The 483,579-nt window shown below is 39.6% G+C and overlaps 2 protein-coding genes across 19 annotated transcripts; both read left to right on the top strand.

The window, feature by feature from the left end:
* The first annotated feature begins 18,014 nt into the window (after window positions 1-18,014).
* Window positions 18,015-431,784, top strand: PLCB4 (phospholipase C beta 4). 17 transcript variants are annotated; one of them, XM_055266698.2, is made up of 41 exons: window positions 18,047-18,240; window positions 46,706-46,761; window positions 167,094-167,156; window positions 199,989-200,064; window positions 261,181-261,279; window positions 290,293-290,373; window positions 291,169-291,228; window positions 292,058-292,201; window positions 314,876-314,955; window positions 317,431-317,484; window positions 324,067-324,148; window positions 325,166-325,266; window positions 325,898-325,955; window positions 332,891-332,999; window positions 337,040-337,250; window positions 338,613-338,706; window positions 341,027-341,106; window positions 341,683-341,767; window positions 344,746-344,836; window positions 346,676-346,771; window positions 352,704-352,804; window positions 356,511-356,546; window positions 359,125-359,266; window positions 359,882-359,966; window positions 360,306-360,430; window positions 362,281-362,332; window positions 370,646-370,748; window positions 372,153-372,317; window positions 374,587-374,791; window positions 386,570-386,658; window positions 388,011-388,161; window positions 394,992-395,041; window positions 395,186-395,251; window positions 404,277-404,392; window positions 408,347-408,422; window positions 410,561-410,736; window positions 419,539-419,640; window positions 423,762-423,819; window positions 424,244-424,330; window positions 427,681-427,717; window positions 429,887-431,784. In XM_055266698.2, the coding sequence occupies exons 5-41, from the start codon at window positions 261,196-261,198 to the stop codon at window positions 429,973-429,975; spliced, it is 3,621 nt and encodes a 1,206-aa protein (XP_055122673.1). In that variant the 5' UTR covers window positions 18,047-18,240; window positions 46,706-46,761; window positions 167,094-167,156; window positions 199,989-200,064; window positions 261,181-261,195; the 3' UTR covers window positions 429,976-431,784. The 17 variants fall into 17 exon arrangements, with proteins under 17 accessions (XP_055122680.1, XP_055122673.1, XP_063490064.1 ...); XM_063633994.1 differs by lacking the exon at window positions 199,989-200,064 and adding an exon at window positions 171,038-171,145; XM_055266709.2 differs by lacking the exon at window positions 46,706-46,761.
* A 26,257-nt stretch (window positions 431,785-458,041) lies between these two features.
* On the top strand, window positions 458,042-478,890 carry LAMP5 (lysosomal associated membrane protein family member 5). Of its 2 annotated transcripts, XM_063633997.1 has the most exons (6): window positions 458,043-462,937; window positions 463,472-463,644; window positions 464,021-464,152; window positions 464,277-464,382; window positions 466,079-466,267; window positions 478,007-478,890. In XM_063633997.1, exons 1-6 carry the CDS (start codon window positions 462,874-462,876, stop codon window positions 478,183-478,185), a joined length of 843 nt encoding a protein of 280 aa, XP_063490067.1. In that variant the 5' UTR covers window positions 458,043-462,873; the 3' UTR covers window positions 478,186-478,890. The 2 variants fall into 2 exon arrangements, with proteins under 2 accessions (XP_063490068.1, XP_063490067.1); XM_063633998.1 differs by lacking the exon at window positions 464,021-464,152 and having other exon boundaries at window positions 458,042-462,937.
* Window positions 478,891-483,579: the final 4,689 nt, after the last annotated feature.

Below are 483,579 nucleotides of genomic sequence, written 5' to 3'. Positions count from 1 at the left end.
TGTGACACCGAGACACAGAGTGAGAAGACACTATCGGAAAAGTGGAGCCAACAGATGTGCTTGATGCAGGGTTGTCGCAAATTTTCAATTTATTTAAAAAAAAAGCAATATCTGCAAAGCACAATAAAGTGAAACAAATAAAACAAGGTATGCCTGTATCTGCCCTTGCTGGCTTTGGTGGTGGAGGAAGGGGATAACAAGTCAAGGAACGTGATAGCCTCTAGAGGCTGGAACAGCCCTCAGTTTACAGTCACCAAGGAAATGTAAATCTCAATGCTACAACTGCAAGGAACTGATTCTGCCAACAACCCGACTGTGCAAAAAACCAGATTCTCCCTTGGAGCCTGAAGAAAGAAATGCAGCCTGCTGACACCTTGATTTCAGCCTGGTGAGACTCATATAGGACTCCTGCAATACGGATCTTTAAGATAATAAGTTTGTGTTGCTTTCAGCCTAAATTTGTAGTAATTAATTGGAGTAATAATCAAAATCTAATACGTGTCCCAAGGTTCCATTGACAACCGTTTTAAGAAATATTTTGCTCCTGTAATACATGCGTCACTGTTTTTCCAGACTCAGATACACATTAGCCAGTTGTTCACCACCTAACTGACAAGTCTCCACCAAACATTTTAGGTTTGTGTTATGCCAGCCCTTTACTTCCAGTTTCAATTCTTACATGAGTCGGAATAGCTTAAACTATCCTGTCATTATAAATTAACTAGGAATCCCAGTGATTTCACAAACGGTTATTACTCATAGAAAATCTGCTATGGGCCTAGCAGAACTCCAGGACACTTCCCTTCCAAGAGGTGACTCAGAGATACAGCCTGCTTACATCTCATGACTCAGTTTAACCTAATATGTATATTTTCAGGGGCCCACAGCAGGAAAAGAAAACCCTGGAGGATTTTTACTTTCTCAGATGAAAAAATCACTTGTCACTTTTGCTTACAGTCCATTGATTCACAAATAAAACACAGCTCTGCCTAACTCCAAGAAGGATGAGAAATGTAAGGTTTTTTTTTTTTTTTTTTTGTATGTGCTCAGAAAGAAAGAACTCAATATTGGTGGTAACTAGTGATATCTTTCTATACTTTGTTACCTAAAAAAAAAGTCAGGCTGGGTGTTATGACGCATGACTGTAATCCCAGTGCTTTGGGAGGCTGACGCAGGAGGATCCCTTGAGCCCAGGAGTTTAAGACCAGCTTGGGCGATATAATGAGACCCCATCTCTACTGACAAAAAAAATTAGCCAGGTGTGGTAGCACATGTCTGTAGTCCCCATTACTCGAGAGGCTGAGGCAGGAGGCACGCCTAAGCCCGGCAGGTCGAGCAGGTGTAAGCCTTGATCACATGCTCCACTGCACTCAGATTGGTCCACTTTAAATCTCCAGTTTAAATTAGTTTTAATTTATACCTTTTAGAGATCTTCTTACCTCCTGACTTGGAAACTTGGAAATTTCAGGGAGAGAAGCAGTGTGGGCAGCATTATTAATTCTTCTCCCATGCAAGAAAGGAAATTCATTGTCTTTTTTTTTTTTTTTTTTTTGAGATAGAGTCTCGCTCTGTCGCCCAGGCTGGAGGGCAGTGGCGCCATCTCGGCTCACTGCAAGCTCCGACTCCCGGGTTCGTGCCATTCTCCTGCCTCAGCCTCCTGGGTAGCTGGGACTACAGGTGCCCTGACCTCGCCAGGCTAATTTTTTGTATTTTTAGTAGAGATGGAGTTTCACCGTGTTAGCCAGGATGGTCTTGATATCCTGACCTCGTAATCCACCCGCCTCGGCCTCCCAAAGTGTTGGGATTACAGGCGTGAGCCACGGCTCGCAGCCCGGAAATTCGTTGTCTTTTATGGCAACATTTCTTTCCTCTCCTTCCAGGTTGTAATCCTTTGTTTTATATAAATGGTGAGGACACAGGAGAAATGGAAATAGAAATGACTGTCCGCTGGTGGAGGAACATGCCCCAGTCTCTGGCTGGGTATGCAGCTGATGGCCTGTTTCAAGGTGATCTCCCTTAGGATGGTGATGCACTGTTTCTTGGGGTGATGTCCAGCATAGTTTTCCTCTGCCCCACCGAGGACCTTGTGGAGAGCAGCAGCCAAGTCTCCCTTTGTCCTCAGCCCCATCTCTGGGTTGGGCATCATATAGTCTGAAGTAGCTACTGGGTTTGGTTCCTTTTCTATCCTTTGTGCTTCTTCATGCATGGAAATTGCTGAAGCCCTTTTGTATGCCCTCTAAGAGTCTCAGAGCACTGAGATACGGTGAAGATTGCCCACATCTTCTTACCAGCATGCAACACCACACTCCCTTCCTGCCTGGCTCCTCTCCCCAACCCACCACAAGTTCCTGTCATAGATAATGATATCCACGTGAGAAGCAGGCATTACACTTTATGTCCTTTCAGTAACTCTGCAGCTACATCTCAAGCTCTCCCAAGAACTTCCTTCTCCTGCTCCCTCATTCAAGCTCCAGTTAGCTGTAATAGCACAAAGTGGGCCAATAGGTTTTGTAGACCAGATGCTGCCCAACTACATGCCCCATGAGATGCCCATCTTCCTTTCTAAGGGGCAAAACAAAATCTTTAGAAATGGTTTATTCAGAGCATCTCTCTTTCTTTGGTGTGGTGTGGGAGAAGAACCCCCTCCTTTCTCTCATGAAGAGGAAGGGAAAAGCCATGGTTCTCCTTACTATTCAGCAGCTAAAGATGCCAGTGATTCTCTTTTTATCTCCCTAATCTCTTTAGGAAAACGTAATGTACATAAACAATAAAATGCATTACAATAATATAAGTGCTATATAAAGTCATTCCTTTATAGTACTACTACTAAACCATTGTAGAAGTTCAGAGAAAGAAAGAGATTAATAAGCTCTAGTAGTCTGAAAGATTCCTGAGCTAGCATTCATTGAATTTTTGTAGGTGCCAGATACTGTACTAAGCACTTGTGACTGTAAATTTTATGTGGCTATTTGACTGGGCCATGGGGTGTCCAGACATTTGGCCAAACATTATTCTGGGTATGTCTGTGAGGGTATTACTGGATGAGATTAACATTGGAATCAGTAGTAGACTGACAATATTTTTCCTGATATTAACACAATTATGGAGAAACTGGAGTGAGAGAAGCCACCTCGACAATCCTTTCCTAGATTCACCAAAACTGCACCTGGAAAACTCCATTGCACTAGTCAGTTCCTCATCTGTACCTACACTTAATTCCACTTAACTCATTTCTGCTTCTATTTATTTTTATTTTTCTAAATTTAGCCCAAAGGCTGAGTCAGCCCAGGCTTAATGTCCGTAATCAGTTGGGCCTGGCTCACTGAAAAAGTACTGTGGTGCCTTCATGGAAATGACACTGAAATAGGCAAGAGAAAAATGCACGCAAAGCCATTAGCCAGATGTAACTAGAGTCATGCTTCCTTGGCAAAACGTCAGTGCAGTATTAAAAAATAGTGAGGAACAGTGGGCAATAGATGCTATCTGTCCAGATGCCATTTCCAGGGTTCTAGATCTGCATTTTGGGGCTGGGAGCAATAGGGCCACTTTAAAGAGGCATCACAGAAGCTGTTGATGTTTCAAACAGGATTAAAACAAAACCAAATCAAACATTGCCCACATGCTGTAGGCAGTTTCAAAGAAATGATTTGCCTTAAGATTTTCAGTAGTCTACATGGAAATTCTCAGAACTATTCTTCATTCTCTTTTTTTAAAAATAATGAATTTATTTATTTCTTCAAGGTGTCAGAGATTTAATCCAAGCTGTAATTAGTAGTTCACCTCTCTAAGTACAGGTGTAAGCCTTGATCACATGCTCCACTGCACTCAGATTGGAGTGCTCTGGAGCACTCTAGATCCTAGATGTTTTCATTTGCATAATTCTTGAATGTCATGTGTGTTAACTTAGTATTTTTTGTACAGTCTTTCTGTTATCAAAAGCTTTCCATATATTTCATCTCATTTGAAAGAATAAATTCAGATTTCAAAAGGTAATTTTAGAAGTGTCTCTTTTAATCATGATAAATTTGAAACATTTCTTCATTTATTCTCTAGGTTTAGTATTTACTTTTTTTAATATCTCTGTGTCTATGTATCTATTATATAATATATTTTATTTTATACCTATATTTAAACTGTATATACTGTTTTATATTTACACTTAATTTTATATTTATATTTGATCTCCTATACCAGCCGTCCCCAGCCTTTTTAGCACCAGGGACCAGTTTCGTGGAAGAAATTTTTCATGGAAGGTGATGCGGGGGATGGTTTTGGGATGAAACTGTTCCATCTCAGCTCATCAGGCATTAGTTAGATTCTTATAAGGTGCATGCAACCTAGATCCCTTGCATGCACAGTTCACAACAGGGTTCGCACTCCTGTGAGAATCTAATGCCACAGCTGATCTGACAGGAGGTGGAACTCAGAAGGTAATGATCACTTGCTGTACCGCCTTAAACTTCTGCTGGGCGGCCTGCTTCTGAACAGGCCACAGACCAGAGGGTCTGCGGGCCCGTCTTATACTATTTACTATGTTGGTAACCAGTACATCTAGGAAATGCTTTAACAGACTTTTCAAATAATATATATTAAATGATATAGTTTTTTCCTAAAAACAGGATTAATCAAGGTATATTTATATGAGACATAATATGATTTTCAACCCCTCTCTGTAAGATTTTTACTTATCTCAGGATAGGCCAAGTATTTAAGTACTTTGAAACTTTACAGCCTCTATTAATGCCAAATAGAACCCTGCTATTGTGTTGTAGAATTAAATTTGCATAAGAACGACTAACTTACTTTTTCCTTTAATTCCTTCTATCCTCTGTAATAGAACAATGCCCTCTTCCCCCAAGATGTCCGTGTCCTAATCCTCAGGACCTATAAATAGGTTTCCTTACATGGCAACATAGACTTTGCAGACATGATTAAATTAAGGATTTTGAGATATTGGAGATTATCCCGGATTATGTAGGTGGATTGGATATAATCATGTATTTACTTAAAAGTAGAAAGAGAATAGGAGAAGGCCAGAGTGATGGCATGTGGGAAGTATTTGACCTGCCACCAGCATTGCTGCATTGAAGATGGAGGAAGGGAGCCATGAGCCAAGGAGTATGGGTGGTTCTAGAGGTTGGAAAATGCAAGGGAGCAGATTCTCCTCTAGAGAGTCTGGAAGGGAACACAGCTGTGCTGGCACCCTTATTTTACCCAGTGAGACACATTTTGATCTTCTAACCTACAGAACTGAGATAATGAATGTGTGTTGCTTTGAGCCGCTAAGTTTATAAGTAATTTGTTAGAGCAACAATAGAAAACTAATACACTTTCCTTCTCTGTTTTCCTTTTAGCAATTTAATTAAGTACCTATCATACTAGACCTTGGAAATTAGAAGACAAATGAGCTAGAAGATGGAAATTATTGCTATGCTTTTCTGATTTTAAAATTTCCTAGTAAAGAAATATTTCCTTTCCCTCTTGCAAAGCACACTAAAAAAAAGAAAATGAGGAAAAAACACAACTGCCTGACCCTTAACAAATATGTAAGTAAGGGGTGCAACATTCAATGATGATCAACTAGGAATACAGGAAGATGCTGAAACAAGACATGCCATTGAAGTAGATCTAAGACTGAGACAGTGGAGTACAATTCTCCAAAGCACACAGCCTACTTTTAGGGATATTTTAAAAATTTTGAAATGTAATTTACACAGGATTGTTTTAATCAACAGAGAGGAAGACTATCAGCTGGTAGTGAGAGCTTCCCTAGACAAAATTTTCTACCAAAGAGTCAGGGCTGATGAAGACTTACACAAATATCATTATTTGTAGGACGCTGTCTCTCAGTGCAGCAGAGTGGAGGAAAGAAACCTTGCTTTTGGAATAGCCCTGAAGCTGCCTTTTTGTGGGCTGGAAAGAGAAATGCAAATCTGTTTCACCAGGAAACTTCAGAGAAGATGAAGTAAGATATAACCAGGAGATTAGTTAGCACAGGTAAGGGAAAAATGGGAGAGAAAAATAAATCACAAAAATAAAGACTCCACTGAGAGGTACAAAGAAAAAAATCTGTGCTGAATAACACAGTAGCAGACATGGAAGATAGGATTAAGAAAAGTGAGCAAAATATAATGTAAAAGAATGAAGAGTTAAGAAAGGTTAGAGAGAAATGATATATGGAAGACCAACAAAGGCAATCTAAGGCACATATAGTTCATCTCAAAATATGAGAAAATGTAATATGAGAAAATGTTAGTCATAACAACTTTGAATCTAAAACTTGAGAAAGCATTCTGTCTTTCACTGTTAAATATTACCATTGATGTAAAAATATTATAGTAAAATTATTTTACTTTTAAGATAAAGAATCCTTTGGGAATCTTGGTTAAAAAAATTAATCTTTAAGGGAAAAGCCATCAGACCAGCCTCAGACACCCTCACAGCAACATTATATGCTAGAAGCAATGCCTACAAAGTCCTCAGGGAAAGAAAAGGTAAAACAAAAATTTTAAACAAAGTCAAGCAATCATTTAAGTATGCAGTGAACAAACAGACATCTTGGCATGCATTCATTAAGGATTATGAATTCCATAATCCCTTAAAAAATTATTATAGGCCAAATGTCAGCAAACCAAGAGATGACTGGAGGAAATACAGCACATTCACTGTCAATGAAATGATTTAATTTTAAGACTAAGACTAAATCAAATGCCAATCAAACCCAGAAAATGTAGGAGTAACATAGTAACATTCAGGAAAAGAAGGAGGAGAAAGATGAAAAGCAATGTAAATATACTGATTACCTTTAGAACCAGATGTCAAAGATATTATAAATCAAATAAAGCAAGTAATAGAAGTAAAGATATATTTAAAGCTTCAGAGATAAACACTGAGACAAGTTATGTGGTAAGCAACTACAGTTTTGGATGATGAAGAGGAGAAAAAGAGAAAGGAGTGGGAATATATTACTTTCATTGTTTCTTATAGTAAGGAATAGTCATGAATTGTACAGATGTAATAAATCATGGCACATCCATACAATGGAATGATATGAAGCTGTTACAAACATAGAGGCTGCTGTACATGCATATATATAATTTCCAAAATTTTAAAGAGAAGAGTGTATAAGAACAAAGGATGTATGTATGTAAGTTTGTATACATACACTGGTATAAACTCGCAGGCAGGCTAAATAAGGCACAGGAATATAATGCTTTCCTCTCAGGATTTGAAGTCTTGGGGAAAGGCAGTCTTTTTCTCTGTATTCCCCCCAACCCCACCACCCCCCTGTTTTTTTGAGACGGAGCTCAGGCTGAAGTGCAGTGGCACAATCATGGCTTACTGCAAACTCGGCCTCCCAGTTCAAGCTATTCTCCTGCCTCAGCCTCCTGAGTAGCTGGAATTACAGATGCCCACCATCACGCCCAGCTAATTTTTGTATTTTTAGTAGAGACAGCGTTTCGCCAAGTTGGCCAGGCTGGTCTTGAACCCCTGACTTCAAGTGATCCACCCGCCTCAGCCTCCCAAAGTGCTTGGATTACAGGCGTGAGCCATAGTGCCTGGCCATACCCCCTTTTTATTGATACATAATAATTGTACATATTTATGGGATAAATATGATACTTTGATACATGCATACAATGTGTAATGATTAAAGCAGAGGAAATGGGATATCCATCACCTTAAACATTTATCATTTCTTTGTATTGAGAACATTCCAAATCTTCTAGCCATTCTGAAACATATCCCTTTTTATGCCTTTTGAATTTTGTATTTTGTGCATGTACTGCCTATTATAAAATGTATACTGCGGTTGTTTTGGCAAGGAAAAAATGAGTTAGAATCCTGATTTTACCCTCCAGAGTTTCACACTCCTTTGAGGTGAGACAGATGAACAGATAACTCTTAAATAATGAGGCAAGTGCTATGAAATAAGGCTGTACCAGGTGCTTTGGGGAAGCCTAAGAGGCCTAATTCCTACTGGAGGGGTTAGAGAAGCTGAGTTTTGAATGGAAAGAATAATTTAAGAAATATTTATAAATGGTGTAGATGAATCTACTTAATGACAGACTCGAAATAAAATGTGAGGCTGCTGAAGAAGCCAAATATGGAAACATCATCTTGTACTCCATAAATATATACAACTATTATTTATCAATGAAAAATAAAACAAAAAAAAAAATAAAAGATTCACTGGTTCTGGTTCCAGCCACCTGGTAGATTGCAGGGCTACTTATTTTCAGTTCAGCAAATATTTTTTACCACCTCACTATATTCCATGCACCATGGTGAACCCTGGAGATTAGAATTTAAATAAGAAATAGTCCTTCTCTTTTTTTTTTTGAGACAGAGTCTCGCTCTGTCGCCCAGGCTGGAGTGCAGGGGCACAACCTCGGCTCACTGCAAGCTCCGCCTCCCAGGTTCACGCCATTCTCCTGCCTCAGCCTCTCCGAGTAGCTGGGACTACAGGCACCCGCCACCACACCTGGCTAATTTTTTGTATTTTTTAGTAGAGACGGGGTTTCACCGTGGTCTCGATCTCCTGACCTCGTGATCCGCCCGCCTCGGCCTCCCAAAGTGCTGGGATTACAAGCGTGAGCCACCGCGCCCGGCCCAGTCCTTCTCTTTAAGGAAGGTGAAATCTAATAATGTCATGTGGTAGATGGCAGTCATAACCTCAAGTATTCACTGCTCTCTCGATCTGTATCCTTTGCAGCACCCTCCCACTATGGGCAGGTCACTTTGCCGTATACCTAAACACCGGGCCCAACCCAGTGACTTGCTTTGGGCAAAACAAGAGGGTAGCAGACACGATGCAAGCAGAGGTGTGAAATGGGCTTGGCATTGGCACTTCCTCTCTCTGGTACTTCTGCCATTACCATGAAGTTGAGATGGAATAAAGCCCTTTATGAACCAGCCAAAATGGATGCATTCATTTCTGGTTGCATTAATATTATTTTGAAAGGGGAGGAAAAAGCATAAACATCACACAAATCCTTTGCCGTTAGTTATTTGTCTGCAAATCTGCTGCATTTTATAAAATACTGTATATATAAGGTAAACCTGGTGGGTGCATCCACTCCAAAGAGTAAGATCTATACCAAAATTTTGTGCAAAATAAAAAAGTGTACTACATCTTTGGGGCCAATTCAGCCCAGTGCCAAGCAAAAGGCTTTGCAAGAGGAGCATCTCAGCCAACACTTGCCCCATTGGCTGAGTATCCTTATGCAGTGCGCAACCTGACCTACTGTATGTGGTAGTCCTGCCTAAATTTTAGATGGGACTTTCTGGCAACCTCTGCCTCTCTGGTTCAAGCCTTTCTCCTGCCTCAGCCTCTTGAGTACCTGGAATTACAGGCATGCACCACCACGCTTGGTTGATTTTGCATTTTTAGTACAGATGAGGTTTCACCTTGTTGGCCAGGCTGTTCTCGAACTCCTGACCTCAAGTGATTCACCCGCCTCAGCCTTCCAAAGTGCTGCAATTACAGGCATGAGTCACCGTACCCTGCCAGCTCAGTTTAATAAAGTCTAGAAAAGGAACTTCTTTGAGGAAACACCTATGAAATGCAAGGAAAAATTTTCTTTTGATCATGAGCTAAAATATAAGCTTCATAAAATTCTGTAAAAATTCAATTAATCTTGTCTTCTTTCTTCTGGGTTTTGTTGAACTGATGTGAGTCCAATTTCTGAAAAGGAAGCTGGAGTCCCATCAGCTGGGTATGCAAACTGACCAAGTCACACAGCCTCTCGGACTTAAAATGTTCATCAACCAGCACTTTGGGAGGCCGAGGTGGGTGGATTATGAGGTCAGGAGATCGAGACCATCCTGGCTAACAAGGTGAAACCCTGTCTTTACTAAAAAATACAAAAAATTAGCCAGGCGTGGTGATAGGCACCTATAGTCCCAACTACTCGGGAGGCTGAGGCAGGAGAATGGCGTGAACCCAGGAAGCGGAGCTTGCAGTGAGCCGTGATCCCGCCACTGCACTCCAGCCTGGGAGACACAGCGAGACTCTGTCTCCAAAAAAAAAAAAAAAAAGTTCATCAATTAGTTGAAATGATTGGATCACTTGATCCTCTAAGTCACTTCTAGGTGGAAAACTGCAAAAAAATTATTATTATTTTGGTCAGTATTAATCACAATGGCAAAATTGACTAAAAAATAATGTAAAAAATTTATTTTTGTTTGTGGGTGAAAATTTTGGGCTTCCTGAGGCATAGAGGAACAATCATTTTAACTGAATTGTACTTTTGTTGTGATTCCAACCACATGGAGTCAGTGAAGGAAAGAAAAGAACATTGAGTCTTGTTGAGTGTGCAATTGATATTTATATTGTAAGTTAATGTATTTTTCCAATCTTGTCGCAGCATAACAGGAATGGTAGGAACGAATCATTGTATTTACAAAACTGATTTGTTCACATTTAAAGAATGGAGAGAAACATAAAACCATGCAATTAGGCCAGCAGTTGAGCAGCCTCATTAAGTACTGGGTATATTTTCCATATGCTCTCATTTCATTTTACGTAATCCTGTCATAAACAACAGGTAAGTGGGAACAGTGCACTCATTTGTAAATCATATTCTGTAGGTTAAATGCTGATATCAGTTTTGAGGCTTTCTTATTTAAATTTAACAGCACATATTCCTCACATTTCAAGGGAATGATTACTAATGTTTTGGCATCAGAAAAATAATTTGTCATTGAATTATTTGGAGTAAACTCTTTTTTATCCAGAAATATGTCATAATTTTATTTCTGTTCTTCTGAATAAAATATTTGGGAATTTACTTTACCATGACACAGAATATTCTTTATTCTCACAGAATAACCCAGTATTGAGCACTTAGTATACCACATTGTGCTAGGAATAGAGAATATGGAAAGAAGTAGTATAGTAGTACCAGGACCAGTTGTCTTTTCTTCCTTTTCTTTTTTCTTTTCTTTTCTTCTTTTCTTTTCTCTTCTTTTTCCTTTCTTCTTTCTTTCTTTCTTTCTTCTTTCTTTCTCTTTCTTTCTTTCTTTCTTTCTTTCTTTCTTTCTTTCTTCTTTCTCTCTTCTCTTTCTCTCTCTCTCTTTCTTTTTTTTTTTTTTTTTGACAGAGTCTTGCTCTGTTGCCAAGCTGGAGTGCAATGGCCACTGCAACCTCTGCCTCCCTGGTTCAAGTGATTCTCCTGCGTCATCTTCCCAAGTAACTGGGATTACAGTTGCGTGCCACCACGCCTGGCTAATTTTGGTATTTTTAGTAGAGATGAGGTTTCACTATGTTGGTCAGGCTGGTCTCAAACTCCTGACCTCAAGTAATTCGCCCGCCTCAGCCTCCCAAAGTGCTGGGATTATAGGCGTGAGTCACCATGCGTGGCCAAGACCAGATTTCAAGGACCTTCCATGTGCACTTTTAAAAAATCCCACAATTTTTTTTTTTTACCATCAAAGTAGATTGTATAAATACCTTCTATTTTATTATACAATGATATACTGCACAACAATAAAAAGGAAGAAACTACAGATACAAGCTACAACATGAATGAATCTCCCAGACGTAATGATGAGTGAAAGAAACCAGACACAGAAGAGTACCTTTTGCATGATTTCATTTATACTAAGTTCACAAACAAGAGAAAGCAGATCTGTGGTGTTTGAATAGTGGTTACCTGTGGTGTGGTGGTGGTGGTGGTGGTGGTGGTGGTGTGTGTGTGTGTGTGTGTGTGTGTTTGTATGTGGGAAGAATATTGACTGAGAAAGTGCACGAAGAAATTTCTGGAGTGCTGTAAAGGATTTATATCTTGATCCAGGTGTGGTCACATAGATGTTTATATAAGTAAAACTCCTCAAGCCCCCACTTAAGATTTTTGTACTTTATTGTACATATATTATATATATATATATATATAATACCTCCATCATCTTCTTCATCATCATCATCCAGTCTATTTGAACATCTGCAGTCTAATCATATCCTAAGCCTAAACAAAATTCTATTCTTAAGCAAGTAGTTTGGAATGGAATTAATCTTTATTTTACTTTTCTATTTTCCCTTTACACTCCAATCAATGATTAATTTAATCGAAAGTTCAGTGGGTTTTTTTTTTCACCAGACGTTACATTGCACATAAACTCAATCCTTAGGCAATTTTCTCCATTATCATTTTCTTTGGTATTCAAAGAAAACCAAAGTTGTTTTAGTTGTTCAGTGCACAGGGGAACAAGACACAAAGTTAGGGAAAGGATACCCTGAGGCCCAGACAGCTCATATCAGGCCTGTCTGTGTGCTGCCCACTTTTCAAAGATATATGTCTCTAATTAAGGGAAACTGGACAAATGGGCCAGTGGTGATCTCTGTCTTCCAAAGGACAGCATGCAAAAAGCTAGGTGAAAACTGTAATTAATGTGCCACTTTAAATGGGAAGAAGAGATGTACTGCCCTTTGTCTAAAAGAGATACAACATGATCTTTTGCTAATACGGTTGAGACTATTCAGCTAAAGGTCCTTATTGTCACTATTATCCTTTCATATTAAGTAACAATGACAAAAAGCAAGACTATAAAAATCAAAGTAAAGAACTGGTGGTGTTTGTAGTTTGTTTTGGCTTTTCTTGTGGTGAATGTTAATTTTCATAACGCAATGTTGCCAGGTAATTGATAACTAGAGTCTGCAGCTGAGCACGATGAGGTGTTCAGGGATCCACATTCTAGAGAAAGTCTTCAAAATTGGTCTAGGCATCCTCCCTGCTGCAGAAACAGCTCCATCTTACCTGCCTTCCTGCTGGTCAACCCATTAGCCTGGCTGGGATGGGCAATTTTCTCTATTTTCTCTGGGCTTCCAGTAGATACTCTAGAAGGCTCTTCAGCTTAACTTTCTTGCAGATGCCTCACCCAACAGGGTGGCCTACCTAGCATGTGAGACCCAGCATTGAGATGCTCTGGGCTGGACCACCATGAAGAGAACTGTGGAGCCTGGGAAAAAAGGAGAACCTGGGGTGAGAATTCCAGAAGGACCCTCCAAGGGCCTCCCTTATTATCTCCATGGCAGAGAGCTTGCATTGCACTCCTGACAGAGTGTGTCCCTGATTTCCTAGCCAGAGAAGCAGCCACAGTGAACCAAGAGAGGGCCATAATGGCTATAGGTCAAAGGTAGAGACACTGGCCTTTTCTTCTTGCTGCCCAGCATGCTGGCAGAACTAGGCCTTGAAGAGCAAATGGCAGGGTTGGAGAGGATGGCTGGGGAAGGGCAGCAGGTAGGAAAATGTTTAAAGGCCAGATCCTATGCCACTAACCTTCCACTTCAAGAATTAAGGCACCTAGTAGGGCCTGCAATGGGACAGGGAGAAGACAGAAGACTGAATTTAAGTTGAGTTTGAAGGTGAAGGTTTAACCTGATGACATGGTTTGGCTATGTCCCCACCCAAATCTCATCTCGAATTGTAGTTCCCACAATTCCCACATGTTGTGGTAGGGAGCCAGTGGGAGGTAATTGAATCACGGGGATGGGTCTTTCCTGTACTGTTCGCCTGATAGTGAGTAAGTCTCATGAAATCTGATGGTTTTATAAAGGGGAGTTCCCCTGCACAAGCTCTTGACTGCCACCATCCATGCAAGATGTGACTTTGCTCTTCCTTACCTTCCACCATGATTGTGAAGCCTTTGCAGCCATGTGGAACTGTGACTCAATTAAACCTCTTTCCTTTATAAATTACCCAGTCTCGGGTATGTCTTTATCAGCAGCATGAAACAGACTAATACATTTGGTCTGAGTTTTAATACTGAAAAGTGATGAACTCTGCCCTAGTGGACCCACTGCTGTATCCTTAGAATAGGCTCCTTTTTCTACTCTCCCTCCTATAGGCATTCTTAATGCACATCTTCCTAAACCATCAATCAGATCATGTCATGACCCTGTTTAACATCTTCCAGTAGGTTCATGACACACCCAGACTAAAGTCCAAAATTGTTTCTGTAAACTTACATGGTCTGGCCCCCTGCTGCCTGTGTGATCCCACTTCTGCTCACTCCATGTCTTGCTCTGCCACTCTGGCCTCCTTTCATCCCTTGGACATGCCAAGCACATTCTCATCTGAGAGCTTTTGCTGGTCTCGCTGCTGGAAACACTGTTCCCTAGATATTAACATCTCTCATTCAGCTTCCACTCAAATGGCCTTAGGGTGGCCATCTCTGACCCCTATCTAAAATAGTTGCCTCTCTACTTCATCTCAGGATGCCTTCTTTTCACCATGGTTCTTAGCACTACTCAATGTTTTACATGTGTGTGTATATATATATATATACATATATATATATATAGAGAGAGATTATATATATATTTACATATATAGGTTATAAAACACTACTTAGAACTACTCAATGTTAAATATATATACATATATATATATATATATATTTTTTTTTTTTTTTTGAGACAGGGTCTCACTCTGTTGCCCAGGCTGGAGTGCAGTGGCCACGGCCTTGGCTCACTGCAGCCTCCACCTCCCAGATTCAAGCCTCAGCCTCCTGAGTAGCTGGACTATGGGCACACGCCACCATGCCCAGCTATTTTTTGTATTTTTTGGTAGAGTTGGGGTTTTGCCATGTTGGCCAGGCTGGTCTCAAACTCCTGACCTCAACTGATTTGCCCACCTTGGCCTCCCAAAGTCCTGAGATTACAGGCGTGAACCACCACACCTGGCCCAATGTTACATATTTTAAATATGCTGTTGTCTATCTCCTGTGATAGTATCTAAGTTTCTTAGGGGCAATGATTTTGTCTCTTGCTTACTTTAGCATCCTGGGCAAAGAATAGTGCCTGGCACATAGAAGTTTTCAAAAAATTTGTTCAGTGGGCCAGGCACAAACCTGTAATCCAAGCTCAATCCATTGGCTCAAACCTGTAATCCGAGTACTTTGGGAGGCTGAGGCAAGAGGATCATGTGAACCCAGGAGTTCACAACCAGCCTGGGCGACATAGTGAGACTTTGTCTCTACAAAAAATAAAAAATAAAAAAATTAGCAAAGTTTGGTAGCGCACACTTGTAGTCCAAGCTACTGGGAGTGCTGAGGTGGGAGGATCACTTGAGTCCCTGGGTTTGAGGTTGCAGTGAGCCATGATGATGCCACTGCACTCCATCCTGGGCAACAGAGCAAGACCCTGTCTCGAAAACAAATGTTGAATGAATGACCGTCTAATATGTCATCAAAGGCAGGGTAAGGGAATTTAGAATTTGGATTGAATTTAGGATTTAGAGAAAAAAATTATTTAATGTTTATACCTAACTGAGATTCCTTAATAAACACATTATTAGATTGAAGACTTAACAGTAACAACAAAGATTACTGTGACTTAGTTTACCAATATATAAAATGAAACATAGGCTTAATCTATACAACTTTGAACTCTAAGGCAGGTGGGCTAGTTTTATGGAATCTGATGTGTGTGGTAGATTTCAAAAACAAAATACTACTCTATTTTGTGTCTCCTTTTATCAAAATTGAAGTTGATTTCTCCATGTTTTGAATCTGGGCATGGCCATGTGGCTTGCTTTGGCCAGTAGAACATTAGCAAGCAGAGGTATAAAATGCTATTTTGAATTGGGGCTTTCCTTCTTTTGCTGCTGGGAACTAGGAACTCACCATATGAAGAAGCCATATGGGAATACCCTGTCATCCTTGCCATCCGGAAGAGGCTCCAAGCTCCGCATGTCTGCAGCTGCATGAGTAGGCCCAGGAGAACAACACTGCTCAGCTGATTTTAGCTCCAGTTACTGATTCACAGAATTGTGAGCTAATGAATAATTGTTGCTTTAGGCTACTATGGGTTGGTGTGGTTTGTTACACACCAAAGGCTAACTGATATAGTATGTTTGGGTGCATTATCTACTAATATTATGTTCTATTGTTAAAAACTATCAAGACACACAGATGACAGCTTCAGCTCATCTGTGAGTGATACCTAGGAATATAGGAACATACACAGGAAGCCCTGGAGAACTGGGTTTGAGCCTAGTGATGCTACTTCTTGGCCGTGTGACCTGGGGGCAAATTGCTTAACCTTCTTGAACCTTCGTTTTCTTATAAAATAAAGAACAGGCCTAAAATACTGCCCTAACCTCTTGCAACTAAAAATCTATCCAAAGACAGCAACATCAGCATGGTGTGGGAACTTGTTAGAAATGCAGAATCTCTGATCCCACCCCAGATCTGCTGAATCAAAATCTGGAGTTTAACAAGATCCCCAGGCAACTTGTATGCCCATTACACACTGCCTTATCATGCTGGAATCACTCAAAATCACCACATCCTTTTTTTTTTTTTTTTTTTTTTTTGAGACGGAGTTTTGCTCTTGTCGCCCAGGTTGGAGTGCAATGGGGCTATCTCAGCTCACTGCAACCTCTGCCTCCTGTGTTCAAGCGATTCTCCTGCCTCAGCCTCCTGAATAGCTGGGATTACAAGTGCCCACCACCAGGACCGGCTAATTTTTTTTTTTTTTTTGTATTTTTAGTAGAGACGAGGTTTCACCATGTTGGCCAAGCTGGTCTTGAACGCCTGACCTCAGATGATCCACCCGCCTTGGCCTCCCAAAGTGCTGGGATTACAGGCGTGAGCCACCGCGCCCAGCCAAAATCACCACATCTTTAATATCTCTAACAGTGAAGAGCCACCAGCCTTTCCCTGGGATCTATCTTTCCTTTCCAATCTTGTGGGGAAACTTGGTCTGGGATATTTTTCTTGGCTTCTTCACAGGCAGACAGCTTCAGCTGCTGAGGAGCTTTTTTTCCAGGCTCAGCTAAAATTACAGCTTAGTAGTTGAGCTGGGGAGTGGTCAGGGGGGCCTCAGCCCCCTCTTGCTTAAAGATGCCCAGTTGGTTAAACTTTTGATGATGATTCCCCCCATCTCTTAGCCCTGCCTGGAAATGGCCAGGATGTGCCAGGGGAATGAGCCTTTTGCATCTACAACTGCCCCTGCCCATCAGAGCCTGGACTATTGTTTGCGCACACATTCCCCCTCCATTTCTCACACTTCAGGCCCCGTCTGGTCCTTTCTTTCCTCCTGGCCAGCCGGACCGGCTCAGGCGGCTGAGCATGCCTAGTGCAGCTGCGAGCATGGCCCCAGTCCCCAATACGCAGGTGCCACGTCTCCGGGTTTTGGTGGCCGCCGTCTGGGAGAAGGAGGAGGAGGAGTGGCCTGGGGAGGAGGGAGCCCTCCGGAGTCCGAGGGCAGCACGTTGTGAGGGTCCACACAAGGGTGATGCCAGACCGAACACCGTTAGGGCCTGGGTGTGAGTGTGACTCGGAGGCACCTGGGGGCCGTTGTAGGGCCGGGGAACGCCAGGAACTGGCTGGAGCAGCGCCCCAGCATCCCAGGGACCAAAGTCTGGGGGGTTTGCATGTCTGAGGTTGCACTTGTGGGAAGACTTTTTGGAACCACTTAATCTCTTTGGCTCTGTGTAAGACCCCCGAAATAAAAAGAGGCAGTAGTACTCTTTAGAAGATTGTTTTGGGGATTAAATGAATAAAAAGAGTTTAGAACACTGCAGGACGCATTGTAAGCGCTGTGTGGGTTTATAAAACCGAATATAAACAAATAAGCACGTCCCCCACCCAGCCAACGGCTTTGGGGGCCCCGTTCTGGCCAGTCCCGAGCCCCTCCACACGGCCCATGGCGGGCTGCGGGTCTCCCATCCGAGGAGGGTGCCGCTCTTCTGCCCCCGCTCCCTGGGTTCTGCGCCCAGCGCCATCCCGTGCGCCCCCGACCTCTGGGCATGGGGCACATGCCGCGGAGAGCCGCCAGGGAGACCCCAGAGGAGGGCGCCGCGGGCCGGCTTCCCCGGACGCCCCACCCACCTCCTCTTGGCGCTGCCCACCACCTGCCTCGGCTGCTCGGCCCCCGGCTCGCAAGGCTGCGCCCCCGACCCAGTCGGCGCCCCCTCCTCGCCCCGCGGGCTCGCGGCAACTGGGCGGCCGGCCCGGCCCCTGCCCACCCCCAGCCCAGCCCGGGCGCGCCGCACTGGGCATGCTCCGTAGCCTGGGCAGGTTGGGGCTGCGAGGCGACAGCTCGGGCTCTGGAGCCGGGAGGCGAGAACGAGGAGGGAGGCTCGGGGGCAGGGGAGGAGGGAGCGGCGGGCCGCTGAGGGGCGGCGGGGCCCGGAGCGGGGGACGCGCAGGGCCCGGCGGTGGGCGGGCGGGTCGGCGCTGCCCCGTGGGCTCGCTGGGGAGCCACAGCGGAGACCCCCGCCCTCAACTGAGGTAAGGACCGCGCGGCGGGGAGGCGGGGAGGCCAGGGAGGGGGGGCGGAGGCAGGCGGGAGGGCGGGACTGGGGTGCGCCGGGAGGGGGCTTGGCGGCGGCGCTTTATGGCGAGGAGGGGGTGGTGGCGCCGCGCCGGGAGCAGTAAGTGAGCTGCACTGCCAACAAGATCTCACACACACAGACACACACACGCACACGCACACACGGGCGCGCACACACACGCGCGTACACACTGGGTCTCCAGGCAGCGGCCGTCGCCGCATCCCCGGCAGCAGCTCCAGGCAAAGTGACAGGTAGGAAAAGGCATTTCGGGTCCCGCCCGAGGATGCTCCCGCCCGCCCTGGCCCGCAGGGCTTGTTTGCTTTCCGCGGGTGCGTCCCGGACGCGCGCTCGTGCACCCGGATGCCCAGCGGGGACCCCGTGCAGGTGCCGGGTGCCAGGCGCCCTGTGCGCGCGGGAGGCAGGGGACCCAGACGCCATCCCCCTTCCCCTGTAGTCATCGCCTGCTGGGTTTCCTCAGACTCTCTCCAGACGTTCACCCTCTTCTGGGCTAGAAATAGCTCGGCTCGACGTGTACATGATTATTTTGGTTGGAAATAGTTGGCACCGTGCAACGCATGTAAATGTGTATGCGTGTGGATCTTCTTGCCTCTTGTGGGGAAATCATAGAAATGATTGACCGTTTCCACTTAAAACAACACTGACAGGCTTAGCACTCATTGGGGGCAGGGTTCGGGCCTCCTAAAAGCCTATTAGTGAAGGAAATCCTTATTTTCAGAATTTTAAAGTTGCTTTTGCTTTAACCAATTAGACTCTGTATAGTACAATACTTCTGAGTGTAGACTTCGTATATGGTACTGAATCGAAGTATGGAAATATGGAATTCTCTAATTTCCAAGTGTATTTAAGTGCAACTTTATCTAGAATCATAAAAGTAGCATTTTCCTAGAGAGAAATGCAACTGCCCACTATAGTTTCCATAAATATGGATATATCTGAAAGATGACCCTACTCTTCCAACTTTTTTCCCTCTTCTGTAGTGATTCTAGCTATTGTTCTAAAACATGTATTTGAAATTTAATTTTGGCCAGAATATTCAGGAAAGGTGTTTTTTTTTTTTCCGTATATGTAATACTTAGTGGTCTATATATTTAAGTTATAGGTATGTGGAGATAGCTGTTTAATGATTCTTTTTGTCTGGCAATAATGTTATTCAAACATAGGCAGCTATGTATCATTTTTAAATGATATTGAATTTCCCCTTAAAGAGAAATCAGATTTATAATGTAAATATGACCAGGAAAAGCAACTAGTGACTTTACCTGGGGAGGCTTCAAGGAGGTTAAGAAAGTATTTGAACAACTGTGTTCTTCAGAATAGAAAAATGGTGTGTGTGTTGCGGGGGGAGGTAAAATTTTAACTTTATTCTTTTATTGTTTTCAAGAGGCTGTTTTCAGTAATGTGTGGTTGAACTGAGACCCCCATATTTTACACTCTTCAAATTTGAGTGGCCTCAGTTATAGAATCATACAGAAGATCAAAAGTCTAGCTCGGCAGGGGCATGTGGTGTAATCCCTCACTATCTGTGTTATGTAATCCAGAATGCTGTTTTTCACAGGACAGTCTTGCATGATTCTCAGCTGGTGTATTGATCTATTATATCATCTTCCTTGTGAACTGTAGTAGTTTAATAAATGATTGCCATCTTTGGAGAACACCTGTTTTCATAAAAAATCACTTTTTGAAATGGCAAAACATTTTTATTGGCACTTTTATGAATGTAAGACTTGCTGCCAGACGATTAATCTTTTGAATGTGACATAACATATCTAAAGGTACCATGTATTAGCTTATGGACTACACTTCTTTCCAACTATATTATTACTCAACAGTCGGAACTTAGTTTTGATTTCTTTTTGATGATATTACTACCCAGCTCTGAATTAATCGCTGTTGAAAATGCTGTTCTACAAGTAACTGTCAAAACAGAATTTCTGACTCCATTTGATCACTGGGTGCACATTTAAATCTGTCGGAATAATTTTACCTTTATTTTGCAAATGCATACCCACGCAGAAAGCTTTGTTCTAAAATACTCTATTGGAAGTTTTATATTTGTATGCCTGAAAATGTGAGTGATGTTAAACTGCTTACATGTCCTGGAATCGTGAGGCGGTGTGTTTTTGCCTTATGAGATAAAGAAATATAGTAGTTGAAAAAGTGTTACAGGTTACCACAAACCTTTTGCAGAAAAAGATTTTAAAAATTTGTATCACCTCTGAAATATTTCAGCCACAGCAGAGTCCATTCAGTGCCCGTAGCACAGCTAGTTTGCCTTTCCTAAGATTATACACAACTGTCTTTAGATTAATGTATACTGCTGACTTTGGCAACGTGGGACAGTTATATTTGGCAATTTCAGTGAACATGGTATTTTCCTAAGATACCACTAACTTCATTTTGGGGTTTGATTTATTAAGAATTGAAATGCTTGCCTGGTATTCATCTTTACCCCACCCTCTAAGTAAAATTGAGGTGAAAGTGAGCTTCAGGGCTGCTGTGCTGTTTTCCTTGTGATCACATTAGCATGCTAACTTGTGAAAGGCTGTAACAATATAAGTGAAATTAGCTTCTTAGTTTAGGTGGCAAACTCAAATAACAGAATTAATGAAAAAATTTTGCAGATTATTAAAAATCATTAGTAATTAGCTGAGTTTGATTTTTTATTTTGAAATCTTGAGAGTAAATTTTATCTTTTCAGATTAGAGCACTTAGGTAATATAAGAAAGATTTTGGATTTCTTATGCTCTCCACACTTAATAGTAAACTATTTTTGGGGAAGTATAAATTTTCCTTGAAACTTAAAATTATTTAGCAGGCTGTGACTAAATTATTGTTTGTGATCACTTAGAAAGTAAGGGTGAAACAGCATGTTGATTAGCACTGCCGACCCAGGTCTTTTAATAAACTGTCTACCACAGTGAGTCCCTGTAAAACCAAGAACTTGTATTTGATATGCAAAATTAGGTCAAGGACTAATGGAGATGCTTTAATGATCACAGTTGGTATTTTATGCCCAGATTGAAGTTTTTAAAATAGTTGCTTTTCACCTCGTAATATATGAATGTGTAGGCCATATTAGTGTGTGTCAAGGAGACTTATCTGCCTGTTGGGAAATAAATACAGCTTTTCATCGCTGGTGGGAGGCAGCAGTGACTTTCTGTGGTTTTGCTGTTGGTTTTCAGATGTGAACTGTGTTGCAAGGACACTGCTTAATTCTCAGTGCTGTCCATTCCACATTTTCCTATTCCCCTCTCATATTGGGAAAATGAATCAACTTGTGTAGCTCTTTCTTCTATTCCTTAGTATCTGTTTGTTTAATAGTTTTGCTTTTGGTAAAGCCTCACCCTTTAAAGTAGAAATACTTCCTCAAATTGTAATATGATTTATCTAGTTATGCCTTAGAATGATATAAAGGTTTTACATGTTCCTAGGCTGTGATTCTTTAGCTAACCAAATATAAAAATGAATTTACTTCCTTGCCAGTGGAGGCAGACCTGGGTGATTATGCATTACTGAGTGGATGAGTGTGACGTTTACATTGTCTTGGTTGGAATTAAGCTTGCTTTGAAAATATCACCGTGGAATAACTTCTATTTGCAAGACCCACTTCACTCCATTGCAACAACCACTCCCAAACTCCATTTTCTGGGTAGAAGGGTAGAAAGAGTCTGGGTGGAAGCTCACAACTTTGGATGCTTTTTTATGCTGAAGGCGTTAACTCAAGTTTCTAGAGGAGATGAAAGTAATAATGCTCTACCTTTCAAATCTCAGCTAGGAGATCTTTATGTTCCAGGGAATGAATGACCAGCAGACTCTTTATTTTCCCTGCATGAACTTCATCTACTTTTCCTTTCCTTTATTAAATAAAAATAGTTGAAATGGACATAAATCAGAAGGTTTTTCTCTGAACACCCCTCTTACTCACTACTTATAAAACCTTCAATGAGAATGTCACACACCATGTGACCATAAGATAGTGTTATCTTCTCCCCTTTCCTGGGAGTCTCCTTCAAAGCTCAAAGGACCTTTTGGTGTGCCTAGGGCTGGGAAATTCCACCTCTAGCTACGGAAATACCCTTGGGCCAGGCAAATCATTGCTTTAAGATACATTGCCCTTCTTGTCCTCCCGAATAATTAAAGCATGTCTTTGGCTCCCAGACATGAATGAATTGAAGTAGCCATTTCCTTAGAAACAGGAAGAAAAAAGCAACTTGAAGTAATTAATTGTAAGCAGCTCATCGAGAGAGAAGAGACCACAGACCCCTGATTTTACATTTGACATCTCCCTTTCTTCTCTAGAACAGGAGTTCTTCATTTTAGGGCCAGGGATGCAGTTTGGTGGGTCCACGAATGTAGCTGGCAAATGAATTACATCTTTATATTCACTTACTTCCAAGTGACAATTGGGGCAGGTGTTAGAGCTACTACTAGATCTTGGCATTTAGTGGGTTGAAGAGAAACACATGTATTACTTCACATATTCCTTTAAAGATTCATTTTGATAATTATATTTCAATGAGATTGATTTCCATTGTACTTTTAGGTATTTAATTTTATATATTTAAACATATTATGCTGGGCCAGGCATGCTGGCTCACACCTCTAATCCCAGCACTTTGGAAGGCTGAGGTAGGAGGATTACTTGAGGCCAGGAGTTTGAGACCAGCCTAGGTAACACAGTAAGATCAATTTATGCAAAAAATACCAATAAAAAAATTAGCTGAGTGTGGTGCACATGCCTGTAATCCTAGCTACTTGGAAGGCTGAGGCAGGAGGATCACTTGAGCCCAAGAGTTCAAGGTTATAGTAAGCTGTGATCACATCAGTGCACTCCAACCTGGGTGACAGAGTGAGAGTCTATTAAAAATATTAAAAAATAATAATAAAATGAAAATATCATGCTGAGAAGGGTCTTTAAGATTTACCATATTGCGAAGGGCATTCATGACCCACACAAGGTGAAGACCATGTGCTCGAGAAATGCTTCCTCCCAGAGGCAGCCGGCTGGGTGGGTGTTTTCACTAGGGGTTTGCATTGAGCAGTGGTTGCTGAGACCTTCAGGCATTGGAATCAGGCACTGAATTCCTGACAAATGCCCTGTTTTAGCTTGAATGCTGACAGATGCCCTCTTTTAGCTGTGTGACCCTGGGCATTCACTCTGAGCTTCAGTTGCCCTATCTGTAAAATGAGGAGAATAATCCTATGGGGCAAAAGTGCTTGCTGCTGCACTGTGAATGATACAGGGTACTGTTACTGCTGCTACTATAGGTGCTCAAAGGATCCCAGTGTCTTTGGGTGTGCCCAGGTTTGGGAAATTCCACCTGTAGCTATGGAAACACCCATGGGCCAGGAAAATCATTACTTTAAGATATATTGCCTTTCTTATGCTCCTGAACAATTAAAGCATGTTTAACAAGTGCTACTGCCCCTTCTCCTAATGGCACTACTGGTATTATGGCTCTCATCTTGTTCTCCTCCATAGGGGTAGATGGCATTGACCTTATCCATACAAAGCAGCCTGAGAAAATTCCTGTAAAACTTACAAGGGATACTTTGCCACTCTGCAAGTACAGAAAGTTTCATTCACCCCACAGGACCACCATGAAGTACCAGATCTTCCTTTGGACTTGCCAAGCCCAGTGACTGCATTCGAACAGAGGGATCTAATATTAACTCAGTCCTAATAGCTTTAAAATTCTGTGACTTTGGTGTTTTGGAATATAATTCAGTGAGTCAGATGCTGTCCCCAGGGTATCTGTCTCCCAGCTAGGCTTTTTTTTTTTTTTTTTTTTTTTAAATCAAAAGAAAACAAAACAAAACATATTAAGCCATTTAGGCCTGGAGGGAGAAAGGCCTCCATTAGAAGATTTAGGGGTCTCTGGTGTTCATCATAGCTCTTGTTTTTCCATGGAGTTTCTCGGAGAGTACTCAACTTCTCTGCTTTACATAGTATTATAATCACAACAACAAAATAAAACAACAGACGTGTTGAGCAGTTAACATGTGCCACTTTAATCCTTCTGACAGCCTTTTTGAGTGTGTCCTAATAGCATCTCCAGTTTATGCTTGGGGAAACTGAGGTTAGGAGACATTAAGTTAATCATCCGAGGATGTTAAAGTTAGAATTGAGACTGAAACTCAGGTAGGCTGACATCAGAACTCCAACTTCTAACCACCATACTGTGTATTACCTGTCATTAAGCTGGTACATGCTGCAGAAAGACTTGTTACCGTAACAAGTTTTGTGATAATTATTTTAAGTGACTAGACTGAGATATGACAAAAGCTTCTGGCAATCCTGCTGTGAATATGGAATTGGAATAAGAAGTTGAGGATAAAACTATGCATTCTTATCTAATCCTAGGTACTTCTGTTTCTGCAGTTGCATGCCAGAAATCCGAGATAGGGAGAGTACTAAATGCTACTTCGTGGTAGCCTAAACAAATAGTTTTAGTTTTCTGGAAGGCCGGTTTTTACCTGGTGAAGTTCCTCATGGTTTTAGTGAGGGTATGGTGTACTCTGATTCCTCTAAGGGCCTGGTAAGTGAAAGGCCCAAGTGTGGCTGACCAGGTGTCAGAGACCTTAGGGAGTGGTGAGGCTTGCACCCATCCAGGGGCCCAATTGTGCCCCTTCCCGTGGAGCAGCTACCACTCGGGTCTGACAGGTTTCTGCCAGGTGGGCCTAGGGCTCAGGATTATCAGTGCCTCCACATTTTCAAGAGAAGCATGAAATCCACATTTATTTGGAGTCTTCTCATTTTAAAATGTTTGGAAATAATCAAAGTGGAAAACAAACCTGTCAGCCCATGGTGTGGCCAAACAAAGCACATTTGTGGTTTGACCCAGGAGGTCCCATGTTGAGCCTTATGTTAACTGTAAGTGCTTAGAAACACCATGTACTAGAAAATGTCAATAGTTTTTGTTTTGCCCTATAATTTTTTTGGCTGTAAAATTTCTTATAAAGGTTGTTATGGTCATTTATTTCCAGTGTACATAGATTTCAGATTCTGAATTTCTGCTTGTTTATTCTCTCCCTATACCCCATTTTTCCAAGCTGTTGGCAAATATACAAAGTTGAGGGGGGAAGGACATGTTTTTTTCTCCTGTTTCATGGTGCTCCTTTAAACTAAGAACACCTGACTGGGCGCGATGGCTCACGCCTGTAATCCCAGCAGTTTGGGAGGCCGAGGCGGGTGGGTCACTTGAAGTCAGGAGTTTGAGACTAGCCTGGCCAACATGGCAAAACCCCGTCTCTACTAAAAATACAAAAATTAGCCGGGTGTGGTGGCAGGCGCCTGTAATCCCAGCTACTCGGGAGGCTGAGACAGGAGAATTGCTCGACCCTTGGAGGCAGAGGCTGCAGTGAGCCGAGATCACGTAACTGCACTTCATCCTGGGTGACAGAGTGAGACTCTGTCTCAATAAATAAATAAATAAATAAATAAATAAATAAATAAAAAATAAGAACACCCAAGTGTACAGAAATAGGTGACTTCATTTATGGAGACAGAGAGGTTCTCTTGCCTGCCTCACTGATTTGAACTCTAACCAGTCACAAGATGTCCCTTGCTATTTGGTAGTAGCTGTATTTGTCCTGAAATATAGAATACAGATCTGTTCCTGCAGACTAGTGTTTCAAGATGCAGTTTGCTTAACAGCCCTCATTTTCCTTGTTGCTTTAAATTAGAGACCACACTGGATCAAATGAAAATGCAGTTCCTTCGGGATGTGTTTCTGTCACATATGCCAAGACGCTATTATTGAACAAATCACCAAAGCCCTCTCTGGGATTTCTTTTAATTTTTTTTGTTTTCATTGGTTTTTTAAAATGATATAAGTAATTCATTAATATGTTCCAATTGAAGTGATGATGCAGAAATATGGAAGCAAAACGAGAAGTACCCTTTTCCACCTACACCCATTCCCAGATATAGTCATTGGCAATAGTTTAGAATGCCTCTTTCCCTCCTTTTTTCTGTACATTTACATATGTAAGTATACATACATGTCATTTTCTTATTACATAAACTGGATCATATTGTATACATTTTTTTTCTGTGACTGACTTTCTTTTGTCCACTTAACTGTATATCATGGAGAGCTTTCCATGCCAGTATGTTATCTTGTTCTTTCTAACATTGCATAAAATTTGGTAATATGGATGTACTGTACTTTATTTAACCATTCTTCTGTGGCCACTATTGCAAACTGAAAGATTCAAGATCTTTGTTCGTAGGTCTTTGTGCACATGTGTGAGAGTTTTTTTTGTAGCTAAATTTCTAGAAATGGAACTATTTGGTCAAAAGCCTATGCACACTTCAAATTTTGACGGAGCACTGACGAATTGCCTTTAAAAAAGGTCTCCATGAAATTTGTGGAACCTCTGATTATGCAGCTGAACATAGCGTGTAATTGCAGCATGTCCCACATTGTTACCTTGCTTTACTAATTCAGTTAGATTTCACTTGTATATGGCATATCAGGAAGTGATTTTAGAAACAGACTATGTCCTTAAAATCCCTTGAAAATACAATTCTTAATCAAAACAAATTGATCAGTTAAGGGGCTAATGTAAAAACTCTTTAAGAAAGACATACCTTGTAGAATCAGAGAGTTGAAAATCTGTTTTCTGATCAATTTGGTGAGCTGTGAGACTCTAGACCCTTCCCAGCAGGTACATGTCCATAAGCACCCTTTAATCTGTTGTTAGAGAAGTGAGGTGGTCCATAGCCAACACAGATCAGACGTTGATACTGGCCTGGGAAAATTAATTTCATTGCTGAAAAATCCTATCCAGGTGTGTTTGTAGCTTTAGGTTTTCAAATACTAGTTATTTAAGAATCTCTTTTACTTTTTACTTAAAGAATGAGAAGATTAGGAGATAATGCTATTTAATGAGTTTTATTTAATGGATACTTGAATTTAATGTCCGTGACTCTTATTTTTTTATATTTTATTTTATTTTTGAGACAGGATCTTGCTCCATTGCTCAGGCTAGAGTGTAGTGATGCCATTATGGCTCACTGCAGCCTCATCTTCTGGGCTTAAGCGATTTTACTGCCTCAGACTCTCGAGTAGCTGGGACCAGAGGTGCACACTATCACACCTGGCTATTTTTTTCTGTTTTTATAGAGACAGGGTCTCACTATGTTGTCCAGGCTGGTGTTGAACTCCTAGGCTCAAGCAGTCCTCCCACCTCAGCCTTCCAAAGTGTCGGGATTACAGGTGTGAGCCACTGCGTCTGGCCTGGCTATGTTTTTTAGAAATGATATGTAGATAAAGGACTATGTAAATTAGAAACTACACCTTCTTTTCTTTTCTTTTCTTTTCTTTCTTTTCTTTTCTTTTCCTCTTCTCTTTTCTTTCTTTTCTTTCTTTCTTTCTTTTTTTTTTTTTTTTTTTTTGAGATAGAATGTCACTCTGTTGCCCAGGCTGGAGTGCAGTGGTGCAATCTCGGCTCACTGCAACCTCCACCTCCCTGGTTCAAGCGATTCTCCTGCCTCAGCCTCCCGAGTAGCTGGGATTACAGGTGTGCACCACCAAGCCTGGCTAATTTTTGTATTTTTAGTAGAGATGGGGTTTCACCATGTTGGCCACGCTAGTCTTGAGCTCCTGACCTCAAGTGATCTGCCAGCCTCAGCCTTCCAAAGTGCTGGGATTACAGGTGTGAGCCACCATGCCTGGCCGCTACACCATGTTTTCTTTTAAAGAGATATTGGGAGAAATATTGCAGGAAATCTAGGTCACTGATTGATTCCTAACTGTGTTCAGAAGGGACTACTTTGGTAACTGTAATTGTTATTAATAATATGAAGTAAATTATTTGTGAACTTTACCGCATTCCTTGAAAGACTGAGACTCAGTCAGGGTTAGTGAGTCTTGATTAAATGACAGGAAAGTGAAATACTGTTTCTGTTTCCCAAAGATGGATTTAGTCCTTTCATCTGTTTCTCCAGATATTCATTTTTTAAGAAAAATTCTGGTTTGGTTGGCAGTGACATTCAGATTCTGATTGTATGCCTTCTGCGTGTTTATTTTTACAACACACTGTGAATTGTAGAAATATGGTGGGACAGTCATATTTCCTTGGCATTGAAACCTTGCATATTCAAGAAAGTCTGTGCTAGGTTTTGCTCATGGAAATGTTATAGTGTTTCACAGTTTACAGACAATTTCCTTTGATAATGTCTGTGAAAGTACAGTGGAGGGCACCACCTGGTCACTCTTTCAACCTGTGTCGTTCAGGGCCCTGCTGGGGAACAGATGGCATGTGTACGCCAAGTCCTTTGAGGAGGGCTTGTTAAAGGGACCTTTTGGAAGGTGTGGGCAGGTGTAGGGAATACAATCAGGGTGAGTGCTAAAGAAAGACCCAGCAGTGACCGGGAGTTAGTCCTACTCTAAGGAAGGGGCAAGAAAGGCTGACAAGAGCTGTATCCCTTTCTAGAGGGACCCCGTCTGCCTGCAGTATCCCTCCAGGGAGACAGAGGGGAATATATATACCTTCCTCATTCTCTGCCTGTCCCCTAAACACTGGCTGGTGCCTTCCATTATCCAAACCCAGACAGAAGCCGGAGGGCAGGAGAGAAGAGGAAGAGGGTGGAAAAGGTAAGTGAATGGGTCTGGGAAGGCCAGTGGCAGACCCCCACCCGCTTGCCCTCCAGAACAGAGGTTTGCATGTTTGAGCGCTCAGTCCAGGGTAGAAAGCTTATGGTCTGGTTTGTGGACAAAGAAAATAAAACTGCATCTACAGTGATTAAATTGAAATTGAAATTGGGAATTTTCTGCAATACTACATGGCTGGTATCAGCAAAATTTGTGGTGGGCCTTAGAGTAACATTAAAACTTTTTTTTTTTTTTTAGTTCCCTTTGGAATGGATTATGCTTTATGCCTCTTGGGAAATGCATAGAATGGGAAATGTTATGTATTTATCTGATTAACCAAAAATGTAGGCTTATAGATAGGACAGACAGAAGGGATTCATAAAGTCTCTCAGCATGGAGCTGGATTCCTAAGATAGATGTAATTCCTTTGATTTTAATATTTTATAAAAATATTTTATTTAAAATGTCAGGTACCTGGGGGAAGAGACTAGGAGGAAATTAAGGTTATTAACAGTAATTTTCCTTCAAGGAAGTCAATTTAACAGAATCATTAGCATCACTGAGTAGAAATGAAAAAGCTGTATTTCCCCATTTGTTCAGCATGGCAGCAAGACTCTGAAATTTCAGGCTCATTTATTCTCTTGTTTTCTTGGCCCTGTTGTTTGAAAAGGTGAAATCTGCTCTTTGGTTTGTGTACTTGTCCTGAATGAACAAGCAATGGAACTTAATTAGAATCATAAAATAATACTGCTATAAGGTATATCAGAGTTCATTTCTTCTTACCTCCAAATTGCGTGGAGTAAGAAACTGAGATACTAGTTATTAGCAGCTACTACTTTGCAAGTGCTCAGAGCTGGTCACTCTGGAAAAGTCATATCACCTCTCCATCATGAAGGAATTGCACTAGATTAATTCATTTTTGCTTCTACCCTTATATATTCCTGAAGTCCTTGATTCCAAGGGGTTGTCCATTACTCACTATTTTCATAGATTAGAGGCAGAGCTTCTTGAGTACCTCTTCATTACTTAGCCCTTAAAATGGTATTCTCTGGAGGTCTCTACATTGCTTTTGACTGTGTTCACTCTGTAAACTCTTTCTATATAACTCATTCACTTCTACCATTTTTTTTGGCATGTCCATCTTGCCTTTATTATTATTATTATTATTATAATACTTTAAGTTCTAGGATACATGTGCACAGTGTGCAGGTTTGTTACATATGTATACATGTGCCATGTTGGTGTGCTGCACCCATTAACTCGTCATTTAGCATTAGGTATATCTCCTAAGGCTATCCCTCCCCCCTTCCCCCACCCCACTTCTACCATTTTTATAACCCCCAATTTACTGAAGACTCCCCTGTCACTGACATCTTGTTGGAACTCCAGATATATCCTATTGTCTGCTGGAGATCTTGACATTGAAGTCTATGGGGACTTTCAAATCAAAGTATACAAAATAGGAGTCCTCAACTTCACTCCAAACTTGTGTCTCCTTCCAGTTTCTAAATCTTCATGAAACAAGCTATCCATCTGTTGAGTCTACCCCATCAATATCCTTCATTTTTGTTTACTTTTCTCCATTCCTATTGCCGCTAGCCTGAATTTATGTCTGCATAATTTCCTGTCTTGATTGTTCCAAGAATTTTTCATTCAGTCTCTCTATATTGTCTCTTTCTCATCTGTGCCTTCATTCATGTCTTCTATTGGCTATTTAGTGAGCATCAGGTACTTTAACAGTGAGATCTTGCTCTCAGGAGTTTACAGTTTTCTGGAGGAGACAAATAGACACTACTTTATAAGTTTACATCTTTGCCCGTTGACTCCATTCTCCAAACCAGCTAAAGTAATTTGCACAAAACAAATCTTATTATAGCATTACCTCTAAGATACTTCAACAGCTCCCTGTTGCTATCAGGATTAATTTGTTTTCCTAATTTGCCTAATGTAAGCCATCCCTGGCCTGACCTCTGTGAGGAAGCTTTAACTCCTTTATTTGCATCACCTATATTAGGCTGTGTTGAAATCCAAGAACATAAAGCCTGCTGCACTGTGGACACTGTGGCTTTGCACTAGGACTTTGCACTCAATCCCCTTCTTCAACTGACTGACTCCTACAGGCCTTTAGAGACTCCGTACAGTTGTCATCTTCCTATAAAGCCTTCCTTGATTTCCACTCCAGTCCAGGTTGGGTGCCCTACTTTAGTCCTCCTGTTGAATAGTTCGCAAATTTTAGCCACAGCGTGACTGTCTTGGGAAATGGAACAATCTGGTGCATATTAGTGACTAAGTTGATGTCACTTAAATGAATAAATAAATGCCATTATTGCAAAGTCTGTAGATTGGGTAAATTAGGAAAACAATCTGATGATTAAGCAAAAAAAAAAAAAATGCCAAAGTTTAGTAAACCGAAGCCATCTGCAGACTTATTAAAGAAAAAAGTATTTCATGATTATTTACACTGGTCATTGAAAAGTAGCAGAATAATCAATTTGGAAATATGATAATTAATTTGAAAATTCTATATCCATTATTTCTGGTAACAGAAATTCTGATATTGTAATTAGTATACTAGATCCAGAGGAGCTATTTCCCTGAAGATAGGTTATCATTTTTTTCCTGATAGGTACATACTCGTATTGTTTTTCCTATTTTATGAGTTCGATATTAATCAAGTTATTCTTATTTTTCTTACAGTGTGTTATAACCCTGGAATTAGAAAAAAAATTTCTATTTCAAACTTGGTTGGAAATTTAGGAAGAAAATAATTTATGTAATCAGATTATTTTATTAAATGGGACTCTTAGTTATTTAAAAGGCTTTGTATTCATTTTCTTGTAGCGTTTTATTTTCCAAATGACCTGCAAATACATCAGTGCCAAACAGAGAAAGCAAGAAAGCCGTTAATTAATTGAAGGGAAATATTCTGCCAAATACAATGCTGGTTTTGAAAGAACATGTTTTATAGTTCCCAAACCAGAAGGGAGCATTTTATTCATGGTGGTTTGAATCTTGTGAAAAGTGTGTCTTTGACAGTCTTCACCAGGCCCCCCTCCCCAAGCTTGGAGCATTAATAGGACTTAAGAGGTGTTTTCTTCACAATTGGCTTCTTTTTGATTTCACAGATTTCTTTTAGCTTTGTGTTGAAAAAGTGCTAAGTATGTTAATTATTAGATATATCATTATTCACATTTCAATGCAGACAACATTTAGGAGGATTATAGTTTAGTTATTGCAGCTTTTCAGAAAACACTTCATGATAGCACTTGGAAATACAGATAGAGAATATTTCCTTTTATTTAGAGACTTTTTGGACCTGTGAGGCCCTCTGAGAATCTTAAGCTTGGCCCCATTCTGTCCATTTTTCATTTCCTTTGAAAGAGTTTCAAAGTAACTGGTTAAAGTTTCTCCCCATCTGTCATAAGTAGCATAGAGGGATTTCTTGTGCAGCTACCGAAGGGAAATGAGGAAATTTAAAAGTGCAGATGATTTGGGTATTAACACATATCCTGGCAGTGACTCTGCTAGAATCAGGCTCTCCCAAACCATTTTGTTATATGTTAATTTTTATTTTCTCAGCTACAGTATTATAAACATGGCAGACCAACAGGTTTTCCATAAAGATTGATGATCAGGAGGAATCCACTCCTTAATTAAGAGCAGCAGATGCCTTCTGAAAACCTTCTGGAAATGTTCTACTTTATATTGAACCAAAGTGCTTCCAGCTTTGTTGGAAAGGTTAAGGCAATAATTACACGGAAGGTATGTCTCATTTGTCAACAGCGTTTTTGGTCTAGAATATCTCAAGAGCAGTTCCTGTCCATTTCCTTCTGGAGGTGACAGCAGCCTTCTTATTGCAGAAGAGTTATGGTGCAGGGAACATAAGTGCTTACCAATAACTGCTTCCTATCCTCACACAGGATATGAGACACAGGGTATGAGACCCTCAGAAAGGAAGTCTCTTTCTCTACACACACATACACACTCATACACACACACACACACACATGCTGCAGGTGCTTGAGCCACACTGTGGAATGGGATACATAGGAAATTGAGCCAGTTCTTTGATATTTTTGTCTTTACTGGATGGCTTTGCAATATTTTAAAATGTTGAAACTTACCAGGATTCTTTAAGACCAGGCCCCTAACCCATCATTTATTAGGCTTAGGCAGTGTGCCCTGGGCCTTCAAAATACAATCCCATTTTATTCTCTCAGCAATTCTGCAGGTTAGGTATAATTACCACCATTCGATACTAAGAAAACTGAGTGATTACAGCACTTACTCAGGGTCACATGGTTCATCAGTGGTATAGACAAGTTTCAAAATAAGGTTGACCTGACCTGAATCTGAATGGCTACATCTGTGACCGTACAGACACAGAGGAAAGGCCATATGAGGACACGGGAGAAGGTAGCAGTCCTCAAGCCAAAGAGAGAGGTCTCAGGAGAAACCATGCTTGTTGGCACTGGCACCTTGATCTTGAACTTCTAGCCTCCGGAACTGTGACAAAATAAATTTCTGTTGTTTAAGCTAGTCAGTCTATGGTATTTTGTTATGGCAGTCCTAGAAAGCTAAACAGTGGAGGGTTTCTTTTACATGCAGATGAAAGCAGTCCTTGTGATACAGAAACAAATAAAGTATTACAGACCAAAAATATCAGAATAATAATTTTGGCATTTGAACACATGTTCCTAATTTCAAAAGGTGATTTTTGTCTTGAGTTGGTTTAGTTTAGAGAGTATTTGCTTTCACTGAGCTTTCATAAGAGTTAATTTGTTTACAGGCAGAGATGAGATAAATCGTGTCTTTCTTTAGCCTGTTTCTTTATCTATTTCTTTTTTTCTACGTGAATTTCATATACTTCTTTAAGGAGTCTTATAATTAAAACATGTCATGTTAAATGAGCTCAAATCTTTTTCCATAATTAGGAACTTGAATCATTGCCTAATTTGTAATTTGATAAGTAATGTGTATTTGTTTAATTTATCTGCTATCAATGTAAGTCCTGGGGTAATTTTCTTTTTTTTTTTTTATTTATTTATTTATTTATTTATTTTTTTTTTTATAAGTTTTTTTTTTTTTTTTTAGTTTTTTTTTTTTTTTTTTTTATACTTTAGGGTTTTAGGGTACATGTGCACAATGTGCAGGTTTGTTACATATGTATCCATGTGCCATGTTGATTTCCTGCACCCATTAACTCGTCATTTAGCATTAGGTGTATCTCCTAATGCTGTCCCTCGCCCCTCCCCCCACCCCACAACAGTCCCCGGAGCGTGATGTTCCCCTTCCTGTGTCCATGAGTTCTCATTGTTCAATTGCCACCTATGAGTGAGAACATGCGGTGTTTGGTTTTTTGTCCTTGCGATAGTTTACTGAGAATGATGTTTTCCAGTTTCATCCATGTCCCTACAAAGGACACGAACTCATCATTTTTTATGGCTGCATAGTATTCCATGGTGTATATGTGCCACATTTTCTTAATCCAGTCTATCGTTGTTGGACATTTGGGTTGGTTCCAACTCTTTGCTATTGTGAATAGTGCCGCAATAAACATACGTGTGCATGTGTCTTTATAGCAGCATGATTTATAGTCCTTTGGGTATATACCCAGTAATGGGATGGCTGGGTCAAATGGTATTTCTAGTTCTAGATCCCTGAGGAATCGCCACACTGACTTCCACAATGGTTGAACTAGTTTACAGTCCCACCAACAGTGTAAAAGTGTTCCTATTTCTCCACATCCTCTCCAGCACCTGTTGTTTCCTGATTTTTTAATGATGGCCATTCTAACTGGTGTGAGATGGTATCTCACTGTGGTTTTGATTTGCCTTTCTCTGATGGCCAGTGATGAGGTCCTGGGGTAATTTTCTAAAACAAAATAAAAATAGTTTTGGCTCTGTTTTCTTAACATATTAACAGTAGTCTAGGAAATATTTTAATTTCTCTTTAGTTAGTTGGTGCTTTCTCTTTGTAATTTTTTTGTGTGTGGGGAATAAATTATCATAAGACGTTCATTAAGTGCATTGTAATGTTTTGCTTAATTTGGTGCCTGTCAGGAAAAAACCCAACAGCACAATGGAGGTACTATGAATGAGTTATTTTATTTATTAATTTCAATCTAAGTTTATCACCAGTGGAGAAATAAAATATTTGTAGAATTGAGGTTATAAAACAGCAAACATAACTGCTGAATGATTTATATTCAGTACATTCTTTAATATAAAGATTGGATATAAAGACATCTTCAATATAAAGCATGACATTGATTTGCTTTAAATAAAGAAAGAATATATTTTCACGAGGTCAGGAGATCGAGACCATCCTGGCTAACACAATGAAACCCCGTTTCTACTAAAAATACAAAAAAATTAGCTGGGCGTGGTGGCGTGCGCCTGTTGTCCCAGCTGCTGGGGAGGCTGAGACAGGAGAATGGCGTGAACCCGGGAGGTGGAGCTTGCAGTGAGCAGAGATCACGCCACTGCACTCCAGCCTGGGTGACAGAGCAAGACTCCATCTCAAAAAAAAAAAAAAAGAATATATTAATTTTTCTTTTTCACAATATTATTTGAGTGAGCTTTTTAAACAGTATGGTGCTATTTTATTAGTTAGGTAATGCATACATTTGATTAAGTGTGATATATTTTGTTTAAAATACTATTCAGAACCTGACATAGCTACAGCATAGAATGGGGTCACATAATAAAGGTTCTTCTCCTTTATGTAAGTGTGTGAAATTTCAGTGAGTCACATGAAATGACCACTGGTTTGGTCATTTGAGTTTATTTGAATACATTAGTTATGAGCTATTTAGCTCTTTCAAGCAGTCATAATTCGTTCTCAAATTTTAAATCAGATTTGTACTGTAGCTAGCACGTAGTAGGCTTTTAAATGTGTCCTAAAACTAATATGTAAGTTGAGGACATGGTCCACAAACTGTTATTTTGCTTTCCTTCCTTATTTCATGGTTTTGTATATCTTATTTTGGATTTGTATGCATTCTGCTGTTTCTAAAATTAGTATCTAAGCAATGCATTTTTTAACATTAATTATCAAATTTTGTCTTACTTTAAATTTTGCCTTATATGAGGCAGCATAAGTGGGCATTACTGCCTTGCTGACACCTACTTTCCTGGGGTGAAATATATTGACCTTGACTGTAACCTTGACATTTAAGATAGTTGACTAGACTCTGAAAAGAGAAAGACCAGCATGACTGTAAATCACACCTATTTGTATAACATCCTCAATTACGTAATCAAAATAATCCAGAAAATTGCCAAGATACTTGAACATATTATACGGGGATTGGTCTTAGAAGCACAGACTTACCCATGGGAATTAGTTCCTTTTCTGAGGAGTCCTTCACCAAACTGAAAGTTGAGTTTACAGTCCCGAGAATGCGACGCCTCTTTGGTTATTATAACCACAAAACAGTGGAATGGCTGTTTCTTCCTTTAAGCAAAATGATATGTTTAAACTCTTTTTTTGAGGGATGATTTAAAATGTGTTAATTATGTGGCTTAATTTGGAATGTAAGAGATGATATAAATTAAATTATCACTGAAATTTTTACCCTGCCTGCCTCACTCACTTTGACCTTAGGACCTTACAAAGAGTGAGAAAAAGCCATCATGATGAGAAACAGTGATCACCTCAAACTCGTGTATGTAGATGAAAAAGGCTATATGTTTCTGTGTGAGGATCCTGTGTAGAAATACCTTATAAAGTTACTTGCAAGTACATCATCGGTATGTTGGGAAGGAAACGAACATTTTTTGAAGTGTCTTGTGAAGGTCAGGAACTCCACTAGGGACTCTCCTTTGGGAGGAAGTTTAGTAAAATGGTTGTGAGCGTGTATGATGTGCATTGTGGGGTCCTGGCTTTGCTACTGAGAAGCCGAGTGACCTTGGTCAAGTCATTGAGCTCCTCCTCCTTATCATCATTTTTTATATCTATCCTGTGAGATAGGTGGCAGTATCCTCATTCTACAGAAAAAGAAACTGAGGCCCATTTAAGTAATTTGTTCAGGGCCACATAACTAGCAAGTTGCAGCGCCTCAGCTGGAGTCAGACCCTGCTCAGGATTCTACCCTCTTCTACCCCTTCCATGTGATCTTCCCCTCCTTCCAAGGCTGTGTTTGCCTAGCTACCAAGTTGACAGTTTTGATCAAATAGGTTGGTTGCTTTCGTGTTGAATGAGCTCAGATTAGGAGCACCGATCGTAGGGAAAAGGTTCCGAAAAGGGAATTGGGAGAAGTGACTTATAGCTGGCCATTGCCCTAGCTGATTATATGTTCTTGAGCTAGTCATTTCAATCACTGGTTTCAGGGTACTTAGCTCTCTTAAATGAAGGGCTTAGGCTTGTAGAACTATTTCTTTTATATTTACCCTTTTATCATCATGAAGTGTTTCTCTTTGTCTCTAGTAATCCTCTGTGTGGTAGTCTATTTTGTCTTATTAATATAGCCAGTTCAACTTTATTTTGCTTACTGTTTGCATGATATAACTTTTTTTCATCCTTCCAACTTATTTGTGTGTTTCCGTTTAAAATGTGTCTCTTTGTAGAGAGCATATAGTTGATTCTTGCTTTTAGAAAACCCATTCTGATAATCTTTGCCATATAGATGGAATGTTTAGTCCATTTACATTTAAAGTTGTTGATATAATTATATTCTGTGGTTAACATTTTATGAAATATATTACATTTGCATTTTGATGTTTCTGTATCTTCTCGGTTTTCTTTCAGATTGAACTTTATGGAAAAAAGTCACAAGACTTATTTTATACTATACATAGTATACTATACATAGGTTGTATACTTAGTATAATTGGTTTGTTGGATGGGCCACACTTAGTAAGACATAAACAGAAAATAGCTTTATTCTCTCCTCTCCTGTACTTTGAATGATATTTTTTTTGGCAGATCCTATAGCTTTTCAGTCATTTTACAGTATTGGAACAACCTAATTTTCAAATATTAGAAAAATGTAGTACAATGTAAATCAAAACTTCCATTTTCCCATCCAGTTTGTAGCCTCTCCCCTTTTTTCATTCTTAGGCTTGAGCCCAGGCTTAGTGATCAGCAGGAGGGAAGAAAAGGAATTCCTAGTTTAACTCTCCTCTCTTCCTCTCCTACACATTATCTGGCTCCTCCAGAGTTGACACGGGGGACATAAAAGGGGCCAAGGCTATTGCACTTAGCAGGTGCTGTTTGTTTTCAAGGCCAGTTCTTTTTCATACACACCCTGATGGATATTTTGGAGTGCCCTTGCAGGTCCATTGGCATTGTGCCATTATTTGCTTTGAGCACTGCAATATCAGCTCCTCATATTCCAGTGGAAGATCACTGGAGTGTCTCTGTGTCCTTGTCCAGGCAGCCCACTCAGATGGAGGCTTTTCAGGATCATTCAAACATGAAAACCTTCCATAGTATTCACGTGTTCCACAGGAAAACTCTCATCTTAACACCATCAGACCCTGAGGGCACAGCCTGCTTCTATTTCTACTGGGGCTCTGTTGCCTTGCAGGTGGCATCAGCCAGCCAATCTGATGCACATGCCATGGCTTCTGCACTGAAGCAGGCATCCAGGCAGGGAATAGAATATCAGCCTCTGTCATTGCAGATAGCTTCAATTTATTATGGCTTTTCTTTAATTTTCTTTTCTTTTTTTTTTTTTTGCCTTCCTTATGAGGTGTTAGAGAGAGAAGGAAAGGGATCTGTTGAATTTTCTTTGAAGAGTTTGCTGCAGTGCAGTTCTTCTCATACGCAGACTCTGGAGGTGATCTCTGGACTGGCTTGGCCATGTGTAGCAAGCGCTATGGACATATACAAAGAATTCTTCATATCACCTTTGGCATTGAAACATTAGCAGAAAATTGAAACAATAATTCCCATTCTCATCATTAGAAGAATTTAGAGATTACTGGCTTAATAGTAAGATGCACAGATAAGTGTTAAACCTTCAGCTACATTTATAATTTGTGAACTGCCACACTCTGTAAGCTTCTCCCTTCACAGTAATGAGAAATACTAAGTACCAAATAAATGCTTAATGAATTAAGTCATGGTGATTGCAGGATATTGGTCTCTGGGGAAGGTAAAGGTGACCAATATAATACGAGGAATGAGGTTGCTAATCTGCAAAATTCTTTACTGATTTGGTTAAACAATGGGTCACTTAAGTGGAAAAAAATAGAATTCAAAACTGCTGTTAGCTTTGTCAAACTAGTTGGTCAGGTTGGCCTATATAAAACCTGAAACTGGATTGACAGGCACTTCTGCTGGAAATCTCTAAACAGTACAGATCATATAGGTATATTCATCAATGTATATATATGTAAATGTGTACTTTTTTGAGGAATATATATATACTTCTGCATATATATGCAGACATATAAATATGTATTTTATAGTACTAATATAACTGTCCGAGAAAGAAATGACATAATGATGTCATATAACATATAAAATATAAAAATATACTTTAAGAGTTGGCAAATAATAAATAGCACAGATAAAGGAGAATGGTTTGGAACAAGAAACAGGTAATTTCCCCTAATTTTTGGAGCAGAAATAGATGAATATGAAATGTATATATCAGTTCATTAGTTAGCTTATTTCAAAGTACAAAATAACCTTAAAAGATTTAATGTGATTTTGTACCAGAATTTATAGGTGACAATATGATAAGAAGTTATTTTAAAGTTATAAATTTAATTTTGCCTAGTTAATTATCAATATATTTAAAAATATATTAACATGTGCTTTATCCTAATTAAAAGGAGATTATATCTCAGTAGTGTCTAAAATTTTTAAAAATAACTTTGGTACTTAAAAAATATGTGATTATATAAAAAACATTGGAAAATAACTTAAAAGCACAAAGAAGAAGGGAAGAAGGCAAAACTACCTTTAATCTAATTATAATAGGTGGTAACAAATATAGGCCAGAATGAGAAACACCAGATTGCTTTTTGTTTATTGATACATTTTTTCCATGAGTGACAAAAATTGATCTTTTCATGGTAGAACTTCCTTTGATCTATATTTAATCAGCTCACTTAATTTTCTGTTTAAAACTAATAATTCATGGCTAGACTTTGTATGTAGGAAGTGGTTCTAAGATTGTGTCCAATATCAGAAATCTGCTTAATATAACTCCTAAAGTTTTATTTGTAGACTAGATATTTGTATGATATTTGGAGCGTTTGTCAGTTGTTAGGAATTAGTTTAAGATGTGGAGAAAGAAATAAAGTTAGCTGGTGAATAAGGAAGTATTTTCACACTTAATCCTGCTTTTAGTTCTAACCCTGGAATTGCTTATAGCAGTTAATGTGGACCTCAATATTTCATTGTGTAAATGAGCAGTGTCAGTATGATGGTGGGGTTAAATGCAAGGGAGATGCTTTTGTCCTACTTTTCAAGGTATACTTTAAGCAAGGTAAGCATTCATAAAGGAGTCCTAATTTACTAGAAAGCTTGAAGTTTTGGAGCAGAGATTTTCAAAGAAGTTGTATGCAGAGTTCTTTCTGAACTATGGCCTGATAGTGTCTTTGTGAAAGTATCTTCTTCCCATTTCTTTTGTTATGAAGCCTGTTTTTTAAAATCATTGGCCTTTGGTGAAGATTGAACACATTGAAAAATAACTGTATAGGAGAAAAACTGTGAATGTTAGTGTTATTTAATTGAGAATACTATTCGTGTGTGTGTGTGTGTGTGTGTGTTTGTGTGTCTGTGTCTCTGTCTGTGTCATGGGAAAGTATTGAAATGATGCATTACTGAAAAAAAAAAAGAAGGATTTGTTTATCTTTCCAAAGAGAATCGAGCCATTATTTGGGAAAAGACTCAACATCTTTTTACAAAATCATATTTTTTTCAAATGTATGTGTATGGGAAATCTTAAAATAATAGATAACTAACTAATAGAAAAGGGGAGGAGAAAAATGGAAGCGTGCTTTGTCACCCGATAACTATCCCAAAACAAGTTTGGCTTCTAACACGTTTTTAATGTTTTTTTTTTTTTTTTTTTTTTTTTTTTTTTCAAATGGGTATTAGATAGCTTCCGTGGTAGAAGTGAGGACTTGCAGAATACTCTGTGTTACTAAAAAATTGCTGGAAAAGTTAACCTGAAATGGCAGAGTAAAGAAGCTCATGTTTAAGCTAATATACTCCAGTAACTTTTGCATCTCTGCACGTTCATCACAGACTGTGAGCATATTGTGTATAAATAATTACCAAATGTTTCGGGGGTGGTGATTCTATTTGTTCTCCATGAGAATTTATAAAGTTGTTAAATTCGGTTTCTTTGGAGTCATCACAGTTTATTTCACTGAGATGTTTACTCGATAAATATTTTCACGGAAGTTTTCACCAACATCAAAGAGGTAGTAGTTATTCAATGCAAAGTGTTAGGAGCCTATTGCAATATACATTCAATCTTTTTTCTTTTGACAGTAGATTTGTTTCTCTTTTTGGTTCAAATGAATTCATTATTTTAAACTGCTTCAATTAATTCGGTATGTTGTATTCATAGACACAGTGGGTTTTATTTGTAAGCCTCCCCAGAGACCAGGGTCCCCAGGGTCTTGGTGCCACATGTTCTGTAAATGTGACAGGAGAGCTGGGGTGTTTGTACCATACATGGGAGAGGGCTGATTTCTGAGAGAAACTAATGCCGTTGACTCGTAGGTTTCTTTTTATGATTTCTAGGTCATACAAGTACATGGTAGCTTTAAAAAAAAACATGCCATAGGTATGTAGAGCCTTTATAAGTCTTGACAGCTGTAAAATGAGCTAGAGAAAGTCACTATCTGGGTCATGTGGAACCACATCTGGTTTATGATTTGGGCACACAGTAATTGTTCTTGAGGTTACGATGGAGCCTCACCTTGCTTATGTTTTTGGCCATAGACTGAAGTTTCCTTTGAATGTTCCCTCAGCTAATGTAGGTATGCAGTTTATAAATAATACTTTCATAAGGACAAAAGTGAGAAGCAGCATTGTACAGCAGAAATGTGAGAGCTGACCTTCCTAGGTTCTGACCTTCCTAGGTTTGAGTATCCAGTCTGTCTTTTGCTAGAAATGTGACCTCAGGTGAGCTCCAAAGCTCCCTCTGAACTCGTCCTCATGGGAAAGGGGAGAGACTAGTGCCTAACTGGGGAGCGGTGAAGACTGCACGAAATACCAGATGCAAAGTGCCTAACACCTCACCTGGTTTATACAATAATAGCTACCTCTTAGTTGTAGTTCTGTTCTTTTCTTTCTACAGACATTTGACCATTAAATACACAATTATTTCAACTCATTATTATATTTCTAGAAGTGATGCTTACAGATTTTTTTTTCTTTTTGAGGACTGCATGCTTTTCATAAAGTATCTTGGAAAAGTAATTTCTATGTAGTTTTGCTTCTTCATTCATTCAGCATTTGTCAATACTTGTTACTGGCTTGCTTTCTGAGGTCTAGGAGTTTATGTTGTATCAAGAGAGATCCACAGATAATAGAAGTTACTGTAGAATTTTAAGTTCCACAGAAGGTGCATTTCTGAGGCCCTATAAAGCAGAGTAGCAGCATTTGAATCAGGTCAGCTCTTCAGCCCTCGAGAGGTATTTTCATGTTCTTGTTTTCTGTTTTTTAGTGATGTTCCATTTCTGGTGTTTAATCTAGCCATGCCCCTAAATATATTTACTTTTCTTTGTGAGACAGGTTAAGACTGTCTTAACTTAGAAGATTCTTCATTTCTTTGGTCACTGGAATAGCATTGCTGTCTTTTTTGTCATCATTCTCTTTTGTATTGTTATCATTCTCTTTTGCATTGTTCATATCAGAATGTAATGGCCCTTAGGAAAGCACAGTGTGGCTCGGTAGAGTGATGTGCCTTGTTGTTTCTGAGGCTTTTTTGATTCTCTCTGAAGCCTGTTGGTGAGCCTTTTGGGTGAGACATCCTTAGTGTTGACAAGTGGAAACTGTTGATGAGTTTTCCACTGCAATGGTGACGTATCTGTTACTGAGCAGTTATAGGGTGCATCGCAGTCAGTTAAAATAGGAGCAGCTTCTGAGGATACAGAAAGGGGAAAATAAGTTATTGCTGGTGTATATATTAGAATATTTTTGGCTGTGAGTGATAGAAAACAGCAGCCTAAACTAACAGAAGTTTAAGAGAAATGCAGGCTTAGTAATCTAAGCATTTTGGGCAGATGTGGCATCTCAGCAGTGCCATCAGGGAACCAGGTTCCTTCTATCTTTCTCTCCACTCCTCAACATTTAGCATTTATTTGTCTTCATAGGTGTGAGATGGCTCTGCACCACTCAGGAGCTATTTCCAGGAAATGAGGGATTGGGACTTGTTTACATCATGAGAATGAACTTTCTCAGAGCTCTCTCTCTTGTATCTCATTGGTCAAAACTGTGTCATGTGGCTCTCCCTAGCTGCCATAGTATCTGGGAAAACAAATCGTTTTAGCTTAGTATATTGGCTCCTAATGTTATAAATGTTGGCTAGACAAATAGCTATAGCCACCATACCTGGGAATTTTGTTTTTGTCACATCTACTACCTTAGTTTTAGATTTCATGATTTGGTAAGTATTAGATGCTACTTCATTCATTCACTTATTTGACACATATTTATTAAAAGCATAAGGCCTTAGGATATACCATTGCAAATTTAATAAAACTAGTCCTTATATTATGGGTGCATGAATGTAAAATATGTAAGTATGGATGCGAGCTAATGGATGTTTCTCTTAGCTCATGTAGTAAATGGCTAGAACTGTGATTTTCAAATTGAAAACAACTGAATTTTGTTTAGCTGACCTCCGTCATGTAACTCGTTCGTAATTGTCACCCCTACCCTCCCTCCTCTGACCCTCAATCCTTTTACCGATAAATTTGGAAGCCTGCCTCCTGAGGCTGAGTTGCTCTGGTTTTCCCATAATACTCCCTTTTGCAGCTTTAAATGCTTACCCATTAAGTCAGACAAATTTCCTTTTCAGAGTTTGGCATTGTTTCTTTATTGGAAAGGAAACAGATTGTTTTAGGCCAGGAAAGCTTGCAAAAGAAAATAGAAGACCATGAACTATGTTTTTTATTTTCTTGTTTTTAATCATCACATCTCATGTTAGGATTCAGTGTTAGATCTCGGTGTGTTTTCTGTTCAGAGGGAATGTGTGGTTCTTCTTGCACCTGGTTTATCTTTGATGTAGGCTTGGCACAGCTTTACACATGGTCTTTCCCCAAACCATGACATAAATCCTGCTTTTTATTTTATGGCTAGGGTCAGGTTTCCAGTAGTGGCGTCTGGTGGGGTCAGTAAATCAAATTCCTAGGCTGTGAGGATGATTTTACTTGTTTGTGACTTTCCCTGCTTGTTGTGAAAGCTCAGCTTTAGTGTCACCTGGCCCCTTTTTGGCTCTTTCAAATTTTAGTCAAATTGAGTGGTATAATCCATAAAGTGCCCATCTTTTGGCTGTTTCACAGTGACAGATCACTGAGCTAGGATAAGCAGGTAGCAGGTCTGATAATTTATATCTGTGGTCCCAAATCTTTGCCATGAATAAAGGATTTTTAAAAAAATTGTTCCCTCTTGGATCTTGGAATTAGAAAGAATTTGTTCATGAAACATCACATTGATACTAATGATATGTTATTCATTTCCCCAATTACATTAATCAAAGGTGTATTTAACTACCTACAATTTCTGACAAGCATGAGATAGCCAGTGTTCCTATGTTGATGTTACTTAATTCAAAGCAGGATACCTAAAATAAAAAAAGAAACAGAAGATTTATTGCAACTAAATATGTATTTGTTATTTGGCTTTGGAATATTGAAATAAATATTCAAAGCCATTTTGATGATTTTTTAAAACCATACCTATAAGCTTTTCATTTTTCCTAGTGTGATATTTGATTTTTAAAATTTTTGCCTAAAGTATTTCTTTTTTTTTTTTGTTAGAGAGTATTTGAAAAACAGAAAGGTTGTGATAGTTATGTGCATTTCTCTCTGTATTTTCACAAATAATTCCCATCGAATGAACATTTAAAAAACTTATGGAACATTTTGAATATACATAAAAGTACAATGAATATCACAGTGAACCTTCATATATCCATCATTACACTATAACAAACTTACGGTCAGTTTCGTTTCATCCATTACTCCTCTCCATCAGTGACCCCAACTGGATTGTTTTGAAACCAATCCATATTTGAAGCAAAAATAGATGTATTATTTCTGGTTGGTCAGTTATGAACTGAAGATCTATAGGTGGCCCCACCCCAGTTGTTACTATGTCATAGATTATGATTTGGCTTAGCGTATGTGCAGTGACCCATGTGTCCGTATTGATCATCAGTTCATCGTGGCTTTCTTAGCTATCTTGGCTTTCTTTCGTTAGCAGAGCTTACCTGCAACTGTAGTTTCGGAAAATAGAACAGGCAGCTCTTACCATCACTATACTGTATTGGCAGTGAAGGGCACCAAAGTACTGCTGGTTGGCATATGAAGTGGTGAAGAGCGAAAGAGGAAAGGCCCCAGATGCTGGCTTACACTGGGAGGTCCACATGGGGCATTGGTGTTGCTTTGAAGGAGAGAGGTTCTGCAGCTAGCTAAGCTTGGCCAAGAAGAGTGGAACTCATCTTGGCTATTTGCAGACATGGAGGTGGTTGCAGGGTTCACGATCCTTTCAGTAGGATGTTGTGAGAATTTCTTATTTAAAGTTTAAAAAGGATTTTTATTCTGAAGTGAAGCAAACACAAGCTAATGGAGGATTTCTCATTTGGGGAGAGGGACTCCTCTGGACTGATGTCTCCTTGAATTTATGCATTGGCAGGCAGTCATTTCAAATCTTTGGAGCTCTTTTGGGTCAGAATCCTGGTCATTGTTTCTGAATCTATATATCATTATCCCCACTGGGATAATTACAGATGGAACCAAACATATATCATGGTCAGAGTCAGAATTAGATTCTTGTGAACATTATCCCATTGGTCATTTTAATTAGATTTCACTGTAAACAGTTTATAGTAGTGGATGATTAACTTATATTAAACTAAACCATTTACTTTCTTATTTTGGCTTGAATATGTAAAGTTAAAATAATTTATATTAACAAGTGATTTTGAAAAGTCATTTAGTATTTATTAGTGACTAGTAGGTTTCTGTGTCAATTGTTTATTGAAAGTAATACATGTAAAATAAAATCAGAGGTATCCTGTTTTTATTTTAGTTTTTGTGTAGTTTTTTTGTAATCTAAAAGTCTTAGCTAAGAAAAACAGAGCCCATAAATATAGTTTATTGGCTTGGACAATAAAAAATCAATAGAAAGAGGTAGCAGCGTATAGTTCTGTTACCTTCTGTTACCTACACAGCCCATCACAACCTTTTCACCTCATTTTCCCACTGGAAAAGGAGAAACGAGAGTGGAGTTTTATATATTTCCTTCTTTGTTTATACATTTACTTTATGGAATTAAACAAAATGTTTGAAAATATTTCATTGGGATATATGTGAAGTAAATAATTCTAATTTTGAGCAATTTTCATTTATTTTTATCCATTTTCCATTTGATTTTATCCATTTTGTTCTTTAAAAAGCAAATCATTGGAATCAAAATCTGTAAAATGTTTTATGTAGTTAGAAATGAAGAAATATTTCAAGTCTAATTTAAAGATTTCCATTTGTTTAATATTATAAATGAAACACAACATGATAAGATTATAGGCTGGTCTTAAAAATTCACATTTGCTATTTATTGTTACTAGTAGGTAGTTTTTCTTCTATTTTTTCTTCACAGGAAAAGATGATTTCTCTCTGGTACAGAATCCTGAAAATGTGATCTCCCTTAAGAAGGTAGGTGAATATGCTTTTTAATTTGTGACTAAAAAAATTTTATCTTGAATAAATTACAACCCAGATGATTTAATCGAGAAGCATTCTTTTATGCCACTAACACGTGCCATTGTGAATTGAATTAAAACCTCAGATTCATCTTTCTAAATTCAATATTTAAGTTTGCCAGTCTTTTTAAAGAATGACTATTTTGAGACAAAAGTTGATGTCTACAGCAGTCAATGTATGTGATGTATAATAAGTGAATGCTTCTCAGCAGATCCATTTTTAATTGCAATACATTTATTTCAGCTCATCTTGATGAAATGTGTTCCTGTCTTTTTCAGTGGGTGACATCTTTCTAGGAAACCAAGACAGTGTGGAAATGTAAAATGGTCTGTGGCCAGTAAAAAATGTGATATCTTTCATTTTATGGTGTGAGATTTCTTTTTCAGAGTGTGGATTGTGATTTGCTGCATACTTTGTCAGCTGTAATAAGGTTGGGGGCATTCTTGGGTGTATGGTATCTTTTTGTAGTCCATACAGAGCCTGCAAGAGGTTTCCGAATTTCATGGAGTGAATTCATACTAGCCTAGGAGCCATTTTGGCTTTCTTTTTTTTTTTTCTTTTCTGAGGCAGAGTCTTGCTCTGTCACCCAGGCTGGAATGCAGTAGCGTGATCTTGGCTCACTGCAACCTCTGCCTCCTGGGTTCAGGGGATTCTCCTGCCTTAGCCTCCGAAGTAAGTGGGTCTATAGGTGCCCACCACCACGCCCAGCTAATTTTTGTGTTTCTAGTAGAGATGAGATTTCACCATGCTGGCCAGGCTAATCTCGAACTCCTAATCTCAAGTGATCTGGCTACCCTGGCCTCCGAAAGTGCTGGGATTACAGGCAAGAGCTACAGTGCCTGGCCTTTTTTTGTTGTTGTTGGTTTTTATCTCATACTTTTTATTCTGAAATATGGACTGCCTCTCCCGTTCTGAAAGGTGTAGTTGGGGACTTGGTTCTGACTAGAGCCATGCGTTCAGGGAGTGCCTGTGGAGACTGGGAAACCGCTAGGCATGAGTGGTATGGTGGGTCCCATGGGGCCGTCACCCCAAACCACAGGACTGCCTCAGAGATTTGCGGGGTGTTTTAAGGTCACAGTGGTCAAATCTGACCTTGTGCCATTATCCTTTCATGTTATCCTCCAGTTTGCTCTCAGACTGTAAGATTTTAGCTCTTAGATCATTTCTGGGCTGAGAAGTTAGGCTGTAGAAACAGTTTGTCCTGATTTAATTATAATAACAAGTTCGTGATGCTGATGGTGTCTTTCCTCATTCTTCTGCAACCTCACAAGAGTGGCCATTCACCTCCAGCTTTTAATTACCCATCCAGCTAGCTCCCAGCCATCTCTGCCCTGGGAATGGCCTGGTTCTCCTCTGACAGGGCTCACCAAGCAGTTGCTCACATGTTTCTTATAAAGCACCCACCTCTAGATAGCAAAAAGTGAAGATTATGGTCCATACTAGATCACTGGAAATCCAGTGTGGAGAACAAACATACATTGATTTCCAAATTGGAAATAGAGGTGTTGAAGCTGGGTTGTAATGTTTGGCCCATTTAAGATAAATAGAACCACCCGTGTAAATTTGGCATTTGGACATAAATAAACCCTATGAGAGTATGCTACCAGAGTGAACTTACAGAGACCAGAGAGATTGCTGCAAATTCGCTTCAAAATTGAAATTCAAAAACCTGCTGTATGCGATTAATTGCAGTGAATTGACTGCGTAATAGTTAAATAAGTGTTTTTTTTTTCTCAGATTATTTATTCAAATTTTGGCTTCAAAGATGATACAGAGAAACATGAGTTAATCAAAGACAGAGAGTGAGGATAATCTTTGATAGAACGATTACCGCAAAAGAGCTCATAAGTATGATATAAATGCTGAGTTATAAAAATACACTTTTAGGAAATACAGATTATTAGACCTTGATCGTCTTTGAATGATAATTGGACTTAACCGCAGCATAAATCATCCGTATCGTGTATCTGCTAGCATATATATATAGAAAAAATCTGACTTTGAACTACTAGGAAAGTTGCTTTTTTGCATTTATCCGACATTAATCTAAAATCCCTCTTGGGAATAAAAACTCACATATCTGCAAGGTAGCCAGACAGTTAGGAGCACAGTCTTGAAAAGGCTTCTCAACTGTGTGGGTGAGAGAGCCCAGGAGGCTGTGGAGTATTGTAAAAGTCCTGGAGTATGTGGCAATTAATTCCAAGGATGTCTTATGTATTAAATAGTCTCATATATATATATATGTATGTATATATGTATATATATGACTATTTTAAAACTCTGTATCATTCCTGCTATAAGGCAATATATATGAATATGAAGTGTTACTGAATTACGAGGAGCTTTTTTATTATAATGTATTTTCCTAATAGAAATTAAAGCTACTTTATACTACTACCATTTATACTACTATTATAAATGGCTAACAATTCATTTTGACACTAAACATGGGTTCTCATAGTCAAACAAGTTGAAAATTGTTGCTCTAGAACATGAGGAAGGTATCTGAATCATGTTAAGATTGGATCCATGATTCAAGCAAGACAGGGCCAGAATGTTTTTAAACAGTCAGAAGAAAGAAATACTCAGATGTTTATTAGATATTAGATTAGGTTACTGGGGCAATGGAGGAACTTTCTTCTAAAAACTTTTAAGCAGTCCATTTTCTTGTATGGTAGGTTGGTTAGATGTATTCTTCAGTACGAAAGCTAGTAGCCACACGTGGTCATTTAAATTTAACCACATATAGTTATTTTAATTAAGAAAATTAAAAATTGAGTTCATCATTTACACCAGTCACAATTCACATGCTCATTAGCTACATATAGCTAGAGGGCAGCACACAGAACATTCTCATCATCACAGAAAGTTTTTTTTTTGACAGTACTGGGGACAATTATCATCACTAGGACTGCTCCATGCCACTAGTAGTACCAACACCACAAAGCTATTCCTAGGGGCTTTGCCCCTGGGGCCCTGGCATGGAATGGAGAAGACAAAGCCTGGTTTGCCCTATAAATCCTGGGAGATTTTTATGGACAGGAGTCCTGAGTGAATGCACGGAAAAGAAAATTGTTTCCCCATAATCTTCCAGCTCTCCTCCCTTTTGTTGTGGCCCATATGCCCTGACAAGCAGCAGGGGTCCGTGTGCCGGTTTGAGTTAACATTTTATTGTTTGTACAGTAGACATTTATCCCCATTTGGGCTACCTGGCATCTGAATCCTTTTCCTGAATTTGGGGGCATTCGTCATTGTGTGAAGCTGGGTGGATAAAAGTGCCGTTTCTCTTAACTTTCCAAGCAGAAATGCCCACTTTTGTGTTTTTCTTGATGTCTGCCAGCAAGTAGGCACACTCATGGGACTTCAGGTTTGTCACATCTGGGACTGGGGCTCTGGAGAGGTGGCTTAGAGAGGCAATGGTTTGGAATTCTGCCCATCACTGGTGCAGGCAGGACCATGGTGGCAGGTCCAGAGCCACCTGTGGTGACCAGCACCAACAGTGCAGTAGAGGAAACAGAGTTAGTTACTGGGAACAAAAGCAATACTAATGGAAACAGCCTTCCCGTGAGTGTAAGGAGCCGGACTAGTCTCCCTTGTTCTAATGGACATTCTCCTTACATGGAATAATAACAGGACAATTTAATTTTATTTGTCAGTATTAATTTTTTTTAGAGACAGAGTCTTGCTCTGTTGCCCAGGCTGGAGGGCAGTGGCATGACTGCAGCTCACTGTAACCTCAAACCTCATAACATGAAAATTAAAAAAAAATCAAAAGAAACCACTTAGCTGTAACACAAGGAAGATATGCTGACTTGTTTAATGGAAAGGAATATACTTTAATGGAAGAATACATATATCAGAATTTCAAACATCCCACATGGGTTTAGTAATGGAGCAACCCCATTTTTTGTTTTTGATAGAGAATTGTGTTTATAATTCTGTTTCTTATATGCACAATGTAATCAAAACTGTTGCCTGTGAATAATCACTCTTTTTCTGATTCCTACTTGGCTAGGCTGATATGCCTGTTTTATTGCTTTTCCAGAACAGATAGACTCACATATTGTTTCACGTTATGTTTTGAGTTCTTAAGCATATTGTCTCTTCCTCCTGTGCACTGATTCCCACTTTCGTGCACACAGCAGCTGTGTGACCATCTGCATCATCTCAACAGTGCCACAGCTTCCTCCGTAGAATGCTACGGTGTGTCGCCCATGGAGGGATTCCTCATCCCAAGCGTGATTTTTACGTGGGTAGGCTGCCCGCCTGTGAGGTGAAGTTTCTGGTGGCCCATTTCTTCATATTTCATGATGATTGGTCAGAGGCTTGCCTGGCAGTGGAACCATTACCCCAGGGACAGAGGTTGCCTGCTGTCCGTCATAACTTATGCTCAGCCCTCAATAGAAAAGAAGTATGGTGTGAAGCAGCCACCCAACCAGAGAGACTGGTGGAACAGCCTCCATTTGTATGTAGGTGAGCTACACGACTTGTTCTCACCAACACAATGTGAACAGACCTGTAGGGCAAATCTGGGACAAGGCTTCGAAACCCCAGGCTCTATTGTCCTCTTTCCTGTGGCTAGATGCAGATGACTGGGAGGCCTGAGGGGATGGCGAGAGACAGGATTAAGTGAACCTGAGTCTAAATCATTGCATTATGGATGGCTCCTCACTATTCCTATTCAGGAATCCACATGTTCCTGAACAGAAAATCTTTAATAGTCATATTTGCAGTCTTTCCCAGTAACAAACTCTACACAATGAAAGATGGAGCATAAATTATGTGAGCAAGAAAGAGAAATAAGCTTCTGTTATGTTAACTCTTTTTGTGTTTTCAGATTTGTTCATTGCAGAAGCTGACATTACCCTTGTACACCCTCATTCAGCCACATAAATCTCATTATTTCTTTTTATCAGGTATTAGCTGACATTTTTTCATTTTTCAGTTGCCCATTATGTGGAATCATCTGCTTGCATTGAGTAGTAGCATGGCTTATACCTGAGTATGATTATGGCCTACATACATTTCCCTACATATTGCCTAGTGTTGCTTACAAATAGGTCTAAGAGTTAGAGGAGAGCTTAGTGCCTCATTGTAAAAACAATTTGCCGGTTTTGTAAATCAGCATTTTTTTTTTTTTTTTTTGAGATGGAGTTTTGCTCTGTCACCCAGGTTGGAGTGAAGTGGCACGATCTCGGCTCACTGCAACCTCTGCTCCCGAGGTTCAAGTGATTCTTCCCCCTCAGCCTCCTGTGTAGCTGGGATTATAGGTGCCTGCCACCATGCCCAGATAATTTTTGTATTTTTAGTAGAGACAGGGTTTCACCATGTTTGCCGGGCTGGTCTTGAACTCCTGACCTCAGGTGATCTGCCCGCCTCAGCCTCCCAAATTGCTAGGATTACAGGCATGAGCCACCGCACCTGGCTGTAAATCAGCATTTTGAGTGAGTTTTTAATCCTCTTGGATCACTACAAAGATTGTGGTAACTGAGAATGCAAGTTCAGTGACTACTTTTGCTTCATAAATGTATAGAAAATGGTTGATGGTCTTATTAGAAAACATTTCCCAGGCTTAATAGTTCTATATAGACGATAGAGGCAGCCAATGAAGATGGAAAGGGGAAACAATGATACAAAATCATCTTAGATTACAACAGAAGGAGAAAGTATTTGATACTCATTTAAAAGCAGCAAATGTGGTGGTTCGAGATATACATTTTGCTTTTGGCATGACATGTAAATGATTGCTTGGCAGAGATGAAGAATTAGGGATTTAATGTTTTTGCTTTTTAGTTTACTGTGTATTAACTAATACCATTTTCTTCTTCTATAATATGGAAATAGCAACTGTATACCTGTAAGGTTATTAATGGAGGTTTTATGCATGCTGATATATTTGAAATGTTTTTAGTTCTTTAGGGGAAAAGTGCTTAATAAACGTAAATAACTACTTATGTTAACAGTTTATTTCTGTTGACTTAATATACCTACTTTTTCCTCTTAATAATGCCAGAGCATATTTGGGGGGCTATAGCTTGAACAAAAATAAGACATTATTAATATCAGCACTTTGTAACCTGAGACAGATGATTTAATCTCTCCTGCCATATTCTCTGGGGTTTAAAGGTGCTATTCAGCAGGATTATTATGAACACCAAAAAAAGTTTGCATAAAATAGCTGCATGGCTGTCACTTCCACATAAGCTATGAAGGCAATGATGATAATTAAGTCTAGGACTTGTAGGAACCACATATACTCACTCCTACTGCCTTTGTTCTTCTTCTCTTCTTCATGTCTACTCTGCCATTGTACTTTGTTGTTGTTTTTTTTTTTTTTTTTTTGGAGACAGAGTCTCGCTCTGTCTCCCAGGCTGGAGTGCAGTGGCGGGATCTCGGCTCACTGCAAGCTCCACCTCCCAGGTTCATGCCATTCCATTGTACTTTTTAACACATTGGCATATACTCTGTGCTGACTACTCCAGTATGGAGTGCTTCTCAAACTTTTTGGTCTAAGACCCTTCTCTTAAGTAGAGTAGGGGCTAAGACCCTACTCTTAAGAATTGTTCAGAGTTCTAAATAGCTTTTTAACATGCAGCTTATATCATAACTATTTGCTATATTAAAAAGTAAAATGGGGACATTTACAAATACTTATTTTAAATAACAGTAATAAACCCATTACATGTTAACGTAAGTAAGAATTTTTTAAATGAAGAATTACTGTATTTTTCCAAACAATGTATGTTTGGTGAGAAGAATGGCACCATTTAATATTTTTGCAAATCTCCTAAAGTCTTGCTTAATAAAAGATATGTGAATTCCCTTATTTGCTTCTGCAGTTTATTGAGATATTGAACATGATGAAGGCTCTGGAAAACTCTTTTAGAGAGTGAGAGTAATAAAAGGAAAATAATTTCTTAGTATCATTATGAAAATAATTTTGACCTTTCAGAACCCTGAACTTGTCTTGAGCACACAATTTGAGAGTGATTGGTCTACGTTAAATCCCCAAAGGTTGTCTTTAGAGTATTTCCAGTTTTGTCACATTTACTACTTTGTACTAGAAAATCCCTTTCCCGTCCAAAATATTAGTAAATAACTATTTCTATCTAGTTAATTCTTGTTCAGAGAAATAACTAAGAGGCTAAATTATAATTTTAATTTTAGGCTGCAATTTTCCCATTTATTAATTGCACCTTCAGAATATACTGGCATCTTAACCCATTTCCCCTATTCTCACAGCTGCTTTTAAGTCATTTTTCTCATTGATACGTGCTATTATGAGAGCCTCTAAATTGGTCTCTGTCCCAGTTGCTATTGCTGTGCAACAAACCACCCCGAAACTAAGTGCTTGAAACAGTAACAATCACAAATCTGCAGTTAGGGCAGGGTTTAGCAGAGAAAGCTCATCTCTGCCCCTTATGGCATCAGCTGGGGATATTTTGACTGCATGCCAGAGGATCCACTTGTGAGATGATTCACCTACATGCCTGGCAAGTTGATGCCAGCAGTTGGCTGGGAGCTAAGAACTAGGGACTTCCGTCATCACCATGTGGGCTCTCAATGGACTGCTTGGTCTTCCTCATAGCATGGTGGCTGAGTTGCAAGAGTAAATGTTCCAAGAGATAGAAGTAAAAGTTGTCACTTTCTTAAGGTCTGGACATGGGAACTGGTCTAGTGTCACTTCTGCTGGATTATAGTCAAGCAGCCACAAAGCCTAAGTTCAAGGAGTGGGAATACAGACTCCTACCTCTCAGCTGGAGAAGTGTCAAAGAATTTGGGGACCATGTTTTAAAATTACCATACTCTCTCTGCCTCAGTCCTTCTCACCCCCAAATTGCCCAGTATTTGCATCTTGTCCTCAGATTCAATTTCGTAGAACATATATAGCTCTGTTTGTCCCGTAGCTCCCCATTTTCTACCTAAGAACAAAATTAATCTTGCATTCAGAACAATCCATTTATTAGTTTACCCTATTCCTTCTTTAGTATACCCTGAGTTTTAGCCCAAATTTATCTGGATTTTTCTTCTTTTGCCTTTGATTATACTTTTTTTCTCTCTTCCTAGAATATTATCCCTTTAATCTTTTTCACATCCTAAGATTCTGTCCTCTTAATAAATGCTACCACTCACATGAAGACTTCCTTAAGCTCTCCATCCTTCTGTAGTATGTCTTTCTGTTATCTCTCATCATACAGTTTAACTGTACCATTTTAAAGACCTCCCAATTTCTGTCTTGTACAATAATACATGTATATTTTATATGCTCTACTAGATTTTATGTTCCTTGGAGGGGATCCATATTTTTAAATATAATATTAATCTTTAGTTGCTCTGATATCTTGAGATATATGTAACAAGTGCTTGATTTTTAAAAAAATGAGTGAATGAAGATATGAATGAAATTAACAGAGTATGTTTAGACTCACCTAAAAAGCTATTAGAAGTACTATGATTGTTGATTAAAATTGCTGGTTAGCCACAAACTAAATAAGTAAAAATTGATGATTTCATTACCAAGCATAAATATTAGACAATATTATTAAAAAAGAGATCACACCTAAAATAACAGTACAACCATACAAAAGTTTGGAATGACTTTCCTAGAAATGTATGGTAGGAACTAAGTAAGGAAAGCTACAAAACTGAATTGTAGGACATAAAATGAGTTTCATATTAGTGGAGAGAGATTCTTTGTTCTTGGAAAGCCAGATTCAGTGTAGTAATATAAAAATATCAGATTTGTTCAATTGAAGTGTACACTCAGTACAATTTCTATCAAAACTAGGGAACTTGACAAAATAATTCCAAACTGCATCTGGAAGAATAAACCTGTTAATACTCTTAGAATTACAGGAAATACTTATGAGGGGCACTTGGCATCTTAGATATTAAAGAATATTTTAAGTCAATGATGATTGAACAATGGTATTGATACAGGGATACATCAATGAGTAAAATATTAAAGAACCTTGTTTTATATATACATATGTGGTAATTTAGTATATGATAAGATTGGTGTTTCAGATTGGTAGGAAAAAGATTAATTACTCAATAAAAGGTATTGGGACACCTGCAAAGTCTTCTGGAAAAATAAAGCAGGCTCTCTACCACACTGCTAATGTAGAAATAATTCTAGGGATCAAAATTATACATATAACAAGATAAACTATAAATTTATGATAAAAATCTATGGATAAATATTTTTACAATTTGTGTGTATGTGGGGAAGGCATCTCTAAGTAGAAACCATGAAGGAAAGGATTTAAAAACGTGACTACATATACATATGTTTTACATCTTTATTTTTCAAAATGTTAGCAACCATCTCAACTTGTTTGAAGGACAGACCATATACCGGGAAAATATTTACAAACAATATGATCAACAAAGGCTGATATTCCCAAAGTATAAAGAGCTTTTAAAATAAACCCTGACAACCTTATCAGCAAGATGAACATTTAATAAAGTCGTGGAGTTAAAATAATGAATATGGGGACATCAAACATATAAAAAGATGATCAAATCTGTCAGCAATCAAAAGTGCAAATTAAACCAACAGTGGTATATTATTAGGTTGGTACAAAAGTAATTGTGGTTTTTTGCGAAAGTCATGGCAAAAACCGCAATTACTTTTGCACCAACCTATATTTCTCAGTAACTAAAATGATAGATAAAAACAAGCAAAAAGTTCATAATTGATGATGCTGTGGGCAAACAGTGTAGTTTTTTTTTTCCAACTGCACTGAAGGGCCATATTTTCCCAGTCTGTTTGTGACAGATATGATTGTAACATACAGTAAAAATAAGTAGCCAGAAATAAAAAATCACAGATATTCGGAATAAAATATCAAATATGACACATGCGTGTGTGTGCACGCACACACATACACACACACAATGTTCATCAGACATAAAATTAACTCTTCCCAAATTGCGTTAAATATTTCTAAATGTTTACTCTCAATTTCTGGACCTGTCTCAGTGGACCAGTCAGGAACATTTTGCAGTCTAGCACCATTCTATGGGCCACTCTTAGAATAGCACTCCTTTAATGTGCCAATGGGAACATAAACTGGGTCAGACTTTGTGAAGGGAAGATTGGCAGTATGTATAGGATTTTAAATATGCAAACTCTTCTATTTCTAGGAATTTGTTGTAAGGCAAATTGGATAGTTGTGTAAGATTATTTATCCTAGTGTCTTTGGTGATAGAGAAAAAGATGAAACCTAAATATCCTCCAGTAGGGTTAATGGTTAGATGGTTATGGTAGAGTCAGACTGTGGAATACTATGCGGTCATTAAATAATTAAGCAAATGTATATTCATTTTTTATTATAGAAAATTTCAAATATACACAAAAGTAGAATGAATGCCTAAACCATCTCCATATGACCATCACCCAGCTTCAACTGTTACCCAGTCATGGCCGATCTTGTCCCTGCCCCTTCGATTAGTTGTGCGTTTATTTGTGTGGGAAGATTATCTTGACCTTTTGTAAAGAAAAACCAGGTTATAGTGGAGCATTTATTTACTTGTTCAACAATTATGGATTATACTCTTATGTCTGGTGTGGTACTATTCTAGGAGCTGGGGCTTCAGAAGTGCATTAAAAAAGTAAAAATCTCAGCTTGCAGCTTAAATTCTAATGGGGAAGACAGAACAACCAACAGTCAAAATTTTAGCATATAGTTACTGATTATCATTACAGAGAAAAGGGGGAATAGGGAGCAGAGGGTGTGTTGTCATTTTAGAAAAGATTAACAGGGAAGCCCACCCACCCCCACCTGAGATGGTGGTCTTTGAGTCAAGGCCCTAAGTTGCTAAGGAAGGATTACATGTCATCGGGGGGGCGACCTCCTCAGGCTGTTGGGAGTGGGAGGTAGCAAATGCCAATGCCGTAAGGCAGAGGTGAGCCTGCTGTTTCTGAAGAAGAGCAAGGAAGCCCCGGGTTGAACATGAGGAGAGTGCTGGGAGATTGGGCAGGAGGGTGGCGTAGGGAGGAGGGTCTTATAGGCCTCTGTGCGGACTTCGACTCCGGCTCTAAATGGAATAGGGAGCCTTTGGAGAATTGGGACCCAAGAGTGATGGGATGTTACTTTTGAGAAGACTCACGTTGACTGCTGAGTTCAGAATACACTGTGAGGGAGCACGTCCAGAAGAAGGAGAATCAGGAGGTTATGTTCCTGTGTAATCAAGGGAGATTGGGAGATATTGATTTTAACGAGGTTTGGAGGGATGGAGGTGGTTTGAAGAGGTGAAATTCTCGATTTCTTTTGAAGATGGAGTCAGTAGGATTTGATCATGGATTCCACCTAAGGTATGAGGAAGGAAGAGGTGGTGAAGGGGATTCCAAGGTTTTGTGCCTGGGCAATTGAAAAGATGGAAGTACTGTTTACTAGAATGGGGAAGACTGCATTATGAGAGGTTTGAATGGAGAAGATCAGGAGTTGGTTTTGGATATGTAAAATAGTGATTCCCATTAGGTGTCCAAAATGAAGATAGGACCAGGAGTTAGTTGGATATTAAGAGTCTGGAATTCAGATGGGCCTAGGCTGAAGATGTGTACATGTGGGAGTTGTGAGTCTGGATGAAGTCACTAGAAAAGTGAATGTGGACAAGAAGCAAAGACAAGACTCAGAGGACTGAGTCTAAGGGCACTTAGAGGGTGGGGAGACAGGGAAGAATCAGTGTTAGAGATCAGGGATAAGAGTGAGCTAATGAAGGAGGAGGAAAAGCCAAGGCATATGGTGTCTTAGAATCTACCTGCTGAGTGTTTCAAGGAGGGAAGATTAATCAGAGGGGCTGTCAAAGAAGATGAGGACTGAGATTTGACTGAACAGGAGGCTGGTGCAAAAGTTGGATCAGCACAACATGTCAGCTTGAATTCCTTGCTGAGGTATGAATTGTGAAGCATGGAAATGATGATGATGATAATACTAATTATTATTAAGAATTCAAAAGGAACAAGGTCTTCTTTTTTTTTTTGATAATGCCAAATATATTCCCTACCATTAAAATTGGATATAGCAGCCAAAAAAGAAAGAAAAATGAATTAAAATTACTGAAAGACAATTTTACATGTTGTGTCAGATAGTTTAATTTAAATATAAGCTGGTTGATCCAGGTGCAGCTGCCCAAACTTGGAATAACATGGGGGAAAAGCCTAGTGAGAAAGCAAAGTCAGTTGCAGGAGAGAGATACAGAGAGATGAGAGAGAGAGGAAGAAAGAAGAGAGAGAGAGGAAGAAAGAAGAGAGAGAGAGAAAGAGAAAGAGAGAGAGGAGAAAGGGGTAGTTGAAGTGGGTTGCATAGGAAAAACCAAGTGCCTGGTAAACTTTATTGAGTCCCAGAAATGTAAGGTGCCCCCCAGCAAAAAAAAAAAGTGCTAGCTGCTCTTAACACTAACTTTAGCCTGAATAGACTTGAAAATGTATACATTTTTCATAGATGAATAGTTTCCCTGATACTTAAACAATATAGTGCGATCTTCAGAGCAGAGATGTGAATTTGTGTCCCTGGGTCTAAAGTATTGAGCATTTATAAAATGGTGTGGCTGTAAGAGTACCAGAATTGTGCTGGAGTTTCAGATTCTTCTTTAGGCAGTTGATTTGATTAAAACAAAAGAAAACAAAAACAAACAACCAACTCACACTTCTGGTCCTTTCTCTGGAAATTATGAATAAAAATATCAATAAAACTTGAAAATAGAATTTTAGCAGTCTCCCTATTTGAGAAGGAGAATCTCACAATTTTCACTGGTAGGCAATTCATGTGGGGCTGGAATGCATAAATGTGGGAAATAAATAAAATGATTGCTTTTTTTTTTTGTAATGGCCTAAAATGATAGCTTCTTGATTTAATAAACCTTTCCCCTACTCCCTACCACCACCCCTCTGCAACTTACATACAATACACATATTCTAGTGCTTATCAAATTGTAAAAGCTGGGCTCATGAAATAACATGAGGATTTTTGTTTTCTGATATCAGTCAAAAATTGTTTGGAAGACAGGCAGAACAAGTTAAAGTGAAAGCCTAATATAGTGAAGGGAAAGATTTGTGTGCCAGCCACAGATAGACTAAGTTCGTTCTCACATAAATATTATCCTTTTGTTCTTGCCAGGACTGAACTGCAGTCATTGTCTTAATTAACTCAGGGAGTTTTCAGTTACAGCTTCAAAATCTCAGTCTTCTGGAAATTGTCATCTGGCTTTGTGTTGTCCCTAAGTAGCTGTGTGACCTTGAGGGAGGCACTTAACCAATTCAGGCCTCAGTATTGGGAGTCAAGGGTACGGAGGCCCAGTTTAGCTTTCTTCTAGCCCTGATGTTCTGTGAATCTGTTATTCAAGTTTATGGACAAGTTTCCACAGAGAAGGTTAGCAGAGTTTTTTAAAATTATTATTATTAAGCAATGGGTATTTTACTAAACAGCACTCAACTATTTTTTGCAATGTGTTAATTTGTAGAACGTTTTGAAACTCCGCATAGAAAGTGAATGCACAGGTCAAGGCTAACATAGCCTTTTTCAACCATATTGTCTGGAATTGTTTTTTTTTAACATATAATAAAAATTACAGTTGAAGAAGAAATGCCAAAAATATATTTTTGATGGAAAAGAACAACTTACAGTGATTAGCATTTATTTCAATGAAATTTGAATCTTTAAAACATAGGATTTAAACATCTTTCAATGGACATATACATTATTGTCTCAGATTCATAGGAATGTCTTGTAAGCTATCATTTCGCCTCTATTTACACTGTCTTTTGTGGGGGAAATAAAAAGACTAAACAGTGTTTAGATTATCTCTACACATTTTACATTTCTCCCAAAGGCTGCTGTGTAATGGTTGGCATCTGAGAGAATAAACAGGAAATTAGTGAGGCTGAGGTTCTCCTTCATCTTTTGCCAGGGCTGGACTCCTTGCTTCATTTATTTTCATAAGACACCAGAAATCTGAGAACAGTATTTAAGCTGACTACGTTTCTTTTATAGCTGGCCTTTTATAGATGGTCTACATGTGGCAATCTATATATTGCCAGATCTTTCTGCTTTTCTCCAACTTAGTGTGTTGGCATTTGAAGTACCAAATGTCCTCTTCACCAATGAATAGTTTAGAGGAAGTTGAACAGTGTAGCCCTTTCGGCATCGTAAAATACTGTATTTTTTTTTTCATAGTCATGAAGGTAATATGTTTGTTATAGAAAATTTGATTGGGAGGCCGAGGCGGGCGGATCACGAGGTCAAGGGATCGAGACCATCCTGGCTAACACGGTGAAACCCCGTCTCTACTAAAAATACAAAAAATTAGCCGGGCGTGGTGGCGGGCGCCTGTAGTCCCAGCTACTCGGAGAGGCTGAGGCAGGAGAATGGTGTGAACCCGGGAGGCGGAGCTTGCAGCGAGCCGAGATTGCGCCACTGCACTCCAGCCTGGGTGAGAGAGCCAGACTCTGTCTCAAAAAAAAAAAAAAAAAAAAAGAAAATTTGGAAAATTAATATAATCCAAAATCCTACAACCCCCAAATCACCACTTTTGATATTGTACTGTTGTTCTCTTTGGTCTTTCATCATTTTTTTTTATTACTTGTATTCATTAAGCAAGTATTCAATTTATTATTCAAACTGTTTCCAAGGTGAGCTGCTAAGAATGTTAATAGGTGTTCTGGGTCACTGGGGGCATTGGGAAGCTTTCCATGTCAAATACGTTTGGGAAAATGCCAGATTGAACGATGTTAGATTTGTCACAGACACCCTCCTCAGGGATGAACTTCCTCAAAGGGCTCTATGACTCTTCTCTACTTGGGAAGGTACACTGGGCAAAGCCTGGAAGTTATTGGACACAGAACTGGCTTTGGCCCTGCACCCACTAATGTTGTAATGGGGTGTTCTTCAGACGGCAGTGTGGATCTTATTTGGTTTTTGTTTGTTTTACAAAATTGAGATCTCATGCTTTTGTAACCTCCTTTTCCTACTTAATATATTATGAACGTTTTCTACTTTAAATCTGTTTTTCAAAGAGTTGCTTTCTCTCATTGTTATTTTTGAAAATATTCCATTTATGAAAGTTCCCATTTATGAAGCTGGGGCCTAGCCCAGGTGACAGATCATTTCAGTCTGTGGGGATACTCTTGAAAGGTTCCGTCTGGGTTATAAAATGTTTATACTCATTTGAAATGTTTCCATCTTCCACCCACCCATTCTGACAAACCTTTAATTTTGGACAACTGCTGTTGAAGCTGTGGATTCACAGTTCCCAAAGCCACTGCTAATTTGTTTGCTTTGGAAAGACCTGACAAAAATAGACTTCTTTTAACACAAATGGATAATTTTCTCCCATTGATGGGCAGTTCATTTAAGAATACTTTATTTATTGTATTATAAAAATAGCCTCTTTGAGAAGAATGGCCTGCTCCAAATAACTGTCATAAAACATAGGGATTTTCTTCCATACAGAAATAATTCCTTTGAGTTAAAATGGGATATTGCCTTTTCAAAGTATTTTTTCCACTATGAAGTAGACAGAAATATGTATTTAATATGTCTTAAAGTCCACTAGTGGGAAGTATTACTATCACCTTTTTTCAAGGCCCATTACCTAAAATATTTTTCTAAAATTAAAGGCAAAGACAAATATGCCTTACATTTAGACCAAATTAAAAAATGGATCTTTATTTTGGATAGTCCCTTTACCTATGCTTTACTTTCATTATCACAAAAATATCCTTACTCACCATTTCACAACAGCTGTGACCAATTTTTATTATGTAGTTGGAAGTGTTAAGAATCTGAAGAGAAGGCCTTTTACAGTGATTGTCTTTGTGAACAGTGTTTAGATAAGTTTTGGAGACCTGTTGAAACAAATACCCTACTCCTTTTTATTTTGAGATGGAGTCTTGCTCTATTGCCTAGGCTGGAGTACAGTGAGATAATCTCAGCTCACTGCAACCTCTGCCTCCTGGGTTCAAGTGGTTCTCCTGCCTCAGCCTCCCATGTAGCTGACATTACAGGCATGGGCCACCATGCCTAGCTAATTTTTGTATTTTTGTAGAGATGGGGTTTCACCATGTTGGCCAGGCAGGTCTCAAACCCCTGACCTCAAGTGATCTGCCCACCTCGACCTCCCAAAGTGCTGGGATTACAGATATAAGCCACTGTGCCTGGCCCAAATACCCTACTCTTTATTGGTTGTCTCACACTGATTGATAGTGGTCAGTTCCTCGGGCATACCATATGTCTTTAAAATATTATAAAACACTTTGTAAAGTCTTTTGTTTTATAAACAGCTTATCTGGGCTAGGCCTGGAGCATATTCATAGACTGTCCCTTTATGCAATTCCTGGGCAAGTGCATGGGTTTGAAAAAGACTGGAGCTGAAAAGCATAATGTGTACTTTTGGCCTGGGGATTCCTTATAGAGGGTATGCAGATTTCCTTAAGGAAAACTGATTTTGCGTGCAAAAGCTGTCTCTATAATTATAACAATTTCCTCTTGCCCTTTTTTTTTTTTAAAAAAAAATTCAGCTTCTCAAATTGGTAAGTATAAAATTTTACCCTTTCCACAAAAGCAGGCCTTGTTGAAGGAACTGACTGCTGAAAAATCTCATGCCAAGTCCCTAAAGCAGCTAAAGGGAGACATTATAAGGTTTGAAATGCAGCAATCTAGGAGGTGAAGGAATGGCGGTCCTGTGAGCCTTGACATCAATTTATGTGAATGTGTGTGCAAGGTGCCATCCCACAGCTTATACTTAGAAGAAAAATGGACTCTTTAAAGGAAAAGTAAAGTTTGTTAATTGAGTTTTTCTTTTTCTGAGGGTTGTGCTTACATGATTTAAATTGTAATAAAAATTAAAATGCTTGAAATGTTTTAGAGTCGGAGCCCTTTGCTGCTTTAGCTCATGGGCACCTCCAAGAATGCTTCCACAGATAGCAGCACAAAACACTGGCAGTTCTCCAAGAGAACATTCTTTGAGAACCTCACTGTGATTGGGAAAGGGAACTTCACATTCTGATTGTGCAGAAGTGCAGGCAGGATGTGTAGTCTACATTCTAAGGTTGCTTGTTGTCTTCCATGGAAAGTGTTATTTTATTATATCTTTCAGATATGTTATAGGTGGGAAAATCTGAATAACTGCTTTTTTCTTGGTCAGGAAATACAGGGAATTGGTGTACTGGGGAAGACCACATATTACGAGAGACACTTTAATTACCTTTGTGGAGTATTACTTTTTAATAACCAAACTTGTTAAAATGCTAAATTTTATTTGTGTTTTAATAACCCAAATTGCTAAATTGCTAAATAATCTAATATACTAAATTGCTAAAATAATGCCAAACATAATTGAACTTTCATTTGGTTCTGAACAATTTTCAGTGTCCCCAAGTCATTATCAATATTGCATTAATGTAGAAATCTAGTCATTTGGTGTCCCTGTTAATGGAATGCCAAACAAATTGAGTCAAACATATATACCTAGTGTTGTGTTGCATGCAGCAGGGTAGAAAGGGAGCGCCTAATCAAGCTCACAATGTGATTTTTGCTCAAGTTGTGATGTCTGGCCGGGCGCAGTGGCTCACGCCTGTAATTCCAGCACTTTGGGAGGCTGAGGCGGGCAGATCACTTGAGGTCAGAAGTTCGAGACCAACCTGGCCAACATGGTGAAACCCTGAATCTATTAAAAATACAAAAATTAGCTGGGTGTGGTGGCGCACACCTGTAAACTCAGCTACTCAGGAGGCTGATGCAGGAGAATTGCTTGAACCCGGCCGATGGAGGTTGTAGTGAGCCGAGATCATGCCATTGCACTCTAGCCTGGGGAACAGAGAGAGACTTTGTCTTAAAAACCTAGAGGGACTTACTCCTGTTGGAGGCACAGATTTCTAATGAGATAATTTGGGATTGACATAGGACTGTGCTTAATAAGGTGTTCAGAGGGGTGGTGCTGATGCTAGGAACAGAGAAGACAAAGTGAGATGATGGCAATGTTGAGTTTTAAGTTGGGCAGTGACCTGATTTGTTTATCATTTGGAGGAGAAGTCAGAAAAAAAAAAGAAACAGCCTAGGTAGAGGATTAGAGATGAGTATGAATATTGAGTGTGTTAGGGAGGGTAATGATAGTCTGAGCTCAGTGCATTAAGATGAAGTGTTAAACACTAATAATGTTAAAGCTTATTCCAAACCTCTAGCTTTTCCCCTTTTTCCTTCTACTTACTACTCAGCAAGGTAATGAGTGATGGCTCAAATGTGGGATTAATCAGGGGAGGAAGACTATCAAGTTCTGTTCTGTTTGTGCATCCAGGGGAGAAGCTACTTAGAGCAGTGGCCAGTTGTTGTCAGCACTCTTCCCCCAACCCCAAATTAAAGGCAACTTTCTGGAACCATATGGCACCTGGGGAGAATTAACATGGCTTCCTAAGATGCCTGAGTAATGACATTTCTTCCTGTCAAAGCACGCTGCTGTAAAAGAACACGCTTCCTGATGATGGGCTTGACCAACCTCACATTTAAGGGCCTGTGCACAATTCTGTTGCCTGGAGGAGGTGATCTATGACACTGGCCTTTGGTTGCTGTGTTTGGCCATGAATCCACCCTGATGACTATGAACTTCACAGGGTAATTGGCCAGGATATCCCTTCCCTTACTGTCATACTTGCTGAGGTGTTAGTTCTGCAAATAGTATCCTTTGTGGATCTTTGTGTTTGTTTGAGTAGGTGAAGGACTTTATCTTATATTCTTTTTCTCTAGTTACTTCCTTATTTTAATAAGTAAACCTTATTCTGAGGGTTAGTTTCTATGCTGAGAACAGTGGGTCTCTAGACTATTTAAAATTTTCCATAAATCTTACTTTATTCATTTTGTAAATCCTGAATAAATTGAAATGAGAACAGTGCTGATGGTCCTCATAGAAACTGAGGTGAAATGTGTACACATTTTAAAATTTATGTAAATGAAGTGCTTCCAGGTATAACACATATATAACTCTCCCTATATATTATTTAATAATAAAAATGCCTCCACACTATAGTGCTTTATGAATAGATTTTTTAAACTTCTTAAAGTATAATTGAAATGTAAATTTAGTGTAATTAATATGAATGTATTCGTTTAATTTGGATTTTTGATGGGCTTGATTCTTCTTAATCCTAATGAATACTTGCAGGCCACAGGTAGTTGTTGAGCATTAGCAAAGTTCATCTTAAATTATTTCATATGATTGTATTTTAAGTGTTATTTTAGGCTCTAGATTTGGCCTTTTTCAAATTTGTAATATGCTTTATCAAACATTAAATACTATTTTAAAGTAATGTAACAGGAATTTGGGAAACAAAAAATACAACTTTCATAATTTTAGTACTTTAACATAAGAGCCAATATTGTTTTTTGTACATTTTGAATCCTCCATATGGACCACACATATTTATAGCTAGAAATGTGAATATATATACAATTTTGTATTATTCTTCACTTATAAAATTAGCATTTCTGATATTGTATCCGTGTGTGTGTGTGTGTGTGTATGGCTTCAAATCTTTTATGAAAGAAAATTTAAAGTTATGAAAATATTAGTGCCCAGTTCAATTCTCCACACTCCACTCCATTTCACATTCCCCAGACGTAACTTCTCAGAATTCTATTTTTCTTTTCTGTTTATATTTTTATACTCTTTCCCCATGTATGTGTCACTTATATGTATGTATAAGATATATATGTGTGCACATATATATACATTGTGCATGTACATAGATACACACATGCAGAGTATTGTTGTGTATTCTAAAAATGTACGTATCTGCAACCATTTTGTCTGCCCAGTTCTATTCCGTTAGTTTTGCCTCACCTATCCTCATGTCAGTATCACAGAGCTAAGACTAGGATGAGGCACGCAAGGTGTGCTGGACATAGAATTGGTGCAGGCATCTGCCCTTAGGCTGTAGGAGCCTCGGTTGCCTTCCCTAATCTCAGCCCTGACAATAGCTTTATAGAAACTTTTGGTATGTGGTAGGTTGAAGTCTTGGCTATTTTTGGCCCCTTTACCCTTCAAATACATTTTAAAAAACAGCTTGTCAAGTTCCATGAAAAAAAATGCCAGTGGAAATTTAACTTGAATTATATGAAATTTATAGATTAAATGAGGGTGGGGGGATGGACATCTTTAACATATCGAGTCTACCCACCTATGGATATGCTGGCTCTAACTATTGATTTAGGTCATTTTTAATGTCTCTCAAAATTACTTTTTCTATAACATCCTGCATGTTTTTTATTCAACTTATTTCTGCATGCCTTAGAGTTTTTGTTGTTGTGAATGTGAATTTTTAAAACTGAATTTTCTAATTCATTGTGGTTGGTGTATACGAAAGCGTTGGTTTTTGAATGTCCCTTCTTTTTCTGCAGCCTTGCTTAACACTCCAATTTGTCCTAGTAGTTTGTCTACAGATTCACTTGGATTTCTTGTGTAGAGAATTCTATTATCTGTAGTTACTTGGTTTTCATACTTGTAATTTAATGACTATATAATACTTCATTCATCATTTAATTTGCTGTTGAACACATGGGAAGTTCCTGATAGCTTCTATTTTAAATGTAATTATAGTGTACACCTTCATACATTTTTTCACCTTTCCAGTTATTTTACTGGGATTCAATTTTGTAATTTCTGTCAAAGGGTATGAACATATTTTTACAGCTCAGGATATGTGTTGCCAAATTGCTTTGTAGAAAGCTTTAAATCCTTTTACACTGCCACCAGTAGCATGTGAGAGCATCAGTTCAACCACATTGATTTGAATGATGGAAATCGTACCTGGAATGCTGTGAGTCTTCTGACTGATTTCCTGTGTCCATTCCTATCCCTGTTTAATCAGTCCTCCACGCAGCAGCCATAATTATCTTCAAAAATTTAAATCAGATTGTGTGATTCCCCTGCTGAAAAATCCTCCAATGGCTTTCCTTTAGATGTAGAATTTAGCCTAAACTTCCAGCCAAGATTCCTATATTCTGACGCTTTTCTTTCTTCTAACCTGCTCTGCTTTTGTTCTCCTGTGCCTCAGCTACACTGGCCTTCTTGCTGTTGCTCAAACTTGCTTACCTCATTCCTACCCCAGAGCCTTTGCATTGGCAGTTCCCCCTGCCTAGAACATTCTCTAGATCATTATATGACTACCTCTTTCTATCGTGCATGTTTCTTGCTCAGATGTCACCTCCCTAGAACAGACTTCCATGGCTTCCCTTTCTAAAATAACCCTTTTTGGTCACGTTCTTTTCTCTTACTTTATTTTCTTTACATATTTTTTATTATCTGAAATTATATAAGCTTGCTTATTATTTATTTCTTTGTTTACCATTGGCTCTTCAAGTAGAATATAAAGTCCTCAAAAAAAAGCTTTGTATAAAGTGTTGACCATCATTATATATCAAATTTTCTAGTAGCATCCTACAAACATTAAAGGAAAAAGGACAAATTAATATTAACTTTTAAAGCGTGACATATCTAAAATATTATTTTCATGCATAATCAATATAAAAATTATCAAGACATTTTACATTCTTTTTTTAATTAAGTCTTCAAGATCTGGTGTGTAATTTACACGTAGCACATCTCAGTTTGAATGAGCCACATTCCAAGTGCTCAGTAGGCACATGTGATTGGTTCCTTCCATATGTGACGGTGGAGGGCGAGAACAATGCCTGAGACATAGGGAGAAATCATTAGAGACTTGCTGAATGGGTGAACAAGTGAATGAATGAATGAATTTTATTTAGCATGTATAAGTAATGAAAATCCAAGTCAAATTAAGAGTAAAATCAAGATCCCATAAAAAGTGATTTATTGTTAGAGAAAAGTGAGGCATTAGCACATAGCCTTTACTGGAACACTATCGTGGTATCTGAATGGGCTCAGTTAACTGTCACCTTTCTTAAGTCTCTCATGTGCTCTGAGCATCTTACTAGGATGAGAAAAATAAGATGAAATCTTTAAGATGTCTGAAGTCTGGTGAGTTGATAAGAACTTGATGTGTAACTGTATTGTACATTGTACATGTTACTGAAACAGTTATGGGCATCATGAATTAATTTTTCCCAGCCTTTTATTCATATTTAAAAGCTTAGACTAAGAGTCACATTTTATTAAGTACATTTTATGGGCCCTTAGCATTTTGCTAAATGCTAAGGGAGCAAGTATTTTCCCTCGCACTATTTTAATGTGTATTTCTCTAGGTTACATTCTTAACTTACCTGCACCATCCTCCAAGCATAATTCTTAAAATTTTCGGCTGTATTGAGATTCTAAATGGACTTCCAATGTGGACTTTTCTTCGTTTTCAACTTATAATTGGCAAGTTCCCATAGGAAAAAATCATTATTGGTGCTATAAATGTACTTCTTATCTGTCACATTTGGGAAATGAAAGTTTTGTAAAGGTCAAAAGAAAGTGTGCCCCCAATTATGATGAAGACTTGTACATCATCACAAATACTTTAATAGCTTGGAACTTATCTTAGTCTCTCTTATAGTGTAAAAAGAGAAAGGAGAAAAAAAAAAATGTAGTCACTCCATAGCAATTTTACCGTACAGTTTTAAGAGAGATGAAAAGGATCCCATGGAAATCGTTTGATCGACATCTATCTATATCTTCTTTGTGGTTTGGAACTATTTAAGTTATATAAGCCTACAACTTTATTAGTTCACCTTTATTAATTTGTCAAGGTTAATGACTGCATAATGAGTTGAAGATAATTAAAGATTTGTTGGCAACCATCTGCTAGTGTTTACACAGTACAGTAAGTTTTATAACTCATCTTGTAATGTTTCCTAAGGAGATTTCTTTGCCACCGAACTAATTTTAAAAACACAAACCACGCTGTTGCCTTAGGCAGTGTAAGAATTCTTTTCCTTAATCTTTTAGCATATGACAGCCTATTAGGAAGATCAGATGATGCACCTCTAAGAAGCCGGGAGTGTGTTTGCAGACACTGTTGAGAGTGGAGTGATACCAGCCGGTCGGACACATGACCTGGCAGTTGTCCTTTCTTTCAGCAATCTGCTTTGGCAGGCAGTCTGCCTCGGGCATCTGTGCTAATTATTCTGCCCCAGCAGCAGAGCTGTGGGCACTGCTCTAAGAAGGATCCCTCCTTGCTCTCCTTATGTGAAGGCCCATCTGCGTTACGGAAGTGAACAAACTGACTGAGCGCGGTGCTCTCCTGAGTGCCTACTGTGTGCAGCCTCATTATTAATAGATAATGAAGATAGCCACGTCTGATTAAAAGGAGGGGTTGGGAACAGTTCAAGGACCTCTCTGAATGTCTTATTCAAATTCCCATTTTATCTGTTCTCCCTTGACACGCTCCTTTTCTCAAACTCCTGAACTCAAGTGATCCACCTACCTTGGCCTCACAAAGTTCTGGGATTACAGGAGTGAGCCACCATACCCAGCCGACCTGCTCCTTTTCTAAACCTCTCTCTTCTTCCTTTCTGTCTCTTAGCAACATCTTGCCACCTCCCCTTCTCTCTCTTTATAGTGAGTAATTACTAGTTGCTCTGTATTCTAGTTCCACAATCTCTCCCATGTTCATCCTCTTGAATCCATTGTCAGGGTCAATACTACTTCTCATCTGCAGAGTGTCATTTGCTTCCTGATGGGTTTCCCCATATGTTCCTGCACTCCCTTGACCCAAGCTCACCTCTACTCACCTTCTGGAAGCACCATTCTGATCCCAAGGTGCCCTGGTGCAGTCTTCCGTGGATTTCCACTGCCAGGTGAATAATGTCAAAATTCCTTAACTAGACCGTCAGGAGCCTCCTCCTCCATGCTGTGAGGTCTCCACCTCACTCCCAGCCTTATCTGCCTTCCCTAAACTGAATGGTCCCTAAACAAAATGAGCTGCTCTCTTTTGGTGTTTCCACCTGCTCTTGAGCTCCCCACCTGAGCTGTCCTTTGCCCCACATGTGTTGTTGCACCATTACAGCTCTCAGCCCCAGTACCGTCTCCCTGAAGCCCTTCTCACACTGGAACCTCACCATATCCCTCACCGGGATGATCTACCCATCTTGACCATCTCCTGGCTCTTTAGATCTCTCTGGAAGGTCTCAAAGCTTTTCCCTTTGTTGGATTTTATCCACACACCATCGGAGGCCCTACCTGTCAATTTCCAGAAGGCAGTGCGCCATTGGCCCACTTTTGTGGCCACCACAGTATCCAGAGAGCACGTGGAATTCACCTAACACCTGGATGAATGTTTCTTGAATTTCTTAGTCCCTGATATGGAATATTCCTAGCTCTCTACTTTCTTAAACTAATGTTTTTGTTTGGTAACCATCACCCACAATGACCAGAATTTTCTCTCCTGGCTTCTGGCTTCTCCACATGGCTCTGAATGTCCCACCTGTTCTCTGTTTTTGCCCTAATTTCTCACCATTTTCTGTTTCTTCTGAGCTGTCCGTTCTCTACCCTTTAATTTCAATAGTCAGTCGTAAATACTTGTCCCCATGCCAGGACCAGCTTATGTCTGGTCTAAATGTAGGAAGTGGCTTGTTTATAATTTCCTAGCATAAGTAGGCCAGTTACTGAATACACCGATATAAAATGTACTACTAGAATATTCAGAAATCCTTTAGTTTTTGCTTTTTTTCAGAAATCCTTTAGTTTTAGAATTGCTGGTTTTCCTGTGAAAGGGAAAGACAAGTCTTCAGTGGATACAGCACTTTAATATCAAGTTTTGAATGAACTGTATTCAGTTCATTCAAAACTCAGCTCTGACAAATGTGGGTAAGGGACAGCAGTTTCAGAAATGCAACGCAATGCTTGCAATTATGGAAATTATTTCATGTTTTCCAGTTGTTTATATTAGGTTGATTATATTTAGTGTTTATTCCTGACACCAAATTTGTGTATTTTAGTTCTAAAACTTGTGAATTATAGCTGCAAAATATTACAGTTTTCAAGTTGAATTATTACCAGCAGCATTCCTGTCAACTTTGCTTTCCTCAGGACTTTCAAATGGAAATGTTATTAAATATTTCCTTTTTGTCAGTATTTGCACTTGAAGGTAAATTTAAACATGAGTATGTTCTTTGGTTTCTCTCATTGTGGAGGGACTAGCTAGTTTAATATTTAATGGCAAGTTTTGATGTATACTAATAAGAAGAGAGACAAAGAAACACTATTGTATTTAAATATTTTTTTCTGATTGTAAAAGTAGTGCTTGTCATAGATAACTCTGTAAATTCGGGAAAACATAAAAATAAAGATCACTGTTGTTTTACCACACACAAAAATTACTATAACTATAACTCGATGTTATATACATTACCTATTATATATCGTATTTTAAAATAAAATTGGGATTATATTGGACATACAATCCTGTTTTTTTTTTCTGTTAACATTATATTGTGATTACGTCCTACATGACTTTGTTTTAAACATGGTTTTAAATGGTTGCATACCTTTAAAACAGGAAGAATTATAAATTATCCCAGGAATCTTCTGTTACTGGATACTTAGGTGTTTTGTTCCATTGCTTTAAAATCATTTCTACTCCTTTTCACAATGTGGACTAGAAATTGTTACATCATAGTCAATTTCACAAGACAATATAGATTAACTAGCCATGCACTCTTAATGTACATATGCAGTTTTTCAGACATTAGAAGTAGGGAGATCAGTTTTGCTTGATGCAGGCAGTTAAAAATCACGCGCATGTAAAGAAAGGACCAATTTTACTTGCCTCAATGTTGGCCCCAGTTTGGAGACTGAAGCATTTACAGACCATTAGCTCTATACTTCACTCTTGAGACCACTTGTTGTAATGAGCTGTCAATTATTGTGCATCTAAGTGTAGTTAAAGGGACCATTGGTCTTGCAGTTTAAAAGCCAACATTTATAAATGTGCAGAAATTGAATTATAAATGCAGTGGTTCAGTAAGTATGTACTGCATCATGGACCTATCTGGATACAGTGTCTGGTCTCTGAAAGATTTTAGTGTTCGTTAAAAACATAAGAAACAGTAAAAATGTTGTACACTTGAGCATATAGCTATACGATTTTTATGTTCTTACAATATAGTTTGGGAAAATATTTTTTTTTAAATCAAGAGATTTTAAAAAGTAAAAAAAGCATTTCTTTACTAAGGTATTTATTAAATATGCAATGAATTAATTTCAGCTGACATGTTGGAGTGAGGAGAAGGATGGAAATCAGAGATTTCCATTTGATTCAGTGAAGCTACAGTCTATTAAAAAAAGTATATTCTTCACTACCTGTTTATGATTAGTTTTTGAACAGTATTTGCCTTTGAAAATCTGTGTACTTTGAAAATATTTTATTGCAGCTTATAAATGTGGCCTGAGTAACATTTCACATTTTTTCATGGTTAAAGATGCCTTTTGCTTTGAATGTGCCAATTCTAAATGATCACTCTTTTAAGAAACTCCTGGAAGTCTCCTCTTTTTTTTTTTTTTTTTACATTTCAGCTATTTAATTTTATCATGTTCTTAAAGTCAATATTTTGTATGTGAAGAGTGCCCCTGAAAGTTTATTTCTTCTTCTTATTTTTTAACACGAAGTAATACCTGCTTGCTGGGATGAACAATGTAGATGAGTAAAAAATATTTTGTCCAATTCCACCTTCTCTCTTCATTTTCTCATCTTCCCTAGAGGCAATTACCGTGAACAGTTTGGTGATTATTTCTTCAGATCTTTCACCCAAACTTTTACAAAGATACATAGGTAGATAAGTAGGTAGATAGGTGGTTGTTGATCACAGATGTAAAATAGGTTTTCTTATATAAATGACCTCATTTCTTTCAAATAGTATACAAAACCTGTATAACACAGTTATTTACAGATCTATGTTGTATGTAGCTGCCATAAGCAGGAGTTGGCAAACTTTTTCTGTAAAAGGCCAGAAAGTATTTTGGGCTTTGTGGAGTATACCGTTTGTTGTGATTATTCAGTGTTGTAGCACAAAAGCAGCCTAGGCAATACCTAAGTGAGTGGGTGTGACTGGGTTCCAACACATCTGTATTTATGTATACTGAATTTTGAATTTCATATAATTATGATGGGAGTTGAAATATTATTCTTCTTTTAATTTTTTTCAGCTATTTAAATATGTAAAAACCGATCTTAGCTCTTGGGCTTTTGCAAAAGCAGGTGACTGGCCTGATGTGGCCCATAGGCTATAGTTTGCCAACCTCTGGTCTAGAATATTAAAATAAAAATCATTTACAAAATTAAATCTCAACCGGGTGAGACAGCTTACACCTGTAATCCCAGCACTTTGGGAGACTGAGGTGGGAGGATTGCTTGAGCCCAGGAGTTCAAGACCAGCCTGGGCAAAAATAAAATAAAAAAATAAAAATTACCCAGATGTGGTAGCACATGCATGTAGTCCCAGCTAATTGGGAGGCTGAGATGGGATGGGAGGATCCCTTGAGCCTGGGAGTTCAAAGCTGCAGTGAGCTATGATGGTGCCAGTATGCTCCAGCCTGCATGACAGAGCAGGACCTGTCTCTAAAAAAGTAAAATCTTATATTTTTTAAGAGGTAAATATCACAGTGAGATTGGTGAATAAAGGCAAATAAAGAAAATACCTCTTTTATAGAATAGTGATTTAACACTTTACAGACAGTGAATGAGAGACTGTATTTAAGAAACAAGCAACAAGCAATGATAAGAGAAAAAAGGCAGAGAATGAGCTGATGTGAGGTTTCAAGTACTGGAGAGTCCAAGGGGATCTTAGTGTTGTGACCAATTCACAAACTCCCTCGGCCATTCGCCAGGGAGAAATATTCCTGATCCCTTTTAACATTCTGCTTTTATTTGCATGTATCATCTTTTTATATGAACTTTGTTTTGCAGTGTTAGTTGATAAGTCTCATCTTTGTAATTGACAATTGTTTTTATCTCCTGTATTGTATTTTTAAAAGTTTATTATGAAGTGTTTATATTACTTATAAGGACATAAAATAGTTACATTGAAGATTGCCCAGGAAATACATTTCATTTTAAACCTTTTCAAATAGATGCATTATAATGTTAAGCCTGGCCCCATTAATTTATTTCAAGGGATGCTCTCTGAATGCCTGAAATACGCTTGACTCCATCAATTCACCAGGCGTGTCTCTTGATGGCAATTCTGCTTTCAGACCAATGAGAACACGGTGATCCAGTTTAGCTGCCTTCTGGAGCAATTGCTAGTTTTAATATAATAAAAATAAAACAATAGGATGTCTATTGTGATACCTGAGAAACTGTCATTTTTCCACTAAAATGACAAAATGCAACATACAATTCATAAAACTAAAAACTTATTTTTAATGAAATAAGAAGCAGTTTATTAAGGTATGTTATACTACCTGATTTTATGCTTGGTATGGAACTTAATGAATGTGTGTGGTAAGAAGCAAAAATGGATTAGTTGTGTGTTTTTTTTCAAACCACTTGTTCCACATTTTAATATTTCATTTTGTTCACCTGAAGTAGAGAATAAAATAGTGTGTTATTTTTCCAATGTATAACTTGGCAATTTAGATATAACTTGTAATGAGGGATATTCCTACTAGATAATCAAATATAAGAATCTCTTTATGTATATGCATACGAATGCACACGTGCATATATGAATAAGGGCTTTTATCTTTTATTCTTCTTAGAGGTTCATGGCATAAAATTTAGAAACTAGAGACCAATATAAGGAGAAAATAAAAGGATGTGTATTTTTACCACCCAGCCATAGCCCTATTGATATTTGTGCGACTACCTTCCAGTGTCTTGTGTCTGTCTCTATATGCATATACACATATAATTATACATTCAGTCCTTTATTTCTCAGTTTATATTTGTTGTTTGTCTACTATGTGCCAGGCACAATGTGAGGCAATAGGGACATGACAGTGATCAGAACAATCCCCTTTTTCCCTGAAGTTTACTTTGTTGGGGGAGATAGGCATTAACCTAAGGTCGCTACATGTCTAGTAGTAATGAGCACTGTGAAGAAGATTAAGACCAGAAAAGGGGACAAATTTGTGTGTGTATGTATGTATGTGTGTGTGTGTAAAAGTAAAGATAGTACTGGAATTGTACTATCCATACTTTTTATAACTTGCATTTTTAAATAAAAGACACAGTATTAATATTTTTATGTCACTAAACATACTTCTAAGCAAGTGTTATTTTGAATGCTATACTCTTCTATAAATGAATTAAGTTTATTTAACAAGTTGTCCAATATTGTAAACATTGTTTACTTTTAAAAATTGCTATTATAAGTATTGCTGTAAGGAATATCATTCACTGAAGACGTGTGTTTTTACACATCCATGGAATAAATTCCTAGTAGCAGAAGTACTGGGTCAAAGAATGATCATGTGAAGGCTCTTGATGTGTGTTTGATATGTTTTAAAATGTTATATGGCTGCTTCATAACTCAATTTGTTTTCCTTCCCCTAGTCCCCTTCACTCTTCCTTCCATATTTTAAGTTTTAAATCTAAGCAAATGTAGATAGTATACTTCATATTTAAAGAACTCTTTAATATGTTAGCGTGATAACATATTACTTTGGTGGTGAATTTTGTGTTTTGTTTCTGAAGTCAGATTCTTATTATGAGCGAGAGGGCTAATGCACTTATAATATAATTGCATCATTCCACAAGCTAACAAAGTCCTATTGTTGCTTACAAAGTTGGTATGAAATGAAAGAAAAAATACATTAAGCACAATAAACCAGCAGCAGCCTCGGAAATGCAAGAGATTCAGAGCAAGTTTTAACATGTCATTTCATTTGCTTTTTTTTTTTTTTGAGGTCTGAAAAAAGTCTAAGAATATTGAACTGCATTACAAAGGAAGCATTCAGTCTTGGGAGAAAACCATTTTAGCTTGCCTTATGATAGATTTTGCTATTCCAGCAAAATAAAATAAAATTTATTATTTTAGGTAAAAATGTCCTACTTTGCTGTCACCTTCCACTGGTTTTCTTTCAGTTAACATTACCTGTAATACTAACAGTCATGAGACACACACTTACATAGCATATCCTCTGTGCCAGATACTGTATTTCCTCATTTTAAAGCTAGATGGGAATTATTTTCCATAAAAGAGAGTGGAAGTTTTACCACCAAGGCACTAGAGGTTCAGTAGCTCTAAACCTTTTCAGAAATCATAGACAGAAGTAGAAGGGTGGTGTTAAAGCAATACTCATTGAACTCTAAGGTGTGCACAAATCACCCGGGTATCTTGTGAAAATGCAGCTTCCCAGGCAGCAGGTCGGGGAGCCTGAGACTCTGCATTTCTAACAAACTCCCAGGGAAAGCCATTGCTCTTGGTTCAAGGAACACGCCTCACATAGCAGGCGTGAGGTACTTCATACTGCTCATCCTAAAAGCCACCTCTGTGATAAAATAATAGACGATTAAAACTTTCTTATTTTTACTTTTATGTATCTTCTAAGTTTTCATCAGTGATCATATATTAGTCTTATAATGAGAAAAAAGTGAATAAATTGATTTTTTAAGCAGAGTGGTCCCCTTCCCAAGATTTCTATGGATGGTTTTCCTTGGGCCTCTCTTTGAAGATCTTTGAGGTAGGTCTTTGAGTGGGTTGTTAGACACTTTAGGTGCCCTGCCCATACTACTCAACATTTAACTTTTTAAAAAAACTGTGGTAACATTACGTATCTATCTATCTATCTATCTATCTATCTATCTATCTATCTATCTAAACGGAGTCTTGCTCTGTCACCCAGGCTGGAGTGCAGTGGCACAATCTTGGCTCACTGCAACCACCACCTCCCAGGTTCAAACAATTCTCCTGCCTCAGCCTCCTGAGTAGCTGGGATTACAGGTGCCTGCCACTACGCCCGGCTAATTTTTGTATTTTTTTAGTAGAGACGGGGTTTCATCATGTTGGTCAGACTCATCTTGAACTCTTGACCTCAAGTGATCTGCCCGCCTTGGCCTCCCAAAGTGCTGGGATTACAGACGTGAGCCACCACGCCTGGCCCATATTTTTGATATGATATGGTTTGGATGTTTGTCCCCTCCAAATCTCATGTTGAAATGTAATCCCCAGTGTTGGAGATGGGGCGTGGTGGGAGATGTCGGGATCATGGGCACGGACCCCTTGCGAATGGCTTAGCACTATCCTCTTGGATGAGGAGGTCTTTCTCTAGTAGTTTACATGGGATCTGGTTGTTTAAAAGAGTATGGTATGTCCCCTCTTCTCCCTCTCTCACTCCCACTCTTGCCACATGACACTACCTGCTCCCTCTTGCCTTTTACCGTGATTGTAAACTTCCTGAGGCCCTTACCAGAAGCTTCTGCTGGAGCCATGCTTGTATAACCTGCAGAACCGTGAGCCAATTAAACCTTTCTTTTTTTTTTTTTTTTTTTTTTTTTTTTTGAGAAGGAGTCTCGCTCTTTCGCCTAGGCCAGAGTGCAGTGGCGCTACCTCGGCTCACTGCAAGCTCCACCTCCCGGGTTCACGCCATTCTCCTGCCTCAGCCTCCTAAGTAGCTGGGATTACAGGCGCCCACCACCGTGCCCGGCTAATTTTTTTTGTATTTTTAGTAGAGACGGGGTCTCACCGTGTTAGCCAAGATGGTCTCGATCTCCTGACCTCGTGATCCGCCCGCCTCGGCCTCCCAAAGTGCTGGGATTACAGGCGTGAGCCACCGCGCCTGGCTAAACCTTTCTTTATAAATTACCCAACCTCAGGCATTTCTTTATAGAGATACCAAAATGGACTAACACACCATCTTAACCATTTTTTAAAATTAGTTTTTGAAATAGAATCTCACTCAGTCACCCAGGCTGGAGTGCAGTGGCGCAGTCTTGGCTCACTGCATCTTCTGCCTCCCAAGTTGCTGGAATTACAGGAGTGTACCTCCATGCCCAGCTAATTTTTGTATTTTTAGTAGAAACGGGGTTTCGCCTTATTGACCAGGCTGGTCTCCAACTCTTGACCTCAAGTGATCCACCCGCTGCCTTGGCCTCTTAAAATGCTGGGATTACAGGCATGAGCCACCGCACCCAGCCAATCTTAACCATTTTTAAGTGAACAGTTAAGTGACATTAAGTACATTCACAGAATTGCACAACCACCATTACTATTCATCTCCAGAACTTTTTCATTTGCAAAACTGAAACTCTATATCCATTGAACAGAAACCCCCATTCCTCCCTCCCCCAGCTCCTGGCAACCACCATTGTATTTTCTGTCTCTGCAAAATTGACTACTCTAGGTTCCCCATATAAGTGGAGTCATATGGTATTTATCCTGTTGTGTCTGGCTTATTTCACTTAGAATGATGTGCTCAAGGTTCATCCATATGGTAGTATGTGTCAGAATTTCCTTGTGTTTTAAGGCTGAATACTGTTCCTTTATATGTGTATACCACATTTTGTTGATCCCACATCCATCAATGGACACCTGGGTTGCTTCCACCTTTTGGCTATTGTGAATAATGCTGGTATGAACATGGATGTGCAGATCTCTCTTCACATCCCTGCTTTGGTACTTAGCATTTTTGTGCCCAATTTCCAACTGCCTGCATCTGTGTCTCCTTACCTGAGGGTGTCTTCTGACCACCTGCTGTACTCACATATGGGCCGAAAAGTCAGTCCCCCTTCCACCAATTAGGATAGAAATTGGTGTATAACTACACCAGGTCCCTGCTTCTGGGGTGGAATAACTGGAGGAGTGTATTCTGCACATTTCCCCGAGTTCCCCAGTGGCATCAGACCCCAGTGACCCTTGGTGGTAATCTGCTTGATATCACATTCTACACTGGCTTCCTTCCCTGGGTCATTTTTCCTCAGTCACCTTGTGTTTCCTGGAATATTTCCTCCCAAATAAACTTCTTATTCTCAAATACTGACTTAAGGTATGCCTAAAGGAGAACACAGCTAAGAGAGTTAAAAAGGTGCACTGTGACTATCTATTTACACCCAGGGATACTCTCTTTTTGGAGAGCAACAGTGAGATTTCAATATCTGTGGTGGATTCTTAGTTGGGGGTACATCTGCCTTCCCGCCCCATTCAAGTGATGTTCCAAATAAAATTAAATCTGTTCATATGAGCATTTAAACCTTGTTGTAACATTTTATATATGTTTTCAAAACTCTATTTTTGCTTCGTTTCTAACTTAACAACTTATTCTCCCAATTTAATTACCATAGATGGAGCTAGATCCCGACGAAAGAAGAAAAACAGCTCTACAAACAAATAGGTCTTTTGTTGGATAGGATAGTTGTTTTCTATATATAGATTCTTGTTTCTTCCTTTTGCTACCATGTTTAGCCTCTGGGGCTTCTCTTGGTTGTATCTAGTTTGTTGTTCTTGGCTCATTTTGACATTCTCTGTGTATTGTATTTTTAATATTAAATTATGTATTTAGCAACAAGCTTAGAAACAGATGAAGTTTCTTGTACTAGAGCTGCTACTCAAGATGAAAATGCAATGCAGCCGACAATGTAAGTCAGAGCTGTGCTTCAGTGTCTTTGGGGGTGTCTGGCTTCTAGGGAGGTGTGAGGTTCCATTCATCTTTGGGAGCTGTTAATGTAAGAGCTTGGTTTAAGTATTTACACACCAACGTTATTGAAGGCAGCTACTGCAGACACTCAGTAAGCCATTTCAAAGGGAAAATGTGTGCCTTTCTAAAACCTGCAGCCAGATCCCACACTCCTCACACCAAAAATAAATCTTTTAATTGTGTGTGATGCAGTAGATGCATGCATACTTCAAAAGTCTGCCGAGATCTTCCTCTTCTGAATTTAAAAGATAAATTACTGTAATTGCTGTGTCGTCTAGCTGGTTTATAGTAAATGAATAACTTTCAAAGTAGAAAGCAGTTACAGCTACAGAAAATAGACAGTAATGTCACTGCAAGTGTTTCCTCTTCAAAGTCATTGAAAGAGTATCACAGCAGATGTTTTCTGTTTTGGACTGTTTTCCCATGAAACACATGGATGACGTTTGCACATGATAATTTAGCTCCTTAAGTTAGGAACAAACTTATCTGATTTCATATACTGGAGGTTGGAAATCCTTTTTGTTAACTTAGCACAGTGGTAACTGGAAAAAATAAGCTTTTTAAAAAGTAGGATAAATTGAAGTTGTGATCAGATAAGCAAGAAGTAATAGGAAGCCCAAGCAAAGCAAACTTAGTCATTGTTTCTCTGTGCCAACACAGACCATCATATTCATTATGTCCATCAAAATAGAGGAGGGCTAATTTAGACAGATAAAATGAAGTCCATTCTTCTCTGTGAAAGGAATCTGAGAGTTTCCTGGGAAAACAGCTCAGCCTCTCTAAGTCTCTTGCATGTCCATGGGCCTCATGGCCAGCATGTAACAGCATCATGTGAAGTTACATTGCATACTTAGGGGTGGTACTAATAGCATAACTTGACTCTTTTTTTTTTTTAATTCAAGGAGCAATAACTGACTTTCTACTCTGGGCCAGATCTGCTCTGTTCTGGAGATACCTGAGAATGATCAGTTCTTTCTGTTTAGCTAGTAATCTTTCTGTACATCTACTGCCCCATCAATTGATTTATCAGCCAATTGACTAACTGATCTATCAATCTCTCTTCCCTCTTTCTCTCCCTTTTTCCTTCCCTCCTTCCTTCTTTCCTTCCTTCCTTGCTTCCTTCCTTCTCTTCCTCCCTCCTTATGAAACAAAATATTAAGCTAAAGCTAGAGTCAGGCAGCTTCCTGAAAGTTGAGCTCTGAATCTTACCTTGGGTCCGCAGTAATAAGATATTATTGGATCTCTGTAACCGATAATAACTTTACTTGTTGAAGGAATGAGATTGGCTCCTGTGAGTGCAGTTGGTGGTTAAGGGCATAGCCTCTGTATCAGAGTGCTTCTGTTTGGCCCAGGAAGGGACTAACGTGTGTGGTGGTTGCAGTTTTAATTTGGTATAGATTGTTTCATATATGTAGTCACTGATTTTTAATAAATCTGTTGGTTCGTAGTTCAAAAAGTCTGGGAAAAGAATCTGGTTTACAGGGAAATCCTGTTCCAACCATGGTAGACTGTTACATTTGGTGACCCTACTGAACTCTGCCTCCTATCACCCATGCCCTTGTCTATTCTATTCCTCATTGACTCTAGACTTGGCCATATAACTTCCTTTGGTTGATGGGACATTAGTAAAAATGATACAAGCAGAGGCTTGATAATCATTTGGGCTTGTCTGCTTGGAATGCTGCTTCTTGGAAGCCAACCTTGATGCTACATAAATGCTTGTAAGTGATTGGCCACATTGATAGAGACCCTGAATGATGAGAGGCCATCTGGCATGTTCCAGCCCCAATCAAACTCCCAACTGACTGCAGTCTATTGAGTGACCTCAGCTACACCATTTACAACAGAACTGCCCAGCTGAGCACAGCCAACTTAATGAATTCTAAGAAATAATTTATTGTTGTTTTAAATTACTAAGTTTTACAGTAGTTAGTTACAAAGCAATAGATAACTAAAACCATGTTCTACTTTACATGGTCTGTGCAAAAGGACAAAGGGGACCTTGTGTATGTTGTGGCTTATAGACGACTGCATTTCATAATGCTATAATGCCATTAAGAGCATAGTAAGCAACGGCACAATGTTTGTGTGTGTGTGTGTGGTTGTTAAATTGTGAGATCACTGCTTCTACCTTTGCAACTGAATGTCATGCAGTATTTTTATTTCCACATAGTTATACTTAAGGAAGCTACCTTTAAGAGTAATAGCCCTTTTATTCATTCAGGTTGTGAAAGACACTGAGAATTGTGAAGAAAAGAGCAGTGACCCCAAATCCTACAACCTAGAGTCCAAATTTAGGAAGTTTTCATATTGTAAAGATGGTTAACATAATGAAAAACTATACTTGATTCTTCTTCATAAGCCTGGTGAATAAATTAGTAAATTAGATCCAGTTGAGAGTGCTGACACTCTTGATATCCTTATAAAAGTGCTTGTAAGCATGGACACAGATATGTGGATTCTTCTATTGGATTTATCATTTGCGATGCCCACCACTGCATTTCATTCTCTACATTGCAGTCAGATTGCTTTTTCTAAACGGCAAATTTCTGACTTATTTCTGCCTATGCAATAGCTCCTCACTGCCTCTAGGGCAATGGTTCTCAACTAAGAGCAGTTTTGCTTCTAGGGGCATCTGACAATGGAGACATTATTGACTGTACTTGGGCACTACTGTACTATATTGTAGTGACTAAAATAGAGATGCTACTATTATCTAGTGAGTAGAAGCCAGGGATGCTGCTAACCATCCCACAATGCCCAGGACCACCCCCCGACAACAAGGAATTATCCAGCCCAAAATGTCAGTAGTGCCTCTGTTGAGAAACACTGCTGTAGGGTGAGGCCCTAACTCCTAGCCGATGCTTCCCTTTCTAATTTCATACCTCTGACCTTTGGCTCATACCTGTCATGCATGGTCCTTATGCAATGGCAAACTACTTCCTATTTTGATATCTTCTTACCTTTAGGTCTTTGCTTATGTTGTTCTCATAGTCTGTGGGTATTATCATTGTGCTTTGTGCATACTTCTGTTTTTCTGATCACACTGAGTTGCAATTACTTTGTTTTGTTGTTGTTGAGATGGACTCTCACTCTGTCACCCAGGCTGGAGTATAGTGGCATGATCTTGGCTCACTGCAGCCCCCGCCTCCTGGATTCAAGCAATTCTTTTGCCTCAGCCTCCCAAGTAGCTGGGACTATAGGTGCACACCACCATGCCCAACAAATTTTTGCATTTTTACTAGAAATGGGGTTTCACCTTGTTGGCCAGGTTGGTCTTGAACTGCTGACCTCTGGTGATCCACCCACCTTGGCCTCCCAAAGTGCTGGGATTACAGGTGTGAGCCACCACACCCAGTGTGCAACTACTTTTTAAAATCTGTTGTCCCTACAAGCTTGTGAGTTCAGGGTGAGCTAGCACCAGGCTACATGGCTAGGAAGTACTTGATGGAAAGAATGAATGTTTGCTGAGACCACTACTGGAAAAGGGGCTGAAGCTGCATGAGTTGATAGCTGGCCCACCCTCAGCGAGCTTTCCTCACATTGGGTGAATCATTCCCATGGAGGCACTGTGGACAGCAGCTCTCCCTGTGCACTTCACAGTGGTTTTTCCTCTGTCTTTTTGCGTTTTAAACCTTTAGGAGACATCAGTATCAACTCCAGGTGGGCTTCACAATACTCCAGGTAGCTTTGAGAGACAACGTAAGACATGCAAAGGGTGTGAAGACAAAGCTTTGTGCCTCAAATGTCCTGCTGTAAAGACCAGGGTAGGGGAGAATTTTTGAGAAGTGAAGGACTGGTTCAAGGCACTGTCTTTTGCCCCAAGGCCGCATTAACATTAATTTAGCATAATATAGACCAGTTGTTCTCAATCTTGCCTGCACATCAGTATCATCTGGGCTCCTCAAAAAATACCATTGTTGATGTCCAGCCCCAAGAGCTGTTGGTATAATTGGTCTTCCTGAGTTTCAGAATTTTTAAGTTTCCCACACACATTTCTGTTATGCATCCAACTTTGAGGACCACTGGTATAGAAAGTAGATTATAGATCTTCATGTTAACATTTCCACAGTAATTTACTATTTTCCTTCTTGGTAATTTACTGTTACTTAATAATTTTTTAATTTTTAGCATAAGTAATAAATTAGTACTTCTAACTTCATTCCAATTTATAATTGCATTAATTTAATTAATATGTAACTTTTTGGTAAATGACATTGTATAACCCCATTTTTTTTTCCTATCCTTCTCCCTCTTGGCCCTGAAACTCAGAAGAAATATCATCAAGAAGCAGCTGACCAGTCTTCATGTAGATGGAAGTTGGAAGGAAGCCATTTTTTAGATAGTGTGCCCAGAAAGATACAAAATTAGAACTTTCCTTTTGGTTCCTGTTCTGCCTCCCGTTTCCGATACCCACAGTTCTGTTTGCCTAAGAGGAAAAGTAGGAGCATCCCCCATGATCCCAGATAGTCCTTCTCAGAGGCTAATTGTTACTTTCTATGTTTTTCATTTGGTAACCAATGGTATACTTGTTACGAATGTGCTAGTTAGGAAGAAAAGTGAAAGAGCTGTCCAATGTATTCTAATCTTCTTCCCTATTTGGTGGTTGGAATGAATTTTGGCATTATTTTAAATAGGAAAGCCAGAAATCGTAGTTTCATTCATTTCATTACACTATATGTCAAGCACCAATTTTTTTTAAAGTTTATGAAAATTTGTGATCCAATGACTTTTGCCATTGAGTAGGTAAGCACTGCTGTAGAATGGCTCCTTTTGGCAGAAGATAATAGCTTTCAAGGCAAGAAATATAATCATTTAAGCCGTAGAATTTTAGATTACTGTATTGTTTCATTTCAAGAGGGAATGTTAGGGTAGAAAGAAATGGTCAAAATGATATAGATACTGCAACCCTCCCAACTTCTGCACAATGTGTGTGTATATATATTTATATACACACAAGGTTTTTATTTGTCAAGTATACCTCACTAGAGCCAAATATACAATTTAACTTTAATGATCATGTAATTTTTATTTGTCAAGTATACCTTATTAACACTGAAAAAACAAACTAACCCCCAAACAAAGGCAAAAACAAAAACAAAAACAAAACAATTTGTACACCAAAAACAACTAAGGCTCAGGGTAATTATTGAATTCATCGGTTGATCATTGTTTATGGAATATCCTAGGTCTGCCTCTCTTGGAAGTGCTGTGTTGGGTGTGAGGAATGAGGTAGTGAAATGATTTGCCCATAGAGACATGTGAAGTTACAGCAGAACCAGAACTACAAAGCACGACTTTGTTTCTTGAGGGTATTAATTTATAAGAAATTTCCAGGCTTGATTTTTCTAATTTCCCCACCTTGATTTTTTATAGGTATATCCTATAATAGGTTAAGAGGGTTTCCAATAGATGTTTATGCAAGGTTTATGAGTTTTAAAATGATTGGTTATATTTATGCTGTCAAATCTAGAAAATTTGATTAAAATAATATCTAATAGCCATTTGATTAATAAGTTAAATCTTTACTTTCTAAAAGTTCTTTTTTCTATTGTATAGAAAGGCACATTTTGCTTTTCCTGAATTACCTATGTCTAAGAAAATCCTCTGAAGAATGGAGTTGTGAATAAGTCCTAGTACTGGGACACATAATTCATGTCCCTTTTACTGCTGTAAATTTTTAGCAAGCTTTTAGGTTGGACAAGAAACTTAGAGCTCCCCTTATCTAAGTTCATTTGACAGATGAGAAAACTGAGGCCTGGGGAGGTTGAATTATTTGATGAAGTTTACAGAGCTAGTCTGAAGCCAAGCTGGGGACTAGAAGTCAAAACTTTTTGACCCCAAGGTCAGTACATTTTTACTTTAGTGCAGAGTAAAAACTGTAGACAGCATTTCTTATACACATAAATGCACACACACACACACACACCCCACACACAATATCCTCACACTCGAAAGTGAGTCTATTTTCAGAAGTGTGGGTTGTTAGTTATGCATTGTCTTAGGCTGGCTTCTCCCAAAGCTGGTTTGAGTCAAGGATTGGAGTGCAAGTAGCTCACTTGGGAGGTGGTCCTGGGAAGCACCCGTAGGGGAGTGGAGGAAGTGAGATAAGGAAGGAAAGTCAGCCAGTACAATGTGTGCTGATAAGCAGATTCCACTGTGGGCAACTGAGGCTCCTCTGTGCTGGGGCCCTTTTGGAGACTGGGTAGAATATGCTTCCGAGTTGTCCCACAGGAGAGGCAGGCAAGGAGCTGGGCTCTTTATTTACCAGCTCCTAGATCACTGCTTGGGGGCTTTTCCTGGAAGCCTTACTCCTTGCACTTGTAGCTGAAAAGTCTACAAAAGAGGGTTTCAGTTCCTAGAGGAAGGCTTTTTAAGTATGGTTGATAACTGAATCAGTGGGAATGTGGAGGGATCGGCAGATCACTGGCAACTTCTGTGTGCACTCGGAGAGAATTGGAAATGGATGTAAGTGCATATTCTACACACAGTCGATTCCAATATGACAAACACCTTGTCTTTGCTCTTTCCTCTTCTTTCCATCATATACTTACAGCTTTCATATGGGAAGGATACAGCTGAGAAATAAATATTGAAACTGATACCATCAGTGTTGGATATTCTGTTTGCCCCTCGAGAGTCACTCTTCACTTTCTCCAGCCTGCTCTCCTCCTGAGGCTGGGCATTAATTGCAACATTGGTGAGCTTCCTTGCCCTCTGGCTTTAGAATGGGTTCAGGCAGTGGGAGCTTCTAGAGGAGACTGGAGGGAGGAGAACTGTGAGGTCAGTTGCTAAGAGACTCCCGGGTCTCTTCTTGCCAACATGCTGTTGGTTGACTCTGTCCCCCTTCTGGAAGCCACAGTCGACCAGGAAGATCTCTTCTGTCATTCTGATACTATTCTTGGTTTCTGTAGCTCTGTCCTCTTACTCCTTCAGGCCTAGGACACATCACATTCCCTGCATGGTTTCCCTAATCCCTGCCCACACCTGGTAAATAAGCTCTTATTAAACTCCCTTGTTGACCCGTTTGAGTGTTCCATCTGTTTCCTGCTGGGACCCTGACTGAGGCAACATCTTTGAGGCATTTACTCTCTAGACAGAATCAGATGAAATGAAACAGCTAGAGACGTTATGAAGATATAAGATAATGAGGCATAAATTGTACTCAAGCCCTAAGGACACTCAGCATGTAGGATCCATTAACAAAGAAGGGTTACTTACTAAAGAAGATGTTTTTTGGAGGGGTGCCTTAGGTTGTAATTGGTAATCTGTTTTTTTCCTGCTCTGTGGGAAGCTCTGTTTAGGTAGCGAATTGAAAATTGGAAGTTCTGCCTTATTATGACCATGTATGCAGTTAATTATAATGTATTTAACTCTATAAAATGGAAAAATTTGTAATTCAAAGAAATAGAAGGGTGAAATGGATTTATCCGTATGGAAATTTCAGAGATTTCTCTCACGTGTGCTAATTTTAGATAAGTATTTTCCTCTTAATTCCTTATGTTTCTTGTCCCTTTAATGGGTTATAATTTATTTTTCTCAAGTTTTTTTTCTTTTTTTTTTTTTAAGCTGGTGTGAAAGGCATTTCAAGCTGCTTAGAATAAGGCAGTAGCAACAGAAAACACCCATTCTGTATGTATTTACAGAGGGCCTCTTGTGATTCAGGCACTTTGCTTAAGTACCATTAACTCAATAATGAATGATATTTGATCACTGCTTTCAAGGAAATCACAATGTAGTTTGGAAAATAGAAGCCCAAACAAATACTTGTGACAAATATTTTTAAGTATTATAAGTATGTAGAGAATTTTACGTGCATATAAATGAGGATTTATAAGTAAGTCTATCAAGAAAAGGCAGAGAGGTTAGTGAATGACGGAAATGTTTCATAGAGCAAGTGACATTGAGTTGGGTCTTGAAGGATGATAATGAATGTATCAGGAAGATAAAAGGAGGAATGGCATGAAGGAAGGTGTGCATTTCCTGGTGGCTTGAAGATTCAGTGAGATATATGATTTGGGAGAAATGTTGGTGGCTTTGGAGAAATGCCTGGACTTCAGGCCATAGGATAGAATGGTAATCTGATTCTTAATATGCATCATCACTTAAAATAATATAAACTAAGAATATTAGTAAAAATATACTCTAAAAATATTAGGGGAGTGTAAACAAAACAAAAATAATATCTTTGGGAATCTTTAGACATTTAGTGGGAAATACATTGCTAGATATCATATAGCACATGTTCTAAATACTGAACAATGTATGATTTTAATTCAGGAGCATCTCAAAACAGGGAGAAGACTCACTGGTATCTTCTGTCACTACACAGCTTTGCTCAGATTTGTGTGCACTTGTACTAAATTTGCCATTACACAACTACCTTGTATCACCATAGAATTCCCTAAAATATAGAAATATGATGGGTTGCTTGGAAATATGGTGGATTGCCTTTTCTATTACTAATGATTATATTAGCATCCATACTTCACAATCACCTGTTTAGCAGAACATATCTGGATACACCTACCATAAGAGATATTTGTGCCTTATTCCTTCTAATTATTCTAGTCCCTAAAGCTTAAGGGGTCAGCAATCTTGATATTATAAGGTGGGCTAATTGATGAAGACTGTCTTATCATTACAACAGTTATAGATGCAATTAATTTTTGAGTGCTGCTTACCAAGTAGGAAACTGATAAACAAGAATTCCACTCCAGAGGCATGAGCAAAATGGTATCTATAGTACATGGGTGTTATAGTCAAAGCCTTTGTAAATGGAAACCCCTTAAACTGGTCATGTTAAAGGTCATTATATTGTCTAGAAACTTGAGGTCTCATGAAGTACAGGGAGAGGTACAAAGTCCAGTCAGGTATCATGGAACTATTAATAGAATGCAAACGTCCAGAATTAAGCTTATACCCCCTGTCATACAGAGAGTGTCTTCTTGTCTATCTATTTTATTCTTTCCTTATCTTGTTTGCTAACCATGCTCTATCTATATTCTGTTTTAGTTATCTCTTGCTTTTTAACAAACCACTCCAAAACTTACTGGCTTAAAACAGCCACCACGATTTAGTGCCTTTCATGAGTCTGGGTGGTAACTGGGCTCAGCTGGGCAGTCCTTCTGTTACATGTGGTGTTGGCTGGGGCTGAAATTCTCTGGGGGTTCATATGAGCTGGAATGCTCAAGAGGACTCACTCACATGATTAGCAGTTGATGTGTTTATTGGATGGGAGTTCAGCTAGGATGCCAGCTGGAACATCTCAGTTCTGTTCCATGTAGTTTCTTTCCATGTGGCTTGGGCTTCTCACAGTGAGGGAGCTGGCTTCCAAGAGGGAGCTTATAGATGTGCAAAAGTGGAAGTTGCCAGTTTCCTTAAGTCAAGGGCTCAGAAGTCCTGGGTGACCACTCCCAGTGCATTCTGTCAAAGCAGTCACAGGGCCAGCTTCCAGGAGAGAGGAAATAGACTTGACTTCCCAACAGGAGGAGTGACAAACCATTTAAAACCACATTTTTTTGCAGAAGGCCCAACATGTTCCACGTGTCCCCAGCCACCACTATTCATGGAAACTTTCATAGGTGGTCATCATGAATTGACTATAGCCTCTGTGTCTCTTAGTTCAAATGCTCCCAAGGGACATTCATATTGGTTGCTGACCATCCAGTCACCTGTGGTTGACATGGCCAAGTCTTGTGCTATTAAAGATTTTCTTTGAAGGGGCTGAGGTGGGATTAGTGCTCTGAAGATTATTTGAGAGAATGCTCCATGCCTGGCCATTCCTCTGAGGCTTGAGATAACTTTTCTTTCCATGGTCCAGAGAGCTCTGCCTGACATCTGCCTTCTAACTTTTTCTGGAGCCATTCTCTCTCTCATTTTTCAGCTTTGCTTTTTTGTTTTAAGTTTGTCTAATGTGCCTCTTCCCTTTCTGCTCTGTGTCCCTGAGACAAGAAGGCTGTCTTCTCTCTCCCGGTCCCTATCTATCAGCTAACTTCTAACCTGCTCTTCAGACCTCAGCTCAAATATCACTTCCTGAGGGGAGCATGGAACACTCTGGATTAAGCCACATCCCCTGTCCATCTCCTTTTCCCTCATCTCGCTATCACACTTTGTAACCTTATACCAGTGTGGCTACTTGATTATGATCTGCCTCCCACTGAAGGCTCTAGAAGGCAGAGAAATGTGTCTGTCTTCCTCAGGGCTGCAGTGGCCATGCATTGCTCATGTTAGGTACTGATAAGTGTTTGCTATTTGCATGATTTAAAAATTAGAAGTTGAGATGGTTTGGTCATTTGTCCCCTTCAAATCTCAAGTTGAAATATGATCCCCAATGTTGGAGGTGGGGCCTGGTGGGAGGTATTTGGGTCATGGGAGCAGATCGCTCATGACTGCCTTGGTGCCCTCCCCATAGTAATGAGTGAGTTCTTGTTCTATTAATTCACGTGAGAGCTGGTGGTTTAAAAGAGCCTGGCATCTCTCTTGCTTCCCATGTGATATGCCTGTTCCCCCTTCACCTTCCACCATGAGTAAAAGCTTCCTGAGACCTCACCAGAAGCTGGTGCCATGTTTGTACAGCCTGCAGAACCGTGAACTAAGTAAACCATCTTTCTTTATAAATTACTCTGTCTCAGGTTTTCCTTTATAGCAATGCAAAATGGACTAACACTAAGGTAGTTGCCCTGAAGAAGAAAGGACCAAGGGGAGAGAATATTTATCTTGATGAAAGAAGTTAAGACTAGCCTCGTTTCAGGGAATATAAGGACATAGTTTATTGGGGACTCCCGCTCATCCCCATTGGTGATACCATGTGAATCAGTGAGGTCCTATTGTTAAGGGTAGAGGCTGCATGTTAATTTGAAATGTAGCAAGAGTTCTTGCCCAGAGATGGTTCATTAGTGCCTGATTAAAAGCCAACTTTTTCTTTTCTTTATGCTTCTACCACCATGGGGCCCTAAATCTGTACACAGAGATCTCAGTGATGGCTGAACTTTGTGACCACTGGGCCAGAACTACTCATTCCGTTCCTATTTGTTCTCCCATGAAGCCAGTATCTTGTTTGGCTGCAAGCCAAAAAGATTGGTTAGATTACAGCTTGGGATATGACGGATGCACCTCTGAGCATAATCTTCATGAGATAACCCTAGCCAAAACTTTTTGTCCAATTCTTCTGTGGCATGCTGTTTCTCGAAAAAGAAAGTTAGTAAGTTAGTAAAAGAATCAAAATCCTAGATGGGAAACGTAAAGACGGAGAAGGAAATAACTGAGATTTTGTTTTATTTAAAGATTCTATACTCTTTGCATGCTAGGATTTTTCAATCCCCACTTTTAAATTGAGATAAAGATGGGGGCAATCTTGTTTAAGTTCACTTAATTTCCCTGAAATAATTTAATGCTGTAAATATGTATTGAACACTCCATATGTATCTCCGTGGAGGGTGTAAAGACACATACAAGTTGGTATATAATCTTGAAATTTATACCTACCCAGGAAATATGGCATGCATATATGACATGAGGTCCCAGTGCAACAATCAGATGAAAAGGGAATAATAGGAATTAAATGGGGGATGGAGCAGTCAGGAGTGTTTTTATAGAGAGGCTAGACATTGAGCTGAATCTCCATGGATGAGTAGATTTAGGAAAAGTTGCCTAGAAGGTAGAGGGAGAGGGCATTCTAGGCTGTGAAAGCCCCATGTCTGAAAGTTAAAGTGTGAGAAGGAGCAGGAATGCCCTTTCACACACCAAAGGCAGTGAAGGTATACGGGGTAGGGGTGGGAGGTTAGAAAGTGGAGGGCTATGGCAAGCCACTGTGTGAGATCCTTGGAGGCCAGGTGCAGGGTTGGAATGCTTGCAAGCAGAGGAAGTCATATCATAAAACCTGTGATTTGGAACATTATTTCCTTTGCAGTTGGTGAGGTAGTTTTGATGAGGAAGAGGCTGGAGCCAGAGACACCTCCTGGGAGATGTTGTGGTCAGCACCACAAGGGTAGTGATAGAAGCTAAGAGAGAGGGAAGTGCACAAAATGGGTTCAGAGGAAGAACGGGTGGATTTTCATGTCTGGATTCATAGTGAGGAATACAAAGAAGGAAGAAATAAAGGGATCTTGAATCTGGGAAAATTATTTCCGTGATCACCAGTACAGAGATTGGAAATGGATGGTCATGCCAAGGTTGTGTGGGCCAGAGGAATGGAATAGCTTATAAGCAATGTTAAATAACTGTGGGTTGGTTGAAAGATAAAGGCTGGAGGTGCAAATGAGTGCATCATTAGATGCTGTTGGACTAAATAAATCCAATGAACACAAACTTGGGAGTTTTAATAGGCATTTTAAGCAGGGAAGTGAAAAAAGAATGTCCCATATCTTCATATACTGACATCTAATTCAACAGTAAATTCTGTTGTTCTACATTCACAACATATCCCAAATCTAAGCAGTTTGTATTGCTAGTATCACTACCTTCTGTTCCAGTCATCACCCTTCTTCACCTGCATTCTGCAGTAGCCTTGGAGCTTGTCTGTTCCTGCTTGAGCCCTTGCCCATCTGCAGTCTGTTCTCAACACAGCAGCCCAAATGATCCCTCTGAAATAGATATCAGATCACGTTGGTCTGCTCCTAGTCTAAAGTGGTTTCCCACCTCATTCAGAGAGTAAGCCAAAGCACTCACAAGGGCCCCCAGGGCCTGGCACGATCCCTTCCTCTTAATCTCTGACTTCATCTCTTACTACCTTCTCCTTTGTTCACTGCGTGTTGGCTTACCTTGCCAACTGCTTTTCCTTATACACACTGGGTGTGGCTGCCCCAGGGCCTTTGCACGTTCTCCCTCTGCCCGGAAACTTCTTTACAATATCTGCGGGACTTGTTCCTCACCTTCTTCAAATCTTTGCCAATTGGGGCCTTTCTTTTAGCGTTGCCATCCCTGTGACTTGTACCCTGTCCCTTTCCTTACTTTAGTCTTTTTCCTCTGTAACCTTTAGTGTCTTCTAATATCTAGACCATTGGCTGACTCATTTGTTGTCAGTCTCCCTCTTTAAAATCGAGGTTCCATGACAGCAGAGATTTCTGTCTGTATCATGCATGGACATCTTCCATGCCTAGGGCAGTGCAGGTACTTAGTAGTAAACATTTGTTGAGTCAGTGGAACAAATTCTGTTAGAAACCTCTTTTTAGTGGAATTTTGATTTCCTTGAGATCAGCTGTCAATGATTTCTATCTTTATATTCAGGCGTAGTCAGTGCTCAGTAAATGTTGAATAAGCAAATAGAACCTGAAATATAAAATCCTAACATTTCACATTATCTAGTTCCAGAAAGTTTCAGTACTAAATATAACATTTAAAAAATGGTGGAGGGGAGGGATGGTGGAAGGATAGTTTCGGTTCATTTAGCTTAGCCTCCACTTTCAACTTCAGAATTCACATTGCAGTTTGGCAATTCTTTCATTATTACCATGATTATTAATTGGATGCTATTTAAAAATTTGGCTTTTAAACTCTCAGCTGATGTTTTAGGAGATTATACTATACAGGGTACAGAAATTGCTGGGGCTGACTGTAACTATTCATGGCCAATTAAGGAACAGCATTGGCAAGAAATGCAGAGTGGATATACTTGTGCTTTGTGGGAATCCTGGTGGCTATGGCTTCATAGTATCAGGGGACTAGCTTGCTGGGCTTCCTTCTGTAAAAGGAATCTTAATTTGGTTACCTGGTGGATGCTTTTATAAATGAGAAGAATAAACAGCCTTGAGGGACTTACCTTTGTTGGAGAGTTAAAGAGAGAAAGAAAAGAACAAAGTGAAGAAATTACTCTTTATTTGGGAGCAGTTCCTTGAGAAGTCTTTCTGAAGTTTGCTTTTAGTTTTATTTGGTATCACTTTTATCTTTTCCCAGAGGATGCAGATGTCTTTTGAAAGAACGCATGCAGAAAAAACAAGCTGTAGGAGGCAGAAATAGATTCTTGAAAGTTTAGTAAGTTTCTGAAGGACAGAACTGCTTGGAGAAGCTGGGCTGTACCACATCTTTAAGGTTGATGTCTGGGAGAACCAACTACTGTGTTTCCTGCTATGACCATTGATGTGTTTGTTGATAGACACAACTAATGGCTAGGTTCTTACCTGTACTTTTATGTGGGACTTTTTAAAAGAGTTCAAACAATAGGGAAATATGACACAAAGGAACCTGAAAAACTTAAGCAGCAGATTACACATTTGCTTAACTTTAAGGTTAAAACAATCCATAGAAAATTGTTTTGGATTTTTCTAGCTGGTGAAAATACTATACAGCCCTTTGCAGATATAGTATCTAAGGGGTTTAAAGAAAGTTTAAGGCTGGTGTGGTGGCTCAGGAGGCCAAGGCTGGAGGATTGCTTAAGCCCAGGAGTTCAAGACCAGCTTGAGCAACAAAATGAGACCTAATCTCAACAAAAGAAAAAAGAAAAGAAGAAGAAGAAAGAAGGAGGAGGAGGAGGGGGAAGGAGGAGGAGGGGAAGAAGGGGAAGGAGGGGGAGGAGGGGAACGAGGGGGAGGAGGAGAAGGAGAAGGAAGTTCAAATAAAATTAAGTCCCAGAGAACAAGGCCATACACATACCCAGCCAAAAGATCATTCATGTAACATTGCCTAAGACTTCCATAGTGTCAGTTAGGAGGATGTTTAAAATCAGTGGCAGAGCTATTTTCCTAGCTCTGCCTAAAAGTGCCAGAGGTATATTGTGTTTTCAGTCTGGGATCCAAAGCCATGTGAGAAGAAACATCAGAGATGAAGGCTTTTTTGGTTTTAAACCATCTTAGCTATGTTTGCACTCATTTCTGTCCTCATTAAAGAGGACAACTGGGGTAATTGAGATAGTGAAATTTGTATCCAAGGTGAAAGTGAGTGAAAACAAAAATATTTCTCCAGTGTGTTTTTGTGATGAGAAGCAGGAAATCTGAACCACTGAGCTCTTAAGAAAGTCCTTCACTGCACTTTTGTTTGCTGTGTCAAAGAGGCCACATTCATTACATAGCACAATTCTTGGAGTGAATCCTTCACTGTCAACAAATAAGTTAAAATGTTTTTCTCTAAAAAATAAAAGATGCATCTTCAGCAAATTTTATTTTTATTAGGAAAAGCCACTACTGCATCCTACTTTTATTCTGGGTGTGTTTTATATTTTTGACAAGTGTTCTCACATCAAAAAAATGTGTCTACATTAATTCAAAATTCATAATGATCACTCTTATCCAGCTGATACAATTATCAAGATTCTTTTTTTTTTTTTTTTTTGGTCTTCTTTCCCCTGCTGTTGCCTAGTGTTTGTAATTATCTTTCCTTGAGATTGTGTAGGGGAGAGGATTGGGAGAGAATGTTCAGCAAAAATCAGTCATGTATTTAGTATGCCTTCCCATTCGTTCATTTCATCTTCCACCTATCCATTTATCTTTCCATTCATGCACCCACCCATGCAATATTCATTGATCATCTGTGAGCCACCTAAATTGGAATAAGCAAGGATCTCTCCTATCAAGGAGTCTAGAATAAATGCCAGGCATTTACAGTGGGAAAATGTTAATATCAGGTAAATTCTGTCTTGGGGAGAGGTCTTGTGACCTGTTTTGGGGGGTTTTAGGGAAAGCTTCCAGGAAGCAGTACTGTCTCAACTGATACATAAAGGGCAAATTGAAGTTAGCTGGAAGAACTGCATGTTTGGGCTAGAGTGTGGTTAAGGGATGAGGAAGAATTTCCAGCAGAAGAAACTCCATGTTCTAGAGGTCATATTTTATGTGAGGGTTGTATTTCTAAAGTTCTTGCAAATTTGGAACTCTCGTGATTCAAAATAATTCTGTCAAAAGATGGTGAGTATTTTCATTTACCAGCTAACATGGCCCTGTGGCCACTCTGTACACAGAGTTTAGAGTTTCCTCTGCCCCAGCCAGCATCAAAACTACAATTCTTGAAGAATTGTTTTGGGGGGATGCCTACATTGATCCAAATTAATGTGAGACCATATTAGTGCTTTTATATCATATTATTTCAAAGCTGCATGATTCAGGTTCACCTCAAATATGACCAAACTCTGGAGTTTCAGAGCAGTAGCTCATGGCCCATTTGATGGTATTAAAAGTAGATCAGGACAGATAGCATGTACACACAAGACTAGGGGTGAGGGAGAAAGGAGATAAAATGGATAAGGAATCAAGGACCAGGTCAGTGAAGGCTTGTAAACTGTGTTAAAAGGTAAAATAGTCACATAAACATTTTAAAGAATTTATTCGTGTAGATAGTAATTCATGAATTGGGCAGCATCAGGTAGTAAGTGGTTCAGGGCTCCACTGAAAGGGCACAAGGGGAACATTTTTATAAGGTGTTCTAGGAAGCAAGACAAAAGTATTTGGTTAAAGTGGAAAGTCCCTAGTAGTTTCTGACTCTTTACATGGTATTTTGACTCTTCACATTGATTAGGTTTTGGTTTACTTACCTAGGAACCCAAGGTGCCGGAGCCATCTCAGCCTCATGGCTTCTCAGTTAGTTTTTAAAAGCAATTATAAGAAGAGGATGGCAGTGAGGAGACTCTGAAGAATGTTGAGGAAGGAATTGGCAAGGTCAGCATTATGCTTTTGTTAAAGTGTAAATAGGAGAAAGCTGAAATTAGACCATATGTGGATTTCAGATATTTTTGGAACATTTATCTTTTATTTCTAATTAAACTTTGCTTATAAACAATATAAGCTTTTGTGATATCAAAGTCCTCCTCTTAAGGTGTTTTGTTAATTTGCTTTTGAAGGGTCCACTAATCATCTTGTAAGAGAAAATAAAAGACATGGCCTGACTAGCAAAAAGATTGGGTAGATGTTCAACCCAGAATTGGGGTCTAAGCCTAGGGGAGAATCCGATTAGGGAATCATACTTGGAGGTCTATGGTAAAATAGGTTGTGGGAAATATGGGTTAGACAAAGTTAAATAGACTTCTTTATTGTGGGGCTTCTAGATCCTTAAAGACGTTAATGTATGTTAAGGTGCGTAGGATGTCATCAACTTGTTTCACGACTAAGGAACCTTTGTTCCAAAAATAGTCATTACAGTCTGGCTAAGGACTAGTATTCCAAGGAATATGTACCCATTTCCTTTTGCCACAATAATGCTGCATAACAAGCAATCACAAAACTGCAGTGGAATAGAGTAACATATATATTTAGCCTGTAAGTTTCGGGGGGTTCAGCTGCTCAATGCTTGACTGATTTCAGCTGATCTCATTCATGTGTCTGTGCTCACCTATGGGTTGGGCAGGCAGCTCTGGGTTAGTTCACATGTCTAGGGGCTCAGCAAGCTGTTAGCTGATCTAGAGTGGCATAGCTAACATCTATGCTAGATCAGAGTGACTCATCCCTGCTATATATGTGTCTCATCCTAAGATACTAGACCTAGCATATACTCCTGGCTATGGCAGAGGAGCAAGAATGAGAGCAAACTCAGTTGTGCAAGCACTTTTCAAGCCTTTCTGTGCATCATGTGTGCTAATATTTCCATTGGCCAAAAGAAGTCACACAGCCAATTCTAGAGTGGGATGGCACCACAAAGTTACATAGCAGAGGCTGTGGTTACAGAGAGGGAGAATTGTTCTCTTTTTGCAGTCAGACTATCCTAGATCCCAACTTGGAAATTGTTGGATGAGATCACAGTCAATTGAGCAAGGAATGAGATCAGGCTTTTCTCCATGCCATGGCCACAGGACTGTACTTTTGATACTGATAAGCAGCCTCACAAATATGTCTGTGCCTTGTCAAGGAAGAGAGAGTTCATCTGGGTCTGCACAGGTCTTTATTGTCTTTCTATTGAATTATTTCATTGAGGGCTGAAAGGATTGTGGACATCATCTAGTTCTAGTTGCATCGTGTTGGCAGTCATGAAGGAGACAGTCCCAGAGAGGTTAATTGGGCTCCTTCAATCCAAACAGCTATCTAGAAGCAAATCTAGGCCTTGAACCCAGATTCTCAAGCCAATTGAGTTTTAATTACCTCAAAGAAGCTTTGTTGTGGGGTGGAAGGGACTGAAATGTATTTGCAATCTTTATATAGGAACAAATCACATTCCTCCTGGAGGAAATGAAATATAAATGATTTTTAAAATAGGAAGAATAGAGAGTAGTCATGCCTTGTTAGATGTCTCACAAAGGGCAAAGGGTAAGGATAGTTAAGCATTGAGTGATTGCTGAATACTGTGGCTGGAGATCCTTGGTAATAGAGTTTCGTTTTCAGATTTTTTTTTCTCCTGTCTCTTCCCTTCCCCGCAAGAATTTCTCCTGCATCTGGAAAGCCAACAGAGGACTTCTGAGTGGAGAGTAAGAATTTGTGTTCTAGCTCCTTCTTTATGAAACAGAAGATACAATTGTGAAGGCAGACCCAGCCTTCTAGAATAGCTGGCACATTAACACCTAACTTACCTGACATTGGTAGGGAACAATTTGTGCTCCATAAGTAAAATTTTCATAATGAAATCCTAACCATTTAGCACTGTCAAAGTAGCTGTTTTCATGATGGAAATATTTCTGGTCCATCAGATGTGTTTCCCTGATTTAATAAACAGAATAATTGAAACTTCCAGCCTCATCCTTTTAGACATCAGTTATTGAACTGTGCAGTAATACAGGAACATGCCTTGTAAAGAGCCATGTAAGTGTAAGGTGTTGTTATTGTTATTGTTTGCTTGGGTTTCTGGAGTATGTGGTCCACTTGGTTCTAACCTTGGCTTTAGACAGATCTGCTTTTTAAATTCTTGTATTCCTTGTTTGTTTTCAGAGGGTTCCCTTGCCCTCTGGCCTCCAGGTAGGTGTAGCCAACAGGAAGCACTGGTGGAAAACTGGAGGGCCAGAAGAGAGAGAGGTTAGAGTGTCTTTCTCTGCCTCTCTGCTTTCTTTGGTATCTCTAGGAACACATGTGTCTCTTCCATGTGCCTCTTCCAATCAGCTCTCACCAGACTCACCTTTTCTCCACAGCAGCCTGATCTCCACAACTGTTGCCTTGGTCTCTGTCAGTTGGCTCTAGCCTCTAGGCTCTGATAATGTCGCATCCTTCCATTATCCCACCTGTTAGAGAAGATAGCAGCTCTCCTCAGTTGCTAGTCTCTGGGCTGCCTCACTGTCCCTCTGTGGTCTGTCAGTCATTCTCACATCTGTAACAAGTCACCTGATTTGAAAGACCTAGAGTAGTTTCTATGGTCTTGTTGACTTTGACTAATAACGGTTTATTGAATTTGCCTTCTCTTGCAAACCTTACTTCCCTCCTGATTTGCTTCTTGCAACGTACTGTGCAGATGACATCCATGTTATGCAGTTTATTTCATTAGACATGACAATGGAAACTCTTTTAAGCAATAGAGCACAGTGGTTTTGAGCCTTCGCTCTGACATTAGAATGTTGGCATCCTAGTACTGGCTATGCCACTCATTGGCTGTGTGACTCTGGGCAAGTTTCTTAACCTGAGACTTTTTTTATCTAAAAAAATGAAAGTAATTTTAGTACCTAAGTTGTCTCAATATGAGTTTCCCGGGAAACAAACTCCCAACTGGAGATTGGTGTGCAGAGGTTTATTCTCGAATATTCTTGAGATTAACAACATCTGTGGAGGGGAAAGGATGGATTCAGGACTGGGCAGAGGGAGAAGTTGAACTGCAGTGCAATCTTAACAAGAGCCTTAGTCAACCTTCTGAAGCAGGTTGGGCCCTTATTCACTGATGTTGACCATTGGAGGCAGTTGACCATGAATGGAACAGCTTCCTCCAGCTGAGGGAATTTTCCAGAGAGGACTGACAGTTGAGGGCATTCTGCCTGTATCACTCACAGTAGCAAGGAATCAATTATTCGGTCCCGAAGCAGTGTCTGGGCATCACATCACAGTGTCCATGACCCATCTCCAGGTGTGTAATGTGAAAGATAAATACAGTAATTAAACCATAAGAAATGCCTTGCTAGGTGCATAGCACTTGGTGAATGCTCAACACCATTAGTTAACATTATTGATGAATTAAATATAGAAGTTTCAGTTAGTGGACTTTATGATGTCTAGTGTAGCTATTCTGAGAGTTTTGACGGATTTCTTCTCCATAACCCAGTCCTAAAGAGTTGAGGAAAAGCAGAGTAAGTGGTCTGGGATAAATAGGGTTCCGTGATTTGTATACATATACTGTCATGCACATTTGTACTTTCATATTACTTTTAATGTGGTGTCTTTAAATATGGCTTACCCATAGGTTCTTGTATCTTTATTCCTTAAGGTATTCAAGGTATTTAGCATCAAATTTGGTACAAATCAATGCAGCTTCCATTTTTTGAATACTTACTATGTAGCCATGGTGCTAAACATGCATTGTCTCATCAGTTCTCAGGATGACTCTAAGGTGCTGAGATTCCTAGTTTAGGAGGAGGCCTGAGGTCAGTGAGGTTAAGTGGCCTGCCCCAGGTCACCCAGCCAAGAAGTGGCAGAGAAGTTCTGCCAGGGCTGCCAGATTCACTGCAAGCCTAGGCTTTTCACTACACATTTGGACGATTTAAGCAGCAGTAGGGGAAACCTTCTTCTCCGAAAATAACTCTAGCAAAGTGTAGGTGTTGTTTTGGTAGAAACATTTCAGCTGTTGCCATAAAAATCTTCCCCCAAATGGCTTTGTGAGAGCAAAGCTGTGCAGGCTCTGCTTGTGTTTATGATGGGAGCCTTATGGCTTAGCCACAACACAAATGATTTGTTTTCCTGGCCTTGTTGGCAAAATGATTTAATTTCTGGGTTTCCCTGAGGAAAAAATCTAAACAAATACAGTAGGCCCTCCATATCTGCCAGTTCTGCATCCATGGATTCAACTAAGCTCAGATAGACAATATTCAAAAAATTTAACAATACAACAATAAAAATAGTATAAATAAAAACAGTATAACAAATATTTATGTAGCATTTACATTGTATTAGGTATTATAAGTATTCTAGTGATGATTTCAAGTATATGGGAGGATGTGCATAGGTTATATACAAATATTATGCCATTTTATATAAGGGACTTGAGCATCTGTGAGTTTTGGTACGTGTGGGGGATCCTGGAACCATTCCCTTACAGATACTGAGGGATGGCTGATAAGGTTTGGCTGTGTCTCCATCCAAATCTCAACTGAATTGTATCTCCCAGAATTCCCACATGTTGTGGGAGGGACCCAGGGGGAGGTAATTAAATCATGGGGGTTGGTCTTTGCTGTGTTATTCTCATGATAGTGAATAAGTCTCATGAGATCTGATGGGTTTATCAGGGGTTTCCACTTTTGCTTCTTCCTCATTTTCTCTTGCTGCTGCCATGTTAGAAGTGCCTTTCAACCTCCCACCATGATTCTGAGGCCTCCCCAGCCCTGTGGAACTGTAAGTCCAATTAAACCTTTTTTTCTTCCCAGTCTTGGATATGTCTTTATCAGCAGTGTGTAAACAAACTAATACAGTAAATTGGTACCAGTAGAGTGGGGCATTGCTGAAAAGATACCCGAAAATATGGAAGTGACTTTGGAACCGGGTAGCAGGCAGAGATTGGAACAGTTTGTAGGGCTCAGAAGAAGATAGGAAAATGTGGGAAAGTTTGGAACTTCCTAGAGACTTGTTGAATGGCTTTGCCCAAAATGCCGATAGTGATCTAGACAATAAAATCCAGGCTGAGGTGATCTCAGTTGGAGATGAGGAACTTGCTGGGAACTGGAGCAAAGGTGACTCTTATTATGTTTTGGCAAAGGGACTGGCAGCATTTTGCCCCTGCCCTAGAGATTTGTGGAACTTTAAACTTGAGAGAGATAATTTAGGGTATCTGGTGGAAGAAATTTCCAAGCAGCTGAACATTCAAGAGGTGACTTGGATGCTGTTAAAGGCATTCAGTTTTTTAAGGGAAGCAGAGCATAAAAGTTTGGAAAATTTGCAGCCTGACTATGTGACAGAAAAGAAAAACCCATTTTCTGGGGAGAAATTCAAGCTGGCTGCAGAAATTTGCATAAGTAGCAAGGAGCCTAATGTTAATCCCCAAGACCATGGAGAAAATGTCTCCAGTCCATGTCAGAGACCTTCACAGCAGCCCTTCCCATCACAGACCCAGAGGTCTAGGAGGAAAAAATGATTTCATGGGCCAGGCCCAGTGTCCCCGTGTGGTGTACAGCCTAGGGACATAGTGCCTTGTGTCCAAGCTGCTCCAGCCATGGCTGAAAGGGGCTAACATAGAGCTTGGGCTGTGGCTTCAAAGTGTAGAAGCCCTAAGCCTTGGCAGCTTCCATGTTGTGTTGAGCCTGTGGGTGCCCAGAAGTCCAGCATTGAGGTTTGGGAAACTTCACCTAGACTTCAGAAGATGTATGGAAATGCGTGTATGCCTAGGCAGAAGTTTGCTGCAGGGGCGGGGAACTTCGTGGAGAACTTCTGCTAGGGCATCGTGGAAGGGAAGGTGAGGTCAGAGTCCTCACACAGAGACCCTACTGGGGCACTGCCTAGTGGAGTTGTGGGAAGAAGGCCACTATCCTCCAGACCCCAAAATGGTAGATCTACTGACAGCTTGCACCATGTGCCTGGAAAAGCTGCAAACAAACACTCAACGCCAGCCCATGAAAGCATCTGGGAGGGAGGCTGTACCCTGCGAAACCATAGGGGTGGAGCTGCCCAAGACCACGGGAACATGTCTCTTGTATCAGTGTGACCTGGGTGTGAGACCTGGAGTCAAAGGAGATCATTTTGGAGCTTTAACATTTGACAGCTCTGCTGGATTTCAGACTTGCATCGGCCCTGTAACCCCTTTGTTTTGGCCAATGCCTCCTATTTGGAACAGCTGTATTTACCCAATACTTGTACCCTCACTCTATCTAGGAGGTAACTAGCTTGCTTTTGATTTTACAGGCTCATAGGCAGAAGGGACTTGCCTTGTCTCAGATGAGACTTTGAACTGTGGACTTTGGGTTAATGCTGAAATGAGTTAAGACTTTGGGGGACTGTTGGGAAGGCATGATTGGGTTTGAAATGTGAGGACATGTGATTTGGAGGGGCCAAGGGTGGAATGATATGGTTTGCCTGTGTCCCCATCCAAAACTCAACTTGAATTGTATCTCCCAGAATTCCCATGTCTTGTGGAAGGGTCCTGGGGAGGTAATTAAATCATGGGGGTCAGTCTTTGCCATGTTATTCTCATGATAGTGAATACATCTTGAGATCTGATGGGTTAATCAGGGGTTTCCACTTTTGCTTCTTCCTCATTTTCTCTTGCTTCTGCCATGTAAGAAGTGCCTTTCAACCTCCCACCATGATTCTGAGGCCTCCCCAGCCATGTGGAACTGTAAGTCCAATTAAACCTTTTTTTCTTCCCAGTCTCAGATATGTCTTTATCATCAGCATGAAAACAAGCTAATACAATGGCTTTAAATTTATTTGTAATTGGATGTTTAAAGAGGAGCCCCAAGGAAAAGTCAAAGTGGGAGGCCCAGGTATGTTTTCATTCAGTGAGTGACACGGTAAGGGGAGGAATAAGGTGCATAGGTGAATTCACTCAGTGTTCTTTCTTCCTAGTATTTGGCTCTCCATTCTTCGTCAGGAAATGATTATTATAATCAACCAAAATTTTGCAAACAAGGTAGGCATTTAGGTATGTAGTGTTCAGCATTATTTTTGGAGAACAGAGCAAATCTGGTCATTATTTCTTTTTATTGAAATAAAAGTAATGACTCCTTTTCAGTAGGAAAAAAAATAATTTTTCAAAATAGGCTGCATGGTGAGAGGTTAGGGAGCTGCATGATATTCCAGTCAGATCAAGATCCCAGATTCCCAACTTTCTGGTCCACTGTCTTGATCTTTCCATTTTCCATTGGTCACTTGGGCCAGTTTGGTTTAGGCCATCAGTTCCACAGTGCACATGTGCAGCAGGGAGGGATTAGAGAGAAGAAAGGAATCCTTTTAGTTGAGGCATCTCCTGCCATTTTTGTCATCTTACTCTTAAGTTCCATATAACACTTTTAAAAAAAATTTCTTGGCCAGTATTTGGTCACATGGTCACATCTCAGTGCAGGAGAGCCTGGGGCTCTCTGAATAAAATTGGGGCTCTCTTACTGATGATGGAGAGGAGAATGACTATTGAGTTATAACTGGCAATTTCTGCTACATTTGGGATTGTAATACTAATGCCACAACCAAAAGTTTTGAAATGATGGAGTTAAAATTAAAAGGTGAATTTTGTTGGTGTGTGTTTCTCTAATAATGCTCAGTCATCTGCGGCTGGTGTGCATAATGAACATACACAGCTACTAAATGTGCTTCACTCTGTCCCCCTTTCCTGGGGGAAACAATGTTTGGAGAAGCACACTTTATGTCATTCAACAGATATTGATCAGCTACCATGTACCATGCACTGTACCAGATCTTAGCAGAGTCTAGGAGCTACGACATTTTCCACATTTATTTGACCCCCTCCCCACAACTCCCTCCGTCCCTCCTTCCTTTCCTTTCCCTCCCTCCCTCCTTTCCTTTCCTTTTCCTTTCCTTTCCTTTCCTTTCCTTTCCTTTCCTTTCCTTTCCTTTCCTTTCCTTTCCTTTCCTTTCCTTCCTTCCTTTTTCCCTTCCTTCCTTCCCTCCCTCCCTCCTTCCCTCCATCCCTCCTTCCCTCCTTCCCTCCTTCCTTCCTTCCTTCCTTCCTTCCTTCCTTCCTTCCTTCTGCTTTTGGGGTACAAGTAGTTTTTGGTTACATGGATGAATTATGTAGTGGTGGTGAATTCTGAGATTTTAGTGCACCTGTCACACAAGCAGTGTACATTGTACTTAATAGGTAGTCTTTTGCCCCTGGTCCCCCTCCCACCCTTCCCCTTCTGAGTCTCTAAAGTCCATTATATCACTCTGTATGCCTTTGCTTATTTATAGCTTAGCTCCCTCTTATAAGTGAGAACATATGGTTTTTGATTTTCCACTCCTATGTTACTAGGTTTAGAGTAATGTCTCCAGTTCCATCCAAGTTGCTGCAAAAGACATTATTTTGTTCCTTTTAATGGCTGAATAGTATTCCATGGTGTATATGTACCACATTTCCTTTATCCATTCATTAGTTGATGGGCACTTAGGTTGGTTCCACATCTTTGCAGTTGTGAATTGTGAAGACTCAATTCTTTGTTGAAAAGAGCTGCGAAGTCACTTTACAAAGGCTGTGGAAAGCTGAAGAACTTGAGATTCAGTCTTTTTAGCTGTCAATCTACTACAGTGTCCCAGGGAGGAAAAGCTTAATTTGTATGGATGCTTGATTCTTCCTGTACCTTTTCTTTCTCTCTTTCCACAAACTCACCCAGTTAAAATTTCTGTTCATTGAACATGATGGCAGCTAGGTTGATGGGATTAAATCAGTTGTCTTTACCTGCCTCAGTGTGTTGGGATCCTCAAAGCTCAGTGAAACCACCAGCTGGTGAATAATAAGAGTCTTGAGTGGGTGGGTTTCCTGATCTCACTTGATGTTTTTTGGGACAATAGTGATGCCCCATTTCCTTTGTGCTCTGTAGCTAAACTCCCAGGGCGTAAGACATGTGGCATAAACATAACCTGGTAGACCATACCTACATTGTGCCCACTTTAGCTCTTTCTCGCTTTTGTCAGGTGCCTCTAGAACACACAAGACAAATAAATACAGTATGGACAAGAAGTTACGAGTGAGGAGAGAATGTTTTGAGACAGCCAATAGCAAACATCATAAATAGAGACCTTCTCTTTATAGGTCAATATCCGTTGTCTTAGTCTGTTAAATTCTTCCAGTCATAGACTGTGCAATGTATGAATAAGCTATCAACACTTAAAAAATTATGATGGCCACTAAGAAGACCTTTTTTCTGTACACTTTCAGTGCTTCTTCAGTCATCTGCCATGGGTACTTTTGTTCTTAATCTCCAGATTGTTTCTGGAAGTCCTGTGGGCAGCTCTTTAACACTGGAAACATGCAGTCTCCTCATCTATAAAATGGGCAATACCTCTCTCAATGTATTTGAGAAGTCATGTACAGGTCACATATGACCACTACTCACAATATGTAACACTGACATGGCACTAACTGTGCTGGGTACAGTTCTCAACAGGCTTATGAGGTAGGTGCTATTACAGTCCCATTCTTAGATGATGGAATTGAGGCACAGAAAGGTTAAGTAACATGCCAGTGTTGCACAGACCTGAGGTTTGCACCTAGGTAGCCTAGCACTGCAGACCTGTTTCATATTCATGCTGAAGGACTAACTGCCTCTGTAGGTGTGAGTACTGTACATGGAAAAATTAGAGAAGTAAAGGTCTAATTTTGACAGAATTGAGAGGGGAAGGGGCAATGACTTAGGTTTTAGAAATTAACTTTAGACTCTTAGTACGTAGCTTGCTATGGCAATTTACATAGCTATTTCTTTCAGGTACATTTGACATTCAAAAGCAGTCAGATCATATTATCTGTTCTTTGAGGGATTACTGGGCTCTGTGAATCTTGAAGGTTACATTTGCAATCAGCATTAATTTTATTGTTAACCATTTTCCTTCATGTTGGTTACAGGGTTGCCTGCCTGCCTGCCTGCCTGCCTGCCTTCCTGCCTTCCTGCCTGCCTGCCTGCCTGCCTGCTTGCCTTCCTTCTTTCCTTCCTTCCTTCCTTCCTTCCTTCCTTCCTTCCTTCCTTCACTTCCTTCCTTCCTTCACTTCCTTCCTTCCTTCCTCTCTTTGGGCTTTAGTGGAGCTGATAACTAGTTCAACTAGATGGATCAACTCAAGTTGATTATTCAGGAGGCCTTATTATCCCCCAGAGAGCAGACACGGAGCTTGGCTGGACCTCATGGATCACTAGTCCATGTCACTGCACAATGTTCTTCCTCTGTTCTTCCCTATTTTAGTCCAAAATGCCTGCTAAATGGAGTGGAGTGAAGAAGGCACACAATGTTAATATGAAGTGACTTCCCCAGTGCATTTTCTGATTCATCAAGATGCTCACATTACGCTACATGAACAAATGGAGGAATTCCCCTGGAAGCCAAGGACAGAGAAAAATCATATAAAAAAAAAGATAAATAAGAGATACCCACTTGCCTTTTATATTCGAGCAGATTTTCAAAAAGTCTCATTGCATGGAAAGTGGCTATAATTTAAACAAAAAATCATTTACTGTGGTAACATTCATGAAGACAGCAATTCTTGAGATGCTGCATGAATTGGGCAGAATGTTAAAATGCTGGAGGAACCTTGTGTCTGGTTTAAATACATTTTGGTTGGTGTCATATGGGTAAGGAATGGCAGCCTCATTTTTAACTCTTAGTAATTAAAAATTGGAACCTTTAAGTAGGGAGAGAAGGAAGTTATAGTGTGGAATTCAAGATAGTACACTTGATTTTCTCATTCCTGGGGAGTCACATGGGTTTACAAAACTCCTCAATTGTTTGATGTTTTATTTAAAAAATGAAACAACAAAATGAGCTTTCCCTTTCATCTATACGAGAGTCCATGAAGAAGCCTCCTTCTCTTACGTGGTAATTCACAGACCAAAGAGTTGAGTTTGAGTATATAATTACTCACCTAGATATATTTACAAAATACTAGTAATTCTACTGGTAGTAGCTCATTTATGCTGGGTGTGATGGTGCGTGGTCCTAGCTATTTGGGAGACTGTGACTAAGGAGCCTCCTGAGCCCAAGAGTTTGAGGCTGCAGTGAGCTGTGATCACGCCACTTCACTCCAGCCTGGGCAACAGAGTGAGACCCTATCTCAAACAAGCAAAACTAATTTATGGTGAATTCTTCCTATATGTCAGCTAGCATTTCAGCCCTTTACCTGTTCCACCATTTATCTTCACAATAACCCTTTGAAGTAGGTACTATCCTTGTCTCCATTTTACAAATGAGGGAACCAAGGCACAAGGATTCTATGTAATTTGCCTAAAGTCACACAGGAAGGAAGTTTCAAAGCTAGGATTCAAACCCAGGCTATTATAATCACTACACTACAAGTATTTTCAAACAGTGTTTCCCAATATCAGTCATATGATACCATCTGCATGCTTTTTGCCATAGTTGTATTTTACTTCTATTATTATTTAATGTTTCTCACTTTTTTTTTTTGAGACAGAGTCTTGCTCTGTTGCCTAAGCTGTAGTGTGGTGGCACGATCTCAGCTCACTGTAGCCTCCACCTCCCGGGTTCAAGTGATCCTCCTCCCTCAGCCTCCCAAGTAGCTGAGACTACTGGCAAATGTCTCCACACCTGGCTAATTTTTTTTTTTTTTTTAAGTAGATTCAGGGTTTCACCATGCTGGCCAGGCTTGTCTCAAATTCCTGACCTCATGTAATCCACCCTCCTTGGCCTCCCAAAGTGCTGGGATTACAGGCGTGAGCCACTGCACCCGGCCACTCTCACGTTTTTTTTTTTTTAACCATACAAAACAGTATTTAAAAGAGAAACCTTATGCCTCTATCTTAAATGGAAAACTATTATGTGTGCAAATAGTAGATACCCAATGAAAACTAAGCAGTGAAAACCATTTAGTGTTATTCAATCCTGAGTAGATGCCACTGGCTGTCAAAAACCCTGCGTCAGAGGACGTCCTTTTTTTATTGAGACAGAGATTTTAAAGGCATGCTCTTACAGGGTTGAGACTATTTGATGCAATCAGTTCAGAGTCAGGGATTAAATTTTTCTACTAGGAGAGTCTGTCTTATTCCATACTGAATCTGTAAATCATCTAAAATCAACTTGTGGATTATTAGTGTTAATGGCTCCTACACTCTGAGAATCACTCGTCTAAAATACAAAGATGTACTGTTTTTAGAATTGTCTTAGGGAAAGTGAAGCAGAAAGATGTTTAAATGAATTCAGGCCTGTATTATTAAGCCAATCCAAGTAAAGCTATTATCTGAATGATTAGCCCTAAAGTCCCTTACCACTTTATCTGGTCTCTAGAAGGCCAGTTTAGGTTGCTTTGTGGAAAGATCTATGGGTGATTTTTATCCAAGTTATTATCTAAGAAGGTCTGGTTACTCCTGAATTTTAAATCAGACTACTTAGAAAATGGCCTTAAATTGATCCTTTTTTTTATCCTTGACAGATACTTATTTGTTGAAACATCAGAGAGCTTTAAGCTTTCTCAAGTACATGTTGGAGACCGTTGGGACTAGTGTCCCTTTGTTACCAAGAGGACAGTGTATGATATCCATGATTAACATAGGATTATTATATATTGAATACAGTGCAAAAAGTAAAAGATGTCTTTTCATCTCTGAGTTTAAAATAAATGAAGAGATTTCGCATGTTTTTGTGTGATAAGAGGGATCTTCTTAATTCCCAAGACCTCTTTAAAAGCAATTCATGGACATACTTAAGACTCATCAATTGAACAATAAGTTAATCTGCATCTGAAGATTTTGCTGATTATCTGATCATATAATTTCCCTGTATTCTGATTATGTTTTTCTGATGGCTTTTACAGTATATGAATTCTTAATCAAGATGATTCTGTTAGCAGTAGCTCCTCTATACACAGTGAGCCCAGGAGGGGAGAGAGCTTGGCTTGATGAGAGTTTTTACAGACATAAAGATGGTGAAAGAAACTGGCTTCATCTTGCTCAGTATCTATTTTGAAATATTATGTTTAAATATTAAACATTAATATTAAATATTATGGTTCCAAAGAGGTAGCAAGATATTAACTGTGGCTTGCATGGATGGTGAAATTATTACAATGGTCTATTACCGTTCAGTGTGCTCGTGAACTTCAGAAGGCTTCTGATAGATTTTGGGCCTGTTTGGTTGCCCATAGTTAGGGAGAAGAGGTGGCCATACTACAGGAAGACAAGCTGAACGTCCCTCCACACTAAAGCTGCCACAGGACCTGTGTCGCCGAGGGGCTGCTCCTCAGTTCTAGCCAGGACAGCAGGGTGAGCTGGATCCAACACCGTTTGGTGGCATGATAGAGACCACCTTTATTTGCAGGTTTCATCTGATTAGTAGAGAATTGTGGCCGGGAGTGGGGGGGGCGGCCTCTAACATTTGCTGTGGCTTATTTAGATGCAGCCCTTAATTGTCCTACCCTGCCCTGGGCTAGGTTTTGGAAACCAGAGCTCATTAGAAGCGTGTCCTGGCTTGGGGAAAAGATGAAAGAAGTTTAGGATAGTTAGGTCCTCAAGGAAGTGGACCATGCCTGTTTACTTATCCGTATACACCTGGCACCTGTTGCAACGCCGGGAGCATGGTGGGCACTCAGTAGATACGTGTTGAGTAAATGAAGGCACAGAGTTAAATTGGGCAGCTAATGTTTTTAGTATTTTATAATTTTTGCTTGGTGACAGGAAACCACAACAAAATATGTGCCTCTGTGTGTGTATGCATGTTTTATAGCTTCCTGAACAAATAGAATCAATTTCAGTTTTCGCAACTAAAAAAGAATGCAGAAAGTGAGCTTGGAGTGAGGAGCTGGTTTCTTATAATGACAAAGAATAGTTACAAGCTGTTTTCTAGACCTAGGCAATGGCGGAAGTAACTTCTGCTCCTTTGTTCTGTGTATCTTTGTGAGAAGGGAGAGCCTGCAAGGGTATAGAAAAGGGAGAAGCCTTGTGGAAAACAGAGAGGTTTCTTCTGGATTTCGGGTTTGGAGGATTAGCAGAACATACTAGAAAATAAGGTTCTTTCTCTTGGGAAATTACTCATGCTGGCAGCCTGAAATAGCATGAAAAGGACTTTTAGTAGTGGCAGGTCTTCAGATAGTTTGCTAGAGAGGAGAAGTGCTTCCAAGTTGAGTGAAAGCAAAAGGCGAGCCAGAGTTGCATTAGCAAGTGATTCGAACAATGAAATCTCAAGCAGCAAGGCAGCTGACATCTCAGCACTGACTCTGTCAGGCCGTGGATTAGACAGATAAATACTAATTATTTTTGAGACAGCGATTATTTGAGATATGTAAAAGTTTTTAGATCGATATCATTATCCCAATTTTACAAATAAGGAAACAAGTGTATAAGGTTTGTAATTAGTCCAATGCCCCATAAACAGCTGATACGTAATGGGGCTAGGGTTTGATTTGAAAACCTAGGTTCTTTCCACATGTTAAGTAATCCCTTGCCTTTTTTAGAATTGCATTTTATGGTTAGCATTTATCCTAAGTGGTTCATAGTTTTTACCAATTTTAAAGGGAAAGTTCTAGTTTTATAGGGAAGATAACATTGGCTTGTGAACTCAGTGAGAAGATGGGCAGTAGAGAGGTTAACTTGTCCAAAATCAAATCGCTCTGATGCCACCCCAGGTTTGTCGGAGTGCAATCCGCTGCTCCTACCTACCATGTTGTGCTGTCTGGCTGATTTTACCACCCAGGAGCTGTTGATTACCAGTGTTTGGTTGCTCATAGGAAAGTTTGGCTTGCAGCCATTGCCAGTGCACAAATCATATTCTGTGAAATAAATTTTATTTTATTGACTCAAAGAGACGAAAGTGAAGCTATGTCTTCTGAATAATAACCAGCATTGCTTATATTGGACTTTGTATATTTTTTTCTTGGAGTAGAATAAAATATGTAGACAAAAGAACTTATGAAGCATTTTTATTGTTCTGTGGATTCTGTTCTAACTTGAAAGGTAACTGCTTTTTCACTTTTTAGAGTCTACAAAAAAGAGTGTTTGTTACCTGGTGAATCAAAACAGAGGTTCCATTCTGTGATATGAAAAGATAATTATTAATAAAGTAAAATTAACACTAATACTATTGGCAGAATACATTAATGCCGATAATCACTGATACTATAATAGATGTTTAATGCAGCCAGCATGAAGAGCTGGAGGAACATTGATGAGAATTTTAATTCATATGATATTTAAGTTTATATCCTTTATTTCTTTGGCATGTTCTTTTTTCTTTTTGTCAAATCTTTTAGTTCTGTGATTCATTAGAGTGGATGACCCAGGCAGACGGAATTGGCAGTGTTTGTTAGAATGTCATACCATGCTTTAAAATAATGTTCTCTGCTAATTTGTCCCTTGTTCCCTGGAACAATAAGTTGACTTTACCCTGAGCATCCTGGGTTGTCAGCTTTAAAGTCAATCTTTTGCAAGGTTGGAAGGATCAAGGACATTATTACATAATTGTTTTGTCTTTAATCCATAGACTTTTGGAGGAAAAGGAAGCAAAAGTGTGGCGATTTGTGTATGTTTTGGGTATTGGGCAAGAGGAAAGAGAGAGGCAGAGGTATACCTGTACCTAAAAAATTTTCTTAACTGTCACGTCACGGTGAATGAATATGTTGGTGCTTTCTTAAACTCCTCAGTAATGAGAGTCAAAAAACAGATTCAATATGCTATTCAGAGCTACTAGGGGAAAAGATGCTGTATATTTATATGAAAGGGAATTGGAAAGGATGGTATTTGCTCTGGAAACACAGCCTTCGTTCATGTTTACTAGTCCTGTAGTAGTTACGTTCATCAATTATGTTTTGTTTCCTAGAATGTACAACGTCCTCCATGTTTTTTTCTTTCTATAATTTACATTTATGTTGTGTTTTTCCTTTTTTGTGGTACTAAACTATTGTAAATATGAATAATAAATATATTATACCAGTGCATCTTGTGGAGGTGCAATATCAAGCTGTCTGTACCAGCTCATTTAAAAAAAAGCCTAAAAGCCTTTTCTTGTTCTCAGTAAAAATGTTTATAGTCTTACTTTACATATTGTTTTAAAAAGCTGTTTTTTAAAATGTACAGACCTTTCCAGGGGTATGCTGGTAAACATTTAACCACTGGTGGGGTGGAGACGATTTGTAGTTTTGCCAATTTCTGGGGTTTAAATATTTTTACCATGGCCAATTTTAAGCTAGCAACTTGACATCACTGAACCTGGGGATGGTAAGAGATGCACACGGTTGTCTTTTGCAGGCCATGGAAGCAGGCTCAGCCGCTGATTTTAGTACCAAGAGATTGGAAGGGGAACAGTGGCTAGAAGGGGTAGTGGAGAGGTGGAAAGCTAAAGAATGTAGAAAATAATAAGAAAGTAAATTGGGAGATGGGTTTCTGTTAAAGGAACTTGAGTAAACATGTCGACTCTGTTTTCTGAAACTGCTGGGATGAAAAAAATAACTAAAAGTGGGGGGAAATTTTTCACTGAAAGTAGAGAATAGCTAAACCCCAAATGTTAAGCCTCTGAAGAATATCTGCCAAATTTGGAGCAAATCTGAGCAGAGTCAAAATATGTGTCTCCTAGAGCCCCAGCAGGTGGGTTTTTTGCAAGGTCATGGCCAAAATCCCTAATTGGGAAGAGAGAGGTTGAAGCCTTAGGTGGGTTCCTGGAGAAGCAGAACTTGTTCCTCCTTTGATGTTTTGTTTCGTAGATTATATAATATCCTCCATGTTTTTTTTCTTTGTATAATTTATGTTTATATTCTGTTTTTTCTTTTTTGTGGTAATAGATTTTTGTAAATGGGAGTAATAAAATATTATGCTTATAGATTTATTCACTTTAGACAGTATCTGTTGAGTCATAACTATGAAAAATTTAAAATGTGAACATTCATATTTTCTTCCATTTTTCCAATCTCTTGATCATGCTACTTACTATTTTTTACATGATCACGATTTATCACATTTTTATTACATTCTATATACCGTAATTGTTTGGCCTCCATTTCATATGTAAATAAATTACGTTGCAAACATCAGAACAAGAGAAAATATCAAACCAGGAAGCATAATAAATTGAAATAATAGAATTAATATGAACCACCTGCTTATTAGAAATCAGAATGTAAACGAAGTAAGTTCATTTAATGAAAGGAAACTGTATTTTGCATGAGTCATCTAAAAAAGTGATTATGGGCAAACTTAAAACTAAACAGTGGTTATAATTAATACAAAAGATGAAGGGTATTTTTACTTTTAACTTTATTCCTTCTGTGATCTGAACTTTTTCAATAAACTTGTGTTACTTTACCAATTAATTTTTAAAACATCCCAGACTATATCCATTGATTATAATGAGACACAGCTGCATCGTTTTCATATTAAACAGTGACTGTTCCGCTCCCTGTTTTTTGTCACATGGCAGGCCTTCAGTAAATGGTGGCTGAAAGAATATTTTCTCAAGATGTTATAGTGTTATTATGATGTGTATCTAATAGTTGCCCCAATCTTTGGAGTCTTTTTTTTTTTATTTGCATGCACCCTTGTGAGGGAAGTGATTTTATTGCTGTATTACAGATGAAGAAACCGGGGCTCAGGGAAATTAAGTGACTTGCCCAACATCAAACCATCTCATGTCTTCTGAATCACTTTTTAAGTAAAATATTTTTCTCATCATAAGACAGTCTCTTAAATACAATATTTTAGTTATGATTCTGTTGACTGATTAGAATCTATATCAACTAAAGACATTTTAAAATTATATTAAATATTTTCTTATTAGAAGCATTAGAAGAGCATAACTCAGTTTAGAAAGACTTCAACCTTTCAGGGACATGATTGGGAAAAATAACTTCTGTGAAGTAGTTTGTTCTTGAGTAGTCAAGTGGATGAATATATGCAGTGTTGACTTAATTATCTTTGTGGAGTAGCTGTGAACCACCAGTCTATTCTGGTGGTTCTATCCTGAAAACTCTCTTTTCAATATAAATAAGAACAATAGACTGTCAGGAGATTGCTGGGGAGGTGGAGGGAACTGCAGGATGCTAGGACTTGAGACTGATAGAAACGTTTGAGGTGGAGTCAGGTTTTACACGTGGTTTGCTGGAGGTGCCGTGACTCGATTTCTTCCTCTTGAGTCTGCCTGTGTAAAAGTGGTTGAAATGTGCACATATGCAGCAAACGCTATTGCATTTGGGTGGTGTTTTTTATGGTTACTTCTAGCCTGCATCAGTATTTTGGCTTGGATGCCCACTCTGTAGGATATATTGGCTGAATGTTCATCTCTGAGGTCTGACAGTCTGCTTTTGAGAGCAAATGGATGGCCACAGTACCGGCACATGCCCGCTATAGCAACTGCTGAGGTTCAAAACAAAATGTCCAGCTTCTCGAGGGCACAAACCATGCTGTTTCTTATATGTTCTAGTGTAATGCAAAGCATATACTAAATATCCACTAAACACCACTAAACATCATTCCTTATACTTTCATTTGGGAAAGCTTTATAGTGTGAAATCTAGTACTGATCACACTGTAATTTTTAGAGATAGTAGTACAAGTTGGGACAGATGGGGAGCCTAATAATTTAATGATTTTAGTATGTGCATTGAAACTTGTCACAATGTCAGCTTGGTGGATTAAAAATTGGCAAATGAAATTGGGAGTTTTTAGCACGTTCCGAATCTTTCTCACAAAATACAATTTCTCTCTGGATGCCTCTCAAATACAGGGTCCTATGATTAACTAAATGTGGGAGACACAGCATAAAATCTCTTCTAACAGATTTATAATGAATATAAGCATACTAAAAACTTGGAGAAATCTTACAGTATAGAATTCTACTTACATTAGTGTACATTGGCTATCCTAAAACTTCATCCTGGAACCTTGTTTTGCAGAACATTTTACATTCTCTGAGCATTTTGGGAAATGCCAAATTTTTTATTGTAACGCTGTCACTGATGGATGGGTAAACCTGGGGAGGGGTGTGTGTGTGTGTGTGTATGTGTGTTAGCATGTTAATTTCATGTGGAATTAAAATCCTCTTGATTTATACCAACAGGACAAAAGTCTCAACATTTTACTATCTGTGCAAGGGAGATAATCTCTAGATCTCATTTTAGACATTAGTTCTTAATTATTTTTCTTTATATCAGTGCTACTTGTAACTTAAAACTTTTTAAAGTTTTATTTCCTTTCTTGAACTCTGAAGGTATTATAAAGGAGAAAAACAAGTAAAAGATGCCAGCCCGACTGGGGAGGTTGGAACAAAGATTATGAATATATTATAACCAAGTTACTACATTTCCTGAATTGTGGGCAGTTGTGCCTTTCTTTCAGTTTATATCTTGAATTTTTTGTAGACTTCAGTATAGAAAAAAACGAAGATTTGTTTTAAGGAAGAGTTCAGGTGTGGGCTTCCAATTTTACTCCTCCTATTATAAACACCCAACCTCTGATCAGGTGGTTCTTGTTATGTTTGGGGCCTCTTACTCATTCCCCGGCAGTGTTCCTCAGCAATATGCCTGTGACAAGCCTTTGCTGTATTTGTTGTTCGGCTTAGGGTAGTTGAAAGAGTCTCTTTCAGCCACTCTGTCTGGATATTTTGTTGTGGCTGTGGGCACTGTTTGCCCAGCCTCTCACTTTGTAGGGGAGGGGTAGGACTCTGCGTGAAAGGACCAGCCTTATAGTCCCTGGCTTCTCTGGCTAATTCATCCCGAGGCTCCTGCCCCTTCCCGTTCTGGAAGGAGCGAGCTTATCCTAGACCTGTGATTGCCTCTGAAGTTCTCCACCTGCCTCAGGCGTGCTCTCCAGTGCCTGTTTCTGACTGAGTGAGGTTGAAATCCTACTGACTCCTTTTCAGGTAAGAAAGCATACTGAAAGATGGCTTTAGGAATAGCAGTTAAGATTTATATAGAGGGGGCAGTTTTGATAAGTTGATAGTTTTTATTGTTTGTAGAGGGCTATCACGGTTTTATTTTCATGGTCTCTGAAGGTAAGCAGATATAGCTGTATTTAGTGATAGAAAATACTATGTTGCTTAGGGAACGCAAACTTTTCATGGAAATTGTTATATTTGTTATTGCTTTTTTCTTTAGACTTTCTTATGAGAGAGAAATTGAAGACATAATTATGCCAACAAAGTATATTAGACACTATGATTTTGTGGTAATTTTGGCATCAATTAGATATTTATTTTAATGTCTCTTTTTATAAAATTTTCCTAAACCTAACTGTAACTCAAATAGAGTTTTCCATAAGACACGTATAGTATGATTTGCTTGGCTGGTAGGATTTCTTGGTGTGTTTTATTTATCACACTCCGTATTTTAAAAATTAACTGTGTGTGGGGACAGGGGATATTTGGGAAATCTCTGTACCTTCTGCTCAGCTTTGCTATGAACATAAAACTGCTCTAAGAAATAAGATCTATTAAAAAAAGTCCCTTGATAATACTTTCTGTGAATACTTAAATATAATGTGATAAAGCACAGATGATGTTAAACTTTTTTTATAAGGCATAAATTTTAAAGAGCTAATTCATTTTTGTTTTTCATAATTAGTAATGAAAATATGGGACATATTTCAGTATTTTGTTTTGATTGCCACTTTTTTTTGTTCAGCCAAATTCAGATGGGTAAAATGTTTATTTTCAAGTCTCTTTTCCTAAATAAGAAGTGAGAATAAAAATATACTTTGAACATGAACATGTACTTATTCATATCTTGGAAGGTTAATGAGCCGTTATGTAAAATTCCTTTCTGAAATCAGAGAGTAAAAATTAACAACTTAGAAAGTTGGTTTGTGTATTTGGTAATTATGTTTCTAAAACCCATTTTTTCATACAATATGCACATGTTCATGGACAGAGGAGTGATGCTGAAGTATGAAACTTGCAGTTTGTACCGAATAATTGGCTTTGAATAGTTTTAGAAAAATATTTCATATTTGCGTACTTTATTTTTTCAGTTAGGCACGCTTTAAACACACATGTAGTTATGAAACAAAAGGTGAAACCATGACTAGCCACAGATATTTGAGCATAAACAATCTTAATTATAATGACTTAAGTAAACAAAGCATGACCATTAAAATAAACTTATTTTCAACAGATTTATACATGAATAATATGCAACATTCTGTGGCAATTTTTAAGGGTGCATGAAGAACTTTCACAGCTATCTTTTAGAGCTGAAACAGGGACAGTGGCCTAAGAATTCCTTTGATAATTATTACCTGTTGGAAATAAACCACTTTATGTGCTTTTTGCATTAAAGAGCAATTACATGCAAAGTAATCCACTCTCCAAAGATACAGAATATTTCCAGACACATTAAAGCATACGAAACTTTCCAAATTTTCAACACAAGTTCAACTGTGTTTTATTTTTATAGACTCTCCAGGGGCTTTGGGGTAAGTTATCTTACACAGATGGAGGCTAGAACTGAAGCATTATAGAGCAGGAGAAGGTGCTTCCAGGAGACAAGATGTGCAAGGCTTAATATTACTCACCTGTTTACCTGCACCTGTCTTCTCTGAAGATAACGCTATTGATGAAGCTGCTGTTGAGAAGACCTAAGTAATTGAGACTCGGTCTGTGGGCTTGTTGTCGGATCACTCCACTGTTTTCCACACTTTAATGTGCATGTGAATCATTTGTGATTTTGTTAACTGCATATCGTACCACAGCAGGTGTGGGGTGATGAGGCCTGAGATTCTGCATTGCTAACAGGATTCCAGGTGCTGCAAATGCCACCATTTCAGGGACCACACTTTGACTAGTGAGGAGCTACACCACCAGAAACCAAATAACTGCTCAGGTCATTGTTTTTCACTTAATGGACATTGTCTGTCCATAGCGGGCAGTCAGTTTGTGAAGCTCATGACTGAGATGTGATTGAGGGGAATGACTTGCTGGAGACACTGGCCCCTTTGTGGCTGATATAACTGATGATGTATGGCTTATTTTCTTTGGAAGAAATGTGTGGGATTGTCACCTCTGCTGAACTTCCACAGCAGTCTTTTCCAGGACTCGTTATCTTTGGCAGCCCCAACTCCTGCCTGTCAGCCCAAGTCTCCCTTTGCGGTTGCTACAACCACCAAGGGCTCATCCTCTTCTCCTGTCTGCCCTCGTGTCCTGCCAGTCAGGAGCCTTTTAAATGCATTGAGTTTGATTTGCATCTTGAACCTGAGTCTTCTGTGGTATCCTCTGCCCAATCTGGCTTGCAGGTGCTCCACTTTATCTCCCTGTGAATTTAAATATAGAAACTTTATTTGTGAGGAGCTGCTTCCTTCCTCTCACTTAACACACAATTTTCCAATGTAATAATCCAGTTTTGGGCAGTTGATTTTCGTAAAAACCTTCCACATCTCAGCTTGTGAAATATGTGTCTTGAGTTCTCAATGTAAATACTTTGCCAGCCTGTAATTCCAGCACTTTGGGAGGCCGAAGCAGGAAGATTACTTGAGGTCAGGAGTTTGAGACCAGCCAGGCCAACATGGTGAAACCCCATCTCTAAAAAAAAAAAAAATTAGCCCAGCGTGGTGGTGCACACCTGTAATCCCAACTACTCTGGAGGTTGAGGCAGGAGAATCGCTTGAAACCGGGAGGCAGAGGTTGCAGTAAGCTGAGACTGTGCCACTGCACTCCTGCCTGGATGACAGAGCAAGACTCTGTCTCATAAATAAATAAATAAATAGATACTCTGCCAGGGTTCTAGATACCATGTGAATTGAACTCCTCGAAGGGAAGGAAGTGGGCAGTGGGGTGCTGGTGTGATACTTCAAATTCTTCAGTGATTCCTTCCCGTTGTACTTTCCTCTACAACATTGTTTATGAAAATTTCAAACATATAGTAATTTGAAAGAATTTTACAATGAACAACTGTGTATTCACCACTTAGATTCTACCATTAACGCTTTATTGCCCTTATTATCTGTCTGTCCATCCACTTATCCCTCTGTCTTTCACTGTCTTATTTTTGATGCATTTAAAAATAAACTGCAGGCATAGTTTGTATATTCCAGCATGCTTATTATTAACTGGAGTTCAATATTTCTTATCAGTTTTTCATACGAAATTTCTATTCGATGAAATGCGCACATCCTTACTTGTACATAGCTTGAACTTTCAACAAATGGATGCACCTGGATTAATCAGTCCTGGCAAGATATAGAACATTACCATCGCCGGAGAAAGTTCCTGCATTCCTTCCCCAACCTTTACGTTCTTTTCTGAGTCTCTCCAAAGAAGGATTTACTGATTGCAAGTGATCTGTGATTAGTTTATTTCTTCAAAATTGTGCTTCGATCAGTTTTATTTCATGCAAGTTACTTTCATACTTAGGAATGCATGTTGTACAACACTTTCTTACAAATTAATATTTAGTTTGTTAGGACTAATTTATTTCTGACAGAACTAAAGTTTTAACAACAGTAGCTTAGATTGTTTTTTACTTGGTACAGATGTTTTCCAATGACTTTATTGATTCTTATCACGTTTTATGAGATGGCTGGTGAGATAACATAAATAGAGATGCAAAGACATGGAGGTAAACCATGTTCTGAGAGGTTCTTTGGGTCGACACATCTGGTTTCTCTGGATATAAAGAAAAAAAATCCCTCTTTCAGGCAGCTGTTTCCTACGAAGATTGTGTTTGAGGATGCAGTCACCTCATCATTTAGCCTGAAATATAAGTTGGTTCACACTGCTTCTTCAGAAACAGAAAGCTCTATCCTTGTAATAATCATAATTCATGACATTGCATGTTTGTGGGCAGTAGTTTCAGTCAGCTTTACCTTCAGGTACCTAACAAGAACTGGAGTTGATTTGGATCTACCCCGATGTGGGTTCACAGAGCCGGTAAAACCCTAGCTATCCAGAAAGCTAATTGTCTGAATTGCCGGACTCTCAAAATGGCCTGGAGGCAGAAAGTTAAAATGTACCACAATATCTTTGGTCATGAAGAAGCAGTTTTTGAATATCTAACATAGCAGCAGGGATATGGTCAAAATGAATGAGTTATACCAGCACCATAAAGTTGTTTAGGGGCTGTAAAGTGCTCACATTGAGTTCTTTGACGGTACCATGAAACTCCCATTTTTGGTTTGCTCCTTTTCACAAGTCACTACTTCAGTGGAATATGAGACTCATCTCTGAAAACTCACACAGCTCCTTAAGGTCTTATTCACACCCTGACATAGGTTTTTTTTGTGAATATGATTTACAAACAATGGGTTTATTCGGGTATTTTCTGTAAGAAATCCACATCGTATAACTTGGAGTTACACATCATATGGTAGGAACTCAGAAGCTTCTTTTACAGTCAGTCCCCCTTCAAAATGCTACAAAGAAATAGATAGTGACTTTCAAAGGTACATCATTTAATAGACAGTTTACGTTTTCTTGCTCACAAAAGAATGCAAGAGAATATTCCAGTAGTTTTAAAAAGTACAGTGTGCAATCCTTAGAACAAAACTGCAAAAATATTCAGCAGCTATCTATTCAAAAATTAAAACCAGAGACCGTATTTTGTTAGGGCTAATGTATAGTTGACAACCTACAGGCCAGAACAACAAGAATCTGTATGTGCATATTTATTCTAATCTTGTTTTCCAAGCTACTTAATTTATAGTTGCTTTTCTCTGAGAGGAAAGGACAGAACAAGTTTTGCAAACACTTGCTGAAGTCACTTTTGGCAAAAAAAAAAATAACTCAGAGAACCATGTTTTAAGAAAAATAAATTCAGGTTATAAATTTAAGCATCATTCTACTGGGTTGCAACACTATCTGAGACTTCTACTTTAAATATTTCATCTGATGATGTAATTGGAGGTGGCAGAAGCATATTATCTGCATTTATTTGTGCAGTTGTGTATTATGTAAATGGAGTCTTGTGGGAAATAGTGACTATTTCTCCCCTCCTCATAATTTTAAGCCTCAATGGAATAGAAAGAAATATCAATCGATCTTCCATATTTGGCAGAGCGCTTGCATCGTTTATAAATTCATCATATAACAAAGGATCACCATTTAATGCCGGTTTTAGTATGTTTTCAGCTTCAACTAAAAACTTAAGATTCCTTAATAAGAGAGAAGTCACCAAGCCAATTCCCTGTTGAGTTGAATATCTTACTCATTTTCTACATACATTCTACCTATCCTTGAAGGTTCAGCATAAAACCTAACCTTGCTGAAGCTTTCCTCACTGCTATAGGTCAAATCCCTGTCCATCTCTCCCTTTCCTGAGTGCATATTGCATTGGTTTATAAACCTTTTGGTGTTACTCTCCAGTGTAGATAAAGACTGTTAATTACTCTCTAATTTTATTTTATATGTTAGTCTTCCCATGTCTTCCAATGTAAGTCTTCTGTGTAGAAACACCATCTTAACACTTACTTTGCATTTCCATTAACCTTTTCTTGTTTAGTGTTTTGGAAAGCTGTCATTTAATAAATATTGTTGGCTGAGTGCCTGAATGTTAAGAAAGGCCACTGTCCCTGCAAACATGATAAACCTCATTTTCCCCTTCCCCTGTCAACTTGCCCTAAGAACAGAATTAACAGAAGGATTATATTAAGGCAAAGTAATTTGGGGTTTTCTGTTTTGTTTTTAAAAGTTACTTCCATGTGTCTGGCCATGTTTCAGTAATAATGTTTGGCACTTTAATAATTCCTTTCATCTGCAAAGAGCAAATTGTTTCTCTGAAATAAATTCATTTTGTAGAATGACTCCATAGAGCAGGTTGACCCCATCCATGATCTAGAATATAAGAGAAATCTCACTCTGAAGTTCAGTTTCCGAAGACTTGGGAGCAGACGATGAACTATGCTTTGCTTGCAGTGCCTCCTGGCTGTAAATATAGGAGCTCTGTCAACAGCTGAACTCGTGGTTGGCCTTGCAAAGCTTTGGTGTGGTCTGTGGTATGGGGTGTAGCATTGACGCAGTAAAAGGCATTGCATTGTTTTATCCATCCTATGTACTTAGTTAGATGCATCACATGATTGGGCCATTTTCTTAATAAGAAAATAAAGAGCAGTAGTCAATGTTTTGACCATACTTTTTGGTCCTGCACAGTGTTACTAGTTGCCAACTTTATGCAAACAGATTTACCTCATCTCCTAACAAATTAGAAGATCTGGCAAAATGCAGACTTGTGTTCTTCCTTTAGAGGAGACACACGCTCTCCAGTTCCACCCAGCATCCCAAGACATCTGAATTAGTTTCCTGTTGTTGCTGCTGTAACAAACTGCTGTAAACTTAGTGGCTTAAAACACAAATTTATTATCTTACGCTTCTTGATGTTGGTAGTCAAATAGGTCTGCAGGACTGTGTTTTTTCTGGAGGTTCTGGGGGAGATAATGTATTCCTTGCCTTGTCCAGCTTCTTGAAGTTGTGCACATCCCGTGACTATGGCTGAATCGCTCTGACCTCCGTTTCTATTGTCACATGTCTTTCTTTGATCCTTCTTCCTCTCTCTTTCATTTTTAAAGGATTTTTGTGATTACATTGAGCCCACTCAGATAATACAGTCACCTCTCTATCTCAAGATCCTTCATTTAATCATGTCTGCAAAGCCCCCTTTGCCGTGTAAGGTGACTATTCACAGGTTCCATGTTCCACACCCCAAATTCACTTCCCCGCTGCCACCTTCAGTGGAGCATCTGACTCCTTCAGGCTGTGACCTCTACAGTGCTGAGGAACTCGCACTGATTTCTATTTCCCTGGAGTTGGATATTTATCCACCAAATAAGATGAGAATATTTATTTAAAAAAACTGATTATCCCCCTTCACAAATTACCATATCTAGGTATATCTTATTTTTAAATGCTATATTAAATAATTACAAAAAAATAAACAACCCTCCTTTATTTCTTGGCTTGGTTTTGCTGCTACTGCTGCTGCTTCTTGTTTTTTTTTTTTTTTTTCTCCTGGAGACAGGGTCTCACTGTTGCTGAGGCTGGAGTTCAGTGGCGTGATCATGGCTCACTTCAGCCTCAATCTCCCAGCCTCAAGGATTCCTCCTCCCTCACCCTCCCTAGTAGCTAGGACCGAGGGCACATACCACCATGCCTAGCTAATTTTTTTATTTTTTATTTTTGTAGAGACTCTGGTCTTACTATGTCGGCCAATCTTGTCTCAAACTCCTGGTCTACCTCTGCCTCCCAAAGTGCTGGGATTACAGGTGTGAGCCACTGCACCTGGCCTATTCTTCTTCTTTTTTTTCTTTTTTCTTTTCAATTTTACCTGGCAATATTTTATATTTCAAGCCTTTTTAACATTGTAGTTTTCTTTTCATCTACATTTCCTACTAATTAAGATGTTTCTTCCCTCCTTGGTCCCTTGACTATTAAGCTTTTTAAAGCCTAATTATTTTCCCCTGGGAAATTGCTGCTGCTATTGCTATTTGTGGTTTTCTTTCTTGTTTTTCCAACTTTTAACATAACTTCTTTTTACCCACTAGTCCTTCCTTCACAATTATCTTTGTCATCTGACACTGGAAAATGATATACATTTTGAACTTATGACTGTCATTTATCAGCAGAACATAGTGTAATATTCACATTTGCCGATAAGAGAGTGGCAAAATTAATGTCAGAAATACAGAAGCTACTTAGTAATCTAAGAATTGAGAAAAACTCATCTTATTTTTTGATTATTTGAGGCAGGAACAATTTGTCCATCTTCTTTTCTAAGAATCATGAAATTTTCTCTTTTGACCTGTTTTATTGTTATTAATACTGATGGCGTAGCTAGTGAAATAAATAAATTTCTTTTTAGTTGATTCATAGATATGCCATCCCAGAGCTATAGTAGGACATAGGTCCAGAAGACCAGGTATACAGCATTGGTTGTCACTGTCAGCATCAGCATTACCTGGGAATTTCTGGAAATGCAAATTGTCAGACCCCACCCCAGACCTACTGCATCAGAAGCTCTGGGAATGGGGCCCAGAAATCTATGTTCTAACAAGCTCTCCAGGAGATGATGAAGTGCAATCAAGTTTAAGAACCATCATTGTTTTGTATTATCACACTAGGGTGCTGGGGAGAAGGGTGAGCCCTTCTAGGTCTCATTCTCCAGATCAGTTTATACATTCATTTGTTTAGCTTCCAGAGATGTCACTTCCAATAAACTACATTCTCCAAATATTTTCAGCTCCGATAAACAGTGCACTAAAGATTCTCAGTTCCAATAAGCTGTCCAAGTAATCTTATTTCACCACGGAAGGAGTAATCTGTGGATTGGCATCAGGAAGAAATAGTCCTTCTTAATTTAAGAGTCTACCCATACTGCTTAAAGCCCAAGTTGTGCCAAACTAAATACAAATGTTATGCTGGAGTGCACCAATTTATTCCTCTCAGAGAGGTCCATGTCTCATCCATAAAATTATGGTAGTTCCAATAAATGATACAATATCAACTCACTGAAATCTTTAAAATGAATAGACAGCTCACTCTATAGAAAAAAACTCTACTCCCTCCCCTCATCTGCCTCCTGCAGAGTCATTCGAAGTAAACCCCACATCTACCACATAAGCCCATATTCATAGCAAATCAGATCATCCCTGACGTTATCTCCAAATTTGGTGAAAGGTCCACTGGGCTTGCTAAAGTACCTTAACTTTATTGAACTATAATTTACATGGAATGATATGGATCCATCTTTAGTGCTCATTTTGCATTGCATGAGTCTTAGCAAATGTGTACACCACCACCACAATCACAATTTAGGACCTTTCTGGCACCCCAGAAAGCTTGTTCCAGTCTTTTTGAAGTCCATTTTTCCCAACCCCTTGGCCCCAGGCAACCACTGGTCTGCTTTCCTGTCACCTTTAGATTCTTTTTGCTTTTTCTGGGATTTCATACAAATGGAACTATGTGTTCTTTTTATCTGGCTTTTTTCTTTCAGAATTATGTTTCAGAGATTCCTCCATGCTATTATTTCCTCTATAATTTTTTTACATTGCTGAATGATATTCAGTTGTGTACACATACTACCCCTTATTCACCTGTTGATGGACATGTGTATATTTCTAGTGTCAGGCTGTTAAGAGTAAAGTTCCTATGAACATTTGTGTACAAATATTTGTGTGGACATGTTTTTATTTCTTTTGGGTAAATAAGAATGGAATGGCTGGGTCATGTGGTAGATGTATGGTAGATGCATGATCAGATGCGTAAGAAGCTGCCAAAGTGGTTTCTAAAATGGTTGAACTATTTTCATTCCATCCAGCAGTATCTGAGCATTTTCACATGTGTTATCAGACAAACAGATAAAAACCTTAATTTTATGTTGATATCTACTGCATATTTATTTACGTTATACACACGTATATAAGTGTATACATACATACACACAGGAAAATGCATACATATTATATGAAGAACCACCAGTTTTAATAGTGAAATATAAAATCTTACTTTATGCATAAAATTCCAACCCATGAGCATATACACAAAACCCTTAAACTACATATAAGTAATTTCTGTGTTTTCCTTAGTGTTTGTTTATTTTAGTCATTTGCTGGCTATTACTGACAGTCAAATAGCAAACTTTTAAGAAAAATAATAGAAACTCTAACATGAGGAAACTGTTAGAAGCTTTTTTCCCTCTGACTTGGGAAAAGATAACTACCACAATTTTGGGGCTGTGACTTCTGGTATTGTATCATGCGAAGTTTAAGAACTTCTGGGATAAGCAGTGGGCAAAGGGAGTGCAAATGGAGGAAACTGAGGAAGAATGATTATATAAGGAGCAACAATGACGGACTGGTGGCGAAGAAAGAAAGATTTTTCAAGGAGGGGTGGTTGGAACTTGGGAATCAAATAAGGAATCAGATGAAGATGGAACCGATGGCTGTGGCCCCATGGAGACAGAAAAAGTCAGATTTATACACAGGTCATTGTGACACTAAGCAGAATGTGAAGAAATATATCCAATAGAAATAAAAGCAGCATGTTAGTAGGGGCAGGAGAGCAAAGTAATAAGAATAACCTCATCTCTATATATGAAATGCTGGAATTGCTGAATAGTGTTCCTGCAGTGTGGGAATAAACGATATGGTTGAATGGGTTTGGGTTTGTTTTACAGATTTTATCCTAAAGATATGATAACTAATTAAACTACTGCTGTTAATTTGTGTCGAATACCAAGCAGAGCCTTGGGACTGGACTGAGACAGGGCCAAGGTGCTGGTATAAATTTCAGTGACTCATCTCTTGTGTCTAAAATAGCAGTAGGCTTGGGGGCAAAGTATAATCAAGGGAGGAAGTCATTTTGACACATGTTCCCCTTGAAAGCAACTTAGAACCAGTGTAAGTAATTCAGTTGCTGAAGCTAGTGTTGGAAAAGGGGTGTAGATGGATAAGGGTGGGAAATGGAAAGTGAGCTTGCATCAAATCATGAAAGGCATTGTGTTGTATGCAAAGACGTTTTGATTTGATCCTACTTGTTTTCAAGATGACTTTAGGCATACACTTGGGCATAAATGAAAATATTCTAGTGGAATACATGCAAGGGTTCAGAGATTCTTAAGGGATTACTTTCCATGTTTTAAACTTTTATGTATACTCTTTCTTAAAACTGATCTGACTAACACCTGCCTGTCCTCATCTAATTTCATAGAAGGAAGATACTTATCTCATCTTTCCAAAATATTAATATGGTACATTGTCCTATGGTATAAAAACATTCCAAGTGCTAAACAGAAAAACACTGTCTGCAACAAAACTGTGCTTAAAACATATTTGTATCATCAGTCGATAGATAGTTAAAAATAATTTTGGCCAGGCCAAGTGGTTCACGCCTGTAATCCCAGCACTTTCGGAGGCCGAGGCCAGTGGATCATCTGAGGTCAGGAGTTCGAGACCATTCTGACAACATGGTGAAACCACGTCTCCACTAAAAATACAAAAACATTAGCTGGGTGTGGTGGTGGGAGCCTGTAATCCCAGCTACTTGGGAGGCTGAGGCAGGAGAATTGCTTGAATCTGGGAGGCGGAGGTTGCAGTGAGCTGAGATCGTGCCATTGCACTCTAGCCTGGGCAACTGGAGTGCGACTTTGTCTCAAAAAATAAATAAAATAATTTTGAATTTGGATCACCTTCTGTGGTGGCATAAAACTCAAAAGGAGTTCAGAGATTGAAACTTTTCTTAGGGCATAAACATTTTATCAGCACTTATGTGAAGAAAAATAAAAGATTGGAGTAAAATTGATGGTAAAACTTCGTTATTTTAGCATTAAGTAATATTCATAGATGTATGGTTTAATTTTTTAAAAGCCCTATCCATCTTATCGAGATATATTTCAAGTAGTTTTATATTTAATAATTATTTACTAAAATTATATTAATATTTATGGTATTTATGTGGTTTTTCTCAGTTGCTTACTAGTGAAAACTTTAGTATAACTTAATTAAAAGACATTATTTCACCCTTAGGGGCTAAATTCAAAGTAAATTTAAACTTAAAATTCTAAATTATGTATATATTTTGTTGTATATAGGGGATATATGATAGATCAACCAATAAAATACTTTTAGTCACAAAAATGTATTCATTAGGATAAAATTTTGCAGGGGAGGTAGAAAAGAAATAGAAAAAAGGCATTATAAAACATAAATGTTAAGTGTGAGCTTGCTTATTTTTAAATTATTTTGGTGTTTAGATTCTAGATACATTTAGGTATGTCTAACAGCTATTATGTTTATTTTATTTTATTTTTTTTTTTTTGAGACGGAGTCTCGCTCTGTCGCCCAGGCTGGAGTGCAGTGGCACAATCTCGGCTCACTGCAAGCTCCGCCTCCCGGGTTCACGCCATTCTCCTGCCTCAGCCTCTCCGAGTAGCTGGGACTACAGGCGCCCGCCACCACGCCCGGCTAATTTTTTGTAGTTTTAGTAGAGACGGGGTTTCACCGTGGTCTCGATCTCCTGACCTTGTGATCCGCCCGCCTCGGCCTCCCAAAGTGCTAGGATTACAAGCGTGAGCCACCGCGCCTGGCCAACAACCCTTTTTAGCTTACGATAAAAAAATTAAGATGACTGAAAATTGACTTTTGGTGAGTTTTTCTAGATTTGTCTAGAGGAGTATAGGCACAGATTTTTTGAGGACCACAGTTATGGGTAATGGGATATCACTGAAGGATTTTGAATAGGGGACTGTTTGATAAGATTGGTGGCTTTGAAAGGGTATTTTTCCATTGTGCAGATGGATAGAGTGGCACATAGAGGTTGGGGTGATAGTAAACCAGGAGCAAGTAAAACAGTGAGGAGAAAAGAGAGGGAGAGTTCAAAGCATGAAAGGGAGTAGGAGACTCAATATTGCTGGCTTTGAAGGGTGAGGTAATAGGGCCATGAGATTCCTTGGTTCATGGCCCCATTACTTCAAGGAATGTGGGTGGCTTCTAGAAGCTTGAATGACAATGAGATAGATGATTCCTCTAGAGCCTCCTTAAAGGAATGAAGCCTTCTTCCCATCTTGATTTTAGAGGTGAGATCCATGTTGCATTTCTGATCTACAGAACTCTAAGATGATAAATTTGTGTTGTTTAAAGTCACTAGTTTGTGAATTTTGTTACGGGAGCAATAGAAAACAAATACAGCGGATTTACCCAGGTTTTCCACTGAGGAAGGAGATGAGTCACTTGATACTGAGTTAAGTATTCCAAAGATTGGCAGTCTAGACTTGTGGGCATTTTAGCCTCTTTGAGTACATGCTTGTTTTAGTGAATGAGAGAAAGCTGTTATGAAGGAGCATTTTGTATGAACTGGCTTGTTTTCATTTCTCTACACCTCACTGTCCTCTTCCTCAAAGCAAGGGGTTAGAATAGATTATTTCAGGTTCTCTTCAGCTTGAAAATTCTAAAATTATTTGCCTTGCATAAAATTAAAGAAACAAAACACACCACTATCCCCATAAAATTCCTTCTCTGGTGAGAATGAGGGGAAAAAAGGAGCGCCACCTACAAGAATTATTGGTAAAAACACAATTATAGAATTCACTATAAAACACGAGCATGTGCTGTGCTTCAGATGCCCTGTTTAGGAATGTTTAGTTCTAAATGCTAGACATAAATCAACATATGTTCTGGAATTTTCATGATGAAATCTCTCACTTTGCATCAAAGTAAGAGAAATAGAAAGTTCTGAACAGGAGCATGTATTGTCCTAACAATCTTGTGGCCCCAATATTCATCATAATAAAAATTTCTCTACCTTGGTATTATTATGGATAATAATTATTATTGATAATAAACAATCATGGTATATTAGTCAAGATTGGCTAGCTTATGCTCTGACAATAAACAATTTCAAAATTAAAAAGAGCATTAGTACTCATTGTTCAGAGATTTAAATCTCACAAGTATAATCAGCCTCTTGATGGGGAATTTTTCTGTTATAAAGCTGGTGCTATGATCTGAATTCTGCAGATTGGGGCATTTATTAGTTAGTGATCATATGGGATTGGTCTATGGAAGGATGCATGCTGAAGTCATTTCTTTAGGGCTACATCTTGCCTAAAATCAGTTTAGCATGACTGGTGTTACAACCCTAAATTCCTTTCTGCATAGGGGAAAAAGTAATTTCTGATATAACTGCTGCCTTTCACACAAAGGTGGGACTCTTGCTATGCTGCTAGAGTGCAGTCAACCTTGCCACAAAGACTATGCAGATGACTTCAGTGTTCTCAATTCCTCCCTTGGTTGAAGTTCACATTCATGCCAGTTTCACCCATTCAAGGCCTTTCAGATGCAAATTTTGCAAGAAAAAGCTCCTTAGATTTCCCAAGAATCATCTCATTAGAAAGGAGTTTGGAATGTGATTCTGTCTGGATGCTATTTCTGTGATACCTTGAAAACTTTGTTCCTACAAAATTATTTAAGCATTTGAGCAAAAAAAATAAACAAATGTCCTTGAATTTATTATCCCATATGGACTTGCCAACTACTACAGTGAGACTTGTGGAGATGATAAGTCCACTGTGAGTGAGGCACTTAAGCTGCAGGACCCATATGTTGTGCCTGATTGTGTTGCAGAGAAAGTTCTTTGGAAACTATGACCTTAACCAAGCTTTGAATAACTGACCAAGATAAAGCCACCAGAGATGTCCTAATGGTTGCCATTCATAGAGGGTCATCAAAAGTCTTTGGCCTCTTGCACTTTGTGCCACCCTCCTCACTAACATTCTACTCATAATATTAGTCTTTTTGAGACCTCCCAAATGGTGCTGATCCAATTAATTTCTGCAAACAGACTTCAGATGTTATGAGGTGTCTGTCAGATGAGGCTCAGGGTACCACGCCTTGTTTTGCTTACCATATTGATCACCGATCAAGGTGTATCTCAAAGTAAGTCTTGGTAGTCCCTAGCAATCAAAAGTGTTTCCTCAAGTCCTAATTTATTAGGTGTTTTTCCCTATATCTTCTGGGTCTCTGTCTTAGTTCAGGCTGCTATCACAAAATGCCGTAGACTAGGTGCCTTATAAACAAAAGCCATTTCTTTCTTACCGTTCTGGAGGCTGGAAGTCCAAAGTCAAAGTGCCTGCAGATTCCGTGTCTGGAGAGGGCCCTCTTTCTGGTTTGTAGATGGTCTTGTCATTGTCCTTACATGGCACTCAGGTGGGGGGATGGTGGAGGCAGAAGTGTTTGTCTCTGTTCTTCTTTTATAATGCCATAAATCCCATCATAAAGGCCCCATCCTCATGACCTAATCCAACTCTAATTACCTCCCAAAGACCCCACTTTCAAATACCATTACACTGGGGATTGGGGCTTCATTATGGAAATTTTGGGAGTGGAGGACACAAATGTTCAGTCCCTAGCAATCTCACTAGGACAACAAAGTGAGACAAATAATTGTTCTGTAGAGCTTCTTAGAATAACACCAATACAGTCTCCCAAAAGAGAGAAAGAATATCAATAATAGGGGTTCTGGGGAATTGCTTTCAGACCTTGGGCTAACTTTGTGAAATGAGATTTTGAGAAAAGGAAGGGCAGAGTGAGTAATATATTTTAGCAACAGTCATGAGAGTGGGAGTTGAGAGGGAGGTGTCTGTTTTGTTGTTCTTTGTCCAGAGCATCTCACCTATAACCTGGCCCATGGAAAATGTTCAAAAAATAAGTTTTGTATAAAGGAATTGATCATTAGCTGGAGTGATTTTATAGCAATAAGAATTACCTTGTTGAAGAATTGGTTCTTCTTTGCCTTTAAATGTCTTCAGGTTTGGGCTCCATTCTTGTAGCTAGCTGCTGACTATTGGTTTACCCCATGTAAAGTGAGTAAAGGGTTAAGGGTTTTTTCTTATCCTTATGCTATCAATCACCTACTTCTGGGGCTCTCACAGTTAAAAGAACTCTTTAAAGTTGGCTGGCCTGGAAACTACCCATTATACCAGACTGAAGTGTCTAAGGGAGGCATGTTCTTCCTTTTTTGTCTAAAAGTGAGGGTTTTGGGGAATTTGTTCAATCATCCCTAGGCCTAACTCAAGTCTCATTAACCCAGGAACCTGTGAGCTATTACAGAAGATGCATGTGTAGTATTTACTGAGTGCATGGACGGGTGGTTTACAGACTTCTCCTCAACAAATAGCAGGGCTGTAATAGCAAGTGACAGGGAGCTTCTGGCAGAGGTAGAGATTGAGGGGCAGGTGGTTGGCCTGTTGTCTCTAGGAAATGAGCTCCCAGCTCAGGCACCTAGGACATGGGACTTCTGATTTTTAAACTGGGACTAGTTGGGTCACCCAGTGCTGAAACCTTGGCCCTCTGCCGACAGGCTAAGGGGCTTCCTGGTGTAGCTCTCCCTTCTCAGCTGTCTCAGCCATGTCCTTCCCATGCTCTGAGACACCACCAGTAGCAACAGTTTGGGGATCATGTGAAGGAAAAGTAATAAATACCTATTCTGTTTTGATCACATCTAATTGCTCATTTTCATCATATTTTCAAGGAAGAATACGCTTACAGGGCCTGAAGCTACCACTCAGTGACTTCAGGATTCAACGTGTCTTTCTGCAAGGGTCAGGGAGTCACGCTGCTCCGCCTCACAGCACAACTAGGAAGAATCTGTCTGTGTCTATTGAACTACAGGGAGAGCACCATTTGAAATCTCCTCTGCCCTGGAGAATGTTGTCCAAACATAAGTGGTGTCCCAGAGTTTTCTGTAACTCTCCAGCCCAAGTCCCTCTTACAGCCCAGGGAAGCCTGGGGTTCACCTATCTCATGAAAATGTGCTGTATTGTTGGTGTCCCGGCCAAGGTACCCCAAGCATAATGGGGTAACTCCAGATTGGGTCACTAAGCCCGTCTCCCACTACACAATGGCCACATTTCCCTCCCTCCCTCAGTTAGTGCTGGGGAGGAGGAAGTGATGAGCGCTGGTGAGGCTTCTCCAGAACAAGATGGAGATGCAACTCTAAAACCAGGTAGAGCAGGAGGCATGGGGGAAAGGGCTGTGATACCACAGAAGATGTAGAAATTTTTTTCAATCACCACATGTAAGAAAGAAGAAAAGCTGCTAGATTTTTAAATTTAAGTTTTGGAGTAGTATCAAAAAGGACCATCAAGCTAGAGATATTTATTTAGATAAGAATGCTGGTCTAATTTATCATTATTTTTAACTTCTCTTGCTTGTAGTTATAATTAGTGATAAGTAATATTTTAAGTGTTTTTTAATGATTTTTGGAAATACTGTATACAGATGTTTAAAGTTGTGTGCAAATTGAATTAGGGAAATTGGAATCTCACTTTCCTGTTCGTGTGTGTTATTGAAAAATATTATTTTAATTTTACATCAGATATCTTGATACCTCACTGGTATTAGGCTGAACCATATGAAATTGCTGTTTTTGTTGATCAAAATGATTAAATATTAGTAACTTCATATAGCTCATTGTAACATATTTATACCCTGGGTCTTTATAACCAGAGACAAGTAGATTAATCTATGAAGCTATTAAAAAATTCTATAGTAAATATATTTATAAACTGAAGAATCTGCTTTAATGTGGGCTACTTTCCCTGCACTATCAGTTTTTGCAAGTTTACATTCTTTTCCTGCAAAAAAAGGCAAAATTAATTTTAAAAATCTAAAGCCACTGGAAGGTACCAGAAGATGGGACTTTTCAAAGAAGGAATTAAATTGAAGGTAGAAGGCATACTATTTCCCACATGGACTTCAACCCCCACCACCTTCTGCAATGATTCTGAAGGTGATCCTTGCTCAAAGATAACCACCTCAGTATTGTGGTCATGGGAAAAAATGGAAAAAGGATCAGCATTCTTTAGCTTCTTTTGTGGCTTTATTTCAGCTGGGTTTTCCTATTTTACTTGAGTAGATTGCCTTATTTGGCTCAGAATGAGTCCAAGTGGTTTTTTGGTGAATGTTTCCTTTACCTTCATAAGCACTTTCTTTAAAGTTCCAGGTGAAACCCTCAGCATGGTGGACACTGTGTTGTGATGTCATTGCAGATGCTCTATTTGGGAAGCCATCCATGGCTTTTTCAGTTCTAGAAATGCTTCAGATTGATAACATTACTATGCTCATAGGTTTTATGTTGTTTTGAAATTTAAATTAGTATAGAAAGGAACCATTTGAGGGTGGTGACCCAGCATTGTGCCTCAAAAAAAAAAAAAAAAAAAAAAAAACCTCTGATTTTTATGATTAGGAGGCAAGTTTTTTTAATTCAACTAGTTGACTCTTACAGAAATAAAACATTGCCACTATGAACGAATTTATGAGCTGTCAGGTGATCTTATGTGTTGTATACATATAACGCACACATCTAGGAGATGTTTTAAAAATCTTGACAGTTGTATGTTCAATTTATGTAATGCTAGCCCTACTGTAAAATACTCTAGTTTTTTTGTTGGGACAGAACCACACCTAAGTGAAACTTGCAACTTGCTGCCCATCTGCCCATGAATACTTTACTACCCATTTATTTATTTATTTATTTATTTTTGAAACAGGGTCTTACTCTGTCACCCAGGCTGGAGTGCAGTGGCAAAATCACAGCCCACTGCAGCCTTGATCACCTGGGCTCAAGCCATCCTTCTGCTTCAGCTTCCCCAGTAGCTGGGACTACAGGTGTGTGCCACCATGTCCCACTGGTGGGTGTGTCTCACTATGTAGTGCAGGTTGGTCTTGAACTTCTGGCCTTGAGAGATCCTACTGCCTTGGCCTCCCAAGTTGCTTGGATTATAGCTGTGAGCTACCACACACAGCCTAAGACTTTGCTTCCTTGTGGAAAAACTCCCTGGAAGGGAATCCCTTATTAAATAGCAGCTGCTAAATAGAAACTTAGTGTTTGACTGAGTGATAACATTTTCTATAGTTTTTTTTTATTTATACTGAAATTTAGAAAGGGCATATTATTCAGTTTTGTTCTTCAAATCATCCTTGACTCCTCTCTTTCTCTCACACTCACACATGGTATGGTAAATCTGTCTGCTCTACCTTCAAAATGTACCCACCTTCTTTTCACTAATTCCCTTGCTGCCATCCTGGCCTGAGCCAGATTCTCTTTCACCTGGATGACTGGTCTCTTCTCATCCTGGCTTGTTCCCCACGCTGACCCGTCCCCATAGTCTGTTCTGCACTCAGCACCCAAAGTGACCGACTAAGTGTAAGTCAGCTCCTGAGCCTCCCTGCTCAGAGCCCTCCAAGGGGTCCTCATCTGACTCCGAGTAAAAGCCAGAGTCTTTACCGTGGCCCACCAGGACTGTGTGATCTGACTCCTTTTTGCATGACCTCATCTCTAGCTCACTGGGCTTAGTCACACTGGCTTCCTCGCTGCTCTGCTGTCATCCTGGGGTCTTTGCTGTGGCTGCTTCCTTTCCCAGTAATGCTCTGCCTTCCCCCACTCATCCACATGGCTAAATCTCTCATTTCCTTAGTCTTTGCTCATTTATAAAGCTAGATTTCTTATTAACCCCTACTCTGTTCTCTATTTTTGCTTTTTCCACAGCACTTACCATCCTTTAAGATATGGTATAATTTATTTATCGTGTTTAGCGTTTACTCCCTCTCTAGAATGTAAGTGCCATAGTGGTGGCAGTTTTGTTTTATTTACTGATGTTCACCAAGCACTTAGAAAAGTGCCTCATTCATAGTAGTGATTCAGTAAATATCTGTTGAATAAATGAACGCCCATTCAAGGGTAGTGGGTGAACCCTTATTGTCCCTTGACCTTGGATGCCTGTTTTAAAAAATCATGTTTAACAAATCCTAAAGCCATTTTTTTTATGGTATGGGTTTCAGACTTCACATTTTACATATTACTCATGAGATAAGAGTCAAAAGAAAGTTTTCTTAAAAATAGTATTTGTCAAAACCCATTCTGATTGTTTTTTCTTATAATGACAGGTTAGTCTCTGCCAACTCATTCCAGAAGCTTCCATTTGATCTTCAGAGGTTTTTAATTGGCACGAGTCTCTTTTCAGGAAAGGGCCACTTTAACATCCATGGAAAAATAATCATGTACTTTTAATTCCACTTATCTGAAACCAACTAGTAAACCCAAAGAAAACACTGGGTGTTTTAATTTTATGAAGTGGCTTGAATTGTCCCAAGGTCATGGCATCCAGTGAATTCACTTCTCTGTCTTTCCTGTCTGGCCGTTTTTGTGCCTTCTGGGTGTGGACAACTCAAGTGGTTTGCCATGTGCCAAACGAGCTGCTGCCTCTTCTCCTTTCCAGTGGGGTGGTCCAGGTCCACTTTGCAGACTGAGTTCTTTTCTCTCTGCAGGGTCCTTCTACTTCTAGCTAGTTATCTTGTGCTTCTCTTCCCAGCCTGTTTATCTAAATGAGTTCTTTTCTTCCAGCCCAGCTCCCTCCCGAAGGTACAGGAAACCCCCAATGAAACCATCAGTTCCGCCTCTGATGGTTTGCCTGTCCTTTGCCTCAGACACTTAGACTTCGGTGCCCTGGCCACAGTGACCCTTTTATTTGCTTTCCTGCTACTTCCCTACTTGTCGTTTTATTTTTTACTTATTATTATTTTTTGAGGTGGAGTCTTGCTCTGTCACCCAGGCTGGAGTGCAGTGGCGTGATCTCAGCTTACTGCAACCTTCACCTTCCGGGTTCAGGCGATTCTCCTGCCTCAGCCTCCCTGAGGGATTACAGGTGCCCACCAGCAGCCTGGCTAATTTTTGTATTTTTTTTGGTAGAGACAGCATTTTACCATGTTTGCCAGGCTGGTCTCAAACTCGTGACCTCAAGTGATCTGTCCACCTCGGCCTCCCAAAGTCCTGGGATTACAGGCATGAGCACCATGCCTGGCCTACTTGTCGCTTTAAAACACAGCCATGCCTCCACCCACTGCCATGCTCTCTCTTCAAGACACACCAGGACCACTTCCTGCTCTAAAACATCTCCACACCCCTGCTGAGGACCCTAATGACACTGTCTGTGTACCTCCTTTATCACAGACACTTACTGTTCTGTCTTCTGTTTTCGTGGTGTGCGTTGCTTCATTTCAAGGACATAACTATGTAAACTTCCATGCCGGACTGTAAACTCTCTGAGGGTGAGGATTATGTTATATCTGACCCTATGTGTAAAACTTTGCTGTGTATGGGTTCAGTAAGTATTTCATAGGACCATGAAACATTACTGGTTGAATGGGCTCTGGAAATAAAACTACTGTATAGCCCAGAGTTCTAGAACTGTCTAGATTTTTAAACATTTTGTCCTTTTATCTTCTGAAAATTATAGTTGTATTTTTCCAATGATACAAACTAAGTTTTAGTTGGAAAATGATAATTTCTGTAGGCAAATATCGTCCTATAGTTTAACCCTTCACATGAGTGAATTGTGATTGAAAGAAGGTTCAAGGGTGGGTTGTCCAGGTTCCTCTTACTATTCTCCATGTGTTTTACATGAAGGCATTTTGAGTTCATTTGGGAATTATTCTTATAGGTCTCTCAGTTTTAATACAAAATGGGTTATAAATATGGCTCTGGTAGTGAATCTCTCAAACTAGAAGATTTCTCCCAGCCACAATTCAGTTACATCTAGAAGATAACATTCACACATTTCTTCATTCATTTCAGCAAAGAGTGACTGTTATGTGCCGGGTATATAATATGAATTGATCAGACACAAGTCCCTGCTTTTGTGGAGCTTACATTCCAGGGGGTGGAGACAGAGGAACAAAAAATAAAATGAAAAGTGTGCCAGATGGTAATGCGTGATGCAGAGAAACTAGGCAGGGGAAGAAGGATGGAAAGCCAGGGAAATTGTAATTTAAAATAAGGTGGCCGGGCGCGGTGGCTCACGCCTGTAATCCCAGCACTTTGGGAGGCCGAGGCGGGCGGATCAGAAGGTCAGGAGATCGAGACCATCCTGGCTAACACGGTGAAACCCCGTCTCCACTAAAAATACAAAAAATTAGCCGGGCGTGGTGGCGGGCGCCTGTAGTCCCAGCTACTTGGGAGGCTGAGGCAGGAGAATGGCGTGAACCCGGGAGGCGGAGCTTGCAGTGAGCCGAGATCGCGCCACTGCACTCCAGCCTGAGTGAAAGAGCGAGACTCCGTCTCAAAAAAAATAAAATAAAATAAGGTGATTAGCAGAGGCCTGAAGGTGGTGAAATAATTAGCCCTATAGATAACAATGGGAAGAAAATTAAAGGCAGATGGAACAATGGCACTGTGTGGGAGTCACTTGTCATGTGCGAGGAAGAGCAAGGACATCCTTCAACTTGGAGAGGGTTGGGGAGTAGGACTGGTTGATTCAGAGAGGTGGAGGGGAATTCAAACCACTTCAATTTCTTCTCAGCCTTGACACTAGTGACATTCTGGGTTGGTTAATTGTTCATTGTGGAGGGCTGTCATATGCATTGTAGGATGCTTAGCAGCATCCCTGGACTCCACCCACTAGATGCCAGGAGCATACTGTCTCAGTCCATTTATGCTGCTGTAAAAGAATACCACAGACTGGGCAATTTATAAACAACAGAAAATTATTTCTCATAGTTCTGGAAGCTGAAAAGTCCAAGATCCAGGTGCCAGTAGACTAAGTGTCTGTGAAGCTCTCTGCTTCATGATGGTGCCTTGTTGCTCCATCCTCATATGGCAGAAGGTAGAAGGGCAAAAGGATCTAGCTAGTTTGCTCTAGCCACTTTATAAGGCACTAATCCCATTAATGAGGGTAGAACCGTCATGACCCAGTCACCTCCTAAAGGCCCCACTTCTTAATACTGTTACACTAGGGATTAAGTGTCAACATGAATTTTGGACACAAACTTTTAAACCATAGAGCACACCTTCTCCCCTACCCCTGAGGTGTGACAACTAACAATGTCTCCAGACATTGGCAAATGTCCTCTGAGGCACAAACTCACATTTGGTTGAGAACCACTGCTTTAGACCAAAGTCAGGACTTCGTTAATTTGAGTGGTTCTTTCATTTTAACGAAAGTCCTCTGGCTGCTGTGTTGAGAATAAATTGAAGGGGAACAAAGATGGGACCAGGCAAGAAAATTAACAAATGGCCATTTGGGAGGTGAGGGTACCTAGAAGCTGACTGGGGCTGGCTGGTGATATGGTTTGGCTCTGCGTCCCCACCCAACTCTTATCTCAAATTGTAATCCCTACATGTCAAGGGAGGGAGGTGATTGGATTATGGGAATGGTTTCCCCCATGCTATTCTCATGATAGTGAGTTCTCACAAGATCTTATAAGGTGCTCTTCTGCCTTCGCTCACACTTCTCTCTCCTGCCACCATGTGAAGAAGGTCCTTGCTTCCCCTTTGCCTTCTGCCATGATTGTAAATTTCCTGAGGCCTCCCCAATCATATGGACCTGTAAGTCAATTTGTAAACCTCTTTTCTTTATAAGTTACCCAGTCTCAGGCAGCTCTTTTTAGCAGTGTGAGAACAAACTAATAGAGCTGGGGTTGGTCAGGAGTGAATCAGATTTTGGATATTTTGAATGATTAACCTTCAGGATTTGCTGACAGATTGGAGACCGGGTATAAAGGAGGAGTCAAAAATAACTACGAGGATGTGGGCCTGGGCAGGGAGGATTCAGGCAAGGAGCAGGTTCCTGGGGACATTGAGCTTGGTTTGAACATTTTGTATTTGAGAATATTGATTATTCTCTGTATTCTCCCTGACAATAACCCTGAGAGGTAGGTATGCTCTCCTTTTACAATAAGAGGACCCTGAAGCTCATGGAGCTTGGTTAATTGCCCAAAGTCATACAATCTGTAAAAGACAGAAAGGGACTTAAATCCAGACATGTCTAACTACTAACCCCCTCCTCCTTGATATACTTTGAAGTGATTTTGTATGGTTTAGAAGCCTCCAGTATGAAGTAATAGTACAGTATTTTATACCCTGCAGAGTTTAATTCAGTAGACTAATTTTTCTTGAAATGCAGTTCTGCTAAATACTAACATTTCAAAACAGAGACAGTCATTTCTTTTGCATTTTATAGCAGGATAGAACACAAACATGAGCCTTAGGAAGTATCTTGCATACAATAGTAAAATAAATTACATGGAATATCAGGACTATCGTTTGAATGTGTATCTCCATCCAAAATTCATACATTGGAACTTAAACACTGCTGTGTGATGATGGGACTAAGAGATGGAATCTTTAAGAAGTGATCTTAGGACTAGTGACCTTATAAAAGGGCTGGAGGGAACTAGATAGGCATTTTTTTTTTTTTTGCCTTCCACCACGTAGGGACACAGTGTTCAAGGTGCCCTCTTAGAAGCAGAGACCAGGCTGTCACTAAACACTGAATCTGCTGGTACCTTGATCTTGGGCTTTGCAGCCTCCAGAACTGTGAGAAATAAATTTCCTACATTTATAAATTACCCATTCCGTGTTATTATAGAATCATGAACAGACTAACACAATCAGTGGTTAGTTGGATTTTAAGTGAGTTCTAAGTTGCTATTTCTCCATCTGTCCTGTTGGCACCTAGTCCTACCAGTTATATGGCAAATCAATGCTCTGTGGTCAGTTTTGTTTGGAAATATACCCTGAGTCCCTCTGTTAGGGATCTACAATACACAGACCGCTTCTCCCTTCTCCCCTCCAGCACCTCCAAAATGTATTAAGCATCTCACGGGTACAGGTGGTGCTAAACCATTTTTCCATCTCAAATATATTTCTATAGGTCTGCTATGGTCATGGCTATGTCCAGATATTAACCCATTCTGCTTCTTTTTTTTTAAATATACACATCCTTAGAGCTTAGGTATGATGCTAGCAGGCCATTTTGCTCCTCTGTCATTTTTCTGCCAAACCCTTCTGACTTTTTAGCTGTGCTACCATCAGACCACTGAGTGATTAAAATGAATGGATTTTCTTGAAATAGATCCTGAGACCTTTTGCATCTAAAAGCAGGTTCCCTATCTCTTTCAGCTATATAATTGTGTGTTTAAACAGTGGGACTCAACAAAGTAATTGCAGTCTTGGAGTTCTCAGCAGAGTGAGCCATCGAGCCGGCAGTGGGGAGCTGTGTGCCATGATTGATTCCACGGGGGTTTGGGAAATTTGAGGTGATATGAGCCGAACTGCTCTGAAGAGCTGCCCACAGGTATCGCTGCTGTTACACCTCGTATAGTTTTGCAATGACTTAACCTAATATAAAAGATCGCACTGTCATTTCTCTTTGAGAATAATCAGTGCCAAGGGAGGTTTCTTAGGAGGTCTTTGGCAGTTTATTCTTAATGAGTTTTTGGCAGGGCCAGGTTCATGAGTGTGTGACCTGTGGAATTGCACAGGGTTCTAGACTCAGAAAGGTCCTGCCTGTGTTTTGTGTTTGGTTTAAAGATAGCTGGCAGAGTCTTGATTTTTTTTTTTTTTTTTTTTTTTTTTGACATAGGGTCCTGCTCTGTCACCCAGGCTGGAGTGCACTGGTGTGATCACTGTTCACTGTAGCCTTGACCTCCCAGGGTCTCCATAGGGAGGCCCTGTCTCTACAAAAACAAACAAAAAATTAGCTAAATTAGCTGGGCATGGTGGTGCACACCTGTAGTCCCAGCAAGTCAGGAGTCTGAGGTGGGAGGATTGCTTGAGCCTGGGAGGTTGAGGCTACAGTGAACTCACTCCAGCCTGAGTGACATAGCAGGACCCTATCTCAACAAAAAAAGAAAAATAAATGTCAAGACAGTAATAGCAGAGCTTTAATTCAAACACGGAGCCTTTGTATGCTATGGCTCAGGTTGGAGTACCTATCCGTTAATTAGCACTTTTGCCCAAAAGGGGCCTATGCAGATCTCAGGCCCCTCTCAGAATCTATGTTCTAGTTGGAAACAAGGGCTAATCATCCGTATGTAAAACAAGCTTTCAGGCAAGATGCAAAATGCTTCTTGATCAGCAGCATCGCCAAGGTGAAAGTTAACTATGCGTGTTCCCTCATCATTCAACAAATATTTATTGAGCACCTACCATGTGCTGGGCACTGTGCTAGGAGCTGGGATGGACGCTATCTTGGATTCCTTGTGAAGCAGACACCATGACAAAGATTTGAGTGCAAGTGACTTCCTGGAAAGATGATCGCAGGAAATACTGGTAGAAGAGTAAGAAAGTGAGACAGAGACATGAAGGAAGCCAATAAATGGTTTGTTTTCACAGAGAGAAGCTACAACTATGTGCAACTAGGGCCTAATCCACTGAGGACCAGTGTAGAACATGCCTCAGAATTTTCCTGTAGAAAGACACGGGTTGGTTCCTTTCCCACTAACTCTGATCCGTCCGGTTGAGAGCTGCCCAGGGTTATTTCCAGCCTGCCCCCTGTGCCAGAATGAACACAACTCCTCAGCTAGAGAAAGCTCTTAGGCAAAGAATCACAGCATTTGCACTAGAAAGCTGTATGTGAATATTAGATTAGTGGGTGCTAAGCGTGAGGGGATGAAGAGTGACAAGTTGGGGCCACCATTTTGAATAGATTGATAGGACAGAGCTTTCTGAAGAGGTGACTCTTCAAAAAAGACCTACGTCTTTTTAAAATTTTACTATTTCAAAAATGAGAGACATGCATCAAGAAAAATAGGATTCTTAAGTCATATTGTATATAATAGACAAATAACATATATTTTGATCTTTGAGAATGTTTATATTCTTGAAAACATTGTAACTTTTAGAGGGTATTTGGCTATTTGGTTGCTGATTTTCTTGACAATCTCTTCTTGAATACTGTGCCATCTTTTCATCTGTATTCTAGGTTTTCTGAGTGTTAGACTATTAGACCTCATGATCAGAATATTACAGTTTTCAAAACCAAAGTTACTATCTTCTTTTTTTTTTTTTTTTTTTTTTGAGACGGAGTCTTGCTTTGTTGCCCAGGCTGGAGTGCAGTGGCGCAATCTCGGCTCACTGCAAGCTCCGCCTCCCGTGTTCATGCCATTCTCCTGCCTCAGCCTCTCCCAAGTAGCTGGGACTATAGGCACTCGCCACCACGCCCGGCTAATTTTTTTGTATTTTTAGTAGAGATGGGGTTTCACCGTGGTCTCGATCTCCTGACCTCGTGATCCACCCGCCTCGGCCTCCCAAAGTGCTGGGATTACAAGCGTGAGCCACCGTGCCCGGCCTACTATCTTCTTTAAAGTATGGGATATAGTGTCTTTAACCGTGAACTGCTTTTTAAAAAAAAAAAAATTGGAAGCTATCACTCTTTTTATACAGGTTCATTGTGAACTTGGTGTTTCGTGTTTTTAAACAACTGAATGATTACAAGTAAAGAAATGACTGCCTTGAGTAGGATAGTGAAATAGTAGGAAATGAAATATAAATTTTTAAATCAGAAAAAATGATTCCCACTTCTTTGTTGGGACAAGAATGTGAAGAGTGTTCTTTATAATAAAATGACTCCAAATTGACTCACTTTGTCTAATTAATAGATAGGCCTTGCTGTTTAGGTGTTTGTATTTTACAAATGTATTTTCCAACACAAAACCACTGGAGGGTGAACTCAGGAAACTTTAGCTACATTTTTTTTTCCTGTAAAACATAGTTTCACAAAGCTTTAAAATCAACCTTTTTGGGCCAGGCGCAGTGGCTCACACCTGTAATCCCAGCATTTTGAGAGGCCAAGGCGGGTGGATCACAAGGTCAGGAGATCGAGACCATCCTGGCTAAAAAACAGTGAAACCCCTTCTCTACTAAAAATACAAAAAATTAGCCGGGCATGGTGGCAGGCACCTGTAGTCCCAGCTACTCGGGAGGCTGAGGCAGGAGAATGGTGTGAACCTAGGAGGTGGAGCTTGCAGTGAGTGGAGATTGCGCCACTGCACTCCAGCCTAGGTGACAGAGCAAGACTCTGTCTCAAAAAAAAAAAAAAAAAAAAAAAGAAAGAAAAAAAAGCAACCTTTTTTTATTTCCTCACTTCAACCCAAATAGATGCATCTATAAATTTGTATCTCTCATAAATCATTCTAATAATATTTGCAGTGATTATAAAAGGAAAATACATAGGGCTTGCTAATTATGAGAAGACATTTGTTTGTTTGCTTGCTTAACAGTCACTTCATGCATTGTCCTAATGCTTCTTTGCAGAAATCATTTAGTAGTTAGCGCCTCTCTTTTTGTGCAGTAAGCAATGGATCAGACTGTAAACTTTTACTTTACTAAGTGAGGCGATGGCAAGATTTTAAGACCACATCAGGAAGTTTGGTTTTTCTCTGAAAATATTTCATTTTTAGTCCAATTTTAGTCTAGAAAAATAGGGTTACAAACAAAGCCTAATAATTCATTGCTTAACAGAAGTTAAATGAAAAACTACAGTTTGCATCAACTTCCTGGTTATTTGCAAAATCATCCTGCATATTCCTTTTAGCTTTGTGTGGAACTGGGGCTTATCACACTTTAATGTGGATATGAATCACCTGGAGTTGGTGTTAAAATGTAGATTCTGCATGTCCAACAAGCTTTCAGATGATGCAGATGCCGCTGGTCTGTGGGCACCTTTGAGGAGCAAGGTTTCTGTGCTGGTTAATTTTATACGTCAACCCGACTCGGCTAAAGGTTGCTCAGATAGCTGGTAAAACATTATTTCTGGCTGTGTCTGTAAGGATGTTTCTAGAAGAGATTAGCATTTGAATTGGTAGACTGGGTAGAAAACAGTGTCTTCACCAGTGCAAGTGGGTATCATCAGCAGTTCATTGAGGGGCCGAATAGAAGAAAAGTGCAGAAAGGGTGAATTCTTCTCTTTCTGCTTGAGCTTAGACATCCGTCATCTCCTGCTCTGCCCTTGGACATCGGTGCTCCTGGTTCTTGGGCTTTTTGACTCAGACTGGGATCCCATCAATCCCCCTGACCTCCTATCTCAGGCCTTTGGACTCTTACTGAATTATACCACCAACTTTCCGGGCTCTCCAACAGATTGTGGGACTTCTTGGCCTCCCTAACTGCATGAGCCAATTCTTAGAATAAATCTCAGTTTATATATATCTCTCTATATCCTACTGGTTCTGTTTCTCTAGAGAACCCTGACTAATACAGTCTCAGACAACTGGCTTCAGGATTCATCTTGCCTAACTGTGGGGGCAAAACCATGCCTGGGGAGGGGTGGACTGCTTTGAAAAATGGAGAGGTTTTGGAGATAAAGTTAGCCTGAAAATTTTTCTGATTCAGACAACCTTGCATCAGAAAAATTTTGATGAGCCTTGCTTAGGAGTGCAAAAAGCAGATGTTACAGTTTTAAGCAGAAAGGGGCTCTTGATGTTAAGTAAAGGACTGGTAGAGATTACAGAAGAATTTCAGGTACTGTAATAATTACAGAGGCAGAACTCTTTTCTCCTTAGCAACAGTCTATGTGTGGGGAGCAGAAGCTTGTTATAGCAGAGGTCCCTACAGAGAAATCTGTGTGTGCAGGCAGAGTCAAAAGCAATTGAAACAAGTTTGCACTAATGACTTTGGGGACCAGAGTGCCCTGACAATGGAATAGGAGGGCCATATTATCAGGGGTGACCTCTAATTTGCAATTAAAATGACTTCTGGGCATGTAAATGGACACCTGGGTGGGAGGATTGTGTAATGTGGGTGGCACTCAGTGAATTTCTTTATCTTGGACTTTGATGAGTTATTCCCCTGCTCCTTGCAAGCTCAGTGGTGACAGATGGTTGTTGCTTCCTTGCTGGTTTCTGTTGCTAGAGGAATAAAGTAGGAATTGGTGTTCAGAATTCGGGCTATGGAAAGATACTGATGTTTGGGTGGACAATTTAGGTATAAGAGGACATTGGCTACTGTTATTCAACCAAGGCAAAGAAGGGTTGTGGAAAGTCATGGAGATTAGGGGTAGCCAAAACCACTCATGTGATTTTTGAGCAGGTTATTAACCTCTTCTAGCATCAGGTTAGTCTGCTGTCGTGAGGGTAATAAGGCCTATCTTTGGTGGGTTGGAGATTTTATTTATGAGGGGCCTAGCAGAATATTTAGTACAAAGGTTCTCAGTAAGCGGAGGTGTTATTTTAGAAATGTATCTTGAGGTGTAGCTCATGATTGGATTTCAAGATGAGAGCTAGAGTTCTGAATTGAATTTAAACTTGAATTTCATCAATACAGTATAGCGACAAAGCCCAGAGGGAATATAAGAGATGTAGGCAATTTAAGATGCAAGAAAGCAAGATGCTCAGTGTAGTAAGAAAACTGGTAAATTAATATTTTCCACAAATGTGACAAAATACAAATTTATTTACAGAGCTCTTGGCACATTAATGGGTGAAATGCCTGGGGCTGTAATGATTAGAGGAGAGTTAAATTCTTATAATAACCAGAACTTAGAGAATTATTAGATGCCTCCAGGTAAAAGACCATGTGGGCCTCTCCAGTTGTCTTTCTTCTGATCACCTGGTTGTAGCAGAGAGACTTTATTATTGTCAACCTACAACTCACTGCCTACCCATTAAGCAATTCCACAGATTCTTCCCTAAGAACCATGCTGTCCAATATGGGCACTGCTTGCTGCAATATGGCTATTTTGCACTCACCACGTAGCCAGTTCAAGTTGAGATGTGTCTGCAATTATAAAATACACACCAGATTTCAAAGACTTAGTATGAAAAAATAAAGTAAAATGTCTCATTAATTTTTGTGTAATATATGGAATACATGTTGAAATAATATTTAGGATATAGTGGATTAATGAAATATATTAATATTAAAAATTGGTTTTACCTTGTCGAATGTGGCAACTAAAAAATTAAAGTTATGCATATAGTTCACATTTTATTTTTATTGAATATTGCTGCCTAGACCACCCTGGGAACTGTATAGGAATTTCCTGGAGAGGCTTAAATCAAACTCCCCTGTTGCCAAACAGAAATAAAACAAAACCAGGCCAGGCGCGGTGGTGCATGCCTGTAATCCCAGCACTTTGGGAGGCTGAGGCTGGTGGATCACCTGAGATCAGAAGTTTGAGACCAACATGGCCAACATGGTGAAACGCTGTTTCTACTAAAATACAAAAATTAGCTGGGCATGGTGGCAGGCACCTGTAATCCCAGCTACTTGGGAGGCTGAGGCAGGAGAATTGCTGGAACCTGGGAGGCAGAGGTTGCAGTGAGCTGAGATTGTGCCATTGCACTCTAGCCTGGGCAACAAGAGTGAAACTCCATGTCAAAAAAAATAAAAAATAAAAAATAAATAAAAAAAAATAAAACCTTATGCTGACTCAGGAGAACTGAGCTGAGAACCATTGTCATTTCTCAACAAAAGGACTCTGCATGAGCAAGTTAACTGAATTCCTGTGGTAAACATGTTAGATCCCTCTAGGTATAGTCTCACAGATATAACTAAGGTTTTTATCTCATTTATACTTAGCTTTTTCTTAACTTTGTTCTAAGTCAGTATTTGCCAACTATTATCTAGAAAGCAATGTTTTATTCAAAGGTGTCTGTCTCTAGAACACATTCCCCCCTCTCAAAACAAATACAATAAAAGAACATTGAAACAAAAGAAAAATCACATAGTGCACTTTCGGTCAACATTTATCTTGCTGTAAAAATAGAAGAAAGAGAAGAAGGTAGGTTGGCATCTACTAAATGGTATTACAATTACTGGTTCTCTTTCTTTGTGGAATATGGGGGAATCAACAAAGTAAATTTATTCTTTCTGATCCTGAGTTGTCAGGCAGTTATTGAAAGGGAACTGCAGTCCTATTTCTGCAGCAGAACTAATGTGAAAGGAGAATGGTAAATTAAATAAGGTCAAAATGATTTAGCTAGCTGCTTCAGTCTCCTGAATGATCACTTGTAAGATGCAAATAAATGTAGGGCTTTGTGCTATTAAATAGAATTATGGTTTTTATCTTGGAATGGATACTGTGATGTGGCTGGGTAGTCATATTAATAGGATATTTTTGGTCACTCACTTGTCCTTAGATTATCTCAGTTCCAGAGATGGGAATGATTAAGATTGTACCCTACTCACGAGGAATAGAGGAGACGGTGTGTCAACAAATGAATAGAAGAATGAGCAATGAATTCTTTCACCAGCATATCACTTGTTCCCAAATTTTGATTTACCATTGTATTCTCTTTCTTAAAGGCCATCTATGAAAATAGTAGAGGGCTATTTTGACTCTCATTTAATCTTTGCTGTATCTTCAAAGTTGAGAGGGATATCACATGGCTTGTGATTTCATAGGAGAGCTTTAGGTTTTCAGAAGTGCTTAGATAAGGTTGGTCTGTACTCTTAACATGGTGTGAAGAGCAGGAAGATAATATTGCCAATGGGGACTCTATTAATAAGTGTTCATAAATGTTGAAGTACTTTTAAAAGAAATTCCAAAATAGTCTTTAGTCTTTTTTGTGTGTTCATTTCTTTTGGAGCTATAGGATTCAAAGCTCTGGATTGTAACACTAAATCACCTTGACAAGTCCCTAGAATCATAACTAGGGAAGTACATTGGGTTTGCCTTGGGAAAGAAGGATATAAAAATGGAGTTGTGTTTTTCTTCCTGCTCTGCCCTATCCCAACAGTGGTGGAAAGTTTCATTTAGTCATTCGGTAAGCATTTATTAAACAGTGTAGAAACCCCATGTGAGATAACTTTGAGAATAAACCTAAAGGACGGTACGTTGAGTATTTGATTCCAAGTTGGCGTTTTCAATGTTCCCATCGCTGATGGAGTCCTGAGAACCCTGTTAGCCTAGCACTGACTGTTTCTTTCACTCTTGGATCGCAGATGGTGGGGACACTGAAATCTAGGGGAAGGTTGTCCAGTACCACTTACAATTCCAGTTTCTCTGGTTCTTCGAAATTGTCCTGAATTTCTTTAAAATCATTATTCTTAGTCTTGAAACACTAGCTTATATTCATAACAAATGGTTTTGATCTTGACAGCATCCTTAATTTTCTGAGAGAAATGAACAAAAATTGATATTCTAAACGCCAGGTCTCCCAGATTTTTATTATTTTAGACAATTGTTGCAGCATGCGAAACTTTTAAAATTACAATTTACTTATTTTGAGTCTTATCTCTTTCTGCATGTTGATTCATGCTCTCCACTGCATTAATCTTCATCTATTTACATTTCAGTCAACCTGTTTATCTGTTGCTAATCCATCTTCTGGCTGATTCCTGTCAATCTCAGCCTACAATAGCTCACTGGGAATATATTACATAAAAGTCATCAAGGGCAGGAGAGAGAGAATGGTACTCTGATTTTGATCTTTATTCAGAATTCTCAATGACTTTCCCTCGGTGATAGCAGCAGATGTTCCCAAAGTTAGTTATTGAAAATGACAGTCTCAGTTTCCCATTTTTCACTCTTGACTCTCAAAAATGGATACCAGCTACTTAGTATGTCACTGTGTTTTAGCTTCTTAAAGATTCATGTTAAAACTATTCATTGTTTTTCAGACTAAGTGATTGTAGTTTCTTTAACTTTTTTGATGCTGGGTTTGAAATCATTTCCCTTTCTTACACGTCTGAATGCAGTCCATCAGCCAATGCTGTTGTCTCTGTTTTCAAGATCTGTACTGAATCCAACAGCATTTCCCAATGTTAACTGTTACCGCCTTTGACCACGCCACTGTCATCACTCATTCGGACTCTTGCAGAGCCTGTTCACTGGTTTTGGTGCTTTGTTCTTGCCCTGCCGTAGTCAGTTCTCCAAAAGACAAAGTGTTCCTTTAAAACTTAGGTCAGACCAGGCAACTACTGCTCAGAATGTTCTGATTGCTTCCCATTTAATTGAAAATGAGATCCAATCATTGTCTTTTATATGATCTGACTCCCTTTTACCTTTCTGATTTCATCCCTTCTGGTGTCCTCCAAAGGACAGCATCCAACTTGCTGTTTTCCAGCTATGTTGGTCTCTTCACCCTTGCAGAATACAGCATTCCCCTCAAGGCCTTTGCATCTGCTGGTCCCACTCCCTGGATTCCTCTTCTTCTCAGTCTTCTTGAGGCTAACTCACTCACTTCTCTCAGGTCTTCGCTTATAAGTCACTTCATGAGTGACACCCTTGCCAAGGCCAGTTATCTCAAGTGGTAACCACTACCCCTCCCCTCCCCCCAGCTTGCTAGGAATGCAATAAATATTTGTTGAATGGGCAAAATAACTATTTTTCATGGAAAGACATTTAATTTCCTGTTCCATCTATGGGAATAGATAAGGAATGCATAAAATGATCCTCAGCAGCAGAAGGCAGGTAAACATGACAACAAAGTGGGAATAAATCATATCATATATTTAGTTTTCTTAAAGTACAAACAGTAACAGAATAAAAAGTGAATGAGTTGTTTAAAAATGGAAATCTTCCTTGGAACAGCTAATATTTATAATCAGGTCATTATTATGCAATTATGTAATGTTACTGGTATAATTTTGTGATTTCTAAAATATTAAATGCTCCTCCCTTTAGGATTAAATTTAAACTATCAATATGCTTGATAAACTGCCTTTTATAATAAAATGTACCTGTGTGTATAGTACTGTATATATATAATTGCATATGCATGTGTTCGCATTAGCAATAATGTATGATTTTTATACTCATAAAAGTTATGATGTATTATTATTTCCTATTGCTAAATGGGAATCTATTGTGATTATTATTATTGGTGTAATATTAATATTTGTAGGTATTAGGTACATATGTGCAGGCTTGTAGAGGGAATATTTCTTCTGGAACCAGATCTTCTGCATGTTATAACTGTGTGAATTTACTTAGCCGTCTGGGCTTCTTGCCTTGTTTTTAAAAAGGACATAATAATACATTACTTATTTAAAGGTAGAAAGGTAGAAATACATGGTACTCTAATATTTGACAGATTGCAAAGAGTCATCATTTTAAAAATCACAATGAGCTATTAACACACACCAATGAGCATGGCTAAAATAAGAAGAAAAAAAACTAGATGGTACCAAGTGGATGAAAATGCAGAGTATCTGGGATTCCCATGCATTGCTGGGAATGCAAAATGGTGCCACCACTTTGAAAGACAGTTGGACAGTTTCTTATAGTGTTAAACAGATAATACATATAACCCAGCCATGCCACTTGTGGGTATTTACCTAAGTGATGGAAACTTATGTGTAAACCAAAATCTGTACACTAGTGTTTGTGGTAGCTTTATGTAGAGTCATCAGAAACTGGAGTCAATCCAGGTATCTCTCAACTAGAGAATGAAAAAATAATCTCTGGCATATCCATACAATAAAATACTATTCAGCAGTAAAAAGGAACAAATTAGTGATGCATGCACCAACACAGATGAATCCCAAAATGCATTACACTACATGAAAGAAGCTGGAGTCAGACTTGAAAAGCTACATACTATATGATTCCATGCAGTAAAGGCAACATTGTAGGAACAGAGTACAGATCAGTGGTTGTGTGGGAGTGGGAAGAGAGACCGACTGTCAAGGGGCAGCGTGAGGGAGTTTTGGGGTAATAGAATTGTTTTATATCTTGATTGTGTGGTGGTTACATGGCTGTATGCATTTGCCAAACTCACAGCATTGCACATGAGAGAGTCTATTTTATTGCATGTGAATTAAAAATAAAAATAAATAATTATCTTGATTATTAAAACCAGTTATACCTCTGAGGCCAGGCATTGATGAGTCCTAATTGTCCTAGGTGAGTGATCACATCTGCTCGTAGTTCCCTATTTTATTTTACTTTAGTTGCTGTGGTTTCCTGGTGTGGCTTTGTCCTGCTTCAGATATTATTCATGGCATGATGGACTTTGGCTCTGATGTCAGAGGTAGCAGTGGTGGAAAGCTTTCCCACATTCTCCCAGAAGCAATTTCAATTCCTTAGTGGGACCTTGCCAGCTGACTGGTCTACCTCAGTGGTAGTGGTGCTGACAAAGGCTGGGATCTTGTCCTGCAACTTCGAATTTGTAGATATATCAGCTGCTTTAGTTCCTTTGTAAAAACCAAATAGAAATGAATAGGAAACAGAATCAGAGCAGGCTGTCTTTCAAACAAATTACTCCAGGCTATGCATTTGGGGCCCTTGTTTTCGATATGGTACCTGTCTCAGGGCTCTGACATCAGCAGCTGTGTTCTGGGTCATGAAAAGTTTGCAGACTCCAGCTCCATCAAAAACAAAAAACAAACAAACAAACAAAAAAACCAAGTAACTGCTGTATCACACTGTGTGGTGCCCCAGTGGGCCAGCGTATGAGGTAATGTCTCATGGAACAGATGGTTGACCAGTTGTCTTTGGTAAAAAAAAAAAAAAAAAAAAAAAAGTGACAAATATAAATGCTAATCTAAATATATAATTTATAACTAGAGAACTTTAGGCATTGGGAGATTCTTGTAAGCTGTACTTACTCTTCTGTTCTCACTTACTGGCTAGTAAATACATTTTATGTTTGTTGAGAATGTGACTAATGTAAAGGTTCTTGAGGTCATGAATCTCTTGTAAAACCAGCCTGTTTCCAGTTTTCCAGATTATTTTGGATCCTCTGTTTTAGGTATATCACCTTGCTTCTATACAGCTGTCTTAAGAGTGCTATAAACCTAGATTGAACAGGAAACCAACGTGCTACCAGCAGATTAGAAGTGACTTACAATAAACTAAAATGAGATATTTTTCTCTCTGGCATTATTCTAGAGCAACAGCTCTTGAGTTTCCTATGCTACTATTCTTAGTTTAATTTGCACAGATGATTTTCTCTATATGCAGTTATGTCAGTGCAGAAATAAAGGAGTGGGAGAGGACTGTAATTGAATACTCACTCCAGGTTTCAGGAATGTGATAGGCACTTTTCGTGTATTATTCCATTTAACTTCACAACAATGAGTTAGGTAGATAATTTTGCTGCTTTACAAACAAGGAAATTGGGTCCAGGAGAGGTTAATTGACTTTTATTCTCAAAGATAGGTCTCTCTCACTCCCAAAACCACTCTATATTCCAAAGGCTCCATTTGGGAATAGTGGTTTTTTATTTGTTTTTTTTTTTTTTCCATCTCTTTGTCACTTGCAATGGGGGATGGTGATTGCACTGGTCTTTTGAGATTGAGACCTGGAGCTTCTTCTTAGACCTGGTCTGAGAACCAGGTCTGTTCCGTGTTTTACTTTTCAGAGTCCCAAGGGATTTGGCCTAATTTTATGTATTTCTTAAAATCTGCCATTACACACGTTTGATCACTTGGTTCTTTCTCCCCCATGACTGCCTTTAGAGGAAAATTGAGTCTCACAGTTGCGTGGCTCTGAACAGGAAACCCATAAGGCTTTCTTATTTTAATAATTCTACTTCTAATCACCACAGGGAAATAGGAAAGCAAAGAGAAGAAAAAAAAAACCAAATTAAAAAGATTCAAAATAGTTAAAATCTTAGTCGTTGAGCCCAGTTTACATAGTTTCTGAAATTTAGTTGTTATTTCTTAAAAGATACTAAAAGTTTTTTTTTCATAGAGATTACTTTTATTTATCATTGGAACTGTAGTTCAAAGCAGATTCAAGTTGATACCACTTGTGAAATTTTCCAGTGACTATCCAAGCTCTAAGATTTTTTTTTTTTGGCGGGGGTGGGGGACCGAGTCTTGCTCTGTTGCCCAGGCTGGAGTGCAGTGACACAATCTCGGCTCACTGCAAACCTCTGCCTCCTGGGTTCAAGTGTTTCTCCTGTCTCAGCCTCTTGAGTAGCTGGGATTACAGGCGTGCAGCACCATGCCTGGCTATTTTTTTTTTTTTGTATTTTTAGTAGAGACAGGGTTTTGACTTGTTGGTCAGGCTGGTCTTGAACTCCTGACCTCAGGTGATCTGCCTGCTTCAGCCTCCCAAAGTGCTGGGATTATAGGCATGAGCCACCGCGCCCGGCTGCTCTAAGACTTTCATTACGAACCAGTGACATAAGAAATGTCTAAGAAAGTAAAGCTATATGTCATGTTAAAGAGATTGCCACTGGATGGGACTGGGGAATGTATATTAGGCTTAAAGAACTTTTGCCGCCCCATAATGAAAGCCACAGCCACGTGTGATCATTGAACATTTGAAATGTGAGTAATTTGAATTGTGATGTGTTGTAGCAAACTATACGTTGGATTCCAAAGACTTAGAATGAAAAAAAAAATTTAAAATATCTCAATAATTTTTATACTGATTACATGTACATTGATTATATTTTAAAATTCTATGTATACTGAGTTAAATAAAATACAGACAGTCCTTGACTTACGATGGTTCTACTTATAATTTTTTCTCTTAACAATGGTGCAAAAATGGTAACACATCCATTAGAAATCATACTTCAAATTTTTGTATTTTCGCAGGCTAGCATATGTAATGAGATTCTCTTGCAATGCTGGGCAGTGGCAGTGAGCCACAGCTCCAAGTCAGCTGTGTGACTGCGAGGGTAAACAACCATGAGATATTCAACGCTTAACTATAAAATAGGCTTTGTGTTAGATGATTTTGCTCCACTGTAGGCTAATGTAAGCGTTCGGAGCACATTTAAGGTAGGCTGGGCTAAGCTATGGTGTTTGGCACATTAGGTATGTTAAATGTATTTTTGACTTACCATATTTTCAACTTAGGATGGGTTTTTCAGGATGTAACCTTATTCTAAATCTAGAGCATCTGTATGTTATTAAAATTAAATTCACCTTTTTAACTTTTAATTTTGAGGTAATTACAGAGTCATATGCAGTTGTAAAATATAATACAGAGAAATCCCATATATCCTTTACCCAGTTTTCCCCACTGGTAATATTTTTACAAAACAACAGTACAATGGCAGAATCATGCAATTGACGTTGATGTAATCCACTGACCTTATTAAGATTTTACCAGTTTTACATGCACTCATTTGTGTGTGTGTGTTTTTAGTTCTATGCAATTTTATCACCTTTGTAAATTCATTATGACACGACCACAGTTAGAAATGGAATTCCATCCCGAGGATCTCTGTGCCACAGCCATCTCCCTTTCTTCTCTCTAACCCCTGGGAATCATTAATCTGTTCTTTACCTATATAATTTTGTCATTTCAAGAGTGTTATAGAACTGGAATCACATAGCATGTAACTTTTGAAATGAGGTTTTGTCACTCAGCAAAATTCCCTTGAGATGAATTCAAGTTGTGTTATCAATAGTTATTTCCTTTCTATTGTTGAGTAGTATTTCGTGTTTCTTTTAACCTTTGTAACGATGCCACTAGAAAGTTGAAAATTACATATGTAATTTGCATTTCTGGCTTTCATTGTGTTTTTATTGGACAGCATTGGTTTAAGGGAATGTTTGTTAGAAGTAATTAAAAAGCATATTTCTGTTAAGATTTTCATGGAACTTTAGGTATTCCTGTGTTAAATGGTGTATTTTGTTCTGCTAACTTTAAATCAGGTTATTTGGAAATGAGCAAGGGAGAAGTGGCTTTAAAAAATCATTTCAAGAGAGTAAAATTATCTGTGTCCCTCCCACATCCCTCCTCCTGCCTTTTTTTTCTTTTCTTTTCTTTTTTTTTGGTCAGTTTTTCAGTAAGAAACCGTTTGTATTTCTATCCACAAAAGAAACTTTTCATCAGGTTAGGCAGCAGAGGGGCATCTTGCAGCCACTCCCATGGCATTCAGCACACTGGTTTGAGACTAATTAAATGGCTCATATTTATCTGATATTTTCCCCCTTGGGAGCTCCAGAAACTTTTTTCTTTTTCAACTGAAGCTTCAAAAAGAAACCAGCTCAGTTAGCTTATGATGGAGGGAAGAAACAGGACACAGGGACACTTCAGAGCAGATTAGAACTGAGGTAAAGGAGAATACCATTTTCAATTAAAATTGCCTGGGGAAATTAGGTAGGCAGAGAATAATTACCTGGGTTGGCACACATCCAAGTTTCTGAAACGAAGATCCTGCTTGGATGTTCTGAGAGATCATTGACAACCACAAGCAGTCAAGGACCTTGAAGTTTATGTCTCACCTCAAATGTATTCAAGAGTTCTGGGTACAATGGGTGGCTATTTTAAGTCAAATTATATAGCATGAGATGTTCTAACGAAACCCTGTAAAAACCAATACCCTTGGGAGGCTGAGGTGGGTGGATCACAAGGTCAGGAGTTCGAGACCAGCCTAGCCAATATGGTGAAACCCCATCTCTACTAAAAATACAAAAATTACCTGGCATGGTGGCGGGTGCCTGTAGTCCCAGCTACTTGGGAGGCTGAGGCAGGAGAATCACTTGAACCCGGGAGGCGGAGGTTACAGTGAGCCGAGATCGTGCCACTGCACTCCAGCCTAGGAGACAAAGTGAGACTGTCTTAAAACAAACAAACAAAAAAACAAAACCAAACCCAAAAACCGATACCCAAAACAAATGATACCACAAAGCATCAGATTAAAGAAGGTTTCTGTGACAAAATAAATATACATTTCTGTGATCTCAGCCATGCGACCAACAGGACACTGGGGCTGAGATTGAACTGTAGGAGAACATGAAGAGGACTGATTAAAGTATAGTTTTAGTCTCCTACCTCCTTAGGCAAGGGGCCCTAGTACATTAACTCTCCTTGGTTAGCATCTTACAAGTACCAAGAAACATCACTGAGTAAATGTCCTAACACAAGGACTTGTCCAACCTAGTCATGCAAATGAGTCATTGAAAGCAGATCTGCCTTGAATGTAAATGTCAAGATTTAGTATTGTACTCCCCACCCCAGCTCTACCTCCAGTGACCTGTTAGTATTATACAACTGCTAAGCATGGTTTCTCAGGGTCTGTGCTGCCTATGGCTGGCAGCACATGGTGCCATGCTGCCATTGCTACGGGGGGGTAGAATCAATGGAAAAGGTTTCAGGTTATTGAACTATAGATTTTTTCTTTCTCATTACCTAGAGGAGGGCCCACCATCTGCTCCACAATAGGAAAGGGATCCAGTCATGTTTCTTACTTGCTTCTAGTGTTAGCTTTTGCTGTGTTTTCATTGTTTCATAATCTGTCAATTTCAAAATGGTGCATAGTGGAAGAGGGTTTAGGAGGAAGAAAAGAGAGAAAAAGGAATCAATTCTATTTTTTCCTTTTCCTCTTTCAAAATAAAACACAGGGGTAGAGGAATACTTGTATTATTTTATTTTTTAAAGAGATTTTCATAGACTTGCTGAACAAGGCAGCTGCTGGTATGTAGGGTATTTTAATGCAAATTACAGAAATGTACCCCTTTCCAGGGCTGCAGGCCTCACTCACCTCTTGGTCATGGACATGAGCCGTATCTGTCTGAGTGCAATGCATGTGTGCTTGGCCACCATCTTGTGCTGTATAATAGATGCAGAAATAGCCCCTATTTTATACTGTGGAAGCACAGATGGATGTGCAGACAGTTGCCTTAAGAAGAAGGGTCCTAGGGCCAGTGCATCATCCTTTGCTTACCTGTCATATGACTCTGGATAAGTGAGATGACTACTCTGTGCCTCAGTCTGCTCATCTATAAACCATTTCTATTTCATAGAGTTTGATGAGATATAATGAGTTAATAGACATAAAACACTGAGAGTGGTACCTGGACATAGTAATTTCTCATTGATTGGTAGTTATTACTGTTTGCTTCTGACAGTTTTGCTGTCTAACCAAACATGTTTCTGAAGGAAGATTTCTTAAGGATTCTCATTTTTTTAAGTCTTATCTAATAAGCCATGTACTAGTGGATATGTTAAGCAGGATTTTAATTATATTTAAACTTTTACTTTTTTTTTTTTTTCTGAGACAGGGTCTTGCTCTGTTGCCTAGGCTGCAGTGCAGTGGTATGATCACAGCTCACTGCAGCCTTGACTTCCCCGGTTCAAGTAATCTTCCCACCTCAGCCTCCTAAGTAGCTGGGACTACAGGCATGTGCCACCATTTCTGGCTAATTTTCTGTATTTTGTGTAGAGATGGACTCTCACTATGTTGACCAGGCTGATCTCAAACTCCTGGGCCTAAGCAGTCCTCCCACCTTGGCATTCCAAAGTGTTGAGATTACAGGCGTGAGCCACCACACTTGACTTGCTTTTACTTTAAATATTAGTGTGGTTATGTATATGCTGCCTCTGTGTAACTTCCCAATAATCAAGTCAGTTGAATGAAGGGGCAGTTTAAATTGGTTAACACCATGTACAAAATATAACCTAATTTAATTAAAACATTGTGGCCCATGTTATTAATTGGATACCCTGTTCTAACAAAGCAAAACAAAGGAAACCCAAATTTTTGGTCCTTCTAGGTACTGAGTGTGTGTTTGCTGCTTCTTTTAAAGAATGTCACTATTCTAGACATCTAGTTTCATAAGGTTTAGTTTAAGGTAAAGAAAAGAAACATCTCTTATAGATTTAGAACTTGGTAGAGTACAGATATTCTTTGCGTTAGATATGGAAGTCCAAGAACATTTGGGAGAATTGTTGAAAATGTACTGACTGCTTTTATTTAGCCTCTCTGCAGGTCGGTTAGCTTTTCTTGTGACATAGCTGCAGAGTCAAGCCTGAGTTACATAGATGACAAATGCATGCTAAGTTAGGTGTAACAGGCAGAATTCTAAGGTGGCCCCCCAAGACTACTGCCCCTTGGTTTACACCTCCTGTATGATCCCCAGGACTGTGACTATGATGGGGTGTCACTCCTGTGATTAGGTTATGTTACACGGCACAGTTTAAGAATAAAAGTTTGTCCTCGGTGGACCCTAAAAGGCGTTGGAGAGACCGATTCAGAAAGATTCCATCAGGGGAGATTCTTCATGACTGGCTTTGAAGATGGTGGGGGCCATGTGACAAGGAGTGTGGATGGCCTCTAGGAGCTGAGAGTGGCCCCCAGCTGACAGCCTGAGTGAACTTGTAAGCACATTATTTCTCTGAGCCTCCAGAAGGGATGAAGCCTAGCCAACACCTTGATTTTAGCCTTGTAAGATGCTGAGCAGAAAACCCAGAAACTCCTGGCTAACACGGTGAAACCCCGTCTCTACTAAAAAATACAAAAAATTAGCCGGGCGTGGTGGTGGGCGCCTGTAGTCCCAGTTACTCGGGAGGCTGAGGCAGGAGAATGGTGTGAACCCGGGAGGTGAAGCTTGCAGTGAGTCGAGATCGAGCCACTGCACTCCAGCCTGGGTGACAGAGCAAGACTCCGTCTCAAAAAAAAAAAAAGAAAACCCAGAAACTATGTCTGGACTCCTGACCTACAGAGCTATGAGCTAATAAATGTGTGTTGCTTCAAGTCACTACGTTTGTGGCAATTTGTTATGCAGCTGTAGAAAACTAATACATGAAGGAAACCAGGCAAAAGAATGTAGGTTAGCAATTGCAAAGCCATTACCATTATTTAGAGAAAAATAACACCCATAAAAAAACTTGTAATGAACTCCTCTAAAGAGCCCTGTTTTGCGTTATAGAGCCAGTTGGCCACAGTAAATGACAGATAGAGGAGCTGTAAGTTTTCTGGGCAGAGTTTAGATGCTTTCTCGGGAGGGGCAAATAAATGGCTAAAATAGCTCTTTCTCTTGGTGTTTACTGCACGATGGCAAAGAAAAAATACAGAATAGGAAGTTGGAATCCCCTCCCTTCCATGCTTATACATGTTGCTGATGAGGGCTTTCGTTTAGGGATCACTCACTTGGGTCGGTGAGAGGAGAACATAGGTGAGGGAGTTGGCTGGGTGGAAGTGCTCTGGAGGGTGGGGGCTGTGGGGATCTGAAAACCCAAGCTTTCTCTGAGGGGACAGATGCCTCTCAGCTGTGGCTGAGTTGTCTGCAGCATTCTGTTGCCAAATCATCCAAATTTCTAAGAGAAGCTAGGAGTCTGTATATTTATGTGTAATCTCTCATTTTTTAAGTTAATAACCAGCTCAAACTTTAAACGATCACCATGGATTCATATAAACATATATGTGGCCAGATCAGGCCTATGGGCAGCCTCTCTGTGAATGCAGCCTGGAGAATTAGTATATGGGGGCAGTTCCAGAGACTGAGAGAATTGGAGGGGGTGAGTGCCATGAGTTCTAGAAGTTTTGTCTGTTTTTTTCACTGCCATATACTCAAACTGAGAACAGCATCTGGCACACAGTAGGTGCTCAATAAATATTGTGGCATGAACTTGAGGAAACATAAACATATTAATACCTTACATGGATATATAAAATATGATTGCATTGGCGAAACTTGTTTCTAAGATTTGATTACTTTTAATGTCTAGGCATGGTATGATTTGGGCTAACACTGTCCTTTTGGCCCATCCACTTTCTTTTTTTAACCTGTGATTCATTCGAGGGCTTTTATGGAAGTCATTAGCTACTACAGAACAAAGCAGGCATTGATCCCTTCTGTGTTGCTTGGGTGCCTTGCTCCTCTCATCTTGTCTCACTCTGACCCTGACTTCTAAGATTAGTCGTAACACCACCTGCATTTTACAGATAGGAGCTGGTTTCAGAGAGGTGAAGACAGTTGCGTGAAACTGCACAGCTGGTAAATTATGGTGCTCAGCTCTTCTGACTGCCAGGTCTTTGCCCTTCATCTCTGTGCTTGATACTCAGCATGCATTGGAACCAGTCGTGTCAGCATCACCTGAGAGCTTGAGCTTCACACATACTGAATCTCAGGCCCTGCCTCAGACCTACAGTCAAACAGAATGTGCATTTTAACCAGATATGCTGGTGATTTGTATGTTAAAGTTTGAGAAGCATTGTCCTACCCCACTAGGTCCTAAACTTGGGTTATTCCTGAATCACTTTTATGGAATTGGCCAAATCTGTGTTTTACCTGAACTTATGACTCATCTTTTCCACTTAAATATATTTGCTTAAAAAGAAAATACAACCGTGATAAATAATGGTGGTAATGTGGTAACATTACTATTATAAGTAGCTGTAAATAATTATAGTTATGTACCCAATAGAAGTTACGTACCCATTCAATAGAAGAATGATTCCATTTTCTATAAATAGAAGGTAAATGCTAATGCCCATGCACTCTACATTACCTCTACATGTACCATTGTAAAATATCTGTATTTTAAGATGGTACATGGAAACTGTACCATTAATAATAAAGTGTAATAAACCATAAAATATCTCTTCATGGACCATTAGTGGGAGTGTGTTCCGCTTTGGGAAATAATGCTGTGGTCGATTGTAAAAACGTCCACGAGGTCTTCCCCACTGTACATTCATGCCTTTGCAATGTGCAGTGCCCCATCAAGAGGTGGGACCATTTCTCTGTCTTTTGAATGTGGGCTTGACCATGTGAATAGTTTTGCCAAATGATATATTAGCCAATGCGATATAACAGAGGCTTGGAAAGTGCTTGTGCTTTGGGGCCTGCCTTCTTGCTTCTCTTGCAAACTAGAGAACACCAAAATAAGTGGTTGTTGATTTAAGCTACAAAAGTTTGAAATCTTGGCCGGGCGCGGTGGCTCATGCCTGTAATCCCAGCACTTTGGGAGGCCGAGGCGGGTGGATCACGAGGTCAGGAGATCCAGATCACGGTGAAACCCTGTCTCTACTAAAAATACAAAAAATTAGCCGGGCGCGGTGGCAGCCGCCTGTAGTCCCAGCTACTCGGAGAGGCTGAAGAATGGCGTGAACCCGGGAGGCAGAGCTTGCAGTGAGCCGAGATTGCGCCACTGCACTCCAGCCTGGGCGACAGAGGGAGACTCTGTCTCAAAAAAAAAAAAAAAAAAAAAAAGTTTTTTGAAGTCTTTTTTATACTGCACAAACTCACTGACACAACTGCTTTCCAACATTCTGTTTGCTTGCAAAACAATCATTTCCGTGTTCAGTATTAAGTCAGAGTAAAATGATCTGTTTTGGTTCAACCTGGCCCAATTACTCTTCACTTTAAAACAAAATCTAAATATTGAATATCTCGGGGGAGGACATCACATGCTAGTCTTTTTGTGTTCAGTACATATATAGATTCACTAAAACAGGCATGGCAATGTCACCTTTAAATATTTGTAGGTTTCTTCCTCCTCTGAGAAATAAAAGCTTCACCCTTGGCTAAAGTTCCCCATTGCTTTGAAATAAGACTATGTAAAACACTGTGGCATGATTAGTGGTGGTTTACAGTAAAATATTGGTGTTTTCTTATGGCTTGAAGGCAGTTCCATATGTATGCTTTTCTTTTGTCAGGGTAAAATAAAATTGGATGTTTTCCATCACAAGGAATCCCCTGAAGAATAACAATAAGAATTTTTAATATATATAAATTTTATCACTTACTGTGTTCTCTTGAAGAATGTGTTTTCTCATTTTTGGAAAAAGCTGACTGGCAAACTCACTGAATTATATCCTTTTTTTAAAAGACTGCTTTCATGAAGTATAATTTACATACCATAGAATGCACTTACTTAAAACGTACAATTCAATGGTTTTTAGTATTAATATATTTGCAGCGTTATGCAACTATCAACACAGTCTAACCTTTGAATTTTCATTACCCCAAAAAGAAATCCCATCCTGCTCCTCTAGTCGTAGAGAGCCACTAGTCAGCTTTCTGTTTCTGTGGATTTGCCTGTAGTGGACATTTCATATACATGGGAACATACCATATGTGGTCTTTGTGCTTGGCTACTCTCCGTTAGCATAATTTTTTTTTTTTCTTTTTTATACAAAGTCTCACTCTGTCACCCAGGCTGGAGGGCAGTGGTGCAGTGTAAAATCGGCTCACTACAAACTCTATCTCCCAGGTTCAAGTGGTTCTCTTGCCTCAGCCTCCCAAGTAGCTGGGATCACAGGCGTGTGCCATCACACCCAGCTAATTGTTGTATTTTTAGTAGAGACAGCATTTCACTATGTTGGCTAGGCTGGTCTCGAACTCCTGACCTTAGGTGATCCGCCCACCTTGGCCTCCCAAAGTGCTGGGATTACAGGCGTGAGCCAACATGCCCAGCCAGCGTAATGTTTCTTTGAAGTAGTTAACTTACATAGTCATGTGTATCTGTGTTGCATTTTTGAATTACTGGATAATATTCTATTATGTGAACATACTACACATTTTGTTAATATGTTTGTCAATTGATGGACATTGGGATTGTTTACAGTTGGGTTATTATGAATCATGCTGCTATGAAATTTTACATGTAATTTTTATATGGATATATGTTTTCATTTTTTCTTGGGTTCATATCTAGGAGTGGAATTACTGGGTAATACAGTTACTTCATTTTTAACCATTTGAGCAACTGCTAGACTGTTTTCCAAAGCAGCTGCATCATTTTACGTTTCCACCAGCAGTGTATGAAGGTTCCGATTTCTCTAAATTCTTGTCAACACTTGTTATGTCTTTTGATTACAGCTTTTCTAGTGGCTATGAAGCAGTGTCTCATTGTGGCTTTGATTTATATTTCCCTAAGGGTTAAGTATCTTTTCATGTATTTGTATATCTTTTTTGGGAGATATCTACTCAGGTCATTTGCCCATTTTTAAATTGGGTTATTTGTCTTTTTCCTGTCCGGTTCTAAGTGTTCTTACATCCTGGATAAAACTTCTTTATCAGATTTCCTGTTCTGTGGGTTCTCTTTTCATTTTTTTAACAGTGTACTTTGAAGCACAAAAGTTTTTAAAGAGGTTCGACTTATCTTCTTTTTTCTTTTGTTCTTCATGCTTTTGGTGTCATACCTAAGAAACCATTGTTCTGGTCACAAGGATGTTGCCACCCAAGATCACAAAGATTTACTCCTATGTTATATTTACTTTTAAGAATTTCACTTGGAGCTAATTTTTGTCCATGTTGTGAGGTAGGAGCCTATCTTCATTCTTTTGCATGTGAGTATTCAGTTGTCGTGGCACCGTGTGTTGAATAGACTGTCTTTCCCCATTGAATGGTCTTGATACCTTTGTTGAATGAAACAGCTTTTGTTTGCGTTAACACTGATACAACTCTGGGATTTGCAATTTTGTTTACCTATTATGGGAAAATATCTTTCTTCTTTGAAAGACCAAAACACGTGGGAAGACATACATAAACACCCCAGACACACACACACACACACACACACACACAGCCTCTGTCTCTCACACACACACTCACACACAGTCCTTTCTTTACCAAAGCCCCATGTAATCCCTTCATGACCCAGAATAACAGTATTTGAAAGGAAAAGTTGGTATGCTGGAGTCTTCATTCACATATTACTACAACTCCAAGTCAGTTACAATAGTTTGGCTGTGATATGCCAGTAGCTAAATAGTTCATGACAAATTGCTTACACTGCTTAACTTCTTTGTAGTTAAGTATTTCAACACTAGCTTTCCCAAATGTTGCAATATCCTATATATGCCCAGAATTAGAAAGGCATGTGGAGCAATGAGGCAGTTTATGTTAGATGGTTGCTAGGGAATTAAAGAAGAGAAGGGAAAACATGTGTCCAGTCTCTAAGTCTTTGATTACAAAATGACTTGGGCAGCAAGTGGTTTCTCAAAACGAGGAGCATAGTATGGCAAGATCATTAATCAATGAGCTTTTTGGGAACTCAGCCTGTTTCATAGCCTCAGGAGACATAAAAGAGTCATATAGTTTAACATTCCAGCTCTAGGTAGGCCACCTAATTATTCAGCATTCAACAAAGATTTATTGAGCATCTACTCTGTGCCAGGCATTATGGTAGGTATTGGGGAAATACCTAGTGGTTTTCAATAACACATAATCCCTGTCTTCATGGGAGTCGTATCTTCATATTAATACAGAATTACAAATATAAATGTAATATTGAAAATCTGGTAAATGTCATGGAAGAAGTGGCACTGTAGGGGCTAAACATGGGTGAGGGTGCCTGGGTTTGAATGCCAGCTTTGTGTGATTCTTGAATATTCAACTTCTTCATTCCCTTTTCTATAAAATGAGAGTAATCCCAGTACATACATTTTTGAGTTTTTATGTGGATTATAAATGATGATTCAATCCATGCTTAGAGCCAGCCTGCATCATAGTAAATAGTCACTAAATTAGTAAAGTCGGGGTACATGATGCTGTGTGTTCCCTAATTCTGTATATTTGAAGTGGGATGTTGCTTTCTGTGGAGACTTTGGAGTGAATTGGCTTTTTTTTCCATTTTAATTATAAAAATAATTTGCTTCATGGTAAAATATTACATAATAGTTAAATGTTAGGTTAAAATCAAAGACCCTACCCTTTAAAAATCTCCTTTTAGTACTGGTCCCCTAGAGGGAACTAGAGGTAGCCACATTCAATGTTTCTTGTTTTCCATCCAGATGCATTATTTGTTTTTAACAATACATATGTCTGTGTATTTATATATAGATTAGTGAGGTTTGTCTTAACACAGTGGAGTCATAGTATTTATATTACTACACTACTTCAGATTTTTTAAATTAATAAAATGACCTGAGAATTTGTTTCTATGTCTGTTCATATAGGTACAGATTTCCTCTCTTGTTTTTCATGGTGTAGTCTTGTATTATATGAATGTACCAACCTACCTGAGACCTTATTAAAGGACTGTGCTGTAGTCATCTGTATACATAGATGGTGACCTTCACAAATTTCAATTCAAACTTTATAGACACAGTTTTCCCAGGTGTCATCAGTTGCCTCTGCCTTCTTACCATATGGAAATGGGCTTCCCCTTACTTTTGTGTACTTCTTTTTTTTTGTTTTTTGTTTTTTTTTTTGAGATGGAGTTTTTTTTTTTTTTGTGAGACAGAGTCTCTCTCTGTGACCCAGGCTGGAGTGCAGTGGCGCCATCTCAGCTCACTGCAAGCTCCGCCTCCCAGGTTCACGCCATTCTCCTTCCTCAGCCTCCCAAGTAGTTGGGACTACAGGCGCCTGCCACCATGCCCGGCTAATGTTTTGTATTTTTAGTAGAGATGGGGTTTCACCGTGTTAGCCAGGATGGTCTTGATCTCCTGACCTCGTGATCCGCCTGCCTGGGCCTCCCAAAGTGCTGGGATTACAGGCGTGAGCCACCGCGCCCGGCCTGAGATGGAGTTTTACTCCGTTGCCCAGGCTGGAGTGCAGTGGCATGATCTTTGCTCACTGCAGCCTCTGCCTCCTGGATTCAAGTGATTCTCTTGCCTCAGCCTCCTGAGTAGCTAGGATTACAGGCACATACCACCACACCTGGCTAATTTTTGTACTTTTTGTAGATATGGGGCTTCACCATGTTGGCCAGGCTGGTCTTGAACTCCACTCCCGAGGCAAGTGATCTGCTTGCCTCGGCCTCCCAAAGTGTTGGGATTATAGGCGTGAGCCACTGCACCTGGCCACTTTTGTGTACTTCTGACACCACCTGGAACTTTTCCTCCCACTCCACCTTGAAAAGATCCTGAAATCTAGATTTCAGCCAAATCAGAAATCCAATGTCAAATCCAGAATCAACATAAACAACTTACTAACAAAGACAATACGGAAACAGCCATAAAAAATGACTCTCTTTGCAGATAGATGTAATTCTGTTATAAAAAGAGTTTTCTCCAATTACAGTTCATCTAAGGACATTATGCTGCTAATCAGGAAAAGATAATTATATTTACTTTGAGAAGGTTTTAGATAGCCTTATTGTTCTATTGCTGCTTAATTATTTTAATAGATTAAGAGGCTGAGTAGGATATTAGCAGCATTGTAGAGACAGTGTATAAGTTCTGTTGGCTGAGTGTAGCAGTAATAATTCTGATATGATGACTGTGTGTCTGTGTCATTTGTTTGCAACTTACGCCACTATTTTTTTTTGTTTTTCTGATGTTTTTAAATTTACATTAGATTCTGATTTTGAAGTGCAAAGGACTGTTTTTCTCCATGAAAACTCTAAAATTCCTTTACATTGATTTGTCTTGTCTGTTTCAGAGGACAGTGCTGCTGTGAGTTTGACGAAGTGGACATCACCTGCAGTCGGTCCAGAGCTGCCCGGTGAGTACTTTACAGCCTGTGTGGAGAGTCTTTGGTTGTAGGTTTCTAGAACTTTCAGTCTGTAAGATGAATCCCTTCATTCTGGCTGATGCTGCTTCTGAAATGTCTCTCAAAACTGATTCACAGACATCTTCCTTGATGCGGCAGAGCATTAAGCAGGATCTCCCAGCACTTTCTAGGTTCAAGTTTATTAATTTCACTGCTAACCTTGGGCACTTTACCCTTTGCTAGATTTTCTACTTGCTCTCTGCGATAGTGTTGCCCGCATTTAGTAAGCATCCCATGTTTTTGAAGTGATCATTATCTACAGTTCTTTCTGGGGAGAAATGTTTATGTGACTTGTTTTCAGTCCTGTGCAGATTTTGCTTAAGAAGATTCCCACTGATGTGAAAAATCACAACTGTGCACATTATCAGCAAAAATCCTCCATTTTGGGGGAACTACCAGGGGATGATGTAAATAAATTCTTCCAGTGCTCCCCTAACGGTTCATTTTACAAACCTTTAAAGAAACGCAAAAAGGAGAACTGGAAATATCTTTATATGGCCGATTTGTTTTATTTATAAACTGTAACTTGCCAATACTTGTATTCCAGAGCCAGAATCCTAGTGAATATGAGACATGTTCTTTTATAATCCCTTGATCAAATTGCTGTTTATTTGTTTATTTATTTTTGAGACAGAATTCTCGCTCTGTCACCCAGGCTGGAGTTCAGTGTCGCAATCTCGGCTCACTGCAACCTCTGCTTCCTGGGTTCAAGAGATTCTCCTGCCTCCATCTCCTGAGTAGCATTACAGGTGCATGCCACCACGCCTGGCTAATTTTTGTATTTTTAGTAGAGATGGAGTTTCACCATGTTGGTCAGGCTGGTCTCAAACTCCTGACTTTGTGATCTGCCCGCCTCGGCCTCCCGAAGTGCTGGGATTATGGGTATGAACCACCAAACTTGGCTCAAATTGCTATTTTTTTTTTTTTTTTTTGAGATGGAGTCTCGCACTGTCACCCAGGCTGGAGTGCAGTGGTGCGATCTCGGCTCACTGCAAGCTCTGCCTCCCAGGTTCACGCCATTCTCCTGCCTCAGCCTCCCGAGTAGCTGGGACTACAGGCGCCCGCCACCACACCCAGCTAATTTTTTTGTGTGTTTTTAGTAGAGATGGGGTTTCACCGTGTTAACCAGGATGGTCTTGCTCTGCTGACCTCATGATTCGCCCGCCTCGGCCTCCCAAAGTGCTGGAATTACAGGCGTGAGCCACCGCGCCCGGCCCAAATTGCTATTTTTAAATTGCTGTTACAAGTAAAGCATTTGGATTATGTATCATTTCTTACCTTCAGGAACAAAAGGTCATTTTATAGTAATCGCCTGAACCAGCAACTTTCTTGTTTCTCCAAATAGGTCCTCCTGGAGGATCTGTTCCTCTGGGCTGTTGGCATTTAATGGCAGAGTTTTTTCCTCCAGCGTCTTGCATATCATGTGAGACACTTCATTATCTTCTGGCAGTGCCTGTGGCTGATTTTCTTCCGGCCTTTCCGTGAGGGGAAGGAAGAATCGCACAACCTGACACTTCTCTAAGTGATCAGTGTTTAATGATGACAAGAGATATCCAGAAAGTAGATTTATTATTGAATGTTCCTATCTATTTTTAGTCAAGTGCACTATCTTTTACTACTCCCCAAGGATGACTCATAAACCATCTCTTAGTAGGCAAAGAAGAGTTGGGGAGTAGGAGGGACTGAATAATTCTCTAGGGACTTTAAATCAGTGTGGACACATCATCTGCTTTTCACTCCATCACATTAATCTGGACTATCCACTTTCTCTGTATAAGAGTTGTATTATCCTTAAATAGGTCATTTTTCGTCAGCTGTATTTATAAATGGTTCCTGTGAGGAATTATGTGCTTAGTGAATATAAACACTTGATTCAAGAGTCCAAAAAAAGAACCCCAACAGAGCTCAGAAGTTTTGTTAAATATTTAAGTTCAAAGAAGAAATTCCTCTACATTAAGGGGTATAAATGCCATGCATTTAATTTTACAAAGGCTTGGCCGGGCGCAATGCCTCACGCCTGCAATCCCAGCACTTTGGGAGGCCGAGGCGGGTGGATCACGAGGTCAGGAGATCGAGACCATCCTGGCTAACACAGTGAAACCCCGTCTCTACTACAAATACAAAAAAATTAGCCGGGCGTGGTGGCGGGCGCCTGTAGTCCCAGCTACTCAGAGAGGCTGAGGCAGGAGAATGGCGTGAACCCGGGAGGCAGAGCTTGCAGTGAGCCGAGATGGCACCACTGCACTCCAGCCTGGGCGACAGAGGGAGACTCCGTCGCAAAAACAAACAAACAAACAAACAAAAAACAAATTTTACAAAGGCTTTGGATGGCTCCAGGTCTTGGGGCTGAAACACAGTACATGGGCAGTGTACTCTCGTTCTCACCCAACAGGACCTGATTAGACTTGGAGCCCCAGATGTCACCTGGTGGTTGGTTGCTTATGTTAGTCTTGCCTTCCTTCCAGAGAATTCTTCCATATGTCCCTCCATCGTCTCCTAAAAATAAAACCATTTGGCCTCTACTCTAGCATCATTCACTTGCTACAAATCTCGAATTGTGAGTTGTTTTTTAAAACACTGAACTAAAATCTGATTCCTCTATAATATCTTCCCATACTCAAAATTGGAAACATCTAAACTCTGGAACCTGAGCATTTCTGGAATTGTCTTGAAATGCCTGCTTTACTTCCCCATACTTCCAACAGTGAGCAGCTCTGACTCTATGTTAGTCTAAATGTATTTTTTAAGGCCTATTTATATGCAGAGTAGGCATTCAGAATATGTTCTTATTCCTATAAAGGCAAAAGGTATATTTTGGATCTTGCTTATATGTCACATTCAATTTAGCTTTTTTTTTAAAAAAAACAAAAAAAAACAGTGTTGGTCAATAAACTCCTAAAATAGAAAATATTTATTTAGAGAACAAAATGACTGTTTTTGGATGAATTATCCTCACCCTTGTGTTAAGTGAGCTTTGCACTGGGAGCTTTAGATTGGCTCTTGCTGAAGGGGAATACCTTAGTTTAGTCCAGTCAAAAGCTGCTTTCAAGTTTCAGGAAAAGAAAGTAAACAACCCTTGATAACTTCTCCCCTGTGGTATTTTAGTTTGGAAGATACACTGTTCTTTTGAAAAACCTACCCTAATGTTGGAGGTGCTTTCTTCCTTTTAAATTGTTTTAATTAAATACTCATTATAGACCAGGCACGGTGGCTCACGCCACCCAGCATTTTGGGAGGCCGAGGCGTGTGGATCACCTCAAGTCAGGAGTTCCAGACCAGCCTGGCCAACATGGTCAAACTCCGTCTCTACTAAAAATACAAAAAAAATTAGCTGGGCATGGTGGCACATGCCTGTAATCCCAGCTATTCGAGAGGCTGAGACAGGAAAATCGCTTCAACCCAGGAGGCGGAGGTTTGCAGTGAGCCAAGACTGCGCCACTGTACCCCAGCCTGGGTGACAGATGAGACTCTGTCTCAAAAAGTATTTATATTAATTATATACAGAATTTATAACATTAGTGTTAGGTATGCAGCTCACCAAACTTAATGTTGACTTTTCTTTCATTTCGCCTCTACTTTAGAGCCTTACTCATTGTGCTGTCTTCTCTTACACCTTGGAGACATAGATATGTTGTACCAGCTATTAGCATATTTTTTTCTTGATCTAAGATCTATGGCCTAAGGTTGCTGCAGTGCTGTATAGGAATGAGGATGCTTCTTATTACCCTGTAAATACTTTAGTTATTTCGAACTCTTGAGGGTTACAGAAGCTCTTATCCATGGTACAACAATAGCAAGCACAAAAACCTGTGGTTTCTTTCATATTTTCTTAGAGCACATTCGTGCATGCCAAGAGTCGTGAGATGAGCGCTCCAGAAGCAGACTGAGAAGAGGATTTCTGCACAAGTGGTTTATCAAGGCAGGGCTCCCAGGAGAAACTAGTGAGTGGGGGAAGGGAAGGGAAAGGGAAGAAGCCAAGCAGGGGAATGATTCAAGCAATGTGCCTGCCCCAGCCTGATCCTGGGGGCAGAGTTGGGGGGTGCAGTGGGCAGCTCTGGAACATAATTGCTCCCTAGAGTCTGTTCCACATCAAGGCAATGGAGCTGGGCTTTTCCACTCCTGCATCAGTCACTGTCTGTGGGCAGGTAAGAGAGGGGTATAAACTTCCAAGCACCTCTGCTCTCTTCATCTGCAGGTGAAGCAGCTTCGGTGGTTGAAGAGGGTTTTTCTTAAGAAATGTTGGTACCATCCCTTAGCAGCAAAGCACACAAAAGCTGGGAAAGGGCACACAAGACCATTAAAGGGACCCAGTGTTATCTGGGCAGGACACTAGAGTGTCTGCTTTACCAATCCACATTCCATCTTCCTCCCTTCCTCACTCCTGCGGGCACATTTTTAATCCTTAGCCCATTTCCTGGTGTAGGTTAAGCACTTTCAGAGGCTGCATAGAATTCTTTTTCCTCCTCTGAGAATGGAGTGAGCCACTGCTTCAAAGAGCTAAGTCCTAAAGTAATTGCAGTGTTGGGAGACACCTAGGTAATTTTCAGTGAGTAGAATTTCTACATATATTAGAGTTTTAGAAATAGAAAACTTGACATTTCAAAGCTTTCCTTGGTAAAATCATGGATAATGATTTCAGTGCCCTGCAAGAAGAGGTGAGGATGTCATGTGATTGTATGATTGGAGATTATTCTTACTAGAAACATTTCCAAGCACACAGGTTAACTTTATTATTCTTCATTCTCATCTATTTTAGCCATCCTTTATTTTATTTCCTAATAGTTCACCTTTGCCTTTGAAAGTATTTTCTTTTCATAAGCCTTTAAGGGAAATATATAGTGTTTCTTGGGCACCTTCTATTTTTTATTTTATTTATTTTATTTTGTTTTGTTTTATTTTATTTTATTTTATTTTGATGGGGTCTGGTTCTGTTGCCTAGGCTGGAGTGCAGTGTCTTGACATAGCTCACTGCAGCCTGGAACTCCTGGGCTCAAGTTATCCTCCTGCCTCAGCCTCCTAAGAAGCTGGGACTACAAGTATGCACTACCATACCTGGCTAATTTGTAAAATTTTTTTTGTAGAGATGGGGTCTAGCTATGTTGACGAGGCTGGTGTGGAATTCCTGGCCTCAAGTGATCCTTCCAACTTAGCCTTCCAAAGCGCCAGGATGACAGGCATGAGCTGCTGTACCCAGCCCTCTTGGGTGCCTTCGATTCAGTGTAGCACAAAATTTCATGATTGTTCACCTGATGTCCTAGACCAGCCAACACTGTCCAATAGAAATATTGTGTGAACAACATAGAACATTTTGAATTTTCTTGTAGCCTCATTAAGACAGCAAAAAGAAAAAGGTTACAGCAACCTAAATTGGAGGCTGGAATGTCCAAAATCGCAGGTGAAATTAATTTTAGTTACATAGTTAACTTAGCATATCCAAATAATTATTTCAACATTTAATCAATGTAAACATTATGGAGGTTTTACCTTTTTTTGTCTACTGAATATTTTTTACTTAAAAAAGCTCTCAAGACTAACCATATTTCAGTGCTCAAAAGCAACATTTGGCTCGTGGTACCATATCGGCCAGTGCAACTTTAGAATATTAGAGAGAAACTCTGGTAAAAGGCCTTATTCTCTTTGAATAAGACTCTTAGTCAGTGCTCCTGAATCTCCCAGCGTGGTAACACTACTCAGGAAGGAAATGAGGCAGCACCGTGGTTCAGACAGAGTGAGCTGATCTGTCCTTGAGGTGCTATTGCTACTTCCATTTTTGGATTTAGTGCCCTGTTGTACATGAATTAGGATGAAAACATTTAGGTTTGGCAGCTCAGATGTCACTGATAACCTTCAAAGGTCACTTTTAGAAGATAGTGGGCCTTGTATGGAGGGTAGAAAGTAGAAAAATTTTAAAGAGGAAAGGGAGGGAATTTCAGTGGGAAAAAAATCTGTATATGTATATAGTGTGTTTTGGGGGAGGATTCTAGAAAAGTTTGGGTATAATACTTTTATGCAAACTCATGGGGCTGGAGTGTTACATATACAATGAGAAAGGTATAGTTAGTGGCCAAACTGATACCAGACTCAAAGAGTCAAATTTTGCAGTACATGAAATGAGATATTACTATGATATAGTGTATATGTTAGGACCTATTCTGTTATTTATTGTTGTGTAAGAAGTCACTTGAAGATACCGTGGCGATGATGAGCATTTTATCATGTGTTTTTTGGCTGCATAGATGTCTTCTTTTGAGAAGTGTCTGTTCATGTCCTTCGCCCACTTTTTGATGGGGTTGTTTGTTTTTTTCTTGTAAATTTGTTTGAGTTCATTGTAGATTCTGGATATTAGCCCTTTGTCAGATGAGTAGATTGCAAAAATTTTCTCCCATTCTGTAGGTTGCCTGTTCACTCTAATGGTAGTTTCTTTTGCTGTGCAGAAGCTCTTTAGTTTAATTAGAGAAATAGGAACACTTTTACACTGTTGGTGAGACTGTAAACTAGTTCAACCATTGTGGAAGTCAGTGTGGTGATTCCTCAGGGATCTAGAACTAGAAATACCATTTGACTCAGCCATCCCATTACTGGGTATATACCCAAAGGACTATAAATCATGCTGCTGTAAAGACACATGCACACGTATGTTTATTGCAGCACTATTCACAATAGCAAAGACTTGGAACCAACCCAAATGTCCAACAACGATAGACTGGATTAAGAAAATGTGGCACATATACACCATGGAATACTATGCAGCCATAAAAAATGATGAGTTCATGTCCTTTGTAGGGACATGGATGAAACTGGAAACCATCATTCTCAGTAAACTATCACAAGGACAAAAAACCAAGCACCGCATGTTCTCACTCATAGGTGGGAATTGAACAATGAGAACTCATGGACACAGGAAGGGGAACATCACACTCTGGGGACTGTTGTGGGTTGGGGGGAGGGGGGAGGGACAGCATTAGGAGATATACCTAATGCTAAATGAAGAGTTAATGGGTGCAGCAAAACAACAAGGCTCATGGATACATATGTAACAAACCTGCACATTGTGCACATGTACCCTAAAACCTAAAGTATAATAAAAAAAAATATTCTAAAAAAAAAAGAAGATACAGTGGCTGCAAACAACAGCAGTCATCTTTTTCCTCTCACTTTTTCTGTGGTCAGGAGTTAGGGAAGGGCCCGGCTGTGCATTTCTGGCTTGGGTTCTCTCATGCAGTTGCAGTCAGGTGGCAGCTGACACTGGAAGAGCAGGCAGCTGGTATGGCTCAGCATTTCTTCTTCCTCACCCAGTCTCATGTGGTCTTTTCTATGTGGTCTGTCTTCATGGGCAGCTTTATTCTCATAGCATGGCAGCTTCAGAGCAGGAGGACAGCCTGCCTGGGCTTCAGTGTGATTATTCTGTCCAACCAGGTGGAAGCAGCATTGCTTTATGACTTGGCCTTGGAAGTCATGCATGGTCACGTCTGTCACATTACAGTAGTCCTCTCTTATCTGTAGGGGTTACGTCCCAAGATCCACAGTAGATGCTTGAAACTGTTAAATACTGAATTTTATATATGTTATGTTTTTTCTATCTGATAATCAAGATAACTACTAGTGGCCAATGAGTGGGTAGCTAGAGTGTACAGCATGGATAAGCTAGACAAAAGGATGCTTCTGGATGTGAGAGATTGCATCGTGTTCCTCAGAATGGGATATAATTTAAAGCTTATGAATTATCTTGGGAATCTTCCATTTCGTATTTTTGGACTGTGGTTGACCTTGGGTACCTGAAATTATGGAAAGCAAAATGGCACCTGCCCAGTTTCAAAGGGAAGAGACTTACGAGTTCAACTCTCAGAGACAGGAGTGTCGAAGTCACAATGTGCGAAGATAATGTTGCAGCTATTTTTGGGCAATATCATCTGCCTCAGGGACCCTCTCCATTGCCACTCCTGTACCCATCTTGCTCTCTTGAGCTATGCTCTGGGAGCACTGTGGTATGAACACAGCTTTCATTCCCGGGCACCCTTCTATACAGTGGCTCTCTCTTCTCTCCTTACCCAGTAAGCTGGACTGGGCAGCCCTTAACAAAATGTAAAGTCTTCTGCTTAGGCACTAAATGGCCAACCCTGGCCCTCCGTTTATTTTTCATTATCTTTCCTTCTTTATTGTTAGAGGCCTTCCCAAGCAGTGGGCAAACAGCAACCCCAGCTGTTCTCCTCTCATTTTTTAATTTGTGGAGGAATTGAGATAGAGGAGAGAGAAAGAGCAAAAACAAAAAGAAGGAAGAATTTTCTAACCCCTTACTGGTCTTACTGAAAAGACTTGTCTTACCTTTTCCACCTAAGGATGTCATCTCCAGAAGACAGAATTCTTCGGTTTGGCCAACTGCCAGGTTTTTCTCACCATCTTTCCATTTCTAGGTTGATTCCCCTTCGCTCTGTCTCTTGCTGTCCCTGGCCAACTGGGTTTCTCTTCCCAAGGTGATTAGAAGGAAAGAGGAAAAGCATGGAGCCAACACCATGACCTTTGAGAGAGAACTTTCTTAACAGTTGCTAAGCTCAACATTCTACCAAATACTGTTCCCCCTGGTTTTCATAGGAAAATCCCTCTCCTTTGCCAGAATCTCATCTTTACCTCAACATGGGCTCTGAAACTAGGTGCATAGTGAGCATTGACTTGCTTTCTTTTCCCTCCTTTGTTTTGTGAAGTCATACTTTCAACTGGAAAAGATTGAAATGCCAGCTACGTAAGAGTTTAGGTGAAGCATGCCGAGTTCTGCAACTTATTTACTATGAAATGGATTCAAAAAAGCTGATGGATGGATAGACCCACGAATGAAGGGCTAGATATTCAAAAAAACTAATAGCATAAAGTGTTCATTGTAGAATCTAGCTGGTAAGTATATGGGTATACTACCCATATATATCACATAGTATATACTTATGCTGTATAAATATGCATAATATTAATTTTTTTTCAACTTTTTAAAAGAAAATGTTAGAGAAGAGAAGCATTAACCATAAATGATAGTAGTGGGATACATTTGAAAACAAAATGTTCATTTTCTACTTAACAAATGCTTAAGGCTTGTCCTGGTTTTCAGTTGAACTTTTTAAAAGGTTGTATTAACATTGTTAATTGTTCTACCTTCAGTTTACCTTCAAGGTTTAAGGCAGCTGGAAAAGATCTAACAGCTCAGTCTAGAAAGATAGTCTAAAATTCTAGCCGTTGCCCTTAGATTTTGTAGTTTCTTTGAGCTTGTCACATATTGCTTGTGAGTATGCTATTGAAGTCATTGTATTACGGTTGTTTTTCTTTGTCATTTCCTGAGGGCCTTTGTGGTGGCAACAGTAAGAACTTCTTATTCCAAAGATAGGATTTCTTGTTTCCTCACCTGTTCCACACACTCCCATGTTAAATTGGGCATTCTGAATCTTTTCCAGAACTGAAATATGGATTTTTCCCCCTACATTGGGCATGTTTGCTTTGTTTTATCTGCTTCTATAAGAGAGAGGGGACAATATAAATCCAATTCAGCTCCCTGGATTATTTTTTGATATATCAATAAAATGTTTAAAGTCATTGGAAATTGTTGCATTTGAAAAGTTCTTGACTATTATACTTTTCTGAAATGAAAAGAAGAGCAGGCATCTTGTCTTTGCTGTCCTCAGGTGAGAAAGGGCAGCTTGCTGAGGACTGAAGACTAAAATAAACCCTTCCAGGAAAGGAACCGGCTGGTGACCTTGGGCTGCAACCACCTTGCAGATCAGCTGCTTCATTCCTTTCCATATTTTGTGGCCTATGGGGGGAATCTTCCTGTCACAAAAGCAGGAAGAGAGCAGTTTGAGGAAGACTCCAGAGGCACTGCTGGTAAAAGTGCTGATGTGATCTCCTGACCCTTTCCGTATGGCTGGAGGACTGGTGGTTTTACAGTGACTGTTCAGGTAGCTGGGAGGAAGCAATCCTCCTGTGAAAAATAAGCTGTAAGAAACTGTTGCAACAGTTGTATTTTTTTATACTCCCCACGTAATAATAAAGCGGTCTAGAATTTGGATAGATGCTGTCACATTTTTGCATTGGAGATGTGTTAAAGGGCCCATACCGAGCTAATAGAAAAATAGAAGTTAACCCACTCTTCTGAGCAAGTAGAAGTTTATTGAAAAACTGAATGATGGCTCTTGGTGATTTTTAAATTTTTCACCTGGCTGGATACATCACAGTATGGTGGGAAGAATGTGAGCTCTGAAATCTGGAACCTGGGTTGTCCCATCTGTAAAATGAGCACAGTATCACCTTTTTCATTGGTTTTGGAGGTATTGACAGGGAGATGGTGAATATATAGGACTTTTCTTATTGCAGATACTCAGAATCTTCATCCCCATTTTCCTTCCTTTCCTATAGATGCTGATATTATAAAACAAGACTGTTTCATGAGGCTCAGAACTAATTTCTAGTGAATTCACTTATTCCTCCTCCTCTGTGGGCTTCTGCTCTTTCTTCTATACAGGTAGAAAGGAATTAAGAGTCTGCAAGGCACTGATGTTGAGGAGCTCAGGGTATCACATTATTCTCACTTTGGGACTCTTTTCCTGCCTAATAGTGCTCTGCCCCTGGGGCTTTACACAGTGACATTTCTGTGGATTCTAATCATTTTACCTTCCCATTAGCAACAGCAAGTGTTCTGATTTCTTCCCATCCTCACCAACACTTATTTTGTTTGTTTGTTTGTTTTTTTAAATTAGAGCTTTCTTAGTAGGTATGAAATGGTACGTCCTTGTGGTTTTGCTTTATATTCCCTAATGACTGATGCTATTGTTCATCTTTTCACTTGCTTGCTGATCATTTATATCTCTTCTCTGCCCTTTGCCCATTTTTTAAGTGGGTTGTCTGCTTTTTTGATATTGTTGAATTAGTTGTAAGAGTTTTTTTTTTATATGTACTGGGCACTTGATCCTTTTCAGATATATGACTTGAAGATATTTTCTCCCATTCTGTAGGCTGTCTTTTCATTTTCTTGATAACATCTTTTGATACACAAAAGTTTTTAATTTTGACAGTCAAATGTATCTATTTTTTCTTTTCCTCCCACTTGTCATATGTAAGATCCCTTCATATTTTGTTGTTATATTTAAGAATCCAAGTTTACGAAGAGTTACCCTAAGATTTACACCCTGTGTTTTCTTCTATCAGTTTTATGATTTTTAGCTCTTATATTTAAGTCATAGAGCCATCCTGAATGTGATGTAAGGTAGGGGTCTAATTTCATTCATTTGCATGTAGATATCCAGTTGCCTCAGCACTATTTATTGAAGAGACTATTCTTTCCAAGATTGAATCATCTTGGCACCCTTGTCAGGAGTCTATTGGCTGTAGATTTGTGGGTTTATTTCTTGATTCTCAATTCCATTGCATTTTTCTATATGCCTATACTTATGTCAGTGACACACTGTTTTTATTACTGTGTCTTTTGTAGTAAGTTTTGAATTCAGGCAATGTGAGTCCTCTAGCTTTGTTCTTTTCCATTATTATTTTGGCTACTTGGTGCTCCTCTTGAAGGAAGAGTTTTATTTTATAAATAAAAGTGTAATACTTTTATTATTGTTTCGTCCTGCAGTGATTTTTCAACTATGGTATTATAGCTCAGGAGAAAGCAGCAACTCCAGTAAATAATCATGTGATTGCATATGGGGTTATTATAGGCATGCTACAATCCAAGGACTTCTCTTACTTAAAGTTTTACATTCTAGAAGCCCTGGAAACCTTGATGAGAACTGCATCAGTGGTATTCAAAGCAAAGCCAGTGCACAGACTGCTAAGTTAAAGCTACTTGTTAGAATTCCAAGGGGCTATATTCCAGCAGCCTTTTGGAAAAGAGCAAATGTATGAGTTTCTCATTTGCAGTGATAACTAGACACTGTCCTGATTTATGCATATGTTTGCCTGTACTAGTTATTGCCTTCAATTATAGAAGCAATTTTGAAAACAACTTTCTCTTATGTAAAAGAAAGCTGTGATACAGGCATCAAAATGAGGAAAAAAATCAGAATTGTGATGAGAGAGAGTAAGGAAGAAGGCAGGTGATTTTGCTGGGATGAGTCACATTTGTTGCCAGTATGTTTGACCTCTAGACCATTCCTTTTTGAATAGACGAGACTATGTAGGATTTTCCTTTTGGAAAGAACTTTTAGCTGTGAATCCTCAGCAACTACTCTTTAAGCACTTCCAGATAGTCTTTAAAGTCCTCATCTAATGGAAGCTGAGAGATTGTTCCTGGGGGTTAGGGGGTGGAGATAGAAAACTGCTTTAACTACTGGATACCTTGACAATGGGAAGCTATAAGAAGGAGACACATGTGTTTTTCAGCTGACCCTCATCAAAATACAATTAGAAATAGGTACATATGTGTGTTTATGTGTATATGTGTGTTTATGTGTGTATGTAGTAGACACTGGTGAGCCTAGAGCACTAAGTGAAACACTTCAGTAACTATAATGGGAGAACTTCTTGGATTAGACAAACTAAAGGAGGAAGGAAGAAATGGGCTAGGGCAGAAGGCCCAGGGCCATCTTCGTGGGTAGAGAAGGTTGACTTCTGGGACCATGCAGAGCCTCCTAAAGCTGAGATGGAGAGAATGCTGAGAAGCAGATTCCTAAGAGGCAGCTGATATCAACAGGCCTCACTCAGGGGCCAGCCAGAACTCACCACTAAGGTCCTTGGTCTTCATGGTTTGGCAGGAGCTTTTGGCATCGCTGTGAGGATAACATTCTCATCTGGTGTAAACAACAAAATAAAACAAACCCCATGCTCTTAGAGAGTGCCTAAGACATTGTGAGTGTTTAATAAATGATAGCTATTATTTTTGTTTAATATACAAAAAGAGTGGTTCTTAAAGGTCATCCCATAAAGCAGCCTTTTTTTAAGGATCTCCAGAGGAAGTGTGGACTACAGTCTCCTGTCTGATTCATCCACTGTGAGAGTTTGTTTCCCTACAGGAGTGGAAGGACTAGCAACAGTAAAATCGCATTAAACGGGTACAGAATGAAGCTCCTTTCAGTGGATGTGTGCTTTCAGATCTATCATAAGTGTGAATAGTTGTCATTTTTTAGCCACTAAAATTGATTCAGAAATTCTGCAAACAAAGGAAGGATTTTAGGATGCAGTGCAGCCAGCAAAAGGCCACACGTCTCCTGCTTGTGCTCATTGCCTTTCACAGAGGTTATTGTGCAGTATGGAAGGTCAGTAACCAAAATGCATGCTGCAGGGAGAAATACCAAACTGTCAACAGGGATTCCCTCTCAAGGTTCCATTGGAGGTGGAAGTTTTACCTCTTTATTTTATGTTTTCTCAAGATGTGGCAAACTTATTTTTTTTTAATTTGGTACCTTTTAACACATCTAAAAACAGTTTTTACAACAAATCTGGGTTCTTTGTGTTTAAAATTTGTTTCTTCAAATTTTAAGTTCAGGGGCACGTGTGCAGGATGTGCAGGTTTGTTACATAGATAAACATGTGCCATGGTGGTTTGCTGCACAAGTCATCCCATCACCTAGGTATTAAGCCCAGCATCCATGAGCTATTCTTCCTGATGCTCTCCTTCCCCCTACTCCCTGCCCCCTAACATTTTTTTTGAAGTTTAAAAAGGAATGATCAGAGTGATTATCAGGGAAAAAAGCTAGGAAATGTATTACACTTTTTTTTTCCACAGGTAATGAAAATGAACTAGGGCTGATAACAAAATACCATAGACTGGATGGCCTAAACCCACAGTTCTGGAGGCCAGAAGTCCAAGGTCAAGGTGTTGGCAGGTATGGTTTCTTCTGTGGCCTTTCTCCTTGGCTTGCAGATGGCTGCTTTCTCTCTTTGTCCTCACGTGGTGTTTGCTGTGTCCACTCACATTCCTGATGCCTCTTTTTTGTGTCCAAATGTCCGTTTCTTATAAAAACACCAATCACACTGGATTTGGGCCCACCCCAACAGCCTTATTCTAACTTAATCACCTCTTTAAAGATACAGCCAAATACAAATACAATCATGTTCTGAGGTACTTGGGGATTAAGGCTTCAACCTATGAAATTTGAGGGCAGTGGGGGATACAATTTCGTCCATAATAAGCAGTATAGGGGTAAAGGAGAACATAGATAAAGCAGGAACCAAGAACCAGAAAAGTGGGTCAAAGTTCAGGGCCATGAAGTTAAGAAAAAGTTTTAGGAGGGGAATCTGTAGACTGAAAATGACAAAGAAAGGATTTCCCTGACTGACCGGTGTCTCAGTTAGCTTTCACAAAATAACAGAATACCCTCAAAATTCAGTGGCTTAAAATAGTAGCCCCTCATTTAGCTCACAATTCAGTGGGTCAGCAATTTGGGCTGGCCTTAATTGAGAAGTTCTTTTGGTCTCCATTGGGTTGTCTTATGGGTCTCTGTTCAACTTCCAAGTATGCTGAGGGTTGGGTGGTGTAGGGTGGTCTTAGCTGGCATGGCTCATTTCTTCTCCATGTGTCTCTTGCCTTCCTGCAGAGTAGTTTGGGCTTGTTCACATGACAGCAGCAAAGTACCCAGAGTACGAGAGCAAAACCATGCCATAATTTTTGCCACAACTCTATTGGCCAAGGCAAGTCACAGGCCAGCCCAGAGATTCAAGGGCTGAGGAAATAGACCTTTTTAGGTGATGGCTTTAGGAGACAAGGATTATTTGACTGTGAAAGTCCCGTGGCCTATTATATTTTATATTAATAACAGACTTTGCTTATATTCATCTATCAGAAAATAATAATCTGGAAAGAAATTACAAGTGTATTTATTTATGGGTGGTAGTTCTTTATTCCCAAATTTGGAGACATAGTTTAATCAGAACATTTCTTACAACGTTGGTTGTCTTTTATTTTCCTGTGTTGCCTTGTCATCCAGAACACTGGGAGAGATCCTAGGAGAACTCTGGGTGATACTTCCCTTTTCTTCCCATATCCTACTTTCAATGAAGCCTCCATGGATGAGGTGGCCCAGGGGAAACCTCCAGCTATTATCTGGTGGGGTCAGGTCTTATGAAGCTTTTACAGGAGAAGTGGGTCTTTGGGGTCTTGTGTAGGGGGGTAACTTAAGAAAATTCAGCCGTAACACCTTATACAGGAGATTATGCTGCATATAAACCCTCTTGGAGAGAGCTGCCATCTTCTTGCTTAGTCCTTGGTATCCACATGGGGCTCTGTTAAGGGAGCCCCCCCGTCTAATCAGTTCAGGTGTTATATAAAAAATGATGTATATAGCAGTGCTCGTCAGCCTCGTTATGGGATAGTGCACTGAATTTCTATGAAGATGGGGAAGAACATATTAGCATTTTATAGGGCAGAGAGAGGAAACTTGTGTGTAGAGTCTGAAAATTTCAGTATTAAAGTTTTATATTTGGAAAGCAATCATAAAATTTTTAGTACATTTACATAAAAAACATCTTGGCAGATTCTTATATAGTTAAACATATACTAACCATGTGATTCCAGCAATTTTACTTCTAGGTTTTGCTTCCCAAGAGAATGAAAACTTACATCCACACAAAGACTTGTAAATGTATGTTCATAGCAGCTTTGGCCATAATAGCAAAAACTGGAAACAACCAATTATCCACCAATAGGTGATGGATAAAAAAGTTATGATGTATGCATGCAATGGAGTACTGCTTAGCAATAAAAAAGCAACAGGTCATTGATACAAACAACAACTTGGATGAACCTAAAAAATATTCTGCTGGGTGAAAGAGGCACCTCACAAAATACTAATGCTGTGTCATTTAATTTATAGAATGTTCTAGAAAAGGCAGATCTAATCCATAGTGATAGAAAGCAGATCAGTGGTTGCTTACATCTGGCACGTGTGTATTGAAGGAGGGTGATGACAAAAGAGTTCAAAGAAACTTTTGGGTTGATGGACAAGCCTCTAATATTTTGATTGTGATGCTAGTTAGCATAGATACATTTTATTGCATATAGCACATACCTTAATAAGTTTGGCAATTTGGGAGGAATTGCCCATGTTTCTTGTAAGACAAGACATCATAACCCTAGAACAATATAAAATCTTTATGATCATCAAAAGGGAACATGGGTTTGATTAAAGATTAAAGCTTTGATCTACCTTTAGTTTAGGGATTATTTATTTGTCTCTAAATTGTCTATTGTTGAAAACAGTGGGCAGGAATAAACAAGAAAACCATTCAGAGTCTCATCATATTATGTACCTGGCTCATGTGACTAAGCCAATATCTTCTAAATTAAAACCAAATTTTAGGAATTCTTCAACAGAAGTATGGAAACTTCACTTATTTAGTTGAATTATGGTAGCTACAGCTGGGTAACGTTTGTAGGTAATTTTCAACATTTGATGCAGTGCAAAGGACTAAAGATCAGGTTTATGGTTTATAGATCATATGTTTATGTCAATCAAATATTATTTCTTTGATGAAAACTGAGTGGTACAAGTAGGTACATTTTTATGTATGCTATGTGAGTTCTGGAAGAGACAAAAGTAAATAAGAACAGGAGAAAAATAGTCCCTTAGAATTATCAGAATAGTATTTCGGCTTATTCACTCTCTGATACTTTAAAAGATAAAGCTGAGAGAAAAAGTATGTTTGTAATATGTTTATTTGGGTTGAATGCTTGATGTAACTTAGCAAGAGAAGCTTCTTTGCTTTTAGCATCAAAGAGTTTATTAATTCCCAGATGTCATTCATTCCCTAGAGTGCTAGAGACAGTGATTTATATTGTCAAAGCCTGGCAATGCCAAAATGGAAGCAGATTTTGTTTTACTTCTTAAGCCAAATTATTGTCTAGTTGAAATGACTCAAATGTATCTCATTTTAGTTTCATTTTAATAATCTAAAAATGAGTTTCACATTTCATCTTCTAAATGTTTTAATGTTAAATGATAATGATGCTGACCTAAAAAAATTTTATGTTTCCCTCCTCATTAGTGTTTGCTAAATAGTCACTTTTTTGTATTTTTTTCTATCATTTGTTCATTCATTTAGCAAATATTTATTGAGCGTCTACCATGCACCAAGCACTGTTCTAAGCACTTGGAAGAGAGCAATGTACAAAGACACATCCCTGATCTCATTAAGCAACATTTTCTAATAGATGGAAATAGATAATAAAGAAGTAAACATGTGAAAGAACAGGATAATTTCATGTAGTGATAAACATTAAGAAAATAAAAGGAAGTGGTATGGTAGAGGCTACGGTAGGATAGATGATTCATTTGGATTTATGGTCAAAGAAGATTGTACTATGAAGGTGACGTTTGAGCTTAGATCCAAATGATGAAAAAGAGCCAGGAATGTGAAGAACTAAGAGTACAACTTTCTAGATGGAGGGAAGAGCAAGTAAGGTTGCTTGTAAGCAAGATTGCAAGTAAGTTTGAGAAGAACTTACGTTCAACTAACAGTGGCCAGTGGGGAGCAAGTGGTAGATTAAGTCAGAGGGGTAGACAGCAGTTAGATGCATGAGCACCTTTAGACCTTCGTAGAAAGGAGTTTTTAAAATTGTTGATGTTTCTTGTTTGTTGTTTGTTTGTTTTAAATGGAATGGGAATTTATTGATAGGCATGCTCTGATTTCTATTTTCGAAAATCACTGCTGCAGTGGAAAATGAATTGGGAGTGTACAGTTGGGGATAAATTGGAAGCAGAAAAGCCAGTTAGGTAGCTATTGGATTAACACAAGAATAAAGACTTATACCTAAGTGCTGGAGGTGGTGACGTAGAGAAAATAAGCAAGTTTGGGAACTATTTTCAAGGCACGTCAGTAGCAGATGAGTTGGATACAGATGGTGAGGTGAATAAAAAAAGGCACTGAGGATGACTCCCAGGGTGCCAGATTGAACAATAGGTAGGAAATTTACTGAGATGGAAAAGACTAGGGGAAAAATATGGATAAAAAAATCAAATGTTCTGCTTTAAACTTTAAAGCTTTATATGCTTATTGAGTGTTTGAGTGGAAATGGCAAGTAAGCAGTTGGATATATGAGACTGGAGCAGTCAGATCTATGAGAGCTGGGGATGCAGAAGTGACTAATGGAAATAGAGACGGCCTCTAAAGCTTTGGGGCCATCTATGATCACCTAGGAAGAGAAAATACATAGAGGTGGGTCACTCAAACATGTAGAGGTTAAGCAAACCAAAAAAGATCAGGATTGTGGACAAGTGGTGGGTGAGGTCAGGAAAAACTTGGAGAGTGTAGAATTACTGTCACTAAGAAGGAGAATGTTTCAAATAAGAGAGAGTAGTTCATTGGGTCAAATGCTGTCAAGATGATTGATGGAGTCAGAAAAGTGATGGTTGAATTTCAAAACCTGGAGATCATTGAGGACCTTGGCGAGAGGAAGGTAGAATCGTAATTTGACTGGCCTGAGGAGAAAGGAAGGTAAGGAACTGAAATCTTCATAGGTTGACACTTGTAAGATGTTGGGTTAGGGGTAATTTTATCACTGAAAAAGGGCATAGGAAAAAGAGGCTGGTTCTTTGAGGTTACTATATGACATAATCATTTTAGAGAGTGGAAGTGTAAATACCCGAAGAAGGGTTACTGGACAAAGCTTGAGTGTTCATTTGAGATTTGTCCTCATGCATTTAAAGTAAAGACCAGTTTGTTTGGCCATCAGTTTTTTCCAGCCAAACTCCATTACTGCAGTTGCTTATTAGAGAATGAAGTGTAACCATGTTTGGGGAATTAACAAAGCAAGTATTCTGGAAAGAGAATGAGGAAAGGGTTGTAAGATGTGATGGACAATGGAATATAGGATGGGTAAGAAGGAAAAGGACACCTGAGGACTGTGATGGATAATGAAAGTGTGGTAGGGTCAGTGGAGTGCAGGCCTCAGATTGGTCATTGATGGACTTGGAGTTCTAATAGAGAAGAGGACAATCATTGGGCAGGGAAGGGGTGCCTGCATCTGATTTTGAAAGGAAGTACAGTTGCTGGTGATGATGATGTCAAGCAAATGCACATAGGCATGGCTGACTGAAGTTGAATGGACAAATATACAATTGGAAGTTAAAAAGTCAAGGGTGTTGACCTCACCTTTGCTCCTGTTAGGCCATAAATGTTAAAATGTATTGATCCATAGTATTATAGAAAAGTGTATAATAGTGTCTAAGTTCCCTTTGACTGTAGTTGATGTAAACTGACTCTTTTTCTGCAGTGGACAACAAACTATACGTATTGTAGCCTCAGGCATTCAGAAAGACTGGTCTGTTTCCAAATCCCGCTTTCAAAAATCTCAGAGAAGACAATGACTCGCTCAGCATTGATCGTGAGGCCTCTGCAGGAGCAGTCAGCTCTGACTGGCAGAATTCTCAGATGTAGAAGTGGGTTGTTGGGCAGATAATCCTGTAAATGCCCCTTGCAGACACCAGCTGGTTTACATCAGTAAGTGAGTAAGAAAGGCTTGGGCAAGACACACTTCATGAACCAACTCTTATTGAAGAGGGATGAATGTAATTTAAGCTCCGCAGTCATTGTTTTTGGCATCTTCACGAGTGGTCTGGATTTTGTTATTAACTTACCTTTCCGGTTTAGCTCAGCAGGAAACTTAGCAAGCTGTGATTGTCTTTATCTATTCCAGGCCAGATATCTTTGTTGCCTAGATGCCTTGGCTTGTCTGTGATTTGTTTGTTTATAAGAGTTGTGTAAATCATAAGGGGATAGCTTATTGGATATTCAGGAAGTGAATGAACCCAGGTAACCTGATAAAGAAACAGGACATTCCCAATATGCAGGATCCCCCTTCAGGACTTTCCATGGTCACCATCCCTTCCCCAAGTGTAATCTCTTTCTTGACTTTTTATACCTTAGATTAATTTTGTCTCTTGATGTCTTTATGTTTGTACAGGAAAATCTGCTTATGGTAAGCGGGTACTCTGGCACAGATAAAACCAAGAATGTTTAAGTGACCTATAGGTTAGTGCTTCCTCCAAGGCCTGAAATCCTTGCTGCTCTCCACCCCTCCAACCCTGCTAATCCCTGCCTTCCAGAACAAGGAAGAATAACCTTCTAGCATAAAGAACTACTTTACCCTCAACGTCTGCTGGTAATTATGTAATGATATAAATTGATAGGACACAAGGTCTTTTCAGGCCTTTCTTTTTGTGTGTGTGTTTTTTTTTTGCAAATATGACTTCAGGAACATTCATATCAAGGGTCCTGCAGAGAAGAGCCTACTTAGACTGAGCCTAATTGCACAAGGCAGTGTCTAATCTTTCGTTTGTGTGTCTGTAATGGAGACCTCTCTCCTGATAATGGTAACAGGTGCTGATTTTTAAGTGCTCTCTGTCCTTCTGCAACAGATCAGTGCTGGGAGATGTCAGACACCAAGGCAGGGCTTTCCTGGACTCATTTTGGATTGATGCGAGAGGCACTTATTTCAGACAAGCGGTAGCATTCTACGTGAGTTTCTATGGAAACTAACAATGTCAGATGAGATCAACAGCTGAATGCTATTTCATCCAAAGGCAGCTTAGGTTACGTGATTTTGGATAAAAGTTGGCCTGTAAGAAACAAAGGAAAAGATCATTTCTTTCATGGGAACAGACAACTGAAACATGATTTACCCAGCCACATACAGATTACTCTTTTTACGTGTTGGCCACACAGGACATCATGACACCTATGTGATAGGTTTTATTCTAATTAATTCTCTAAATTATACCTTCATGATACTGTGTCACAGAAATACAGATTGTGGAATAATGTGACACTCTCCCACAGATCTTAAGAGAGAATGAATGAAAAAAAAAAAGACAATATAAGAATTTTTTTAAATGGGCTTTTCTGTATTATACTTTATTTTTCCTCACTTTTCTTCACTGTTTTATTTATTGTGGTATAATTCACATGTGGGAAAATGCACAAATCCTAGGTCAAGACTTTTCATATGTAATATACCCATATCACCACTTCTCAGATCAAGATGTGTGTGTGTGTGCATACGTATGTTTAAACGACTTATGTGCTTGTCACACACATCCACATCCCCCCACCCCCACCCCCATATATCCTAATCTTTATTAGCTGCAGCATGAGATAACCAAAGTGAAGTTATTGGAGGAAAGGTGGGTGATGAAGATTAGATTAAAGCAGCAATGGCCCTGAATGAAATGCTAAGGAGTTTGGACATTTTCTAGTAGGAGCTTGCTCCTCAAGGTATTGTCCAAGGACCAGCAGCATCACTGAGGAGCTTGTTAGAGATGCCAGATCTTGGGCTCCACCTGATCTACTGCCTCAGACTCTCTAGGATGAGGCTAAGCCATCTGTGTTTTCACAAACTTGCCAGGGATCTTTGTGCATACTCAAGTTTGAGAAGCATGACACTAGACCACAGCTCCTGAGAACATAAACCAGTAGTGCTGCCAAAGTTTGCACAAGAAAAGAGGAATTTTAAGTGATGTTAATAGATACTTTGCACAGAAGTGAAATGCTGAACCAAACACAGACACTTTTCTTTACCATGACATTCTCAGAACCCAGAGTATCCTGATATAGATTGTTAATCCCCTAAAAGGAGTTATAGTATGTAGTGCTATCCGAATTTTTTTTTGTGTGGAATCTTTTTTTTTTCTTTCTTAGTATTTTTTATAAGAACCAAGGGAGGAATTAATATTGCTTGGAACTTTGGAGACACACCATGGTGGGCAGTGACAAGGCAAAGAAAGCTTTTCATTAGGAGAGGAATGGAGTAGCATGATGAAAGCAATGCTCTGCGAATAATCCCGTAGAGGCATGCAAGTTTAGAAGATTGGCCTGGTTAGGGGATAGGGACTGTGAAAGAAGGAAATGATTAACTTGGACACCACTAGGGAGGCTCTGGAGATTTCCAGAGCAGCTGGAAAGAGAGCTCTGAGCAGCTGGATTAGAATGGTGATTCTGAGAAGTATGGAGGTGTGGCTGTTGTAGGAAGAACTAGGTGCCTATGGATAGAGTGCCAGCATATACTGTTTTAACATTGAACTCTGAAGGAGTTCTGTTGTCACTTCAATACAAGCAAACGTCTCATGGTCCATGAACGTGGTTTCGGAAAGAAGTAGTCCTTTGCCAACAGCATGAGATTACTGCCTGGTCAGTGGGTGCAGGCTGCTGCACAGGTGTGCACTGTGGAGGAGGAAATGGAGTTGACCCCCCGAGGGACACCTTATCCATATGTGGGTGTCATCCTTCAGCACAGCAGGAGCACTGGTGAACAGCATAGCCTCTGATTTCCAAATCCAGTCTTATCATTTGAGTCCTTTCTGAGATCATGCTGTCACCAGGCAAGGCCACCTTTCTGGGTGGCTGCTGTGTTGGCAGATTTTGATACTGCAATACCTGTGTCTGTGATTTTCCAGGGCGTAAAAGGAAAGTGGACATTGTTAACAGTTCCTCATGACTGAGGCTTTTAGTACAATTTTCCATGCTATAAATAAATGATGTTACTCGAAGACAATTAGGTTATATTTGAGAAACTTTCTGATTTGTATCAAAAAGTACCCTCCTGTGCCTCTGGATAGCCAACTGGGCTGGACCTATGTTGAATAATTATTCAGTTTGGAAAGTATAACATTTTAGATTTTTTTAATAAGAGTAATGTATGCACATGTAATGAGATAGATCAATTCCTGCACCCCCACTTAATTTTTTGGAGGAGATCCCTATAGCCGTTTCTGTTTTTAATTCTTATGGTGGTCATTGCTGTAATCTAAGTTAAATCTTCAGTCTTCCAGTACTCAGTTGATCAGTTTTAGTATTAGCTATTGACTTACTTAATGAATAAAGATTTATATAAACTACAATCTTGATTTTTTGATACTTACCTCACTATTTATAGTTCTTTCTGTGGCCCGTGTTAGTTTAAATGGCATTTTTCTGTTTCTTATTCCTCTAACATTTGAAGGTCTGTCTTGACTCCTTACCCTGTAAGATGGTGGTGTTTGCGCCACTATCCTCTCTTGAACTTTCTTCCTTCCACTCCCACTTCTTAACAGTCCTCTTTTACGTTGTCAAGTATCCAAGCATTTTCTTTGTCTTATTTTTTCATATCTTACATCATGATAGCTTTCCCACATCAGTATAGATTGCATTATAAACTGGATTTCAATGGATACATCCTGTAGGGGAGAAAAAGCAGTATCTTTTCCATACCCATCTCACGGTTCATGGCTAACACACCTATAACAAATACAGATTAGCAAGAGAAAAAGGTAACAAATTTATTTAACTAAACTTTCTGTGATACAGGAGTCTTCGGAAATGAATGCCCAAGTACCCAGGGAAAAACTGTATTTTTGTGGACAGTTGTGCTCAAGTATGATTGAAGGATGGAAGGGTACGCTATCATGGTATGTATTAGTCAGGGTTCTCTAGAGGGACAGAACTAACAGGATAGATGTATATATAAAGGGGAGTTTATTAAAGAGTATTGACTCACACAATCACACGATGAAGTCCCACAGTAGGCCATCTGCAAGCTAAGGAGCAAGGAAGCCAGAGTCTCAAAACCTCAAAAGTAGGGAAGCTGACAGTGCAGTCTTCAGTCTGTGGCCAAAGGCCTCAGAGCCCCTGGCAAACCACAGTGTAAGTCCAAGAGTCCAAAAGCTGAAGAACTTGGAGTCCAGTGTTCAAGGACAGAAAGCATCTAGCACAGGAGAAAGATGAAGGCTGGAAGACTCAGCAAGTCTGCTCTTCCATCTTCTCTTGCTGCTGTGCTGGCAGCTGATTAGATGGTGCCCGCCCAGATTGAGGGTGGGTCTGCCTCTCCCAGTCCACTGACTCAAATGTTAATCTCATTTGGCAAAACCCTCACAGACACACTGAGGAACAATACTTTGCATCCTTCAATCCAGTCAAGTTGACACTCAGTATTAACCATCACATAGTAATAAACTGGGGTGAACTCAGCAAGGCCTGTTTGTTCAGATTCTTCTTGGTGTCTGTATAGAGGAGTAGCCCTCTGGAATGAGGGTCATATGACCTACTTTCAGGGGAGGTAGGCCGAAGAATTTTTTTTATGACCGTGCTTCAAGGGAGAGAAACGAGAGAGGATTAGAGAGTGACCTCCAGGTGCCATATTTTGGGGTAGTGTGTTCTGAGCCCAATAATGATACCTAGTGTTAAGTAGGTCTGATAATTTTTGTTACTATATTATTTCTCTCTGCTCACCTTCTGCCCAGTTTTCCCTTTCATTCTCTCTGTAACCGCCGTGTATTGTAAATAACTTTACAACTTCAGGCTTCTAGCCTGTGAGTTTTTCTATTATTGTGTTCTGTGCTGTGTCTGAGCTTGATTTTTTTCCTGCTATTCCCTGCGCCAGCTCCAAGCCATGCCCACTTCAGTCCCCTCTGGGCATATTCTGGTCTGTAGCATTCCCTGCCTTGGTCTCTGATTGCACACTTGTCCTTGCTTTTTTGTCTCTATCTTCTATTCTTGTTTGTTCTTGACCCTTTCTCTTCTCTTTGGTTATCTGTCAGTTCTCTTTGTTATTCCCTTTCATTTGATTGTGGGGTTGGGAGGATGAGAGGGAAAGGAGAGAAGGGGAGAGGAGTAACAAACACAGAAGTTCAGTCCACCAACCCTGGCCACTTAGGTAAACCGTTGTCTGCTCTGATGGATCATGGTACACACCAGAACTTTGTTACTGCATTTCCTGGTGGTAGCAGAGATCTCAATTGTTTGATTTGCAGAAATCCTATCTAATACATTGAATCAGTCATATTTCTTCTTCAATTCTCTGTCTCCAATGGTTTAGAAGGAAAGATAAGACCTATGGAAGGAATATTTAGGCTCAGTTTTCTTTGAAATATATGCAAAACTGGAAGTAAATGAAAAATTAATTTGTAGTGTGTTTAAGTTTATTGCTTAACTACAAAGGAAATGCTTACTTGAATGAAGGCTTCTCTGATTTTTTTGTTACCAGTAATGATTTTATGGCTGGGGTAAATACTGTCACCTCTCTCCCCTTTCTCTATTTATCTTGCCCATTTACACACCTCCCTTGCACTTCCTGCTGTCAGAGAAGCTGAAATCAGCAAATCTGTCTGTAGATCATTTTCTTTTATTCCTCTGATGGCAAAATGGTAACAACAGAGGCATGCATGCGTATACACACACACACACACACACACACACACACACACTCACTCCAAACCACACAAGAGAAACCAATGAACCAAAAGCAGAATGGGAAACAAAATTGGCAAAGCATAAAAGAAAAGGAAATGAAAGAAATGTGATTACTGTTGACCAACACTGAATATGATTGTCCAAGTCAGGATACTTGTGTGATGAATCACCAGATGCATTCAAGATTATGTCTAGAGTAACAGTGGAAATAGGAGGCTTTAAGCCAAGGGCATACCCTCCAGGAGCCAAAATAAGGAGAGCTCCTTCCCTAGAGAGCAGGTCATGGGAAGGCAGGCAGGAGCCTTGACAAAGTCACTAGAATCAGAGAATGGAGCTGAAGCATGACCAGAATGTCAGCATAATCAATTATCCAGAACCTTGGTTTATGACAATAAATATTTATTTTTGGTCACAAATTAATGGGTCATCTGGGCTTTTTTTGCTGGTTTGGGTTAGGCTCATTTGGGCTTACTCATGCATCTGTGGTCAGCTAGTGGTTCAGTTGGGGGGCTGGCCAATTTTGGATCACCTCCATTGGGACGACTCAGCTCTGTTCCATGTGGCCTCTCAGCCTCTATCAGGTTAGCCTGGCTTGTTCGAGGCAGCTGAACAAGGTTCCAAGAGAAGGAGCAGAAGCGTGCAGGGCCTTGGGAAGTCTACATTTGGAACTACAGGTGCTGTTTTCTCATTCTGTTGGCCAAAACAAGTCCCAAGGCGAACCCTAGAGTCAGAATGGGAAGAGACGTCAAAGTTACAGGATAAAGGCCAAGGATACAGGGAGGTTATTAATTGGAGGCATCAAAGCAGTCTGCCGCAAGCTGGGCAGTTATTGAGTCAGATTCATGGGTATGGGAGACTCCCCAGGGCTCGCAGAGTGGAGGAAGTTCAGAGAATAAAACAGAAAGAGTCATTATGAGGAGATCAGCTTTAAAGAAGGGGATTTGGGATAGAAAACCTCACAGGCTCCTTCCTGAAAACAAGGGGCAAGTTCCTTCGGGGCAAATGAAAACAAAGGGATGGCTCCTGTGTCCCTTGACAAGCTTGCCTCAGGGTGATAATTCACGTGAACATTAAAGAAGACCATTCCGTCTGGGGGAATCTAACCAATATAAGCAATGGCTGGACCTTCTTAAATTTAGGCATTTTCTGATTTACTAATAGGGTTGAGATAAGGGGCCCTGAATGTCCAATGGACACAGATGAGACTCTCATGACCTCCTCTTGGCTTAGGCAGTTTGGCTGGGGATTTTACAGGATTGGAGGTGCCTCTTTCTTGTGCTTTACCCTAAACCGGGGAATTAGAGTAGTGGTTTTCAAAGTGTGGACCCTGGATGAGCAGTATCCATGTCACCTGACAACTTGTTAGAAATGCAGATTCTCAGGCTCACCCCAGACCCATGGAATCAGAAACTGTAGGAGTGGGATCTAGGCATCTGCGAGTTAACAGCCCTCCCCAGGTGATGTTGATGCGTGCTCAATTTGGAGGCAGCTGAATTAGGGTTCTGTGTGGTATTGATGGGTTCAAAGCCCATCAAAGAAGTGGAATGGATAGATGGATTTAGCAAATAAAAAATACAGGACATCCAGTTATATTTGAACTTCAGATCATCAACAAGTAGATTTTTTAGTGTAAGTATGTTCCATGTAATATTTGGGATGTACTTTTAATACTAAAACATTATTTATTGTTGATCTGAGAACCAAACATAACCCAGTGTTCTGTGTTTTACCTGGCAGCCTTGGAAAGAGGTATAGAAAAACTGCAGAAAGTTCAAAGAACATCAAGATTATTAATAGAATAGAAATTCTAGAGAGAAAGGTTAAAGAAATTAACTTGATGAACCCAGAGAGTACAGCACTGGTGGGATTAATAGGTTGGAGGATTTTATTTAAAGGGAATGCTGCTGAGCTGTTCTTCATGAATGCCCAAATTAATCGAGAAGAAATTTATTTTAGAAAGAGGCAAGACTTCCTGCCAATAAATGACTTCAGTGGGGGTTCTGAATGATTTTGTGATTCTCAAAGGAGGTCAGATCCATTTGGGATTTCATGGGATTGCATGCAGCCAATACTCCAATTTGTGTTTGTGAAAGAGCAGTTTAGAGAGGCATTTGCCAACAGGAGGTTGGAGCAGGTGATTTCTCAAGGCTCTTGATGACTTCTCTGTTTGAAGCTGCAATTTTTTGCATCCTTCTTTTTTGAAAAACGCATAGCATGTTGATTATTTTTCAAATCCGAATGTATCTGAAAGGTTGGTTTTTTAGAATGTGGATATAAAGGGGAGGCAGTAAAGCAGAGGTGTTAATAATAGGATGCTTTGAAACCAGACCGCATGGATTCAAATCCCAGCTGTGCCACTTCCTAGCCTCCTGCAACCTTTGGTTAGTTTGTGCCTCAAATTTCTCATCTGTAAAATGGGAATTATTGTGAACTACTCATTATTATCTCATAGGTAACTGTGAGGTTTAATTGAGCTTATTCATGTAAAATATAAGAATTGTGCCTAGAACATGGTTAGCCTTCATGAAAAGTTATTTTATATTATTAAGGACTAGAGTCTCTCTGTATATCCTGGACATTCAGAGGTTGTTATGGCCAGAAGCCATTGGTGAATGGTCAGTTCAATGACAGGTATGGTAGAAGCATTGTCCCTCGTGAGCAGTAATGTCCTGTCCCTCTCCCTGATCCCTAATCTTGAGGTGTTGGTTAAGCTTAGAGTGATGTTATTCTGTGGTCGTATTACTGCATCGTAATCATGAATCATTTCTCTTTCTCTACCCAGATGAACTTTCCCACATTTTCTAGAAACCCCCAAGATAATTGGGTTTCATTTCCCATTGCATGTTAAATTCAATTAAAAAGCTGTAAGAGAATCCCATATAGTGTCGCTGAGAATATAATGACATTTCCAAAATATTTTTTAAGAAACTTGAACTCTAAATCAATTTAGTTCTGCTTGTAAGGACAGAGATTTAGTCATGGAAAAATATTAATCTGATGACTAGTTTTTATCAAAATTAAGGATCAATTGTGACTAGTTACTTTCAGAAACTTAGTTTTGGAGATGAAAACAAGAGGTTTTCTTTCTGAACTCCTGCAGGGAAGAAAAAAAGGTAATATTGGCCCCATACAATACATAATTTCTGTCTACATGTGATTGAAGTGTCAAATGATAAATCCCAAACCCCTGTTAGAAACAAGTTTAGTCAGTCTATTCAGGACTTTACTGTGTTTACTTGATGATCAGTAAAATAAAGAGTGTTTAGGTGGACTTTTTTTTGTTGTTTTGTTGAAAAGTTTAAGTTTGTTCTTTAAATGAAGTTCCCTTTTGAATTTGCCATAAATAATAGGCACCCAATTTTGCAGTGCTTGAATTCTGATAGTAAATAGTGATGGTTGTTATTTTTATTTTATTAAAGAAAATGCAGTATAATGCCTACATCATGGCTTAAAACATTAAGTATTTAGTCTTCTTCTTGAGTCTGTGAACACTGGGCAGTTCTGAGCAAGTGGACCAGGCTTGACTGATCTCAGCTATGCTCATGTATATGTCTGTCAGCTGACATGTTGGCTGGTGGCTGTCTGGGCAAGAGCAGCCTTCTCCTTCACACTCTGGGAGTTGGCCAGTTGTAGGTTGAGGATGGGATAACTGTGCCATGTGCCACTTATCATCCAGAAGGCTAGCCCAGCCTGTTCACATGGTGGAGGCAGGAGTTCAGGAGTTCAAGAGAGACAGAGAAAGAGGCTGGAAGTAGGCAAAATCTCTTGAGAGCTAAACTGGGAATTGGCACCAAGTCACTTCTGCTGCATTCTGTTGGCCAAAGGAAGTCCCAAGGTCAGTCCAGAATTTTGGGGAGTGAGGAAATAGATTCCACTTCTTGATGGGAGGAACTACACAATCACAAGACAAAGGTGTTTGGGGGTAGGCCAAAAAAAGGCTCACAAAATCCATGTCAAATCCCTGGAATCTGTGAATGTTACCTTCTATGGCAAAAGATATGATTAAGTTAAGGATTTTGTAAATTTGTTTGAGTTCATTGTAGATTCTGGATATTAGCCCTTTGTCAGATGAGTAGGTTGCAAAAATTTTCTCCCATTCTGTAGGTTGCCTGTTCACTCTGATGATAGTTTCTTTTGCTGTGCAGAAGCTCTTTAGTTTAATGAGATCCCATTTGTCGATTTTGGCTTTTGTTGCCATTGCTTTTGGTGTTTTAGACATGAAGTCCTTGCCCACGCCTATGTCCTGAATGGTATTGCCTAGGTTTTCTTGTAGGATTTTAATGGTTTTAGGTCTAACATATAAGTCTTTAATCCATCTTGAATTAATTTTTGTATAAGGTGTAAGGAAGGGATCCAGTTGCAGCTTTCTACATATGGCTAGCCAGTTTTCCCAGCACCATTTATTAAATAGGGAATCTTTTCCCCATTTCTTGTTTTTGTCAGGTTTGTCAAAGATCAGATAGTTGTAGCTATGCGGCATCATTTCTGAGGGCTCTGTTCTGTTCCATTGATCTATGTCTCTGTTGTGGTACCAGTACCATGCTGTTTTGGTTACTGTAGCCTTGTAGTATAGTTTAAAGTCAGGTAGAGTGATGCCTCCAGCTTTGTTCTTTTGGCTTAGGATTGACTTGGCGATGCGGGCTCTTTTTTGGTTCCATATGAACTTTAAAGTAGTTTTTTCCAATTCTGTGAAGAAAGTCATTGGTAGCTTGATGGGGATGGCATTGAATCTATAAATTACCTTGGGCAGTATGGCCATTTTCACGATATTGATTCTTCCAACCCATGAGCATGGAATGTTCTTCCATTTGTTTGTATCCTCTTTTATTTCATTGAGCAGTGGTTTGTAGTTCTCCTTGAAGAGGTCCTTCACATCCCTTGTAAGTTGGATTCCTAGGTATTTTATTCTCTTTGAAGCAATTGAGAATGGGAGTTCACTCATGATTTGGCTCTCTGTTTGTTTGTTATTGGTGTACAAGAATGCTTGTGATTTTTGTACATTAATTTTGTATCCTGAGACTTTGCTGAAGTTGCTAATCAGCTTAAGGAGATTTTGGGCTGAGACAATGGGGTTTTCTAGATATACAATCATGTCATCTGCAAACAGGGACAATTTGACTTCCTCTTTTCCTAATTGAATACCCTTTATTTCCTTCTCCTGCCTGATTGCTCTGGCCAGAACTTCCAGCATTATGTTGAATAGGAGCGGTGAGAGAGGGCATCCCTGTCTTGTGCCAGTTTTCAGAGGGAATGCTTCCAGTTTTTGCCCATTCAGTATGATATTGGCTGTGGGTTTGTCATAGATAGCTCTTATTATTTTGAGATACGTCCCATCAATACCTAATTTATTGAGAGTTTTTAGCATGAAGGGTTGTTGAATTTTGTCAAAGGCCTTTTCTGCATCTATTGAGATAATCATGTGGTTTTTGTCTTTGGTTCTGTTTATATGCTGGATTACATTTATTGATTTGCGTATGTTGAACCAGCCTTGCATCCCAGGGATGAAGCCCACTTGATCATGGTGGATAAGCTTTTTGATGTGCTGCTGGATTCAGTTTGCCAGTATTTTATTGAGGATTTTTGCATCAATGTTCATCAAGGATATTGGTCTGAAATTATAATTTACAAGAAAAAAACAAACAACCCCATCAAAAAGTGGGCAGAGGACATGAACAGACACTTCTCAAAAGAAGACATTTATGCAGCCAAAAAACACATGAAGAAATGCTCCTCATCACTGGCCATCAGAGAAATGCAAATCAAAACCACAGTGAGATACCATCTCACACCAGTTAGAATGGCCATCATTAAAAAATCAGGAAACAACAGGTGCTGGAGAGGATGTGGAGAAATAGGAACACTTTTACACTGTTGGTGGGACTGTAAACTAGTTCAACCATTGTGGAAGTCAGTGTGGCGATTCCTCAGGGATCTAGAACTAGAAATACCATTTGACCCAGCCATCCCATTACTGGGTATATACCCAAAGGACTATAAATCATGCTGCTATAAAGACACATGCACACGTATGTTTATTGCGGCACTATTCACAATAGCAAAGAGTTGGAACCAACCCAAATGTCCAACAACGATAGACTGGATTAAGAAAATGTGGCACATATACACATATGCAGCCATAAAAAATGATGAGTTCATGTCCTTTGTAGGGACATGGATGAAACTGGAAAACATCATTCTCAGTAAACTATCGCAAGGACAAAAAACCAAACACCGCATGTTCTCACTCATAGGTGGGAATTGAACAATGAGAACTCATGGACACAGGAAGGGGAACATCACGCTCCAGGGACTGTTGTGGGGTGGGGGGAGGGGGGAGGGACAGCATTAGGAGATACACCTAATGCTAAATGACGAGTTAATGGGTGCAGGAAATCAACATGGCACATGGATACATATGTAACAAACCTGCACATTGTACACATGTACCCTAAAACCCTAAAGTATAAAAAAAAAAAAAAAAAAAAAAGTTAAGGATTTTGAGGGGAAGAGTTTATCCTGGATTATCCAGATGGGCCCTATCCTAAATTTAGTCACATGCATCTCTACAAAAGAGAGGCAGAAGAAGTCTGAGTGAGACCCACAAAAGAGGAGAGGGTGATATTAAGATGGAGGCAGAGATTGGACTGAAGCAACTTCAAGCCAAGGAATGCTTCCACCAGCAGAAGTTGGAAGAGGCAAGAAATGGAATCTCCCCCTAGAACCTCTGTAGGGAGTATGGCCATGCCAGCACCTTGGTTTTGTACTTTTGGCCTGCAGAACTGAGAGGCAATAAATATCTGGTGGTTTCTTTTTTTTTTTTTTCCAGCCTCCCGAGTAGCTGGGACTCCAGGCACATGCCACCATGTCCTGCTGCTTTTTGTATTTTTAGTAGAGACAGGGTTTCACTATATTGCCCAGGCTGGTCTCAAACTCATGACCTTGTGATCCGTCCACTTCAGCCTCCCAAAGTGCTAGGATTACAGGTGTGAGCCACAGCACGTGGCCAATATTTGCTGTTTTTAAGCTGTCTAGTTGGTGGTAATTGTTAAAGCAGCCTGAGAAAACTGATCCAGGTATGGAAACAGGGAGGGATAAAGAATTGAAGACATTTTTGCAATAATCTACATATACCATAAACTTAGATAATTTTATATAGCTCTTTTTCACTTAATATGACAAAACATTTATTCATGTTATTACAATACTGTTAAACACTATTTTGAATAATTGTATAATACATAATATATACTGAGTTGATCTAGCTGAACATTTTGTTATTGACAATTCCTTCCATTTTTCTGATGAAACCCTGTGCATAAAACAACATAATCTCTATGCTCTGAATCACCATTCAGTTTCTCCCTTACCACTATACATACCTTCAATGGCAAAAACCACAGTTACTTTTGCACCAACCTAATACTTCTTGGAATTATTATAATCACCTCTGTGAATGGTCTCACTCTTCCTCCAGCAGGTGTACAAACACAGCTATACCAGATTTGTTTTCTGATGAAAAACACAGTTCAAGTTACCTTTAGCTAAAAACTTTCAAAGTTTGCTTTCAAATATTAGTTCTTTAATCTAACACTTAACACTCCTGTGGTAATGTTGTCTAAGTACAATTGTCATATAGCACTTTTTTTTTTTTGCAAGGCTTTGGCATCTTGAGAACAGCACTGCCTTTTTCAACTTTGTGTACCCTAACGTCATCTGCCTTGGTGGTTTGGAGGTATGGCTCACTCTGCTATCTGCTGCATGATGAGTGAATAAAGGAATTAAAAAGAGAAACATAATTGTCTTCTCTTGTCATATATGATCCCAGTTATTCAATATGACTGGATTTGAAATCGACTGGGTAAATTGCCTTGTTTTAGTTGCTTAGGAGAGTCTTAATATTTTCATACCATTGACCCATTTGGCATCTGGAGAAGCCTTCTCAGAATAATGTTTATTAATACCTAGAACAAACCATATAGGATTACCAAAGAAATCAATTATATTGCACAATAGTTCAAAAACCTAGAACAAAACATATAGGATTACCAAAGAAATCAATTATATTGCACAATAGTTCAAAGTATTATGAATTGCAATATAGTAACTGTGTGCATCTTTATGTTAATACATAAAATAATATATAGCATTAGGCCTCTTAGTTACTATTATTTCAAAGTAGTGATGACAGTACCCAGCATATTAAGATGCTTCAACATCATAATGTGATATTAAGATATCTGTGGTTTTTATTGGTGGCAGAATCACAGATCTTGTTAGTACTACTGTAGTTCATTGCCAATGCCCATAATTGAAGAAAACTCTGCATTTTAATGAGAGGTAGGTATAAATGAAATTGTAACTTTGTTTTCATTTTAGTTCATGAATTACCTGAATTCTGTAGACCCCAGGTTGAGGACCTGAAAAGCTTTTTTAGAAATAGCTCTAGCCTCTGTTTTCCCCAGTTGTCATCACGTAAGTTTGATTAAATATTTTAAGTAGTTTATGAAGTTATAGGTAGGCAAGACATTTCTGAACACTTGCATGTATAACATAGCACCTAAGATGTTGTAGACATTATGTAAACTCTTTTTGAATAAAAATACAACCCTCTTCAAGTGCAGATGGAAAATAAAAACTCACTCACTTGGACACATTTCTGTTACTAACCTTCCTGGGTAGTTGTTTTGTTAAGTTGTTTAGTTGAATCATTTCCCTGTTGATACTAAATTGATAAGTTGCTTGCATATAGTGTAGTCTGTGAATAATTATCTTTGATATTTATTTGTTGAGTTTGTTCCCACTTCCAAAGGAGCTTGAGGTAGATTGGGTTCTGAAACAAAGTGCAGAATAGAGTAATTATGTAAACATAGATTTCCTGGAGGTCCTGAGGAGGCAGGTGCTCCAGGCACCTGGTGATCTGATTTCCACTCTTGGGCATTGCACTCTGGTCTAATTTCTGTAGGTGGGGATAAAATGTGAAGCATTTAATGCAGTCTCCATTTCCTCTCAATAGAAATTATACAAAAATATTTTTTATTTCGTAAAAAACATTTTTCTTTCAAATTTAAATAGCCTGTAATATATTTCTTCATTTTACAAAGCCCCGACTTAGAGCAGCATAATATTTATTAATAGAGTCAAGCAGAATCAATGCATGTGTCCTGTCACACTGAGAACTGTAGTATTGTGGACAATGTTTCTAATGTATTGTGATCGGTTAGCTCTCATGAGAATAAGATGAATGTTTATATTACATATATATTATATATCTCTATCTCTACCCATTACTGTATCTGTGTGTATATATGTATATATGTGTATATACACATAACATCGAAAGTATGTGTATGTGTGTTTATCCATGTACTGTGATTAAAACTCATGTACAATGATGTTCACTTGAATGCCAGCATTTTTTTTTGTGGTTGATCTTTGCATTTTTCTATCTTCAGGCCATCTAAATCCTCTGACTTTGAGGTTTTTTGATTTGGTTGAAACTAATACCAAAATTGGAAATCTTTTATTACACCAGGTTAACTCGAAGAGTTTCTTAATATGGGATAAATGGATAGTCTGTAAGATTAGGAACAAATGTGATAATCACTTGAAGTTCTTGGAGCATACATAGTGTTTTCATTATTAATTTTGGCATCGCTTAAACATGTTAGAAATAAAAAAGGCCAGCAGCCTTTTGTGTGAGATTAACTTAGTAAAAATTACATAAAGAGTTTGCATTATTTATTTTTGTTTTCTGTTTCATTGAGTGGAAAATTTAAATCCAACCTACTGACTCTTTTAACACACTGAGAACTATATATTTATTTCTAATTTATTGAGTGTCAGAAATATGTCTTCAAATTCCCTAAGGCTCAACTTCAAGGCAGGTTCCTTTATGAGGTTTTCTCTCATCCTCTGCATTAATTTCCTATGGTTGTTGTAGAAAATCATCACAAATTTAGTGACTTAAAACAACACAAGTTTATTTTCTTATAATTCTGAAAGTCAGAAGTCCAAAATCACTGGGCTAAAATCAAGGGGCTGGCAGAGCTGCCTTCCTTTCTGGGGGCTCCTGAGGTGGACCCTTTCCTTCTTTTTCCAGCTTCTAGCGGTTGCTTGCTTTCCTTGGCATATAGCTCCCTTCTGTCTTCAAAACCATCAAGTCTTTCTTACAATGTCATCTCTCTGTTTCTTACTCTTACTCTTCCTTTCCCCCCATTTAAGGACCTTTCTACCTTTGTGATTCCACTGGGTCCACATGGATAATCTGGGATAATCTCTTTATTTTAAGGTGAATTGATTTAGTTGATTAGCATTTTAATGCCAGCTTTTTTTTTTTTTTTTTTGAGACAAGATATCTCTCTGTCGCCTAGGCTGGTGTGTAGTGGCACAATCACAGCTCACTGTGGCCTCTAACTCCTGGGCTCAAGGGATCTCCCCACCTCAGCCTCCCAAGTAGCTGGGACTTCAGGTGTGTGCCACCATGCCCAACTAATTTTTATTTTTTTTAATTTTCTGTAGAGACAGGGCCTTGCTATGTTGCCCAGGCTGGTCTCGAACTCCTGGCTTCAAGTGTCAGTCTCCCAAAGTGTTGAGATTACAGGCATGAGCCACCATGCCTGGCCCCTTAATGCCATTTTTCATCTTAATTCTCCTTTGCGATATAACCTAACATAGTCACAGGCTCTGGGCATTAGGAAATGGCTGTCTCTAGGGAGGTATCATTCTGCCTACCACATCCCCTAAACCAGAAATGATCTATGTGTCTTTCATAAGGTGTTAGGGAAACACTATCTCAACGTGCTATTATTCACATGCATGCTTTATCTCTCCTTTATAATTTAACTTATAGGAAAGACAGGACCCTGTCTATATTATATTTATGTTCTCCTCAGTATATAGCAACACTGAAAGAACCAGATAAATATTTTTTGAGCAAATGAATGATTCTGTATCCAAGGAACACATTAGTTATAAGGGAGAGAGGTCAGCTATAGAAATAGAGAAAAAGAAAAAAGGCAGAAATTGACAGACTATTATCAGCAGTACTCATAAGAGAATAGTGTCTTCATATGCACCATTGCCTCTAAGCAGCAAATAATTTAACTTGTTAAAGTTATGATCCACTTAAGAGTTATCCTATTCTGTCTCACTATAAATCAGTATTTTGGCACAAAAAAATCCTTCAGCCTCGTGTTGGCTTACTATGAATAAGTTCCTTGAAGCCTTGCAAGCTCTGGGCATCCTATCTTCATGAAAGTGATGGCCACACTCTGTGATGGATGCCCTGTGCAGAGAGACCTATTGGGTAGCCGGCCTGCACCTGTTAGGTGGTACCCACAAACCTTCCTTAAACTCTATGAGCTTTACGGCATTAAAACACTTCTAAACACATGCAGCTTTTCTATGAAGCACTCTTAAGAACAAAGGACAGTGAATGAATTCCCCTAAGATGTTCAGAAAGCCAAGATTTCCCCCAAGTATTACCTTAAGACTGCACATGAGTTATATATTTTACTCCCATGATGCATTTGTATAGTTCTAAATATATAAAAATTGTTTGTTTGTTACACATCCAGGAAGTGTCCTTTTGAGATGTGTGCGCATATATTCTTACCATAGTTCTGTGATGTAGGCAGGCATTATTTGCCCGTCTTGCAGGTGAGGGATTCAACTCATATCTGGTATGTGATGTGTGCAACACAGTGAGTAATTTGAATCTAGATTACTTCACTTCAAACTCCATGCTTATTACACATTTAGTACCTCACAAACTACATCTCATGTGGCATCATGATTTGTAGGCCATCAGGTGTTCTGTTAACTTATGAACTGAATAATGCAGCATTTTCTAAAATGTGCTCCATGTCACAATACTCCAGTGATATTCTCTGTGAAGAGTTCTGTAATCAACAATACTTTCAGAATTAAAGAGTGTGTTAGTATGGTAGTGACTATGCATGGCCAACAGAGAAATGTGTTTTTACTTTGTTTTTACCCCAGTGTCTTCCAAACTGATATAGCCACAGAATCCTTGCTTTCTGCCCTCTTGCTATTATCTGTTGGGCAAGGGACAAATTTCTAGGTCCTGGATCCCCACTTTCTCAGTCTTGATTATGCATCCAGCCATGGTGTGCAAATTGCGCTGTTGTTAATGGGCAAAGGTTGGCTTTGCCACCTGGTTTTATTAGGAGAGCTTTCAGCAGCAAGAACTAGAATACCTAAGTCATTTTGTTTGAGCCCTTGCTAATGAAAGTGTGGTCCTCATATCAGCTGCGTAGGCATCACCTGGGAGCTTATTAGAAATTCAGGATTTCAGTCCCCATCCTTGATTTTGTGAAAGGGAATCTGCATTTGAACAAAATCTCCACGTAAGTCATATGTAGCGTAACATTTAAAAAGCACTGATTTTAACCATAAGAACAATTATTTTTTATCTAGCAAGAAATTCTGAGGTGAAGCGTTCTATTTTACTGGCAACTTGGTAGTGGCATCAAGGACCTGGATGCTTGTCTCCTCATGGTGGTAAAATGGCTGCCGAAGTGCCATACATTATCTCTTCCCCCAGCTGCATTTAATTTCAGGATGGAAAGAGGCAGAGGCAAAGGACTTTGTTCTTATGTGGCTCCCTTTTTTTTACTAACTTCTTGCTCAGAAGGTCACTTGCAGTCTTCCCCTTAGTTCTCACCCATTAGATGGATTACTGGCAATAATAAATAACTGGCAATAATAACGGCCTCAATTCTCTTTGGTCTTGACCAATGTTGTTTAAAAAATATATAATGCTAGCCACATATATAATTTAACATTTTCTAGTGGCCATATTTTTTGAGAAAGCAAAAAGAAAACAGGTTAATTTTAATAATATATTTTATTAACCAATATATTCATACTATTATCATTTCCACATGTATCCAATACATAAAAATTGTCAGTGAGATATTTTATAATCTGTTTCTTCAAAGTCTTTGAAATTAAGTCTGTATTTTATGCCTATAGCACATCTCAATTCAGATACTAAATGTTCATCAGATATTCTTGTTCTGTGTTTAGATCTCATAAAAGTCACAATTAAAAGTGTTCACATATCTAAGTTGTTCCATGTAATAATTAACCAGTAACCAAATCAGTAGAAGATTTGAAATGTAAATGCAAATTAATAAAAATTAAAATAAATTGAAAACTGGGTCCATCACATTTCACATGTTCAGTAGCCACACGTGGCTAGTAGCTATCATATGAGACACTGCAAGTGTAGGTCCTCACTACTCAAAGTGTGGTCCAAGGACCAGCAATGTCAGCATCATCTGTGAGCTTGTTAGAACTGCTAAATCTTGGGTCGTATGCTAGAGCTACGAAATCAAAATTTACATTTTATTTTAATGCATATTAAAGTTTGAGAAATTCTAGTCTAAGCTGTTCTCAACCTTGGCTCTAATTTAGATTTAATGTGGCAACTTTAGAAAATACTGTTGCCTGCACCCTATCCCAGAACCTTGGAATCAGACTTTCTGTAGTGGGGTACGGGCATCCATTTTTTTAATTGAAGCTTTCTAGGTTATTCTAGGATGCAGCTGTGATGGTAAATTTTATATGTCAACTTGACTGGGCTGAGGGATATCAGATAGCTAGTAAAATATTATTTCTGCTTATGTCAATGAGGATGTTTCAGGAAGAAATTAGTAAAGAAGATTGCCCTCACCAATGGAGCTGGGCTTCATCATCCAGTCTGGTGAAGGGCTGAATAGAACAGAAAAGCAGAGGAAGGGTGTGAATTTGCTCTCTCTGCTTGTGCTGAGACATCCATTTCCTCCTGTCTTTGGATCCTGAAGCTCCTGGTTCTCAGGCCTTTGCACTTAGATTGGTACCTACACAACCTTGGCTTCCCTTGTTTTTAGGCCTTCTGGTTTGGACAGGAGTGACACCACTGGCTTTTGTGGGCCTCCACTTACAGACAGAAGACTGTGGGACTTCTCAGCCTCCATGATCATGTGAGCCAATCAGTCTCTTGTAATACATCTGTCTGTGTCTCTCTGCATATCCTTTGGTCCTGTTTCTCTGGAAAGCCCTGATAAATGCAGCTGCTAAGTTTGAGAACCACTGGCCTAGACTAATCCTGATCCATCATCTCCAATCAGACACATTGTAGCCTAAGCAGTACTATGGTAGAAGCTCTCGGTTGAGTAACCAACTGTGATTTCCCCACTGGGTTTTGCTTCCCTCTGGCCCATGCACATTTCCAGCAGAGCGAGGGACCCGACTAGAATCAGCTATACTTGCTGGAGTTGCACATTCTTGGTCTTTGTCCATTCACTCACTGGCTAACTCCTTCTTCTCCTTGCCTGTCAGCAGTTTCCTCATTCTTCACCTTCCTCGTTCTCCAGGTAGCAAACAGGGTAGGGCTCCTGCTCTGTGCTGATACCTACTCAGACCCAATCTAGAAGGCCATCAATGACTGCCAGTTTCTTTCAGCTCCTCATCCCCGCTCTTGCCCCAATGAAAATGGGTTTCTCTTCCCTGTTGCCCTGTTCCCATCTCTTTTTCCACTTCTAGATGGCATCTTGCACACTTCCAGTCTTTGTTTCCTTCAGGTGCTCATAATTCTGCAGTCATTTTGCTTATTATGTTTTGCCTCTTTGTTGATGATAAGCTCAAATGAGGTATGCATAAAGTCTGTTCACAGAAAGCAGCTCTGAATCTGTGAGGCCAAACTTAGATGAGATTTAATGACCATATTTGGGTACATTGGAAGCTGCCCATGTTCACTTCCCAGGTTTCCTGGAGACTGAGAAGGTGCACATGCCTCAAAACATAGGCTTGCAAATTTACGTGCCTCTGTTGCCAACTAGATCTGCTGGGTTTCTCTTTGGAGAAGGGAATTTTAGCAGGACACACATGAAAAAAATAAGTGTTCCTCTGTTAGGAATCTTCAACTGTGAAGCTGCCATCAGTGCAAACAAAGCCATGTTAGAGCAAAAGCATGTTTGGTCTGCCCAGCTCTAATAGATGATGTTCATGTCCCTTGGGCTCAAGAACAAAGGAACTGCCTGACAGTCTTTTGAAATCTCACCTGTTTCTTGGTAGAGAAGCTTCTGTGCAGTATACATTTCCATGATAAGTAACTGCTGTCAAATCTAATAAGACTAATCTAAAATTTAAGCTGTATAAAAGTTAGGCTGTGTAATAAATAAAATAACCTGATTATGTTAGAAAATAACTGTTTTTATTTGAAGACTGAGCACTCGGAGAAGTATAGGAGTTAGCCAACAAAATCAATTCTCCAGCTTACATTTGAAAATGAAGTTCCTGTTTTAACTGTATAGATCCTATGATAAAAATGTCTCAGACTAGAAAATGCAATTTTTGAAATGTAAAGTTGTGATGTAGGATTAAAAATATTATTGTCTTGTCCGGGTGTGGTGGCTCATGCCTGTAACCCCAGCACTTTGGGATGCCAAGGCAGGTGGACCACTTGAGGCCCCTAGGAGTTCGAGACCAGCCTGGGCAACATGGTGAAACTGTCTCTACTAAAAATACAAAAATTAGCCAGGCTTGGTGTTGCATGCCTGTAATCCCAGCTTCTTGGGAGGCTGAGACACAAGAATCTCTTGGATCTGGGTGTCGGAGGTTGCAGTGAGCTGAGATTGTGCCACTGTACTCCAGTCTGGGCAATGGAGCAAAACTCTGTCTCAAAAAATAAAAATAAAAAAAATTGTCTCATCACATTTACATAATTATTCTCTAACATTTATATTGCAATAAAAATGAATCTGGTAAAATTCCCATGAAATGCGGGGATGTTTATTGCAAATGGTCCAATGGCTTCTCAGAGAAGCTCCTTGAGAAATATCCATATGATTCAAATTATGTGCAGAACAGCAAAGTAGTAAAAGTATACTATCAACTTTCTAGTATTAGAATTAAGAAATGTCAAGAAGAACTACCTCAAATTTTGGAAGGCCAGAGAAATTTTGATTCTTCTGCAATCACTCTAGTCAGTAAAAGAGATAAACCAAATAATAATAAATACACATATCTAGTAAAATATATACTTATACCTGCTCATACAGTGAAGTATATCTAATTTACCCAATACTATAGATAAGACATGGATGTGTTGTACCTTGCCCTGTTAATGGTGCTCTCACCAATAATCTCATCATCCTCTGTGGCCCTAGGCAGAGTTCGTAATACTTTTGTTTCATTTGACAGATTTGAAAACACTCAGAGAAAAGCGGTATATACCCAAAGTCATAAGAATGGTAGGATTAGAAGTCATTCTTCTTATTAGCTTCTGTTCTTTTCACTGCAGTATGCTGCCTCTTTATTCCTTGAGGCCCTCAGCCAATAGGATTTTTTAGGCATGCTGGGCTTTTAGACATTAAAGAACTAGCCAGTGAGTTGAACATTCCATGGTGGATTAAACCAGCCTAATTAACTTGTCTCTCTTCTCTACTACAGGTCTTCAGTCTTTTTTTTTTCTTTATTTCTGGAAGCAGTAAAACTTTGAACTTAGGTTTTTTTTGTAAGTTTGAACTTAGTTTTTTTTTTGTAAGTTTAGCATAAATTTAATGGCAAAATCATGCCCAAACCAACAGATGGTAATATATAATCTTTATTTATCCCACTTAGAGTGAATAGTCATAGATTTCACTCCATAAATACCTATGTATTTGATAAGGATCCACAAACATTTTCTGTAAATGGCCAGATAGTGATTATTTTAGGCCTTGTGGACCATACCATCTCTGTTGCAGCTGCTCAACTCTGTATTCGTAGCATGAAAGCAGACATAGACAATACATAAATGAAGTTGTGGCTGAGTGCAAATAAGTCTTTATATGCAAAAATAGGTGGCAGGCTGGACTTGGCCCATTGACCATAGTTTGTCAACCACCTAGACTAAAAGGTGATGCTCAGATCTGTTGGGACTATTGCATAACATATATATACACACACCACATTACCTTTCTGAATTCTGAAATATTTCAGACTTCAAGAGTGTTTAGTAAGGGACCAAGAGTGTGTACCGAAGATTTAAAGGAAGTTTTATAAAGGAGAAAGTCACCTCTATTATGGTCAAGCATTCAAGTTCTTGTATATAGATGTCTGGAGGGGCAACTAAGGTTCAGATATTGCTAGTGCGTTAATCAGGAATGAGTTTTGTGAACAACAAAGCATTAGAACACATAGCTTCTTCGTTGTCCCTTGCAACAAGATCAGAGGTAGGCAGTCCAGAGCTGGTTCAAGAGCTAAGTGATTCCCTCAGGGATCCAGACTCTGTCCATATTTATTCTCCAGCATCCTTAGTTGATAAGCCTTCACCCTAATGCTCATTGTCTCATGGTTGCAAGATACATCTTGTACCTCCAGTGTCAAATGCACACTCCCAGCAGAAAGAAAATAAGAAAGCAGAGAGAATTGTCTCTCTCAGAGAAGTAGAAACTTACCCCTGAAAATCTCAACATTCCTCTTGTCCGCTAAACAAGGTTACAAGGCTACTCCTAATTGTAAGAAGACTCAGGAAGCAAGTATTTTTAGTTGGATTCATTTTCATCACCCTGTAAAATCAGGAGAAAGGATGTTGGGTGGGCAAGTTGCACACCATCTGCTGAGGCATCTGTTCTTGTTTGGTGGCTGTTATATTTCGTTACAGATATTTAACATCATATCATCTTCTCCCCTGGGGAACATATCTTTTTAAGTATCCCCAGTGTTAGCAGCTTGTTTTCCATCTGAGCTGGAAAATTAAATAACATTATTCACATTTTTATGTAAATGTTGTATAATGTGCATATATAATTACTTGAGAATGGTTTTCTTCAGAAATACATTTTCCTATTTTCCTGAGGATTTTAGTTTTGGAGGACTTTGCTTACATGTTACTCTAGTATGCTGAGTAGCAAGGCTTGAGGGAAGAGTGAAGTTGACATAAATGGAAGGCACCTTGCACATTGAGCTTTGTGGGCAAATGATTGTTCTCATGGAGGATGATTCCATCTAAGAGCAAGATTTTATGAACTCAGAGAACCTTAAGAAGAAACAGTTACTCAGTAACTTTCTTAAAATATAGATCTGATACAGGTATGAGAGAAGAGCAATTAAATAGGCACACAGAGATCATTTTAGTTCTTAACTTGAATATCTTGGGATACTTCCTTTCCCCCTAGAGGTAGTATTTATTCTCTTTCTGGAAACAGGGCATGTAACTTGTTCTTTCTTTGGTGTAGAGTACCATAATAAGAAAGGATGGAAGTAACTGCATGATTTTAATTGTGTCTTTTTGCTTTAGTAGAATATCCTAAAATGGCACAAGTGGGAATAGTATGAAAATAAATACATTCGTTTATTGGTTAAGCTTTAAATGTGAGTGAAATTTTCTTCAACTAATTATAATACTAAATTAATTCTAGAATCTGTTTCAATGTAGCCATATAATTATGTAGAACCATAACCCTTTATTGCCCAGATAAATCTTGACCCTAAAATAATGTACGATAGACCCTCGTCTGCTATAATTCTGAAAACTGCAGTAAGAAAGCCAAATTTTAATCCAAATGTTTCATGGTTCTTTGGGCTTCCAAGATGACAGGCTCATCAAAAACTATTCCTGACTTGGCCAGAAATGGAAAGATCCTCATTTTGATGGGTAGAAATGAAGAAGACATATAGATACATATTTGGACCAAGATTCCTTCCTTTTGGCTTCCAGATCTTTCATGGACAGGACTGAAGGAACCAGAATCAACAGTATTGGGAAAAGTAGATAGCTAAAAGATAAATTTTAACATGAACAAATTTACCAACTGATTCAGAAGAAACAGAAATCAGAGGAGAGACGGAACTTTAAAATAATTTTAAATTTTATCAGGGAGTTGTGGACAGACTCCTATGAAAAGGCGGACTTCAAGAGCAAGAAGGGATTCTTGGAAATTAAGTCTGATTGTTGACTTTTAAAAACAGTATATTAGCTGAAAGAAAAGATGCAGGACTTTTCTAGAAAACAGAACAAAGAACCAAGAGTTGGGAAAAAAAAACTAGTGAAAATGGAGACATTAGAGAATCATTCCATGTGGTCCTACATCTTCTAATAGAGGGGGAAAAAAGTGGAGGAAATAATTAAAGATACACACACACACACAATTTTAAATTTAGCATTGTATCATCATCTCCCCTGGGCAAAATATCTTTTAAAGTATCTCTAGGGTTAGCAGCTTGTTTTCCATCTGAGTTGGAAAATTAAATAACATTATTCACATTTTTATGTAAATGTTATATAATATGCATGTATAATCACTTGATAAGTGATAAGAAAAAGACTATTAGTGGACCAGTAACTAAACACGTTTTCATGATATTTCAGAATATCAAGGAAAAGGAGAGGATATTAAAAGAGCCCAGAAATGGGAGTGGGGTAGAAAGTTGACCATAAAGATAATTTCTAGGCCGGGCATGGTGGCTCATGCCTATAATCCCAGCACTTTGTGAGGCCGAGGTGGGTGGATCATGAGGTCAGGAGTTCAAGACCATCCTGGCCAACATGATGAAACCCTGTCTCTACTAAAAATACCAAAATTAGCCAGGTGTGGTGGCGTGTGCATGTAGTCTCATCTACTCAGGATACTGAGGCAGGAGAATCGCTTGAACTCGGGAGGCGGAGGTTGCAGTGAGCCAAGATCCTGCCACTGCACTCTAGCCTGGGTGACAGAGCTAGACTTCCTCTCAAAAAAAAAAAAAAAAAAAAAAGATAATTTCTAGAGGACAAGGGAATGACTTCATGGTTTGGAGGTAAAATTATTCTGAACCTGCAATTTTGTTCTCAGACATACTGCACATTTACCAGGAAGGTAAAATAAACACATTTTTAGACAAGTAAGAACTACATTATTTCATCACCCCAGATCAATCCTAAAAGAATTAATGCAGTGTAAGCTCAATAAAACAAAAGAAGGAAATACGGGTTTCAAGACCAGGTGGAAAAACTAGACCAAGGAATGCAATAAAAAAAATCTAAGACAATAGTTATTTGGCAAATCTTTTAAAGCAGAACAAAAAGTTGGCAAAATCACAATAGGATTTTTGGGGAACTCGGAAATCCTAAAAGCGAATGACATTTCCCTAACAGGAAGTGTGATGCAATGGAATGGTCTGAGTGAGTGGATGTAGTTTATGCTATTTAAGAGGGCCCCTTCTTCTCAGTTTTTCTTTGTTAATGTTTTTCGAGCAGCAGCACTTTAGTGATAATATTGCATGGCTTTCTCTCTGCATTTATACTTACCACTTGTTTCTGCAGAGAACAATTATGTAATTTTCATATTGTAAATGTTATTCATTCAATTTTAAAAACGTGTAAAAAATAGATAGTACAGAACATGATATCACCTTGACAATGTAAAAGTAATAATTACTGGAGAAAGGTTGGGAAGTAGAAGGGGGAAAAGAAATGAAGAGAAATACAGGGACTCTAATCTGTTATTTTACAGAGAGAGGATTTAAGAGACACTCAGTTTGGTGAATTAAGAGAGAGAGGTTTAAATACAAGGCTCTAAAAGTCAATTAAAAAACGAAATAGTGAAATAAAACTGGCAGAGATGGAGAGAAGGAGGGAATGGCATACTATAGAGTTAAATGATAATTTCTCAGTAAACAAATCAGGAAATAGAGGTTTGAGCATATTATCTGAAGATACACTCTTCAACCCAGCATCTCAACCATGTGTGGTTATTGAGCCACTGAAAGGCAGCTAGTCCAAATTCAGATGTGCTCTAAGTATAAAATATATACCCAACTTTTCAAGACTTAGTATGAAAAAAAAATGTAGAATACTTCAATAATTTTTATATTGATTACATGAATTGATAATATTTTGGATGTATTTGGTTAAATAACATTTAATTTATTAATATTAATTTTACCATTTAAAATTGTTCTTAATGTTACTACTAGAAAATGTAAAATCACAAATGTGATTCACACTATACTTTTACTGAACAGTCCCTCATCTAGAGATTTGGAGTTACATTTGAAGAATGGAAATTAGAAATGATTTATGTATTCATACCATTCCAGAAGTGGACCAGGGTGCAATGGGAAAGGAAGAGCTTTTATATCACATTTTATATGTTCTGGAACATTTTTTTATTTTTATTTTTATTTTTTTTGAGACGGATTCTGGCACTTGTCCCCCAGGCTGGAGTGCAATGGCGCAATCTCGGCTCACTGCAACCTCCACCTCCCGGGTTCAAGCGATTCTCCTGCCTCAGCCTCCCAAGTAGCTGGGATTACAGGTGCCCTCCACCACGCCCGGCTGATTTTTGTATTTTTAGTAGAGACAGGGTTTCATCATGTTGGCCAGGCTGGTCTCGAACTCCTGACCTCGTGATCCGCCCACCTTGGCCTCCCAAAGTGCTGGGATTACAGGCATGAGCCACCACGCCCGGCCTAGAAGATTTTTGTACTAAACATTGAGCAGTTTCAAGGGGCTATTTGTAAAGTGTACGAAAGGCATGAGGAATACTATGACAACAAACACGCTTAGTCACCACCCAGTTTAAGAAAAAATAAATAAAATACCATCGACTTTGAATGCATTTCCTCCTTCTACTTCAGGCTACTGTACTGTTTTGATTTTCATTTGCTTAATAAAAATAGTTATTTTCTTTTTGTAAAAAGTTTCTAATTGAAGGATATCTTGTGTAGTTTTTTTGGGGGGGGTTGTTGGATAATTTGTCAGTATTAAATTTTAGAATGTGTGTGCCATTTGATGGCACAGTGGTTCCCTTTGAGAAATGTATTCTGTATGTTTTCAAAAATGCAGACTGCAAAAAAATGTATAGAGTGACATCATGTTAATTTTTAAAAGCATGTATGTTTATATAATTGTATAATTATAGATCTACATATACATGTATATGCTGACATTCATGTATACATTTACATGATATATATGTGTATATACATGAGCTTATGCACATATAATAACTAGGACTAGTGCTTATCTCTCAGAAGTCTTATTGGATTGGCAGAGGAGGGAACTTCATATTCTTGTTGTATAAATTTTCAGAGAGAGAGATGATCATAGAATTATGATTTTATTTACTTAGATTTGTTCATTTTCTGTGTTTTTCAAGTAAAAATCCCTTAAAGAAATAAAATACATGTTGAAATACGTTCTAGCAACTGAGACTATCTTAGAACAGAACACATTGCCTTAGAAGGTAAGAAGCAATATGTTTACAAATGAAAAAGAGGCTAAGTTGCATGAAAGTATTAAAGCCATTATTTTTCTTCTCTCCCACCCTAAGTATGTCAGTCCAAGAGGCAAGTGTTACCACTTTCAAAACAATCCTAAAATTGATTCTTTATCCTATCCTTTCAGTCTAAGACACTTTTAAAGAAACCACCAGTCTTCCTCCAGTGTGCTTCATTTTCTAACACAGTGTAAGAAGCATGTGAGCAGATCACGTTAATGTAATGATGCGTGCTTCCAGCAGGACAATCAAAGCAAACGGGATGCATGAATCTCGGGTTTTTTGTTTAATTTGCTGAGTGTAGACCATGTATAATTTTTGGTAATGTTTACTTCTTCTCTAATCATATATGTGCATGTGCATTGAAAAGATATTAGGAAACTCAAATTACAAACAAGAAATTAAATACTTATAGTAATCTTGTCACCCAGATATAAACACTAATAATATTTTGTTGTATTTATTTCTAGAATGTCTAGACATATACATATAACCATTTTTACGACTTAGGAAATATGCTGTGCATATGATTGTTTTTCTCATAGAGTATTGTGAGTGCTTTTTCATGGCATTGAATGTTCTTCATAAGCATAGTTTTAATGACTGAATTAGATCATTTTAGAGAAATCAATTAAAAATATTCTAAGAGTTTAAATTGGGAATGAATATATCTTTGTGGTGAGGACTGAACATACTTTCTCTTTTACTTGACTTTGAGTATGTAATTGATTTCACAAGTAAAAAAGGTAATGAAATGCTTACCTCGTCATAATCAATAGTGATTTCCTAAGCCGTTAATGTTAGGTGAATGGAAGTCTTCCCCTGTGGATATGGAAGACACATCCAAGGACACATGTTAATGAGAACAGACGGGCTGTGCACTTCGATACTCTCCAATAAGTGAAAAAACAGAAACTTCATTAATGCAAAATGACAGGGAGCTATATACCCTTGCATTTTAAGACAAAGATGAATCTATATCCTGTCCTTGTCTCAAGGAGGCAGAAGGTTGCAGATTCCTTTTTGCTGTGTTACTTACCTTTCACTAATGACTCATTTAGCATAAACCAGCATTATCAAGGTGAATTCCACCTAAGCCAAGTCTAATACATGTCATACAAGACAGGATAAGGTGATCATTCTGGAAAGTGGGAATTTGGAATTGTGTCTTCTATCGTCAGTTGAATGAATGGGATAGGCTGAGTTGGAGGAGGAATGATTCTTTTGGGATATGGGGACCCAAGAATGAGTGCCATCTGAGAACCGTTAAGTTTTTTTAAAAAGTGGAAGATCAGAGACATTCACAAGGACTATAATAAGAAAGAGTATGATAGCTCAACATGAGAGAATAGATGAGGTAGTCAGGTGAGTAGGTGAGTGAGCGAGTGAGTGAGTGAGTGAGAGAGAGAGAGAGAAGAGGGCAGAATTTATAAAGAGCATAGCTCCCACCTTCTGGATGCCTTCTGCAGGCCAGCCACTTGTCTCCCATGGGGTGGGAAGGGAGTCACCTGCAAAAGGAGGAGCATAGAGGATGAGGCAGGATTTCTTTTCACTTGGCATGTAAGGATGATGAGACTGAAGGAGTAGGAAGGAAGGAAGTAGCTTGAGGTAAACAGAGTTTTAATAATAGAGGGGTTTGAAGAGTTGACACTGTCTGGCATTCCATGAGGAAACGAAGACTCCTCGTAAATGACTTGCAGAAGGTTACATGATTTTTCACAGGAAGCTCCAGGAAGCTGCCTGGTACTGTTGGATATGGACATGAACTATTTATTCCTCTAAGATCCTGACATCTGAGACAAAGCCAGGATGTTTTATACAACTCTGGACTAGATGTGTTCTCTGATGAAAAGTGAAACTGCATCCTCTTTGCATTGGAATTTGCAGGCACTCTCTCAAGCTGCTTTAAGTGAGAAAAAGGGGAACGTATTGAAAGAACACAAGGCTGTGTCCAGGAATCTCAGTGTAAGCAGGGGAGGATCTAAAAATATGAACTGGAAAGCTTTAAAGAATCCAGGCAGTGATTGATTTTCAGCGGCTCTCTTATCTCTGCTCTTCCAGTGCTGTTTTTCTCTGCCCCTGTTTCTCTGTATACATGAGGCTGGGTGACTGTCCTAGATATTTACATGCCTATTTCAGGCAGCTCTTAACTAGCATCCCTGAAGTTCAATCCCAAACTCTCAACAGAGGAAGAAGCTGATTGGCTCATGTGCTCAGCTTTGAGCACATGTCCCTCCTTGGCCCAGTCAGCACTGGCCAGGGGCAAGATCCCAGCACAAATATGGGTGCCATGGATAGCCTTGTGGATAGGGGTCTGATAATACTTGTCAAGGAAGAAAATTGTGGGCTGGAGTTCTCTAAAATTCACCACTATCTAAAATTGACCACTACCCTGTGATATCTTAGCAGGTCTGGGACAAGGGACATGAACTTTCACCATCACTGTCTTTTCTTTTCTACCAACAAGAATATCTAGTCCCTTGCTATTGAAAGTATGGCCCATGGACCAGAAGCTTTAGCATCACCTGGGAGCTTGTTAGAAATGCAGACTCTCAGGCCCTTCCCCAGGCGTATTGTGTTAGAGTCTCATGGTAACAAGATACCCTGATAATTGTAGAGCACTGACTTTTGAGAAATGCTAATTAAATGGAGGAGAGAATTAGGAACCAACACAGACCAGGGCTGCTGAGATGGCTTCTTCCACAGGTTCCTGTCTCCTTTTATCTGGCACCTAATTTGTTGTGGCCAAGCTTCAGCTAAGAGCTATCCCTTGCCCTCACTGAGCTCTTATTTAAGGTGTTTTTGCTAGAAACTTGAGTTCAGGATGAGCTGGAGAGAGCTGCCTGTGTTCAAGAGAAAATTGTTTTTGTGTCCATCTTATTCTGTATTGGCACCAAAGGGGTGATCAGTGGGATGAAAAGAGGAAAGAGAAAAAGCAATAAAGATGTTAAAATCATGTCCAAAAGGCAGGTATCAGCAAGTTCACTTTTAATTAGTTATTACCTTAAGGTTGCTTATATTAAATCATTATACTACACTTGTTTTCACTTCTGCCTCTGAAAGTTTTTTAACGTCTTTTAAAAGGCATCTTTTCATAAAGCTTAAGCTCTTTGTGGGCTAAATAACAAGTTTTGATTTAGGAGAAATTACTAGATAATTATGTGTTAAGTATTTAGAATACAGACTCCCTCAAGAAACTCACCAGGTAGAACATCTTTGGCAGCAATTCAGAAATCCATGCCATTAATGTTTCGGACTTTGAAGTCTAAAAAGATAAATTTCTGACACTCTACCTTGCAGGAACTCTGTTTTCCTTCATTTTCTCTTTTATACTCCCTAAAAGGCCCTGGGAACTAGCGTGTGTCCTACAACCTGCCATTATTGTTAAATCAATCTGCTTATTTGCAGGAACGCTGTAATTATTTAGTAACCTGATTGGAAAATCCATATAAATTTTCTTATAAAAATCCTTACTTTGTAATAGAAGTGATCAGATGGAAATAACAAGAATTTCTAATTCTGTGGGCAATCAGGTGGCCTCTCTTAATGGGGCCCTTCCGACATGAATTCGGAACTTTCATCAGTGTTTATGTTGTTGGAGTAGAAATGTATAGTTTCACTGGATCATGTTGGAATTGTTGAAGCCAATTGCTCTAATGCACTTGATTTTTTTGTGACTAAATTTCTATATTTATTAAAACAGTTGCATTTTGTCTGGACATGTAATGTCCTTTTCTTGAATAGGCATGTGGAAGTATTTGGAAATCTTTGAAGTGCTGTTTCTCAACCTGAGCTGCATATTGGAATCACCTGGGGAGCTCTGAAAACTACTGATACCTAGGACCCATCTCCAGAGATTCCAAAGTAGTTGCTCTGGGTGCAGCCTGGACTGTGGGATTTTTAATCCCTTCCCGCCCCTGAGATTCTAATGTGCAGCCAGTGTCAAGAGACATCATCCTGTCGACCTGTTTACCAAACAGGTGTGGATGTGGGTAGACAGGCTTGTCAAAATGCATTTTCCCAGATGCCATCCCAAGACAACAAATTCATTAGTTTTGGGGAAACTCCAACAATCTGACTATTTAAGCAAGTCCAAGCCCCATTGTGATTTTGATAGAGGAGGCCCTTGCACCACATTTAGAAGCCCTTTCTTGGAGATTATTTCTAAAAAGAGAATGACTGGGACCAAAATATGTTCAGTGTTGTAGTATTAGGGACCATCAGTGAGTGATTGAGGTGTACTTGAAAAGATGACAAGGCTGGGGACTGGGCATGGTGGCTCATGTCTGCAATCCCAGCACTTTGGGAGCTCAAGACAGTTGGATCACTTGATGTCAGGAGTTCGAGACCAGCCTGGCCAAATGGCAAAACGCCATCTCTACTAAAAATACAAAAATTAGCTGGTCATGTTGGCACATGCCTGTAATCCCAGCTCCTCAGGAGGCTGAGGCTTGAGAATCACTTGAACCCTGGAGGTGAAGGTTTCAGTGAGCCGAGATTGTGAAACTGCACTCCAGCCTGGGCAAAAAGAATGAGACTCTGTCTCAAAAAAAAAAAAAAAAAAAAAAAAAAAAAAAAAACCCGATGACCAGCAGTTATGTGGTATAGCGGCAAGACTCCTGGGGTCGCAACAAAAGAATAGAGTTCTGATTCTCACAGTGCTTCCGTTACCAGTTCTGTGGCCCTGGGTATGACACTTAATCTTTCTGGTGCTGAATCCCTTCAACTCTAAAAAGAGGGCTTGGAAAATATTACTCAGGTCCTCTGAAGCTCCCATACTTGATTATTCTCTGATGGTAAAAATTTTCCGTTAGCATAAATTCTTACAGAAACTTCTAGCAGTGCTGTTGATGGATGCCCTGCCTCAGTGGGTCAAAAAGCATGGTGCCTGGGCAAGCAGCAGCATGGTCACCTTGTTAGAAATGCAGATTCTCAGACCCCACCACAGATTTACTGAAGAAGCATCTTTGGGAATGGGTCCCAGCTGTTTTAACCAGCCCTTCAAGAGATTTCGATGCATACTCAAATTCGAGGAGCACGCCTCTAAAAATAATACTTGGAAAAAATAAAGTTGATAAGTATTCCTTTTACCTGTGGTGAAGAGAAATCATTTGCTAAACACATAAACATTTAACACTATTTAGAAAGAAATATGTTGGCAAGCAGCTTCAAGTGGAAGGGTAACTGTTAAGAGAAATACTGAAATCTACAACCTTGCTATACAACGTGTGGTCTCCTGATTGGTCAACATTGCTATCTCTGGAGAACTGCAGAATCTCTGTCTCTGCCCCAGATCTACTGAATGAGAATCTGCTTTTTTGTTGTTTTGTTTGTTTGTTTGTTTTTGTTTGTTTAACAAGTTCACTTCGTAATTCATTTGCAGGTTAAAGTCTGAGAAGCACTGTTCTGGATAAAGATGTTAACACCATAATGTCAGCTTTCCCTTCCTTTTGTAATATGTACCTATCAGTAAACTGTCCCACATCACAGTCTGAAATCAAATCCAGTAAAAAATTTGTGGCCCTGTAAGTTGGACCCACACCTATATCAATTTAATAGTTAGTAGCTGTTGTTTTAATTGTGTTTTACCTGTTTGGGGCTTTTAAGCCTTTTTAAAAAACATTCCTTATGGAAAAAAATTGCTTAATACTTTCTCTTTCTTTTTCCTTTTCTTCCTCTTTTGAAAGCTGCCATTTCAGTCTGACTCCCTATAGTACTTGAACATTTTTAAATCATTTTTTTCTAGTGTCTGACCACTTTTCTAAAATGGAGGCTGGGTAGAATATTGAGGGTTTGTTCTGTGGGTTTGATTTTATCTTGATTCATTGCTACATTGCTGTATTTGTGTGGATCTCAATAAAATTATAAATTAGAAGATTAATGTTAAAATGTTACAAATTATAAATTAACATTAAACTGCAAAATGTATGGGAAAGAATCCTTAAGGATCTGCAGAAGAACCTTCTAAATTAACAAAGAACTAGCCTTGTGCAGCAGTACCTTAGGATAGAGATGGGCAACCTCAGATTTCACAAATAGAACAGAGCAAGTTTATGGTAAAATGGGTGGAAATGGAGCACGACATACTATGTGTATATTCTTACGTAGCAACTTTTAAAAATAACTCTTTTAATCATTTGTTCCCTCCAAAACTTAGGTATTCTTTCTAGTCACTGTTCCTAGGTACTGGGAAATTTATTGGCTTCAAATTATGAGAAGAAAACAACAGTATTAAAGTGACTTTCATTAAATATGTGCCAAATATGACATTTCCTCAACCATTTTGTCAACTAGGACATCATATCAACTTGTAACTTAAATCATCTTTATGACTTATCTATAAGCTACATTTGCTGTGGATGCCTTCACTATATTTGCTATGATTTGGGGAATGAAGAAAAATTCCTAAAGCTAGGAATCTTAGAACACTGGCCTTACATGGTTAATTACTTCTTTTCTTGTGGTTATTCCGTATCTATTTTTCTGTTCAGAAGTAGAAATTAGTCAAGCTTTTTAAAAGAATTATTATTTGTAATAAAATATATCATAAAAGGGCAATTTTTATTTGATTTTTGAGGTAATTTTTCTCTCTAGAAAATCAGTTATTGACTTTTTGGGGGGTTAAAATTCATCTGAAAATCTCATGAAAGCTGAAGAACCTGTGCTTAGATACATGAAAATATGCAGAAAAATATACATTTTGGGCTGAAGATTAACCTTCAGTGTCAGTGCTATAATTTGCCTATTTGTCCCCACTTGAATTTATGTTGAAACTTAATCTCCAATGCGGCAGTATTGAGAGGTGAGGCCTTTAAGATGTGATTGGTTCATGACAGCCCTGCCCTCATGATAGATTAATTTGTTCACGGATTAATGGAGTAATGGGTTAGCTTGGGAGTGGGTCTGTGGCTTTATAAGAAGAGTAGGAGACACCTGACCATGTTAGCACGCCTCCCTGAGGTGGCACAAGGCATCACACGGCAAGAGGGCTGAGTGTGCTAACGTGGTTAGGTGTCTCTTTCTCTCACTTCTGTAGTCTCCACCAGCAAGAAGGCCCTCACCAGATGCACCTGCCTGACTTGGGACTTCTCCACCTCTATAACTGTAAGACATAAATTCCTTTTCTTTATAAACCCAGTTTCAGGTATTATAAGCAACAGAAAAGGGACTAAGGCAATCAATTAATTCAGTAAAGACTTTTTTGATGACAGAAACAAACTAGCAAAATTAACTAATATGTTCACCCCAGGAGTTTTAAGTGAGACAAAGGTAACTTTTTGGTTCTCATTGAACCCATGGCTGGGTCTAGGGTCTTGATCAGTATGATCATACTTGGTTTCTTTCTGTTTCTCTGCCGTGTCTTCTGCTGTGTTTGGTTTCATATTTCAGTCATTGACAGCTCCAGGCTGATAGCCCATTATTCCAAACATAGCAGCATAAAGACTCTAATTTCAAAATATCTCAAGTAAATCTCAGAACTGAGCTTGTGAATCTTGATTGCTTATATCTGGGTATTTTGTCCATTCCTGAGCCAAGATTATTCCATCTCCAGCTGTGGTAGGTCATAGCCCAAGTCACAGGCTTTCACTTTTAGAGTCAGTTTCACAGGAACCTCAGGAACTGACAGCAGGAAAAGGAAGGATTTCTAGATGAACATCAGTGCCCTCTTATCCACACAAGGGTGATGATGTTAAGGGGGAAAGACTATCAACATCCACTGCAGAAGCAGAAATGGTGTTAAGAGACGAAGACTATCAGCATCCACAACCATGAGCAACCACTGCTTCAGAGGTAAAGAAACTATATAATTAGCCCAGGTCAACTCTTTTTTTAATTTTTATAATGCCCAGACTACATGCATGTCTTAATCATTTCTTTAATATAAAATTTCTGTGCACCTAATGAGAAGGTATTTTTAGCTACACATCCATGACCCTTATCCTCATTGTTGCATTTCTCCTCTGAACCTTGTCATCACATACCTTGCCCAAAAGGCACTGCTTGTTTTAGCCATTGAGCAAGGTGGGTAAGCATATTGAATTTGCTGTCATATCCTCCTGAAAGGTGCAACAATGCAGGTAGCTCAGTCACATGGGATCACAAAAAAATGAGGCTTATTCCTAATACTTTAGGCTATACTTGTGAAGCCTCATGGGAAGTTTTTCTTTAAACAAGTTACAGCACTTATTTTAGGCTGAAGTAATCTGATTAGTTGTTAACAGAAAAGGATACATTTAAAGTCCACAGATATGCAAACATTTAATCAGTAAGTGTAGGTTTTATGTTCTGTCTTCATTTATCAGTGATGAGAGTGACCTTGGCTGTGACCTCCCACAGCTGAAGATGGAATGCTTTTGGTTCAGGAATGGAGAAAATGCCAAGACTTGACCAATTAGGATTAACAAGCTCAATTCTGAGACTTTATTTGAAGTACATTAGAAATGGAGTCTTTCTTCTGCTAGGGTTAATACTACTGGCATATTAGCCTGGAGCTGTCAGCCATAAGAGATAATGTGTTCAACTATGTCATCATTCCAACACAGTGAGCAAGGACTAAGTGCTACTGAAAAATCTGGTAAACAGAAGGTTGTTTGACTTTGGCTATATTTTGCTGGATTTAAATTGAACGTTTCTGAAACTTCTGAATAATTCTGTCATAGAAAGATCCACGACAGGGAACATTTTATAAATAAACTGCTCTTATATCAACAGAGATCAAGGCAAAGAAAAGAAACCACTCTAGGTATTTCACACAGGAAAGATTTAATACAGGGGATTGGGTGCTTAGAAAATGGCCTGAAACGCTGGTGAATGATGAGGAATGTTGTAGCCATCACTGGACTTTGGAGTTCAAGAGCACACCCACTGTTGCTATTGCTGCTATAATTTCCTCTAAAACCTGTATGTTTCAAATTGTGATTGCCAGGGTCAGTAGTAGCAGGAAGATGGCCACTGCCCTTTAAATATTTTAAGTGCTTCTAACTAGTGGAACTCACATGCATAGGAGTCTTGGAAATTTAATGTTTAACCTTCTGGCCTCCCTAACCAAGGAAGGGTGGGATGGCAGTATACAGAGACAGTCCACAGTGTATACTACAGTATTAAAAAAATGGGTTCCCCTGGGATTTTATTAATGAAGTTCCTTTTTTATTCAAGAGAAACTACCTGTCTATGACAGCTTAAAATAATATTAAGCGTCAGTAAATGGTGAATTACATTTTTTTCTTTTTATTTATTTTAAAGGGTACAAACAGTAAAATTCATACTTTTTGATATATGAGATTTGACAAATTCATTGAATCATGTTATCACTGTCATAATAGGATACAGAACAGTGTCTTCACTCCAAAAAATTCTTATCTGTTGTTTGTCTGTACTCCAGCTCACTTCCCATCCATACCTCCTGGTAACCAGGGATCTATTCTCCATCACTACTAGCTTTGCCTTTTCCAGAATGTCATGGAAAGGGAATCATACAATGTGTATTGAATGTGACATTAGTAGAATGCATTTGAGCCTCATCTGTGTTGTTGCTTGTATAGATAATCCATTTCTTTTTATTGCTGATTAGTATTCCATTGTATATATGTACCATTCATGACTTGCATTTTGAAAGAATCACATATTTCCTTTTATTCAAACTCTCCATATATTTTTTAAAAATAACATGGATATTATGAACCCTACTTGCAACTTCAAACTAAGTGTTCTTTATTGATGATTAATCAGGTTATATAGTTTAATTATGATTCCTGGGTAGGATCAAGAAAACTAGACAAATCTCAAGAAATTTCCATTCTAATATATAGATCAAGTATGCTCCCTAGAATGTACCAAGCGCCCATTTATGCCACCTCAATGAGTTTTCCAAAAGAAACAAATATTTTTTAGATGAATTATTTGTTGATTTCCATACTATCAGGGAAAGATCAGTGAAGGCCAGCCATATTTTCATTTGAAAAGATGGACTCATTTTTGGCCCTATTCACAGACAGCCTTTCTTCCAGACAAATTTCAGCATATTTTGATGACTCATTGTAGAAATTGGTTTATTATTTGCATCAGGAGAAAGCATTGCTAGCCAACAGCTGAGAAAAAGAAAAGGTTACAGCATTCTGTTTTAGGTTTCTAAAGGTCTTATTGGGCAGAATGTAATTTCCAGCTGTGGATTCATCTAGCCTTTGAGGACTTATCCCCTGCCTCTTTTCTGAAGGGTTCTATGATTGTTCATTACCTCAAGTTGTCCATTTTACATCTTATTTGAAAGCAGGACCCTGACAGTGCTAAACTTTCTCAGGCTCAGCTGAACTGTCAGAGGTAAAGAAACCGAGAAGTTTGCTTGTATTTATTCTACCCCAGACATTCTGCATATTACATTCATTATCTCACGACTTTATCAGGTAGGTAGTAGTATTATCAACATTTAACAGTTAAGGAAGCTGACGTTGAAAGAAGTTAGTTACTGTTCCCAGGATTTACATAGCTCATTCAAGAACTTTTGAACCCAGGACTCTCTGGTAACAAAGTTTATGCTTACAACCACTTTGCATTTAAGCTTTCTGTCATTTAGAAGACATTGACATTGTCATTACTATTTTTTATACATTAATTATGTGCATCTATAATTAAGATGTCAGCTGCTTGTCCAGATTACTTATCCCTGTAAAAAAAAAAAAGTTTCCGAACAATGTGAGGTGTGAGTAAATAATACATCCTGCATAAAATGTTTTGTGGACCAATGAGATGGCTTATTAGAAACATTTAGCTTCTTCCAAGAAGGGTTGCCAAAATGGCAAATGTAGTAGAATTCTTTATAACACTTGTACCTGGAGTCAGAAGTCGTATGTAGCATTCAGACTAACTGTATCAGTTGGGGCTTTTAAGGTTGTGATTTTTGGATTTTAGAGGGATGTGATTTGACCTTTGATTAAGAAGGCATCATGGGGCTGGGTGTGGGGGCTCACACCTATAATCTCAGCACTTTGGAAGGTTGAGGAGGGAGGATTGTTGAGCCCAGAAGTTCGGGACCAGCCTGGGCAACACAGCAAGATCCTATGTCTACCAAAAAAAAACAAAGTTGTCTGGGCATGGTGGCATGCACCTAATAGTCCCAGCTACTTGGGAGGCTGAGGTAGGAAGATCACTTGAGCCCTGGAAGTCAAGGTGACAGTGAACTATGAACACGCCACTGTATTCCAGCCTGGGCAACAGAATAAAACCCTGCCCACGCCCTCCCCCCCCAAAAAAGAGAGAAAGAAAATAACGAGGAGGTATAACAATTTCTTAATACAGATTTTTGTTGCTGTTGCAATGAGGTTCTGCTGTATTGCTTGAAAGTAATTTGAAGAAATTAAATCAGATCAAGGCCTTGTACCTAAAACATTACATGTGCTTTAGTAGTCATAAAATATGTTCTGCTAATGAGGATGCTGACTGGCAATCAGAAGTCTAAGATGGGGCATTACTGACACTTTGCATGCTGTCATGGTTACCACCATAGCTGCAGGTCTCCGACCTAGACTATCGAGGGTCTGTGTCTCAACCCCTATCTCCTCTCCTCCCCTGATTCCTCCTCTACCCTGAATTAAATGCAAGCCTGGACAACATTGCTTTAGCAGTTTCTAAGTATATTTTATTTTGGCAAGTCATATATTTACTCAGTTCTTTTGTGCAAAACAAGTAAGCTACCAGAGCTCTCCCGTTGGGGCCTTTAATCAAATTGTTTTTGAGTTTTTCTGCTCCCCAGGGTGGGGAAGTGTGACAAATTTCTTGGTGAGCATACCCTTAAAATGAAAAGATGGTCTTGGGTGATATCAGACAAGGTCAGTTTGTTCTTTGGTCTCATGAAAAGGCTCTCCCAGTTTGTTCACTGTTACTAGTGAAATTGACTTACTTTGTGAACTTCTGGTTACAGGGATTTTTTTTTTTTTTCATTTCATTTTACCTACCTTGGTACCTAGCAGTGTTGGATACATAGGAGGTACTTTCTATATTTTGTTTTTGGAAAGCACTTTAAAGTTACACAGGAGAAAATATATTCATGTAATTCAGAGGAGGCTGGATTTCCTTCAGGAATGGGGGCATTATTGGTTTTAATTCTCAGTATATACTTATTAGAAAATAAACAATGAGTTGAATGTTTGATGTAGGTCAAGTAGCATGCAAGAAGGATAATCATAGACCTGCTTTTGCGAAGCGTACAGTCAAGGGTAAAAGACTTACAATGTGAGAATAGAATGATGTCACTACCACGTTTATCATTACTGTTGCCTAGTATGTATCGAGCAATAATGAAATGTCAGAACTTCTTCTAAGTCATTTCAATATTAACGCCTTTAATTCTCCAAACAAGGCTCTTGAAGTAAGCACTGTGATTATTCCCATTTTACAAATGAGGAAACTGAAATACAGAAGGTTAAGTACTTGCTGAAGATCACACAGTTATAAAAGGCATGCCTGCTATTTGAATTTGGGCAGTCTGACTCCAGAGCCCATACTTGTATGTACTGGTCAGATGGAAGAAGCAGGGAATCCCAAATGAGCCCTTGGCCCAAAGCTGTGGATTAGAGAAGGGTCCCAGAGTCAGTGACATCTGTGCTAAGTCATGGATGATCGGTAGGTATTTGCCAGGTGAAGGAGGAGGAAGAGGAAGGTATTGAGTTATGTTCTGTTCAGATGATAATACAGAACTTGTTATTGTGGTTACAGTGTGTGTGTGTGTGTGCGTGTGTGTGTGTGTGTATGTGTGTGCGTGTGTGTGTGTGGTATCTGCTTGGAGCAGATGATACAGCTGCTCGAGCCAGAGTATGTACGTCTTTGTTAAGCCATGTTATTACTAAATGTGGGTTTTTATCTTGTGTATTATTGTGAGCCACTGAAGGGCTTTAATCAGGTAACATGATAAAACTTACATATTTAGAAAAGTTAGTTGGGCTTCTGTGTAGACAACAAAAGAACAGGAGGAAGACTGCTGGCAGGATATTAACTAGGAAGCTTTGCAGCAGCCCAGGAAAGGACAGATTAATACAAAACCTAGAGTCAGGGTAAGACAGGGGCAGATGCCAGAGAGATCCAGGGAGTAGAATCCAGCAGAACTTCGTAACTGATTGGTTGGATAGGAGAGAAGAATTAGACGGAAGAGTCACATTTAGAGTATTTTAAAGAAAAAACAATTGAATTCCACAGTTCCTGCTCCAGGCCCATTTTTCATTGTTCTTACAGTTCATTTTTCTTTAGAAAGGAAAAGGCACATTACATGTTAAAGAAACAGATGTACCTGATTTTTTATGGACTCCTGGTCCATTTGACTTTCTTTCTAATGCTATATTTTCTTGAGTTTACACTTCTTGTGGTGGCGAATGCTTTTGGTAAACTTTCTTGTATGTCATCTCTTAAAAATTGCAATACCAATCCCTTTAAGTTGCCATAAAAAAGAGAGTGCAATGCAGGATGAGAGGAATTATGCTTGTCTTCAGTATCTTAATGGGCACCATACTCCTTAGGTATTAAGACTGGATCTTACTTTTACCTCCCAAATTATCAGATTCTGACCCTATTTTATTTGCACATGTAAACACATGTTTGGGAACAGCAAGGTTATTTCCACCAGCCTTGGACAATGCATTTTTATAATGGCAAATTCTATTCTTAAACATCCCATGTAGGGTTAAAGAGAAAAATATCTTCTGTCCTACGAAAACTATGCCTTATGCTTTGCCTCTACTCTTTGTTTCTGATAGGGGTTACCTGAGCATCAGAAACTGTGTTTCTCTTGGGAATTTCTATCTGCTGATAGGTTTTCTCTATGGTTCTAGAGAGCAGATAAAGATACAAGTATCTCTTATTATATGACAGTCTTGCTTTTTCTGTACAGTACAGGTTTTCAAGTAGTAAAATTCCTACCTTGTTTAAAATTTTCAAAATCTATACTAATTATTTGGACCCTTTCCTCTTTGTCCCTTTTAGTTTTGTAATTGTCATTCAAGTGTAAGAAAAATATAACCATGCTTAAGATATTGAAAAAATCTTTCCAATTCAGAACTCTTCGAATGTAATAGAGACTCTTTAGAATTTTACCATATAGTAGGAAATACTGTTTCAACCACCACATGAACAATAATTTATGATATTTCTTATTGTATTAGCCCATTTTCATGCTGCTGATAAAGACATACCCGAGTCTGGGAAGAAAAGGAGGTTTAATTTGACTTACAGTTCCACATGGATGGGGAGGTCTCACAATCATGGCGGAGGACACAAGGCACTTCTTACATGGAAGCAGCAAGAGAGAATGAGGAAGAAGCAAAAGCATAAACCCCTGATAAACCCATCAGATCTCACAAGACTTATTCAGTATCACAAGAATAGCACGGGAAAGACTGACCCCCATGATTCAATTACCTCCCACTGGGTCCCTCCCACAACACGTGGGAATTCTGGGAAATACAATTCAAGTTGAGATTTGGGTGGGGACACAGCCAAACCATATCATTTATGAAACAGCATTACCTGGTGGGGAGGAAACAAGTGGCATATTATCAAATGGGACCCTATTATTGCCCAAGGTCATGTGGCTGGTAAATGGTAGATCCAGAATTCCGGCCTTGTTCTGTGCCATTCCTAGGCCCTGCTCTTTCTTCCTATCATACCGCACATGTCATTCCTGCCTCTACCTCATGGCCACAGTCTAGTTTTTTAATAGGGAGCAATTCCAGAAATGAGGATTCAAATCCCAACTAATTCTGTTCTACTCAAAATATGGCCCATGGACCAGCAGCATTGAGATCACCAGGGAGCTTATTAGAAACCTGCAGTTTCATACTTGGGAGGCTGAGGTGGGAGGATCGCTTGAACCCAGTTTCAGGCTGCAGTGAGTGATGATTGTAACCCTACGCTCCAGCCTGGGCGACAGAGCAAGATCTTGTCTCTGAAAGAAAAAGAAATAGAAGTGTGCAATTTCTGTCCCTACCCCAGAACTGCTGAATCAGACTGGTCATTTTAATGGGGCCCCCAGGTAACCTGGATGCACAGTAAAGTCTGGGGAGCCCTGGACCAGGTTCCTGGAAGCCAGCTTCTCCACCTGCTGCCGCTATGTGACTGTCATCTTCCTTCCATGTGGGAGAAGTGGATTGACTGCGTGTTAGCTACAGGGTATAACCACTGGAGTTAAATTTCAGCCTTTTTGAAGAGTAAACATGTTTAACCTAGAAAGGACTACTTAGCAACATAATATTGAAAGACCGCTCAGCCCATTTTTTGAAAAGCATGAGCTGTTTCCATAGATAAGCCAAACAGGCGTGAGCAAAACAGAGGAAAAGCGAACTTTGCTGTTTTGATTTGTGGATGATGATTTGATTTTCTAAAAAGAACAGCTTTGTTTCTTTCCCTGAGAACATAAGATTACTGAGTTCTTAGAGCCTCAGCCCATGCAGCTTTCCTGCTTTGGTATATGGGTAGGGCAAAGCCAGATTAAAGATGCACAGTATCAAGCCATCTGACCTCCAATGCCAGATTTCCTGCAGTAGTCTAATTACCAGTTTATCAGCTGTTAACCTTGCACCACAGTTACAAAACAGCAACTGCCGGTTGGAGTCTTAATAGTTGATGAGTGTCAGGGAGGGTCTTCCTTCTGGTGAGACCAGTATCCTTGTGAGTCTCATGATGATAATTTGCTTTAGAGCTCAGTCACTGAAAGGGAGGAGAGAAGGGGCATAATGACCAAGGGTATCCAAGTACCGTGACAGAAGGCCATAGACAGCTTTCCTACCTAGGAGGAATTCAGCCTGAAGCCCACAGCTCAAGGGGCACACAGACCAGGCACTCCTGTTTTGAAACAATAAAATAAAACTGTTTTTTGAAAGTTTTGTTCACTTGATCATTTTGCCCTGTGTCTGTGATTTCCCTTAGAATAAACAAATTAGGAACAGTACCTGGGTTTTAGTGTAAGACAATGTGCAGCCACAACAACATTGCCTTAGAAGGTAACTTTATGCTATTTTTATTCAATTAAATCTCACAAGCCACCCAGATGAATGTTTTCATGTTGCTTTCTTAGAGATATGAACACAGAGAACAGAAGCTTGCTTAAGTTCAGAGCAAACAGAATTCCAGTTGCACGGGCTCTCCCAGTTACAGCTGTGTTTATCAATACTTGGTGGATAGGGAAGAGGTGGCTTGTGAGCTGCAAGACTTTAATACATGTCAGTAACCTTCTACTACAAATTGAAATGCTCTGTAAATCACGAAAGGGTTTGCCATTTTTATGCTAGTGTATTTCACGACAGTCCAGTTGGAAAAGAGTTAGTATTGATGTTTTATTGGCAAGGTTTCCAGTCCAGATTTGATTTATGAGAACAGCATTGCATAGAAGAGTGTACGTTGCTTAGACAGGACATCCAGGAACTGTGTTAATCTACATTTTCAGGTACTTCTACTCAAGAGAAGCACAGAAAATATCTTTTCAAAGTTCCAAAATTAAATTTTAGAAAAAGATTTGAACAAAAATGTTTGCTTATTAATTTATCCATGGTTACGCCAGCGAGCTCTCTCATGACAACTCATGGCATGTTTTACTAGACGCTGGGCCCTATGCATGGGTTTCCATCTGATATTACCCTAAAAAGGACTCTTCAGGTAGATATCATAACCTTCAGTTTACAGTTTGAGGGAGCTGCATTGGATCTCACAACGAGCAGTTATGAGCGCTGGGCTTCCAGGGTCCTCGAAAGTAGCAATCACTGTGAGTACCTGATGGCAGCCGACACATAGAATGGACATGGTCCATACAGGCCATGACTAGGACAGGTTGTCTCACTCACACAAGGCCTGTTCATTCACTCATTCATTTCTCTTCACTTGTTTAATAAGTATGCATTGAGAAGTTACCATGTGTCAGGAGAACACAAAAATGGAAGATTCACAGGTCCTGCCCTCATGGAGTTCCCCATTGAGTTTATTTTTTTTTTTTTTTTTTAATACAAGCTTTACTGTATTTCCTTTCTTGGGTGGTTACATCTAGGTAAGACAGGTACGTTGTATGTTGGATGGCCTCAACTAAGCAAGATGCTAATAACTTTATGAAGCTGTGGGAAAAATTTAGAGTATGTTATTTGGTTAAAGAATAGGAACATTTCTAAGGACAGATTACAAAGTTAAACCTAAAATTAAACAGTTTACTTGCCAATGTATTCCTTTTTGTGTATTCCTTTATCTGTGAGTCCATTGAATGCTTCCTATGTGCAAGGTATTATGCAGAGTATAAAAGTTGAATTCAGTTTCTCATGCAGCTGAAACTTCTTTCAGACTTGGACATGAGCTTGAAATAATTATAGTGCTAGGTAGAAATGTTCATTGCCTTGGAGGGGTAGGTATAAACTACTTGGGATTTAAAGGAAGAGAGAATTAGAGAAAACGTCAAGGGGGGAAATGACATTTGAGCCAGACATCAAAGGACAGACAGGATTGGAAGATGAGGAGATAGGTAGGAATAGAAGATTCATTTTAGGCAGAGAGAACAATAGGGAAAATAGAAGAGTGACTAGCAAGAAATTCAGCTGAAATTTGAGATATGAAAGATATTTTAGAGGTATCAATAATTGACTTACTACCAAAGAGTTCATCATCATTTTAATCTCCCTTGAAGATTATTTTTTAAATCCAAGTAAGATATTTTAAAAATTAGAACATACATAAAAGTTGAAAAAGAAAAAATGCTGACCTACACCCCAGTGAAACCACTGGCTAATGTTTGAATATTTTCCTTCAAGTCTTTTGCATTTTGTTTCTGTGCCTCTTTTTGAGTAGTTGAAATAATGTATTGCATTCTGCCTTTTCATTTAAAATAATACTACCAGCACCTACCCATGTTATGAAAAGCTCTTTGGAATCGTCACATTTAATGGCCTTGTGCTGTTTAGCTGTTTGGCTTTGTCATCGTTGACTTTACCCCACCCTATTGCTGGAGTTTTGGGTGTTTCATGTTTTCCATTGCTATGAACAGACTAGCTGTTGGCCAGCCAACCTCTTTTGTATTTCACAAATGGTAAAGCCAAGGCACTTGTAATAAGCCGAGATGGGGACTGACTTGTTCAGTTGCTGGAAGCCAAAAGACTCTTGCATAAAAAGCTGCCTTCTGACTAGAAGAGGGGCTGTGGGGTTTCTAGGAATAAAGATTAATAAGCTACTTAGGTCATATCCCCTGAGAAGTTTAATCTGAGTGGGTCACTGACCTTTTGGCCTCTGGAAAGGAGATCCATTGAATTTCTAAGCCCTTTGGTACTCCTCCCATTTCCTGCGGAATTTCGATTGTGGGTAAAGGTTCAAAACACTGGCTCTTCACATTGGATTTCCAAGTTGGGAAGAGAAGGCAGGAAGACCTATAAAAGGACAAAGATATTGTGTTCTCCACTTCGATCTGAAAGATGGAATGGCAGGGGAGAAGGGAAGGGAAGAAAAGGAGGTGGGTGTCTCTGTCCTAATTTCACTGGGTTTCTCATCCCCTGTTAGCTGAAGTTAGCAAACAGGAAAGCATTCTCCTTAAGAAGAAAAATGGCAAGCAAACTGATGCCTGTCTTGCTTGGATTTTTAGTGTTGCCAAACACCAATGTTTGTGACTTATTGATTGTGTACTGTGAACCTAGCCTGCTTTGCATCAGCTCTTCTTATCTTTGGTCGCGTCTTTTCTTTGTGAAATTTCACTCTGTGAGGAGATACTGAATTGGAGGGAGATACGGTCCTTACTGGGCATGCTGAAGTAAATCCAGCTATTAAATCCGCATAAATCCCAGCAGAAAGTAGTGTATCAGAAATGTGGTTCTGTATGCTGAACATGTGTTCATAATAACAGTGCCTGGAGGCATATTTGTATTATAGTTCAGCAAAGGAAGGAGACAGGAAGGAGACTCTTAGCTTAGGGCAAAGAAACATCTGCTACAAAAAAAAAAAAAAAAAAAAAAAAAGAGGTATACCACATTTACATAATAAATACTGTTTTGAAAGTTTCTCTGGAATTAGTTTCTCATATTAAATCATGCTTCAAACTTTCTTAGGAACTTCATTTTTTCAAAGAATGGTTCTATTAAATTTTTGAGAGAGAGCAGAATTTCTTAACACTTAAGTATACTAACCCTGGGATGAGGCTACCTTATTCAAATATTGGCTTCACCATTTAGTAGCTTTGTGACTTTGGAAAGTGATTGAATTGCTTGAGGGCTTAATTTCCCTATCTGCAAAACAGACACAATAATAGGACCATCACATAAAGTCTCTATACAGATTCGATGTGAAAGAACATTTTAAAATGCAGTATTAGAAGTAGTTTAATCACTTTAAAATGTTACTATTAATAATCTGTTAATTAGCAAGTGATATTATGCATGTAAAATAAAATTTTGGAACAATATTTTTCTTACAGTGAGCCAGGTCTGTAGGCTAGGCATATTAAAATATTTAAAATAAGTCATGGTATATTAGGTTAAAATGATGGAATGAAAACACTCCAAATCAGAGTTTCAAAGTAATTCAACTGAACTGTAAAGCAAAATAGATATAAAAACACAATTGTATGCTAAAATGTTTTAATCTTAGGTTTATCATATAACATTTTATTACCTAAAACTGCTAAAACATGTAGGTTTTATATTTAAAACAATAGTTTGTGTTTAGTTTGAAATGTGGAGCTGAATGATTTTGCAAAATTAAATCGGGAGTGCGTTATATTTTAGGTACTCTGGAAAACTGTCTGTGGTTAGATGGCTGATATCTTTCCTTCTTATTTAGTTTAATTGAAAAAAAATTGGCATTGAAGAATTAAACACACTCTAAAATTTCAATAAATATTCCATGACTATTTATCTAGATATCAACTTACTAATAATATCAGCCATCCAAGTTAAACAAAAAGTAAAACATCCAGAAGTGAAAAATACAGGCAAATGTTGTAAATGACTAGTATACAGACCCTGCTATAAAATGCTGTTATAAAATCCAGCTGCCCTCACTCAGAGCCTACTGATTCTTATGTATCACATAATCTTTCCCTTGTTCCTTCCTCTGAAGAGAATAGGAGCTATAAACAGTAACAGTTTAGGAGAAAGCAAAGCCCGGCATCAAAAGAGATATAGAACAAAATGTAGACACGCAACTTTGTTATCACAGGGCATGATGACCAAGGCATTCCTTTCCTCATTCAGTTATTCACTCTGTCAAAGATTCTCTAATCATCTGTGATAGTACCAGTCTCCCTTCTAGGTAAAGGCTTTAGAAAAGTAGATAGGAGAGATTCAGAGAAAAATAGGATATAAACATTTCTCTGTCAGGTTGCTCACAATAAGGTTGACATATTTGTGTTCACAATAATTCATGTCATCCAGAAAAGTGATGTTATAGTTTTATGTACTTTACAGTCACAGATGGTTTACTTTAATTTTATTATACCCCCATACCCACACCCTGGACTGCTTTGCAAGTTTCTAATTGCTTCCGCTCCCTACCTTTTTTTTTTGGATTTCCTCTCTTCTTCCCTGTATCTCCTTAATACTCTTCAATAATATCATTTCTATAACATAGTCACAGTGCCCACTTACTCACTAGAGCCCCACAGAGATCTATCATCTGATTCAGCCTATTTTAGCAGATATATAGGTTAGCTTTTGTTGTGTAACAAACCACCCTCAAATTTTGTAGAATTTTTTTAATCATGTTTTATTTCTCACAATTCTCTGTATTTGTTGGGTGGTTTTTCTGGCCATGGCTGGCTTGGCTCAGGTTGGTCTCACTCACTTTATTTGGGGCCTCAGCCGGGATGACTGGATTGACTGAGACTTCTCTCTATGTGGCCTCTTATCTTCCAATAGGTTTTCTTAACCTTTTAAACATGATAATCTCAGGGTTTCAAAGAGAACAAGAAGGAAAACCCCAATGTACAAGTACTTTTCATGCCTCTGATTTGTTTCAAAGCAAGTCACATGTCTAAAACCCATTTTCAGTATCCATGTGGAACGAAAGTCTTCATATCTTGATGGGAGAAGCTGTGTAGTCATATTACAAAGGAGTGTGATCAAGGGAGGGGAAGACTTTCTGGTCATGCTTGGAAATGGTCTACCACGCCTGGAGAAGGAGCAGTAAATATATCCCCCTGGAAGGGACACACTTTATCTTCAGGCAGAAACCACTGGCCTGAACTAGTCATATACCTGCTCCTCCTACCCCCACCCCCAACTGAGGCTGCATGCAAAGGAGGATGACAAGTAAATAAAGCCCTCTATGCCATTATGTATTACATTTGTCTCACATGACAAAGTTCTATCTCACTTCTTTTCCCTTGACAAAATCCACTGAGGTCTTTCAGAGTTAGCCATATTCAAAGACACCATGAATTTCCATCTTCAACCCTTATGTGTGTGAAGGCTGATCTAATAGGTGGGGTTTGGGGGATGGTTTTATGAAGTACTTTAAAGTTTCAGAAGCAAGATGATGTCTTGCTTTATAGTCTTGAACATTACATGTTGCATTTCACATAAGAATTTTTATCCTTTATGGCCTAGCTCAGAAGCTTTCTCCAGGAGGCCTTTCTACCCTTTTCTCTCCTGGGCAGGGGTCATCTCTCCTGGTTCTAAATTCCTGTAAAATATTATTTTGCTTATGTTGAATAGTCTACCTACTCTGCTGGATTTGAGTTTGTTAGGATAGAGTCTGTGTCTTATCCACTATTGAATTCTGTGTAGTATCTAGTCTGGCAAGGACACAGTGAAATAATAAATCATCCCTTGATAAAGAAGGAGGAGGCTATATTTAACCCTAATGCCCTACTTTATTCCCTTTCTATTATATTTTTTAATGTTCCATTTAATTGTTTTCTATCCCTGAGTCACCAACACTTAAGGCCACTGTCATGTATGGATTCCTCTGTTAATTCCTTCATTGAGAAAAGTCAGAAGAGGGACACATTCATTCATTCTATACAGATCTATATTGAGCACCCACTATGTGTCCCATATATTTGTGTGACAGAGACACAGCAGAAAACAAAATGTATATAGTCACTACTCTGGTAGAGGAAAACACAAACAAGATATATAAAGGATCAGAGATCAAGTTGTTGATGTGTGTTACGTAGAAAAATCTAGGAGGTAACAAGAAAGAGAGATCCTGGTGGTGATGAGATGCCATTTTGTTCTTAGTGGCCAGGAAAAGCATCTTAGATATGGTGACATTTATACTATGATCTGCAGGCAGTGAGCCATGCCGATATTTAGGGAAGAATGGTCTAAACTGAGGTAATGGTATATGCAAAGGCCCTGAGGCAGAATTACAAATGGCCTCTATGAGGTATAGGAGGAAGTCCATGTGGTTAGAGTCAGGTGAGCATGGGAAAGGAACAGGAGCTGAATGGAGAGAGATAGAAGGCTAGATTATGTAAGGTCTTACAGTGTATTGTATAGCTTGGTTTGTGTCCCAAGGGAGATAAGGAGCCCTGTGAGGAAAGAATAAAGAACCAAAGGTTTGGAAAATTATATGGGTTTGAAGAAAGAGACAGGGGAGAGGGAAATGTATGATCTTTTTTGTCCCTCTCCTCCAACATTAAATGGATTTCTCACCTTGATCCTCCCTGTGAAAAATCTACTTCCAAGACTGACTCTGTGTTTGCTAATCATCAGTATCCATGACATGTATAGAAATACCTTCTTCCCCAGGAAATAGAGAAATAGATCAAAGATAAATAGACTATATAGCGTTTGCTGGTAACTCTTGCCATTTTACCAGATATAATCCTTTAAAAAACATGTCCCATATTTATGTAGTGCTTTATTATAATTTGGGTTCTCAAAAAGATTAGTTTTTAAACCAGGTCTAGAGCTCTGCTTAAGTTGTTTCAATAAAACCCAACTCATTATATGTTATAAATGAAAAAGCAGTTATTTAAATTGCAATGGCCTTGATGTCACAGGACTATAAATGGGAGGATGCCCAGGGGAGGGGAGAACATTCACTTTCAGCATCATAAAACATCCTGCATGAAGATATGTTATTTTTACAAACTCATTTTCTGCAAAGAAAAGCATCAAAAAACAAGGAACTTTCTGTGTAAGTGTGCTAGGAATATTTTTTAAAAAATTTGTTACAAAAGTAACATATTATAATAAATGTAAACAATTTAGAAATTTTTAGCATTTTAAAAATGTAATTATAGTCAGTTTATAATGGCATTATTTTAACCAGGGCAAACCAGACTTGTTATGAACACATTTGTTTATTTTCAAGATAATTTGATTAGAGCCAACTTATTGGTTTCATGTGACTAATGCTGGGCTGTGGTGTGCATTGTTTAGTCAAAGAAAAAATTGAATTATCATTTTTACTTTCTGTGGCCTTTATTAAATAAAGCCTGATTTACTAAATAAAGCCTGACTTACTAAGTTCTTTTTAGCATGGTATTGTTATCTTCACACTAGAATTCATAGGAAATCGAGAAACCCATTTAGGGGCCCTCTTTTATAAGAAATTAATATAATTGGATACATGCTTATTTATTACTGCATTATAGACTTGCTTTCTGAGGTTCTTCTTTCTCAGGAAAGTAAATAAACATTACAGAGGATATCTGCTACTCTGTGTAATCCAGTCAACAGTTCTCCTGGAGAAAACTTTGAAAATACATGATCAACAAATGCATGCTTTGGGGCCATAAACAAAATAAGCAAGAAAGTTGTTTTAGATCCTAGAAAAGCTTGATGGAACATTCTACTGTCTGGTAAACTAAAGACCAGAGTAAATATGGCTCCAGGTAGCAAGTGAACAGCCAGACCAGGATCAAGGTCAGTGTTCGCTTGCAGGGATTAGAATACTGTACAGCAGTGAAAATAGTGTCCATGTCTATTGTGAAATAGAACAATGTCATAAATGTGTAGGCATCATCTTTTCTATCTTGGGAGCCTCCTGCAAAGTGACATTATCGGCATGTCTGTTTTCAGATGGGGAAACTCCTTGAAATGTAGTTTATGGGATTCTCTTTCGGCTTCATAGTAATTGGTTGAAGCAGGTCTTAAAATTGGTTCTTTTCACATGGAGTGCACTTTGCCATTAAAAGGAATTCATGTGTCTCGTGAAAATGTGAGATATCTTGTGTAAGTATGTGTGTTGGTGGGTATTTGAAATTAGTCTGGAGTTTGGGAGTTTTAGGGGTTTTTCCATCTACTTTTAAATTCTTGGGCATAGATACCTACAATTAGGTAGTTTATCAATAATCAAATAGGCTAAAATATAATGAACACATTTGGGATATATCTCCACCCATAAACATTCATACTTCTTTGTAAAAGTTTTGCTGAAGAAGTATGTATTTATTATATGAGGAGGTGGTTATGGGTATAGTGGAAGAGACAGACTTCAATGTTTACATCTATTTCTTCAGGCCTAAAGCCTTTTGTCCCATTGTCAAAGAATAGTTCAGGACCAGTGTTTTATTCCATGAGGCCAAGAGAGAAAATGCCAGTTGTGTGGCCAATCACTTAAGCTTAAGAATGTGACATAGTACTCTGCAGAGAACTAAGAACGTATCTTGAGGTACTACATCTAGGTTCAAACATAACCATAACATACAGTGGGATTTACAGTATTTTAAGACCATGCCAGTGAGGTCATTCTAAGTCATGACCTCATGGATAGAGGATTCTAATAAACTGCTGAAGTCTACAGAGAACTAAATGAAGGAAAGAGGCCTGAGATCTGGTAGGAGGGAATTTTGAAGAGCTATCAGTATCTTTGTATAGACTTTCCATCCCCTAGGATCTGTATGGTCAAATAACCAGAAAGACTTCCATGGTCACCTTCCTGGACACCTGGCTGTGAGCCAGACAACTTCTTCAATATCTTGCCAGGTCTCTAGTCTGTGAGTCAAAGAATACCATATTTATGCATGATCTTTTGAGATAGTGGGTGCTCTGTGAATTTCAGGTAGTGTTTGTTTGTTTGTTTTTTCCTCACCAGGGAGCATCATAATTTTTCAGCATGTTTGTCAACAATGAACATTTTAGTTTAAAAAAATCATGATAATAAATTCACACATTGCCAAATAACAGGTGTCTGCTATCTGATTCTGTCAGATAAACTTTATGCCTTTTCTGGAATATATGAGTTAGAAAACTTCAGGTATCAGACTCAGCTGACTCAAGTAGTGACATACCAGGCATTTCTCTGTTTAATCATCACTCAACTCATGGATGAAAGTATTAGGAAACAGAAGGGATTATGAAGATAACTAAAGTTATTACTGGCACTTGAACTGAATTTGTCTTAAAATATCAGTTTACTTTGATATATGCTACAAAGACCTTAACCATGTTTCTGTCTGATTCTTTTGTGAAATGAAAGTACCAATACAGAATGAACTGTTTTGATAAGCTCCCTCACAATTTTAAAGTATAAAGTTAATCTCTAAGAACTAATAAGCAATGATTCCATTTTCTTGATTTTATTTTTGTGAGCCACAGTTTTATATCCCGCTGCTTATCTGATTTGAAAATGGTTGTAATATTTTGAGAAAGTTAATATCGAGTCATGCCAAAACCTTAATAAACTTAGTCTTGAACTAATATTTCAGGCTCATGAGGGATTTCTGTATGCTAAGATAGATTTTAATATTACAGAAATGCAATAGTGACCTTTCCATAAAACCTTAATAAAATTACTTTGTGATATAAACTGCAGAAGAGATGGGAACTTTCTTGAAAGAGAATATGCATGATTTATCTGCATTTCATGGCTTAATCTTATATCTCATTTCTTCAGATCTCTTATGTTTTTCTTTCCCTTAAGGCAAACAACAGTAATTTCCATATTTTTAAACTAGAGAACAGACAGAATTTTTCAAAGGCATGCTTTCCCTTTGCACCAGTGAGATTGGGTTTTGGACTGGCAGTTCAAGGATGTGGTTCTATTGCAGCTCCACCAGCAGGATTGTGGCACCTTGCCAAGCTCACCTGAGGTTTCTTGGCCTCTCTTCCCACTCTATTACAGGAAGAGCTCAGATTAAGTCTGAAATCCCTAGGATTATCTTTTATTGACTGTTGCTTAAATGTTATAACTTTCATATTCTTCAACATTCTTGTATTTTGTTGATATGGTTCTTAAAATTGTGGCACAGAAATGTACAAAATACTCTAAGCAATGTTAGGATCTGAAAGTTCACTAATTTTGTTATAGCCCTTGATCAGTGACCTCCCTAAGACTACGTTAAGGTTCCAACAAATACCTCTTCACCATTAGCTTATTAAGGTTGGAGTTCACCAAAAGTTCAGATGTTTTTCACATAAAAAGGCCTTTTTCCTTTGTTCTGTAGTTGCTTTTTTTTTTTTTTTTAACTTCTACGATCTTTGCATTGCTCACTTTTACATCAATCCTGATAATTTGACTCATTCTTCAAAGCAGTCCTTTTGTAGCAGTGAGCCCATCTCAGGACATATTTGGACATCTGGAATACTGGAGGGAGCACTGGTGGAGATGTCTTAGGAGGCTGCTGAAAACGAGGGAGTGGAGTTTTGGAAGGGTAAGGAGAAGAGTGATACCATAGGATTGCCCTGGGAGGGAGAATACCGAGAGCCAAAAAGGATAAAGGACAGAGGAGGTGGAGAGATGGCCACATGTGGAAAGAGGATCAGGCTGAAGGTGGGAGTTACATTCTAGAAAGGTTAAGAAAGATCAGGATCAACAGAAGAACATTTAGTTTGAAGACCAAAAGCTTCAGCTACTCAAAAAGGCATATTTTGAACAGAATATATATGCTAGATTCCATATTTTAAGACATTTACAGTGAGTTGACAGTTAGGAAATGAGGGTATCCAGCAAAGTCTTTTTTCCTTTTTTCACAAAAATTGGCCATGGGAAGGTATAACATAGATGGCCAAAATATACCTTAATTATAAGTCTTCTTCTCTGTAAAACTTCAGGGCACAATAATTAATTTAGTGACAGTAGATATTTTATCAACAAAACTCAATTTAACTTATTATTCATGCATTTGTCATACTGGAATCTTATCTCTTTTCCTGTCTTACCTTGGGGGTTGGTTTCAAATAGGGCAGAATAGAAATAAAAATTTATATACAACGGCTTAATCACACTTGTGATTTCACCAGTATTAAATATAGGCAGCAATATTGATTTTATTAAAATGCTCCCTACAAATATTCCCCAAATAGCATTGTAGATCAACTAATGTCATGGCCTAAGTGGCTAGATTGTGATGTTTTGTAAAACTAAGTTTTCTCTATCATATTTGGAACACTCTACAAACAAAGCCAGGATTTAAAGACACAGTGATCTATTTAAAGTGAATAATGATTTTATAAGGGAATTAAAAAATAAAAGAAACTTGAAATTATTAGTTTTTTTTTGGATAATATAAAATATTTACTGATGTTGATGTTGAGGTTACCAAGATCTCTGTCCTCAGGTCATTTCTAAGTGGGAAATTGGAAACTGATAGTAATGTGGACATCTCTTTTATTGAAGCAATCCTTATTTTTTATTTAACTACCTCTTATTAAAGCAGCTTAAATACAGTCCCAGGAAAGGATGAGTTTCCCTCATTTTGGTTGGAGGCCGTATCTTTAGAGTATTTTTTACTTGAAATTAAGGAACTTTTGTTATGAGAACCAAGGTCAGACAATGAGGGTGTTCGGTCAAAAGGTTTGTTAAGTTCTATTAGTAGTGCTACCATATTTGAGGGATTCTAAGCTTTCTGCGCTTTACTTTCCACATTTTTCCAGTTGTGTTAAGATTTCTAACTTCAAGAGAGTATGTAACTTCAAGAGAGTATGTAAAAATACTTGGTAAATGGTGAAACAGTAAGTGGATGCTGGGTGCCTTTATTGTGAGAGCTTCGAGAAGTGTGTCAGGTCAGGGGTAAATAGCCCCTGCTTTTAGAGCAGAGTGGTGACTTTCATTTCTCATTACTGCAGAAAGTCCAGCATCTCTTGCCTAATGAGAATGTCATCCTCCTAGTCTCCAGGTCAGGCCATTGAATTCTTTCTGATGTGTCTTTGAAACTTGCCGGCAGTCTTGTAGCATTTTAGAATATGCTGGATCAAACTTTATCCTTTCAGGGAAAAAAAAAAAAAAAAAAAAAAAACTAATTGATTGCAGACACAAGGACCAAAGCAATTTTTGTAACTGTTCATTAGTACCGACACTTGGGAAAACCAAGGATTTGTCTAACAAGGGGCAGGGAACTTAGTTAAAGACACTCCATTTTCTCTCTCTTTTTCCCCAGCCTGCGGATATGGTTTGAATTAGAAGTTAAAGAAATTTGCTAAAATAAAACACCATGTGAACTCTTTGGAATCGCTTCACATCCAACTCTCTGACCTTTGATATCCTTCCTATTGCCTCTGGGCCTTGTTAGAGTGAGGGATGTTTTTCAGTTTCTATATAAGCAATGGAAGCAAACATGTTTTAAAATAATCCAATAAAAGCACCCATCTTATGAAAGGGACAATTGTTTGAAGACTGTTGACCTTACAAGAATTGGGCAAGGATTTGGCATCTTGAAAGTGTGCTTTGATACCAAAGAGTTGTTCTAGAAATGCCACTATGTCATTACTCTGTCAGTTACTCTTCAAGACACAATAGTAATGCATTGTTTTAAATCTTACTTGGCCCATCTGAATGTGGCTTTCATTTTTTCATTTTTGGAAATATATTTCAGGAAGGATATATATGGTTCTTAAATAACATTTATATTTCATAGGAGCTCAAATAATGTTTAATCAAACTAATGTAAACTAAGAAGGCATCACAGAGATAAAACTAATGTAACTAAGAAAGCATCAGATAAATTACTGTTTCAGCCTCTGTATTTTACAGACAAGGATACTAAGACTCAAAGGGTTAAGGGGCTTCCTCAGGGTCACACACCTAGTTGGGACAGAGCTGGGGCTGGAATGCAGGTCTTCCATCTCCGATTGCCCTTCTCTTTCCATTCCAGCATGCTATATAGCTCATATTAATTTAATATTAATTGTGGAAACAGTATAATATATAATCAAAGGCAGACTCATTTTTAAAAATGGTTAATTTACTTATAAAACTATAAACTTTGTATTTTTCTAATTCACTTTTCCAATGTCACAGTAGATTTATTTCAAGTTGTGTGAATGTTATTGCTGGTATTTCTGATGTGAATGAAATAGACTCAATTCCACTCTCCCTGCTGGTCTATCAGACAAAGCCAAAGACAGCATCTAATATTTACACCTAGTTTTAATGTGCAGCCTCACTTACATAAACCAATTTGCACAGTAAATTTCCCATTATTTTAAGTAATAGTTAATTAGTAATGCCAAACCTGAGGAGGAGGGGCCTGAAAAGGTGACATTTTTAATATAAGTTAACTGAGATTAAGGATTTTGTTTCCTTTTCCTTTCAGACTGGATGTATTTTTGTGCGTAAAAAAGACAAAGAGGAAGAAAGGTTTCGAGATTTTGAAAATAATGTGCATGTATAAAAAAATTAAATCAAACTCTCCAAACCTCAAATTCCACGCAATTTTTTTCTCACTATCTCTATTTTATTAGTTCCATCTCTGTGCTTACTTTAAGCTTTTGGACTTCAGGTGGAACAATTTTGGGCACATAAGGAGATAAATGACCTTGTGTGAGATTTGAGATTTATGTAGGTGACAGTTTTTTGACTAAAGGTTACTTTCAGATCATGGGGCAGTACCCCTGTGTGTATGAACACATGGAGACTGTTGATTTCGGATATCCTTAAGCTTGAAAACTTGAGGAAGGATGTTTCATTTTCTCCTTCTATGGTCTGAGCTCAGTTCTAATATGCATGTTCTTAGGCTTTATCCTCATCTTATGACTCCTGTATAATAATAGCAAAGATCTATTTATAAAAGTAGCTTGGAGAATTTTTAAATACAAGGAATTTTGATTAAATTGAAGAGCTCGTTGTGTGTGTATGTTTATTTTAATGAGAAAATAGTTTTAAAATAAAGAATGCCTCGAGTCCTTGAATTTGTGCCTGCTCATTTCCAAAGCACTTTGCCCATTTTTGCGAAGTCTCCTTTTGCAATCCTCAGGCTTACTCCATACTCGCACCTGAGGCAACCTTCGGAGAGCTTATTCAAGTGAAGATAAAATAAAAATCTTTCCTTTAAATAGTCCAATGATTAAGGCAAAATCAGGCTTCTAGAAAGAGCTTTCCGTCTTGACATATATGATTCATGTTGGTGATGTTTTGCCTAATAATTGTGGCAGGCAGTCCAAGGGCAAATGAAGGGCAAAGTACAGAGGGCTGGGCATAAGAGACAGGAGGACCTTATGAGCTGCCCAGAGGTCTCCTCTAAAGAGACAGTCTCTAGGGATAAGAACACCACGCACCTCGTGAGGACATGTCCAGGGTCAAGCCCCACCAGTGAGGACCTAGGTGCCAATCTGAACAGCCCTTACTAAGGGCCAGTGATCAGAGAGGGTCTAAGGAGAACAGAGGTTCAGGCCATAGAGGAGGTGTGGTTGGAATGTTTATTCTAGAAATTATTCATAGGCACAATCGAGGCTGTCAAACTTGGTAAAGAATGGAAACTCATTCTACAGGCCTGGTTTTAGCTTGCAGCAGGCAGGCAGCAGGTTATGAGTTGAGAACAAAACACTGTGAACAGCATTTCAGGATACTGGAGAGAGGAGCAGGTATACACAGAAATGGTACTAAAGTGTGCATTTGGGCCGGGCACAGTGGCTCACACCTGTAATCTCAGCACTTTGGGAGGCAAAGGCAGCGAATCACCTGAGGCCAGGAGTTTGAGACCAGCCTGGCCAACATGGTGAAACCCTGTCTCTACTAAAAACTCAAAAATTATCCGAGTGTGTTGGCACACACCTGTAATCCCAGCAGCTCAGGAGGCTGAGGCAGGAGAATCATTTGAACCCAGGAAGCAGAGATTGCAGTGAGCCTAGATCGTGCCGCTGCACTCCACCCTGGATGACAGAGTGAGACTCAAGGAAGAAAAAAAGAAAGAAAAAGAGAGAGAGAGACACAGAGAGAGACAGAGACACAGAGAGAGACAGAGACAGAGATACAGACAGAAGTAAGGAAAGAATGGAATGGAATGGAATGGAATGGAATGGAATGGAATGGAATGGAATGGAATGGAATGGAATGGAAAGGGGAAAGGGAAAGAAGAAGGAAGGGAGGGAGGAAGGAAGGAAGGAAAGAAAGGGAAGGAAAGGGAAGGGAAGGAAGGGAAGGAAAGAAGTCACTGTGCTCCAGCCTGGGTGACAAAGACAGACTCTGTCAGAAAGAGAGGAAGAGAGGAAGGAAGGAAGGAAGGAAGGAAGTAAAGAAGGAAGGAAGGAAGGAAAGAAAGAAAGGGAAGGAAAGTGAAGGGAAGGGAAGGAAGGGAAGGAAAGAAGTCACTGTGCTCCAGCCTGGGTGACAGAGACAGACTGTCAGAAAGAGAGGAAGGAAGGAAGGAAGGAAGGAAGGAAGGAAGGAAGGAAGGAAGGAAGGAAGGAAGGAAGGAAAGAAAGGGAAGGGAAGGAAAGGGAAGGGAAGGAAAGAAGTCACTGCACTCCAGCCTGGGCGACAGAGAGAGACTCTGTCAGAAACAGAGGAAGAGAGGAAGGAAGGAAGGAAGGAAAGAAGGAGAGAAGGAAGGAAGGATAAAGTGTGTGTTTGTATAAGAGAAGAGTCCATTGTCCTTTCTGCCTTGATTTGTTTTGGGGGTTGGTTGGGAGCTCCTCCACAGAGTAAGATATTCATACATTCATTCTTTCATTCATTCATTGTTTACTGCTATATGCTGGACACTATAGTAGCAAGCAAGGCCCCAGCCTTCACAGAGGTCATCATACAGTGATGATACAGATAAACAAATAGCTATTTACCAGGTAGGGTGGTGAGTTCTTCAAAGAGGGGAAGCACAAGGTGGTTAAATGAAAATACAGAGTGGTGCCTGGCCCAGTTTCTTTAAATAATAACCAGTAAGTTTAGGGGAGTAAATAACCAGTAAGTTAGTGAATGAGAAGAAAAGAGAAATGTGCAAAATGCTCAGTACTGGGGGGCAAGGAATCAATTCTGATAAATACAGAGAGGAGAATGTAAAAGGAAAGGTGGTGAGGGAAGATGCTGCTTTCTAGTGCAGGTGAGGACACGTTTCTTCTAGAATCCTTGTGTTTTAACATAATCTTTCTCCTCAGCTCATTTGTCAATTGCAGTTCTTTAAATTTAAAGAAATTTGCTGGTTGACTCTTACCCAATATTTTTTCTTGAGTTCTTAGGAGAAATATTAGCATTCATAGCTTGTAGTTAACAGGGAGCATAAAGGTTTGGGCCAAAAGAAGTAACTGCTTGAAGTTATTTAAGTGACTGCGAAGTCTGCACTGCAGATTAAAGGAATGTTGTGTTGGCTGAGTGTTTGGTTATGACTCAGTCACCCTTTATTTACTTTCTTCAAGTTGCCTGTCATTCTTAACTGGTTTCTTCTTACTTAACTCTTAAGGATGAGGCTTGAAAAAAAAAATGGTTGAGAAAATTACTCATTTACTTCAGGCTCTCAGCATCTACTCTTGGTCTTGGATGGAAAGCAAGTACTGGCCTTCAGAGTCTCCATAGGCTCAGTTTTCCATGGACTTCCTGAGAAAAGCGTGCATTCTAGACAAATGGACTGTCTTTCTTACCCAAGCTTTAGTTCCAAATACCTAGCCAGCTTCTTTTCCTGGTCAATTGTGCTGGGCTGGATAAAGATTTAAAGACCATTTTCCTCTTCCCCCTTTTTTCCTTTTTGCTGGAGACTTGATCTAAGGCTGTTTTCTCAAACTTTAGCTTACATTGCAATCACCTGGCTAGCTGGATACCCCGTGGATTCCTGGACCGCACCCGCAGACTTTCTGATTTAGGTCTGGATGGGGCTTGAGATTTTGCATTTCTAAGAAGTCCCAGGTGATGTTTGCTGTCAGGGTACCATACTTTAAGAACCAATAATCTAAGGCAAATCCAGGGACCTAAAGATTCTCTAGTCTTTCCCCTATGCTTCCAGCTTGAGTTCCCATTTTGGCTAAAAAGAAATAACTCAAAGAGTATTCCTGCAAAGAAGAAACTTAAGCTGAGGAAGAGGTCAACCTAAGCTTCCATTCTCATAGTCCCCACTCTGGAACCCCAGGACTTTTTAAAGACTGGGGTCCTCTATGACCAGGAAGCCCTGGGTTAAGAACACCTTGAAAGATCCAGGAGAGACCAGTATGGAATCCGTGACCTCTACCTAAAACTGTACTTAATTTGTGCATGTTGCCCTTTTGTTTTCTGTTTTCTGAGACCTTCTCAGAACTACTACTGTTAGAGCAAAAAGGACTGAACTCTCCCTGAAAATTGTTGCATATGGCTAGCACCTCCTACTAAGGGAGAAGTTGTTGCTTTCCTGCACGGTAAAGTATAGACATCCACCATGTATTCTGTTAGTCCTGTCCTTGAAAGCAGTGACAAGTTCTACTTTTGAGAGAGGGAAAAAACTGTTACTATACAGTCTTTCATTTACAAATATCCCAGGGTGCTCTACTCCTCTTATTTCTCAGAATTTTTATATTCTTTAGGGCTGATGATAGCTCTGTTTATGTTAAATTCTCAGTAGTAATAAAATACCCTCTGCTCTTTGCTGCCCCTTTGTAAGAACAGAAATGCTTTATTTCAGAGGCATAAAAGATAAGAAACAAGATGACTTGTGTATAAGGTGTAAGGAAGAGATCCAGTTTCAGCTTTCTACATATGGCTAGCCAGTTTTCCCAGCACCATTTATTAAATAGGGAATCCTTTCCCCATTTCTTGTTTTTGTCAGGTTTGTCAAAGATCAGATGTTTGTAGATATGCAGCATTATTTCGGAGGGCTCTGTTCTGTTCCATTGGTCTATATCTCTGTTTTGGTACCAGTACCATGCTGTTTTGGTTACTGTAGCCTTGTAGTATAGTTTGAAGTCAGGTAGCATGATGCCTCCAGCTTTGTTCTTTTGGCTTAGACCTAAATCCATAAAAACCCTAGAAGAAAACCTAGGCAATACCATTCAGGACATAGGCGTGGGCAAGGACTTCATGTCTAAAACACCAAAAGCAATGGCAACAAAAGCCAAAATTGACAAATGGGATCTAATTAAACTAAAGAGCTTCTGCACAGCAAAAGAAACTACCATTAGAGTGAACAGGCAACCTGCAGAATGAGAGAAAATTTTTGCAATCTACTCATCTGACAAAGGGCTAATATCCAGAATCTACAATGAACTCAAACAAATCTACAAGAAAAAAACAAACAGCCCCATCAAAAAGTGGGCAAAGGATAGGAACAGACACTTCTCAAAAGAAGACATTTATGCAGCCAAAAAACACATGAAAAAATGCTCATCATCACTGGCCATCAGAGAAATGCAAATCAAAACCACAATGAGATACCATCTCACACCAGTTAGAATGGTGATCATTAAAAAGTCAGGAAATGGCTGGGCGCAGTGGCTCACGCTTGTAATCCCAGCACTTTGGGAAGCTGAGGTGGGCGGATCACAAGGTCAGGAGATCCAGACCAACCTGGCTAACACAGTGAAAACCCATCTCTACTAAAAATACAAAAAATTAGCCGGGCGTGGTGGCAGGCACCTGTAGTCCCAGCTGCTCAGGAGGCTGAGGCAGGAGAATAATGGTGTGAACCCGGGAGGCAGAGCTTGCAGTGAGCTGAGATCGCACGACTGCACTCCAGCCTGGGCAACAGAGCAAGACTCCTTCTCAAAAAAAAAAAAAAAAAAGTCAGGAAACAACAGGTGCTGGAGAAGAGGATGTGGAGAAATAGGAACACTTTTACACTGTTGGTGGGACTGTAAACTAGTTCAACCATTGTGGAAGTCAGTGTGGCGATTCCTCCAGGATCTTGAAGTAGAAATACCATTTGACCCAGCCATCCCATTACTGGGTATATACCCAAAGGATTGTAAATCATGCTGCTATAAAGACACATGCACACGTATGTTTACTGTGGCACTATTCACAATAGCAAAGACTTGGAACCAAGCCAAATGTCCAACAGTGATAGACTGGATTAAGAAAATGTGGCACATATACACCATGGAATATTATGCAGCCATAAAAATTGATGAGTTCATGTCCTTGGTAGGGACATGGATGAAGCTGGAAACCATCATTCTCAGCAAACTATTGCAAGGACAAAAAACCAAACACCACATGTTCTCACTCATAGGTGGGAATTGAGCAATGAGAACACATGGACATAGGAAGGGGAACATCACACACCAGGGACTGTTGTGGGATGGGGGGAGGGGGGAGGGATAGCTTTTGGAGATACACCTAATGTTAAATGACGAGTTGATGGGTGCAGCACACCAACATGGCACATGTATCCATATGTAACTAACCTGCACGTTGTGCACATGTACCCTAAAACTTAAAGTATAATAAAAAGAAGATGACTTTTACTCTGGAGCCTATTTATAATATGTCAAAACAAATTCTACTAAAATAGATTTATTATTCATGAAAGAGAAAAACCCAGTTAGATTATATATTCCTTTCCTCAGGTTTCTATATCCCGCCCCCTCCACACACACACACTATATATATATTTTTTCTAAAGGTTGATATATCTTGCATGCTATCAAAAAATTTCTTTCTAGCAGTCACTTCTGTAATTCACTACTATAAAAATGATTAATATGTATGTACACGTGTTCTCACTCATAAGTGGGAGCCAAGCTATGAAGATGCAAAGGGATAAGAATAATATGGTGGACTTTGGGGACTCAGGGGAAAGGGTCAGAGTGGGGTGAGGGATAAAAGATTACACATTGGGTACAATGTATACTGCTTGGGTGATGGGTGCACAAAATCTCAGTAATCACCACTAAAGAACTTATTCAGGTAACCAAACACCACCTGTTCTCCAGAAACCTATTGAAATTTTTTTTTTTTTTGAGACGGAGTCTTGCTCTGTCTCCCAGGCGGGAGTGCAATGGCGCGATCTCGGCTCACTGCAAGCTCCGCCTGAAATTTTAAAAAGATTAATATACAAACTATCTTCTGTTTCTGAAAGATCAAAATACTGTTAAGCCAGGGGTGGATTTACTAAGCACTTAAGAACATGACCCCTCAGAGGACATCACCTGTAGATAGGCCCCACTTCTGCCACTGAGCCCTCCTGTACCATTATCACTCCCTAGCTTGAACCCTCACCTGCACCAATCTAAAGTTGAATGACAAGGGATTCTCAGGCTGGAAAACCTCAGTCATGGACAACTATGTACTTTAATACAATTTCAGCTCCGTGATGTGTTCTAGAGGATTTTGGAGGGCTGGCATAGGAACTCAGATGTCATTTCCAAGGGAATTGCTACAGGCAAACAACCAACATCCAAACAATCTTTTGAAACAGCTCAGTTATTCTCTTAGGAAGCTGTTGTACTTCATTGTATTCTAATTTCTTTGAAACTGATTATTGCAGATTGAATTAAATTGCCAGGGCTCAGAACACAATACCTGAAAACATGGCGCCTTGACATACTGAGTATTTTGAAATAAAGGGAATTGAGACAACTGCAGAAGCTGGAAGGTCAATCTCTGACCTTCTTTCCTGAGACACCTTCATGTGACAGGTGTCCCACTTTATGCCTGGAGGAAAGGAATGATAACACAAAGATACCAAGAAGGATCTGAAGAGACCTTTCTCAGTTCCCCCCAGTTCATGACCATTATGTCATACCCACTTTTGTCTAATCGTGTTTCTATACGACTATCCATTCTTTATCAAAACGAAACATAGAAATATACAATTATCTCAACTTCTGTGTTGTTTCTGAAGGCTCCTGTGTCACATAAAACTTACATTAAATAAATTTATATGTCTTGTTAATCTGTCTTTTGTTATAGAGGGTCTCAGCCATGAACTTTTTGATGGATGAGGAAAGATATTACTTTTTCTTCCCTAGAATATATTGGCAGTTATTCATTATATTTAAATTAAGCTGGATCTCTAAATACTCCAGGCAACTAAGAATATTTTAGACATGTTTTGTAAAATCCTGATAGATTGAAACCTATAACATGATCACAAATGTCATCTAATAAATTTATAAACCTGGATCTTCACCCCAGGTAACTAAACATATTTTAGACATGTTTTGTAAAATCTTGATATAATGGAACCAATAGCAGGATCACAAATGTCACCTAATAAATTTATAAAGGCAATACACTTTAGTATTTTTATTCATCTATTTTTAATTATTAAATTTTAAGGGAGTTACACTTGCCCCTCAATTATGATTAATATTGAAGTACTAGAGGCAGGGACAAATAGCGAATGCTTGCTTTCTGTTTTTATTTTATTCCTATGCAATTTGTGTTCTTTTTAATACACTCCAGGAAATTGTTTTTAATCATGTGATGCTTTATAATAGATAAATCATAGCAAAGGCCATAGATTTCTTGTAGCCCAGAATTCATTAAAGTCTAATTCCAGTACCATCACAATCAGTTTTTTCCCAAATATAAGTATTGCAGAGGTTTCAGTTAACATTCATTTTAGTCAGTATATTAAGTAACTCCTTACTAAGTAATGAATAAGGATCAGTCATAACTGGGATGTGTGAAGGCTCCCATTGTACAGTGAAGGTTTTAAATTCTGAAAGGGAAGGACAGCATTTTACAGCTTTATGTATTTATCTCTTCCTGTTATTTGTTCTTGCCAAGATTTCTGCTAGAAAACATAGACATTATTTTAAGACTAATTTATATGAAAAGAAACAAGTTTTAAAATTGTATCCTCCATTTGCTTTAGAAAATAGTTTTTCTGGAATATAAAAATTATAGTCACTATGAATATTTTAAAATATAGGAAAGTATTAAAAAAAAGAAAATTACCTAAAATTACGTCAGCTAGCTGTAACTACTATTTGTTTTGGTATATGTCTTGCTAGTTTTTCCCATTGTAAAACAGTGTACATATGTAAGCAATATGTGTATAATATGTAACATAAAAATTTGGATCAGACTCTTGTGCAATTTTATAGCCTGTGGTTATTTTTTTTCTTAACTGTATGTTAAGAGCATTTGTCTTTGCTTCACAAGAGTTGTGAATATTTTTAGAAACTCTTCTAAATTTGCTATTGTTAAGCAAATAACTATTCCTTTAAAGTACTATTTTTAATGGGGACAATATTTAAGTACTAGAGTGAATTTAATCAATTGCTTAGTGATGATTATATAAGGCCAATATTTTTCTACCATAAACAGCACAACAGTATTCTTGAACATAGATTTTGTACACAGTTACATATGATAAATCCTACTGGTAGAATTACTAGATAAAAGAGTATGGATATTTCAAGGCTATAGAAATGTATCACAAAATTCTTTTTTACCAGATAGATAAGAATGCCCTCACCCCATCCCTCAACAGCATTGCATATTATCATATTTTTCTTCCTGTACTCTTTATATGTTTTTTGAAAAGGTTATTTAATGGCTTGATAAAAACGGAGGTATTTTTGCAAATGAGGAAAGTTATCCCTAATGATACAATATATTAATGTCAAATTAGATTCTTACTTGAGGTAAAGCCATTTATTTAAAAGCCCTGGATGATCTGATGACAGCTTGTTGATATGTTTTTAGAAATATAAGGATATCTTATTTAAAGATTGAAGAGCAAGGCACTGAAATATGTGTGATAGATTCAACTAATTTACTTTTGGTCAGTGGAAAATTTTTTTTTTTTTTTTTTTTAGATGGAGTCTTGCTCTGTCGCCCAGGCTGGAGTGCAGTGGCGCAATCTCGGCTCACTGCAAGCTCCGCCTCCCGGGTTCACGCCATTCTCCTGCCTCAGCCTCTCCGAGTAGTTGGGACTACAGGCACCCGCCACCACGCCTGGCTAATTTTTTGTATTTTTAGTAGAGACGGGGTTTCACCGTGGTCTCGATCTCCTGACCTCGTGATCCGCCCGCCTCGGCCTCCCAAAGTGCTGGGATTACAAGCGTGAGCCACTGCGCCTGGCGGTCAGTGGAAATTTTATCTCAACTCTCTATGTTCTAGAAAACAACCTTGGTTGTGCCATCATGAGGTCATTTAAGGTCATGGGTTATTTGGTTTAATGGGATTTGTATGGTTGGATGGGGAAGGGATTAATTTGTTATGGAAAATTTTTTTGTCATAAGGTTGAAGTTAAAAGTTGCACTTAATAAAATTTATAACTGAGTCATGGTACATTTATTCACTTGAAAGCTATATGTTATCAAGTAGAAGCAAATGCTTTTTCAGATGAATTCATTTTTTCACAAATAGGCATAAAAAGTGAAGAATACCTTGTTTGGCTTTGGGGAAGCTGCAGGATTTGAAGTTTGTATTTATTGCTAAGATGCAAAATTGTTGCAAGACATTTGGAACCCAGGGAAGAGTATGCAGAAATAATGTCATTAGTCCTCAAAGGGGCTTTGGAACGGAAGGACAGGAATGATCTGAATTCATTTCTAGATGAAGTTTATTCTGTACTTTTCTTTCTGTCTTCCTCTGATGATTCAGTTGAACACACATACGTTGAATGACCATTCCCTTCAAATCAGAGCAGTCTCTACTGCATTCCAAACTTATTTGGCAACTTTTTAGTTCTTTTAGGAAAGGTGTTCAGCTTCAGGGGGCCCAATATATGCATTTTCTGGGCTACTATAAAAAGTTAGCACAAACTAGTGGCTGAAAGTAACCAAAATTTATTCTGTCACAGTTCTGGAGGCCAGACGTCTGACATCAAGGTATTTTCAGGGCCACATTTCCTCCAGGCTGTGGGGAAGAACCCATTCCTGGCCTATTTCACCTTCTGGTGGCTGCCAACTCTTCTTGAACTGTGGCTACATCACTCTAATCTCTGCCTCCGTAGTCGCATTTCCTCCTCCTCTTCTGCTTGTGTCAAAACTTCCCTTGCTTCCCTTTTATAAGGACCTTTAGGGCCCACCTGGATGATCCAGAATAATCTCCCCATCTCAAGATTTTTCACCTAATCTCATCTGCTAAGTCCCTTTTTGCCCTGTAAGGTAACATTCACGAGTTGCAGCAGTTAGGAGGTGGGTATCTTTTGGGGGCCATTTATTCAGCCTACCATACCCAGGTACTTTAGATATGCCTGGTTTCACATACTGCCGTCTGTTCACTCTATACCAGAACATGAGGCACATGTCCAGAGACAAAAAATTCCTTGTGAAAGTATTGACCTAAACTGGTCTAGGTTGGGGGTGGTGGTGAGGAAGGGTGGGCAGCACTGACTCTAAAGTTGATCCAGCACATCTGAGATAGGTGGTCTGGTAATTCCTGAAGACCACCTTATAGGTCTAGCAAGGAAGATAAGACAGCCGGTTTAAAGAGTCAGGACAGAGTAGGCCAAGAAAACCAAATCTCTTCCTTGGTTCACCCCAACTGAATGGATGGAAGGCCATCTTTATGGGTAATGCACGTGTCCTACTTGAATATTTGGCCCCTCGACAGCCCACCTCAGCCCCCTTGTATTCCTCCTAACTCTGCCAGTTTCTTATTATCATCTTTAGAAGGAGCTTTTGCCACTTGCTCTGGAACAAGACCTTCTAGGACTCCCCTTCTTTCTTGTCCCCCACTTCCAAAGTTTCTTGCAGTCCAGGGAGTTTTTCCTCTGCCCCAGTGCAATAGCTAATCCGATCCAGTTGCACAAGGATCTAGAACAATGCGACTATTTAAAAGCCTTCTGGCCTCTTTCCAGTAACTGCTCAATATGTTTACACTGCAAGAGGTTTCGGGCTGTCTATTCTTTGACAATGTAAATTCTCTTTCACTTCCCATGTTCCTCAAGGAGAAGGTGGATCCTTTCCTGTGGGCTCTGCATGGTGAGATGATGCCATTCTAGGAGGTGGAGGAGACAATTAAACCTTGAAATATCTTGTAAGTGAGGCCTTGGAAGGCAAGCTAGAGAATCTGAGAAAAGGAACTTTTGGCATGGTACAATCAAAGCCTTTTTTTTTTTTTTTTAAACCAGTTGGCTGTGGGTGGGGATTTGAAATAATTGCAATAAGAATGTAGTTATAGGGTGGCCAGTTCCTCCCCTCTTTTAAAAAGAAGTAACTGTCCCTTTAACATTCTCTGCAGTCACTGGGACTATAATATGTACCTTCATCTGTTCCCATTTTAAATCAATTATCTGGATCAAACTATTGTGAAACAGGATTGGCTGGGTCAACATTTTCTAGTCTGTAGGTCATCATTGTACCATGTATGTAAAATAAGCCAGCTAGTGCCCCTGATGCCAGGCCCTAGGAAGTTTTCCACACATAGCACAAAGAACAGCCTTGACCACAGCCACCAGTTTCAAATTGGGAACACTCAGGATACTCCAACATCATTTTGCCAGAATACCTCTTACCTTGTTCTGAACCCCAATGCTCTGAAGGAATAAGCAATGAAATGAACTTTCACCTCCACTGCAGAAGAGATTAAGGTCAAAATTACCCTCCTCCTTCACCCCCAAAGTTCTTCATATAGTGAAACTATTGTGATGAAATTAGTACCCAAGGTAGAGATGAATATTTTAGTAGTTAAGAATAGTAGTGAGGTCTGAGAAACATCATATACTGGGTACTCATGTTGATGATGGGAGAACCAGAGTTAAACCAATGAAAGATGATGCAAACTGTAAAAAGCTTTTTTTTTTTTTTCATTTTTATTTTTGATATAAACTGTTTGTATCCAAAGCCTCTTGTTGATTTAAAATGAAACCAAAGGGACGAATTAAAAGGGGTGGCTGTCAGGAGTGAGACAGTCATAGAACACATAAAATTCTGCAGAAAAGAGATGTTTTGCCCACCATTCTTCAAAGCCTGGCAAACTGAGGTGGCCACCATGTTGTTTTTTAATCTATTTTTCAAGCTAACACTTAGCTCCCTGTAGTTGGTTATTAAGGGGTTTCTGTGGGTCTGTTTTTCTCTGCAGATCTGTTTTATAGCATAGAAGGCATGAATGCACATCATCTACCTCAGAAGCTTGTTTCTAAGCTTCTTGGGTAGAAGCTGTGTGGTTATGTGTGTACATACATACTATATTCACCAAGCTATGCAAAAGATTTCAAAGTCAAACTTATTTCTTCTGTGTAACTGATAGAAGGCTTTATATACTTTGATTATCATCTCCACATTCCCCCTACCCTCAGCCTTTGGTAACCACTGTTCTACTCTCTGCTTTTATGAGTTCAACTGTTATAGATTCCACATGTAAGTGAGCACATGGATATTTGTCTTTCTGTATTTGGCTTATTTCACTTAGCATAATGTTCTCCAGTTCCATCTATGTTGTCACAAATGACAGAATTTCTTCCCTTTTTTAAGGCTGAATAATATTTCACTGTGTATAATACACCACATTTTCTCTATGCTTTCATTTGTTGTTGGATACTTGGGTTGATTCCATAACTTGGATATTGTGAATAGTGCTGCAGTGAACATGGGAGTGCAAATATCTCTTTGACCTACTGATTTAAAATCTTTCCGGTAAATACCCAGAAGTGGGATTGCTGTATCATTTATTTCCTCAAAAAACTAAAATTCCATTTTTAGTTTTTTGAGGCACCTCCATACTGTTTTTGACAATGGCTATAGTAATTTAAGCCAAATGTATTTTAACTTTGAAAGACGTATACTTTATTTAGCTTTTAAAATACTCTGATTAAAGTTATACACAGTATTCTCTTAGAATGTTTACATTCTCCTTCTTTAATTGTATCCCACTTTTCATTGTAAATGTTGTGAGTTTGTGCTACAGCCACCTCCTTCTCCTCATCCTCCCTTCTGCCCCCGCCTAAATCTCCCTCTCTCTATGTCTCTCACTCTTGCTCTCAGTACTTGCCAAATATATATCCAATTCAGAAAACAATTAACTTTTGCTTTTACTGATCATTGTTTTACTATTTTTATTTTTGGCTACATATTACATATCTATGTTTTGGTTTGTAATGCTCTCATCTTTTCTTTCTAAAAATTTTATAATTTCTGCTTAACTCAAGAATGAATTAGGGGTGTATATTTGTGTGTGTGGGGTGTGTGAATGTTTACTTTCCATGTATATAGATGTTGTACACTCTCTGTCATTGATTTATACGTTTCCTTGTTGTTGTCAATGAGCATGACCACAATATTTTCTGCCTTTTGAAAAATGCTGAAATTTCCTCTAGGGCCTAATCGTGATCGGATTTTGAGATTGTCACATGTGTGTGGGTAGCCAAGGTGCAAAGAGGGAAAGAAAAAAATAATATATTTAGAGAGAGAATAAATATATTAAGAGACAGAATAAAGCTCATTAAGTACTGTTATTTAAATTATGTTACTTTGAGTTATTTAAGTTGTTTGTACTAAATTATTAAGTATGATATTCAGATCTTCAAGATTCTTACTTCTTTGTCTTCTTATTCTGTTAATTTCTGAGAATCATTGTCTCCTGTTTGTGACTTTGCTAATTTCTCCTTGTACTTTGTCAATTTTCAAACATTTTGATGCTGTGTGGTCACGTGCTTAGATATTAATGGCAGTTAATATGATGCATTATTACTCTGTCTGTGCTTTTTCTCTTGAAGTCTGTTTCGTCTCATGTTATTGTTACACCTGTTTTCTTTTTTTCTTAACATGTGCCCATGGTATCTTTTTTCATCCCTGCATTTTCTTTCTTCTTTCTTTTTTTTAATTTTAGTTCTATCTTTTTTTGTTTTAATTATACTTTAAGTTTTAGGGTACATGTGCACAACATGCAGGTTAGTTACATATGAATACATGTGCCATGTTGGTGTGCTGCACCCAGTAACTCGTCATTTAACATTAGGTATATCTCCAAATGCTATCCCACCCCCTCCCCCCAACATCCCTGCATTTTCAAACTTCTTAGATAGTTTTCAAAATATTTCTGTAAACAACCATAATTTTACCTAATCCGAAAACCTCTTTTATAAGTGAATTTAACCAATTCGTGTTTACTATGCTTAGTGATGTGTCATTTTGTTTTGTGTTTTCTACTTATAATATGTTCCTGTCTTCTCTCCATTCTTTATCTGCTTACTTTTTAAAAGAGGCTCAAGTTTCTTTTGCTATTTCTCCCCTGCTAATCATTTGGAAGTTATATTTTTTAATTTTAATTTTCTATACGAGAACTCTTAAATTCATAGCACTCATATTTAAACTTCTATTTTCCTACTAATGTCTAGAGTTTTTAGTATCTCTGTTCCCCTCCCAAAATGGTTTTACTTCCCTTTGTCTCAAACTTCGTTCCTCCAACCACCTCGCTGGCCACAACTCATATATTGATACAATCTAGGATTTGGGTTGGCTAATTTTTGAATATATTTTTTCTTTTCTACTTTTTTGGCATAGTACAATAAGACTTGAGAGTAAGCCTATTGTTTCTTTTTACTTTATTTTTCTTAACATTATTTCCCATATCTCTCATTTCTCTATTTATTTTCCCCGACAGAGTATATAATACATTAAATTTTTCAGAGTAGATTACTAAATCGTTCTTATTACTTACAAGTCTGTAAATAACTACATTTTTCTCCTAAAAGTTGAAACAGTATTGAACACAGAATTTTAAATCCAAAATTATTTTCCGCAGAACTTTAAAATTGTCTTACTGCATTTAGTGTTGTGGATGATGTACCTGATATCAATCTCATTGTCATTTACCTCTAGATTATCTTTTCTCTTCCTGCATCTTTGAGAGATTTCATAATTTCTGCATATTTTGTGTCTTCAGTGTCACCATGAGGTATATTTGGGGGTGTATATCTTTTTCCCGCATTTATGCTATGTGGAATCAGTGGATTTTTTCACTTTGAGGACTCAAATATTCAGGTTTCAGAAACGTTCTTCTACTGTTGCTTTATTTCCATCCCTCCATTGTCTCCATATAAGGTTGTTAAACTTTTCCTTTCTATTTTCTATATCTCTAACTTTTTCACCCAGGCTGGAGTGCAGTGATGCGATCTTCATTCACGGCAACCCCCGCCTCCTGGGTTCAAGCAATTCTCCCTGCCTCAGCCTCCCGAGTAGCTGGGATTACAGGTGGCTGCCATCACACCCAGCTAATTTTTATACTTTTTAGTAGAGACGGGGTTTCACCATGTTGGCTAGGCTTGTCTTGAACTCCTGACCTCAGGTGATCCACCCCGCCTTGGCCTCTCAAAATGCTGGGATTACAGGCGTGAGCCACCGCGCCCGGCCTGGTGTTGCATTTTTAAGAATTCCTTGGCTCAACACTTCATCTGAGTTTTCTTTACAATTCAGCTCATCTATTAAGTTTTATTTCAACAATCTTGTTTTAAATCTGTAGTATCTGTAGTTAATTATATTTTAGGAACAGAATATACTCTCTCTTCCCTCTGAAAAAATCAGTATGCTGAAGTCAGGTCCTGTTTTTCCTGTTCACTCTCTTTCCTTGGGTGTAAGTTTTACTTGATGTGTTTGGTGTTCTTCCATGTTCTTTGCATTGCTTAACTATTTGGTGACTCTTTGTTGTATGCTTCCCTGTCATGCAAGATGTTTGGGTTGTAGTTATTGCATACATACCATGGTGCATGTTGCCAACAAGGATGGGTAAAAGGAATGCTGAGTTCTTCCTAGTGGCAGGGAGCCACCCTGAACAGTGCCTAGCCTCTCTTTAAATGTCCTACTCACTGTCTATGATAAAACTGTTGCAGGGCTTTTCCTTAGTTCAGCTAAAAACGGGGTTCTTTGTCCCACGGCCATGAAAATTCAAGCTCACAGACAATTTAAATGGTAAGACAGGGTTTCATTGGGTAAAAAGGAAGAAAAGGGGAGCAACAGGGACTCTTGCCAGCCCAGAATCCCTGCTAGAGGGCTTCCTTCCAGGCCATTGGAATCCCACGTTCCACACAGGAGGAGGAGGGGCCAGACTCCTCTCTCTGCTACAAATATTGTGAACATCCCGAGGCCCCACCTCAGTGGGCAGGCTGGTTGGAGTTTCTCCAGGGACCCCCTATGAGCTGGCTGTCTCAAAACCAGACCTTCTCTTGCTCCTCCACGTGGCCCAAGGGGTGAGGAACGAAGGGGTAGGGGAAAGAGAGCCTAAGAGAGGGCTAAAGAGAGGACAAAGAGCTATAAAAAATTCTGGCTATTCCTACATGATTCTGCAACTTATACCCTGTGGGCTCCTCCTGCCCTATGTTCACCTTCAAGCCCATAGTGCCCTTAGCTATTTACAGCAGTCCTCTCTTATGTATCGATTTTGGTCTATGGTTTCCTTATTTTATCTGGTGCCTTCAGATTTAAATAAATAAATAAATATATATATGCACATCTTGTTATTTTGTAGGATTTGGAGAGGGAATGGAAACTTCCCAAATGATCACCTCTGGTATTTCTTGATTATGGTATCTCCAGGTTTAGAGAAAAGAAAGCAAGTTGCGGGGTCAGGCAAAGGGAAGAAGAAAAACACGTATTCCACATATTTAAAGAAAATCTTCTGCAAACACAGAAATGCAAAGTGATTAAGCATCCTCAATTGTTTTTTCATTTTATATACTAATGAGCTATTCTTTTTCATTTTAGGTCTTGAATATAATCATGGCCAAACCTTATGAATTTAACTGGCAGAAGGAAGTTCCTTCCTTTTTGCAAGAAGGAGCAGTTTTCGACAGATACGAAGAGGTAAAGAAGTATTATTAATCTTTTTTCTCAAAACATTCTAATCATTATTAAATTTTAATTACAGTATTGAGTAAATATGCTTTGACATAAGTAAGAACATCTTTAGGATTTATAGGTTGGAGTTGTTGAAAAGAGGCAAGTTATGAGATAGAGTAATAATGATAATGATACTATAAATTTTTGAGTGCTCACTATGTGCCAGATGACCTTCTAAACATTTTATGTGTATGATTTGTTTAATTTTTCACAACAACCTTATGAGGTTGTTGCTATTAATATTCTCAGTTTACAGATGGGTTTTATGTAGTAACAGTTTTTGCTTAATGCAGTGCTTTTGGCAGTCATTCTACATATAACTTTGTATGTGTTATAAATGTAATAGTGATTGAACTTTGTGCCAGTCATTGCTTTGCTCATTTCATTGATAGAAACCATTTTGACCAAAGCTTTGCATGCCTCTGATTCTATCATTTATTGTCTGTGCCCTTGCAAGGTGGTGATGACTCCAGACTTTCTATAGAGCAGGGGCTTTGGGCCACCAATCTGTTCAGAATGGCTGGGTAGGTGAATTAAAGCCTCATTTGCATTGTAAATGCATGATTTTTCTTCTATTGTACTTGAATTTGAGGTGACTTTGGAAGGAGTGTATAATGAAATTGATGTTTCCTTTACCACAAAGTTGAATATAAAACATATTAAAACTTCATTTAGAGTCAGAGTTGGTTCCTTTCAAAATCAATGAAGTGTATGAAGTGGCTAATTCGCTGATCTTCCCAGAGGTCCAGATTTTTAGATGCAGAAACTAAGTCTTCTGTGAGCTGACATAGCTTAATACTTGTTGACTTGATATTTCTGCAGGGTGTATCATAGTACTCTCTAGATTTACAGGATAGTCACTTTTTAAGTAAACAAAATTGCGAATTCTAAGGATGAACCTAAAAATGGTCACTATTCCTTGTTTGAATTAAAATATTGAAGTGATAGCTGTTCATATGTCTGAAATTGAAATAGCAGTGGACTGCATTCTGCTGTAAGATGAAACAGAATAATATTCTGCCATCCAGAGACAAGCACTGTTAATTCTTTTGCAGTTTTCTTCTAGTCTTTTTTCATATTTGTTTTTCTTTTTTTCTCTCTCCCATGGTTGAGATCATAGAGTAATATTTTTAAAATATAAAGCAGATCCCATTTCTCCTGTGTTTACAATGCTTCCATCACTTCCCATTGTAGCATAAAGGGAATTTCACAGAATGAACTACAAGGCCTTCTGTAGTTTGGCTCCTGCTTAATTACCTCACCTTCATTTCTCTCCAGTTTCCAACATACACTGTATGCTTCAACTATAGCAAACCACTTACAGTTTCCCCTATAAACTATTCTACTACACAGTTTGTTTATGCTACTCCCTCTTCCTGAAATGTATTTGTTCCTATTGGTTTGATTGGTGAACTCCTCTCATCGCAGAACCCAGAGGAGAAATCTCCACTTCTGTGATATCTTCCTTGACTCACTGAATAAGAGGCGATAACTTATTTTTTGCCACCACTAACCTACCCTTGCATATTTTACACTGCGTTCACATTTTATTTAATGTTTCTTTCTCTCAAACTATACTCTGAGTTTCTTGAAGTCAAGGATCGTATTTTACTTATCTTTTTCTCTCCAGGGACTAGCAGAATACCTGTAACCACCAAACTCTTTGTGGATGTCTAGCATCTAAAATGATTTTAGATCCAGTTGATTCCAATTCAGACTAATAATTCAGAGGAGGTAATTTTGAAGAGATTACATGCAATCATTGGTTCAGTATATCTCCTACTGTTACGTAAGAGAAAGCTATTGTAGAAAAAAGTACTTGACAAAAGTGAAATGTGATTTGATGAACCAGAGATTCATTTGAATCCTTCTTATTTCTTGTGATTTTTTTTTGGTTATTAATCATCACAGCTCATATTAGGAAATACTGATCACCTGTGCTTCTAAAGGCATTTGCTTTTCCTCTGGATTCCTCTGCAAACTAGGCAAAGTTAGAAGGAAAGAACCCTTGAACAAGTATTAAATACAATGTAACTAAGCTTTCAACTCTTTCAAGTGCTATTTTACTAGGATTTTGAGCAAAAACGTTTTAACTTTATAAAGTAAACATGTGTCTTCATGATAACATACCAAACCACAAAGCTGAAGAATATTTCAAGCTGGATGACAGCCAGTTTAAAAAAAAATTATTTCCCACTCCTATAAGACTCAGTTCTTTAGAGCCAGAGCCATGAAAACATTTAAGGCAACAACATGTAAGCAGAAAAGTTTCGTTTCTATGGTTGGTACATGAACAGCCATGAGGGATTACAGCTGAAAGCCAATGGGAGGAACAAGATTAGAGAAACAAAACGCAAGCATCCCTGAAGTGTCATAGCAAAGGTACCTTTTGTGAAGGGGCATAAATGCTGTCAGCACCATATGATAACTAATGTTATCGTCATGAACTCAAATAGCAGGTAAACATAAAATTATATTCCGTGTATTTGTTTAAAGAAAGCAGCTGGGCGCAGTGGCGCACGCCTGTAATCCCAGCACTTTGGGAGGCCGAGGCGGGCAGATCACTAGGTCAGGAGATTGAGACCATCCTGGCTAACGCACTGAAACCCCGTTTCTACTAAAAATACAAAAAAATTAGCCAGGCGTGGTGGCACATGCCTGTAGTCCCAGCTACTTGGGAGGCTGAGGCAGGAGAATCGCTTGAACCCAAGAGGCAGACGTTGCAGTGAGCCAAGATCACGCCCCTGCACCCCAGCCTGGGTGACAGAGTGACACTGTGTCTCACAAAAAAAAAAAAAAAAAGGGAAGCAGGGAGTAAGCATTCACTAGGTGGAGGAAAAATGTTTAATAGCCACTGTTTTAAAAATAGTCAATAAATGTAGTAAGTGCAAATGCATTTAAAGTTTGTTTTATTATTTCTGCATTACTGAAGAATTATTTTTGAGACAGCCAGATTTTTACAAATGACCTAAGTGGTAGGCTGTGTTGTAGCATCTGATTGTATTGCCATGACACTTCTAATTCTGTACTTCTCTAACTTTACTTGACTTACACGTTACTTAAATGCAAAATGTATTTTGTTTCCTAAGTGATGCTTAATATTAAATCTTTAAAATAGAGATTCCTCTCTTGTGGAGGAGAGAAATAGCAGTGCTTTTAAAAATACGTGCAACCCAGCTATCTCTAACTCAACCAGCCCCCTGACTTTCCTATAATATCCACATCAAAGATCTGAAGAACCCATTCCCTGGCAGATCAGGGCCTTCCCAGTCTTTCCTAGAATTCCTAGGTGCTTACCCACTCTTGGTGATGACTTATGTCCTCAAATGCTTCGTTACCATTCAATTTCCAGGACTGTTGACTACTCCAATTTGTTTCCTTCCCTAAACCCATTTTAACATCAAATCCCAGAAACACAAGGATGTTGTAAAAAGTAGACTTTTTACTGAAGATTTAGTGGCAGCAGAGAATTGCCTCACACACCAGGACAACTTTAAGATTAAAAATCGGAGATCATGCTGAATAAATTTCATTAGCCAGCCCAGCCAGGGGTTTCTCTCTTTTTTTCTTCTTTGTCCCTCTCCTCCATCAGGGTGCATGTTCCTATTTCCTTTATTTTATTTTAATCACACTCAGAGTCTTTTTTCACTTTTCCACATGCTTTTTTCTTAACTTAAACATTTTCTCTCTCTCAATCTAAAGAAGAAACCTTCAAAATTCAAGTCCCTCCTCATCCTGAGCTGTTTGGCTCCCCTTTCACCTCAAACTCTCCTACTCAGACTCTCCTGAGATCTTCCCTTTTGCATAAGCCTGAAAGTCAAAGTATGTCCTTAAAACAAACAAAATCTAAAAAGAGCTTTATTCTTAAGAAGGAGACTGCCATCATAGGTAAGTGTTCACCAACAGAACTTTCCACAATGATAGAAATGGTCTACATTTGTGTTGCCGTTATGGCAGCCACATGTGGCTGTTCAGCACTTGAAATGTGGCTACTGGGACTGAGGGACTTAAGTTTTTAATTTTACATAATTTAAATTCAAATTTATATAGGTACATGGGCCTAGTGGCTTTCTTACTGGATGGCATAGATAATCAACTCAAACTACAACCAGATTTAAAAATTCCATTCTCCTTTCTTGACACTAAGAAACATTCTCAGTGCATTCCATTGGAATCTACAGAATTCATCAGCCAGTTCTCCTTAGTGGCAACCAGAGCAGGGGTTCAAATGTTTTATAGATGACTCAGCCACTGGCCTCGTCTTTCCCACATCATAAATCCCAGCTGGGGCTACCCCTTCTTCTTGCCCATGGGTCTTTCTTGTATCTGAGTCCAGCTGCCTAGATGGAGTCCCTTTTTCTAGCAAAGTCTTGGTCTTCTTGGTCTTTATCCTAGCCTCCCCACCTTCCACCGTATACTCTCACACAGACACACACACCCACACACACACACACACACACACACTCACACACACACGGTGGAGGAAAACTGAGACAATTATTGCAGGTGTCAGGATCAAAGGAGTATCGAAGTGCAGGGTCAATACAAACCTAAAGTCAGGCACAGTGGGACAGGCTGACTTTGGCCTCTTTCCAAGGTGGTTCTGAAATCAAATTGTGAGCAGCCACACCATGAAGCTCAGAAAAGCTCAAGCAGCCTACACCTCACAGGCTGTTCATCAGCAAAGCAAGGCACTTTCCGAATACAATTTTCAAAAGAGTTAAAAACACAAGCCTCATATAAAGTATTTTCATTAAAAGATATATTTAACTAATCAGTGAGGACATTAGCAGGATGATAAAGCTAGTTCCAAGAGCACTTGAGGAAGAGAATTTTACATAGGAAAGGAAAGGAAAAGTGAAATAAGTTTTGTCAATTAGATACAGAACTGGCTAATGTCCTATAAGGCAATAAAACTACAACCTATTATAGATTTGCCTTTTTCTACTGGACACAAGTCATCTGCATCACTATAGAATAACAGCAGAAAAATGCTATCTATTAAACTTCAAAGAATCTAGGTCCTAAACAACAGTAAATAGTAGGTCAAACCAAAAATACATTTTTCTATAGAAGTAAATCATTCTTAGGTATGCCTCTTCAATCATACTTTGACATAACAATGAAAAGAGGGATAGCCATCTTTGTATATTATTTTTTAGCTTTAGATAATTTAAATTAAATTGTAAAACAGTATCCAGATATACCTGTATTTACACTAAAAGATACTTACAAAGTCATCAAAATGATAATATCGTAATAATATTAGTTTTTCAACTGTTATAATCAACCTATTAGTTTTTCAACTTTTATAATCAACCTAAGGGTAGACAAAACATTTAATTATTTTTGACCAAGAATAACAAAAAAGCTGTTACCTTTATCTATTTAAAGTAAGGGTGCCAGACAGGTGCTGGAAATTAGAAGGGACTTGGAGAAACAGAGGAAAGGCCAGAGGCTTTATACTCTCAGCAAGAGGGAAGGTTGCTAGTTGATGTACAATAGAGACTTGCATATACGATTTAAAGTATAAAAGTAGCCAATCACAAACCAAAAACAAAATAATTTCAAATTTGGAGTTGGAGGGAGAAAAAGCAGTGAAAATGCATTAAATGGAGTTAAATTGCTGTGTTTTTATCCCAAGAAACCGATTTCTGCATGTTCCCGGTGGATAATTAGTTTAGTTACTGGCTGTCTTGCCATGAGTCCTGTTTTCTTAAGCTCCTGTCTCTCTTTGAGTTGGACATACAGAACAGAAACCTGTTGGTGCCACTTTATTATGCACTGCAGTAAGTACTGGCTTCATAGTTTGGACGGCAGCTGTACTCACCACTATACCACCAACACCACTGGCTGGGGTTCTCAGTTTTAAACTCCAGGCTTTCAGTATGTGGCCCTGAAGCCCTTTCACTCTCACCCCTCCACCTTCTTCCACTTGCATATTGTGATGAGAAAGGTGGTAGAATGATCTCCTTGTGGTGTAAGAGGAGAGGAAGGGGCAGCAGGGCTGGGGGACTGACCCCAGAAGCCTTAATGAGGAGGCCCCTTTCAGGCTGAGTCTTGATAGGTGAGTCAGTCAACCACTCAAAGCATAGCTAAGAGGAAGGGAGAGGCCAGGGCTTCTGCAAGGGCATGAGTATGACAGCACATTCTATTGAGGGGGTAAGGGGATTGTCTAGCTAGGGCAGAGGGTAGGGCAGTGGAGTACACGGGTGAAGGCACAGAGACGGCCAGTGTCCACACCGTCAGTGGGTTTGCTTTCCAGCCCAGGGCATTGGCATTTGATTCTGAAAGGTCTAGGGAACCTTTGATGGGGTTTCAGCAGGGCAGTGATCAGTTCTGGATGACCAGTGACAAGTGGATGTGGCTGGATTCCTTGTGGGAGTAGTCTGGGGGGTAGTGTTGGGCTTGAAGGACTTAATGGACAGTCAATCACACATATGGAGAAATATGGGAGGATTTTGAGTATAGGAATAAATGAGAAGATTTTTCTAACCTGGTGGATGTAGAATATGTGAGAGAATAAGTGTAGAATGAGGTTGGAATTTCTAGCACAGGAACTGGACAGCTCTGATGCAAGGTGGAGGGAATGCCAGAGAAGGGGGTGTGTGTATGGATGCATTTATATTGTTTCTTTCTGAAATGATGAAGAACCAAAAGGAAAAATGATATCTTCTGTAGTACCTAAGAAGCATTTTGTATATAATCACATTAATACTAGTTAAAAATACATTGAACAGAAAGGGAAGAACGTAATAAATGATCCAAGAGGATGAACACATGGGCGCATCTTCCTCTCTCAGTCCTCCTCTCTCAGGGTGATTGTTGTTGCCTGATGGGATGAAGGAATGACCCCAAGACCCTCACAGCCACGGGCTTCCTTCATTCACCCTCTCATGTGGGTGATACTGCATTCCTCAGGGTAGAGGAATTTTTTTTTTTTTTTTGAGACAGAATTTCATGCTTGTCGCCAAAGCTGGAGTGCAATGGCACGATCTCGGCTCACTGCAACCTCCGCCTCCTGGGTTCAAGCAATTCTCCTGCCTCAGCCTCCTGAGTATCTGGGATTACAAGCATGTGCCACCATGCCCGGCCAATTTTTGTATTTTTAGTAGAGATGTGGTGAAACCCCGTCTGCATAAACTGAAAGTCTGTTTATACAGAAAGGTTTGAGGAAAAAGAACCTCTGACAGAATATTCTGAATTATAATTAGGGGTAAGATTGTAAATATGTATACTTATATGAGTCTATCACACACTCTGTATATTGTATGTGGATTATCATATTGGAATCATTAGGCTACAACAAGCTATATAGCAACTTAATGATGTTAAACAATCTTGAGTACAGTTGGCCCTTTAAAAATTCGGAAATATTTTAAAGTCATTACAACTTAATCCATGGTGCAAACCACTGTTCTAGAAGGCTGAGATAAAGCAATGAACAAGACAAACAAAGTCTCAGTCTTTTGGGAGTGTATGGTCCAGTGGCAGAAGACCAACAATAAACCAATAAGCATAGAAATGAATGGTTTCCAGCAGTGTTCAATACTATCATGTTGCTAAAAGGAGTGATAGACGGATCAGAGAGACAGGCAGACACTGAGGAGTAGGGGAGGGGACATTGCTGTGGGTTGGGTGGTCAGGGCAGGCCCTATTCAGGAGGTGGCATTTGAAGTTGTAGCTGAATGATAAGAAGGAGATAGATTGGCCGGGCGCAGTGGCTCACACCTATAATCCCAGCACTTTGGTAGGCTGAGGCGGGCAGATCACCTGAGGTCAGGAGTTCGAGACCAGCCTGGCCAACGTGGCAAAATCCTGTCTCTACTAAAAATATAAAAATTAGCCAGGCATAGTGGTGCACGCCTGTAGTCCCCGCAACTCAGGAGGCTAAGGTACAAAAATCACTTGAACCTGGGAGGCAGAGGTTGCGGTGAGCTGAAATTGCGCCACTACACTCCAGCACTCCAGCCTGGGTGACAGAGCTAGACTGTCTAAAAAAAAATTTAAAAAAAGGAGCCAGTTTGGCCAAGAACTAAGGGAAAAGCATTCCAAGACATGGAAACAGCAAATGCTAGGCCCTGAGGCAAACATAGTCTTGGCATGTCGAAAGAAGAGCACCAAGGGTGGAGTGAGCATCATGGTCAGGGCGTGGTAAGAGGAGAATTCTGAGAAGCAGACAGAAGCCCCTCATATGGAGCAGTAGTTCTCTCAAAGTGTGGCCCCCAAGCCAGCATCATCAGCACCACCCAGAACCTTATTAGAGATGCGCATTCTCAGGCCCATCCCACGGACCTATGGAATCAGAAACTCCAGGAACTGGCCCAGGCGTATGTGCATTAACAAGCCCTTCCAGGAAGTCCAGTGCACACTTAAGTACGAGAATAAATGGTGTAGAACCAGGCCGAAGTGTTTGGATTTTGTTCTGATTGCTATGGGAAGCCATTTTCATCAGGGACTGGCATGATCCAATTTACATTTTGGAGACAGTTACTCTGGCAGCCGTAAAAAGGATGATTCGTAGGCGGGGGCCAAAAGGTTGGAGAAGACTAGGACTTTAAGGAAGGTGAGCTAGAGGCTTAATCCTTCCTTTTCCTGACTATGTCTCCATGGGCGATTTTCTTAATATCTCCGTGACAGAAAAATAGGGGATGTTAAGGTGGACGGGTCGAAGAATATCAGTTGTTCTCCTTAGGATTCTACGAGTCTGCACACATCTTTCTTGTCAGCACAGCTGTGTGACTTCTTCCTGATGTGAGAAGAAAGCCAAGGCCAGGCATCTGAGCACCGCCTCAGTTGGCCCGAACACTGAAACAACCCAAAGCACCAAAAACTAAGATCAGCCAGGTTTTTGCAAAGAAAAACCCAAAACAACATTCAAGCCTGTTCCTTCCTCTAGACCAGCCTTTGAAATAACAGTGCTGATAATATTATGTGGTCTCTCATGCCCCCAAAGCTCAGAGCTCATTGTCATCCAAGCATGAGACCTTTAAGGAAAGGTCTGTATGGTAGGTCATCTCATGCTGAAAAGTCATAGAATTGGATCAGCATACTTTTTCTGTAAGGGACCACATATTAAATAGTTTAGATTTTATGAGTCCTGCAGCCTCTGTTACAGCTATTCGACTTTGTCGTTGTAGCCCAATAGCAGCCATAGAACATAATATGTAAATAAATGAGCAGGCACCTGGATTAGAAGACAAACAATGCCACATAGAAATGAGCAACAAATTGGTTTTGATGGTGGTGGTAATAATGAAATAATTCTAGTTTCAAGTAATCATTTTTACTCCTCATGTTCTTTTACTACTACTGTATTGTATTTTTAATTTAGTCATCCTCTATTTGTCTTCCTTATCTTGATAGATCATCGTATCAGTTTATCACCTTTTGCTGCATACGTAACAGACTGCTCACCTTTCTTTTCTAAGATGCTCTCATTTTTGTGGGGTGGGGCCGGGGCTTGCTCTTCTCATTTTCATGTCTCTTCCCTCTCTGTGAAGTTTCTTTGGGCTTGCTTTTATTTCTTCACAAAAGTAGAAGATAACTCTATTTCCTGGAGGAATGGAAGCATCTCCCCCTTGAAATAGTGTCTCAGTCAGTTTGATGGAAAACGGTAATCCTTGAGATCCATGCTTCAAGGATGCAAGAAGGAAATCTTATTCATGGAAAGATGTGAGACGATCCATTAGGAAACTAGACAAGGAAATCTGGGGTCCCACTAGATTTACAAGGAGCTTGTGGAAACAACACAAGACAGGAAGAAAGTATGGAAAAAATATGGGCAATTAAATTAAAATATAAGTGTAAGCACCAAGGGGTTCTTCCTGCCAGCTGCACAAAGAAAGAACACAGCATTGTAGTAAAGAAAGAGTTTGGGCAGCCGTGGTGGCTCACGCCTGTAATCCCAACACTTTGGGAGGCAAAGATGGGCAGATCAGTTGAGGTCAGGAGTTGGAGACCGGCTTGACCAACATGGTGAAACCCTGCCTCTACTAAAAATACAAACATTAGCTGGGCTTGATTGCAGGCACCTGTAATCCCAGCTGCTCAGGAGGCTGAGGCAGGAGAATCACTTGAACCCTGGGACACAGATTGCAGTGAGCCCAGATTGTGCTATTGCACTCCAGCCTGGGTGACAGTGACAGAGTAAGACTCTGTCTCAAAAAAAAAAAAAAAAAAAAGAGTTTAATAGAGACAAGGCCAGCCACACCACTTGGGAGATGAGTTAGTATTCAAGTCATCTCGTCCAAAGCTGCTAGGTTAGGGGTTTTTTTTAAAGCAGTTTGAGGGAAGAGGAGGTGCGGGGGGCTAGGCTTCTGCTGATTGGATGGGGCAGGGATGAAATCACGCTGAATTGCTTCTGGGTGGGGCCGTAGGAGTGGGGTTGGTAAGTCCAGGTGGGTCCAGGTGGAGACATGGGTGTTAGGCATGCAAAAAAAAACCTGAAAAGATATCTCAAAAGGCCAATCTTAGTTTCTACAATGGCAATGTTATTTGCAGAAGTAACTGGGGACGTTGCATATCTTCTAACATCCAGAATAATGGCTGACAGTCATGTATGTCTGCACCTTAGCAGGACTCAGGCCTTCCTCTCAAACAAAAGGGGTTGGTTTTTGGGCAAGGCCTATTATCATTTAAACTGTAGCCTAAACATCTTCCAAAGTTACCTTGGTCCAAAAGCCCAGGAATAATTAAGGAAAAGGCAAGGTGGGAGGTGGGTTAGCTCAGCTAACTGTTATAATTTTTCTCACTGATATAATTTTTGCAAAGGCAGTTTCATAAGGAACTGGCTGAGGATCTACTTAGGTGTCTCAAGTACTACTGTACTATGCTAAAGAATTAAACACAATGGCTAAAATTACGGTGCTGATTCTCTATTGCTTCTTCTCAACCTGCAGTATAAAGAGAAAAATGCTCAATATTAGCTACCTCAAGCTGTGTCTGTGGTCCACAGGTGAACAGGAGGGTGTTGGCCAGGGCATCCTTTTAATTAGGGTTGATGAGTGCAGTCTTGCAGATCATCAGGCTAGTGGTGAAGAGACCCTAAGGACATCCTGGTTTCATTCTCTTTGCACATCTCTTTGGAATTGCACTCTCTTAATGCATGTGGTGTAGCCATTGAATTAATAGAGTTCATTCAAGTGTGAGCAAATGAACAGTCAGATGAAATATACAGCACATGTTAAAGTGAATACTTTGTTGAGCAGTCTAGGGAGAAAAAATTAAAAAAAAATCAAGTTAATAATTTTGAAGTCCCTTTTTGATTGATAAAATTGCACTTCTTTAAACCTGTGCAATTTCATGCCACTGAATTCCCTATTCTTGAAAATTTTCAGAAATTATTTTTGTCATTGTTACTTGTTTTGGTTGTTTTTGAGAGGGTGCTGTATTAGTGAGGGTTCTCCAGAGAAACAGAGCCAATGGGATATATAGAGATATATAGGTAGGAAGAGATTTATTATGAAGGATTGGCTCACACAGTTATGAAGGCTGAGAAATCTTATGTCATCTGTCTATAAGCTAGAGGCTTAGGAAAACCAGTAGGGCAGTTCCAGTTCAAACCTGAAAGGCCAGAGAACCAGGGGAGCCAATGATGTGTATCAGTTGAGTCCAAAGGCCCCAGAACCAGGGGCATCAGTATCCAAGTTGAATGTCCCAGATCAAGACAGAGTGAATTCATTCTTCCTCCACCATTTTGTTCGATTCAAGCCCTCCGTGGATTGGATGATGCCCTCCTGTATTTGGCAGATCTTCTTTATTCATTCCATCAATTCAAACACAAATCTCTTCCAGAAACAGCCTCACAGACACACTCGGAAGTAATATTTTATCAGCCATCAGCCTTAGCCCAGTCAAGTTGACATATAAAATTAATCATGACAGGTGTTTTTTTTAGCACAGACAGTAGTAAATCACTACTACTTTGAGCACTCACTAGGTGCTGGACCTTGTACTTGACAAATGGTATAAATGATCAGGAAAGGATCCTGATCTAGACCCTAAGAGAGGATTCTTGGATCTCGCCCAAGAAAGAATTAGAGATGAGTGCACAGAGTAAAGTGAAAGCAAGTTTATTAAGAAAGTAAAGAAACAGAAGAATCGCTATTCCATAAACAGAGCAGCCCTGACAGATGCTGGTTAGCTATTTTTATGGTTATTCTTGATCGTATGCTAAACAAGGGGTGGATTATTCATGAGTTTTCCAGGAAAGGGGCAGTAATTCCTGGAACTGAGGGTTCCTCCCCTTTTTAGACTATATAGGGTAACTTCCGGACATTGCCATGACATTTGTAAACTGTCAAGGCACTGGTAAGAATGTCTTTTAGCATGCTAATGCATTAATATAAACATATAATGAGCAGTGAATACAACCAGAGGTCACTTTCTTCTAGCCATCCTAGTTTTGGCAGCTTTTGGCCGGCTTCCTTAGTGCATCCTGTTTTATCAGTGGGGTCTTTGTAACCTGTGTCTTGTGCTGACCTCCTCTCTCATCCTGTTACTAAGAATGCCTAACCTCCTGGGAATGTAGCCTAGTAGGTCTCGGCCTCGTTTTACCCAGCCCTGTTCAAGATGGAGTGGTTCTGGCTCCAGTGCCTCTGATTTAAGCATTATTTCACTTAAGCCTCGAAACAACTCTGTTTTAAGTAGGTCTTTTTAGCTTCCTTTTGCAGTTTACAAAACTGAGGATTAAAATGGTTAAGCATGTTGCTTGAGGTTTCACAGGCTGGTTACAGACTTAGCAGAAACATGGCCTGCCAGCTAGCCTACAGTGGATCTCCAAGTATGGTTTGCGACAGCATCAGCAATATTTATGAGCTTGCTAGAAATGCAGATTATTAGGCCCCACCCCAGACCTACAGAATCAGAAACTCTGGGGGGAGGGTCCAGCAATCTGTGTTTTAAGAGCCCTCTCAGTGATTCTGATGATGCAGCTCAAGTTTGAGAACCTAGGCGTAGGGAAAGGTAAAGAATTGTAGACTTACTAGAAGGAAACAAAATTAGATCCATTTAAAGTTCTTTACAGCTAATCTTCCTCAAACAGGCAACACAGATAAAAGGGTGAAAACTGTTGAATAAAAGAGACTTCTTTATCTAGGCTGAACATATTAGATTTATTGAACCCTTGACACAGTGCAAAGTACTTGACATCAGTCATCGCTTTAAACTCTCAGGTGGTGCTAAGGACTAAATGAGATTTTCCACAGTTTACAGATGAGGAAAGAGAAGCTTAGGTCACTTAAGAATTGCTTGTTAATCAACATGTAGTACGTGATAGAGCTAGTGTCCAGAACTAGTGTATTGCTAAAGGGAACATACACAGGTCACACAGCTTTATGACCCAGAATGGATGTCAGCAGAGAAACATGTTTTTGAAGATATATATGATGTATAAAATACATAATTAAAAAGTCTTTCCAAAGTTCATTAATAGGTTGGAACCAAAGACTTGTTTAACTTTTTTACTCACCATTTGCGTTATTTATTCTAGACCATAAGTATTATACTACTAAGTCTAGGTGTTTTTAGTCTAGTTCTCTTAGGGAAATGAGAATGGGAAGACTGTATTTTTCATATAATTTCCCCCACATTCCCCAAGGAAAGTATTTACCAGGGCTTTTTTAGGTGTTTTGTTTTGTTTTGTTTTGTTTTGTTTGAGACGGAGTCTCACTGTGTCACCAGGCTGGAGTGCTGTGGCATGATCTGGGCTCACTGCAACCTCTGCCTCCCGAGTTCAAGTGATTCTCCTGCCTCAGCCTCCCAAGTACCTGGGACTACAGGTGCGTGCCACCATGCCCAGCTAATTTTTGTATTTTTAGTAGAGACGGGGTTTCACCTTGTTGACCAGGCTGGTCTCGAACTTTTGACCTCGAGATCTGCCTGCCTCGGCCTCCCAAACTGCTGGTATTACAGGCGTGAGAGCCACTATGCCTGCCCTTTCTTTTTTTTCTTTCTTTTTTTTTTTTTTTTTTGAGACAGGACCTCACTGTCACCTAGGCTGGTTTGCAATGGCACAATCATAGCTTACTGCAACCTCTAACTCCTGGGCTTAAGCAATTCTTCTGCCTCAGCCTCCTTCCTGAGTAGCTGAGATTACAGGCAAGAGCCACCACAACCAGCTAATTTTTTTTTTTTTTTTTTTTTGTAGAGTCAGGGTCTCGCTGTGTTGACCAGGCAGATCGTGAACTACTGGGCTCAAGTGAGCCTCCTGCTTTGGTCTCCCAGAGTACTGGGATTATAGGCATGAGCCACTGTGCCTGGCCCCTACTCTTTAATTTTTTAGTGGGGAGAAAAACTAGGTAAAATGTACTATATGGAAAGAATATAATATTTTCTTTCAATTGATGGACATAGACATAAAATATTGTCAGCGAGAAAGCCTATCTTTTTAATACTGATTTTGATAAACTAACAAGGAGCATATAATTTATAAACTACTTTCTCTTAAAGCCATAAATAGTAAGCACTTGCTCTGAAATGCTGCTTTGTCAAGAACGTTAATTGAAGCAGATGGGCGAGTCAGTATAGCTTCGCAGGTCCAGCCTGCGTTCCCTTTCTACTGCAGAGTTACCCTGAGGACAGCATGCTGGCACCTCCACGGCTCTTCTGCTGTCGACTTTTCTTCTCTCAAGTACCTGAAAGGGCAGGTGATGCTCTTAACTTTGTACACATGTGAAAAGGAGACTAGTTTTTGAATGCTCACCAAAAGCCAAGTTGCCAGGATATTGTTTGCAAATACAGAAAGGGTTTTTGTACTAAGTGGTATTTAAGGTAAAATCTTTGCCAAAGAACTCTATCCAAAAGCTTGAAATACACATAGTTGGTTAAGGGAATGCATTTGGAGTTAAACAGAAATAGGTTCAGTTTTGGCTTTGCTACTCAAGAGATGTGACCATGAGTCAGTCTTACACCCACAAAGCACTAAGCCACAGCTTCCTTGTTTGAAAAATGGGAGTGATAATACCTACCTCGCATTGCCATCATAAGGAATAAGTAAGATGGATTTTTTTAGAATGGAAGTCAGATTATGCCCTTCTTTTGGTTTAAACCTTTAATGGGTTTCTACCTCATTCCAAGTAATTTCCAAAGTTCTTTCTGTGTCCTGCAAGTCCCCTACATGACCTACCATTTCACTGTCCCATTGATATTCCCTGAGCATTCTAGGCACACTCTGACCTCAGGGCCTTTGCACTTGCTGTTCTCCCTCTGGACTGCTCTCCCCTGTACAGTCCTCATGGTTCACTTCCTCACTTCATTCTGTTTCTGCTAAAATATCACATTCTCCAAGAGGCCTTCTTACTCACCTACACACACAGGCTCCTGACCCTTCTGGATGTTTTAATTGTTACATTTATCACTGCCTGATAACTTACCCTTTGCTGAAATCCTTCTAGAAGATAAGACCTGAGAGCAGACTTTGTTTCCTGCTGTATCCCCACCAGGGAATTAATTCATCACTCAACATATTTCATAAGTACCTACTATGATCCAGCAATTCCTTAGTTACTTATCTGAGACTGAAATTCGTTGATATTTGCATGGTTCCTAATTTTTAAGGAATTTTAAAGCCCCAAAGAACTGGAACTGAAAATGTCACTTTGGAATGTGGAGAAAGGTTAAGCCAGAGACACTATCTGTGGCAGCTATGGAGGTGTGTCGCTTAAGTCTCCCTTCAAGAGGCAGCTGCTCCAGGAGTCCCCTCATTGGACAGTTTTGCTGCAGGGGCTTCAGCACCCTCAAAATGTCCCTGCCCAGGCTGTACTGAACATGGCAAGCTGCTACAACCGGGCCTTTCCTGCCCAAGTGAGGCTCCTCTGGTGGGTGTTCTGTGCTCTGCAGCTGCAATCCAGCTGGCGATGTTCTCAGCTGTACTGCAAGCTGATTCAATCCCTCCCCAGTTCTCCCTGCTCCCTCCGCTCCTCTCTCAGGTGTTTGTCCTGAGGTCTGGTTTGGAGGCTCTGCCTCATTCGGCTTCTCTCGCCTTTCTCTTTCACAGGCATTTGCCCTAATGAATTGCTCGCATTTCCAATTCTGTCTTGGGGGTTTGTTTCTAGATGGAGCAGCCCTTCCCTCAGGGTAAGAGGGCCTCAGGATAAGCCTTCAGGACTCTGCTGCCACTTCCTGAGGCCGACTCTAAGCTCACTGCAGAATTCTCTACGTGGTAGCAGTGGTTCTTGTGTGATGTTCCAGTAATTGCTGCACTTATTTTAGACACAATAAAAAGTGACAGAGCCAGCATTGACCCTAAGAGCCAGTGGGGACTGTGTATCTTCAAGGCCTGAATATAAGCTATTTCAGAAGACAAAAGTCCAACTGCAGTGATGTATCATGCAGTTCTTGTGGAAAAAAAAAAGCATTTTCAAAAGCTGCATTATTTAAACGAGAAATGCATATATTTAAAGGGAAGTTCCATAAAAGTCATTTGAGATTCCTTTTCTTTCAATGACTGTATTCAGCATTGTCTATTATCTCCATATATCAATAGTTTAAAATATTTTTTCATAGACCTGCCTTTTCAGAAACATCTTCTATGTCACTGTATTTTTAATTACTTGCTCAGTGTAATTTATTATGCTGGAACTAACTGTGTTTTAATTAGAAATGCTTTGCTAAAGAGAAGAACTTATCAGTTTGCGGGGGTATTTCCGGTGCAACTACAAAGCACATCTCCTGTTTTTCTTAGGATTTTTTTTATGAGGAGACAGCCACATAATGTGTTTTTAATATTTGTTGTAAATATTTATTAAGAATCCTGTTTACTTTCCTCCATAACTCTAAGTCGTTCCTCTTTAATTTTTCCGTATTTTAGTTGCTAAGGCAACTGTTTTGACTACTGTGACAGTTTTCCTGCCCAAGAAAGTTACTTTGAGTGGCCACCCACTCCTCTTGAAAACACATTTTGCTTTCTCCTTCCTTCTGCATGCTGAGAGGTAGTTGTTGACTATTTTAGGAATAGTTTCTTCACCTCTTTTCTGGCAAGAGTCAGGGAACCCTCCCAGAATCTGAGCATCCAGATTTTGCCTCACTGTCCCCACAGCAGAGACACTTCAGGGAGGGACAATGACAAACCTAGACAGATCCTGAGTGTTCAGCATTTCAAACTGGCCTGCCTTACAAATCAAGTCCCAAAGATTTAACATCTATATTGTCAAGTAAAAGATCAAGTGGGAATCCCTAGCTATTAGTGACCATAAAGTCAGTCCTTAGAAACAGTTTGGCCTCTCCCAGGTGGCTAATCTGGGCATTTCATTTCTCCCCCAGATTCAATCATAGTTAAGCTGATTAAATTCTCAAAGAACCAAGGATATTTCTGAGACCTTGTATCTAAGTTCTTTCAGGCTGCTATAACAAAATACCATACACTCGGCAGCTATAAACACCACGTTTATCCCTCACAGTTCTGGAGGCTGCGATGCTTAAGATCAAGGTGCTGGTAGATTTGGTGTCTGATAAGACCCCATTTCCCGATTCCAAGATGACACGTTCTCGCTGTGTCCTCACACGGTGGGTGAAAGGGGCAGCCGTCTCTCTGGATTCTTTTATAAGGGCACTAATCCCATTTATCTCCCAAAGGCCCCCACTTCCTAATTCCCTCACATTTGGGATTAGGATTTCAGCATAGGAATTTTTGGTGGGGGAAAGCACAGACATTCAGACCATAGGACCTTGGTAAGCACCATCAGGCCAAATTTTATTTTATTTTTTAAATATATAATATGAGAGAACAGAAAAGATGGTGTACCTTCCTTTGTCGCTTTTCAATAGCCTTCATCAACTCTTCCAAGCCAGGTCGCTTAGAAAGTTGATGATGTTCTTTATTCCTGAGGTAAGAATAAAATGAAAGGGGTGGATTAAATCTTTCCACTTGACACCAGAATAAGCGTTCCCTGTATCTCACTGTCATTGCTGGAATGAGCACTTTAAATGCTTATGGTTGATTACTGAGGGAGAGACATTTTCATTTTTGTTCCTATTAGTTTTGAAATGGAAGATAGACAGCAGGTTTATCACCTTTAGAAGTTGCTGAATAACTCACTTCACTGCCCTCTTGCCATCTGAGAACGTGCTCTGTCGTGTCAGGGAGGCGCAGGGCAGAGTCTCCCCACCCAGGAATGACCTCTTCTGTTCACTGTACCCCAACATGCCCTTGAAAAGGGGAGAAAATAAAAACTGTGTTGCGATGACTTGTCTGTGGCAGCAGCTTCTTGGCCTGATTGTAGACTGAGGCCAGCTTAGGCAGAGTGGGATGGAGGAGTTGGAGCAGGAACAAACACAAGCTGACCTCCTGTGCAGAAACCACATTTTCAACAAGTCTAAGTCAACCCAGAGTTACAAACTCTGGGTATCCCTTATGCTTAGCTTTGTATTCTAGCTCACTGGAGATAGACGTACACTAATACCATTGCTCTTTTTAAAGATCCGTGTAACAGAAATGGATTCCCTGTCAAAATGTATTTGTAGTTCTGCCTCATATTATATATTATCTTCATCCTCTTGGGTGACTTGCCTCACCTCAGTTAGGAAAAGTTTTCTCATCTGTAAGGTAGGGATGGTGGTATTTACCTCATTTGTCTTTGGTGGTTAATAATAATCAGTACTAGCAACATTATAATGATTATTACTACTATGTTTTATATTAATAATCAATACTGGGCCAGGTGCAGTGGCTCATGCTTATGATCCCAGTGCTTTGGGAGGCTGAGGCAGGAAGACTGCTTGAAGCCAGGAGTTTGAGTTCAGCCTGGACAACATAGCGAAACTCTGTACAAAAAAATTTTTTTTTTTTTTTAATTAGCCAGCCATGATGGTGAATGCCTGTAGTCCTAGCTACTCACGAGGCTGAGGCAGGAGGATTGCTTGAGCACAGGAATTTGAGGCTGCAGTGCTATGATTGTACCAGGAGTTTGAAGCTGGAGTACTATGATTGTACCACTGCACTCCAGCCCGGATGACAGCAAAATTCTGTCTCTTAAAAAAAAATCAGTACTGGCCAGGTGTGGTGGCTCACGCCTGTAGTCTCAGCACTTTGGGTGGCCGAGGTGGGTGGATCACGAGGTCAGGAGATCGAGACCATCTTGGCTAACACAGACAAACCCCATCTCTACTAAAAATACAAAAAATTAGCCAGACGTGGTGGTGGGCACCTGTAGTCCCAGCTACTCGGGAGGCTGAGGCAGGAGTATGGCATGAACCCAGGAGGCAGAGGTTGCAGTGAGCTGGGATCGTGCCACTGCACTCCAGCCTGGGCGACAGAGCGAGACTTCATCTCAAAAAAAAAATAATAAAACAAAATTAAAAAATCAATACTAATTTACTTAGTTCAGACTATGTGTCAAGCACTCTAATGCCCAGAAATAACCTGTGAGATAGGTATTGTGGTTGATGTTGTTGTCTCTGTTTTTAGAGATGAAGAAATGAATAACCACATTTGGATCAGGTTCATGTAAAACCCTAAAGCCTGTGTAAAATACCCAATTGTTTCTGCTGCTGGTGAGTTGGTTTTTATGCTTCCATGTTTCTCTCACCTTCCACAGGAAGCTGTAATGTGAAATATGTACCACCAGATAAAATAATGGAAGAGGGATTTAGATTGAAGGGAAAAAAGTAAACAAGGGAGAGTACATCAAATGAGGGGTCAATTTAGCAGGCAGCAACTCTACAAGCAGCAAAAATGATCTGTAAAGTTGAAAGAGGTGAGCCTCAGATTTGCTTCTGGTGTTCCTGGTGGCTAAAGCAATGTAGAAAACACTAGTTGTTTTAGGGTTCACAGTGTCCATTAGATTGTAAGGAAAGCAACAGGTCAGTAGGAACAGAGTTTTTCCGGGTCCTAGGATCTGAGAAAAAATTCTTACAGAATTCTTACAAAATACACTCCCCCATAAAAAACTGAAATACGTACAGAATGTTTCAGTAGTACAGTTGTTGAGTTATCTATGTGGTAGGATTCACGGGGAATCCATAAGAAATGAAGTAATTAAAACCAAAACACTTCAGAAGCCCATCTGACCCTTCATGATGATTACTGGCATCAGTGACAAGGAGAATAGCAGAGGCTTCTTCAGGTGTGACTGCTGAGCGGTTACCTGGGCCCACTCCTGAACAGTGTCAGTCTTTCACGTGTCAGCCTCAAAGCAGTTGTAGCATATTGTTCAAAACACTTCATCTGCATGCCTCAATGTCCTCACCTGTAAAATAGGTATAAATAGTGAAGCAGCGTTGTTTGGGGTAATATCTGAGGTTCGTTGTCCCACAGCCATGGAAAACTAGGACGTGGACACACCAGAGTGAGGTTAAGAGTGGAAGTTTAATAGAAAAAAGAAGGAGAAGAGCTCTCTGCACAGAAAGGGGTCCTGGAGAAAATGGGTTGCCACTTCCGCAGTGAAATGCAGAAAGTTTAATAAATGAACTTAAGGAGGGGGTGTGTGATTGACACAGGGGATGAAAGATCGGTTGGACGAGGCGTGCCATTTGCAAGTGTGCAAAGAAGCTGGCCACTCCACCCTAATCTTTTATTATGCAGATGGGTACTCTAGCTGGCTGGTGCCATGTTGCCTGGTCCTTACTGTACACGTGATGACAAAGAAAAGGGAAGATGGAGCCTCCGTGTTGAACATACCTGGCTTCCAGGTAGCCTTCTCTTGACGCAGCTGCCGGCATTCACCTGCACAAGCTTCCAGCTTGTTTATCTATGTCTGAAGCTCGGTTTTTCAGGCTGCTCTTTGTTAGAAAAGAAATGATTTGGGGGCTACTTTTATTAAAAGGGAAGCCTTGCCGAAGACTCCTTGTTCCCGCACTATCTGCCTAGTAATTTCTTTCTAGCTCCTATATCAATAATAAAAATGGCACCTCCCTTATAGGAATGTTGGGAGGATAATAAGTTAATGTACAGAAAGTACTTAGAGCGTTGCCTGGCTCTTAGGAAGCACTGTGTATGTCACCTAGCAATAGTAGGCATATTACTAGGTGCCACAGGCCTTTTGAATTGCTCATCAGGAGACTAGACCAGCATCTCGCTGTTGGATTCCAGCTGAGCATCAGTTTACTGATGGAAGGGGGAAAGGTCTATATTTAACAACTTAACCCAATAGGAACGTCTGTCCAAAGAATCAAAGGCCATCAAAAGGAATGCAGGAGCTACATATGCTGTTATTTTGTCTGACAGATTTTTTCACAAGGTAATACTTGTAATGCATAGCAAGGGGTCTGTGATGGAGCAGCTATAGCCCTGTCCTCTGGCTCCTCATGTGGAACGTGAGCTGAGAGGCCCAGTGTCCTTTATCTCCTGAGATCTTAAAGCAGATGGGAGAGGCACAAATGGAATGAACATTCTATATTCTTCCAAGGAAGAGACCAAGCTCATGAGGGTAAAAGCAACTTAATAAAGACCCATGCCCATCTATTACATCAGTCCATAAATCATTCTGATGGCAGGATGTCATCACTGAGGGCTTTAGTTTAACTTGAAAAAGATAAAAATTTGTGATTCTGAGAGAGGAAGTGTTTGTGCAGAATCACAAAGGATCTGCTAGGTATGAAGCTTAAAGGATTTCCCTGGAATAAGGAGAGGAAATAAATAAGCCATAAAGCATCTCTTGGGCTCTGAGCTTTCAGGATCTGATAGAAAGCAGGATCTCTTGGTTAATTCTAAACCAGACTCCACCTGCTTTCCCAGTCTGAAGGCCACACCCATCATTCTCCCTGGTTTGTGAGGTCTCTTTGGTGGTAGTCACGCATAATGTGATTTAAATTAGATGAGATCCCTTATGGCCTCTTCCTCAGACTCCTCTTTGTTTCTCTCCAACCTTGACAAGGTATTTTTAACTTCCTCTCCATTCTTATCAAACCAGGAAGCAAGGAGGGTGAGTCTCATATGTACCTAGTGGAGTCTACCTAGGCAGTGTTCGTTTATTGACCGTCCAACAATCTTCTGGCGATAGGCCGAGGGGCCCTGCTTGGTCAAGGTTGCCTGAGTCGGACAAGCATGGGTTGGAATCAGAGAAGCTGGCCTGAATTTCAGGTTTGTTCCTATTTGACTGTGGCTTTGAAGAATTTAGTTTCCTCTGAACCTTTTTCCCCCGCTTCTCTCTGAAACCGCCTTGGCCAATATGGTAACCACTAACCACATTGCGGCTTGTTTAAATGAAAAATTAATTAAAATAAAAAATTCAGCAGCTTGGTTGCATTACCCACATTTCAAGTGCTCCCTGTGGCTCATGGTGAATATATTGGGCAGAACCCATCTGGCACATTTCCATCATCACGGTAAATCCGTTGGACAATGTTGATCTAGTCTAAAACCTTGCAGAGTTATCATGAGATTTATGTGAGATCGTATTTGTGAAATGCCTCACACGAGAGCCCTAAAATGGTAGCTGTTTTCTCATAAGTGTGACCATTTAGTCAGCATTTACCTTGTCCCAGGTACTTAGACATTCTCGATATTAATTCTTTGAAAGCCCTGTGAGTCAGTATCAGTTTTCCCAGTTTACAGCTAGGAAAAGTGAAATATGGCAAGGTTAAGCAGAATAACTGCAAAATTCTCCAGCAGTTGCCTGGTGAGGAGGCTGACATGCAAACCCAGGAACCAATCACTACAAGGCCTGGAATAGTTTACTATTCCACTTTATTTTTCTTCTCTTTGCCCAGATTTCTCATCCTATTTTGAAAGTGATTTCTTCAAGGTGTTCCTGTCCCTTTCCACTGTGGACTGCCACCTCTTCTGAAGGTCTTCTTTCCCAGAAAACACAGTTTCGTGATGGAATGTGAACGCCTACTCCATTTCACATTTCTCTACGTCCTAATGTATCTGTCCAGGGACAAACACAGAAAAGCCCCCGGCCAACTCATGTTTAAATAAGGTAGAGTTAAAGCTTTTATGATCTGGTCTGAAATAGCTGTCCCTAGCTGTTAATAAGACTTGACTACGCCCTATTTGAAGATGCCAACTCCACAGTATAAAGATACAGACATTTGCAGTCAACTTGGGAAGTGATGGTGAGAGAGAGGGCAAGAGAGAGGGCAAGAGAGAAAGAGTAAGAAATAACTACAACTCACAATTAAAATAAAATCAACTACCACTTAGCTGTATCCCCATCCAAGGAATTGCCTCCACTTCAATCAGAGTATTTGGCCTGCCAAGCTCTTTGACATTCCTTATGAGGGGATTAAACTATTGAATAGAATCACTTTAAAAATTGAAATAAAGGAAAACATTTTAATGTTAGTTGATTTGAAAGTAACTTGAATCTTTGAAAGATAGGTTGTGATATTGATTAATGTTGAAACAGCATGTGTGGGAGAAATATACTAAAAATAACACACAAGCGAAAAACATACTCTATCTTTGATAAGAGAGGGAAGTGTCTCTGGAAGCCTGTAGTGGCACAAACCCCTCAGAGCGGGGATCTCTGAGCCAGAAGTAGCTTCTAGCGATAGTGATCTCCAGCAAAAGTGATTCTAAACTCTCAGAGTGCCCTCTGGCCTCCGCTTAAGTAGTTTCACAAAAGGTGTTCCTGTCCCTTTCTAGCCTTGCTCTCTAGTGGCCTAAGGAAAGAGTTGGGCTGGATGAGCTAACATGTCCTTGAGCTCTAAGGTGTGACTGATGAATTTTAACTAATATGAAAATTAAAATTCTGCCCGCCCCCTCAGGAAGTTCTCTTATGGTTTGTTTCTTTACCAGAAAATTCTGTTACCATTTAACTGCAAAACAAATAGATTCACAGAGGAGAAATGTTCCAGCTTTCTTTTATGATCTCCCCTGCAGTGCCCAGATCTGGAGGAGGATTTTTCTGACAATGGGACTTCACAATAGCCTGGCCTCAATCTGGTCAGGGAGTCATAGCCCACTTTCAGGTCGGGAGGGATTCAGGTGAAATTTAAAACTGCTGTTAGGGAAAAAAAAAAAAAGAGAGATGATGTGTCTTTACTCACCAGAGGATAGAGTTATTATGTTTGTTAGTAGGAGGTGCTGAGAAACCAAATTAGATTGTGTTTTCGTTCATTTCAGCTGTTTACCTCTCATCCCTCAGATTTGCTCTCTGATTTTTCATGGGTGGTTTGAAGCATTTGGTCCGAGAACCTTTCAGCCACAGTTGATGAGCTGATTGTGGGTTTTGTCGTGAGCCTGGTCTTTAGTGTCAGCTGGGTTTCATTCTAAGATCCTGGAGAATTTCTATTCTGATAATTGCTTCTCTTAACAACTGATATGTTTTTATTTTATGAGCTGGATGGGCACCTGGTAAATATTTTTTTCCCTTTTTTGCTTTTGTTGCTAGGGAGCCCAGAGCCAAGTTGCTATCCTGTTATAACTTTGTAGGACCTTATGACAGGCATTTCTGAGAGCTGCCTTTTACTCTGGCCTTAGTTTACTATTCCACTTTATTTTTCTTCTCTTTGCCCAGATTTCTCATCCTATTTTGAAAATGATTTCTTCACAATGTCAAACAGTGCTCCTGGTTCAATAGGAATTCCCAGGAGGTGCCTCAAAGTCACCCCCAACCTCGAAGATGAGTTTGTATGCATTACAAAAAGGGGCTCCTGCCTTTAGGCAGACGGCCTCAACCAGTGCCCTTGTAATTGCACTTCTATCCTTGGCAGTCTTCCAAGGACTTCCTTGATGGGTTCTGGGCCTGGTGCAGCCACCTCAATTTGAGCAACTTCTTGTTTATTTGTTTTACATATTGGCCTGCTGCAACATCTTTTATTTTAAAAAAAATTCATTTGTTCATTCATTTTTAAGTTAATTTGTTAGTTTTATGGTGCTTTTGATGTGCTAGGTGCTAGAACACAAAGGTAAACAAGACTGCTTCAAGGACTCTGCCCTCTTGGAGGTTGTTGCATTCTGGTGTGGGAGCCAGTCAGTAAATCAAGGATCGGGGAGAGCCTCCCTGAGGAGGGGATAATGAAGACAAGGTCTGTAAAATGAAGAGGAGCCTGATGCACCAAGGGCAGGAGAAAGAGACTTCTGAGCAAGAGGAACTGCAAGTGCAAAGGCCCTGATGCTAGAGAGAGCTTGAGGGGTTGCAGGAAAAGAGTTCTTATGGTTGTGAACAAGAAATAGAAGGAAGAACAGAGTGGCAAGAGATAAGATTTGAAGGACCCATATCGTTCAGGACCTTTTTGGCCATGGTAAAGAGTTGGGATTTTATCCTAAATATAATAGGAATCCATTGAATGGTTTTAATAAATTGATTCAAAGTTTAAAGACTCAATCTGGCTCCTGTGGGCAGCAGAAAAAGAGAAGTGAGAAGATCAATCCATGGGAGAGATAATATTGGTTTGGGCCAAGGTGGGTGGTGATGGAGAGGGAGTAAAGTGGATGTATATTCGAAATATTATAGAAGTAGATTGCTACTGAAAGTGAGAGGAATAGATGAGGGAAAATTAAGGATGACTCTTAGTTTCAATAAGTGACCAGATGCCAGTGACATTTATGGAACTAAGGAAGTACTGTGATGGAGAAACTTGGAGAGAGGGGAGAGAATAAAGAATTCAGTTATGGACATACTTATTTCAAGACATCCTAGTGGAGATGTCAAATAGCAAATATTTGAACTCACAGAGGAGAGGATGGGGCTGCTCTTACAGATTTGAGAGTCATCAGGAAATAGATGATATTGTAGACACAAGATTCAATGAAATCTAGGAACACAGTGGAAATGAGAATTCCCAGAACCAAGTCCTGGGAACTATGTAAAAGTTGAGCACAGAAGGGAAAGGCGGGAAATTAGACTAAGGTAATGGAGCACAACCAGGATTGGAGAGTGTTTCAAGAAGGAAGGAATAATCAACTTCTCAGAGATCAAATCAGGTGAGAAAAGGAAGGGGTGCACTCTTATTTTGCAGCATGCTGGACTGGCCAGAGAAGTTTTAGAGGGTGATAGAAATGGAAGCCAGTTAGAGTTGCTCAGATGGTATGAAGAGAGGTAATGGAAACAGTGAGTATTTCCAAGATATTATGTCCTGAAGAGGATCAGGGACATGGGGTAGTAAGTGGAAGTAGGGACAGCTAGAAGACATTTGTGTGCTGATGGGAATGATCTAGTAAAGAAAAAGAACAAACCTGATGTGTGTTAGGTGGTGAAAAATGAAGGATTGAAATGCTTGTGTAGGTGAAAGAAGACTGAATCCAGAGCAGATGCTGGGGGGTTGACCTTTGACAGGGGAAAACATGCTTTATTGGGGGAAAGAAAGAGAATTGTGTCCACCTGATGGCTTTTCCTTACTAGATGAAACACTGTAATTGGCTGAATGTGAACGGGTTTCAAAAAAGCAGTGGACTCATCCTCTCAAAGAGTAAGTAACCACTGAGAAGGAAATATAAGACTGAACGTCACTGTTGACTATCCATTTGAGGTTTATAATCTTGAATTTAAACTAAAGCCAGACAGTTCCATTTTGTGATTTTCACCACCAAGTATGGTGATAAAATATGCATAAAATAGACTTTGTTTTTTGGTCAAGAAAACACTAAATGAGACATGGAAGTTGTGAACCACCTGTGAGGGAGTGATTGCAATATTGGGCTGCTTGGGAAATAAGCTAGATAAGGATGGAAGTAAGAGGAGGAGGGAACTGGTGGGTAGTGAGAGATTGGCAGGGATAATCAAAAGGGATATTTGACTTTGTAAAGAAGTGAAATATAGGATGGGAGAACTGTAGAGCTAGGGGCTAGAAGGACCAGATGGAATTCCAAGAGTGAGATATTAGGAATTGAAATGTCCAGGTGGTAATGGCAAGCTCTAGGGGTACTCAGGGGGGAAGGAAGGAAATAATTTTGTATTTAAGGAGGCCAAGGAAGTGAAAGTTCACTCTCAAAATAAATTGGAAACCCATTCTTATTTATTATTTGTATTTCATGAATCATCTCAAATCCTTACTTGGAATTAGGTGATAGGGTACACATAAGTAATGATAGTGGCTGATTTGTCGTGGACCTACTCTGTAAACACCATTTTAGGATGTACTTTTGGACAATGTGTACCAAAATTCTTCATTACCATCCGGATATTGGTTGGGATATATTTGGAAATGGGCTAATTCTCATGTCTTGATTAGTTGATAATTCTCATTTTTTTAGTCAGTAACAACATAAGACCTGCCATGGCCTTTTGGGTAATAGCTAATGCCTTTTAGGCGGCACACAAGACCCTTGCAATGAAACAACTCTTCTATACATGTCCCATCATACCCCCTGTCATTCTATTGAGGTGTTCTAGCCACACCAAACAAATATCTAATGTGAGGTCAATAGCTGCTCACTCTGCCTGGCATGAAGATTCATCTAAAGTATCAACTTCTGGGTTAAGCCTTTTCTAAAAGGTTGAACTGTCCAAAAAATGCCATTTTGAAGGGTCAAAAAATGTCATATACTGGCGCTTTCATATTGTTAATAATTTGCTACCACTATTACAAGTCTGAACCATGTGTTATTGATAGAGCTATTACTTGCTGAACTGGAATTCTGTGTTATGTGCTTTATGTTCACCATCTCATTTAATTCCAGCAATAAACCCAAAAGGTAGGTGGAACTACTTCCACTTGTTAGACAAGGATTCTGAAATTTAGAAAGGGTCTTTCTGGGAGAGAGTACATAACAAATGGTGGAACTGGGTTTTGACTCCAAAAGCAAAGATTATACCATGCCCTTTCCTTTGGTCTTATTCATGGCAATGACAGCAGTACAGAGCACACGCCTGATACAGAGTTGGAATACATAAATACATACAGTAATACTTCATCTGCCAGAAAACTACCCAAATTGAAGGCTGCTTTGTTCCTAGAACTACTTCATGATGGCCTAGTGTCTTGGCATTGGATTTACCTTGATAAATATTTGTTCCCCTGTAATTTAGAAAGATAAATTTTAACAGGTGAAACTAAGAGTCTGAACAGCCCTTAAAACCTTAATCCTATAATTACTATTTATTTGTTTTAAGGCACTGCCTTAAAACATGTTTGCCAGACAGATTTCTAATTGCTGGCATTGAAATGATCTAGGAAGCCAGTTTCTTCAGCTCATGAAAGGAACATGTAGACTTGTTGAAGTGTGGATGCTAAGTATTGGTGTAATGCAGTCAGAGGGCACAGGACATCTATGTTCATTTCCTAAATGCCCTTTTTCTTTCATTGACATGGATTTTCCCTCTCATTCCTAAGCACAGTGGTGCTCTAATAAGACAAGAAGTCAGTTGGCAAGTGTAACACAGATGCTGTCATGCCTTGAATTTGGCTAATATTCCTTCTTTATTCAAACGTGATTCTGTGGCTTTCCCTGAGTTTCTGGTGTCAAAGTTCAAAGCAATGGTTGTCAAACTTTCGTGTGTGTCCGACTCTTCCAGAGGGCTTGTTGGAACACATATTGCTGGGTCACATCCCCCTAGACTCTGACTCAGTCCATCTGGACTACTGGGGCCCCATATTCTGCAATTCAGTAAAGCTCCCAGCTGATGTTGATGCTGCTGGTCTAGCGACTACACTTTAGCTCTAGGGGCTGTTCAAGACCTGCTTTACAGGACACCAAATGAGGTTAGATAAAAAAGAAAAAATCTCAGCAAATATCTGAATGCTAGATTTTACAGTCAAAAAAAAAAGAAAGAAAAAAACACAAAACAAAAACCAGTGACTTAGAAAATAATGTATCTCCTGATTTTTGACATCAGTGGGCTAGAACTTGGGAATCCTTCTTCCAAGATATTAAGGAAACTTTCTTCTCTATGACTTTCATGCTTTCACTCAGTATGCTTTGTTCTTAAACCTGTCCTAGAGCAAGATGTTTTATTAAATTGATCAGTTTTACAATACAAAATTGAAAGCAAAGAGTTTTCAAAATGAAAACATTCCATAATACAATAAGAATTGTGGATATTAGATACAAAAGAATGATTTCTAATTTGTTTAGAAGCTCAGCAATATTTTCATTTTTATTAGACTCAAAATGGTATGAGTCATGAAGATCAACACATTTCTTTTTGACAGGAATCCTTTGTGTTTGAACCCAACTGCCTCTTCAAAGTGGATGAGTTTGGCTTCTTTCTGACATGGAAAAGTGAAGGCAAGGTATGGCCCAAGAACAGCAAGTTGTTCTTTCTGCTTTGTGGTTTAAGCCATTTTGTTTCTCTACAAGTAGACTGAGCGCTATTGATGAACCCTACCCTTATTCATTCATTCAAGATTTTTAAAAATGTGCCTTCATGTGCCAGGCATTGAAGTATACAGTGATGATTAAGGACATTATCCTCATAGATTCCAGTCTAGGAGCAAAGTCAGGCATTAAAAAATAAGTTACAAGTCATTGAATGTTGTGAAAGAGAACACTGGATTGTCAAAGAGCTTAATTTAATCTTGGGAGTTAGAAAGAAATCTGCCAGAAGAAGAGATGCTCAAGCTGAAATCTAAAAGGTACATTAAAAGTGTGTTCATCTCATTATACCCTGGGACTTAATTCGATGTATGGTACAGTGTCCACATTTAATGAACAATTGAGCTGAATTTAAGAAAAGAATTAAAGTTATATAAAAATTAGCATTTTTCTCACATTTCATGTACACACATATATTTAATGATTATTAACAATGTTTTATATATAAAAGTAACAGATTTTAGAAACATTTTTATATTCAGCATTGCACGTATATATATGTGTATTATATATATATATGTGAAATGGAATACTTGGGGTCTTGATTATTTCTGATTATTTGCAATAATTATTGTTACATGGTTTTAATTCCCTCTTCAACCTGACTGTAATCAGCACTGCCTTCATCATCAGAAAATTTGCCAAGCACTTTGCCTGTATCATAGGTATGGCATAATTTAAGCTCATTGCTGTGTTGTATTCTCTCTCTTCAGGAAGGACAGGTGCTAGAATGCTCCCTCATCAACAGTATTCGGTCGGGAGCCATACCAAAGGTACCTGTGATTGGTGTTTGCTTTTTCTAAACACGGATTTACTTATATTGGAAATGGCCATGGCTTCTAGAGATAAAAAACTCACTCTTTGTATCCAGGCTACTTAAAACATTTGATCTCAGTTTTGAGAATAACATGTGGTTGCTGGTTGTGGTAATGCCACATTTATTCACATGAAACCTCTGTGACTCTCCTCTGGTGAGAGAGAGGCTTTGTGGACAAGCAGACCCTAATAAAATACTTTTCTATCCAATTGCCATATTCCAGGTCCTCCGATAACTACAATCAAAACTCTAAACAAAGACCCTCACATCTAGTTTCTAAATCAAAAATTTTAGGCCAGGCACAGTGGCTCACACCTCCCAGCACTTTGGAAGGCAGAGGGAGGCAGATCCCTTGAGCCCAGGAGTTTGAGACCAGCCTGGGCAACATAGTGCAACCCTGTCTCTACAAAAATTACAAAAATTAGGGTGTGTTAGCATGTGCCTGTAGTCTCAACTACTCAGGAGGCTGCGGTGGGAGGATCCATTGAGCCAGGGAGGCAGATGTTGCAGTGAGCTGAGAATGCACCACTGTTCACCAGCCTGGGTGACAGAGCAGAGACTCCATACCTCCCCCAACCAAAAAATTTGTAATACCTTTCTTATCAGTTGATTTCAAGGAATATATAGTGTTACAAATTTCATCTCTACAGGTTTTAGAATAATGCTAGGTGTCTGGGCCCTTATGTTTATTTTTACATTAAATGTGGTTTCTTTTTACCAAGTTTCTTCCTCCATGCTCTGTGATGTAACTTATTTTTTTTTTCTATCTGTGTACCTCTATACAGGATCCCAAAATCTTGGCTGCTCTTGAAGCTGTTGGAAAATCAGAAAATGATCTGGAAGGGCGGATAGTTTGTGTCTGCAGTGGCACAGATCTAGTGAACATTAGTTTTACCTACATGGTGGCTGAAAATCCAGAAGTAACTAAGGTAGCTTCAGTTAAATGGCCTCCTTCTCTTTCCCCCCATGTATATATGTTGTGTGTTTAATTTTATGTGTGCTATACTTTTATATACTTAAATTGTATGATAATTTAAAAGTTAGCATTGCTTTGCTGACTTGTTTCTGTAGAAAAATCAGCAAGTGAAGTACCCTTTTAGCATGTCACTCCTGTGGGCCAACAACCCAAATACCTACTATGATATGTTGTAGGGATACTAGTCCAGCACTTCTCCAACTTGAGTGTATACCAGAATCCCCTAAGCTCTTGTTAAAATGCAGATTCTGATTCAATAGGTCTGAGGTGGGAACAAGATTCTCCTTTTCTAACAAGCTCCCAGGTGGCATGGATACTACTCATCTGACAACTACAGTTTGAGTGACAAAGGTCTAGGTCAGTACCACTCAGTAGAAATGCAATGTGAGCCACATATATAATTTAAATTGTTCTTGTGGCTGTGTTTTAAAAGTAAAAGATACAGGTGAAATTAATTTTAATAAAATATTTTATTTAACCCAGTAGACCTAAAATATTGTCATTTTAATAGGAGATCGATATAAAATTTATTAGTGACATATTTTACATTCTTTTGCTCATACTAAGTCTTAGAAATCTGATGTGTATTTTCAAATCAGACTAACCACATTTTAGGTGTTCAGTAGCTGCATATGGCTAATGGCCACCATACTGGGTGGGCAGCGTGGGTCTGGATGGTTAAGAAATCCAAACTCCCCCTCCCAATAAGTTATTAAAATATTGGGTTAAGATCAGTCTTTTAATGCCATATCCAACATACCATTGCCCTGGCAAGTGAGTCTCAAAGAGACTTCTCAAAGAAGTAGAAAGCCTCTTAAATATTTTTTCTGCTAATCATGTGTTTACAGGGTGATTTTACCTCTGTACAGAGCTCCCATTATCTTTCTGTAACGTGTGTGAAAAGGACTAAGCCTTCACTTTCCATGGCAGAGACATGGGTTTGGGGGAATGGGGAGGCATTTTGTCTTCTCATTAACCCTATAATTGGAAACTCAGTGTAGGTTGAATGACAGAGGGTTCCTACAAGTGGAAACTCAGTGTAGGTTGAATTTCTAATATCATTAGAAATATTGAATTTTAGAGCTAAAAGGAAATGTACAGGGAAGATCATTTGAGGACACTGAGATTACAAAACTTAACCATGAATCCAGAGATAACTTATGGCAGAATTGAGTTCTGTTGACCCCTAAACCATCAAAGCTCTATTACCCTCACTCACAAAGTATGGTCCACATTCCGGAAGTACAGACTCCTCCTAGGAGCTTGTTACACATTTGAGTCTCAGGCCCACCCAGATGTTCTGATCCTGAATCTTCATTTTTGTCAAGACGCTCCAGGTGACTCGGAGGTGTAGTGAAGTTTGAGAACTCCTGGTTTATAGCTCTGGAGGTGAAGTTTGAGAACTCCTGGTTTATAGCTCTGGAGGCAGAAATGGATGCTCGATGTCACATAAGAGTGTTTGGTTCTGTCCTTATTGTGGTGGTTTTATGCTATCGTTCAGGTCACCTCACTTTGGGAGAACAGATTTTGCAGTGCCTTCAAGTTCTTTTATTACTCTTCTGAGATCAACCCCTTAATTACCAATTCATATTACAAGAAACAGGATGATGCAGTATGAGCTCAAGTATTGGGGCTTTGGGGCCACATTGCCTGAGTTCAAATCCTTGCTCATCCCCTTCCCAGCTATGTGAAGCAGATGTACAGCTGGACCTCTCTGTGCCTCATTTTCTTCATCTGTAAAATGGGAACAGTACTAGAATATCTGCTCTTAGGATGATTGTGAGGCTTACATGAGTTATGACGTGGGAAGCGCTTTGCGTACTGCCTTTCTTATTGAAAGCCCTCAATATGTGTTAGCTATTAGGATGACAGAGGCAAAGAATTTTAGAGTTTGAAATGGACCTTAGGAAGGGCTTCTCACCTCATTTTTCCGATGAGAAAAATGAAGCTAGAGAGCCTAAAGGAATTCTGAGACCACACAGCAAGCTGGGCCAGAGTCCAACCTAAAACCAGGTCTTTTCATGCCCTATATGCTGCACCCACTTTGCCCTGTGCCCTGAGCAAATACAGTCCTGGGGAGATGGCTCAAATCAGTAAATCCCATAATGTTTTTGCTTTCCATAATTTGGTTGCTTTTAGTCTTGGCCCATTCTAAGAACCATGTTCTGAAACATACCCTTGAGTAGATTGTGGATATGTACAGTTAGCCCTTGAACAATGTGGGGGTTAGGGCTACCATACCCCTGTGCAGATGAAAATCCATGTATAACTTTTGACTCCCCCAAAACTTAATAGCCTACTGTTAACTAAAAGCCTTATGATAATATTAACAGTCAATTCACATACTTTTTGTATGGTATATGTATTACCTATTGTATTCTTACAATAAAGTAAGCTAGAGAAAAAGCAAATGTTAATAAGAAAATCATAAGGAAGAAAAATATATTTGTTATTCATGAAGTGAAAGTGGATCATCATAAAAGTCTTTATCCTTATCATCCTCACATTGAGTAAGCAGAGGAGGAAGAAGAGGAAGAGGTTGGTCTTGGTGTCTTGGGGTGGCAGAGGTGGAGGAGGTGGAAGTGGATTCAGGAGAGGCAGGCACACTGGTGTAACTTTTACTGAAAAAAATCCATGTATAAGTGGGCCCACACAGTTCAAACCCATGTTGTTCCATGACCAGTGGTATATGTTTGAGGGTTGGGGGTGGGGGGATGTATACTTCAAGGGAAGATTTGAAGGTTTTCTCCTAGTGTTATTGCCATTGAAATTTAAGAGCAGCTAGCCAGTAAGAACTAAAAAATAATTCTGTATTGGATTTTTTATTCAAACTCAATACTATTTGAGCCTGCTCTTACTGAAGAAACTAAGTGTTTCAGCTTCTGGGAACTATTACATTGAATTTCATTAATAGCATAATATATAAATAAATATAAATCTCATTGTCCAAACTGGACAGTGCATTGTCCTTTCAGTTGATTGACACTTGGAGAAAATAATGAGTACATTTTTTCACCAAATATACATGCATGTGGACACTCTTGCCCACTTCCTTATCTCAAAACTTAAAATAACCATATTTACCACCTTCAGCATTGACAACATTTTCTCCATCACCACCGTTTTATTTCTGTTCCTCTATATGTGTTTCTATTCCTAATAGAACACACAAGCCGTCAAAGTGAAAGTCTTTATATGAAATACACGTAGATATAATTACCTCAGTTCAAAATGATGGCAGGATACATAAATCAAATTGGGTCATTGAGAAATGTAGAGATCTCCCAGGGTACGTGAAATAGTATTAGTGATTCAATGAGTGGTTCTACTCGAATGTGAGTATAGCCTAGGAGCCTAGAATCAGGGGACCATGAAATATACTAACAGCCCTCTTACTTAGCCCATGCAATGAGAAGGTGCATTTTTGGTCAGTTTATCACAAAAGTCAATTCGAACAAGTAATCATTTTTTAAAATTAATTCATATATAGCTTAAACACTGTAACTTAAAGCATATAAATGTTGTTCTATTGTTGACTAATCTTTTAATGTTAGGGCCAAGCCTTTTCATTAATTATGGGTCTGTTGAGTGGGTTTTATGTTTTGGGGTTTTTGGGGTTTTTTTTCCCCCTATACTTTACTCTGAATGCCTCAGATAGCCAGTTTGGTTCCTTTAAGGTGGATCTGAGACTAAGGACACTCACTGGGCAGAGTGCAATGGAATGCAAAATCCTACAGTTCTGTGACTTTTTTCCCTAATCTTTTAGTTATCTTGTCTACACGGAATTTGAGAAAAATATTTTTAGCAACTTGCCTGCAAAGAAATCTTCCCAAAATATTCAACTAGAGAAACAACAACACTCTTTCTTTCCACAAGATCGTATCGTTGGTTTATGTAATTTTTATGACAACTGACAACAAATAGGTTTGAAAACAAACAAAAGTAACTCAGGGTAGACATGTAAGGTGAGAGTTAAAGAGTACAAAATATTGGAAAGTGGCTTGCTGCCTGGGAGAGTCCAGCACTCCCTGGGCAATCTGTGTATTTTGTTTGCCTTATAAACACCTGATGAGAACTTGCTTATGAGTATCCTATGAGATTCATGAGTCTTCTTTTTTTTTTTAATTCCTAGGCTCTTATTACACTTAAGATCTGACCATTTGGAATAATTCACTTAACCCAACATTTAACCTAGGCAAAATGGTAAACTTTGAACTTAGTGTCTTTTATATCAAGGAGTATGTTCCATGTGGAGGAAGCTTTCCTGACTTTCAGCAAGCCATTTTCCCTTCTGTATTCTTCTACTTCTCAAAGAGGGTCTCTGATAGTTTTTTTTCATATTCAAGTGGGTGCTTTAAGAGTCAATAAAATATTATCTGAAATCTGAGTTTCTCAAGGTTGAATTTTAAATAAATACAAAATACTTTCCAGTGCATATGACTCTGAAAATATGATTGTGCTTTTTTTCAGTAAAAGATAACAGCATTGTTAAGAGACACCTTGGTAGCTCACCTTGTCTTTTCTTCAGCTTCTCTCTCTGCTTTGAGAGTAAATAAGCTTGTGTTGCCACTCTTACCTATTTAGGAGATTTGTGCTCAGTTCTATATGCCTTTCTCCTCTACCGATAAGTCCCAAATCAAAGCTTTCAACTCTTCTCACCTGCTTCTCCCACAGTCATTTTCATCTCAACAAATGTGCTCTCAGTTGCAGAGACCATGAACACCTTCCTCTTATGTCCTATGTTAGTCTGTTCACAAATACTGTTTGCTCTACCCTCAGCAGGTATCCAGAAGCCGGCTGCTCCTCACCAACATCATCACGACACAGTGGCCCAAGCCAATGGTCCAGGCCAATATCATTTCTTCCCTATTGTGCCCCAAGAGGTGTCTAACTGGTCTCTTTGCCTTAGCCTTGCCCATTTTGGTCTAGTCTAAAAACAGCAGCTGGAGGGATGTTTTTAAAATGTAATTCAGATCGCATCACTCCACTGCTCAGAACCCTCCATGGCCCTGCTAGATATCATCCCCACCTCCCTTCCCCTTTCTACCTTAAACTCTCTCTTTCCTCCTACGCATTTTCTTCCAGCCTCTGGGACTTGGCATTTGCTGTTCCTTCTGTCTGGATCATGCTCTTTCCCAGTTACACACAGAGCTTTCTCCCCCACAGCCCTCACGTGTCTGCTGGAAAATTGCCTTAGCAGGAGCGCCCCATTTCACCAGCCTTCAGCACTTCCTCACTCCTTTTCCTGCTCTATGTTTCTTCTTAGCACTACTTACTTACCATAATATCCATTTATTCATTTATTTTCTTCCTCTGTCTGCAGGACAGCACTGTTCTGTTCACTGCTGTATCTGCAACATCTAGAACTGTCAGTGCCCAACACTTAGTGAGTGCTCAATAACAACCTGTTCTATTGAGGTATTTATGTTGACTAAATGAATTCCAACCCAAGTGATAAAGGTGTATAATCTTTAATGTTGTACACCTCAAGTTTGTACAGTTTAGTTGTTAGAACAGCTAGGAAGATGATCTTTTGACAACAAGACTGAGAAAATGTGATTCAATGATAGTCTAAAGGGAACACAGAACTCTTGGATTCCATGTCTTATTTTTAGAGTCACATTTCAGGATGTAATAGGGCTGCTGCTAAGAATCCATGACGAGACTGGAGATTTTGACCCTGGTGTCCTGGCCTCTTTCCAGTTTGGATCATTATATCCTGCTTACCTAAATCCTTCCTGTCGTTACAGTTAGAAATTTAGCTTTCATTTCCTCTCCTAAACAACTGTCTGTTAAAAAGAATTACTAACAAATTGCTGTCATATTTACTCTAAGCCTAGTATGCCTTTCACTAATAGGTGAGTCTTATACATCATAAAGCTTAAAACACTTAAGAATAAATGCAGCCTACTTAAAAAAAAAAAAAAAAAAAAATTAGCTGGTGTGGTGGTGGATGCCTGTAGTCCCAGCTACACCGGAGGCTGAGTCAGGAGAACTGCTTGAACCCAGGAGGTGGAGGTTGCAGTTAGCCAAGATCTCACCACTGCACTCCAGCCTGGGCGACAAGAGCGAAACTCCATCTCAAAAGAATAAATGCAGCCAAATGAAGGTATTTTCCCATTTTTTTCTAAATTGAAATAAAGCTCTTTTTTTTTTCCTGGAATCATTCTCATCTTTTTGCTCATTGCTTTACAAGGCACTATACAAATAATTGAATACTGAGCATTCTAATAAGTTAATTTCATTAGAAAAGCAACTTTAGTTCCTCTCATATTTTCTTTTGTTTTTTCCTCGCTTTTGGTGTCTAGCAAAGTTGAAGGCAGTTCAGATGTCTTTCATTAATAAGTTACAGCTGGCACTGCACAGCAAACTGAAATCACAGTCACTAGACATAAGATGGAAATGCAGGCCTCATTCAACATCTCCATAAATAAATCTGTTATTTTATACCAAGTTGAATTTTCCTTTGATTACAAAAAATAAGCTGTTATTATGACATTCAAAATGCAAATATTGGGATTGAGTTTAGACCAGACTGCTCATTATACTTTATGCAGGTTTGTAAATATTTGGCAAACTTCATAAATTATGCCTTGTAATCAAGTCATCAAATAAGCATGTGAATAACTACTATAGAAATTAAATTACAAAAATATTATGTATTTTGTGTACAAAAAGATAAAGTCAGGTCATTTGTTACCAGTAATAAAATATTATTTTAATAAATTGGGCTGAATGTCAAAATTGCTTTGCTAAACTTGAATTGTGTTGAGTGAAAGACTTAACTGTAATGGTTCCAGAAGAAGGAATTTATTCTTTGTTTCACTGAAAAAAAAAATTGATTCTGTATTTAAATTGAGTCCTACTGGCTTTGTTAACATCCTGCAAAGCCTCCAAGCCCTGCAACCAGTTCCTCTACTGATATTCAACCACAGCATTACCCCAAGGGATCAGAGACTTCAGCCTCATCTGGGGGCTTCTTAGAAATGCTATTGCATTTCTTAAAATTCAGTTTTAATTATACGGTATAGGCCAGTGGCTCTCAATACCTGAGAACTTATTAGAGATGCAGATTCCCAGGCCCTGCCCCACCCTACTGAATCAGAAAGCTGGGATTTCACCAGCCTTCCGGGTGGTTCTGATGCACACTCAAGTTAGAGAATCACTGCTATGCAGAAAAGCTCAATCACTAGCATTTATATCCTGCTTTACTTGCAGAGGCCTTGAAGAACTTACATTAACTCAGTGGTCTGACGCCCAGGCTCAACTGAGCTGATGCCTGCTGAATACTAAAGCAGCTAAATTGTAAATCTGAACTGCGTGTTGATCACCCAAACCCCAGTGTACTAATTAATAAAAGCTTCTTCACCACATTGCTTCAACAGTTTTTGAGGCTCAAATGTGGGATGAGTGTGTAGGTCTCTGTGTTAATTTTTGTTTTGTTTTGGGTTTTTTTTAACATTTCCAGACTGAAAGTTGACGTTTTCTTGTTAATTGTTTTTCTTGAAGCTCTTCTGAGTTCATTGGAAACAAATCAATGAGAGGGGGACATTAAGCTGTCCGGAGTGCAGAGCTGTGAATCAGAGCAAATAATTGAGTGCCTATTCTTAAGTTTAAATGCCCCATCCCACCTAAGAGTTTTCTTTTTGCCAAATAAGGATAATGGGTTTTATTGTTATTTCTATTGCTGGGTTGAATTTACGGACCATCAGTCTCTGCCTTACATGGGCTGTGGTCATCAGAGAATCTGTGGAGCTGGTGAAATCAGTCTCCTGGGGCCTCCCATGACCACCTTTTTCCTCTGTGGCTCCTTCTTCCTTGCCTCCCAGTTCTCATTTGCTCTTGCAAGACCATCTCTCCTAGCAGCTGCTACCTCAGTGTCTCATCCATGATGGCTCTCTCTAAACTCTGAATTATTTATTTGTGCATCACCAAAAGTGATAGTTCCTTTAGACCAGATTTTGTGAACTCAGATGCCTGTGGGAGCCAAGAAGATGATGTGAATAGCTGAAAAAGTGTCAGGCAAAGACAAATATGGGAGGGTGTGGACTTTAGCAAGTTGGAGTGCACATATGCTGTTGAGGGGGGCACTTTCACTTATTTCCAGCTAGTTTTCCAACTACCAAAACATGGGCCTGAGGTTTCTAGATTGTTTTCATGTCCATCTAATACTAACATATGGATTTTTTACATGAAATCTCTTGATATTAAAATGTTGACAACTCATTTTTTAAACATTGTGCAAAATGACAAACTTGTCAGTGGATCATTTAGAACCCTAGCTATAGACATCAGACACCATGTAGCATTAACACACCTGCACTGAAGTGAATGCTAATATTGACTTAATGTGTTCACCTTATTGGCATTTTAAATGAAAGATACCTGTTTGTTCCTTTATTTCTTCATTCAGCTATTCATCCAGAAATATTTTTTTGATGAAACCTGAACTTGGACAAATCATTTCAATTATATTAATCTTTTTAATCCCCATTTGTAAAAGAAAGGAATTGCACCATGTGTCCTTTGAAGTCACTTTCTCTTATAAGACTTAAGGAAGGACTGGCCGGGCATGGTGGCTCACACCTGTAATCCCAGCACTTTGGGAGGCCGAGGCAGGCGGATCATGAGGTCAAGAGATCGAGACAATCCTGGCTAACATGGTGAAACCCTGTCTCTACTAAAAATACAAAAATTAGCCAGGTGTGGTGGCCCATGCCTGTAGTTCCAGCTACTCAGGAGACTGAGGCAGGAGAATCGTTTGAACCCAAGAGGTGGAGGTTGTAGTGGGCCAAGATCGTGCTGCTGCACTCCAGCCTGGCAACAGAGTGAGACTCCGTCTCAAAAAAAAAAAAAAAAAAAAAAAAGACTTAAGGAAGGACTCTTTTTGCAAAATAAAGTGTACCAGGAGCCAAGGACAGTCCAAGTTAGTTGCTTTGACAGGACACTTGTATACACATGGAAATCCCTAGATAAGCTTAACTGGGACTACATCATCATGACACCAGGAGTCAGCTACTAGGAGAGGAGGCTTTGTGGTTGGAGAGGTGACAGAAGTCATTCCAGGTACTTCCTGTGGACATTAAAGGTTGAGAGATCCTGGGATGGAATGCAAGAAAATTAGTTGTTCTCGGCTTCAATCAGTTACACAAGAAGGAAAGATCTGAGAAACATTTAATGTGGAATCCAGAGGTTTTGTTCCTGGGTAAAGTTAGAGAAGCTAAAATAGAGACCAGATTCTAATTCTGATTAACTGGGAGTATGATGATACAGCTAATCAGAAATTGAGGGTCTGGTTACTTTGGATCAGGGAGAAAAAGGAACAATGAATTTGTTTAAATTTTTTTCTCTGAGGAACCTGTTAGTTGCATGACCTGCTATGGGTGATGCAATAGGACAGAGATCATATACTACTTAGGATCCTTAGGGGCTTGTCCATGGGGCGAGCTCTGTTCTGTCTCTGTGGCACATCTCTAGGCCTCTGAAATCCTGAAAAGGTCTATGTTTGTTTGTTTGTTTGTTTGAAACTCCCTACTTTCATAAGGAATTAAATGTGGATTTTTAGCTGGCATTTTTCTTAGTGCTGGACTTACTTAAAAGCTCCTGGCCAAAATGATTCTTCAGGAACATGCAGCTGAAGCTAGAGGAGATTTGCTGTTGTTTTCAGGGAATTTTGTCACCTGCATCAGTGAAGTGGTTTCCTTGGATGAGAGTATCAAAGATGAAAGAAGCCTCAAGCCTCCGCTTAGCTCCCAGGTTCTCTGCAACTGCACTGACCATGTTGACAAGGTCATTTAAACATTTGCATGGACAGTATGTTTTTATACTGTTGACTGTGTTTCCTGAATGCTAAAGGAATGTTGCTCATGATTGAGGATGTACTTGCACTACATTCTAAGTACAGGAAAGTAAAAAAAAAAAAAAAAAGAAAGAAAAAAAGAAACTAAAAATCCCCTAAAGTGCATTCCCCCTTCTGTGTCTTTTCTTAATTCAAGTGAAATTTGTATAACATAAAATTAACCATTCTAAAGTGAACAATTCAGTGCCATTTAGTACATTCACAATGTTGAGCAAGCACCACTTCTACCTACTTTCAAAACATTTTCATCACCCCCAAAGGAAACCGCATGCCCAATAAGCGGTTCTTCCCCATCCCCTCTCCCCACAGCGTTGATAACCACTCTAATGTGTCTTTTTATTCTCCACACACTTTCCTTTTTATATGCCATTGGACTCATGCTGTTTAATATACTGCATTTTATTATGTGCATTCTCCTGTTTAAATTAAAACTTTTTCTTATGCTTCAATGTAACCGCAAATCCCCATGATCTGTGAGGTGGATTTTCATGGGTGCTCAGCTCTTGCCGTTTTAGAAATCATCCAGCCTCCTTCACAGTTGTGTTTGAAATGCTGTGCTCTTCATGGGGCACATGGTTTTCAGTGCTGGAGCCTTTCTCACCACTGCATTTCATGAACTTGATAGGTTTCATAAGAAGAGACTCTAGACCCAGCCCAGAGGAGCTCATTTTGTCCTAGTTGCAAGTGTTATCAAATGACTCCACCAAGGGAATGCAAAATGAATTACTCTAATTGCACTAGAAGCATAACATGAAGTTTGTATTTCACCTTTTGGCCCCTGGGAGAGAAAAATGTCACTGACTTTAAATTGCTTTTCCATTTTCCACATAGCCCCAGTTTCCAGTGCTAGCAAAAAATTGCCATTGGGAACATAATGTATGCTGACATGGGCCTACATGTATTTGTATGTTTTCTCATCTGTGTGGCAAAATTAAAAAGTGGATGGCATGAAGAAGTGGGTAGAATCCCTTGTATTACATGAGACTTTGTTGCCTCCAAGCTCTATGATCTGGAGCCAGTAATTTAATTATCATAATCCGGGGTTGGCAGGTGCAGGCCATGGGCTGAACACAACCCTTAGCCTGATTTTTGTATGTCCTATGAACTAAGAATGGCTTTTACATTTTTGAAGTGATGTTTAAAAAATAAAAAAAAAAAAAACAGGAAAACTAGACAATAGAGAACCATGTGTGCCCCTGAAGCCTAAAATATTTATTATCTGGCTCTTAATGGAAAAGATTTGCTGGTCTCTAATAATAATGCTAATAACAGTAGCAGCAGGAAAGTAGTTTATATTGTGTGTCAGACACTGTTCAAAGTGCTTGATGTGTATTATCTCTAACTCTCACAAGTCTGTGGGATAGGTATTATGATTATCCTCGTTTTACAAATAAAGACGCCCAGAGAGGTTGAGTAACTTGACTTTTCCAAGGCCATACGTCCAGTAAGTGGTGTTTTGAACCCAGGCGGTGGCTCTCTCTAGTGCTCTAGATCCTGAATTCTACCACCACCCTGTGCTGCAATTCACAGTTGGCTTCTTTTTCTTTTTCTCTTTTTTTTTCTGAGGCAGAGTCTCACTGTGTCCCCCAAGGCTGTAATACAGTGGTGTGTTCTCAGCTCACCACAACCTCTGCCTTCGGGGTTCAAGTTATTCTTGTGCCTCGGCCTCCCAAGTACCTGGGATTACAGGTGCATGCCACCACACCCGGCTAATTATTGTATTTTTAGTAGAGACCGGGTTTCACCATGTTGACCAGGCTGGTCTCAAACTCCTGGCCTCAAGTGATCCACCCATCTCGGCCTCCCAAAGTGTTGGGATTACAGGCGTGAGCCACCGTGCACAGCCAGTTGGCTAATTTAGCTTATCTGTATAAAAACTGGGGCGGGGAGTGGGGGGAACATCCTCTTTCACCTGTAACACTGATGTTAATGTACTTTTTAGGCAAATGTTTTAAGATCATTATCTGTGGGAGCTATAGTCATACAGTAGTACTTCCCGAATTAGTGGCCTGAAAAAAGGATTCCTTAAAAAAGTCCACATATAAAGGGGGTTCTTTGGTCAGCTAAGCATGAGAAAGCCTTTAGACAGGTTTCTTTATGGTAGCACTTTCAGAAGAAGTATTATTATTATTATTTTTGGAGGAGCTGGGTCTCAGATGTATTTGAGTCTTAGTGCTTTACTCTTTTTTTTTTTTTAAGTTTTAGGGTACATGTGCACAGCGTGCAGGTTAGTTACATATGTATACATGTGCCATGTTGATGTGCTGCACCCATCAACAGAAGTGTTATTCTTCTGTGGATCTCAGCAAGGAAGAAAGCTATTCAGCTGTTTCCTAAACTTTTTTTTTGTTTTTTTGATGGGACACCATTAACGTCTTTCAGAACCAGTGAGGCACTGAAGAAAAGTCAGTAAATTATATCATAGAGGCATTATTCAGCTCAATATTTTTCTAGAAGTATCAAAACAATGATGTAATCTAAGCATTCATATTTACCATAAATACTCTATTTATTTTCCCTATTTTTCCACTTCCACTTGTCTTCACTCCTCACTGTTTTCTGCTGTGTGTGGGGAGACTTTACCTTAAAAGATAGAGAACCAGGTAATGAAACTCAAGCCCACCGATTTAGATTCCTTTTAGTAGCTCTTATATTGAAAGTCCTGTTTAGTTTATAGAATTACCTATAGATTTGATTTACCTGAACTAAATTGGTTGATGCTGCCTAGTTAAGAGTTAGACAAAGGCTTCTTGATTGATTATATTGATCTCAGGCTAAGCAGGTAGGATTGTCCTCAAGTTGAAATACTATTTACTTTGGCATGACTTAATTTGCCAACATTGTCAACAGGTACATGTCAGGAAGAATGTGACCTTGGGGGTGATAAATACAGGCCATCAACTAAAGAAACAACTTTATGAACACCTTTTAATTCACCAGCTGTTTACTCATCCCATACCAACAGAATTTTACAAATTTGACTGAGTTGAGTCCAAAAGTAATGCTGTCAAAAAACTGATGGTTGCTGACTGGCTTAAGATGATGCTTTTGGTTTTCTCAACATTTTAAAATCCCTCCATTCTTCTAGAGCTCTCCATTTGGATGCCAAATAATGTTACATAAAATAAACCAAATATCTTACTTTGTTTTTGAAAGATTTCTGGGGACGTAGGAATGTAGTTGGTCTGTGGACTTTGAGGCACCAAAGAACATCATGTGTTGTATATCTAAATCGGAAGCACAAGTGAATGTAGGCATTAATGTAAGTAAACTGTATGTATACATTTTTCCCTCCTGATCTTTTGTGTCCATAACAGTATATTTATTGTAGTAGATATTTGGAAATATATGCAGTTATTTGTGACAAGATTCTATAGATCCAATAGGACATTGCTACAGGGTATCTATTAATATATAGAATCAGGCTTAGGCAATGCAAAAATTGTGTCTAAGGAATGCTAACAAAGCCATTTGGTATGGAAGTTTGGGACTGCAGCTTCTGAACAGCACAGGTATCCTCTTTTTTCTTGTGACTATTTAGAGGACCTATTTGACCTAACTGGCCAGTGTTGTCAAGATAGATAGACTGTTTTGACTCTCTGGTAGTGACTAAGTTAATTTTGTCTAGGAATGTATAAATATTATCCTCACCCATTCAATTATCTCTTTCAAACACAGCCACCCATACTCATAGATGGCAGCTTATTTCTTGCACAAATACGCATTCACCATGCTCTGAGGGTGATTTAAGAATCATATGATTTAATTTTGTCTAGGAATGTATAAATATTATCCTAACCCATTCAGTTCTATCTTTCAAATACAGCCTCCCATACTCATAGATGGCAGCTTATTTCTTGCTCACATACTCATTCAGCACGCTCTGAGGGTGATTTAAAAATCATATGACACTTAATACATTTCTTCTTTCACTTTCATCAACTTTACTCTGTAGCTTCAGTCTGTGTCAAGAAAAAGAGGCCCCAGTTGCTCTCTTTTTCCCCCTTTCAATTCTTCCCTTTTAGATTTTGAAAACTTTTTGAGGATTATTATTGACTTCCCAAGGGCTTTTGAAATTAATGTTGGGTTGTCTTTTTAATTTTTGTGGGGTCAAAAGTCCTGTTGCTTTTTAGCCACCAATTTCGGAAGTAGGTTGCTGTCAGTTATTATCACAGGCTCACTGATGTAGCTTTCTATCCTGGGTTTATCAACTGGACTTGTGTAGGATGGCAGCTTAGCTTCTTTATTATGCAGGAAAGTCTTCACTGTCTGTTTTCTTGCACTCATCTTTCTTGCAGCAACAGTTCATGGTGAATTGCCCTCTTGTCCCATGGGCATGTGGGCGTTTCCAACACTGACATTTTTATCTTGTGAGACTAACAGTACCTGCACTTGTCTGTCCTTGGTGGAGCCAGGAGAAATCAGCTGACATGAAAGAGAGAACTTGTTTGATTTTTACTTCTTAACATGATTTAGAAGTTGGTCTGTTATACAAACAAACATTAGTGGTTTTGTTCCTTTTTAATTTTAGGCTGGATTTACTGTCCTAGATGAATACCTTTGAAAGATAAAATGTTCATTTCAGTTGTCAAGTCCTGTCTGTACCATCAGCTTCTCCACTCTCCACCTCTGCCACTGGGGTTTTATAATTCCCAGGCCTCAGACCTGGACCAAATGCCATGGGAATGGGGACTCAGGCTTTGGGAATGCCGGCCCTTAGCCTCTGGCTCCTCCTGCTGCTCTGCTGTCTCTGGCCTTGGTCCTTAGGTCTGGACTGGACAGTTGGTGGCCCAAGTCATGTTCTGATGTACCCCAATTCTAAGAAGTAGACCTCTGTCTGGTTTCTGTACTGAATCATCTAGTAAGAGTTATCCCAAGAAGCCCAGATCTTCCAGACCAGAACTATCTCAGACAGGAGGAGCTGTAACTTCCAACAGTCTTCCTCTGGGCCAGCTCCCTGCTGCCTGATGAGATCCTGGAAATCACCAGCTCCTGAATTTCCTGTGGCTGTGAAATATCCTCTTATCCAACCTCCCTACGGCTGCCTGCATTGCTTTTATGTTGCCTGTAACTTTCTTTCAAATACTTCAACACATGCAGTGGGGTGTGTGTGAATTTTCATCCAAAACCAGGGAATGAGAACTTAAAATTTTAAGTGCTCACCCTGAAGGTAGTTAGTTAGCATTTGAAAAATTTGAATCAAAGCTTAAAGATCAATCATTATATAAAAATTATAGCTCAATAAAATTAATTCAAAATAAAACAAAACAAGCCTACCCTCCAGTGGCCACCTACACCTCCCCTTCAGTTAATTTTCTTTCTCATTAGCACCAGGTGCTCTGATAACTCGCCTACTGGAGTGGTTGCTGCATTATAGACACCTGGAGGCTTGTTAAAATGCAGATTACTGGGCCCCACCCCCAAGTTGCTGATTCTGTAGATTTGGGATAGGGCCTGAGAATGGGCACTTACGGTAAACTCCTACACGATGCTCAACCCGCTGATCAAGGGAACCACATTTGAGAACCTCTGGCATAATGCAGACTGGAACTACCTTTTCTTCGGTGGAGTTCTTCATGGTATTCAAGATATGCAATTTGTCTAGAAATAAGGTACAAGCCCTGGTATCCTTGTGAGCCTAGGGCACAGGAATCTGGCAAGCCCAAATGCCTGCCTGGTATCTGCTGGAAGCTTGTTAGAAATGCAGAATCTCAGTGCAGACGCCAGGCTTACTAAATCCAACTCTGTGGTTCACAAATGCCCCCAGGTGATCCAAATGCACATTAAAGCTTGAGAAACACCTGCCCAAGCCAAATTTAGTTCACATCATCTAGTTCAATTGTCCTCAACTATAGGTTCACGTTAGAATTACCTGCAGTGTTTAAAAAAGCAGATTGAAAGATAGCCCAAGTACATTCTAATTATTAGTTGGAATCTCTAGGGTGAGACCCAGGCTTCTGAAATGTCTTATAAGTCCCCCAGGTGATGCTAATATACCACAGGTGCTGGGAACTACCAGTCTAGTCTCTAAGTGCTATCCGCATCGTTCTTTTAACAATGTACCAGCTGGAAATGTCTTCCCTTTAGCCTGCCCTCAAAGTTAAATACTGACAATTTAATGCCAACTAAACCTCCTAATTCAAATGAAATGATTTCATTTGCCATGCTTTTATAGACTCCTAAGAGGAAACATGTTGGTGGTGATTTATCTACAGTCCCTATTTATTTTAGAATCTGAGGCACTGGCTATATTTCGTGGCAATCTAAAACTCAATGCCTTCATGAAACTAAATTTCTAGCTTAAGAAGAAGGTGTAGTTCCTGCACTGAATAGCATTCATCTGTAGATTTGTGAAATGTTGCAGTTTTACATCTAAGCACCTTATGAGGAATTCTATCTTAGACAAGATTAGATCCTGTGGAAATCTTTACTTGAAAATCTTCATAGTTTGCTCCAAGTGCATGGAAATGGGTCTCATTTCTCTTGAATGCCCTTTAGGTCTTAACAGAATTCACAGTGCCAAGGAGTCAAAAACTGTATTTCAAATTATATACATTCCTGACATATTATTTGAGCAGATTAAAACTAATTGATAGAGCAATTAGGCACCTTGAAAGTAGCTACTTGAAAAATGCCAACTTTTTCTTATCTCCATTCACTTAAACAAAAATAGGCTGGGTGCAGTGGCTCATGCCTGTAATCCCAGCACTTTAGGAGGCCGAAGCTGGTACACAGCTTGAGCCCAGGAGTTTGAGACCAACCTGGGCAACATGGCGAGACTCCATCTATACAAAAAATACCAAAACTGGCTGGGTGTGGTGGCTCACACTTGTGGTCTCAGCTTCTGGGAGGCTGAGGTCAGAGAATCATCTGGACCCAGGGAGGTCAAGGCAGCAGTGAGCCTTGATTGTGGCCACTGCACTCCAGCCTGGGAAACAGAACAAAACCCTGTCTCAAAACAAATAGAAAAGTAAAACAAGAAAACAAAAAAAAAAAATTCATCGATCTAGATTTGTGAGTTGCTGATACCAAGAAGTTCCCATGTTTTAAATATTTCAGATGGCCCCATCATTGATTATTCTCACAGCTCAGACATAGGGAAGATGAAAGCCGCTGCCTGTAGCATCTTGCATCCTCTTGCTTGCACATACAAGAAATGTGAACTTCAATCCCCTAAAAATGTGCAGGTCAGGGTTTCCATTCTAGTGAACACATTTGTTCAGCCCAGGTGGGGTGGGACATGACAAAAACCAAGAGTGGATCTAGAACCATGGGGCTCTTCCCAGGGCTATCACTATGAGATAGGATATTCTATGTGTAGTCACTCTCATGTGTAGTCACTCTCAGAAACAGCAGCTCCCTTAGGAAACTGCTGTGTCCTGAATGTTTGTGTCCCACCAAAATTAATAAACAGAAATCCTACCCTCTAAGGTGATGGCATTAGAGGATGGGGCCTTTGGGAGGTGATTAGGTCATGAGTGTGGAGCCCTCAGGAACAGGATTAGTGTCCTTATTTTAAAAAGGTACCAGACAGCTCCCTAGCCCTTTCCACTGCATGAGGACATAGCTAGAAGGCACCACCTATGAACTAGAAAGCTGCCACCCAATCTGTTGGCGCCTTGATCTTGGATTCCCCAGCCCCCAGAACTGTAAGAAATAAATTTCTGTTGTTTATAAGCTACCCATATATGGTATTTTGTTGTGTGTCAGACAAAGACAAAAACCAAACTCACATCTTATGTGGGCAGTGGAAGGAGAACTCCAAGTTGAGCGGGGCTGCTCTTTTAGACCTCTGCTTCTCAAATTCTGATGTGCGCACCAGTCATCTGGGGATCATGCTAAAATGCAGATTCTGATTCCATGGTTCTGGGGTGAGACCTGGGACTCTGCATTCCTAACAAGCTCCCAGGTGATGTTGATGCTGTTGGTCTAGGGGCCCTTTAAGTAGTAAGGGATTGCAACAGTGCTTCTTATATGTGTGTGTGCAGAAGAATCACATAGAAGGCTGATTAAAACATAGATTCCTATTTCCCATCCTAAAGACCGATTCAGCCTGAGGCCTGATAATTTGCATTTTAACAAGTTCCCAGGTGATCCTGATGCTGCTGGTCCCCGGACTACATTTTAATAACAAGCCTCTAGTTAACTTTTGAACAGCTTAGTTAAGATGCCTTCACTAGTAGCCTCTTCTGTGAAAACAGAGAGCCAAACATCAAAAGATGAAGGAGGATGCTACTGAGTCCCTTGGAGAAAATTACGTCACAAACTTGGAGAGTGCCATAGGGTCTCTGTTCATTTTTCTGTTGACAATATGCTTCTTTGACTAAAGACTAAAAATAATTCTTCAGGATCAAAACCTAGAGATAAGATTGGAACTCTAAGATTGAAAGTAGTGCTGCCTGATGAATAATAGGGCTAGTTATTTTAGGATGATAGACCAGCCTATGCCTAGTGAAAGCTTAGAAATACCAATAGCAGACTGGGCACGGTGGCTTACCCCTGTAATTCCAGCACTTTGGGAGGCCAAGGTGAACAGATCACCTGAGGTCAGGAGTTCAAGACACCCTGGCCAACATGGTGAAACCCCATCTCTACTAAGAGTACAGAAAAAAAATTAGCCGAGAGTGGTGGTGAGCACCCGCAATCCCATCTACTCAGGAGGCTGAGGAAGGAGAACCGCTTGAACCTGGGAGGTAGATGTTGCAGTGAACCGAGATCATGCCACTGCACTCCAGCCTGGGCAACAGAGCAAGACTCCATCTCAAAAAAACAACAACAAAAAAGGAAATACCAATAGCAAAATGTTATTGGTGGCCAATTCTTAATATACGTCATGAGATTTGGGGTGATGTTTACTTCTTACTGTGTATTTCTTTGCTTTACACTTTCCTATGAAGCATATTTAAATATTGTTTTCCTAAAGTGGGGGAAAAACCCTAACCAATATTTTTAAAAGAAAAAAGTAAAATATATGCTCAATGTAACTTCATAGTATTTTCGGTTTGGGTTTGTTGTATCTGTGTCTCTCTACATTTGTATTTTCATGGGAAAGGGATTATTTTTGTCTGTGTCAGTCCTAATGTTCCCGGGGCAAAGGTGATAGATGGTTAAGGGCAAGGTCTAAACATGTGCCTGGAAGTTGGACAGGGCCTGGGTGGTGAAAATAAATTTAAGGAGTCCCAGAGGAGAGGTCAAAAGTTCCAGGAGAGAATTAGAGGCAGCTTCTCTTTCTCTCCTTGCCCTCCAAACAATTCAGCACAAGCCCTCAAGTCCCTTAAAGAGTTTTTCTTTCCCCCTTTTTCTTAGAAGGACTGAAATACACTTTAAGTTAACTTAGGAATGGTTAGAAAAGGTTAAAAAAATGGGAGAACAGTAGCAATTAACAAGCTGCTAGGGAAGCAGGGAAACCATGCTGATCCGAACATCACAGCCAACCTCCTGTGGTCTGGTTCCCTAGCACCCAGGCTCAGGCTTCGGCTTGGGGAGGCCGGACCAGAAGGAAAGTGCCCAGTGTGGCAGAAGTCATCTCAGGAGCATGTCGCCATCTAGCCAATGACTTGTGTTCCAAGGACTGGAAAATGCGCCTCCTGGACGCTATGTAGATGATTACCACACGAGCTTATTTTCAGCAATTCCCAAAAACAAATATCCAATTTGTGGTTTATTGCTTCTGTTAGTCTGGAAATGGTCAAACAAGTTGATAGGCATCTAGTTCACTCCTGGTGTAACTTTCCAACAAAACTCCAGGGCTCTACTGACACCTGCTGGCATTTCATCTACTTTATGTTAAAAAAAAGACAAAGAAGCATTGATATTTTTCCTACAGTCCTTTGCCCTTGTTATGTTACATGTACTTTACCTGAATGATAATAGAAGGGGCCTTTACCGTGTCATGAGGAGAGAAGTGTGGGCAAGCCATTGGGTGAAAATAAAAATCCCCAGCACGAAGAATGTACCACAGAGCTCTTGTTGCCTGTCTGCCCTGCACCAGCTGCTCTGTGACCTTAGGCAAGGCCGTTGACCTCACTTTCATCATTGCAAGAAGAAAGAGGCAGCAACCTTCCCTCCCAGTGCCCTTTAGGGCTTCTGAGGATGCTGGTGGCATTTCCTCCTAAAGCATAGGCCCTGTCACTGGAGTGATGGCCTTAAAGGTCACTCTCACTGACCTTTCCATCACAATAAACAAGATTCCTTGCCAGCGTTGTATGTTCAAAAGATGGATGAAAGTTATTTAAGCCTCTTCAAAGTGCACCATCTCTGTAATTTATTTCGAGAAACAACTAAATTAGAATGATCAGAAAAAGCCCAGTGAACAGTCTCAGAAATTGTCCAGTTTTTTTTTTGTCCTAGGAAACTATGGACTTTGTTTTATGTTTTAGAACATGTAATAAGCCTGCAGGTTGAGAAAATGCATCCCAGTTAATGCCAACCCAATTATTTGTGCTTTTTCTGTCTATTCTTGGGAAACTCTGTGTGGGCCTGTGGTTTGTTAGGTCAATAAGAAGATATTTGATAGTCTCCAGGGAGTTATAGTCCATATTTAGCCTGACAGAGGAAGTGAGGTCTGCCAATGAAAAATAATTGAGGCATTTCTTTAATTCTACTATTTCATTTCTTCCTCTTCCTTCAGAATCCTGACTCCACCATTATGCTTGCTGAGGCTTTCAATGCTATTTACAGCTCTGCTTTTGCTAGTCACAAAAGAAAATTTACCTCTTATAACCCCTAAGTCTTCCCTCAAAAAACTGTTAGGTGTGACCAGGATCAGTAAAAACTGTTAGATTCACACTCATTAGTTTGGCTACTACTTAAAAAAAGAAACAAACAAACAAAAAACAGAAAATATCAAGTGTTGTTGAGGATGTAGACAAATTAGAACCCTTGAGGAAAAGGGTTCCCTTCTTGCATTTGCAGTCCTTTGTTGGTGGGGGAAAAAATGGTATGGCCATGATGAAAAACAGTATAGTATTTCCTTTAAAAATTAAAAAATAGAATTACTATCTGATCCAGAAGTTCCACATCTGGTTATTTATCCATAAATAAGAATTGAAAGCAGTAACTTGAGTTATTTGTATACCAATATTCATAGTAGACACACAATTCACAATGGACAAGGAATCCATCAGAGACGAATGGATGAGTGTATTATTCAGCCTTTAAAAGGCAAGAAATTCCGACACATGGTAGAGCATGGATGAACTTTGAGGACATTATGCTAAGTGAAGAAAGCCAGTCACAAAACGACAAATTCTGTATGGTTCCACTTATATGAGGCACCTAGCATAGTCAGAATCATAGAGACAGAAAGAAGAATGGCATTAATATTTATCAAGGGCTGGGAGGAGGGGGAGATGGGGAGTTATTTAATGGAAATGGAGTTTCAGTTTTGTAAGATGAAAAGAGTTCTGGAGATGGCTGGTTATGTTGGTTGCATAACAACGTGAATGTACTTACTGCCACTGAATTTTTCATTTAAAAATGGTGAAGGTGATAAATTTTGTTATGTCCATTTTTAACACAATTAAAATTAAAAGAAATGTTAAACAGCAAAAAAAAAGCAAAACAAAACCATACTCTGTTAGAACGCAGTCATCACCTTTGCCCTTACAGAGATTAAATTGCTTGACTTTTTAAAACCTGGTTCTACCAGGCAGTGCTGTCCAACAGTCCCATCTGTGATGATGGAAATATTCTTTATCTGCACTGTCTGAGCCATCAACCCCATGTTGGTGTTTAAGCATGTAAAATGTGATTAGTGCAAATGAGACACTGAACTTTATATTTATTAAATTTAAATAGCCATATGTGTCTAGTGGATACCATACTAGACAGTGCAGATAGAGTTTACATCTATATTACTATCTATTCCAAGATATTTTCCCTTCCTCAGCACTAAGCCGTAAATCTAAGCAGTCAGGCTGTAAACCTAAGAAGGTAAGGAACCAGCTTATGTGCGGGCCACAGTTCTATTTAACCCAAATATCAATTTGCTATGAAGTGTTTTGCCAAGGGTATGATTCTTTTATGGCATTCATTGGCATCAGTTTTTGGACCCAAGGGCAGAGTTGGCCTTAATTCATGGGCTGAGCTTTTCTAGTAAATGCCCTTTTAGAGACCCAAATTCCTCTACTGCCATGCACAATCTCCCTTCACTTGTCCTTGTAAAACCGTGGAGTGATGGTATGAACTACAAGTGAGGTCCAAGTCCTTATACAGAAATTATGTGAGCACATCACTGTTTGCTCTGATCACCCTGGCAATCAAAGAATGTTTTACTTTTTAAGGCTTTGCTGGAAAACAGTCAGGTAAGATATGTAACAAACTCTTAGATTGAAAGGATCACACAATAAAATTGACGAACCCCTATTCATTTATCCTCTAAAGTGAAAATAGTTAAATATGTCATTATGTATAGTATAATGCTGGTTGGAAATAACTAAGATTGCCAGCAACTGAAAAAGGGCTTATATTTAAACAAGCTGCAAATAGAAAGCTTCACAAGTCAATCAGTAGGCAGCATTCCTTTGTGGCAGCCCAAAGTTTAATGGCACAATAGATGGCACATTTGTCTTCATGGAAAGAATGAAAGCTGTTTATTAAAGAATAACATGTGAGCCTGCATAATATAGATGGCTGTATGACAGGAAAGGGACAAAAGAAGAGTTTGTATTTTTATTACACAAAATGGATACAATCTATCTAATAAAAACTGCTCTATTTGACTCCAGCAGATTTGCTCACCAAGAATATTTTTTCTTTCTCTTTCAGCAATGGGTAGAAGGCCTGAGATCAATCATACACAACTTCAGGGCCAACAATGTCAGTCCAATGACATGCCTCAAGAAACAGTGAGTGTTGTTTGCATTAGTCTTTTTTCTTGGCAGTTATCAAACAAATGGTCAGATGAAGAGATGAAGGCTGGGTGGTTCCTTTCTCCTCAGGCAAATTCCTACTTGCCTTTCCCTCCATGCTCCTGACCTTGGAGTTGACCAACACACACCTGTACTCTTCATGCCACCTAGAAGGGCATGCATGATAAACCCATAGCCCAAATGGCCAAAGGACACTGGAACCTCAGTCACTCTGTATCCTCTCAGTTGTGGGTACTGGCTTTTGTGTCTCCAGATTGAGTTTTCTGATAGACAGCTCTGCATGTCTGGAGCCATTGCTGAGTGCTGGGGTAATTCTATCCTCTGCTGCATAAAACTGAGAAATGAGGAGTGTGGCCAAGAGAAGCACTTGCCAACGCACCTGTGCTAGGGTGAAAAAGAAGCCTCAGCCCCGAGTGCAGTGCTCCTTGTTTAGCACACCATCAGGGATCCAAAGATACCTCTGAATTTTTTTCGGTAGGATTCAGTTATTTAAAGATTTGATCAAGGATCCCATGGTGATTTCCAAATTTATTTTTTCCATGAAAGAAGGAATTACTCCAGCTTACAGTATCTGAAATCCAGAGGAGTACTACAGTGGTAGATTTAAACCCTACCCAAGTTAACCTTTCAAGGTGACATGAAAATCACCCACAAAGGAATCCTAGCCAAAGTCAAATGTCAGCCAGTTTGAAAAGCAGTGATCCATGAAGGTAGGGGCCATCTGCCTTCACAGGGCCATTGGCAGGCAGCTGTGAGGTGCCAAGGGGAACCATGTTGAGAAATTGCAGGGATAAGCCTGCATCTCTCAAAATTATGCCCCAGCACCAAGAGTGTGATTCATCATACTCACTTGGCAATGGGCCAAGAGGTTAGTCCTGAAGGTACTGTCATGTCTTATTTTCTGGTCATTGTGGCAGGTGCTTACAGGTATGGTCTCTAGGCTATAAATCCCAGCTTCACCATGGCAAATTCTTACACTTGTGCCTCACTGTCCTCATCTGTGAATCAAAATGACCATGCAGATGAAATTGGAAAGTATTCTTTATTCAGTACTACTTGTCTTGTTATGGTATCCGTCCACTTTTCTTTCATCCTCTTAGTGGAGGAAAGTTATTTAGTCTTATCTATTTCTATGTATTGTGCAGCTGCTTCTCCTTTTCCTCTGCAGTTGCCCTGGCATGTGTTTTTAAAGAGAAACCCAGTGGATATTCTGATGTTATGACTTCAGGCACTGATAGTCCTAAAGGGTCAAAAACTTTTAGAAGGCTTGCTTATACCTGAGTGACACAAATATCTCTGTCTGACATGAGAGCTAACAACATCCTGCCCAGATCCCTTTATGAAGCTGGTGTTCACCCAGCCATCATCTGCCATGAGAGTGGGCTCACCAAGGGCTCAGACCTGTCCACTTCTTCAGAGCATTGCCCTCTGCTGAAGGGGAGCTTCCATTCCTGGAAGATTATACTCTTCCTTCCTCTAGGAGAAAGTTCACAGCCAATGATAAGCTGCAACAGGGTACAGAAGGCCATCCCTCTTGCCACAAAGTCTGGCACAAATCACATGAGTTCAAGCTAAATCAAGCTCCATCTGAAACCACAACTTTGTTTAACTCTTTTTTCTGCCCAGTCTTCTCTCACTCTCTTCATCCCTAAAACATCCTGTTATTAAAGTAGTTACTGGTGCTTCTACGAAACTTAAGACAGAAACTTTACTAAATCATCATGTTCTGCAAATTGTTAGCACATTATTGATTGGAAACAGGAAGAATGGGAGTCATTAGCTAAGAAAAGCCCTAGCTCCAAAGTACAGATAAATGTTCTGAGTCTCCTGAAAGCCTGGGGAAAGCAAGGAATTGTTCACCATCGATTTGAGTTGATGAACTTGTTTTACCACTGGAAATTAAGGAGGTGCCCATGTGATCAGTACTTGGCAGCACTAGGAGCTGGGAGCGATGAGTCCTCATGAATCCTCAAGACAAGGCTGGCTGGTGTCACCGTGCAGTTGCATTTCCCACCACCTTAATATATTATTACAGAGCAATAATCGAGCAGACCAATCACAAATAAGTACCAACAATGTGTTTTGCTCAATGGAGGCACCCAGTCATCTCATTTAGCGAGGGTTGCCAGATAAAATAGAGGACACTTAGTTAAATATGAATTTTAGATAAGAAACAAATAATATTTTAGTATAAGTATATCCTATGGAATATTTGGAAAATACAGTAAAAGAAAATTACCTGTTGTTTTTCTGAAATTCAGGTTTAACTGAGAGCTCTATATATTTATGTGCTAAATCTGACAACCCTAAATTCATCTTATAGTACATAATTGTCTGATTTTCAGAACCAGTGTTCTTGATTTGAATGAACTTTCTTTTAAAGTTCTTAACAGAATTGAAGCTGCTCCCCCTAAGAAACATTAAGGCAATGTTATTGCTATTGTTTTGCAGCTGGATGAAATTGGCATTTATGACCAACACAAATGGTAAAATTCCAGTTAGAAGGTAAGTAATCATTCCTATCTGCTGTCCGTGTCCTGGGTCAACCCTTGTGATCCCAAACCAAAGAGAAAACCCTTCACAAGTATTTGTGTGTTAAATGCTTTAAAGATATTTCTGGAATCTTGGTTTCAGTTGCTTTGACAAATGCTATATTCAGTTTGTAAAAATCATTTATGGAAGTAAAGCTGCATTTTTTTGGTCAAAATAGGTGGCAAAAGAGGTACTTTGACAATTTAAAGAACATCAGAAAATGTAGCACTGTTTTTTAAAATCGGCAAATAAGTGGTTTTTAGGATTTACGTTTCTTTTGCTTATTTGCCATGAGAAACTGTTAGCTAAACTTAAAGAAGATTATATTGTGCACCTACTGTGGAAGGGTGTGGACCGTGTCTTGAGAAGTGTGATGCCTCTGAACAGAGCATTTTTATTCTGAGCACCTCTGGTGCTCAGGGCAGATGGGGATCCTCCTCTGGCTTCGTGCTGCCTACTCTCTACGTGTACTGTAACTGACACCACACACTCTGTGGAGCTATCCTTTCCACCTTTGCCCTGACACAGGTAACAATGACAAAGAATAAAAAGGCTTGAGGCCGGGCATGGTGGCTCATACGTGTAATCCCAGCACTTTGGGAGGCTACAGCAGGTGGATCATGAGGTCAGGAGATCAACACCATCCCGGCTGACACAGTGAAACCCCGTCTCTACTAAAAATACAAAAAGAAAAAAAAAAATTAGCCGGGTGTGGTGGCGGGCACCTGTAGTCCCAGCTACTGGGAGGCTGAGGCAGGAGAATGGCGTGGAACCTGGAGGCAGAGCTTGCAGTGAGTCGAGATGGCACCACTGCACTCCAGCCTGGGCGACAGAGTGAGACTCCATTTCAAAAAAAAAAAAAAAGGCTTGAGTGGAATCAAGAATAAAGAAAACATGGACAGGATACATCCTCCACATGTGTTCTTTAATACTTAGGTGGACAGATTTCACCCTCTGAGGATTCCCCATGCATCCCTCTTTTCTGCTTCTCACTTCCTTCCAGGGGTTAGGGTTTACACATGGTCTCTGGGTACAGTTGGAAACTCTTTCCACAGTAGTGATGGGAATTCTTTACCAAACTCTCCAGTACCTTTTTGGTTGGTGTTTGTTTTAAGCATTCATGGAAATTCCAGAAGCTGGGCTGGGCTCCAGGGCATCTGCTGTTCACACGAAGACAAGCATGTATCTGGATTCGTGAACCTAAGCCCACAACCAGAATCAAACATGGGTTCCCCAGATGCCAACTCTCTCTTCCAGGGTTCTCCAGACTCAGGTTCATGTTCACTTGTCTGGACACCACTTTAGCAAATAAGCAAATCAACAAATAATAACAAACAAAACCCAGAACTACTGGGTGGAATCCTGTCTTAGAATTGATCTGTCTTTCAGAGATAACCAGGTCACCAAGTGCGTAGCATCTGTATGGATGCATTGAGCAGTGGCATGTGCTGGTGGCTCCTGGCCATTTCTGACTCTCCTTTGCCTCCTTCTTTGCCCAGCTGCTTCATTATGCTCTGCAGCTTCAATTCTGCATCCCTGTGAGACTATCTCCATACTCCCTTGACATTACCCTTTTCATATTTAACAGAATTGTCCCAGAAGTCCTCATTTTTCTCAATCTTGTGTTTTAAACAATCACAACCTAAAGTATCCATGTGACCACTTAAATATTGAGAAAATGTGAAGCATAGAAGTCATGAAGAAGACCTTGGACAATTTTTTTTTTTAATTTAACTCTTTATTGAGGGCTTGCTGAGTCACGGACCTCATGCATTTGTTGTGGTCTTTCCAAATCTATCTGTAGGATTCTCTGCTTTTATTTAATAACTCCCTAGCAAGTCAACTTTTTGTCTACTTTAGAAGATTGAAAAAAGCCCTGTTAGCAGCCTTCACTGATGGTTGTTGGCAGATACTTTATGCTTATCCTTATTTAAAATCCTTTGCTCAGTTGAGCAATAGCAGAACAATTATTTTAATGTATCCCAGTACCCTACAGCTATTGCATTTTATTTAAAATCAGAGAGCACAAAGCAGTGTGAAGAATAGAAATGTAGGCTGGATGTGTTTTTACATGCCTTACTATCCTGCTTTTTCTTCTAAGATAAGGTTCAGGTAATGGGCAAAGTAGAGACACATAGATTGTGATCAAAGCACTTCTAACCAGCAGTCTTAGTTTCATTTGTATGTATCCTATGAATCAAGTCATTGTCATACAAGCTTTGAAGTCGTTTCTGATTCCAGTGATTTTTTTTCATTGCCATTCTTTTTTATTATTATACTTTAGGTTTTAGGGTACATGTGCACAATGTGCAGGTTTGTTACATATGTATCCATGTGCCACGTTGTTTTGCTGCACCCATTAACTCGTCATTTAGCATTAGGTATATCTCCTAATACTGTCCCTCCCCCCTCCCCCCACCCCACAACAGTCCCCAGAGTGTGATGTTCCCCTTCCTGTGTCCATGAGTTCTCATAGTTCAATTCCCACCTATGAGTGAGAACATGTGGTGTTTGGTTTTTTGTCCTTGCGATAGTTTACTGAGAATGATGTTTTCCAGTTTCATCCATGTCCCTACAAAGGACATGAAACTCATCATTTTTTATGGCTGCATAGTATTCCATGGTGTATATGTGCCACATTTTCTTAATCCAGTCTATCGTTGTTGGACATTTGGGTTGGTTCCAAGTCTTTGCTATTGTGAATAGTGCCGCAATAAACGTACTTGTGCATGTGTCTTTATAGCAGCATGATTGATAGTCCTTTGGGTATATACCCAGTAATGGGATGGCTGGGTCAAATGGTATTTCTAGTTCTAGATCCCTGAGGAATCGCCACACTGACTTCCACAATGGTTGAACTAGTTTACAGTCCCACCAACAGTGTAAAAGTGTTCCTATTTCTCCACATCCTCTCCAGCACCTGTTGTTTCCTGACTTTTTAATGATGGCCATTCTAACTGGTATGAGATGGTGTCTCACTGTGGTTTTGATTTGCATTTCTCTGATGGCCAGTGATGATGAGCATTTTTTCATGTGTTTTTTGGCTGCATAAATGTCTTCTTTGGAGAAGTGTCTGTTCATGTCCTTTGCCCACTTTTTGATGGGGTTGTTTGTTTTTTTCTTGTAAATTTGTTTGTTTTATCTAACATGTTCACATACAAAATTATTACCACCTTTTTGTAGAAATAGCTTAGATATTTTGGCATCTTCTTTAGCTCTCTTTGACATGGACTCCATGGTGCTTGCCAGTATTAACAAGTGTTTGACACAAGACAGCTGTGATTTGGGGGCAGTTTGTTAGAGTTGATGGAGAATTGATACCATGCCAAAAAAAAAAAAATCAGGTAACTGTATTGGTGAATGAGCTACCAAGAGTTAGGTGGAAATTGTTGTGAATGTTTTAATGGATATGAAGAGTAAGCACTTTTAAAATGTTATTTCTTCACTATCATTCTGAAGTTTTTAAAATGGAAACTATTAGTGTACTGTCCATAATATTAAAAGAGATCTGGCTTCATAGTGATTACATAGCTTGGGAATGGTTCCTGCTCTTTAGCATTAAACCAAAATTTAATATCCAGGAAGTTGCAGGAATAACACACGAAGAAAGTCTTACCATCTTACCTTTTGTCTCCCTCTTTTCTTGTCTTGCTGTGTACATAACCCATGCAGTCTGCCTTTCTCTCAAATTCACAAATTTACACTTAGTTTATCCTCCCTCTCAGACTAAAGTTTTGGAAATAACACTTCTCTTTTGCCACCTTCCCTCTTCGTTCGTAACCTGGAGTGAACACCAATGACTAGAAAATTGGGAAGTGAGTAGCCAGACAGTAGTTGTGGGCAGGGGCTGGAAGAGATCCCAAACAAAACGGCTGAGAGCCGCAGGTGCAATCTTGGAAGCACTCCTATATAGTCAGCCCAACCATGTCCTGAAGGCCCAGCAGCCCATGAAGAAGGTATGATTCTGCTGGGGCAGTTGCCTCATCCTTCACTCAAGAGTTCTCTGTAACTTTCAGAACATGGTGTTAAAACCATTGTGTAGATTGCATGCCCTGTTTCAGCTAGCAAAGAGTGGGACTCCCTTAGTTTCTAGGATCATTGCTGTTTTAGCCACTTGCGAAGTCCCCCGGAATAGAATTTAACCAGGACTCTCATAGGACTGGACACAACTCAGGGGTGTTTGCTTTTGTAGCATTTCTTTTGGGGAATGGGCGGTGGTTTAGTTTGATTCAACAAAAACTCATTGAGTACCAGTTAGTTATGAGGCACTAAGCTTATGTGGACATGGGGCTATATAGAGATTTGAGTAAATCACATTCCCTTTGTAAATACTCTACGTTCCCATGAAACACAGCCATGATATTATCTCCCTTCTTGCCCCCCTCCATCTCCCTTCCCTTTGAGACATTCTTCTACTTTCTATTTTTTGGCACCTGTCCAAACCCTAGCCAAAAGATTCAATTTCTATGTAGGAGACAGAAGCTATTGGTACCCAGGTTCTCTTTCACCAGAAAGGCTCAGGCTCCATACCCGCTGAATTCATGCCCATGTTGATCAGTTTTCATCTTGTTATGCCAGGCATGTCCAAACCTAACAGAGGCTTCAGTTAGCTGGAATACCCCTGAGATTGCTATGCAGAGATTGTTCTCCTGAGAGCAGATGCCAGATCCTGCCAGAGTCGTACTAGCTAGGTTAACACAAACTTTTTATGAAATAAAAGTCACCCTGAACAGCTACTTTCCCCTAAATTAAAAAGGCTAGAAAATTTTTTGTCTTACCCCAAATTTAATGTATGAAAGTTACCTGAACTCTAGAGATGAAAAATATAAACATAACACCCTCTATACTAGGAATCTTAACCATTTATTGATGTCACACACATATTCTCTCCCATATTTGTAGATTTGTTAAAGAGAATTCACAGGCCTCCTTATATTTGAATACAACTGTCTCAAGAACTCTTAAAAATGTACTTCTTGAAGTATTCTTGGACCTGGCATGAAACAATAAAGCTGTGAATGAACACATAATTCATTTACCTACAGCTACTTCTTAGTCTATTTTGGGAAGTCCTACTCTGCCACTGAAGTGGTGCTTTCTCCCACTCATGAAGAGGAACTGTCAGCACTCTCATTCAGAACTTGCCTTCTACTTAGCATGGATGGCGGAAAGTACAAAAATGCTGGGCATGAAATGCTGTTAAAAATCCTTCTGTGCTCACAGGGGAGGCATTCCAAAGCCAGCCCTCATGGATAGAAGTAAAACTCCATCCTCAAGTCAAGCTGGACTTCTGAATGTCAAGTTAAAATGAAATTATCATGGTAACACATTACCTGGGCTTCCAATCAGGGAGCGAGTGAAGGCTCCTCAGTGGCTAAGGTATGGCTCAGAGCCAAGTTTGGTGTTCCAGGGTACCAAGCCCTCTGCTCAATAGCTTTCGTTCTGAGTGGCACCAAAACGTTCATAATGGAGAGTCTCTCCTACTTTTATCATCACTGGGAAGTGTGTTCATCAAGGTGTTATCTATTCTACTAGCCTTGATGCTCACTGTTCTAGTTAAAGGGCTATCCCAAAATACCATGTTTTGCGGTTCTACTGAGATGTGTTGAAACATTGGATCATTGTTCCCCTTCCCCCTCACCCAACCCATCATTTTCACAATCAAGTCCCTAATCCTTGAGGCAGCTGACCTTTCAGAGGGGCTCAAGGGTGCTTAGCTTGAAAACAAGAACAAAATACGTCTGATCACGCCTGTGTCACCTGTGGTCAAGTGTGGAACCAGGATAAGGACAACTGAAGGCATGGGTTGAGTTGTAAGGGGCCGCCTCCTTTTCCCTAGGCCCAGATATTGTCAACATGAGGGTTTGTTCTAGAGCTACTGTCTTATCTGCCACATTCCTTTTTCATAAGAAGGCAATTTGGTAACATCAGAATTTATCATTGTTTTTGTCCAAAAATGTGTGTCCCAGGCCGGGCGCTGTGGCTCATGCCTGTAATCCTAGCACTTTGGAAGGCCGAGATGGGTGGATCACCTGAGGTCAGGAGTTTGAGACCAGCCTCACCAATATGATGAAACCCCGTCTCTACTAAAAATACAAAAATTAGCTGGGCGTGGTGGCAGGCACCTGTAGTCCCAGCTACTCGGGAGGCTGAGGCAGGAGAATTGCTTGAACCTGGGAGGCGGAGGTTGCAGTGAGCTGACATAGTGCCACTGCACTCCAGCCTGGGTGACAGAGTGAGACTCTGTCTCAAAAAATAAAAAATAAAAAATAAATGTGTGTCCCTGCAGCACCACTTGCCCCTTGTTTTCCCAAGCACCAGGGGGACCCCTGGTCTTAGATTCAAGTTGCATCACTAGCATAAGCAGCTCCGGGAACCAGAGGGACACTGGAGGAACTAGTTTGGGAAATGAAAAACATCTACAATGAGAAGTAATTTTATTCTCCTCTTCCTTTTACCCTAGTCTCACTCTCCATAGTAGGACCTAGATCTTTGCATCAGAGAAAACATGATGAACAATAACTCAAATGTGTCTCTCTTTCTTTTCTGCCCTAGTATTACCAGAACATTTGCATCGGGGAAAACAGAAAAGGTGATCTTTCAAGCACTCAAGGAGTTAGGTCTTCCCAGTGGAAAGGTATGCATTAACTTAATAATGTGTTTCTAAAACCGTTTTGTTTATTTATCTTCTCATATGTAATGAGCTAGATTATTTATATTAAACTGATCTCAATTAGATTTGGAATTATATATCAGTGACATATAGTACAGTTAATTTTCTTTTCTTTCTTCTTCCTCCCTCTCCCTTCCTCTCTCGCTCCCTCCTTTCCTTCCTCCCTTCCTTCCTTTTGTTTCCTGGGCATTTTAACCTAAATCTCTAAAAAATGTAAATAGTTTGCTTCAAATGATTTTTGTCACCTTTCTTAAGAAAAGGAAATGAAGGCCAGCTTGCTGTGTTACACAGTTTTTATTTTAGAGAAGTTCACCAACATTGCCTCAACCAGGCACAACATTAGCATGAATAATTAACTAATAAATTCAATTCTACAAGATGGCTATGCAATATTTTGTGAAGCATCTCTCCCCACACCATTTGTATTCATGGCCCTTCAAATTTAAAATAATTGAAATTAATTTATTGACTTCAAGAAAGATTGAAGCCTGGTACTATTTTAATAAGTCCTATTTGAAACATAAATTTCAGTATGAAAAGTAAAATCTTACATGGTTACCCTAAGCCCCTTCACATGGTCTTGCGAAAATTCACAAAATAAGCATAATTAAACCTTGGGCTTGATTTATTCAGCATCCCTCAGGCAGGCACTTTTCTCTCTCAAGGTGAGTTGGAGGAAATGTTTACATTCGTTCTTTGGGGTATTTTCCAGAGCAAGGGCAGCTGTAGCCAGGTGTTCGCACACACAGAATCTGGCAGCGTGATAACTAGAAACACTGATGTACACGCACTGTTTTTTATTGAGATGGCCTGGCAGTGCCTGGAAGTTGGCCTCCTGGCTTCTGTCAGCAGTGTCAGCAGGAATCAGAGATGAAGACCCTGAGTCCAAGTGGTCTTCACTGTGCTTCATGACCCTGTAGATTCTCACCCTCCAAGGGAAAAAAGGTTCTGTGATTCATAACATGATTTTATTCCTTACAGAATGATGAAATTGAGCCCGCGGCATTTTCTTATGAAAAGTTCTATGAACTGACACAAAAGATTTGTCCTCGGACAGATATAGAAGATCTTTTCAAAAAAATGTAAGTTCCACTTATGAGGAAGTGTCATATAAATATTATCACTGTCCTTTTCGATTTTTTAAAACATTTTTGTCCTATTTTAATAGAGTATGTTGGTAGCATCTAGGAATGTCTAGTCAGGGTTACATTTTTAACCCCATAGTTTATCGGTGTAAAAGTTCGCTCGGAGTTTTTGAGAAACTTTTACATATGTTAATTGCAGCACCTGGAACTTTTTTTTTCGCATTGGCTTTACTAACTACCTACAATTTTAACCTGCTCCTTTAGGTATTAACCCATTATGTGAACTAACTAGATTCAATTGGGAATGTTAATATGTTTTTGAAAAGTTTATTCATTCCAATTATTTCAAATGGATGACTTACATGTTGTTTTTGAAATAACATCTTTTGAAAATGGTAAAAAAAAATTGCAGACTTTTTCTGTGAACTAGTGGGAGTGTTTTCTTTCTTTTGTTGTTGTTGTTATTTTTCTCCCCTTACGAACAGTCTCTGGCCATTTTAAGAATTCACCACTACTTCAGGGTTAGAAAATAAGTTTAGAATTATCATCAACAAATGTCAACATGTAAATCGTACCTACTGTAGCATCATATACAAAAACTTACTTTTTCTAATAAATTTCTTTTCAGCAATGGAGACAAAACTGATTATTTAACGGTAGACCAATTAGTGAGCTTTCTAAATGAAGTAAGCTTTTTCATACATTAACTCCATAAAGTCTGTGTGCAGTGGCTTGCCTTCTCTGGTGTCCTCATTGCATGCCTGCATCATATGCCCTTATTCGCTTTGCTTCTGACCTGCTGATCTTTCCATTATGGCTTTACCAGGTGCAAAAATCAGCTGCCGCCCTGTGTGTTCATGTGCTTTCTTCACGTTGGCTTTGCACACCACTTTTTGTTGGTTTCTGGCTGTTATATGTAGCTCTGGTTCTGTGTGTATGTGTGAATTGTATAATATATTCATTTAAGTAAATGTGTCTATGTTTTTGCAAAATGATATTTAAGGTACTTTTTTTTCTATTGATCTCATTAAATAGAAAGAGAATGGATTGAGTTTACTACACTGTAGTTGGATTCTCCATTGCTAACTTTATCTCATACCTTTGCATGGACTGGAAAGCTTTATTTTTGTCTTTTAATGGATTGCATGTAAGAAAAATATGTTGGCTCAAATAGAATATTTTGACAACAAGCAAAACACTGGAGTTCCTGGGTGAAAATGTACTGAGTTTTAGGCTAATAGGATTGCAGGTTAAATTTGTACTTTTTCTTTTTATAACAAGCTCAGAGCTAATTTTAGAATGTGATTAACTTAACAACCGAAACTGGTTGATAGAATTGCTTAAGCACAAGAGAAAAATATTTTAGAACAAAAAAGTTTGCAACTTTTATTACAACTAAAATGAACTACTTTTTTCTTCACACATACAAAAAAAGTTTTCCCTTCAGTGAAACCCATCAAGACTCTGTTAATCCAAAATGGAAAATCCGCTTTTTTTTCTAACACGTTAATAAGAGTTTAAGTGAAGGATGGACAATATGCTTTTGTTTCAAGATAATTTAAGTTAATCATTATACCATATAAAGAGAAAATGCTAGAAAAGACGGTATCATGCCAAATAAAAGGTATTATCTTAAGAAAAGATAAAAAGGCAGACCTTAATTTGCCACTTCTTAGAGACAAATTACATCTTCTTTTCTTTCCTTGTGAAGGTTCAGTGGCTTCAAATTTATAAAGGTCGCACTTTAGAAATTATGTTAACTAACATGTAAATGCACTGATGCAAGAAAGAGAAAATCCTACCCCACATATCAGACAGATGCCTCTAAAATAATCCTCCGTGTACAATACAATGTTTATTTTACTTGAAAACATTTCAAGTTTTTCCACTCCACTGGTTTTTAGTCATATAAATACAATGTTCATAATCTTTACCCAGATACTATCCATATTCTTATGCCACAGCTGCTCAGAAGTTAAATTGCTCTGTTTTGTTTCTTTAACCCCTTCCCACTCCTCTGCATTTTGTTTTTTGATTTCTTGTTTTGTTTTGTTTTATGTCCCTTGGCTTCTTCATGCACTTTGGTTCATTGATCATCTTAGGTCTGGTGAGGTGAAGAGAGAAGACAGTTTAGTGTAAAGGAGAAAATCTACCACATCTTCAGTTTGCCACTTCCCAAGACAAGGCCTCTTGTGCTCTTTGGGATGAAGCCCTCTCTTAAACATTACAGAGACCTTAATACTGCATTTCACTGTTCAAAGGATGAAGCAACTCTGAGGTCTTGAGGATAGGTGCAGTATTCATAGGCTCTTATCTGATGTATTTCCTTTTATGGGTTGTTTTTGTTGGTGTTCCCAAGAGTCACTCCTGTAATTCTTAGACATAACATTTATTTTTTTAAAAATATCATCATCCATACTTTCTTGTTCTGCCATTCAGCTTCTTTCTTTATTTATTATTTGTCAACTTTTTATCCCTCACAATTACAGTAGACAATAGTATTCTTTTTTTTAATAGTGTTTCCTTCCATTTGATATCTTCTTAACATTAAGGAAGTACCTTAAATTTGGGGGTGTGACTGATGGAATCAGTGTGATTCTAGATTTCTTTAGGTCATAGAGACTGTAAGACTACTCAGGAAAGTCTATAGCCTTTATTTTTAACCCAAGTGTCTGCCCTGAATTTCTTCCTTTTCTATCCTAGTGAACTCAACTGGAAGACCTAGACAAAAACATGAATGTCTGCTTCAAGAAGGCTTGTCAAGCATAGAGAACATTCTGCCTGTTCCTTGCACCCCTTCTTTTGAGTCCTACCCTGGCCCCTCTTATCTCTCTAAAATCAAAAACACCCCTTGGGCAGAACAACTTCAATACTCATAACAAAAGGAGACAGAGAGAGCTCACTCAAGAAAGAATGGGCATTGGAATGTAAGGATCTATGACTCCAAAAGTTTAAACCTAAACATTTTCAAAATGCCTTAGCCACGTAGTCTCAACAAGCCAGTATTCAACACTGCATTGGAAGCCCCTGTGAAGGTTCCTTGTGAAGGTTCAATGGCTTCAAATTTATAAAGCTTGCACTTTAGAAACTATGTTAACTAAAGTATAAATGCACTGATGCAAGAAAGAGCAAGTACTACCCCACATATCAGACAGATGCCTCTACTTTTAAATCATCCTTTGAGTACAATACAATGTTTATTTTACTTGAAAACATTTCAAGTTTTTCCACTCCACTGATTCATATAATGAGACAAAAAAATAAACAAGTCCCATGAACACTGGAAAGGACAAGGTCCTAGTCTCATTTGCAGATGTTGATTGTCTACCTTGATATAAACAATTCGACGGAAAAACTGTTTGAAGTAATTAGAGAGTTCAGCAAGGTAACCAGAGAAACAATGAGCAAAGCAAAAACCTGAAGACACACATACACTGCCATTAACCATGTAGAATAGATAGTAGGAAAACACAAATCCCATTTATATTAGCAAAAGACATGCTGGTTCCTACCACGTTCCAGCTGGTAAATCCTTTCACTCTTTCTATGAAAGTTTTTATTCATATACTAATGTGTATCTTCAGGGGTCTGCAAGGAGAGGAGAGACTATATATATAGTCCATTTACTGCTTTGGTCACCCTGTAGGGTGACCACCTCCCTATCCATGCAATCAACACTGACTAGCTTTTCAGTAGCAGCTTTAGACCTGACTTCTCATTGGCTTCTCAGTATTTCCTTGTTTGTTGCCCCCAAAGTGTGATCCATGGACCAGCAGCATCAGCACCCCTTGGGAGCTTATTAGAAATGCTGAGTCTCAGGTCCCACCCAGACCTGCTGAGTCAGAGTCTGAATTTAACAAGATCTCCAGGTGATTTATCTGCACGTTCAAGTTCATAAAGCACCATCCTAGTGGATTACTGGATTCCTCCTTGGAATGTTTAGTGTGAGTGGGAAGAATATGAGAGCGACATATACCTTCTGTTATTCTCCATTAAGAATTTAGCCATAGGGATCCACCACTCAGAGCTAAAATTTTGCCACATCTATGTCTCTTAGTCTCATCCAATGGACTGAGGGAAATCTTCTTTGCCTGTAATATGAAAATAGTAAACTAGAGTCCGAGAGGGATAGCAGAGGCACTTAATGTGAGCTGCCACGTGGTGAGACACTACTACTAGCTCAACTGCTTGTATGTGGCAAGACTAGTTAAAATCTCTTGGCTTTGGTTAGTTTTACCTCCCTTTCCCTATTCCTAATGAGAAGCAAAATTGATTTTTAGTTTTACCTTCATTCTTTGTTTGACTTCTTAAAAAGATGATAACTAGGGTCCTACAGAATCGGGAGATGGGTGGAGGGCAGGAGAGAGAGATCAAAATAAGGAAGAGAGGGCAAAGGCCTTAGGTGGCCACAGGAATCAAGAAGTAGCTTTACTTTCGTGTTGCTGGTAATCTTCCCCCTTCCTCACACATATCATAGGATCACATCAGGGCTCAACCTGACTTTTTTCTTTTTGCAGATGAAAGAAAATTTTAAAAGGACCCATGATCTCTTTCCTTTTACAGGATCTTTATGCTTTAAATGCACAGGCAAAGAGAGAGAAGGAGGGCATTTAGTCTTATGAGTAAGCTTATCCTTGCCAATTATTCCTTCAATATTTTTAAAATATTATTTATGTCAACATTCATCTCTCCCAGTGCTACTTGGATTGAAGCCAGACGATGCCTCTTCTCAGCACCAGTAAGGACGTAATATTGGAGTTCTGTTCATCTCCTCCTTACGTACTTGGACACAGTTCTGTGACCCATTTTTGGAAGTCATTTAGAATCTCATTTTACAAAGCACTGGATACCATGGGGTGAATAACCTGAGTACCTTGTTTCCCCAAATCCTGACTGAAAACTGACGGTTCCTCAGAGATGTGAAACATTCACTTCACTGGGCTTGTGTCTCTGTGGAACTCTACCGCAGCCTTAACTACTGTGAGATCAGCTGGAAATGATCCTTCTCCTCTTGTTTTTTCATATGAAAATGATAGTTTTCTGACTCTAATGCAAATCTTATATTTGTTTCCTTGCCTTTGGATTACCCAGATTGATTTGTGTTGCCTTTTTGAAGCATGAAGATTTTAGGGAGAGCTGAAGATTGTTATCTAGTGGAGCAGAAGCAAAAACAAATGCAATTTCACGTTCTCTGTGCTTCATGCTTATTTGCTGCGAATGTAATTTTCAGAATAGGGGATTATGATACATTCATTTTAGGGCTTGGTTTTCCTGGCTTTGGTTTCCCATAGGCAGGATGGTCTAATGGATGTCATACCCTCTGACTAAATTTTAATAGTGTTTAATTGGGAGGACATCTGAAACACTGAACATTCTTCTATCCTTGTGAGACTTAAGTACTTTTCTTTTTACTGATGTGCAAATATGTTAAAATGCATACCTTTATATGTTAGGTAAAGTGATTCTTACACTTGAGTACATCAGAATTACTCAGAAGTCTTATGAAAAACACAGATTAATAGGTTCCACCCCAGAGATCAGCAGATTCAGTAGATCTAGGGAGGGACCTGAGAAGCTGCATTTCTAGCAAGTTGCCAGGTGTTGGTGAGGCTGATGCTGCCATCCACAGATCACACTTCAGGTAGTACCTTGTCAGAATACACACATGTATGTATATTTAAAAATGCACAAAAATGTCTGAGTTCTCTCTCCTTTCCTAATTTTATCTCTTCTCTCTCCTGTAGCTGAATCCCTTTTTTCTCTCATTTTTTAATTCATATGGATTTGCCCCATCATCTCCATGAGTTCAGAATATTTACCAACAAACATATTTTTAAATTTAAAAAACTTAATTTTAATAAGGAAGAGAAATAAAGTGGCCAACTATGAATATAACAGTGCTGGGGTCTAAAAAGGACCTTTTTCATCCTGTATCCATCTTCTTCCATGGTATTATTTATGGAGATGTGAGAAGGGATGTGCCTAGAAAGATGGGTTTTTTGTTGTTGTCTGTTTGTTTGTTTTTAAAACAATGCATTCTCACCAGAAGAATGGAGCTCCTTGTTTCCTTGAGTAATGGGCTCCATTGCATGATGGCGTCAATTTCCTAAACAAAGTGTAGCATACCTTCACTTGCCTGGCATTCCATGGTCCACCACACAATCCTCTTTCCTGCATATCCCATAACTTTTGTTCTTGGTGGCCTCAAGGCCTGCTGTTAATATAACAGTTTCTGTTGTAGCATATGCATGAATGTGAGCTGTTGTGAGCCATAATTTCTTAGATTACAACAGAAGCATGCTTCATTGGGATAAATTGATGAAATTTGATATTGATTCCTTATGAGTTAATGCTCTTAACTCGGTGGGGGAGAAGGGGACCCAGAAAAGGCTGGGCCCCATATGCATGAGGAAATGACATCCAAGTGCTCTGTTGGCCAAAAGCATTCATTCTGTGTATAGCTCACTTTTCCAATGCCCATTCCAAAACAAATAGGGAAGGGAAATCCATATGAACTTTTAACAGTTGCTTTTTAAATACCTTTCCAACAATGTTTTTCAGTCCGTGCATATATTTGGGTAAAGAGTTGTCATCAAGGTCCTATTTATTGACCAGGTTTTGCTCACACCTGCTTATCTGTCATTATTGCAAACTTCCATTGAAGTTTGCTTTATTTATTCACTTATTCATTATTTATGTAAGGGCTGACCAGGGACACAATGCTGTCCTCTAATCCTCAGTGAACAGAAAGGAAGTTTAGTGGACCCACTGCCTACACACACACACACACACACACACACAAACACACATGACTGGAGTTGAGTCAGTTAGTAAACTGGGTTTTTCATCATTACCATGAAGTTAGGATGACATCATTGCAGGGACAGCATTGCTCCTGCTGCCTCATGTCGTAGCAGGAGCTCCTTAGGTGTCAATTTGAAAACAATAATGTCACCAACCTCTTAAGTCCCATAATCATTCATGGACTCTCTACCCAGAGAATTCGATATTGTTTATAGCTTGTAAATATGCTTATGCTGATCAATTTTCACCATTACAATTGGTTCATTTTGAAAAAAATAGTTACTCAAGAAAATGAAATTTGTTGAGTGCCCAAGAAATCATGGATTGATGTAGAAAGGTGTCATGAAAATGAGATGATGTTTGCTTGTGTAACATTAGGATTTTTGTTGTTATTGCTTTTGGGGTTTTTGAGGGGGGCACTTAAATTAGTATATTATCTATTTATTTGAACTATTTTGGGGGTTGGTGTTCGCTTTTTAAAAATATTTTGACCTCACATTTTATAGACATTTATGCCAAATGTCTTCCCTGTTGTGTGGGAACTGGAAGACAGTACGATTGACATGCACACTTTATTATGTATCCTTCAACTTTTGAAGGGGAAAAAATGTATTAGGAGTACCCAAAAGTACTCCCAAATGTGGACTTTTTGAAGTATACTTTAAGGAGAAAGGCAGGAAGGCAGTGAAGTCCTATCTTTGTAATTATAAACATGATAGTCTAGATATATTTTGTTTTATAAATTATGAACTTAGTAATGTCTGATGCCTCAAGGCCAAGAAATATCAACCTAAATGGAGTTATTTTCTTATCATAGCATCAACGAGATCCTCGATTGAATGAAATTTTATTTCCATTTTATGATGCCAAAAGGGCAATGCAGATCATTGAGATGTATGAACCTGATGAAGATTTGAAGAAAAAAGGTAATAAACATGAAAAAAGGACTTAAAAAAAAAACCAAGAAAAGATGCAACTTTTAAAGCCTTGGTTTGTTTAAAGGTATCTGTAAATGGTTTGCAACTCCCTGAGCCATGGATTGATGACTGATTTTTTTTTCCTGCTCTTAAGTTTGTATAAATTTTACCTTTCATCAGAATTAGTCCATCCTGACTGAAATATACTGTTACATTTATTGTATTATTAAATACATTATAGTGATGTTTCCCCATGTACTTTCTTATATTAGATTTTAGTATTGCATATTGCTTGAAATATTAAAACAACCAATACATTCTCTACTTGCAATCTTTGAAAGAATTTCTGTCATATAAAAACTTAAACCTTTTCTTTTTCTCCCTTTTGTTTTGCCAAGCCAAATAAATTTAATACGTGATTTGATGTGCACTCTCACTCTTATTTGACCTCTAGTATGAAAGATAAATACAGTTGATATGAAATTAAATAGTCAGGAATCGCCTTAGCTAATTGCTGGTGTTTCTGGACCTTTGTCCCTTTCAAAGAAGCTTTGGAAACAAAGGGTTGTTCACTCAAATATTTGTCAAAGGAAAAGCATGGGGAGAAATTTTAAAATCAGTCCCACAGCAGTGAGAAATGCCTGCGGAACATGGGAGGGAGAGCTGGGGGTACCTGAGCTAGAGCCTTTGGCTTTATGTCTCAGTGGAGACTGTAAAGAGATGAAAATTCAAGTTCCGTATGTCCCGTATGTCTGTGAATCTCAAGGTCTCAGTTTCCTCCTTTTTAGAATCTATTTTTTCCTTTGTATCTAATGCCAGTGAGTGTGGATGAATGGTCTATATGTTATCCGGACCCTCTTTATAGGTATGCCTGGCCCTCTACACTCCATGATTTCACCCCTGATATTTTTCCAAGCCCAATAGTTTTCCCTTTAGTTGTAGTTGTACAATTTACACTTTCTGCTATGGCTGAAGGTACCTATTTTAAGCAAGAATGCTTCATTCCTTCCTTCTCTGTCAATATTCTGAATATCATAATTTATTTCACATTGCTTATGATTACAGCAAAGGGAGGTACAGCTTGGTAGAAAATCTAACACTTTGCAGTGGCAGGGGGTGATATGATTCTTGTCACTTCCCTGTGACCTTGAGCTAGGAACTAGCCTCTTGGGCCTCAGTTTCCCTGCTTGTAAGGTGGTGGGGCTCATGCAGTAATTTGGCTAGTATTTCCCTTCCCTACCTTCATTCTTTGAAGTTTGTAGAGGGCTTACTGGGTGCCAAGCACTGTGCCAGATGCTAGGAATTCAAAACAATAAGAAATGTCCCCAGCCTTGAAGGCAGTTGCGATCTGTTCAAGGAGAAAGACAAGTGATTCAACAATTATTGGCAGTGTGATAAATGTCATGATTGAGGTGTGTCCTTGTTTATTTCCAAATTCCTTCTAAGTTTTAAAGGTCTGTGAAGTGACCATTGACACATCTAAAAAGAGTAGCTTGACCATTTCACAAGTGATGGAAATTTTAACGTCTGTCATTTTCAAGTGTGGGTGAGAATGCAGTACAAAGCCATTCTTATAAACTTCTGGTAAGACCCTACATTGGTACAACCGTCTTGAGGAATATTTTGGCAATATTTTATAAAGTGAAAAATATGCCTCTTATACAGCCCAGCATTTTCACTTCTAGGTATGTACCCTAGAGAATCTCTCATCCATTTCCCAAACTCTGGATACCAGAGCGGCACACTTCTCAGATCTCTGCTCCATCTGTACTCACTCCGTACCTGAGCTCATCCAAGCCAATGGCTTTACATTGCTTCTATTAAACTCTCTAGTCATAACCTCCAGCTTACACTACAGACCTGTAGTAGAACTCTCCATTTGGATGTTGAATGGGCATTTCCAATGTATATATACAACATATTTCGATCCTTCCTACCCCTAGATATGTTCCTTTCAAAGCCTATAAAATAGTACCATTATTTACCCAGTCAAAACCACTGGGCTCATGTTGGACTTTTTTCATTCTTTCACATCATGTCTGGTTCATTTGCAAAACCTGTAAGATCCAGCCTCAAAAGAAATCCTAAATAAATCACTTCTCACCATCTGCAACATTACCGACTATCCAAGCCTTCATCAACCCTCTCCAGGCAATGCCTTCTCCTTCCTACTCAGTGCCCTACAATTTATGCTTCACACAGCAGCCAGAGTAAACCTTTAAAACCAAATCTAATCATGTTATTCCACCCTTTGAATCCCTCCAAAGGCTTCCCAACACATTTAGAATAAAATCTAAAACACTTAGTGACGACTAAAGCCCAAGTGATGTAGCCTTTGGCTCCATCTCCAATCTCACTTCAAGCTACATTTTTCTTTGGTCACTTGCTCTGTCTTACTGTCATTGAATGATGTTGGCATGTACGCACCTGCATCAAGGTCTTTGCACTTGCTGATCCTTCTGCCTGGACTGGTGTTTCCTGCGTGTGCGTGTGGCTTGCTCCTCACACATGTACGTGACCTCAGAAGGGCTTTCACTGGCCCATATTTAACACAGCATCCTGCCATGCTTTATCACCTTCCTTCCTGCTTTCTCTGTCCTCCTAGTACTTCTTTGACATTATATTTATTTGTTTACTTATTTGTTTCTGTCGCTCATAATATGAGAGTTTCATGAAGGCAGGGCTTACCTGTTTCTTCCATCACTGCCTCTATCCTGGTGCCTCTAAAAGTACTTGCTCTTCAGAATGAATGAAGGTGCCCAAGGAGAGAGGTATACAAATTTCTACTTTCACTTATAATTAGAAATGACCTAACTATCCACCAACCAAATAATGGATAATAAATTATGATATATTCATATATGGATTTCTGTACCTTCAGTGAAAAATAAATGAACAAGATCTTATAGCTGGTATATTAAGATAAAAATAGCAAGTTGCAAATGCACACAGTGGGATAGTTTTTACGTAAAATTGAAAACAGCCCAAACTACCTGTTGTTTGGATAAATGCATATGTAGTAAGGTTGCAGAACCATCTTGGGGGTAAACACCAAAACTAGGATACTAGTTATCCATTTGGTATGGAATGGAATTGAGGTGGGGTATACAGGATGCTGCAGTGGCGTCAGGAATTATGTATTCTTTTAAATGTAAGTCAAATAATCAAAAATGTAAATCAAATAAGGCAAAATGTTGAGATCTGACCACACGGGTGTAGGCCCATGGCTATTCATTATGCTATCATCTGAGCACTTCTGTAAGCTTGAAATCAGTTCATAACTTGCAAGTTCTTAAATAAAACAAAAAGTTGAGGCTGTCGATGCATCAACCATTTATAAGTTGCATAAATACTGATTGTTGCTCCTGTAGTTACCACGTGGGCTCTACCCCATGTCAGAAAGGTGTGATTGAAGTGAAGGGTGGCTTTTGGGGCCACATTTCAATGACCACTATATACTCTTCTCACCAGTCCCATAACCTGACTTTTGGATAAAATTGAAAACTGAATTGTTTAAATTCAGAAGCGCCATCATCTCCAAGAAAAATCCCTTTTCCAATTCTGTGAGAACAATGTCTTATAATTAATACATTTTCCATTTTTAAAGAGCACCTCTCATATCTATTCTCATTTCCCATTATGAAGATCTTGGAAGTCAGATAGGGCCAGTCTTTTTCCCCAATTGACAGAAGAAGAAGCTGAGATCTAAGAGCCAAAGGAGTGAGTAGCAAGAGCAGAACTTGGTGTGGGCCCCCTGGACCCCTGGTCACCATAACTCCCAGTGCTGTGTTTCTGAACTTGGGGGACCATGTACATCTGCCATCATGGATGTAAAAGCAAAATGCCACCTGTTTGTGGAATTCATTATGTTACTTATAATGTGCAACTCTCTTATTTCATTCAAGTTCTGACAGATGAAAGTTCTTGGGAAAGAGACTATGAAGATGTTTTTACTCTTATAATTTAAGCTGCCTCAGCTTCCATGAATAAAACGTGAGATGTGCATCTTCAGAGCTACAAGTGCTACTAAGATGTTCTTTTTCCCCTAGGCCTTATATCAAGTGATGGGTTTTGCAGATATCTGATGTCAGATGAAAATGCCCCAGTCTTCCTAGATCGTTTAGAACTTTACCAAGAAATGGACCATCCTCTGGCTCACTACTTCATCAGTTCTTCCCATAACACTTATCTCACTGGCAGACAGTTTGGCGGGAAGTCTTCGGTAGAAATGTACAGACAGGTTCTCCTGGCTGGTTGCAGGTGAGGAACTCAAGATGGCAATTTGTTTTTTGTGCGTGATGCCCTTCAGTTTAATTTACTTTTCTCTGAAAAATAGGAAATAGTGATCAGGATGAAAAGGACATTTGTTTCTTCCCTTTAATGGATTATCATGGTCATTTAACCTTGAGAAAAGAAGGACAATATCTCTTCCAGAAAAATCTACAGTCATCCGAAAGACTTTACTGTAAAAAGACTTTTCTTTACTGTAAATTTAAAATATGCCCCCAAAACCACAAAAAAGAAAACATGCATATTGTAAGAAGACATGCTGTGTTTTTTGTTGATTATAGGTACTTGTTATTAGCACCATGCTCTAGCCAATTGAGCTAACTGGCCATTGATTATAGGCACTTGTAAATTAGCTTTATTTGATGTAAAAGTTCAAAAATTTAGTTCTCTGAGAGTAGAAATTATTGAAAATGGTTTTTGTTTTATAGAAACTGGCAAATATTTGAGATTTAAAATATGGCAAAAATGATGAAAGTGAAAAATAAATGTAGTTACATTATGTTTTTTTCTTGGTTATCAATTAAACAATAATTTAATTTTGTTAATTCACTATTTTTTGGGATATGGAAATACGTTAAAAGAAATTAACTGTCTTCCATTTGCATGCCTCCTCTGAATACTTGAGTATGAATCACTAAACATTTTCTGAAATGGCCAAAGTAACATTATCCAGCCTATCAAAATTCAAAGTAATTTTAATGTCATCTAAAACCCAGCCCACATTCATATTTCCCCAGTTGTCCCCAACCAAATTGTCTTTTTTTTTTTTTTTTTAAATTGAGACAGAGTCTTACTTTGTTGCCCAGGCTGGAGTGCAGTGGCATGATGTCAGCTCACTGGAACCTCCCCTCCTGGGTTCAAGCAATTCTCATGCCTCAGCCTCCCAGGTAGCTGGGATTACAGCCTCCCAAGTAGCCATCACACCTGGCTAATTTTTGTATTTTTAGTAGAGATGGGGTTTCACCATGTTGGCCGGGCTGGTCTCCAACTCCTGACCTCAAGTGATCCGCCTGCCTAGGCCACACCATGCCGGGCCCCCAAATTGTCCTTTATTGCAGTTTTGTCACAAGTAGGATTTCATCCAGAACCATGATGCTTGTTATATTTCTTAAGTCTCTTAATCTCACTCAGACAATCCCTTTCTGATAATACCAACCAGATGAGGAATATAATGTGGTTTTAACCTGTATATGCCGTGAAATAATCAGGTTACTTAATTTATTCAATTTTCTGTTCTGGAAGAAAACAACTTATTTTGATGTCTTTCTTTTAATTTGTATGCACACTATTTTATTGTAAAGTTTCAATATTGTAACTTCACTATGTCCCTAGATGTGTTGAACTTGACTGCTGGGATGGAAAAGGTGAAGACCAAGAACCAATAATAACTCATGGAAAAGCAATGTGTACAGATATCCTTTTTAAGGTAACTTTTAAAATAATTACACAGACTTTTCCAAACTCTGTGAAAATGCAGGAAATAGGGAGATGGAGAAGAGAAAACAAATGATTCATTTTCTCAAGCATCATACCTTCATATTCTCTTCTTTCAGTCTTGAGGAAAAAGTCAAGACAAAGATCTTTTCCACTGAATGTCCCCTTCGTGGTACTGTTCTTGCCTTCAAATGGTGACTGTGTTACGTAACAAGATTTCCCTGGCAGAGTTTACCTAGTTTTAGTTACCTTAGAAACAGTGTCTCCTTCTGTTATCTACTTATTTGCTTATTTACTTTGCATTATTCCTAAAGGACTTCAAGGTGGCATAAAAAGATAAATAGAATACAGGAATAAAATAGATTGTAAATAGGGCCTACAAGAATAAGAGAGGCCAGGCATGGTGGCGCACGCCTGTAATCCCAGCACTTTGGGAAGCCGAGGCGGGCAGATCACCTGAGATCAGGAGTTGGAGACCAGCCTGACCAACATGGAGAAACCCTGTCTGTACCAAAAATGCAAAATTAGCCGGGTGTGGTGGCACATGCCTGTAACCCCCGCTACTCAGGAGGCTGAGGCAGGAGAATCTCTTGAACCCGAGAGGTGGAGGTTGCAGTGAGCTGAGATTACGCTGTTGCATTCTAGCCTGGGCAACAAGAGTGAAACTCCATCTCGATAAATAATAAATAAATAATAAGATAATGAGGTTAGACAAATCAAAAGAATGAAATTCTGTGGTTGGTAAATGTCAGGTACAGCTGTCTGTCGGTTTGGTGTAACTCAGGATAGATATTACAACACCAGGAGCAGCGGTTCTCAACTCCACCTACATGTGAAACATCACCATGGGTATTTTCAAAAACATAGGTGCTGCTGGGCATGGTGGCTCACGCCTGTAATCCCAACACTTTGGGGGGTGGAGGCAGGTGGATCACTTGACGTCAGGAGTTCAGGATCAGCCTGGCCAACATGGTGAAACCCTGTCTTTACTAAAAATACAAAAATTAGCCAGTGTGGTGGCATGCATCTGTAAACCCAGCTGAGGCAGAGTCAGGAGAATTGCTTGAACATGGGAGGCAGAGTCTGCTGTGAGACCAAATCATGCCATTGCTCTCCAGCCTCAGCAACAGAGTGAGACTCTGTCTCAAAAAAAAACATACATACACACACACACAGATGTCTAGATGCTATACATAGTATTTCTCTTAGCCAAGATGTTGGAGAGTTTTGACCAGCAATGAATTCAAGATAATACTTCTTGATATGTACCAGGAGTATTTTCAAGTGGGAAGCCATGAATTTGCACAGCCAGGAAGAATAACTAAATGACTACCTCAGCCATAAGGAATGCCTCAATAAAATATTTCAAGATTATCTAACCTTGGGCTTTATCATGTCAAATGGATTTGCCTAGATAACTATCATGAAATATTTTTCTGATTAACTGAATGATGAGATTTGCCCTGAGATTAGCTACAAACCAGTAAGAATTTGGGGATTTTTACCAAATATGATGCTCTGGTTGTAGAAGTGCTGGTTTGAAGCCTTTCTTTCTAAAGCTAAGCAGAGACAGGGCCAGCCATCTCTTAAAGCCTCTCCTATTTCATGGAGAATAGTGAAAGGGAAGATTATGTTTAGCTCCTTCAAATGTTGTTTTCTGTAATTAAGTTCTGTGTTACAGATGGGGGGTCAAGAACACTTCTATGTTTCACTTACATGTTGTTTGACCAACGAGAACCCCTTCTCCCGACCTTGTAACCAGGCTAACAGGAAACAAGGGATACTGCAAATGTCACGTTAGTACACAGAGGTCTACATCAAGTTAATGAAGTGTAGCCCAAGACTGATTTCCAAACACAGAGGAAAGTCAGTAAAAGCCTCCAACAGTCCTTAGGTTACTACCCACACTTTTCTGCATGAGGTGGGGAGGAGTCATACAGTGGTCTGGAATGAAAACCTCTGTGCCAGAGATCACCTGCTCCTCAAGAAGAAAGGTGGACTCTGAACTCCTGGCCTGGCAGATTAACAAGCCATAAACTGGCATGCCATTTAGGTGAAATCTCTTGTAAGTTAATAGCACCATAATTCTGGAGAAGTAAAAGATAGCTTAAAAAATTGTCATTAACCATTAACTGCACCCTGGCTGTAACCACAGGGAACTCAACCTGTAGAGGTATTAAGGTAGATGAGGGCTCCAGGTCTGAATTCCTGGAACTGACTTTCTGAAAGAATCAATTAATAGTCTCTGAATAGTTTTGGGTGCCTTAATTTTTTTGCTCTTTTCTCTCATTAACTTTTTTTTGTCTTTAAAGGATGTAATTCAAGCCATCAAGGAAACTGCATTTGTCACATCAGAATATCCTGTAATTCTCTCCTTTGAAAATCACTGCAGGTATAATGATCCATCCTGCCACAAGTCTCTATGTGGTATTGTTTCCTAACCCCTAATGCCCACTCCTGCTCTACATCTTTTTAAATAGCTGAATAGTTTGTTTTGTGAAGTACTAAGTTCAAATAATTCTTCGGCAAGGGCACCTACTCTTATGCAAAGCAAAAAACAACAAAAAAAGGAAAAAACAGCAAAAACAAAACCACCATTGTCCCCCCAAACTAAATCATTTTAATGTGTTTCAGAAATACTTGTTCCAAATAAAAGTTCAGAGATTGGGACACCTTACTTAAAGTTCCATTGAGTTGGAAGATTTGACAGTGTATTTGAAATCAGATTTGATGAACTTGAAAGACATTTTTTATTCTTCTTTCCAGCTCTTAGTTTTGGAACAGAATCTCCTTCTCCTTCTTTTAAAATTATACCAGTTAAAGTTTTTGATACGTCTCACATTAGCATTAAGAGGACAATAACACATTTTGCCAAGTGAGAATCTTTAATTACCTAGGAATGAGTGTTTCTTATTCTTGGACGGTTAATGGGTGTTTGAATTTACAAATGCCACTCTTTTCTCTCCAGCAAATATCAACAGTACAAGATGTCCAAATATTGCGAAGATCTATTTGGGGATCTCCTGTTGAAACAAGCACTTGAATCACATCCAGTATGTATTTTTAGCAAACCATATTTCTAGCATGAATGGATTGTTTTGAAAATTTCTGAAGGGTCAAGTAGTACTGGAGGACTAATGCTAAAGATCTTCATATTTATTTAAATTCTTTGGTACAGAAAGCTTACATCATGCTTCAGAGGGATGTAAAGGACACAAAATAAACATCTGGTTCAATTTAATTTGGAGGATCTTTGGGTCTTACGGTTTTCAGATCTCAGTCTTAAAATTTCATAAAGCACCCAGGCCAAGAGTCCAGATTCAGGTCAGTTGTTCTCAACTTCAGTTACATGTTAGAATCACCTGCAAAACTGTTAAAAACACCTGTGCCAGGGCCCCACTGGGAGAATGATTTAATTGATGCAGGGGCAGGCCTGAGCATGGTGTTTTAAAAGCCCTCCAGGTGAACTGTATGTGCACCCAGGATTCAGAACCCATGGGAGGCTCGTGCTGTGGAAAGTGCCCTGGATTGATGTCACGGCATCCTGAAGTTCATGTTCCTAACTCCAAAATAAATCACTGGGCAATGTTGCACATACATTTTTGAACTTCATTTTATACCTGCCAATTTCTTCATAAAGAACATTTACCTGTGCTCCATAGATAGGCTTTATGAGATCTATGAATTCATTCTAATTGCATGCAGTTTTTTTGTATATACTCATTCTAGAGAGTTAATCAGATTTTTATAAGGATCCATGACCTCCAAGAGATTAAGATCCACGATCACAAGATGTTATGAGCTCCAAGGCAGCTAATGAAATCAAAGTAGAAAGACCTGCTATTGACAGCAGCACTTGATGGGCTCAAATCTGGTAGCATGAGGTAGTGGCAGAAGAACATCACAGCAAATGACAGCAGGAAGGAGCTTTGTGCTACATGTAAACACTTTAGGTGGTTTAACAATGAGGTTCTTTTCAGAAGTGTGTCTATGGGAACTGAAAAATAACATGAGAGACAAGGATATCTGTATCCTTTGTCCCCCTTCCTTCTTCTCTTGAACTTGCAGAAGCAGTTGCTGCAGGTGTCCTGCCCGTATCCTTGCAGTGCCTCCTGTTTCCCTGAACACTGGCCTGACTTTCCACTGCCAACATCTGCAGCTTTTTGCCTGAGAGTGAGCTCTGGTCACTGGAGCCTGCTCTGCCACACATGAAAGACCAGCAGTGCCAGGGAATTATCACCCCTATCCCACGCTTCATCCCTCCCGAGGTGGGATAACCCTGAGCACCTGCTCTTCTCTGCCTCCCGGGGTTTCCCAGCAGGATCGTGCTCCAGCTGGCTGCAGTGATAACACACCCTTGATGAGCTGCCTGTCTTCTTTTTCTCACTTTCCCACACCTCTGTTGGAGTTTCCTTCCAAGTAGATGACCTGGTGCAATAATACTTTTCTCTGAGGCTGATTTTAAGGGAACCCAAACTAAGAAACAGCTCTGATTTCTTTTATTTGTTTTTACCTAGGCCCTCCATTTATTTTCCTGATTAGGTTAAGGTGATTGCTTTTGTGGAAAGATCACTGTATTCTTAGCGAAGTGATGTGCACATACTCTCACCAGCTGAAGGGTGTCCAGGTTCTTGGCATCTTGAACAAAGAATTGGACAAAATGCACAAACAAAGCAAGGAAAGAATGAAGCAACAAAAGCAGAGATTTATTGAAAATGAAAGTACACTCCACAGGGTGGGAGCAGCCCGAGCAGAGGGGCTCAAGAGCCCCATTACAGAATTTTCTGGGGTTTAAATACCCTCTAGAGGTTTCCTCTGGTTACTTGGTGTCCGCTCTATGTAAATGAATAGGGTGAAGTAAAGTTATAAAGTCGTTTACTTGGTGTACATGCTGTGTAAATGGAGAGGATATTTCCTGTCATAGCTGAAGTGTTTCCATTTGATTTAGTTCTAGGAAGTCAGCATGAATAGGCCTTATACTCCCTGCCTCCGGACCCTATTCTCGTTTGAATACAGGACAGGTGTTTGGGGAAGCATGGGTAGTATAAATGGGAATAAGACCTGCTCCCAGAGCTAGAGAGCTTTCAACCTTGGGAGTGGGAGCAGGACACAAATGTGAACACATAACTAGAAAAGAAGATGGCCTATGATGCTTTATGTGTTGGAGATGTCCTGGAACAAGAGAGATCATTGGGGAATGGGCCAGTTACACCACGCTGCTGGAAGGAAACAGCATTTCAACAAAGGGTTTTATTTGAGGCAAGACAGTCATATGAGTGCACAGTGCCTTACATATAATAAGTAGTATAAAAGCAAGTTTTGAAAATGAATGGATGGGTGGAAGAGTGGGTGGGTGGGCACATAGAGAGATGGGTGGAGGAATGGGGAATGGAAGACTAGATACGGGATGGTTCTGTAGATCAGAGGTGATAGCATACAGGGGCACCTCCTTTGCAGATATAAATCTAAGCAAATGATGCTGTAGTCAAGTTCAGATTCCAGGAATTGGAACAACTCCCTTCTTGATTCCCTCATCAAACCTACAAAACCACAAAACCACAATCTCAAGTGTTGAGGGTTGGGTCAGCCTACTGAGCAGACAGGCTTACTATACAGCCTGACACTTGGGGGGATCTGGGGGGCCTGTCACTTGGGAAAGCTAATTCTGAACCCAGCTGTCACAATTGTCCCTTGCACTTTACCGGATACTTAAAAGGGGCAAGGCCCTCTGGGGAGCGGGAACCCCTCCCCCACACATCCCAGGCCAGACCCCTGCTCCACTGGGGAGGTTGGAGCAGCTCTGCACACCCCTGGAAACTATGTGGATATCAAGTTTGCAGCACTAGTCTAAGAAAAAGCTGAATGGGTTTGCTAATTTGGGTTGGGGAGTGAAAACGGAAGGCTGTGCCGCCTGCCATCTAGTGGGTGTTGGGTTGCATCACTCCCAGGCCTCCCAGGCTCCTCCTGGGCTGGGAAGGAGAATGGAGAAGCACAGCCCTTCCTTAATTCAGCTCTTTCTGTTTCTCTGTAGCTTGAACCAGGCAGGACTTTGCCATCCCCCAATGACCTCAAAAGAAAAATACTCATAAAAAACAAGCGGCTGAAACCTGAAGTTGAAAAAAGTAAGTGAAACACACACATATATAATGGAAGCATACATAACATGTGTGGACGTTTCAGCTGTTTAGAATTCAATTTATTTTAAAACCACTGATTTTTGGGGGAAGGGTGTAGGGCTGATGTTACAGGTGCTTTTCAGAGCAAGATTGCCACATTTCCATTTAAATTTAATTTCCACATCAATTAATTCATGCAGTAGGAAAAGCATATCTATATATTCAAATACCAGAATTTGGAGAGGGCCCAAGGGAAATTGAGAGGAAAGTAGAAGCATTTTAGAATTTATCAAGATATAAGGAACCAGCATTTTATAATTTTATACACTCTAAATTCGTCATAAGTTTCCCTTTTCAGTTTGCCCCTGTGCTCTATACCTATCGAGGGATACTAGGTACATATGAGTGTGTGACTGTGTATATGTGAATACAGAGATCTAGAGACAAATGATTTTATATAAACATGTTTCCTTTTATTCTCCCAGGATGATTTCCTTGAAAATATTTTATTTGAGAGTATATCCTATTTCAGTGAATTAATGGTATCAAATATTGGCATGATTACACTGCATTTTCCCCCCAAGTATTCTAAATGAAAATTTTAAATTACGTTAATGACAGTTTATTTTATTACAAAAGCAATAATGCCATAGAAAAATCAAGACAATGAAAAGCGTAAGAAAGTAACAGCACTAACATATATTATACACATATTCATATACTATAGACACAGATACGTAATGTACATGTCTAGATATATACCTACATTTTTAATGTAACTGAGATCATATTAGTGATACTGATTTTAAAATTTTAAAATTTAACCAAGGAAGTATACTTACATCAGCAGGATATAAATCTACATACTAACTTTAATCCTAATGTATGAAACACTATATAGAATTTAATATATATGACATAGAATTGTATGCATTTATTATAGCATGATGTAACCAGTCCCAAGTTGATGGATTTTCACTACTATAAACATGCTTGAATGTTATTTTGTATGTTTGTGCAACCCTCTCCTTGAAATCAGTTGGTGCAATTAGAGTCATTCAGTCAAAACATATCTATTTTTTCTATTGTGATATAGTTTGTTATGCTTTCTTTTAGGAAAGTTCTACCAACTTAGACTCTTCAGCAGTCATGTGTGAGAGTGCCTGTTTCCCACCAATATTCTTAATGCTGGCTGTTGGCCATTTCCAAATGTGTGTCCAACTCATAGAAAAAAATTGGTACCTTAGGGGTTTTTTATTTGTGTGTCTTCAATAACTAGTTTTTTGCATATTACTATTTGTGGTTTGTCCCTATGTGTTTTCCCATTTTCATTATTTTGTTTACCTTTATCTTTCTGACATAGAAAAATATTAGTCTTATTTTGCATAGTAGGATATAATCCCCATTAAATCAGTTGCAAATATTTTTTCCTGAAGTTTTGTTGCCAACCTGCCTATTTTCTATCAGTTCCCCATAAGTGTTCATAAACCTTGGTCTGTGCCAGATTCTCCAGATTATGGGCTTTTGTTATCTAGCCTTAAATCCTTCACAAGGACTGAACCTCCTCTCAAACCTGGTGACCAGAATTTTGGGCATTTCATCCATGTCCCCGCAATTCTTCATCATGTATATATAAGGTGGTTGTTGCAGGTTTCTTACAAGGTCGAGACCACCAGGAAAGGGCGAGAGAGAGATCACTGCTGAACCTTAGGAACATAGCGCCTTGGTGCCTGAACATTCTGTCTCCTCTCCCTTTTCACGTCCTCCTCAGCGTTGATCTCAAGGCCTAGGGTTTGTATGTTACCTAGCATCTGTCACCATCTCTTTGCGTGTTTTTGCTAACAGAACAGCTGGAAGCTTTGAGAAGCATGATGGAAGCTGGAGAATCTGCCTCCCCAGCAAACATCTTAGAGGACGATAATGAAGAGGAGATCGAAAGTGGTGAGCTGTTTGCTTTTATTTTAAGTTACATGCTCTGAAAATACTTTTTAAATAAGAAAACCAGGCTGAGCACAGTGGCTTAAGCCCATAATCCCAGCACTTGGGGAGGCCAAGGTGGGAGGATGGTTTGAGCCCAGGGGTTCAAGACCAGCCTGGGCAACATTTTCGGAGAGATGACACCCATGTCTACAAAAAATAAAAAATTAGCCAGATGTGGTGGCCTGTGTTGGGAGGCTGAGGCAGTAGGATCCCTTGAGCCCGGAGGTTCAAGGCTGCAGTGAGCTGTATGTAATCGTACCACTGCACTCCAGCCTGGACAGTAGACTGAGGCCTTGTTTCAAAAATAAATGAGCAAGAAAACCAGGAATTTCTTTCAAAAGACCCTTTTATATAATAATGCTGTTTTAATTCTTCACAGTAATATTTTGGTATTCTTGGTATTTTGCCAAATATTTCCCATTTTTTCTGGCTACTAAATTTTAATGGCTTTGTCATCTCCCTTCCTATTGGTCATTCAGCTATTCAGCAGAAATTCATAGCCAGAGAATCCTTGAAGCACTTGCTGTAGTAGGCAGAGGAAGCAATATAAGGAACGTTTTGCAATCCCTTTCTATAGACAAAAACACGAACTTCAGTCTTGTTAATGATGATAGTAGAGAGGCAACTAATTTAAGAGACCGCCAGGCAAATGACTGATGTGTCTGCACAAAGTGAACTAGAAACTAAAAGCCAGTATTAGGGACTGTGGTGGGGTGGGGGGAGGGGGGAGGGACAGCATTAGGAGATACACCTAATGCTAAATGACGAGTTGATGGGTGCAGGAAATCAACATGGCACATGGATACATATGTAACAAACCTGCACATTGTGCACATGTACCCTAAAACCCTAAAGTATAATAAAAAAAAAAAAAAAATTTCAACTTCAAATTCCTTCAAATAACCAGCTCACCAGAATTATCTCTGTGTAGCTAGATAATTTTAAGAAGGCAGTCTTGCTTAAAATATTTGAATATGTGCTATTACCTTCTCTTTTACTTTGATCACATAGCAACAATCATAATGTTCAGTTGTAAAAGGGTCATTTGAGAGTTTGGGGATGATTTTAGAGAATTATTTGTTTGTTATGTGTCATGAGAATTGATGAACAAAATGACAAGGACTTGCGTCGGTTATACAATGCCTTGGATTTATATACAGGCATACCTTGGAAATATTGCAGATTTGGTTCTAGACCCCTACAATGAAGTAAATATTGCAAGAAAAGTGATTCACAAGAATTTTTGTTTCCCAGTGCATACAGAAATTATATTTACACGGTACTGTAGGCTATTAAGTGTTCAATAATAGCATTATGTCCAAAAATGTAACTTAATTTAAAAATACCTATTGCTTAAAAATGCTAACAATTATCTAAGCCTGCATTAAATTGAAATCTTTGTGTGGAGGGTCTTGCCTTGAGTGATCAGGGTGGTAGTTGCCAAAGATTGGGGTGGCTGTGGTAATTTTTTAAAATAAGACAACAATGAAGTTTGCTGCATCAATTGACCCTCCCTTTCACAAAAGATTTCTCTGTAGCATGCAGTGCCCTTTCATGACACTTTACCCAGAGTAGAGCTTCTTTCAAAATCGAAGCCAATCCTCTCAAACCCTGCTGTGATGCCTTCTCAACTAGGTTTATGTAATATTTTAAATCCTGTGTTGTCATTTCAAGAATGCTCACAGTATCTTTACCTGGAGTAGATTCCATCTCAAGAAACCACCTTCTTTGCTCATTCGCAAGAAACAACTCCTCATCTGTTTAAGTTTTATCATGAAATTGCAGCAGTTCAGCCCCATGTTCAAGCTCCTTTTCAAATTCTAGTTCTCTTACTCTTTCTACCACCTCTGCAGTGACTTCCTCCACTGAAGTCTTGAACCTCTCAGCATCATCCATGGGAGTCTCCCAAGCTCCTATGAACATTGATATTTTTACCTCTTCCCATAAATTATGAATGTTCTTTCTTAATAGCATCTAGAATGGTGAACACCAGAAGCTTTTCAGTTTACTTTGCCCAGATCCATCACAGGACAGACATTCTCTTTTAGGGAAGCTAGACATAGAGCTAAAAATCCAAAAGTTGGAAGAATTAACTAACCTTATTGAAGACTCCTTAATAAAGACTCCTGACTGTGGAACAGACTTTATAAGTGACTCAGTTGCATGTCCAGTCCTTGGGTTTGACATTACTCCCAGAGAAAAGTCATAATGACTGTACTTTCATTTGTTTTATGTGGCAGGGAGGGGCTAGGAGGCTAAAGATATCTGATACTACTCAGTTGATACTTGTTAGTATGGTCATCTGTTACTATGCAATAAACCATCCCCAAATGTAGGGGCTTATAACAACACCTTATCATTTTCTGTCATAATTCTGTGGGTCATCTGGGCTCAGGTTGGTGGTTCTCCCTTGGGTTTCTCATGCTTTTGTTGGCAGATGACATCTGGGGCTGACTGGTTCCCTTGGGCGGGTTATCCAGGACGGCTCACTCACATGCTGTTAGTGGATGCTGGCTGAACGCTGGGAGCTCAGCTGGGCCTCACTGACCATAGTACCGCTGTGGCCTCTCTCTGTGATTTGAGCTTCTCACAGCACGATGGCTAAGTCCCCCAGATGGAACATCTAAGAGCCAGTGTCCCAAGAGGCAGGAAGCAGAAGCTGCTAAATTGTTTAAGAGCTAGGCCTGGAACTAGTGCAGTATCACTTCCTCTATGTTTTATTCATCAAAGCAGCCTCAGGGCCCATGCAAGTTCAAGAGGGTGAGTGAGTGACAAAGTCACGTTGCATAAGAGCACAGAGGAGGGCAGATGATATGGCAGCTGTTTTTGGAAAATATAGTCAGCCATGATGCCTACTATATTTTTTCACATTTTTTTTTTTTGCAAATAATAAATCTAAACAAGATTTAAGAAAAATATATTTGCAGAAATATATTTCAAACGATCAAGAAAATACTCCTAAGATGCAAAAAAGATGACTATTCAGTAAAACCAGTTCCTTTAAGTTAAATTTCTTAAATGGTAATTAAAATATGTAAGGCATTGCCGATACGATAATCCAGTAAAACTAACTGCAGAAATAATGGAATAAATTAACAAGAAAACAGTGTTAATGATAATTACTACCATCGTTGTACCAACAGTGGACCAGGCAGCTTAAATTACAGCCTTATCTAACCTGTATACAGCCTGATGAAATGGGTATTATTATTATTATTTTTTTTTTTTTTGAGACGGAGTCTTGCTCTGTTGCCCAGGCTGGAGTGCAGTGGCGCAATCTCGGCTCACTGCAAGCTCTGCCTCTGAAATGGGTATTATTATACCAATTTTTCAGATGAGGGGACTGAAGCTTAGAGAGGTGACGTATTTTGCACATGATCCCACAGCGGGCAACCGATTGCACTAAGATTCAATCCCGGAGCTACCTGATTCCAGTCAAGACTTTTTGTACCTTACAGTACTGCCCTTTCAATTCACAGGAATATGGTAAAAACATAGATATGCAAAAAATACTTTTTTAAAAAGGAGAAAGAATAGAACGAATGAAAGTCAAAGATGTGATGTTTCCTAAACACACACAGTCATCTAAAATTAGCATCAGTATGGCTTCATGTATTATTCTTAAAGGTGCTTTCCCACCATCTACATACATATGGTAATTATTCCTCCAGGCAGAAAAATATTTGCCTCTAGTGACTCCCATGTTATTCCAAAATATACTTGAGATTTGGGTTAAGTTTTAACAGAAATAACCACATGATTTAGTATCCATGTAGAAAAGCACCTAAGGACAGAATCATCCACCTAGATGGCACAAGGCTCCTGTTTCACCTGTTATGTGTGTGATTCTTAGGTTGCCTCAGTAATACTTGGCTTTGGTTCTGGTCAACCAGTCGGCTATAATTACCTTAGTGCCACTGTATGAATCTACTATCCATGTGTGACTAGAATCTCTAATTTAAATACCTCAACACAGCAGGCAAGGGGAAACCAAGCATAGTTCAATAGGGGAGGCCTGCCTGGAGGCTATAGAAAATAGAAAAGGCTTTCAGTCAGTGAAAGCAGGTGCCCAGGCATTAGGCTGGATTTAGATTCAGAAGGACACATGGCTCCCAGGATAGGAGACAAGTAGTGGGGAATATCAAAATTGTATGTGGCTATAGGTGTGTCTGTGCATATCTGCACACTCAGAAAGTGATCAGGTATTCATAAAATTCTCTTAAGGTGGTTATTAAGTCTCCACCACTTGTTTGGGGCACGCCCCTTGCCTTCAAGTAGTTTACATCTGTATGGGCAGTTTAGACTAGACATAAATGAAATGAAAATTTAATAGTGACATGAGAAGTTTTGAAATCTTGATTACTGACTGTAGGTCATGGAAACCTAGTCCTGGAAGAACTGTGCTAAGAATTCAAGAGACAGGTAGATCCATTATCTTGCTCTGTGATTTCAGACAAGTCAAATCATATCTCTGCATCTAGTTCCTCGTTTATAAGTAAAGACAGATGCTGGATTAGATTATTTTAAGACATATTCCAGTTCCTCAAATCCTTTTCTTCCTGCCTAAGCCTTACGATGACCTGCTTGTTGTTGTTGTTGTTTGGATTTTGTTTTTTAATCGTCTGCCTCGAGAATATCCCTTCATCAGAATTATCAGCTCCAGAAGAGGAAGGTGGCTGTTTCTTTTCCTCACCCTCTTCCTGTGCCTGGAGAGATACTTCACAAAATGAAACAGTCTATCTAGAAATTCTGAATCCAGATACTACCAGTTGAAAGACACCACTGTTTTATTATGACTAAGAAAGAAAAAATAGGTTCCATTCACTGGAAAAAACCATCAGTTGAAGAACACCCTACAATATCATAAATATTAAAATACAAAAAAGTACATCTTAGAATCAGTGAAATCATTTTTCATTTACTCCTGTTCTTTCATTCTCCTTTGTACTTTTAAACATGCTTTACAAAAATCTATCTCATTCTTATGGGTCTGCTCATCTCCTTTCTGAATTTCTCAGAAATTATTTTAGTGGGTTTTTTTGTTTTGTTTTTACAGTAACGTTCCCTCATGCCCTGTGGTGTGACCATGTGGATTTGTATTGTCCTCATCATGAGGTCTATGGGTTTCTCCTCATCCTGGCTAGATTTTAAGCAAATTCTTTATCTGGGAATTCCTGCAAATGGTGATTGTGTGAATCCAAATCTCACCTCAGCATGTTGCACATTTTCCAGCAGGTAGTTCCTTTTTTTCCCGTGAACATCCTGGGTGGATTCTGGCATTCTTGTCACTTTCCTGGACCAATGAACACCGTGTGTGTACTTTCTTTCACAGACTAGACCACGCTCCAGGGACACCAGCTTTATTTGGCACCCACTTCCACTTCTCCTCCTACCTGAGCCTGACAAATGAGCCCTGAGCCTTTGAACCCTATGCTAGGTTTGACAAATAGTTTGCAGGAGTAGCACAATCCTTCTGAGGCCTTTCTTTTTTCTACCACGCCAAGCTATAAGTCATTATGCCCATAAAATTCAAGTGGACATTTTAGTCTCTTTCAGAATTATCCGATGTATTTCTTTTCTTGCACCTTCTTATTTTCTCTCGTAGGATATAAGTAGCCATCCACTTAAGAAAAATTTATTAAGCATCAAGCATGTCAAACCACATTTGAGGTGCAGGAGAAATAATACATAACAAGATGTGCTCCTTGACGTTGAATAGATAAGAGTTTTGTGAGAGTTTTACTTGAAAAAATACTGCATCTATAAATGTCCCCATTTTCTTTCAGCATCCTTTTTCTCTAACAGTGCTTATGTTCTACCCAAGATTATGAACAAGGTCTGACTACTTGGCAGTGGTTTGGCATCATGGATTTTCCATTTGTCTTTCACACAGCTGACCAAGAGGAGGAAGCTCACCCTGAATTCAAATTTGGAAATGAACTTTCTGCTGATGACTTGGGTCACAAGGAAGCTGTTGCAAATAGCGTCAAGAAGGTCAGAGTCCCCTTTCTTTCATCACTCTCAAGAGGCAGCAGCTGTTATTTATGAAATTTTGGAAATGTGAGAACCACAAGAGAATAAAGTAACCTATAATTCCCCTTCTAAATTGCTTAGGATACGAGTCTGTGCTGGGTGACCAGAACTTGACACATACACAATATTAAATTTAAAAAGACATTTAAATTACTCATTAGTCAGGGCCGGTGTTAACCACTACCCATTTGGCCAGTGTCCTCTAAATAGTATCATGTATTGTGTTATTGCAGCTGGGGAGGGAGACAATGACAGCATCCCAGGGGTAAGGTTTAATCTTGAATTCATCAGGAAAATGACCCCTGAACATCCTGAGTCTAGCCCTCATTCGAGAACTAGTCCTGCTAATTATATACCTTCCCCCTAAAGTACAGTAAGCATAAAAATGTTTCCAGATACTCAGCCAAGGAAAATAGTTATTCATGTACTTACCTTTTATCAGGCATAGTCTAAGCCATAATGACCTAAAAGGGTAAAACAGTTGCCTTCTGCCCTTAGGCAGCTCATGGCCCCCTGTAGTTTAGGGAAAGGGATCGGAAACAGCAAACAAGCAAGTAGTTAAATAACTATATAATTACAACTTGTGATGAGTGCAATTATGAACATAAACACGAGTGCTGAAGAATAATGAAGTAGAAAGAATAAGGAAACCAGAACACAAAGGATCAAGAGGAATTGGCCATGCACAGAGATAGAGGAATCACTTTCCATGCGGAGGGACCACAGTAACAACAGCAAGGCTGTGAGTAGAGTGGCTTGAGTGAGGGTGGACTGAGACAAGATGAGATGAGGCAGGTAGGTGGGAACTGGGTGATGTAGGATTTTGGAGGCCATTATGAGAAATTCAGATATTCAGTGAAATGTGACGCTACTGAAAAAGTTTAGAGAAGGGGGCAGTGTAGCCTGATTCAAGTTTTGAAAGATTGCTGTGGTTGCCATGTGGAGACTAGTTTAGGAGGAAACAGGAGTGGAAGCGGGAAAAGCAGTGAGGACAGGCTGCTGCTCTAGGCCAGACAAGAGTCCCCGATGGTCAAACCGGACAACGCACCAGAGAGGACTGAGTGGCTTCAAGACGTGTTGAGAAATGGGACAGGCTACTGATGGACGGAATGTGGGAATGAGGGAGAAAGAAGTGAGATGACCCTCTAGTGCCCTTGTTTGAGGAATTGGGTAGGTGGTGGTACCATTTACCGGCATGGGGAAGACCGAAAGAGAAAGAATTCAGGAGTTTCAAATGGGATGACTATTTGAGATGCCTGTGAAGTATTCAAGGGGAGGTGTTCATATAGCATTGCCATCTGACTCTCTCTCTGGGTTCATTTCCTAACTGTCTAACTTTGGGTAAGTTACTTAACCTCTGTGTACCTTAGTTTCCTCATCTGCAAAGTGAAGACGATAACACCTATTTCATGGGGTCACTGTGAAGAGTGGATGGTTTGTGACATGTCAAGAGCTTAGCGTGGTGCCTGGCACATGGTAACTCCTGTAAAGGTATTAGTTGCTGGTATATTATCATCCTTTTCATCTTTATCATTGGCATTATCCTCATGATCACTGGCGTCCTCATCTCGCGTATATAGAAGATGGGTTGAGCTAGAGATACAAGTTGGGAGTTCAAAAGATCATATTTGAAACAATGGAAATATGGAGATGATTCACAGGGAAAGGTGGAAAAGAAGGCCCAAGTGGAGTCCTTGTTAAAAGTGGAGCCAGAAAAGAAGAGCAAGGTATGGCCAGAGAAGTAGGAGGGAAATTAGGCAGTGACACCAAGAAAACCAAGAAAGAGAACAGTGTTAACAGAAAGACTGAGTGTTTGACTGTAGAATGTGGTAAAAATCTTAGACAAATTAAATTTAACAGAGTTTAGTTGAGGAAAAAAAAAAACAATTCCCAAATTGGGCAGGCCCCAAACCAGAAGAGGTTCAGAGAGACTCCAGTGCAGCCATGTGGTGGAAGATTTATTGACAGAAAAAGGAAAGTGACCTACAGAAAACAGAAGTGAGGTAAAGAAGCAGCTGGATTGCTTACAGCCGTATTTGCTTTATTTGAACAGAGGTTGAATAGTTGGCCACCTTTGATTGGCTGAAACTCTGTGATTGGTGCATGAGTAGGTTCCAGTCTGTTTACACATCCATTCAGTCTACAGTTTACTATGTGAAAGTTTATGAAGAAACCTTTAGAATAGGTAAAGAGATAGCTTTAGGCTAAACTCAATTTAACAAATGCTACTGACTGATTAAGTAAGAAGACTCAAGAGTGTCCTTTGGGTTGTTAGCATGGAGGTCATTGGCAACCTTAAAGAGACATTTCAGTGGAGTGCCAGGCAGCGTGGTGACACCAAATCACACAGATATGAATGACTAGAGACTATGCTTTTGAGAAGTTTTGCTGTGAAGGGGAGCAAGAAATGGACTGGTGGCCAAGGGCACCTGAGGAGTCAAGGGAGTGTTTTCTTTTTCAGATGAATGAATCTGGAGTGTGTTTGCAAACTTGGAAGTGGTGCAGTAGAGAGGAAGAGATTAGTTTTGCAGGAAAGAGAGGGGATAACTGCCTGGAATTCCTTGAGGAGGTGGAAGAGGGTGGGATCGCTGTGGTGCAAAGGTGTGGCCCTTCACAGGAGCAGGAACACCTGATTAGTGAAGACAGTGGATGAAGATGCAGGTAGGCAGATACATTTGGTGATAGGAAGAGGGGAGAGTATCTGTCTGATGAATAAAGCCAAAGGAATATTGATTGCCTTTACACCCTATCTTTTCTGATATAGGGGATTGTGACTACTTAGAGAATACTGAACATCTATTAAGACTCAAGAGTATTGTTTTAATACAAAAATTAGCCAGGCACCATGGCACACGCCCATAATCCCAGCTACTCAGGAAGCTGAGGCAGGAGAATTGCTTGAACCCGGAAGGCGGAGTTTGCGGTGAGCCAAGATTGCGCCACTGCACTCCAGCCTGGGCAACAGAGCAAGACTCTGTCTCAAAAAAAAAAAAAATGTTGCTAAAGCCTTCATCAATATTTTCTTAGTGTCTTAGTCAGTTGGAGCTGCTATCAGAAAAATACCATTGGCTTAAACAACTAAAAACTATTTCTCACCATTCTGGAGTCTAAGAAGTCTAAGATCAAGTTCCTAGTGAGGGGGCCTTCTTGGTGGTCATGTCCTCACGTGGTGGACAGAGAATAAGGAGGCAAGCTCTCTCTTGGCTTGGCCCTCATGACCAAATTACCTCCCAAAGGCCCCATCTTCAAATGCCATCACATGAGAATTAAATTTTCAGTATATGAATTGGGGACAGTATGGGGGGCTGCACCAGCATACAGTCCCTAGCCAATACCCAGACATGAATGTTGAGTTACTCAAGAGTGACCATTCACGCTGCTTTTCCCAAACCCCATGACTAAAGCACTAATTAAATAATTATAATAAAACATCTAAGTAGGTAAAGACTGTCCACAAAGGAGGGAAAGGGCATTAAGATTAGCCCTTCTGGTGCATAAAACAGTGAGGTCATCCATGGCTTTTTGTCATCAGTAATGTCCCACATTAGCAGATAAATATAGTAACAAGTTTACCTACACTTATTTAAATATCTGTGTGTGTATGGCTAATAAATTTGGAATTTTGCCCTTTAGAGAAGTAAACAAATTATTTCCTTTCTCTAACTAGGCTTCAGATGACCTTGAACATGAAAACAACAAAAAGGTAACAAAATAATTCCCTTGCACATTTTAAATCAGATGCATCTAATTTAAAAAATCTTCAAAGGAAGGAATCAATTGTGGTGATAAAATGATTAAATCCTGATAAAAATCACAAAACTAGGGCAGGTGAGTGAGATGATTTTCTAAAAGTAGGTATTTAATGCAGTAAGGCATTTTCTTCATTGGAATTAGAGATTTCATTCCTGCAGTGGAACTACATGATCATCAGCATATTGAATTGGAAAATAAAAATGAGCGAATAGGTCATCAAATCCATATTATAGCATAATAGAAAGGATAATCTTAGTTCCCACTACATTGACATTCTGGAAGATTACTGATTAATTTTACACTGCATAACTTCTAGGAGTATTACTTGATGTTATTAGCTATTGGCCTTATTGTAGGAAAGGTAAAGTTACATTTTCACTTTCTTTCATCCTCTTCAAAGTTCTTCATGTGATCACAGTGGTTTTATTTAGTAAGTATTTATGGTTTATCCTACAACAGTGAGACTGACAGCCACAGGCAGAAGTTTGCCTAATAACTTCATTCTCATACTTCAGAAGTTCAGAAAATAACTGCCTTGCTGCCTGTGGGGTCCTATCCTATTTGGAGTTGAGATCTTATCTTCTCACCCTCTAAATATTAAATTTGAAAGAATTATGAATAAATATGGTCACAAGCCTCTCCCAAAATATTTGTGAGTACATTACTCTCTTGTTCTAGAATTTCATAATTCATAATTTGAGTCAACAGTGTACAGATTGACATTTGGTCATTGTCATTTATTAGCTAAGTTACTTTAATTCTCAAGGCATCAATCTTCTCATGTGGTCAGTGGGTAGGACTCTAATCCCCACTACACATCACAGACAGTAATGAGACCACGTGTGCAAGAACTCATCCTGGTACCCAGCACATAGCACTGGTGGTATTTATTATTATTAAACACACATGGAAGGAACGGACATGGCCGTTGTTTGGTGGGGGAGCAGGAGGACACATTAAGAAAATGATAAAAACAAAAACAAAACCAAGTTACATTTCTTGATTATTTCAGGCTTTTATTGGTGAAATCAGTTTGATAATTTAGAATACTCAGATTGTTAAGTCATCAGTTAAGACAAACAAATTGACCATTTTTTTTTTTTGAGACAGAGTCTCGCTCTGTTGCCCAGGCTGGAGTGCAGTGGCGCGATTTCCGCTCACTGCAAGCTCTGCCCCCTGGGTTCACACCATTCTCCTGCCTCAGCCTCCCGGTAGCTAGGACTACAGGCGCCCGCCACCACGCCCAGCTAATTATTTTGTATTTTTAATAGAGACGGGGTTTCACAGTGTTCGCCAGGATGGTCTCCATCTCCTGACCTTGTGATCCGCCCACCTTGGCCTCCCAAAGTGCTGGGATTACAGGCGTGAGCCACCACGCCCAGCATCTGACCATTTTTTAGCTCATGGATTACATCACCCAACTAAGGAATTTATCCAACTAGATTCACTTTATGCAGGAAATTTAGCTTTGCAAAGTTCTCAGCAAAAATATTGATCACTTTTGAAGATATTACTTTTGTTGTTGGTTTTGTTGTTGTTTTTTCTATCAATAAATAAACTAATTTGTTTTCTTTTTTCTGTATACAAAGTAATGCAATTTCAATATGTCCTATGCAGCAAGTTATTAGATTACTTTTAAGATTAAGTGCTTTTATAAATACCATAAGCCACGTATGTATGTGGCTTACATTCTAGAGTGCTACGGTGAAACATAGTCCCCAAAGAGGCAGCATCATTAGCACCTGGGAACTAGTTACAGCAATGACTGGCCTCACTGCAGACTCACTTCAACAGAAACTCTGAGTGTGGGGCCCAGGAATCTGTTTTAGTTTAAAAAGCCTTCCAGGTGATTCTGATGCACGCTAATGTTCGAGAGTAACTATTTTTGATGTTGTGCCTCAATTTGTAAAAATATGTGTAATACCTGCTATATCTATTTCATAGTATTGCTGTGAGGTCCAATATAGTAATTTCTTTTTTTTTTTTTTTTTTTTTTTTGAGATGGAGTCTTGCTCTGTTGCCTGGTCTGGAGTGCAGTGGCACAATCTCAGCTCACCACAACCTCTGCCTCCTGGGTTCAAGCGATTCTCCTGCCTCAGCCTCCCAAGTAGCTGGAATTACAGGCTCACGCCACCATACCCAGCTAATTTTTGGCATTTTTAGTAGAGATGGGGTTTTGCCATGTTCGCCAGGCTTGTCTTGAACTCCTGGCCTCCCAAAGTGCTGGGATTAAAGGCGTGAGCCACTGTTCCCGGCCAGTAATTTCTTGAATATTTTAAAGTCCCTTAAAAATCTAAAAATGTCCTACAAATGTAAGATAAACTTAATATTTTATGATTACCTCCTTTTGCATTATTTAGAGCTACAAAAACACTAACTTCTTAAAGTATCCTTTAGTGTAACTGAGGAAGAAAAAGTCTTTAACTTTGAATTTGTGTGTGTGCAATTATCTTTATTAAGGAAATCTGCAGCACGTATCCATGGGTCCTACTGAAGTCATTGACTTATATGTTTTCTTGTGCTTATAGGGCCTGGTCACTGTAGAAGATGAGCAGGCGTGGATGGCATCTTATAAATATGTAGGTGCTACCACTAATATCCATCCATATTTGTCCACAATGATCAACTACGCCCAGCCTGTAAAGTTTCAAGGTTTCCATGTGGCAGAAGGTAACACCAAAGGTTAAATGCAGTTGCCTTTTTTGCTTTTATGGTGCAGATGAGCTTTTATCTAACTTGTTGCCATTTTTCTTTGTGGGCATGGGGGCTGTTCCACCTCACCTTATTTTTGTTTCACAGACCATAGAAGCCACCTTGTTATGTGGTGACATTACATTGTCATTCATCACCTCAACCACAAGGTGGCGATGAGAGACTATGGATTTATTAGTGCTGGGCATGTAGCCTCTTCTGTTCCCACGTGCATTCACAAGACTCCTTTTAATCAAAAGCTGGTTTTCAAAAAAACATAAGAAGTATTTAAAAACTTCATTTCTGGGCTAGAGAAGCCATCATAATCATCATTATCATCAAAAATTCATATTTCAGTGGTGGCTGTGGCCATTGGGGTACATGTAATTTCTTTAATGACTCCCAATTTAATTCAGCACTTTTTTTTTTTTTTTTTTAAAGACAGATGTCTCCATCCACAGGATGTCAACGAAAAATGTAGCATTAGCCTTCAAGGCCTCGTGATTCAGGGTGTAATTGTATTTATTTATTGCTGTTTTTTGGTGAGGGTTTGATGGCAGGGTTCCTGAATCCATCTTTGCTTTTCTTTTACAGAACGCAATATTCATTATAACATGTCTTCTTTTAATGAATCAGTCGGCCTTGGCTACTTGAAGACACATGCAATTGAATTTGTCAAGTATCCTTATGTATCAAGTGGAATGAGTGGTTGACTCACGTTGGTTTGGCAGGAGCCTCTGAGATAGATAAATGGCTAATATATCATTCTGGTGGTGGGGTTAATAAAATGATACGTGAGAAAGACCATGGCAGCTGTGACAATCTGCCCAAAGGAAAGTCGTTTTTGTAACCCACACAGTGAACTGTGATCTTAAGCATCATTTGTAAATGTGAAATCTGCTCTGTGCTGTCTACTTGTTTGTCATTCTTGGCCTAGACCTTCGTTGTTTTAGCTCCTTGTTGTTTATTTTTCTCTGCTGTAGGACTCTTTTTTTCTGTTTTCCTTAATAAGTTACAGTTACAACAAACGGCAAATGAGTCGCATTTACCCCAAGGGAGGCCGAGTTGATTCCAGTAATTACATGCCTCAGATTTTCTGGAACGCTGGCTGCCAGATGGTTTCACTGAACTATCAAACCCCAGGTAGGAGCTGATGTCCAGTGACCCCAAATTCCATGAGAACACTTTGACAGGATGGTGCTAGCACTTCCCATCAGTTGGCTGTGGGCATTTTTTAAAGGAAGCAGACATATGGCAAAGCAATGTGTTATTGGATTTATATAATGTTGAGGAATTTTAAAAACCCAAAATAGAGCAAACAGTCATAGAAAATAATGTGTTGTGATTGGAATTTAATTCCTTTCATAAATGCCATGACTATTCCTGCTAACCATTATCCCATATTCCAAAATATTTCTCATTTTTCTTCCTTTTGGATCAAAGTTGTTATCTTTGTTTCTAGAGGCAGAATTAAGTGAAAAGAATTTGAGTATCTTTGTACAGTAACAGCGACTCATTTCTCCTTTGGCAAATACCCTGACCACTGTGAACATTCAGCAAATATGACTGACACAGGGGCACTTCACCAAAGAGATACAGAATATTTTGGAGTAAACTCCACTAAAATGGTATATAAGGAGATACATATTTGAAGAGGTACTAATCTATAACTTGGTCCTCCAAAGTGTACTCAAAGACAGGTTTCCAATATATAATGACTTTTTTTTCTGGAAGGAAAAGAGTAAATTTTTATAACTGCATAAACAAATTTTTAAAGTTTTTGAGGTTTGCTTAAGAGCCTAGGATCACGGTATTAAGATTCGAGGTAGCAAAATAGAAATAGAATAGATAGAAATATGCCACAACCCTATTCACTGTATATGCTCAGTTCTACAGCATGGTTCTTACAATTGGTAAAATAAAACAAAACCAGAAAACCCTTTTTTCCTTCAATTACTTGCTATATAAGAGAACTGCCCATGCTTCCCAATTTGAGGATTTTTTAAAATCTATTTTGTGTTTTAAGAATCCGTCACCTTGTTCCCTGCTATCTGGATTGACTAGAAGATCCTTTGACTTTCACTCCTTTGGCATGAGTGTGAGCTGACTGTACTTCTCACGCCTTGAAGGAGCCTCCCCAATGACTGGAAGCTCCTCCTACTGGAGTCGCCATTCTGCATGGGGTCTCCACAGTACTTGCTAGGTTAGACTGTGACGTGATAGGTACCATTACAATCCCTGAGTGTTTCTAGCTGGGGCCCGGTAACAAGGCCCTGATGACTTCACTTACTTAAAAAGGGCCAACTTGTATTCTCAGTTGTCAGTGAGTCCATACTATGGATTAAATGGCTAGCCCAGCTTATGTTTTATTCTATAATATTAGGTTTAAACAGAACATTTTGAAGAGGAAAAAATATCCATCAGTTTACCCATTTCTTTGGCTGATGAGAAGAAAGAAAAAATTTTATTCGCTTGCAAGAGAAAAGTCACAAGCCATGCGCTGCCAGGATAGACCCCACTAGAATAATTCCCCTTGTGTCCCATCCTGGAAGCATGCCACCAAGTTTTATGCGATACTTACCTAGTTCATTTTCCAGTCTTTTAAATCAAGTTTCATATTCACCCTCCCGGGTATTTCCAGGGTTCCTCTGCCCAGGGATCCTGAGACCCATCCTCTCCCACTGTAGCAGGTTGGATGTCTCTACTCTCAATACTCATTGAACAATAGTACGACTCCTATATTGAATCCAGTTTTAAAAGTGACCTTTAGCATGATCTTTATGAAAACACATTTTATGTTTAATTTAAATGAAACATGAGGTCAATTCAACATGGAAGAGAGTATGCCTTAAATAGACTAAGCAGAACCTTGTAGTATTAAAGAGGGACCTGTGGGCCCAGGAGCAATCTGATACCTATTGTTCAGAATCACCCCGTCAGGGTCTTTTTTGTCTAGGAAGACAAGATGCTAAATTATTTTTGTCTCTTGACAGATTTAGCGATGCAATTGAATCAGGGAAAATTTGAGTATAATGGATCGTGCGGGTGAGTAATATGATTTAAACTGTTATCACCTAGATTGAGAACTCCATACTACAGCTATAATGAAGCCATGTCATTTTCAATTAGGGGCTACAGAATTTAGGCTGGGTTTGAGGGATGGAATAGAAACAAATGAAATACCTAGATAATATTTGCAAATATACATTCTTCATCTACCCCATTTTACTAAGCAGGTTTTGGGTTTTTTTAAGAAGCAGTTCATACATATCCTAGAGTTTAATCCTCTTACTTTAAAAACAATAGTGGAGGTTTTTATGTGTGGGACAGGCAATAATCCCTGCACACTTGGACATTAACTGGAGATGTAGGCCTTAAATATGTGCGTTTTACCTGGGACAAATCAAGTAATGAAGTTAATTTCATATGTAATGAAGTTGTGGGTGTCAAGCTGAATTTCATTCATTTGGGAATAAACCTTTGTCCTCTATTGATTCTTTTTTGTGTCTTGTAAGTAGCAGTTATCAAAGAATAATGCTGTGAATATTGTCCTAGTTTCCTTAAATAGCACTCTTGAAAACTGTGAACCAAGAAGTGAAATAGGAAATGTTAATTCTGTGGAAACACTGGAAGGTTAAATGAAAATATAAAATTAGAATTATCTTGAGATAAAAAAAAAAAAACTATGTGGTCATCCCCTCACCCCACCTCAGCCTCATGCATCTGTCCCCAAGCAACTAAATATTAATAACTCCAGACCACTGCCCAAAGGCCTCTAGAGGAATCCAATGGAAAACTATCCTGTCATAATGATGCTATTAGGAATTTCTTCATGGTGGCTCACCTGATTGGATGTCTTAACTTTTATCACTGAACACTGCCAGTCAAGATAACATTTTTCAGCAGTTGTGAGTTAGGAATGGCTTTTCAGCATGCACACTGCCTCCCTCTGCCTGCCTGGTGAATGGTTCTCTGCCAATGTGGCTGCACACACAGTGACCATGCTATTCCCCAAATCACCCACCACTTACATACCTGGAGCATGCCCTACATTTTCCTCTGCTGTGTGCTTTGGAAGAAAAAAAATTGTGTAGTTGGGAAGAGAAAGATCTGAATTCATATTTCAGAATTTTGTGAAAGCAATTTTGTTATTTAATGCCAAGTGTTCCCACCCAGGAGATTTTGCACATAAATTGCTTCGTAGACCTCCTCCTCTCCCAAGTAGTGGGCCGAGGCATCAAGTCCCAGGGGTTCAGCCCTGGACTGTGAGTAAAATCCCTAGGCTGGGAGTCTAAAGATCAGGGCTTGAGCTCAGCTCCCAGCTGCTCCTAGTTCTTGCTGTATTGCCTAGAGCAGGTGTGGTAGACTCAGAGCCTCTCTTCTCTGCTTGATAAAATGAAGACGGTGACACCTGTCGCACAGGGTTTGTTGTATTCAAAGTAAAAACAAAATGTCTTTTTTCTTGAACAAAACAGGGAACTGAAAAAGACTTTGTCCTTTGACAAAAACCGAGTCCTTTCTGATGAGACCGACCTTTGGGCTTCCCTGTCAGTCACTGTGGAATCCAGTTTGAGCAAGAATCATGCTAGTTCAGTTTAGCGAAAATCCCCAGCCCTTGGTATCTGACCACCCTGGATATCCTGTCACCTTGGCCTGCCTTCGGCAATAATCCTATCAAGTCAGTTTGGCCAGAAATCCTTATCCTTGATGTTTCCTCATAGTAATTTTCCATCTGCTGGCGCTCACCCTACTCCATGGTTCTAAATCTCCATGTATGCTTATTGGGGTCAGAGTTGAGTCCTTACGCCTATGGCCACGGCTCACTACCCCTTTGAGTAAAGTCCACTTTACCATGTTTAACAAGCGTTTGGGTACATTTCTTTTCTTTAACAGTTTATGACAGCTCAGTCAGGTTGAATGAATGTGTATGAAAGTACTTCAGGAACTGCACGTTTCTGTGCAAAAGTGAGATTTAAGAAAAGCTTAAGGCCTTGTGATCAATCACACACACAGACATTGCAAAATTCAATGAGTGCTCTGTTCAGTCATCCTTTAAGGACCCCAGGGAGGCAGCCTCGGCACTCCTGGCACTTACAGGACCCGTTGGGCATAGCTGTGCTCACTTCTGGAAACTTGCAGCGGCCCAGTGATGCTTAAAGCACTTCCCTCGCTCACCTCAGCGATCACACCTAAGATGCCATCAGCTGTCCAACATGCCATGAGGAATCCTGGCAGCCTGGCCTGATGCAGGGAGTAGAATTGTTTCTGTATAAAGAAAGTCCTGACGGCCGGGCGCGGTGGCTCATGCCTGTAATCCCAGCACTTTGGGAGGCCGAGGCGGGCGGATCACGAGGTCAGGAGATTGAGACCATCCTGGCTAACATGGTGAAACCCCATCTCTACTAAAAATACAAAAAATTAGCCAGGTGTGGTGGCGGGTACCTATAGTCCCAGCTACTTGGGAGGCTGAGGCAGGAGAATGGCGTGAACCCAGGAGGCAGAGCTGACAGTGAGCCGAGACCGCGCCACTGCACTCCAGCCTGGGCGACAAAGCGAGACTCCATCTCAAGAAAAAAAAAAAAAAAAAAAAAAACCTATGTTCAGTTTGTTTTTTCTAGAGTTTCTGCTTAGCCATCATTAGCATGTGCAGCATCTCACTCTCTCCACCGTTATTTATTTATTTTTTCTTAAGACGGGGTTTTGCTGTGTCACCCAGGCTCAAGTGCAGTGGTGCAAACGTGGCTCATTGCAACCTTGACGTCCTGGGCTCAATCCATCCTCCCTCCTCCACCCCTCAAGTAGCTGGGGGTGCCCACCACCACACATGGCTAGTTTTTGTATTTTTTGTAGAGATAGGGTTTCACCATGTTGCCCAGGCTGGTCTCGAACTCTTGAGCTCGGGCAATCTGCCTGCCTTGGCCTCCCAAAGTGCTGGGATTACAGACAGGAGCCACTATGCCCTACCTCATTGGTCATTTTCAAATGCGTTCATTTATTTTAAAATACCTTCACAGAAAAGGATACTGTTGCTACTTTAGCCTGAATTCTGTGCTGATGTGTTGGACGCTATGTGACTAAAAACATACACCTCACCAGAAAGGCTGAAGAATAGCCCGTGCAGTGGGGCAGCCCAGCTTGATAAAGTATTAGCCATGCTGTTGACTCTTTAATCTCCTAATTCCCCTTCCCATACACCCAGCTGCTGGCAAAGGCTGTCCCTGGCAGGGAAAAGAGAAGAAATTGCCCTCACCTGCGTGCCTCCGTGTTCCATGGTGATGGTAGATGTGGGGCCCAGTACCGCACAGGAGCTCCTGTCCCTGGTGCTCGGGCACTGCATGGGTCTCACTGCGTCACCCTTGTGGTTCTCCCACCCACCTGCAAAGAGTTTTAAAAACTGCCCCTTTGGGCTGAGTCTGAGGACTGCATTTCTTAAAGAGGCATTCTGTGCCCTTTAGGCCTGTGGAGGCAAAGAATGCCTGTTTTATATAGAACATCAGTGTGCAAGGTACACAAACACCCCCAGGATCTAGCGACTGTAGCAAAACGTCAGAAACCCTCCTGGGAAAATGCTCTGTGCTCCCTGGCTGATCTTAGGAAGAGATTAACATCAATAACTAATAATGGAACAGTTATAACAATATAGTGTAATAAAAGTTATGTGAATGTGGTCTCAAAATATCTTAATTTTTTCTCTTTTTTATGTTTATTGGCTATTTGGATATTCTGTTGTGTGAAGAACTTCTACTCATTTTCCTATTGGGTTTTCTATCTTTTAAAATAGATTTTTTATTTCAAATTTTTATTTTCCAACTTTTATATTAGGTTCTATTTTAATATTTTTGGAACAGAGTTGACCAGGGGTAGCTGAAGCCTCAGAAAGCGAAATTGCAAATAAAGGGGGATACTGTATAGCATAGCAACTTGCAGTTATCAGCAGCAGCCATTTTGCTTTCTTGCAGCTAAATAAAATAATGGCATGTTGGACAACTGATGGCATCTTAGGTATGATGAAATAGGATGTGTTTCCTTATGACCCCATTTTCTCATTCTTGGGGCTCCTATCCCCCCACCTGGTCAGCAACCCTTCTTCTCTCCCTCTCTTGCCTTCCAAGGCCCTACACAGTCCACAGAGAATCCTTGGATCCCTGCCTTGCCATTGGCTTTGGCCTTGTGCCTGTGCCTACCGCACAGACCTAGATGTCTGGAATGAGTTCATTTTCTGTACCAGAAAGCACCAAACAGACCATCTATGTCATTTGCAGGGCCCAATGCAGAATGAAAATGAAGGGCTCCTGAGAATTTAGGATGGTGGATGCAGAGCACTAAACCAAGCATGGGGCCCTTCTGAGTTCAGGGCCTTGTACAACTGCACAATTAGCACATCCACATAGCCAGCTCTGGTGCCAGACTCTGGCTTCAGCTTCCCTATCAATACCCCAGGTCCCTGCACCCTCACAGCCACCAGGGATGTGAGAGGCAACCTCTGCTGCTCTCTCAGACCGCGTTGGACCCAGAACAGATGCTCCTTTGACCTTCAAAGAAAGCTTGCTAAGTGTCCTATCCTGGGCCAGGGCTTATCTCAGGGTCCTGACAAGCTTCTGCATACTCTGTTTTACTCTCTTCAAGTATACAAAATGAACCCATTTCACTGGAGCGTGCCTGCTTTGGAGAATTGGATATGGGTTTCTTGCCCCTTTCTCCTGCCATTTCTCATTTTGGATCAATTCACTCTTTCACAGATGAGTGTTCTATGCAGATTTGAAAGGGGGGATGTGGAAGAATGCTTTTGACCCTGAGACGTCATTGTGATCCCGTTTCTTATTTTGATGGGTGGGAAGGGCTCTTGATCTTTAACAAAGGACTGTAGAAAGTGAGGAATCTCTGGACACTCACTTCCCAAGGAGATTCAGAACTGGAAAGGTGACTCCAGTCCTGTATTCATCCAAGTCCCGACCTTCCTCAGGAGGCAGAGTCCCTCATTTGCCACAGCTGGGGTCCAAATGCTGCCTGTGTCATGAAAGCCAGAACCACCATTGTTACCTCCCCTCACAGTCTGTGTCGGTTTTCCTTCCAGAGAAAGCTGGTGGGCTTCCCTCGGAGATGCAGGCCTAGTATTGTAGCTACTCACCTACTTTCCATTCTGATTCTTTACCTTTTGCTGTATCATCATATTTTCTAGTTGCCAACTCTAGCCACAAAAAAAGCTACAAATCTAAAACTCCATGAATACAGAAGATAATCTCTTCTATATAGAGAGCTTTTATATTAATATTGGGGGTTGCATTCTCTTGGAGACAAGAGTGTTCAAAATCGCCTTTAACATTTCAACAATTGTGTAAATTTCTATATTCTTGGTAAAAAATCAGTGTTGTCTCTTAAAGATTCCTTTTTGGATTATCAAATGTAAGGGAATATTTTTAACACTTTCTTTTTGTTCAGACTTAGAAGATAACAATGAATGGTGACTTTTTCAAAACTAAGAAAAGTGACATTAAACTTTAAAGAAAAAATATCATGACTCAAGATCCCTTTTGGGTTGTATTTTAAAAGATAATAAAGTTGACATCATCTAGACTTGAAATTAATAAAAGTTGTGCTTCTAAGAAAAATAAGAGATTGAGTCCCCATAATTTTGATTCTTTTACATTTAAAAGCAAACCTTTACTTTTGGAAAAAAGTACCTTCATTTTCATTGATGTACTGCTCATAGTATGGATTCTTTAAATCTATGGTTATACTTATTTCTAATAATTTTTTTATTTTTTTTAAGTTTTTTAACACAAGTTTCAGGGAAATTATGGAATCTATGATTATATGACCACTACCCAGCGGACATGAGGGGCAGACATTGTGTAGTGAGGGTAATTGCAGAACATTTTCATCACCTCAAAATCTGTATCTTTTAGCTTTTATCTCCCAATAGGAATTTTAATCTACCCTCGTCTCTATATTTGCCTATTATGAACATTCGATATAAATGAATTTATATAACGTGGCCTTTCGTGCCTTGCTTCTTTCACTTAGCATAATGTTTTCAAGGTTCATCCAGGTTGTAACGTGTATCAATACTTTATTATTTTTATTGCTGAATAATTTTCCATTATATGGATATACCATATTTTGTGCCATATATTCATTCATCGATGGACATTTGGGTAATTTCCATTTCTGTATTATTACAAATAATGCTGCTATGAATGTTCATATACAAGTTTTTCTATGAATATATGTTTCTATTTATCTTGGTTACATGCATAAGAATGGAATTACTGGGTCATATGGTAACTCTATGTTTAACTCTTTGAGGAACTGCCAGACTGTCTTTCTAAGTGAATGCATCATTTTATACTCCTACTAGCAACATATGACAGTTCCAATTTCTCCACATCCTTGTCAACACTTATTGTTATCTGACCCATTAATTATAGTCATCCTAGTGTATGTGTAGTGATATCTCATTGTGGTTTTGATATTCATTTCTCTGATGACTAATGATTTTAGACATCTTTTTATGTGCTTTTTGGTTTTTTGTATTACTTATTTGGAGAAATGTCTGTTCAGATCATTTGACCATTGTTTAAACTAGATGAGTGGTTCTTTTTGTATTCTAGATACAGGCCTCTAATCAGATATATGAATTGCAATTTTTTTCCTTTCTGTGGCTAGTCTTTTTACTTTCTTGATAGTATCTTTTGAAGCATAAAAGTTTTCAACAGAAAATCCAATGTATTGTTGCATGTGCTTTTGGTATTATGTTTAGAATCCATTGCCAAATTCAGGTCATAAAGATTTGTCCTTATGGCTTCTTTTAGGAATTTTGTAGTTTGGCTCTTGCATTTAGTTATTTTATCCTCTTTGAGCTAATTTTTGCATATGGTATAAGGTAAGGATCCAGTTTTATTTATTTATCTATTTATTTGCATGCAACTATCCCATTATCCCATCACTATTTATTTAAAAGACTATTCTTTCACCCATTGATTGGTCTTGGCATCCTTATCAAAAATCAATTGGCCATAGATACATGGATTTATTTACAGACTTTGATTCTGTCTCATTGATTTACTTGTTTTTGTTTATGTCAGTACCAGACTGTCTTGATTAAATCTTGTAGCTTTGTAATAAGTTTTGAAATCAAGAAGTGTGAGACACCCAATTTTGTTCTCTCTTTTAACATTGTTTTGGCTAGTCTTGATCCCTTGAGTTTCTATATGAATTTTAGGATTAGCTTGTCAGTTTCTACCAAAAAGTCAGCTGGGATTTTGATAGAGATTACACTGAATTCACACATCAATTTGAGAAATATTGCCAGCTTAACAATATGGTCTTCTAACCCATGAACACAAGATGTCGTCCCATTTATTTAGCTCTTCTTTAATTTTTTTAAACAGTGTTTTGTAGTTTTCAAGCTGTAGGCACTTATTTTTTTTAAAAAGTTTATTCCTAAGTGGTTTATATTTTGCTGCTATTATAAATAGAATTGTTTTCTTAATTTCATTTTTGTATTGTTCACTGTCATTGTATACAAATACAACTGAATTTTTGTATGTTTATCTGGTATCCTGCAATAGTGGTGAATTTATTTATTCCAATAGTTTTTTAGCGGATTCCTTAGAGTTTTATTTATTTATTTATTTATGGGATCATGTCATCTGTGACTAGAAATAGGTTTACTTCCTTCTTTCCAATCTGGATGCCTTTTAATTCATTTTCTTGCCTCATTGTTTCTACTAGAAATGCAGAAATAATTTATTTTTATTTTCACCTACCTCTAGCTGAAATGCCAATTTCCTTTGATTGTGAATGTAGACAACAATCCACAGTCACATTAGTGGTACCTGTGACACTCTCACCAATGTAAATCACAGATGTTGTCATATTTCACTACTGTTGTTACAGCTGTCTCAAAATATTTTTGTGCTTTGAGATTATTGTCATCATTAGATCTTACCATTAGATCTTATAATTTAATGCATTATTAAAAGTACAATTAATACAGAGATAGACTATTACATATTTTTTATATTTTGATAACTGTAGCTCATATAATTGGTTTTTCATTGTTATTCTTTGCATTTTATTTTATACATATAAAGAAAAGCATTTAAAGGGGACCAGGGAATAAAAAAGTTGCAGAGAAAATGATAGGATCAGGAAGTCCTGGATACCACCGAGCCTGCGGCTCTTTAAGGGTGTCCATAAGGACGGGCACGTTCTTTTCCATCCTTAGGGCCCTCTGCCTAAAAGCCTAGCTCCTGTGCTACAGATGGAGAAAAGGAAGAAGCCATTGTTTCAACTAGCGAGTGTTTTAGTCTTTGTAAAACCTACTAATAAACTTCTGTGCTTTTGTCCTACCAGGTACCTTCTCAAACCAGATTTCATGAGGCGGCCTGATCGAACATTTGACCCCTTCTCTGAAACTCCTGTTGATGGCGTTATTGCAGCCACTTGCTCGGTGCAGGTAAGGCCCCTGCTCATCACAAGGTAGTATAAATAAATGTATATGCAAGTGGTCCTTGGAAGAAATTATAAAGTATTTAATGTTAAATTGCAAGATCCATGTGCTACTCACAACTTTAAGATTCCACCCCCTTTTTACAAAATGAGACACATTTTTCACTAGTAAAATTATTAGCTACTTAGTGAAAGACACCATCAAAAAAGTACCTGCTACATGATTCCATTTATACAAAATCCTAGAAAATGCAAATTATAGTGACAGAAATTAAATCAGTGCTGGCCCTTGAAAAAAGGGCAGGGAGGAATGGGTTACAAAAGGGCACAAAGAAACTTCGGTTGATGATACAAATGTTTATCATCTTAATTATGAAGGTAGTTTCACAGATGTGCTCATATGTCCCAACTGATCTAATTGTACATTTTATTTTTTTGTTTTTTATTTTTTGACACTGAGTATCACTCTGTCACCCAGGCTGGAGTGCAATGGCACGATCTCGGCTCACTGCAACCTCCACCTCCCAGGTTCAAGTGATTCTCCTGCCTCAGCCTCCCGAGTAGCTGGGATTACAGGTGCCCACCGCCACGCCTGGCTAATTTTTATATTTTTAGTAGAGATGGGTTTTTACCATGTTGGCCAGGCTGGTCTTGAACTCCTGACCTCAGGTGATCCACTTGCCTCAGCCTCCCAAAGAACTGGGATTACAAGGATGAGCCACCGTGCCCAGCCTAATTGTACATTTTAAATGCATATAATTTATTGTTTGTCAAATATACCACAAAAAAGCTGTTTCAAATTGTTAGCTAGAAAATAATATAAACAAAAAAACCCTAATAAATGGCTATAGTCATTTAAACACTAAATGAAAAATCGTCTCTCCATAGCTTTATCATAGATAGACTCATTGGTCTTTAGAAATACGTAAAACTGTCCTAGCTGGCCGGTGTCAATATCAGTAACAAGAGACAAATTCTAGCTTCACTTTTCTGTGTGTCTCTTTTCAAGACTTCTAAAAGAATTCATTAATAATTATGGCATGATGGAATTTCAGAGTTATGAATGGTCTTAGGACGTACCTAAATTCATCACTTCATTTCATAGATGTAGACACTTAGGTGAGGTGAAGAGGCCGTGGACACTATTTATATCATGATTCATATATATTTTTTGTTTTTTTCTGGACAGTTCTAGAAGGTAGAACATCTGCTTGAAACAGTTGGGGTCTTTTTGCCTATAGTAGTTGTTCAATAATGTTTTGGTTTGATAGGAATGAATACATTATTGCCATAGATAATTGAAATTCCTGCTCCCACCCAAAAGACAGAATTTCTTACTTCCTGATTATTTTTTGCTACTGATGCTTACACAGAGTTTACTTCTCTTGGCTCTATTTCTGTGCTGCTACAGGTTATATCAGGTCAATTCTTATCAGATAAGAAAATTGGCACCTATGTAGAAGTAGATATGTATGGGTTGCCCACTGACACCATACGTAAGGAATTCCGAACTCGCATGGTTATGAATAACGGACTCAATCCAGTTTACAATGAAGAGTCATTCGTATTTCGGAAGGTAGGACATTTTTAGCATGTCAAACTTACTCTAATAACTTGGGAACCATGTTTTAGTTCACAGATGCTACATGATACAGGGGCACTTACTCAACCGACGACATCTTCTTTTTCTCTTCTTCTAATGGCTAACTTCTGTAGCTGTCATAGGATCATTGGTTCTATGTGGCCCTGCCCTCATTTTGGTTCTCCTCTCCTCCTTGGAAGAGCCCATCTCCTGCATGGCAATGCCTCAGCTCTGGGTTTACCATCTTTTAGAATGAGTCTTTGCTGGTGGACACCATCGTACACTACAGAGTTCTTCCCTACCTTGGATGTTACTGGTAACTGTCACTATTCCTTTAGCCAAGTAGTCAGGTAAGATGCTGCACTCCAACATTTAGGTCAATAGATGTCACTACATGGGTCAGTTGGCATGGCCCTGTCTCTCCAGAAAGAGTGATACCTGTTGCCTACTTGCAGGTCTTGTCCTTCTTGTACTGTTGTTAGTGTTTTATTTTTTTCTCCTAATACTGTGTGTTGGATCCTAAAAAGAATCACAGCCATTCTCTCTAATATTCAGTTGTTAATCTCTTACTCGCCTTTTCCCTTGGTTTATTTTTTGTCTATTGAAGATGCAGTGGAAAATCCGCACACCGGCAGTGCTGTCTCCAAGAATGTTCACTTTCCTTTCTTACTTACTCTGTTACCCTAACCAACATGATTTATTGCTGCTTCTTTAGGCACAAGTTTTCCAGCTGGTTCCGCTCCATTTGTACATCATGCAACACAGATAATTGGCTTCTTGCCTTAACAAAATAGGGATTATCCATTTTAGAATAGAGTAACTGGCTTACAGAAACCAAATGAAGGGAGATCAGTGTAGGTTTGATGAAACAGTCCATTTTGACGTTTAAGTTTACCCTGGGATGTGAATCCCATTATCCACGCAACCTTCGCATCCCATTGTCTTCTTCTCTGCCCCTGTCAGGATATGGTGTAAGTTACATACACAGCTGTGATTTGGTTTTTTCCTTCCCTGGTATTTCCAATTTGTTATAGCTGGATCCGTTACCAGTATGGCTAGTGTTCTTTGGCCTAGTGAATAATCCCTACTCACATTTCTAGAAGCTGAGAAAGTTGACTCAGGCATTCTTTGTTTTGGATGAATGAGAAAATACCCAACTTAGTGTTTATATATAATAGTTCTGGCACTAGAAACAAGATGCCAATTCTGAGTCCTTCTCTGTTCTTCAGAAGTTAAATCATTTTTTTCACTGCTAGCAAGCGCTTTAAAAACTTTGTTTTCTTTCTTGTCATTGTTGTATTTTTCACTAATCTCGCATGGCCAGAATGGCAAAGCCCAAGCCTCTATTCACTGCATAAGGAGCAAGAGAGAGGGAAACTGGCTAATTTACCATGGTTTCTCCTCTTCATCTTCATAAGCTGGAATTAAATTAGAGCCTCCAGATGTAAATAGGCAACCAGTCCATTGTCCAGCTTTAAACCTAGCATTTAGATCAAGCAAGATGTCCTGGTTGCTTTTAGCCAGTAAAAAGGCATTCCTGATTAAACACATTGGATAACCTTTTTGTAATATTGCTATTTTGTAACTGAATCAGGTTTCTGCCATCTGAACTCAGATTTTATGTTCATTTATTCAGTTTGGGGATGGCAGGAGTAGGTGTCTTAGAATCAAAGTATGTTAATGTTTCTAGCGGCTGCATCTTACTCTATTTAACATCCCAACATTTGATGGAAACTGAGGAGTACAAGAAATAAGGAGGACCCGAATTTATATATAAAAGTTATCTCTTATGCATGAAGCACTTATTCAGAGGTACCTTTCATATTCTTAAAAACAAACAAATATAGATGTCAGGAGCATGCTAGATATTAGATCACAGGATTAGACCTCAAGATCCCCAATTCCCAGGCCCCACTCTGTCACTGATATCTCTAAGATCAAGGCAAGTGGCTTTATTTCTCATCCATTATATGGGTGGGGACAAGGATCAATCACAAGGGTTGAAGTAGTAATCTTTAACATTCATTTCATCTAACATTTTTCATGAGATAATTTCCAGGAAACATGTCCCAATTGCTTTTTTCAGTGTCTTGGGCACTGCAGCTCATGCAGTGCATTTTGGGGAATGCAGACTGATCATGGACTTACTTTCAACATCAGGGAACATTTAACAACAGCATGGATTTGGTCCACACTCCTTAGAGTCATGGTTCTTGGGCACTGCATTGGAAAAATCAGTGAAAGTCCTGTTCTCTGTTTGCAGGTGATCCTGCCGGACCTAGCTGTCTTGAGAATAGCTGTGTATGATGATAACAACAAGCTGATTGGCCAGAGGATCCTCCCACTTGATGGCCTCCAGGCAGGATATCGACACATTTCCCTTCGAAACGAGGGAAATAAACCATTATCACTGCCAACAATTTTCTGCAATATTGTTCTTAAAACATATGTGCCTGATGGGTTTGGAGGTAAGATAAACATTTGGGTACAGAATATGATATAGATGAGGTCCTAGATTATAAGATTATAAAACATCTTGCCCATGCTTTAAAAAACAATGATAATACTGTCTATTCCTGCTAACGCTGCCAACCCTGATTACCTTGAATACATCAAGAATGCATCATAACCTTAGGTTTCATAGTAAGAAATGAAAGTGCAAAGCTAGATGATCTTTAAAGTCCTTCCTTATTTTAAAATACTATAATTTTATGTTGTTTATCAATTTTTACAAACACATTTTGTGAAGGGTATATTTATACTGACAATCAGACTAGGGGAAAAAAACATAAATAAGGTGAAACCATAGATATCAATAGTATTGCTAAAAAATTTAAATTGAACTCAGCTATCAACATGCCTGAATTTTCTTCCAAATCCATAAGAAAGTTCAATTTCATAAAAAATCCCAGTCATCAATCCACATGCTTTAAGGTAATCAATGGGAGGAATCCAAAGCTAGATTAAGTCATAGGATTTTGCTTACATGCAAACATGTTAACTTTTTATGGCCTCCATCTAAGCCAATAACATTAAAAGAAAGCAAAGATCCTCTATATTGCCAGCCTGTTGAACCATAAGGAAATAGTACAGCAGGATGACAGCATCCGATTAGCCAAGGTTTCAAATCCTCACTCTCCACTGCTGGCTAGGTGACCTTGGGAAGAGGATGTAACCTCTCAAACCCTTCATTTCCTCCCCTGCAAAGTGAAGATAATAATAACTACCTCCCTCGTAGCATTATTGTGAGGTGCTTATCATTAGAGTACATGACATAGCAAGGCTCAGAAATATATGAGCTCATGGGGGTGGAGCGGGGTTGTCTTTAGATACAGATATAATTTCTGTACATTACTGGAACACATCAATATTTTGTCTGGGGAATATGGGATAATTTTGCTATTTGTTTTTAGTAGTGCATGCTTCTCTGGAGGGCAGATTTTCTGCAACTAAACCACAACTTTAACAGTCTAATATCAGAGTCAAAAATTAACATAAGCCATGAGGATTTTTCCATCCCAAAATTCATAGTCCAGGCTCCTTCCTCCTTCTCCTTTGTCTTTCATAAAAAAAAGGAAACACATTAGAAGCTACAACATACAGTAATAGAGGTAATAACCCATAAAAAGCCTGGAAAGGGATGCTGTGAGGCTGGGTAAGAGGCTCAGAAAGGGGCACTGGAGACAAGTGGCGGGTTTAGGAGCAGCAGCCCGTGGCAAACCTCAGAAACCTCCCTGCAGCACAGCATGGTGGTGGCCATGGGGTATCAGCTGATGAGTTAAATCATACTCCACATACGTGAGCTTAGAAAGCAGGAACTGTGGAATACCTCATACATTTTAGAAGTAGTTGTATAAACCCATATGATGGAAGATTTAGAAGTTTTGCCTCTGCATGGGTTAACTTCCCACTGAAACTCTAATTCATTCTTGGGAACTAAGCCACTCGAATAGAAAAGGGAAAGAAATCATTTGTTTAGCTTCTACTTTATGCCAAGAGCTTTATGTAAAGAGATCTAAAAGCATGAAGTTGTTCAGATGGATGTAAGCGTAGGGAGATCTGTGCTGCAGAAACATTTGTATTTACAATGTAGCTTATTACCCGTGTTGTATTTAAGTATTGAGCCAAATTAATCTCTTTTAGTCCTGCCAGTATTCTTTCCTAACATGTCATTGTGGCTGCTTACTTTTTATCAGAAGCATTTGAAATTTCTATGTACCATTGATGAGATTCTGCAGTCAATGCCTTAACCAGATTTGATATTCATATACAATTTATTCAAAATTCTCTGGTCATTTATTTTATATGTGAAGAAACCAGGGACAGACATTATGAGGTGTCAGGGTCTTCCCTGTAGATAACAGAAGAAGAATATGAGAACTGTCTTTTTCCAAATCTGTGATCTTCTTTATAGCTTCTTGACTTATTCAAAATATATTTATATTTTCTCTGTTTAGCCAACCTCCCACATTCATATCTCAGTGTGTTTATGTGCTGAGCCAGTGAGGTAGGAAATCTATAGAGTCTGTGTTTCCTGGAGTATTGATATTCCCTGTTTATTCCACAGGAACAAGTTCAAAATGAAGCTCAGCACCATCACATTCAGCATTTTCTAGAAAAAAAATGTTTTTTTTTTCCTAGGAAAAAAAAGAAACTCATCAGTATACATCATTAGATTTATATTTAGCTAAAGAAAGATAGTGTGGATTTTGATTACTTTGTTCCACAAATATGCGTAGCAGGTTTATTCTATAAAAAGTTAAGTAGCTAAAATATGTATCAGAGAGCGATTCTGAGAACATAGAGGATCAAATAAGGGTCACTCACAAATCTACTGCCCAGAAACAGCTATTGTTTACTTCCAATCTCATTTTTTCCTGTTTGTTTATTTATTTATTTATTTATTTGAGATGGAGTTTTGCTCTTGTCACCGAGGGTGGAGTGCAATGACACGATCTCGGCTCACTGCAACCTCCATCTCCCAGGTTCGGGCGATTCTCCTGTCTCAGCCTCCCAATAGCTGGAACTACAGGCATGCACCACTATGCCCAGCTAATTTTGTATTTTTAGTAGAGACAGGGTTTCACCATGTTGGCCAGGCTGATCTTGAACTTCTGACCTCAGGTGATCCACTTGCCTCAGCCTCCCAAAGTGCTGGGATTACAGGCGTGAGCCACTGTGCCTGGCCTTTTCTGTTTTATTTTTAATAAAATTAAATCTTACTATACTGTTAATTTGGAATTCTAATTTTTTTTAGAATATGTTTCCATGTCATGAAATATTTTTATATTTTTATTAGCTGTATAGGATTACATTTTATGTCGGCCATAATTTAGCTATGGATAAACACTGAAGTTTTCTTCCTTGGCCCCTCAGGAAACAGAGGCAGGAGTTTGAGTGCAACTCCTTCTCCTTCTCATTTCTATAGCATAAAAACTCTCAAAACTGGCCAGGCGTAGTGTCTCATGCCTGTAATCCCAGCACTTTGGGAGGCCAAGGTGCGTGGATCACATGAGGCCAGGAGTTCAAGACCAGCCTGGCTAACATGGCAAAACACTGTCTCTACTAAAAATACAAAAATTAGCTGGGCATGGTAGCACATGCCTGTAATTCCAGCTACTCCGGAGGCTGAGGCACAAGAATTGATTGTACCTGGGAGGCTGAGGTTGAAGTGAGCCAAGTTCATGCCACCGCACTCCAGCCTGGGTAACAGCAATGTCTCCAAAACAACAACAACAACGACAACAAAAATAACTCCCAAAAGACACAAAGAAAGAGCAGTGATGGCTACCATGAGTTCTGAACACTTCCTGGCTGTTTCTAAGCAACCCAGATGCAAAATGTCCAACAATGCAGTCTGCTATCAGAAAAAAAAAAAAGGTAACATTTAGGACAGATGATTAGGAATGAATCATGAAAACTTGGCTTAATTTCTTCAATATTATTTTGCTACAAAACATAAAGAAAAACAACCCTGTCTTTTACTCCCTCTGTCATACACAAATAGAAGTACTAGATTGGGTGCTAGGAGCATTCTTCCTTTGTCAAATCCAATGAGACTCCGAGTGCTGGGATTATCTTTGCTGCTTTATCTGTAGGTACCAATGCCACCCTAGATGGCGTTTGCCCATTGCAAGGCTTTATCATGGTTAGACACTGCTGTTGGAGACAGGAAGCAGTTCCAGGGCTAATGGCAATGAAACGAGTGTCAATATTTCTTTTTCACCCACTGTTGCTTTGGGTGGGTTTTATCGCTTGTGTTTATTTTATTATTACTGAGTGATAGGGAGGGGAGCAAATAAGAGAGTTGATGCTTTGCTTCTGGAACCTATGGAGCCTCAGCATTGTATTGAAATGTCACTCCCAGCTGTGTTTCATGAGCCTCCCAGCGCTTTATTCCTCGGGCAGTGCTGATCATTACTTCTGCAACCATAAATTTTGCCTCCTCTTCTACAACCATTTTATGTCAGGGAAGACGAAGTGACCCTCTATTTCTTTGTACATTTCCCCTTTCCACCTTCCCTATGATTAAAAATACATCCTGGGTCTCTGCCCAGGGTTTTCATAGGGTTGCTTTCCAACCATTTTTACAAAGATAGTTGGCTGTTTCTTATATCAGATATTTCCAAAGGAAGAATGTTCTTAATTAAGATGCCATTCCTGGGAAATAATCTCAGGACTTCCTGATGCAATTTAAACTTGTTCCATGTGTCCTCTTATTTATGGGTGCTAAAATGTCATATTCTATTAAATATTTGTTGAAAAACCCAGTTGCATATTCACAACGATATCTTTCTTGTGGACTTTTCTGAGCTACAGAAAATATTAGTCAGACTTCAAGAAGAAAAGCTCTGGAGGGGAAGGGGGCAGGATGGATTATGGTAAAATACATTGGAAATTGCTAGACTAAGCAAATTTAAACAGGCTTATCTATTGCATGGCTCCTGGGATGTATGGTGAATGCCCAAGGGGAGGGGGAGAACATGAGCATTTCCCAATCTTATTTGACCAGAGGATCTTGTTGCCCAAGCACCTATTGTATTTTCTACCATTCTAGGAAATGCAGTTTGAGAAATGCTTAATCTTTTGGTAGGAACCCAAAGGACTAAGACAAAATCATAGATTTGGGATTTGCGTTTCTTTATCAGCACCACATTGCAGCTGATAGGGGAACAAGTATTTTTCTTCTGCCTGTACCTCTTGGTAAGTTAGAAATAGTAGAGGGGAACGGGAGGGAACCTGGGCCAGGAGTGAGCACATAGGGGTGGGGAGGGGGAGTGTAGGTGCCATGGGCAGTGCTCACCACTGAGGCACTCAATGATTTGAAAAGCATTGGTTAAACAAACAAAAATCAACCAAGTTCTCCTGAAAAGTCAATAAGCATCTGGAAGTCTGTACTAAGGAACTGCTATCTTCATTTCCATTCTTAGAGACACCTAAATTGATGCTTTCAACTCTATATGAAAGTCAGGAAGCATGGAAGGGAGGAAGGGAGGGGAAAAGCAGGGCATACATGGAAAGTCTTTACTAGGAGAGACCAGCTTCATGGAAATGGCATTATGCCCAGAAATAAATGGTGTTTTTAAAAATACACATGAGTAAAGCTTTAAGTTAAGTCTTAATGAAAGAACCAAATCAGAAAAAGCAGACTGGTTTCTTTTTAAAAAGAGAGGTTCCGGAGCCCCTGCTGTGGCCTCCAAGAATCTAGGGTGTTTTAGGCCACCCTCGTGGGTTCTGCAGAGTCAGGAGTTTGCATGCATCCATCTCTACCCTGTTAGATGTACAATGTGGCTCCCCGCTACAAGGCCTACTCACCTGCCAGTGGATGCTGATCAGCATTGAAAATGAATTCTTGCCTCAGTGATTTATCCTGTGGAACCCTAAACTATATGGGAAATAGGCAGCCACAGTATTCCCCAATAAAAGGGAGGAAGCCAAGTGAAATGTCATATTGGCACCAAAGAAAGATACTGGGTTTACTTGAATATGCAAAACTTTGGCCAAGAATATACCAGATTTATTTAACCACTTCCTCAAGTTATTTTTCTGGGCTGAGGCAAGGAAAAAATAAATACCATTTCCAAGTACAGTTACACAAGTAGGTAAGTATGAGATACTTGAGGTAGAGCTTTTCATTCTCTGATTACAGATTATTTTAAATGTGGCTATTAAAAATCAATTTCCTCTTTTGATAGACAGCACTCTTCGTATCTACCTATCCATATGTCTCACACGTATATGCCTCTGGCCAGTGGAGAAACCGAATTACAATGAAAAATTCTCTCAAAGATGCCAAGATGGGCCTTCACTCCCTAATGCTGAGCCCTTTGCACTTCGGCAGAGAATTTTTGTCAGAACTGTCTCCAGTATTCCAATGCCATTCTTCTGCGTTGATCTATAACTCCAGCTACAGAAAGAACACATGCCACCACATGACCCAATTAGACATCCTAGAAAGGGATATCCAATCTTTTGGCTTCCTTGGGCCACATTGGAAGAATAAAAATTGTCTTGAGCCACACATAAAATATACTAACACTAACGATAGCTGATGAGCTAAAAAACACAACAAAACAAAACAAAACAAAACAAAAAAGACCCATAAAATTAAAAAAATAAAAATAAAGTTTGTGCATAATTCTCATAATGTTTTAGGAAAGTTTACAAATTCGTGTTGGGCCACATTCAAAGCCATCCTGGGCCACATGTGGCCTGTGGGCCATGGGTTGGACTTGCTTGTCCTAGAAGTATCTAGTTTGTTATTTGAAATTGCTAGGAATGAAGCATCCATTTCAAATAGCCTGCTAACTTTAGCCTTGCTCAAGGCATTTAGTCCTTTTGTAATCTCTTTTTTGTCTTATCTGATTTAATTTGAACAAACCTTACTTTACACTTTTCATATTTTTGTTGCATTTTGTTCAAGAACATTATATTGCATTATTGTATATTGTAATTTCTTAAAGGTGAAGGCAGCATCCAACTGCAAATAAAACATCTCAAATAAGATGTTTCAAAAAATAAGACCCAAATAAGGCAGGATGTTAGGATCTGGCATCATTATGTTCCTAATAGTGTCTAGATTTGTTAATATTGGTAATTCAAGATAGATTAAATAATGGTATTTATCCAGCTAATGGATAAATCTTCAGCAGGCTCTGATTTTGTTATATCATATAGATGACATCTACATAATCCGATAGCAGATGGCTGATGAGAGCACCTCAGATAGCTTGCCTGTGACAAACAAGACAATATGTGGATTCAGCTAGGTCAGGATTGTGTAGAATCAGCCCTAGAAGCTGAGACCAAGACATTGCTGCATAAACAGGAGGAAAACCACTGGTATTTTAGCAGGAGGTCTCCAGGGGCTGCTGGACCCTCCATAGTCTTAATGATAAAGCCTGCCTTGTACACTTAAGCACATGACTTTTTATGGAAGATGCATACCCAAGAATTTAAGTAGTGAATTTTTTTCCCCTCAATTACTGTTGGCAATCAAATGTACAGTTGTCTTGTTCTCCCTCTGCCCTAGTTTCCTAGCACTACTGTAACAAATAACCACAAACTGGGTGGTTTAAAACAACAGAGATGTATGGAGGCTAGAAGCCTGAGACTAAGTGGTGGGCAGGGTCATGCCCCCTCTGAAGGCTCTCAGAAAGAATCCTTCCTTGCCTCTTTCTGGCTTCTGGTGGCTCCAGACAGTCCTTGGCATTCCTTGGCTTGAAGATGCACCGCTCCAGTCTCTGCCTCTGTTGTCACATGGCCTTCGCCCCTGTGACTCCATGTTCTCTCCCTTCTTATAGCGACACTAGTGGTTGCATTTATGGCCCACCCTGATCTAGTATGATCTCATTTCAGTCCTTTTCTAAAACCTAAGCAAAGACGCTATTTATAAATAACATCACATTCTGAAGTTCTAGGTACACAGGAGTTTTGGTGGACGCTATTCAACCTACTCCACTCGCTTAATTCTGCTTTTAATTTTTATTTTTTATTCTTTTTGAGACAGAGTCTTGCTCTGTCACCCAGGCTGCAGTGCAGTGGCATGATCTCAGCTTACTGCAACCTCCACTTCCCAGGTTCAAGCAATTCTCCTGCCTCAGCCTCCCGAGTAGCTGGGATTACAGGTGTGCACCACCACAAGCAGCTAATTTGTGTGTGTGTATGTGTGTGTATTTTTAGTAAAGATGGGATTTCACCGTGTTGACCAGGCTGATCTCAAATTCCTGACCTCAAATGATCCACCCACCTCAGCCTCCCAAAGTACTGGGATCACAGGCATGAGCCACCGTGCCCGGCCTCTGCTTTATTTTCTCAGTAGTCTTTCCATTCATCATTCTTCAATAACTATTTTAAAGCTTATTAAGAACAAATTTTGTTAGAAATGCCTATCAGGCATATGAGTTATATAAAGTGCTATATTATTTAACTAAACCATTAACTTTCTGATAAAATGACAAAGAAATCATTTTTGTACTAAGATATTCCTAAATTCATCTTTTTATAGAAAAGTTGAAAGCCCATCTAAGTATCTACCAGTGGGGAATAGTGTGATATAGAAAATCAATGTGACATTACCCATTTACTAAAAATAATTTTCAGAACTATGCAGATAAATGCATCAATGAAAATGCAGGTTATATACCTTTTAATAAACCACGGAAAATATGTATTCATGTGCAAAAATGACACAAAAGTATACAAAAATGCTTGGTTAGGATAGAAGGATCGTTTAATATCTTGCTTTATTGATTCTTTAATGTCTTGCTTTATTGATTCTGTAACTTGTTTTAAGTAATTCAAGTACTGTTTGTTATTCCTATGGAAAAGACTACCAGTTACTCCTCAAAAATGCCATATACTCTCTTCAGGCCCCTAGACTGATTATATGTCATTAAAAATTAGCGAGTATTTGTTTCCTAACCACCCAGTCCTGTGTGTTATCACTGAAATGGGCCATTAGGATTGGATACTTGGCAAAACATATCTGACGTGGGAATGTACAGAGAAGCATAGACCAAGTATATCTCCTCCAAAGAAGGGCAGAAAAGTTTAATGGATACAAGTTAAACCTCACTCTGCCTCATAATGGTGTGGACAAGTGGCAGGAAGAGGCATTTGGGAGTCAGGCACAAAGAGTTGTGCTAAAAGTCTAGGTTCGTCAAATTGTGTCTTCATGTGCTGAAGGACCTTCATCATGCCCACTTCATGGCATCCTGATGACGATGAGAAAGCCATGTGGTTCTCCTAACATAGCATCACCTCATGGTTGACCAGTGACCACAGGGCAGAAGGATGCTGAGTAGAAAGGACGTGAATTGGCATCAGAGGAGTCTTCTGAACATTGCATTCCCTCTCTAAGCAATGGAGGTAGACCCCGTGTCTCCTCCAAATACTACTGACTGAAGAGAGATGTCAGCACCATCAGCACCATTAAAAGTAGTGTTGGGAGCCAAAGTATTGCCATGAGAATCACTGATTGGTTGTGAAGAGAGATAGCAGCAGTATGAATGTAGAGATCGAGCTGCCACCTCCTGAGCCTACTTGAGGAACTTATCATCACAAGTGGGACAACCAGCCTTTATGTCCCTCAATGTGATGCATATAAAGTCACAGCACCTCCTAGAAGTATCCTTAAAGAAAGATGTCAAGAGGGATTGCTTTAGACTAAAATTGACTTAAGAGACATAATTATCAGAGACATAGTGTGAAATTTGGTACCTTGATTCAAACAGTGTAACTGTAAATAGGGGAAATATTAAGATGGGCTGTGCATTATACCATAGTAAAGAATTATGCCCATTTTGTTCGATATAGCATTGGAATGGTTGGCTCCAAATTAAATTTCGAGCTGCAGAGGCAAGTTATTAGGAATTAAATGTTCTGATATATGGAATTCACCTTAAAATATTTCAACAGAGAGGAAAGAGAAAAAATGAAAGGAATATAACGGAAATGTGGCAAACGAATGTTTATAATTGTTGGGTTGTCATCATAAATACATGGGGGGTTATTGTATTGTTCTCTCCACTTTTGTGTGTACTTGAAATGTTTTTTTTTATTTTTTTATTTTTATTTTAATTTTTATTTATCTATTTATTTTTGAGACGGAGTCTCGCTCTGTCGCCCAGGCTGGAGTGCAGTGGTGCGATCTCGGCTCACTGCAAGCTCCGCCTCCCGGGTTCATGCCATTCTCCTGCCTCAGCCTCTCCGAGTAGCTGGGACTACAGGCGCCCGCCACCACGCCTGGCTAATTTTTTGTATTTTTAGTAGAGACGGGGTTTCACCGTGGTCTCGATCTCCTGACCTCGTGATCCGCCCGCCTCGGCCTCCCAAAGTGCTGGGATTACAAGCGTGAGCCACCACGCCCAGCCTTGAAATGTTTTATAATAAAGAGTTTAAAATATATAAATAAATTCCTAGAATATTAACTTGCCAAAAATAATTGTCTGTGATTTTTTTTCCTGAGCAAGATTTAAGAACTAATTTTTCCACAGCTGCTGTTGAGAGGCAAAGAGTTCTTAGGGATCATGGGTGATAAAAACAGACCTTCTCACGTGCCACTGGTGGGAGAATAAACTGATGCAATTTCGGTGGGGTGCAATTTGGCAATAGCTACCATAGGACAAATACTCTTACCCATCATTCTAACGTCTAAGAATCTATTCTATAAATATATGTAGAGGTATGCTATGAAATGTTCAAAGACATTCACTACAATACTTTAATAGCAAAGAACTGGAAGGACAAACTGTCTACCAATAGGAACTGGTTAAAGAAATTATCGCCATTCAGAGGATGGAAAGTTTAAGCAACCCTTATAATTAATGTATTAGAGCTATATTGCCAATATGAGAATGTTTCCCAAGATATTTGACATTAAAAAATGGTGCAGAAAACTATGAACCCATTTGGAGTTTTAAAAAATGTCTGAAAGGATACAATAAATGGATAATAATAGTTACCTTCTGGGCGTAGGATTGGCAAGAGAGAAAGTTTTCACTTTTCATTTTATATATTTGAATGTTTACCATGTGCAGATGTTATTTTATTTTATTTGTTTATTTTTTTTTTTCTGAGATGGAGTCTCACTCTGTCACGCAGCCTGGAATGCAATGGCACGATCTCTGCTCACTGCAACCTCCGCCTCCTGGGTTCAAGTGATCCTCCTGCCTCAGCTTCCCAAGTAGCTGAGATTACAGGCATGCGCCACCAAGCCCAGCTAATTTTTGTATTTTTAGTAAAGACAGGGTTTCACCATGTTGCCTAGGCTGGTCTTGAACTCGTGACCTCAGGTGATCCACCCTTCTTGTGTTCCCAAAGTACTGGGATTACCGGTGTGAGCTACTGCGTCTGGCCAACCATGTGCAAATGTTATTTTCTGTTACAAAAAGGAAAAGAAAAAAAAAAATTGAAAGCGAGAGAATTATGTGCCCTGTGTACTGAGAATGTTATCTTAAGAATTTTCCTAAGATTGTAATTAGGAAGGCGATTCTGTTAGGGAAAACTTTGCGAACTTACACAGTATTTAAAATGTATAAATTAGGATGGTTTCAAGTTAACAAGAATAATTTTGCCTTCTATAGTATGAGTAAATTGTACACAATTATATGAAACTCTGAAAGTACTTGGAAATCTTCAAATGGCATTAATATAAAATATGAAGTTCTACTATCTTTTAAGTTCAAGTTATACCTGAGAAAACACTAGGGAAATATTTCATTTTGTCTACCATGGAACCAAAATTGGCTTTGAATATGTATTATCCTTCTGTATCGAAAAATAAGACCTACATGCCTCACGTACTTTTTATGTTCATCATCTCATTGAATTATCATGATTATTCTGCAGGGCAGGTGGTATCCACCCTAATTTCCAGATAAAGAAACTGAGGCTGGGGAGACATTAATCAACTTGCTGAAAGTCACACACAAGTGAAGAAACAGTCTAGAACCCACACACTTCACTCAGTTTGTCCTGACACTTTGCCTCCTTCATATCAGGAAAAACTTCATATCAGGAAAAACTAAATTAAAAAATCATCTGGTATTTGGCCCTTGCTTTTACTCCTTTCTTGTTTTCTGCGACTAGCTGTGCCTTCCTCAGTGTGTCTTATGTCCTAGGAAAAGATCGTTAACAGAAAGCACAACAGGTATCCAGGATTGTAGTTTATGAAGCAGAGTTTTCTTGAATATTTTCAGTAAAACAGAGAATTAACAGCTCATTGGGGTTTTTTTTTCCCCTAGATATTGTGGATGCTTTATCAGATCCAAAGAAATTTCTCTCAATTACAGAAAAGAGAGCAGACCAAATGAGAGCTATGGGCATTGAAACTGTAAGTAGAAATGGTTGATTAAAGATGGTCAAGTTGTGGGAGTTTGATTATCAAACAGCGTTTATAAAAGCAAGACAAAGTAATGAATTAGCAAATTTAAGGAGGGTTTTTTAAACTGAGCTCATCAATTCAACAATAATTAACTTTCTACAAAAGTGTGGCATGTTTAATAAAATGTGACCGCCATCAGAAAAATCCACTTCATCATCAGTGGCTTAACTCACATCTGGGGACCCCTTCCCCATTAGAAAGAAAATGCAAAACATTTGTTATGCTTTTGGGAAAGTTTAAAATGTAGGTGGAGCATTTCTAATCAGAAAAATGCAACATCCGAAATGTTCCAAAATTCAAAACTTTTTGAGTGCTGACATGGGATAGTCATACCTTTGCTTTTTGAAGGTTCACTGTACATAAACTTTCTTTCATGAACAAAATTACCAAAAATATTGTATAAAATTACCTTCAGGCTGTGTATAAGATGTATATAAAACATAAATGAATTTTCTGTTTAGACTTGGGTCCCATCCCCAAGATACCTCATTATGTATATGTAAATGTTCCAAAATCTGATATCTAAAACATTTCTGATCTCCAGCATTTCAGATAAGGGATATTCAAACTGTACTGTACAGGATGTTTCTGTGATACACTGAAATACCAGTTAACCCAGTTCAGTGAATTAATGATAATTGCTTTTTATTTTTAATTATTTATTTTTTAACAGATAGGATCTCGCTCTGTTGCCCAGGCTGGAGTGCAGTAGTGTGATTATAGCTGACTATAAACTTAAACTCCTGGGCTCAAGCCATCCCTCCACCTCAGCCTCCTCAGCAGTTGGGACTACAGATGCATGCCACTGTGCCTGGCTAATTTTTTTACATTTTTTGTCAAGACAGGGTCTCACTCTGTTGCCTAGGTTGATGTCAAACTCTTGGCCTCAAGCAATCCTCCCACCTTGACCTGCCAAAGCATTGAAAGTACTGGCGTGAGCCACCATGGCCAGCCAAAATGCATTTATTATTGATTTTTCACTGTTTGCCAGCCTTTCATCCCAATCTTCTCCCATTCCAGTGCACACATGGGTTGTTTCTTTATTTTTAAATGTTCTCTTTACCAGACTCCTCAGTTTGGAATGGATGTAGCATCTCTCCAATAGGTAGAAAAAGAGAAAGTATTCTCTGCTTGTTAAGAAGTTGGATCTTCCTTCCTTGGCTGGATCCTTTGCCTTTAAGAGAGTAGAAGTCTAGGAAGAGTATGGTAGAAGTTTACTGGATTCAGTAAAATAAAGAATGTACAAGATATTTGACCTTGAGTGACATTCATTTGGGTCAATGTAAATGTTTCTGTTCCAGAGTGACATAGCCGATGTGCCCAGTGACACTTCCAAAAATGACAAGAAAGGAAAGGCCAACACCGCCAAAGCAAATGTGACCCCTCAGAGTAGCTCTGAACTCAGACCAACAACCACGGCTGCCCTGGCCTCTGGTGTGGAAGCCAAGAAAGGTGAGAGAGAGCCGTTGGGTTCCTTATCTTCTGCACCTACCTTAATTACACAGGGTACAATATCTATAGCTTTAGGAAATATATAAATTCGAAGTTCTTTGTGGGAAAGAACCTTTTACACAGTGATGTTAACTAATTCATCCCCACTCTCTTCCAGACCCTCCCATAGGTAATTATCTGGACAGGCCGTGGGCTCACGAACCAACATAGTTACTCCTATTGGACATTTCTAAATTCTCGTACTGATAATTTTCCCCCATAAGTAGAAACATGATTATTTGTTTGTAAAATTATCAAATAAGTACTTGAAGGCCAATTCCATGTGGTTACCTGTAGATGAAACAAAAGGTCATTAAGAGGTGACATCACAAAGAATCACGTGTCTCATATTCAGCCAGTATATAGGGAAACAACTGTGCTGGTTATTTTAATTGGTTTCCATACTAATTGGCCAAACATCCTTTGATTGGATGGTGCCCGTTCCATACTGAGGGAAAGCGGGCAGGGAGAATGCTGATAGGGAGTGGCAAGGAGTTCATTTTTCTTGTTCTGGAAAGAATTCTGGGGTCACCTTGAGAAGGTCATGGGAAATGAGTCAAAGGAGTATTTTAAGAAAATTATAGTCTTGGCAGAAGAATTCATTGAAAGTGGGCACGCTAAGGGCAAGGTAAGAATTATGATACTCATGCTTCTGTTATAACACACCTATCACATTGTGTTAATAAAGTATTAACAACCAAAGAAAGAGGTTATTGCAGGTGAGACCACACCTCATCATCAGTGTGTCCCTGGAACCATGCCTAGTTAAGATCTAGTAGTCTATTTTCTCAGGAAGTAAAGGGCTGTTTAATGAATGATAGGGGCAAGGAAATCTAGATTAAGTTGGAAATTGTCAAAAGGAAGGAAGAATAGAAATAAGTTGGCAGCTTGAGGCCAGGTGCAGTGGCTCATGCCTGTAATCCCAGCACTTTGGGAGGCTGAAGTGGGCGGATCACGAGGTCAGGAGATCGAGACCATCCTGGCTAACATGGTGAAACCCTGTCTCTACTAAAAATAAAAAAAATTAGCCAGGCATGGTGGCAGGCCCCTGTAGTCCCAGCTACTCAGGAGGCTGAGGCAGGAGAATGGCGTGAACCCGGGAGGCGGAGCTTGCAGTGATCTGAGATAGTGCCACTGCAGTCCAGCCTGGGCGAAAGAGCGAGACTCTGTCTCAAAAAAAAAAAAAAAACAAAAAAGGAAAAGAAAGAAGTCGGCAGCTTGGATATGGGCCTTAGGCAGAAAGGGGCTTTGTGGTAACTCAGACTTCAAGGACAGATCCCAGAGATAAATGGTACCATTGAGAGAAGTACAGGAGTTAGGAGGAGGAGCTGCTTTTGGTAAGGAAGATGATTTTGGTCTTGTACATCACTGAGGTCAAGCTGTTGCTGATACATCTGGGCAGAAATATGCAATTACCAAATCTGTATCAGGTGGAGAAAAAGAAGGAGGGACAGAGAAACAGAATAAGAATACTTAGAAGGCAGAAGGAATGGGAAAAAAGGAAAAAGAGAGATCTATGTTCTAAGAAGGATTAGTTTTGAGAAGACGCTGTAGACAAGTCCAGAGAAGTGAAGACTACAAAATTATTGTTGAACCAGGGGTGATTGGATGATGAGGGTAGAAACATGGTTAGAAAAATGTGAGACATAATTTAAGACATAAAATGGTTGTTCTGGAGGACAGTAGCATGTTGGTAGGAACTAATAAAGAAAAACAAGGAAAATGCAAAAGAGAGTACATGGTAAAACAAGGCTATAAGGAAGATCTGAATCAACAGAAGGGGTGAAATTCAGCTGGATAAGGAAGGAAGAGATATGTTCTGTCTGAGCCAAGAAGAATGAGTGAATAGAAGTTTCAGGATAGACAGGAAGAATTCTGACAGACGGTGTATCAGTCAGCTTATGCTGCATAACAAATGACCTCAAATTTTAGTAGCTTAAGACAACCACCATTTATTGAGATCTTGTTTCACTGAGTTGGTTGGTCTAAGCTGGCTTGGCTAATCTCTGTGTCTTGCTTATGCACCTGTGATCAGCTGATAGGTTGACTGGAAGGTAGATGTGAATGACCTTATGCACATATCTGTCATTTGGCAAGTTGTTTCACATTATCCTGAAGCCTGAGCAGGCTTGTTCATATGATACTCCCTGAGTTTAAAGAGTAGCCCTTTTCCAGCCTCTTCTAGTCTCCCATTGGCCATAGCAGGTCACAAAGTGAACCAATATTCAAGGGGTAGAGAAATAGGCTCTACCTCTTGATTAGAGGAGAAAGAAATAGTGGTCATTTTTGTAGTATAACACAGATAGATTTTATCTGATCTAAGAAGTTGGTTAGGTGGCTGCTCTCTGCTGAGAAAGGTAGAGGTAGAACTGAAAAACAACAGTATAGAAAAGCTTTGGAGTTGCCCCTGGCTGGAATAGAATGATCCACAAAAAATAAGGTGAAGGTCTGCCACATAGCACACAGGACCCTGGTGAGAGTTGCTGGCGTGTATTAAGTTGATGTAGCTTGATCTCATTACTTCTTCAGCAGTGCCCAGAAACTCAGCAACAACTGTGGACAAAGTACAGCTTAGAGAGTTGCAAGCCTGAAATTATCATAATGTGTATGGTCTGGGACCAAAAGTTTGAAGAGCATTAAGTTATGACACTGTAACAGTTGGCTATTGCTGTGTAACAAGCAATCACAAAAGTCAGTAATTTAAATAAGTAAGCATCTATTATAGCTCATGAGGTTGTCTGGATGGCTTTTCTGGTTATGGGTGGATTAGTATCAGTGACTCAGCTGATCTTAGCTATGTTTATTCAAATGTTTGGGGTTCAGCTAACGTGTCATTGGCTGGGGCAAGTGGGCTGTCTTCCTTGTGGACTCTCATCAGCTTAGCCTGGGCTTGTTCACATGGTAGTTGCAGTGTTCTAAAATGGAGGTGAAAGTACAGATGCTCCTTGACTTATGACAGAATTACATCCTCCTAAGCTGAACATATCATTAAGTCAAAAATGTGTTTAATACCTAAGCTACCGAACATCATAGCTTAGCTTAGTCTAGCCTATTTTAAATGTGCTCAGAACACCTACATTAGTGTACAGTTGGGCAAAATCATCTAACACAAAGCCTATTTTATAATAAAGTGTTAAATATTTCATGTAACTTATTAAATGCAGTACACTGTAGAGTATACAGCTGACTGGGAGCTGAGGTTTGCTGCAGCCCCAGCGCATATCCCTAGCTTAGGAAAAGATCAAAATTCACAATTCAACATATGCTTTCTACTGAATGCATATCACTTTTGCATCATCACAAAGCTGAACCACTGTAAGTTGAACCATCTGTATGTCAGGTTCCTTGATGAGTCCTAGACTTAGAACTGGCATGGCATCCTTTCCACTACATTCCATCATCCCAAGCAAGTCACATGGCCCAGCTCAGATTCAAGAGTTGGGGAAACAGATTCCACATATTGATGGGAGGAGTTCCAAAGTCACATGTAAGTAGGTGTGGAAACAGGGAGGGGTGGAATTTTTTGGCCATTTTTGCACTCAGTGTGCCACCCTGATCATAATATATAGGTTAATGTTCCAGTGGGGTAGATACTAGAGGAGAGAGACTTTGCTAGGAAAGGAAAAGGTTAAAGGGAACCAGGAATAAGATGAAAGTAAAAAGCTTGCTTGGTAGGTATGAGGGAGTGAGTGAAGTTGGCAGGATGGAGATTGCAGTCAGAAAGAGGTTACTCTAAGCTACTTGTCTTGGAGGAGGGGCAGTTTCAAGCAGTGTTAATATCCCGTTTACAACTGTCAGTGGGAGTTGAGGTAAAGTGGAGACGAAGATTTCTAGAATGGAAGGCATCAGAGGAAACAGAAAGAAAAGTCACTCAGCATATTCTTCTCATGCATATTGAATCACTGTGTTGGATGTCTGGGAATGCCTGCATAGGAAAACCACAAGTCAGATACTGAAGTTCATGGGGCAGGGCAGTGTGTGACCTAAAAGGACACATGTGGAGGTAGTTAGGCTCAGCAGAGCCTGGTGTAAGTAAGAGGTCTGTTCTTTTGTATGATAGTTTTTAGGAGAATGGCATGGAAGTACAAGAGAGAAGTCTGTAGGTGTTCTTCCCACGCCTCTCCATGGATTGGGGTGGGGTGGGGTGGGGAATAAACTCTACTCCAGGAGCCTTTGGGGGAAGTGATGTCATTTGAGAAAGCAAGCCTCCATTTCTTTCTAGAAAACTGTCTTAATTTGAGTCACCCCAAAGACCCTGAGAGAAGGCTTCCAGTGCAAGTAGTTTATTCTGGGATGCAGTGGACATGGATAGAGATGTGAAGAAGTGACACCAGGGAGGGAAGGCAGCCAGTAATTAGAATGTTTTAAAGCCAGTTGCCAGTAGGCACCTGGAACTTAATGCCCTGGAGAAACTCTGGGGGCTGGTATTGGATGTACTTCTCAGAGGTCTCCTCTTAGAGGGTTGAGGGAGCTGGGGAATGTATACCCTGACTCCTGTCAGCCTTTTCTTGAGGGTTCCCATGGAAGGGATAAATTCTCAGCATTCAGACGCTGGCAATTGGAAGTGAACTAGAAGAGCTGATGTAGAGAGGGCATAGTGTGTGGGTGGAGCAGAGAGCATTTGCTGCAGACATCTATGAACGTGGGGAGGTGTGAAATTCCAAACTGTTTTTCTTAGACATTCAGCCAAATAGCAACGACTGCACCAACACGACTTTATTTTTTTTTCTAATTTTAAGAATAAAGGATTAAGAAAACCCAGCTCCTAATTTCCAGATTAGCGATTAAGAGAAAACAAGTTGTTAAGGAACTATGCTGATATGAACAAAAACTTTATGTAGTGAAACTTCAATTAGCCAAAACCTTTGGGGCCCAAAATGTGCTGCCTAACCTACTTTCATACCAGGGAAGCCTGTAGACCTGCACAGTCCTATATAGTAGCCACTAACCACATGGGGCTACCACTAACGACATGGGGCTATTTGAATTTATTTAACAATTAACTTAAAAGTTAAACCTTGAGTTCCTCATTCATACTAGCCACATTTCAGGTGCTCAAGAGCCACAGGTGGCTAGAGGCCATCAGTTGGACAGACCCACGCGTGGAACATTCCCATTATCGTGCAAAACTCTATGAGGAAGGCTGTTCTTGGAACGCAGATGGAACTGTGTCCTCTTCTGTAGAGTGTGGGCTTTTTTTCTAACTAAATCACTTATGGGAACCAACATTTTTACAAATTGTGTCTTTCCCCCAAAACACAAAACCAGGTAGTTGAGGGAAGTTTATGTTTTTGTAGGTTCCTTTTAATCAAGACTTAGTTGAACCAAGACCAAAAAGAAAATAAAAATTGAGAGAGAGAAAGTAAGTTTCATCAGACTGGGTCAAACTCTTAGAATTTGCTAGATCTCTGGAGGACCTTGCATACTCCCCAAATCCTGTATGTTCATTTTACAGATGAGAGAGCTGAGGCCTAAAGACAGGGAGCTCTTTGTGTGCCAGGAGTCACTCCCTTGCCTTACCCTGCCTCAGTCACTAGAGAGATAGCTTGTGAAAGCCAACTTAGGAGATCAGTAGAGAGCCCCATGGACCCCTTATACCCCAATCATAAAATGTTACAGATCACAAGGCTGATTTCCCTCAGCCAAAACTTTCCTACTGTGGCCTGACCACCCTATCATTGAATGTGCACATCTTAAAATGAATAAAAGGGAAAAACAAGAGCCTGGGACTTGATGCCTATCTTTCTTGAATATATCATACCTAGCCTTTGGGATTCTAATGGAAATCAATTATAGCACAGAGTACACATTCATTTTTTTTTGCCTAAGATGAAAATCTGCAGTCAAACAGAAACTGTTTGAGGATCTGGCTACAACTGTTGTTGCCATGACAACACCTGGCCTAGCATCACTCAGCAGGATGACTTAGTGTATTACCCTAGCTCCTCCTGGTATCCTCCTGTTATACACTGGTTTGATTTTATTATTTCCTGTATGTTTAAGGCATTGCTATGCTCAATAGCACATTGCTTAAATGCTAAGATTGAATTTGGTAAAAGGGAGAAGCCAGAAAAAAAATGTTTTATTCTTTCACAATGACTGAATTGAGAATAGAGTTGGGAATTAGTTGACTGGTATGATATACCTTGAAATACAAAGGTAAGAGTAAGGATAATAGATACTTTCGTGCCTGATCAGCTCCCCTTTATGGGTTCACTATTCCATCTCACAGCTCCTGTGAATTTTGGTTGATTGGGCATTTCACCTGCCCTTCTCCAGAGAATTGCCCTGGGACCGTGAGAGTTCCCTTGCCTGAAAGGTTTTGCGAAACCTCTGTAGCACTCAGCTGATTGATCCAGGGTTACAAAAGCCCAGCCTCTTTTTGCCAAGGTGGAACGACTCTTGGGTGCCATTTGTACTGAAGAGCTCCCTGCAGGATCAGACTGAGGCTGGATTTCTACTAGAAACACACCCTACCTTGTTCCTCTGCCCTGCTCCACTTCTTTCATTCCCTTAGGGGTTTCTCCTGAGAGTCTGCCCTCAATCAATCACATGCACGTGAATCCCCTTCTCAGGCTCTGCTTGTAGGAAACCTGACCTAAGTTAAGACGTTCAACATTTCAATTGTCCAGTTAATTGCTTTGTAATGGGAACTTAAGATGTTTATATTCATCACATGTAAAGCTGCTTCAAAGTCTTTCGATGAGATTTCAATATGTCAATTCTATATTACCAGTTATTCTCTCTGATTTTTAGTATACATAGTGACTTAATTTTTTTTGTTTGTTTAGGTATTGAACTTATCCCTCAAGTAAGGATAGAAGACTTAAAGCAGATGAAGGTAAAATTGCTTGACTATTTTGCAAGCACTCTTATATTACACATATTGGTGACACCAATATATTTTTGTTTCTCACCAAGTGTAATCATTGTGATTACAAAAAAAGAAAAACAACCTATTTTTGATTCTGTTTTTCTCCCAAAGGCTTACTTGAAGCATTTAAAGAAACAGCAGAAGGAGCTAAATTGTTTAAAGAAGAAACATGCAAAGGTACAGTGTTTTAAAGCTACTGTTTTGTGTTATGTATGGATGAATCATTTGTAGCCAGAAACACTACTTTGAAGTTGATCAGACCATTTAACAGCAATAACTCATTCTAACTGGTTAACAATGAAATTAAAAAATAGAATCGGTTTGGGAGTGCTTGTCACCTGTTTGTAGTCTGCATTTCTAACAATTCTTTCAAATGCATAACAAAGCTTCATCCATTTCAAAATTCTTTCACTAGGCCAGGGACAGTGGCTCACACCTGTAATCTCAGCACTTTGGGAGGCCAAGGCGGGTAGATCAGGAGGTCAGGAGTTTGAGACCAGCCTGACCAACATGATAAAACCCATCTCTACTAAAAATACAAAAATTAGCTGGGTGTGGTGGTGTGCCCTTGTAATCCCAGCTACTCAGGAGGCTGAGGCAGGAGAATCACTTTAACCTGGGAGGCAGAGGTTGCAGTGAGCTGAGATCGTGCCATTGCATTCCAGCGTGGGTGACAGAGTAAGACTCCATCTCAAAAAAAAAAAAAAAAAATATTTCACTAATAACATGATTATATAAAATATTGAAGATCAGCTCACAATTCTAGCCACTAGTTACCTAAATTGCCAGGTCACTGTCACATAGTTTGCCGTACACAGTGGTGCATGGAGGGTGAGGCTAGCAATCTGTCAACCTCCCACTCATAGCACCTAGAGAGAGAACACTTGTCACTTTTTCTCCCTTATGTAAACCTTGCCCAGTAGCCTACTTCTGAAGTAGATTTATTTTTGCTTTTTACGCATAAGAAGTGGTCTTTTGACAGTGATTGTGAAAAATTATAAGAGCTAGTTGCAAATTGTAAGAGAACAGCAGGAGGTGGCCCCAGGAATTCTCCCGTGGGTTGAAAAACTTCATGGCACTGAAACATCATCACTTCCAGACTCCCTCACAGATAAAGAAGAAAAAGGTAGTACCTCCTTCCTTCCTAAGGACGTATAATAACCAGCTGCTGCTGGTAAGATAATGTCTGTCCTCTTTTATTAAGGGCAACGAGAGCAAGAGAAACTTAATTTATAATTTATTAATTTGAAAGAACTTCTGAGTTCTTTTAAACTAACCTTGCATTCCTATTTCTTTATTCTCTGACCCAAGCCTCAAAGCAAGGCATGTCCTTCAGAACTTGGCTTGAGTGATGTACCTTTTAATCATTCCACATATTGAGATGCCGAGAACATTGACTGGAACCCTGTCATTTCTTTAAGAGTTTGTGCTCCTTTGAGAAGTTAGGCCTAATCTTATCCTAGTAATGTTCCCCGTATTACGGAACTGTTGGGCTCAATGGATTTGCTGATACAGTCACTTCACTTCAAAGACTGTTTCTAAGTTTCATGAATAATTCCATTCAGTGAAATTCCTTACATTGCTCAATGGGGTTATTGGAGACAGAACAATTTAAAGTAGGGACTTCAATGTTGTTGGTTATTGACAACAGGCTGAACTATGGAAAGCCAACAGAAAAAGAGTAAGAATGAGAAATAAGAGAGAAAGCACCTTAAATGACTTTAATTATTCGGAATAGAGTGGGTGCCCGTATGCTGCAGCACTATCTAACAGATTTTTCTTGCATTTAAATTGAATCTCTTTTATTGAGCAGACACCTCAGTGGCCTTTGGGCTAGTTGGAAACATAAAGATTTTGGCTTCATTTAATATTTTCATGAGGCCTGGCCAGAAAATATGCTGTGGCGTGTGGTAATAATAGCAGCAATAATAGCAGCTAGAATTCCTGCATGCTCAGTAATTATCAGATGCTGTGCTCAGCACCTTATATGCATTGTCTCATTTAACACTCTACCCTGTAAGGTAAATTCTATGTGAGTCTCTATTTACATGTGAAGGAATTAGGAATTAGTGAAGTTATCTGATGTGCCAGAGTTAGGAAGCAGCATAGCTGATATTTGAACCAAAATCAAGAGTCCAGAATCCGTAGTCTTGCACCATACTCCTGTGTAGGATATGGGATGCTTCACTAAGTGGACAAGTTCCCTCATTGGGTCAAATGCAGTGACAGCACATGGGACATTAGGGAAAATCACTATCAACTTTGGGGAGTGTTGATATACTGCTGATTATCAGGACTGTGATTAAGGAAGGATGCTCCTCAAGTTTTAGAACTTAACCTACATCAGAGTTGTCCATTAACTCCCTGGAGCCATCATGCCCGGCCCAAGCTAACTTCTAAGATGAAGAATATAATGAATATTTACTTGCCTAATATATACCGATGCCAGCTCTGTTAACATATTGTCTTTAGGCCAGACATGGTGGCTCATGCATGTAATCCCAGCACTTTGGGAGGCCAAGGCAAGCAGATCTCACCTGAAGTCAGGAATTTGAGACCAGCCTGGCCAACCTGGCAAAACCCTGTCTCTAGTAAAAATACAAAAATTAGCCAGGCATGGTGGCAGGTGCCTGTAATCTCAGCTACTTGGGAGGCTGAGGCAGGAGAATCACTTGAACCCAGAAGGCGGAAGTTGCAGTGAGCCGAGATTGCGCCACTGCACTCCAGCCTGGGTGACCAGAGCAAGACTCTGTCTCAAAAACAAAACAAAACAAAACAACAACAACAAAAACATGTCTTTAAAACCAAAAAATGAAAAACTGGTTAAGGAGAGGGGAACAATGTGGTGAATCTATTACCATTGGACATACTTCATGCCTGATCTCCATATGACGTGTTTATCCTAACACTGATTTTTCTGTCAGTCAACACTTTTAAAGTGGCAATACTAGCTTGTACATACTGATACTTGCTTAAGCACATATTCTTAGGTATTCTCATAACAGTTATGTAAAGGAGTACTATAATTATATGAGTTTTGTATCGGTTAGCTTTTGCAGGGTAACAAACCACCCTAAAATGTAATGACTTAAAACAGTGACCATTTATTTGGCTCACAATTTTGTGCATTAGTAGTTGGAGCTGGGTTTAGCTGGTTGGTTCTTCTGGTCTCAGCTGTATTCACTCATGAATCTGCTGTTACTACCAGTTTGGGACTGGCTGATTTAGGAAAGCCTCTCTTAAACCACTTCCTCTCTGCTTTATGTGGTCTCCTGTCTTCCAGCAGGCTAGTCCAGGCTTCTTCACATGGCTGGGGTCCTGAGAGATCAAGCAGATCACCGTGGTTTCTTGTGGCCCCAGCTCAGAACTGACACATCATCACTTCCACCTCATTTTTTGGCCAAAGTAGGTCTTAAGTCTGGCCTTATGAGGTCTCTACCTTTTGACAGGTGACAAAGTTACATCAGAAGTGGGAGTGGATGCAGAAAGGGAAATAATTGTGGCCATTTTTATAGCCTACCAGCCATTCAACAGATTAGCTTATTAATACTTAAAAAAACACAACTTCATTAAATCACCTAGTTTTTAAGTGGTGGAATCAGGATTTGAACCAAATTCAGCCTGGCTTGAGAACTGAGACTTGTAACCACTATACTCAGCTGCCTCTGATGTTTCCCACACTAATTTTTCTTCTCTTCACACATCTTTTTCTTTATGGTCTCAGTAACAGGTTTTTAAGAGCAATCATGAACCTATCAGGGCACAAATATCTTGGGTTCCTTCAGGACTGGTTTTTCAACATAAGGTCATTGGGCCAAGAGCTGGAGGCTTTACAAAACTATGTATTCTTGTGCCTATCTGACACTTAGCTATCATCCCTAAGAAAAGAGTATTGGAAATACAGAAATACATTTTAAATAAACTCCTCTCCTCTGCGTGCTAAATTTTGAGGACTGTTTTTTTAAGAACATTATGTAGCGCTTTTTACTATCTCTTGACCCCTTAGTAGAAACCCCACTAATTGCCTGCAAAGACACTTATCAAGCCTCCTTAGAGAAACAGAGGTTTTATCCTGTTGCCACATAATAGTGAGAATTAATTCCCACATGCTTTCTGTGAAAGGACATCTACAGCTCTTTTATAATAGCTTTCAGCCACCCAACATGGAGCTAAGGCTTACCACCCCAAAGCCTTATGTCATAAAATGACCTGCTGATGAAGAAATATGGCCTGGGCTGCACTCTCCCTAATACTGTGCCCCTGGCCCAAACAGCACTTGGTAGCTAAGAACAGGGACTATTATTTAGTCTATATCCAGCAACTGTAGGGAGATCTCAGCTCTTACTTGGCCAACCTGCATGCAGCTCTCAGGCCACATGCAGCTTAGGATGGCTTTGGATGCAGCCCAACACAAATGTGTAAACTTTCTTAAAACATGAGATTTATGCACGGACTTTTTTTGTTTGTTTTGTTGTTGTTGTTGTTGTTTTCTCATTGGCTATCATTAGTGTCAGTGTTTTATGTGTGGCCCAAGACAATTCTTTTTCCAATGTGGCCCAAGGAAGCCAAAAGATTGGCCACTCCTGGCCTAGATAAATAATTCTACTTTTTAGACTTAAAGAGAAGCAGAGAATCTGTGAACTAAATCTCAGCAGTTTAAGAAATAAATGTATGGCCCCAAGGACAGCTTATTTCCAAACTTGCAGGTTAGTTACCAGATAGAAAAGGAACAGTGGTGTGAGTGTGAGGTTCTGCCATTTGCAAATAGGTGTGCGATTTGCTGTTAGGATATTGAGAAGAAAAGATGGGGGTAATGACCATTTGCACCCCAAATGGATATAAAAATGCTCATTAAAATGCCTATTTTTGGAAAATGGCAATGGTCAACTGCCTTTGACCCTCTGAATGTACTGGCAATCAAACTTCTACTTGTCTCATACTTTCTAGAACCACTTCAATTCGAAATGGAAACTAGGGTAATGGTTTTTCAAGTGTCTATTATATGAGACACAGAAAAAGGAGAATTAATTAACAATAATCCTCCCCCAGCACATGACTGGGATCCAGAGCTGCAGTTACTTTCATTAAGAGACAGGCATGCTTTTCAATTGTCCAATGAGGTCAATTCCTTAGAGCCAAAAATGTAAAACCCAAAGTTGGATACATATCTCCAGTAACATGTTAGAAGGGGAATTACAATTCAAATGCCTGTGGGGACCAAGCAGGAAGTAGCTGAGGGAAGTTGGGCAGGTGTTGACTCCACAAAAGCTGGGAGCACTCATCTCTATCCACAGGCCAAGTCAGACTGAGCTATCACCATTGGTGCCTGGAGAGTAGATGGGTCAGTCGTGTCCTCTTAAAGGAGAGTCAAAAAATCAGAAAGCTTATCTGAATTTCCTGATCTTTTACTATCGGCCTCTAATTCAACCTCTTTTTGAAACTGCATAGGAAAAAACAAAAAAAAACCCAAAACTAAAAACTATATCTGCAGGCAGGATACATTCCTTAGGCCACCAGTTTGCAGTATCAACATTAAATGAGTCAAATGAAATGCCTGAGAAGCCTACTAAACTCTGGCATTTTCAGTAAAGCTCCTGATGGAAAATTTTCTGTTTGCTATGCAAGCAATTTAGCTGACAGCACCAAGACTGTTGTTAAACTCATCAATTTTAATTCATGGTCAGACCTTAGAACCAGACCTATAACTTAGTTTTGCAGTGGAAAGGGGCAGAGACACAGCAGTTGCCCTCAGAGTCCACCTATTGGTAATCTCAGAGTTACATGCTGAGCAAACATGATTTACTCCAATTTTTCAGCACTCTCTGTGGTGCGATCATTCACACCCATAGTCACATCAGTCACAAGAATGAATCGCAGCAGCAGTTTTCCCCAAAAGAAGCTGAATTTACTCTTTTAACTTGGATAAGAAACATACACAAATTCTTCTGCATGCTATACATGTTTTTCCCCAAAATGTCCCAGGTAAGGTTTACTTTAAGTCAACACATTTAATTTTGGTACTCTTGGCTTGAATGAATGAGAAATGTATGTCTCTTCCATAGTGTTTCATGATTTAACTAAGGAACAAAAGAATAAAATCAATAATGGACATTTTTTTTTAAGCTAAGATGGACTTAGAGATCATTTCATGCCTCCTTCATTTTACAGCACAAGAAGCTGAGACTTGACCAGAGTCACATGGAAATCAGTAATTAGGATCCCCATTTCTTTCTGAAAGGACAAGTGGTGTCTGGGAATCAAGTTATCCCGAAACACTTCGGCAATCACTGCCTACCGCACAGGGATGGAGTTTTGAGTAAAAAGAGAAACAGAGACAAATTTTCAGGACCAGCTTTCCTGTTACTGACATTAATTATAATCACTTTAATGCAATATGCTTTCAGTTTTTCAAATTATTTCTGCATACGTTGAGTAACCTTGCATCTCATAAGCAACTCATGAATTCAGTTAGGCAAAGGTACCTAACTCAGTTTTCTTTTCTTTTCTTTCTTTCTTTCTTTCTTTTTTTTTTTTTGAGATGGAGTCTTGCTCTGTCTTGCAGTGGCATGGTCTCAACTCACTGCAACCTGTGCCTCCCGGGTTCAAGCAATTCTCGTCCCTCAGCCTCCGGAGTAGCTGGGATTACAGGAGTGCACCACCACACCCGGCTAATTTTTATATTTTTAGTAGAGATGGGTTTTCTCCATGTTGGCCAGGCTAGTCTTGAACTCCTGACCTCAGGTGATCTGCCCGCCTCAGCCTCCCAAAGTGCTGGGATTACAGGCATGGGCTACTGTGCCCAACCCTAACTCAGTTTTCTAATAAAGACATTGAGGCCTGGGAAGATTTACATATGTTACACAAGGGCAATTGGTTAATTATTGGCTGAGCTGGGACCAGAATCTAAGTCCTCTTGCTATTTTCCTATGCTGACTTTTTATTCATGCAATAAATACTTATTGCGCATCTACTTTGTACCGGGCTTTGTGCCATGTACTGGTAAAGAGAAAAGACCTGCCCTGCTCTTGTAGAACATATTACATAGAGTTGAATCCAGCATAAACAACTTTGTGGTACAAAGAGCCCCATTCCTTATATCTGATTGGATTAATAAGGTTCACCAAAATATTTTCTTAGGAAAAAATCTGTGTCAATTTACATCCAAGCCTCAAAGTCTCTACTTGTCCTGTTCTGCACTAAAATATTTAAAGAAATAGTCTTCACCCTCCTTTCAATGATATTTGCAAGATAATATAGGACTGTGGCACTTCTGATATATTTTGAGACTTGCAGAAAGCTCCTTATTTATTTAATTTTTTCCCCAGGAAAAATTAACACGTGTGTTAGCCAACCATAATGACTTCTAAATCTTAGAAAGAAGACTAGGAGGAGGGCATTTTAGTAGGTACCAAAGTATTACAAGAGTAGTTAAATACATTCAGGGATACATCAACATGTTCCTCTATTCCTGGGGCAGTAGATCAAGCATGGAGGAAAGATTTATTGATTTAATTAGTCTGATTGATATCCCTATCTCAAGTCACTCTCTGTATGTTATCATGGGTATTGAATAGTATAGATAGGTTTGTATGTCACTGTGTTTTGAATAAGCTGTAACATACATTTGATACATTAGATTTACTTTTAATCCTAACAACCCTATGAAGTAAATGTCACTATCCCAATTATAAAGATGAGCATAGTCTGGAAAGGTAAGTGACTCACCCCAGCACTGAAGAACCCAGGTCCTTAACCCAGTGCCACATTGCAGAAGCTCTGGAGGAAATGTATTTATAGCACAAAGGTGCACACACATTGATAATATGGCTAGATTTATGGGGCATTCCAATTACAAATTAAGCCCAGATCCACAGCAAGCCCACCTAGCCTTTGTCCCCACCGTTAGTTCCTATGTTGGGAATCTTCCTATCCAGCATCACCCTTCTCCACTCCTTCTCCTAAAGACAAGAATGCTGAGGCCTTGTGCATGAATGCACTTCTAAAGAATTTATATATAAATGAATTGTAGATCAAGTCCTGTGTTAATTCACTTAGCTAGGAAATTAAGGAAGTCTTAGTAAAGACTTAAAAATTCCTTCCCCATTTATATTTTATGAAACCTTTAAAAGAAGTTCATGGATTAGATTTGCATAAAGTCAAGCCTACCTTAGAAAGAAAATAAATTTGCTTTTAAATTAAGGCACTCATTTTTTTCAGTAAGTGAAAGGAAATATGACTGTGAGAGGGGTTACATAACCTGAACAACATGTACACCCATTCCAGTCATGAATAGCATCCCATTTCTCTGGTTCTCAAGAGTAATATTAGGCTATAACATCAAGTATCATTTAGAGTTGGAACTTTCTGATTGTACTGATTTCCTCTGGGCTTGGGAGGCTGAGCAGCTAAAGAAATCTGATTTCATGTAAGTCATTGGCTGTAGCTAAATGCCTTTTTCATTGTCCAGGAAGAAATAATGTTTATATTGAAATACCTACTTTCCAAAGCATCGCAGCCCCAATTTCAATGGTTACATGAAGCAGATGGGAAAATATTTTAAATATCTGTAAAACAGAAGGTCATAGCTCCTGAACACTTTATCCTCATAAACTGCTTCTAGTTAAGTAAGCCAGTGAAAATATTAAGTGATGTAGGTTCAAATTCAGCTGATGGTGACAAACACAGTGATGACTCTCGTTATATAATGATGGCATTCAGGAGCTCCAAAATATGCAGGTGTTTAGAAACCATGTCACATGATGAATAGTTACATTTAGCATATACAAGAGAAGAAATATGGTGGCTGAACTTGCATGTTTGAGGACCAATGTGTGGAAGGGGCAGTAGGCTAATTACATGTCTCCAACAGCAGAACAAAGATGAATGGGTGGAAATACTACAGAGATGTGTATGTGTAGAAGAAAGGACTTCGAGACGATTGACACTACTCACTGCTGAGCAGGAGTGCGTTTGAACTGGGCATGTTCACTAGACTGAGGCTAGAGACTCCCATGTTGGGAATGCCCTTGGACAAAAAACTGGTGTTGAATGGGAGATCTGGAGTCTGCACCATTCTCAGATTTGGTTACTCCTTGACTTTCTAAATGAAGACTCTAGGGAAGCTGGTGAAAGTTATGCCAGCCCTATATGGTGTGAGCCATGCTAAGAGTCCAATTCATAACTGCAAATCCTTCTTGTTTAGGAACACAGTACCATGCAGAAGTTACACTGCACGCAAGTTGACAAAATTGTGGCACAGTATGACAAAGAGAAGTCGACTCATGAGAAAATCCTAGAGAAGGCAATGAAGAAGAAGGGGTAATACTGTTTATTTCCTTCTGAAGACTTTCCCTATGTTTATATTTTGTCTTTTCCCACAGTTTTGCTGCTGTTTAGGTCAAGGAAGAACCTAGTGTTGACTTGATTTTCATCATTAAAAATTATTCCTGGAAAGTAAGAAACTCATTCCTTTTGAATGCTCTAACATCATAACAGGTCAATGAGTGGATGTACCTTCTGATTTGGGAAAGGTTCTCAGCAGAGATTCTGAAATCTTTTAATTCATCATAATTAGTTCTAATATGAGAAAGAAACCTTGGCCTCAAATAATTGAAAAAATACCTCTTTACTCTGAGAATTGATTGTCCTTTTTGATTTTGAACTAATTTTAAATTTACAGAAAAGTTTCCAAAATACTACAGAGAGTTCCCTTATACCCTTAACTCACTTTCCCTAAATGTTAACATCTCACATAATCATAGTACAGTTGTCAAACCAGGAAATTGACAGTGGTGCAATACCATTAACCAAGCCACTGTGATTTTTCACATTTTACCAGTTTTTCCACAAGTGCTTGTTTTCCACTCTGGGATCGCCTCCAAAATTGCACATAGCATTTAGTTGTCATCTCAGTATGTGATAATTCCTCAATCTCTCCCTGTCTTTTGTGACTTTCACTTTTGAAGAGAGCTGGTCAGTTGTTTTGTAGAATGTCTCTCCTTTTGGATTTGTCTGATATTTTCTCATGATGAGAGTGAGGTTATGCATTTGTGGCAAGCACACCATGGAAATGATGCTGCTTCCTTCTCAGTCCATGATTTTGGGGGGATGGGGGTGTGACATTGATATGTCCCATTATTGGTGATGTTAACCCGGATGACTTGGTTAAGGTGGTATCTGACAGATTTCTGCACTGTCAGGTTACTTTTTTCCCTTTATAAATACTTTGGGGGAAATTCCGTGAAACCACGCATGCATTCTGTTTATCTGAGAAATTATTTTTCCTGCCTTTGACCTTCTCCATGGATTCCCCCTGGTTTTTATCTCTTTCATTCAGTCCCTGCTGATGTCTTCTAGTTTTCCACAACCTTTGGCATGAGAGAAAAGGAGAATGAGATTTCTTTTTCCTACTTAGGTTTTTTGGCATTTGGTTTTTGTTTTTTATTTTTGTTTTAACAGTCGCTCAAGATATACCTAGAAAACTAAACTCTGAAAACAGAACAGATTATGTTGGTTATAATTTTCTTGGACATTTGTTCATATTGCTGAAATTTCAGATCCCAAGATCTAAGTTCATGACATGAAACCAGTGTAATTTGCTTGAGGAGTAAATGGTGGGTAATTAAAATGCCTGCCCTGGTCTCAGGCCTCACTATTTGAGAGGCACCTTCATTGTTATTAATGTTGTATTTTTCAGAAAAATACAAATCAGGCAGTGATTATTGAGCATCTGTTATTACGTATCATCTGCCTTTTGTTTTTCCCGTAGGTTTCACTGTGTATCATTGAGGCAGAAATGTGCCTGTTGGTTAGAAAACATTTTGGTCTATATTTTAAGTGAGTAAGTGAGTCACCCACCTCAGAGCTCATGTGGCAATATTGGTAGTGTTTACAGTAAGTTTTGAGGACCTGTGATTCTTCTGGATTCTAACCACATCAGCTTTGGCCTATTTCTTTTTTGTAAATTAATTTCTCATATTTAATGACATTGTAGGCTATAATATTGAAACTGATGGTAGACGTAGACTTTAATACCAAGGAGCAAATTGTTGACAACTTTATAGTACTCTCCAAGAATAAGGTTATTTGTATTTACAAGATACCTTTTCAAAAAATGTTTCATGCATTTTTGTGGATCGGTGTATTTAGAAACACAGTTTTGGCTTAACCAAACCAAAAATCTTTATTAAGGAGATTTCAGACCCAAGCACCATAGAGTAAATTTCTTTGCTAAAAATAATATTACAATTTTCTGATTCAATCAGTCATGAGTGCTACCTTTAGAAATTAAAAAAATGGATAAAATATATCTTTACCTCATGATTGTTTTTACTCTCAAAGATAACGTGGGATCAAAATGTAATTTATTATAAACTTGGTAGTTATTAGAAGTGTTCCTGGTATAACACCTAACACCCAAAACAGGCTATTGAGTGCTCTTGGAGGTCTCTCAACAAATAAAGCCCTGTTTTATCCTAAATGTAGGTGAGACTGGAAAAGTCTAACCTGTGGATTTCTTCCTGAGCCTGTGCTGTCAAACACAGCACTCCTACCAGGCTCTCCACACAGAGCATTTCCAAGTACTCTAAACAGTAGAATCTTAGCAATACCTTAAAAGTTACTTCAAAATCAGACATCAGATATTTTCTTCTGGAAAGCCGTATCTGAGGAGAGTTTCTCATCATTAATATTGACCATGGTATCAAGACTGCCTGGACTTACTCTTGCTATGTCACCCAGGCTGAAGTGCAGTAGCACAATCTTGGCTCAATGCAACCTCCGCCTCCCAGGCTCAAGCAATTGTCCTGCCTCTGCTTCCTGAGTAGCTGAGACTACAGGCACATGCTGCCATGCTGGCTAATTTGTTGTATTTTTAATAGAAACAGGGTTTCACCATGTTGGCCAGGCTGGTCTCGAACTCCTGACCTCAAGTGACCCGCCTACCTTGGCCTCCCAAAGTGCTGGGATTACAAGTGTGAGCCACTGCACCCAGCCTCCCTGGACTTTTAACTGCAACTGAGTTGCTAAAAAGTTAGTGAAAGGGGAAACTGTGACAGTCCTTGGAGCTTTCTCATGCAGGATCTATTTTTGAAACAAATGAAAGGTTTCCCCTTACTCTTACCTACTCAGCTGAAAGGAACGATTGACCTGGGAAAGGGAAGCTTTATTCAAGTGCTTCCAGCTTTGGCTAATGACTGCCTCTCATACGCTTTCCACTCAAGGATCTTTAAGGTGATGGCAAAAAGATGAATGGGAGAACAAGGAAAGACAAGCTAAAGTTGGGAAATTCTAAATTACAGAAATTATTTTGCATAGCCCGAATAAAAAGAAGGTTGATGCACTAAAAAGGGGAAAATAAAATCTTGATTTTTAAATAAATATTACGAGTGCATGCCCTTATGCCCTCAGATAAGACTGTTGAATAAAACCTCTCATTGCATTTACTGTGAAAGATTTGTCTAGAATTAAGTCACGAGAATGTTTCGGCAGTGCTGCAAACTCACTGAATAACAGAAGAGAGAAGAAACTTGCTCAGTGCCAGCCATTGAGAAGTGCTAGATTTGATGCGAGACCTCGCATTTTTAGAGTAATGCTTCTCTTAGAGGAACTTGGAATTATATTATAATGAAGCATTCTGACTTGAGCTATAATAACCTAGAGTATACATGCTGAAGACGAAGCTCAGGACCTGTTCTTGTTTCAGCAGCGATGTGGATCTTCCAAAAGGAAGACATAATCACTGAAATAAGCAGTAATAGTTGCTGGGCACTCGCCTAGCATATATTTCCTACTCACAATAGAATAAGAAGCAAAAATTGCCCTGTGGTGCCAAGGATTGCTATTTTCTCCTTCACTGGCATATTTAAAAGACAAAAATCTGGCTTTATAACGAAATGGAAGAAGGAAAAATTCACTTCAAGTCTGAGGACCTATTTTCCAGTTTTCATCCCAAATAATATTTTATTGAATAAGTGAAAAATAGCTTGAAGAAAAACAGGAACCAAAATGGAAACTGAAAACAGCCCCTTAACAATGAAATAATTGTTAGGTTTGAAGTGCCTCTTTGTGTAGTGGTTGAATTGAGTAATCATGAAGCAGATAATATTTTGTAAGGTGTGAATCTATTACTAGAAAGACCAATGTTGCCCAATGAGCCATGACATCTCATATTTGATGAATATATTATCTTCATCAGAAAGCTTTGTAGCAAAGACCCACGGGAATGGGAAAATATCTAATTTCTGGCATGCATTTGCAACTTTCCATTTTCAGGGGAAGTAATTGTCTCGAAATGAAAAAAGAAACAGAAATCAAAATTCAGACGCTGACATCAGATCACAAATCTAAGGTAAGAAAATGCCCATTTTTACAGCAGTGACTTGCAGAAGGCACTTTGTAATTTTTTAGAAGGAGTACCTAGTGTAAATCAGAAATAACAGTAGCCTAGAACTGGTCTGGCAGCCTGCAGCTGATCTGGGATGTCAGGGGAGCCCAGGGTTCATGTTTGCCTCAGACTCACTGGCTTTAAGAACAGCCATTTCATGGAACATCTTCTTTTGTCTTGTCTGTTGAACTATGCTAACAATATTTATGTTGCCTGCCTCAGAGGCATCAAGTGAAACAATAAATGAGGATACTAAAAGGAAATATTAAATAAAATACAGAATATACTTCCCTATAGAAATAACATTAAACATAGGACAGAAAACCACCCAAATTGGGAGGTGATACTTACTCCATCCTAACTTTATATGGAAATTTGGGATGAGAAAAAATTAAGAGCTGATATTCTAAAAGAGAAGCCTAATTACTCACATTTTCTTAAAGACAGGAGAAAATAGGAGCTTGAGAGACTTTAATCAACTTTGTGGGCATTTGGAGAATTAAGTGTTAAGTCCCAGTTAAGAACAAAAACAATTCTTCCAGCAATAATAGTTTTTAAATGAAAAGGAAAAAAAAGAAAAAAAAAAAACCAGCAACAACTGTTAAAGAAAGCTCCCAAAAATAGCTGTGGTCAAACCAGCCAGCCTCATCTAGCTATATGCTGCTGTGTCATCTGGCCCAATGGCCCTGCTGCATGCATGGAGCAGCCAAGCTGTTCAAGATGTTCTCCGTGGTAGCTGTATATTTTGTAGGGCATGAACTCTATAGAGGCAGTAAGCCATTTGTCTTTAAGAGTTATTCCCCACTCTGTCTTCTTAACTGGAATGTTTGAAAATTAGTAGTTGTGCAAACTGTCATGATTCTTAGATGCTTGGCATCAATAAGAAAAGCCTTGGCAACAGTATCAGTTTGCTTTTGCTATATAATGAACTGTGTCAAAGAACAGCACATTAAAACAACTACTACAGTTTATTAGGTCACAGTTCAGTGGGTCAGAAATGTGGGCTGTACTTCTGCTGATTTTGGCTGGAGACACTTGTGTATCTACTGTCAGCAGGGGGTGTATGGCCTTACTTATGTATCTGGTAGTTGGCTGGCTGTTGGTTGTTTTCCTACATGACCTATCAACCTCCAGCAGGCTAGCACAGGCTCAGTCAGAGGGTAGCCACAGGGATCCAAGCATAGCAGAAGGGCAAGTACTTTCCAGCCTCTGCTTGCATCACATTTGCTACTATCTCATTGGCTAACAGGTCACCCAACTTCAAGGAGCTGGAGAAATAGACTTCAGCTCTTGACAAGAGGTGCTGCAAAACCCCACTGCAAAGAGCTTGGATACTGGGTGGGGAGGACTTTCTACCCTAGTGTCTATCAGGGTTGACACAGTAAGTCATGATCCAGAAATAAAAGAACACACAGCTCTCTATTCACACATGTGGCCTTGTGGACATGAAGCTGGAGAAACATAAGGTGATAAAGAGAATCCTGATGGAATTGGTAAAAGAGCCCAAGGTCCACACAAACCAGAGTGTTGGCTGGGTGTGGTGGCTCACGCCTGTAATCCCAGCACTCTGGGAGGCTGAGGCAGGTGGATCACCTGAAATCGGGAGTTCGAGACCAGCCTGGCCAACATGGTGAAACCCTGTCTCTAGTAAAAATACAAAAATTAGCTGGGCGTGGTGGCACGCACCTGTAATCCCAGCTACTTGGGAAGCTGAGGCAGGAGAATCGCTTGAACCCAGGAGGTGGAAGTTGCAGTGAGCCAAGATCATGCCACTGCACTCCAGCCTGGGCAACAGAGGCAGACTCTGTCTAAAAAAACAAAACAAACAAACAAAAAACAAAATAGAATGTTGCTAGGTGAGGCAGTAAAATAAGGGTTCACAGTTAACTATTCAGAGCCAAAGCAATTGATTTATTTTAATAAGCAATAACTTCCTGCTTCCCATTGATTAATACATATTATTTTTTGGTGGTTATAGGTGTCTCATGATTCACCAAGTAAGTTGGTGGGAGGAATCTGAAATACTTGAATAATGTTGTGCTTTTGGGTTCATACCTGACCTATGAGGATTACAATGGCACTGTCCCCTTTTTTCCGAACAGGTCAAAGAGATTGTAGCACAGCACACGAAGGAATGGTCAGAAATGATCAATACCCACAGTGCTGAGGAGCAAGAAATCCGAGACCTGCACCTCAGCCAGCAGTGTGAGCTGCTGAAAAAGCTACTCATCAATGCCCATGAGCAGCAAACCCAGCAGCTGAAACTGTCCCATGACAGGTGGGGGAATTGCCATGTCCAGAGTAAACATCTAATATTCAAAAACAAAAGCTGATTTTGTGTATATAAGAGAGCCAAGGTAATAAGTGAAATCAATTTGACATACAACATGTAGCTCTTTTGTATATCTCATCATATGGCTGATTATGAGCAAGATGAGCTATAAGAAATGGCCCCCAGGGGCCAGGTGCAGTGGCTCACACCTGTAATCCCAGTGCTTTGGGAGGCCAAGGCAGGAGGATTACTTGAGCCCAGGAGTTCAAGACATAGCAAGACCCCATCTCTATTTTAAAAAAAGAAAAAAGAAAAAAGAAATGGTCCCTGCCATCAGAGGGCTTACAGGTGTTGGCAAGATACTACACCCATATGAAAAGTTAAGTCAGATAACAAAGTCGCATATGACACATATTTTAAAATGTCATGGGCACTAAAGGCATCCAGCTCAGAGGAGCTCTACCTTTTCAGAGTGGTCATGGAGACTTTTCAAAATGGTAGGGCTGGAACTGGCCTTTGGAGAATGATCTGGATTCTCTTAGGAAGAAACGACACACAGAGAGATAAAGACCAATCAGTTGAGCTCCTAGAGTGACCAGGTTCTGATCATTTAATGGCTACCTGTGGAGAGAGTCTCCATTTCCCTTCCTTACAGTGTTAGGACTTCTGTGAATTTTGGAAAGATAGGCCTGATTAAGAAACAGCAAAGTATCAGTTTATTTTGGCCTGTGCCCACTTCAGCAAAGTGAATATTGCATTTGAAATACTGCAAGCCATTTGCTGGACTTATCCCTGAGCAGAAGAAGGCTGGTGTTTGTTACATCTTTTTATCATAGCTCAGTTGCAGCTTGCTTGGTTCTCACTTAGTGTCTACCGTATGCCACAGTTAAGGTCTATTGAGACACAACAGGAGTAGAAAATAGAAGCATTATACAAATAAATCAAACAAAAAATGTTTTTAATGCCAGCTGCATAAATTATCTGGCTGCATGTCCAAATTCCCAACATTACTTTGGAGTGACAGATACTGCCACAAGAACAAAGTGTTTTTGCTGTGGCTTCCAATTCTCATTTGAGGCAACTAAATGAGGTCTCCCATGCTCCATTTTCTGTGGGATAATGTGCTGTACCCCCATGCATTTTAAAGCATTCTATTTAGTCCTATAGGATTAGAAGTTGTCTTTTCTTTTTTCCTTAGAAATGCTCTTGATTTACTATGCAGAAAGGTGTGTTCATCATTCTGCCTTTGATGATTGCTACAATGCCAGATTTTAGGTGCCTACCCTTATTCAAAGATACTTCACAGAATACAGCACGGCACTTGTCTAATCTTCTTTTACATTGTTGAATAAAGAAAAAAACATTAGCTCACAACAGTAGGCATTATCTGAAAGGAAAAAACAAAATATACTAATTCTTGAATTGCTTAGGAAGTCATTTGAAGAGATCATGACCTAGTTACTAAAATACTTTAAAAAATATATCCATGGGCTTCATTCCAAAATGGCCGAATAGGAACAGCTCCAGTCTGCAGCTCCCAGTGTGATCGATGCAGAAGATGGGTGATTTCTGCATTCCCAACTGAGGTACCTGGTTCATCTCATTAGGACTGGTTGGACAGTGGGTGCAGCCCAAGGAGGGTAAGCCAAAACAGGGTGGGGTGGTGCCTCACCCAGGAAGCACAAGGGGTCAGGGGATTTCCCTTTCCTAGCCAAGGGAAGCCGTGACAGACAGTATCTGGAAAAACAGGACACTTCTGCCCAAATACTGTGCTTTTCCCAAGGTCTTAGCAACCGGCAGACAAGGCAATTCTCTCCTGTGCCTGGCTTGGCAGGTCCCACGCCCATGTAGCCAGGCTCACTGCTAGCGCAGCAGTCTGAGATCGAACTGTGAGGCAGCAACCTGGCTGGGGGAGGGGCGACCACCATTGCTGAGGCTTGAGTAGGTAAACAAAGTGGACGGGAAGCTCAAACTGGTGGAGCCCACTGCAGCTCAGCAAGGCCTACTGCCTCTATAGACACCATCTCTGTGGGCAGGGCATAGCTGAACAAAGGCAGCAGACAACTTCTGCAGACTTAAACATCCCTGTCTGACAGCTCTGAAGAGAGCAGTGGTTCTCCCAGCACGGCGTTTGAGCTCTGAGAATGGGCAGACTGCCTCTTCAAGTGGGTCCCTGACCCCCGTGAAGCCTAACTGGGAGACACTACCAAGTAGGGGCTGACAGACACTTCATATAAGTGGGTGCCCCTCTGGGACGAGGCTGCCACAGGAAGGATCAGGCAGCAATATTTGCTGTTCTGCAGCCTCCGCTGGTGATACCCAGGCAAACAGGGTCTGGAGTGGACCTCCAGCAAACTCCAACAGACCTGCAGCTGAGGGACCTGACTAGTAGAAGGAAAACTAACAAATAGAAAGGAATAGCATCATCATCAACAAAAAGGTCATCTACACCAAAACCCCATCTGTAGGTCACCAACATCAAAGACCAAAGGTAGATAAAACCACAAAGATGGGGAGAAACCAGAGCAGAAAAGCTGAAAATTCTAAAAACCAGAGCACCTCTTCTCCTCCAAAGGATCACAGCTCCTCACCAGCAATGGAACAAAGCTGGATGGAGAATGACTTTGACAAGTTGACAGAAGTGGGCTTCAGAAGGTCAGTAATAACAAACTTCTCTGAGCTAAAGGAGCACGTTCGAACCCATCGCAAGGAAGCTAAAAACCTTGAAAAAAGGTTAGATGAATGGATAACTAGAATAAACAGTGTAGAGAAGACTTTAAATGACCTGATGGAGCTGAAAACCATGGCACGAGAGCTTCATGACACATGCACAAGCTTCAATAGCTGATTCGATCAAGTGGAGGAAAGGGTATTGGTGATTGAAGATCAAATTAATGAAATAAAGTGAGAAGACAAGATTAGAGAAGAAAGAGTAAAAAGAAAAGAACAAAGCCCCCCAGAAATATGGGACTATGTGAAAAGACCAAATCTGTGTTTGATTGGTGTACCTGAAAGTGATGGGGAGAATGGAACCAAGTTGGAAAACACTCTTCAGGATATCATCCAGGAGAACTTCCCCAACCTAGCAAGGCAAGCCAACATTCAAATTCAGGAAAGACAGAGAACACCGCAAAGATACTCCTCGAGAAGAGCAACCCCAAGACACATAATTGTCAGATTCACCAAGGTTGAAATGATGGAAAAAATGTTAAGGGCAGCCAGAGAGAAAGGTCGGGTTACCCACAAAGGGAAGCCTATCAGATTAACAGCGGACCTCTCGGCAGAAAGCCTTCAAGCCAGAAGAGAGTAGGGGCCAATATTCAACATTCTTAAAGAAAGGATATTCAACCCAGAAGAGAGTAGGGGCCAATATTCAACATTCTTAAAGAAAGGATTTTCAACCCAGAATTTCATATCCAGCCAAACTAAGCTTCATAAGTGAAGGAGAAATAAAATCCTTTACAGAGAAGCAAATGCTGAGAGATTTTGTCACCACTAGGCCTGCCTTACAAGAGCTCTTGAAGGAAGCATTAAACATGGAAAGAAACAACCGGTACCAGCCACTGCAAAAACATGCCAAATTGTAAAGACCAACGAGGCTAGGAAGAAACTGCATCAATTAATGGGCAAAATAACCAGCTAACATCATAATGACAGGATCAAATTCACATATAACAATATTAACCTTAAATGTAAATAGGCTAAATGCCCCAATTAAAAGACACAGACTGGCAAACTGGATTAACAGTCAAGACCCATCAGTGTGCTGTATTCAGGAAACCCATCTCACATTCAGAGACACACATAGGCTCAAAATAAAGAGATGGAGGAAGATCTACCAAGCAAATGGAAAGCAAAAAAAAGCAGGGGTTGCAATCCCAGTTTCTGATAAAACAGACTTTAAACCAACAAAGATCAAAAGAGACAAAGAAGGCCATTACATAATGGTAAAGGGATCAATTCAACAAGAAGAGCTAACTATCCTAAATATATATGCACCCAATACAGGAGCACCCAGATTCATAAAGCAAGTCCTTAGAGACCTACAAAGCGACTTAGACTCCCACATAATAATAATGGGAGACTTTAACACCCCACTGTCAATATTAGACAGATGAATGAGACAGAAGGTTAATAAGATATCCAGGACTTGAACTCAGCTCTGCACCATGCAGACCTAATAGACATCTACAGGACTCTCCACCCCAAATCAACAGAATACACATTCTTCTCAGCACTGCATCGCACTTATTCTAAAATTGATGACATAATTGGAAGTAAAGCACTCCTCAGCAAATGTAAAGGAACAGAAATCATGACAAACTATCTCTCAGGCCACAGTGCAATCAAATTAGAACTCAGGATTAAGAAACTCACACAAAACTGCAAAACTACATGGAAACAGAACAACCTGCTCCTGAATGACTACTGGGTAAATAACGAAATGAAGGCAAAAATAAAGATGTTCTTTGAAACCAATGAGAACAAAGACACAACATACCAGAATCTCTGAGACACATTTAAAGCAGCATGTAGAGGGAAACTTATAGCACTAAATGCCCAAAAGAGAAAGCAGGAAAGATATAAAATCGACACCCTAACGTCACAATTAAAAGAACTAGAGACGCAAGAGCAAACAAATTCAAAAGCTAGCAGAAGGCAAGAAATAACTAAGATCAGAGCAGAACTGAAAGAGATAGAGACACAAAAAACCCTTCAAAAAAATCAATGAATCCAGGAGCTGTTTTTTTGAAAAGATCGACAAAATTGATAGACCGCTAGCGAGACTAATAAAGAAGAAAAGAGAGAAGAATCAAATAGATGCAATAAAAAAATGATAAAGGGGATATCACCACCAATCCCACAGAAATACAAATTACCATCAGAGAATACTATAAACACCTCTATGCAAATAAACTAGAAAATCTAGAAGAAATGGATAAATTCCTGGACACATACACCCTCCCGAGACTAAACCTGGAAGAAGTTGAATCTCTGAATAGACCAATAACAGGCTCTGAAGTTGAGGCAATAATTAATAGACTACCAACCAAAAAAAGTCCAGGACCAGACAGACTCACAGCCGAATTCTACCAGAGGTACAAAGAGGAGCTGATACCATTCCTTCTGAAACTGTTCCAATCCACAGAAAAAGAGGGAATCCTCCCTAACTCATTCTATGAGGCCAGCATCATCCTGATACCAAAGCCTGGCAGAGACACAGCAAAAAAAAGAGAATTTTAGACCAATATCCCTGATGAACATCCATGCAAAAATCCTCAATAAGATAAATACTGGCAAACCAAATCCAGCAGCACATCAGAAAGCTTAACCACCATGGTCAAGTCAGCTTCATCCCTGGGATGCAAGGCTGGTTCAACATATGCAAATCAATAAATGCAATCCATCACATAAACAGAACCAATGACAAAAACCACATGATTATCTCAATAGATGCAAAAAACGCTGACAAAATTCAACAGGCCTTCATGCTAAAAACTCTCAATAAACTAGATATTGATGGAATGTATCTCAAATTAATAAGAGTTATTTATGACAAACCCACAGCCAATGTCATACTGAATGGGCAAAAACTGGAAGCATTCCCTTTGAAAACCAGCACAAGACAAGGATGCCCTCTGTCACCACTCCTATTCAACATAGTGTTGGAAGTACTGGCCAGGGCAATCAGGCAAGAGAAAGAAAGAAAGGGTATTCATTTAGGAAAAGAGGAAGTCAAATTGTCCCTGTTTGCACATCACATGATTGTATATTTAGAAAACCCCATCATCTCAGCCCCAAATCTCCTTAAGCTGATAAGCAACTTCAGCAAAGTCTCAGGGTACAAAATCAATGTGCAAAAATCACAAGCATTCCTATACACCAGTAACAGACAGAGAGCCAAATCATGAGTGAGCTTCCATTCACATTTGCTACAAAGAGAATAAAATACCTAGGAATTCAGCTTACAAGAGATGTGAAGGACCTCTTCAAGGAGAACTACAAACCACCGCTCAATGAAATAAAAGAGGACACAAATAAATGGAAGAACATTCCATGCTCATGGATAGGAAGAATCAATATCGTGAAAATGGCCATACTGCCCAAGGTAATTTATAGATTCAATGCCATCCCCAGCAAGCTACCAATGACTTTCTTCACGGAATTGGAAAAAAACATATGGAACCAAAAAGGAGCCCTCATTGCCAAGACAATCCTAAGCAAAAAGAACAAAGCTGGAGGCATCATGCTACCCGACTTTATACTACAAGGCTACAGTAACCAAAACAGCATGGTACTAGTACCAAAACAGAGATATAGACCAATGGAACAGAACAGAGCCCTCAGAAATAACACCACACGTCTACAACCATCTGATCTTTGACAAACCTGACAAAAACAAAAAATGGGGAAAGGATTCCCTATTTAATAAATGGTGCTGGGAAAACTGGCTAGCCATATGTAGAAAGCTGAAACTGGATCCCTTCCTTACACCTTATACAAAAATTAATTAAAGATGGATTAAAGACTTAAATGTTAGACCTAAAACCATAAAAGCCCTAGAAGAAAACCTAGGCAGTACCATTCAGGACATAGGCATGGTCAAGGACTTCATGACTAAAACAAAAAGCAATGACCACCAAAGCCAAAACAGACAAATGGGATCTAATTAAACTAAAGAGCTTCTGCATGGCAAAAGAAACTACCATTAGAGTGAACAGGCAACCCACAGAATGGGAGAAAATTTTTGCAGTCTACCCATCTGACAAAGGGCTAATATCCAGAATCTACAAAGAACTCAAACAAATTTACAAGAAAAAAACAACCCCATCAAAAAACAGGCAAAGGATATGAACAGACACTTCTCAAAAGAAGACATTTATGCAGCCAACAGACACATGAAAAAATGCTCATCATCACTGGTCATCAGAGAAATACAAATCAAAACCACAAGAGATGCCATCTCACGCCAGTTAGAATGGCGATCATTAAAAAGTGAGGAAACAACAGATGCTGGAGAGGATGTGGAGAAATAGGAATGCTTTTACACTGTTGGTGGGAGTGTAAATTTGTTCGATTGTAGAAGACAGTGTGGCGATTCCTCAAGGATCTAGAACTAGAAATCCCATTTGACCCAGCAATCCCATTACTGGGTATATGCCCAGATGATTATAAACTATGCTACTATAAAGACACATGCACACGTATGTTTATTGTGGCACTATTCACAATAGCAAAGACTTGGAACCAACCCAAATATGTCCATCAATGATAGACTGGATTAAAAAAATGTGGCACATATACAACATGGAATACTATGCAGCCATAAAAAAGGATGAGTTCATGTCCTTTGCAGGGATATGAGTGAAGCTGGAAACCATCATTCTCAGCAAACTATCACAAGGACAGAAAACCAAACACCGTATGTTCTTACTCATAGGTGGGAATTGAACAGTGAGAACACTTGGACACAGGGTAGGGAACATCACACACTGGGGCCTTTTGGAGGGTGGGGGACTGGGGGAGGGATAGCATTAGGAGAAATGCCTAATGTAAATGACGAGTTGATGGGTGCAGCAAACCAACATGGCACATGTATACCTATGTATCAATCCTGCATCTTGTGCACATGTGCCCTAGAACTTAAAGTATAATAAAAAAAATAAATAAATAAAATAAATCCATGGCAGAAGCGCTTTTCAAAGCAACAGCAGTATTTTAGCTTTTCCTCAAACCTCTGGTGGTTGTGTTTCTTCCTCATGATCACAACTATTATTCTTGGTTAAAAATCTTTGCGTTCTTGACATTTGTCAGCAACATTTGGTCATTGGTGTTTGTTGAATGAATGAATACAGAAAGGTCAATTTCCTAACAAGTTATGGTAAAATCTGAGAGTGATCTTCTTGGGTCCAGAGTTTCTATACATGTTCCTGCTGGAGTGGCTCTAGGATAGCTGAGTGAGCAACTCTCCACTTCAGTATTGCCCATCTCCTTGGATGCAGAGCAAATAGCAGTGCCTCGGTAATCTGACTGCTTGGATGCTGGTTTCCAGGCAGTGCTTTCAATAGATCTCCGTAGGTTATAGAAAAAGATTTTTGTAATCATATACTGTGTAGCATTTTAAGTTTTATTCCTTTAATTCACACATAAATAAACACGTGTGTCATGCATACACATGCATTCACACATACAGTGGTTGGTCACCTGCAAACCTACTTTTTTGCTATTCCCTGTGCTTACTTGAAACCATTTAGTCCCTTTCATTCCTGTGGCTGATAGAAACAGGAAGGCTGTTTGTGATGGTTAGAACATTTTCTCTCTTCCAGCCCATCTGATCCCAAACAATATGAAGCAAAACTGAGATCTTTATATTTATGGGCAAAAATACTGTCTCCTCATCACAGGCCATCACTGTCACTTCACCACTAGGTGGCCACTGCCCCTCAAGGGTCAGCATTCACATAGCCTGGGGTCCCTTCCCTCCTTTTTCCAAAATACAGAAGTCGATGAGCTCAATAACAGAAAAAAAAAAAAACAAGAGTGAGAGGAGTGAGCCTAGTCACATTGCTATAAACAGAAGTATTTTTGGGTTTTTTCCATGTTTAAATTATGTCTATATATATAACATGTAAACTTTACTCTTGTAACCATTAAGTGCATGGCATTAAGTACATTCACATTGTTGTGTACCCGTCACTACCACCCAGCTCCAGAACTTTCTCATTTTCCCCAGGTGAATCTCTCTACCCATTAAACACAAACTCTCCATCCCCCCTCCCTGTTTGTTTTCTTGTTTTTAATACATAGGGAAAGCAAAGAAATGCGAGCACACCAGGCTAAGATTTCTATGGAAAATAGCAAAGCCATCAGCCAAGATAAATCTATCAAGAATAAAGCAGAACGGGAAAGGTAAGTCTGAGAGTACTCACTGCCGGAATATGGCATTGACCTGAGGACACAGTCTCAACTTTCTTTACGTGTGTACACACACACACAACTGAGACAGAAAAACACTTGTGGCTTTTGGCTAGGAATTCTGCTATTATAACTGCAATGGAGATTTGTTATTATCACTGTAGAACAATTGTCCACATTTTCTAGTTGCTTACTACCACCAGTAAAATTAGTTTACATTCAATATATATGTGCTGCTTTACAAACAAAGTTGCGTAAAATATGACATAATAATATAATTTTTTTATTTTATTCATTTACTTTTTGCTTGTTTGTTTTGAGATGGAGGCTTGCTTTATCACCCACGCTAGAGTGCAGTGGCACAATCTCAGCTCACTGCAACCTCCACGTCCTGGGTTCGAGTGATTCTCCTGCCTGAGCCTCCCTAGTAGCTGGGATTACAGGCATGCACCACCACACCTGGCTAATTTTTGTATTTTTAGGAGAGATGGGGTTTCACCATGTTGGCCGGACTGGTCTTGAACTCTTGACCTCAAGTGATCTGCCCGCCTCAGCCTCCCAAAGTGCTGGGATTATAGGCGTGAGCCACTGCACCCAGCCTATAATCAATATAATTCTGAAGCATCCTTCCCAGGTTCCATTAGGTCATTCTGCAAGCCTCTCCCTTGCTCAGGTATCAGTCCATTCTGGATGGGCTGGTTCTGAATAGCAGCAACAGTCAGGAGGGTGGTCTTCTTCAGTAGTCCTTCACATGGGATCATCTTTAAAGCCCACATCCCGTTTGTCTCATTTGTCCTTATGTTAGGTGAGTTTTCTGGAAGCAGATCAAGGCAGGAATTGAGGTGCTTGTGATTCACTGAGGAAGGGACCTTCAGAGAAAGGGAGTAAGGAAGCAGGAAGGCCCAGGGCAGGCTCTAAGAAAGGATGTGGTCTCACCTAGGGTCCCTGTAACCTCAAATAAAAAAATTGCACCACAGATTTGTCCCTCTTTTAAGCAAGAGTACCTGGCTTTTGTGTTTCCATATTAGGCAGTCATTGGCTGCCTGAGACTGGGGGTAGGCTTTGTGTGACCTCCATAGAAGGTGCCAGGTGCAAGCCCTTTAGACACAGCTGGTAAAGGGGATCTGAGGAGCTGTCAATAGTCGTGTTACCCAAGGGATAGGCACTTAATTCCCAGCGATCACCTGTGCTGCCCATCATCCACCTCAGGAAACCTCTGAGAATACAAACGCTGTCAGCTCCATAACCAAGAGCCTGGGTTACACCACCAGCAGTTAGGGACAGTGGGGTTCCTTCTTTTGGGGGAATAATACCCAGCAAGAAGGTGGCCTTTTGGCCAAAGTCCAACAGAGAAAAGTTGTTTTATGAGCCAGGTACAGTGGCTCACACCTGTAATCCCAGCACTTTGGGAGGCCGAGGTAGGCAGATTACCTGAGGTCAGGAGCTCGGGACCAGCTTGACCAACATGGTGAAACCTCACCTCTACTAAAAATACAAAAAAAGTAGCTGGGCATAGTGGTGCCTGCCTGTAATCCCAGCTACTCAGGAGGCTGAGGCAGGAGAATCACTTGAACCCCAGGGGCGGAGGTTGCAGTGAGCCGAGATCCTGCCATTGCACTCCAGCCTGGCTGACAGAGCAAAACTTCATCTCAAAAAAAAAAAAAAAAAGAAAAGAAAAGAAAAAATGTCATTCTCTGGATGTTATTCTCAGATAAGCAACTTTGTTTAAGGGCCTCATATATACATGGAAATGACACCTTCTTCAGCTTGAAAACACCAAATATTCCAGCCATGATAAAACCTCATTAATTTGAACTGTTTTAGACTGTCCAAAGTGAAATATAGAATTAACCATGACAAATGTGCCAATTAATAGCTTTTTACCATCTTTTTCAAATATGTTACAAAGTAGACTTTAGCTCAGTTGAGGTCAAATTATCTTCAATTTGGAGTTACTGCTAACTTAATTAGCAAGGTTCTTAAAATTTATCTTATTTTGAAAAGTGTACTTATTTATTGTAACTTTCTATTTTTATTTGTGTGGCTGTATGGGGGTACATGAGAAAACTTTACATGTATACAATGCCCAGTGATCAAGTCAGGGCATTTAGGTTGTCCATCACCCAAGTACTATAAATTTTTGGCTAAGTATCGTCACCCTACTCTGCTATCTCTTATAAGTTTGTATCCAGTGGTACGTGGTTCCAAAATATCTACAAATTGGCTGTTTTTTAAAAAATAATTTTTCTATACCACGTGATAGTTATATTCTAAACCCATACTGTGTGTATGTTTGTATCCACTTTATCAAACTAAGGAGAAATAAAATTTAAAAATTTGTCATAGCACTAAGAAAGATATATAGAAACTGAAAATCATACTTACATTTTTAGATCAAAGAAGACATTTTAACAGAAATTACCCAATATTTATAACTGAATGACAATGTAAGCCCTATTTATCAATGTGTAGAGGGTAAAGTGATATTTGGAGTGAAAAGTATAGCCTAGATGCATATATTTTTTAAAAGATGTGAAAATTAATGAGCTAACCACTCAAAGAGAATATGAAGTTGGAAAAACAGAGTGAACCCAAAGATCTCTGTTGGAAAGAAATAAATTTAAAAAGCAAAAAATACTGAAATAGAAAACAAAATGCAATAGAGAACATTCAGAAAAACAACAGCTTATTTGAAAAGAATAATAAATCAGTTAACTTTCTCCAAGACTAAAGAAGAGAGAGAAAGCACGAATTAGTGATGTTAGGAATGAAAAGGGGAATTAACTACAGAGAAAAACGCTTTGAAAAACTAAGTCTACTATTGAAAAAAACTACCAATAAATTTGAAACGTTAGATGGAGTGGAGAATTGCTTTGAAAAATATAAATATCCAAAACTGAAAATGGAGAAAACCTGAACAGACTGACAATTATTACAGAAGTTCAAGAAGTTATAGGTCTTTTCACTCATGAAAAACACTCTACCTCACCAGCAGTCAGGGAAATGCAAGTTAAAACAATGAGCAATGCCATTCCATAGGAGCATCCAACTGACGGAAAGTCTGATAGTACTAAGAGTGGGCAAAGATATGAGGAAAGAGTAACACCCAGACACTGCAGATGGAAATGCAGTTGGGGACAACTGGATTGGAGTAAGGAGGAGCCTGTTCGTACCCTGCCAAGTGGCAAGTCTGAGTATACACCCTACAGCAGCCTTTGCCAGTGTGCACAAGAAGATATGCACCATACTTCATCCACTCATCCGTTTATTCAACAGACACTTATTGTGTCAGGTATTACAGGGCCCACGCACCCGATCGTTGTAGCATTGTTTGAAAATAACCTAATTTTTGTTAATGGCAATGAGGAAATAGTGTAGTCTGTTCATAAATTGAAAAATCCATACAGCAAATGAAAATAATGAAGTGGTTTGGAACATAGGTGTATCTCTAAAACATAAGACTAAGTGGTAAGCTATGGGAACAAACCCAGACTATGTTACTCTATGGGTACATTTAGAAAACACACGAAACGATACCACTGCGCCCGGCCAGCAACATCAGCATCACCTGGGAGCTTATTAGAACTTCAGACCTCCCACCCCAGGCCCACTGGATCAAAGTCACTAAGGTGAAGGCACAACAGTCTGTGGTTTTTATCATCTCTCCAGGTGATTGGTATGCACAGGAAAGTTTGAGAAGCTCTTATATTACACATGGGCGCATCTATATGTGGTTTAAAATATTAAAGCATGGCTGAGAAGATCCACACCAAATTCACAATAGCGGTAACCTCTGGGGAGAGAGGAAGAAGGAAGACTGAATCAGGAAGAATACAAATGGGGCTTTAATTACATCTGGAACTGTTTATTGCCTTTAAAAACGTGAGATAAACATGGCAAAACATTAATATCAGTTAATCTGAGGGATACATACACAGATTTTTAAAATATTCTTCTCTGGACATTGTATGTTTGAAAATACTGCCATAAAAATTAGAAAAATAAAGCAATAATTCCATCCAGAGAATTTGATGGAATATAGCTCTTTATTATTTGATATAATATTAATTTCATTCAATGTCATACCAACCATTATTTGTGCCCACTGCTTTTAGGCGAGTCAGGGAGTTAAACAGCAGCAACACTAAAAAGTTTCTGGAAGAAAGAAAAAGAGTAAGTATTTTATTATATTTTTGGCATTCTTAAAAAAACTATAAACAATAACTCATGTTAGCCACCAGACCTCTAGCTAATTTGCTTAATTTGATTTTTCTGTACATTAAACATTCCAGCTTCTCTGCTCCTTGAAAGCTAAAATAATTTCTCACTAAAATCTTTAAGGTAATGATTTGGCACCGTTTTGTGCAGAAAATGAAGCCAGGTTTACTCATGCATAAGTCCTCTATTATTTTTTAAGATTTTAGCAGGAAAGATCTTCCCAGAAAGAATTATGAGTTTAAACTCTCCAAATTTTGAGATGATTTCTTAAAAAATTATTATCTCTTTCACTTAAATTATAAAGTTACAAGTCATTTCTCATCGCTGTTTTAAGATTGTAACCCAAAGTTTATCAGAAGTTTTTTTTTTTTTTTTGCAGCTCGCAATGAAGCAGTCCAAAGAAATGGATCAGTTGAAAAAAGTCCAGCTTGAACATCTAGAATTCCTAGAGAAACAGAATGAGCAGGTATTTTACCTAAAATACGTAAAAACATGCAGGCAGCTGGCCAGCTTTGGGATACACACGCCATGGCCCACAGTGACCAGTGGCTTGTATATTGTAATTGAAAGGTAGATAGAAGAATTTGTTGCCCATTACTATATTTTCTTCATTATATCCAAAAAGAAAAGAAAGTACCAGTTTTTGGAGCAGGAGCAGAATTTGGCTGTGCCAAAAAAAAGAATATTTGGATAAATTATGGGGATTATGGGGATTCTAAGAATGAAATTACTAAAAGTGAGAGGATGAAAAAAAGAGATTACAAAATATTTCTCCATTTTCATTTAGAGTTTTATAATTTGCAAACTATAGGCAAGGGATATGATGTTTAAAAGCAAATGAGAGAAACCACCTATTTTCAAACTCAATCTGAAAATGAAGTTTAAAAACCTCCCTGGGGCTTACAGGTGGTATCTAAAGTCATGAGCCCCCATCGCTCTACAAATCACTGAATATGAGTGGATACCATAGTCTTGGTGCTTTTTCCCTGCAAGACAAGACACTAAATAAAGAAATATACACAAATAAAGAGTTATCCAGGCCGGGCGCACTGGGCTCATGCCAGTAATCCCAGCACTTTGAGAGGCCGAGGAGGGTGGATCAGGAGGTCAGGAGATTGAGACCATCCTGGCCAACATGGTGAAGCCCCGTCTCTACTAAAAATACAAAAATTAGCCAGGTCTGGTGGCACGCACCTGTAGTCCCAGCTACTCGTAGGCTGAAGCAGGAAAATCACTTGAACCCAGGAGGCGGAGGTTGCAGTAAGCCGAGATCGCACCACTGCACTCCAGCCAGAGCGACAGAGTGACTCCATCTCAAAAAAAAATAATAATAAAAAGGAGTTACCCAAACACCAACTGTTTAGTTAGGCCAATGGGCATATACCAGCACCAAGATAAATGTATTTTTATCTGGTGCATGGTACGGGTGGGGACCTTTCCAAATGGGCTACAGCCCATCAGCCTTCTACAGTAACCTTTAATTTGATGGAAATCCCTCTAGTTCCTGTGGCAACAAGACCCTCAGTTATCATTTACATTTCAGACTTTCTCAGTTCAAATGTTATTCTTTAGGCGTAGTTGGTATAGAAGTTATTATTCCTAGGTAATTCAATTTAGAAACAGAGAGGTTTTGATGAAATATGTACTTGTGCCACATTATTCCTTCCTGTTTTCTCCCATCTATAAAACAATCCTATTTAAGGAATACTTTTTTCCAGAGTAAATGACTCCCCTTGAAGAATACTTAAGTAGGAATTTTACTAAAAGGTATCTTTGAGAAAGTTAAAAAAAAAACAAAAAACAAAATAAATCATTTTTTTGTATGGCAATTGGGTAACAGATAAATCTGACTTCCAGTTTCAGATTCTTTACTTTTTGGTGGACAGAAATTTTATTCATCAACATACTTCCTAGTTACGTTTCCCATTTCCTTTTCAGCTAAGTGCTTCTATTCATAAGGAAGTCCACTCCAAGGGGACAATATATGGTTATTGTCCCATAGGTACAATTCATTTGACCAACTCATAAACACATCACATTCTGGTACAAGTTACCTAGCTTATGTTTTTGTTCTTAAAGCACTTCTCAAAAAGTGCTCCTGGGGGAAATGTGGGAATATGAATAAGGATAAAGCCACCATCTCCAAAGCTTTAGAAGTCACTTCAGTGATTCAACAATGGGTAGGGATAAGGATGCCTTGGAGAAGGTTTTAAAAAATTCTCCCTAGAAGAAGGGCACAGTGAAAGGTAAGGCACAGTTATGTGTTAGTTACCTAAATTAAGAAACTACTTGGAAATTGTGTTGCTTAGCAACAAGTTTGACTAAAGAATGTAAATGTGCTCAGAATTACTCATCACTACAATAGTGGTGTATGCTAGAGAATACAGTCATCTTGTGTCGCTAGTTTTGGAGCCGAAGTACATAATTTTCAAAAATCACTTTGAGTTTTTATCCTAATACGTGGCTAATTCAAGCCACACCAGAGTTCTTGCATTAAACTGCTAGATTAGTGATAGCTGTATTGATTAGATTGTACTGGGAGGGTGCTGGCTTTTTGTTCCAGAAATTCAAATAATGTCTTTTAAGGTCTACCACCCACGACTGACACTTTGAGTCACAAAAGCTTGGGAAAGCATAGAACATGAAAAGGCTTGAGACCTGATAAAGATTTAATGAGATTCAAGGAAAAGACATTCAAGATATCATACTGATGCTTCTGGCAAGCAACGAATTTGGACTTGAGTTTCTGTGTTAAGCTTTGCTTTAGAAATATGGCCTGTTCAATTGCAAATTCAATCCCAGATCTTTCTAGTTATACATTTTTTGGCATTTAAGGGTGAGAAAGCTCTCAATTCACAGTTACTCTGTATGGTACAACACTGTCATGGGCACAGTGCAAAAGATACAGTGACTTCATTTCTTTCCTCATAAAAAGGCAAGGTCTGGAACTATATAGTATAGCTCCCTTCATAACCAGGTAAACATTTCATCAGCAAGAACAGTTCTCTGTCTCCAGACAATGCAGACTTCTACAACAATCTTCTAAATAATTGTTAAACCCCAAGACATTTTTTCTAAGCCAGAGATAAATGTAAACATTCTCCCATAGTATTTCCCTCAAAGGTTTCTTTCTGTTTTCCTGTGACCCTACTCCTAATCAGTGTCCCAAATCTCCCCTTCCAAAGCAAGGCCTGGAATGGATTCAGTCCATTAGCTAAACCAGTGTTGGGGGCACTGGCAGAAACAAACCAGGCATCAGTATGTTTTGGTCCTGATTCTGGATCCTCACCTTCTAGGTTATTTGTAAGCCACTTTATGTCCTTGCCTACTTGGTCAGCCAACTATTCACTTAACACTCTGAAGGTTGGGGATGTTTTTCCTACTTGAGTTTTTTCATAGACTTCCCAGCTACACAGTATATCTCATCTGTCTTGACATGTACCATTTCAAGCATTAACGACTCCATTACTGTCACACACTCGAGTCTCAAAAATTGATTTTTATCATCAATCCTATCATTTAATAAAGAGAGGTAAAAGGTTTTGCTTAAAGGCCAAGTTCTCCACTTACTGCCAGGGAAGAGAGGCACAGTCTGGGGATGACAGGCGTTGGTTGTTTGTTTTGTTTCTTTATTTTCTGTTGAGATCAACTAGGGGAAAGTTTGTCACTGAGGGGTGTGTACATGTTTTATCCTTAGCTTTTTGCTTTTCTGTATATGGTTTTGCATTCATTTTTCAAATTCACTTCAATATTCATTTATTTTCTTTGTTTTGTATGTATGACTCAATTTTGACATTACTATTTTTGTACAAACAGCTTTTGAAATCCTGTCATGCAGTGTCCCAAACGCAAGGTAGGACCGAAACTCTGATAAGCAAGACGTTGCTTTCCTCCTCGACTACGTCCGTATTCTCTGTGCAGTCTCCATTTATGAGTCACATCTGGTCATAACTAATATCTGAAGGGTTTGGATTTAAAAGTTTGACTATTCCATGCTTGGATTTCTGATGTCATATTCATGCCAAAATGCCCAAAGTCTTTAGAGAATTACTTCTGAGGGTATTTGAGCCTGTATTTTCTATTGCAGATCTAGGAAACAGATCATGGTAATAAAGACATAACCAGAACAATGATGTGCAGCTGTCATTTGGACTGACCAGAGCTAAGACAGGATCACAGAGTCAGATCACTCACAAATGTTAATATGACTCCAATTAATTTTTAAAGCACCTGCTAAAAGTTGGTTGGTGGTTTTTAATGATGGAGCTGTGCTCTGCATGTAGAAACATTACACGATGACTCTTGTCATGCTCTCTGCTAAGTCCCATCCTCCAAAGACCCTAATCACTCCTCATAAGTAAGGTGATCATGTAATTTATTGTCCATACCAGGATAGTTTTGAGAGTGAAAGGCAGCTCTGTTCATAATATCTAGGACTACAGGCATAAACTGGAATTGCCTCAGGCAAAGGAGAATGAATGGTCACCCAACTCACACAAGAACTTAGCTGTTGGAATAGTCTTGTAATGTCCTATGATTCTTCCTTCTATGCCATGGTCAATACTTTCTTCAGAAGCTAAAGGGGGAGAAACACAGAGAATCATTTGCTACTATTTACTGAACATGGAAGTATTTAATTTCCAGTGCTGACAATGTTTCACTGTCATCCCTTATGAATACTGTTTGTGTCATAGTTTCATGTTTGTATATTTTTCTCCATTTCTTCATTTCTCGATTAGAGTATTACTATACTTTAGGCATAAAAAATATCTGGGCAGAGGGAACCACCCATCCCAAATTTACACAGAAAGATTTAATTATTTGGTGATATTATATCCATCCTCACCAAAATGAAACTTAACGCCAAAATATAAAAGTAAGAAGAAGAAGGAAATCACAGTATAGTCTGTGGGTTAAATTAATTTTGTCACAAGAATTCATTTGGAAGATGCTTCTCATATAATCTACAGAGCTGACCAAACCCCTTCCCAGTGACCTTCTATTTAGTTGGAATATCTAAGTAGACATAAATAGTAACATCAGGGCACTTCAGAATCTTCATCCGATTTATATCTTCATAGGTCCATGTTTCTATTTTCAAATGTCCTTTATTTCAAAGCAGCATGTCACTAACAAAAAGAAATGGGCAAATCCTCATTCCTCGAAAGATACGTGCATTGGGTTGGGCAAAAGCATCCAGGCTACTAGTTGGATAATAAAAGTTGAAATGTACTATATGATTTTTTCCTATGTTTCCAAGCAAGTATTTCTCACCAGACACTGCCCCCATCATATCCCCTTTCCTCTTCTCGAATTAGCTGGTTTTCTTAGTGACAATCTGAACTCGTGAGGTTGAATTCACCATTGCTTACTTCCTGGTAGTCCATAAAAAGTACCCTAGAGAAGTAAGAGCCCACAGGGACAGAGTTTGCACAATAAGATTCCTGAAAGCCTGCATGTTCCTGTAACATTCCATTTACAGAAGACTCCAGCCAATCCAGTGTAATGTGCTCTCACCTGAACTTCTCCACCAATTAGATTTTTAGGGAATTACTTTTAACTAAATTTCAGGCTATTTAGGAAATAAGTTGTACATAAGCAATACTTATTCTAAATGTGATAAAATTATCTACGCACAGTCAAAGCAATGTGTCAATCTGTGGAAACTAAATCAAACAGTTTGTGGTATAGTCTAAAGATAAAGCAAATGGTCTACCCTCTTCTCAAGTGGTTCTCCTGGCACTGTGTAAACCAGTTCCCAAAATTTAATGTGTATAAAAACTTCCTGGAGATCTTGTTAAAATGAAGATTTTAACTGATTCAATAGATCTGGGGTAGACTCCAAGATTCTACGTTTCTAAGAAGGTCCCAGGCAATGCTGATGCTGCTTGCACATGGACCATATTTTGAGTAGCAAGGATGTGGCGACAGGATCATATTTATGGGAGAAGAGAGGCCAGGTTGTTAAGTGCCTTCAGATAAGGATTTCAACACACGTAAGGCCATGTTTCTGATGTTATAGGCGAAGGAGATGCAGCAGATGGTGAAATTGGAAGCCGAGATGGACCGCAGACCAGCAACAGTAGTATGAAACTCCAAAATGCAAACTGAAGCAGCAAACCCACAAAGCATCAAAAGATTCACTCACAAACCTCTGAACACAAACTCCATGGATGAAAGCTGTTTATTTTGTTTCCTATATGTGTAAACAAGATGATATCTGAAACCAGAGAGACTTGGAATGTCTGACTGACTTCTATTTAACAGCTTGAGTATTGCATTTCCTTGGCCAAACAAAAGTAGCTACAAATCCACAAAAATTTCCTATTCCAGTAAGGCAGAGTTCAACCATTGATAATACAACTTAAACATGTTTGCTATAAAATACCATCACAAGTAAATGAGCTTGGTGTTAACAACTCTCCTTTGTGATGCCTTAGGACATGTCTGAACTGCAGCAAAAAAAAACAAAATCAAAAACAAAAAACAAAAAACAGTGCATTAGCAATTTCATAGCAAGTGCATGCACTAGGAAAAGAAAACTGTCTACAAATTTATTAGCAGAAGTGGTGGTCTGCTAGACAAATAATTTTGCAAAATTTTTCTACATCTAAGTTACCTCATCAGTAAGTGCCATGTCTCTACCATGCCATCAGAGGCTAATTTCCTGTAAAAGTTGTGGAAATTATTAGAACAATAGAAAAATAGAGCAGTGTATGTGTGCCAAAACTCATCATTACTCAAAGGAGAACTGTGTTAGGCACATTTAAGAAAGTTTACATCTGACATTGCTTTATAGGAATTGTTTCTGCAGATTCCAGATATTACAATTCACACCATAAAGATTGTGAAGTGGTTATTGGCAAACGTTTGTAAATGTGACCATGTATAAAGTATTTATACTCTTTAATTCACACTGTTAGAGAGCAAAATCATCTAAGTATTGCCACATGACAAGATTAGTAAACAGGAATACTAGAACTATGTTTGCATGATACACAAGCACCAATAAAGACTAATCCATACACAGTTAACCTAATGCCAAATAAATACTGGTTAAATAAATGTATGGCACAGAATATAATTTGACTATCAAGACTTTTAGCATAATGAAAAACTCTATATATATGTGTATATGAATTATGTGGGCATTCTTGATACTTCAAGTTCTAGTTTGAAAAAAATACATAACTAATTTAATTTTACACAAAAATATTTATGCAGATTTTCAGAATTTCATATCAGGAGATGACCTTTTTATGTCTGTTAAATATCAGAACAATTTGCTACAGTGTTAATCTGCATGGTCTTTAAGCCTGCTGTAGTTGAGTTGCAGACAGTGCATGAAAAAGTATTCCGCTGGGAATTGAGCTATGCCACCAAAGCCAAGAGGAGCGCATGGAAACCCGGTAGTCTAGAACTAATCAGATGACTGATTTTAGGGCACAGCACCAAGTGAATTGTTGTATATGCTTGTAAAAATTGATTCTGTGTGTTCCTCTGAACAAAGCGGAGAAAATGATGATACCATCAATATTGAAATTAAACTTCCAACTTCTCTAATAAAAAATTAAAACACACATAACACTCGTCAGAGTATTTGCTCCCAACACACATTCTAGCAAATGTTTTGCCTTTTTCATATGCATGATATCATCGTTATTATCAAAGGGGGCTTTTTACCCTCAACATGTTTTTCACCCAAATGATGCAAAACGTGCAGATTCTAGTTGACTTCAGATGTAATAGACTTGTTTTTCTCCTGTTTATGATTTGAAGTGGATTCTGTAAAATATCTCTTGTTCTTAGTTTCCTTATCTGTAAAACAGTGGAGTTAGACTACAGATCTTTTGGCACTAACATCTCATGAAAAATTATGGTTAATAAAATATCACCACATTTGGATTGCCAGTTTTCAAAGATTCTGAATGGCTTCTCATCATTAAATCAAATCAAACCCAAGAGCTCAACTAAGCTCACCATTCTGTAACACTTGACTGAATTCATCACTTGCCTCCTCTTGTTTCTGCTTTGGAGAGGTACTACTAGTTTTTCCATTTTTCTTATTTCTTCTCTGGCTTTTCATCCTCCTAGGCCACCATAAGCATTTATATTTTCCAGTGTTATATGTGGAACCAGTTTTTTTTTCTTTAATCCAGGTTACTTTTAGTATTTGGGACTTCATACCATTAATCCATTGTAGTAGGATTAAAATGTACACACAACTCAAATGTGCAACAAAAACATGTGTTACCTGCTATTGTAAGTTCATATTGCACTCAAGCCTTGCATTATCCCTTATTATGAAGAAAAATTAGTTGCCAATTAAAGTAACTCAGTGTCTTCCAGTTTAAAAAAAAAAAAAAAATTTCAGGGACATGTTTAGTTACTTGAGAGTCAAATCCCCTGTTAGAGATCCCTCCCCATTCAGGAGATCTTGCCTTTTTCCCCAGATGGCATCTGGGTGTGAGGGAAGCTCATGTGTCCACCTGGCAATCGGTAGGAGCATCTGGTTTCCCCATTGTTGGACAGGTCCTAACTGCACTCTACTGCAGCTTTGCAAAGTGGGCCTTTCCACCTCAGTGGTTCAAAGTCCCTGCTCAGCCAAGTCCTCATTCTGTTATCAGTTTATTCCAGCATTCTTCTGGGATATGCAGAACTTCCAGGTCTTTGGGGGCTGTGCAGGAACCAAAGGTGCTGTCTCAGGTCCATCCATCAAAACACTCCTTTGGTCATTTGTCAGCTACTAGGGCCATGTAGTTTCAATACCACAGAGGCTTCTAAATCCAGGAGGCTTGAAATGTTCCAGAGCAATGCCCCAAAAAGCAAGAAGCAAGCAAGCTTTATACTGGCCCCAAGACTATCTGGGTTTCTACTACATCTTGCTTCTTCCACCGTCAGAACTTTTTGTTCTGATTTGGGAGCCGGGGCACTTGAGTCTCAATTCTTACCTTTATTCTTTCTTTCAGCCCAGAAAAGATATTCAACTCCCATTACTGACTGATGGAATACCCCATTCCTAACTGATGGAATACTCCCCTCCCTGACTGATGGAAAAGAGAGTACTATACTTCTCTTTTCCTAAATAAGTTGCTCTTCACATTTTGGGGGGATAAAAGTCTTCATGGAAAAAGAGCCAGGTTACCAAGATAGGGAAACACATCAGAAAGTACTATCTTTCATCAAATTGAAGGCATTATTGATTATAGCATATACCATTATTTTATATACCACATACCATTATTTTATATACCACATACCATTATTTTATATGCCACACAGAATGAAACACACTGCCAATTAAACTGTGATACACCATCCAGTGATTGTCAAGGCACATCCCAATTTCAGAGATGTTAAAATGTGAAAAATACATACATCTTGGAACCCATGAAATATGTAGTATTCCAAAAGTAGTATACAAACTCCTCAACCCTAAGCCTTAAAGAGGAGCAGAAATTTTAAAGATGCGACACAAGAGAATCATTTTATCACAAAACTGAAACTAAGGAACTATTCTGCAACCGAGTTTCAAATTTAGCAGTGAGCTTCCTGGAAAGCAATTCAAAAAGGGGAAGAAATCTATCTTTCACTGTCTTTATTTGAAGAATCATGTTTCCTGTAGCTGTTTCTTTCAATCACATGCCTTTGATTTCTACTTCTTTCCATCTAATTCTCAAATCTATAATTCTAGCCTTTACCTTTCTTTCCCGAAGGTCTGACTCTCCCCCTCAGATTGTCAATAGTTAAAAAGGTGGCCATGTGCACATTTTGTATGTGATTAATTAAAAAAAATAGAGACTCTTTCTCCATCTGTCCTCCCCACATATTTTAATAGTCCATAACCAGTGCTAAACCTTGTGGCCATCTTTTTCTGCTTCATCTCATTTCCTCCAGCACCCAATCTGTTCATAAAACTTATGAATTCTGTCGTGTCTTGGAAACTTTCTTATCCTTCCTTATAACTCAACGTTCAGAATTTTAAACTTGCTGTTCAATTTCTTTGCCCTCCAAATCCCTTTTACACAGAGATTAATCTTCCCAAATGACACCTGCAATCATATTACCATTCTGCTTGTAAATGCAGAATTCCTGTCTACTACCTAAAGAAGAATGTTGAAATTAGTGATAACAGCATTCATTTTCTGCCCGCAACATGCCTACTCATTTTAGTCAATATGAATTTATCACTATTCTTTGTTCACATACACATAGTACACATCTTTTCTAGCCACATTACATAATAATGTTCTATTAAGTCTTGAAAAGCAACTTCCAAAAATGCCATTTCCGAAAAGTTCTCTCATTCTCCCAAGCAAGAAGTAACCTGCCCTTTTTCATTTATCCATTTATACTTTAAAAGCTATTTAAGCATAAGACTTTTCCACCAGTCCTGACTAATTTCTTTTCAGGCTTTGTTCAGTTGCTCTTCAAAGAAGAGGTAGTCACTAGCTATCGAATGACTAAGTTATTTTCTATGAAGTAAAATAACCATCTGTGTAGCCTCTTGGGCAGGAAATGCCTTTGAAAACTTAATGAAAACCTAAAAGAAGCTTTTTTGCAAAGTGTCTTCTCAATTCCAAGAAAAACAATTTTTCTCAATACTTATTGTTAGCATACTTTTAAAACAGTGCAACGATCACAGTGGCCATCAGGGATCTAACAGTGTGGATCCATCAACATTAAGAGATTATGGAGAGTGAAGAAGGAATACCCCTATTATTTTATTGCTTTATTGCTGAGGTTATCTTAGGGATGCCTCCTTCAAAACTCTAAATAGCTTCTCCTTCATCATCACTTGTGCAAATCTAACAGAAGGCCACACGTTTCTACAACTTTTCTTTGATGCTTGGCATTGAACAGAATCTCAAGCACACATTTTAATTCCATCTTTAATATCATAATAAATCTGGGTGGTACCTCTGGGATGAATATTTATGAGCCATCTTCTTTAATAATATTTTGTGGAAAACGTTCTGCTCCATAGGTTAGAATAATGAAAAAATATTAGGCGGGTGGGGGGAGTAGGGAGATGGTTAAAATAGCAGCATCATTCCTTTTACATTAAAAAATAGGTGTCTACGCTGTACTTACTGTGATAAATGATGCTGTGCCTTTTCCACTCCTTTCTTCTCCTAGCATTACCTTCTTGGAAGTTCAGGGTAAGGGGCAATTTCTGAAGTACTTCATCCTGGAAATTTTTGAGTGTCCAGCACAATAAAATTAGGAAAAATTTCCAATGAAGGCCAATTTAATATTGTGTACCTAATCACTTGCACCAGGACTCAATAGCTTTAGATGAATCAGAATGTACCAAAAACAAAACAGACAGAAAAAGGATTTGACCATCTGTCATTTCGGAACTTTGATATCATATAATGTGAATGAGGAAATGTTTTACTGATCCATCAAAATTGTTTACCCTTTTCCAGCAATTCATGGATTTTCTCAAAATTCACATGCAGCTTTTAACACTTCTATCTTTTGTTTTTCCTTAGAAAAATCTTGGTATTTTGTTAGGGTGTGGTTATTTGTTATAGCACAGCATATTGAACCCTACAGACTGTATCCCCGTATTATGAATTCACTTATACTACGTCAAGTAGCCATGTAAATGGTTATATTAGACATTTCTTCAGCATTGAACTAACTTTATTTGTTCATGGATTAAATATTTATTGGAAAACCACTCTTATCCTCTCTATCCTTGTAACCCAGTTCCAACTCATTCTGCTCGCCACATAACAGCCAGTAAGTAGAGAGACAAGGAGTTGGAACAAGGAAGGTGACTTTAGTTCAAAGAGCCAGAAAACTGAGAAGATGGTGGACTAGCATCCTAAAATACCATCTTTGGTCAGTACTCATTTCAGACTCTTTATGTTAAGGGCAGTGGGAAGAGGAGGAGTTGGGATGAAGAGGTGACCAACAACTGCAGACATCTGAGTGCCAGCAAGTGTCTGAGGAGGTTGGAAACTTCTTTGTCTTTGGCCAAGTCACAATGTTCCTATAAATCTTTAACAAAACATATTGCTTACATACTTCCTCTTTAATCCCAGAGTACAAATACAAAATTGCTATTTTTGTATTTTATCTGTGTGCCCAAATTAGCCTAGCCTATGTGCAGGAACAGGAAAAGGCCCCTTAAACAAAAATGGGGTCAGTTATGTTAGTTCTTTTAGTGTTTCATTGTTACACACTTACAACTTTTTCCTTTTTTTTTTTTTTTTTTTCAGACAGAGTGACTCTGTGGCCCAGGCTGGAGTGCAGTGGCACGTGTCGGCTCACTGCAACTTCCGCCTCCCGGGTTCAAGTGATTCTCCTGCCTCAACCTCCTGAGTAGCTAGGATTACAGGCACGCACCACCACGCCTGGCTAATTTTTGTATTTTTAGTGGAGACGGGGTTTCACCATGTTGACCAGGCTGGTCTCCAACTCCTGACCTCAGGCAATCCGCCTGCCTCAGCCTCCCAGAGTGCTGGGATTACAGGCATGAGCCACCGTGTCCAGCCCTTCAACTTGTTTTTTTACCAGTAATGCACTCTATTTTAAAAACTTATCAACAATTTTAGCTTTAGGCCATATTCATATGGTAGATGGGTGGCATTAATGGCCCCAATTTTTTATGCACAAAATTATTTAGAACAGTGTATAAAATTACCCTGAGGCTATGTGTATACAGTTCAACATCACACAAATGTAATTTGTGTTTGGACTTGGATCCCATCCCCAAGATAGCTTATTATGTATATGCAGATATTCCAAAATCTAAAAACAATCTGAAATCTGAAACACTTCTGGTCCCAAGCATTTTGGATAAGAAACCCTCAAGCTGTAGCAGCAAACTGGACACAAGTGGAGGCACATTTTTTTCTTCACTTTGAATCTCTGACACTGCCATGACAGCACAGGAGAAGGCTGGCCTGCTGGCGGGTGTGGGCGACTTGCAGAGAGTTGAGTTATCTAGTTCATTTTACCAGCTGACAATAGATGTGTGAGCCTCCAGCTGAGATCAGCCACGCCTTTCCCAGAGCAGTGGGAGCACCCAGCCAACCCATAACCACATGAGAAATAGGAAATGGATATTGATTTGAGCCACTGAGTTTTGGGATTTTTTGTTATGTGGCCATAACTAACTGATACAGCCAAGCCCTGGGAACAGAAAGATGATAAAACAGACTCATTTCAAAGTCCCAGAGACTGCAGCTTTCAAAAGCCACTGGAATCACCTATAGGCATGGAACGGTTTTCTCAGGGAGTGATTCCAGCTGCTAAGCCTCAAGTTTGATGTCTCAGGTTTCTTTTTATTTGTAACCTTCTGAGTGTCTGCTGTTCACTTCCTCTCACCTGGACTGCTGATGCTTTCAACTAACTTTGTCATTTGACAAACACGCCCTCCTGCTTGTCCTCCTTCTCCTCCTTCTTCCTCCTCCTCCTACTCCTTCTTCTTCTTTCTTCTTCGACTTTCTGCCTCCCCCTCCCTGTTTTTTCATTTTTTTTGGTTTGCTTTTAAACCTTCTCTCTTTTTCCTTTGGGCTCCCTGGTCACTCAAATGATATCCTGCCACAGTCTTGGATGCTAATATTAAGTAGCTGCGTTTGGACTGGTCTGTTTGAGTTATAGGTCCTAAAATTGCAGATAAATGGGGAATTACTTTACCACATTACTTTGTCCAATTGCATAAAATATGGGACACAGATTTTTTAAACGCAATAGTCTAGCAATGGAAATATATGGTATTGAGTAGTTACACTGATTTTATTATTTTTTATTTTTTTATTTTTTGAGACGGAGTCTCGCTCTGTCGCCCAGGCTGGAGTGCAGTGGCGCAATCTCGGCTCACTGCAAGCTCCACCTCCTGGGTTCACGCCATTCTCCTGCCTCAGCCTCTCCGAGTAGCTGGGACTACAGGCGCCCACCACCACGCCCGGCTAATTTTTTGTATTTTTAGTAGAGATGGAGTTTCACCGTGGTCTCGATCTCCTGAACTCGTGATCCGCCCGCCTCGGCCACCCAAAGTGCTAGGATTACAAACGTGAGCCACCACGCCCGGCCATTACACTGATTTTAAAGCAAAATTCTTAAAAGAAAAATATAGGAGCATATATTAGATATTAATAAGATAAATGTATTTAAATATACTTAGAATAATTTAAAAGTATATTATGCTAAATAATATATGCTAAAATAAAATTCAGCAAAGTAAAATATTTTCTAAGGCTTGGAAGTCTATTAAGCTAAACATCTGCCAATCTTATGTCCCGGCAATTACACTCTAAGAGAAATGAGTGTAAGCCAGGCATGGTGATACACACCTGCAGTCCAAGCTACTTGGGAGGCTGAGGATATAATTCAAGGCTATACCTCTTCTTTAATCCCAGAGTACAAAGTAGTGTTCTGTGATCGCACCCAAGAATAGCCACCACACTCCAGCATGCAATACATAACAAGACCCCATCTTAAAAAAGAAGAAGAAAAAAGAAATGAGTGTATTGTGTATGTGTTCATCCAAAAGCATATTCTTTATTCATAATAATAAAAAGCTAGAAACAAATCAGATGTGTACCAATAAGAGGATGCATTGATAAAATTTAGTATATTCACACAGTAGAACACATGAAGGTACTTACCTTATGATTCCACATACATGAAGATCAAGGAAAGGCAATGCTAATCTTGAAGGAGAAGGTCAGAGTAGTGGTCCTCTCTGAAAAAACCTTCCAGGATGATGGTGATGGTCTATGCAAGTGGTTCTCAAAGTGTGTATCAAGGATCCCTTGGCAAGCCATTGTGTCCCCCAAGAGACTCTCAGAGGGTCTGTATAGTCCTCTTGTTTCCAAATCCATCTCTGTGGGAGGCCAGATTTCTTCATATACTGCAGTGAAAATGACATATCACAACAGACTGAATGAAGAAAAAGACATTAGAACTCAGATGAGTTCTGTAAAGCCATATATTAAAGAGATTTGCAACAACGTAAAACAATGCCACTCTTCTCACCAACTTTTAGAAAATACAGTTATGTTTCACAAAAAATGTTATTGTAATAGTACAATATTGGTTATATATTAACAAGTGACAGTTTTGTTATTTTTATTGAATTGAGAAATATTTTGAAATTTGTGTTTCAAATTTTTAATATAGTAATGTTTACAGATATAATTCACAGAAACAAACTGAGTTTTTTAAAAATATTGAGAGTATTAAGGAATCCCTGAGGCCAAAGATTTTGAGAACTGCTGGTCTATAACTTACTCTGGCTAGAGGTTACGTGGGTGTTTATACAGGTAAACATTGATCAGGGAATCAGGGAATACACCTAAGATTTGTGTCTTCTGTTGCATGTATAAATCTCAATTAAACCCATGTTTTAAAAATATAGCAATAGATATATGCTCATGGTATAAAGAGAATGGGGGAAATAAAATATAATTTAGTATACAAAAATACATATACACATTCAGAAGATCAATAGGGATGATGCCAAAATAACAAAGTTTACTTCTGAAGCCTGTTGCTTAGTGGAAACCATTGAAGACGCATAATTACTTAGAAGAATTTTGAGCATAAAATTAATTCAGCAGGCTTTGCTGCTCCACAAGGAAACTATTCTACTCCTTTCAAAGCCTGTGGTGAGTGAGGGAGGCAGAGTTGGATGTGGAATAGACTCTCTTTATTCTTCCCTTCTAGCATTTTCCATGCCAACTCTCCAAGTTTGCAACAGAAAATGATTTGAATCAATACAAGAGTAACTTAAGAGGGAGCCTCTCACAAGGGACAGGAAATGACACACCCGGGAAAAAGAGCAGAAATATCCACTTAGGAAAGGTGGCAGCTGTCAGATTAAAGAGAACCCAGATGATAAATTTGGCATAAATTCTCCCAAGGGGATCTGCAGTAACATTAAATGATAGTGCAAAGCAAAATGGAAATGGGCACAACTGGGATCAGCTGAGATAGATGAAACTTTCTACTTGTAGAAGTCAGTGTGGCAATTAACAGTCTAATTTGGGATCCCACTGACTACAGCTTAGATCCTAACTCCACTATTCACCAACTGCAGACTTCAGGCATCCTACTTAATGCCGTGGAATTGGAGCCTTCCATCTGTAGAATGCATGTAATGCCACCTACCTCATGGTGCTGCTGTGAGAATCAAGTTAGCTTTTGAATCATTTAATACATACAGTTCCAGGCATATCCTAAGTGTTCAAAGAGTGGTATTTTGAAGATCATTTATGGCTGTGTTTACCTTTTAGCTGAGAACTCCTCTTCATCTTAATACATAATCTATAGAAGCTCTTTTAGGAATTTTAAAATAATATCATGTCATTATTTTTGCATGATATATAAAGGTATGATTTTAAATATTTGGAAAAATGTATTAGATTGATATACTTTTAGTAATTGGTTAGTGGCCGGGCTCGGTGGCTCACGCTTGTAATCCCAGCACTTTGGGAGGCTGAGGCGGGTGGATCACGAGGTCAGGAGATCGAGACCACGGTGAAACCCCGTCTCTATTAAAAATACAAAAAAATTAGCCGGGCGTGGTGGCGGGCGCCTGTAGTCCCAGCTACTCGGAGAGGCTGAGGCAGGAGAATGGCGTGAACCCGGGAGGCGGAGCTTGCAGTGAGCCGAGATCGCGCCACTGCACTCCAGCCTGGGTGACAGAGCTAGACTCTGTCTCAAAAAAAAATAAAATAAAATAAAATAATTGGTTAGCAAAGTTCATTTCAATAAGATGTTTAATAGAGTAATATTCATTAGATACCTCTGGAGAGACAAATTGCAACTTTTTCAGTATACCAAGCTTTAAAGGAAGATAAGACATTTTATTTATTCATTTATCAGTTAATAGATATTTGGGTTGTTTCTGATTTGGGGCTATTATGAATAATGTTGCTATGAACATTCACATACAAGTTTTTGTGTGGATGTATGTTTTCTTTTCTCTTGGCTATATATCTAGGAGTAGAATTGCTGGGTCACATGGTAACTCTACATTTAACTCTTTGAAGAACTGCCAGACTGTCTCCCAAAGTGGCTGCGTCATTTCACACTTCCACCAGCAGTGTATGAAGATTCTGATTTCTCTACATCTTTGTCAATACTTATTACATTTTTTATTATAGTCATCCTAGTGTGTGTGTCGTTGGTATCTTATTATGGTTTTAACTTTCATTTCCCTGATCCTTAATGGTATTAAGCATCTTTTCGTGTGCTTATTGGCAAGTTGTATATCTTTTTTGTAGAAATATATATTTCAGAACCTTTGCTCATTTTTAAATTGTGTTGTCTTTTTATTATTGAGTTGTAGGAGTTCTTTACACATTTTAGATACTAGTCCTTTTTCAGATACATAATTTGCAAAATTTTTCTCTCATTCTGTGGGTTGTCTTTTCACCTTCTTCATGGTGTCTTTTGAAACACAAAAATTTAAATTCTGATGAAGTTCAATTTGTCTATTTTTCTCTTTTGTTGCTTGTGCTCTTGGTGTCATATTTAAGAAACCATTGCTTTATCCATGGTCACTAAGATTTATGCCTGCTTTCTTTTAAGAGTTTTATAGTTTTATCTCTTACACGTAGGTCTTTGATCCATTATGAATTCTTTTTATATATACTGTAAGGGTGAACTCCATTCTTTTGCATATGGATAGCTAGTTGTCCCAGAACCATTTGTTTTTGTTTTTGTTTTTACATAAGTTCTAGAGATCTACCAAGCCTTTGTTGGAAAAACTTTTTCTCAATCGAATTGTCTTGGCATCCTTGTCAAATATCAATGGATTATAAATGTGGAGGTAAACTCACTGTTAAACTCCCATCATGTCCGTTGGCATTGCTCAAGATGTGGATGACCTTCACCTAGCCAAATCCCATGTGTCTCTTCTACATGCTCATCAAAACCTCTCTGCAGTGTTTGACACAGTCAACCATTGCCCCATTCTTGAAACACTCGTCTTTGTCTTCATGACCTCAAACTATATGGAGGCACAAACTTCCCGTGCTCTAGTCCCACCTTATCTAACAAAATGCTTTCTTTTCTTCCTTTCACAAGAAAAGATGGATCCCAGAAATCTTTTGTCTATGATGCTTCCATGCCACGATGCCCTTCCAAATTCTTCCCTACTCAGAATGGAATGCAGAATTTATGACCCAGACCACATCTGTCAGCCATTAGTTCTAGACTTTTGTCTTTTACACGCTTATTCTTATCACCCCATGTAGAGTGCAAGTTCACATTGTATTCCTCTTCTATTACTGCATAACAAATGACCACAAAGTTACTGCAAACCCACTTACTATCTCACAATTCTGTAGGTCAAAGGTCTGGGCACAGTGTGGCTGGATTCTCTGCTCAGAATCTCACAGGACTAAAGTGAAGCGTCAGCTAGGCTGTGTTCTCATCTGAGGCTCAGGAATCACTTCCGGATTCAAGTAGTTATTTTCAGAATTCAGTTATTCACAGTTATATGATTCAAATCCCCACTCCCATGCTGGCTGTTGGTTGATCAAGGGTAGTTCTCAGCTCCTAGAAGCTGCCTAGTTCCTTGTCACAAGGCCATATATATATATATATATATATATAGGTCCTCTTTACAACATGACAGCCTACCCATTCAAAGCCAGCAGCAGAATCTCTTTTAGCATTCCTCTTTCAGGAAGGATCTAGCAGTCCCTTTTAAGGACCCCCTTGGTTAGGTCAGCCCTACCAGGATAATCTCCCTTTTGATTACCTCAAAGTCAACTGTTTTGACTTATTATATCTGCAAAATTAATTATATCTGCAAAATTCCCCCAACTATTTCAGGTAATACAACCTAATCAAGGAAGTTAAATTTATCAGATTCACAGTTCTGCCCATGCTTCATAGGAAAGGGTTATTCAGAGTACATGTACAAGGAGGTGAGAGTATTGGGGGCCATCTCAGATTTCTGACTAAACACACACACACACACACACACACACACACACACTCATAGCACGGACCCTGAATGTTAAAGTTAAATCTAACATGTTTATAGCATTTAGTGAGCTTTCTCATTTAATCTCCATGTTACAGGCAAATGGAGAACCTTATCACCATTGTACAAATGTTGAATCCGAGGTCACAAAGCAACACCATGGAGATTAAAAATCAGAACCCGTTTATTCTCCTGTCTCCAAATTTCTCTTCTCTGTAGAACCACCACGCTGTCATAGGGATCATCACATCCTATACTTAAAAACTATGAACACAAAACCACCTGACATTTTACAATGAACAAAGAGCATTTGTCAAAGACACAATGTCATTTCATTGTCACGGCAACCTATTAGTACAGTTTTTATCATTTCTGCTTCGAATGAGGAAATGAGTGAGTGAGCCCCTCAGTACAGCACTTAGCACAGTAAAGAACAAATAATACAGCCTGACCAACATGGTGAAACCCCGTCTCTACTTAAAAAAAAAAAAAATACAAAAAAATAGCAGCTCATGGTGGCTGGCGATTGTAATCCTAGCTACTCAGAGGCTGAGGCAGGAGAATCGCTTGACCCCGGGAAGCGGAGGTTGCAGTGAGCCAAGATCATCCCATTGTACTCCAGCTTGGGTGACAGAGTGAGACTCTGTCTCAAAATAAAATAGAATAAATGAACAAATAATAAACTCCCTGCTTTTGGTGCTGTTATAAATTAATTTATGGATACCATCATACTAGGTGCTGTGAGGAAAATGCAAAGAAACATGATCCCTGCACTAGAAGGATTTATTTGTTGATAATACCTCAGGACTTGATAAATCCCATGCATTCCCAACATTAATTAGATTTGGTTTAAAGAATGTCAATCAAAAAGGGAGTTCAGCAGGGTAATAAAATCTAAACAGAACTTTGCTTTTGAAAGTCCAGTCTGCAGGCGGGCAGATCACGAGGTCAGGAGATCGAGACCACGGTGAAACCCCGTCTCTACTAAATATACAAAAAAAAAATTAGCCGGGCGTGATGGCGGGCGCCTGTAGTCCCAGCTACTCGGAGAGGCTGAGGCAGGAGAATGGCGTGAACCCGGGAGGCGGAGCTTGCAGTGAGCCGAGATCGCGCCACTGCACTCCAGCCTGGGTGACAGCGCGAGACTCCGTCTCAAAAAAAAAAAAAAAAAAAGGAAGTCTAGTCTGCGGGTCAGGAAACTATATATTCCACTGGCCAAATCTGGTCTCTCACCCATTTTTATATGGCCCATGAGATAAGAATGGGTTTTATGTTTCTGTGGTTGGAAAAATGTTAAAAGAAAAATATTTGGTGATTCATAAAAATTATATGAAATTCAAATTTCAGTGTCCATAAAAAAATTGTATTGGAACACTGACATGCTCATCCACTTAAATATGACCTCTAGTTGCATTTGCGTTATGACAACAGGGTCAAAGATTTCTAAGAGAGACCATATGACCTGCAACGTCTAAAATGTTTGCTCTCTGGCCGTTTGCAAGGAACGTTTGCCAGCCTTTGGTCTAGCCCACTTACCCTAGAGTAGAGAACAGGGGAGGGATGGGGGTGCAGAGGCAGAGTGGCAGGAACCCAACTCTTTAGCTTTGGGGGAGGAGAAGCAACAAAGGCTCCTTGGAGCCCTCAAAGACACAGGGTTTCTGAAGTCCAGGGCCAGGAAGTGGCAGAACCTCAGGTGGTTCCGCTGCCTGACTGATTCCAAGCCTTGGCTTCTGCTGCTTTACAAACCTTTGCAGACAAAGGCAGCTGCCAAGAATGAAGGCTTCCTTGGACCCGGCACTCTTGCCCTTGCTGGGTTGGACAAGAGACAACAGCTACAGTGACCTCTGGGACTGAGGAGTGGGCACCGTCCCCACTCCCCAGGTGTTTAAAAGCCCTAGTGTGATTATGTGGTTCTGAAAAAGAAGACAGACGATGCGGGATGTTGCAGTGTGTTTTCTGCAAAAAGCAGAGCCTCAGACAAAAATTTGAGTGCAAGTATTTTATTTGGAAGGTGATCCCAAGAAATATAATGAGGGGTTGGGGGATGGTAGTAAAACAATAAAGGAATAATTATGGAGAATGTTACTGCTGTGGGCGATGGGCACAATCCCGCTAGAGATTCGGCAGGATGGTGTAGCACACACCTCAGAATTGTCCCACCAGGGTGGAGACAAGGGATATTTATCCATCAGCTTTCTCTTCTGTTTGGATGGGAGTTTTTCTTGAGGGTAGTGACTCCCTAGTAGCTCCAGCCAGCCCCTCATGGGCCAAGCAGACTCCTGGAGCCAGAGAAGCCCTCAGGGAGAGAGCTGCATGTGCCGGAGGCAGGAAGCCTTAGGCATGAATGAGATGGTACTAAAGCTATGGGAGGTTGAGGAGACAAGGGAATATGAGTGGGGCACCAAAAATGTCTACTACAGTGGGCTCCCCTTCAACCTTGGAGAGTTAGCAGCATTGGGAGAGAACATTCAAAGTAGACTTACTTCGTTCAAAAAAATAATGATACTTCCAGCTGCTGGAGTGTGCCAGATGTTCATATATGTGCCTTAACTTCCCTGATAGATGGCAGACTCCTCAATGTTATGCAAAAAGACACATCCTGAAGTTTTCTTAGTGGATTACTTGATAAGGAAAAAATATTAAGAGTTATTTGCTTCCTCTTTTCTTTTTCTCTGGCTATCCTCCGGTATGGATGTTATTCGCAAGAAATAGAAACGACAACAGAAGTCCTGAATAATCTAAAATAAGGTACTCTTGAATGATCAAAATTAATTACCAAAATCAGTGAGAGCTAACCAGCTCCTGATTATTATTTCCTATCTTAGATATTCTAGCCATTAGGACAGAAAACATGAAAGATACACAAATACTGTAATGTGTGCTGTATTTTAGTAACAATAAAACCTCTAAAGGTATGACTGCATTGTGGGCTTTGTTTAATGATTAAAAGAAAAAAAAAAAGGATGGTAGCATTTCCAGTTGAAATTGAATCCATCCAGCTTCCCAGATTTCAAAGGCTTTATAATGGAAGAAACAGCCCATAAGTGGGTCATGAACAATTTTGTCCATTAATCATCCCAGTCTAGCAGATATGCATGCTGGGTGCCAAGAAAATCATGAGACTCTGTCTCAAAGACAGTGTGCCTTTCTAAATTTTCTTCTTAATGTGAAAGTCTAATATTTGGGTTCAGTGATATTTTGCATTTGTATGAGAAAATGGACCCCACTCTAAGAGCAGGGATAAAGCAACACACCCAACCTTCAAGAGGCAAGAAGGATCCTTGGTAATCAGTCTCAGGTTTATACATCCAGCAATGACCTCCCTGTTGATGCTCAAATACTCAAAGCTGCCATTGGAAATATAATGGGCATTTCAAACTTAACTTATTCAAATTAGAATTCCTGTTTGCCTGCTCCTTCCCAGCCTCAAGTTAAAACTCTTAGGATTATCTTTGATTAGTGGCTTTCTCTTTGGTATAATTGATAAGTATTATCAGCTCTTCCTCTAGCATATTTCTGAAACAGAATCACTTCTCAACACTACTGAGATAACCACCCTGGTTGTATACACTGGTTCTCAACACTACTGGTTCTCAACACTACTCCCTGGTTCTCAACACTACTGAGATAACCACCCTGGTTGCTTTGACCACTCTAACAGCTTCCTGGTTTCATTTCCATCCACTCTTGAGCTCCTGCAATCCTCTCTGCACACAGTAGAAGAGTGATCTTCTTAAAGTATAAATCAGACTGATTGTGCAGCTCATCTGCTTCAAATCCCCTAATACTCCCCTCTACACTAAAAATAAAGGCCAAACTCCTTTCCCAAGCCTATAAACCTTCATGTGATTCTGCCCGTTATTCCAGTTATCTGTTGTTGCATAACAAACTATCCCAAAACTGAGTGCTTGAAGCAGCAACAATTCATTATTTCTCGTGGTGCTCTAGGTTGGCTGGCCTCAGCTGGCTAGTTCTTCTGCTCCATTTGGTATTGACTGGGGTCGCTTGTATGACTGTGTTTGGTTGGGAACCCAGCTGGGGCTGAAATGTCCAACATGGTTTTCCTGACACATCTGGTGCCCTAGTTGGGATGTCTGCCTGTGCTGCTCACTCCCTCTCTACATAGTCTCTCCACATTTAGTGGTCAGGTTCAAGTTTCTTTACCTGGATGCTGAATCTCAAGACAGCAACAAAGGAAGCTGCCAGAATCAATTCTTAAAGCCTAGGCCATGACATTCCATTGGTCTATGCTATTGGTCAAATTAAGTCATAAAGTCAGCCCAGACTCAAAGGGGAGGGAATATAGGCCCACCTCTTGGCTGGAAGAAGGATATTAATATACAAGAATGGGAGAGATTTTGGGCAGCCACTTTGGAAATAACCTTCCATACCTACCTGCCTCTCCAATCTAGTTCACATCAATCTACCCCAGTCACACTGTGCATCTTTGTCATTCCAAAAGGTGCTAAGATAGCAAGTGCTAGTGTTCCCCACAATATCCTTCCACCCATCATCTTCCAGAATAGAACTGAGTCTCAGCTAGGTTCATGGTTTCCCAGAGTAAATACTACATTTCCTAGGCTCCCTTGAAGCCAGGTATGAACATATGACCATATGATCCCATTTTGAGCAATGGAACGTCAGGAGAAGTGTCCAGTGGAAGCCTTGGTGAACCTTCCTTAGAATACAGCAGTGGCCTCTCCATTGACCTCTTCCTCCTGTGCCCTGTGCTCTTCTATGCTGGTTGGACCTACAGGGACATGGAGAATGAATGTCTTGCCAGGCTGAAGAAGCCTCAGTCTCTGAGCCCACAGGATGGCCAACCAGCCCTGGAACAATGATCCCAGGATGTTCCTTTGAGGGAAATAGACTGCTAATATGTTTAAGCTACAGTTAGAAGGTGTTTTTCATCTTTCACAGCCACTTAATCCTTACTGCTGGACATTTGCAGTGGAGGGAACAGCAAGAGCAAAGGGCCAGGGGCTGGAGAGCATCTAGAATGGGAGCAGAGCCAAGGGGCTGAGTGATTGCAGAAGAGGCAAGGGTAGCCAAATCATGTAAAGCCTGGTAGGCCTGGCTTTTCCATCTGGATGAAATGGGAAACAATTACAGAGTTTCGAGGAAGGAGTGACAAAGCCTTACCTACACTGCAGAATCACTCTTGATCTCATGTGCAGAATTGACCATGGCCGCACCATGGCAGAAGCAGAGGCTGATTAGGAGGTACTTATCTAGATGAGAGAGAGTAGTGGCATAGACCAGGGAAAGGGCAACGAAGATGGTGAGGGGTGGTCAGATCATGTGTCTAGTTTGAAGGGAGAGATGCCAGGATTTGCTGATAGATTGGATGGGATGTGGGCCATGATGGAATGGGAGGAGTCAGTGTTGGTCTAGAAGCTTTTGTTCTGAGTAACTCCCAGCTACTTGGGAGGATTGCTTAAGCACAGTAGTTCAAGGTTACAATGAGCTATGACCATGCGAGTGCACTCCAGCCTGGGTGACAGAGCAAGACCCTGTCTCTAAAAGAGCCCTTTGCTCTTCCTGCTCCTCCAATGGAAATGTCCAGCAGTAAGGATTAAGTGGCTGTGAAAGATGAAAAACACCCTCTAACTATAGCTTAAACACATTAGCATTTTATTTCCTTCAAAGAAACATCCTGGGATCGTTGTTCCAGAGCTGGTTGGCCGTCCTGTGGGCTCAGACTGAGGCTTCTTCAGCCCGGCAAGACATTCATTCTCCATGTCCCTGTGGGTCCATTATAGTTAGCGGCAGCTAACTTTAATGGAGTAGGTTGAGAAGGAGCGGGGTGTTTTTGCAAGAGTGAGACATTAGGAGTTTGGTTTTGAACATTGTATTAGCCAGAGTTCTGGAGAAACAGAATGAATAGAATGTGGAAAGAGAAAGAAAGAGGTTTATTTTAAGGAACTGGCTCACACAGTTATGGAGGCTGGCAATTTCAAAATTGGCAGGAAAGCAGCTGGCTGGAGACCCAGGGAAGAGTTGACTTTACAGCTTGAGTCTGAAGGCAGCCTGGAGAAGAATCCCCGCTTTCTCAGAGGACCTCAATCTTTTCTCTTACAGTTTTCAATTGATTGGATAAGGCCAACCCATATTATGGAGGGTAATCTGCTTTATTCAAAGTCTACTGATTTAAATGTTAATCACATCTCACACCTTCACAGCAATATCGAACCTGGTGTTGGACCAAACCTCTGAGCACCATAGCCTACCCAAGCTGAGAGATAAAATTAACAATTAAGGCTGGGCACCGCAGCTCACACCTGTAATCCCAGTGCTCTGGGAGGCTGAGGCAGGAGGATCTCTTGAGCCCAGGAGTTTCGAGACCAGTCTGGGCAACACAGTGAGACTCTGTCTATAAATTTGTTTTTTCACTGTTTAAGGAATTTTTATTAAAGCAAGAATTTTATAATCCAAATTACGTTTCCTTGCTCAGTTACCAATTCTGTTACTTAAAACAGAACTGGCATTTTGAGCTATTCCACAGTAAAGAATTACAAAATTAAAGAAAGGAATGCTTTAAATTTTTGTACCTTGCTGAAAATTCTTTTTCCCAGGGTCTATAAAACATTAATTTGTTTTTATATTTTACTATTTTTTGTTTTTTTTTTAAATCAATAAGTAATCTAGGACTAGCATTATGTTTGCTAGACCTGGCATTTGCTCGGTACGTAAAGTTCAAAGTTTCCTTTCCTTTTTTTATTTATTTTATATTTTGCAATGTTTTTTTTCCATAATATTTAAGTTTTTCGATATTTAGATGTTTTTCTTCAGTGAAGCACAAGTTTCTTTTCGTGGTCCCTGATCAATTTTAAACAGTTGGAACACCGGTATTTTTAAGGTTGCATTTAACTGGTTGTGGTGTTGTGTGTCTGTAGACCCAGCTACTTGTGAGGATTGCCTAAGCCCAGTAGCTCAAGGTTACAATGAGCTATGACCATTTGTCTGCACTCCAGCCTGGACGTCAGAGCAAGACCCTGTCTCTAAAAAGAAAAAACCCCATTGTGGACATGTTTAGTTATAAATGGCTTTATATAACCCAGTAGAGACATTGAGTAGGCATTTGGCAAACATTTGAGATCATAAACATGTGCATTTTGTTTAAAGAAACAAAACTGAATGATACAGTCAACTGAGTGAGTGTAGAACGTAGAATCTTCCAGATTCCCCCACTTTTTTTTTTCTGTATTCTGACTGTCCTGTGACCTGGCCAGCTGCATGTTTAATATCTGAAGGTTTAAATTCAAACTGGGGCCTTGAACATTTCCACGCACTGATAAACTTGTTTGCATTGTTGCCCAAAACTCTAAAAGGTCAAACATGTCATTAAACACATAGAAACTAGCCCCTGTCCTGAGCCAAATTCCTTACACTTCCAGATAAACTTCATAACCCAACCCCCTCACTGGAGACATACCTGGGTAAAACATCTCTTGTATCACTGTCCCTCACAAGGAAGCTGCAGCGCCCTCTCTATATAAATTCATCTAAGAAACTCGTTGGACAATCAGCCTGGTGTTTAGTGCTTCTTTGGAATCCTCACTGGCCCCATCTCAGAACACTCTGAGGCAGTCCCTTGTGGGAACTCTCCTTCTACCACTTTTGAGGCAATTCTAGCTGCAGATTCAGCCAGATGGAACAGTAGGGAGAGACAAGAAGACATTTGAGGATTGGCATTTCAATCTTAAGAGTTAGCACAGGCCAGGCATGGTGGCTCATAACTGTAATCCTAGCACTTCGGGAAGCCAAGGTGGGAGGATCGCTTGAGCCCAGGAGTTTGAGATCAGTCTGGCCAACATAGGAAGACCCTGTATCTACAAAAATAAAACAAAACAAAAAACTACTAGCCAGGTGTGGTGGCACATGCCTGTACTCCTCGCTACTTGGGAGGCTGAGATGGGAGGATCACTTGAGCCTGTGCGGTGAAGGCTGCAGTGAGCTGTAATTGCACCGTTGCACTCCAGCTTGGGTAACAGAGAAAGCCCTGTCTCAAAAAAAAAAAAAAGTAATCACAAGTGAGGAAGAGTCGTCAAGGGAACTGTGAGGAAACCAGTGACTCATGAGAAATGCAAGAGAGTGAACTGTTCTGGAAGACAATGAACAAAGGGCCTTGATAAGGAAATAATCAACTGTGTCAAATTTGGCTAAGTCAAGCACGACCTGAGAATTTATCATTAAATTTGGCATCTTGGAAACCTGAAAAACCTCGTGTATCAGTTTAGGTTGAACCCATGGAGAAGCAAAACCAGTAGGAGATAGCTGTTAAGAGATTTGTTGCATGGAACTGGCTTATGTGATTATGGGGGAATAAGTGGATAAGTCCAAATTCCATAGACGTTAGGAAGGACAGGCCCTAATCCCCAAAGTGATATGTACTTGGAGATTGGGTTTTAGGGAGATAATTAAGTTTAGATGATGTCACGAGGGTGGGGCCATGTGAGGACATATACAGAAGGCAACATGTGGCTTATTCAGCAATCCAGGAAGAGAACCCTCAGCAGAACCTGACGATGCTGGTGCCCTGAGCTTGGACTTCCAGGCTCCAGAACAGAACAACGAGAAAGAAATCTCTGTTGTTTAAGCCACCCAGTCTATGACGTTTTGTTATGGCAACCCAAGCAGACTAGTACACCATAGAAAGGCAAAATTATTATTATTTGGACATTCTGGTTTACGCACGCTTCTGGAGATTTTCAAGGGAACAATGAAACTCAATTCTACTTTTTGTTCCAGTTGAAGTAATTGTTGAGACCTGCACTGTCTAATACAGAAGCCACCAGACACTTGCGGAACTTGAGCATTTGAAATATGGCTATTCCATATTAGAAACACCAGACTTCAAAGACTTAATAAAAAATGTAAAATAGCTCATGTAAACTAAAAGTCCTAAGCCCTCCTCCACCAAGTGAATGGACACCCTCTTGGCTAAGAAGACCGACTGCAGAGAAACCTTAAAAACTAAGTTCCCGGCCACGTTGGGACAAGAGGTCAGATATGCCTTCTTATTCCCCTTCCCTTTTGTGGTTTAGGCACAATAACTGACCATAATTAATGTTAAAATAGACTGACAGAATGGACTCTTTGTGGTAAGAAAACACCAAATTACAAACAAGACCTCCCATGCCAGGCAAGAGTTATCATGCACCACCCCCCACGCCCCCACACACACTTAAAGAATAAACCAGGTTCTAACTGCCAAGGTTTTTTCCTTTTCTCCTTGCAGCTAAACAAGCACTGTCCTCAAGAGAAACAATATTAAAACAATTTGCAGCTCACTGCCAGCCGCTGACTAACCGCGCCCCCCTGTTCCAACAGCCATAATTACAGCTTTGATTGGACAAGAGGCTGATTTCAGTAACTTCCTCCTCATAAGAAAACCACAGCCATGGACTGGTTCTGGCCGGTTTACGGAGGCTGTGCACTTGGTTGCCTTTGTGTCCTAAAAAGGAGGTATAGGGCCTAATTGTAATACACTTAAATGTTAATTCTCCACCCCAAAGCACACATGGTTATATGTTACCTGCATGTTTGTTCAGTACACATGCCTCAGGACCACCTTCATGAGTATTTGAAGCTCTTCGTATAACCTGTTGACTATGTATGTTTGGCCAACCTGTTCAACTGCAATTTCTGTCTTATTCCTCTCTCCCTCAAAGTGCCTATTTCTGGTCTTTGCTGGAAGCTACACTTCCCAGCTGGTAGGATGGCCACCTGGAAGGCTGTAAACTTTTACAAGAAATAAAGTCTCCTTTTCTAAATGTATAGATCTTGTGATTTTTCAGTTAACCGTTACTGCATATTTGTTCTTGATTACATGTTGAAAAAATATTTTGGATATATTTGGTTAATTAAAATACATTATTAAAATTAATTTTACCTGTTTCTTTTTTTTACTTTTTAAAATGTACCTACAGGATATTTTAAATTATGTTAAATTATGTGTGTGTTTCACATTGCATTTCTAAGGGACAGTGTTGCCATTGAGATTCCTGAGATGCTCTGAGTCAACCATTCATTTCGCACTCTGGTTCTCAAAGTGTGGTCCCCTCTGACTTGAAGCATCAGCATTACTTAGGAATTTGTTAGATATACAAATACACCACCACACCTCAAACCTACAGAATCAGCATCTCCGGGTGGGCTCAGATCTGAGCACACCCTTCACACTAGTGCTTCTGAAACTGATGGGCCTGGAATGGGATTACTGGACTTGGCAAAATTAACCTTTGCAAGAGAATCAGGTTTACTGAATTGCAAAGCAATTTAAAATATTGGTTTTTGTGCTAAAAATGTTAAAAACTAGACAAGAATATTGAAGCAAAGCAAGCTGTTGTGCTCTGGAAGAGGGCTGCTTGGCTTGGCGAGGGGTTTGGATGGTAGAGTGAGATAAATAAGTAATCAAGCCCCTCTACCATTTAGTTTAAAATGAGAGATTGGGGGATTTGATCTTATAAACTAATATTTATTGAATTTGATTTTAAACATTTGATTCTAAATCCTCACAAACACCCTTTGTGGTGGGCACTATTATCAACTTCATTTTGTGGGTAAGGAAACTGAGGCACAGCAAAGCTAATTAGCCATACTTGGCTAATTAAGTATGGTTCAAGGCCATACTTGCTGGAGTCAGAATGAATCAGCCTACAGAGAGCAGTGGGCTTAACACTGCACATATTGTCTTGCCCAGGCCTTATCTTAGCTAATCTAACTAATCTGTAAAGTGGATATTTCTACACTAGTCATTCGTGGCTGCCATTCAAATCACCTGGAGACACCTAAAACACACACTACTGCCTAGGCTCCAGCAAACTAGAGATTCTGATTCCATTGGTCTGAAGTGCCCCCCAGGACCTCCACAACAGCTCCCACTTGACAGGTGATGAAGAGGAGGCTGGGAGGAACAGGGTTGAACAGGTTGTCAATGGCTAAACTCAGGTTCTGTAAATTGGGCAAGGGCTTCTCCAACCGGACTGTACACAGTCCTTGGATATCTCTCAGATGCAGGTTCCGATGCAGTAGGGCTAGATGAGGCCTGCAATCCTGCAGTCTCCAAGGGACAGTGATGCTACTGGTCTCAGAACCACACTTTGGATTTTGGACAGCACTTTGTCAGATGCCCTGCACCATGTGGTGTTTCCTGGCCCGCTAGAGAGCTGCAGCTTTCCTGACAGTCTGGTCTGGGAGAACGTATTCTGCTGAGGTGCACCCAGATTTGGGATTCTTTAAGATCCCAGGTTTGAGATCGTTCAGTGATCTCCAAGACCCAGCCAAGGAGGAAGGCCTTGGAGCGGAGTCAGCGTTCCGTCTTCTTGAGGAAGATTCTAGGAAGCTGAAAGGAAAAAACTCATAGTTACTGCCCAGAGGCAGGAATCTCCGCAACACCACCCTTCTCCAGTTTGTCTGCTCTCCTCTCACCCAAGCTCAGCCTCGGGCTTCCCACTCTTCTCATTCCCTCTGACTCCCGCCTGAGCCCTGGGGCAGGGTGTCAGGACAAGGACAAGCAGCATCTCCCTCCCAGGGGATGCACGACTTTCTTCGTCTTGCTGGAGGGTCAGACAGAAGGAATTCAAGCATTTTGATGCGCATTTCTCACGCACCCTTCTACAACCCACTCTCACCAGTGCCCCAACTTTCAACACCAGTTCTGCCTCCTTCCTCCAAACTGGTTGGCGTGGCACGGGGTTGACCCTTGGCTTTGCAGTGCCCCGAGGTTCCGGGCGAGCACCGGACCAGAGCCCAAGTTCCCAAGTTCCCATTCCACGGGGAGATGCGGACTTTAGGTGGACCTGGAATGGAAGGAGGGTTTTCGCGGCCCGCATGCCCCCAGGGCTCTTTCCGGGAATTGGAAGGGCGAGTCCTTTGCTTCCGCAGCCTCCGGTGGGAAAAGATGCCACGTGGCGCGGTGCTGGCGGACTCAGAGGCACCAGGCGCCCCCGGGAACTGCCACCGCGCTCGGGGCCCGTGGTCCATGGCGACAAGGGGCGTGGCCCCTGTGCTCAGACCGTAAAGTGGAAAAACGGATCATAACCTCGCGTTGAGGGGAAATTCGTTTTTTTTTCTCTAAGAAACGTATCCTTCCCTAACCAAAATCCAGCACGTAGGGCCGCCCACCCCTCGGTCCCTGAGCCCACCCTCTCCCTGCTGGCACAGCCATCCCAGGTTCCGGCCCATCAAGTTGGGAAATGAGACGATCCATCAGAGCCGGGCTCCCGGGAGCTGCAGCTGGCTCCAAGTGCGTGGCCGGAGGCGTACCCCATCTGTGCGCGTCCCCCAGAGTCACCGGGGAATAACTGCGCCGCCGCCGCCGCCGCTGCCTCCTGGGCTCCCGACCTCCGCGCGACCCGCGTTACCTCGCGTTGCCTGCTGTGGCTTTGCTGCTGTGGGCTACAAGGCCGGGCTGGCTTGGGTTGAGACTCCCGAGGCTGCAGGCGAGGCGGTGGCTGCAAACTTCATAGACTCTGATGTTTCGCTGAAGAAGAAGAAAAACACTGGCTCTGGAGAATTAGATAATCCTGGGGAGGAAATAGATTTGGGCCTGGGGCCTGCGGGGGTAGGTGCCCACGCGGGGTTGCTAGGCCAAGGGACACCTCTGGTGGACGGCAGAGGCCTGGGGGATCTCACAAGCAGGGACAAGGCTGGGGCACCACCAAATCTGCTTTTAAGTTGAAACAACCCTAATGGTCACCATGGAGAAAAAAAATAACCGAATGGGGTGTTTTCACACCCTTATTTTGAGGGACTGTTGAAAAAATCCCCAGGGCGTTTATCAGATCTGGGGCCTCCCAGAGTTCGTATCTGGCCCTCACTGGACCAGGGGAGAGAGGCCGGGGACAGGCCACCCTTGAGCGCAGCCAGACACGGGGTCTCACATCCCGCCTGCGGCATCGGGCAGCGCACCTGGCGGGCTGGACCGGGACAGGGGGCGGTGCGCACCGGGGCTCCCAAGCAGCCTCAGAGGTGGAGACCTTCCGCGGGGAGTCGAGCCCGCGGTTTGTCTCCCGTTAAGGCGGAAGACTGGATTTTTCCTGCAGTTCCGATCTAGGGTGGAGAAGTCCCTTCTCCCACGCCCTCATGCCCAGACTGGGGAATGAAGGGACAGCAGAAAAAAAGTCCTAACATAGCCCAGAGCCTCCAGCAGCTTTGGGCTCCCCGAGGGGTTGGAGGTAGGAGGAGGTGTGAATTTCCGTCCTGCTTCTCTGGGCCTGGAGCTTAGCTTAGCGAATAGGGACCGTACAGAGGGACCACCAATGAGTCAGTCCACCTTCTCTCCTGGTCCTGGGGCCCGAACCCACTCGTCTCCAGGGCTGGCGCCAGCCCCGTGCGCAGATATCACTTCCTCTGGGTAAGCGCCTGGGCTGTCTGCACGCCCTCGGAGCCCGCCTGGTTGGCAGTCTCTGCTTCGATCTCCTCTGAGCAGAATCTATTGTCTGTTTGGAAAATCTCGTACAGGTCCTGGGGTTGTCCCAGGACCAAACTGCAGCGAGGATCCCCGCGCGCCCCTGGCCCTGGAACGCAGCATCCTCCCCATTTTACCTGGAGGCTAGACCGTTGGGGCTCTTCGGGGGAATTTCCCTGGGCACGGATACTGTGCTGGCGGTTTAGAAAACAAAAAGAAAAAGAGAGAAGCGAAGCCTCTGTAACCTGGTCTCCTCCCTCTCCTCTGTTTAATACCCTGCCTCCCCTACTAGTCTCCAGGCTTTTCTCTGGACAGGGGAGGGACCCGAGAAGCCTGCGGCCAGTGATCGCCAGGGTCTGTCTCATCGCCCATCCTCCCCGCCCCAGAGCAAGGTCGGCAAAGGCTTCCGGGGCATGAGAGCTCCAAAGAAATTCTCAGAGGAGCCAAGACACGCTACTAGGAACTTTCGTCCCCCTTTAAAATTGTCAGAGAGACAAGTAAAAACAGTAACTAACTAAGGAAACAATGGACTCTTGTGACATGTGTAACTCCTCTGGGTACCCGAACGCTAAAGACCCCGTGGTTCCTGTCGCCATGGCCTGAACGTACTCAACTCCAGCCCCGGGACTGACCTCTCTCCCTGAGCTTTGGAGCGAGTTTGGACCTAGCCTTTGCAAGTAGGCATGACTTTTATCACTCATCGCTATACCCGGAGCAGCTGCTCCAATGAGCCAAGGAGCCCAACTTGAGTGCAAAGCGCCGACGTCTTTCCCAGGCTGAGGACATCGCGAGCCAGAGGTGCAGGCAGTGAGGCACCCAACAGTAGAATGCATCTTCCTTCCCGCCGGCAGAAGCTGTCAAGTCTGGAGTCCGCAGCGGCCGCGCGGGCCAGCCCAAGGATACTGAGCCATAAGCAACCAGGCCCACCTACCGCCGCGCCATCCAAAGGTAACACCACAGACCACGGTCCATGTGTCCTGAGCAGCGCACACTTCCTGCGCTTTCAGATATTACATTTTAATAATGAAATTCTGAGCACCCTACCCCCCATCAGCCAAAGGATATTGCTCAGACTGGGGCATGTAGTCCTGGAGGTATCCTGTAGGAAAGGTGTGTCGAAGACCAGAGCAGTGAAGCCACTCCTGCCAGATGTTGTCGCTACTAGAGTAACAAAGTCATAACTAACATATCGCTTCTTATACTCCCATCCCATTCGCCTTTCCAATACACTCTCCCTTTCCCACTACCTTGTTACTAAAACATCTTGATATGCTTTTACAATGAGAGAGAGAGAAAACAAAGTCCTAAACTTACATCAGAGCACCCCAGGGAATTCCAGGACTCCAGCTACAATGCAAGCAAAGTCAACAGGAGACAGTGGGCTCTGGGCTCCACTCTCACCCTCCTTCCCAAAGGCCATTAATATAAATTTTCCTTAGTTCCAAACACATCTTCAAGTTAATATGCAGGTATCTTCAGATAGACAATTAAAAGAGTAACTGGCCGGTCACGGTGGCTTACACCTGTAATCCCAGGACTTTGGGAGGCTGAGGCAGGCGGATAACGAGGTCAGGAGTTCAAGACCAGCCTGGCCAAAATAGTGAAACCCCGTCTCTACTAAAAATACAAAAAATTAGCCGGGCATGGTGGCACATGCCTGTAGTTCCAGCTACTCAGGAGGCTGAGGCAGGAGAATAGCCTGAATCCAGGAGGCAGATGTTGCAGTGAGTGAAGATTGCACCACTGCACTCTAGCCTGGGTGACAGAGTGAGTCTCAAAAAAAAAAAAAAAAAAAAGACAGAGAGAGAGTAAATGAGTAAATAACCAAGGGAACAATGGACTCCTGTGACATCTCAGAGATTTTTAGGGTACTGCATTATCACAGAATTCAGGTAGCAAAATATGTTAAATGAGACACAGTTTGTCTAACCTTAGGCCTATTGTGACAGATGTCATTTCTTGGAGAACAGACTCATTAAAGATTTTTAAAAATCCTCAAATGAGTTTTAATTCAACCTTACAGAAAGGTGCCCTGCCCACAAGTTAACAAGGTTTTCCTCACTCCCGAGATAGCAGAGTGAATTGTGTATCACTGAACAAAAATGTAAGACTGACCAGAGCAGTTAACAAATCATGGATTCAAAAGACAAAAATGATTTATTTTGTACTGAAATTTTAAGGAATCATTACCTGGCCCCTCACCATTTACTTTTTTAGGGTTTGCTATAAGGATGCAGTTCTCTATATTGCCCCATGCTGAAGGCAATTCTTCTAAATGAACTCATAAATGGTATTTTTTTCAGGACTCAATGTGAACATAGCCAACAAAAAGGCCATTATTCTGGTGGCTTGTTTCCTCCACTGGTTACCCTTATTGCAGAAATAACTGTTGTTTCATTAGAGGAGATGCAGGAGACACCAAAGAAGTACTAGGATGAGGGAAATTATACCAAGGGCATGCAGACTGAGTGCATTGGAGCCTAAACTCAATTTACTGATTCTTTCCAAATATTCTAGGGCTTAGCAATGTATGCGCAAAATATTCTTGTGCATACATTGCTCATGCACACATTGTACTCTTTGCTCTGGATCTAAACCCCTGTGGGATAGAAACTGAAAAATAATTCTTGTGCATACATTTATTTTTCAGTTTCTATCCTACAAGAGTTTAGATCCTAGAAAGGTTGCAAAGGTCTTTGAAGGCAATGATTAAATGAAATAATTGTTCTACGACAAGCTGAACACAAGAAAAGTTTTGGTGAGTAGAAAGTCTGGCTTAACAGCTGTGTGCATCTTGTTTGTTTAAATTATTTCTGCTTCTGTTATTCAGGTGTGCTTCCATTGTCTGTGTGTGGGTTGCAGAGGGATGGCTTGGTGGCTGTGGGGACAACAGAGCAAGGAGTACATTTTTACACTTTACTGTAAAGTGAACTAAAACCTCAATAAACCAAATTTCAGCTGCAACAAAGCCCAGCCTTTTCCTTTTGAAGCTTATAAATATGCTTTTCTTATTAGTATTGTTCACTAATTTTCATAGTTTTGTTTCTTGATTCTACAAATACAAGTCAATTGCTTGCACAACCAAGTATATAAAGATGCCCCTAACAACTTGAAAAGTTTAATTTTATTTAGAATAAATTTTGCATATGCCATTCTTTTGCATATGCCATATGTGGGTAAACTATCAAATAAGGAAATAAAATAGGAGTTCTATAGTACATAAGGCATTGTTGATTTAGGGCCTAATTTGTTTTTTATTGCAAATGGATAAATATGGACGGATGAAGAGTTACATCTTTGCGTTGATTCCCTATTCAATAGATATTTCTTCCATCTGTCTCCTTCCTTCCACCCTACATCAGTTTGTCAACTTCTTTCAAGACTCACCTTCTCCAAGAGGCCTTTTTTCATCAATTTCAACCACTCCCACCTGGGTGCCTGTCTTACTTTTTTTCCCCGTGAACATTTATGCAGGCACTGTGCCAGGCTAACTGGAATCTTTATGTAAATTCTTCTCATCCAAATTGAAAGTTCTATGCAAGGGCTTCTTCTTGCACTTTTATAAAACAGCAACCACTCAATGGCATGAGATTCATAAAGGCTAATTCAGTAAGTATCCATATGAATTGAAAAACAGCCTTTGAAGGACCTAGAGGATCTAGAGGAGATCCTAAATCCAGTGTGTTTAGGTCACACTGCACCCTAACAGTTTCTATTGACCACCAGCAGCAATAATAAAAATTGACCCAGTCACCACCCCCACAGGTGTACATATTTATGTCAATTTCTCCTACCATCTTTTAGACTTGAGAAATGAAAAGTAGAGCAAATTCTGGGGAACATCTTTAATATATTAAAATGCAATTCAATGGCAAATTTTGCTCCTTGATCACCTCTTTGCTTATTTTAGAGAACCAAAGACTTTTTTTCAGAATGATTAGAACGATATTTAATTAATGTAGGTGAAAGTTGTAGGTATAATGACTGAACTCCTATTGCAATGTATCATAGTGGATAAGATGATAAATTAATGGGTATTTGTTAGCCATGTTTAAGATTAAACATTAAAAAAGTCATTAAACTGATTATGCTTTGAAAATAATCTTCCCAGAAAAAAGGGTTAAAATTGCTTCTTTTTGTTCTTTCAACTCATTTGAGTACTCTAGGGTACACTCTCCAGTGTCAACAAAGAGATCATTTATATCAGGTATAATTTTCAAAGGAACAACCGCCTGATTTGTAAATCAACTACAACATTTTAAGATCAATGACCAATGCTACTACTCATCTAATATTTTATTATTAAGGCAGATAATCATGAATTAATACAGTTGATCTTTTAACAACTTAGATAGTGAAGATATCTTCAATAACATACTGCAAGAGAAATTGTCAAAATCTTTTATAGGTATCTCTCCTACATGTGTAATGATAAATATCTTTTGGTTTTCAAAGCATCAAGCATACTAGAAGTAGTAAGTATTCAGTTAATGTTTATGGATCTATTTGTACTTTGTTTAGAATGCTTTTATACTCGTTGGCCCATTTGGTCTAACTAGCCATCCCCTGAGTTATTTTCCCAATTTTTCAGATGAGAACAAATAAAATCTTTGGAAGGTCACAAAAATAATAAGTAGTGAATCCTAGACTGAAACCTACTCATTTCTGTTTTCATGAAATACTGGGGAGAGAGAGAGAGAGAGAATAAATACTTTATTACATGTCTCATTGTTTTCCAGTTTTACAGTACTACAGGAAAATAAGTGTTTAATAATTGCTAACATGAAAAATTGTAACACATACAAATGTTATATCTTCCACTTTCAACTGATAAGAACTGATCTTATATCAATCTTCTGTATACAATCATTTCTGTTAAGTTCTCTTGTAAAATTTGCATCATTTCTTCTATATATAATCATCTTTGTAAAGATCTTGAGAAATGTTTGGATGAAATACTGAACTAAAAACATAAAAGTCAAGATGTCAAAATATAGTGTCAATTTTAATATTACTTTATAATTTGAATTGCTAGTGATCTAATGATTGATATAGGAATATGTTTGAAAGCCAAAAACATTATATAGATACTTTGTGGCAGATATGTCAGAATGTGATTATACTTAAAACAGCATTCTATAAATTTCAAGAATGTGAATTAATGATAGAGATTTCAGGTTTCAGATTATTATTTGATATTGAATAAAGATTTTTATGGAAGTCAAAATATGGAGTAAAATTATTATATAAGGAGAAATGAAGTTAATCTTCACAGAGTTAAAACATGTGATTTTTGTATTTTAATTCTAACTGACCATGTGACATTTGGGAAGGTCATTTAATTGATTTGAGCCTCAGTTTTGGGGTATGTACAACCACAGTAACTCATATTTTTCCTTGCCTACCCTCTAAGATTGGGGAGAATCAAATTAGATAATGCAGGTGAAATACTTTGCAATTTTGCCTTTAATATGACATTGTTTTATAACATTATATTACTGATGCAACATTTATTTGCATCATGAAATATCTTCTAAGGAGTAAAATATTTGGACATCACTACAATTGATGAGGACTGCATGTGTATTTTTGAAAGCTGTTTTCTGATTTACAGAGCAAAAATAAAAAATAAGCAAGCCAAATATGTAAATACAGGAATTAGCCCAGTAGTATTTGTTCTTCTGTTCCACTAGAGGCTTTAGAGTAATATCAGTGTATGTTTTTCTTACATAACTATGTGACATTACTTAGGGCATAATTCTAAAATTTCTGTCCTAGGAGACACTAGATAACTCTCAAAAACTTCTGATTTGCTTGCATCCCTTTTTGGCAGAGTGGTCACAGTATAATGCTGGAGGGTAGGTGACCCCAGAGTTCAGAGTCCTCATGCTCCCGGGAGCAAAATTCACAGGAAAATAAGCCCACATGGAGCTACTGCATTGTCTGATGGCCTCGTTTGAGGAGGCGTCAATTCAACTTTAAACCCATGAGCTCATTGAGAGCAGGGGAGAGAAGGGGATGTCTCCAGATTCAGGAAACTGTTGCCATAGCATTTTCCCTTCTCTATTCCTGCATAGCCCTCCTCCCCCGAATCAGCAACAATTTTTGCTCCACCGTTTTCTTTCGGGAACCAGATGCATTTTCAGAAGACAGTACTCCACTGATAAGGTATCTACACCACGTAATAACTGTACCTGGTAAGGAGATTTAATAAGGCTGAGGGTGGTATTAAGTTTCTCAGAACAGACTTATCCTTGCGGATGCAATTGCAGAACAGGAAACAGACCCAGGGAGAAGTTTAGGTCCCCCCAAATCTCATTGGCCCTCCGCACAAGCCAAGCCACAGCCACTCCTGCCACACAATCGGATTGCTTTCAGCACTCGCAGCCGTGGACAGCTCCCTCGCCGCGGGGTCCTTTCCTCTGCAGTGAGCTGATTTGCTCTGACAGCAGCTGTCGGTGCCGCACTCGACACCGAGTCCCAGCCAGCGCTCACAGAATACGCGCTCCCTCCCTCCTCCTTTTCTGTCTCCCGCCCCTCGCTCACCCGGCCCACTCCAGCGGCGACTTTGAGGGATTCCCTCTCTGGCGGCCTCTGCAGCAGCACAGCTGGCCTCATTCGGGGCACTGCGAGTATGGATCTCCAAGGAAGAGCGGTCCCCAGCGTCGACAGACTTCGAGTTCTCCTGATGTTGCTCCGTGAGTGGCGATTTGGCGACTGGGGGTGAGGACGGGCACTCTTTACAGAGAACAGAGCCGGCAAAGTAAAGTCAGTTAGCTTGAGATAAAAAATATGGCCCTTAATGTTTTGCGGTTTTTTTTCTCTTTTAGGGGAGGAGGGAGGGCATTCCTTGCCGGTGGCAGGAAATTCCCCTGAGATCCATACACCTGTGTGGCATATTCCAGACAGAGCCTAGACAGGCCAGCTTCGTGAGGTCAGAGCATTGGCAAGAAATATTTAGTTTAAAATCCCAAGATGTAGAAAACAGCCAGCTATATTACAAACAAAGTCAGGATTTTTAATTTTTTAATTGTATTTTCATTATAAATTAACAGCGAAGGAATGAGGCTTGTTAGACCCAGGCTAGAGAAACAGCTCGTAGAGCGCACAGCTGCTGGCAGAGAACTTTGTCACTCCAAAAGCCTGCAGACCACTGTCTCCCCACCCTAGCGCCCGAGACGCGTGGGATCCCTGAGCCCTGAACTGATGGAATTGTTCTGTTTGTTCCGCAGATACAATGGCTCAAATCATGGCAGAACAAGAAGTGGAAAATCTCTCAGGCCTTTCCACTAACCCTGAAAAAGATATATTTGTGGTGCGGGAAAATGGGACGACGTGTCTCATGGCAGAGTTTGCAGCCAAATTTATTGTACCTTATGATGTGTGGGCCAGCAATTATGTAGATGTAAGGAATATTTCCCCCCTCAGCTTGCTCCTAGGGCTCCAGGGCGAAGGGCACCCTTTCTCGAGGCCCTTCGAAGACGTGGGTTGCCTGCCTTCTTTCCCACACCCCGGCAGGCTGCTCCCGAATGCTGCATGGGGATTCCAGCTTGTAATGCCTTCTGCTCCCCTGCCTGCTTTGAAAGTAAACCCCCTTCTCTCCGCTTCCCTATGGGCCCGGGCTGCACGTAGAGCATCTAACCGCATGTTCCCGGAACCTGGGATGCGCGCGCGCAAAGGAGCGCCCAAGCGTGCAACCCAGAGTTTGGACGCGCCGCCCTTTACAGCCCCCGCCCCGGGGCCGGGCGAGCTGAGGGGGCGCGGGGCGTCTGTGTTCCCAGCTGATCACAGAACAGGCCGATATCGCATTGACCCGGGGAGCTGAGGTGAAGGGCCGCTGTGGCCACAGCGAGTCGGAGCTGCAAGTGTTCTGGGTGGATCGCGCGTACGCACTCAAAATGCTCTTTGTAAAGGTAACTCCGAGCCCAGCGGGTAGAGGGGCGGCAGGCTCCGCGTGGGTGTGGGAAGTGGCGGCCCCTAGGTTTAAGAACCCAGACGCTGCGGGGGCGATTGACGCGCGCCTCCCCGGCTCAACAGGAAAGCCACAACATGTCCAGGGGACCTGAGGCGACTTGGAGGCTGAGCAAAGTGCAGTTTGTCTACGACTCCTCCGAGAAAACCCACTTCAAAGACGCAGTCAGTGGTGAGTAGAGGCTGGCATGGCTGGGGAGGGACCCTGGGAACTCGCAGAGCAGGCTTGGAGACAGAATTCCTCAGGGTTTTGGAAACCGTTCCAGGCTTTGAGGTCCCAGACCAAGTCTTCCTCGGCTTGCTCTTTAGGGCTGAAGAGGCTGGAGCGCCCATGAGTCTTCTGGGTCTCAGGCCTTGTAGATCCTCCAGGAGCCGCAGGCGTGGGGACCCAAACGTCACCCGTGGCCTGATCCTAGATGAGAAGTCCCTTGAAGCCCTGTCTTTCTCTTGTGCTTCAAAACGACCTCTTATGATTTGGCCTTTGAAGGACCACGGAGAAGGGCAAAGCTGCGTTTGAATTTTCTTCCGCACCCTGGTTTTGTTTCTTATGCGCTAAAACTGCAAAGGGGTAGTGCGACTTTCCTTTTCGGTCAGGATGTGATGGCCTTCAGTGTCTTTTTGCGCATGGCAGCATGGCTCGCACTGGATATTCAGTCATCGACTGCAGCCACCTGAGAGTGGATTCTGCACCATGAATAATTTATCAGCGTTTCTGGCCCATCCCTCCGACAACTCACCCAGATCCTCCTCGGCAAAAAGAGCGTTCATCCCCCAAATAACAATATTCCTATCTGCAGACAGGATTTAAAAGACCACATTTAAATTTATTTTATTCTTTATAAGTTGTCTATTTCACTCACAATGAGGCCTTTCATCACCCAGCCACCTGAGTCGGGAAAGGATCTTTATTGAATATATAAAAATACATGTGTCATCTTTCCCTTTTCACCCCTTTTTGTCATCACAGTAAAAGGATTTTTTTCTTTTTCATCAAAGTTTAGATGCAAGATGTCCCCCAGTTAATTTAGACCAAAAAGGAAAAAGGAAAAATCAAACTTAGGTCAGAAAAGGAGCAATGGGAGGCAGACCTTCAGAGGGGATTATGTGTGTAAGGACAAGCATCCAGAGCACCAGCAATGTGTCCGGCTTTGTTGAGGAAGATGTTTTATTCTTTGCCAGACCCGTGTGAAATGTGGAAAACCAAGTCACTCTTTCTTCTGTGTCTTTGGAATCTTCATTATTAGGGATTTTTTTTTCTTTTTTGAAGTGAGGTCTCACTCTGTCCACCAGGGTGGAGTGCAGTGGCACCACCATAGATCACTGCAGCCTGGAGTGAGCTACTGGGCTCAGGAGATTCTCCCACCCCAGTTTCCCCAGTAGCTGGGACTACAGGCATGTGTCACCATGCCAGACTAATTTTGTAATGTGTGTGTGTGTGTGTGTGTGTGTATTTGTAGAGACAGGGTCTCACTATGTTGCTCCAGCTGGTCTAGAAATCTTGGGCTCAAATGATCCTCCCACCTTGACCTCTGAAAGTTCTGGGATTACAGGCAGGATCCACCATGCCCAGCCTAGGTTTTATGCGGTAACAAGGGTTGGGTTTTTAGCTATCACTCTCCTCTTCAAAAAAAGGAATTCCAAATTAACATTGAAAGAGCCCTGGCTCTCAAGAGAATGGGTGTGTTTGTCCTTCATCACCGCTTGATGCCATTTGTAGAGCCCTAGCCCTGGCAAGGGAACAGAGTACAGGAGGGGTGTGGTGTCTGGAACTGAGAGGCAATAGCCACCTCTCTGGCACATTAGGTTAGGAACAATGAGGGTTCTGCCAGCAAGAGGAGCCTAACTATTGCTTTGGGCTCTTGCTGTAGCTGGGAAGCACACAGCCAACTCGCACCACCTCTCTGCCTTGGTCACCCCCGCTGGGAAGTCCTATGAGTGTCAAGCTCAACAAACGATTTCACTGGCCTCTAGTGATCCGCAGAAGACGGTCACCATGATCCTGTCTGCGGTCCACATCCAACCTTTTGACATTATCTCAGATTTTGTCTTCAGTGAAGGTAAGTTTGCGGGGCATGGAGGGGAAGAAGACCTAGTTTATTTCAGGAAGGATGGGAGAGGGACTTACCAGGGCCCCAGGATGTTACCACTTGGATTTCCTCTAGGTTGAAATGACACTGCCTGCCTCTTTAATAATTTTCAAAGACTAAAAAAGCAGTAAGCTGAATGTATGAACTTTTCTCAGTAGTTCTTTCTCTCTCCCTGTCAACCTCCTCCCGTCTTCCTTCACTTTAGTCCTTTCTTTATCTCCCTTTGTTTCCTCCTTCTTCTTTGCTTTACCTTCTTCCCTCCCTTCTTATATTTCATCTTTCCCTCTCTCCCCATCTTTTATCCTTTGCCAAAAGATGAACCTTCACAGGGAGAAAGATTTAAAAAGTCACTATGGAAAAAAACTGTAATTTTGATGCAAACTTCCCAAGGAGAAAGCAGCTAAAATCTTTAAGAAGTTAGTTAATCTAGAGAGCTACGGATGGGGGAAGGGCCTTTGCCTTTCTGGGTCTCAGTTTCTTCTTGTTCTCTTGGATACTTCTAGCTGAAGGTTCTGCTGCTGTGAGTCCAAGTTTCTGTGCATCCAGAAGGCAGTGGGGGTGGGTGTGTATGCACTGATCATGGACTCACCAAGTCTTTCCACCGAGCACCTTCGTGAGGAGGATGTCCTTAAGCTCCAGGGAGGGAAGGGTCCCTGAAGGCTGAGCCATTTAACACCAGCTGCTTCTGCTGAGAGTGTGGAGCAAGGCTGTCTCTCGGTCTGTTTAGCCTCTGAAAGGGGACCCAGCTGTGCTGTGGCAGGCTCAGGTCAACCACATTCTTTCATTCTCAGCACCCTTGCAGAGGTAGGGCACAAGGGGAGTCAAAATTTCTGCAATTCGTTCAAGTCAAGCAACAATTTACGTTAGGCAAGTGTGGGATAAGTGAATTCATATCATTTATTCTCTCTCCCTCACAAAGGAGGTTATTAAAATTTATATTCTGTTTATTCTACATGGAAAAAAATCAGAAAAAAATTGTGATTGCTTTGTTTATGCACATTTGGAGGTTGGAGACCTCCAGGTGAATACAACAATTCCAGCATTCAGGATATTAGAGAATCTCCACCTTTGTCATCTATGATTATTTTCTAAAGTATCTAGCTTTCATAAAATGCAGCTCCCACTCAACCTATTATGGAATAGAATGCACCACCTTCCACCTTGATTATTGAGAAGGCATTTGAGAAGTCTCAAGATAAATCGACTTTAAGAAAAGGGCCCATTTCTTATTCACGTTTATATTATTAGCACCTAATACAGTGCTTGGCATATTGCAGATGTCCAGTTAACTTTGGCTGAATTTATATTTTTATGGTGTGGATTTAATTAGTAGAGATTTCCAAATGCTGCCATGTCATGCAAATCAGAATGTCATATATTCAGTAAAGCAGTGTCACACTTACCTGTTCAGGTGGAAGGGTAGGCTATCCCATGTTAACGTATTTTCCACAAAATTGAAGCTACTAAACTGTGTCAAGACCTTAACAGCTTTTAAAGATCTTTTTGTTTATGGAAGTATTTATAAAACGTAACAGTCAGTGTTTTTCTTAAACTGAAAATATTAAGCATAATCAAGTATAATTTGACTTATTATGATTACTGATGACAAGGAATTTATTATGAAAATAATTGGTCTATGTAATGTTAGTTCCTAGTACCCAGGACCCTGCCATAAATGCTTTTCAGTTTATATGGGTACTCTTAATAGTGTATAATGACTTTCTAGTTTTTGCTGATTAGCTGTTACTAGGCACTTCTTTACTTCCTGTTACCACTGGTGCTATAATTGCTGCTTCTCCTAGCTCCTTACCATTCTGTGTTATTTTTAAGTCGTTGTTTATAGTTGCCTATGGCCTGAGAAATCAAACCTCATAGATTTTTAGAATTGTGTATAAAGTAAGAATAAATAAGTACTGAATAACGAGCAGAGCTACTTTCCTAAAAATCAGTACAATTCATTGCATGGAGTAAATGGTATCTTTTGTTTTAAAACCAATTTTGATCCACTTCAAGGTCCTAGATAGGGAAGGCTGCTGGGTAGACATAGAGAGTTTGTAACTACATATAACCTCCTAAATGCAAATAGAGAAGTCACAAGCAAATGGCACTTGTCTCACTCCAGGCTTTTATGGCTAATAATTAGGATGTTCTCTCCTGTATGGTGTCCCTGGGCTTATGCCTTGACATTCCTGGGAGGTGGCAAGCCTCATTCAGAATCACTCACTGGATCAGTGTGCCTTTGTGTGGCTGCGGTTTTTTGTTCCTGGCTCCTCCCATCTGTTCCTCTCAGCACCTGCCCCGACTGTGTTTTGTAAGAGATCATTATTTTCGATTTGGTGGAATTTTAAAGATTCCTTTTGGGTGCCTTTTCAGGATCTAGCACTGGGTCTTTATCCCCAGAATAGAAGCTCAAGGGGCTTTTAGTGTGTGCGTGTGAGTGGAGTATGCTTGCATGGGGAGGGAATAGCATGTCATATATCTGCACACTCACTGCAGGGGTGTGTCTGTGCGTTCGTGTGTGTGTGTGTGTTTGTGTGTTCGTGTGTTTGGACCGTGGCCATTGTCCAGCTCAGCATAATGGTTTCCTGTGAAGAGTCTATTCCCTGCGTAAGGTGGTCATACCTGGCACTCTTCACACCTGTCTACTGAATAGGCCTTATGAGAAAATCAAGAAAGGGTCCACGATGTCGGTAAGTGGACACTCACAAGGGCTGAGAGCAGCCCAAATGGAGGTTGACATCTTTATCACAGGAGTCCCTTTAGTGCATTGTACTTGGCTACTACACTGATCCCCAAACAAAAGTCTCTTAGCCCAGCAGTGTGCTCATGAAACTTCAGCTGCAATGTGCAATGACTGTGGTGATATTGTTAGCACACAGACTTGGGTTCACTTAGGTCTGGGAGTGGGCCCCTAGAAGCTCTGTTGCTAGCAAGGTCTCAGGTGACACTGCTGGCTTGCGGAGCACTATAGAGAGTTTGAAGAATTAAAGGCACAATAAGCTTCATTGAGTGACACTTGGACAGGGACTTATGAGAAGGGAAGCCCCTCACAGCAGGAAACTGTCCAGAGGGAGGCTTATGGGACCACCATCCAGAAAAGGAAGAGGACAAGGGAATACCCAAAGCAGAGGGGCTTTGCAGAGGGGTTTATGTGTCCAGGTGACATCTGCTCAGCAGTACAGCAGGGAGTCCATGGGTCCCAGAGCTTCTACAGGCAGCAGTGCCTTGGAGCCTTAGAACTCCAAGGCTGTGTCTTATCAATGGGTAACAGCTGTTGCATGAGGTTTCAAGGAGTATGCAAAGCAGGCAGGCTCTATACAGCTGCAAATTTTTTTGTTTAAGCTATTTTAAAAATAATTGGATGTGTAAAGATTTGGGAGTTTGGCGCCAACAGGTTTTGAGCTAACAGTCTCAGCCTTCAGTGAAGAAATAAACCACCTAGAGTCCAATACACAGAGGCCATCTTTGGCTCATTTATTTACCAAATACAGTTTGTGCAGCAACTATCACCTCTGCAATAGAAGCTATCACCCCTGCAATCTGAGGCACTTTGTTTCTCATTTGGGGTTGATTACCTTGTTCTTCCACAATTAATTCTTGAGGGCCTCATTCAAAGGCCTGCAACTCCCTTTGAGAGCCTCATGTGATTTCTGGCTAAGATGGGAAGGGGTATGTGTTGCTGGGAGGGAACAACCAGCCTGAGTATTCTAATACTTTGAGTAAAAGGAAACTTTTATGTATTATGTCAGAAAAAACAGAATAGAATAGGAAGGCTACCTCTATTTCCCTTTATTCAGGATTCAGGTCTATCAGGCATTTAAAATACATCACATAGAGATTCGTCCCTTTTTAATTCTCTCTCAAGGGGCAAACAAAACAAAACAAAACAAAACAAAAAGAAATAAAACAGAACTGCAGAAAGATGCTGAGATCCCCATTTACAATGGAGCAGCTGAGATACAGGGAGGTGAAGTGACTTGGTGAAGGCTTCCCTTCTAGAACCTGTCTTTGGGTGTCAGAGCTTTTGTCCTTAGTATCTCAGGGCCACAGCTGCTCCTGCTGAGTAGCTATAATCAACATGTGAGTGTGAGAGGCATTTAGAGAGTTTGTTGGGTACCCCAAATTCATGAGCTTTTTATTATTATTCCTAGCATCATGATTGGGAGACGCCACTTAATATGTATTTTACCCAGATCTGCGGGAACTTTAGTGTTAGTGGAAATGAACATGGCTTACATTTCTCTATATACCAGCCCCCCAGTAGAGCATCCTGTGGCAAGCTGTCATGTCACAGATGCATGAAGCGTTTGCTGATCCAGAGAGTTTTGTAGACCTGTGATTTACCTGGCACTTCCCAGTCAAGAAACATGCCACCCTAGATAGTTGGTCCTCAAGGCCTCCTGAGTAAGCAGCCAAAGGGAAATAATCTGTTACGAACATAGCTGAGAACTGTGTTGAGGACTCCAAGATGGAGCCCCAGCCTTCGGCCATGGAGTTAGCCAGTCATAGAATTCTGTGCTTCGGATACTGTCCTCTGTAGAGAGCATAGGATATGCCTCAGAATTATCTCATCTGAGGGTGAGCAACCCAGTGTTTACCCACCAAATGCCATCTATCACTGATGGTTGTTGTGGAAGCATTAATTCCCTGGGACTTCTGACCTACTTTGGAGTCAAAACCTGTTGAGATATATGGGACTGGTGAATGCTGAAAGAAGAATGGACAGTGTCTGTGTCCACTCACTACACCTAGGTACTGGGATATAAGAACTTTTTCTGCCTCGCTGAAACTTTCAGTCTAGTGGGATAGGGTGTATACAATGCATGTCATGTTCCTGGCATACAGTGGCATCAGACAACACTTGCTCTTGTTATTTTTTTCTTTTCTAATACTTAAATCTTTTTTTTTTTTTTTTGAGATGGGAGTCAAGGCTGGCCTTGAACTCCTGGGCATAAGCAACCCTCCCACTTCAGCCTCCCAAGTAGCTGGGTGGTGATGCCACCGTGCCTAGCGAATGCTTACATCTTGATGAGGGTATCAGCTTGTCTGCAGTCAAAGGTCTCCAAAGCCCACTCATCTTAACAGCTTCTCAGTATACAAAATACATTTTGCTGATGTTATAGGAGTCCAGAGCCAGCACAGGGAACATATGGAAAGAGCGTCAAACCCTTTCTCTATCTTGCCCTGCCAAACAACAGGAGAAGCACAGCCAGCAAAAAGCATGCCCTCCTCTTCGAACAGTTTCAGTCCATGGTGCTAAGGGAGCTTGAGGAAGCAGAGGCAAGCTCTCTGCTTCCATTGCCTATCCCAGTGCCGTCCATTGGGGGTGCAATGAAGTGCTCTTGTAGTTTACCCCAGGGAGTCAATATAATTTTAAAATGCTGTCATGAAATAAAACACATATCTAGCAACCAGCACCTAAGATAAATTATGATTTTAGTGGGCACACTTGGGTTAAGGGTTGAGGAGACCCTTGTTGGCAACTGGCAGCTGGCAACAGATTATGCATTTATTGTTTGTTTTGTCTTCATCTGGTTCTTTCCAGTGATGAGGATGGTTTTTGTCTCTTCCAGCCACAGGCCACTTACCCTGGGCCCCTGTTGTGTGTACTCTAGAGCCCTGAGTCCACCAAGAGCAGAGGCATGAGGGACCCTAAGACCCGTGGAGGTGGACAGGGAGTCAGGGGTTCAGGGAGATCTGAAGCCAGATGTGGTCCGGGCTAAGCCAACAGATGCTCTTCTCCCTGGCAGAAATCAGAGGCCTTTCTTATTTTGTAATCTGTGGGTTGCATTATCAGTTTACAATACAAGATTTTAACCCTGGGGTATATATAGTTTATAGATAGAATTCAGAGAAAAAAATTTGTATCTTCATTTTCACTAACTTCTGATTAATATTTAGCATTTTCTTTGTTTATAAATGAAGGTGACAGACCACAGTAGTATTAGCAGTACCTGCGACTGTCACCAATAGAAATCATAGGTATTTTCATCTCATATTAGTTTGTGCAGATCTTGCAAAGTAACATTTATGCTTCTCACTGCTTTATAACCATAGCCAACGTATATGTGTTCCAATAAGGAAGTACATATATCACTGTATCTGAAATTCTTTTAAAAATATTCGATGGCTGAATTTCACTTTCACTTGTAATTGCATGTATTTTATTTTTTATGCATTCATAAACATTATTCTGAGAAGGGGTCCTTAGTTTTATTATACTTGCACAAAAAAGACTACAACCTTTTCTTAGTAGGTCATGAGCAGCATTGTTTTAAATGAAACAGAATAGAATACAGCATAAATTATTAGATGCATAAAGCAAGGATAACTATTGTTTGTCAAACTTCTGCTTTAGGTCTCTGCGTGTACATATGCTCTAAGCTGCCATGTAAAATGCTGTTTGTTTGTTTGTTTTGTCCCATAGGTCATAGGCAGAGATTAAAAGCACTGACTTAAGCCTGAAAGAGAAAAGCATGTCCTGCTTTTATGGGTTCATAATCCCTCATCTAAAACCCACATCAAACTAAAAAAAAACAAAAAACAAACAAACAAACAAAACCTTGGTGCTAGATGGTTTTCAGAATTCAGAATATTTTAGACTTTAGGAAGACTATACAGTGCACAGTTTATATATTACATAAGACCATGGAAGAGTCAGGGCAGCCCCACGCAATCAAACATATTAATATCTCTGTTTCTTGCGGTGAAACATGTGAAACATCATACTAAGTAGGATGACTGAAAACTACAAGCAGCCTCACATTAGGCTAAGTCAGGTTTTGCTGCCAAACAAGTGATTACAAAGTACTTTTGGTTTTCAGAGCTTTGTGGATTTTGAAACAGTGGCTAAGAGAGTGTGCTCAGAAATTCTTTTTTATTTGACCACTTACTGATTAGAGGTTGGTAAGTGTGGGATTTGGTATTAGCTATGATACTTTTTGACATCTTCATAGTTGATATCCTCTTTATATTGCCCTTTCCTGTGGTGTGATTAATTCTATTTTTTTTCCTAAAGCAACAAAAGATAATTGTCTGAGAAATAAATCATGATAGTATTCTAAGCATATTTTTTCTTTCTCCTTCTTTACTATACTATATCATTTTTTCCTCTATTTTTCTTAAAGAATGAGATGTGAGACATTCTTTTTATTATCGATTTAGAAATAATACTTTTGGTACTTGAGCTCCAAAGACTCCCATACTTAAAAGAAGTACATAGAAGACTTAAATGTATAAGACTTCTATCTTTATAGTGAACAATGACAGAAAAGCTATTCTGTGCCAGGCACTATGTTTGGCCTTCTGTAGTATGATGCTTGATACTCACAGCAACCCTGTAAAGTAGGTGTCATCTCAATTTTACAGGAAACTGAAGCTTAGTAGATTAAGAGATTCACCCAGGATTGGACAGTGGAAGATCTGGGATCTGAGCCCACTATCATCTCTTTCCCTCACAATGTTTCATTACATCTACTCCCTCTTGATGTGATGAGCTGCATCTATGGAGACCACCAGAAGTTCATGTATACCTCTATTTCTACAGCTATATCTAACTATATATCTATTTATTCATTGTTATGGTATAAACCAAGGGAAAAGAGAAAACGCGACTTTACAAATTGGTCAAGGTCGTTTAGTGCCCCATCCCCAGATTCTTCCCAAGCCAACTCCAACCTCCCTTCCTCCTGAAACTTTCTTAACCCCCCACCCTCCCTGTCCTGAATACTTGTAGCTGGGGCCACACCGAACACCACCTGTCCATGTTCTCCAGTGGTTTTACTACATAAGCTCTTGCACCCAGACACAACTCTTTCTCCATTGCCTCTCTCATTCTGCCTAGGGAGGTAGATGTTGTATTTCGGGCTCCTGGCTGATTGTTTGCCTGGGTAACTAGAGTGTAAGCAGGAAGAAGTGAGCTAAAACCATGGTCTGACAGTCTGGGTAACTATGAAATTGCTCTGCAGGGGAGAGTTAAGAAGCGAAGAGGCAGAGGCTAGAGCCACAAGGGCAACCTTGTAAAGATGCCTGGGGCCTACTCAAGTAGCAGCCTGGAATGGTGCACAGATGAGAGTCTGAAGGTCCTGAGGTCTTTGCTACTTTTTGTGAGATAATTTATTTTTTGTTTTTACCATTTAACACAGACTTAGCCTGACTAAATAATTTGAAGTCAGGGTATTACTTAATATTTTAAAATTTTTAAAAATTCTTTGTTTCTATTCAATGTATTGTATTAAATAAGAAAAAAATTGTATGAGGTTGCCACTAGCACCTGCAAACCAATCAAACCCTGCAATCTGTTAACATTACATGGGCAACAGAGTGTTATTGTGAGGAAAAAAAATAACCTTTGTTGTTAACAAAATTCCTACCCCACATGATCCCATTTCTATTCATTGTTCTCTTCAAAGAGGCAATATGGTATCATATTGGAGAAGAAGACTGCCATGCTGGCATCATGAAGTTCTAGGCCTTCCACTCTTTCTGATACACTGTGTCATCTCAGGTCTTGTCCTTGGAGCAATGGATGTATTGCTCCAGGCTGACCCTCAAAGTGTTGGGACTCATTAGAATGGAATCAAATAGTGGGGGAAAAAGTTCCCTGAAAATCCTTTTTCAACCTTTTGGTTGTAATAAGAAGAAAGGCTCAGTTTAGTCCTAATAAGTCCTTAACATTTCTCTACCATTTGCCAAACTATCTTTTAAAAAAGCTATTTCTAGAAGAATTTCTTTTTCTATTATATACATGTGTATTATATAGACACATATACATATGTGTGTCTGTATATAGACACATATACATATGTGTGTCTGTATATAGACACATATACATATGTGTATGTATATACAGACACACATCTATATACAGACACACATATGTATATGTGTCTATATATGTGACTATATACATACACACATATGTATATGTGTCTATATACAGACACACATATGTATATGTTTTATATATATATACACATATAAAACAGTCATATATAGGTATAATTATTGTACGCATTTAAGCATGTAATTTAATAAATATTGACTTACTAATACACCTGTGAAGCCATCACCACAATCAAGAAATCAACATATTCATCACCCTGGAAAGCTTCCTTGTTCCCCTTTGTAATAAGTATCCAGCTCATTGAATTTTCAGATGCTGGATGAACCTCTGCAACCAGCATGCAGTCAGGAAACCGAACTGACAAATCCTCCTTTCTGCTCCACTTTGGGATTCTGCAGCCTTTTAATGCCAGTGGTTTAGGTCTGTTAGGTGCTGCCCCAACTATAGTGTTAAGTTGTTTGAGTTCAGGTCAGGCTTCATTTACCCCTGGGCAAACCACTTATCGTTATGACTTGATTACCTTATGTGTAAAATGAGTATAATAATATTGTGTACCTCAGAGGGTTGTTAACCAGATAATCTTTGTGCTTAGAACTGATTGTTAATTTAGGGACTAGGAATGTCAAGTATACAGCTTTCAAAGGCTGTATATGTGAACGTAAGTCTCCACTAGTTGTTATTATTAGAGAGGAAAGCTCATCCCTTTTCCTTTCTGCTGATCTCAGGCAAGGTGAGAGAAGGCACTATGTCAATAGGGATTCTGGAGGAGACTGGCATACAGTAGGTACTTAATAAATGTTTACTTGGTCATCTGGACTTAAAAAACTTGGTATTTATGAAGAGACATGTAAAGCTTGTTTATTTTTCACTTGTGGCTCCTGATTTTGGTTAAAAGGCCACCAGTTACCCACAAGAAGCAAATGAGCCTGTTCGGGTTCTAGGAATGTAATTCTGGTTAGCCTGACAAACTGTTTGACCATTAGAAGATCTCCCAAGAATAGTTTTTTGTTGATGGCGGTTCTATGTAAAAAAATGGAGACTCAGCCCTATGAAGCTTTCTTGAATTTTAAGAGGGTGAAAAATAAATCAACACTGAGGTGCTGCTAACATTTGTGTTCTTGATCTAGATGCTGGTTACATGAGATGTTCATTTGCAAACATTCATCAAGCTCTACACTTACTTAAAAATTGTAGCATAATTTACGTATATTACATGCACCCCTAATGTTTATCCCAGCATTATTCACAATAGCAAAGTTATAGAATCAACCGGTGTCCATCAACAGATGAATGGATAAAGAAAATGTGGTGCATATACACAACTGAATACTATTCGGCCATTGAAAAGAGTGAGATGGTGTCGTTTGAAACAATGTGGATGGCACTGGAACATTGCATTAAGTGAAATAAGCCAGATACAGAAAGACAAATATTGCATGTATTCACTCACATGTAGGAGCTCAATAGATTGACCTCAGGGAGTTAGAGAGATACCAGAGGCTGGGAAGGATATGGGTGTGTGTGTGTGTGTGTGTGTGTGTGTGTGTGTGTGTGTATGTTGGGGAGAGTGGACTAAAGAGAGGTTGGTTAATGAGTACAAATATATAGTTAGCTAGGAATAAGTTCTAATATTCAATAGCAGAGTAGGGTGACTATAGTTAACAATCATGTGTTATACATTTCCAAAATAGCCAGAAGTGAGGACTTGAAACATTCTCTACGCATAGAAATGATAAATTCTGAAGGTGATGAATATCCTAAATTCCCTGACTTGATCGTTACAGTGTATGCACGTAACAAAATATCACATGTATCCCATAAATATGTATGAATAGTGTGTATCAATAAAAAATAACAAAGTGATAAATCTAAAATATATGGTTTAATGCTTTTGTACCTATATTTGCAACCATGTAAACATCACCTAGATCAAGATCAACAATAGTTCCACCACAGGTGAAAGTTCCCTTGTGTTCCTTTCCCCAGATAGAAGCACGTTCTGACTTCTGTCACCACAGAGTTAGTTTTACCTGCTGTTGAACTTCATATAAATGGAATCATACAGTATGTATACACTCTTTTGTGTCTGGCAATTTTCTGTCAGCATAATATTTCTGAGATGCACCCATTTTGTTATGTGTAGCCATAGTTCGTTCATTCCTTTTTATTACTGACTACTGTTCCATTATATGAATATATGCCACAATTTATCCATTCCATTTTGATGGACATTTTGGTTGTTTCCAGTTTTAGGCTGTTATGAATAAAGTTGCTATGAACATTTATGTTCAAGTCTTTTTTGTGTTGACTATGTTTTCATTTTCCTGGGGTAAATGCCTAGGAATGGGATGCTGGGTATGTTTGTCTTTATTAGAAATTATCGAACAGTTTTGCAGAGTGGTCATAACATTTCTCAACAAGGGTGTTACAAGTTCCAGTCATTCCACATCATCACCAACACTTGGTATTTTCAGTCTTTTTGAAACATATATTTTTATATAATGCGTTATGTGTACATATTACTTTAATAAAAAGTTAAAAATGAATCAACAATAAAAAAGACAATGACTGTGTCTAATGGTGAAACTCTGAACATTTAAATAAATTATCTGGATGTTTTGTTGACATCTGCCAGGAATCCAATAATTAAATGCTGTCCTATTTAATTGATGTATTTTTATTACACATTATGTAGGAATATTAAGTGTTAACCTAGGGATTGGTTAGGGAAAACTATTTCTGAAAAATAGTCCCAAAGCTTCCTTGAGAAATCTTTTTACATCCATTTCCCTTTTTGTTTTGTAGAACCTATGATTCAGAATATTTTGACCAGAGCTCACTGCTTTTCTTCTTTCCCATTGCAGAGCATAAATGCCCAGTGGATGAACGGGAGCAACTGGAAGAAACCTTGCCCCTGATTTTGGGGCTCATCTTGGGCCTCGTCATCGTGGTAACACTCGCAATTTACCACGTCCACCACAAAATGACTGCCAACCAGGTGCAGATCCCTCGGGACAGATCCCAGTATAAGCACATGGGCTAGGGGCCATTAGGCAGGCACCCTCTATTCTTGCTCCCCCAACTGGATCAGGTAGAACAACAAAAGCACTTTTCCATCTCGTACACGAGATACACCAACATAGCTACAATCAAACAGGCTTGGGTATCTGAGGCTTGCTTGGCTTGTGTCCATGCTTAAATCCAGGGATGGCGGAGACTCTTTTGGATTTGTAGGGTGAAATGGCAATTATTCTCTCCATGCTGGGGAGGAGGGAAGGAGGGGTTCAGACAGCTTTCATGCTCATGGTGGCTTGGCTTTGATTCTCCAAGGAGCAATAAATGCCACTTGGAGCTGTATCTGGCCTCAAAGTTTAGGGATTGAAAACAACTTCTTTGAGGAGGAAACCCCTTTAGGTTGAGAAGAATAGGGGGTGCTTTGCTCCCTTGGACACAGCTGGCTTATCCTATACAGTTGTCAATGCACACAAAATACAACCTCATCCTCCCTGCAGCAAGACCCCTGAAAGTGATTCATGCTTCTGGCTGGCATTCTGCATGTTTAGTGATTGTCTTGGGAATGTTTCACTGCTACCCGCATCCAGTGACTTTGCAGCACAAGAAAACGATTAATGTAACTATGCAGAGTTGTTTGGACTTCTTAATGTGCCAGGTCCAAGTCAGGGGACCTGAAGAATCAATCTGTGTGAGTTTGTTTTTCAAAATGAATTAAAACACACTATTCTCTGGCCTTTGGCTGCCTTCTTGAAACAAGAAAACAAAGCTAAAATGGTTTCCTTGGCGTCCAGAGGAGAAAGAGGAAAAGATGAAGACGGATTTTGCATGTTTGCAAGAGGAAAAGTAAAGAGAGGGCAGGGAGCCAATGAGGGGGAAGTCGGCTTTTCTAGGTGAAAAAAATGGATTTTTTTTGGCAAATATAAATAGTTTTAATAATGGCACCTGTTGACCAGTTTGTCTAATATTGCTTCTGATGCTTCTTGGTCTTGAGTTTGGCATTTCAATTTGGATTAAAAAGGTGGACTGGACATAGTAGCCTAAGCTGAGTTCCATTTGAAGGAAAATTCCTGGAGAAATGCACATAGTTTGAATTTCATTCACTTTCTAAATAATCATTTTTTTCCCCAGAATGTCTGAGTGGGAGTAGGGAAAAATCTTTTCTCTGGTTTTAGAGTGGAACTCTCTCCCTATGAGAGGCAGCTCATGAACTCCTCTCCCTGTCTTCAAACTGCTCACAATAGGATATCCTCAGAAGTTCATTATCCCAGCAATCTCACCAAGTATCATCCAGTTTCTGTCCTATTACCCATTTGTTTGCTGTTCTATTAACCACAATCTTCTTGTCTTCATGATCTCTCTTCAGTGTCTGCCTCTTACCAGTGAGGGAAAAATCTCTAATTCCTCCTAAAATTTTCATGTTGCACAAGGAAAAAAATACCTTTGGTGAAAACTAAAAGATGGTTAACTCCATTCTTATACTCATCTGTCATCTATGATCTTCTCACCCACGTTCCCCAAACTTGACAAACCATTTCCTTTTTAGCATCCCAGTATTTTATTTAAACGTTATATTCCTTATTTGGACCCATCTGAATATTTAGGGGAGAAATGGACACTTAGATTTATCTAGGACTTCACAGTGAGTTACCATTCCCTTCTGCAACCCTTTTGAAAAAGAAATCTCAAACGTTTCTGAGTCATATGTCTGAAAACTCCCTTCTGTGTATGTTTTTCTTTAAACTTGCTTTCACAAAACATAAGGCTTATTATTAGTTTTGGAATTGTCACATAATTACATCATTGTTATGTAAATGTACGTAACACCTACTATTGTTTTGTGCACCTATTGAGTACAGGCTGAGTAGTGCTTAAAAAGTAACAAACTTGACCTTAGTTTCTATAGGGAAAGACTGACAAGAGAACAAACAACATACAACAAACATGTCATTCTCAAAATGTCAGAGTGCCCTGAATCTTTAGAAAGTGTTGACTCATGACCACATCCCTGTGTCTCAGCTACTTCAATCTTTCCAGAATCCAAATAACAGTGATTTTTCCACAAGTAGTGTGCAGGATGTATAAGAAGCCATTATTACAATTACGGTTATGATTATCAATATTGTTTACCATGCACTTTTTACCTAGCTATTTAAAAATTATATCTCAAACTCAGTCTAGTTGCCTTTGAACCGTGCCTTATTTCTCTCAGCCATGTCTTCATCTTTATCATCAACTAAACACGATAAAGGGGAGCCTCATGACATAGAGCAGGAGCAGTGGTCTCTGGACACATCCGTGCCTGGCGTTCTCCCAGCTCAGGGTGTCTAGGGAGACTGACTTCACCCCGTGCCTCAGCTCTGGGCCCTCTCCGTACTCATTGTCATTGCCTTTGTCCTAACATTTTGCAGCTGCTCCTGGGCCAGGAATATCCTGAGGCAATGGCCCATTTATCTGCATTGCTTCTCAAGCTTCAGAGACAGGGAAGAAAACATATAAACCACAGACGCTCAATTACCCCTTGAACTGTCATTTTTCTTTTTTACTGGGATTTTAAACACAAACGCCTATGGGCACAAGAGGATGTTGGACCTGGTTGCTGGGTATGCCTGCCTGGAAAAGCCAGGCCAGATGGACCATATGTGGATTTCTCTTGAGGGAGGGTGACTTTGATTTAAATTCAGAGCATGGTTCTTCGCAGGATTCCCTCAGTCCCAGGAAACAGTTCCCAGTGAAACAGCCTCAGAGGGGCAGGGAGCACTCGCTTATCTGGAGCCTGAGAACGCCCTCCAAACCATCATCTCTCTCTTTTTGTCAATTGTCCAATCTTTCCGTTAGCAAAGACTTGGCAAACCACATGGGTGTGGGAAGAAACACCTGAGAAACATGAATGGAGAAAGGGGAGGAAAGATGGTAGGAGTGACCTGCAGCATCTGGGTGAAGCAGACTGCTGCCTGTGTAGGGGTGGGTTTTACCAGGCAGGTAGTTCCAACTGGCATCGTGCTCAAACACTTCCCTGGAACAAACACCAGGCAACCCGGGCCAGAGACAGCTTTAAATCGTTGTGTCTCAAAGTGCATTCAAAGGCACCCTGTATTAGAATCATCCTAGGAGACCTTTGAAAGATGTTAGTTCTAGGGCATCATCCCAGACATTATTTGAGAATCCCTGTGGTGAGGCCCTAGAATCTGTAGTTTTACTCTGCTCCCCAGATAATGTTGATGGGGAAATGAGAAGACTTCTGGTTAAAAAGCCTTTACTCTCAATGTATGTGCAACCTTATCCAAATTATTGGGCTTCTCTGGGTTCACGTTTTTTCATCTGAAAATGAAGCTTACTCCTCCATCCTTGCAAAGTTATTTGAGGACTCATGAAGCACCTGGAAGTCCCTAGCACAATGCCTGTCACACTGGAGAGGCTCCCTAAAAATTATCATTAGTGGCATTTTGCTAATACAATTCTTAACACGTATGTTCAAATTTTACCACCAAACAAGAGGTCACAAAAGATTCAAAGGGACTAATACAAGAGTTTTAGCCAGGCGAGGAGGCTCACTCCTGTAATCCCAGCACTTTGGGAGGCTGAGGCAGGTGGATCACGAGGTCAGGAGATCGAGACCATCCTGGCTAACCCGGTGAAACCCCGTCTCTACTAAAAATACAAAAAAAATTAGCCGGGCGTGGTGGCGGGGGCCTGTAGTCCCAGCTACTGGGAAGGCTGAGGCAGGAGAATGGCGTGAACCTGGGAGGCGGAGCTTGCAGTGAGCTGAGATCGTGCCACTGCACTTCAGCCTGGGCGACAGAGCGAGACTCCGTCTCAAAAAAAAAAAACAGTTTTAAATCTGACTTTTACGGTTTTCTGTGTCAATTTATTTTGGATTCAGAGAACTGTTATGCAGGGATTCCCTTCCACCCTAGTTCAGTAAATCACTCAGGGGTTATCAGTATTGGGGTGAGGGGATCTGTCAGAGTTTATGAACGTGGATGGGAAAAAAATTACACCTCCAGTTTTTACTAACCTCAAATGAAAGGTAGAATTTCCTTCAGTGGTGAACATGGGCATTAAACCACTGCAGTATAAGAAGACCTGTGAATTTGTTATCAATAGAAATAGCCACATTATACTTGCCAGCTATATCTGAAAAGAATCATTTATACTCATTACTTTGAAATTATGGTAGTTATTTGACCTATCAAAAGATCTTGTTATTTAATGCATTATAGCCACATTTTAAAATTGTGATAATGATACTTTAATCTTTTTTTTTTGTAAGCCTACATATTTTACTTTATGCATTTAAAAAACTTTTCTGAGAAGGAGTTTATAAGCTCAGACAGCCAAGAGGGTCCAGGGTCAATGGTACTTCAGCTGTCATTTAAAGTGACAGAGCCTGTCAGGCTGTCTGCTGGGGAATGGTTTACAAAGGCACGCATGACAGATGAGATAAGAAGTACTTCTTAGCACTGATCTTGTGCTTTCTAGACGCTGCTCTGGGTACTGGGACACAGCAGTGAACAAAATACATAAGAACTCCTGCCCTCATGGAACTGAAATATGTGGGGTGTGTGTGTGTGTGTGTGTGTGTGTAAGTGCGTGCATGTGCATGTGTGTATACCTATTTAGGTACAGTTTGAGGATCCTAAATCTGAAAATCTGGAACACAAAATGCTTCCAAATTCAAAACTTTTTGAATGTTAACATGATGCTCAAAGAAAATGCTCGTTGCAGCATTTTGGATATCAGATTTTCAGATTTAGGATGCTCAATTGGTACGTATAATGCAAATATTCCAAAAATCTGAAAAAATCCCAAATTCAAAACACTTCTTTTGGTTCCAAGTATTTCAGGTAAGGGATACTCAGCCTGTGTTATGATTAATGTGCTGTCATTACCTAACTCTTTGGGGCTTTGGTTAACTCAGCCTAAGTGAATCATATAAGATCTTGAAGTCTTTTCTAGCTTTAAAGTTTTTTTTCTAGCTGATAATGATGAGGCATAATGATCAAAACATTTGTCATGTGAGAAAATCAGGATAAGAAATTTCTTTGCTTTTAGAACAATATATTTTGATCCAGAAATCAGCAACCCATAGACTTTCTCATGTCCTCTTTTTGTCTTTAGTTAGGTCTATTTATGTAGGAGATGCTCTCAGGGTCCCATTCATGTTCCCTCAGCCCTTCCTAGAGGTCATTTGCTGTGTCAATTTTAGCAAAGGGAACAAACTTCGCCCATGTGCAGGGCAAGGAGAGTTGATGCTGCAGGAACAATTCTCATCTAATGATGGGTAGGAGATAATTAAATATACCAGTGCCCCCCTCAAGAAAGACAATTCTCAAGTGTCTCTCAGAAGGTCGCCAATGGGATTGAGCCCCAGTTGCCTATTGTGGTATCCCATTCATTAAAACACACTTTCTTGACTTTGTTC

The sequence above is a fragment of the Symphalangus syndactylus genome, chromosome 24 (assembly GCF_028878055.3).
Source record: "Symphalangus syndactylus isolate Jambi chromosome 24, NHGRI_mSymSyn1-v2.1_pri, whole genome shotgun sequence".
Lineage (NCBI taxonomy): Eukaryota > Metazoa > Chordata > Mammalia > Primates > Hylobatidae > Symphalangus > Symphalangus syndactylus.
This window is presented reverse-complemented; position numbering and strand designations above follow the sequence as displayed.

Excerpts from the sequence above, each read along its gene's own strand:
- PLCB4 (XM_055266699.2), top strand. The coding sequence starts at position 261,196 with ATGGCCAAACCTTATGAATTTAACTGGCAGAAGGAAGTTCCTTCCTTT. Across the intron at positions 290,374-291,168 it reads CATGGAAAAGTGAAGGCAAG|GAAGGACAGGTGCTAGAATG; the intron begins GTATGGCCCAAG and ends CTCTCTCTTCAG. Across the intron at positions 341,768-344,745 it reads AAGCACTTGAATCACATCCA|CTTGAACCAGGCAGGACTTT; the intron begins GTATGTATTTTT and ends GTTTCTCTGTAG.
- LAMP5 (XM_063633997.1), top strand. The coding sequence starts at position 462,874 with ATGGATCTCCAAGGAAGAGCGGTCCCCAGCGTCGACAGACTTCGAGTT. Across the intron at positions 464,153-464,276 it reads TCAAAATGCTCTTTGTAAAG|GAAAGCCACAACATGTCCAG; the intron begins GTAACTCCGAGC and ends CCGGCTCAACAG. Across the intron at positions 464,383-466,078 it reads CTTCAAAGACGCAGTCAGTG|CTGGGAAGCACACAGCCAAC; the intron begins GTGAGTAGAGGC and ends CTCTTGCTGTAG.